This window comes from Manis javanica, chromosome 11 (assembly GCF_040802235.1).
Source record: "Manis javanica isolate MJ-LG chromosome 11, MJ_LKY, whole genome shotgun sequence".
NCBI lineage: Eukaryota > Metazoa > Chordata > Mammalia > Pholidota > Manidae > Manis > Manis javanica.
The window spans coordinates 32,764,072-33,294,330 of NC_133166.1; the positions used below are offsets into that span (position 1 = coordinate 32,764,072).

At 43.7% G+C, this 530,259-nt stretch overlaps 2 protein-coding genes across 21 annotated transcripts; both read left to right on the top strand.

The window, feature by feature from the left end:
* The first annotated feature begins 40,923 nt into the window (after window positions 1-40,923).
* MICAL2 (microtubule associated monooxygenase, calponin and LIM domain containing 2) lies at window positions 40,924-264,755 on the top strand. 18 transcript variants are annotated; one of them, XM_073216201.1, is made up of 38 exons: window positions 40,927-41,127; window positions 68,582-68,652; window positions 84,313-84,385; window positions 85,143-85,365; window positions 90,818-91,158; window positions 135,907-136,114; window positions 139,481-139,597; window positions 140,910-141,011; window positions 141,688-141,843; window positions 144,744-144,844; window positions 148,977-149,234; window positions 150,305-150,420; window positions 151,235-151,361; window positions 152,014-152,104; window positions 153,181-153,328; window positions 154,430-154,629; window positions 155,006-155,112; window positions 163,303-163,371; window positions 166,300-166,449; window positions 167,859-167,978; window positions 168,999-169,217; window positions 169,446-169,547; window positions 170,759-170,881; window positions 179,329-179,436; window positions 180,479-180,665; window positions 181,933-182,021; window positions 183,594-183,696; window positions 200,143-200,326; window positions 201,603-201,784; window positions 206,496-206,570; window positions 210,890-211,041; window positions 212,197-213,553; window positions 232,590-232,693; window positions 238,054-238,143; window positions 240,904-240,997; window positions 256,341-256,443; window positions 260,144-260,217; window positions 263,313-264,755. In XM_073216201.1, the coding sequence occupies exons 5-38, from the start codon at window positions 90,895-90,897 to the stop codon at window positions 263,495-263,497; spliced, it is 5,865 nt and encodes a 1,954-aa protein (XP_073072302.1). In that variant the 5' UTR covers window positions 40,927-41,127; window positions 68,582-68,652; window positions 84,313-84,385; window positions 85,143-85,365; window positions 90,818-90,894; the 3' UTR covers window positions 263,498-264,755. The 18 variants fall into 18 exon arrangements, 17 of the variants coding, with proteins under 17 accessions (XP_073072311.1, XP_073072310.1, XP_036882206.2 ...); XM_073216202.1 differs by having other exon boundaries at window positions 85,143-85,336; XM_073216203.1 differs by lacking the exon at window positions 85,143-85,365.
* Window positions 264,756-277,165: 12,410 nt separating this feature from the next.
* PARVA (parvin alpha) lies at window positions 277,166-427,504 on the top strand. 3 transcript variants are annotated; one of them, XM_073216215.1, is made up of 14 exons: window positions 277,166-277,272; window positions 277,611-277,831; window positions 365,179-365,268; window positions 365,346-365,416; window positions 366,548-366,650; window positions 399,530-399,670; window positions 405,498-405,613; window positions 409,062-409,120; window positions 411,503-411,522; window positions 412,759-412,820; window positions 413,534-413,602; window positions 416,420-416,521; window positions 417,290-417,362; window positions 425,547-427,504. In XM_073216215.1, exons 2-14 carry the CDS (start codon window positions 277,696-277,698, stop codon window positions 425,621-425,623), a joined length of 1,119 nt encoding a protein of 372 aa, XP_073072316.1. In that variant the 5' UTR covers window positions 277,166-277,272; window positions 277,611-277,695; the 3' UTR covers window positions 425,624-427,504. The 3 variants fall into 3 exon arrangements, with proteins under 3 accessions (XP_073072316.1, XP_073072315.1, XP_073072317.1); XM_073216214.1 differs by lacking the exon at window positions 277,166-277,272 and adding an exon at window positions 277,276-277,408; XM_073216216.1 differs by lacking the exons at window positions 277,166-277,272; window positions 277,611-277,831 and adding an exon at window positions 321,075-321,099.
* Window positions 427,505-530,259: the final 102,755 nt, after the last annotated feature.

The window sequence follows — 530,259 nt, forward strand, 5'->3', positions numbered from 1 at the left end:
GTTAGTGATGAAGCCAAAATATTTTTGGTGAAAATGCTTGTGGCAAAGATGCTTATGGAAAATACCAGACACACCAAAAAGTCCTCCAATTAAGAATCCGTAAAACACCACCTGGGCTTAGCTTTTTTCTTGCCCAGCTGCTTACCAAAGCCTTCCTCTTTCATCTGCAAGGCCTTTAATAGGCAGGTCTGAACCCAGAGAGCTGCCTTAGGAGATGGCTCAGGCCTGGGTTGGAGTCTGCCTTCTCAGCCCCTCCCTAATTAAGTGACTGAAATCTCTGCTCCATCCCTGAACTTACATTGAGCAGGGCCAGAAGGTCTTGGGAAGCTGCAACCTACCACCAAGTGGGGTCTGCTACTCAGAGTGCAGCTCAGCTCATAGACCTTGAATAGATGGCAGCTTATGGTCAGAAAGTCGGGTTGTGCGCTGTTCAAAGGGCATCCTCTCCATGGGTAGATGCACATTAATTTACATGAGAGCACAGTAGATGGCACAGAGACTTGGGGTCTCCAGATAGGTAGCTGGGGAGGCCATCTTTGATCTAAATTCACAATAGTATGCAGGTCTGTTCATAAACCCTACACATATGTGCATTCTGCCCCCTACATTCCAATGGCCCTTTGCCATCTTGCCTCCTGATGCCCTTGAATGCCTGATTTCCAGGCCCCTGAGACTGAACCTGACATCGTTGCCTCCTCTGTGGGGAGTGCTGAGGGTGGGAGAGAGTGACACGCAAGATGTGTGTGCTCCTGGCCACAAGAGTGCCTGGTGGTGTGTAAACATGGAGTCAGGGCTGCTGCACACCAGCAGAGCTGTCTAGGTTATGGAGAGATATACCAACTTGACCTTTCCTTTTTAATGTGAGGACGAGACTTCTTTTCCTAATTTGCAAGAAGGTGCCATGTGGGCCAGCAAGGTCCTGCCCTGGCTCACTGAGATGCAGGCTTTGTAGCTACCATTTCTATGGTGAGGTATTGCCCTCCATTCCCTGGGCAAAATTTCAGTTTTTTAGTAGCTACAGCCCTATTTGCAGAGTCAGCCTTGACCTGGACCCTGACTCTTATTCATCTCAATTTCTCAATCCTTGGGCTGGACCTGATCTGTGCTCCTGCCTGGTGTCCACTACCTGTGAGCTCCCTGCCAACAGCCTACAGTCTACCTGCTCTTCAGAGTTCAGAGTACTCAGCTGGGACAAAGGCAGTGTCAATATGGTTACAGTGGAATGGAGACTTGAGCTGAGAAGACACTTCTGAAACCAGACCTAGGGAAGGAGTGGAGTGTAAACTGGGTAGCCTTTCTGGAGAGCAATTTGGCAATGTGGATGCATGTCCTCTGACACAGGGATCCCACTTTAGGGAATTTGTACTTAAGAGAAAATCAAGGATGTGCACACACACAGGTGTTGCCAAAAGACGTTAGTTGAAGCATTGTTTGTGTAGCAACAGTGGGAAATAAGCCAAACTTCCATGAGGAGAAGAAGATCAAATATTTGAAACTTGGACAATAACTTATTTTTAAAAACTAACAGTAGCTTTTAAAGTTATGAGAGATATTAATATCCCCTCCAATTTGGAAACGTTACTACTAAAATAAAATTACTAAATAGGCCATTCCTGTTTAGACACAATCTTTAATATGTGTCTTAGTTTGGGTTTCCCCCAAATATCACCTGAGACAAAAATGTGAATGTGGTAGGTGGGAAACCCTGTTAGAGTGCCAGAAACAGCGAGCACAGATGGGTGTGGTGAGGCACCGATAAAATCTGTTGTGGTATGTCTCCAGATTTTGTGTATTTTTCTTTCATCTTGTTCTTTTCTTTAACAATCGACCTACAGGTGGCAAACCAATCCAGAGGGTGTACATTTGAAGATGAAGATTTCCCACGTTTCTCATCTTTGTCACGGTTTGATGATCATGACATCAACATGTCTACATTTCTCTCTGTACTGGTTTTTATGAAATGGTTAAGTCCCGAATGCAGTCTCTAGGTAAGTGCAAAAAGAATAGCAGTGGCCAACACTTACAAACGCATATTATGGGTCAGGCTCACTTCAGCCTCATAGCAATGCTGTGGAGTAGATATTATTACTGTTCCTGCTAGTTTACAGATAAATGGAGGCCCAGAGAGGCTAACCAATTTGCTGAGGGCACACAGCCATTAGGCAGCAAAGCCCGGCAGTCCCAGTGCTTGCTCCCATCAGCCTGCTGGGTAGGGCCCATGCGAATGCCCATGTGACTGTAGAAATGGTCTCTCAGCTGATTGGGGAAAGCCTGAATGTGACAGATGAAGGGGAATTGAGGGCTGTCAGCATTAATGTACAAAAATGTAGATTTTTCACATTTGAATAGATCAACACCTTTCTCTTGGCACAAAATGGTTCGTGGCTGTAGCAGGTAGAAATTTCAGTCTATGAACTCAGCTGGGCTAGAAACACACATTTCATCATGTCTGTTGCCTACAATAAGTTTTCTTTTAAGACACGTATCACTGAATGAAGAAATTAATCTCAGCCAGTACAGGGGTGGCCTTGACCCTCTTCCTAGGGCCTAGGAAGGTGTTAAGGGCCATATCTGGGGGTAGAGGGTGGTGAGGTGGTGGGAGGGTGTCCACACCAGAAGGATTCATTGCCCTTTGTTACCAGGTCATCTGTACACATCAACCCCCTCATCCTCATCCCTGACCCTGCAGCCCGCTGGCTCTCTGGCAGTTACCCCAGGCCTTCTCAGAGGCAGGAGCTTCTCCTCAACACCCCTGGCCGTGCTGAAAGCAAAGGCCCTCTGCTTTCTGAGATCCACCCCTGCCCATATTACCACTGCGTCATGGCCCACCCCTCACCCTGCCTGAAGGGACTCTTCCCGGTGGAGGGAGGGGGAAAGGAGTGCAGTAGCCCCCACTCGGGGAACCACCTCAGCTCTGGCCCTAGCCCCCTCCATTTCTCCCTTCTCCCATCAAGAAGTCTTTTCATTTTCATCTTATTTATTTATTTACTTTTGCTTTCAAGGGTGAGAAAAACAGCTCTGTCTAGAAACTACCTCCCAGTCTGGTGTATCATCCATCCCGTCTTCCTCCCTGTTACCACTCTTCTGGCTGTCCATTGCTGCATGACTGCATGACAAACTTCCCCATAACTAGGGATATAAAATAGACATTTTGGTCTAGCATTGCCTGATAAAATATAGTGGATGTTTTATCATTACTACTATAAATATTTTATCTTGAAATGTTAAAAACTCAAAATTTATCTTTACTATACAGATTAAAATTTAATCCCAGTTAAACTTGAATTTTAGGTAAGCTGTATATAATGAAACCATGCAATATTTGGGGCATACTTACAGTATAAAATTATTTGCTGTTGCTCTGAAGTTAAAGTTAACTGGAAGTCTCCCTCCCACCCACCCCCGCCACCCTAAGTCTAGCAACCCTACTTGGTCATGGTTCTGTGGGTCAGGAATTTGGGTAGGGTCTGGCAGGGCTGAAGGGTGTCCTTCCACGGGGGGTCTTCCTGAATGTGTCTGGCTGGTGCTTGGTGCTCCGTGGATTTGTGCTCTCTCTTCACACGAAGCCACATCCTCCTGGGCTTTTCCACACAGTTAAGGGTGCTCAAGAACGGTAGCCTTGGGGTAGTCAGGCTTCTTACATGGAGGCTCTGGGGCGTGGCTCTGGGAACTGGGATCTTGGGCCTGGCAACTGGCACAACATCACTTCTGCCTTGTTCTATTGGTCAGGCAATCATAAAACCCACCAGGCTTCACCAGGAGGGTACTGGGTCAGGCCCATGTCTTAATGGGAGCAGTGGCAAAGAATCTGTGGTCCTCTTTAGCACACCCACTGAGAAGGAATAGATTTTCTGCTACACCAAAGTTGGAATATTGTCTATGTTTCTCTCTTAGATTACTCTTTCCTGAGGCAATGATAACAGCTCAGTTCAGCTGCTGTCCGATTGGGTGAAGGGTCCTTAGAGAAAAAGGGCATTCAGATGGGTACGGGAACCTCAGTTAGCATTTCAATATGTCATTTCACTATGCAACCAAAGAAACTGATAGGGTCATATAATTGATATTGACAGTCCCTGACTTACCATGGTTCAACTTACGATTTTTTGACTATACAGTGGTGCAAAAGCAATACACATTCAGCAGAAACCATACTTAGAATTTTGAATTTTGATCTCCTGTGCTAACAATGTGCAATGCTCTCTTAAGGTCTTTGGCTGTGACAGGAGCCACAGCTCCCAGTTAGCCACACGATCATGAGGATAAACAACTGATATACTTACAACCATGCTGTATTTCACTTTCAATATAGAATTCAATAAATTAAATGAGACAGTCTACACTTCAGTATAAGACAGGCTTTGTGTTAGATGACTTGGCCCAACTGTAGGCTAAGTGTTCTGAGCACACTTAAGATAAACTAGGCTAAGTTATGATGTTCATTCAGTAGGTTAGTCATTTTAGGTACAGTTTTGACTTAGGACTAGTTTTTTGGGATGTAACCCCACTGTAAGCTGAGGAAGATCTGTAATGATTCAGAAAGATATTTATAAACTGTTGTGTGGAAAATTAAGGATTACAAAAATATATTTATTGTGTGATAAAAAACATTAATATATGAATATTGGGTAGCTATATGCAGAAATATTAGCAGTGGTTTATCTGTAAAAGATGTGGTTCTGATGCATTTGAATCTTTCTACTTATGTGAGTGTTTGATATTTTATGAAATGAGTATGTGTTACTTCTATTTAGGGAAAAAGAGGTTATAAAAATACAAAATCCACCGTCCTCTGAATTATTAACCAGTTCGTTCTTTGTACAAATTCTACTGAGCAACTAGCACACACTAGTTATTGTTCTAGTCACCGGGGATTCTGCATGATCAAGCCAGACAAGGTTTTCCCTAGAGCTTTTGGACAGAGCATGGCCCCACCACCAACTTGACTTTGGCCTTCTGCCCTTCGGAACTTCAGAGAATACATTACTGTTGTTCTAAGTCACCCAGGTTGTGAAAATTTGTTATGGCAACCTCGGGGGACTAAATACAACCCCTTTATTCCTTGAACCTTATTTATCAATAATTTTTTCACATCCTTGCCAACACTTTAGAAATAGGAAGTCTAATTGTCCCCACTTTACAGATGGGGAAACAGATTCTGGGAAGAACAGTAGCTTGTCCCAGACTCCATAGAGTGTGGCTCCATAGCAGAGCCTGGATGCAAACCCTGCTCTCTCTCTCCCCCCAAGTTTAGGCTTTCCCCATGATGCCATGGCTTGTACATCTGGGTTTCCAGCAGTTTCTATAATCTTATGCATCTATTTCTAAGGTCTTTGCTTCCTTTCTTGACTGTCACCCTACAGTGACAAAAACCAGCCCTCTTGGCTAATGAGGAAGGGCTTCTTGCTCTAGGCCTGTTCTGTTCCTGCACGTCTGACGGACTGATGAGGCCAGGCTGTGATGAATGGGACTCAGACAGCTGTTTCCAGCTGTGCTCATGGCCATTTACTCTGCAGTTGCTGATAGGCACTCTGCACCATTTTGTTGGGGCCAGAGTGTAGCATTCACGCAAGAAACAACAGTCTCTCCTCCAGCCAGGAAAGGAGGGACCTGCCACGGCTTTCCTTCATTAAACTTATTTTTTTCCCAGATTTTAAAATGAATACAGACTTTTTGAAAAAAGAATCAGAAAAGATAGTGGACAAAGAAGAAAACAGAAATTATAGCTGCCAGTTTACTATTGATAAGTGACCAGAAGGAAAAAAATACATATATATCTAGTTATGCTGTATATATAGACACATACTTTCTTCACTTGTGTTTAAAAACAAGCATTCATATGTAGGCTCTTTTTATTATTGGAGAAATATGGCCATAAGAATTACTTTGTATTCTACCCTTGTCACTTGCATTTCCCCAGGTCACTCAAAATTCTTTGTAAATACAATTTTCAGTGGTTACATACTATTCTATCAGGTGGAACACCACTTATTGATCATTTATTATCTATTACTAATCATTAGGTTGTTTCTAGCTTTTCATTAACTTAAAAAAGGATGCTGTTACGAGCATACTTGACATAAGTCTCTATGTACATTTCTCAATATGTCTTCGTCATGAAATTATTGGGTCCAAGTTCATAAATCATAACTTTTTTACTGCTTTATTGAGGTATAATTTACATAACATAAAATCACTCATTGTAAGTATATTATTCAGTAATTTTTAATAAATTTATATAGTCATGCAACCATCCCCACAATCCAGTTTTAGAACATTTTTATCACACCAAAATAATTCCTCATGTTTATTTGCCATCAGACTCATTCCCACTCCAGTCCTAGACAATCACTGATCTATTTTCTGTCTCTATAGATTGGCCTTTCCTGGACATTTCACGTAAACAGAATCACACAGTGTGTCTTCTTTGCCGTGTGGATTCTTTCACTGAGGATACTGTTTTGTGGTCCAGTGTGGTAGCATGAATCAGGACTCTGTTCCTTTTCATGGCTGTATAGTATCTCAGTGGAAGGATATATCACACTTTGTTTATCCAGTCACCTGTCCATGGAAATTTGGATTGTTTCCAGTTTTACCTACTAAGAATAATACTGCTATGAGTATTTGCCTACAAGTCTTTGTGTGGATGAGTTTTCATTTCTCTTGGGTAGATACCTAGGAGAGTATCATATGGTAAGTTTATATTAACTTTTTAAGAAACTGCCAAACTGTTCTTCAAAGTGGCTGTACCATTTTACATTTCCCACCAGCAATGTATGAAGGTCATAATTTTTTCACATCCTTGCCAACACTTGTCATTTTCATTATAGCCATTCTAATAGGTATGTGTTGGCATCTCTTTGTGGTTTGAATTCACGATTTCCTAATGACTAATGATATTGAACATCTCTTCATGTGCCAGTGGCCATTTGTGTATTTTCTTTGGAAAAACAAATCTTTTGCTAATTTTTTACTTGGGTTGTTTATCTTCTTATTGTTCCTTATGTATTCTGGAAACAAGTACTTTACCAGATACATGACTTTCAAATCTTTCCTCACAGTCTGGGATTTGTCATTCATGTTTTTTAAATGGTATTTGTTGAAGAGCAAAAGGTTTTAATTTTAATAAAGTCCAATTTTTCTATTTTTGGATCTTTCTTTTTGGTGACTTATCTAAGGAAGCTTTGCCTAACATAAGGTCACAAAGATTTTTTCCTGTTTTCTCTAGGAATTTTTTGAATATAATTTGAAAATGATTCTTATTTAGTTTTTCATTTTGAATATAATCCATGGTAATATAAAAAAATAGAAAATATAGATGAAGAAAAAAAAAGGAAGACAATACAGATCACTCATAGTCTCACTGTCCAGAGATAAGACATTGTTAATGTTTTGTTACGTATGTCTGTATTGGTTATCTATTGCTGCATAAAAAATTATCCCCAAAACATAACAGCTTAAAACAACACACATTTATTATCTAAAAGCGTCTGCAGATCAGGAATCTGGGAGCATGTTTCTGCGTGCCTTTTTCTCCGGATCACTTACAAGGCTGCAGTAGAGGTGTGATCAGGGCAGTAGTCCTATCAAGGGAGGGATGTGCTTCCAAGCTCACTCATGTGGCTGTTGATTGAGGACATCATCTCCTTGCTGCATGGGTCTCTCCCTAGGGCAACATGGCAGCTGGCTTCCCTGAAACCATGAGAAGGACAAAGGGTGCCCAAACAGAAGCCACAGTCTTTTTGCAACCTATTCTTGAAAGTGACATTCCATCATCTTGTTCCCTGTTCTATTCATAGGGGTGAGTCACACCTACTGTGACTAATTTTTTAGGTCCAGCTTACTCTCAAGGGGAGAAGATTACACAAGCGTATAAATACTAGGAGTATTTCACACTTTACAAAGTATGAAATACTAGGATCCTTGAGGGCCGTTTTATACAGCTGGCACAATGTCCTCCTTGTTTGTTTTCCATTTTTGTTACCAGTGAGTTGGTGTGTTTACCTATAGAATATCAGCTGCAGGGACCCTCTTCTAGATTCTGGGTTCTTTTCAGTCAGAATCTCCATGCATAGGAACTGCCTCTTCCTGTAAGTCTATCTTTTAAAAACTCTGCAGCTCATTCTAATGTGGGATAAGATTGAGAGTAACTGCCAAATATAAACATAAGTGGATCTTTCTCCTGTGAATTATACCTGTGCATATTGCTTAGGAGTGTGTTTCCCACTCAAACAGTCTTGAACACAAATGTGGCCTAAGTTCCCATTTGTGTGGGGCCACCATTTCTGTTCTACTCCTTGAGGAGCTGTGTTTGAGGGTCGCTTTCCAGGCAGAGCCCCAGAAACAGGACCTGGCCATCCTGACCTTCCCTTCTGGGGATTTTGGAGGAGCCAAGTGGGTGGCAGAGGCTGCTGGCTCCTGAGTTTGGCCCCAGGACGTTCTGACATCAATCCATCAGTCCAGAGGACACTTTTAGATGCAAGTCTGCTGGTGTGGGACTTTATGAGAACAGGAGTCCCTGGCTGTGAAATTGCTGGCATTTCATGATGTGAGAAAAGATTTACAAGCTCCGTGCTGTGCTGGGTCTAAATCCAGGCCCAGCAGTTACACAAGCAAGCCTGCGAGGAAGGCAGAATGTGAGGAGGTGGCCCGTGGGGGACAGGGGAAGCCACCACCCCACTGTGCCTGGGCCCGGAGCCCTAGCCATGCACCCAGCAGAGCTTAGTTCAGGGTTCCTTCAGCCATATCCGCCTCCTGGGGAGAAGCCCCTCAGCAGTCAGTAGTGAGCAGTGTTATGTGAGATTGTGGACTCAGAATGGAAGGAATTTTTCAAAGGTCTCCACCTCATGTTCCCTTGACACCTTGCCTGCCAAGAGGCCATTCTGCTTCTGCTTGATGCTCACCCCTACCCTCCAGGCCAAAGGAGGCACCTGGAACACACTCCTATGATACAACTCCCTATTTAATTTTTTTTGCATAACCCTACCTTTACTTAATATGTATATTTAGATATTTTTGTTGTTTGTCTTCCCATGAAGATGTAAGCAATCTGCCAGCAGGAACCTTGTCTATCTGGCACTCAAATAATTGCTGGTCCTCAGTACATATATGTTGACAGAGTAAATTGAAGAATGGATATTTGAATACTTCCAGAGGTGGGGAACTCGCCACCTCACAGGCCAGCCTATCCTGTATCTGGATGACTCTTGACTGCCGGCCCTTCCTCAGCTTGCTGCCACCTACCTCCGTCTGTCCTTCCTCATTGTCCTCACTTGTAGGGCCCCTCTGAACAGGCCTGTTCCTCCTCCCCCTTGGAACTGTCCGGAGATTTGAAAACAGTAGCCACCCACAAGCTTTCCAAGAAGAATGTTACCAGTCACATATCAGTGTCATCCTAGTCATCTCCTCTGAAGGGCTCTAGTGGGTCACTGTCCCTCAATAAATTAGGTTCCGTCTTTTGGGGCCCTTACCAATCTTGGCGGTTTGCAGATCTTGAGACCCTTCTCTCCCAGCGAAGTTTAGATTGCTTCTTCACGCTCAGCGTTTTAGGCAGGAAGAGAGTTGGTGGACTTAACTGAGTACGGATGCTTTTAACCAGTCCTTAGTCTGCTCCTTTGCCCAAATTTTCCAGTGAAAAGCAGCCAAAAGTAAAAGCACCCAGATTTGGGGGCCAAGTGTCTCTACTGGCTTTGTCCCCCTCCCCCAACCCACTTTTAGGACCAGGGTGAGCGGTATGGACCTGAGGGCTGAGGGCATTGTGTGGTCCAGACCCCAGAGGAGAGGGCAGCACTCCCTGGGGGAGAGGGAGGGAAGCAAGGGGCTCAGCCGCCTAGGGGATGCTACCAGCATCTGGGGTGAAGGGGAAATAGTATTTGAAATGGACATATAATATCCTCATTGTTCTCATAACTTAATCTGCAAGTCAAAGTTCAATACAGTTTTCTCGACTGGTTGGGAGGGAAAATGAAGGGTGCCAGTATCACTCCCTGGGGAATGAGCTGATAAAGGTCGGGACTCTGCACCTGCTCAGCTCCCCCTGGCCCGGGAGAGCCTCACTGTACCGATGTTCAGCCTGGCACGTGGGTCCTGAACAACCTTTCTCCAGTTGGCAAGAGGCCCTTTTGGTCCTAGGTGCAGGACCTGAAGTGTACACCAGGGGTGAGCCCCACTCTGTCTCCTTGGTGGGACGCTCTGGGGAACCCGGGAGGAAACAGAGCAGGGGGGCTTGATCAGCCAGCTGGTGCCCAGGTGGGCATCTGGCTCACATCAGCCTCTGCTCTGGCCTGGGCCCCAGGTAGTCCCCAGTTGAAGATGGGCCTGAGGCCTGAGAAATGGGTGGGTAAGTGAAGTACATAAAATTTCTGGATACTACTTTGGAGGTGACAAGAGGGGAGGGAGGAGCAAGGGTCCTTAGTGCCACTGCTTGGTAATAATGTCACCTATCTACACATCCCCAGCTCATGCAGTGTGCGTGTGTCCTGGCTACCGCAGCCAGGCGCTGGGTGGGCTCCTTCTCTCATCCCGCCCTCTTCCAGCAGCCCACCTCCTTCTCTAAGGAATTTGTGCAAATTTCTAAATAACGCATTCAACAATAAAAACTAGGTCTGTTCTGGCAGGGAAGCCACTGGATTTGGGGAGTGCATGAGAGCCCTTTCTACCACCAGTCAACCCCCTGACCTCCAGAATTCCTTCCACCTGCTGCCCACCTGGTCCTCAACTGGCAGGGCCCAAGCAGTGGGGAGGCCAAATTTTATTTAGAAGCTGTTTACTACAAGTACTACTGTTGGGGCCCACATCAGACACTCAGTTGACATGCTTGTGAATCACAGCCCACCAGTTCATAAGCTCTTACTCATTTCTGAGTCCCAGTCTAGGCACAAATCTCTCAGTGCATCAGCCTCCTCACTTCTAACATGATTAACCCTGGGAGGATCATAGCAGCCACTGTTGTGTAAACAATGAGTGGTTCATAGTGTTCTGATGGCCTAAAACTGTCCTAGCAGGTCTGTGCCACTGGGCTTGTGAAACCTGAGCCCCAAAAGGCGATGAAGTTGGGGGCATATTGTGCCCGCTGCCCGGAGCTTGGGGGAGCACAGCCAGTGCACGCCGTGTACCCTGGCTTTGCAGCTTCTAGTGGCTCTCACTCTGGCCAAGGTCAGCATTTATTGCTGGTAACATTTTTCACTTTAACTGTGGCACTGAGGGCTCCAGCGCCTCCCTCCTCTGGTCTGTTCAGTCGGATCCGAGGCAAGAGGAAAGTGATGCACAGCTTGGCTTGCGTAGCCTGAGGGGTGCAGCAGGAGCCTCCGTGCAGGTGTCTGAGCACGTGGACTTTGGCTCCAGCGGCTCCAGTGCCAGCTTGGCCATGAGCGGCCACATGAGCTTGGAGCTGACATTCTAATCCTGCTAAGACTTAATCCCCCATCTCTAAATTGGAGATTAAAGGTACCTACCACACAGGATGTGGTTCAACTGAACTGTATGTAAACGGCACACAGAGCATAGAGCTTGGCACAGACTGTGTGCTTGGCCAGTGGGAGTGCCCTTCCTTCTGTGAGTCCTTCCTGGTGTGGGCTGCCCTGGCCAGTCTAGAGGGAGCTGTCCTCTCTGCAGTCCTGGGCTCCACAGCGGGCCCACTTCTCAGACTTTCCTTGCCCACTTGTTGATTGGACTACCAGAACCTTCTACCTTTTTTGGTGCCAGAGGGAACAGGCTCCTCAGGACTCCCTTTCCACACAAACCTGATGAGACCACAGACCTAACCTCCCATAACGTACCTCAGGTCATATACTGATCACTGCTTGGAAGTAACTGCCCTGGAGTTCCAGGCTCTCCCCGGCTTCTCTTTCTATATTTGTACACACCCAGTCTCTGCTCACTGATAAACAATTGCAAGAACACTCAGCTCTTACCCTAGGCAGCCACATCATCAGTTAGACATGGGACCCTTTGGTCCTTTGCCCAGAAGGACCATTTTGAAAATAGGTCACATGTTTGCAAGGCCACAGGACCTTTCTGACCACCCCTTCCCCAGCTCCTCCACACATGAGGACACACACACACACACACACACACACACACACACACACACACACACACACACACACACACATGCGGGCATATATTCCCCTGCTTTTCAGCCCATAAAATTCCAAACTCTAGTTGCTCCATCTCTGAACTTATGTCTTGTTGCTCTTGTTTGCCTAGATTTGGCTTCATTTATTCTGCAGGTTTTTTGGGTAAATTGTCTTTGATCCTTTTGAAAGTAAACATAAATAAATCCATGCAGAAGTTCTCTAAAACACTAACTTGTGTTGCACAGTTAACAAGTTTCTGTGCTGGCCTCAGAATCAAGTTTTTCTGGCAATCTCTGTTTATGGAAGAGTTTCTGGACATTACTATCAGTTAAAATACACTTGTCACCATATTTGTGTTGATCAGAATTCCTCAATATTATGCAGTCAATACAAGACACAGAAATAAGTCAGACGAAGAGAACTGACTACAGCTGAGTAGCAAATCTCTGATTTTGTTTTTTGTGTGTTTATCAAGTAGCCTTCTTGTTCACATAGTCTGTGTCATAGATCAACTTATTACTCTAATAAGTGAATGTATTATAGAGTATGTGCCATATCAAATTTATGAAATACATTTATACAAATTCTTTTAAAGTATACTTCCTTAGTTGTACATTGCCTGTGGAGGCTAACCACTGTAATAAACAACCCTCAAATTTCAATGTCTTAATGTATGTCAAAATACAATGTGAGCCAGCAGGGAGACTGTTACACTGTTATTTGGGTCCCTGACTTTTCCCCATGTAGCTCCACGTGCCTCCGGGTGCTTGGAGTCCTCTTCACTCAGCTCATGGATGAGAAAAGTGGGGGGCCTGTGTACAGGGGTTTCGTGGCCAGGCTGCTAAGTGGGTTTGGGGGCTATGGGCCAGGCCTTCAGGTGGTGGCCACGCTTCTGCTTACATCCCGTTGGCTGGAACTCAGTTGCACAGTCATAGCACCTGAATGCAAGGAAGGGAAGTGTGTTTCCCACACAAAGAGAAGATGAATATTGCTGAGGAGTGGCAGTTTCTGCTATCAATATACAACCTCACCCAAGTGCAGGTTCCCAAGAGCCTGTAGTAGACAGAAGGATGGCCTCCCAAAGATGAACTTGTGCATGTGTTCCCTCACATGCCAAAGAGACTGTGCAGATGTGATTAAGTCAAGAATGTTGAGATGGGGAGATCTCCCTGGGTAATCTGGTGGCTTTGAAGATGGAGGAAAAGGCTACAGGCTGCAGAATGTGGGCAGGCTCTAGAAGCTGGAAAAGGCAAGGGGATGGCTGCTGCCCTAGAGCCTCTAGAAAGAAAGCAGCCCTGAGGATGCCTTGATTTTAGCCCAGTGAGGTACCCATACTGATTTTCTGATCTCTGGGACTGTAAGATAATATATTTGTGCTCTTTTAAGCCACTAAGCTTGTGGCAATTTGTTATAGGGCCATAGGAAATGAATGCAGATCCCTACTTTGTACACCTAGCCATGCCTGACCCACTGCAGGTTCACAGTATGGAGGTCTATGGATTGCAAAGCAAACCTATGAAATCATCAGGGAAGGTGGGGCTGTGTCCTAAAGGCTGGGAGAGTCTTGTCATGGAGCCAAGGTATGGGAGGAGGCTGGGCTTCCAAGAAGAGGGAGCCATGTGCAGTGGTGGCCTGGAAGCAGCAGATGACAAGCATGTCTATTCGCTTCCTCAGGGCTCTTTGAGCTAGGCATGCGGGGGTGGAGTGGTTTCTCATGAAGACAGGGTAGTATCAGGGGAGCCAAAGGTCCATTCTGGGGAGGAAGCTGAGGGAATGGGAGTGAAAGGCTTGCCAAGAGGAAGTGTGGAAGGAGTGGTGGTGAAGACTTCAGGCTCTGGAGTTAGACTGCTAGGGCTCAAAGTCCAACCGCATTTCCCTTCCTGTTATCTGTACATAACCTTAGGTGTTTATCATTGCTGTGTAACAAATTACCCCCAAAACCTAGTGGTGTAAAACAATCATTGCATTCTGCACTGCATAGGTCACAGTGGGGACAGCTTACAATTTCTAGGCCTCAAGGGGGAAGATTGGAAGGATAGGAGGACTCAACAGCTGGGTGCTAGAATCACCTGGAGTCTGATACAGCTGCTGTCAGCTGGGCCCTCAGCAGGAGTTGTCATCTGGAACAACCACATGTGGCTTCTCTGTGTGTCCTGGGATTCCTCACTGCATGGCAACCTTCCGTGGAAGGTCAGGACTTCAAAGGCAAATGTCTAGTTCATAAAGTAGAACCTGTAGCTCCTTTTATGATCAAGGTTCAGAAGTCATACAGCATCACTTCTCCTGTACTCTGTTAATTTACAATCTAATCATAAGCCTGCCCATATTCAAGAGGGAAATTAGATTCAGCCTCTTGATGGGGCAGTGGCCAGGTTCTAGTAGAGCATATCACAGCAGATACTGTTGCAGCCATCTTTGGAAAATACAGTTTGCTACATTTGGCAGTTTCTACTCTCTGAGATTTGTTTCCTCAGCAGGAAGATTATGGTGATAACTGTGACACTTTCATCTGGGTTAACACCTCTAAAGCTTTTGGCACACTTCCTGGCACATGGCAATATCAAACGTACCCTAAGACAGCAGAGATCAGGCCTGTTCTTTCTCATGATTGAATCCATAGTGCCTCACCCAGTGCCTGGCATGTGAAAGAGCCTGATTGGCCAGACTGGGGATTGTCTGCCAGTGTATCAGTTCACTATTTTTATATAACAAACGATCCCAAATTTTAGAAGTTTAATATAACAGCTATTTTATTTGCGAGTTATTCTGTGGGTCAGCAATTGAGGCTGGGCTCAGCTCAGTGGTCTTCCTGGGGGTTGGTCATTCGTGTGGCTGCAGTCCTGGGCAGTTGACTAAGTTGGGGTGATCCACGATGGCTTTACTCACACACCTGGCAGTTAGTGCTGGCTGTCAGTTTGCTTGCTACATGGCCTTTCCTGAAGGCTACCTTGGGTCCATGTGCATCATGGTCTCAGGGTTCCAGCTACAGCCAGCCAAGCAAACCATAGTTCACATGTGCTTCTAAAGCCTCTGTTTGTGTCTCTTTTGCTAATATCCCATTGGCAGGGCAGGTCACATGGCCGAGCCTGGATTCAAGGAATGGAGAAATAAATCCCACCTCTTGATGGAAAGGGCAGCAAAGTCACACTGCTAAGTGTATGGGCTAGGAGAAATTACTGCAGCTATCTTTGCAAATGATCTACCATAAGCAATACTGAGAGGCAGAACAGAATGTGGAAGGAGGCTGGAGGCTCAGATAGCATGAGGGAGGGGGCAGGGAGAAGTGCTGAGCACACATGACAGTTGGTCTACACATGAAAGACACTATTGTCACCAAGGAGACTGCTTCCTGTTCTGCCTTAAACTACAGGGAAACATCTTCTCATACAACGGAACACACAGAGGCTGGGCACACTCCAGCTTGGCTGAAATGCTCAACAAGATCATCTGTCCCAGGTCCTGTCCAAATATTCTCTGCCCTCCTCAGTAATGGCATTGACCTTTGGGCTCATAGTATGGCTGCAGCAATTCCCAGAGTCACATTCAGGCACATGCAGAGGGAAAAGCAGAAACCTTTCTCAAAATCCAGTCCAGCAGTCTTCCCCTTCGAGCTCCTTGACCAGAATTGGCCCAAGAGGGTGGGATTACCATGGCTGGCCGTATTAGTTTCCTAGGGCTGTTATAACAAGGTACCCCTCAGTGGCTTCAAGCAACAGAAACGTATTGCCTTACAGTTCTGGAGACTCGAAGTCTGAAATTAAGGTGTCAGGAGGGACATGCTCTCTTTGAAATCTGTGGGGGAATCTTCCCATGCCTCTTCCTAGCTTCTGGTACTAGCTTCCTTGGCATTCCTTTGCCTATAAACGCATCACTCCAATCCTTGTCTTCACACGGCCATCTTCTTTTGGTGTCATCACGTTGTCTTCCTTCTGTGCATGTCTGTCTTCCCAAATTCCCCCTGTTTACAAGGATCCAGCAAATACTGGGTTATGGGCTATCTGAATGACTTCGTTTTAGCTTGATTATCCCTGTAAAGATCCTCTTTCCAAATAAAGTTACATTTGAGATATTAGGGGCTAGGATGTCACATATTTTTGGGAGGGACTTCAACCCATTATGTTAGCTTAGAAGATTAATCATCTGAAATAGAACTGAGGTTGGGAGTGAGCCACTGTGATCCCTACAGCCTTCAAAATGACATGATGACAAAATGAATGAATGAGTGAACGAATCAACACGGTACGTGGAACCTCAGTGGAGTCAAGTGATAGCCTTGTGGTGAGGGTTGGAGCGTACTTTTAGCCCTACAACTCATTGAAGATATTTGGGCACTGTGCCTTCTACGTATGACAGATTGTTGATCATGGTAATGATTTATCTCTGGCTGCGTCTTTAGTCAGGAACGCAACCCCTGGAGGAGAGCAAATGCTGTTCCTCTGGGAAATTCTGACAAACCACGTTATGACACGGTTTCCAGGAATGCATCATGGTGAAAAAGTCCAGGCTGCTTATACAGACACTCAGCAGGTAGCCAGGGGCACCGCTTTGGACCCACAAACCGCGTTCACCAGGGCAACGGCAGGACGTCAGCTGGCTGCCTAGCAACGCTGCCTCCGTCTTCCCCACCCCTGTCGCCCCTCCGCGGCGCAGGGCCTTTGGGGAGCTCTCTCCCCTTTAAGACTGCTTTCTGCGGGTAGGACACTGGATTTCACTGGTGGAGGGAGAGATCACTCCTGGAGACGCTGCTCCCAAAGCTTCCTGAAGTTGCCTTTTGGCTTTAGAATATGTTTGTGCTACCCTGTCCCCAAACACCACGCACTTGGCAGCCAAACCGTTGACAGTCCTGAGCAATAATGCCAGATTAGGGGTTGCCAGCACCGTAGAGTAGGCACTCAATTGCTTACCTGTGTTCTTTTGAGAAGGTGGGGGGCCGGTGGAGTTAGGGCTTCAGAGTACTCCCAGGAAGGTCAGAGTTCAAAAGCTCCTCCTCATAGCCTGCTAATTAGAAATTCAAGCCAGTAAATCCTTTAAAAATGTACATCTATCTCCATAGAATGCTAGCAGTCACTTTTTATTGTAAATTTTTTCCCCTTTAAGAAGGACTGGTTTTTGACTAGCGGAAAGGGGAGAGCAATGGAGGCTGAGATATTGATTTATAGTCTGGACACTTTAAAGAGGTCAGATCCCTGTGAAAGTGGCTGTCTGTGGGAGGGCTGCTAAGTACAGAGAAAAAGTGCACAGAAATGGAAGGAGAAGGATGCCAGAAGCCATTGCATTCTGCCCAGCCTAGGGGCTTAGGAGGCCACTGGCCTTCAGTTGCCCATGGCTGCCATTGTCAGTCAGAAAGAGTGATTTCTTTTTCTCTGCTACCAGCACCTGCCCTTGGACTTGTGCCCTCTCCTAGGTAATGAATGGGCTTCCATCCACCTGGTTCCCAGGCTACCCCAGAGAAAATCTTCCCTTATTCTTAGTCCCTCCTGTCGACAGGTCATGACTATTCTACCTCCTCAGTGTTGCTCAGATCTTTCTCTTCCTCCCCATCTCTGTGACCCATGTTAGTTCAGACCTTTGTACCCTCCTCCTGTCCCTCTGCCTGTAATTCATCCTCCATTCTGGTCATCTCATCACAGCACTCTTGTGCAGGACATCTTAGGTTTGCCCCTGCCAGTCTCCTCTGTCTTGCTCATGGCCCTGCAGGCTGACCAGTGTGCACCTTGACAATAGCTTTGCTTGGCTTCTGGCTGCTGGCTTCTGGTTGGTTTGGGCCAATGGGGAGGACCAGCAGGAATTCAAAAGGGGGAGAGCGAGATTGGTGTCTCCTTGCCCTGGCTCCCGCACCACAGCCAGAGGCCACAGCTCCTCTCAAGGTGACCTTCACCTCAGCAACTGCTCCCTCCCCTGCCCCTTCCTACCTAACCGCCCTGATGTTACTGCTCTAGGTATAGTATTATACCTCGTCATTTTACTACATGCTGCCCAAACCTCAGTAAGTAAACCCTTCATTAACACTCCTCAAATGGCCCTCATTTGAGGGTGCCATTCCTTTCTGCTGGGTCTTGGACAGATTCAGTTCTCCTATCACACCCTCAAAGGTTCCTACCAGTTTTAAAATGAAATACAAATTGATGATCTTGGGATTCAGTCCTTCATCATCCAGCCCCCTTTTACCTTTCCAGCCTGGTTCTTGCCTCTCACCCTCACTTACTCTAGAATCCAGTGGTAAGGAATCATCCACATTTACCCTCAGACATCTACACCTCTGAGCACACTGCTCCTTATGTCTGAGCTGCCTCTCTTTTCCTGGGTCTTGGGAACACTTGGCTGTCGATTAAGGCCTAATGCTAAGGTATTAAAGGTCAAACACAGTACCTTGTATATGGTAAACTCTCAGAAATTATATGATGAATGAATAAATGTGAACTTCCTTCCAGGTCCAATGTCGTGCAAAGTCATGTTTATGGATACAAGGACTTGACACTGAAGGAAAAGGATTTCATGCTGATAGAAACCCCAGGCACTATAAAGTCTTCTTCTCAAAGTTTTGGGGATGAGTGGCAAGGAGGAAGTGAGGAGGCTTCTAATCACAAATTGACACCAGGCTGTATAACCCCAATCAGAGCTTGGGCAGGACAATGGTGTGTTCCCCAGCAGGCCATTTCTGATGATCCCTGGATGAATCACCACAGAAAAAAATAGAGGGAAGGTGCTCTAGAATGCCAGACATGTAATCAGTAGGAAAATCTTTCCCTTCTGGGTTTTCTCATTCAAGAAATAATCCCCTGATCTGTGAGCTTCCTCAGGTGAACATAGGGGAGGGGTAGGAGTGGTGGGGTGGAATGGAAGGGAGGGGAACAGAGTCCTTGCAGCTCAGTCCTTTGGGGAGGATACCTGGAGCCAGGGCAGCAGGGCCTGCTGGATGGAGAAGGGGGCCAGAGGCCTGGGATGCTTTGAGGTGGGACAGCTAACAGAGGAGTTCTCCAATCCTCCTTTACTTGGATCTGACTGCTGAAGAAATAATTTTCTGGAAAACACATAAAAAACTGCTGAATGGGTCCCTGTGGGAAAGAGAGGCTAAGGAAGAGAATTTCGCTCTGTCATTTTATACCTTTCTAAATAAATAGCATGCAGAGGTGTTATTTTTTCTAAATGCCAAAGTGGTTTATCTCATCAGTGGGATTTTGTGCCAATTGGTCTTTACTTTTATTCTGTATTAAAAAAAAACTAATGAGCATTATTTAAAATCAGTGCAGCCTATCATATTTCCTAGACAGCCCTTTGGTCTTATACACCATAGAAATGTCCCAGAATTTCTATGCTGGAATCTAAATTTCCTCACCTACCTGGAAGTAGTGCAAAATTTTAAGTCAGATTTGTTCCTGATTTCTAGTATAGAAAATATATTCAAAATTTTTGTGTCTAGTAACAACATTCACTGTTTCCTTTCCTTTCCCAGAGTACCCTCCTGGGTGCTTGGGATAGTAATATATTAATTTTTTAAGGAATCTGAAAGGCTCATAAGTGAGACAGGGAGAGAAACAAAAGCACACATAGAATGACTTCCCGTCAGAAGTTCTTAATGAAGCATCTTTGTGGGATCAGCAATTTTGAACCTGGGTTCCCATCCCTCAGCACAGCTGCTATAGTTGCATTACAGAGAGAGAATACATGGTACAACCACTGGGAAAACCATTTGTTGTTATCTAGTAAAGTTGAAGACATGAATATTCTATGACCCAGAAATTCCACTTCTAGGTATAAGCCCTGGAGAAATACATGCATATTTGTACCAGAATATACATACTAAGTATGCTTATGGTGGTATTTGATTATCAGAATAGTCAAAACCTGGAAACAACCCAAATGATCATCAGCAGTAACATGGATAAATAAACATGGTATATGCATGCAGTGGAATATTATACAGCCATGAAAATTAACACACCACAGCTACACACAACAACATGAGTGGATCTCAGAAACATAACAGCAAAAGAAGCTAGATACCCAAAAAAACCCCAACCATGATCTTATCATATAAAGCTCAAAACAAGCAAAATAAAACTATTATCTATAAGGAGGCAAAGTTAGGTGGTAAAACGAAAAGACAAGGCAATAGTAAAAGTCTAGGGTCAAGGGAGAGTATCATTAGATAGGAATACATAAGAGGTTCCAGAGTGCTGGCAATGTTTCATTTCTTGGTGTGAATGATGGGTACATGAGTGTTTGCAATACAGTTATTTATTAGAATGTATAGTGTTCTATACATTTTTCTCTATGTGTTTTCATCATTAAAAAATGGAATCAGAAGACAGCCTTCTTTTAGGAGGAGCTGGGTGAAGGTCTCACCCTCTGAAACTCTCTGCTTCAGAATCCACCATCATGGTCCAGGAGAGGGACATTCTTACTAGATCCTCATGTCCCCATCTTGCTCCTGGATCACCCACCCCTGGAAAGCAGTCCCAAGGCCTCCTGCACTGGAAGAAACTATCTCAGCCTTGACTAAGCCTTCCTGAGCCACCCCTGGTTGCATCTTCTGGGCCCTTGCATTCTCAAGGATGTTTTTGAGTTTGCTCTGTGGGAAGACAGTCTGTAATGAATTTCCCAGAATGGAAACTAAACAGGGATCAAAATAGTTGTGCCAGATTAACAGTGTGCATCACAGCTCAGAAGTAGCCCTGATATGCCTGGGCTTGGGCTGGTGCCTAGCATGCATGTCTCATGTCCGATTTCCTCCTCCTCCTCCTCATACTTCCCCCTCTACTCAGTCACTGGTGTGCATGCCAGCTCTCTGAGTGAGACTGGAAGGTTGCATTTAGCTCAAGCACCTTTTCACCAAGACCATTTCAGAGCCTTTGGAGTGTTTGTTTCCATAGCACTCGACAGACAGCCTGGCAGAAAGTGGGGGCTCAGTGACAGCTAGTATTAGGTAACCCTTTGCACCCTGAGGCTGGGACTGAGAAGGCCACTGCCCCCTGAGAGAACCTAGAGTGAGTCATCTCTGGAGCTCTCGTGAGCTTTGTTCAAGCACATGAGTCCCCTTGGTTGGGGCCTGGGGAATGTTGAGGTGACAGTTGGAAGGATCTTAGTCTCTGGGATGCAGGCCACCTGATAACTTGCTATGCAAATAGAAGTCTAGACATCCCTACACCTTTCCCTCTTTTGTCCCCCGGAAGGCAGGGTCAGAAACCCTGCCCTCAGTTCCTTCTCTAGGGATTTGTAGAGGTTGATCAAACCACTCAAGGTGGCTATGTCTGCCAGTGGATGTTGGTGGCGTGCAGAAGATTTTCAGCAATAGAACCCTTGATAGATTCAGCCCTGTCCAGGGTGGGCATTACAGGCAATGGAAACAGAAGAACAAAGACATGGGAAGGTAAAAAGGCATGGAGGGCTTGGTTGCTGCCCCCTTTGCCCACTCCCTTGCCTGAAGTTGCCTCTTCTTCCCTGTGGCCTCAGAAGTCAGTGCTCTCTGGGCCTGTGGATACAAAAACTGAGGTCAGATCAGGGGCCCTCCTTTCAGATGAAGCTGGTGAGCTCCTGGCACACAACGCATTTGGCGATACTCAAGCTTGGACAAAGCTCAGAGCAGCCTATGCAGGCTACAGTAAAAGGGAAGGATGGAGGGACAGGCAGGAGAAGTCAGGAAGGAGCCTCTATCACGGACAGCAAAAAGAAGCCTCAGTTTGTGGTGCAATGAAATCACCGTATATGGCTCGGGAGGAAATTCTCTACAAGGAGCTGCATGCAACTAGGTCATCAAGTAATTGCAAAAATATGCAGCCAAATGGAGGTGCCTCTGCAGAGTCTGTGTCTCCAAGGGCTAAATAAACTTTAGGAAACCATAAGGACTCAGAGCTTCATGCCCCACAGGATGGGGAGCAAGAGATGCTCCCTTGGCCTCCTGCTCAGGCTCCCTCCTCCTTCCTGCCCTCTCCCCACTGGGGTGGCTCTGAGTCTGAGCAGCACCCCTGTTCCCTGTTGCTGAGATTGGGCAGGGCCTCAGAGGTTGCCTGAGATGCATAGTGGTGACTAATGCAGTGCTTGAACAGGAAACAGACTGGAAAGGGCTTAGGAGGAGCTATAAATAGCCCATGTCCTAAAAAAATTCTAACTTGGGAAGAAATGGAATTAAGACACTGGGAGGAGATCAAGATCACGGGTTCTAGGCAAGCCTAGGACTTCTGGGAAATGAGCTTTTCTCCAAGATGGAGCTCTGTCTGCCTTTGTAGGAGTCAGTTCCACCAAGAATACCTTTCTGCCCTGAGGTTGACCAGCTAGCCCAGCCTACCTGCCAGTATGATACCCTGAGTTGTTTGTGGTTCTGGGGATCAAACTTTGTAGGGATCACATAAGGGTACATGTGTGTATCTGTGTGTGTGTACATGTAATGGGAGTCATGGAGGCTTAGGGCTCAAGGACTATGGATGGTCTCATAGAATGGTGGACAACTGTCAGGAATATCCCTGCAGCTTGCCTCAGTTTCCCCCCTCCCACAAGGCTACAGCAGTCATCTCCCATACTGAGCCAAGTGGGGAAGGGGAAAGTAAGGTAGCAGCACCACCTTGGAATAAATGGTGGGTCAGCAGACTGGGGTTCTAACACCAGCCAAGACCCTCATTTGCTGAAGAACTTGGAGTAAACACTCAAATTCACTAAGACTGTTTGCTTTTCTGTAAGATTGGGAGATTGGTCTGGTTCAGTAGACTTAAAATACTTTTATTTTTTTCAAAGCTGCATAACATTTCTCCCAAGGACATCACAAAAGAGACCAGGACTGCCCTGGTTAAGGTGGAGACCTCACACTTACACACCCACTCCCCAAAGGGTAGCTGCTGAGAAACCACCAGGGAACCCCAGTACTTCACAGAGCATCATTTGAAACCATAAAACTAGAACCCTTGGCAAGTGTGGCTCATCACCCAAAAGCTACTCCTCACGGTCCCTTTCCTGGGAAGTTAAAATAATGAAAAGTAATATGGAGCAATGGAGAATTAACTAAAAATGTCAGTTAAAACAGAGGAGGGATTTATATCTCGCAACCCCCAGCAAACTTTTAATATCCTCATTGGACACTGGAATAGGCTGATTGCAAAAAGAGCCACAATTCTCTACCCTCCCGCTGCCACATCCTCTGTAATGTGACTTTGTAGTCCCTCTCACCAACAGGCAGAACTGCTTTCCCCACCCTTTAAATATGTGCTAGCCTTGAGATTTGTTTTGAACAGTATTTAGTATAAGTGATAGTGCGCCAGTTACCAGCTTAGGCCTTAAGCTGTCTTCTGCTCTGTTAAATTCCCGCTACTGCCAGGAGAATCGCCTCGGTTAGTCCACTGGAGATTGACAGATCACGTAGAGAGAGCTGAGTTGTCCAACCTGGGCCACCCCAGACCAGCCAGTCCCTAGCCAACCTCCCAACGGACCAAAGGCACATAAGCAACTAGACTCATGAGAAATAAAATGTGGCGATTGTTTGCAGCATACGTTTTGAGGTGGCTGATCTCTGTTCCAGCTATGTATTGCTGAGTAGCAAAACTTAGTGGCTTAAAACAATTTATTATATACTAATTTATTATGATCTCCCATGGGTTTGTGCATTAGTGCACTAGTCTCAGCTGGGCAACTCCCTCTTGGATTCTTTAATATGATTACAGTTCCCATTTTAAATGGGAAGTCCCCTCAGAAGCAAGATGCTGCTGCCCACCTGGGAATAAGTATCCTTGGCAAATGCCAGAGACTCTTCCTGTCAACCGTGCCCATTTGCATGGGAGCCCCTGCCAGGTCTCCAGCCAGCCAGTCAACTCCCCTGAGGGCCCCTGCATGCCTCCTGGCTGAGCCCAGCGGGTCACGGCAGGAAGCTGTGGATGCCTCCTGTGCTGACTTGAGCTTGGGCACCAACATCCTGTCTGCCCTATTTCCGATTGAGGGGCAAACTGGACTGGTTTTTTAATTACATTCTTACCCCAGGGAGCCTGGGGGGAGAGATAGCCTCCTTGAACTCCCTCAGCAGCCATCAGAAGAGGGAGGAGTCCCGGGGAGCTGGGAGCAGGAAAGAGCCGAAAGTCCAGTTGGAAGTCCAGAATAATTCCTTCCCGGCTGAGGTAAGGCCCAGCAATGTGCCTCCTGTAATGGGGAGCTCCCCTGAGCGTCTGTGCTCACAGGGGGGCCAGCGCCTCTGGCAGGGCCCTCGCCATGCCCACAGCTACTCTCTCTGCACAGACACGCCCTGTCCTACCCAGCCATGGGGGAGGTGGGGATGATCCTTGAACAACACCCTACAACCCAACAGAAGAAAGGGAACGCTGTCCACTGTAAGACATGCATGTAAGAGAATATTTGAAATGAAAAAAAAAATTTCCAGGGTTCCACCCCTGTGTTCTGGGAGAGGTTTTCTATTTTTGTTTTTATAATGTTTAACCAGATTATACTCTTCAGCTCCTCTCTCTGATGCCTCCTTTGGTCTTTAGCTGAGCGCCTCTCACAGAGGGGCTACAGAGGCCATGGGGTTGCTATGGCTTTTCTGTCCCCATCATAAAGGTCAGGGCTCAGGATTCTCTTCTCTCCTACACCCACCAGGCCTCAAAAAGCCATACCTCCCCCATCAGAGGAGACCCTCAGCTCCGAAAGTCTGCCCTCTCTTTCCTCCTCTCCCCTCCTCTCCCCTCAAGGGCAAACAAGAGCACCCAGAAGGACTGCTGTACTGGGGCTTCTAGACTCACAGGACCCCAGGATGCGGAGGGATGCTGTGAAAGGGAAGGAGCAGTCAGGCCTGGAGCACCCAGTGCCACCAGCCTCCCTTTGCTCTCCCTGCCACCGCCCACTTCCTCCCCAGCCCTCTCTGCTCCCTCCCTTCCCTCCCCTTACCCTGGCCTCCTCTCCCTTCTGTAACTGGACAAGCTACAGGTGCTGGGCCTAGACTCCACAGTCACGGAAAGATAAAGCTTGACTCGCAGTTCTCTCACAAGTGTTGATCAGATGAATCATTTCAGCTCCCTGAGCCTGATCCTCATCCCAAAACAGAAAAGATGATGGCACTTTGGTGAGGATGAAATGGGTTCATATCTTTTAAGCACTTAGCCCAGGGCCTGACACATAACAGGTACCTAATGAATGTTAACTGGCCTCATCTGCACCAGGTAAGCACCTACCACACACCAGGGGCAAGGTAAAGATGCTTAAGCAAGCCTCTGTTGCAATCTTTCCATAAGATGTTGCAACAACTCATTTCCATAAAAGCTGTAAAGAAACAGAAAGTGCTTCCACTGCCAGGTTTTTGGGGACTAGATTTTAAGGGCTTCTGCACACTTAAAACACAGAGCGGTCTGGTGGCTGAATGAAAAGTAAAAACCAGATCTTGTGGCAAAGCATGCCTTCATTCAGGCTACTCAGCTAATTGGTTTGCCTAAAATTCAGCATTCCTCCAGGGAGAAGCCATCTCTAAAATGGGAGGAGGTTATATGTCTGATGTGCTGGCTCTTTGGTCTGTGGAAGGCAGCAGGCCCAGAGCCCTGTGCAGGCATCTGCTGTCCCTCACAGCCACCACTGTGGGGTTGTCATAGGGTCCCAGGAAATGCCTATCTGCCTAGAGAGGCTTAGGCTGGGTGGCATAGTAGTTTCACTTAGCATGCCAGCTCTGATTTTGGGGGCTGCCTAGAGTGCAAGGTTGAGAAGAAGCTGAGAGTTCCAGGTTGGGAGACCCTGATGCGGTGCACTGTCTGCCACGGTGGGATCAGGAGGCTGGAGCTTGTGTGCCATTCCTGGGTTAGCCAAACCTTGGCAGCCTGCTTTTATTTCCTGCTGGCTCTGCTCTGCCCACACCCAGTGAGAGCTTTCTCAGGCTTAGACTTTGCCCTGGAGATTCCTTCTGGGATGACGCTCTGGGCTTTACTGCCACATCCAGCACAAAAGGAAACCTGTCTAGAAGAGGAGCTTTACCTGATTCTTGAATTAGATGACTCGGTACCATGAAAATGAGAATTGCTCTCAGTATATACCTGAAATGCATCAATATATAATGAAATGCTTATGAAAATCTCAATAAAGATTTTCGTAGGCCTTTACAAGCTGATCCTAAAATTGATATGGAAAAGAGAAGGCTAAAGAATAGCCTAAATGATTCTGAAGAAGAACAAGGAGGAGAGCCTGGCCCAGCTGGCTATTAGGACCTATTGTAAAGCCATTGACATAAAGGAATTAGTGCAAGAATGGGCAAATAGACCAATAGGATAGACCATAGAGCCCAGAAAAAAAACCATGTGTATCTGAATACCTGATACATAACACAAGTGGCATTAATAGGGAAAGGATAGGCCATTCAATAAATAGTGTGGGTAATCAATTATCCACATAGAAAGTTAACATTTGAGATAGAATTCAAAAAGAAGAAAAAAGTAGAATGTAAGGCTTTTGGAAGAGAATGTGTTTATGACATTGGGGTAAGGAACCATTTTTTAAAGAAGAGAATAACAAACCCACAAACGATAAAGGAAACAATAAATCTGCCTAATTTAAGATTAAAACTTTTGTTCAAGAAAAGACACAATAAACCAAGTAAAAAGACTAGTCACAGACTATTTCCACAATACACAATGACTCCTACAAACAAGGAAAAGGCTACCAGTAGAATAATGAGCAAAGGGTATAGATTGGAAATTCACAAATGACACCCAAATGTCCAATGAACATAAGAAGCTTCACCTCCATGGGAATTGGGGAAATGCAAACTAAAATCACAGTGACGTATCACTGAATCCTGGTCACGTTGGCAAGTCTTAAAGTCTGATGGAACCAACTATGGATTACAGTGGTGCATGTTGGGTAAAACCGCACTGATGAGAGTAAATTGGCACAGTCGCTTTGGAGAGCAATGTGTTACTATCTAGTGAAGTTGAAAATGAATATTCCTTATGATCCAGCCATACCAATTCTAGAAATATAGGAAAAACTGCCTTACATGTACACAAGGAGACATACACCTACACAAGTATGTTTTTGTGACTTCAATTGCAGCAAAGAAAATGCCTATCAATGGGGGTATGAGCAAATAAAATGTGTCATATTCACTCAGTGGAGTGCTATTTAACAGTCAAAACAAATTAGCATAACCTCATGACTAAAGCTAAAACATTGACATGGATAACTCTCAAAAACATGTTAAGGGGAAAAACAAATTATAATTTAATACATATAGTATGAGTCTATGTTGAGTTAATGGGTTTAAAATTATGAAAACTGTAAAAAATCCTTTAGAAACTATGTAGTAAAAGTGTAAAAACATATTAGAATGATGAACACCAAATTCACAAGGAAAAGGAATGGATCCCTCTGGGGTACAGAGCATGCATGGATGAACTATCATGTTTGTGTTTTCAAAAAAAGAAAAAATATATCTAAAGCAAATATGGCAAAATGACAAGATTGGTTAAAGCTGTATGGTAGGTACCAGGGTGTTTGGTATGCTATACTTCATTTCCTTATGTTTGAAATAGAGGAAAAATCCACAGGTCTAGAATCACTGTTTCCCCCAAATTCATGGTTAATGGCTTGGGAGAACAAAGGGCAAAAATATTTTTGCCCTTATATTGATATCCAACAGTTTTCCTAGAGATTATGCCTTTCTTAACACGCTTCTCCCCAGTAACATGCAATGATGTCACAGTCTTCAATTCAGCACCAGCCAAGTGCTGTACACTGAGGAAACAAAATAATTAAAGTCAGTCCTTCCCCAACATAGAAGCGTGTAAGCTCTTAGAGGAGACACATGGGTAAATGATCATACCATGATACATGCTAAAACTGAGGTGTATTTTAAGATGTTTGGGGTAACACAGCATGAATGACCAGTTTTTTCTGCCAAGTATGTGAGTACAGAGAAAGCAGAGTTGGGCCTTGAAAGTTGAATAAGAGTTTGCAAGACAGAGCATGAGGAGAGTACGGCATGAGTAAAGCAAACAAGGCATGGGAGTGCCTGTCATATGATGGGGCTGGAGAGCAGCATGCAGACTGGACACATGTTTCAGAAAGATCCTCTTGGCAGTGGTGGGAAGACCAAACAAAGGCAGAGAAAATGGATAGGAAGCCACTGAGCCACTGCCAGTGGTTGAATAAGAACTGATGAAAACCCAAACTACAACAGTGATTTGGGTTATAGTTTCCTGAAAAACAGCAAATTAGCTGAGGGAAGGGACAATGGCTTAATGGGGCTTTGTTTATTGTACCCAGAACATCTACAGCTGTACTCTGCATGTGATAGGAGCTCAATGATTGCGATGACAGGAGGGAGCCAGGGCAGAAGGAAGCAGGCAGGCAGGCAGGCAGGCAGGCAGGCCCACAGGCCCACTCCCTCCTTCTACAGATAAGAAAACTGAGAGCTGGAGATGAAGAGTTATGTTTCCAAGGATAAACTCAGCTGGAAGCTTACTGTCTCTCTCTAAAGCAACAAAGAGCCCTGCAGACACCCTGCTAACAACTTTGTGAGCACACAGACTTTTAAAGACAAAGGCTCAACAGGTGAAGTTCCAGGGAAGTTCTGTTACAATGAATTTTACCATAAAGCTGAGTTTCTCTTAAGGAAGTGCTTTCTCTTTCCCTCAGGAAAAAAAGGAGTTCCTTTAAAAAAAAACCGAATTCTCTGAAATGAATAAGACAAAACAATAGCCCTTCACCTGGCCTCGGTCCAAATAACAGGCTCTATTCAGGTTGCTATGAAAACACCTGATTGCCGGCTGCTGGCACTGTGGGCAGGGCAAGCTAGCAGTTGTAGAAACTTCACACATCTTTTGTTCTGCCACCAAGCAGTAATTGGTTCTCCACCCCAACCAAGTAAACTTCCAGTCACCTGAACAAAATACACCTATGTTAACAGACTTCATGCAAAGCAAAACATCCTGCAAAGTGCATGCAGGTGTGCATATCTTGGCACACGTCCTCTCTGTGTTGCCCTTGTCTCTGAGACCCTACTCTGGTCCAAGGCTCTATCTCCTGCGGGTCTGGCTTCATCACATGTTAAATCAGCACCTCGATACTTCAGTGTCTCCCTTTCACCTGGTTCTTTCAGCATCTAAACATGCTCAAGGCTTTCAGCTGAAAAATGAAAATACCAGAAACCACCCTCTGTTCTGCCTCTTCCCACACTGTGTCCCCTCCCCCTCCAGTCACGCGAGGATCTGCAAGTAATCATCTACAGCCACTGTGCCCCTCCCCCCGACCTCACCTATTTCCCTCTTGGCCAACCCAGGGAGTCTATGCTTAATACTCAGCTGTATATGAAGCAAGGAGGGAAGGAAGGATAGATGCTGAAATTCACTGTCTAATTACTAGGTACCAAGCAACATTCTAAGGATTTTACATGAAATCCTGACAATATCACTGTGATGTAAGTGCTATTATTATTTACATCTTATAGATGAGGAAAGGTGGCACTGAGAAGTTGAATATTTGCCCCAACTCCCATCAAACCAGGATTTGATCCAGAGTCTGGACATTCTTAAACCTGGTACCCAGAAAAAGGTACCTTGAAGGAAAAAATACACAAGAAAACGTCATGGATCTGTCCTATTAGTTCATTTGTTCATTCATTATTTAATCCTTACTCCGGGCCTACCAAGGCAGAGCAATCAAGACATAAATCTGTCATTAAAATGCTCAGAATCCAAAGAGGGATGCAGGCCAGTAATGTGGTGTGAAAAGAGCTCTGGGGAGCTGGAGGGTGAGTTGCTGGGGAGGCACAGAAGGGGCAGTGGCCTTGCTTAGAGCAGTGCTTCCCAAACTCCACTACACATGGAAATGCCTGAGATCTGTAAAAACTACCAATGCCTAGCTCCCACCCTCAGACGCTATGATTTAATAGGCACTGGGAGTTCTAAAGCTCCCTAGGTGATTCTAAAATTCAGCAAAATTTGGGAAACATTGGCTTAAAGGATAAATGAGTAGGTAGTTTGGTTTGCAAGTAAACACAAAACCCAACTCAAATTACTTTATGCAAAGAAAATGATGGGGGAGGGACTGTACTGGCTTCTAGTTGAAAAAAATAGGAGACAAAAGGTATGTGGCTTTGGGTAGGGTTTGATCTCAAAGGATGTCACCAGGGTAAGGTTTTCCTCTTTCTCAGTGATGGCCCCATTTTCAGGCTCAGCAACACCAGATTGGCCTCTGTACCTTCTTTCTCCATGTCCAGGGCAAAGAAGAGTTCTGATTGCCTCCCAGCATAAACAAAAGCCCAGAATTGCATGTCATTGGCTCTAACTTGGCTATGGACCAATTACAAGGTGAGACTGCTGACTGGCTCAGTCAGTCATGTGTCCTGCCTCTGGGGCAGGCACTGGAGGCAACTTGCTTCAGGAGCCAGTGTAGAGAGTGGAGGGTTTGGGGCAGGTCCTGGCATGTTCTGGGAGCTGAGGGTAAGGAGGTAGTCAGGGAGACTATGACAGGGCCAGGGTAGAGAGTTTAACTTACTTGCCCAAAGACAGAGATATTTAAATAGAGGAAAAACACGATCCCATTTGTATTTTGAGACTATAAATCTGACAGTTATGGAAAAGATATATGTGGATAAAAAGAAAGGTTCTTACAGTTGTTGAGAGGTGCTGAGGACCTGAGCTCAGACAGTGGTGAAAGGGTGGATGGATGGGAGGAGCTCAAGATGTTTCTGAACTATATTGACAGGGTTTGTTGCCCAGTTGGAAAATAGGATTTAGGAAACAGAGGAACCACAGATGACTAAATTCTAGTCTGGGAAACTGGGTTGTTGGTATACCATTGGTGAAATTAAAAATATAGATCATTGAATGGTCTAAGTTTGAATAGGTGGAATGTGAGATGTATCGAGGATATCTACAAAGTCCCATAGGCAGATGCACATATGGATCTGGCATTCAGGAGAGAGCTGGAAGTGGCCTGTGTCCATATGACGGCTGAAGCAGGGGCAATAGATGTGATCACCCAGGGAAAGACATGGAGGGATGAGAGCAGAAAGAGCACTTACCCACACGGGGACTGAGATGGAGTGACCAGAGAGACAGGACAAGTGGTGTTTTGGAATCAAAGGAAAGAGGGGTTTCAAGAAGGGGAGTAGTTCACAGCATCAGATGGCACAGAAAAAGATTAAGGAGGATGAAGGCTTGGAATAGAATATAGATTTGACAACTGGGAGGGCCCCGTTACCCTAACAAGAGCCAGCTTATAGAGTTTAGGGTGAGTGAGCCCAGAGCATGCGGACAGGCCAAGCATGGAGTGATCAAGTTTGATGATGGGACTTTTAGGGCAGTGGCTCAAGGAGACATGCCTAATCATTTTTATGTGCTTGTTTAGTAATTTTTTGGTTTTGTTTCCTTTTTTAGAGTTTGACTTAGTTTGATGAAAGAGGTTTGAACAGGCTGTCAGGAAAAAACTAAAAGAGAAAGGCTAAAGAGAAAGTGATTTTCCATAGAGATTAAAAACAGATTAGTGGTTGCCGGAGTGAATGAAGAGTGACAGCCTACGGGGTGTGGGGTTTCCTTTTGGGGCGATGAAAAGGCTCTGGAACTAGATAGTGGTGATAGCTGCACAATACTGTGAATTTATTACATGGCCCTGAGTTTCACACTTTGAAATGGTAGAAAGGGTGAATTTTTTGTTATGTGCATTTTAACACACATGCTCACACATACTTATTTTTTATAATACCATGCTTGGTGGATTTTACATAGATCATTTCATTTAATCCTTAGAACAATCTTATGTTAATTTTTTAGCAACCTTATTATCCCCATTTTACACAAGAGAAAACTGAGATTCAGAGAGATTAAGTGATCCAAAGCCACACAGATAGATTTGAGATGCCAGCCCAAGGTGATTTCAGTACAAAGTGCAAATGTTAGTGCCTCTCTCAGATTGCCTCCTTAGCTACATGATTTCATAGGTGTATATACTGACAGTGTGAATAGATCCATATCCACCAAAGCACTAATACTTCAAATTTCTGGGGGATGAGATTATATTTTTTTATATTCCTCTTTTTGATTAGGTACAGCTTTAATTTAAAAGGAAAAAGTCAATTTTTAATATAGGGAAGAAAAAAAGATTTTAGAGGTACAGCTCTTCTGGGAAGGAGATGTTACAGGTGTGTCAGAAATACCTGGAATGGGTGTGGAACTTCACAGGGACACAGGCGAGACTGTTTGCAGAATGCGGGAGGAGCAGGAACCAAGTCAATAAGGAGCGCTTGTCAAGGTGATGACCTAGAGCATGACTGAAAGGGAGTGACCATCCCCACTGCATGGAAAGGAAGTGGGAGGGCCCTGTGAGGCGCACCAGCAGGTGTGAAGCCCTGAGGCCAGGAGCCATCAGGGAAGGGTGGGAAGCACAGGCTGGAGCTGATGGGTGATGTTCCACAGTCATCCCTTTCCTGCTCCTCCCTCTGCCCCTTTCCTGGGTCTCGCTTCCCCTATTCTGCCTGAATGAACCATGCAACAAAAGTTTGCTTTGCTCCATGCTGTCCATGGGGCAGCCACAACTTTGTTTTAAAATACTTCCCTCGGGCCTCAGGGAACTAGAAAACCTCGAGGGCTGGCCTCTCAGGCATTCTTAGAAGGCCGCTGTGGTCATGCCCTCCCGCTTTGTCCTGGGATCCTGTGACTCTTGGGCACAAACCCAGAGCAGCTCTCACTCAATTGCTTCTTTGATTTTTCTCCCAGTTGGACTGTTAGGGATTGTTGGCCAGTGGGAGGGTGCCGAGTGGTGAGCTGTGCAGAGAAACAACCATTGCATTTCTTTCTGCAAGAAGTCGTATTCTGTTTCAGGCCTGCCTGTAGAGAGAGAGAGATCAGACCCCTTCAGTTGAGACATGGCCCAAACCAGTTTTCCTAACATGCAACTTGCCAGATGACACAGCAGGTCTACAATTTATTCCCTCCTGACAGTGCTTTTACATCTTTTGGGGTATGTTCATTTTTTTCTGCCATGTCTTTGGCATCTTAAACATTTCAAGTCATTATGTCTAAGAGTCATTTCTATTTCTAATAAGCGTACATCACATTTGCAGTATTTTTATAATTAATGGTATATATGTTTCTGGTAAGTTTTAGATGCGTAAGTGAGAAGAGCTTAGGCACAAGAGTGAGACAGACCGTGATTTGAGTCCTAGCTCTGCCAGTTATTAGAACACAGTATTAAACCTCCTTGATTTGGGTTTCTCCAAGTTAATCTAAGTTGGTTAATTTTGTGTGTTAACTTGACTGGCCACAGGATGCCCAGATATTTGGTTAAACATTATTCCTGGGTGTGTCTGTAAGGGTGTTTCTGGATGCGATTAGCATTTGAATCAGTAGACTAAATAAAGCAGAATGCCTTGTGCAGTGTGGGTGAACCCTCCAATCTTTAAAAGCCTGAACAGAGAAAGGCAGAAGAAGGGAAAGCTCCCCCTCGCAGCCTGACAGCTCACGCGGACATTGGTCTTTTGCCCTTGGAACTGGGACTCTCACCTCTGGCTGCCCTGGTTCTCAGGCCTTCAGACTTGCAGACTGGACCCATACCACTGGCTTTCCTGGGCCTCGAGCTCACAGATGGTAGATTGTAGGGCTTGTTAGCTTCCATAATAATGTGCAAGTCCTCATAATCACTGTATATCTCTATTTCTATCTATCTCCTACTGGTTCGACTTCTCTGGAACCCTGACTAATCCACAAAGTATAAAATGGGGCTAATCTTAATCAGTCATTCTCAGCAATAATCCTATATGGATACTGTGAAAAATGATAATGTATTATGGGCCCATCATAGGCCCAAGAGAAGTGGCGGTTTTATTTACCTATTGTATCAGAGTTTGATCAGGGAGCAGGACCGTTCATGTGTGACGGAGTAAGGGATTTTTATAGGGTCAGACTGCACACTGTGGTGGGAGCTGGTGAAGAGGTTTGTGGAAAGCAGCCACCTTGGTGTCTGTTGGAGGGCCTGAAGTTGCATTGGTCAGCAGGGTTGACAGCTGAGAAGAAAATGTGGATGTGAAGCGGGAGAAATCAAGAGCAAACTGGAACTCGGACAACCCGCTTGCCCAAGATGAAGGAGGGGTACCTGCCTCAGCTTATCCCAGCCCCCTGGCAGCTGCCTCACGCCAACAACATGGGTGCCCAGCCATGGTGCCTGATGCCCTACACTGACATTCCAAGTGTGCAGCCTGCTGTCATTTCCACCTTCGTATGTCCCTTGTGACCAGTCCTTACTTGGAACCATCCAGGAAAGGATGTTCTGGAAAACCCATTTCTAGCTAAGCAAGTTGCTACAATAAAACACCACACTTACACATGGGGAGAAAGCCACTAATATTTAATCAGGATCAACAATTCACTGTTATGTATGTCATTTCACTTGGCCTGTGCTCTGGTTGTACAAAGTAAGGGTTATTTCTGCTGACAGGCTTGCTCACACTGCTAGGAGGAGCAGAGGCTGGGACCCAGGTTGTTGGAGCCAGCACTTTCCACCAGATCCAGACCTGTGAGCCTGGTTTGTGCTGTCCTATTCAGGGCCTCAAGGCCCACTCTGGGAATACCCTTGTGACCCCATCCATCTGACAAGGGGAGGAACAGCCCTTTCTGAACTGAGAGGCTTGGCTGCACCAGGCAGGGCCTTCCATCTCAGCTGCATCTGGGAGAAACATTTGAAGAGAGAAGTGGTTGGCCAGGAATTTAGTTTTAATTAAAATGTATTTATCCACTACAAAATGCATGGAATTTAGAGAAAAACTTACTGGGGGGTGGTATCTGGGTGGCATATAGAAGGGAACAATAGGAAAGGAGGTCAGGATGACATGACTTTCGAGAGGTTAAAAAGCATAAATTCCTTCTTCAAGTTCATATGGTTCCGGGTCTGTGGCCACGGTCCAGGCCCATTAGAGAAACAGTGGGTGGGTAGTATAAACACCTTGCTTTTTAGATTGTTTGTTTTTAAATAGTTTTCTATTTCTCTCACATTTACTGACACTTCCCATGTGCTGGGTTCTGTTTAAGCAACACACACTGAGGGTACAACATTCAACACCACACTATTGCTCATCTCAAGGAGTTGAAGGTTGGGGTCTCAGAAGGGCTGACCCTACTGTCTTAGGATAGGTTTCCCCAGAGGCAGACCTTGGGATACGAATTTGAGTGCAAGCAATTTATTTGAGAAGTAATCTGGTGGGATGGAGTTTGACAGGGAAGTGACAGGAGGGAAGCGGGTAAAGGGTGTGTTATTGAGCAGGTTGCTGCTCTAGCATCTGGGGCTCAATCCTGCTGGGGATCTCTGGGTCAGAGACAGAGGTAAACCACAGATCTCCAAGATACCCCACCTGAGGCGCGGGGCATCTCGGGTTTGGATCCACCAACTCTTTCCCACTTTCGTTTGCAGGTTGCTCCAGTGGTGTTAAATCTCCAACACCACAGGCCTTCTCTGTGCATTAGCTGAGCTTGCTGCTGAGGCTGGAGAGGACTACAGGCAGAGAGGGGCTCATAACAGGAAGCCACTGGCATCTGTGGAAACCAGCAGCATCTGCCATACTTATGGCAGATGGAGCCCCCTTCTTGCTTCCTAATCATACTCAACTTTCATTCAAATGTCCAGCTCTCCATCATGCAGCCCATGTGTCTCAGGGAAAGCTGAGCCCACCGCAGCTCTAGGAGAGGCCCCTGCCAATCCTCTGACTATGGATGGCATGGGTTCAAGTGGGCATGTGACCCAATCCAATCAGAGTGGATCTCAGGACTCCTGCTTGGAATGCTTGGTCAGCAATGTTCTCTCTTGAATAAGGTAGCTTATGGCAACAAGTGCTGTCAGCACTGTACATTGAGGAAAACCAGCCTGAAGACTCAGCTAACACAGAGGCAGGCAGGGCCTAGGGAACTGCAGAGAAAGGTAGCTGGAGCTTTTCCTTTGGACTCTTCAGTCATAGGAGTCTCTTCCTCTCCTGTTGTAGTCAGTTCTCCTCCTTTGCACATGGAGCACATTTATTGGTAGCTCTGACTTCCATGGAAAGGAGAGCTTCTCTCCTATCTGCACACTGATCCTGAGGAAGAAATCTGCTTGGACCGTATGGTGACCGATCACCACTGGGGCTTTGTGCTTGGCTAGGCCTGGGGTCTGTGCTCCATCTTGTAGCCAGGAGGGCATAAAGAACACAGGCTCAGGAGTCAGCCAGTCAGATTCACCCTCCCAGATATGGGTTCTAGTGACTTCACTTCTCCAAGACTCCGTTTTCCCATCTGTAAGGTGTAGATTTATCATTATATCCGCTTCAAACTGTGTTGGCAGCCGCGCTCAGAAAATAGCGCCCCATGCAGGGCAGCCGGAAGGCCCCGAACTTCCTAATGACAAATCATCCCACACCACTAAACTACATGCTAATTGCGCCTTGGCATAAGGACCAATGAGACCCACCAAATGGTTATGCTAATAAGGCATATGGAGCCGCACCAACCAGGTCAGAGCATGAGAACTATATAAGCAAGCCTCTCCTTCCCCTCTGGGTCCTGCCCAACTCATTTGTTTCACAAAGAGCTGAAGAATAAAGCTTTCTGCAGAAGAATCCTGCTGTTGTTGCATGCTGTTCTTGCCGGCGAGGACAGGGCACGCGACAAAACTGTGGCTGAGAGATACAGAGGTTTAGTGCTGAGAGTGGCTATGTCCCTGTCCTAGAGTCACTCACAATAATGCCTCTTATAGACTCTAGTTCTCTATATCCTTATAATATCAGTCCCCAATTTATTATATTCAAAACCTGTGTATATTATTTACTATGTACTAGGCATTATTCTATGCACCTATTTCCCTATTTCTATGCCTATATGATTCCCCTATTACAGGTGAGGAACTTGCTGCCTGGAGAGGTTAAGTCACTTGCCCAAGGTCATACAGTTAATAAATGTTAAATCCAGCAGAGCTGGGATTCTAACTCAGACATCCTGATCCTTACTTCACAGGCTGTGCTACTACCTGGCTATACTGCACTGCACATATTTGTGGGGTGGCTATATGATGAATGATGGATATGAAGATGAGTGAGCCCCCTCCATGGGCTAGAATAGAGAAGTGTATCCCCATCCTTGCTTCTATCCAGCTGCTCTGTGTATGCATGTGTGCGTGCGTGCGTGTGTGTGTGTGTGTGTGTGTGTCTGCCTCCCCAACTCCATTCAATTACAGCAGTGTGTCCTAGAATGGGCTCCAGGTGTGCATGAACAGGAGTCTGCCTGGGCTCAGGTGTGGCCCAGCCCACCACGAGAGAGCAATGGGTTTGGCGACATTGTTTAGTTTCTTACGTCTCTAGGAATTAGAATTATGTCCTTGGATTTCACAGTCGGCTTTGAGTGTATAGAAATACATACTCCCCGGGCTATTTGGGGCTGAGGCTAAACTACTGTCTCGGGAAAATCCACTGAAAGGCCTGATGAGTTCCTAGTGACCTTGAAAACTTTTATACGTTTTATTTATGCAAAAAATAGTGCATTCTGAGGTCTATCAAGATGATAATGATAACAGGCTAGAACAATGCTCCAGAGGTCTTGCTTCTCACATACTCCTGAGTCTGTTTGAGGGAGGTACAAATGTTTCCACTTTCTGGCTTAAAAAGTCTTTTTCCAGAGAGAGCTCCCAAGGTGGCCTGGGCCCAGTCAGCCTTTCTGATCATTTAACAAGGATCCTAAGCTCTGTATAGACATTAGTCTTCCTTTTCCTTTTGAAAGCCCAAAGCCCCTTCTTAGCAAGTTGGGGAGGATGCTGGTGAGACCCACACTTGCTGTTTTGCTTCTTTCTGGAACCTATGCACATGGGAAGAGGTCTGAGGGCATGGACCCTTTTTTATTTGGATGGGGAGGCATAGATTGTAGTTCTTTTCCCTGCCATTCAAATCCTGTGAGAATCCCCTTGGCTTCTCTACAGAAAATCTCCAAATTGAGAATCCACACAGTTCAACTCTAACCTTTCTTGAAGCAAATTGCTAGGCTGGAAATAAAAAGAAGCCAGCCTAATACCCCCACAGCCCTCTTAAAACGCCATCAGGTGGATAACCAATGATGATGGAGATCGCCAGCTGGAGCTCTTTCATGGGGAGGTGTGCATGGTGCCGTTGAGATCCATTGCTTCCAGTACAAGATGGAGATATTTTTAGAGATGAATCTGGGACTTCCTTCTTTCCCTCCTTCTAATGCTAATGTGGCCATCTGCATCTCCCAGACAACCTTCACAAGCACACATTCACCATCCTAGAAAAGTGGGCTGAGGAAGAGATTGTTATTAAATATAGAATACAGAGCCATGGCATAAGGAGGTTGAGTTTGCCTGGCATGCAGAGAGTGAAGCAAGGGTGTTGGAGATCTGGAACCCACTCGCATGCACTGTGACACAAGTGCCTTCCCTTCTCTGGGTCTCCACTTATTTTTTAATTTCTTTAATCTTAGATAATATTTTCTCTAAGGTCTGCTCTAATATTGCATGATTTTCTTCGAAGAGCTTAGTTGTGTAAACTCTCGGACACAGAGGTCAGTGGGATATCCCATGGTTACTGCTTGGTCCAGAGGAGGGGGATTTGCGATCTCCTCTCCTCATTCCTCTCCTCCCCGAAGGGAGCTGGCCAGCAAGGTGGCTAGTGTGGTTGTGGAGAGGGGAACCAAGGCCTGTCTCCTTCCATGCAATTAGCCCCCATCAGTTCCCCTGCTTGGATTGTCCTACTTCTAAGGACAAGCTCACCTCTCATCCCTCAGGCCCACCTGGCAAGGATCTTTCTTACCTGAGCCCCCTGAGTTAAAAAGGTTGGGTGGAGGAGAAGAGGCATAGATCCTAGGAACACTTTGGTAAGTTTTAGATTTTGAGCTATTAGAACTTCTATGCTGAGCACTGTTAGTTCTGTAAAACTTGGCTGGCTCACAGTGTTCCTGAAGTAGTGTTAAGATTGTTTAATTTGGAGAATTAACAAATTGTGCTATGGATAAGGTGATAGGAATCATAAAAAATAAAAATAATAGCGAATACAGCTCTCATAGCACCATGTACTTCTGATTATTTAGCAGTTCCACTATAAGTTACATGAACCTAGGACCACATCTAGCTCACAGTTCCATTTGTGAAATGAATGAATAATTCTGTTTCCATCTCCATCCTCAACATGAGTATCTCAGGCTCAGGTCAGAAGCAAGAGGCCTTGTGTCCTGTGAGGTCTTGTGCTGGGGGTAGAGGTAATGCTGTTTCCTGAATCTCCTCTCTGTCACAGGTTTCCCATATTTCTCTGTAAATAAGGTAAGGCCATGCCAGTCTCATCTCCTGTCCCTGACAGTGCCCAGCTCAGCAGAATATTTGGGCAGGTCCGGCTCCAGAGCAGTTCCTTCAGGGATAGACCTGGCCTGTCCAGAGCACTAGAGATATGGGCAGGGCTGTAAAGGCCCCAGTTCACAGTGGTTGGGCATGCAGATTCTAGAATCTGAGTTCAGGGCTCAAATCCAGACTGATACTAAGTAACCATATATCCTTGACAAGTTACTTTACCTCACTGAATCTCAGTTTCTACATCTGTACAAGGGGATGGTAATAAAAATGTGTATCTTACAGGGCTATTGTTAGGATTAAATGTGATAATGTGCACTGAATACTCCATCAACTGGTATCACAGGCAGAGTTCCACCACAGCAGAGATTTGCCTCTCTGAGAGTCACTGGTGAATTTGCACACTGAGCAGGGAGGGCTGAACGTTCATCTGCAGGAAGCTGAGTGAACTCTGAAGATGCTAAAACAGTGGTCAGGTAGGACAATATTTGGGAAAACCCAAAAGGCCTAGAGTAGGATCACGTGGTAAGGAACAGAGATTACAAAATAAACCCCAGTTTGATGGGGGTAAATGGCTCTGTTTGTATTTGCCTGGCCTGGGAATATAGTCTCTAGAGGGTGGTCTGGTGCTGTGGAAATTCCAGCAGCCCAGAACCACAGTACTGTTTTCACATTACCCAAGCCTGCCTATTCTCCTCTGCCTGGGTTGGCTCAGTTCCAAGAACATTTATTGGTGCCTAAATTGGGCCAAGCCTGTGATAGGCCCTGGGTTCCAGAGATAAGTAAGACACGGCTCCTGCCATGGGATCCCTGTTTCATGGTCTCTGCTGCCAGGATAGTCTGCACAAGGTGTTTGCAGGATTTACACTTTACAAAGCTGCTTCTCATTCGTCACTAGGCCACACACTGTTCACACTGCATTTTCTGTCAGTGGTGCTCTCTGGAGCCAGTGGGATATGGGTAACCTGATAGGGTAGGCAGAGCGGGTATTAAGGTAGCTGTTTAACAGCCAAGAGAAGGGATGTGCAGGTGATTTGACTAAGGTAACATAGGTGGGGTGGTCTGCATCATCACCACTCTTCCCACCAGCTTTATTCGAAGCAAGGCCAGTCTAGGTGAGAAGAAGAACCTATGTAGCTAGCAGGTCATTTGCTGAACCCCAGAGTGATCAAGGAGCTAAGGAAGGAGGGAGGTCTGCGGTCAGGACAGGAAGTGCAATGCTGCTCCCTCACGTCCAAAAGGGGACGCTGAGGCTTGCTTTCTAGCTGCCTGGGCCAAAGAGCTTGAGGCCCAGCCTTTGCATCTCTGTTGACACCAGGATACCAGCTCCGGGATTTTCACCTAGCAGCACCACCACGCCCCGCCCCGCCCCATTGGCCCTCCGCTGGTCTCAGACATGCGCTGGTCTAGGTAGAAGCGCCCAGCAGCTCCCTGTGCTCGGGGCCTGGCTACAGCCCACGTGCGCCCGCGGCAGCCGCGCTGACAGCTGGCCCCAGAGGGGCGGGGCGGGCCGGGAGAGGAGGTGGGCTCCGCGCCGCGCTGCCATTGGCCGCCGGCCTCGCGCCGGGGGCGGGGCCGCGCCCCCAGCTTCACTGTCATTGGTAGCGGTGCCGCTGGGGGCGGATCCCGGTCCCGCGGGCCGCGCCGCGCAGAACTGCAGAAGAACGCTGGGCTAAGCCAGCTCTGGGCCGCCTAGCTCGCTCCCGGCAACCGTAGGCTGCCCGCGGGTCCCGACTGCTAAGCCCGCGGCCTCAGGCGAAGGCAGGAGCTGACCAAGGCTCCGCGGCCGGCGCGGCTCTTGGTAAGGCGTACGGGGGAAGGAGGCGCTTGCTCCGGGGAGGGCGGGCGGAGACCGTGGCAGCTGAGCCTGGACTCTGGTTTGGCTCGCGCCGGGGAGGGTCAGGTGCGGCTACAGCATCTTCCGCCTCAAACTCACCCGCCGGGCGCGGGGCAAGCAGGTGGAGCTTTCTGGGGAGTATGGGGCTGCCCGTATCGGTCTCTAAATCGATTAGAACGCAATGAAAGCCTCCAAACGGTACCCCGAACTACTTCATATTCCGACTCCCCCAGCACCCAAAACCTGCAATTCCAAGCCTAGAAAATCTTCATGCGTCAACAAAGAGTGGGCGCTGCGCGGCCGCAGTACCGCCCGCCACCGGCGCATAACATCCCCAAACTTTGCTTCCCAGGATTTGGGCTCTTCACCGCTCACGTTCTTTCCCGGCTCTTCACTGGGCGCTTCCCCACCCCGTCCCGGTTCCCCTCCCTCCTTAATAACAGGAAGTTAAGTCGGGCCAAATGTCAGTGGCCTGGCCGCCAACGGGCTGGGACAGGGTCTGGGGACGTGGCAGGGCCGGAGGGGTCGCCGCGCTGTTCTCTCAATGTCGCGCGACCCCCAGCAGCCCGCTCTCACCCCAGGCCCAGGAGCACCATGGTCAGGGTGTCCCCGGCGCCCATCTTGCCCGACTGGCCCTGGGGAGAAGTGGGATCTTGCCCACAGCCTGTGCTGCCCCTGACCTTAGCTTCCAGGCCAGAACAGGTGGGGTTAACTTTATCCTAGGCCAGCCTTGCGGCAGAGCTAGGAAGAGCTTCTGCTGGATGGGGAAGAGGCGTGTTGAAACCAGAGTAAACGTGTGTCTCCTTCCATATTGTATATTCTGAAGCCTGGGTTCTAATGACTAAAGAGCTTTTATTTGGAAGCAAATGGGGCCCTGAGAGGCCTGTGGCTGCCCGAGAACCCTCTTGCTGTCAGTCTTACCTGCTCATTACAGTCCTCTGTGGTTTCCATGAAGGGTGAAGTCACTAACCATCCCCCTTCTGGGCAGGCCCCACAGGAAGAAAGCCAGCCGGGGTTGGCCCTCCAACGTTTGTGTGCCTGGGTGCCCTGGCACCTGGGCCAGCTCTGTTCTGTCCCCTTCCCAGGGGAAGTGGACCCAACAAGTGGGCCTCAAGTCTCCAGAGCAGCCCCACCCTATGTTCTGGAGACTAATTGCAGTAAGAATGAGCCTTCAGGCAGAGAGAAGGTAGATTTATTAAGTGCCTACTGGGAACAGATCCTGCTGTGTGGCACCTCTGTGTCTGATTTCACAGTTACTTTCCAAAAATTCAGAGGGTTTTGCCCTCCTCATTTTAGAGCCGGGGAAATGCTCAGGTAGGGTAAGTGCCCAAGATCACACAGAAGTGGCTGAGCCAGGATTTGAGCCAGGTTCTGCCATACTAGGCCCAGTGCTTTTTCTGCTGCTCTCGCTGTGCAAAGTGGTGTGCTGTACTGCAGAACCATGGCTCTACTGTGTGCTGACTCCTGGCCTTTGGAAAGATCCTGTCCAAAGATTCAGGGGATGCTTCTTTGGGAAAACACTTGAACCGACGCAGATTAGCCCAGGTTGTTTAATCTGCAGATGGCTGGCCCACCCTGTCCTCCAGCCAAGGATGATGGCTGGTGCTGGTTATGCTGTGATGGGAGGGAATGACTGCTGGTGTTTCTGCTGCTTTTTGGGGTGGGGGGAGGGGAGCTTGCCTGTGCCATTGACTTGGTCTCATCTCTTAAGAGTTGGCTTCTGAGATGGTCTAGGAAGACTGTTAGCAAAAAATAGCCCTCTACCTTAGATCTGATTCTAGGTTGGTTTTTTTTTTTCTGGGGGTGGGGGGAGGTGTTGAGCTGTACTAGTTATGGTTGTAAGGTGATTGAGATCCACAGTGTGAGTGCATTTTTATAAAACATTTTATTGCTTTTATCCTTGCCTCTTTCCTTCCTAACCAAGACTCTGGCTTACTGCTCATCCTTTTCTTCTAAAGGAAAATCATTATTAGCCTAATACCAACCAATTACACTTCAGTTATAAATCAGCTTCAGGACCAAGGCTGGTTTTAGCTGTGGTCATTGGAGTCTCATTCACAGGAGCTGCAAGGAGCAGAGGAGAAGCTAGGTAATTCCCTTCTGCCTGTGATTGGAGCGTGTCTCTGTTCTTTCTGCCCATGACCCTATCCCTATCTGGGTGTGCCTCCCAGTCATGGACCTGCCCCTGTCACTCCCCACTACTGAAGGGTAGAGGTCCTGCCTTCTTAATGGAGAGCCTTGACTCTGGTGGGAGGAGTGGGGTATGGGTGCAATAACATTTAGCTGAACATTGCTAATCTCAAGAGGCCCTTCCAGGGCTAAGAGTCTCTGTTGTTTAAAAAGCCAGGAAAGGGAATACTGTTCATCATGCTGGAACTTTTCATTCTCTATATCATCAGATTCCCACATTAGCCTCTCAAGAGGTAGGTGGGATTATCTGCATTTTACAGATGAGGACCCTATGACTCAGAAAGGCTAAAACTTGCCCACATCACGCAGCTAGTAAATAACCAAGCTAGGATTCTGGCCTCAGTTTGTATGGGTGAGGCCTATGTGGTGAACTAAATACTGAGGGAAGCAGGAAACCTTGTCGCCATTCTCTGAACTCTGGAGGCCTGATGTATGCAGCTCCCCTGCTGTTCTTACTTTTCCCCACCTTGCTTGTGATTATTTGTGAACATGTCTTCCCACCTCGCCCTGAAATGTCATTTAACACACTCATAAAACTTGCATTTATTTTCTGGCTCTCACAAATCCTCCTTGTGCTTTACTCTATATTTCCTTAGCCTTTTATACTAGTTTTCATTAGAATATCTTATCAGGATGTATTACAATCCTGTATTGAAAAATATCACGAACATTTTCAAACATAAAAATAGAATAGTATAGTGAGCCCCATATACTCATCATCCAGCTTTAACAAGTCATCAAGATTATGCCAGGCTGGTTTCATCTCTTTTTTCTTCCCTTCTTTCTTTCTGATGTATTTTAAAGCAAATCTCTGACATTATGTTGTTTGCCCCTCTATAACCCAGTAAGACACTATTTCAAAAGGAGCGTTCTCTTTCATAACTGCATTGCCATTATCTCATGTACCAGAATCGACAGTAATTCTTTGGTCTCATTTGCCTGTATTCAGATCTCCTTGATTATCCCAGAAATAACCTTCGAAGGTTTGTCCAAATCAGAATCTACAGTCTGCATTTGGTTATTAGTCCTTTTATGCCTGTTTTGATCTGCCTCCCTTTTTAAACCAGGCATTACCTCCCCCACTGGGCAGCAAGCCCTTTGAGACTGCAGCCTGCTTCTGTGTCATGCTCAGTCCCCAGTGCTGTGTCTGGGATGGACCACAGGCTTGCTGAGTCTGTCCGATTGTGTTGTAGCCACTCAGGAAGTGCATTTTGAATGAATGAACCCTGTCTGTGGGTTCATGTGACTGCCCCTGCCTGTGTTTAGATAAGAGGTTTTTAAAAAAAAGATGACTTGCTCGCATGTGGAGGTTTCCTCAGTGAGAGTCAGTCTGTAAACATCCTGAAATAATTGGAGAACTATTTTCTGTGCTCACCCCAGAGACTCTGGTTTGTGATAGGGAACCCAGATAGGCACCTTTGTGCCCTGATCAGCAACTGGTCTCCTCAGATCACATGTGGGGCTGACAGGGTCTGAGGTCATTTTTGCCTGGGCTTTGAATTCCATCTTATTCAGCCACAGGGATTACCACACTATGACCCAGACACTTGGCATTTGGGCTGTGTAGAGAAGAGCTGCACACACCTCTCGGGGGTAGCACCTTCTCCCCTGGGCCTTCAGAAGCCTTCAGAAGCCTTCAGGAGACAGGCCTCTAATCTGTCTCACGCCCTGGACGACTTGTGGAGCCTTTCTCAGATCCTTGTTCATCTGCAGCTGGTGGTTTGTGACAGAAAACGAACACTTATGACCTTTCGGTGTCTTGTCTAAATTTGTGGGGAAGAGATAGTGTCACTACTGGAACCTTTGTGGGTTTCCTGGTGGAGAAGACAGAGACCCCGGAGGGAAGGAAAAGCTGTGTTCGCTCCCCTTGACAATGCACCACGCCTGGATTCCTGGTCGCTTATCAAGGTCTGACCCACCCAGCAAACAGCCTTCAAAATGAAGTGTTTTTCTTCTTCTCCAACTCCTCCTCCTCCTCATCTCCACACAGACAACCTTTTCTACAAGGCAGACTATAACAAAATTTTAAGTCTGTCTCTCTCTCTCTCTCTTTTTTTTTTTGCTAGGTATTACTGAGACATTTTAGCCTAACCCCCTACTGGTGTTTTTGTCTGACATCAAGTCTTTCTCTGGATGGCAGCCTAGAGTTGGTATTTTTTCCCTTTTGCCCTTTAGTAATTTTCTCAGTATTTTCCTAAAATTTTTACAGTAAAAATATTTTATTTTTCTCATGGAAAGCTCAAATATTTGTTTTTTTTTTCTCTTAAAAAAGACAACTTCCTTCAACTGATTTGGAAGGCTAGACAAAAATATACATGCATTTGGTACAGCTATATGTATGGATAACGTCACTCAGCCACTGGGATTTTGATATTTATTTCATTTATTTTATGACATTATTTTGAAGAACATACCTGGACTTCCTGACAGTAGAAAATAAAGCCGGGACTTAGGAGAAGGGATGCTATGAAACCCATGCAGTTTCCCATTCTAATTCTCTTTCCCATTCTACCTCTCCTTTTCCTTCTAATGTTTGGCTCTTGATACTGATTTTTTTATGCAGGAAAGTTGAGATATCAGAGGAACACGGAATGATGGAGTGTGTTGAGGCAAGGCAGGCAGGGCAGAGTTTCAGGCTCTGATGTTCTGTGTGTCCTCTTGGGAAAGTACCTGATAAACAGCCTGCCTATCCCACCTTGGAGGACCCTGACCCCTCCCTCCACCATTTTCCATTTTCCTCTCTACATCCTCCCCAGAGGTAGAAAACATGGCTGGTCTGCGCTGATAAGGCCCCTCCTTTCTAAAGCACTGATCATCTGGTCTCAGAAATTCAGAGCTGACAGGGGTGATAGGAGACGTGGGCCCACTGATCACAAACAAACCTTCATTGCAGGGTAGGGTCACCATGGAGTCTGATTTTTGGGATGCTTTCCTCCTCTGTCAGTTGTTGAGGAGAGTCCAGCCCCATGTCCCAGGTGAAGATGCTTTTGTGAATGCCAGGCATGGTATTTCTTAAATGCAGTTGCTCTGTACCTGTCCATGCATCTACATATTTGCTACAGTTCATCATGGGAAAATCTTCCCTGTCTCCATGGTGGCAGGCAGGGAGCTGTGTTTGTGGATAGTGCTGGGGTTTATAGGTTGAGAGTTTTAATGAGCTCCTTAGTTGCTCTAGTGTCCACCCGCCCCCACAGCCCCCAACTCCAGGGGTCAGGCTCATCTCCCTGCCTCCTCCAAACCCTAAATCCCACCTCCCACTGGCTGTCTAGATATACTGCAGCACTGCATTCCTTCCAAGACTTGGTTAGATTTCTCTTGGGGAAATATAGGGTAAAGGCAGATCCAAGGATAGAGACTTGTTCCCCGCTGGTTTGGGGCTCAGGTTTTTCTGCTTCCTGGCAGTGAGGGATGCACAGGCAAATGTCTTTCCTGCTGACAGCAAGAGGAGGGTGGCAGGGAGTTGGATGGTGGCCTGTGGTCCCTGAGCTGCCACAACAGCAGGTTTATGGGACGTCTGCAGGCTTGAGCTTCTGACACACCCAGAACAGAAGCCCAGCTATGCCAGAGACAGGAGTGGGAGTCTAGGAACATCCTGTTCTGGCCTTGCCACTGTAGTATCAATGTGTTAAGATACGGAAACTACTTCTTTGCTTTCATAACTCTGAATGGCTGGCTTTGGCTACTTATCTAAATGCTAACTATATCTGGTAAAGATCTGCAGGATCTCAGGGTTTAATTGGAGCCAGGAGCCAGGAGCCAGGAGAATGAGACGTAGGGGATGATGAAGTGCCTGGAAAACAATCACTTGGACCTTTTGGTCACTAAGGAGAGTTACTCCCTGGAGCCGAGTAGGCGCTGGGGGCCTGCCACAGCTGTTCAACCCAGGGAGCAGAACAGGGTGTGGGGAGGTTCAAGGTACTGTGTATAGAGTTCATGGTTGCTATAAAGTCAGGGCACTGATGGCTCCATGTATTAGAACAGCAGGGCTTTTCATAACCTGGGGCAAAGGTGATAAGAGTCAGGAGTTCCTTGCTTGGAGGAGGGAGGAGTCTGATAGTCACTAAAAGGGAAAATAGAGGAATTAACAGGGGATCCAGGAGGCCTCTTTCTAGACTTCAGGGAGAGGATTCAGTCCATCTCTTTTCTTAGGGAATGTTGTGTCTGCCTTGTGCAACTGGTTGAGGCCCTGGAGAGTATGGAGTCCATGCTAGGAGAGGTTCTCAGCCATCTGCCTGCTTGAGCACATTAGTGCTGTAAAGGGAGGATTAGGCTCCTGATGAAGTCCAGGTTTGCTGCAACTAGGGAACCCAGGGCTTTCTGCTTGGTCCTGGTTTCCATCTCCAGCTTGGGTGTATCTGTTTCTTGTACCTGATATCTTAGACACTTAAAAATGACTCACCCACAGCAACACATACGAGATAATGGTACTCACTCCCCTGCACCACATACCTGCAGAGATGATGGTACTCACCCTCCACCTCCACCACATGTGAGGGGTACTAACCCCCCACATGCAGAGATGATGGTACCCACCCACACACACATGCCGAGATGATGATACTCACCTTCCACCTCCACCACATGTGGGGGGTACTCACCCTCAAACACATGCATCAATGACGGTACTCACCACCAACATACAGAGATGATGGGACTCACCCCACCCACACACATGGATAATGATTATCACTCTCTGCCACAGATACATGGATGCATGGTAACACATTCACTGAGTACAAAGGGAATCCAATGAACAGTCTCTCCTCTTTGCATCCTCCAGTCCTCAGTTCTTTTCCTCAGTGGCATCTGCTATCCTCAGTCTCCTATGGATCTTTCTAGATGGAGTCTAGGCATATATCTGTACCTGTTTTCCCTCTTACTCTTCTTCAGACCTTCTGGGAAATAACCAGGATATGAAGTGAAAGGACCCACAGGGGTGCAGAGACACAGCAATTATTTTGAATTGGCCAAGCTTAACCATTGCTCCCCACATCCTACGTTGCCTCCTCTCTCCTTGAGGAACATTCATGTGTTGGATGAGTGGGTGTAGAGGGTCTAGACACTGAGAATAAACCTCAGGGCCATGTTCTGGATGCAGATGGTATAGGTGTAAACAAACAAACATGCTAAGACCTGGGTTCGAATCCTAGCCATGTGGTTTTGGCACATCCATGAACCCTAATATTTTAGTCTTTAAAAGGGAGGTAATTACACCTATCTCAATGGATTGATGTAGAGATGATTTAAAAATATTTGTGAAGTGCCCTGCCTAGGTAGGCACTCAAAAATGTCAGTTTTTTTTCCACTTCTAAGGAGTGACCCATTTTTAGAGATGATGGATGACACTGGCATGGAATCTTCTGGATAGCTTCCTGGAAATCCTCTTACTGGGTTCCTGAGCTTTTATTTTGCTATAGAAGGCAGCTAGTTCTCCACTTTCTACTGAGTTGGGCTCCTCCCCCACCACCTCTTTCTGTTCGTGGAGAGCCAAGGTGCCATCCTTCCCAGCCTCTCAGCACCACCTCCTCTGTTCCTCCCCACCCCTTCCTCCCATTCCTGCCCCCATTGGTGAGCAGAGTGCTGCTGGCCACCTGGACAGGGCTCTAGGGTGTTTATGTTATAATCTCTTCCAAAGCTCCTAGCAGATGTCTGTTTATTGCTGAAACTTCATCTTTATCTTCAGCATGGAAGCAGAGAGAGGCTATTTTTAAAGATCTTCAACTGGCATGTCTGCACAATACAGCTTAGATTGCCTCCAAGTTCCATTCTTCCTCGCTCCTGCTCTCCACCCATTTTGAAACCCTTCAGATCCAGGCTAAGAGACCTTATATGACCTGATTTTAGAGCAGCAATTAAATTGAGCCTACAGTTGTAGTCTTTAAAAGGTAGGTCAGGGAAGCAAAAGCAACCGGTGTCTTTTTCTGGGCTGGGACAGATGGCATGAATGAGAATAGCATTTCTGTGTCTGTGGGAATCAGTACCTTCCTCCATTTACATCTACCTGTGGTGGGAGAGGCCTGCCCCCTGCATGCTGCCTGCTGATTGGCTGGGAGACCTTTAGGGTTTCCTTTCTCTTTGCATTCGGGTGGGGCTCATGGTGAGAAGGGAGTGGAACTAGTGTAGTTTCAAATAATACTGACCTCCTGGGAAGGAGGGAGAGCCAAAGGCCAGGAGTCACAGAACCTTGGGATGTCAGATTGGAAGGACCCTCAAGGGCCATCCAGTTCTCACTCTTGCCACCTTGTTTTTTACCTATAGGGAAACTGAGGCTCAGAGGATTCTTGATACTGAGCAGAGGGCAGGAAGGTTCGGTTCCTTGCTCAAAGTCACCAAGCCAGGTCAGGGTTAAGTTTGTTCTCCAATCACTATGCCTGCCAGGCTTGATCTCGGTGGTCAGTCCTGGGCAGCTTAACTTGCAGGTGGCCTTTCCTTTTGAAGGACAGAGCCTCGGTGCCCCTCCACCCTACCAACAGCTCCGGCATTGTTTACATTTAGGATGTATACACTTGTGCAGTGGCTTGCTTGATCGCTTGGTGCAACATCTTTCCTTATCAAAAACATCTTCCCTGGAGCCCTGGGTCCTAAAATTCCCATCTTTGTTTTTAGCTCTGGTCTCCAGAGGGACTTTGTTAAAAATACAGAATTTAACTAGGAATGACAGCATGCTGACAAAGATTAGTTATCTCTGATTAGCTGTTAGCTGAGCCCTGAATCTTGAAAAAATGGGGGATGAATCAGCTGGGAAGAGGTGGAGGAGGGCTTCAGATAGGACCATAAATAGAGTACCATCAGGGCAGGCATGGAGCTCCATGGCCAAGGCTCCTTAGCTCAGAGTGCAGCCCTCATCCAACACAAGGAGGGAGGCAGGTTAGGGCAAGCTTTGCATGCCTGCACCTCAGTAGAGTATGGAATGTGCTTTGGAGAGGCACACATGAGGGAACCAGAGAAGGCTCCCTGGAGGAGGTGGCACTTGGTGGTTGAGATAATTCTTGGCAAATAGGATTTCCATAGGCAGAGATGGGCAGAGGTATAGCACAAAGAGATGTGCAAAAGTGTGGGCATGTTTGGGTGCCACATGATGGCAACATAGAGGCTGCCCAGGGAAGCTGTGGAAGCAAGGCTGGAGTCAGGCCAGTTCAGCGTGCTAGGGGTGGGTGCTGGGCTTTTGTTAGAATCATTTCTGCAGGTGTCATAAGCTCACAGAGCATTTGGACCATCATCTGAAATAACTAATTCTCCTCATTTTGTGGTTTCACAAATGCCTGAATATCCCCTGCAGGCATGTTCCTGGGTTTCTGGTGAACACTCTTGAGTTTACTTCCCCAGTAGAGGAGGAAGCTTGGGAATGCTAGCAGGGCTGGGGGCTGGGCCTGAAGCTGGGAGACATCCTGGCCATGGGGTTGGGACAGAAACCGGGCTCAGCTTCTGCTTGCTTCAAAGTTAACCTGGCAGGTGGGAGGCATGGCAACCTGGTGTGCTTGCAGCTTTGACATTTGAGCAGGGCTGCTCGCACCTGCTCTCTGCCTTAGATGTCTCAGAAACACCCTTGCTGTATGTGATGGAATAAATTGTTTCTGTGTGCAGAAAATGGCATGAATTTGTGCCCGTGGGAGCTATTGATGGAGGTGGGGTGTGGTCCTGAAACAGCTTCTGCCTTTCTTTGTTCTCCCAGCGTCAGTGCTGCCAATGTGAGACCTAGTTAGTTCACTGATTGATCAATTGATTACTCAGTTCATTCATTCAGCCAACCAAGACTTCTGGAGTTTCCTCTATCTGAAGCATATTGTCACAGACTGATCAGTGGTTTGCAGAGTTTCTGTAAAACCTTGGGCAAGTCACTTATTTTCTCTGAGCCTCAGTTATCTCTTCTGTGAGATGGGAATGATAATACTTATCTCCCAGGATGGCTATGAGGATAAATGGGGTGCATAGCACATCTGCTTTGGTGCCTGGCACATAGTAGGCACTTTGGTGGCCTTTCTACTCTGCACCTGTTCCCAAATTGGCCCACAGAGTACAGACATGGGCAGGATTCCTCTTTGCCTCAGGCCTCCCATTCTGTACTTTTCCCTAAGTGACTTTTACCCTTAAGTAGTGGTGACTCTTTAAGAAAATGGCTCAGTCAGAGCGCTGAGGTATGTGATGAAGGATGGAGGGACGCCTTTCTCTTTATGGTGAAGTCTTCTCAATCCAACCTTCTCCCCATCTGCCTATGACTTATTTTTCCCTTTCCAAACTCCATTTTCTTCTCAGTCCCACTAGTTCTGTTCTTGCCCTTATTATTTCATCAGCACAAATCAGAAAAAACTGCCCTCTGTTTCCTTAAGAGAAAACAGGAACTCCCTTCACAAATTTCATCTTTCTCATCTTTTTGAATACGACTGTACTCATGGTTGAAATAGGTGAGAGCTGATAGTAAATGAGAGGAAGCAGGTGGGAGTCATTTTTACTTAAATTGGTCATTTTCTATTTTTCAATATCATGTGAATTGTGATAGGTACAATAATAATGAAAAATCCCACGGGAACAGTAGGGCTTTCCCATTGGTGCTTGATTTCTCCCGTGTGGTGGTTCATCCTGGGCTCGCACACTGGAGGTGACCGGTCCCCTTTCTGGACAGTTCCTTTGACTTCCTATAGCACCTGCTCTTTGGGTCAAGTTCTTCCACCTTAAAGCCACAGAGAATGAGTCTAATGTCTTTTCCACATCACAGCTCTTCACATTTTTTAAATCTATGATACCGCTGATCAGAAGATGTACCATTATTTCACGTACCTTCAAGAGAAAAAAAGTGCTTCCAAGTAAACTGTGGAACAATGCTTTCCTATCACTTAAGGTTCTCCAGCTATCATTCTTTTAGACTTTAGCCATAAATTTATATTCCATGTCACCTTCATGTAAATAAAAAGGAAAGTAAATTGGTTAGGGCATTTCTCAAACTTATTCACTGTCAGAAAACTCCTCTAAATCATTTTTTGCCTCTGAGTCATCACTGTGGGGTTTTAAGTTTTTTGACCCGTTATTAGGTTCTGGGTAAGTGGTGATGTAGTTCTTAGTCTCTGTTGTCTCTGGAACTTATTTTCTGCTGCAGATACCCTTTCTGTAAGTTTTGATGATGCTGTTCCTTTGAGCTTATCAGAATGTGGCGATGGAGAGTTTCCATCAACAACCGGGACTCACCTTCCTTCCCCCAGTGGTCCTTAAATGCTTGGGCTCCTGCAGTGCTGAAGGTTGCAGTTGTCCAGATATGTCACCGGGAATAACAGATTTCCACATGACAGTGGAAATGAGGCAGTGGTCACCATGCAACAGCTCTACCCTGGCCTGGAGAGGCTGTTAGGCGTTTGGGGATTCTATGATAGATGCTGCTTTCAGACAGTTTATTGTTGAAAAAAAAAAAGTGTGTCTTCTAATTCGTGAAATATCATATTTAAAAACAGCCTCCCTGTTCTCTCCTGAATCTTCTTCCAGATTAACAACTCATGATGTGGGTTCAGGTCTTTTTGCCTTCCCTGTAGTTCTCTTCTGAAAAATTCTAGTTTGTCCATATTCCAGCACTGAGGGTAGTGCCCAGACCATATCTGGTAATCATGGTATGGTGTGGCCACAGCAGAGGAAGAAACTATCACCTCCCCAGTTCAGGCCATTCTCCTCCTCTTCATGTAGCCCAAGATTGCATCAGCTCTTCTGGCGGCTGCATCACACCAGTGACTCACTGACATCACCACTGAGCCGATCTTCTTAACATGTGGTGTTGCTAAGCTGCATCATCTCCCTGTCCTAAACATGTGTGACTTTAGAATTTAAAAGCAGAGCCTACTACTCTGTTCCCATCTGACTCAGAATAACCATTCCTATTAAATTTCAACTTGTTAAATTCAGGACGACCCTGTTCCCTTGAGCTCTTTCAGGATCCTATTTAAGTATGTGTTCCATAGCATCACCCAAGCCACTGATCAAATGCTCACCAGGAGAAAGCCTTCTGGCACTGTGCAACCGACCTCTCCTCCAGGGACATCAAATCCTTCATCAGCCTGCTGAGAGAATGGTAGCCCAAGCTGGCCCGTGCCTAAGTCTCTGCTCTTTCGCTTTCCTGACCGCTGGCCAGGTGCTTTCTTGAGTCTAGATATGCTAAGTCTGTTGCAGTTCTTCAGCTCTCATCAAGTTGCCTGTCGCAGACAGAAGTGAACCCTCCTTGACGTCACATGTTCTGCTTCCAGAGTGTTCTCTAAGCCCACTTCCAGGTGTTCCAGGCTGCCCCGCAGAGATGCAGTGCGCAGTTCAGCAGTCTCATCTGCCAGAGTTCTCAGTGCTTGGGCCAGGGGACTCAAAGTCACTGAAAGTATCTAAATATCCTTTTATAAAAAAAAGTTACCTCCCCCAGCTTCCCTCAGCTCCATCCTCATCTCAGCGACAGATCTTTACTTTGCAGTCTAAAGCTAGCCTTTCTGAGAGGGGGCCATGATGTGCCCAGAGTGGAAGCTGAGGTCCAGTTTCCTTGTGCCCCTTTATGCTTCTGGATCTCTTGGCTCAAGGCAACCCCCCTCACACCCCCAAACCTTCCTCACCTCTGCCCTCTGTTGTGTAGCCTCCTTCAGCTGACACTCTGGGATAGGCTCTGCATCACTGTCTCAGGGTTTTCTGGGTTATGCATCCTTCTTCCGGTGATGGGACATGGGTTTTTTAACAACTGACCTTGTTAAGGGTTCCCTGTGCAACTGCATGGCTTCTGTTCTGTAACACTTACATAGCAGTTACCATGTGCCAAGCTCGGTGTTAGGGCTTTGTAAATATTAACTCATTTAATTCTGTATCAACCCCATGACTGTGATGTTGTCATTATCTCCACTGACCAATGAGAAAGTCAAGGTGCAGCGGGGTTAACTGACTTGACTTGCTCAAGATGTCATAGCTCACATGGGGAAGGGGGGCATCTAGAATCGAGTCAGTCTGTCCCCAGGGGCCAGCTCTCAACTATTACGGGGAGCTGCATGCTTCCTGAAAGTCCCCCCTCGCTCCCATCCCCCTGCTCCCCCTCCTTCTCCCCTCCCTCCTGTTCTCTCTCCCCCTTCCCTCCCCCACAGCTGCACAGAAAGAATTGCATTTCAGAGTCTGAATCATTAACTTCCTGAGTCTTATGTCTTAGAGCCCTTCTGCTCTCCCAGCCATCTGAAGTCTGTGTTCTTGAGTATTGGGCACCAACTTCCCCTTCTGGGTCTCTCACAAATTTCAGAGGAAATGATTGCTTTTCCTCTACAGTTCCTGTGTCCTCCTGGCCACTAACCCATTCTGCCACTGTCATGGATATTAGGTTAGTCCTGTTGCTATGGACACTTCCTCTTTCTTCTGGAAGGCGAAATGACCTGGAGGCCAGTCAGAGCTTCTGGCCAGTGGGGTCCCCTTTTCTTCACCACCAACCATCAGAGCTCTTCTCAGGCTTGCCTGAGATCCGGATCAGTGACCTGCCCAGTGGAGTTTGCAGTGACGTTAGCTTCGTACCCCAGTTCTTCTCTTGTCACACACATGTTCTCCAAAATATTTCCCTCTGTTTCATAGGCATTTCACACAGATGCACAGCTCTTTTGTCATGTAGAGCTAGCTGCTCTATCTCCCAGCCCTTTTCCATTCTCATTTCTTTAAAAGATAAAAGCTGGGCACAGAGAAGTGTGTAGAGTCTGCTATCAGTTGTGCAAAGAAAAGGAAACATGTTTGTATTTGCATGTATAAACATAAACATCCTCAGGGATGAGACACAGGCAACTAATACCAGTGGTTACCTGGTTCAGAGGAGGGTCAGCCTAGGTAGGTAAGTGGGAGGGACATGTTTGCCATAGACTGTTGTGCTTTCTGATTTTTGTACCCTGTGAATGTGTTTCCTATTCACAATTTTTTAAAACCTTAAATAATCTGGGAATCCTGATGGGTGGACTATGGGAAGATGGTGACTCCCCTGCTTGAATCAGCGTTCTGCCTCCTCCCACCACATGGGCTAGTCAGCTGGGCTAGTCACTGCCCACTTGCCTCGTGGTGGGGACACAAGGAGACCCTCCTCTGCAGCCTGGCAGGGCACAGCACAAAGAGGATCCCCTCCCTCCTCCCTGGCACCATCTCTCCGAAGCCCAGCAGTAATTTGAGATTTTGCCACCCTTTGTTGTAATCTCAGTTTACTTAGAGCCAGTGCTCAACAGGTGCACCTGGGCCTCAAGTGTTGGTTTTCTGCTATGAATCACCTAAAACATACACCATGACTTTCTCCCCTGTTGAGCTTCCAGTATTTGAGGAAAATTGAAACACTTGGGATATCTGGGTTTGCCTTCAAGAACTGTGTCCTTTCCTTTTCCAGACCTGCAGGATTTTACAGATCATTTCTTTTCCCATCATACACATCTGCCTAGCCCAGAGGAGCATGATTAGAATGGAGTCTGATGCCCTTTGAAAACATGAGCTATGGCTGGGTTTGCAGATAACCAAGGCTGGAGCAGCCCCGAAGAAAAAATTCAGGACATTAGGAGAAGTCAGTCCCAGTACCTGTAATTGAGGAAGTGACCTGAATGGGAAGTGGACTTGTTTGCCTGGGGAAGTTAATGGAGAAATGTACATTGAGCACTAACTGTGTACTCTAGGCCCTGTGCGGTGGAGGTGACATTAAGGTTAAGGCCCAGCCTCTGTTTCCAAAGCAGTCACAGTATACTTGGGTAAAGAAGACATATGCTTTAAAAAAAATTAAATAACAGGAGATTTTGGTAACAGTTCAACTCAGTCACAGAAGGCAAGTCACAAGGTAGCTCATGACTAATTTCCGTATGACTTGTGGAGACATCAGTGGGTGTGGGGGGTGTTTTTTAGGGGCTGGAGAGGGCCTGGAAAGCTTCCTGGATGAGGTGGGGAGGAAGAGGAGGAGGAGGCTGCATTTGATCTGGATCTTGAAGGGTAGGTGAAGTGCAGATGGTTAAGTGGGAGGAAGAAGACAGCATCTCTAGTGGGCGTCTAAGGCCAGAAGGAATGAGAGATGGCCTGGTTTGAAGGTGGGTAGAGGAAGATGAGGCTGTGCAGATGAATTTGGGAAAGATGCAGACAGCTTTCACTGTGGCAGAGAGAAAGATTGTGTGTGTGCATAAGTTCCCAACAGGGATGGAGGATGAGAACCCAGGCTCTCATGGGCAATGCTGTTGTAAATCCTAGGGAAAAAGGCAAGAAAGAGGTTGTCCTCCAGGCATTTTAATCTGGGCATCTAGCTTGTACTCCAGGAATGTCCTCAGGACCAGAGAGGGAGGACAGACTCATGCTTGCTCTTCTCCCACTGTTATTCTGTTTGGACATTTTCTTCTTAGGCATTTAAATGTCTACTCATTCATACATTTAGCAGGTATTTACGAGTTTTTACACTGTGCCAGAAACTGCTCTGGGTGCTGTGGTTACAGCAGGGAAAAAAATAAAAAGGGTAAAATCTCTTGCCACATGAAGCTTGTATTCTAGGAGGAAAGACAAACAATAAATAATTAAATTGAATGTATGAGGCTGGGTGATAAGAGGTGGGTAAAGAACACAAAGCTGAGAAGCTGGGCAGAGGTGTGGGAATGGTTGGAGGAGGGCTGTAATTTTAAATAGGGTGGTCAGGAAAGGCCTCACTGACTCGACCTGGTGCTCGGACTTGTAAGCCAGCAAGTGAGAGGTCTGGGCCAAAGGGAAGGAGGCCAGGCCAGATGCTGTATCAATCTCAAGTCCCCAGTTGATCTTCTTCAACCTGTTGGGGTTTGCAGCTCTAGGCAGCAGGGAGCCTGTGAGTGTTCTTGAGCAGAGGAATACCATGTATGGAAAGATGTCCCTAGTAGCTTTGTAGAAGGTGGAAGGAACATAGGGGGCTAAGGCAGAAGCTGGTGGACACCTGAGCTGCAGAAGGAGATGGCCAAGGCCTAAAGAGTCCATGAGGTTGACACTTTCTACCAAGATACAGTGGGGCAGAGCTAGGGAACAGGAGCAGTGCACAGGGGCGAGGGTGAGAGTGGATACTGGCAGGAGGGGAATGATGGCAGAGCTTAGGTTGGGGAGTATAGACAAGCCATGGACTAAAGGTCTTAGAATTTGGGGCTTGGGGGTTGGTTAAACATTCTTGCTGTGACTTTTCTTTCATTATTTAGTATAGTATAGCTTAAGAATGTGGGCTCTGGGTTTGAATCCTGACTGAGTGACCTTGGGCAGTTACTTAACCTGCTGTGCCTCAAGCTCTGCATCTGTAAAATGGGGATAAAATAGTACTTACCTTATGGGCTTTTTTTTTTTTTTGAGAGAAAGTAGGTTACTAAATGTCAAATGCTTAGAACAGTACCTGGCATATTGTAAGTACCTAATATTAACTTGTTGACCATCTGTCTCTCTCTCTCCATATTGTGTTAGCAAAAATGATGTGTTGAACATATTCTTCCTGTTGTCCTAAAACTAAGTGAAATGAAGAAAATGTTACTTTTAAGGATTAAGTGAGATAATACATGTAATGGATTTAGCTTAGTGGCAGATGAATACTAGTTTAAAAGTACTAATATCACCAAATATTATCACAAAGAAAATGATTTTCTAATGGAAATCCTTTGTTAAGTCATCTGATTCAACCATTATTTATTGAGCCTGCAGTATGCCAGGTGCTGCAATACATATATTATCTCATTTCATATTTGCAACGATTGTCCAAGAAAAGTACTATTAACCACATCTTATAGATGAGGAAGCTGGGCTCAGAGAGGCTAAGATTTGCCCAAGGTCACACAGCCATCTCCATAGCAGAACCAGGGTTTGAAAGTTTTTTCCTCTGACATTGAACTACCTTTTATAATAAGAACAATTATTCCTTAACTGTCGTGTTATGCAAATATACATTGGCATAGCGTTTCTAATATCAATCTTCCTTAGAATTTGGTGTTCACACAGAGCCTGGTGAGTGCAGAGGTATATGGCCAGCTTCTAGGACAGACCAGGGCAGTGTCAGAGGGGAACCTTGAGCCACAGTCAGAGCTGCCCCTGGGTGGGAGAGGAGGTGAGTGAGTCAGTGCTCACCCTCAGTGACTCATCTCTGCCTTTCAGCCACACAAACTCTGTCTGAGACCTGTCTTGGTTGACCCAGCCTCTGGTGTACTGGAATAACAGAGCCTGGTGGGTTCAAATCCAGGCTCTACCACTTATCAGCCTCGTAAGGCCAACAGGAGTGAATTTCTTCATGCCTCAGTTTTGTCATCTGTGAACTCATTCATACATAGGGTTTTTAGGAGAGTTAAATGAGATGAGCCATGTAAATACTTAGAACTGCCTGGCCTATAGCAAGCACTCAGAGAAAGTGAATACTATGCTAAGAATTATTATACATAGTAGTAGTATTATAGAAGCCTCCCCTGACCTCTGAGGCCAGAATGAAATGTCCCATCCTATGTGCACAATCCCTCCAGTAGCACATTTTGTTTTTCCTGATATAAATGTGGGTGTAGCTCTCTCCCTCACCAGACTGGGAGTGCTTAAGAACAGGGAATAGGTTTCCATGTTTTTTTTAAATCCCTGGAGACTTGTGCCTTGTCCTGAAAGCGGCTGAAAGACGTTTGCCAAATAAAATGAATTCCTAGTACTCTGTTTCCCTTGCAGCCACATGTTCTGACCCGAAGACCCCTCCTGCCAGGATTATGAAAGATACCTGATATTTCTAAGGGTTTTCCATGCATGTTCACATTCATGTTTTACTCAGTCTTCACAGCTGTCCTGTGTGATCACTGGTTATTTTCCCCACTTAATAGCTGAGGAGACTGAGGCTCCACCGAGTTCAGTAATTTTTATTTTTTTATTTTTTATTTTGGTATCATTAATCTACAATTACATGAGCAACATTATGGTTACTAGACTCCCCCCATCACCAAGTCCCCCCCGCATACCCCATTACAGTCACTGTCCATCAGCATAGTAAGATGTATAGAATCACTACTTGTCTGCTCTGCGTTGTACAGCCCTCCCCGTGCTCTCCCCCTGCATTATGTGTACTAATTGTAGTGCCCCTTTCCCCCCTTATCCCTCCCTTCCCTCCCATCCTCCCCAGTCCCTTTCCCTTTGGTAACTGTTAGTCCATTCTTGGGTTCTGTGATTCTGCTGCTGTTTTGTTCCTTCAGTTTTTTTCTTTGTTCTTATACTCCACATGTGAGTGAAATCATTTGATACTTGTCTTTCTCTGCCTGGCTTATTTCACTGAGCATAATACCCTCTAGCTCCATCCATGTTGTTGCAAATGGTAGGATTTGTTTTCTTCTTATGGCTGAATAGTATTCCATTGTGTATATGTACCACATCTTCTTTATCCATTCATCTACTGATGGACACTTAGGTTGCTTCCATTTCTTGGCTATTGTAAATAGTGCTGTGATAAACATAGAGGTGCATCTGTCTTTTTCAAACTGGGCTGCTGCATTCTTAGGGTAAATTACTAGAAGTGGAATTCCTGGGTCAAATGTTATTTATATTTTCAGTTTTTTGAGGAACCTCCATACTGCTTTCCACAATGGTTGAACTAATTTACATTACCACCAACAGTGTAGGAGGGTTCCCCTTTCTCCATATCCTTGCCAACATTTGTTGTTGTTTGTCTTTTGGATGGTGGCCATCCTAACTGGTGTGAATTGATATCTCACTGTGGTTTTAATTTGCATTTCTCTGATGATTAGCACTGTGGAGCATCTTTTCATGTGCCTGTTGGCCATCTGAATTTCTTCATTGGAGAAGTGTCTGTTCAGATCCTCTGCCCATTTTTTAATTGGCTTATTTGCTTTTTGTTTGTCGAGGCGTGTGAGCTCTTTATATATTTTGGATGTCAACCCCTTATCCAATATGTCATTTATGAATATATTCTCCCATACTCTAGGATGTCTTTTTGTTCTATTGATGGTGTCCTTTGCTGTACAGAAGCTTTTCAGCTTGATATAGTCCCATTTGTTCATTTTTGCTTTTGTTTCCCTTGCCTGGGGAGATATGTTCATGAAGAAGTTGCTCATGTTTATGTCCAAGAGATTTTTGCCTATGTTTTTTTCTAAGAGTTTTATAACTTACATTCAGGTCTTTGACCATTTTGAATTTACTTTTGTGTATGGAGTCAGACAATAATCCAGTTCCATTCTCTTACATGTAGCTGTCCAGTTTTGCCAGCACCATCTGTTGAAGAGACTGTCATTTCCCCATTGTATGTCCGTGGCTCCTTTATGGTGTGTTAATTGACCATATATGTTTGGGTTAATATCTGGACTCTCTATTCTATTCCACTGGTCTGTGGCTCTGTTCTTGTGCCAGTACCAAATTGTCTTGATTACTGTGGCTTTGTAGTAGAGCTTGAAGTTGGGAAGCGAGATCCCCCCGACTTTATTCTTCCTTCTTAGGATTTCTTTGGCTATTTGGGGTCTTTTGTGGTTCCATATGAATTTTAGAACTATTTGTTCCAGTTCTTTGAAGAATCCTGTTGGTATTTTGGTAGAGATTGCATTGAACGAGTTCAGTAATTTACCCACAGACTCATTTGTGGAAAGTAATGAAACATCCCAGGAAGCCTTGGCCTGGAGGTGCACACCAACTATCCCCCCAGCCTCCATCACTCCCTTGTGCCCTTCTCCTGAAGAGGGTTGGGAGGAGACCAAAAGGCCTCTGTACAGTTCTGCCTTTATCCTTCTTCCCGCTCTAGGTCCTGTTACTTCCCAAAAAGCACGTGATGGTGGTCCTGAGCTGAGCCACTGGTAAAAGATGCTTAAATTATCTCCACTCCCATGTTCCCTTCTCTATGTGTCCAAGGCCTGGGCTGGAGCTGTGCCCTGGGCTTGGTGGGGAGTGGAGACAATGGGGAGGGCACTGCAGCTTTAAACATTTGGAGCAGTGTCTGAGCATAGACATGCCCTGGGGGAGCCTGCAGTTGGAGGCCAGGAGGCTGGTATCAGGCTTCTCCCAACAAGGAGGGGTCGGCTCAAGGTGCAGGGCCCAGAACATGTCCAGAGAACAGAGGAACTGCTGGGGGGCTCAAGCAGAGACTGTTGGTGGTGGTGGGGCACTTCCTTACTAGGAGGCAAACAGGCAAATGATCCTTCCAGCAAATGTGGGACTAAACCTAGGGCTCCAGGACTGACTTTAATCTACATTTATCACACTTCAGAGCTGTTCGTTAAGTGGAAGAATCTTCTGTTTTACTAAACTCAATATTGGGTCATTACGGAAGTACCTACAATGTCCCAGCAGGTATGGGGAATACAAAGACCGGTGAGATAGGGACCTGCCATGAGGAGCTCATGTCCCATGGCCTCCTTTTTACCTCTTCTCCTTCCTGGGAACCTTGAGTGCCAGGGTGGCAGTGGTGACACTTATGTGCCTATGGCAGCATTTGGCTCCTGATGTCCCAGAGCTTAGGCAGAGCAATGCATGCCTGGACTGGCAGAACATATCTGCCCATCGTGTTGGGTTCTAGGCTGCTGTGGGGAGAGGGGGTGGTTGGGCCTCCATACTGTGGCTCTTGATTCCCTTCATGATTGTTGTGTGACCAAAGGAGTGGACACAGGGGCATGCTGGGTGTGGGCAAGAAAGATCCGGGTCGAGTGGCCCCAAGATAATGGCTCAGGCAGCCCATCCCTCACTCAGGCCAGTCCCCCTTTCTGTCTTCCCCCAGCCTGGCAGTCTCTGCTGCCCTTCTCCAGCCACTTGCCTGGGTCATCCTTGCTTCCAGCTCTTTCTTCGGAGTGTTTCTCTTCTTTTCCTTTTCCTTTCTCCATCCTCACCTTTCAAAGGCCTAGATTTAGGCCCGCCTACTTCTGAAAGCCTTGCTTAGCTCTCTCAGCCAAAACTCCCCCTTCTTCCTCCATATGCCACCTCCAGGAGAGCCAGCAGCCCCCAGCTCAGCAGTTACATGTTATGTAATGTGTTTGGAGCACCTCCTAGACAGCATGCAGCAGAGCAGAGACTAGGACTTTGGAGTCTGGCTGGCTTGGGTGTATGTTCTAGCTCCGATTCTTCTGAGCTGCGTGGCTCTGAGTAGGTGCTTTGATATCTCTGAGTTTCAGTTTCCTCACCTAAGCTTGAGGATATAGTGCCCACTCACAGGGAAGTTGTAAGGATCTGGTGAAATCATCTACTCAAAGCACTTAGCACACAGTACCTAGCTCATGGTAAATGGTTAACATGTGGCAGCCTTTATTATTCTTTGACATGTTATCTTACGTAATCCACACCCTTGCTTTATAAGGTAGACATTGTCCTCCAAATCAGAGCAAATGAACCTTAGTGCTGAAATGACCTGCCCAAGGTCTCAGAATATGTAGGCAGTGAGGCTAGCATTCAAGCTCAAGTGCTGGCTGGCCTGAGGAAGCACTGCTTCCCAAGTTCAGGCCTCTGTTTCCTATGCTTCTTGGTATTCTTCATATCCCACACCAGGACATTCAGCAAATGCTTATTGAATGATCATTCCTGGCTGGCTTACAGGGAACAGGTTAGTGTGGGCAGGCAGTGGGACCCTTTGAACATTCCCTACCCTTCCATGTTTCTAGCTGATCCAGCTTGCCCATGGATCCCTGCCAGTGTACTGCATACCACTCCAACACCAGGCAGTGCCACGCAGCATGCATGTCTTCACACCCAGCCAGAGAGTGTGAAACCTGACCATGCCCACAGGGAAGCCAGCAAGTTCCTCTTTATTTATTTTTAAGTAGCAGAACATAAAGCTATGAAAAAAGAAAAGTAAGGTAAATACCTGCCTGGATAATCCTCTGTGCCTGGGGCAGCCGCTGCCTGAACCCAGCTGCTACAAAGCCAAGAGAAAAGCAGTTAGCTGGCAGGTGGGCTCTGGGTGGTGTGTGGTGTTGAGAAATGTGCCTCCTGTGAGGGTCAGCAGGTGAGGCCTCTTGGGAATGACTTACTGAACCTCTCCACACCCACAGGTTCAGCCCGTGCCCTGCCAAGGGCTGGTTTTCTTGACATTATTGCTGTCTGGATGATTTTCACATTATTTCAGATCGTGGTTTCCAGTTTTTCTCCAGCAAACATAGGAAGCTAACCTCTTTCTTCTCTGCTGTCTTCTGTTGTATCAGCTGATGTTGGTATCTGCATAGTCCTCACCACACTGGTTGTTTAGGCTCTGCCTGTGCAGACCTGGTGTTGGGCTCTCGGGGACCTGTGGAAGGAGGCAGCTATGTGTGCCAATTTGTGTGTCCACTCCACAGCCAATCTTGTAGAAGATGGGGAGGCGATCAGTGTGTTTGGGTTCTATGTTTTTGCTGCCAGGGTGCAATTTTGATTTTTGTTTCTGTTGCTCTAAAATTCTTTAAAACACATCTGAAGGTGGAGCTGCTTTTCCTGGAGGGAATTGAGAGGATGCTCTAAGGCCTGAATATACAGAAATAGACCATCTTTGGGTGCAGGCCTAGAAGGTGGTGAGAAAATGAGACATTGCTTAGCGCAGTGCTATGTTTCAGGCACTGGAGTTGTATGTTAGTCAGAAGATCTTGGGAAAGGTAACAAAAAAAGAAAAAAAAACAAAACACAAAACCTAAAAATCTCTCCATGGGATTCTGATACACATATTCTGGTCAAAACCAACAAATACATGTTGTCTCATAAACATTTAAGTTCTTAGAAATTAAAATAACTAATGTCCAGAGAAGGACACTTGCTCAAGGACACACTGTGGGTATTCAAGATGCCTTCTAACCTGTCAACACCTGAAGGCAGCCCCTTCCTCTGGGTGGCTGTGTCTGGGTGGGGGTGGAGGGCCAGTTGTAGATGAGGGGGCAGTGGGTCTGAGCACAGGTGTGTGGCATCAGAAGTGCCTGTGTGAGGATGAGGCCCCAGGCTCAGGGGTCAGAGTGTGCGGAGGAGGCAGCACAAAAGGTGGACGAGGCAGCACAAAAGGTGGACGAGGCATCAGGCCGTCACAGCATGACCATGGAAAATTAGGTCTTGTGCTCTCTGAGCCTCAGATTCCTCAACTGGAAAATGGGTTGGGTGAGCAACCAGCTCCTAGGGCTGTGCTGAAGGTTAGATGAGATTGTACCAGTGAAAGAGCCTGACATAATTTTAAGGGCTCAGACAGGTCATTTCTCTTTTCTGACCCACCCTCCTTCCTCTTCCACAAATAATTATTTCAAGTAGCTGCCTGTGTTTTTTTCTGCACCTCTGTGAAGTCAGTGCAAATTGGCTCCAGTCTCCTTTCTCTTCTTCCCTTTCCTAATGTTCATGGCAGGGGGCACCCACATCAGAGGCTGGGTTCCCAGCCAGTGACCATGGGACTGGGCTGTTCACTTTTGTGGTTCCAGCATGTCCCTCTCCCAGGAAGGGCATTGGTCCAGGGGCTTGCAGCAGCCTCCTCTCCTTTGAGTTTGTAGACATACCTTGCTGCACATGTTTACTTTTCCCTGGCTGCCTGGGTCTCACTAAGAGCATGCAGCTGGCTTTTCTTCCTGGGTGGGATTTTGTGATTATAAAGCACCCAATTGTTTTTTGTTTTGTTTTGTTTTGTTTTTATTTTGGTATCATTAGTCTACAATTACATGAAGAATATTATGTTTACTAGGCTCCTCCCTTCACCAAGTCCCCCCCACATGCCCCTTCACAGTCACTGTACATCTGCGTAGTAAGATGCTAAAGCAGCCAATTGTTGAATACTGTTGTTACTTGGACCTCTTTTGGTTTCAAGTGATAGGACCCCAACTTGAATGGCCTTAACCCAAAATGGGATACCATGGAAGGTTCTAGGGGAGGCTCAAGTCTCAAAAGAGGCACTGCAGAATTCAGCTCCAAGAAAAGAATAGATGACCTCTAGCATCCCCAGACCATCATCCACTACTTGGTGGGCTATGGCTGCAGGCAACTCCCAGCTGACTCCACATAGCCCTCCATCCATCCCAAGAGGACCAGGCCTTCTCCAGATTATCCAGATTGGAACTTGGCCCAACTTGGAGCACATGGATACCCTTCGTACCCAAGAATGTGGCCAAGGAGGAAAGATACCCTGATGAGCCTATCAAGTTCTATGCCCACTTTTGTGGCTACAGAGTGGAGGATTGGGTGTATTTTGTATCAGAACAAAAAGAAAAGGATGCTAGTAATACTAATAATTAAGAAAAATACTAACCCACTTTTATAGAGTGCTTTTGTGCCAGACATTATTCTAAGGCCTTTGCCTACATAACTCATTTCATCTTCACACTCAATCCCATCTTACATGCCAAGAAGCTCAGGCACAGAGAGGTTAAGCAAGGTCACTTAACTAGCCAAGAGGACAGTTGGGATTGAACCCAAGCAGAGGACTCCAGATGTGCTCTTAACCACCCACTCTAATGCCGACAGTAATAACAGATGTCAACTCCAAGCTCTTTGAACTACACACTGGGCTTCGTCTTTTACAGCATTATCTCATTTCATCTTCAGAAGAGCCCCAGGGAGTAGGTACTAACATTATTCCCATTTTTAGATAAGAAACTGAGGCTCACAAAGATAATGTGACTTGCACAGGGCCACCTAACTAAAGTGACAGAGCTGCAGTAGGAATCCAGGTTTGCTTGATTCTAGGGCTTGAGCTTGTGCCCACTTTGCTGGGCAGCCGTTGCAGTTCAGAGGCTTTTCTTGCTCTATCAGATGCTTGCCTGGCAATTGGGATGATGAGCAGATCTGGGTCAGCATCTGAGCCTTCATCCTTTGTGCAGGCACTTGGGTGTGGCAACCCCTGCTTGGCTCGTGCTGCTGAGGGGCCAGCCTTGTGGGTCTGAGCTGGTCTGCATGTGTCTCTCACTAACTCACACCAAAGAGCTCCTGAAGAAACCTTCAGTGCCCCTAAGCTCTGGATTTCTTCACCCCTCCATTCAACAAATATTGCTGGAGTGCCTAGGGGGTGCCATGCCCTGTCCCAAGTGCTTGGGGTCCCTCACTGAAGACCCTGATCCTATGGAGGTAGGCTCAGAGAACAGTAGAGAGGAAGGTCCCCTGAGTTCCTCTCATGTCCCTTGGGACCCATGAGGCCACTCTAGCTCACAGAGAACATGTCTTGCACCACCCAAGTCAGGTCCACAGGTGCCTGGAGACTTCATACATCTTTGCTTAGGACTGACATGGTGGCAAGTCCATGAGGAGACATTGTTTTCTCATTCTGATTGATTAAAAAGGGAAACGTGGTGTCAGGGAGCAAACATGGGCAGGGACCTAGACCAGCTCGACCCTGAGTCTGGGTGGCTGTGGTCAGTGCTGACGAGTCCCCAGGTGAGGCCCTTAGCTATGCCCTGCCTCAGTTTCACCCTCTGTGGTGGGGCTGCACTACCTGCCTCATGGGGGTACTGGGAGGATTCTCTGAGACAGCTCTGCTAACCCCTTGTCGCAGTGCCTACACACCAGCTAATCCCTCGTCTTCCTTTTAACAACTGATTAACTTCATAGGTGCATCTAAAAGTCAGGGCCCTTGGAGGGGACAGCTAGATGGGGTCCTTAGTGAGGAAATCACCACTTAGGCCAAGCTTCTTATTCTAGAGATGAGAAACCTGAAGCCACACAGAAGAGGGGAGGTGCTGAGCCCTAGGACCTTCTGGTATAGCAGAGTTAAGGGGAGCTCAAAGCCTGTTTGGCTATTGTTCAGACAGGGTCCAAGCTGGTTGGACAGTGGCTGGATCACTGTGTGCCCAGACCTGTGTGGGAATCTGACCAGTGGGCAGCCCTTGTGGACTGGTCCAGAATGCCCACCTGCATCGTACCATGCAGATGACTGAAGCAGGACATCAGAGAGCCCCCAGTTTCCTGCTGTTGGCCTTGGGCACATCCCAAGCTGTGTAGGGGATTCTGTTCCTCAGGTCTGGGAAGCATGGGAAAGTCCTTGGTTCTCAAACCTGTTTAGACTAATGGTGGAATTCTGCACCAGGATGTTCAGCTTCCCTCCACACCCCCCACCGCACATACATATATAAACACTGTACCCAGGAGCTTCCCTTGAGAAGCAGGGGGCAGATAAGTGGGAACCTCCAGCCTCTCTGAGCCTAAAGTCAGGCTGATAGAATGTGGGTGATGTGGGCCAGCCTGTTTGTCAACTGTCAGGGGCTGGAGAGGTGGGGCGTGGTAATGATGATGATGACAGGGGTAATTGCAGCCTCTGCCAGGTGGCTGCCCTCGGAGCTTGCCAGGCTGCTCAGGGTGTGTGGGCCCATCACAACTATGCCAGGGCACCTCTCACCTCAGCATGGTGGGAAAGCCCATGAGCGCTGGGTCAGCCAGGCTTGGACCTAAATCCTGCCATGCCATGGGGCCCTGGCAAGTGCCATCTACGCTCAAGTCTCTGTTCTGTCAGTGTGGGGTCACTAAGACAAAGCCTTTCTGCTCTCTAACAGTGCTTGTTCCATGCGTGGCCAGTGCTCAGAAAATAGTAGTTTCTCTCCCGAGAATTTTGAACAATGAGTCCCAATTCACTGGCTCTAAATGCAGCTCTTTGTGTACTAGAGAGAATACATGTGTTTATGGTAGACGAGAAGACCCACTGCCCCGCTGAGCAAAGTGAGCATACAACCACGAAGAATAGGTATTGCCCCTCGTAGATCTCAAATTTCCCATCTGTTAATTTTTGCCCCCTTGAGGCTACACCTTAAAAATTGGAACTGTGAAAGTAAATCCTTAGTAGTTCTGACACTTTAGGCTGTTTTTCAAAAGGTATAGAGGCATTTTCTACAAGAGCAGTAGTAAACAAATTATTTGGGTGGTCACTGGAAGCCAAAATATTAATTCATTTAGGAAACTCAGCCATGATCCGGTTGTCTGCTTTTTAGCTGCCTGGTTTATTTAGTCTTCTGGACTTTTCCAGCTTAAGAAATATATCACGTTTCACATTGGTGACTTGTTACCTGGTTTTTGCACCAGCTTGATTTACTTTCATCATATCCTAAGCTTAGAAATTCCGGCATTTTCTGTTTCTACTAAAGCAACTAGTAAAGCATAAGTTTTTGGATCTGTCTTACTTTCTCTGCATTTTGCAGAGCAGTGTGAGGAGCCCTGAGGGTGCCCAGGCAGGCGCAGGCAGTAGGGCTTCATCGTGCAATTCCTTTCTTCTCATGCAAAATGTGGAGCACACAGAATTTCTCCGTCCATTTCCTCTTGTTAGGTAGTGTTACTATGGGGCAAAGGGCACAAACACGTGGGGCCTCTTGGCAGGGAGATATGAAGCTGTAATGTAAGATAACGTAACTGACATTCATTGTTGGGCTCTTGTTTAAAGGAACATGGCAACCCGTGCATGGTTCGTCCTAGAAGGAGATGACTTCTGTCACTGTAGTGTCTAAGAATCAGGTAAGTCACAGTGATGAATCTCTTTTATGCCACTGAATTGATCTTGGGGGGGCTGGCTTCAGGCTTGGAAGGTGTAGGGGCATTTTTACTCTTTCTTTAAGCCCAAGTGAATGTGACCTTCTTTGAAGAAACAATTGTTGGGGAAAGCCTGCATTTCCCCCCTCAGCCCTTTGTCTTTGCCTACAACTTCCAATGTTGCCCAGGCCTGCCATGCTCTCAGAGCAGGGAGGGAGGGAAGCAGGGATTGAGATGGACATTTGTTTGGGGACATGAAAGTCCTGCTTAACTCAGTGGCCTTTGATGGGTGGAATCTCTGCAGCTTCTTTCCCTTGGTAAGACCAGCAGCTCGGCTGTCCTGTCAGCAGTCCAGCTCTGATGATGTTTCAGTCTCTTGCTAGCCCAGATTTGTGTCAAGGCAGGAATCTGGCTAGGCAGCTCTGCAGGCAGTGACTTCTAAGCACTGGAGACAATTCATCCAAGACTTGGAAATGTGATTGCAGCATCTTCTGCTCGGGTCCCATTCTGCAGAGAACAGACCAGTTTCCGTCTTTCTGTAGATCAGCAGCTCTGTGAAGTCGTAGGGTCTGGAAGGCTTGGGGTAGGCAGAAATCAGCATGACCTGTTTTGACATAGTCACCCTCACAAACTATTGTAGGAGCCTTCTCACTGCTCTCCTGGCCCCCCTCTGTGTCCCCAGCTCTGTCCTCTGCAATGCCATCAGACCTTCTTCCAGGACGCATCTGACTACCGCTCTCCTGTTGACCTTCAGTGCCTGCTCTTGTCAGACCTCAGCCTTGTGTTCTGCCTCTGCTCTCTGGCCTGGCTCCAGTCCCACAACTCCTGGAACAGATTTCCACATCTGGGACATGCTGTTCCCTTAAGAAGCTTCCCCCACATCCCCAGGCAAAGCTGGTGCCTCCCCCTCCTCTACCCATTGCACTTTGTTCAGACCTCAGATACGTCACTGGCTGAGTTTTGGTCTGTTCACTCGTCCGTCTCACCCACCAGCCTTGAGGGTGAGGACCTGGCCTCCAACCTTCCTGTTTGAGCACCATCTCAAGAGGCACAATTCTGGGCATGTGGCAGGGGCTCCGCAGCTGTTCATTGACCTAAGGAGTTCAAACCCTGAGGTTTCTTCAGGGTTTGTGGGTCATGATGCTCTGTCACAGTGTCTCATGGGAGGCTTGCTCCCTGGGAGGAGTGGTCATATCATCCTCACTTACTCTGCAAACATGGAGATTGAGGGCTGAGCAGTCAGCTAACTGGCACCAGGCTATAGCTAGTAAGAACCAGGACAAATGTGTCCTGGGCCAGTCTGGTTCCTGTAAATACCAAATTTTATAATTAGAGCCTGAGAGATTATTTAGCACAAACCCCTTGTTACCAGATAGGGAAACTGAGGCCTGGCCTGAAGATACTTTCCCAAGGTTGCCTAACTAACTGGTGCCAAATGGAGAATCAGGATGTGGGCACTGGACTTTCAGTCTAGCATTCTTCCACTCCCCGCACCCCGCTCCTCTCTGCATTCACCGGCATTCATAAATGCCATCATTCTGCATTTATAGGAGGGTGAGGAACTTCCAGAATGCCCTGAGTTAGAGGGAACATAAAGATAAATAAAAACTGGCTCTGCCTCTGGAGCTTCCCGGAGCAGGAGCCAGGATGGCCTGGTGGAGGGAGGAAGGAGGGAGAGGGAGGGAGGAGAGCATCAGGGCCCAGCCCAAGGCTGGAACAGGGGTGCAGGCCCAGAGGAGGGGCAGCAGGTGGGCATGTCTGGGCACTTAGAGGCTGGCCTGGTACTCACCGAGGACCTCTGGGCTGAAGAGCCCATTCTGAGATCCTGACCAGCAGGATGAGAAGGGGTTGACTGGACCAAGAGGAAGCTGGTGCACTCATTCTGATTTGCAGTGTCTGGGCAAAGAGGTCCTGATCAGCCACTCTGCTGTGGCCTGAGAATCCCTCTTTCCTGGAGAAACACAGAATGTAGAGTGAGTCCACAGAGGAGGGTTGGGTGACAGACAGTGAATTCCGCCATTGTCTGAAATGTGTATGGGGAGGGAAGTGTGTGCATTTCTGGCTTGCTCACTGCTATGACGCTCCAATGAATTTTTGTTTTGTTTCTGATTGACCACACTTCCAGCTGGTCATTTTTTCCTCCTCTCAATCTTTAGGCTTTACTGGGTCTCTCACTCAGTCCAGGTTTGATACAGGATAGGTAGGTCTTGGTTACTTTTTCCATTTTTTATTCTGCTCCTTCTTATAACTTCTTGGACCTACAGACTGGGAGATTGGGATTGATCACAGGCTCTATCTCCCCTGGAAGGTTAAAATATACATTTGGCCCAAATTACAGGGAATATGATGTTTGCCAGAAATGTACCTGGGATTAGTTCCCAAAATATGACCAGGTAATAAGCTTCTCTAGAGCTGGGGAAGTGTGCAGGGTTATATCATTATTGTTTACATATTAGGTTTACATTGCACTTTACATTTTATAAAGATTATTTCATCATCATAATGAAAACAGGAGGATTTACTCCCATTTTACAGATGAGAAGTTTTTACCCTGCCCAAGGGCTGAACTGGGGACACAGCCCAAGCCTTGTGTTTATGAATTCCATGATCTTTCTACTTTACTAAGCTCCAACCATATGCAAATTCCCAGAAGGCCTAGGACATCAAAAGAACTGGATAAATATTTGTTGAATGAGTGAACTTTGGCTCTTTTTTCTGGGGGAGAAGGGGGAGGGACTCTTAACTGTAAATGGATCCTCTTTGGCAGCAAAGGAAACACTACTCTGTGAAGTACTTGAATTTCTCACCACGATAAGGAACTGCTGAGTTCCCTTCTTACCCGGCCTCACCTCCGGGAACTGGGTCACACAAACTGAATAAATAATTCCTTGAATCTCTCACTCAGAGCTTCCTCCTCCTGATGCCAAGTTGATCTGTCCAACATCGATCTTTGAAAGGTCCTGGCAGGAGCAGATCCTATTATTTGTTGTCATAAACCTTCAAATAGCCCATCCAACTGCCCACGAGGAGTACTCTCAGCCTAATCAGGTCAGACTACCAGCAGGTTAACTCGAGCTGCTCCTCTTCCTCACCAACCTCCTCTAGGGCAAGAAAGAGGGATCACTGTGGGTTATCTTAGATATTTAGCATTCTATAGGGACAGGAAGGTTCACCTTTCCCTTCTTACTGACTTCTGAACTTCCCAAGATTGGCTGGAGGAAGCAGCAGATTGTGTTGGGTTGGGAAGAAATACAGGGGTTGGGGGTCAGTTATCAAAATATCCGTGGGGCCTGCTCTTTCCCTTAGTGACACTTGGGTCATTTTTCCTAGAGTTTGCAGGGGATCCAGTGACCTAACTAGATCTTGCCATCAACAGAGTGGATGAAAAGAGTGGTCTCAGACAAGGCCGACATTCTAGTGCTGGTTGTTCACAGCTTAGCTGCGAGGCCTGCCCCAGATTTCTTTGTAGGAAAATAAGAAATCAACTTTTCTGGTCCCCAGGTATCTTATTAAGGAAATAAGGGAGGCGTACAGGGTTGGGCAGCATCTTGAAGGAGCCTCCCAGACCTCCGTGGTTCCCGGTGCTTTGCCAGGCTCCCGCATGAGCGCTGTGGCCTTCCCCCAGGCCACTTCCCTATGTGGCTGGAGCTTGCCTCTGTAGGCACTTTCCTCCTGGCCTTTGTAGCTTTGCCGCCTTCCCCTGCCCCACCCTGCGATATGCCTGAGTAGGTAACACTTGCCTGTTGCTGCCCAAGTCTCCTGCCAAGCAGGATGGGGAAAGTCTAATGGTTTGAAAGAGCCCTAGGGACCTAGGGAGTATAGGCTGGTAGAGGAGGGGAGGGGGGAATCCCTGGGTGAAAGAAGCCGACCCAGATGATTAGGGAGGGACCTTGGGGACATCCAAGCTCTTGGGGGCGTAAGGTTCCTGGACTCCATAGAGCTGTTTGCCCACAGGTAGTAGATATATTCTTAAGAATATGTCCCCAGGTTTATCCTCGTCTCCAGCCAGGCTCTGTGGTCAGCAGTGACCAGACACACTGGAGCAGTAAAGCTCAGAGTGTTAGTAGAAGGCTTCTCAGTGGCAGCTAAGAGACATCGCAGACAGACAACCAACACAAGAAGGGGGAGAGCTGGGGAAGGTGGATTTATCTCTAAGCTTTATGATCTTAGAGCATTAAAGCTGGGAAGAATTTACAGATCTAATCCTTCTATTTTATGGGTAAAGAAACTGAGGCCAGAAACATGAATTAACCAGATCCATAAAGCAAGCTAGTGGTAGAACTGGGATTCCCCAACGCTGTGGGTCATAAACATCATACGAAGCGGCTCTCTCCCTAAAGCCATGCTGTGTCCTTGTCCAGACTCAGCCAGCACACTTTCTACTTCTCTCTTTGACCCTGAGCTTCACTGCCTAAGGTGCTAGTAGAGCCCCACTGCTGCCGCCTCACTGGTTGTCAAGGACTGATAAAACCTGGGTGCAATGCCCTGGAGAGGTAGAGGGTCCTTCTCATGTGTGGGCTGTTTGACCTGGATTTAGTCACAACACTGTTGAGTCAGCATCATTCTGTTTTATGGTGTGTCTTGGGGTGAAAGATTAATTCAGGACAGGAAATGAAAGCTGTGAGAGCCTAGCCCCAGCAGCAGGAACGTCTTACAGTTTTGTCATTGAGATAAAAATCACCTTTGTGGCTAAGCAGGCCTTGTTCTGAGAATCTCAAACTAAGGCCATGGATTGAGTGCAGCCTGCACCGTCTCTTGCTCTGAGAGAGAAGTGGGTTTGGGTTAGAGGCTAGCCACCCCATCACTGTACTGATGGCACGTGAACCAGAACAGAAGCCATTCGCTTTTTCCATAGGACTCCGTTTGGCTCGAAATTTCCTACTGAGCTCAAGGAAATGTACCTTAAGATCTTTCTATTGGGCAGGCACTGGGTTTATATCTATTGCCTTGTTTGTTCCTTGCAACAGCCCTCTGAGAGGTGGGCATGGCCATTTGTCATATTGAGGAGACAACTAAGGCAGACAACACAGGTCAGATAACTTGCCCATTCCCACAAGGGCCAGGGCTCAGATGCAGGGTATCTGACTCCAAAGACTTTTCTTGTTCCTTATTCCACATGGCTTCTCATTGCACAGAGATTGGTTAGCTGGGACTACTTGGGCCAGGCATTGACCGAGACATCAAGCATTTATTATGGGACTTCCAGTGGCCAAGCCCTGGGCCTGGTTATGGGGATGCAAAGGTGAGGAAGACCTGTCCCTTTATTCCCGGGAGCTCGTGACCAGGCCTGGGGGCAGGACACATGTATTACAGAGTCACAGCCACCATTCTAAACATCATCATCATAGAGAGATACACCAAATGCTCTGGAAGCACCGGGAAGAGAGTATCACACAGGGAACACGGCACCACCAGGTACTGTGGGACTCAGGTATTGAAGGATGAATAGATTGCCAAGCTGAGCCAGGAGGCAGAGGGTTTTCCAAGTAAAGGATGTAGTGATACTTCCAAGAACCAAATGCAACTTTTTTGTAAGGAGGAATTATGTGCGTGTTTTCTTCTTAGCCAAGGGAAAACGAATGGAACTTTCTGTTGAGAGAGAACTGGAGGAGAGGGAGGGGCCTTGGAACCAAACTGTTAAGAGCTTTGTAAAGCCCTAATTTTGTGAGTGTTGTTGAAAGAAACATTAGTAGGGACCAGCAAATATTCCCCAGATATGAATTCTCCAGGCATTGGAAGGACTTTCCCTGAAATGTACAAGGGGTTCATTTTTGGACAGTTTGTGTCCATTTTCTACATTTTGTGTCTCATTCACCAGTGGAGGCGTTTATTGATGGTGCCAAGGCTTTGGGGTGGGACGGGCCAAGCTGACAGTTCATATTTAAAATGTCTTAGATTCCTCTTGCCAAATAAGCTGATAGCTAACACCCTTGTGAGTTCATGTGCAGCCTGTCCCTCCAGGGACTGGTGTGCATTCCAGACAGGGCCACATAATAGTTCTATAGGAGCCGGAGGTGTAGGGTGAGAAGGCTACTTAAAAATGAAGGCCAATGCAAATACATAGCTGTATTTAAGAATGATATTTACATGGCAGGAAGTATCTGGGAAGTGAATCATTTGCCATCAGGATAAGCCAGAATCTTTACAAGTATCCACTCTTTAGAGTTGAAGGAGCAATGGTAAAGAGAGCACGTTCTGCAGGAACTCATCTCTCCTCGTTGATGAGTTCCTTGCTGAGGTTTGCCCCAGCGAAGCCTTTGGGAAACAGCTGTGAGCCTGACTCCTCCTTCGTGGAGAGGAGGGGAGCAAAGAACCAGAGAGTAATTGGAGGCAGTCTTCCTGGTTTCATATCCCCCATCTTTTGCAAGCCCTGGGTGTCATTTCTTAATGACGAAAGAGAAAATCCTTTCTGGGACAATTGCTGCTTATTTTAGTGGATGTGTTTTTCAGAACATCAGCCCGAACACCAAGAGAGGAGTCCAGCATCTTGATTCAGCCGACCCGAAATTGTTAGGTTGGGATGGTGGAGGCTGGCTCCCTGTCTAACCAGCACAGAAAATTCTCCAGCTCAGTTACATCTTCCATGGACCTCTCCTGGAGCTGCTGTCCGAGGGCAGAGGGGTGGCTCACTGAGGGGCATTTTGACCACTAAATGGGGAGTGGTCAAGGCAGTCACTGGTTGCGGGGTGCTTATCCCAGCAACTCTGAGCTCACAGGAGCACGGCCTTTGAGAGGGACACTTGGAGAGTCAGGCATCCTTGCCAGAGCTCTCTGCCTCCCACACACCTCCACATGGCCCTTAGGATCAGCTTCATGTCCTTAATCAATGTTGAAGTACAACCTGTCAAGCCAATAATGACCTCAAAAGTCAGCTCAGCAGTTGAGTGTATCTTAGGGACTGGTTATTCCCTGACTTATCACAGAGACCTTTCCGAATTTCTGCTGGGAGACCTTAACTGGTTTTATAGAGCTTTGGGAAAATAGTTCCCAGGAGGTTGCACAATAAGGAAGTGGCTTAAACTGCCTTTCTCACTTCTTCTCAGACATTTGAACTGCCTCCTGTTAGCAGATTTGACACAGCAGAGATGCCCTCAGGCGGGTCCTGTTGAAGTGAAGACATTCTTTCTCAGTGCTGTCTCAGGCAGTCAGTCTCTGGCCTGCTCTCTGTCCCTAGGTGGCATCTGAGAACTGTTAAGCTGTGTTCATTCACATTGCCTGGCACATGGTAATCAGTACCTGTGGGATAAATATATGAACAAATAAACAACCAGGAGGTAAATTTTCTGACAGAACAAAACGTCTGGGCCTGAGGGGCCTGAGAGCTGTCTGTGATCCAGCACCCTCCAGGAAGGATCCCTTCAGTCCTTGGCACAAAGGGAGTTACAGGTCTCCCATCTCCAAGGCGGGGCCTGGAGGGAGGGCCAGATGATCTTTGATCCACATCCAGAAGTTCCCTCACTCAAGACTGTAAGTCCCATTTTCAGACTTAAACAACCTTAAACAATAAAATGCTGGTCTCAGCGGAAGCAGGGTAGAGTCCATTCTGCTGCCTACCCCAGCTTGCCCAGCCCCCACTGCTTGACTGAATGTCCTGTGCTTGGACATGTCTCCCATGAACCTCCTGATGGGTGTCCTTGTTTTGTCATGCTGCTTCCCTTCTGCGCAGGGGACTTCACACTTAAATCACAGTCCCAGCTTCCCAAGTAGGTTGGCATGTCAGCAGGCTTTGAACAGCTCACTGGGCTTTTCTGACTCAGGCAGGGCTCACCTGCCCATTGCAGGTGTACACACCTGCTCATAAAGACTGAATGCAGTTTACAGGCCCTTGTGTAGAGACTGGGGTGTGGGCATGGCTGCTGGACTGCTGACTGGCTGGCTGGCTTAATGGAAGGAGTGAGCAAGCAATCTCCCCTTCCCCTGCCATGGGCACACCCACACAGAGGCCAGCCAACTGCTGTGATCTAGTGAGGTATTATTTATATTGCTCATACCATTAATGACAATATAAACAACACAACATATATAATTGCATATCAGAAAATTGATCCTGAAATTAAAGGTCTATAATTCAAATGAAAATTTTGGGAAATTTTTTAAGTAAACTTTAAAAGTAGCACTGTGTGCGCTACTCCATTCCTCCTGAAACAGATTTTTGCTGGTAAACATCCATTCACTCAACAAACTTGTACTGCCTGCCTTTGGGAGTACACACCACACTGGCACTGGAATTATAAAGATAAAACTCAACAGTCAAGAAGGGAAATAATACAAAAAGTTGAATTATTTGCATCTTTTAATAGTGATTGAATGCCAATGTGTACTAAGGCCTCAGCTGAGTACTCTGGGAAAGAAAAGAAACAAAAGACACTGGCCTTTTCCTTAAGAAGTTATACATTAATTGTCCAGACAAAATTGATGTCCAAAAAAGTAGTAGGGGTCAAGGCTAAATGAAGTGCCAGATAGTCTGGGCTATGTCCTATGTGACTCCTGTGTTATCACTGTCTGTCCCCAACCAGATGGTACCTTCTCAGAAGCCAGGACGCCAGAGCTTGTTGGCCTGATATGCAGAGTGCCTGGTGAAGTCCTGGTACAGGGAAGTTCTCACTAAGTGGAATGAATGGAATTGAATGGGGTTAGTGATTCCCAAATCTGGCTGGTCCACAGAATTCCCTGAGGAACTGAAACATTTTTCTCCTTGGACCTCAGGCTGCAGAAATTCTGGTAGGCCCTGGAAGCTGTATTTTTGGACACATCCTGGTGAATCTCCCATAGAGCCAGGTTTGGTGGCCTTTGGCAGCGACCACAGGAGTTTGAAGAATGCATGGGAAAGAAAAGTTGGTGAGGGGTGAGGAAGCTTTGTACCTGAAAACCCAGCTCATCCCTTAAGATCCAGCTCTAGTGCCATTTCTTCAGTGAATTCCCCTTCAGGCTGTTGGTCACTCTACCTCCTGTCTCTGTAGGTACTGACTTCTACTGTGGTTTTTGCCAATAATTGTTATTTATTCCAAAAAAATTCTAATTGAAGTATCGATGACACAATATTATATTAGTTTCAGGTGATTCAACCATTGTGATTAAGACCATAGTGATTCACTATTTATATACATTACTGAATGCTCGCCAGGCTAAGTGTAGTTATCATCTGTTACCATACAAAGTTATTACACTATTATTGACTATATTCCCTATGTTGTACCTTTCTTCCCTGTGACTTACTCATTTTATAACTGGAACTTTGTACCTCTTCTTCTCCTTCACCTGTTTTGCCTATCTCCCCACCCACCTCCCCTCTGGCAACCACCAGTTTGTTCTCTGTGTTAATAAGTCTGTTTCTGGCTTTGTTTTTCTATGTTTATTGCAGCATTATTTACAACAGCCAAGTTATAGAAGCAACCAAATTATCCACTAATAGATGATTGGATAAAGATGATGTGGTGTACATATACATACATACATATGCATTTATATATATATTACTCAGCCATAAAAAAGAATGAAATCTTGCCATTTGTGAGAACCTAGATGGACCTGAGGGCATTATGCTATGTGAAATAAGACAGAGAAAGACAAATACTATGTTATTTCACTTACGTGTGAATTTAAAAAACAAAACAAATTAAAAAATACCAACAACTGTTATTTAAATGTGATTCTACGAATAGACTGATGCTCCTATGGGAGACAGTGCATAGTAGGTTTTCAGTTAGTCCTATGGGCCTGACTGTGCTTCAAAGTATGGGTAAGACTTGAGCAGGGGTGGGAGGGGGAAGACAGAGACACAGCCACAGGGGAGCCCTAATGCCGTGGGAACTGAGCCTAACAAAGAAATGGGGATTGCATGGGGGATGCTGATGAGCCCATCAGGGGAGCTGGAACTTACCCAGTGGAGTGTAGGGCACCCTGAGGATATTATGAATGGGGCAGAGGTGGTGGGGGCAAGGTGGGAAGGGGAAGACAGGAGGAGGAGACTAGTCAGGAGGCTCCTGTGTAATTCTGCTGGTGGTTAGAGACAGAGCAAACACAATTCAAGCTACCACAGGGCCCCTGAGTTGTGTGGCTGCTCTTGATTACATCTTACCAACAAGCAGTGATTACTAAGTATCTCCATTTTCAGAGTCACAGGTGCCAGGCCTGGGGCATGAGGGAGCCCACCAGCAGGGAGGTGGGAAGACCCCCAAGTAGACCAGTGCAATAGGATGTATAAAACCATCATTGGGAGCCCACAGGGTACAGTGTGGGAAGAGGGGGTGAGAGGAGGCCAGGTAAGACTTCAAAGAAGAACAGTGCATCCAAGAGCACTGCTCAGCCCGGAGCATTGCGTCTCATTCCCATGTAGCCCAGTGGGGTCAGGACTGTTATTACCCCCCTCTCTGTGGATGAGTAAACTGAGGTTCAAAGAGGTTAGGTAACTTACCCAGGCTCACATAACTAGTAAGTGGTGGGTCAGGTTCGTAACCAGTCTGCCTGACTCCAGAGTCCAAACTGGGCCCCCTGATACTCTGCTGGTTTTGATGGTTTAGCTTCAGAGCTGCTGGGTTTTCACCAAGTGAACAGGGTCTAGAGGGGCATTCTAGATGGAAGGACCAAAGTAAGCAAAGGCACAGGAGGGGGGCATGGAAGAGTATGGTTTATCAGGGAACTGCAGATGGCTCGGTGAATCTAGAGTACAAAGGGTCAGGGGCTGCAGTCGGGCGGGTTGGAGAGCAGGCATGGGTGAGGCATGGAGGTGTTTTTCTGTTACTTCACTAAGAGGTTTGGTCTTCACCTTCAGGACTGTTGGGATGCTGCTGAAGGCTTTGAAACAGGCATGGAGCCCGACCGACGTGCACTTCTGATGTAAAGATCTCTGACAGCAGCTTGAGAAATAGGCTGGTGTATTGGAGGGAGGTGACCTGGAAGCAGGAATCCATTTGAGAGATTTTGAGAGTTCAGTTGAGAGCAGGGAGGACAGACAGGGCAGTGGACGGGGCTATTGAGGAGGCAGGACTTGGTGACTGGCTGCTCTGAGAGGTGAGGGGAAGGGAGCAGAGGAGGGGACCCCAAGGGTTTGGCTCCACAGCCTGTGTGCAGACAGCACTGTTCAGCGCTGTTCATGGAGGTTGGGAAGTGGGGGAGGAACAGGTTGCTGGGGGAGGTAAACTGACCACATGCGGGATCTCTGTAAGAGAGTCTGGGGAAATGAGTAATTGGCCTTGACACACGGGCCTGGAGTGTAGTAGGGAGGTCCACGTGAGAGGGGTAGCTTGGAAGTCATCAGGACACAGATATTGGCTGAACTACAGGAGTGTTCAAGTCCTTGAGAAGGAGAGGAGGGTGAACCTTGGAATAGCAAAGTTTCAGAGCATTTAGAGAGAGACTGTGAGCAGGATAAGATCTGATCAGGGGTGACTGGATTTGGTGATGACCTTGGCGTGATGCATAGGGTGGGCTACATGCCTGAGTGGGAATGAGATTGCGGTGGACTGAAGGGTGAGTGCAGGTGCGGCAGGGGACACTGCCGGGGAACCGAGGTGGTGAAGGGAAGGGGGGAGAGTGCCCGTTTTGTTTTCTCTGGTAAAGCAAATAGAGATTTAACTATGGCTGAATTTGTGCACGTTTTTGAGGCTGACTTCCTGTTGATAAGTTCACACATCAGAATAAAACAAGAAACTTCTGTTGGGCAATGAATTTTTTGGGGGGATGGTGGTTGAAAAATGTGGTCACATGGTACGAGTCTTCCAAAAGGAGGGTCCTTGGAAGACAGACTCTGTGAGATGCAGCTGGTCTGGTCTGCGTTCCTCTTGGGGCAGGGGCCGCCCTGGGGTCAGCCCTGGTTCCTGGGTGAGGTGCTGTGCACAGAAGGAGCAGGCGTTGCCAGAAATCCTTTTCAAGTTCACTTTGCCGTGACTTCTGTGCTTTCTTCCCAGCATCCCTCTCTGTCCTCTAGACTAATTAGGAGTCAAGTCCCTGAGGCCTAATTCCAGCAAGTCAGGAGATGTAGTGCCATCCTGACACAAAAGATCATCTGGGGAATGACTTTAAGGGTGTGCTGGGCAAAGACGCAGTGGAAAATATGCTTTCAGCTGCCCCATCTCAGCATAAGATAGACTAAGGGAAGAGGAGCCGCCCTCCTCACCTATGTGACAATATACCAATTTCTGCCTTGATCTGGCTGGGGCCGCCTTGAGCTCGAGGTGGTGGGAGTACGCAGAACGACACTTAATGAGCACACTGGTGAGCCCACGCCATGAGAGGCGCCTTCATTTAATTCTCATGGGGACTCTGTGTTTTTTATGACTTGCTCAAGGGAGTGCTCAGTGACTCAGAGTCCCTGTCGTTCCCACCACACCACATCTGCTTCTAGGGACTCAGGAGCTGAGGGCTCAGGGCAGTTATTGAAACCAAGGAAATGACTAGCCGAGCTGTCCTGTTCTCCTGTCTTTTTCCATTTTAAAACAAGGAAGGGATACGGATTTTCAACTTAGGGTATCTATGTGTAAGTGTGTGAGTGCTTATATAGAGGGGTAGGCAGGCTCATTTCTGGGGGTCAAGCAACTTTTCCAGGAGGAGGTCTTAATGGAAGGTATAAAATGACAGACCAGTTGTTTCGGAAGTCAGCCTACCACACTGGTCGTAGTGAAAGGGATGTTAATTCCCATGTGATCAACCTTCTTACCGGGAGGGAATGCTTGTTGACACGGGCCAAATTGGGCATACCCACCACTCTGTGGTTTACCTACTGATGCTTCCCACCTAATAGATAGAGCCGTAATTGCCTACATGTACTTCAAGTTTTTTTTCTCACATATGTGAAGTCCAAATGTTTCTGTTCACAGAGGGCTTTCCCCCAAGTGGGCGCCCAGGGGGCCTGGCTCCTTCCTTCTCATGGCTTCACCACTTTCCACATGTGGTCTCTAAGGCTGCTGTGATCGGGCAGAAGCAGAAGGAGCACGGACGTAACCGCGGAAAGTTCTTAGGGGTCAGTGGTAGAAGTTGTCTGCATCACTGCTGCTCACAATCCATTACTAGAACTGGTCATGTGGACTCACACGGCTGCAAGAAAGTCCCAGGAGGAAGGAGTGATGTTTCTGACGGACAGCTAACTTCTGACATATCCACCAAGGCTTGATACCCACATTACAGCTGAGTGTTTATTGGCATATTAACCCTGCCTTTATCTGATACCGCATTTGAGGTCTCATTCCTACAGACCCTAGCATTTTTGAGTATCAAGAATTAAAGGGTCTAGACCAGTGCCCATATCCCTAATGTGGTGTGTAAGGCACTTACTATGCTTTTGGTTCCATCCACTTTGTGGGGAAGGGATATAGTGTGGTGGTTAAGGATGTGGGCTCTGAACTGTGGTTATGGAGCTTCAAGTCACAGGTTCATGACCTCTGGCTATGTGTTCTAGGGCAACTTGCTAACTTGTCTAATTTTTTGAAAAATGGGAATAATAATAGTATCTAACAATGCCTTGGTTTGTTACAATGATTAACTTCTTTAATACATATAAAGCTTTTAATACATTGCCTGAGACTTCATAGATGCTCATTAAATGCCAACAATTATGTTGCCAAGAATGGAACATCCATTCATTCCTCTAGCACATACTATATAGAGAAGGTCTTGTGCTAGGTAGGATCTGGAAGTAGGGGAGTAAAAAATTAATATCAGCACAGAATAACTTATTGTAATTGAGGTAAGTACAAGATACTGTGGGAGGGATCCAATCCATTTTGGGAGGGGGTCAGGGTTAGGGAGGTGGAGAGTGTCTAGGGGAGAGGGGCCTTTAAGGATAACTAAGAGTTAGTCAAGTGAGGATTTGCTTACATCCACGTGTCCTGCTTAAGAACAGTACATATGGTATACAATATATCAAACTTGTTGTTTTTTTAAATGGAGAAGATTCTTTGCCTTACAACAGAATTCTCCTAATATCAAAAGGATCCATACCCAGTGTCGCTGCAACTGATGTTAGCCAGTGAAAAATATGCCAAGCCCTGGCTGTGATAGACGGGTCTCATCTAATTGCCCAGCCATTGTTTATATTCATTTGAGCCTGATAGCATGTCCAACTGATCTGAGCTGGTCTGGACCTGTTCTCAGGGAGCTTTTAGGGAATCTGTACATTGCAGGGAGGAATCCTTCCAGCTTTCAAGGAACCGCAGTCTGCTGGCACCACTGCACAGGAACCGCGGGAACATAGGAGTGTCCTCCCCGGGCGATGTACAGTAGGCCCTGGGAGCTCAGACACCACACTGGTGCACAGCCATCCCTGGAGTGCTGAAAGGGATTCCACAGGTGCCAAGAAGGGAAAAGGGATCAGTGGTGGTTGCCTAGGGAAGGCAGAACAAGAGATAAAATTAGGAACTTGGCAGCACCGAGCTTCCATGAGCTTCCTGAGGTCAAATCAGATTTGGAAGAAGAGAAACCTAGATAACTTACAAAAAAAAAAAAGGTTAAAAAATATTTCATTGAGACAAATAGAACAGAGTTAAATTCTTTCATTAGCCTAATGATTTAATTCAAAGGTATTTTAGAAAATTAACTTCACTGTTTACTAGGTCACAAATTCTTACTCTGGCCTTGCACAGCTGCTACTGTTGGGTTGTAATGGCTGGTTGGTGGGTTTTTTGGTACGCATTTTTTTTGTTTTTTATTGTGGGAAAATGTACATAACATAAAATTTAACATTTTGATAATTTTTAAGTATGGAGTTCAGTGGCATTAAGAGCCTTCATTTTCACCATCATCTATTCCTAGAACTTTCTTGTCATCCCAAACTGAAAGTTTGTACACTTTACACAGTAATTTCCTGTTCCCCTCTTCCCCCAGCCCCTGACAACCATCCTTCTGCTCCCTGTCTCTATTCCCTGTCTCTATGTATTTGCTTAGATACCTCCCACTATTAGTTTTGAGATAGGCTAGCCTCCTAGAAATTGGAATTTAGAGTTCATAGTTTTCCTGGGCACTCAACATGTGATCATAATGGTTTAGGGCATATGTAGAATAGCCTGCCCAGCTTTTACTGGTAAGATGGGTTCCATGTAAATGTTGAGATGTATGTTATTTTGTCACCTACTGGCCCATGACTGGGTATGCAGGTTCCCTCCTTGTGAGTTCACCGGCAAGGGGTCCTGCGAGCCCAGCAGAGGTGGGGTCAAAGGCGTTGTCTTCCCCATTCCCCAGCACAGCTCCTTGGCAAGGGGCCTGCCACCCTGGACTGAGGGGGGGCAGGGGGCCTGGGGCCCAGAGAGCAGAGGGGCAAGAGGAATGCACCTTGAGAGCCTGTCCATCACCTGCTAGGACGTAAGCTGCTTCATCAAGTTAGCACTGTATCAGGGCTTCTGCAGGGTGGCCCTTACTTTTCTGGAGAAAAAAAGCACTGCTCACATGGTGGAGCCCACAGGGCTGAGCACCTGCTGGCCTGAGGAAGATAAGATACTGAAATTCACTTCCTATTGCCAAGACTGACCATCTAGTCAGGAAGAGGCGACTCCTGAGCTCAGAATGTGTGTATAGGGTGGAATTATAAAGATTGTGCATGCTCCTGGTAGGAATTTGGGGGAACACAAAGACAAAGGTAAAAATAAAAACCGTCTGAAATAGCGTCACACACACATACCCACTGGCCACGTTTGGCTTGTTTCCCTTCTCCTGCAGGTTGTTACTTTATGGAGTTGATCATATTGAATACTTGAGTTTGGATTCTGTTCTTCTCACTCTGCATGAGGGTGTAAGTATTTCCCCATGGGTTAAATGTTTTTGTAAATATTGTTTTTAAAGGACTGCCTAATACTTTATTGTTGGTTGCACCATAACTTATGAAATCATGCACTGTTCACATTCATAGACTCTTGGAACCTGAAATAACTTGAGACTATAGAATTGGACCCATTTAATGTACACAGTGACTTCAGAAAAGGCAGGCCATACTATTTCTGTCTACATGATTCTTACTGATCAGTGACTCCAAGTGTGGATTTTGAAGTGAGATGTAACTGGGCACATTTCACAACATCCTCACTCACTACCTTTATGAATGTGTCTTTTCTTTGGCCAAACAAGAATGGTTAAAATAAGCTCATGGATGTAAAGGGCCTGGGGCAGGGTCTGGCACACCTGTGAGCAGTTGAGCAGCGTGGCTATCAGTGTCCTCACATAGACGGTGAGAGGGAGTCTCCTCAGGTCCAGAGTTCTATCCACCTCAAAGGCTTTGCATATCCTAGAAGGTCCTTGAAGAGAGGCTTACTAATATAAGCAGAGGTGTGGAACACAGGGTAGAAACCCTTTGCAAAAATATATAATATATGTGTGTGTGTGTGTGTGTACACATGCATATATACAGTGCACACATACAGATACTCATACATACATGCATTCAAATACACACACACACACACACAATAGGAACCACATATGGCAAACTTACACTTGCATTATGGAACAGTGAGGGGCAAGTTCTGGGATGACCTCTTTTTCTTTTTCCCAAGGCCCTTCTTACACAGTAGAAACAGAGAAAGAAAATAACTCCACCCCAGAGACTTGTTGTGAGGACTTCATGGCATAAAGCAGAGGAAAGCCTAGCCTATCATGGGCTTCTGCTGATGTTGGCCTCCTTCCTGGCACTGAATGGTCAGCATACCTCTGACTCACTGCAGGCGGGGGTCACTGTGGATCTGTTACTGTGAGTGGTTCCAAAGGAAAGGGATGGAGGTGAGCAAGTGGGAATGTGTGAGTTCACTTTGAAAGAGTGAAGAGAGGGTGGGGGCCAGAGGGCAAGAGGCAAAGGACCTTGGGCTGTAGTAGAGGAGCAGCATAGAAGGCCAGTGGACCTGGAGCCTCTTTCCTGAGCTCCCTGCCTTAGGGCAGTGTAGACAAGGGGCAATATCGAGGCCCTTCCTGTAGGCTGTGAATTCATTTGGGCTTCCACAGTATGTCTCTTGGCTGTGTTTTCATTAGCTTTTCCTAGTAGGGCTCCAGATGGCATGGCTTCTGTCTGCATGGGAAGGGCTTTGACTTCCTGTGGGTGAGCTCAATGGCTGAAACCAGGAACAGAGAGAAACTTGGAGAGACAGGATTGACCTTCCTGGGAAACGACTGAGAAGACTTGGTCTCCCTGAGGCTCTCTCCAGCCAGAGGAGGCGAAGGTGGGGCAGGCTGCCCAGGAGTCTCTGTGCTCTCCATGTGGGGAGGTGACAAAGGAGGGCTGGGACCCCTGGCCGGAAGGAGATTGCAAGGAGGACAAGGAACCCATTTCAGTCCCTTCCCGACCCTGGGAGTTGCCCTTTTGGTTCAAGCTTGTTGCCTTGTAGATGGAAAGCCAGGTGAGAAGATGATGTCTGTCAGCATCACCTGTGAAGAGGTGCGCTGCTGGTGCTGAGCTCTGCAGAGATGCAGTGCATGCAGCAGGCACTTCCCACTGCTGAGGCCCTGGCTGGCTCTTGGCTCATCTCTGGCATTGGGTCCAGGTGGCCACGACTGCAGGTCTCCTATGTGTGAGGTGTGGAGCTGGGGCGTTTCGTCCTTCTGGCCACCCTATGAGTGCATGGGGATAGACACCCTCATTTCATGACTGACGAAACTGGCCTTATCTGGCAGCCCTTTGGTGAGGTAAATCTGGGAGACAGGAAGTTTGAATGAGGACCTTGGCAGTGTCAGTGGCAAGAGGCTGTAGTTTTAGATCGCATTTACCTTGAAACATATCTTGTTTGTGAATCTTGAGGTGGGTTGAAGGCTGAGCTTTTCTCCTTGGCCAAACTGCTGCTTTGTAGGAAGGTTCTGCCCAGTGTGCCTCCAGCCCTCCTTAAATTTCTGTAGAACTCCATCACTTACCCCCTGCCTGATAATACTGTTTGATGCCATCTGGCAGGTGATGAGGCCCAGGGAAGGCAGAAGGTGGGGCAGTCCTAAATGTGAGTGCACCGGCAGCTCGGGCCAGGCTCCTTCTCTCATTCTGAGAGTTACTCAGGGGCTCTGCTTTAAACCTTGAGCTTGTCTCCCAGACACCATGGGCTGAGCCCATTACCATTGCTGCTGCCGTCAATCCGAGGCCCTGTGTTTTAATTTGCAGAAGCCAGAGGCACGGAGAGGAATTGCTTTGTGACTCATAAAGTCGCATAGGCAGAACCACAAATAAGGGACTCTAGTTGGCAAAAACCAAATTGCTTCAAGGCTATTCTTGGAAACTAAAGCATGACGTCTTGTTTCTTCCCAGAAATGCAGAAACCTTTCATATTTCTGGGTAGTTGGTTTATTTATATTTCATATCAAACTCCAAAAAAGCAATAGCTGGGAGGCAGCTGACAAGGAAGACTTAAACAAGAGTCATTACCTGGGATCCTCTGATTTAACTAATCTTTAACCTTCTTTTTTTGGGGAAGGAGAATGGAGTCCCCCAAAAGTATCACATTCCAGGTTCTGCAAGAAAAGGCTTGAAGCTGGGACTCAGACTCACAGAGTTCTTCTGAGTTAGCCTTTCTCATTCATTAGTGAAACTACCTTCCTCCATGTATGTTCTCAGCTCATTAGCTAAGCTTCCTTATATGAGGTTTCCCACTTCCTATAAGAAGAACTTAAAATTCAGAAGTTGAGTTGTCCAAGGCTGCACAGCTAGGAAGTGGATTTGAACCCAGATCTTCTAAATTGAAAGCTCATGGCCTCTAGTTTCAAGTGTATATAATGCCATGACCTGGGAAGCTAGTCCCAGTGGTCTTCAGTAATGTACCTTTTTCTCTTCCCTTTGTTTTCATGACATTTGGGCTATTTGAAGAAGAATGATGAGTGCTGACTGTCATGTGGCTGCCAGGTGCTGAATATGTCACATACACAATCAGATTGATTCCTTACAACCCTAGGACATGAGTGGTGCTATTCCCATGTTACAGGTTGAGGGAGAGAACATGCCTAGGATCGTACAACTAGCAAGTGTGTGAGACCAGATTCACATCCAGTTTTGCCAGACTAAATATTCTGATGTTCTTCTGTGATGAGACCTATCCTGCATGGGTGTTAGTCATTTTTAAAGTCTTTGACTTCAATTGGAAAGTTGATTTTAAAGGTCGAGACTACACACTTTAGATCCAGGGAGGCAAGTCTGAGCCTGGTACAGGCTGCTGGGGTCTGGCCCAGAGCTGGCAGTGCTTATCTCCTCCTGTCTAGCCATCTCCCTCCACCTCCCTTATCTCACCCCCGATAAGAGCTAGTTCCTGGAGCTCCCACACCCACCCAGTGCCCTCAGCACCGCTTTTGGCTCTTTCCACTGGAACTCTAAGATTAAGTTCATTTTTCTTTTTGGGGAGGAGGAGAGGCAGCTGGGTTTGGGAGGAGACCGGTTCATCCAGTTTGTAAATTATTCCTGGGAGTCAGGTCTGGCCTGATAGCTCAACTCACCATTTAGAGTTGGCAACTTGGAGAACTAATTTACCAAACTGTTTTCCAAACTGGTGCATTACCCAGATACAGATCTGCCCTATGTGACAGATGCAGCAGCACATGTTTCCCTATCTACCAAGTGCCTCCCAGGGCCAGACTTGGCCACTCTCCCACGCTTGTATCTTGCCCTTCACTGCAACCCTGCAAGGTACAGGTTATCATCTGTCTCTTACAAAAGAAGACACTGAGGCTCAGAGCTTATGTGGCTTATGTGAAGCATGTGGGCAACCAGGGGCCGAGCTGAGCTTTGGACTCAGGCTCTAATAGCCCCACAGCCTGTGGTTTTTCTCTGCATCACCAGCCCATCCTCAGAAAGGACTGCAGGATACCAGTCAGTTTAAGTAAGTGTCAGTCAGCTACTGCATCCTTTGTTCGATGCAGGGCACAGAAGTGGTTCCAAGATAGGGAAAGACTGAGGATATTAATATACTCTGAACAGCAAATGAGCCTTGCTCTCTGTTTATGCTTTCCGGGTGGCAAGTCTTGCCCATGGGAGAAGGTTGAAGCACAGCGGGAGGCAGTGTTTATTTGAGTGATGCCAAAGGGAACACTGTGGGCATTAAAGGAGCCGAGAGAGCATCTGTGAGGGAATGTATCTCTTATTAGCACCAGACAAAGCACAGAGCCAGCTTTCCAGGTTTGTTGAATTTGTTGAGTTGCAGGGACCAGAGCAGCCAGGTAAGTGCTTATGGAGGACAGAGGCCTACTGAAGAGTGGAACTTTGCTGGGCCTGGAACAGGGAATGTGCTAGTCTCTCTTCAACTAAGCATGCTGCCAGGCATATTGGAAGCTCTCCCGGAAGGGAGAGGAAAGGGTCCTGTACTGTTGCCAGTGTACCCTTGCCCATCAGTATCTGGGTGTCTGGTGTGTGGAGAGTGTGTCTGCCTCTTACAGTGGGTGCCCAGCCAGGCTGCCATGTGGCATTTATATGTGCTTTTCTTCTTCCCTTGCTCTCCTAGCTGCTTTCCTCTTTGTCACCTGGGCAGCCCCTTAGCTGCCTCTTTCTCCAGTTTACTCCTGCCATTTTCCCAAAGAACTGCTGCTCTGTCTCCTGTATACCCCATGGCTTACTGGAGAAGCCAGATGCCCTCCACTATCTGCCCTGGATGCCTCCACCACACCTTGTCATGAGTCCTGAATTCCCAACCTTGAACTTGCTGACATTCTGCAGCTGTATTGGCTCTTTCCAGACTCATGCCTTTGTACAGGGGTTTCCTTTGCCTGGAAGGTTCACTCCCCAGTCTTCTAATGAAATCCACTTTGTCCCTGAAATTGCAGCATTTTGGCATTTCTCTCTCCTGGTTCCTCAGGACTCTTCTAGGCTCTATTGGATACCCCCTGCACTGGGCTTCCAGGCACTGTGTTCATATTCTATAAGAGCTTGCCTGCTGTCTTCCAATCGACTCCTTATGGACCCATCTTCCTTATAAGGCCCTATCTCTGTATCTCCAGCACTTAAGGTCATGTATCACTTTGTTAAGGCAGCAATAATTGTTGCTAAATGAATGAGTAAAGGATTAAGGAAGAAGATAAACACCATTCTCTGCTTTTATTATTATAAGGCCAGCCTGCAGTTCAAGTGCACCCACAATAGCATTTCCATCTGCAGAGTGGGAAGCCTCCCAGCCTGAGGGCTTTATCTCTGTGTTTGCTGACCTTGCCAGGCCTGTCTCAGGGAGCTTGGTATGCTATATCCTCTTGTTTAGAGACCCTGTCAAGCCCCCCTGATGGCTGAGCTTGCCCCAGCTCTTCCATGCTTGTCTTCTTGCACAAGAGGTGTATTCTGGAAAAAATAGTGAGTGCTTTGGAAAATGAGCTCTCATTTATTTTTGTTCCTATGAAACTGAAATGACTCTTATAAGAAATGCCTGAGGTTAGAGTGGTACAGAGAGAAAGGATGATGGCCAAAACCCAAGCAAGCTTTTTATGATGTAAATGAACACCCATCACATTTTTCATTCCATCAACTTGAGCACTTGTTCCAAAGAGCGCTCAGCTTGGGCTTACAAAGCTCAGACTCCTTTCGCACATCAGGAGGAGAGCCATGTGTCTCTCTGCTGTGCTGTATGTCTGACTCAGGTCGATGTTGTGCTTCTAGCAAACACTGGGGATAGAGAGCAGTCTGGAGAAGTTGCTGTTTGTCATCTCTGCAGGGGAAAGATCTGCCCTCTGGGACCAAGGAAGGGAGACTAAAGCTTGATGTCTAAGGGTAGATGGGATAGTCATGAAGTCGAGTGTGGTATGCACTTTGAAATTTCACCTGTGTATGATGTCAGGTGGCTAGGTTACATTAATATTAGTCAACCAACTTGCAGCACCAAGAATTATAGCTTTTCAATGGTGCTAAATCTAGTGTGCTTTTCTGATTTTCTTTTTTCTCATTTTACTATTATTTCCAGAACTGTCTGGTTCATAGCAAAATTGACTAGGTAATGTTCATAGCAAAATTGACCAGGTAATGTTGACATCAGCCAGGGTATATCTGGGGCAATCTGTAGTGCTTTTCAGCTAGCAAGAGGAGTGGGGTATTGAGAAGAGAAGGAGGCTGCCAGCAGGCAGCATTGCCAGATTAGAAGGTATGGTTGTACATTTTCTATACTTTATTTATATTCAGTATTAAGAATTGTGTTTAGTATCTTAAAGGAATTTTATTTTTACCTCTCAGCGCCCCCCCCCCCCCCCACCTTGCCCTCATTGCCACAGAGCTGACCTCTGCCTCTATCTCCCTTTGCAGGTGTGACATTTCTTGGAGTACTTCATGGTGGTCTTCTCCATCCCTTCCACACCACTGCTTCACACAGCTCCTAAAACATGGGAGAAAATGAGGATGAAAAGCAGACCCAGGCCGGGCAGGTTTTTGAGAATTTTGTCCAGGCTTCCACGTGCAAAGGTACCCTCCAGGCCTTCAGCATCCTCACGCGACACCTGGGCCTCGACCCTTTGGACCACAGAAACTTTTATTCCAAGCTCAAGTCCAAGGTGACCACCTGGAAGGCCAAAGCCCTGTGGTACAAACTGGACAAGCGTGGGTCCCACAAGGAGTACAAACGAGGGAAGTCTTGTGTGAACACCAAGGTAAGGGGAGCCCTGTATAGGTGTCTCTTACCCTGAGGTGTGTGCGTGAACCTGTTGGGAGATTAGAATGCTGTTGCCATTATGTCTAAGGCTCTTAATAGGCATGAGTATGTTTTACTGTTTTGCTCAGCTGAAGGTTTCCTTTGTCTAAATGTGCACAGCTTATCGGGATTGGGAGTTTCCATCTTATCAAGGCCTCAGCTACTCTTCTGGTGCCTCTCCAAGGAAGAGAAAATAAAGGCACACATGACATTATCCTACTTCTACTACTAGTACCACTGCCACTACTACTTCCAGTAGCTGCTATTTTGGGGGCAACTTCTGGAAGCTGGGCATTTCATGTACGTTCTCATACCCACAGTAGGCCTTTGGGTCATGTAAGAGGTATGGAAGCTGAGAAGCCAATTATCTTGCCCAAGGTCATACAACAAGAAGGCAGCATTGGTCGGTGTGATTCTAGGATTGCAACCCTAATTCTGTGGAGAGGCAGAATTAGAGAGCTGTGTTCCCCTGGGAGCAAACATTTTATAATGATCCTTTGGTCTTAATTGGCTAAGAGGTAAGTCCTTGGTCCTTACTGCCTTTTCCTCCCTCTCTCTGTCTCTTCTTTCTCACACCTCCTCATTCTCCACCTCACCACTCTCTTATAGGACTCATTTCTCTGCTCAGGATCACATTTGTAGTTAACCCCCCACAATTCCCCTTTGGCCATCGGCACTATTGGTGAACATGGGGCTGACCGGTGCATCACATCTCTGATATCTCTGCAATGCCCATCACCAGATGGGCAGCCAGAAGTCAAAACTTCAAGGCTGGCCTATGGGAGCTCTCAGCCCTGGGCACTTGTCCAAGCTGTTTTGTTTAGGTTAAAATTGAACATACTGTATTTAGACCTCATAGGAGGTAGCTCAGCCAGAGCCCCTGGAATTCCAGTCGGTGCCAATACCAGACAAGAGGATTGAACTCTCCATGGCAATCAGAACTGTTGTGTTTTTGTTTTGGTGATGAGAAGCTGTTGAATCCACCATGGGGTGCAGCTGCCTTCCCTTGCCCCAGGGGACACAGCTGCCAAGCACAGTACTGGTGTAGGCAGAAGTTTCCATCAGGCAAAAACAGACAACTTTAACCCAGGGCAGACCAGCCATCCAGGTAGTGCCTTCCCAGAACCTGCCAAGCTTCAGCCTTAGGCAGAGGAGATGGAAGTAGGAAAGAGGGAGGGAATGGGATGAGGGCAGTATGTGAGGTGCCACCCCCTCTGAGTACCTCCCTTCCAGTCGTAACTTCGTGATTCATAGTTCACTGGGCAGCTTTTCAGATGCAGAGGAGAGGGAAGCTTTCAGCTTCCAAAGCACCACCCTTTTTGGTGATCACATATGGTGGCTTTCTTTTAAAAAGGTCGCATAGAAGTTGGGTGGTGGGGTGGCAGTAAGTTTTTCTCAGGAAAGGTTTTCAGAGGCCTTATTTTATTAGGAAATGCAATTGCCCCAGACACCCAACAGTTCCTAGCTATTTAGGGGAACCTCTTGGTGATCTAAGACAGACCTTCAGAGAGAGTGAATCAGCAGGGGCACAGAATGGAGGGCTGACTACCGTGAAAATGCTCTTTTAAAAATCACTCACCATCTGGCTAGCCCCTATTTTGTAAGTGTTGGTGGCTTGAAATAGAAGAGTCCCTATGGTGGACAGACCATCACTGGTGCCTGAGATACAGAGGGGAAGAACTAACGACTTAGTGATGCTCGTGGAGAGTGCCTCTTGCCCATGAACTTTATACCTTTCTTAGAAGGAGGAACAAAGACATTTCAAATGTGTGGTAGCCTGTCTCATAAAAACTACTTAGATCCAGAACAGTAAAAGATAGTTTTGAAAGTATACTTTTAAGTACAGTGTGACTGTGTTAGGCCACTTTTGCTCCACATTTCAGAAACCCAACTCAAACTAACCTAAACACAACAGAGAAATCATTAACTTGTATAAACAAGAAGGTCCACTCGAAGCCTTTTCCATCCTCTCTCCTTCCATCTGTCTCGGAGATGTTTTGCTCTCTGTTAGCTCATTCTTTCCTCCTGCAGACAAATTTTTTCTATGTTGGTAGCCTCTAGTTCATATCTTTATATTTCCATTACCCAAAAGGCTAGAATCTTTCTCTTCCTGATCAATATTGGAAAAAAAATCTCAGGGAGTGATTCTGATTGGCGTTCCCTAGGCCAGTGATTGCCGCCAAAGCAAGGGGACTGTCTGCTGTCATTGGCAGCACTTCCAAGTGGCACATGATTGATATAAGGGAGGAGCAGGTCCCCAAGGCTATGGATGTGCAAGACAGATAAAAAGCAGGTGTGCTCTCCAGTGACTTCAGTCGCATTCTGGTCATGGTACAGGCCCTCCGCATATTGGATTTATGTGGGTGGTTGATACCCAGCTCTGAGAGCCTAGGGCTTGTACTCCTGTTGTGATCAAGCAAAGCACAGAACATGGGTCCATCCACTCTCCCGACATGAGCAGATGCTGTCTTGCTTACCTACTTTGATTAGCTCTCCTTCAGTGTAGTAGTTTTCGCTGAACATTAGCCAAATAAGAAATGCTGAGCATTTGCGTGCATGTGGCTGATCATTAATGCTCAGTCACATAACACAGGTGTTCCAGGTTCCAGGCATATAGCCAAGCTCCTGGTTAGCCACAGGTAGAGTGGGAATAAGTGAAAATTCAGCCGGACTCCCACCTTTGCTTTGACGTGGATACATCTCAGCACCACTTGGAGTAGATCTGGGTTTTTGCATTTCATGAGCATTTCCCAGGCCCTCCCTGAGGCACCGTGCTGAGCTGCTCTATTCCTGCTGACAGTGAGTGTGTGTGCTGTTGGTCATGGTTGGGGGAGATTGGATCTGTTCGGAGAAGAAAGGCCTCTGGCGGAGGTGTCAGAGGATAGGGAGACGGACTCGCAAGGTCACTAGGGCAGTGGCTTAGGTGTTAGTTATGTAATCTAACTTGGGATCATGGTTTATTATTGATTGTTATTTATGAGGGGTTTGTCAGGCACCTAGTAATTCTTTCCCTGGGTGTGTTCTGTTTGGGTAAAGATTGAACCAACAATCAAGCCAATTAACTCTTTCAGGATCAGTATTGGCTCTACATTAGGATAGTGCCTGGATCAGATGTCACATCCAGCTATATAATGTTCCTGAGGAAAACAGCCCAGAAGAAAATGCACTACATAGTTTGGCTTGGGAACTGCCATTGTCATAAAATCATGGCGTCTGGTCTTTATTTTGTATGTACTGAATGGTAGAAGGAACTTGAGAGAATGTTGTGTACAATCTCTGCGTTTCACAGGTGGTGTATGGGGGCCCAAGAAGCTGAAGCTACTTATCTGAAGATAGTGGGTAGCATTGCCAGGATTTCGACTTTATTGATTTGTCTGTGCAAATATTTTTTTGCTCATTCGGCAGGTGTTTCCATAACCCTACACCTTATTTGACAGGGCAGATGCTTTGAAAGATGAATAAGTGGTTCTCTCTTGAGCTTTCTGTAGAGGAGAAATGTAATTATTTCTGTATTTATTAGCTCATTTAATCATTCATGAAGTAAATAATTATTGAACAGGTACTGTGTGCCAGACACTTGTCTATGTACCTAATCAGCCCCTTAACAGTTCTGTGATTTGGGGCAAGTTACTTAAATCTCTGATCCTCAGTAGTGTTCTCTATAAAGTAAGGATAATAATGTACCTCCTTCACGGAGTTACGATAAGGATTAAATAAGGTAATCTTTCTAAAGTGTTTAGAATGCCTAGTACATAGTAAGTGATCAGCAAATGTTTAGCCATTATTATCATTAATATCCTAAGTGCTATGAGAGAGGTATGTACACTGTTCGGCAGGGATATAGAAAGGCAGGCAACTAAGCATGACTGCAGTAGTCTGGGAATGTTTCCTGGAAGAGGGGTATGATTTGGGGCTTCACAGATGCATGGACATTTACCTTGCCAAACCAAGGGAACATAAGGCAAAGAGATATATTCCAGGAAGAGTTATGCTGTTTATGTGGTGGGAAAGAACATGTGTGTGAGGAGTGGAAAGAGGGGAGCAGGTGAGAGTCAGAGAGCAGAATGGATGGGTACAGGAGAGACCAGAGAGAAAGGCTTTCTGGGGCCAGGCTGTGAATAGAGGATCCCATAGTCAAACAGAGGCAGAGGCCCTGGAGGACCATTGAGGATGCACCCCCGATTCCCAGTTCAGGGTCCTTACTACCGCCCTCCGTGGGGTTGCTCAGTAAATACAGATAACCAATGCAGACCAGAAGACCATTTGTACATCATTAACATACAACAGGCTGCAGGAAATGACTCCAGACTCTTTTGTCACCAGCAGAAATGGGGCCAGCCTATGTAATGAAAACTCTTGGATTATTCTGTGAGAAGGAAATGTTTGTATGATCATTGCATCAAGTCAGGTCACCCCATACCTTTTGCTTCTGAATGTGACCCTTGCCCATCTTTGCCTCTGCAGTGGCTGCCCAGTGGTGGGTAGGCCAGGCTTGAGTAATATCTGTGACTCAACTCACCAAGGGGTTCCCAAGCTCATAAGCAGAGCACAGTATGAGGCTGGAGGCAGGGAGGCAGGGTGGGAGAGGTGAAGCTGGGAGCAGAAGGCTGCTATCTTCTAGTCTAGATAAGACTATCTGGAATTCCAGACCTCTGAAATCACCTGCCAGGGCCATGGGAGCCAGGCTATGCTGAGCAAGCTGAGGCATGTCAAGTACCACTTTGCTTAAGACAGTTGAAGGCATGACCACAGAACACAGGAGGATCTCTGGGATGTGAGATAATATGCTCGTGAAACAGGAGCTTAGATGATCTCTGGACTTGTCTGCCGACCTGACGATGGGCCCCTGGCACTGCCATGTTAGATGAGTTTTCAAGCCTAGAATCACCAGTTGGGGTGTGTTCATGACTATAGCTGTCACCACGACTCCACGTGGCGTTCATGGGGTTAGCACAAGTGTGTGCTTTGACTGTTACATATGAGCTGGGGCAAATTCAATTTCCAACAGTTTTAACTGAGATGAAAACGCTCTCTTTTTTGGCTGTCTTCACAGGAAGTAGCTAATCTGGTATCACTGTGGTTCCTTTTTATAAATACACTGATAAATAAAGACTGCGTTGTCTTTTTAAGAAAAAAAAGATTTTGTTTTCTTTAATTAAAAAAGGAATGTATTCTCATGATAAAAAAAAACAATTCAAGCGGGACCAGAAAATATACTGTGACAAGGAGTACCTTTTCCCCAGGCCCCCAGGTGCCTTCCTTTAGGGGCAACCGCTGTACCATTTCCCGGGGGCTCTACCTGAAAGTCCCCATGTGTATCCAAGTATGCAGATGCATGTGGAGATTCCCCGCTCTTATTTTTTAATGGAAAATTGATCTTACATTTTTGTTGTCCACCTTGCTGTTTTCATTAAAAAATATGTATCTTGGAGATTGTTACCCATCAGTATATGGGTCTTTAACACTTCTTTATTTTCATGGCTTCCTATGACTTCCACTTTATGGCTTTTTCACAATTCATTTAACTGCTTAGATTTTTTTCCCATTTATTGCTGGAAAAATCAGTGCTGCAGTACACTTCCTCATATATACTTTGTGTGCACATGAAAGGATACCTGGAGGATAGATGGTGAGAATTTTCGAGTCAACGGGTATGTGTGCTGTGTTGACAGTGTTGTGGGCATTGTCATGTTCTCTCCCAGCCTGAGGGTCTTCAGTGGACAACCAGTGGGGCAGGAGCCTGCCCAGAAGAGCCTTTCTTTGGAAGGGAGCTACCTGATGGGATGCTGCCTACTTGAATTTCCTTTCCTTGGCCTTGCTGAGTGGGCACTGGGAGGGACACACTCTGAGTCCTGGAGTCTGGGCTGGGTGACCTTGGTTGGGGAGGGGGGAGCGGCACTGAGTGAAGAGGCCTCCAGGGGCAATAAGGCAGGGATTGCTGCAGCCGCTACCGCAGCCACAACAATTTAATCACCGTAATGAACACCCAGCATTTGCATAGGCACTGTCTTGTAGTTCCTGGCCCACCCAGGGTTGTACAAGGCCTTAGGGAATCTTTGTCCAGGATGATCCAAGTAAATGTGGGGCAGGGCAAAAGGAAACTGTGAAGCAGTTTCATGCTCTGCTTCACAGACTGGAAGGTATCCCCTGGCTCTCTTCTTTTCTGCTCATTGAAGACACTTGCTCTGCTTTGCTTTTCTTCATGAAAAAAACATATTGGAGATTAGCATATTTCATGACAAGGAACTTTTCCACTTGGTATGAATGTATCTGTTTACCTCCTACTTAGCTGGGTGGGTTATCAGGGTATCAGCCTCCTGCCACAGGGCAGGTCCCAGACGACTTGCTGGCCCTGCACTCAGGTTATTCACCCCCTGAATGAGAAAGGGGTACACTCAGCTGCAAGGAACTGAAAACCTAACTGCAGAGACTTAAACAAATAGGGGTTTATTTTTAACCACACATCAAGAGAGAGAAGGAGGCTGGAGGGTCAGCGATATATTCTCTGTGATTCTTTAGGCCAATGCTGTTCAATAGAAATATAATTGCAAGCCACATAGATAATTTTAAGTTTTCTAGTAGGAACACTTAAAAAATACAAAGAAATGGTAAAATTGATTTTAATATATTTTATTTAATCCAAGATGTCTATAACATTATCATTTCAACAGGTAGTAAATATAAAAAATTACTATTGAGATATTTTATTTTTTTAAAATTAAGTCCCTGAAATCCTGAGTATCCTTTGTAGCTTATCTCCGTTTAGACTAGTCATATTTCCATGTTCAATAGCTACATGTGACTAGTGTCTGTCAAATTGTATAGTATAGCTCTAGGTTTTCCCTTATACTTGTTACCTTTTAATACAAGACGGCTGCTGCAGTTCTAGTTGTCACATCTGCTTTCAGAATAAGAAGAAGGCAGAAGAGGCTGCTCTAGCTATATACATTATCTTATCACATAGGCAAAAGGGTACATAGAAACTCCATTATAGTATAAGCTCACGAGGATGGGGTGGGCAGGAGTTTTAGTCTGTATATTCTTTGCTGATTCTCTAGAATACCTGACAAATAGTAGGTATTTTTCGAAGTTTGAGTTCTTCAAAAGCAGATGGTTAGAAGGTGTTTGGAGTGCAAAATGTTCATTAGCAATCAACACCTGTGAAAGGAATGGGGGAGGAAGCTGGATTGGGCAAAAGTCAAAATGTGTACAAGAGAACCGAATGCCTGCAGATTCAAGCAACTGAGTCTTTTCCTACTTAGCTTTTCAGGAAATGAGTTTTGCAAGAGACAAGGGTGGGAGGCCACACACAGACCTCAGTTGATATAAGACAGTCAGCTGTGAGCTACCAGTTCTGTATATGTTCAACTTCTATATGAATACAAATACTGTGCTATATAACATATAGTTACAGAAATGTATACTTAAAGGCACTAAGTTACAAATAACAATAGTATGTACATATATTCTTGTATGTATCATAATAAAATTTTATTACGTAAAAAACTATTCATCTTAAACTTCTGTGCAGCTTCTTGGGAAGGAAACCCAGGTATGTCCTAACTTCAGAGCCTTCAGCTGTTTGTAACATCGTTTACTGTAACCTGGCACACTTCCCACCTTCTCACATGCTGTTGTCTTAAGAGATGTAAATACAGGGTAACAAGCTGTCACCAAAGGTTTGTCCATGGGAATTCAGCAGTGGGGAGATATTTTTTTCTCAGATCCTTTCTCCAGGCAAGAGCTGTCTAAATCTGAGGAAAATACCTGAGAAAATTCCTTTATGCCCAAATCTGTAAAATAGTTCAGAGAAGTCTCCTTTACCCCTGTACCCACGGCACTAGCACGCTGATGCTTATTCTGCAGCTGGCGATTGCTCTAAGAAAGTGATATCTTCAGTTTAGTCTTTTTTCCTGCATTCCTCATGTTCTTCAAAATTGTGGTAAAATATGTATATAACACAAATTTTGCCATTATGACCATGTTTAAGTGTATAATTCGGTGGTACTGATTACATTTACAATGTTATATAACCATCACCATTTTCTATTTCCAACATTTTTCATTACCCCAAATAGTAACCCTCCACCTGTTAAGCAATAACTCTCCATCCCCCTTCCTCCTATCCCCTGTAACCTAATCTACTTCCTTCCTCTACAAATTTTCCAATTCTAGGTATATCATACAAGAGAAATCAAATAACATTTATCTTTTTGTGTCTAGCTTTCACTTAATGTAATGTTTTCAAGATTCACCCAAGTGGTAGCAGGTTTTAGAACTTCATTCCCTTTTTTTCCCTCAATTTTATTAACACAATTTATCAAAAGTGTTATTTCAACATGTAAATACTATGAAAGCTATGAAAAAGGGTTTTATATTTTTGTACTAAGCTTTCAAAATCCAGTGTGTTTTGCTCTGACAGTGCATCTCAATTTGGAGGCTACATTTTAATCAGAAATACTAATCTGTATTTAAATCTCATAAAATTTACAGTTGTAAAAGTGCATTTACATAGGCAAGTTATCCCAATCATAGTTGAAAGTTTCCTAATCGCTGAATTGAGTATGGGTTTTTTAAATTATGGTAAAATATACATTAACAACATATACCATCTTAGCCATTACAGTGGCATTAAGTTCATTCACACTACTGTGCAGCCATCACACCACCCACCTCTAGAACTTTTCTCATCATCCCAAACTATACCCATTAGACAAAAACTCCCCATTCTTCCCTCCCTGTGGCCCCTGCAACCACCTCTCTACTTTCTGTCTCTGTGAATTTAATTGTTGCTGGTACCTCATGTAAGCAGAATCATACTGTATTGGACATTTGTGACTGGCTTATTTCATGTCGCACAAGGTTCACTTGTGCTGTAACATGCTTTGGACTCTCCTTCCTTGTCAGAGCTGAATAATACTCCACCGTATGTATATATACCACATTGTGTCTATCCATTCATTCATTGATGGACATTTGGGTTGTTTCCACCTTTTGGCTATTGTGAATAATCCTGCAATGAACCTTGGTGTACAAGTATCAGTCCAAGTTCTTGTTTTCAGTTCTTTGGGAGGATATACCTAGGAGTATATGTTGAATAATATGGCAATTTTTTAAGTAACAACCAAAGTGTTTCCACTTACTCTTATTTTTGAAACTGTTATCCCTGAGTTGACAATTGTTAATTCATTCAAGAAATCATGTTGAGTGTCTACTACATGCTAGGTAACAGGAGTTAGCAATAAAGAGAATAGATAACACTCTGCCCTCTTGTAGTTTACATTTTTCTCAGTGAGGGACAGACAGTAAGCAAATGTGTGTGGCCTGAGTGTGTGGGCGTGGGTGTGCAGTAGTGGCAAGTGCTAGGGAGAGCATAAAGAGAAAAGAAAGCAAGGGAAGGGAGATGCGGGTGCTCTGAGCTGAGATGCGCTGCTGTTTTCTGTAGGATGTGCTGGGAAGGCTTCTCTGAGATGGGCAGAGAACTAAAGGAAGTGAGAACATGAGCATGTGGGTCTTAGAGAAAAGAGAATTCTAGACAAAGGGAACAACAGCAGGTACAGAACAGCTGACAAACGAATGTGCTCAGTGTATTATTGAAACAGCACGAAGACTGATGAGGCTGGAAGGGGCTAGGCCAGGGGTGGTAAGAGATGGGTCCAGGAAGGGATTGGGAGGCCCAGCCATGTGGGACTTGAAACCTTTGGAAGGACTTTGCCTTTTACTCTGAATGAGATACAAAGCCACAGGAGGCTTTTGAGTGAGAGTCACAAGATCTGACTTCCACATGGAAGAAATTGTGAAATCTTAGTGATGTTAAAAGTGAAGATAGACTGGAGTCTCTCCCATCTGTGAATAGCAACTGTCTTAGGCCTAAGGAATTTATTGTATTCTGTGCTCATCATTGCCTCAGAGGAGCTGTTTGCTCTTTCGCCATAGACCAGCAGATTAGGGAGAGGCCAGAACCAGCCTTGTTGCCCCAATTGGGGCAGACCTAGCCATTCTCATTTAAAGTCATCTTGGAAAGACAAAAAATCCACATAACACCACACAAGAAGGAGTCTATTCATTAATTTATTCATTCACTCACTCATTTAGTGGCTGCTAAATGCCAACTTATGCTGGGCACCAGAGAGAAGGGTGCAGGCAGAGGTGAGGAGCAGGAACACAGAAGACAGTTTTCTCATGCTGTCCCCAGGACCCTGTGTTGTGGGTGTTGTGATAGAGCTGGGGGAGGGGAGTTGATTCTAGACAGGTTGTCAGGGAGGTGACATTTAAGTGAGATCTCCAGGTGAGAAGCTGCCAGCCCTGCAAAGAGCTGGTTATTCAGAGAGGACAGCAAAGGCCCTTCAATGGGACAGCTCCTGGCCAGCTGAAAGAAGCAGCCAGAAGCCAAGAGGGTGCTGGAGTGAAGTGAGAGAAAGGTACAGTGGTATGAGATGAGGTTGGTGGTGGGTAGACGGGAGGCCACTCACTACAGGCCTTTCATGTAGTCCATTGTAGCAACTTTAGGTTTTATCCAAGGAACTTTCTTTGACTACCAGCACCACTGCTTACTAAGTATGTGACCTTGCCTCTTGGAGCTTCTGTTTCTTCATCTATGAAATGGGAATAATGATAATAATAGTTATTAGCTTGTTGGGCTGAGGTGCAAGCTACATGTGAAATGCACAGGAAGCATTTAAAATGCCTAGGACCTGCTAATTATCTGCTTCTTCTTGAAACTATCCTACTGATTTCTGACACAGCTTTTCCTGACCCACTTTTTAAAGTCATCTTTGTGCTCTTTCTCCTTTTCCCTACTAAGTACTGGGTGTCCTTCAAGGGCTTGTCTCTGATTCCTTCGGCTTCTGCTGGTTGTGCTTTCTCAGGGGAAATCTCAGCCACGCTCAGCTGTCACCACCGCCTGAAGAAGACTCCTACATGTGTATCTCTGGCCCTTACCTGCCTGAGCCTCACAACACCACTTAGGTACCTTATGACGTCTTCAGGAGGCCCCCTGGGGGACTTAAGCCACATTCACCATATTCTTTCTGAAACATGTTTTTTTCACTCTGTTTCTTCAAATCCTGAAGGCTCCAAACCCTACAGTCACCTTGTTCCCATCCGCTTCCCACCCCACACACCTAATCAATTGTGAGGGTTGCCCCACTTTCCTTTCTAGTTTTATTCACATCTGCCCCCTTCCTCTCCACTCCTGTCACCCGACAGTGGTGGAGGCAGTGATCTCTCACCCAGTCTCTGGCCTCTTTCCTGCCTTGCCTCCCCCGTGGCCCTGCCACCGAGCCCCGCAGAGTCATCCTGCCACATTCTGACTGTGGCTCTTTGCGCCAAGGCGCAGCTTGGGGGGTCTGTGCATTGCAGCTCCACCTCCAGCCTGGCCTGTGCCCTGTCTGGTCCTCCTGCCTTGTACTTCATCAACCTTGCATTCCAGAACTCCCTTCTCACATGCTCCATCCTAACCACACTGCTCTGCTCGCCCTTGGCCTCTTCCCCACCTGACCCCTGGCCAGCGTTCCAGTGCTCCCAATGCCCAACCTACTGAACAGCCTCTCCTTGGAAGCCCTCTGCCTTTGCAGCTCCAGCAGTTTCCGCCTCCCACCGCCCCCTCAGCAACCCATTCCCAGGGCCGCCCCTGTGAGTCTGTCACTTAAGCTCTCATCTGAAATGTGCCTCTCTAACCACGACTCTAAGCTGCCACTTCTCTCTCTGTGTCACCCTTGTGCCAACCCAGGTTTTCATCCTTAACCAACTCCTCCCTTTTCTAACAAGCCGGCAGCAGAGCCTTCCCTGGCCTTCATTTTCTTGCTCATCCTGGAGCCCATGTTGTTTTTGCAGTCATGTTCAGCAGCCTCTTGATGCCCTGACTCCAGGCTGGTGCCCCCTTAGGAGACGTAACTAACTGTCCTATCCTCGAGGGCTGCCGGCAGTCATGGAGAAAGTATCAGGGCCTGACAGGATGGTCTCAGTACCAAGTTATAACTCACTGTGGGGCACCTTGGCACTGCCAGGACAGCCCTTTAAGAATGTTTAGCCAGTTTTCTAAGTTGTGCCCAGCCTTTATCTCCCTCTCCACCCTTCAGCTCCTTCCCTTTAGGCAGCCATCCTACTTCTCAGGAAACCTGATATTCAGCTGTGTTTCTTTTTCCCTTTCAACCAAATTCCTGGGGAAGATAAGTGCTGTACTCCTTGCTCTCATGGCTTCACCTCCCTCTTATTCCCAACCCACTGCAATCTGGCTTCATTCCCACTGCACCAGTAGTAGAAATGCTTTTTTTTTCAGGGTCACCGGGGGCCTCAAAGTCAACTTGGCCTCTTTGAGACATGGTAGGTTGGTCTCAAAGTAGGTCACCATCTCCTTGATGCTCTTCTCCTTAGAGAGGCACCTAGGGTGTAGCCATGAGCCCTGGTCCTTGAGGGAGGGAGAGTGTAGGCTATGAAAGAATTATAAACCTGAGTATTAACAGGTCTAAGACCAGTGTTTTCATATTTTCTTGGCAGGAGAATTTTCCTTTAAGAGCACCCCACTGGCGTTTTTGCTGCTGCTGCTGAACTCAGCAACAGGTGTGAGTGGCATGGATTTACGATCCCTTCTAGTATGGCAGGAGCCTCTTGTATTTTTCCCTTTCCAATTTACTCTGAGGCTCCAGATCATACTGAATGGCTTACTGTTCACTAGAAGTTAATGATGCATCACAATGGTATAAAGCTTTCCTGCTTATAAAGCAGTTTTGCATCCCATGTCCCATTTGATTCGCACAACAGCTCTGTGAGGTAATAAGGGCTGGTGTCATCATCTCCACTTTATAGAAGAGGAAACTAAGACTTAATTTGGTTAAATGGCTTGCCTAGAAAGTCATAAGGATAAATGGAAGAGTGCGAGAATTTTCAAAACCAGACTTTAGTATTCAGTTGGTTGACCTTTGTTTGAGGACTTCAGTGTGAACAGTGACTGTCAGAACAATATGAAATCCATGGTCCCGCCACACAATTGTTCAACACTAAGTATTGGATGTTAAGAACACAGAGGGGCTCAGACATTAGTCTTACCTTTAGTTTTAAAAGAAATCCTGTCTGAAAGTATTTAAGGTGGACAACAGCATTACTTCATATTTGTGAATTTACAATTTTAGAACTTCACATCTGAGTGTTTGCTTATTAGAGGTTTTCAGCTAATGTCCTGGTATCATGAAGCTCTTTTGGTGAATATAGTAGTTTGAAATTTGGGGTTAAGTATGGCATTTGCAGCCTTACATCAGCTTCAGCATTTAACTTACTTTGTTTTGTTTACACAGACTTAAAATAGGGAGTTTCAACTAAAATAGTTTATAACAGCTTGCTTTGCAAGCTCTATAATCACAACAATCCAGAAACTTAAACATGTAGTAGAAAAATGTGTCTTACTTGCTTTAAGATTCAAACCAAAAATTTCTCATCTATAAAATGAAGTTAGTATTACCTACTTAAAAAGATTGTAAGTAGGAAATAAGTTAGCTTAGTAGAGAGCCTGCAACATTGTAAACATTTAGTAAATGGTAGCTATTATTATTTCATCTATAGGTTTAAGGAAATAGTTGAGAATTGTTCCCCATGCTGGGGATTCAAGGCAGTGCTGGTATGGGTTTTTGTTTTATTTTAGTTTTTGGTGGTCGCATCATTTTTTTCCTTTATTTTTTCAGAGCAGTTTTAGGTTCATGGCAAAACTGGGGGAAAGGTACCAAGATTTCCTATATACTACTGTCCCACACATGTGTAGCCTCCCCATTTATCAATATCCCACACCAGAGTGACACACTTGCTATAACTGATGCACCTACATTGACACATCATTATTATCCAAAGTCCATAGTTTACTTTAGCGTTGTGTCTTGGTGGTGTACATTCTGTGGGTTTGGACAAATGTATAGGGTCATGTATCCATCATTACGGTGTCATAGAGAGTATTTTCACTGCCCTAAAAATCCTCTGTGCTCTGCCTATTCATCACTTTCCCTACCTACCCCATCCCCATCTCCCCCCAACTCCTGGCAACCGCTGATCTTTTTACTCTCTCCATAGTTTTTTTTTTTTTTTTTTTTTTTTTTTTTTGAGAGGGCATCTCTCATATTTATTGATCAAATGGTTGTTAACAACAATAAAATTCAGTATAGGGGGGTCAATGCTCAATGTACAATCATTAATCCATCTCAAGCCTAATTCTCGTCAGTCTCCAATCTTCTGAAGCATAACGAACAAGTTCTTACATGGTGAACGAATTCTTACAGAGTGAATAAATTCTTACATGGTGAACAGTACAAGGGCAGTCATCACAGAAACTTTCGGTTTTGATCATGCAATATGACCTATAAACCATCAGGTCAAATATGAATATTCATTTGATTTTTGTACTTGATTTATATGTTGATCCCACATTTCTCCTATTATTATTATTATTTTTATTTTTAATAAAATGCTGAAGTGGTAGGTAGATGCAAGATAAAGGTAGAAAACATAGTTTAGTGCTGTAAGAAGGCAAATGTAGATGATCAGATGATCAGGTGTGTGCCTATGGACTAAGTATTAATCCAGGCTAGACAAGGGCAGCAAGACATCCACGGATGCAGAAGATTTCTCTCAAAGCAGGGGGGGTGAGGTTCTGAGCCTCACCTCTGTTGACCCCCAAATTCTCACCTGATGGCCCCCCTGCGACTGTGCCTGTCTTAGGTTGTTCCTCCCTTGAGGAATCTTACCCGTCTCTGGCTAACCAGTCATCTTCCGGGGCCATACAGGGAAATGTAAAGTTGGTAAGTGAGAGAGAAGCCATATTGTTTGCAAAGGTTAGCTTTTTACTTCTTTGCAGATTTATGCCCTGTGGCTTCTATGCCCAGCACTTGTCTCGAGGTATCTTTACCACCTGGAGGAATTATGATACTCGGTAAATTCGATATGAGGCACGAATTCTATTTAAAGTTTGTAATTAGGAAGGAAGAAGAAAAGCTATAGATGTAGCATATGAAGGAAACTTGGGAGGATTGATTATTTCTTTGACATATCTTCTTGTATAGTACCTTAAGTATGTATAGGTTTTAAACTACTAACTAATTTGCACACACATATTGACATAATAGGAATACGGTGACATAAACAAAGCAAATCTATAATTACCAGCCATCTCCAGTGAAGCCAAGAAAACCATTTAGGCACCCTAGGCATTTGTGAAAATTTATCTATGATATGATGGATATTTTCCAACTGTACTTGAACCATCAGACAAATTAAAGCAGCCCATTTCTGGGATCTGTTCACATCCCATATGTTCTTTTAACCATAGATAGTCTATAGTCATGAGATTTTGGGGTGCTACAACTTGCACCCCTCCCAACTCCTGGTTGAGTTCCAACAGTACAGATCCAGTCAAATTCGTTGTCTCACTGTATGCACATGCCAGCCTAGACATCTCCCTCCTCCTTCTTATGGCAAGTCCAGGAGACGGTGGGCTGGATGCAGCCACAACCGCAGCATCGTCCGGATCCCTGTGGAGGCTTTTTGATGATCATCCCCCGGCACGAGTCCTCCAGAGAGTGCTGATGCCGGAAGCTCCTCCTCATATCGTATCTTAGTTCATTTTCTGGGTATCCAAGCTAGGCCTTGATCTTCTGCGTAGAGACAAACAGACCCTTTGCCCACACTTTGACATGCCCTCTATACCACTGTGCAGAACTCATTGGAGGTCAGCACACAGTAACTGCTTTTTTTTTTTTTTTTTTAATTAAGAGAAAGGAATATTATCAGAAAAGAGTACCTCCATAGCTGATCATCTGACACCCTTTAAGTGATCAACATTAAGGATATTTAAAGCATGCGTTGATCTTTGATTTACCAATAGTTTTATCCTGTTAAGGAGTAATCCCCCTTTTCTTTCTTTCTTTCTTTTTTTTTTTTTTTTTTTTAAATTTTTAATCTACACTTACCTGAAGAATACTATGTTTACTATGCTCTCCCCTATATCAGGTCCCCCCTAACAACCACATTACGGTTACTGTCCATCAGCTTAGCAAAATGTGGTAGAGTCACTACTTGTCCTCTCTGTGTTGTGCAGCCCACCCTCCCCTTTCTCCCTCCCCCCCATGCATGCTAATCTTAATACCCCCCTTCTTCTTCCCCCCCCTTATCCCTCCCTGCCCACCCATCCTCCCCAGTTCCTTTCCCTTTGGTACCTGTTAGTCCATTTTTGGGTTCTGTAATTCTGCTGCTGTTTTGTTCCTTCAGTTTTTCCTTTGTTCCTATACTCCTCAGATGAGTGAAATCATTTGGTATTTCTCTTTCTCCGCTTGGCTTATTTCACTGAGCATAATACTCTCCAGCTCCATCCATGTTGCTGCAAATGGTTGGATTTTTCCACTTCTTATGGCTGAGTAGTATTCCATTGTGTATATGTACCACATCTTCTTTATCCATTCATCTACAGATGGACATTTAGGTTGCTTCCAATTCTTGGCTATTGTAAATAGTGCTGCGATAAACATAGGAGTGCATCTGTCTTTCTCAAACTTGATTGCTGCGTTCTTAGGGTAAATTCCTAGGAGTGGAATTCCTGGGTCAAATGGTAGGTCTGTTTTGAGCATTTTGATGCACCTCCATACTGCTTTCCACAATGGTTGAACGAATTTACATTCCCACCAGCAGTGTAGGAGGGTTCCCCTTTCTCCACAGCCTCGCCAACATTTGTTGTTGTTTGTCTTTTGGATGGCAGCTATCCTTACTGGTGTGAGGTGATACCTCATTGTAGTTTTAATTTGCATTTCTCTGATAATTAGCGATGTGGAGCATCTTTTCATGTGTCTCTTGGCCATCTGTATTTCTTTTTTGGAGAACTGTCTGTTCAGTTCCTCTGCCCATTTTTTAATTGGGTTATTTGTTTTTTGTTTGTTGAGGCGTGTGAGCTCTTTATATATTCTGGACGTCAAGCCTTTATCAGATCTGTCATTTTCAAATATATTCTCCCATACTGTAGGGTTCCTTTTTGTTCTATTGATGGTGTCTTTCGCTGTACAGAAGCTTTTCAGCTTAATGTAGTCCCACTTGCTCATTTTTGCTGTTGTTTTCCTTGCCCGGGGAGATATGTTCAAGAAGAGATCACTCATGTTTATGTCTAAGAGGTTTTTGCCTATGTTTTTTTCCAAGAGTTTAATGGTTTCGTGACTTACATTCAGGTCTTTGATCCATTTTGAGTTTACCTTTGTATATGGGGTTAGACAATGGTCCAGTTTCATTCTCCTACATGTAGCTGTCCAGTTTTGCCAGCACCATCTGTTGAAGAGACTGTCATTTTGCCATTGTATGTCCATGGCTCCTTTATCAAATATTAATTGACCATATATGTTTCGGTTAATTTCTGGGGTCTCTAATCTGTTCCACTGGTCTGTGGCTCTGTTCTTGTGCCAGTACCAAATTGTCTTGATTACTATGGCTTTGTAGTAGAGCTTGAAGTTGGGGAGTGAGATCCCCCCTACTTTATTCTTCTTTTTCAGGATTGCTTTGGCTATTCGGGGTCTTTGGTGTTTCCATATGAATTTTTGAATTATTTGTTCCAATTCATTGAAGAATGTTGCTGGTAATTTGAGAGGGATTGCATCAAATTTGTATATTGCTTTCGGCAGGATGGCCATTTTGACGATATTAATTCTTCCTAGCCATGAGCATGGGATGAGTTTCCATTTATTAGTGTCCCCTTTAATTTCTCTTAAGAGTGACTTGTAGTTTTCAGAGTATAAGTCTTTCACTTCCTTGGTTAGGTTTATTCCTAGGTATTTTATTCTTTTTGATGCAATGGTGAATGGAATTGTTTTCCTGATTTCTCTTTCTATTGATTCGTTGTTAGTGTATAGGAAAGCTACAGATTTCTGTGTGTTGATTTTGTATCCTGCAACTTTGCTGTATTCCGATATCAGTTCTAGTAGTTTTGGAGTGGAGTCTTTAGGGTTTTTTATGTACAGTATCATATCATCTGCAAATAGTGACAGTTTAACTTCTTCTTTACCAATCTGGATTCCTTGTATTTCTTTGTTTTGTCTGATTGCCGTGGCTAGGACCTCCAGTACTATGTTAAATAACAGTGGGGAGAGTGGGCATCCCTGTCTGGTTCCCGATCTCAGTGGAAATGCTTTCAGCTTCTCGCTGTTCAGTATAATGCTGGCTGTGGGTTTATCATATATGGCCTTTATTATGTTGAGGTACTTGCCCTCTATTCCCATTTTGCTGAGAGTTTTTATCGTGAATGGATGTTGAATTTTGTCAAATGCTTTTTCAGCATCTATGGAGATGATCATGTGGTTTTTGTCTTTCTTTTTGTTGATGTGGTGGATGATGTTGATGGATTTTCGAATGTTGTACCATCCTTGCATCCCTGGGATGAACCCCACTTGGTCATGGTGTATGATCCTTTTGATATACTGTTGAATTCTGTTTGCTAATATTTTATTGAGTATATTTGCATCTACGTTCATCAGGGATATTGGTCTGTAATTTTCTTTTTTGGTGGGGTCTTTGCCTGGTTTTGGTATTAGGGTGATGTTGGCTTCATAGAATGAGTTTGGGAGTATTCCCTCTTCTTCTATTTTGTGGAACACTTTAAGGAGAATGGGTATTATGTCTTCTCTGTGTGTCTGATAAAATTCCGAGGTAAATCCGTCCGGCCCCGGGGTTTTGTTCTTGGGTAGTTTTTTGATTACTGTTTCAATTTCTTTGCTTGTAATTGGTTTGTTTAACTTTTGTGTTTCTTCCTTGGTCAGTCTTGGGAGGTTGTATTTTTCTAGGAAGTTGTCCATTTCTTCTAGGTTTTCCAGCTTGTTGGCATATAGGTTTTCATAGTAGTCTTTAATAATTCTTTGTATTTCTGTGGAGTCTGTCGTGATTTTTCCATTCTCATTTCTGATTATGTTGATTTGTGTTGACTCTCTTTTTCTCTTAATAAGTTGGGCTAGAGGCTTATCTATTTTGTTTATTTTCTCAAAGAACCAGCTCTTGGTTTCGTTGATTTTTGCTATTGTTTTATTCTTCTCAATTTTGTTTATTTCTTCTCTGATCTTTATTATGTCCCTCCTTCTGCTGACTTTAGGCCTCATTTGTTCTTCTTTTTCCAGTTTTAATAATTGTGATGTTAGACTATTCATTTGGGATTGTTCTTCCTTCTTCAAGTGTGCCTGGATTGCTATATACTTTCCTCTTAAGACTGCTTTCGCTGCATCCCACAGAAGTTGGGGCTTAGTGTTGTTGTTGTCATTTGTTTCTATATATTCCTTGATCTCTATTTTGATTTGTTCATTGATCCATTGATTATTTAGTAGCATGTTGTTAAGCCTCCATGTGTTTGTGAGCCTTTTTGTTTTCTTTGTAGAATTTATTTCTACTTTCATACCTTTGTGGTCTGAAAAATTGGTTGGTAGAATTTCAATATTGTGGAATTTACTGAGGCTCTTTTTGTGAGCTAGTATGTGGTCTATTCTGGAGAATGTTCCATGTGCACTTGAGAAGAATGTATATCCTGTTGCTTTTGGATGTAAAGTTCTATAGATGTCTATTAGGTCCATCTGTTCTAGTGTGTTGTTCAGTGCCTGTGTGTCTTTACTTATTTTCTGCCCGGTGGATCTATCCTTTGGGGTGAGTGGTGTGTTGAAGTCTCCTACAATGAATGCATTGCAGTCTATTTCCCTCTTTAGTTCTGTTAGTATTTGCTTCACATATGCTGGTGCTCCTGTATTGGGTGCATATATATTTAGAATGGTTATATCCTCTTGTTGGACTAAGCCCTTTATCATTATGTAGTGGCCTTCTTTATCTCTTGTTACTTTCTTTGTTTTGAAGTCTATTTTGTCTGATATTAGTACTGCAACCCCTGCTTTCTTCTCACTGTTGTTTGCCTGAAATATGTTTTTCCATCCCTTGACTTTTAGTCTATGCTTATCTTTGGGTTTAAGGTGAGTTTCTTGTAAGCAGCATATAGATGGGTCTTGCTTTTTTATCCATTCTATTACTCTATGTCTTTTGATTGGTGCATTAAGTCCATTTACATTTAGGGTGACTATTGAAAGATATGTACTTATTGCCATTGCAGGCTTTAGATTCGTGGTTACCAAAGGTTCAAGGTTAGCTTCTTTAGTATCTTACTGCCTAACTTAGCTCGCTTATTGAGCTGTTGTATACACTGTCTGGAGAGTCTTTTCTTCTCTCCCTTCTTATTCCTCCTCCTCCCTTCTTCATATGTTGTGTGTTTTGTTCTGTGCTCTTTTTAGGGGTGCTCCCATCTAGAGCAGTCCCTGTAGGATGCCCTGTAGAGGTGGTTTGTGGGAAGCAAATTCCCTCAGCTTTTGCTTATCTGGGAATTGTTTGATCCCACCATCATATTTAAATGATAGTCGTGCTGGATACAGTATCCTTGGTTCAAGGCCCTTCTGTTTCATTGCATTAAGTATATCATGCCATTCTCTTCTGGCCTGTAGGGTTTCTGTTGAGAAGTCTGATGTTAGCCTGATTGGTTTTCCTTTATAGGTGACCTTTTTCTCTCTAGCTGCCTTTAAAACTCTTTCCTTGTCCTTGATCCTTGCCATTTTAATTATTATGTGTCTTGGTGTTGTCCTCCTTGGATCCTTTCTGTTGGGGGTTCTGTATAATTCCATGGTCTGTTCGATTATTTCCTCCCCCAGTTTGGGGAAGTTTTCAGCAATTATTTCTTCAAAGACACTTTCTATCCCTTTTCCTCTTTCTTCCTCTTCTGGTATCCCTATAATACGAATGTTTTTCCTTTTGTATTGGTCACATATTTCTCTTAGTGTTGTTTCATTCCTGGAGATCCTTTTATCTCTCTCTATGTCAGCTTCTATACGTTCCTGTTCTCTGGCTTCTATTCCTTCAATGGCCTCTTGCATCTTATCCATTCTGCTTATAAATCCTTCCAGGGATTGTTTCACTTCTGTGATCTCTTTCCTGACATCTGTGATCTCCTTCCGGACTTCATCCCACTGCTCTTGCATTTTTCTCTGCATCTCATCCCACTGCTCTTGCATTTTTCTCTGCATCTCATCCCATTGCTCTTGCATTTTTTTCTGCATCTCTGTCAGCATGTTCATGATTTTTATTTTGAATTCTTTTTCAGGAGGACTAGTTAGGTCTGTCTCCTTCTCAGGTGTTGTCTCTGTGATCTTTGTCTGCCTGTAGTTTTGCCTTTTCATGGTGATAGAGATAGTCTGCAGAGCTGGTACAAGTGACCGCTGGAAGAGCTTCCCTTCTTGTTGGTTTGTAGCCTTTTCCTGGGAGAATAGCGACCTCTAGTGGCTTGTGCTGGGCAGCTGTGCGCAGACAGGGCTTCTGCTTCCTGCCCAGTTGCTTTGGGGTTTATCTCCACTGTTGCTGTGGGCTTGGCCTGGCTGGGGCTGTTCCTCCAAAATGGTGGAGCCCCGTTAGAGGGGGAGCAGCCAGGAGACTATTTATCTCCGTAAGGGGCCTCTGTGCTCCCTGCTGCCCAGGGGGTTAGAGTGCCCAGAGATCCCCAGATTCCCTGCTTCTGGTCTAAGTGACCTGTCCTGCCCCTTTAAGATTTCCAAAAAGCACTCTCCAAACCAAAACAACAACAGCAACAATGAGAGAGGGAACAGAAAGGAAAAAAAAAAGAAAAAACACGCGATTTTTTTTTTTTTTTTCCTCAGGTGCCGGTCCCAGGCACCCGCGCACTGGTCCTGCTGCCCTGTCTCCCTAGCACCAGGGTCCCTGTCCTTTCAAGGCTTCCAAAAAGCACCCACCCACCGGTCCCGCAGGGAAGGAACGCTCAATATTCTTGGTCCTCAGGCACTGGTCCCACACACCCGCTCACCAGTCCTGCCGCCCTGCCTCCCTAGCACCGGGGTCCCTGTCCCTTCAAGGCTTCCAAAAAGCACTTGGCAAAAAGAGAGAAAAAAAAAGGGGAAAAACGCGCGATTTCTTCCGTCCTCAGGTGCTGGTCTCAGGCACCCACCCACCGGTCCCACAGGGAAAAATGCGGGATATTCTTTGTCCTCAGGTGCCGGTCCCAGGCACCCGCTCACCAGTCCCGCCGCCCTGCCTCCCTAGCACCGGGGTCCCTGTCCCTTTTAGGCTTCCAAAAAGCACTCGCAGAAAAGAGAAAAAAAAAAGGGGAAAAACGCGCGATTTCCTCTGTCCTCAAGTGCCGGTCTCAGGCACCCGCCCACCGGTCCCGCAGGGAAAAACGGGGGATATTCTTTGTCCTCAGGCGCCGGTCCCAGCCACCCGATCACCAGTCCCGCCACCGTGCCTCCCTAGCACTGGGGTCCCCGTCCCTTCAAGGCTTCCAAAAAGCGCTTGCCAAAAAGAGAAAAAAAAAAAAGGGGAAAAACGCGCGACCTCCTCCGTCCTCAGGCACTGGTCTCAGGCACCCGCCCCCAGGTCTCGCAGGGAGAAACGCGGGATATTCTTTGTCCTCCGGCGCCGTTCCCAGGCACCTCCTCACCGGTCCCGCCACCCTGCCTCCCCAGCAACGGGGGCCCGTCCCTCTAAGGCTTCCAAAAAGCGCTCTCCAAAAAAAAAAAACTGCTCCAGTTTCTCTCCACCCGCCGGGAGCCGGGGGGAGGGGCGCTCGGGTCCCGCCGGGCTGGGGCTTGTATCTTACCCCCTTCACAAGGCACTGGGTTCTTGCAGGTGTGGATGTGGTCTGGATGTTGTCCCGTGTCCTGTGGTCTCTATTTTAGGAAGATTTTTCTTTGTTATATTTTCATAGCTCTATGTGTTTTTGGGAGGAGATTTCCACTGCTCTACTCACGCCGCCATCTTGGCTCCCTCCGTTCCATAGTTTTTTTGACATTCTTTTTCAGAATGTCATGCATGTAGAATCATATCGTAGGTAGCCTTTACGGATTGTGTTCTTTAACTTAATGTGCATTTAAGGTCACTTCCTATTTTCTCATGCCTTGGTAGCCATTACTTTGTAGGTCTGACTCTTGGTTGCTTCCAACTTTTGTCAATGATGAATAAAACTGCTATAAATATCCCTGCGCAGATTTTTATGTGGACATAAGTTTTCAACTAATTTGCGCAAATACCAAGGAGCCTGAGTGCTGGATCACATAGTAAGAGTGTATTTAGTTTTTTAAAAGACTGCTAAACCGTTGTCCAAGGTGGCTGTATGAATTTGCATTTCCACCAGCAGTGAATGAGAGCTCCTGTTGCTCCACATCTTTGCTAGCATTTGGTGTTGTCAGTGTTCCAGATTTTGGCCATTCTAATCGGCCTATAGTGGTATCTCCTCATTTTAATTTGCATTTCCTTGATGACATATGATGAGAAGCATCTTTTCATGTGTTTATTTGCCTCCTGTAGTGGCATGAAGTTTTTTAATCTTCAGGTGTCCGTGACCATAGATGGGGAAAAAGATCTTTGTTTTCACTAATCTCTAACTGAAGTGTAGCCCTTTCCTCCAATCCTGAATGTAGGCAGCAACCTGCCTTAGGAGTGTCTGTGACTCTGTCACCAATAGAAATCACAGATATTTATTTTCATTTATTCTCTCAGCCATTGCAACTCCACCTCTGGTTTACACTTAACACTATTTGGAAATTACGTAAAGTATTAGACCTGCAGATAGATCTTACCAATTACTATATTATTTGGTATATTAAATGTGTTAACATTTTGTAGTATTCATTTAAATAAATACTATTATGAGAAAGTGTCCACAGGTTTCACCAGGTTGCCAGAGTGACCCATGGCATAAAATGGTTAAAGACCCCTGGTCTGACAAAACACAGCTGGAAACCAGGGGTCAAGGACTGTGTGGGGCCTGCCTGTGGGTGGCAGTGGGACCTGCTGGGAAGAGCCTCGGAGGAACCTGGGTCAAATCTCTGCCCTTCTACTTACTAGTTTGTGATCCTGGGTCAATCACTAGTGGCTTGAGTCCAATTTCCTCATCTATAAAACAGCAACATTAAAACATACCTTATCAGCTTTAACACTCATAAAAAATAATTTCTAACACATAGAAAGTCCTCAAAAGTGTAAATCCCTCTTTCCCTGCCTCCCTACTCTGTTCTGTCTCCTCTTATGTGATATGAGAGGTGTTAGTAGATGGCCTCTTTAAGGTTTCTCCCTTAAATGTGTTGTGATCCTGCATCTTCCTTTTAATTAAGACCAAACCAGGTGGTCCATTGTTCAAGTCAGCTGGTGTCTCAAGGCTCCATGGGACTGCCAGTCTCCTTCCCTGGAGCAGCAGTGAGAACCAGAGGCTCTCAGACCTTTCCTGGCCTTTCCGCTGTCCACCTTGGCTTTTCCTGGCTTACCTCCAGGCTGAGCTCATGGGTTGGGAATGCATAGGCTGTTCTCTTGCTCTCTGGGGTGCTTGTGATAGGGCCTTTGGCTAGCATGTTCTGAGAGCAGTGCCTACACTTAGTGTCTGGAACAGCTGATAGCAGACCTGGGAAACTCATTAATCATTGTCCTCAGGGGCTCTGTGGACCCAAATCTACTCTTTCTGCCTCGCCATCTGTTGTTTCAAGACAGCTGTTCTTAGGTGGAAAATGTAGCCCATTGTTGTCTTAGTGAGAAGGTGCTCAAGCACAGGAAGTTAAGAGTATGGGAGGCAAAGTGGCTATGTGCCATCATGAAACCTAATCCTGCTCCTTTTTTGTTTTTCTTAATTAAGTTCTGAATCCAAAAAGGCTTTGTGGTCACTGGGTTCAAATGACATGGATTGTGGTTTTGTTTTTCTGTTGTTTAACTGTCCTGGGCCTTGGAACTGTATTCTATTCCAACTCAGTTTTCAGAGTAGGTGAAAATGTATGATGTTCAGCCCCATAGGCATCTATTGGGATATGGGAGGGGAGGACTATTATCCATACTCTGCATGGCCTCCTCCCTGTCCCAGCCCAGACATAGAGCCTCCACTGCAGCTCAGAGCCTAGATGCTACCACCTCTCCTCCAAATGGGTCTGCAAGAGGATTGAGCATTACGGAGCAAATGTTTCTGAGAGTGAGCTGAGCCAGGAGGGGTTGATGGTATGTTTTGTGTCATCAGTATCACTGGTAGGAGGCTGGCTGGGGGTTACTGGGTTAGAGGGACCTTGCCCCAGGATTTCAGCAAGTTAGGTATGTCCCTAACTCTCTGAGGGCTCCCCCGAAATCAACTACTCTCAAAGCTCTCACTTGTGCATGCCAGCAAGTGAGACAGTGGTCTGAGTGTGGGGCTGTGCCTGAGACATGGTTTTGGGATCAAACCAATCTGGTTTTGTATCTCACTTAGAGCTGTGCAACCTTCAACATGTTATTCAACCTCTCTGTGCCTCAATGTCCTCAATTGTAAAATGACGAAGTGAATCATATCCAGCTAATAGGTGATTGTGAGATCTGAATAAATTAGCATGCAGAAAGCACTTAGGATAGTGGTTGACACAGTAAGGTTATGACCTTGGGGGGGCTTTTTATCTGTTGGCTGCCTCCCTGTGCCGTGAGCTGCTCCTTGTTCACCTCCCCTGGTCATGTCTGTGTCCCCGGGAAGGCCGTCACTGCAGCCCTAACCGTCGGGGCATACTTGGTGCCCAGCCACTTCTCTGCAGTTCCAGCCCAGGAGAGGTAAACTGGGGAAAAGGCCAGTTTCCAGTCTTTCCACACGACACCTAATTCCTGAGTGTCCTACCCTGTTGTTTGATCCAGAGGATGTCTGACATTCGGGTTTTGTGATGAAATGTCTAGGCTCGCTGAGAGATTTCACAAATAGATTCCAGACGTTGTGTTAACCAAGCCTACCTTGGCCTTCCTGCAGTTCTACTAATGTAAGAATGAGCTTGGGGGAAATGACTTCAGGGCTCCCTCACTTCGAGCTGCTGGGGCAGGTGGGGTGGAGTTGAATTTGGTTGTTAATAGCAACAGTGGTAACTAACCCATATCACCCAATAACTAACCCATCAGGCCTCAAGGGGTAAGGTTATGCTGATCACCCAGCATCCAGATGCTGAGAATCTGTCCAGGTAGCTGTCCCTCTGAATCTCTGCTTTAGGAGCTTGTGTAGCAGGAGGAGGGAAGCGAGGCTTCGTATGACCTAAAAGATCTAAAAAGGCTGATGGGTAAAGGAAGGGTTCCTCACTTGCCTCTCCCTGGTCTCCTCCTGTTTACGTGAGGTGCTTATAAAGGGCTCAGGGCAATGATTAGGTCTCATTCAACACACACACACTCTTTCAGGGTCATGATGGCAGTGTTCTAGATGCTGGAGAAAAAGCAGTGAGTGCTCAACAAATGGTCGCTGCTAGAATAAAAACCATTACTATTATTTAGTGCTAGAGGGAATAGTGAAGAAATATTCCACACTTTAACAGTTCGAGAGCACTTTCCCACACAGAAAACCTTCCTTGCCTGCATCCTTTCTTGTTCTAGCCCCTCATGCTTCCTTCCAGTCCAGATGAGAGACAGTCATCTCTGAGCCATCCCCTGCTGGGTGGGCTGGGGCTGGAATCCGCGCCTTCTGGCAGCTCTCTGCTGTGTGTACCTGTTTCTGGTACCATTCCCTGGATGAGCAAGCTGAGGCTGCAGGAGCACTTCCGTTCCTAGTTCAGGTCAGCTCTCGTTCGCAGTGTTCTCTGGCTGCACTGCACTGCTCAGCTGTCCCTGGAGACACAGCGAGAACACCCAAGCTCATACACAGGGTGTGAAAAAGGAGAAGTGCTAGGACCTCTGGAGGCCTGCAGGGAACCAGGGTGACACCCTACACCCTGGCATGCTTCCTCTAAACTGCTTCAAATGGAACCACATCCCGCCTGCAGTCATGTTTCCAAAATACCAGCAAAGGCTTTGAAATTCTACACCTGCTTCAGCATATTCTGTGCCTTCCAGGCACATAGTAGGTGCTTAGCAAAGGAGTCCTAAAACTAGGTGTGTCCAGTTGCTCTGACTTCCCTGGCTCCAGGTGCTGGTAGTGGTTGCTTTTCTTCCTCAGGTGGGGAGATGGAAGCTCTCTTGCTAGCTGCAGGGGAAAGCTATCTTTTATGGAATTAACTGGGGCCTGCACTTTTGCTAGAAACTGTGAGAAGCTGTGGAAAGCTCTTCAGTGCTTCAAAAGTGGGTTGTGAAAAACAAACAAGACCTTGCCTATGCAGGGATGAGGCAGAGGTTAGACATGCCTTTTTTTTTTGGCTTAGTTGAATAACTAGAAGGAACTCTGTAAGTGGGCCTTAGTCCCTTTGAAAGAGATCAATAAGCTTGTCTAAAGTATAATTGCTCTCTGTGTTAAGAGTAACTTTAGTAATAATGACTATGATTTGTACAAAACTTTATAATTTATAAAGACTTTTCCACATGCACTCTGTGTAAGTATTGTATATAACCTTCCTCTTTAAAGTTAATATATTAATCTCTCTCGGTGTGTGTCTCTGTCTCCATCTCTCTCTCTTCATTCTACCTGTTATATAGTGAAAAGAACACAGGTTGGCTTTCAGTCTCTGGGCCTCAGTTCACCCACCTGCAAAATGAGGATGACAGCTCCTATTAGGAAATATTGTGCAAAGGAATGTGCCTCTCATGGTGCAGGTGCCCATGGGCGTGTGGAGAGTGGGAGCTGGGCAGACTCTAAGAGTGCCAGGCAGTTCAGGGAGGCCAGCACAGGTGATTGGTACCCCGGATGTCAGCTAAGGGGAGACTCACTTCTGGAGCCGCCAGCTGAGAGGGTGGGCCACAAGACTCACACACTGGAGCCAGGCAGGCTGGTTCAGGGACACATGGACAACCAGGCTGTGTACCCAGGCTGCCCTTTAAGCCTGCTTCTCAAGGAGATCTGATGGGTGCCTGAGCTACCACTGTGCTAAGGCACATTAGCTGGAGTCTCAGAGCTGTGAGTGGTGTTGCTCCCTAGAGGATCTGACAGAGCTGTGATGCAGGCAGCACCAGGTCTCGCAGAGCAAGGGTGGGTGGCACTTCCCTGCTGTGCTGAGGCAAGCCCTGCACCCACCTGCATCAGCTCCAGCCAGCCCCTCTGTGCTCGCTGCCCCTGTGCAGGTCCGCCTCTCCCCTTGTCCCTTTCTGTTTGTTCTCTGTTGTCTTCCTGGCCCATTTTCCTTTCCTGAATCTTCTCTCCTCTCTTCAAGCCTGTGGAGCTGTTTGCTTTTTAATTGTAAAGGTTTTTTTGTTTCTTGTTCCTTTTATAAAACATTGATTAGTTAACTGATTTCATTAAGTTTTCTTCTTTAAATAATGAGTGAAGCAACCCGGCCCTGGCCTCTCCATCTGTACAACAGGGAGAGTAACGCTCCTCTCAGGACACCAGCTGCCAATGAGGGAATAAGTGAAGCCCAGAGGCGGCAAGCCCCCAGCCCTTCCAGTTGAGTTACCCCAAACATGTGTCGATTGTTGCTGAGTGGTCCCAGGCGAGGGGCCTTTGTTGTTCTGGATCTGACTTGAGACTGACTCATACACTGTAGTTTTGAGGGCTCTGTTTCAGTGGTTACTTGGGCTGGAATCAGCCCTGTGTCAGCAGCTGCTGGTGAATTCGGGCGTATCCCGATTGCAGATGAGTTGTCTGTGGCTGTCTTAGTCCTCGCTGCTCTGCCTCACTTTGCTGGAGTCTGGTGGCTCTCTGAAAGCCATCAGTAACTCCCTGTGGTCTGCCTGGGTGGGCTTCCAGGGTGCCCTCCCATGGACTTTCTCTCTCTAGTTTCCCCTCCCTTTCTCCTTACCAGGTACATTTCTTCACTCCCCACTTGTCCCATCCCTCCCGTGGGGTAGGTGGATTGTTGGGGGCAGAGGCAGTTCTCAGAGGGGAAAGGAAGAACTTGCACTGCCAGCATCCCTGGCAGTTGTCTGTTACACCCTCTGACAATATGCTCAGTGCTGCCCTTTGCTCCTCTCCCTCCACCTAGTCATAAAGGTGGGTGAACCCCTTCTCTCTCCCTCTAGGGCTCCACTGTTCAATAAGGGAGCCACTAGCCAATGGCCAGGGCAGTTGAAATGTGGCACATCCAAACTGAGATATGGTATAAATATAAAATAAACACCTGATTTAGCAGATGTACGAAAAAAAAGACTGTACAAAGTATGAAAAAAAGATTGTATTTATATCATTGGTACTTTTTTTTTATTTTGGTATCATTAATCTATAATTACAGAAAGAACATTATGTTTACTAGGTTCCCCCCTTCACCAAGTCCCCCCCACATACCCCTTCACAGTCACTGTCCATCAGTGTAGTTAGATGCTGTAAAATCACTACTTGTCTTCTCTGTGTTGTACAGCCCTCCCCGTGTCCCCCACGCACTATACATGCTAATCGTAATGCCCTCTTTCTTTTTCCCCTCCCTTATGCCTCCCTTCCCACCCATCATTCCCAGTCCCTTTCCCTTTGGTAACTATTAGTCCATTCTTGGGTTGTGTGATTCTGCGGCTGTTTTGTTCCTTCAGTTTTCCTTTGTTCTTATACTCCACATATGAGTGAAATCATTTGGTACTTGTTCTTCTCCACTTGGCTTATTTCACTGAGCATAATACCCTCTAGCTCCATCCATGTTGTTGGATCTGTTTTTTTCTTATAGCTGCGTAATATTCCATTGTGTATATGTACCACATCTTCTTTATCCATTTATCTACTGATGGACATTTAGGTTGCTTCCATATGTTGGCTATTGTAAACAGTGCTGTGATAAACATAGGGGTACATCTGTCTTTTTCAAACTGGAGTGCTGCATTCTTAGGGTAAATTCCTAGAACTGGAATTCCTGGGTCAAATGGTATTTCTATTTTGAGCATTCTGAGGAACCTCCATACTGCTTTCCACAATGGTTGAACTAGTTTACATTCCCACCAGCAGTGTAGGAGGGTTCCCCTTTCTCCACAACCTCGCCAACATTTGTTGTTGTTTGTTGTTTTGATGATATCATTGGTACTTTATATATCGATATGTTGAAATAATGTTTTGGTTACATTAAATAAAGTATTTAAATTTACCTTTGTTTTTCAGCTTTTCAAAAAAAAGTGGCTGCTAGAAAATTAAAAATTACATATGTAGTTCACGTTATATTTCTATTTCAGTCTTAACTGGTGGCAATTTTGTCCTGCAAGGGACATTTGGCAGTAGAAACATTTCAGATCATCAGTGTTCAGGGGAGAGGGGGCTGCTACTGACATCTCGTTGGTAGAGGTCAAGGATGTGGCCAAACATCCTGCAATCTACAGGATTACCCAACAAAAAATGACCTGGAGTACCAAAGTTGAGAAACTGCTCTACTAGGCATTCTCGCTTTGGGCAATGGAGTCTTCTCCTAAGGTCAGTGACTTCAGATTAAAGGGCCTAGGGCCTAGGAGAAAGAGCATGATGGCCAGTGTCAGATACCTGCAACCATAAGCAATGTCACTTAACATTCCAGAACCTCCATTTCCTCATGGGTAAAATGGCCAAATAATACCTACTTTATAGATTTCTACTTTATAGATTTCTATAGATTGTCATGTACCAGACCTGATATGCAGTAGACTTCCACTAAATAGAGATTACTATTAATGTTACTCAGTCGGCTCTCTGGATAACTTTTGGGATTTCTAGATGTCTTCTGGATTCTCTGTGAGTGCCTGACCCTCAGCAAGTTGGAAACTAAATTTGCAATCTTGCTCTTCCTCTCCCTTCCCACTCTCTAAATTTATTCTTCTTTCTGACTTTCAATCTGAGTTCACAGTGGCACCACCCTCCTACTCTGAGAATCGGAGTCAGTTTTACTTCCTCGTTCCAAATTTCTAATCTCTTAACCTTAAAGGAATAAGTGTATCTCATCCAACCCTCCTTTCTAGTCCCACCCAGTGGGACCTCTGCACTCTGCCAATTAGTGGCTTCCTTCCAGGTCCCTGCCTCCTCTCTTTCCCAGTTCCTCTGTTTCCTCAGGAGCCTTCAGTGTCTCATTTTTGCTAAAGTGGGCATACGTGTAGGTGGAAAATGTGACCTATCCATATCTAGTTCCCTAGCACCCAGTAGATGCCTAGAAAAAAAAGGTGTTCATTGAGTGTTTTTGTAATTAATGCATGAAAAAATGAATGATAAATATCTTTTTCTCTGTGGCTTTGGGTAGGATCAGGTACTACAGGGAGCTAGCATAGTGTTTTCCAAATGCCTTATTTTTCTTTTAATAGTTCAGCAGAATTTAAGCCACGTCCTCACCTACCTCACCATTCCACCCCACCCCCACCCCATGTTTGAGCAGGGGAAGCTGTTTGTTCTGTCGGGGGGCTTACAGCAGTTCCTCCCCTCCAGGGTGGAGGCCATGGTGCAATACACCTGCATCCCAGAAGGCCTGCCTTCCAGATGAGGACATCCCCAGCCAGGCTGAGGAGAGCCGCCACAGCCACTCCTCTGGGCTAGGCTCCCTCACCGCCAGAGTGCAGGAGACCCTAGGTGCCCGGGCATGCCTTCCTCTTGTAAGCGGAAAGAGTTCTCAAGCAGCTCCCAGCAGGCTTTAAGGAGAAGCTTTCCAGAAATGTGCCTTTAAAGATGGTCTGAGAAAACAAGGTGTTCCTTGGCAGGTTATAATCACGGGCAGGCAGAATGGTGTAGGATTGGAGTCTCCTGATGTCTAGACACTGTGATCTAGTCAAAATTTTGAAAACATTTTGATTACAAGCCACTTCGTAGTGTAAAGTAACCCACTTGGAAGTTATCAAGAGCTTCTGAGCAAGTTTGCTCACCTGTGGTGTGGTAGAGGCAAGTGGATTCAAAGCTACATGGCACTGGTGCGAATGGGTTCTCTGGCCTGGGAGGCCTGTGTGAGATGCTAGAAGAAACTCCCTTCTCCTGTTACCTGCAAGGCTTTAAAAGCTCATCTGCTGGGGAAGGCATCTATATATAAATTCTTTGAGGTTTGTCTTCGTGGGCTGGTGATCCTCAGCTGGGACTTCCTGTACATCCATCTTCTGTGGATTGGGTACTGGATGTGTATCCCACCACCAGAATATGGATCAAGGTATAATGATCAAATGGATTTTCCCTTGGGGAACTTCAGAATTTGCTAACTGACCTCTAACTGACTTTGTGATGTCTGAAGTTATGTCCCCTGCCAAGCCGAACTATTTCACTGGTAAAATATGAGAAAACCCCCACCTTTATGCAACTTTGATTCCTTTCTTCTCCCCAAAAACCTATGCTGCAAAGCAAATTGTTTAACAGACAGGCTTGCATTTATTTGACAATGTATCTTCCTTCTGTTTTTGAAGAGTCCAAAGGCACATCGCTGCCCATCAGCATTTCTACAGATAATCTGTTCACTCTAAATTGATATAATCCCAGGCAAAATTAAGCAAGCATGGTGGTTAATAGCTTGGGGCCCAGGTTGGACAGGTTTGGATTTGAAACTAGCTCTGCCTCTTAGCAGGTAAGCGTCTTTGGGCAGTGGGAACCTTAGCTTCAGTTCATCCTCAGAAATAGGGAGATAAAACAGTTCCTATCCCATGAGTTCATTTCAGCCTCATTTAATAAGATACTATGTAGAAACCCCCAGGACAGTGTCTCAGTAAATATTGGCTATGATATTTCAGTTAGTGTCTGTGTGCAACCTGATTTAGGGTAAAGGTATGACTTGATTTTATTCATTAATTTCATTTGGTGGCACACCTCCTGTGGGTCAGGAACTCTTCTGGCCCCTAGGGATGCAGCATGAATACGAAGGGCAAGATGCCTGCTTTGCTGGGGCTTATGTCCTAGGGGGAGGGAGAGTCACACGGTGAACTAGTTAACAATAAAAAAGAGAGTTGGGTTGTGATAAGCACTGTGCAGAAAATAAACAGGGAAATGTGATAAAGTGTACAGGGTGGGGCCAGGAGAGTGGCTCTGAGGAATGTGATGTGTGAGCTGAGACCTGGATGGTGAGAAGAAGCCAGGGCTCAGAGATCTGGGGGCAGGGCGTCCCAGGGAAGCAAGAGTGGTGAGGAAAATCCATCAGACTTCAGGAGATACTGAACACGGCCTCTGGGCACTCATGAAACCTTCTTGGGCCCCTAAGGTAGAGGGGTGAGGGAGAAGGAGGCCTCAGACAGGATGACCTAAGCGAGCAGTTGGCAAAAACTGTAAAATATTTACTATCTGGCGCTTTACAGAAAAAGGGTGCTGACCCCTGATCTAAAGTCCCTTCCAGGTCAGACAGTCCAAGCACCTGTGAGCGCAGGGGCACAGGGCAGCTGCTGAGGGCAGCAGCCTGTTAGCCTCCTGTGTGTGCAGGCTCCAGCTGCAGCTCCTCACCCCCTGAAGATACCCTGTGCCCCAAGGAATGCAAATCATTCCCAGCCTTTGAACTGGCGAAATCATTCACAGCTTCCATATCCCAGGATGGGCAGGACCACCAGCTTTTAGAGGCCGAAATGCTGCTTTCACTTCTAGGACTTGTGTTCAGGAAGAAGGGAGGCAGGAGAGAAGCATCCATCATTGCCACCACCATTCATTGAATGCTCACCACATGCTCTGCTAGGCTCTTTTATGAACAAGTCTGCAGTTTATTGCCTCTATCCACATAACAACTCTGGTTGGTACGAACTACCCTTATTCCTCTTTTATGGGGGAGGAAACTGAGGTTGAATGTAATAACCTGTTGTGCTCAAGTTCACAGTTGGTAAATGGCCTGCCCGCTTCAGAAGCTGGGCCCCTCACCTCACCACTACATGTACTCTTTCTTGCTGGTCTTCCTTTGAGGGCTGGTGAGTCTTTAACTGTGTGCATGCTTGAATTAATTCATCTTAGACCCCTAAACTGTATTCACACAGCACCTGCTTATGGGGCTAAAGGCCCCATAAGAGAAGAAGGCAAAGAAGTTCAGCTTATTTGTAACAGGGTATTCTTATGGTGTGTTCTTACCTGCCGTGCCCTTCTTGGGGAACTTGGAGAATCCAGGGCTCTTGGTGGAGGGGTTAGATGGTCTGGATATGGCTGTGGAGTGGTGGGGATGGCCTTGTGCTTCTTGGGCCTTCAACCCAGATCTGGGCTGGCTGTAGGAATAGCTGCTGGGCTCAGGTAAATAGTCTCTCCCTTGCTGGCTTCAGAGCAATAAAAGTCAGTGAATGTGGAGGGAACGCCGGGCTTTTCTCATGCAGATCCATTACCAGGCCCACGGTGGCCTTCCTGTAGAGGTCAGCCCAGCGCAAGGCTGCTGTCCCCTGAGAGGGTCAGTCAGTCTTGCCTGTGACCTTGAGTGGTCGTGGGATGAGGTGGCCCTGGTGGAGGAGTCAGAGTACGCAAAAGGGAGAGAAAAGGGCCAGGAAGGGATATAATAGGGGCCCTATTACTTTGGGAAAGGTGGTAGAGAGGGCAATGTAAAAGAGCCCAATGCTGGAGTCATAAGAACCTGGTAGTGGCTTGTGGCAAAGCCATTTATTAGTCATGTGATCTTAGGCAAGTGTGGTGTGGTGGATATTAGTTTGTGTTTTGGACCTAGAGGCCCGGGTCTGAATGCCAACTCTTCCTTCCTAACTGTGATGTGATCTTGGGCATTCTACTTAGCCATTCTGTGCCTTTGTTCCTAATCTTTGGGTTGTTGTGAAGTTTGAATGAGTTAATCCATGTGAAGCACTTAGATCGGTGCTTGACACAGAGTTCAACAATTGCTAGCTCTATTAAGTCATGTCACTTCTGAGGCTCAATTTTTCAACTATAAACTGAAAAGTAATGTCAGTTTCACAATGGAAACAAGTTAGTATACTTGAAGCATCTGCTGCAGGTCTGGAATATATAAGATAATCAGGGGATGCTTGTCCTGACCTCAGGTGGCTCCCAGTTATGGCACCTGTTGAGCAGAAATGTTTGCCATTAGGCAGATTGACAGCTGCTGGTTACAGCCCTGGCTGACTTTTCTGGGCTGGCAAAGTGCAGGTTGGCAGATGCTTAGCCCGTGTCCCGCCTTTCTCACTGGATTAAGTTACCCATGATATCGGCCCCTCCAGAAGTCACAAAGTCCTGGCTCAGAAACAGTATCCTGCCGTTGCTGTAGTTTTCCTGCTGGATCCTGCCAGTGCCTACTGCTCTTTCAGCCACCTCTCCAGCTTGGCTCCCAGAGGGCACTGGTCTACCCGAGTCCTACCGAGTACACTCACTGAGTACTTCCCCTGTGCCAGGCCAGCTGTGTGACATGCAAAGTACCCATATATCTGGGTATTTGGGTCACAGGAGGTCAGATAGACAGACTTCAAAAGTAATTAAACTTCACCAAGAAAGGGAGCAATAGAGGGCTGTATGGATTCCCTGTCTCCTGCTTCCCTCCCATGCCTACCTGCGGGGGTCTCTCTGGTGCAGGGACTGAAGCTTTCGGAGCCGGATGCCTGGCTTTGAGTCCTAGCTCTACTTCTTAATAGGTACAGCCGTGAAGCTGGTGTTGGGTATGAGTTGTGAATAAAGTGCTGGGAGAGCTGGCTGTTATCATCAATAAGCGGGGACTCCTAAGAATGAACTTGCAGGTTTTAGAAGCATTACTAAAAAGAAAAGGAGAAAGCAATAAAAATGAACTAGTGTATCTATTTCTGGATGTTAGATTGGTTGTGTATCTTAGCTCTGCTTTTTTCCCCACATATGGGTTATAACTGGCCTGAGATGTTTTTAGCTTTGAATGTATCTGGCCTCAGCCCATCCCAGAAGGCTCCTTCCCCTGTTCCTACTAAAGGAATGTGAGATTCCTCCACACCCTTTTTTGGGGTCTAGGAAGGACTGTGACTTCTGCTTTCCAGAGGAAGAAAGGGAGCCAAGGCAGCCGGCTAGAAGCCTGACTAGAAGCCTCCTTGCCGACAGTGGTACATGCCAGGGTGCCAAAACCAGGGCCCAGGGGACAAAGCCTCACAGGATTGACTGGAAGAAAGACCACTGATGCTGAGAAAACCGATGGTACAAGAAACAAAATGTACTGTGACTTGTCACATCAGATGATATGTTTAAGATATGTGCATTTCACTACATGTAAATTTTATCTTAAAAATTAAAAGAACTTGAACAAATTTTAAACTCTAGTTAATGACATCCATCCTCAAGGATTTGAGAGGAAATGTACTGATTCTGCAATTTAGTTGAAGTACACAAACAAGGCGATTTGATGAATGGGTGGAGGGATGGCTGGATGCACAGGTATGTGGTAAAGCAAGGAGAGTAAAATCTCATCATAGCATCTAGTTGGGGGGTATGTGGGTGTTCACTGAAATTATTTCAACTTTCCTGTATATTTGGAAACTTTTATAATAAAATAGCACAAGAAGAAAAAAGTTCACAATGGAAAAATATACAAATAGATACTGGAAATATATACAAACATTTAAGATGCTACTTTGAAAGCTAGATGTTAATATTAAGAAGAATAAAGCTAGTCCTATATGTTTTCTGCAATAGATTCCTTTTTTTGTGTGTTGGAAAATAGCAATATATATATGTACATATACACATGGAATATTTACATATCAATAAATATAAATACATATATAATACCCATATAAATATATATACTATACATATACGTATAAATATTTATTTTAGGGAAAGAATATTCTAGGCAGAGGGCAAAGCAAGTGACAAAGCCTTGTGTGTGCCTGGTGAGGCCATTATGGCTGGAGTGAAGAGAGGGAGGGGAGAGTGGTGGGAGCTGAAGACAGGGAAATTGGAGGGTCAAGTCATGTAGGCCCTCAAGACCGTGGCAAGCTCCTAATTTGAGTTCTGCATGCCACAGGAAGACATCAGAGGTTATGGACGGGGAGTGACATGAACTGACATTAGGAAGCCCACTCAGCTGCTGGGGGAGGATCTGTAAGCAGACAAGGTGGAAGCAGGGACAACAGGCAGAAGCCTTCATCACAGGTCAGTGGGGGGATGGTGGAAACTTGGAGGTGAAAACTGGTCAGATTCTGGATACATTCTGAAGGCAGAGTCAACAGGATTTATTGGCAGGTTGACTGAGATGAGAGAGAGAGAATCCAGGCTGATTCCAGATATTTGGTCCCAGTAGCTGGAAAGGTTTCCATGCATTCACATGGACATGCATTTCTTGAGATGGCATTGACTGGCAGAGGAGCAGGTTTGAGGAAGGTGATCAAAAGTTTGACTGTGGCTCTAGTACATACGAGTTGCTCATTAGAGCACCTGGGGATGTCAGCAGGTGGTTGATTCTGAGTCTGGGAGTTTCTGGGTTGGGGATAATTTTGAGCATCATCAGCATATAGATGGTATTTAAAGCCACAGAAGTAGAGGAAGTAAAATAAAGGTCAAGAAGGGAAGGAGCACCAAGACTGAGCCTGGGTCACTCCCAAGATGTCAGGAAGATGAGGGGAGTCAGCAAAGGAGCCTGAGCATCTGTGATCAGTGCAGAGGGAGAAGATTCTGGGGAGTGGATCGACCGTTTCAAATGTTGCCGAGACTGGTTTCTCTGCTTTTAGTTTCTTTTCTCTCTTCTTACCATCTTTGCTTTGCTCTGGAACCAACTAGCATTTTCATTCTACTCCAAACCCATGAGAGCAGAAGGGGGAAAAGTGTCCAGACCCTTTGGTCTGACATACCAGCCTCCCAGGACCTGGCTCCCACTCCCATACCCTCGCCTCCTGGTGTCCTCTGCTCCCCTCCTTAACACCTCACTCACTTCACTTCAGCCTGGTCTCCCCACTCCCTCCAGACCCACCTCCTTCTTTTTCAGCCTGGACCCTGGCCTGCCATTTCTTCTGTCTGCAGTTCCTCAGACTCAGTTCTCCACTCATGGACCATCTCCTACAGGACCCATTCTTGACTGAAGTCACCAATCTGTTCCTTCAACAAATTTCTCCAGTAGTTGCAGGCAGTCCCAAACAATCTAGTATCCAGGGCCTCTGTTTTTCTTCTTCTTTATTCTCCAACCAGAGAGTCTCTTGAGGTTTGGGAACATGAGCCTTCTTTTGCATCCATCCTCTACAACCTCACAGAGTGCTCAACAGTCCTTACAGCTCTTAGATGACGAGGGAACATACTAATACCCTGACACATGACACCCCCAAGGAAACCTAGAAGAGGCAATATAGGACTGTGATTTCAAGCACAGACTCTGGGGTCAGAAGTTGGTTCTCACGCTAGTTCTGTGACTATGTCAAGTTGTTTAACCTTCCCAAATTACAATTTTCTCATCTGCCAAACAGCAATGCATGTGCCTAACTCAGGGTTATTGTAGGAATAAAATGAGATTCATTTCTTACAAAGGGCTTAGCACAGTTCTGGCACGTTACAAGTGGGCAAGCAGTGAGAGCTCTCATATTTCTTATTGCTATTATGATTACTATTTTTACTATTGCTTTTCCTTACACAGGATGTGCAGGCACCAACAGGTGGGATGAAGTTGGCACTATGGTTCATACACTTTGACACCTAAAATGAAAAGAGTCGTGGGCTCACTAGCTGCTGGTTTCTCCCACTTGTGAGGCTGGACTGAGGGCAGCACACACACCTGGACTTGAGAGAACTATTGCCCTAGGTGGGAGGTAATATGAAGTACAAAGGCAGCCTTGAGGGTTGTACTTATAACTTCCAAACCAGGGGTCCCTTACGAGGCCAAGGGGCAGGATGTGTGCAAATGAAACTGACCCCAAAAACCCAGACCCTGGGGTCACTGGTTACAGTTGCTCCTGGAGGAGGAGAGCCCTAGCTTAGGCTGGAAGGAAGACAGGGAGGAATGGAATGTTTCTCAAAGGAATTCCTATTATTTTTTTGAGAGCAAGCAGGGAGAATAGGATATCTTTTTCCATTTCCTTTCTGTGAATTTCTGAGGTTAGTAAGTGGTGTTAATTGTTACTCAGGAATAACTGGGTGTGACCCAGATACAGGAGAATTGGACCTGGGCTGGGCCATGTCAAGTCAAATAAGAGTTAGCTCCTCACCCAGAGTGTCCCTTGAAGTCCCTGTGAGGAGCCCCTGTCTGGCCACTCACCGGCAAAGACGTCTCCGTGGCTAGAACCTTAGGAGGCTGCATCTCTCCCGAACACCTTCATGCTGCCCCGCAGGGTGGGGCTGTGAGGCCACGCCCCCAGTGCAAGCCGCCCACGTGAGCATGGAGGTGGCGCCTTGGATTTGAAAGCTCACCATCCTGTGGTTCTGAAGCAAGCTGTTTTTACTCACGGTAACCCAGTAAACAGTCAGGCCTTCCTGCCTGGAGTTAGATAAGAGGCTCAGTCTTAAGAGCCAGTGAGGCTGGGAAGCCACAGCAGGAAGTGTGGTGGCATGTCCCTGGAACCAGAGTGTTACCCGCAGGGAGCTGGCCTGTGGGTCCACATGCCGGGTCCACATGCTGATCCCACGGAGATAGCACCCTACATGCCCTTGCTTCCTGTGGCCTGTGGCCCGCTCAGCAGAGGTATCAGGAAAGGCTTGCACTGTGTCTGCCCAAGCCCCACTGCTGTGGCACCTGAAGAGTGGCTTCCTCGGCCTTGCATGGGCTTGGCTCTGTTCTGCCCGTCAACTTCCACCCCGGGAAGCACAGGAAGCTCCGTCCAGACATGGGCTTCAGCCTTCCATGCACCTAAACTGTGCTCAGTGCAGGGAATCTCACTTCATCCTGACCATACCTCTGAGGTCAGGCTTTACTGTCAGATGAGCAGTTCAGAGCACAGACCTTGAACCCATACGGCTTGGGTTCGGCTCCAAACTTGATCACTTACTCAATATGTAAACGACCTTGGAGAAATTTCCCTCTTTGCCTCCATTTCTTAGCTCAAAAATGAGGATAGCACCAAGTCACCAAGAAGAGGGTCATGCTTGAGGGCTCCTCTGGGGTGGCACAGCCCTGTGCCTTGACTGTGAGTCCCCTTGTCCCCTCTTCCCACCCCTTGATAAATAACTGATTTTTTTCTTGTGGTGTTTGTCTCTGTCCATGAGCTGGAGCAAGTTACTTAACTTTCCTGTGCCTCAGTTTCCTCATTTACAAAGTAGAGCTGCTGCTACTGATGGCCTTTTCTTCACACGGCAGTAGGAAAGGTGAAATAGTTAGCACGATGAGGACAGTGGCTGACAAGTAGAAAATGCTGGGTGCCACACAGTTCAGATACGATGATCATCCTTTTCAGTGGGGTGCAGAGCCCTGGCTGGAAAGTGAGGTCAGCCTGCTGTCTCCAAGGGCTGTCTTTCTGTACCCCACCTCACTGCAGTGTCTGCACACTGAGCTCCCAAAGCAATTGGAGGCGTAATTCGGAAGCGGAAAGCAAGTCTCCTGACTGCCAGCCCCTGGCTTAGCCCCGGGTCCTCTTGGCAGCTCTCTCTGGGGCCTGAATCCCTTTTGCATTCTTGACGCAGTCCCAGCACATCCACCCACTTGTGGGTTGGAAGATGCACCAAGTCACCAAGAAGAGGGTCATGCTTGAGGGCTCCTTCGGGGTGGTACAGCCCTGTGCCTTGACTGTGAGTCCCCTTGTCCCCTCTTCCCACCCCTTGATAAATAACTGATTTTTTCTTGTGGTGTTTGTCTCTGTCCATGAACACGGAGGCCGAAGCACTGCCAAGTTTATCTATACAATGGACTTCCTGCTGGTGTTGGGTCTGCCCCGCTCCCTACTGTGTAATAAATTTATGTCGCTTGAGTACACAGATCTGCTGACGTACGTGACGCTGGTGGCCTTGGCAGACCCCAGCTCCCCCAGCCTGGGTGGGAAATACAGACATAAACCCCAGCTGATGTGAACTAACATCCCAGTTATGGAGGGAGAGCCAGAACTGGGTGGGCGGTGAGGGTGTGGGAAGTTCATTCATCCATCAATTGTTTATTGAGGCCTCCAGTGTGCCAGGCCCTATACTGAGCAGAGGACAGGGACAGCTTTTAAGGAGCTCTCACACTGGCCTGGGAATCAGATGAGATAATTAGAGCATGTGGAGCTTAGTTCTGGGGTAGCACTAAGGACAGAGCCTGTGGGAGGCATATGGTCTAACTGGAGGCTCAAGGAAGGCCTTAGAGCTGAGTTTTAATGAAAAGTTTTCTTTCCTTAGCAGTAAGTCCTCAGCAGTGAGAGCCTGGATGGATCTGAGAAATGTGGAGAGTTCCTTTGCATTGAGTTATCACAACCCTTTGCATCCCTGCTCTGTTTGCACCACAGACAACATCCAGAGTGTTGATTGTGGGCATGCTGGGGAAGCCCTCTTCTCTCCTGCTCTCTGCCCAGGCTCATAGCAGCCTCGGTTTTCAGCCTCTCATCAGAACTCCGAGTTCCCATGTTAATCATAACAAGCATGTTCCGAGAGGAACTGGCCTGGCCCCTGCCAATGAGCCTTCTCTCCTGTCTTGATAACATCTGCACCAAATTTTCTCCCTTTATATAAGTAGATCTGTTGATATTTGCTTTGACTTTAAATTTTGGTATGACTGGTGTCTCTGAAATTTCAGGCCTGAAGTATGTACGGGAGCCCAAGGTGGTGGGAAACTGAGCTTTCAGTGACAGGATTGCAGGTTTAGCTGGGAGGGTCAGAAACAGTATACCCTCTACTGTTTTCGCAATACTTGCACAGCAGCCCCCCAGCTGGTGGGAAAGGGATCTCCGGCCTTGCCCTGCGAGCGGTGCTGGCTCAGGCCTGCTGGATGGAAGGATACAGGAGGGCTCCCCTCCTTTGCTTCTGCCCTTCCTCTCCCCACATCCTCCCACCCCCGCACCATCCCTGGCCCTGGAGTGACAGAATTCAGCAAACAGGAAAAGATGCGCTAACTGCAAAGAAATGCAGTGAATCCAGGCTTTACCCCAAGCCAACCTCGGAGTGCCGGGGTTTGGAGTCTTGCTTTGAGATGCCTGTCATGGTCTGGCGATGTCCAAGCTGGAGGAGCTGTTTGGAGCATGAGATAAAGAGAGGAGCTGGGCTTGGGGATGGTGGTTTTCTCCAGGCAGCTCCAATGAGAAAGGAAACAAAAGCATCTGTGCACTAGTTTCCCCACGCCTCTGGAGTGACTTGTATCTCAGTGGTGACTTCATTTCCCCTAATGGGGTTTCCACAAACTCTTTGGAAGATTCCATCCAGTAAGCCACACTGATTATGGTGTGGGAGCTTCTGATATGCTTATTTGCACTTCCCCTTTGGGACCCTGGAGGCCCGCATGAGTGATAACTAGATGACAGAATATTTGCTAGGGGAAGGGGAATGCATTTTTTAAAGGTAAGATTTCATCCTGTGTGGGAGGGAGGTTGCCAGATGCCTCTACAGTGGAGCAGTGAGGTGTGCATGTGGGTTCCCTTCCCTGTTGCCTCACTGAGGTAACCCCAGTTACTTGGGGCCCCCGGGGCTCTTTTTTCTCTTGGAGGTGCTTCAGGGACTGCCTGAGAGCAGGGCAGGGGGGCCGTACAGGGGTGCTTCTCACTCTCCACCAGAATGCCACTTTTCCCACTGTTTTTAGATGGTGTTGGTGTGCCTCATAAGATTTTGTTGAATAGAAGGGCTTTTGCCCAGTGTAACTAGTTAAGTCATTATGTGTCATTCCTTCTCTTCTAACAGGCTACAGCTTCCCTTGGGAAGACCCTTCCTTGTATTATTCGAAAACACAGTGTCCCTTGAGACCTAGTGTGGGACTTGTACAGAATCCTGTTTTGCCACTTCTGCCCACCAGGCCCCCGTGCCTACGGACTAAGGATATTCTCCTTCACTTGGCATTTAAGACTGTCAGCATGTGCCTCCAGACTAACCTTCATCTTTTTTCTATCCTTCTCTTCCCTCCCCACAAAGTACACTTTTCTCCAAACACCTTGAACTTCTTTCTCCTTCTCTTTGAATGGGTGATTCCCTCTGCCGAAATGTTCTTTCTTCTTTTTATTCCTGGCAAACCAGAAGCAGTGTAGCATGGTAGGCTCCAGAGTGAGACCATCTGGTCCTCTCCCATTCAATCTGTGACACTGTGGGCCAATTGCTTTGTGTCTCAGATTTTCCCATCTGTAAAGAGGAGACAAGTCCTTCCTCTTAGACTTGTCATGAGGTTTACGAACTAAAACACATAAAGTACTTAAACCAGTGCCTGGCACAAAGTGAGTGCTCAGCAAATATAGGTGATGATGGTAGTGGTGGTGGTAGTGATGATAATTTTTTTAAAAGACCTTCTCTTTTTCTGTGAAGTCTTTTCCAGCTTACCAGGCAGGGTTATCTTTTCCTCTTCTTGGCTCCAAACAGAACTAACCACATACAGTTCTAGTTATTTATTTCACAAGTTGTCTTTTACCAGTAGAAGAAGGGTTCTAGGAGAGTTCCAGAGTTCCTAGAGACCTAGAAGAGACTAGGTCTCTGCAATAAGAATAACAATGTCTGTACTAGTGTGTGCCAAAGTTGGTACCATACACTTTTTTCCCATACAAGTATTTTATTTAAATGGAATTCACATACCGTAACACTCACACTTTGAAAGTATACAGTTCAGTGATTTAAATATATTCACAAAGTTGTGTAACCACCACTGTCTAATTCTAGTATATTTTATCCCCGCAAAAAGAAGTCCAGGACCCATTAACAGTCACTCCCTAATCTCCTCTCCCCCATTCCCTTGTAACATCTCATCTGCTTTCTGTCTCTATGGACTTACCTATTCTGGATATTTCATATAAATGGAGTCATAAAATAGGTGCCCTTTTGTGTCTGCTTTCTTTTGCTTGTCATAATCTCATCAAGGTTCATCTATGTATCAGTACTTCATTCCTTTTAATGGTTGGGTAATACTCCATTGTATGGACATGCCACATTTTGTTTATTCTACTGACAGACATTTAGGTTGTTTCTAATTTTTGGATATTGTGAATAATGCTGTCATGAGTACTCATATACACATTTCTGTGTGGACATATGCTTTCATTTCTTTTGAATATATACCTAGGAGTGGAATTACTGGGTCATACAGTAACTCTGTTTAAGCTTTTAAGGAGCTGCCATCATGTTCCAAAGCAAATATACCATTTTACGTTCCCACCAGCAATGTGTGAGGGGTCCAGTTTCTCTACATACTCACCAACACTACTCTTTTTGGTTCTGGTTATCTTAGTGTATGAGTGCTTTCATTGTGGCTTTGATTGCATTTCTTTGATGACCAGTGAAGTTGAACATCTTTTCATGTGTTTATTGTCTATTTGTATATCTTCTTTGAAGAAATGTCTATTCATATCATCTGCCCATTCCAATAGGGTTGCTTTTTAATGTTGAGTTGTAAAATTCTTTATATATTTTGGATACTAGTCCCTTATCAGATATATGATTTGCAGATATTTCCTCCCATCTATGGGTTGTCTTTCCACTTTCTTGATAGTGGCCTATGAAGCACAAAAGTTCTTAATTTGATGAAGTCCAATTTCTTTCTTGTTATTTGTGCTTCTGGTATCATGTCTAAGAAAACATTGACTAATTCAAGGTCACAAAGATGCACCACAAGCTTTTTAAAAGCAATCTTATTTTCAATAACCCTGCAAGGAAAGAGTAGTAGACCTATTTCACAGATAAGGAAATGAAGAGGTCAAATGCTAAAGCTGGTGCTTAAGCCCAGTTCAGTTTGACTCTGAGCCACACATGTATCTTATTGTGCCTCGCCTGAAATCCATTTACCTCTGCATCCCTCAAAGGGCTTGGCACAGTGCCTGGTGTGTGGTAGGCCCATAAGTAATATACATAGGATGGATGAATGGCAGGTCTTAACAGGGGCTTGGTTTGCACATGCTGGTTGATGTGGGTGGATGAAGGTTTGCTCCTTGGTTACACTGCTGACTTGGGTTTGTGTCTACACCACTAGAGGTCACTGAGTGTCTCTCTCCTCTCTCACCTCTGCAGTGTCTCATCATTGGGGGTGGACCATGCGGTTTGCGCACTGCCATTGAACTTGCCTACCTAGGGGCCAAGGTAGTCATAGTGGAGAAGAGGGACACCTTCTCCCGGAACAATGTGCTGCACCTCTGGCCTTTCACTATCCATGACCTGCGGGGCCTGGGAGCCAAGAAGTTCTATGGGAAGTTCTGTGCCGGCTCCATCGACCACATCAGTGAGTGGAACCAATGGTGGCACCCCATGTGGGAAGGGATCTGACCCTGGGTGGAGCACATCTGGTCACATCAAGGAGTCCCCAGGGTGTTCCATCTGCATGTTCCCCAGGGCTCCACACATCAGTCAGATGGGCCTGTTTTGTCTCTTGTGCCAGACCTTGTGCTGTGCCTCACTAGGCTGTAAGCACCATGAGGTCAGGGACTCTGGCACATCTTGTTCACCAGAATATCTCTAGGGCATGAAAGAATGCTTAACACATAGTAGATGTTCAATAAGCTTCTACTGAATGAATGAATGAAATATGGAACACAGAGACAGAGGTAAGTAACATAGTCTGCATTCTCAGAGAACTCACCGAGATTTTTGTCAACAACAAACTGCTTTAATAGAGTTGTCAGACTTGCTAGAGGAGTTCAGAAGAGGGAGCCACATAAAACCATTAAATGAGCCAGATCGTCAAGGGCCTCTTGACAAAGGAGTTTGGACATTGTTTTGCCAGTTCTGGAGACCGTGGCAGGGCAGAGGTCATTCCTTTAGAACAGAGGAATAGCCCAGTTGAAAGGTCCTGTACCAAGTTTCCCTGAGCTTTAAAAAGAGAAAAGGCAGTGTGATGGGGTTCATCCAGAGAAGGAGGGGAAATAGAGAAATGGATTTCAGGTGCTGGGCCATCCCTGCATGCTTAAGTAGGGCGAGGTGAGTGCTGAGGCCCTTCTGCTCTGATGTTACTCAAGTCTGGGTCTCTTGAGACAGGATCTGTGCAGACAGGTTTTAGAACAGCAGCCTCCCTCTGCATGCTTTGTAGGGAGGAGGTCTTTAGCCATTTTTTGTATAGCAGTTGTGATCCAGAAAAGTCAGGGAGGTTAATACTGTGGGTAGAGTTCAAGGGTTTGAATAGATTTGGATCCAAAATCTGGCTTGTCCATTTACTCTGTGACTTGGGTCAAATTCCTTTCCTTCTTTGTCTCGAGTAGATGTGATTAATACCTACCTGCCAGAAATTGCTTAGGATTAAATGAGGTTAAGTTTGTAATGCGCTTATCACCAGGCCTGGGACATAGTAGATACTCAGAAAATGCTTTGCATGCAGTGGTGTTCCGTGAGCAAGAAGCCACCCATGTTTCTCCACACCAGGTCCCCAGACTTCAGACTTCAGATCTGCAGGCCCTCAGTCAGAGGGTAGGATGGGAGCCCTAAAAGCCATGTTCTCATGAGGACAAGAACTGATGAGAAAAAGGGTGTGGGGTTCAGGTAGGAATGAATGGAATTATCAGCCACATAGGATGTAATTAGTTAGATACAGGAGAGTTTACCAGCAGTGACCACAGAATTTATTCCCACTCTGGGATGAGAAAATTCCAGGAGTCCACTGGAAAAAATTTGGATTTTCCCTGTAAGCCGTAGTGTCAATTTTCAGGATATTCCCTACCACCTACAGAAGATTATATATTGGTTACTAATTTAGAATGACAACATTAAGCACCACCCTCTCATCGAGCCCTCCTGAGAGCCAGAGCAGGGCACCAGGAGTCCTCTTGAGAGCCCCAGTCCTTTTGACAGCTGTTGGGCTGCCCTCCAAGCCAGACCCTCTTTGCACCATTGAGGGGCTCCCCTCTAACCCCCACTTCTTGGAAATATCCCAGTGTGCAGAAACACCGGCAGGACTCGGGAACTGAGATTCCAGCATTCACTGTGATTCAGTGTTCCTTGTCAAGGGCAGTTCCAGCACCTGTGAGGAGGGACCCAGGGAGAATTTATTGAGCATCTACTATGTGCTGGAACCAAGTGGACTAGGACCCTGAAACCATGAGGAGAGACCTGGCCTTCACCAAGGCCCATTTCTAGGCAGGAGGTGGACTGGATTCTGTAAGCCCCAGCTGATTGGCTTTCTTTCAGACCACCCACGGTCTCTAGCCCCAGATGTGTCCTGGTCCTCAGCATTGCTCGGCATCTCTCCTTGTCCTGTGTCACCATCCTCCTCCAGTTCCCACCGCAGCTATTCTAAACCTCCACCACAGCCTCCTCATTCGGAGCAGATGGTCTCCCTCCTGTGCTCTGGGGAGGAGCGACCATGCAGGCACTGCCTGTCCCAGCCCCTTTCCTCTTCCTGCACTCACCTCCACCTGAGGGCATTCCTGCCTGCCACCCCAGCAGAGGCAGAGCTGGCCACCTCTTCTCCACTCCAGTTGCTCCTGTTCCCCTCCTTCCTTCCCTACTTTCCACCTCCCCCAGCATTAGTTTTCCTGCTTCTTACTTCACTCGGCCCCTCTAACCCCCTGGTATTGCCCATTCCTTTAGAGGAGATGTAACTTTGTCTATCTTTTCCATTCATGCCTCCTTCCATTGCAGTCTGATTTATTCCCCACTACCCTGAGAAAGAGATTTTCACCAAAGTCTCCAGAAGCTTTCTAACTCCCAGTGCCTTGGCCTCTTGTAGTCTTCATAATCCTTAATCTATCTGTGGAAATTAGTATTCTGGCTTCCAGGACTGTAGCTCAAACCCTGTTTGCCATTCTGCTGCCCCCCAGCCACCATGCCTTACCCCATTCTGTTTCTCTGTGTTTTCTCTATGAAAGGGTAAGTTCCATATCTCCTATGCCTAACATAGCATCTGGCATATTGTAGATGTTCAATAAATGTCAAATAAACAATACCCACTAAATACAGAGGGACCTATAGAAAATTTCAAACTTCTCACTGTGCAGAACAATATTTGGAGGCATATCTATTTGTGCTGAATGGCAGGGAACAAAATAGAGAAATAAGGTGACATTCATGGGGGAGTTTAGGTGAGTATCTAGCACAATGGAGAACCATGAACCCAGCTTTGTGGAGATAATTTCCCATTCCACCCCTCACCCTGAATGGCTAAGTGCTTAGTCCTAGCCCCCAACAAAATGAGCCATGTGATCACTGATTTGACTTATGGTCCTACACTCTCTCTCTCTCTCTGCTTCTTTTTCCATCTTTACCTTATCAAACCCACAGCCCAGGTCAGGAAGCAGGGAGGAAAGAGAAAGCCTCCATCCTTATAGAATTATCTGACAGCTAGAGCACAGTCTTGGAATCAGACAAATTTGGGTCCACATTCTAGTTTTGCTACTGTGTGACCTTAAGCAAGTCACTTAGCTCACTGAACCTCAATTTCTCATCTATATCATGAAAGTAATTACCCCACAGGTCCGCTGGAAGAGTTAAATGAGAAATCACAGAGTGCTTGGCACATAATTAGTGCTCAGTAGTGATCCTTGTTAGTACATTGCTATGCTTAGAGGTCAAAGAGCAGTGGTTACATAGTATTCCCTATACAGGAGGCACTCTGGCACTGCTATGACAGCTCATCTCATTTCCCATTCCTTTCTAACAGGTATTCGTCAGTTGCAGCTCATCCTATTCAAGGTGGCCCTGATATTGGGAGTTGAAATCCATGTGAATGTGGAGTTTGTGAAGGTTCTAGAGCCTCCTGAAGATCAAGAAAATCAAAGTACAGTAAATTTGCCTTTCATGTCTAGAAATCAGATAGATCAAAAAGAAAATCACATTTGCAGCTCTCAGAGCATTTTTATGTAAGAGTCATTCTTATTGACAGCTGTTTGGAATAATTCCATCCAAGGATATTTCCTTTTTTTGACCATTGCTGTCACTTAACATTTGCTCTCAGCTCCCAGAGCATTCATTATTAAAGCCATGAAGCCTGTAATTTGGTTTACCTGTCACTAGGAGGCAACACTTCAACAAACGATAGTAAGTAGGATTAGAAAACATAGGTTTGGTTGTTCGATGAAGTTCATTTATGCTCTTCAGGTGTGTGTAAAGAACACACATAGGTATGTAGATACCTATACTATAGTTTGTACCCATATGATATTTTAAAATCCAGTGAAGAAAGTGATGCTTAGAGAGCAAATATGAAATAAATGTTCAAGATACTATAGGGTAAATAATATGTTTAAGCTTTATTGACGTATAATTTACAAACCATAAAATTGACCTATTATGGATATGTCTTATTTAGCAATGTTTCCCTTTTTCCTTTTAGTGTGTTTATGTAAATTCTGATCTTTTCTACATACCATGATCAGACAGTTTGTTCATGATGCTTCTGCATCTTAATTATTACCCAAATCTCCTACTGCCAGGGCTGGGCTTTCAGTTTGGAGCCACCTGTTGGAGACTTCATAATTCCATGTGCAGGTTACACCTCTGATTTCTCCTGTTCTCTGCCCAGAATATTTGCATTAGCGGCTTTTATAGAAGGATAGCATCTGTTACTTAACTTTCAGAGACTTCAATGTTCTTTCAGTGGATGTTAAATCTCAATTATGAGTAACCAGCAAGTTTTCACCTGAAAATGTTTTCGTTAAAGGCTGTATACTGTAAACTAGTTTCTTTATACTCTGCTCTTCCTTTGGCAGTGGAAGGGCACTGAGGAATAAAGGGCAATTTGAAGAGAACATGGTAGAATACCATGTTGAGAAAAATAAGGTGCAAGTCACACTGATTTGAAAATCATTGAGGATCAACTCTCAGCCTTTATAGAAAACAGTAAACCCAGGCATGGAGTTGGTGCTACTGGTTTACCGTGTCCTGGACTGAATGGATACGAAAGGCAGAAGGACTCCAGATCAGAGGGTGATTTAGGGCAGATCTGGGTCTTTCCTTGGGAGGCTGTGTCCAGGGTGCCTGTACCTAGAGAGTTGGCATTGTCCATTTCTCATGGCCAGCACAGACTGGGTATAATCACTCTCCCCTTCCAGCTTTCTCTGTCAACTCATCTCATTTTTCTGTCCTGGCAGAAGTCGGCTGGCGAGCAGAATTTCTCCCTGCAGACCACTCTCTATCAGAGTTTGAGTTCGATGTCATCATTGGTGCCGATGGCCGCAGGAACACACTGGAAGGTGAAGGCTCTTGTTTTGGGGGCTGATCAGGAAGGGAGGCCAGGAGTAGGAGGAGGTTTGCCAGGTGTGACCACCTGCTTGGGATCCTGTGGATAAATAAAGCAGTTTTAATGTAAATTACTGCAAACTATGAGTATCCCTCGAAATCATTGTACTAAATTAGTTGCAAGTTTGAATTTCATCTATTCATTATACATTTGTTGAATCTGGATGATGTGCTAATCACTGAGACTGGAGTAAAATCTCCATCCCATAGGAATTCAATCTCATAACCCTACTTTTCCATAGAAAAAAAAAAAATTAACCCAGTAGTTTTAATCATATAAGATCAAAGTGAATGGGGGGGGCCTTCCTGAATATACCCAGCAACAATGCCTAAGAAATCCTTAAAAGGCCGAGTTCAGTGATTGCCTTTGGGAAGATCACTTTACCCTTTGGCTGCAGTAGCCTAACCAGGATAATTGGTCCTATAGATTTTAGAAAAGGAAAAAGTCCCATTGACTTAGAATGGCCTCTGGTGGTGTTTCCTCCTCAGGTACAGAGTTCAGCATTTCCACCTGTCCCTGTTCCCTCAAGATCCAGAATTCTAATTTCACTGGCCTGTGGGGCAGCTGAAAATAATTTTTTTCACACCAATCCATGAGAAAGACCTACTTTTCCCCTTTGCTTCATGCAGGGTTCAGAAGGAAAGAATTCCGTGGGAAGCTGGCCATTGCGATCACCGCCAACTTCATAAACAGAAACAGCACAGCTGAGGCCAAGGTGGAAGAGATCAGCGGCGTGGCTTTCATCTTCAATCAGAAATTTTTTCAGGACCTTAAAGAAGAAACAGGTGGGCCCTTCACCTTTCTCTGTGCTTCCTAAGGTGTGGAGAGGAGAACGCTGGCTTTTCCTATTCTTGGAACTGGGAGACTCACCCTGATACAGTGGAAGCCCGGATTTCTCCTTAGGATAAAATGGGCAAGATTCCTTCAGGTTCAAGAGGGATTCTTGAGGGAAAGTTCTGGATGTTGTACATGAAAATGGAAAACAAATTATTTACTCAGTAGACATTGACTGAGCGCCCATTATGTGTTAGTACTCAATATCATGGGATACACAGTTAAGGTTGACACAGTCCCCTCTGGAAATGGCTTCTTGTCCAGTAAGAGATACCTGGATAAACCATCCCAATGCAGGGCTGTCGGTCTGGGCCCAAGGTCAGCATGAGATTTAGGAAACCCTCTGCAGAGGGAGCTAGTAACCTATGGATACTCTTTAAAGAAGTGTAGGGGCTTTTGTGCAGCGTGGCAGCTGCCCTTCCCCATGAGGGACACCCAGGGATGCCTAGGGAGCATGATGCTCACCGAAGGGCATCCATTGTCCCCCAGCTGTGGGCCTTGAGCAAGGAAGGTATTCATTCGTTTACTAAAAAATATTTATGGAATGCCTACTATACGCCAGATGTTGTTCAAGGTCCTGAGGAAGATCATTGAGCAAAACAAATAAAACTCCTCTCTTGGAGCTTATATTTTATGGGGGGAGACTGCTAGTAAACAACTAGCAAGTCAGGTGGGTGTAAGGTTGGTGCAGAAAAATCCAGCGGGGTGAGGGGAAAGAGAGATGAAATGCCTGCTCCCAATTAAGGAAATTCCAGATTTTTTTCCTTTCTTTTTAACCTGATTTAAAACTATATATATATTTCTCCTTGAAGACACAGTGTAACAACAATGCTAAATAAAATCTTTATACTAAAAATAAATCATCACACCTGGCATCACCTAGCCCAGGAATAGTCCTCATTTTCGTGCACTCCTTTTCAGTAATTTTCCACCCACATCCTCATGTTTTCCATGGCTCTACCTCTCATCATAGTGTCAGTAGTCTTTGATATTCTGCTTTCCTCATGCAGCATTGCATTTTAAATACTGCCCATATTGCAGCCTACTTCTCCTGGCAGTCGGTTTTGCAGGCTGCAGAATAGTCATTAAGTGGCTATATCATCACTGCCTAGCATTTAACCCATGGGTTGTCCAAAAGTACAGCTGGCCACACATTTCTGTATTCCCTTCAAGCTAAGAATGGTTTTAATATCTGTGAATGGTTGAAGAAAAACCAAAAGGAGACTGTTTTGTGACAGATTGAAGGTTATATGTAACTCAGATTTCAGTCTCCATAAATGTAGGTTGCTTGAACGCAGTCATGCCCATTTGTTTATGTAGTTGCCTGTGGCTGTTCCACCGGATGGCCCACAAAGCCTGAACTGTTTACTCTCTGTCCTTTTACAGGAAAAGTTTGCTGACCTCAGATTTAGACTTTCAGTTATTTACTGGTACAGGTAAAACTACTTCTGTTGGATGATGTCTTTAAGATAGATTCCTAGGAATGAGATTCGTTATTGGGTCAGACTCTGCCTCTTGCTGGTCACGCTGATAAGTACCTATTGCATGACCCTCTGAGGTCCCTGCATTATTTTATTTAAAAAAGAATTTCCGTCCAGCAAATTATATCATTTTGAATGATTTGAGAATTCTCCAACCCTCCTTTCTCTTCAAAACTCAAGAAAATAAATATCTAACTAAAACACCCAATGTAAATTGTGATAGGGTATTGAGTGTGTTTTTCCAAATGTTTCAGTGAACTTTCTTTAAACTTCACTGTGGCTGTCACCTTTAGCCATTGCTTCACGACAATGCCCTCACATAGAGACAGCAATGAATTTCCTCTGATTCCCTGGGGGGCCCTCTGCGTTGATGGCTGTTTCCTATTTAATGGTAATAAAGGGGTTCCTGTAGTTGCCCAACATGCCTCTGTGTTAACTACTAAGCTGCCATGTGTCTGTTCCTTTCTCTTCAAAGAAGCTAAGCCAGTGATTCTCAAACTTGAGCATGACTTGTTAAAGCCCTGATTGCTGGCCCTACCCCCAGAGTTTGTAAATCTAATAGATGCAGGGTGGGGCCCTGACATTTGTATTTCTAGTAAGTTCTCAGGTGTGACTGATGCTATTGGCAAGGCAGAACCTGAGAATCACTTTGAGAACCACTGGACTAAGCTACCACCTCACACCATTGTTTTAAATGCAGAAACCTCGCCTATAAAGTGTTGTGCAATTGGTAGAAAATGGAGAAAGGTTCAATCCAGCCCACTAACCTGAGTTGTTCCTTCAGGACACCTGGGTTTTCACACACAGCGGGGGAATGATAGAAACATCACTTAGCATAGTCTTTGGAGAATTCACACTGCTCTTTGCATCTCTGGCTACGCAGAGGGTACAGTGGATGGGACTTGGACTCAGGCTGGGCTTCAAATCCTGGCTCTTTCATTGCTTAGCCACCGTGACGTAGACAGCACTTTGCCTTCCTTAGCGCTTATTCAGCTTTAACTTGGAAATACTGGTTCGTAGTCCCTAAGACCTTTGAATTTTAAGAGAAATAGTGCCTCAATCATATTGTATTATATAAATGTATCAAATAGACATGTTGTACACCTTAGGTTTCCATAAAGTTATATGTTAAGTATATCTCAATTTTTAGAAAAAAGTGTCTCTGGGAGACTATAAAAGCTAGCTGTGTTAACTTGGTCAAATTCTAGCACTTGGTTTTATCTTTTCCAGGCCTGTATGCCTCAAAAACTTGTCTAGCATGAGTGTTCTGCAGGTAAATAATGCAATCTGTAATGAGACAAATTAGAGCTCCTGGCATACATCTGGTACTGATGAAGTAATACTAAATCCATGAATGCTTCTCTTTTCAGGGATTGATCTTGAGAACATTGTTTACTACAAAGACTGCACTCATTATTTTGTCATGACTGCCAAGAAGCAGAGCCTGCTTGACAAAGGTGTCATCATTAACGTATGTATCTCTTGGTTGTGATGTCTTCTTTCCCTTTGTAACCTGGACTGGCGTGTGTGGGAGCAGATGTCGTCTGGCCAGAGAATGAACGAGGGGGGAAGAGGGAATGGACCACTGGCCACCACTTCCCTTCTCCTGGGTGTTGGGTGAGTGTTGGATGAAGGACTCCTCCATACCAGTATACACAGAGGGTTCTGCAGGGCCCTGCAGTAGGGGTAGGGTGGGGGCTGAGACTTTTCCCCCCATGCATCAGTGTAGGTCTTTACCCCAAGAGATCAGCTGAGTCTCTTCCTTCCCCAAGTCTTAATCAGCTCTGCCCCCTTTGCCAGGAGGTACACATCATTTGGGGGCAGATGGGAGCGCCTTGGCCTAGTGGGGCACAGAGCCACTCTCACTTGTGAATTTCATGCTGTGGCCCCCTTGTCCTGATAGGGGGGAAAGCTCTATTTTCACAGTCAAAAAGACTCTAGTTGAATCTTGGCTTTGCCACATATTATCTCAGGGCTGTGACTAAGCTGCTTAGCCTTTCTAAACCTCAGCCTTCTTGTCTACAAAACAGGAATAATAATTTCTGTCTGAAAGGGTTGTCAGAGGAGTAAATTAGAAAATGCATACAGAGCACCCGGCACAGTGCCTGTGCGTAGTGGGTTTGCATTTTCCCTCCAGACCTTCTTGCCTGGTTTGGACACCTGCTTTTTTGTCCTGCTGGCTTCCTGGCCCCTGCTTCCTGCCTTTGCATATCCATGCTTACACAAAGAGCAGGGTTGGAGGGGGAAGCATGTAGAGCAGTGAGTCCTGGGCTGGAAGCTTCTGTGGTGGGGTTTTCAGTTCTCCTAGAGCCCCTGTTCATGCCACCACTGCTGCTATAGCCTCAAGATAAGGACTGTGTAGTCCAAGGTCAGCCTGCTCTCTGGGTTCAGCCTGTAACCCGGGCAGCTCGGTGACCATTCATTGCCACTTGTCAGAGAAGAATGTGCCTAACACTCGCCAGCCTGCGCTGGCAGCCCGCTGGGCAGCATTAGTAACCCAGCCCTCCCCTGGGCCTCCTCCACATCGGCTCAGGTCTTTGCTGAGAGCCTGGGTTGCCAGACAGGAGGCTGTGAATGGGGGTGGGGGGCAGGGGTTGGATGAAGCTGACTGAGCACAGCCAGCAGGTGTGTGAGCAGTGGGCTTCCACATCTGGTGCCCCACTGCTGACCCGGTCTGGGGAGGTGAGGCCATGTTCCCTTCGTCCTTCTGCTCCACAGGTGTCCCTCCTGACATTGGCTCCTGTGTCAGATAGCAAAGGACTGTCTGGGGCCCGGGGGTGCGGGTGCAGTGGGCACCTTTGCGGAGGAGGGTCTAGGGAGCCTTTGTCCACCCACCCTGGGGAGTCAGGCAGTTTGACTTGGGTTTCCTGTGTCACTGGCTGAGTACTCTGGCCTCTGGTACACTAAGATTCCGTCAGATCATTCCAGAGCATTGGTCCAGGCAGCAGCATGGTGTTCGTGGTGACTGGATTGCTTGGCAGTTGTCCAAGATCCTCCATACTCCCTTAGGCTCTCTGTCATGGCACAGGTGGGTAAGAATGCCTGGCTCTGTCCCAGCATGACTGTATTAGGGCTGGGAGCAGATCCAGGCCTGTGGTTGTCCTTATCAAGGCCTTCTTCTCCCTGAGAGACTCTAAGAGCATCTTCTGAGCTAGTGCTGAGGGGCCTCTATGAATAAGACATTAACTCCTGCCTAGAAATGTGGAGGCCACAGGCTGGGCATGAGAAAACTGGACACTCATTTGGTTCAGGAGGTGTGGTCTGAGGTTCCAGGTACCCAGCCAAGTTTTATAGCATTTGCATAAGCTGGGAGCTGACCCATCTACCCTGAGCCACTTAAATTAATAGTCTTCTCTTGTTCTCAGAGGAATAGAAAGTCCTCTCTCTATTTCTCTCCCTGTATGGCATATTCCCAGAGGCACACAAAAGGTGCTGAGTAAATGTTTGTTGAATGACTGACTGACCTGCTTCCCCATCTATTCCTGCTGACTCCTGGGCTTCTTTCTGTAGCTACTGAAGGAAGAGCAAAGTTTCTCCTGAAGACAGTAGGCCCCTGGGCTCCCAGCTATGTCCATCTTGATCTCCTCCACCAGGAGGGGGGCTCATCCCCAGGACCCTGATGGCCCACACATTTGCAGGCTGGGATTCCTGGACATAGCAGGCTAGGTCTCACCATAGTGGGAGGGAGCTTGGTTGCTGGGCGTGTGAGATGGATGCACATCACAGCTGGTCCCCCTTCTCTGAGGCACTAGACAGGCATTTCCTGACACTCTCATTTGATCTATGGCCTCTTTCCAGCTCAGCTCTTGGGGTAACTGTTCTTTCTTCCAGATTCTTCACCCTTCATTTGTTTCCTCTCTACTGCCTCACCCCTCTTCAACACCATAAACCTGTGGGAAACAGAGCCCAAATTCATTCCCTGCCTTTATCTTAACTTAGAACTCCCTCCCAGGCCTGCCCACTTTACTTAGAGCCCTGTTCTCACTTTTTTCTCACCCCTTCCCTATGGTTCTGCTTCTGCCATCCGCCTACTCACCTGGGACCTCCTCGCAGCAGCCCTGGGCCAGGTGGGTTGTTGCCCGCGCTCATCTGTCACCAGGCCCATGTCAGGGGTGCTCATCACGTGCTTTTCATAGCCTCCCCATTCACTCTTCCTGTCTCACCTCCACCCCCTCAAGGGAAGGAAATGGTCATGTACTGTGGGAACAGGTATGAGAAAGGAAAGCAAGTAACAGGAGCTCCAGGCCTGGATGCCCTTTTGGACCAAAGCTAGGTGTGATTTGGGTGACGTCACTTGGATGTAAAAATATTGGAATTTCTAGAACAAGGTATTTGAAATCATGGCCACTGGGAAATTGACACAGTAGGTCACTCTGTAGATGGGGCTGTGCCTTCTGAAACGTTTCTAAATGTTCTTGCTGGTGCTTTGGGTGGGTCCAGGATGCACCTCACCATGTGCTGTGTTTTGTGTCCTAATGAATTACTGGGGACAGGAATTCCCATTCATTGAGTACTTCCCACGTTCTAGGTATTAGGCTGGAGATTTTACATATATGGTCTCATTCAGTCCTCACACTACTCTGGGAAGTAGATTTTATCATTACCAATTTACAAATAAGAAAATGGAAACTCATCAATCACTTGCTCAAATTTATTCAGTCAGTAAATAACAGACAGACATGGAATTTGACCTGTTGTTCTTGAAAACCCCAAGCCTGTGTTGCTCTTATGTACGAATCCCTGCCCTTCGCTCTCCAATGGAAAGATAACCAATTAGTTCCTTTAGCCACGTGATGGGCAGATTTGACTCTGGGAGACTGTCCTACAGCTCACTGCCAGTGCCCCTCCAGGATGGGTGTCCTAGTTCTCTAAGCTCAGGGCTCTCCACTCCCAGCAGGAAAGTGTAACAACTATCACTTTAAGAGCAAAGCAGGGCCCTGAGCAGAAAGATACCCGTCCTCAGGTCTGTCAAGAAAAGGGGTAACTTATTCTGGAGAGAATATTCCAGTTATGCAAAGCACACACTTCTTTTCTGGTCTTATTTGACCACCAAACACAACATATTTGGACCACGTCAGCTCTGCTTAGTCCGTTTGTTATAAAACCACTCCTACTCATTTGGTCTTTTGTCTTTTTAATTTTACCACAAGTTATCACAAGAACTAGCCATATGAAATATGCTTCTATGTTTGCTGAAAGTCCATGACTGAGCGCACTGTTCATTACAACACAATGCTCTCTGTCGAAATCCCTATGTGAGAGAGTTCTTTTAAAATTTACTGCCAGGAAAAAATTGCCTCCCTTAAGGAATTTCTATGCTTCCTCCTTTCTGATAAGGAGAGCCTTGGTAATATATCACATTTCCCTTTTGCCTCGGATGCCAGGAAGCTCAAAGCCAAATCTGATGCTTAATCACTCTGTTAACCCCCCACAGATAGCTGATTTGGTTCCTCTTTACTCCCTTGGCCCTCATGTTCTATCTCTTGTTTTGATTAGCGTCACTGTACAAACCCATTCCAAGGCCTTTTGCAGAGAAGTGAACACCAGTACTTGCCTTCTAGAGAGGCAGGTCACTGTACTGTGTTCTTGTTCATCACCCCCAGGACTACATTGACACAGAGATGCTGCTGTGTGCAGAGAACGTGAACCAGGAAAACCTGCTTTCCTACGCCCGTGAAGCTGCAGATTTTGCCACCAATTACCAGCTACCAGCTTTAGACTTCGCCATGAACCATTATGGGCAGCCTGATGTAGCCATGTTCGACTTCACCTCCATGTACGCCTCAGAGAATGCGGCCTTGGTGCGCGAGCGTCAGTCACACCAGCTGCTCGTGGCCCTGGTGGGAGACAGTTTGCTTGAGGTACCACCTGCCCTTGGAACCTCTTACTCCTGCAGGAAGACAGACAGATCCCTGCATTGATGGTTTGCCTGGCAGTGTCTGCTGTCATGCAGCTGGGGAAGGGCAGGCTCCCAGCCGTTGGCACTCTGCTGTGCGTATCCTGGTCTCAGAGCCTGCCCTGCCACTACATCCAGAGGAGCCTGTACCTTTCTCTTCTGCTTTTGCATTCTTCTGGGCTGACTTTTTTGTTGAAGTAAAAAATTAGTCAGCTCTGGCCTAGACTCCACAGGCCGTTTTTCTCGGATCATGTAGACAGCCCATCAGCTGGGCTGAGGCTTCTTCCTTTTCATGTGGGTAGCTCTCTGTGGCCTTTCACCATGGAGGTCATGTAAGATGCAAGAGAAGTGAGTGGGCCCCAAAATCCATGGCTTCCCTGCTCCGGTTTCTTCCCAGAAATTCTGCAAATGCAAAGATCCTTAGTTTAAAAGAGTACTTTCAGAAGGGATGCATTTTTATCCTTGAAATAAGCACTACTCAAGAAATGTTTATGTATTTATCCCAGGTAAGAGTCAAATTCCAAACCATGCTTGGGTGCCCGTGAACAGTGGAGTCAGAACTTCCCTCGGTGAATCAGTTCAGGCTCAGCACTGGGTGTGGACTGCAACCCTACCCCCACTCTGTCCCGGTCGCCCTTCTCTGTTTTCTCTCTGAGTGCTCCCCTCCATCTCCCATCAGACTCCTTCATTTCCCACCACCATTCCTTTGCCCACCCTCTTCCAGAATGGATGACTCTCAGAATCCTATCCATTCTTTAGTGTCAGTATAAATGCAACTCTTCTGTGGAGCATTCCCTGATCTCCGTCTTCCTTCCCCAGTACCGGAATTTGCCTCGACCCGAAGCAGTTTTGCTGTCCCATGAGTCATAGTGCCCTTTACATATGCCTTTGGCTGCATCTGTTTGTGTTTGCGGGGACCCTAGTGCCACCGCTGTATCCCCCAGTGCTTCCCAGGGGCCGGGCAGTCACCGAGTGCTGGATAGCAGGCTGGGAGTCATGGGAATCAACCACAATTTGGCATGTTACCTTTTGTAGCCATTCTGGCCCATGGGCACAGGCTGTGCCCGTGGCTTCCTGGCAGCCTTTGACACGGCATGGATGGTGAAGAGCTGGGACCAGGGCACTGCTCCCCTGGAGCTGCTGGCTGAAAGGTGAGTACTGACAGCAGGGCTCCTCACTCCGGGCAGGACTGGTTCAGGAGCTCAGGTGGGAGATGGAGCAAGGCTGGCCGTCTGTTGGCTCCTGGATGAACCTGGAGCCTTTGTTCCCATCTGCCTTCTCACATGTGACCTGATTTGGCCATCAAGGTCCCCAAGGAAGCTTTCTCCATCATGATCTACCTCTCAGTGACTTTCTCTGGGGACCAGGGCCTTAGGCTGGATGCCAAAGATAAATCTTCATCTGGAGGACCCTGAAATTGGGGTTCTTGGTGCTGCTTAGTCACCCAGGAGCCAGAAGAGGTTTAGGAGAAGATCCCTTTGCAGGGCTGAGTGCCCTGCCCTGTTGGGGGCTGGGTCCTCTGACCTCCCAGGGCTCTTCTGCTCCTAAGACCCTGGGCTTCCTCCCAGACCCCTGCCGCTGGCCACGTGGCTGTGACAGCTGGTGGACTGGGAGAAGTCAGGGCTGGCTGGCAGGTGGGACAGCCCCCTGCTGGCCTTGAGTGTGGAGGCCTGTGGTCATGGGGACAGGCCACAGGAGGCAGAGTGGCTGAGTGGTGGTCACAGCAAAACCACAGGCCCCTGGCTGCCAGCTCTGCATCCCTGCTCAGTCTGGCCTCCCTCCTCCTCTTCTCAGCCCCTTGGGCCCTCCCCTACTTGGCAGTCCTGAGCACCACCAGGCCAGGCACGGCAGGGAAGGCTTACACAGACACATCTAAGACTCCCGTGAGAGCAGGGGATGGGGGTGGAGGACAGAGGCCTAAGGCTACAAGCGCAGCCCCTGACCCTGGGCTCTGCCTCCTGCCAGAGAAAGTCTCTACCGGCTGTTACCTCAGACAACCCCAGAGAATATCCACAAGAACTTCGAGCAGTACACGCTGGACCCAGGGACGCGGTACCCAAATCTCAACTCAAACTGTGTGAGGCCACATCAGGTAAGTCCTTCCCTGGGGCCCCATCTCGGTCATTCTGCACCGAGTGGGGACAGGGAGGGGGCACATAAAATCTTGGCACATCCCTGGAACCACAGCCACCACTGCTTCTTGGCCCAAAGGTGGGACCGATTCCTCTCCCTAGGAGAGCCAGAAAAGGGAAACAGAGTCAGCATCTCTCTAACTCACAGGAGAGAAATAGAACACATATCGCTATGTATCCCATATGTACCTATATTTACATATGTTTATTTGTCACCATGCATATATGTTGATAAGCATACCTCCCTTAAATAACCTACTTAGCCAGATATGAAGTCTTTTCCATCCATGATCCTAGAGTCCATTTTTTTCTCATTGACTCAGAACCACTCAACCCCCACCATTTTAATCAATAGCACAAAAAGTGCTGTGAATTTTCAAAACTGGCTGATTACATATATCTACACTGAACTTCCCTGACATGTGAATGGGTAACTGAGATCTTTCTTCTGTGTCTCAGTTCACTGGGACTCCCTTGCTGATGGTCAGGCCTTCCAGTGATAGAGAAAAAGGGTGGTTGACATTGGAGAGAGGGTGGATTGCATCCAGCAGCCCTGAGACTGGGGTTGGAGAAAAAACTGGTAGGCAGCTCTGTGGTCTGTCTTGCTTGTAGGTGAAGCATTTGTACATCACTAAGGAGCTGCCCCAGTGCCCTCTCGAGAGGCTGGACTCAGTGCGCAGATCTGTTGGCCTCTCCAGGCGGGGTAAGTGGCCCCCCTGGGACCCTGGCCAGGCTGTGGGGAGGGCCTGCCAGGTGGCCGTGGGGGCACAGGGCCTGCAGTCTGCCTGGCTCTGCTCCAGTGACCCGTGTGACCTGTGCCAGGCGCCTCTCCTCTGTGCATCAGTTTCCTCATCTGTAAAACCAGGACACCACTACCTACCGTAGAATGCTTATAAAGGAGTTAGGAGCTGAGTGCTTAGCACATAAGGTGAACTGTGGAATTGCTTTGCCTGGACTTGCTATTTTTTCCTGATACTTCCAGTATGGGAGTCTTGTCTCCCCAGCTATGTAAGCTCCACGTGCTCTGCTCTTTTCTTGGCGGAGGGAAGGGACAATTAGATGAACAATTTCCCAGCACCCATTGGCTTTGCTGAGGTCACCATCCTGCACAAAGCCTTTCTGGCTTCCCCTGCCACCCAGCCCTCGTGTCCTCCCTGCTGTGGGGTGCACAGCTTCATCATCTACTCCCCGCTTCCCTCCTCACACCACAGGCCCCAGTGGTAATAAACTGTTTTATACAAACATGCTTTTTCTAGATTCTTTGCCATGGCAGAGTCCTTTCTGTTTTCCTGGAATGCCTGCATCTGTCTGATAAATTCCTAGACATTCTTCAAGAAGCAGCTCAAATGTGACGCCTCCATGACTCTGTCTTTGGCGAGCACCCCTGCCCTGGCAGACTGGGGCCAAGCCACTCACATGGTCGCTGGCACGCTGCTTCTCCACCATTGCATCTCCATGTCATCGTCCCCTGCTTCCATGCCCATCCTCCCACTACATGAGATGTTGGCATCCATCCTCTCCTCTGTGTTCCTCGCCTCTAACTGGCCAGGCCAGAGGGCCTTAGGTGCTCTACTGCAGGGGAGCATGCCTCTGGTCCCAGCGCCCTGCCCCCCACCATGCTCTTGACAGGGCCTCTCAGAAACTGCGTCCGTGCCAATGGCCCCTTGCCTTAGTGCTGTTCCTCCTAGTCGCCAGCCATGGTAGCAGTCAGAGGGGGTCCCCAGGGGAGCTGCTGAGGTCCCCAGAGCACTTCACTAATGACTCTCTCCCCTTACTCAGAGTCAGACATTCGGCCTAGCAAGCTCTTAACTTGGTGCCAGCAGCAGACTGAGGGCTACCAGCACGTCAACGTCACTGACCTGACCACATCCTGGCAGAGTGGCCTGGCCCTGTGTGCCATCATCCATCGCTTCCGGCCTGAGCTAATGTGAGTCTGAGGCCCAGGCTGGAGCTGCCAAGCCCTTCACAGCCCAAGGGGACCCTGGTGACAAGGGAAACCAGGGTTCTTCCGCTAGATGCAGAACCTTGGTTCAAAATTTCTATTTACATATTTTCAATTTGTTTTTTCTTAATTATGTTCTTTTCCTTTTGCACTGATTTCTCTGCCAGCAACTTGTTTGGTCTGTGTTCCTGATAGGTGAGGAGCAAAAGTGGCTTGGGCCCAGTGATGTCACTCGTCCCTCATGCTCCCTCCATCGTCACACTTGGGAAATTTGAATATTCGCACCTTGGAGCTCTACCCTCAAGAGGGGAATTATCGGAAAGAGCTAATTGTGCGGACCAGTCTGAGGTCCAAAAGAATTAGATTTCAGACCCAGATCAATGAGCTGTGTGCCATTTGACAAACCACTTATCTTTTTGGAGTTTGTGTCTTCATGTATAAGTTGGGAATAATGACAGGGTCATTAGGAAGATTGGATTATGTTTGTGGAAACACTTTGTGAAGTCGAAAGCACAATCCAGGTATTGACACTATATTTGAATCAACTGCAGTGTAACCTCACACCCATGAGCAAGTTCACCCAAAAGGCTGAAAGGAAACCTCCTAAAGGGTATCATTTGATAAATTTAGGAAGTGAGGCTGCCAGGAGAAGGGGACAGGGTGCTCACTTGTCACTGTGTGTGTTTATATATAACAATTCTTTTTTATAAGAAGCCCATATTACATGTATAATTAAAAGGAAAAGAACATAAGGGAACTACTTAAAAATAAAGTAGCTCATGGATTTTCCAAAGAAGTAGTAATCATTGCCTGATTGTTTCAGCCCAGGCCTCATGACATTATCATGGCCCAAACCTGATTCGGTCCCACCTTGAGTGAGAAGGACAGGGTTAGTGTCTTCTTCCAGGTGTAGGGTGGGAAGGGGGGCTGGGAGTGATTGGGAGCAGGGGCTGGGGTCAGTGCTCTTTCATCCTCCTCCCTACCCCCTCCGACACCTGCCAGAGTGACACCCATAATGGGTAAGTTTGCTCATCTCTTCACATCGCTGTCACCTGTCCCTGAACTTCACCTTGTTTGATTCTATAGCAACTTTGATTCTTTAAATGAAGATGACACCGTGGAGAACAACCAGCTGGCATTTGATGTGGCCGAGCGTGAGTTTGGCATCCCCCCAGTGATCACAGGCAAAGAGATGGCATCAGCCCAGGGGCCAGACAAACTCAGCATGGCCATGTACCTGTCCAGATTCTACGAGCTCTTCCGGGGCACCCCGCTGAGGCCTGTGGGTAAGGACCTGCCCTTGGGTGAGCCATCTCTGCCAGGTGCCTGCACCTGGCTTCTCTTCATACTGTTGTCCTCTGTTATGGGCCTGACCCATGCCTTTCCTTTGACTTTGAGGCCAAAGAGGGGTAGAGCACCCACTCAGACCCATGTGTAGAAGTGTGTCTGTGTGGCAGGTGCCACGTGAGGCTGAGGGTCTGCCCCACTCCATCCCTGGGAGGTCACTGATAGAGCTACATCAGCCCCCTACCCAGGCCACTTACGTCTTTAGTTGGGGGTGACAGAACTGTTCTGGAAGGACCTTGTAGCAATAACACCTGCTGAGCCCTGGGGTAATGTTGGCAGAATCCCAGTCTCAGTCATCCTTTCACTTCCTAACAGATTCTTGGGGCAGAAACTATGGACAAAGCTCTGACCTCAGCATGGCCAAATCATCCATTTCCAGTAACTATCTCAACCTCACGTTTCCAAGGAAAAGGACTCCACGTGTAAGTTTCAGCCTGGTGTTTGTTTAATTTCTCTCTGCACTTGGATGGGGCAAAGGGAAGGGAGAATGTCATGCTCTTGATCTGTTCATGCTGAGAAATTACACAGATCAAGTGCTCCCTGAAGACATGAGTAAAACTCAGTTCAGTACCTGACTATTTTGGGAAGTTGCCTCTGGCAACATGTAGCTGGCTTAGGTGACTTAAAAATGGTTATAGGAGGCTTGGGAGGCCCCTGAGAGTTCATGCTGGTGAGTATTTTTAGGAGGGAATCAGATTAGCTCTGCCCCCTAAGTAGGGAAGAAGAGACCATTTCTCGCTTTGTTAAGCAGTTTAGATCAGGAGCACAATGGCCATTAGTGGCAGAAGTGTATGGCGGTGCTGCGTTTGCACATTCTGTCCCATTAGTTTTTTTTTACCTGTTCAGCAAATATTTATTGGGCCCTACTGTAAGCCAAGTTTAGGGATGAATTTTTTGTTTGTTTTAGATGAAGGGAGCAAATACACAGAGGTGAATAATATATAGCCCTTGCCTTTGAGGTGCTCAGACCCTAAAAAATAGGTTTCTGGAGTTTCCCAACTTACGGCACCCTGAGAGTCTCAGTAGTTTTTTCTATGCTCCTGATTGAAAGAAATACCTTAAAGTTTTGTTGATTAAGTAGTTAAGTCCAAATAAAGTGGTATTTTGCAAGGTATATGACAGACATCACCATATTTCCCTAAAAAATTAAAAATACCCTGCTGCTCCTCTGTGACCTCACTATGGTGCCACAGGGTGCCTTGGTACACATTTTGGGAAGTACAGGCTTAATGAGAAATTATAATTTACTTGAATGATGGCATCTCCATGGATGTTATAATACAAATGATCTTGCTTAATGTGCTCATTTTTACCTATTAAAAAATGGAGGCCCAAAGATGGCAAGGTCAAACTACTTGCATAGAGCTTGTCTTCCCTCTAGGGCGGTGGGGCAGCCCACCCCTCACCCAGCAAAGGGCTGCAGGCTTCTGCATGTGTCTTGGTCTCTTGAGATTGCCAAGAATCTCTTAACTCCTGGCCAGTCATGCTATGTCCTGCCAGCCTGTCTGCCCATGGCGGGGGTGGGTCTGCATGGCCTCCTTTCCCTTGGCTGTGTGAGGAGTGGTCACTTTTCCCACTGAGGTCTGTACTCCCTGGAATGTTGCAACAGTCATGCCAACCCCAGGAGCTGGGTATGTAACGCTCTGCCATGCCTTGTCTTCAGGAAGGAGTAGGGTAGTGAGTCTGTGGCTGGGAACGAAGATGGGCAGGTTTTCAGCAGGGAGCTAAATGGCTGAGCTGCACCCAGCCTCTGTCCCCTTCTGCTCTCCAAGCTGCCTCACTCAGAGGTTCTGTGTGAGGCTTGTGTTGCCCCGCGGAGCAAAAGACATCTCTCAGAAACCAGTCATAGGCTTGTTCCACCCCAGCACAGCCAGTTTTTCTGAAACCAAGGATCCCTGCTTTGGGCTTTCCATCCCAAACAAGCCAGGGCAGCCTTTCTGGAAGCTCTCTGAGCCAAAAATTTATGACCTTTCTGCATTCATCCAGCTTTTCCCACCACTTAGCCCACACTGGGGACAGCAGAGAAAACTGGAGACGAATGTTTAAACTTTTCGCTCACCACACCTCTGTTTACAGAGTGACCGAATTAAAACAGGCTGGCCAGCTGGGTCAGGAGGTAGGAACGGTCAGAAGTCGGCAGTCAGGGGGCCAGCCAGGCCCTCCAGGACTGCTGGGTTCTCGCTCCACTTTCCTCTAGGAAATGCAGTGCGAGTGGGTGGGCTCTGCCTGCCCAGCCCTGCCACACTGTGAGCCATGTCCAGGCAGCCCATCTCAAGAAGTAGAGAGATTAGGTCATTGAAGTACCTGGCATAGGTATTATTTGTCCTTCTCTTTTTCGTCAAACTAACTGAATACTTGCTTTGGGTGGGTTGGTGAGTTAGTAAGCCCCTGGGTCACCTTCTGCCTTGGTCATCACTGAGGTACTACAGCACATTGTCCGTCTCTCAGTGCCAGCATGGTGATCAGACCACACACAAAGGTCTTTCTCCCTACTTGACCACGTGTCTTCTTGTCGTATCTAGGTACCTTTTTGGATTGAGAGACCCATTTGCAATGCCCTTTGGTCTTAATGTTTCTTACAAGCAAAGAGCACTGAGTCTATTCCAGCTTCCCCTGGGGTGGGTATGAGGGACGTGTCTGCACAGGAGACTCCGAAAACTGCACACAGACACACACACACATGTGCACACACACACACACACACACACAGGCTCCACCACAGTTACACACAGGCAATGTCAGTGCAATTAGACAGAATCCTCAATGCCCAAGCTCTTGTGTCCCTGTGGGTGAGAGACGCAGGCTCGTCCATGCTTGGTATGGTAATTCTGCACCATAGCACACACAGTGTCTGTACAGACAGGTGTGTTGGTATTCGACCTCTCCCCCTTCCTGATCCCTCCCTGCCCCTCACTACCCCCTCCCTAACTCCAGAGGAGCATCTTGACATAGGACTTGAGCAGCCCATGTTTGTTCACACTGCAGCATCTCAGTCTGAAAGAGGGTTCATTGCTTTTTTTTGCTGAGCCAGTCTTAGAAATCTTTTTCCCTCCTGGTTTTCACTGTTGATGTTACAACATTCTCTCATCCCTAATTCTGATAACATCCCAATCCCTACAAGACTCCTCAACTTCAGGCAAAATAAAAACCTTGTCCTTCACCAAGGACTTAGTTTACTTTTAGAGAGAATAACTTTCTCATCCATCTGCCAAAGGGTTGTCCCTCTCGTGAGTGGTAATAACCCCTGGGGTTGATTTATTAGCCTGAAGACTGGATGGCCCACACCTGGAAAAAGGAGAAGGGCTTGAGGACTGTATTTCCCCCTTAAAAAGCCCTTGTTCTGCTTCCACAGATCTGCCTCTGATCCTGGTCAGCTTCTAAAAGCCTCATGGCATGGCATAACTCCTGGGATCCAGAGACCTTGTCATCATGTACCACAGGTGACATGTGGACATACACCTGTGGTCTCTGTCTTCCTGTTTGTGCTGTCTTAGACCTGCCACACAGGGACAATGGCTGGATTCACGGCCACTGCAGTTCTCATACATGACAGTCACCCTCAGGGTATCTGACCCTTGTTTTCCTCTTCTGAGCCCGCTCCTTAGGGCACAAAAACAACACCAAAGTGATGACTTGTTTGTGAAAAGCCTATCCCAGAAGCCGGGATATTTACCCCACTCAGCTGATTCGGACCCAGGTCCTCCTCCAGCACCAGTCCCTGGTGGGGTGGAGTTCACGAAGCATGACTCATGTCGGGGTCCCAGCTCTTCTCTCCTTGACCCCCCTGCACAAGCACTGTCCTGAGAGCCAGGGGCATTAGATAAAGAAGTGCTTCCTCTGCCCAGCCACTCATGCATCAGGTATTCACCCAGTACCCATTTTGTGCTGGGCCCTCCTCTGGGTGCTGGGGTAGTATGTGACAAGGCAAGCAAGGACCCTGCCCAAGGGTGCTAACTTTCTAATGGACCCTCCTAAGTTCCTCTCACTCAGCCTCTGTTACAGAACCCACACTCAGCAACCAAAGCTCCCTGCTAGGTTTCTAGTACTTCTCAACTCAGAGATTTGAAGAAAGTTTAGGAGAGGCAAGAGTACTAGATTCCACTGCAGTCCCTCTGGCACCTGTGGTTTGTAGGGTGATCTCTCTCCTGTCCTCTGTACAATCGCAGCCTAGAATTCTGAGCTGATTTGCAGAATGGGAACACACTTTGCAGCCAGGCAGACAAATACATATTTAGGGCTGCTGGGGATTCAGCACATGTGTGACCCTCACAGAAAGTTCCTTTGCTTTTCTGCAAAACAATTATAATAAACACTGCATTGCATTGCAGTCAAGACATGAATGAATGCACCTTGCAGGTCTGAGCACCTTCTCTGGCACATGGAAAGGGCTCCATAAATGATCACTCCTGCCCTTTATTTAGGGATACTGATTAAATGAAGGTGTTTATTTTCTGAAAAGACGAGTGAAACTAGCTGGATTGAACACATGGGTCTGCAGTGCAACCTGATGTAGTGCTTTCAGCACACAAAGCAGTTTCATGTATATCTCATGTGCTCCTCATTTTCCCTATTAAGGAAGGTGGTGAATGTATTCTCATCTCAATTTTAGAGATTTGACCCTTGGATGTTCAGAGATTAAATTGCAATGTCACATAGGTAGCGAATATAAAAGTCAGAATTAGAATTCAGATTTTCTAATTTAGTTAACTAGCATTAACCTAAGTAACAGTGGCTAACACTTATTAGCATTTTATGTTATAAGAAGTGTTTTGAATATATGATTTCATTAATCCTTACAATTTATGAGCTAGGAAGTATCTTACAGCTATAATAGCTGTATAAATGTTCTTATAATAGCTTTATAAGTGTTCTCTTATAGCTATAATATAGGGAAGCAAACTGAAGTCAGAACTTAGGGGATTTTCCTAAGGTCACACAGGCAGGAACTTGAACCCGTGACTTCTTATTGCTCTGCCATTGAAGAAAAGAGCTATCTTGCCAGTGTAACTGCCATCTTTCTAAATGTCATGGCTGCCTCCCTACTCAGCCAGGCCATTGCCTATAATAACGAATTTCTCTTCCTATGACTCAGATTTAAATTTCTCCAGGGTTAGGCTATACTAACTAATTAAATATAAAGTTTGTTTGTGTTGGGCTAAAATCACATTAAGTCAGGAAATATGGGAACATGATTATTTTGTGCTGATCAAATAAGTGATCAGATTTTGTCTTTGATTTTTTTTTAATGGAGACACCGATTAGTTTAATAAATGTCTTTTGTTATATAGAGCCTTTCAAATCACTGGAAAATCATTCTAAGAAAGTGTTCTTAGGGTGAAAGGCAGGACAAAATTAATAGGAAAAGAAAGTAAGTTATTTGTTTATTCTCATGTTCTCTGCATGGGCACAATTAGTATTTCCTTCCTCCTTGTATCCCATTCTTTGTAGAACAAAATAGAGTCCAAGGAAATAGGTATACTAAGGCAATTTTAGCTGCCAGAATAGAGAGGTATAGATAAGAAAAAATGAGGTAAATCTGAGGGGTTTGAGTTTTCTTCACCTTTTTGTTTTAACCTGGTTCTTAGTTGAGAATCAGTGCTTCCAAGACAAATCCATAAGGAATGGTAAAGACCTTCTGAGTATGTATGTTGCTAACCTTTCCATGTAGACTACAGTTGATTGTCTGGGGTCAGGCCGAATCAGAGGAGCTGCGGTTGTCCCACTCACTTCCTGTATTCTCCCCCCTTCCCCTCCCAAGGATTGGATTCCTCTCAGGTGCTGCTGCGGGGCATGTCCCCCAGGAATGCTCCTTACGAGCCTGTGGCTAACAGACAGGCCTGTGCAGTCTCTGATATTGGAGTAGTCAAATTCAGGCTGTTAAATGCAAAAAAGAGTAAGATACGTTGCTCTTTGAGGGAAAAGCCAAGTCCTCCTTTAAGGTGGAAACAGGCAAAAAAACAACAACAGAAAACCCTTAAAATTATGCATGAAGTGTTCTTATTGGGTAGGACATCCTGTTCTCTCAGACTCCAGTCTCCCTGCTGCCGGCCAGAGCAGCTTTCACAGGCTGTGGAACTGGGGCCTAGACAGCCTGTGCTTCTGAGACCCAACATTGTTGCAAATAAGGTCATCTGTTTCTCTTGGTGTTTGCCCAAGCATTTGGGTTGAAATCATTTCCATTCACAGAATAATGATTTATGAGAAGCTGAGAAAATGTTGAGGGGAAGGCGGGCCCTTTGATCTGTTGTTTTGTGCTGCCTGGGTAAGGGAACGGTCAAATTTTTGAAGAAACATCAGTGACTAAACTGTGGTTTATCTTGTCTTTAAAAATATAAAAGGTGCTGGTAAATATGGGGAAGAGATGGGGTGATGGGAAGTAAAGAGGAAGAGATGGGGTGATGGGAAGTGAAAGAGCTGGGAAGTAATTGGAAGCAAGTGGGTACATGGTAGACTGTGTGCTGGGGCTGTGGTAGTTACTGCTGTTACCGATCAGCCAGGAGGTAAAAGAACCCCCCTGTGACTGGACAAGGGTCAGCTGTATGAGGCCGTTGGGCTCTACTTCTGGGTGTGAGGGAAGAGAGGGGCGAGCAGCCCTTCCTACTGCATCCAAGGTGGAAAAGAGTCTGGGACTTACCTGGGCCTGCTGTGGAGGGCCCCTCTGAGGGTATAAGAGGCTCCCAGCAGGAGGGATACCTGGACGGTGGGGATGGCTCCATAATCCTCCTGGGGCAGGCCGTTTGGAGAAGACCCCAGCTGGACACTGGTGGTAGGGCTCTAGGTAATGTTTCCGTAAGCGTCTTTGCTGTGAGCATTTTTACCATGTAACTAATTGGCCATAAAGCAATTTTACCATAAAAGATAAAAGCATGAAAAATTAAGAGTCACTTTGATTAGAAAGGACATAATGAAACATGAAAATGAATAACAAAATTAAAAAAGTTTATTATGAAATACAAAATATTTGAATACATTCAAAATGTATAGTGTAGATTCATGGCTATGCTATACAAGTAACCGATTTTGTCTTGTGGGTTATACCTCAGCACTTGTCTTCAAAGTCTTTCATTCATAATACTCTTTTTTTTTTTGCTTGTTCATTTGTGTCCTTATTTATTATTGCACTTTTTCTTTTCTTTTTTTTGCTAAAATTTCTTCCTTCATTAAGAGAGGTCTCAGTTTCCAAATTCTAGGATGCATATTTGTAACTGAGCTTTGGGTTGCATTGTGAAAACCTTCTACGCTGTCATTTGTTCTTGACATATTGGCATGTGTCTATTGATAGACATTGCAAAGTCTTCCTATGCTGATGGACAGTGACTGTAATGGAGTTTGTGTGGGGGACTTGGGGTAGGGGAGAGCCTAGTAAACATAATGTTCTTCATGTAATTGTAGATCAATGATAACAAAATTTTTAAAAAAAGTAAAAAAAACCCCAAAAAACTCTGTACCACTATACAGACCATTATGAGAGCTAAGATTTATATAATATAAAAATGTCAGTACTATGTCAGTGGGGAAATAAAACCAAACTTTCAATCAGTTATGTTTTTCTTTCATGGCAAAATTACCATATAGCCAATTAGTTATACAGTGAAAATGTTTGCAGCAAAAAATACTTGCAGTAAAAATGTCTATACAAAGGTGCCTACAGAGAAAATATCAGACACAGGTGGGTTGGGAGGTCTAACCTTGGTGTCAAGGATAGGCGTACCTACCTGGATGCAGAGGAGATATTAAATCCAGCCCCCCACATCCATCCCAGCACACAGCACCAACCCCACCCATGCAGTCCCACGCCTTCCCTTGAGGCGACAAGCCTAACAATGGGTGTGCCCTTTGGTGGTCCTTAACAGAGTTGGTTCAATGCACTTGGGTAGAGCAGGGTTCTCCAGACTTAAATATTCCAATTCAGACAGCAGAGAGTAGACTGCAAGAAGTTATTGGTAGGGCAACCATATCATTGTCTAAACCAAGATACTTTTGAGAATGAAAAGAGGCACAATGAATAATCATGCAAAAAAAAACTCCAGCAAATCAAACTGTCCTGGACAAACTGGGCTCTCTGGTCCTCTTAGTTTCCAGACCATATCTGATGCTTCTTTGAAGTAAATAAAATATTTACTGGTGGCTACAAGGGTGACTGAATGCAGATGTAATTCTCCATCAAATCCCTGGACCACTGATCCAAGCCCTGAGAATCGCTGCCTGCAGGCAAGCAGTGCCTCCTCCTTGTAGGAGGTAGGACCAGTGTGGCTACACGCTGAGGGACATCAGCAGGCCTGCCTGTGACTGCCCTGAGCCCAAGACCACATTGTCAATGAGACAGTCCCTGTCCTGCCCACGTCACAGGGATTCTTTGTGCTTTGGGATGTTTCCACATGACCTTTTGGGATGTGATTCCCACCCCTTCTGATAGAACCGCTGGCTGCCTCCGCTATGCTGAGCAGAAGTCTGTGATAGCATTTGTCATGGTGCAGTGTGATTGATGTCTGCCTGTCTCCTGGGCTGGCAGCTGCCTGAGGGCAGGGCTGTATTCCCGTGCTGGCTCAAGGCTCTTTGTGCTCTGCAGACCTCAATGGCCTGAGCTCACCACGCTTTCTTGGCTATTGCAGGTGGACAGCCAAACCGAAGAAAATGACATGAACAAACGGAGACGGAAAGGCTTCCACAATCTGGATGAGGTTCGTGTGTACAGTGTCAGTTTAAACCAAGGCCCATTGCCTGCCAGCCAGCAGCCACAGGCCCACCTGACAGTGACAGCAGCACTGGCCCTTCCCTCTTTCCTCCTTCGTGAACCACTTATGTTCAAGCTTGGTTTGATGGAAAAAGTTGGTTCTGGTCCTCCCTCTACTACTAAGTATCTGTGTTACCTTGGAAAACATAACCTCCTAGGGTGTGGCTCACATCTGTAAAGCATCAGACCATACATTGGAAATGTATGAAACTGCAGGATTTTTGAAGATTTCAGAGGACATGTAACGTGCCGAGCACCTATGTTAATCAGTATTTAATCACTTTTCATAGGAGGTAGTAAAGAGGTACCAGCAGCCCCACTTTTCTCCCAGCCACAATTTTTTTCTACCTTTTATGTTTTGTGCGCCGTCTTTAAGATGTATGTCCCAGCCGCACAAGCACCGCCTTCTGGTGAAGGAAGAAAATTACAGGCTACTTTCTCAATCATGACTCTTCTGCTACTGAAAAACTCATTAGCAGAAGAAGAGAGTACCACATTCTGCTTTCCCAGGCAGCTCTTTAAAGTGACCTGGGACATATGCTTCCTTTGTAGAAGCTGGTCTAATCCCAGAAAAGAAAGCTTAATTCCTGTCAGGGAGCTGTAAGTGCCAGCTTTACCTTCCTTACTGGCTGATGTCAAAATTATGACATAGAGGCACGTGGGAGAGTTCATATAACACATTGATTCCTGAGTTATAGAACTTAGAAAAGACTTATATCTTACATGGTTGCAGAGCTATTATTGTATATTTTTGTGACATCATTTTCCATGTCTAGACTTGCTTCATGTGGAAACCTTGGCCAGGGTCAGGATGCGGGTTCTCACAACAGTGAACTTTATAACAATAGAGCCATGAGGCCCACCTCAGGGAGTTGGGGGGCTGCCTATTGCTCCCCTCATTTTCTGGGGGGGCCAAAGAAGCATTGATAAGGGTAACTGGAGTTCAGTTCACATCTTAAAGCATGCACAAACAATTTATCCAATGAGCTCAAGCAACCCTTTTCCAGAACTTCTTTGGGTGATCCCTTTAAGAGCTGTTACCTCCCTCTCCTTTGGCTCTTGTTGAGCAAGAAACCAGCAAATAGGGAGAAATTGAGAGAAGGAAGCAGAGGCTGATCACCAGGGCAGCGGTGACGTCCCATTTCCCTGGCTGGGGGTGTGGGCTCCCGCCCTAAGTGCCAGTGATTTGCTCCTGCCTCCTCCCAAGAAGCTTCCCTCTGATACGTTTTGTATCAGGTAGAAGTCTTCTCCTGCCTTTCACTCATGGCTTATTTGAAAGGTGTCTGTGCTATTTTTGTTGATGGCAGCACAGGAGTTAGAGTGTGGGAAGAAATCTGGTTTGCACCTGCCCCTTCTGAGAGAGCTCTGGACCATTGTCGGAACCAGCTATTTTGCTTAAAGTCAGATTTAACCAAGCAGTAATTCTGTCTAAATTATAGCTCCTTGAAGTGTGCACCAAAAACCAACAGCATTGCCTGGCAGCTGGCTAGAAATGCAGAGTCTCAGGGCCTACCCTGACCATCAAACCTGCGTTTGTTTTTGAAGGAGGCCCTCTGGGATTCGTGTACACACCAACATCTGAGATGTGCTGATCTGCACGACCCACTGCCCAGTTGACTTTGGCCTTGTACGAACAGTGACACCCTGTAAACTCATCCCCCTTTGCACTCAAGCCAATGATGTTCAGAGTTATATTTCCCATTTTGAAGTGGGGAATGACTCTCTGGTTTGTGTTTTTCCAACAGTTAAGAGTAGCTGTACAAAGTTTCCCATGGACTACTATTCTTAGGGAATCTTTTCAAAAATGTTGGCACTAACTTGCTTCTTCCCATGAATTTCTTCTAAGTGAAGATACCTTTGTTGTCTTGAGAATGTGGGAGACTCATTGTCTCCTTGGGGAAGCACTGCCCACCTGACACGACTGTCATTTATACTTCTGAGACACATGGGAGCAGATCCTGTGCTAAGGGGGAACAGATATTCAATGAACACTGGTAATTTTCTAAGTTTTAGTTTTAGCACATGAGCCAAAGAAATCTTACATAGAACTCCATTCTATGAAACAGCATAACCAAGTGACCTCAGCCAACATCTCATCTGGCTTGTCACGTCACCCTGATATAAAGCAATAAAGGCATTTCACCTCTGTGGCATCCTTCTTCAAAACCCGCAACCCTGGTGTAATCATGAGAAAACATCAGACCAACCAATTGAGGGACTTAGTACAAAATAGCTAACCAGTCCCCTTCAAAACTGTTAAGGTCACAAAAGGTAAAGAAAGTTGGAGAAGCTGTTACAGATGGGAGGTGAGAGGAGTTGTGATGACTAAATGCAATGTGGGATCCTGGATTACACCTACAAGGACATAAGTGGGAAAACTGGTGTAATCCCCATCAAGTCTATAGTTTAGTCAATAGTACAGTGCCAGTATTAATGTCTTTGTTTTGGTAACAGTCCCACGATCATTCCAGATGTTAACATTAGGTGCAGCTGGGTGAGAGGTATACAGGAATGATCTGTACTATCTTTTTAACTTTTCTGTATATCTAAGATTATTTCAGAATTAAAATCTTGTTTAAAAGAAAGCAGCAACAGAGCAAGACTGGTTAAGTAAGTTGCCAGTTGGGAAGTGTGAGTCACGATTCACATTCTGTCCAGCACCCAAGCCTGGGTGCACGTGCCCACCTGGGAAAGCGAGTCCTTCCTGTGAACATTATTTCCACTGGGCATCACCTGCTTCTTCTGCCTCACTTTCTCAGGCCAAGGAAGGCATCCCTGTTCAGGAAACTAGCCCCATGTCCTGGGTACCCAGGCCACCTCCTGATATCAGGGTTCCAGGATCCCACAGCCAGTGCACTGACTTGGTTTTCTGCAGCTTGCAGCCTTTTCCAGCCAGAGCGTGGGCTCCAAACAAGAAGGCAGTGGCAGTAAAGAAGGCAGAAACCAGAACAAAGTCAAGTCGATGGCAAGTCAGCTGCTGGCCAAGTTTGAGGAGAACTCTCGGAACCCGTCAGTCCTGAAGCAGGTGAGTCCTGTCAATGCTTACTGGACCTGCCTTCCTGCTGAGCAGAACCCACTGACAGGCCAGCAGAAATGTTCAGGATAGTGATGGATTTCAGCTATGCCAGCCAGGCCTGGCCCAGGTGAACTGGAGTTTCTCCTAGACCGGAAATCAGACTTTTCTAATAGAGGCCAGACAGCAAAATATTTCAGGTTTTGGGGGCCATTGGATGTCACAGCCATGCAACTGTGCTGTTGCAGCCTGAAAGCAGCCATAGACGATACCAAAACAAATGTGTGTGACTGCGTGCCGGGAAAACTTTATTTACAAAAACAGGCAGCAGGCTGGATTTGTCCTGGGGGCCGTAGTTTGCTGATGCTGGTTCTGCACCGGAGAGGAAGCCCCTCCCCTGATTTGGTTTTGCTTTGCACCATGATTTTGTTGGCAGCCATCTTTGACATGGTACAGCTCGAGGGAGATTTAGAGATGCTGGCTGCTGGGGACTCGTCCAAACCAGAGGAAACTGAGTCATGGGTCTTCACCCCATGTGGGCCTACAGTAATGGGGACTCAGCTGCCAGGTGTTCTCTGGTGCCCCCTCTCCTTCCCTCGGGTCAGGCTGCAGGGCTGTGGAGTGACCAGGGTCCAGGTGGGGCTGTGGGTCAGGCCGCTGACTGAGCTGACTTCCCCCAGACTCTGGTTCGGGGCCTCTGCCACATGGGTCAGCTTGCTCCTCTGAATTCCTCTGCGATGTCACAGTCACAGTACAAACAGGATGAGGGCTTAGTTTTTCTTTGGAGAACACCTGTCACATGACAGAATTAGGCTCCTCTCAGGAGGAAGACAGACCCTTGCTCAATTAGGTTTAGAAGCCATCACAGATGTCTTTCTGGTCTTGATGCAGACCATGCCCCTTCTGGAAAAACTGACCTTCCCCAGGAAGCTAGGTTTCATAAGGGGGTCATTTTCCTGACATTTGCAGTTCTCCGAATTTTCCCTCATTTGCCCCTCCGGGAAGCTTGGCCTCTTGCAGCCCCCAAGTGTTGATGAGTGTTTTCTTCCATCAGAAGGACTGTGGAATTCCCATCATCTAGTGGGCAGGAAGCTTTCACATTTGCAGGAGGACTCTGGGGCTGGCTACCCTGCCTGGCATGGGCCCTAGCTGTGCCCCAGGTTTGAGTCCAAAGCAAGACCCCCCTGGGATTCACCTATTGTCCAAGAGGGAACCCTGGGACTCTCTGTTCCTGTGGACAGCAAGCCAGGGACCCAGCTTTTTAGCTGGGTGCTGCCTGTAGGAGCTTAGCCCAGCGCTCTCTCTGTTCCTGCAATCTCTCCCTGCCTCTTTTCCTCTCCCCTCCCTGAGCATCTCAGTCTAACTCGCCTCTTCCTTCGTGTTTTCTGTGGCTGCTTCTTTGGATTCCCACCACCTCCCAGGAACGCTGTGTCTCAGGGATAAGTAAGCCTGTCCTGTGCTCCTCCTCCAGCCCTCCGGTTAACTGGCGCTGCCCCAAGCTGGAGGGGCCCACACCCAGCCTGTCACCTCTGAAAAGGCAGGTAGGGCTCTTTCCGTGGATGCTGTTTTGGAGCCAGAGGGGACATTGATCTGGGGTGGGAGTTGGGGGCTCAGTGGTCCTCCCTGTACCCCAAGTAGGGCTGACTGTAGATTCTCTGGGAAGGCAAACAGAGCTTGAGGCCCACCCTATAGGTAAGAATAACCATATATGCAGCATCTTGAAACAGATGCAGGCAGGGCTGTCAATGGGCCAGCAACCATGCTCCTGCTGCTTTATTTGCCTGAGGAAAAATGGACCGCACCATGTGGGGCATTTGGTGTGAGACCCCTGGGACACTTAGCTTTATTTGCAGACTACTTGAGTAGGCTGATTTCTAAATAGATGGAAAAGTGGCTTTGATGGTGGAATGGGCTCAGGTGACTGACTGGCTGCACACCTTTGAAGGGGTGAGGCTGGGGTTGGTGAAAAGCTCCCCTGGTGCCCGAGTAGATGAGGACCTGCCCAGGGCCATGGACTGAGGCTTTTCCCAGCTAGAACCTCTGGGTTTGGAATCTGAATGCAATCACTGTTACTGACCATAGCACTCAGAAATGTCTGGTCAGCATTAGGAATCCTGTGTTGCTCCTGGGTGGTGGAAGTTGAATGAGGTCGATGTGGATAAACTCCAGTGATTTTATGCCCCTGTGTAAGAGTCACTTAGAGAGTTTTTTAAAAGTATCAATATCTGGTGCCCACCCCTGGACCAATTAAATCAGAATATTTGGGGGTTGGGCCCAGACTTGGGTGGTTGTTTTTAAACTACCTGGGTGACTTCAGTGTACAGCTAGGATGGAGACCAGGGTCATACAGGTTTTGACGAGGTGGGTCTGGGTGATCAACAACCTGTGGCTGTTAATGAGAAGGTCAGGTGCTTCTGCTGCAGGTAGTAGAAAGTCACCCCCTGAGGTTAGTTTGGAATCTGACTCAAGGTGGCACTACTGTGCCCATTATCCCTGGTCCTTGTGGGGGTCTGTGAAAGGGCCACAGTTGGGAAGGAGGCTTGATTTTCCTTTTCTCCCAGTTCCCCTCGGTGGTTGTGACGGGGCATGTGCTCCGAGAGCTAAAGCAAGTGTCTGCTGGCAGCGAGTGCCCGAGCAGGCCCTGGAGAGCCAGAGCCAAGTCTGACCTGCAGCTGGGGGGGCCGGACCATCCGGCTGCCTTGCCTCCTGCCTGCCAGGGAGCACTGGCCCTCTCCGGGGTGCTGCGGCGGCTGCAGCAAGTGGAGGACAAGATTCTCCAGGTGATGCCTCGCCCTCTGCCCTTCCTCTGCCTGTGTCTGGGGTGCCTTCCTCTCCCCACTCCTGCCCGGGGGTATCCTTCTCTCGCCGTTCACTCCCTGTTTTCCTTCCCCCCTGTGTGGTGTGAGAGACAAGCTCAGCTGACTGCCTCCCTGCCTCTTCTGGAGGTCGCCATTGCAGTCTCTGTCACTATCTCTTTTTTTCTTTCTCCTTTCTTGCCTTGACTGCAGAAGAAGGCTGAGAATTTGGCCAACAGGGAATTTCACAAAAAGAACATTAAGGAGAAGGCGGCTCACCTTGCCTCCATGTTTGGACACAGGGATTTCCCGCAGGTAAACAAGGGGCTTTCAGAGCCCCAGGAACCCGGATGTCAGACATCCAGCCAGGTGACCACGAATCAGTGTCTGGAGCTTCCTTTCCCCCTTGTTCACCTTTTATGGCATGAAGAGCTATTCACTTTTTAAGCCACTAAACAATCTGGCTGACATCTAAAAAAGACCCAAATGAGAAGATTCAAAATAAGTAGATAAATCATGACAAAGAGAAAACGAAGGTAGTAAAGTAGGCTCAAATCCAAGGAAAATGTTACTGAACAGAAACACATGCTGTTAGATCCTGGAAGCTTCTGAATTGGCTCTGAGCTTCCTAAGGGTCAACACAAAGAGGAAAGCTGGTCAGTTACAGGAGTCACCTCCCAGTGCCTTCCAGGTAAAAGCTAAGCAGCTGATCATGACATTTTAGGGACAGTGGAGAAACCTCCCTGTGGCCCTGATCAGGGGGCCCTGAATGATGGCAGCAACCACATGCCATACCTGGTGCACTATTTTCCCAAAAGGCAGCATCAGCCAGGAAGGATGGCTTTGCCTTATAATAGGAAGCAAGCTCCCTCCAGGCCAAGTACTTATTTAGAAACTTGCTGAAAAGGAGAGCGTGTGCTTGCAAGGAGATGAAGGAGTTGATGACGAGGCCCCGCAGTGCCTGTGTTTCTGCGGTATTCCCTTGCTTGCAGCAAGCCTGGCCTCTGGAACGTGTCCTCTGCTGCTTTCACTCCGTCTCCTCCAGACCTCCATCCCTGGCTACTTGGTGGAGTCATTAGCATGGGACAGGTACTTTGCAGTTTGTTCATTTTAGGGATTCGATGCGATTACAGAGGCCCCTCATGTGGTCTCCTGCCCAGAGTAGCCCAGGGTTCTCCTTTCCCAAGCTGGCAGCAGCTATTTCATACCAATCTCCAGAGTGAGGGCTTCCAGAGTGAGCGCTGGTGTCTGAGGCAGACATAGGAAGCAATAGGATGGGTGCGCTCCAGCTATTTTGGTGTGATGAGGGAGCCACAATAGTTGTAGAGGGATACAGTTAACCAGGAGCCAGACAGCCCTGCTGGACTCCAAAGACAGAGGCTTCTTTTTGTCCTGAGACGCAGGCCTGGCTGCTGGATTACTGTCCCTTCCTCGAATGCATAGGCATGGGGCTGCATTGCCAAGGTGAGCATCTCTGTGTGTTTCCCCAGGGATAATCACAGTTCCTCTGTTTCTGTTCTGTGCAGAATAAGCTGCCCTCTAAAGGCCTGTCTCATACCCATCCTCCGTCTTCTTCCTGCCTTCCATCTCCTGATCCAGCTGCTGCTTCCTCTCCATCGACTGTTGACTCTATTTCTCCTGCCAGAAAGGTAGCTGTCCTAAATAATCCACTTCCCCTACTCCCTGCATATTCTGAGATGTTCTCATGCTCTGCTTGACCTGCACAAACATCTGGAGCTTGACTTGGCTGGGATGGAAATTTGTAAGATACTTTATAACAGTCTTGGACTCAGTTTTGTTTCTGTGTTGGAGCAAGCAACACCCACAAACTGTCGGACAGAGCTTGTTTATCTGGCAGGCTTTACCTGGGGACCCACCGTATGCCAGCCTCTGTGCCAGATGCTGAGAAAACAAACAGGAGGCCATGCAGTCCTCTCACCACAGTTCAGATGGCAAACAGTTTATTAGCATAGAAATAAGTAACATTTGATCATATAAAATTGCCAATACTTGGCTGTTTCTTGACCTAACAAAATGACAGTTTCACCTAATGTAATACTCTCCATTAATTCTGTGAGAGGTTAAAAGGGCAAGGTTATGGTAACCTGGAGGCAAGAAGCCTGGGAAAGATTCACAGAGGAGGTGATATGGGAGCCAAGTAGAAGGCTCTGTGGGAGGAGGTAGGGGAAGAGTGTTTGAGAAAGGGTCTAGCACGTGCAAAGGAAGGCAGACAGGACTGACTTGAATGGAAAGACAGAATTCTGGTGCATGTTAATTTGGGAGGCAGGGTAGGGGTTACTTGCTATCGTGAGAAAGGTCACTGGCATTACCCTTGACAGGATGATGAGAGCCAAGGACCCCTGGGCACAGACAGGCAGGGGCTGCTGCTCTTGGCTGGGCGACAGGCCCACACTTGCATCTCTGCCTTCTGGCCCATCCTTGGCTAGCGCCGGTCAAGGCCCTCTCTTTCTCTGCTTCTCTTTCATCCTCAGGAAGGCCCAGCTTGGTCATGGCTATCTCGGAGTTGAGGGCAGAGTTCAGGCAAGAAAAGCCACCACACTTCCCAAGTTCCCTAACTTTGTTTCCAGGAGGTATTAGTTCTCTAGTGATGGCAAGGGGTAGCCTGCCCAGGTTCATGCTGGGCCACCAGGGTCTGACAGACACTTCTTGTCAGTGGGCATATCTCCTGTCACGTCATCATGTACTCCGTTGAGGCCCCTGGCTGCTTCTCCACTGGGCTCTTCAAGCAGCTTTACACCAACATCACTCATGTAGCCAATGACTGAATATTTATTCATTCAACAAATATTTATTGAATGACAGCTCTGTGTCAGGCACTTCAGGCTCCTGGGATATGCATCGATGATTAGGAGTTACATTGCTGCCCTGATGAGGCTTGTATCCTAGTAGGGGGAAATAAACAATCAACAATAATATAATATATAAGTAAATTATATACTACATCAGAAGATAAGATGATACTTCCTATGGAATACTTAGAGTGGGGGGCAGGGACCTGGCATGCTAGGGAAAGGTAGCAATTTTACATGGGGTGGCAGGGAGATTCTTCCTGGGACAGAGAATTAAGGAGGAGCAGAGCCACAGATAGAAAAACAAAGGTGCAGGGAGGAGACTCGTGCTCAGGGCTCCTGTTACCAGCCCAGAGGCTGGGTCCATGTAGAACCCCACCACACCCAGGCATCAGGAGGACTGCAAAGGGGGTTGGCTTTGGGATGGCCAATCCTAGGTCTACTGGCCCCTACCTCTGCAGCTCTGTTCTTTGTTTTTCCTAGGGTGTGGCAGAACAATCACCCCATTTTCTCTTATCCCATCTCTTAAGCCAGCCTTGGCCATCAGATGATGGTGTGATCAGGCTATTTTCATAGCATCTGGCTTATTAATTACAGGCTGATGTGCCTTTCACAGTCTGCCTGGGAATGACTGGGGAGCCCTTGGGAAAGTCCACCCTGGGGCTCCGAGCAGGTCACTCACCCTCTCTGTACCTTAGTTTCTCCATTTGTGAAAAGGACTCTGGGTGGACTAGACACTCACAGATCTCACTTTGAAGTCACGTAGGCAGTAGGGATGGAGTGGTAAATTTCCAGTGTCAAGCATTCTTGGAAAGAATATTGCCAGCCACACAGGCCCCCTCCAACTTTCCTCCCTCTCCCGTACCCCACGCCACCATTGGTTCAACTCTGGGCTTTGCACTTCAGAATTGGGCAGAGTGACAGCCTCCTGAGAAGAGAACTGGCTGCCCCTTAAAATAGATGACAGTCTGGTGGAGCTCAGGGAGCCTGTACCTTGTAGGGAGGCTGGGGCCCTGGAGCTTCTTCCCAGCAGATTATGGGCTGCCCTGGTGGCCCTGTGACCCAAGTTTGCCTCAGTCTGGAGAGCCAGAAGAAGGAAAATGCGTTTGGAATTGATGCATTGTCCTTGGGCACCTTCTGGCAGGCAGCATATCTGTCTTCCCGTGTAGAGCCCTACATCCCAGTTCTGAGGATCCAGGCATAATCACCTCCTCATAAGAACAGAACTAGCCAAACTTGTCATGAGGAACACATTACAGAGAGGCAAGCTTGGGCCACCAGTTATGAGAGATGTAGCCAGGGCTCTGCCTTCAGACCACACTTGCCTGCCCTTTCAAATTGACAGTTTATCACAGTGATGCTTCTGGGGTTCCCTACAGGTACAGGGAATCTTAAGACCCTCTCATTTGGGGCCCAGATTCTTCCCAGAGTCTTGTCTTCCAAGGCCTGGGACTATGGGATCACATCCAGTCTTCTCTCTCCCTAGCACCAGTGACTCATTCATGCCATCAAACCAGCCCTCCTATGGTGGTGTCAGTCCCTTAGCCACCATCAGTCAGCCTCTTTTTTCAAGCAGGGAGGCCACTGCTGATTTGGCCTCTGGCATGACTCCTAGCCATTTGCCAACGCTGGTGAGCTCTTGCAAGAACAAGATGGCTGAGTGTTTGTACAGCTGAGCAAGAGAGACAGCCTCACTGGGCAGGGGTGGAGAGACTGTGGTTTAGTCCTGGGTCAGAAGAGTACAAATGTACATTGCAAAATGAGCTTTCCCTATCCTTGGGGGTGTTTGTTTTAAAACTGGATTTGCAGAGTTTACTCTAGAGATTTGCATATTAGAGGGAAGCTGGGTGAGTCTTAGCTGGGCAATCTGCCTTTGTTTCATCTTATACAAGGGTAGATCTCAAGACCACTTCCAACCTCATTGTCCTCTCTGTGCCAGACATAGACAGCCCTTTGGAGGTATCCTGCATGCATCCTAGCCTGGAGAATTTTAATTTTCAGAGTGCTGGTGTATCTCAGGGAGGCAGGGTGCTATATGGAGGATAATATAGATTTGGAATCACACTTGGGTTCAGAGGACAAATTACTGTGTGACCTTGGGCAAGTTAGTAGACCTCTCGACCTTAGTTTCCTAAGCTATAGAATATACATAGAGATGACAGCAGCCACAGCAGCTACTCCAGCAGTGACTGGAATAATGCAATGGCCTGTGTCATGTGAAAATGCCTGAAGTATCCAGTAAATGTGCCCCTTCCCCAGTGAAGAGAATTCTAGAAGAAAGCTCATCTACCTAAGATACATGTTGATTCCCCTCTTTCTATAGGCAAAGTCACCTTCAGGTTTCCATTGGCCATCCCAGTTGCTTAGAAATAGTGAGGCCTTAGGTGAGTTACAGCCTCCCTGAACCCAGCTGCCCCGTCTGTGAGGGGTTTATATCGCAAGGTCGCAAGGGTTGAACACCCATGACCAGCAGCACAGGTGGGTACAAGCAGGGGTGCCCACAGGGAGGTCATAGCCCCAAAGGCCGGCCCATGTCTCAGCTCTGAGGGTGTAATTTCTGGACCCCCTCAAACAAGGCAGTTTGATCTTTGCCCTCCCTTTCCCTTGCCCTGAGCTTTTAGCTGAGGACTCAGCCGGTGGCCTATCCTCGAACATTTCTCATCCTCTGAGGACTTCTCAGCAAGGAATGGCTTTGCCCAGGTGGCCCAGGAGGCCTCCTCTCGCTCTGCCTGTTGAAACCTCCCCTTCCCATTAGCCCTCAGCTCCAAGGCTGGGAAACTCTACTCTCATCCCTGCCTGACCCCAGCGGGCTTCCTGATGCTCATGGTAGGCCAGGCGGCCACAGGTGGCCCAGCTCTGTGGAGAAGCACGCTCTGGACACCTGGTGTTCTTGGCTGCGTTCCAGGACCAAGGGGGGCGGTTACCATTGTTTGGACACAAATGAGCATGGGAGCCTGCTTCCTCAGTCATTGAGAGCATCCACCCTATGCCAGGAAGGCAGAGATGAGTAAGACAGGGTTGGGACATGAGGGAGTGCAAACCTGAGGCGGGATAGGCCAGCTCAGATCAGGGTGAGAAAGGCACCAACATCCACACAGAGATTGCCATATTCTGAACTGAGATGGACAGGACTGCCTCTTTGGAGGTCCAGCCCCATCTTCTGCAGCCTCTGGTGATGGTGCTTGTGACAACAGTTATGTCAGCATGTTTGAATCTGGGTTGACTCGGTGGAGAGAAGCCAGTGCCCATCCTGGGTGGGCCATATTGTTCTTACTTGAGCTGAGGAGGAAACCCAACAACCAAGAGTTCCGACCAGTTTGAAGACCATCTAAGAAAAGAGAAAAGAATTTCCAGGACAGGAAATGTGTAACTGTACCAACAACGGCAGTGCTTTGGGCTCTTTAACTATCTGCCAGGTGGCTCCTGGGAGCCCAGCACCCTGCGAGGTGTGGCCTAGATTCTTTGGTGACTCTCTTTTGCAATGCTGTGAGGATGGTGGTGGTCTCCCCATTTCACAGATTAGGAAGTTTATGAGGCTCACAGAAGGGCAATGGTGTATGTGAGGTTAATCTAATATAATAAGAGATGAGGGCCTGCCTGAAATGTCTAACCATTCTAGCTCGTTCTAATTAATTAGCTGAAAAATAATTAGAATTCAAAAGGGAAAAAAGGTAGTGAGAAATGCCACAGTTCTTCAAAATTAAAATATTGAAAGATACATAAGGGCTGCAAAAGTGATCCTGTGACTCTCTAAAATGACCAAGTCTAAAAAAACTAGTGACTGGGACGTGATCATTTTTGGCCAAATCTTTGCATTTGGACCAACTATTCTCAGCCGGATTGTAAGCTCTTCTCTTGACCAGCCCTCCCAAGGAGCATATATGACTTGCCTTTCAGGGCATGAAGCTCCTTTCTGAGAGCCTCTGGATCTTACTCTGAGGTCAGTACCAGGATGAGTTTTCTGGAATTTTCTCCATGAGTTGAAGATCTCTTTCTTTCTTACAAGAGCCTGGTAGTTCCCCCCCATCAGCTAGTGCCGTGCCACTTAAAGTCTGGTCCACAGGCAGGTACTGGACTGTGACCCAATGAGCACAGCAGCTGAGGGTAAACATTAGGCAGTTGTAGAATAATTTGACATTGTCACATATCCAGTGTGTGGTCATAGTCCTAATAATTCATTTGTATTGTATCTGTGAGTATCAGACCACAGTGGATTAGCAATCGAAATAAGAAAAAGCAAATCCTGGTGGTCATTCACCACCAATAGTTCAAGGAGCACTGAGCTGGCACAAATCTGGCTTGTCGTATCCTCACTGCCCTGGATCCAGTAAGCGTCCTGTTGCTAGGGAGCAGATCACCCATGATCTCCAGGGCAACGTTTGCCTCCATGAGGATCTTTGGAGTGGGTTTCAGAGACCACCTCTCATCCCTTCAGACAAGTTCTTCATCTCCTTGTCTCCCTGTAACCTTCTCTCCAGAAATCCCAGTCCACCTCTTGGTACTGGCCAGTGGTGATTCTGGGATGGTTTCCATCACATTGGAAAGGGCATGTGGGAGACCCAGTACTGCTCTCCTTAGTATTGCCCTGCTCTTGCTTCATTACACTTAAGAAAGCTGCTGTCCCAGGGTGGGAATGTTGTGGCAACTGGGAGAAAGGAGTCTTTTTGGTCTATAATGAAAGACCAGGTGTGCTGTGCATCCTGGATCCCCTGGCCAGGTGACCTGCTCAGCACCCTGTGCTGGTAAAGCAACTGAGCAAGCCCTCACCCTCACAGGTGTGTTTTAGTAATATGCTCCGGCAATTGTATAGCCCTCTGCTTGCTTCTGTAATTGCACCTAAGTCAGGATTGCACAGAAGCTCAGCAGCAGCCAGTACTTATTAGCTAAGTGGTTAATAAGATCTCATTAGGGACTTGCATTTAAAGCCCAGAAAGCACTATCTTGCTCTCTGATAACTCAAGAGAGGTAATAATTGCATGGGGGTATCATGGCATCACCATGGTGCCTTTCTGGGAGAGCACCACAGAACCAGTTCATACACTGGGCCAGTGGAGACAGCCATGCGAGGGCAGCATGGGCCAGGCGGTAATTCTGACCTCCTGTGCCTTCCCTCCCTCTTTATTTTGATGTTAACCCAGGAAGTACTTGGTATTCTACAACCCCTATCTAAGGGAAAAAGGTAGTCCGATGAGGGGATGGAGGATCAGGCCAATAAGGACTGATTGTCCTGAATCAGTGTGCCTGAACCTTTCTTGGAAGCAGGAACCAAGTTTCTTGGCATTGTGAAATCCTGAAAACAGCAGAGAATGTGCTTGGAAGTAGAATCCTAATCATTCTCACAGTCCTCACTGGGCCAGCTTGGGAGGCTAGGATGAAATAGGGTTGGGGGCTGAGTGGCCTGGCAGCTGCTGCTGCTGCTTCTGCTGGGAACAGGCAGGCTTTGTAAAGTCTGGGGAGGTCCAATCTGTGTGAGTCACGGGGTCAGGTTCCCAGCAGGCCTGCAGCCACATGCTCTGCAGTCACCAAGAGTGCCGCACATGGTCTGCAGTGACTGTCCCAAAGTCGCTGTTAGTGTTGGAGCTCCCTTCCTGAGAAAGGGAGCATCTTCTGGGTCTTGTCATCCTCCCCCACCTGGTTGGCACCCCTTTTTCCCTCTTCCTCCCCTGCAGTGCCTATGTTTTTGCTGGAGCCCAGTGAGTTGGCCTTGGGTTCTGAGGATGGGCACTGCTGCCCAGGGTTGGGGAGCGGTGGGAGCCTGCTGCTATTTGCTTCACTGTTCCCTGGACATCCTGCTTTGTATTTGAGGCTTTCGCAGCAGATTAGATGCGGCCTCCCAGGAGCAGTGTTGGGTTTAGTTTGAGAGCATTTCTCTTCCCACACACACAAATCACTGCTGTTTGTTGTTGTGATGGGTGTCAAAGTGTGCCTTCAACCAAAATTGCTGCTCTCTGGCCACATCTGCCAGAAGCTGGATTCAGTGGCTGGGGAGGAGCCCCCCTCCCAACTCCCTCCGGGTCTTGGGACCAGGAAAAGTGTTCACAGGATCTCATACTGTGCATATTTGCCTCCTTGAAGAGGAGACTGTAATATTTCCTAGTGGCCTTTTGGTGCTGCTGGGAAAAGGGGGAGCAAGTTGGGTTTACTGGATGTATATGTGTGATTGCACCTTGTGTGCTTGGCTGTCAGCTCCCAACATTCTCCAGCTCCGTGGCACAGTGGGGCCCCAGGCTCTCTCATAGGTGGGCATGGGCCATCCTGTCCTCAGGAGCACAGGTACCCACAACCCACCAGGGCCAACATGGAGCTGACCTGCCCAGCTTGGGGGCTTCTGGGCACTGCTCCCTGGTGCCTGCAGGGGAGCTCCCCATTCTGTGCCCTCCTCCTGCCCAGTGTGGACTGGTTCACTCCATTCAAGTCACTGCTTTTGCTGGCAAAGTGGTCTATGGTCCCGGCCTAGAGGGTCTCAGTTCATACGTAGCCATTGCTCCCTGGGGACGTGGCTGCTGCAAGGCAAGGTGGGGCCTGCTGATTTTCAGAGGAGGCAGGGAGGGAGGAGTCAGTTCATCTAAGCTGGGTCCTGCCAAGTGCAGGACACTGACATGCACTTACTCACTTCTTACCGTAAATCCATGCGGCAGGCCCTGTTATCCCCATTTTGCTAAACGAGGAGCCTGAGCTCTGAAGTCGAGAGCTTTGTGCCCAGTCTTGGAACTGGTTCTCTGTGGAGCAGGCTCCTAGCCCTTCCTCCAGGTCTGTGCAGCCCACTGCCCACTGAGAAGCATGCAGCCCTCTAAAGAAAAAGGGTCTTTCGGCAGGGCAGCTGCAGTTCAGCTGTCTGTCTGTCAAGATTGGTTCCTTAGTGTGAAGGTGCCTGGGCTGGGGGTCAGGAGACCTAAGTAGAGTCCTGAATCATATTTATTTTCTAAATGAATCCTCTCTCCAGGATTCATTTACCCTATCTGTGAACTGAGAAGCTCGATGAACTCCTGAATGCATCCCTAAATTTACTCCGTCTCTGAACTGAGAAACTTGATACATCCCCGAAGGATGTAGTTTTACAAGTCACCTGGCTTACCCAGCCCACAGGGCTCCATTTCTTTCCCTTTCTCCATCTCCAGAGTGCCCCCTGCCTGCTCCAGGCTGGTTTTGCCTCTCCTGGGACACTGGATGTTCTTTGCATGTGGGTGTGGGGACCTCTCCCACATCCAGCCTGCTTGTGTTTTCCTTCTTGGTGCTAACTGGCTTCTACCTTTGTCTCCATCTCCTCTGTCTCTGCTCTTGGGTAGCTGACGGTAGGGAAGGTATCCAGTGGTATAGGGGCTGCAGCTGAAGTCCTGGTCAATCTGTACATGAATGATCACAGGCCTAAGGCCCAGGCCACCTCTCCAGACCTGGTAAGGATGTACCCCCCTCAGCCTTCACCCTCAGACCTTGGCTCCGGCTCCTAGGGAGGTCACATGGGAGAGGAGGTCCAGGCCCACCCAAGGCTCCCCTTCTAGTGGAACAGTGCAGAAGGCAGAGGAAAGCTGCATTTCCTTACAGACAAACCTCACTTGGCTCCCTTGTGAGTCATTTCACAAGGCAGAGCATCTTCCCTACTGTGTGGGGCTCTGGCAGACTCAGTGAAAAGGCCATGAGAGGCCATCCATACAGTCAGATGTTGCTTATTGTCAATGTTTAGTGCCCAATCTGAGTAGCCCTTTTCACTGGATTGAAAATTCAGTAGGGGAGAAAGCACCCCTTTGCTTTGCATTCTCCCTTTCTCCAAGGAGGCCACTCACAGCCATCACTGATTTGAATTGACAATTCTTTTGTTTTCCTTTTGCACCTTTCCCTGGAATCACCCGCTCTCCCCTGCCCTGGCCCTTACCCTTCACCCTGTGTTTAGGATTTGATTGGCAGTAGGATGTAGCCCCTCCCTTTTCTGCAGTTCTCTTGAACAGCTCTGATGCCACACGCTTTCCTTGCCTGACCCAAATCACTGCAGGGGGACAAGGATGTATAAAACATTCTTTCAGTGGCCTCACCGTAGATCCAGGCAACACTTAGCCCCTGGGGCCAAGTCCTGGGACAGTCACTGGGCAGGCCTGTTTGTGAAGGATGCCCACTCTGTCAGACCAGAAGCCCTCATTCCCACTGCAAAACCAGAGCAGCCAGCATGGAAGGACCCCGGCCCCAGTCCCCTTGTTGCTGGCTGGCCTTCTGGAGTGGTGTGAACAGCAGCCCCTGCAGGGTGAGGGTGTCTGCAGGGAGCAAGTCTCCCACCCGCACTCCTAGCTGTAGTGCATGCAGTGACACAAGCAGCAGAGAGAAGCCTGCGAGGTCTCCATGATTGAGGCCGGAATCTAAACTCCCAGTCTCCATCTGAGGTGTTAGTGGTAGTCAGTGGCAGCCCTAACACACTGCTGTGCTTTCCCAAATGCCCTGTGTCCCCAGGAATCTCTGCGAAAGGCCTTTCCCCTGAACCTGGGTGGCAGCGACACCTGTTCCTTCTGTAAGAAGCGCGTGTATGTGATGGAGCGTCTGAGTGCAGAGGGTCACTTCTTCCACAGAGAGTGCTTCCGCTGCAGCGTCTGCGCCAGCACCCTGCGCCTGGCTGCCTATGCCTTCGACGTTGATGAAGGTAACCCCAAGGGGCCAGGGACAGCACTGGGCCCTGGCTGGGGATCCTGTCCCGCTAGAGGCTCTGGGCTGCTCAACACTTCCTGGGGCATATGGTGTCTTCAGAAAGCTGTTCAGGGAGCAGGAGAGCCTGTTAGGCTGCCTGTGGTGAGCAGGGGTCACTGAGAGAAGAGGAGGCTGGGGTACCTGGGGTGCCCCAGCATGGGTGGGCAGCAACAGTGTGCTGAGAGCTTTCTACTCATTCAGTCTCATCACCTCCCAATCCCCCACGTGGTGGCGAAAAAATTAAACCTGATAACCTAGTAACATGCTGGATACCACATCTGGCATGTAATAAGGGTTCAATAAGTGATGGCATACTAATGTTATGATTTATGAAGTGTGTTTTATAAGAATAACCATAATAGCAGCATCCCCTCTGATAAGTGGCCCACCAGAGGCCATTAATGAAGGAATCACATCATTGGAATGAGCGATTATTTTTTATTTTCAGCACTTGGTCTTACACTGTCATATAATGTGAGGCAGGGTAGCACGCTGTTCATACTGCCAAACCCTCAAATCCTGGCTGCACCCCTACCAGCCAAGTAACCTCAGTCCCATCACCTCACCTCTGGGTCCCTATTTCCTTGTCTGCAAAATGAGAATAGTAATAGTTCTTAGCTCATAAGGTTGTTGTGAGCTTGTTGACATGAATTAATTCATGGAACTATTTAGAAAAGTGTCTGGTATCCTACAGAAGTTTTACCTATTCTGATCATTATTATTGTCACTATTGTTATACTGTGGTAGCAGTGAGCAAAGAAGGCTTTTCTGGAAAGCATCCAATGGTCCTGGCCAGTGGCCTTCACCTGGGTCCTTTCCTCCCCTTCACTGCTGCCATCTGCTTTGAGCCTTTCCCACCCCCAGGGGTCCCAGAAAGGAAGAGCAATTAGAAATGGTACTGATCCTCAAAGCTGTCCATTTTACTGCCTGGCAACTGTCCTTAGGAAGAGACTTGGCTTCGGTGTGATTTGGGGATTATCTGAGGGTTTCATCCCTATCCCTGGGAGCACGCCTGCTGCTGCAATCTGCCTCTGGGCCAGCAGGGCATCCTGCTGCCATTTCCTTAGGCAGGTGACAGAAAGCACTTCCCAAGTTTGAGCCATCTTGGGCTTATTCCCCTTGTTGGCATTTTCTGACTTAGAGAGTGGCAGGCACTTGGCTTATGTCTGCTCTGGCTCTGGCTTACAGGAGAAAAGCCTGTGTGTGCATGTGTTTCTTTTTAGGCAAGTTTTTCTGCAAGTCTCATTTCATTCACTGTAAAACCAATACTCAGCAACGGAAGAGACGGGCAGAGTTGAAGCAGCAAAGAGAGGTATGTTTTATCTTTACAGTGCTGGTGGGTGCCACAGCAAAGGCTCCTGGGTAGGAGGTTTTCAAGGGCCCCTCCAGGTTATGGCCCTGGAGGGATTGAGACTCACAGATGAAGAAGAGAGCCAGTACTCTGTGGCGTTTGCCTCAGCCTGTTGAGCCAGCCTCTGGGTTTGTCCCATTAGAGACAGCTCCTGGGAGAGTGGCTGTGCTGACTTCTAGTGAAAAGCCCAGAAGAGCTTTCCATGTGCCAGGGAGGGGACTGCAGCTCAGATATGCAAAAGCTACATGTTCCCCCATGCCTGGGTTCCATGTGCCCACAGAACACTGTTTGCAGGAATGCCTGGTAGGAGGCTGACCTTTCCATAAGCCCTTTCCCCAGGCTCTTAGATGTCAGCAAAGTGACCGACCTGCTGAATGTGTGGCCAGCTTGTGATAGCGCCCCCTCTGGCCGCTCTTAGCAAATACCTTTTCTATGGCTTGATTGAGCCCCCATCACCAGCAAACACCCACAACTTACCGACTTTTTTCTGGTTGCACAAGTATTATAGGTTTAATGTAGAAAAACAGGTAAGTAAATGAGAGTACAGTTGACCCTGAACAACCCAGGGGTTAGGAACGCTGACCCCTGCACATTTAAAAATCTGCATATAACTTTTGACTCCCAAAATCTTACACCACTAATAGCTACTGTTAACTACTGTTACCACCACTACTAATAGCTTCTAGTACCACTGTTGACCAGAAGCCTTACTAAAAACATAAACAGTCGATTAGCACATTTTGTATGTTGTATGTCTTATATTCTATATTCTTAGAATAAAGTAAGCTAGAGAAAAGAAAATGTTTTTTTTCAAATTGTTGTAAATCTCCAAAAACTTTCCAGTATATTTGTTGAAAAGGATCCACATGTAAGTGGACCCGTGCAGTTCAAACCTGTGTTGTCAAGGGTCAACTGTATAAAGAAGGAATGTTAAATAACCCATCAGCACTCTACCCTGAGAAAACCATAATTAACATTTTGTAGCGTTTCCTTCCAGACTTCTTTGTATGTGAATGTATTTTAACTCAGCTAGAATCGTATTGCCAGTTTTATATCCTTTTTTCACTAGCAGTACATCAAGAACAGTTTCCCATGATATTAAAAATTCTTTTGGAGCATAATTTTTGATGCCTGCGAAAGACAGGTGATAATTTAATGAATCCCATATTGTAGGATATTTAAGTTTAATTTTTTTAATCTTATAAATATTTTTACAATAAACACCATTGTCTGCACATCTTTATCCATATTTCAAATCATTTCCTTGGGATAGATTTTATAAATGGGGTTGCTGACTCAAATGGGGTTGCATGTGTGTTTTGAAAACGAGTGGACCCTATGGCCAATCTGCCCCCAGAAAAGTCATGCCCATAGTCAGCCTCCTTCAGCAGCGCATGGGGCTGGGATTATTTGGGAGGACTACTGGCAAAGCGCAGGGCCTGCCACGTTCACCTTCTGTTGTCTCTCTTTGTCTGATCGACGGTCCTCAGTGAGAGTCATGGACTAAATGCCTTCCCTTTACGTCTTTCTCAGGTGGAGGGTATGTGGAAGGAGCAAGAAGCCCTTCGGCGAGACAGTCCTGCGGAAAGTTCTTGTGCAGCTGCAGCCATCAGCACGCCCGAAGGCAGCCCCCCAGGTATCACCGATTCCTTCTTTAGGAAGGCGCTAAGCTGGCCTCTCAGGCTGCCCGGGGCCCTGCTTCACATTCCCCGGAGCCTGCTTAACTGGATTCAGGGACTCCTACGTGCCACCATCCAGCATATCAGGGACAATGCTTACAACTACTGCTACACTTACGAGCTCCTGAGCCTCGGACTGCCCCTCCTCTGGGTGTTGTCCGAGGTCCTGGCTTCCATGTACCGGGAGTCCCAGGAGTCCCTCGAGAGCCTCTGCAACTGGGTGCTCAGGTGCTTCCCGGTCAAGCTGCACTGAGGTGCCGGCCACCCCACAGTGCCTTAACATTTCCACTTCAGAGGTGGTGTGTTTGTAGTTAGCCCAAGCACTGGCCAGGGAGCCCAGTGTTCTTTAACCATTTAGCTCAAAACCAAAGAGTCCCATTGGCCACCTGCGGCTGGCCTCCTCAGGGTGAGCATCTGCTCACGGTGCTGAGGCCAGACACCATGAAGGATGTTTTTTTATAGCTTTGTACTTCTTTTATACCAAAGCGAGCCATATTTCTAGGTTTACATTTCTTTTTTTAACTTTTAATATGCCATTAGAGAAAGCATTTTTTTCTATGAATGTCAATTTTTCTAAACCCAAGTTGAAGTTTGTAAGTGGTATTACAGAGCCCTTCCACACTGCAAGCAGTTATAACAGTCACTGTCTGCAATGTTAATGATCTGGGTTTCTTATCAACAAAAGTGAATGTGCCATCTTTGGACCAATGCCTTTGAATTATGTACCCAGATGCTACTTGTCAACAGGGGGCAATTTATGGCAACATGAAGCATAATCATTTCAGAAGGAAAGAGGAGAAGGGCAGGTTTAAACAGCAGAATTAAACCCACAAATGCACAGGTCAATGTGTAGTTCACTATTCTCTGTCCTCCTCAGAGGGAGGAGAGGACTGTTTTGCTCCCTTGTGTTGATATAAAAGAGTAGCTTATAGGTTTTTTCCCCTATTCCAAATCCCAACCAAATGACATGGAACCCTGAGGTTTCAAGTAGATTGCTTTAAACACACACTTTCCCTTCCCACTAGTGAGCAGTGCAGTGAAAGCCTATTGGCACCAGACCATGCAAAGCTGTGCCAAGCTAGTGCAGTGCTGCAGAGGAGCTGTATCAGCTGCTGGCACTGACGAGGAGCTATGACCTGGGGGCTTCCCATCAGGGCCCTGCCCAGGCTGCAGTCTGAACCAAGACCGTTTAAAGTCCATAATGGTCAGCCTATGCAGTAGGGGGAACTGCCATCCCACGTCATGGCTTTTGGGATGGAGGGCCTTTGTTAGCGCCTCAGGATATTTATTTCTGGGAAGTGTGGCCTGCCCAGTGAGCATTGCTTGCAGATGTCCTGGCTGCCTTGCCACTCGGCTACCATGCATATTTGGTCAAAACAGTCAGAAACCATTTATTTTCACACTGTCCTAGCAAAGGAATGTATCTGACCTTCAGGGAAAAGCTCTTTTGTGTCTTGATTGGCAGGGGAGGATGGCAATGGAAGCTGTTTATTGACTGATATAAAAGAAATATACCTTATTAGGGCCACAGCAGGTACTGGGCCTGCCTGTATCCCTCCCCTGGGCACCGGGGGAGGCCTCAGCTCTCTCCACTCCACCTTGCTTGGACATCCACGGCTGCTGGGTCTGGTTAAACAATGGAGAGGCTGATAGAATAAGAGGGCACTCTTCTGTGCTCGACGTATCTGGAGTCACCACTCTGGAGACAGCTCTATGCACCTGTCCCTCTAAAGATCCCCTATGAATTAAGTAAGAGTGGAGCCTGGTGTGGGTTATGAGCCAGAGCCCTTGAGGGCTTTGAGATGATAAATTTCTACAGGGCAGGAGGAAGGGGGAAGGTGTTTTTATAAGCACTTCCCTGAAGTCTTTGGGTAAAACCAGGGCATTGCTGTAGGCAATTCTGTGGGAGCTGGCACCTCTTACCTTATTGGGACTGTTCTGTCTGATGACTTGCATTGTGTTTTTCCACATTTTTGCTGGGATTTTAATGTTCAGCATGGTAGGAGGAGCCCTTGCTTCATTTTATGTCTGAGCATAGAAAGCAAATTGTCAAGGTTATGATGTGAACACTTACACAGTCTTGTCATTGTCATTATCATCAGCTCAGGGTGGGCTGAGATGCTTTGTGGAATGCTCCATGAAGCCAGAGTTAGCACCTCTAAGAATGTCACAATGGCCATAAAGAGACTGGTTTGAATTACTCTGGTGAGACAGGGTGTGCCTGTCGGAAGCCTGAGATGTTTGTTATGTTCTGAGACTTTGAACCTTTCTGGTGGGCAGCACCAAAACACATGGGTGGATCCCAGGGCACAGATGCCTCTGAACCCTCAGAACATATTCAAGAATGAATACGAGACACTAGAGTAAAGTGAGGGCAGACAGGATATCGAGGGGCAGGAAGTCATGAGGGCGCGGGTGGCCCTGGGTGGAGAACAGTAGAGTGGTGGTGCGTGCAAACTGCCCTGGTCACGCACATGAGGAGCTGGTCCCCACCAGAAAGGTTCAGCTCTCCTAAGCCAGCGGTGATCTGTGGAAGGGAAGTTTCCCTTTTTTAATGGTTACCTTATTTTCAACTCCTGTGCCTTCTGGATTTGTCAGTCATTTTCCTTTTTTTCCCAACTAAACTCTCTTTTCTGTCTCTCTTTCCACCCTTACACTGTGGCCATCAGTTCATTTCAGCCTTCCAGTGCTACACCCACTTCTTGGCTGACACACTCCTGCTCTGAGGTGACTGGTTTTCTTGCCAATTTTCAGAGTGGTACTGACCCCTAACCTGCTTTCTGCACCCCGTGCTCCCCACCGTGGTACTGGTTGTACTAAGTGCGCATGTCTTGCATACTAACGGACTTAGTCAGTTGTATGGTCTGTTAACAGTGTTGGTCAGTGTTCAGCTTGAAAGCCATTTCCGATTCCACTTACCTCTGAGCCGGCTGCCCTGTCCACACCGGGTGCATGCCCCGCCTCCTGTCTGTTCCCCTTGCGGCCTGCATGCATGCTTTTACAGTTGCACTTAGAAAGCCATGTGCCTTCCTGGGAGGGTTACCCTGACTGAGGCAGCACCATCCAGAGGGTTTTGTCACCTTTGAAAAGAACTCTTATCTAGCAGCCTCTGAAAGAGCACACAAAATACAAGCGTTTTCTTAAATTGGTTCTAATACAAAGATTATTGATGCTATTGGTTAAAACCATAGGTGGTTCTTTTTAGAGGGATTTAAAAAAAATAGCTCTCAGCCTTCATCACAAGCTTGACCCATGCTCCATATGGGTATATACACGTTCTGTATTTTGAACACGTAATCACAATTTTCCTAACAAATCCTCCCTCTACTGCAGCCTGTATTTCAGATCCAAGGCTTTTGCTCTGGCTCTTCTTATCTCTCTTGGCTCATAAAGCCCTATGTGATGCAGAAGCTTCAGCTACGGTAGTCATCAGCATAGGCTGGAGATGGCTTTGAGATCTGACTCACTTCAGCCCCAGGCTTGGGTCAGTCAAGTTTCAGTGCCCCTGCTCAAAACACATTTTGCTGCTCACTTATTACCTGGAGCAGTAGAACATTCAAAGTGCTCTTAAAGAGAAACACCACACTAAGTGTGGTGGAGCTGCTAGAGGCCCAGCCTTGCAGTCTAAGGCTGCAGCTGGTGCCTGTCCTGCATGCGGCCCAGAGCCCTGCTGACCTCGTGGCCTGCCTGCACAGCCCTGCATGCTGCACTGCTCGTTGCACTGGTGCAGATCCCAGCCAGTACGAAGTCATTGCTCTTGTCTTATCTTCTCTTGCAGAGTCTCCCTCCCTTTATAAAATGTCAACCAAAGAGGGCCCTCCTCCCCTCTCAGCCTCCTTTTTAGCGAGCCTACCCTATCTCAACATAATGCATGTTTGTGACATTTGGTAGTCATTTACAGTGCCACATGGAACCCTGTATTTTGCACACAGCAAACAATGTTTAACTTTATTTATGGTATTTGATGCTGTAAATGAAAATAAATATGGTTCTTTATAAAGCTCATCGTTTCCTCTCTTCTTTGCTGTGGAAGCTGCTCAAACCTCAAAAACGGGTTGGTTTAGGGGGTCCATCTTCCCTAAACTGCTGGCGGGACTTGCATTTGTGGTTATGTGGGACTCTTTGGGGCTATGCTGGGTACTCTGAAAGGAAATATTACCCAGGGGTAATATTTGGAAAATGTCACCAATGCTCCTGGGCTAGGCTTTGTGGTTGCTTTCTTGAAAAACTCATGGTATTTTTCTGCTCTAGATGCTGGGCATAGCTGGGTGAGGGTCAGTGTCAGCTCAGGTGTTAGGAACAGACTGTCTTAACAGTCACTTGAACCCATTTTTCCCCATACATCCAAGCCATGCACCTGTAGGAAAACTTACACTAATTCAGCCTCCTATGTAACAAATGTTGCTCTTGCAAATTTTATGCTGGTCCATATGAGTGATGGGTGAAAGGTAAGGAGGAAGGCCTGGACATTTGTTGCAGGTTGGCAGTGAACATAGCAAGTTTGCTCATCCAGATGAAGTGCCATTTGTGATCCTAAGAGACCTCCCTTGCCCCCACAGCTTAAGGTTGGTCGCTCAGCGTCATAGGCTACAAGGCTCTGCCCATAGGGCCACTCCAGTGGTAGCACCCATAGTAGGCTCTGGCCCAACTCCAAGCTGGCTTTAAGGAATGCTTTTGGAGTTTCACATGACTAGTCTAGGCAGTGCCAAAGAAATCTGGTCTTCAGCCTCTCTATGGTGGGATGCCCACCACTGCCAGGCTGGATGTAGCTGGGCTTCTGACATTGGTATGAATTCATCTGTGAACTTCATGAGGGCCCTTGTACCCCCAAAGGGGCATCTCTGGGGCCCTGGGCCTCTAGACCCAATTGCTAGTGCCTCAAACTGTCTTCAGAGCCACCTGGGGTCATGACCAAGAGTCTGTACTCTACCAGGCGAGACACTCTTTCCCTTCCATGGAACGAAGAGTGTTAGGAACTGAGGTCAGGAGCTGGGTTGGGCAAGTGACTAATTCTTTTATTCAGTCATCTCTTCAAGTATTTGCTTCAAGAGTGCCCACCATGCCCTAGGCATATTCTAGATCCTAGGGATGTAGCAGTGAACCACACAAAGCCCCTGCCCCTCTCCGAATCTTGAAATGTATGTATCCCAGTGTTGTGGACTACACTTGATTTGTTTTACTTATTTGTGCACGCATTTACTTGCTTATCTGTTCATGCATTCGTTTGTTTACTCAGCTAATATTGACTGATCATCTGTGGTATGCTGGGAATATAGCAGGGAGTGAAACAGACAAAAGTCTCCACTTTTTTGGAGCTTGTAGTTGGTTTTGACTCTTTTATTTGAAGTTGGGTTAAAGCAACATTTTCCAAAGTGTAGCAATGGAACACTAGCTCCAAGAGGTGCTTTATGAATAAAGGATTCCATAGTCACAAAGTTTGAGAGATGTTTTAAACTACTCATGCCAGTCCTCCCAAATCTTGGAGATCCACAAGATCTCTTAGCATTTTGAAGTCTCAGAGGAGTCCTCCAGGAAAGAAGCATAATTAACTTTGTTTTGTTGGACTTTCTTATATATATTTGAAGGGTTCTTTTTGTTTAGGGAGAGTTTTTTGTTTTGTGTATTTTATTCTATGTATACATTTGATAGAATATTCCTTAATCCAGAAACTCTTGATTAAAGCCTTAAAATAAAATAATAGAATTAAAATATTAAATAGAATTAAGTATTGATTAGGTCATGGGGTAGTAACTAAGCTTTAAAACCTCTGATGGAAAAATTTCCATAGGAAAAACATGACACAAATCTGGTTATATACATTTTTAAAACTGAATGTACAACCATAAAATTAAAAATATTCAATAGGCAGGCAGACTGGAGGAAAATCTGAATTAAATGCAATAACAAAGAAGTTCATTGCTATGGCATTTAAAAAGTTCTTGCAAAGAAGGTGTTCCCAAGCACCTTGCACAGTGTAGGTGATCAGATATTATTTGTTAATTAAAGATCCAATGATAAATGGGCAAAGGCTATAAACAGACAGTTCACACTCAAATGCTGAAAAGGAAAAGGAAACATTTACAAAAATTTTTTCTTGGCTTTCCAAGGAATATAAATTATATTGTACCTGCTGACTTAGTAAAGAAAAAAGTAGATTATAAGAAAAAATATTAACTTAATCACTAGTATTGAGTAAAAGTAAATAGGGACAATCTTTTCTGGAAAGCAATATGGCAACGATTATTAAGACCCATAAAAGGGCTCTGACCTCTTGGCCCAGAAATCCTACCCCAGGGAAGTGAACCTAAAGAAATAATTCAGCCCAAGAAACAAATATTCATGCATCCTGAATATTAAGTGGAGTAAATGGGTCAGGCAGAGTGTGTGGGCTGTTCTTTATTTCTATTAATTCATTCACTTTTACATTTTTTCCTTTAATCCCTTAAATAAGAAAAACAAATGACTGCTGACCAGGACCAGCTGTTACAGATTGAGCACAATCTCTGTGCTAGGCACAGGGCAAGCACTTTATGTACAGTACCCCATTAGCTTTTCACATCCTCGTGGCAACCGTAAACTCAGCACTGCCATAAAGGAGTTCTCTGATAGCAGGGAGGTGATCTAGAGCAGTATCTTCAACTATAAAGGAACAGAGAGTCACACGGCCCAGGCCAGCAGTCAGACTGCTGCTTTCAGGAGAGCCTTGGCACATGGGAAGGCCCTGTACTTAGCCTAAGACCCAGCAACTTTGTACTGACTCAGTGGCACTCGTAAGTCCCTTCTGTGAACTGGGCTGACGATGCCTCTGGCACAGGACTTTGTGAAGTTAAAATCAGCTGGCATGTCCAATATGGCGCTCAGAGAGTTCTTGCTGAGTGCTTGATAGCACTTTCCTGGTTTTGTGCTGCAGGGAACACCTTAAGGGAAACTTATTTTAGGCACCCTAGGTCAGCCGGGGCTCAGAGTGCCTGACAGGCCTTTAGGCTGGGGCTAAACACAGGTCTCCATTCATGCTGGGTTTGTGCCATCTATTTTTTTCTGTTTCTGATCCCCTATCCCTCTTAAAGGTATCTGGTCACTTCCCTTCAGACCCCAGCCTCAGAAATAAAGCTCCCTTTTCCCCGGTCACCTGCCAACAGGACTTCAGATCTGCTTTTGTGAGTGCCTGGGTCTCAGCAAAGAGGGGCTGGCCTCCATGTTCATTAAGATGCCTACTGAAAGCCTCCAACTTAGACATCCTCCTCCAACTCCAGGTCTTCCCCTGAAGCAGACTCTACCCTTGGCCTTTTTAGTTGCTGGAAATGGCATTTCCATACTTCTTGTTGCTCAGCTCCAAGCCTTGGAGTCATTCTTGACTCTTCTTTCTCTTGGCCCCACATCCAATCCATTGGTGAATTCCCAGTACAGCCAGACTCTGTCCACTTCTTACCACCTCTGTGCTAATATCCTGGCCTCTGCCACTGTCCTCTCTTTGGGGGTTATTGCAGTGGCCTCCTAAGAGAACCCCCTGATTCTACCTTGCTCTGCTCAACCTATTTTCAACACAATGGTTGGAGCAGTCCTTTCAAGACTTAAGTCAGATCCCTCCACTGCTCAGAATCTCCAGTGACTCCCCAGCTCACTCAGAGTAAAAGCCAAAGGCATTCTGTGGGCTCAGATGCCTCCGTATGGTCTGGTGCCTGCTGCTCTGACCTGCTCTTCCACTCTCTCTCATACTGTGTTTTAGCCACACTGGCCTCCTTGAACACCAAGTGTGCTCTGCCTCAGAACCTTTGCTCTGGACATTCCCTCTGCCAAGAACACCCTTCCTTAGTATCCTTCTGGCTGACCCTGCCCTTTGTTCAAACCTTTGTTCCCATGCCTGCCTCCCAGTGGGGTCTACTTTTAATACTACAAGCTGCACCCCCACCTCTCCTGATCCCCCTTACTCTACTAGACAGCATTTATCACCTCCAACCAACTTATGTAAATCCACTTATTGATTACGTGTATTGTGGTGTTTCCCTATTGCTAGAACATAAGCTTCTCAAGGGCAGGGGTCTTTGTTTCTTTTGAGTACACCTATAACCCCATAGGGAAGAACAGCGCTTGGCAATCAATGACCCTCGATAAATATTTGTAGGATAGATAAAGGCCCTGCGTCCCCGTCAGGACCTCGGACTGGGGATTCTGCAGCTGTCTCAGGCCCGGGAAGGTCTTGTCGGTCAGTGTCAGTCGTGGCTCAGGAGGGAGGACCTGGAAGAGAGTGACTTTGGAGCATGTGTCCTGCTACCTCCGCAGAGACCGCTGATGGATTGGAAGGAGGGAGTGTTGATTTTGCTTCCATTCTGCTTCCCCAGGGGTATGATCTTCACATACCATCCCTCACAGAACGGGGTGGCCCCTGGGACTTGTGGAGGGGCCCTCTCAGGAGGTGGGCCTGAGGTTGGCAGTACAGAGCAGTTCCAGGGGGATCCCCTCAGGCACCAAGGCCCAGACCATGGGGTCACACACAGCCTCGCTCATGCCTGAGGTCCTGACACAGGAACCCCGGTGGCAGCCTGGAGACAAGAGGTGGGGTGGGAACGCTGCACTCACCACAGTCTGGGCTGGAGTGGAGCTAAGGCCCCCACCCTGTATTCAGTGGTTGGCTCCGCTTGCTTTTGACCTCCTGACTCTAGACATCCAGCAAGTGCTTGTAACTGAGACCAGGCAGCCGGGAACCAGGGAGCAGGTGTGACCCCCTGCCCAGAAAAGGAAGAAGACTCCTTCATCTTGGGGAACTTGGAAGTGCCTAGAAGATCAGATCTCCTTTCTTCCCATTCTCAACCCACCCGGGGCCAGCTAGGTTGGGGTAGGTCCCCTTGCTGGGGAGTGCACAGGAAAGTGCAAATGGGCAAATGTCCAGGATACTAAGTCTAGAGGGGCCTCTCCACCCTACATCAGGGACTTGCAGCTACACCTACCACTCCCTCTGCCTTGCGGCAGCAGTGAAAAAAGGTCAGCACAGCCCTGGGACACCGATTCTCTGGCCAGGCGGCATGTGCAGAGGAAGGGGCTACTGGCCAAGGCTATTTCGCTTCCTGCTTCTCTGATTGCTGTTGGGTCTCCTTCCCACAAACTTAAAGAATTCTGCACTCCACAACCTCCTTCAGAGAAACTTGGGTATAGGGCCTGGCTGTGGCCAAAGCTGGTGGCTCCAAGCTGGCCCAACACAGTGGGCAGGAGAAGGAGGGATGAAAGAGTCAGGGTCCGAAGGCTGAGATCCCAAGGAGAAAAAGCTAGCTTCCTTGCTGCTTGGGGGCCCTCCGAGCTGTTGGCAGATCCATGGACCCCAACCCCTCTGGCCCTGATAGAAGAGAGGCTGCCCCTCCAGCAGCTCATGCCAGGTTGTGGGCCTGTCAGCAACTGGCGTTTCCCTGCTGTGTGGCCTTTGTCCAGGCAGAGGATTCTGCTGAGACTCGAGGGAGGGGCCCACACTGGGCAAGGCTGAGTGCCCCCTCTGGTTGGCTCTTAGTAGGAGTTGGTCTCTGCCCTGAGGCTACTGCTGGGGCCAGGCAGGGTCCTGCAAGTAAGGCCATCAGCCCTGGTTCAGGGCAGCTGAGAGGGGCCTGTGCATCCACACATCTGCACACAGGCAGGCCCATGCGCCCAGCCTGGGGATGCCTGAAAAGAGTGTGGCTGGGCCGGGTGGCCACACCCTATAGTAGAGGATGGCTCCGAGGCCCAGGGCTGCCTGTCAATTCCCTCACCCAGTGAAGACCCCTGGAAACTGGCTTTCCTGGTATTACACCCTGCGGCGTCACTCTCAGGAGCCCCCAGATGGCAGCTCTGCTATCTTTAGGCATCTGTACCCTTATCTTTTAAAGGGACCTGCATTGCAAAAGGCCTTGGTACTGGCATAGATAAACATCCCCCCAATTGGGCCAACCCCTGGGTGTAGGTGGAGGGAATGCCTGACACAGGAGCCTTCCCAGGACCCTCCCCATCCCACTGGGGGCTTGTCAGTGTTCCCTCAGTTGTCACATTCCACCTTCCAAGAGGGTGGGGAGAGTTCTTTATGCTTAGTGTCCTGGACATTTGCCTGTTTGCTCTCAGATGCTCTCCCTGCCCTTCCCCTGCTCTGCTCTGTATTACAGAGTTGTGTTCCCTTTACCTGAGGTAGATTTCCCAGGCTCCTTTGCAACTGGTTTCCTGTTAGGTTTGACCATTGGGATATACTGTGGGACAGAGGAAGGCAATGGGTATTCCTTCCATCTCTCTGGACTGCAGACAGTGGCTCCGTCTTCTCGGTGGTACCCACTCCTAACAGTTGGCCTTGGCCTCTGGACTCCCATTGTCCCTCTTGCCAGTGGCTTCCTGCCATTGTTTGTCTCTGGGTTGCTGCATGATTTCCATTTAGCTTTTCAGCTTATCCAATACCATCATTATTAGTTTCCTATATTAACTTTCCTGTTGAATTCTCTGTCTTGGGTTCTGTTTTCCTGACTGGATCCTGATAAACTCAGTTTCCTCGCTTTTTTTAAACCTTTGCCTTTGGACAGAAAAGTAGGCAATACAGCAAGGGACTTTTTTCACTGCCAGAGCCAGAACAGTCTCTGGCAGTTAGGAGCTGTGTGACCTTGGACAAGGGAGATCATGCTCCTGAATTCCAGTTTCGTCATCTATAAAAGGGGCTTAATGCCAATACCTAGGAGAATGTATTGCTTTGTTGTGGTCAGGAGAGGGCTTCAGGACTCAGCTGCTGGGGGTGCTGTGTGAACCTAGACGTATCCCTGAATACTGCCTGGCTCTTCCCCTGGAGTCTCATCTTTCACCAGAGCAGGGGTCTGGCCAGAGCGCCAAGAAGAGACTGAGATAACCAGCTCCGAGCAGACCTGCTTCCCTCCAGGAGGGCAGGGGCAGCTGCCCTGGGAGGTGCTGGATCGCTCTTGCCGCCCCCATGCCCTTCCTCCCCTGGCAGCCTCCCATGCCACTGGAGTCCTGGAGTCGCCCGTGAGCACAGATGGCTTCAGGCAAAGTCCAGGACAGAGAGCAGCTGGGCCTGGGGGTGCACAGGTGAGTGCACCCCAGTCCCTCCCCTGGGGCTGGCCAGGCACTGGCTGGGGCACAGAAAGGCTGTTCTGTGCCCCAGTGGCAGCTGATCCAGCCTGCTCACTGGGTGGCTCTGGCTGAGTTGTTCTCCGGACTCTGTATTCTTCCATGCATGCTGCGAGTGTGACCATACCATCCTTTCAGGATGTCGGATACTAGAGGTGATGAACCAACTGCTGAACAGGCTCATGGACACTCGCTAAGGCGCTGGTCCTGCCTCTCCTATCGCCTTTAGGTCACTGCCATTACTAGTACTAGCGCCACTACTGCTACCACACCTGGTCCGCATCGGGGGGCAGGAGTCCTCAGGGGAGTGAAGAGAGGTGTCTGGAAGGAGGAGCTTGAGTGGAGAAACTTCATCCTGGGGCAGCACTGAGCCCCAGAGACCCTGCTGTAGCCTGTGGCCCACCCTTCAGGGGCAGAAGGAGCAGGGTGTTCTCCTTTGGGGCTCTTTCCCTGAGCAAGGTGGTGACCAGAGAAAGGATGAGCTTCTTTCCACAAAGTCTCCATGCCCCAGCATGCCCCCGGCCCCACCCCACTGACATCTGAGCTCCCCTATGAGAGATCTGGCCCTGACCTTGCGTCCTGAGGAATCATCAGTCAGCCAGGGCCCCACCCGTCCAGAAGCCCAGGGAGCCAGCCTGAGCCCTTACCCTGTCCCATCCCTCAGCCCTGATGGCAAAGTAAAAACTCCGTGGGAGGAGGGAGGAGAAAAGCAGGCCCCTGGGGTGCTCCTTGTAGGTTTGGGCTGGTCTCTGAGGTGAAGGGGCCACGGACCTGGTGCCACCACAGCCTGGCACAGCTCACCTCCACCCCGTTCTGCCTGGCTGCTGCCGACTCCCTCACTCTTCCCTTCTCCGGTGCCCGTACTCCGCCATGAGGTCTGCTTGGGGTGGTCCCAGCTGCCTTCCCCCTGGCCCCCTTCCCTCTCCTCGGTTCCCCCAGTGGGTCTCCCACTCGGCAGCCACAGCAATCTTTCTATGAGGCAAACTGGATAATGCCAGTCCCCAGCCTCCAACTCGCCAGTGGTTGCTCATGGACTGAAATCCTCTCTTCACCTTGTCATTCAAAGCCCTTTCTGCTATGATGTCAGTGCAGCCATTTTCCACTGGTTCTGTATAAGTGCCCCTGCCCTCCATCCACTGGACTTCTTCTCTGGCCCCACGCAGCTGGCAGTGCTTTCCCACCTTGCTTGTGCTCACAGAGGCCCATCCACTGACCTTTCCCTTCTCTGTTCAAATCCTACCCAGCCCCAAGCCCCATTGAAGTGGTGCCTTTGCCCAACAGTGTGTATTGCCTGGAACTCAGATCTCCCTCCCCTTCCACCTCACCTCGGCCTCACTCTTAGGTGGCCTACCTTATCACACAGACATCTGTGAACATGCTGTATCTCTCCTGCGGCACAGAAAGAGGTACTTGAAGGCAGAGCATGGCTGATTCATCTCCAAGTCCCCAGCCCAGGCCTGGATCAGAGGAGGATGAAGTAGCATCTGTTGACTATATAGGTATTTGTGCATTCAGTCTACAGGTATACACACCTGTACTCAGATATAAGCCAGGTATAGAGTTGGGTAATTCCAAGTAATAAGCCTCCCAATTTCAGTGGCTTGCAGCATCTGCTTTTCAGGTTTTGGGGTCCATGGTTTGCTGGGTGGCTTTGCTTCAGGCCTCAGGTCCAAGCATCACTGGGGCTCCTGTGGGATTGGTCAGGCCAGGCTCCAGGCCATAGGTTGGCTGCTGATCTGTTCCATGTACCCACAATCACGGACCTAGGCTGGAGGGGCAGTCACCATCTGGGTCAAGTTCTTCTCATGGCAAACTAGCAAAAGTTTCAGTGCACTAGCCAAACAGCAAGACCACTTAAGGTCACTGCTCATGTCACATCCCCTAATTTTCATTGGTCAAAACAAGTTTCCCAGCCAAGCCTCATGTCAGTTGGGTAGGAAAGCATACCCCACTTCCACCAGTGGGAAGGACTGTAGGGTTATAGGACAAAGCACAACTCTGTAGGGAGGGAGCGAAGAACTGGGGACAGATTCCAGCCCAAACTCCCAGAATAAAGGCCACACACCCTGGCATCCATTCATGGTTCTGTTCTACTTATAACATACAGACTGATCTACATCCTCTGATGAAATATATGGCTGTGTGCCAGTGTCTTAAGCTCTCTGTGCACCTGTTTTCTCAGCAGCAAAATTGGGGAAATAATACTTTTCTTAGAAGGTTGTTTGAGGTTTAATACACTCAGTGTATGTTAAACAATTCTCAGTAAAAGTGCTCAATAAAAGTAAGCCACTGCTGTTATTATCACTGCTACTATTACACAGCTAAGCATCCAGTTATAACATCTACTCCCTATATGCCTCCCGTCCACCGCCACACCAGTATAGAATATCCATATTTGTATAACCAAACAGGCAGATGACTGCACCAGGGATTGCAAACTCCCCCATTGGCTGCATCTGCCTATAGAAATGTTTTGTTTGACCAGTACAGTATTTTAAAGCATGAAGTATTTCACATAAAAATACAAATTTCTTGAGCATCTTCACAGATGGCAAATATAGATAGGAAGTAGATAACATCTCCCAAAAAGCGTGGGGTGAAAAGGGGAGAGGGCCCAGATGGAAGTGTGAAGAACTCAGCACTTAGGGGTTGGGTAGAATACTGGCTGGCTGAGATGGATCAGTCAGAGATGCAGGGAGAGAACATGTCCCAGGAGCAGGGAGGGGTGAGGGAGGAAGGGCTGCACGAGGACCCCAAAGCCCTGGGCATTTTGCTGGGGGCAGTTTGAGAGTAGAGGAGGCATAGGCAAGATCATAGGGGATTGAGGAAGGAGTGATGGGAGATAATGAAATGGAGAACATGAGTGTGGCAAACTCTTCCAAGCAGATTGGCTGCAAAGGGGGAAGAAGGGTTGGCTAGGGGCCAAGGGTAGGAATTGGGATTAAAACCATTTTCTTAAACCAGGAAAGGCTTCAACATAGGCAAATACTGATGGAAGAGACCTAATAGACAAAGAAATTACTGACACAGGAAGAGGAGATAATGGCCCTTGGACTGGGCCAGGGTAGGGAACTGAGTAAGCTGTCAGCCTTAGAAAGGAGAAAGAACACCTGCCCCGCTGTGACCAAAGAAGGAGTCCCCAGCTGGTTAGTGGCCAAGATGGAGATGGGGCTCAGTTTGCTTGTTTTGTTCATTGGTTGTCTTATCCAACATGTATTTATTGAGCATCTACTCTTTACTAGGCACAATTCTTAGCAAGAAACAAAAATAGACAAAAATCACTGCTTACATTCTGATCATGGGAGAAAGGTGATAAAATAAATGAGAAGATTGTATAGTTTATTAGAAGGTAAGATGCATATGTATAAAATAAAGGGAAATGGAGAGCACTGGGGGACATAATTTGCAATTTAAATAGGATGTTCAGGGTAGGCCACTGAGAAGGCAACATTTGACCAAAGGCTTGAAGGCAGGGAGAGAGCGAACCCAGTACGAAGCTCTGTGGGGAAAGCGCTCCTAGGAGGAGGCAAGAGAGGCAGAGGCGCAAGGGGCTGAGATGGGGCCTGCTGAGTGCTGGAGGGACTGCCAGGCGGTCACATGGTCAGCGTGGAGACAGTAGTGGGAGGATAGTGAGTGATCTGATTTATATTTTAATGGAGTCCTTTGGGCAGCTATGCTGAGAATAGACTGAGGGGTGGGGCATGGCAAGAGGGAGAGCTGGGAGACCAGTAGAGGCTGTTTATATAATCCAGGCAAGAGCTGATGGTGGCTGGGGCCAGGGTGGTAGCAGAAGAGGTGGTGACAGGTGCCTGGATTCCTGACACATTCTGAAGGGAGAGCCAGCAGGATATGCTGGTAGCTTGGGTGAAGAACGAAAACAGAGAAGTCACAGATGCCACTGTTACCAGCAGAAAGTATTGTATTTCCCTGATTTTTGTCTTCTTGAAGGAAACAAGTCAATCCAGAGACAGACTTAGGACAGTTTTAAACAGCAGGAGTGTATTAAGCAAAGCATAAGTACCTCTGAGAGCAGGCAGTCTGGAAACCAGCAGTAGCCGGGTTATTAGGGTTAGGAGTGACTTTTAAAATGATGGTAAGTCCCTCCCATGTCCTATGTCATTTAATTGACATATTGATTGACACTTTCAGGTTATATAACCTCAGGGCACAGCCGCCTGCCGTAAGTACCTACTGGAAACCCAAGGTCGGAGAGGCAATGCTGCAATGTAAATTCATTACAGTTAGTGTATAATGAATCTTGAGGTAATTCTGGGCCACCTTTTGGGTCTTAGTATGCAGGGGCCAACCCAAGTTAGTGGCCTGGGAGCCCTGTTGGGCTTTTGACATCTTAACCAGGAGGGTTTGGGGGTGTGTTCTGCCAACTGGCATCAGGGGTAGGTGGAACGGGGAGGATCTTGTTCAGGACAGGGCGGGACCCACTCAGGTCTGCTTAGCTTTAGCTTGCACAACTGGAGGGTCAAAGTTGCCCTTCACCACAATGGGAGAGGCTGTGGGTGCCCAGGGTTGGGGAGAGACAAAGGTGAGGAGTTCCATTTGGACACAAGTTTGCTGTGTCCACTAAACATCCACGTGGAATGCCAGTTAGCAGTGGTGTAGAGAAGTCTATCTAGCCTTAGGGGAAATGTCCAGAATGGAGCTATTAAATGTGAGAGTCATGTTGTCCTGGGTTATTTAAAGCCGGGAGAGTGGCTGAGATCATCAAGGCTGTGAGTATAGATGAGAAGAGGTTCAAAGACTGAGCCCTGAGGCCTTCCAGCGTTATCAAGTCTGGGGGAAAAGGCGGAACCAGAGAAGGCAACAGAGAGGAGCCAGTCCTGAGGAGGAGAGGGCCCTGCGGTGGTGTCCTGGAGGCTGGGAGGAGAGCTGTTTCTAGAAGGAAGGAGTGAGCAGCTGGGTCACATGCCGCTGATGTGGCAAGATGAGAACTGAGCAGTTACCACTGGGTTTATCAGCATGTTGGACAATTGCAATTGTGACAACAGCCGTTTAGAGGATGGTGGGCCTGGGGTGGGCCCTCTGAACATTCAGGACCCTCCTTTGGAATTAAATGGAATGACATGTGAGTTTGTTCCCCACACATGAGAGCTGTGCTCTAAATGCTGGGGTGCCTGGTGGGCTCTGTGGTGGGAATCCTACAGCGGCACAGAGGGCCAGAAGGTCAGTGTTGGAGTGTGGGAGTAGACCCGAGGCCTGCTGCCCTTCCCTGCAACAGCCTGCCCCCTGCCGCTGGAGGAGCAGTGCCCTGCCGAGGGGCACTCCCCCATTCATTCCACCATCTCTCTAGACCCTCTTCTCTTTCTCAGCAGATGAGCCGACCTCCCCCAAGAAACCCAAGAGTGTCCCAGAACCAGATCCCGGTGATGTGGAATGTGGAGCCACCCCTTCCTTGCCCTCCGAGTGGACCTCAGTGAGGATCAGCCCTGGGGAGGACGTGGTGGGGCAGGATGTGACAGCCGTGTGTGTCTTGGTCACCAGCAGTGACAGCAGGTATGCCCAGGCTGCCACAGGGTCCCCCCGCCCCACTCAAGCTAGCGGAAGTAGCAAAGGCAGACACACCTGTGCATCTGACTGGGCTGTCCAGAGGTGGTCCTCTCTTCTGGCTGAGTTGGAGCCAGAGACTCAAGCAGCTGCTCTGCCTTGCTGCTCTTCTGCATGTGGCCTTTATAACCACCCACATGTGGGACTCTTGGCTAAAGAGGTACTCAACTCACATCCAGAAATCTGCGTCCTTATATCCCCATCTCCAGGGAGACCTGCCGTTGGTAGTGCTCACAGTGCACACCCAGCCCCTGGGGCCACCCACGGCCCCAGGGGGAGCACAATGTGGGTGCAGCAGGACCCTGGGGAAAGAGGCGGGCTGGACTGTTGGAGAGTAAACATATCTATTCACTAAGATGTCACTGCCTGCAGGTTGTGTGCGCTCCCCTGCCCCCCACCCCCCGGTGGGGGAGAGGGCACTGTCCCCACTGCCTAGGACAGCCCACTTCCGCTTCTCTGCCACCTGAGTTCCTGCCAGGCATTTAAAGCCCAGGTTAATACTGACCCTCCCAACCCCACCCCAACCTGGTAGTCTTTTCTGTCCCCCCATCCAGTCCCATGGGAGGTAAACAGTATTTAAATGCCCAGAGTTTTAGGATCAGCTCCCTAATGAAAGCCCATTTTACCCCAGACAGCTTAGGAGTCAGGCTTAGGGCCAGGTGAGGTGGGAGGCCCAGCCTTCACACAAACTCTTCAGCTGGGTTCTCCTGCTCAGATCCCCGCCTGCCTCTGTTTGCTAAGGTTGCCGCACAGTACCACCCACTGGGTGGCTTGGACAACAGAGACCGATTTCCTCGATTTCCTCGCAGTTCTGGCGGCTGGGTGTCAGCAGGGCTCCTCCCTCCTGAGGGCTGTGAGGGAGGATCCGTTCCAGGCCCCTCTCCTCAGCTGCTAGGCGGCTGTCTTCATGTTCACATGGCTTTTCCTTCTGTGCCTGTGTCCAAATTTCCTCTTTTTTTACGGATGCAGTCATGTTACGATTAAGGCCCACCCTAATGGTCTCATTTTAACTTAATTACCTCTTAAAGACCCTCTGTCTAAATGCAGTCACATTCTGACATACCAGAGGTTAGGACTTGGTGTGAATTTGGGGGGATCTGGTTCAGCCTATAACAAAGCCTGAGGCTGGGCACTGGGCACTGAGCCCCAGGGTCTGCTGGGGACAGTGATGGGCAGTGGTGGCACAGGGCTCCTCGTTCACCCACCATCTTCTTCCTCCTCCCAGCTCTGATGCAGAGTCAGAAGGCGGTGGCCGCCAACCCTACAGTGCAGGGCCCTGTGAGGAGAGACGCTGGCAGCCGGAACCCCCGCGCCTACTGAAGCCCCTCTCCCCACACAGCTCCCTCAGAGGAGCCCTGACAGGGGTGGTCTCTCCACAGTGCCTGGAGAAACCCAGAGCTGTGCATGGTGAGCAGAAAGCCTGCCTGAGCAGGAGACATGGGGAGGGAGCAGAGTATTTCTGGCCAGTTTTTCCTCAAGAGGGACCAGGTAACAGTAGGGAGAGCCCTTCGGCTCAGAGGCCATGGGGCTACGACCTTTGGAGGCTGAAGTACAAGTGGGGATTAGGGCACTGGACCCAGGCCCAGCCTCCTTCTCCATGAAAAGCTTTGGAATCTCAAGTGGGAAGGTGGCAGAGAGGTCTGGCCAGCTGCTGTGTGTCACAGGCAGGCAGAGATAAGGGGGCCCAAGGACCCTCTTGCCTGTAGCAGTCTTCTCTATGAATATCTCCCCTGGGGCCCCTCTGGCATTCCACAGCCCACAGGGAAGGGAGGTGGGCTCAGCTGCTGTTGGAGCATGGGCAGCCCTGGGCAGCTGTTTCCCTGGGCCACCTGGGAACTGCACAGGACCATTGCCAAGGGCTTGTGGAATGTGCCAAAACTGTACCTACACAGTAATAAATTCACTTTTCCTGAGTACTTGTAATAGCCAGGGCTTTTACCATACATGGCCCCTTTCATCCCTAAGACAAGTCTGTGAGTTCCATGAAGCCCATTTGACAGAAAAGCAAACGGACAGAGTTTTCTAAGGTCTCACAGCTAGTGAGCAGCGTGGCCCTCTGCTGGGTGCCTTCACTCCCTAAGCAGTCGTCTTTAGTAGCCCAGCTTGTCTTAATAAAGTGACCCTGAGTTGAGTGTTTTGATTCAGTCAGCAGCAACTTGTGACCTCCTGGTGGGAAGAACCAGGCTAACGGGAACCTGCCACCATCAGGACCAAAAGCCTAGGCTGCCTGGGGAGAGCCGGGGCTCAACTTGTCCTGCACTTCCCTCTGGTGGTTGAGGGTAGAATTTCCGCCGGAACCTGGGACTGTTCTCCCAAGTGAATGGTTTCCTTGAAGACTAGGGCTGGCGCCTGAATCCTGGAGACTCTGAATCTACCCTCCCATGTGAGCCTTTTTTCAAAAAGGACAAATTGTCATAAAATCAGTTTGCTAAGTGCTATTTGTACTGCCGTACAGAAATGCTTAGCACATGCGGTGAACAGATGGCTGGTCTGCCCCTGTCTGCTTACTGCTTGGTCTAGGCAGGGCCCTCCGTCTCCCTGGTCACTAGCCTTCTCATTTATGGATACAAAGCTTGCCTACGTTTTAACCCTTCCTTCCATTTCTCCTCTCTCCTTAATTGCCTGGCCATTTTAGCCAACTTATAAGAAAAACATAAAACGAAATTGTGTGTATGTGTGTGTGTATGTATGAAACGTAAAGATAAAGCCTCAGATCAGAGTTAACAAACCACTTCAGAAGGTATAGACCCCCAGAGAGGCACACCATAATCCTAAACACTTGCTCCAGAGGAATCATAAATTTGATTCTGAGTTTTCTGGCAGCCAGAGTTAAAAAAGGAACACAGACAATTATTATTGTCATTGTTCACCAACAAAAAGTATATTGGTTTCTAGCAGGTTTTGGATCTGGTACCACTTTTCCTAATGCTTCACTCTATAGAAAATTTCTAGCTCTTGTCAAGTAGATGATATCGAGAGGTCTATTAGATCATGTCTTTAACAATGACTGTGCAGAAAATACAGCCATTTTTCCTGAGGCTTTTTAAGGCAGCATCCCTTGCTGGCAGGTGAGAGCGTGACAACAAAACATGACTCAGCAAGAGCAGTTCTCCCAGGGGATAGGGTTGGGTCAAGAGAACAAGGCAGTGTGGCCAAAGCATTTCATTTCTGACAGTCCAGCTTAATTCCAGAATAAATACAGAGTAGACACAGAAGTGGATAGACCCCCCTGGCTTTCCAATAATCTTCTATTGATTCCGTTTTCCTCCATCAAGGTTTTGATCCTTGCTAGGCGGACCATATTATAAGGTTAAAATGTCTGGCAGAATCTAAGCTGTATGTTTTGTGTTGCTGGTTATGGTGAGTCCATCACTGTAACTCAGGGTTGACATCATGTTATGGTGCTTCACTAATCATAATTTTTACCTGGATAAATGATTCAGAGCTGAGCTGAGAGTGCTGGACAAGACCAGGAATTGCTTTAAAAAGACTTCTGGTTTGTACACTCCTGTTCACAGCATTGTTCACAATCATCAAAAGGAGCAACAGTCCAAAGGTCCATCAGCAGGTGAATGCATAAACAAATTGTGCTATATTCACACGACAGAATGTTATTCAGCCTTAATAAGGAATGAAATTATGATACACACTATAACATGGATGAACCTTGAAGTCTTTATGCTCAATGAAATAAGCCAAACACAAAAGGACAAATATTATATGATTCTACTTCTATAAGGTGCCTAGAATAATCAAAGTCATAGAGACAGAAAGCAGAAGAGTGGTTGCCCAGGGGTGGGGAGAATGGGGAGTGATCCATTAATGGGTACAGAGTTTCAGTTTGGGTTAAGGAAAAGGTTCTGGAGATGGATGGTACTGACAGTGGTGAAACTATAAATGTACTTAATGCCATTGCGCTCTACACTGAAAAATGGTTGAAATAGTCATTTTTATGTTATGTATATTTTACTGTATATAACATTATTATATATTATATATTACATATTTCTGAATAGGAAACAGTAATATTCCCCTGAAACACCTAGTTCCGTAGTTCTTAAAAATCTTGCTTGAAAGACAGATTTCTAGGTTCAGAGACTCAGATTCAGTGGGTCGAGAATGGGGCCAAGTATCTGCGTTTCATATAAGCGCTCCATCTGCTTCCGTGCAGAAAGGCCATGTCCTATACTTTGGAAACTGTAGAAGAGCAGTACCAAGGGGGCGTGCCTGGATGAATTAGTTGTAAAACACATGTCTGAGCAACTGAAAGAATCAGGCTAGTGCACTGGGTTCCTGGATATAAACCAATCAGAGTGAGGAGGGCAATCTGCCCTTCAATTATTCTGGTTTAAAAAACTGGTATTGATCCTTTTTTCCTGGCAATAATTTGATAGCAGGATGGTCCATTGACTAGGGAGGGCAGTACTAGTTTGTAACAATAAAATCATATCAATACCATATAGCAAAATACTTAGCCTCTTACTCCTTCTGCAGTGGGTCATACACTAAGATATCCAAAAATGCTCCCTTAAAATAAATATAAATCAAATATAAACTAAAAAGAACCAGACTTGTTTTATGCTGTTCAAAATTACTAGATCAAATCATTATTACCCACCCTACTGTTCCTATTGGGGTAAAAATGTGTGCCTGTGTGCCCTATAAACACCAATGAGGGAAAATCTCCCATGAATGTTAGCTATTTCTAGTATGTTCCATCTCACAAAATTAAAAGCAGAGGGGAAGCAATAAGAGCTTTAAACAACCTTCCATGTTTCTTGAGCAATTTCTCCATTAGGTGATGAGGTTGTAGTTGTGCTTGAGGCCTGCTTGCTCCTTGTGCAGAACATTCAGCCGGAAAACCCCAGCCTGTACTTGGTGAGAGAAAATGGCCCTAAACTGTCGGTTCATCCTGTAATTGGGAGATGGGGAGACTGTGCCCTGCACCATTCAGACAGGCTCCCCGTGAAACCCAGGGACTTGGCTATGACAGCAGGCCTGTGGGGCTGGGCACCTACCAGACAGAGTATGCTCAGAGCGTCCCTAAAAGGGGTAAGGGAGGGAGTGGTCCCAAGGGTCCAAGTAGCCAAAGGATCTTGTCCTGAGGAAAGGAAGCCCTTAAGTGGGGCTGACAGCTGCACTCCATAGCCTGGCTGGTACGAGCTGGCATCCAGCTCTGAGCACCCACAGGGGTGGAACCCGGGACTTTCTACAGAGAGACAGAGGGCTGCTTGGCTTCTGAGGACCACATTCAAGCCTTCCCTCCCCCATTCTCCCACACCTACATCACCCCTGTGGGCTTCTTTCCTCCCACACCTCCTCATGTCCTCCGTGTGAGCATTCAGGCATGCATTACTCCCTTCCTTTCTCTGGGCTATGATGGAACCACCACAGGGACATGGAGCCTGAGGCTGAATCTGAGGGCCCAGTGTGGGCATGGGGTACATTTGCATTCCACTGCCCACCCTCATGCCCTACATGGCCAAGACCCACTTTCTTCTGCATGTGATGTTCATTTTGCTCAGCTAAGTCTCAAGGCTCAGCTGGGGACTGGGTCTTCAGTCTACAATTCACAGTTCCCAAAGGTTTTGGGGGACTCTGAGGGGAAAGATCAGAGAGCATAGAGCTTTCTATAGCTTCCAAACTTCAATGAGAGCAGTTCTGGTTTACCTATTACATGTATGGGATATTGATGTGAGGCTTCAATTTTGAAGAACTACTCTGCTAAAAACAAGTGTGTGTGCATACATGCATGTATAGGCATGTATATACACATGTGTGTGTATATACATACATGCAGGCATATGCTTATTAATAATGGGTAAGTTAGACTGATGGATAATTTGAGGCATCTTAAAGGGAGCAGTACCTGTCCCCTTAGTAGGATTTCAATAAAGATTTAATGAAGGAGGAAAGGAAAGTCAGAGATGTGTGTTGTAGGGGCAGGGAGGTGTAGTCTCAGGAAAGAAAGGGGCTCAGTCGATTATGATCATTAGTCTATTAACTTTTGTTAAACCAGTGAAAATGTATTTATTTTGGTAAACAGAAGAAAATTCCCTATTTATTCTGCACATTTAACAGATTCTTCTTCCCTGCCCCTTCCTTTTTTCTACCACAGCTCTGCAACGGGCCAATGGCTCCCAGTCTCCAACTCCCAGCAAATACCAGAGCTGGAGAAGAAAATTCCAGTCGAGTGAGTCATGAGCTCTGTGGGGGTGGGAGTGGGCAGTGTTTTCTGGTTAATTCTCAGGGGCAGCTGTTCTCATTCCTTGCATGTCCTCTCTGACCTGGCCGCCTGGATATGAGGGGCAAGGAAAGAAATGTAAGGTTGACTGTTTCTGCTGCTGACTAGGGGAAGCATTTTCCAAAGCATTTGGGACCCGCCCTTCCCCCCCAGCCCCCTACTGTGGAATCATGGAGCCTTGGAGCTCTGTACCTGGAAAGGGCCTCAGCAATCTGGCTCCAAGTTTTTAGAAACACAGATGAAGAAACTGAGGCTCTATACGTTTTGACTCTGTCCACTGGAGTTGGGCGAAAGACATCAGCCTGATGACCTCCTGCCCCACTCCCATACCCCCGCCCCCACCCCACCCCCACTCTCACACACCAGTAAAGGAAGCCCCACTCCCAGGAGCAGAGCTGGGTGAGAACTAGGGCTGCTGCCGACGCCAGGGCAGCAGGCTCCCACTAGGGGGCGCAGTGACCACGTGCACAGTTGCACAGCATCCCAAGGTTGGCAGTGTTGCTGGAGCTGCAAAAGTTACAGAACAGGGATTCCCTCCCTGATCCTGAGGTAGGGACAGGGACTCATCCGATTCCAAGTCCATCGCTGCCCCCACATTCCCTCCCTGGACCTCGCTTTAGGAGAGGTGGACCCAGGAAAGCATTGGGTTAGTTAGACAAGGGTTTCTAAATAAACCATTGTTGCAGTTGGAACAGAACGCCGGTTTAGTTGACTCCCTCTTTCTGAGTCAATGCTGACTCCTGACCAGTGAGTCATTCTCCTGGCAGCACCCCCATATTTAAGCACCCCCCCTCACTCGGGTCAGGTTGGGACAATGATGCCTCTGGAGAAGGCTGAGGGCTGCACACCTGGGCAGGCCACTTCACCTGAGGACAGCCTATAATGACTCTTGAATCACCTTGCAGTCCCAGGCAGTGAGAAGAAGGGGAAGGAGGGAGTTAACATTTACCGAAGGCCTGGGCCAGGCCTTTCTACACATCACCTCATTAACTCTCCTGCCCAGCCTCTCCCCAAGTCTCAGGAACTCTGCTTCTCTGGGTGGGTCTGTCTGGGTGCAGATTCCACTCAATGCTTCCAGCCAACTTTACTGAGTATCCCCAGTGCAAGGGGCTCAGCTGTGCCTCCACAAGTTCCCAGTCTGAGGTGAGAGCAGGAGGTCTGGTGGGGGCCCATCACAGCAGGATTGAGGATGCTGGAGGAGGCACAGAAGAGAGGGGGCTGCTAACTGGAGGCATGGTTTCTGGGGTGGGGCTGGGAACCTCAACTGTGCCTAGTTATCCTAGGATTATCAGGTGTTGATTCTCAAGTGCATTTAAAAGCTGGTTTGAGAACAGGTCTTGAGTTCAAATCATTTCTATGGACTTACCACCTAGCCTGGGCCTGGCCCAGAAGAAGCACCCAGTCCTTGATGAGTGAATGAGTGAATGAATGAATGAACAAACGAATGAACCAGAAGCAGGCTGGACTCGAGTGCAGGAACAATTGAAGCAAATGGGTTCAGCCTGTGCAGGCTGCCGCCCCTAGAGGGCACTCCGAGACTTTGGGAAGGTTTGCGTGTTGCCTCAGCTCCAAACTGCGGGAAGCTGCATCCTGGAGCCCCAGTCTTTGTGAAAAATCCCCAGATCCATCTGTGTGGCCATCTTCATTTTTCCCAAGAAGAAGCCCCAGTGGGCAAGACTGATCCTGTAGCAGGAGCAGCACTTGGTGCACCATCTCTGTGCACTCGCTGCCCCATCAAGTCTGGGTCTGGTTCTAGTCCCAGGTGGGAGAACACTGGGGGCTGTGCAGCTGCCCTTATCACCTGCTCCAAACTGACCATATTCACCAGAATGATCTTTTGGATCAAGGGGAAAGGCCACCATTGCCAGAGGGCCAGAGAAGAGGCAGCTGAGTCAGAGTGGGCAGGGAGGCTGTAATCCAGGTCCTGGTCTGCCCAAAGCCCCCTTTGCATAAAGACCGAAGGGCCAGCAGCACTACGACTGAGGCCCCTGGAGAGGGCAGGGAAGCCCTGGCTGGACCGTGCCAAGGTTTCAAGGAAAAGAAGAAAGGGCCAGCACAGTTGGTGAATGATGGGTTCCTGGGTCCATGGGTAAAGAAATCCTGGCCAGGGTGGGTATGCAGCCCCTGGAACAGGTCAGCAATTCAGCAGTGTCTTTACTGGACACCTTTGTGTGCCTGGGGGAAGGGAATGGAAGGGAACTAATATTTAGCTGGCATGTAGCATTTCCTTTGCGCCCTGACTGGCACCTCTTTATCTCATTTTATCCCTCAGACTTCCCATGGAGCAGGACAAACTTCCCTTAGGAAACTGAGGGGTTAAGTATCTATCTTGCTCAGTGTCAGGGAGCAGGTGCGGGAGTGGATGTGAAGGATGTGGGTCTCCAGGCTCCCTTTTGCCCTCCTCTTAGGGAACCCAGGGACACTACGGGTGTTCCGTTTCGCCCTCTCCTCAAGCCTTCACCAAGTTCTCCTGAAAATGGCGTGTGAAGAACATGTGTGGGAATTAGCTGGGGAGGGAGTGGGACTAGAGAGGAGAGGAAGGGGAATCGGTTCGGGTCACGGCCTTGTGCACCCCAAAGCTCTCCTGTTGGTCTTGGCTCTGAAGGTGCCCCTGGCTCCGTGTCAGGAGCTTTCCAGAGAGCTCCTTGGGGGAACACAAAGGCAGTCTGTGGAGCTGTGGGGACGTTGGGACTGTTCAGGAGCTTGACTCAGAAGGGGGCAGAGGAGAATGAGGGGGCAAGGAAGAGGAGGACAAGGAATCTGGCAGGAATTTGGCAAGCTGAGGACAGGAAGCAAAGCAACAACTGACTCACAGCTTTTTCCTTTTTAGGTTCGAACCATCTAATTGTGGGCTGGATGGGGGTTTGGGTGACAGGCGGGCCAGCCGCCTCCCCCACGTCAGCTTCTGGCAGCTTCTTCCTGCCACCCTCAGATTGCTCCCCAGTCACCTTTCCCTGGGAAGCGTTCAGGATGGCTTCGCTTTGGGAGCTTGCTGACTGCATGCGTGTGGTGGTTGTCTTTTCAGAGCCCGGGTCTGGGACATGGGCTCTCCCGGGTTTGCATTTGTATATGAGGAAAGCAGGGCAGAATAATGAAAGAAAAAACCCTGCAGCATTCCCCTTTGCACACACGGGTCTTGAAGAAACTCTTCTCGGGGTGGGGCTGGGGTTTGGCTTGGTCTGGGTGGGTCCCAGAGCAGGAGCCTCTCCTTCAAAGCTTTGGGGAAACCGAGGATGGGGGCATATGTTGATTTAGGAAGTGAGCTAAAATCTGAAGGCTGGATACCTTGGAGGTAAATTGGAATGGGCCAACTGAGTGGGCAGAAGCAGGGAGTCTGACAAGAGTGGGTAGGTAGAGACTCTGGTCCTGAGATGTCTCTGGGGAGCAGCCTTCCTAGGCTGGGAGGGCACGGAGTGAACAACTCTGAAAGGTAGCATGGCATTTTCTGAATCTCGCTGAAAACAGATTACTGAAATGGTCCAACATGGAAATAAACGCTTGAGATTTCAGGCTTAAGGTTACTAGGAGTTGTGTGGATGCACGTGTGTGTGTGCATTCTCTCATGAGAGAGATTGAGAATGAGACTGCTCTTACAGGCTACACCTGTCAGAATTCTACTGAAACTCAACTAATTGATTTCAGCTCCCACAGTTCAGAATTAGGCTCGCCCTCCAGGCCCTGGGCACACTCCTTTCTCATGTTGCTCTGAGCGTGTACACTGCATCTCGTTTGTTCCCGGACCAACAGGGGCTTGGCACAGACCCCACTCCATATGCTTCTGGTGATTTGATACTCATTATGACCTCCGTCAATCTCATCTGAGCCCGTTTATTAGCAGTGCCTGCCTGTCCTGTCTGTGCCCACAGCTAATGGCCCACCTTCATGTGGGCAGAGGCCTCAGATGGTTTATTGACTAAGTGATTTAACACAGCCCCAGCCCCCAAACACGATGGCTTTCAGAGTAACTTTAGAGGTACATGTGCCTTTCCAAGAAACACCCTGGAGACTCGCCATCCCACTTCTCAGGAACATTCTCACGAGTGAGACACAGTGGCTCTCAGACTTTTCACCCCCGCACCTCAGGAGCCTGCCAGTCCTACGCCCCTTCCTCTAAGTCCCAAGCTGTGGGCACTAGGGCCTCTGAATCAGTCTCTGATTATCTTCCTCCTTCTGACTCTATAGAGTTGGAGCTTCATTTAAAACCTCTTCTTTTCATGAAAAAATAAGGTAATGACAGCCCTGTAATGGACAGTGTGTTCTTCCCACAGTAGATTTGATGCCAGTGAGTAACAAAAGAACTATGTCGCCTCCAAAGGAACCTTCTCCTCTTTGTCCTTCCTCATCATCTCCTTCATCTTCCCTGTCATCTTCTTCAGCTAGTGTCCCGGGGAATGCTTGGGATGGTTCCTCTCAGCCCCAGGTAAGTACCCCTTGAGGCCCTGTGCAATTGTTAGGAAAGTGAGCTGCATATGCTCCAGTCTACTTCCACACTCAATTCTGGATTCCTACCACTGTTAGGTTACCCCAAGTGCAAAGCCAGGGCCAAAGAAATGCTCTGTTAAGAGTCTACCTGGGCCTCCCTTACTGGTCCTGCTCTTTCTCAGCCAGCCTCGAGGGCACAGCCCTGCACTTAGCAAACTTTCTGGGCAGGACTGTGGGGTGCAGAGCTGCCAGGACATATGCTCTGTCCTTGAGGACCTTGCAGCTGAAGGCGGGCAGACCCAGAAGTGAGGGTGCCTTTGGTAGCACCTGAGAACCTTGAAAGCTGCATTTCCCATGAATAGAAAATGACATAGCTGAGATATGAGGGGTTGGACTCCTTCCTTCAATCTGAGCTTATCAAGCCGCTACTACCTGCTAGCCCACTTTCTGGGATCTGGGAAGGCAAAAAAGGTGCATGCCCTTGTTAAACTCCTGTCCCATGGCCTGCCTCTTGGGCACCAGAGCTCTTGCCAGGGCGCAGCCACTCCTTCTGGAGTTTACCCATGTCCTTCCTTTGCCAATGGCCAAATTCCTACATGCTAGAAATGGATACTTTCTCAGTGGTGTGAGGCAATGAGTCAGGTTTAGAAGGGTCATTGAAAGGTCCTAAAGGCCATCCTTCTGCCCCCACACCAGAAAGGTAACTTCTCTTCTTACTTAATAGTCTCCCAGCAAGAAGCTCTGGTTTATTGGTTGAAGGAACAGACCTCTAGATGGAATGTTCCCCTTAGAAGGCACTGTGGCCAGTCAGCCACAGGATATCTGTTGCCACTACAGAGGCCAAGCCAGCCGTACCTCACTGGCCCTGGGATTTATCAGTGCTTTTGCTTTCCTGTCTGGCCTCCTACCCAGCTAATCCAAGACCCAGAAAAGCCTTTGATCAGTGTTGATACAGGGACTCCAGGCAGATTCCAAGGCAGCCACTTAGGATGAAGAGCAGCCCTTTGAAATCATCCTAGGCAGAATTCTTTTTGACTTTGGGTCCAAGATCTAGAGAGAGGAGGGAGGGGCTCTGGACTGAGATTTGCCTTCCCCATATGAATACATGCTGGGGGTTTCTAAATAGCTGCTGTGTTTTGCTCATTCCCTCTAGGTGACAGCCCACAACCTGCCCTCCCAGGTCTCCAGGGGCCGTTTCAGCCCTGCCACTCCCATCTTTCTGAGGCGAGCCCGAGCCCAAGGAGCACCCAAGGAAATCCCTCTGTTCCTGCCTCAGAGCCAGGTGCTGGAGCAGGCAGAATACTGCCTCGTGAGCCCCAGTGAGGATGGCCTTGCCAGCCCTGAGCCACTCAGCCCTGCAGAGGTGGCTTCTGATGGGGGTCAGGAAGCAGAGTCTCCTCTTGCAGACAACAGAAGCATCCACAGAGGCCCACGCCCCAGGGGAAGGAAGGACGGGTGCTTGCCAGACCAAGCACTGTCTCCCAGGGCTGGAGGGGACCCAGGAGAGGGGAGTCCCAGGCCCAGGAGGGCAGAGGAGGCTGGGTCAGAGTGGGCAGAGGGGAAGAAGTCAGGCTTAAAGAAGGTAGTCCTCACACAGGAGCAGAAGACCTGGTTGCTGAATTGGAAGGATTCCAACCCTGAGAGTTTACGCCTGGAAGCTGGGGTGCAACTTCCCCCAAAAAGTGCTGAGAATGGTAGAAGAGGCCATGTGCTGAAACCAGTACGCCCTCTGTTGCTCCCTTGGTCCGTGAAGGAGCTGGTGCCAGCCCAGAGTAGGGCTCAGGAGAAGACAGGAACCGCGGCTGAACAGGCTCCAGAGGAGCGAAGCATGGCTCCACCCAAGTCCCCGCCCAAGTCCCCACTGCGTCTTATAGCAAACGCCATCCGAAGGTCCCTAGAACCCCTCCTCCCCACCTCCCCAGGCGGGAAGAAAGCCTGGGCCAAGCCAGATTCAAAGCCTCTGCCCACCTGCCAGCCACAAGCTTGCACTCGCTTTTGCGGCCTTGGGAAACCCAGTTCCAACAAAGACTGGGACCCGAGGTCCCCAGGGAAAGACATGGCGAGCAAGGCCTCAGTCGTCTTCTCCCTGGGCCCCCAGACTGCCAGGGCCTCCCAGCCTTCAGACCTTAGCCCTCCTGACCCTGCCTTCCGCACCCATAGTTTGCCCAACCGGCCATCCAAGATGTTTCCTGCCCTTGTGTCCCCTCCCCGCCACAAGATTGAAGATGTTCCCACACTCCTTGAGAAAGTGAGTTTGCAAGAGACCTCGGATACTTCTTGGGTTCCCAAAAGAAGAATCTCAGTCTTTTCTTCCCTGAGACTCAAAGACAAGTCTTTTGAGAGTTTCCTACAAGAATCTAGACAAAAAAAAGATCTCCAGGATCTTGTCAGCACCCCTGAGGGGAAGGGTCTGCCTGTGGACAATGTCCAGGCCCTAGAGAAGCTGGTGCAGCCTCTCAGTCTCACCTGCCTGGGGCAGAGGATCCATCCTCCTTCTGAGCGAGACATGAGTAAGTGGGTCTTTCCTACCAAAATGTACAGTTCAGGTGGGGCAGTTCATTTTCCCTATTAGATTAATAAACATATCTTTCACTTTGTTTTGCTTCTCAGATTAAGTTCTGAGAAAAGTACGAAAACTTGACTTTGACAATTTTGAAAAAATATGAAAAAATTAAATTTAAAATTCTGTTATAGAAGGTTTTGAAAGAGACAACCATAATTTGCCACCTTCCTGCTCATTGCCCATATGTGAGCATTTTTTTTTACAAAGTTGTGCAAACAACTTTGGATCTTTTCAAAATCAACATTGTACTACAGGTATTGTGCCAGTTACCACATAGTCTGCATAACTGTGATTTAATGGCTGTAGAATATTATATCTAGTGGAGATGTTATCATTGAATGAACTGTTTTTTTATTGTTTAACTTATAGATATATATACATATATAAATTACATTTATGAATATATTTCTATATTATATATGGTATTGAATGTTTTTATGCAGATAGATTTTTCTTTCCTTTGAATAATTTTTTTAGGATAGGTTCCAAGAAATGGGATTACTGCATTAAAGATGTGAATATTTTTAAGTTTCCTAATTTATACTGACAAATTATTTTTTAACAGTATGAGTAAAGGAGACATAGAATCTCTTTGTGTTAATTCTTACAACTACATGTTGTAAATTTCAATTAAAACAAGCTAAAGGTACCCATTTTCCACTGCTAATATATGAGAGAATTTTTTTTAACACACATCACCTGTATTATATTTTTTCAATGTTGCTATCTTACTGTAAAAAAGTATTAAACTTGTATTTTTTTATTACTAGCTTGAACACATTTATATATATCTGGTTGCCAATTGAACCTCAGGCTTTTTATATTTAAATGTGATCATAATTTTTTTTCCAAGTTTAATTTTATTATTTTATGTATTTAAGTGCAAAAGAAAAATTTTTTTTGGTATCATTAATATACACTTACATGAGCAACATTGTGGTTACTAAATTCCCCCCATTATCAAGTCCCCACCATATACCTCATTACAGTCACTGTCTATCAGTGTAGTAAGATACTATAGAATCCCTACTTGTCTTCTCTGTGCTATACTGTCTTCCCCATGCCCCCCCGCTACATTATGTGTGCTAATCGTAATGCTCCTTTTTCCCCCTTGTCCCTCCCTTCCCACCCATCCTCCCCAGTCCCTTTCCCTTTGGTAACTGTTAGTCCATTCTTGGGTTCTGTGATTGTGCTGCTGTTTTGTTCCTTTAGTATTTTCTTTGTTCTTTGTACTCCACAGATGAGTGAAATCATTTGATACTTGTCTTTCTCCACCTGGCTTATTTCACTGAGCAAAATACCCTCTAGTTCCATCCATGTTGTTGCAAATGGTAGGATTTGTTTTCTTCTTATGGCTGAATAATATTCCATTGTGTATATGTGCCACATCTTCTTTATCCATTCATCTACTGATGGACACTTAGGTTGCTTCCATATCTTGGCTATTGTAAATAGTGCTGCGATAAACATAGGGGTGCATATGTCTTTTTCAAACTGAGCTCCTGCATTCTTAGGGTAAATTCGTAGGAGTGGAATTCCTGGGTCAAATGGTGTTTCTATTCTGAGTTTTTTGAGGAACCTCCATACTGCTTTCCAAATGGTTGAACTAATTTATATTCCCACCAGCAGTGTAGGAGGGTTCCCCTTTCTCCACAACCTCGCCAACATTTGTTTTGTCTTTTGGATGGTGGCCATCCTTACTGGTATGAGGTGATATCTCATTGTGGTTTTAATTTGCATTTCTCTGATGATTAGCAGATGTGGAGCATCTTTTCATGTGCCTGTTGGCCATGGATCATAATTTTTTAAATTGTAAAATTAATACATCAAAGAATTCAGAATACTCCAACAATATGGAACTATCAAAAAAAAATGACATCTATTCTCCCACTCCCTTTTCTCCTCACCAGAGTTTTGGGAAATATTCTTAGAGACAATTTAGTGAGACACTCACGTGATTTCTTTTCTGTTGCTGATATTTGTTTGATTGCTTTAAACTGATACTACTACCCCTATTGTTGCTCACCTTTGCTTTTTCTTTTTTAACCTTAACAAGAGACTATTTTCAGCCAAGCTCAGGATAAACACAGGCAGGCTAGAGTGTAACTTTACCCTTTATATCACATGGTAAACTTTAAAGTGTTCTTTTATATATATAGATTATACATTTACATGGTTTCAAGTAAAAGGGTATAAAAGGCCCAATGATTAGTGCTCTCTCCCTTCCCTGTCCCTAAGCCATCCAGACCATATCCCTAATGACAGATATTATTATCAGTTTCTTAGGCATTCTTCCAGACAGAATTTATGCATACAAGAACAAATGTGCATATTATATTCTTTCTTTTTTACACAAAGGTAATATGCTAGCATATTGTATACACTCTTCATTGTACTTTGAATTTTATTTTGGAAATCATTCTGTATTAGCACATAAAGAGCTTTCTCCTTTGTTTTATAGCTGCACAGTAGTCCATTGTTTAGATGTACCATAATTTATGTAGCCAGACCCCTATGATGGAAAGTTTATTTCAAATCTTTTGGTATTGCAAGCAGTTCTACAATAACTAACTGGGAGTTTAGGCGTGATTTTTATCTGTAGGATAAATTCCACAAAGTGGAAATGTTGGGACAGAGGCATATAAACTGGAATTTTAATAGATACTGCAACATTGTCCTTCTTCAAAGGACAGCAAAGTTGTTTCTACATTTGCTCTAACCAGTGTATTACCCAACTTATTATTTATTTTTATCTTTACTAATCTGACAGGTGATCAAGTATCTTGTCATATGTTAAAGAACCATTTGTATTTCCTCTTCTGTGAACTATTGTTTTTGTCCTTTATTCAGTTTTCTGTGGGGTTGGTGGGTTTTACTTGGTATATAGGGACTCTTAATTAAAAGAGAAATTTAGCCCTTTTTTGTGATGTGTCTCACAAATATTTTTTCCAGTTTCTTGTTTGTGTTTAACTTTGTTTATGGTGGGTTTTGTCATATAATTTTATTTTTATATAGTAGTTATAAGCAGTTTTTTATTTTATGGCTTCAGTGCTTTATATAATAGTTCAGGAAAAGCTTCTTCCAAGTTTATAGAAGAAATTTTCTTACAGTTTCTTTCAGTCCTTTTTTTGTTGTGGTTTAAATTTAAGTATTTATATCAAGAAATTATCATTTGTAATAAAAAAATGTGAGCTTTTCTTTAAGCTGTCTCCCTACTTATGCTAAAATTATTTAGCAAATGATCCATCTTCTCTCTTACATGAGATGACATCTTTATTATATATCACCTGTATGAACTGATATCCATACTATATCATATTCTATTGAGTTATCTGTTACATATCAGTACCATATTGTTTTAATTATTTTACTTTAAAATGTTACTGTTTTTTAAATTTACATATTTTACTATTAGATAGGAAGAGTATTCCATTATTGATCTGTTAAAAATTTCCTGGCTCTTCTTGCTTGTTTGATATTCTATATGAACTTAGCATCAGCTTGTCTATGTAAAAAAAATCCTGTGAGTATCCAGTTTACAAATAACTTGACAAGAATTTATCATCGTGTGATTTACCTTTCCATTTGTTCATTCTATGTGTAAGAGACCCTCCAGAATATTCTAAACTTTGTATCATATAGATCTTACATATTTCTTAAGTTTTTTACCAGATTTGTTAGTTTTGGTGGCTCTTGTAAATAAAATCTCTTCCATTTTATCTTCCTGATATTGCTTATGTATATGTAGTGTATTGATTTCTCTGTAGTAACTGTGCACCCATCCATTTTACTGAATTCTCTTTGCCTGTAAATGTTTTCATTGGCTTCTCCAGGGTCCTCCCAAAATATACAATCATAACGTCTGCAAATAATGATCAATTTTATCTCTTGTTTTTAAGTTGTATATGTTTATTTTGTTTCCGTAGTTTCTTTGTTTCCAGAATTTCTAGAACAATATAAAATGAAAGTAGTAATAATGCTTTCCTTATTACATGCCTAACTTAATGAGAATGTATCTCATTGATGAGAATGTTTTCCCATATAAGCATGTTCCTGGCTTCTGGGTTAACCCAGATATATTTAATCATTTTAAGAAAATAGCCGTCTACTCCTGTTTTATTCAAAGTATTTTAAATTATGAATGGGTGTTAAATTTTATCAAATGTCATTTCGGCATCTTTTGAGATGACTATATGAATTTTTTCTCCATAGTTTAATATTATGAATTCTGTAATAGTCTCTGATATTGAACCATCCTTATATTGCTGAAGCAAATACCACTTGGTCATGATGTCTTGTTATTTTAATATACTTTTCTGTTCTGTTTGCTAATATTTATTTAAGATTTTTACATCAGATTCATAGGTAAGATTGGCCTTTAATTCATTCATGTCATGCCTGGCATGCCTGGCAATTCCGCCACAATTGATTTATGCATTCTGATGCTGGGCACTTACATTGTGTTTTCCAGTATTTTTATTGTGTATGATTTCTATATGTTCTGATTACAATAAGTTGGGGTAAATGTGTTTTCCTGATTTACTTACCATGGAGAACTGCATTCATTTATATTCATTAGGAAATGGTATGACTTTCTTGGCATGGAACAGAATGAGCATGTAGGGAATGGAATTACGTTAAGGCTGACCGTGTCTGGAAATATGCCTGGGCCCATCTCACAGAGCTTTGTGTTTCTCTCAGGTATTCTTGAGTCAGTATCCTAAAAATATAAAGATTTTACCTACGATTGGATTAGGCCCCTTAATTTTATTTTATTTCCCTGCCTCTGCCTGGCCCACAACACACACACACACACACACACACACACACACACACACACACGCACACACACAGAGATACATGCTGCTGCCTCCCATTTAGCTTGTGGGTGCACACTTTCAACCAGTATTCGTATTGAAAGGAAGAAACCTTCAGAATGTATTCAAATAGAAATACATTGAATTTATATCACTTGAATAAGAGCCAGTTGAAATTTTTCTTCTTTTTACAGCACAACTTACCAGGTAACTTCATGGTATATATAAACTTCTCAGAGTCTTTAACTTACTTATGGTTATAAACTAATTTCAAGCACTTATTTGTGCCAATTTATACAAACAGTTTTGATGCTAATTATTATTCTTGTGTATAATTAAGCAAGGTGCCCTGGGCACCTCTCCTTCTAATTTTTGTATAAAAGTTTTTACTGCAGTATAAAATGCATGCAGTAAAGTACATAAATATTAAGTACGCAGCTGATGAATTTGGGCAAAGTACACACTTGTGTAATCACCTCTGAGTTCAAGATATGGAACATCAGCAGCACTCAGAAGCTTCCCTCCTGCCTCCTCTCAAATACATTTTGCCCAACGAAAGTGCTTACCATCTGACTTCTATCATCTTGATCAGGTTTGCAATTTTTTGACTGTAAAAAGTGAATCATTCAGTATTGTGGTGGGCAGATTCTAGGAGGGCCCCGCCCTTCCTGCCCCTGCTTGTGCCTGCCCTGTGTGGGGTATGGTGAGCATGTGAATATGACGAATCTCACTCCTGTGATGAGGTTAGAGGATTTCTCAAATGCAGTTAAGCTCCAAATTAATTGGCTTTGAGTTAATCGAAAGATTATCCTGGGTAGGCTAATGTAATTGGGTGAGCCCTTAAGGACTGGGCTTCCTGAAATTCAAAGTATGAGAAATACATGTCCTGCTAGCTTTGAAGAAGTAAACTGTCATATGTTTGAGGGCCTGACACAAGGCCTCTAGGAGCTAAGATCAGCCTCCAGCTGATAACCAGAGAGAAAATGGGCCCTGTATCCTACAACCGCTAGGAACTGAGTTCTGCCAAGAACCTAAAAAAGCTGGAAGAGAACTCTGAGCTGCAGATGAGACCCCAGCACAGCAGACACCTTGTGAGATGCTGAGCACAGGACCCGGTTGAACCATGACTGCACTTCTGACCTATACAACTGTGAGATAATAAGTGGGTGTTACTGTAGCTGCTAAATTTGTGTTCATTGCTTCCACAACAATAGAAAACTAAAGCAAGTATGCACACTTTCATGCCTGGCTTCTTTGTTAAACATTGGAGGGGGTATTTCTCCATACTGCTGGGTGCAGCAGGGTTCATTCTTTTCCATTGCTACATTTTATTCCGTTGTATGATACGCCACAATTGATTTATGCATTCTGATGCTGGGCACTTACATTGTGTTTTCCAGTATTTTTATTGTGAATAATGCAGCTTTGAGCACACATACTTTACACATTGTTTCTGTTGGATATTGTCAAAGATAAACAAAGCCATTTGAAGTGGTAAGGACAGATTTTAATTAGCAGTATACATTACAGTAGGGAAGAGAGTCCAGCATGAACTGAACCCACCTTTTGTTTTTACAGAGGTAGCTGGGTGTTTTACTGCGAGATTGAGGAAGTAGGGAGGGTGGGAGCAGAGCCTCAGTAGAGTCAAGGAAGTGGAAAATTACAAAGGGTTGGTCAGTGTAAGTGCTGCTGAGGTCACCTGCGTTTGTTAGCCGGCAATTATTGAAATTAGGATTCTATCCTTTCAGAGACTCTGCGACAGGGACCTTCTCAGTCCTGGTGATTACATTTTAAAGGATTGGCTTTCAAGCCCTTGAAAAGGATACTCCTGAATGGTAGTAGATACATAAACATCTTGATGGAACAGAGGGAAGATTCTCATTTGTAAGCCTTTTTTAAATAAAAGCTCCTAGACAGAGTGGTCAGGGCCTAACCACAGCTATTGGCTAGAACAACCAGTAAATTCTTTTGTCAGTCTTGAATTTTCTCAGGCAGGTGCTTTAAGGAGGGCTAGGGTCATCCTGGGATTGTGACCTTGAGCTGGTAGAAACTATGTACTGCTTAAGTCTTCTAAGATGAGAAGAAGTAGGTAGGTTAAATTACATTTACACTGAGCCTACAGATTTTATGGGCCAAGGCTGAGACCTTGTCAAGAAGGAGGCTCAGAGGAGCGTGGCTGGAGTTTGTTCAAAGAGAGAAATCTTTGTCAGTCAATACTTGGGAATGGAACTAATAAGTCATAGGGTAGGCATGTATAGTTTCCTTTAGTAGGTACTGTCAAACAGTTTCCCAAAGTGGTTTTGCCAATTTATATACATTCCAGCAGGAAATAAGAGTTCCTCTTGACCCACATCCTTACCAATGTTGATAGTCTCAGTTTTGTTTTTGTTTGTTGATGCCCCGTGTTCATGGAGGTGTAGTGGTATCTCATTGTGGTTCCAATTTGAGTTTACCCAACAATGATGTTGCACTACTTCCCACATGCTTATTTAGAAATTCCCTTGTATGAAATTTCTATTCAAGTCTCTTGCCCATACTTTTATTAGCCCTTTCCCTATTGATTTGTAATCTCTGTAGGTTCTGAGTATATGTCTCCTGTCAAATTTATGGACGGTAAATATCTTCTCCCACTCTTTTGCTCACTTTTTCACTCTCAAGGTGTCTTTTAGTGAAGCTAAATGAATCAATATTTTCCTTTATTATTGTTGAGTTTTATATGCTGTTTATGAAACTTCATAAAGATGTTCTATGTTAACTTCTAGAACTGCGTTGTCCAAAATGATAGCCATTATTTTACACTCGAGATATGACTAGTATTGTGAGGAACTGAATTATTAATTTCATTCAATGTTAATGAATTTAGACTTAAAAACTGAAAGTGTAAAATGTCTACTAAACACAACTTTTTGTTTTTGAAAGAATTACATTTCAGTAAACCATTAAAATTTTATCATTAGTATAGATATTCTATAAATATAAAATACACACCAGATTCTGAAGACTTAGTATGAATCAAATCATGTAAAATATCTCAATAACTTAGATTGATTACATATTGAAATGATAATGTTTTTAAAACTTGTGGCTAAATAACATATGTGATTAAGACTAATTTTATCCATTTCTTTTCATGTTTTTTAATGTGGTTACTGTAAAATTTTAAATTACATCTATAGCTCATATTATATTTCTATTGGACAACACTGTTACAGAAGCCTCATAATTTTACCTTTCACAAATAAATCTTCAACCAAACTGGAAAGATTTTAGTGTATTCTGTGAGGTACAGTGAAGGTTTATTTTTTTTCAATGTTGTTATCCAATCGTTTCATTTATTAAAAAGGCCATCTTTCCCCCCACCCACTTCATTGCAGTGACACTCTTGTCATAAGTTAAGCAGGTCTGTTTTTGGAACTTCAGTTCCACTGGTTGGTTTGTCTGCTTAACACCTGAGTCACACTGTTTACTCATTATGTGGTTTTATAATAAATCTTCATAGTCTAGAGTAAATCCTCTGATTTGTTCTTTCTCCAGTATGTCTTGGCTATCATTGCCCTTTCTAATTTCCATGTGACTTACAGAGTCAATTCATCAATTTCCACAAAAAAATATTTTCTGGACATCTGTTTCCGATTAATTGAATCTAAATGTAATCTAAATTTGGATAGAATTAATGTCTTTGCAGTATTGAATCTTCAAATCCATGAAAATGATCTATCCCTTCAATTTCTGTCCTTGTTTTGCTGTTGCAGAGATCTTGCACAGTTTTCATTAGATATAGTCATGAATATTTGATTATTTGGGTGCAATTATAAACTATACAGTTTATAATTTATTTTAGAGATTATTTTAGGATTATTTTAGAGATATTTGATAGCTGCAGAACATTGAGTCTTCCCATCTAAGAATACAAAATAGTCCTTTATTTAGCCAGAATTCTTAAAAATTCTGGATATAAATCCTTTACCAGATAGGTTTTTGCAAGTATTTTCTTCCAGCTGGTGGGTTGCCTTTTCACTTTCATCACTGCATGTTCCAAAGAGCAGAAGCTGTTAATTTGGTAAAGTCATATTTATTAATATTTTTCTTTTGTAATTTGAGTTATATTTAAGAAATCTTTGCTCAACTGAAAGTCTCTAAGGATTCTCCCAGAAGTTTTATAGTTTTTAGTTTTCAGGCTTAGATCTATAATCCAATACTAATTAATTTTTATGATGAATGAAAGTTAAGTTTTTTGGCCAAAGACATACAATTGTTGTCAACACTTGTTAAAAAGACCATCTTCCCCCACTGAGTTATTTTGGCACCTTTATAGTAATCAATTGACTATAAATGTGTGAGTTTATCCCTGTACAGTCTAATTTGTCACCTTGATCTGTATGTTTATCCTGACACCAATAGCATGCTCTTTTGATTACACTTGACCCTTGAACAATGCTGGGGGGTAGGGGTGCCAACTCCCTGCACAGTTGAAAATCCACATATAACTTTTGACTCCCCCAAAATTTAACTACTAATAGCCCACTGTTGATCGGAAGCCTTATTGATAACATAAACAGTTGGTTAACACATATTTTGTATGTCATGTATATTATATGCTTTCTTAAAGTAACCTAGAGAAGCTAAAGAAAAGAAAATGTTTTTCCAAATAGCCAAATCTCCAGAAAGTTTTTCAATTTATTTATTGAAAAAAATCCACATATAAATAGACCATGTAGTTAACAGGTCAACTGGACTGTAGCTTTAAAGTATTGAGAACAGGTAGTGAGAATCCTCTCATTTTGTTATTAAAAATTATTTTGGCTATTGTAGGTCTTTTGTATTTCCATAAAATTTTATAATTGGCTTGTCAATTCCTACCAAAATAAGCCTGCTAGAATTTTGAATGGAATTGTTTTTGATCTAAAATCAATTTGGGAAGAATTGATACCTACTGAGTCTTTCAATCCATGAAAATAGAATCTCCCTCAATTTATGTAGGTTTTTCTTTAATTTCTCTTAGAAAGGTTTTTTGGTTTCCAGTGCATAGGTCCTATGCATATTTTATTAATGTTTCCCTTAAGTATTTCCTTTTCCTGTTGCTATTGTAAATGGAATGGGTTTCTTAATTTTGATTTTCAGTTGCTCATTGTTAATATATAGGAACGCAACTGCCTTTTTTATTGTCCTTGCTAAAACTTATTTTTCTAGTAGCTTTTTTTGTGTGATTTTCTACATAGATGATCATGTTGTCTGCAAATAAAGACAATTTGACATCTTCTTTTCCAGTTGGTATAGCTCATTTAATTTTCTTATTGTGCTGCCTAGGACCTCCTGTACAATGAAAGCTAAATGAAAGTGGTAACAGTGAACTTTGTGGTCTTTTTCCCTCATATCAGAGGGATTATAGTTCACCACTGAATATACTGTTTGCTATAATTTTTTGGAGATACTGTTTATTAGGTTAATGAAATTCCCTTCCATTCCTAGTTTACTATGAATTTTTGTCATGAATAATGATAAATTAAATCAAACACATTTTCTACATCTGTTGAGATAATCATCAACTACTTTGTCTGCTTTCTCTGTTTCTGTATCCCTATAGCTCCTTCCCACATTTCAGTCAAATGTATATTTGGCTACTTGATATTATCCCACAGATCACTGAGGTTCTGTTCATTCCTTCAGTCTTTTTTTCTCTGTGTTTAATTTTGGATAGTTTCTATTGCTATTGTTGACTGAATATTTCAGTAATATTTCAGTGAATATTTTCCTCTGCAGTATTTAATCAACTACTAAGCTGATCCAGTAAAATTTTCATTTCAGATTTTGTATTTTTCATCTTCATGGGTTTCATTTGGTTCTTTTAAAAATATTCTTTATGTCCTCACTCTGTTCATGTTTTCTTTTTAAAGCCTTGTCTTCTAATTCTGTGGTTTCTGAGTCTGCTTGTATTGATTGATTTTTCTCTTGATTATCAGACTCATTGGCCTGCTCCTTTAGCATTTCCAATAATTCCAACTGGTTGTTAGATATACCTGTTACATTGTAGAGTATCTAGCTTTTGTTCCTTCAATTAAAAAAAAAAGTTAAATAAGCAGGAAAGAATGTTTGGCAGTCAGTGAAGTAACTTGCAGATCAACTTCATTTCTTTCAAGGCTTGTTATTAAACTTATTCAGGTGAGCCAATAATAACATTTACTCTGGGCAAATTGATCCCTGTTACTAAGGTATAACTCTTCTGGGATCTCTACTCTAATGTCCCCAGTGTTTGTTCTGTCCTAACTGGGTGGAACTTGAACACTTCCTAGTCCTGTAAAGGTTTTAGAGATTATTTAGCCTATAACTTCCCAGCAGTTACTTGCCCAGTTTCATGAACTTTCTATGCATCTATGGTTTACTATTAAGCAATAGACTCAAGAGAACTTCTATGCTTATTTCTGAAGGTTTTTTTCTACAGACCTCCCTCCTCTCCAGTTCTCTCCCCCACATATTCCAGCTGCCTCAGACTCTAATCTCTGTCTTTTTAGCTCAATGAATCTGCTATGCTCTGTTTAGGTGATTTTAGGTTTTACCTTATTTTCTTCTGTCTCACCTTCATCAACAGTCTGCACTGCCTGTTGTCACATGTCTGAAAACAGCTGCTTCATGTATTTTGTCCTGACTTCCAGTGTTTTGTGATGAGATGGCAGTCCCAGAATCAGTCACTCCATCATAGCTAGAGTGGAACAATGCTGCCAAGATTTTTAAACTTTTCAAATGAAAAGTAAATTCCTAGCATGGATGGTTCTATGATGGAGGAAGGTAAAGGGGCAAGATTCAGAAGCCACTATATAACATTATATAATAACATTGCTAGAAATTTAAGTACTGCATTATATTTGGGGACATTTTCACTGTAATTTCAAAATGAATTTCAATGGAAATGTTACATTTATTTTTGAGAGAAAAAAATCTCAACTTTCGGTTATTATACTTCTTCCATAAAGAAAGGTTATTTGGGCAGCTTTATGAAAATTGCACATGGTTAATTTGGATCAACAGTAATGTTGAAGCAGTTGCTGCTGCTACTAACCATGATGACAAATTTATTTAAGTACCTCGAGTGAGCTGGGCACTGTAGCAGGATTTTTTTTTTTTCTGCTGCCCTTATCCCTCCCTTCCCACCCATCCTCCCCAGTCCCTTTCCCTTTGGTAACCGTTAGTCCATTCGTGGTCTTCTGTGATTCTGCTGCTGTTTTGTTCCTTCAGTTTTTCTTTGTTCTTATACTCCACATATGAGTGAAATCATTTGGTATTTGTCTTTCTCTGCCTGGCTTATTTCACTGAGCATAATACCCTCTAGCTCCATCCATGTTGTTGCAAATGGTAGGATTTGTTTTCTTTTTATGTCTGAATAATATTCCATTGTGTATATGTACCACATCTTCTTTATCCATTCATCTACTGATGGCCATTTAGGTTGCTTCCATTTCTTGGCTATTGTAAATAGTGCTGCAATAAACATAGGGGAGCATCTGTCTTTTTCAAACTGGAATGCTGCATTCTTAGGGTAAATTGCTAGAAGTGGAATTCCTGGGTCAAATGGTATTTCTATTTTAAGCTTTTTGAGGAACCTCCATACTGCTTTCCACAAAGGTTGAACTAATTTACATTCCCACCAGCAGTGTAGGAGGGTTCCCCTTTCTCCACAACTTTGCCAACACTTGTTGTTGTTTGTCTTTTGGATGGTGGCAACCCACACTGGTGTGAAGTGATATCTCATTGTGGTTTTAATTTGCATTTCTCTGATGAAAAGTGATGTGGAGTGTTTTTTCATGTGTCTGTTGGCCATCTGAATTTCTTCTTTAGAGTTTTTCATGTGTCTGTTGGCCATCTGAATTTCTTCTTTAGAGAACTGTCTATTCAGCTCCTCAGCTCATTTTTTAATTGGATTATTTGCTTTTTGTTTGTTGAGGTGTGTGAGCTCTTTATATATTTTGGATGTCAACCTTTTATTGGATCTGTCATTTATGAATATATTCTCCCATACTGTAGGATACCTTTTTGTTCTATTGATGGTGTCCTTTGCTGTACAGAAGCTTTTCAGCTTGATATAGTCCCACTTGTTCATTTTTGCTTTTGTTTCCCTTGCCCAGGGAGATATATTCAAGAAGAGGTCACTCATGTTTATGTCTAAGAGATTTTTGCCTATGTTTTTTTCTAAGAGTTTCATGACTTATGTTCAAGTCTTTGATCCATTTCGAATTTACTTTTGTGTATGGGGTTAGACAGTGATCCAGTTTCATTCTCTTACATGTAGCTTTCCAGTTTTGCCAGCACCATCTGTTGAAGAGACTGTCATTTCCCTATTGTATGTCCATGGCTCCTTTATCATATATTAATTGACCATATATGTTTGGGTTAATGTTTGGAGTCTCTATTCTGTTCCACTGGTCTGTGACTCTGTTCTTGTGCCAGTACCAAATTGTCTTGATTACTGTGGCTTTGTAGTAGAGCTTGAAGTTGGGGAGTGAGATCTCCCCACTTTATTCTTTCTTCTCAGAATTGCTTTGGCTATTCGGGGTCTTTGGTGGTTCCATATGAATTTTTGAACTATTTGTTCTAGTTCATTGAAGAATGCTGTTGGTAATTTGATAGGGATTGCATCGAATCTGTATATTGCTTTGGGCAGGATGGTCATTTTGACGATATTAATTCTTCCTAGCCAGGAGCATGGGATGAGTTTCCATTTGTTAGTGTCCCCTTTAATTTCTCTTAAGAGTGTCTTGTAGTTTTCAGGGTATAGGTCTTTCACTTCCTTGGTTAGGTTTATTCCTAGGTATTTTATTCTTTTTGATACTATTGTGAATGGAATTGTTTTCCTGATTTCTATTTCTATTAGTTCATTGTTAGTGTATAGGAAAGACACAGATTTCTCTGTGTTAATTTTGTATCCTGCAACTTTGCTGAATTCTGATATTAGTTCTAGTAGTTTTGGAGTGGAGTCTTTAGGGTTTCTTATGTACAATATCATGTCATCTGCAAATAGTGACAGTTTAACTTCTTCTTTACCAATCTGGATTCCTTGTATTTCTTTGTTTTGTCTAATTGCCATGGCTAGGACCTCCAGTACTATGTTGAATAACAGTGGGGAGAGTGGGCATCCCGTCTTGTTTCCGATCTCAGAGGAAAAGCTTTCAGCTTCTCGCTGTTCAGTATGATGTTAGCTGTGGGTTTATCATATATGGCCTTTATTATGTTGAGGTACTTGCCCTCTATACCCATTTTGTTGAGAGTTTTTATCATGAATGGATGTTGAATTTTGTCGAATGCTTTTTCAGCATCTATGGAGATGATCATGTGGTTTTTGTCTTTCTTTTTGTTTATGTGGTGGATGATGTTGATGGATTTTCAAATGTTGTACCATCCTTGCATCCCTGGGATGTATCTCACTTGGTCATGGTGTATGATCCTTTTGATATTTTTTTGAATTCAGTTTGCTAATATTTTGTTGAGTATTTTTGCATCTACTTTCATCAGGGATATTGGTCTGTAATTTTCTTTCTTGGTGGGGTCCTTGCCAGGTTTTGGTATTAGGGTAATGTTGGCTTCATAGAATGAGTTTGGGAGTATTCCCTCCTCTTATATTTTTTGGAAAACTTCAAGGAAAATGGGTATTATGTCTTCTCTGTTTGTCTGATAAAATTCCAAGGTAAATCCATCTGGCCTGGGGGTTTTGTTCCTGGGTAGTTTTTTGATTACCACTTCAATCTCATTGCTGGTAACTGGTCTGTTTAGATTTTCTGTTTCTTTCTGGGTCAGTCTTGGAAGGTTGTATTTTTCTAGGAATTTGTCCATTTCTCCTAGGTTTTCCAGCTTGTTAGCATATAGGTTTTCATAGTATTCTATAATAATTTGTATTTCTGTGAGGTCTGTCGTGATTTTTCCTTTCTCGTTTCTGATTCTGTTGATGTGTATTGATTCTCTTTTTCTCTTAGTAAGTCTGGCTAGAGGCTTATCTATTTTGTTTATTTTCTTGAAGAACCAGCTCTTGGTTTCATAGATTTTTTTCTATTGTTTTGTTCTTCTCAATTTTATTTATTTCTTCTCTTATCTTTATTATATCCCTCCTTCTGCTGACCTTAGGCCTCATTTGTTCTTCTTTTTCCAATTTCTATAATTGTGACATTAGACTATTCATTTGGGATTGTTCTTCCTTCTTTAAATATGCCTGGATTGCTGTATACTTTCCTCTTAAGACTGCTTTTGCTGTGTCCCACAGAAGTTGGGGCTTTGTGTTGTTGTTGTCATCTGTTTCAATATATTGCTGGATCTCCATTTTAATTTGGTCGTTGATCCATTGATTATTTAGGAGCATGTTATTAAGCCTCCATGTGTTTGTGAGCCTTTTTGCTTTCTTTGTACAATTTACTTCTAGTTTTATACCTTTGTGGTCTGAAAAGTTGGTTGGTAGAACTCGAATCTTTTGGAATTTACTGAGGTTTTTTTTGTGGCCTAGTATGTGGTCTTTTCTGGAGAATGTTCCATGTGCACTTGAGAAGAATGTGTATCCTGTTGCTTTTGGATGTAGAGTTCTATAGATGTCTATTAGGTCCATCTGTTCTAGTGTGTTGTTCAGTGCCTCTGTGTCCTTACTTATTTTCTGTCTGGTAGATCTGTCCTTTGGAGTGAGTGGTGTGTTGAAGTCTCCCAAATGAAAGCATTGCATTCTATTTCCTCCTTTAATTCTGTTAGTATTTGTTTCACATATGTTGGTGCTCCTGTATTGGGTGCATATATGTTTATAATGGTTATATCCTCTTGTTGGACTGAGCCTTTTATCATTATGTAATGTCCTTCTTTATCTCTTCTTACTTTCTTTGTTTTGAAGTCTATTTTGTCTGATAGTGGTACTGCAATACCTGCTTTTTTCTCCCTGTTGTTTGCATGGAATATCTTTTTCCATCCCTTAACTTTTAGTCTGTGCATGTCTTTAGGTTTAAGGTGAGTCTCTTGTAAGCAGCATATAGATGGGTCTTGCTTTTTTATCCATTCTATTACTCTGTGTGTTTTGATTGGTGCATTCTGTCCATTTACATTTAGGGTGATTATTGAAAGATATGTACTTATTGCCATTGCAGGCTTTAAGTTTGTGGTTACCAAAGGTTCAAGGTTAGCTTCTTTACTATCTTACTGTCTAACTTAACTTGCTTATTGAGCTATTATAAACACTGTCTGATAATTTTTATTTCTCTCCCTTCTTATTCCTCCTCCTCTATTCTTCATATGTTGGGTGTTTTGTTCTGTGCTCTTTTTAGGAGTGTTCCCATCTAAGACACCCTGTAGAGGTGGTTTGTGGGAGGCAAATTCCCTTGACTTTTGCTTGTCTGGGAATTGTTTAATCCCTACTTCATATTTAAATGATAATTGTGTTGGATACAGTGTCCTTGGTTGAAGGCCCTTCTGTTTCACTGCATTAAGTATATCATGCCATTCTCTTCTGGCCTGTAAGGTTTCTGTTGAGAAGTCTGATGATAGCCTGATGGGTTTTCCTTTGTAGGTGACCTTTTTTCTCTCTCTGGCTGTCTTTAATACTCTGTCCTTGTCCTTGATCTCTGCCATTTTAATTATTATGTGTCTTGGTGTTGTCCTCTTTGGGTCCCTTCTGTTGGGAGTTCTGTGTGCTTCCTTGGTCTGAGCAACTATTTCCTCCCCCAGTTTGGGGAAGTTTTCAGCAATTATTTCTTCAAAGACTTTCTATCCCTTTCTCTTTCTCTTCTTCTTCTGGTACCCCTATAATGTGGATATTGTTCCTTTTGGATTGGTCACACAGTTCTCTTAATATTGTTTCATTTCTGGAGATCCTTTTACCCCTCTCTGCATCAGCTTCTACGCGTTCCTGTTCTCTGGTTTCTATTCCATTAATGGCCTCTTGCATCCCGTCCATTCTGCTTTTAACCTTCCAGAGACTGTACTTGCTCCTTTAGCTCTTGCGTGTTTATGATTTTTATTTTGAATTCTTTTTCAGGGAGACTGGTTAGGTCTATCTCTGCAGGTCCTCTCTCAGGGGTTGTCTGGACTATTTTGGACTGGACTAAATTCTTCTGCCTTTTCATGGTGATAGCGGTGGCTGTAGGCAGGAGGCAGGTGTGTCAGCTGGGAGAAGAAAGTCCTTTGTAAGTGTGCCGGGATGACTTTGTCCAGCTGTGGGGTTCCTGTCTCTTTAAGACTTGCAAAAAGCACTCCCTTTTCTTTTGTCTCAGGGGCGCCAGTTGCGGGTACCTGCCCACAGGTTTTGCTTCTCCATTTCTCTAATATCCAGCACCCATGCACTGTGTGTATGTGCTCTGGGGGCAGATTTCTAGAGCTGGTTGTTTAGCAGTCCTGGGCTTTCACTCCCTCCCTGTTCTGACTCCTTTCTTCCCGCCAGGGTCTGGGGTAGGGAGGGGCATTTGGATTCCGCTGGGCCGCAGCTTGTATCTTACCCCCTTCGTGTGATGCTGAGTTCTTGCAGATGTAGATGTAGCCTGGCTGTTGTACTGTATCCACTGGTGTCTCTTTTAGGAATAGTTGTATTTGTTGTATTTTCATAAATATATATGTTTTTGGGAGGAGATTTCCACTGAACTACTCACGCCACCATCTTGGCTCTGCCCTGTAGCAGGCTTTTGATACTGATCATCTTTACTCTTCCACCACAGTTCTATAAGTTAGAAGTCCTGGTCCCCAGAAACTGAGGGAGTAAGGTTAGTTACTCAAGGTCACACACTAATTGAATACTCACTAACTAAATTACTTATGGTAATTTAGTGGCTGGAACTGGGAAACAGTCTCATCTCACCACTAGCAATGCCTCCTTCCATTATTATACTGCTCTGATTCTGTCTTCACCTGAACTTTCCCATCTGGCAAATTAAAGTGGAAAACAGTTAACTCCTTCCCCAGAGAGGCTGTGTTATTATATAGATGTTTTGCATTATTTTGCTTTGAATAACAATATATATAAATATGCTCCTGGAAAAAATTACCTTTATTTTTTAAAACTTGGCCTCTCCCACTGGGGTGAATAGTTGAAAATTATGGGGAGGAAAAGTCAGTCTGGAGAGAATGTCAGTCAGCTTGGAATTGCTTCTCCTTCTTCCTCCTCACCCAACACATATTTCTATTCAGTATCAGCTGCCACAGCAGAGGAAAGACTGGTAAATTTCCTGTCATGGAGCTAGCTGGTTCTGATGTTCAGTGTCCAGAGTGGGTTAATCCAGATATTAGTCATCAACTTTGCATCAGGTTGATATGTAGGGCAGATGTTCTTGCTGAGAAGAATAAAAGCCTCTTGTGGCACCTGGAAGACTTTATCACACATGGTCCCTGGCCAGATCACAAAGAGATTCTAGTGAACGTGGGCTCTTGGCTGTCTCGAACCATCTACCTCTTGTTCAGAGGTTGGCGTATCTCCTCAACTTCAGCTCTTGTGGGGGCCCTGCATTGCTGAGCCCTCCCTATCTTAAACTGCCTTTCCTGGCATTTGAATCATCACTTCGATGATGTGATAATATCTTCAAGTTGGGAAAATAAAAGTGGCATTTGTTTAGCCATAATTAATGAAATATTTATGTTGCATGAGACTATGTGATAAAACCTTGGACTTAGAGTCCTTTTGCTTCTGATTACATTTGGGATTTTTTTTTTTCTATGACCAGACATTCTGACGCCAGCTCTTTTACACTGAGCAGATGTCATGTAGTAAAAATGGGTGCCAGATGCTGTGAGCCACAGAAGGGCGATTTGTTTAAGAGCTGGCTCTGACTTTTTTGCATTCAATTACTCTGCAGAAGGAACCTTACACAAGCATTTAGGTAACTCAGCTAACTATAGACATGCATTTTAATAATAGATTTCATCTCTGAATGCATTCTAAGCAACACACCATATAAATGGTGTTTAAAGAATTAATTGATTTCTGTATAGTACCTTTTTTTTTAATATGAAAAGAGAAGTGCAAAGCTCTTGGCAGGGACCCAGAAATGTAATTAACGTGGAGGGCCAAATTTTCAGTTGCCCTTAGGTACTGCCTCCTCATGCTCCCAGCAGGTGCACTGAGGGGAGGGGCAGTGAGGGTAAGAGGAGAGGAGGGGGAGGCAGCTTTGGGTCGTGAAGCAGGAGAAGAAGTTAGGAGTGCAGTGAGTTCTTCTGTTCTCTTTTCAGGTCCTACGCACATCCCCATCAGAGTGCAGGTGACAGGGGCTGCTTCGGCCAGCTCCTCCTCTGCAGATGAAGAATTTGATACCCAGCCTTCCTTGCAGTCAAAGGTAACAAGACTTGGCAAACCAAAGAAAACTTGGCTTGTGGGAATCGTTTACCACTCAGAATTTAGACCCAATATGGGCTCCAGCTGCGGTGGTTTCATTAAGGGGATCACGTTCAACTGCAGCTGACAGCAACCGTTCTTTTACCTGGAACACCCCAAGAATTTGCTCTTTTTTTTTTTTTTTTTTTTTTTTTTAGTTTTTAGAAGCTTGCCTTCACCAAAATCTCAAGTTAGGGGAAAAACTAGACATATTTACTTTAGCTCATTTGGGGACAGCAGTTCCTTAAAGTAGATTTCACATGTGGTCCAACAAGCAAACCATCGAAAAAATTACAGCAAGCAGATGAGTATTTTCCTGAGGGAAGCACAGCTTCATTTAAGAAGCACTAGAGGCAGATTGCATGGAAAATGTTATGTTTATTCTAATCAGAAATATGAAATGAACTGTGCAGTTGGATCTAGGCCTGGATACTTCAATAATCCTTATTGTGGAAGGGACAATCGGTGTCCTGGTTGCGGAGAGGGCAGTTTTCTTGGCTTAACAAACGTTAGTATTTCTGGAGAACACTTTAAATAACTCTCATACCCATAGATTGTAAAACACAAACATGGTTATATGTTTTTAAGTGTGTCTGTATGTCACATACACAGAGACATGTGTCCCACAAGCAGGTCTCGCTATTGTTTTCTTTATCCACTGGAGCCACAGCATTTTCCCTGGGCCCGGGGGCTGAATGGCTGGACTGAAAATGCATCCTGGGAAGACAGAGAAGTAGTTCACTGCTCTGGCAGTGTTTATTTCTTGGATCAGTGAGGATCTAAGGAGAAAGGGAGAGAACCAAATTTATTTACTTAAACTCAACTTTTCTGTATCTGGCATTAGGAGCCTTGGCGTCTCAAGTCACTAGAGGTTCCAGCTTCCCATGGGCCCAGCTTAGAGCAAGCTAGGAGAGGGCTGAGACATGGCATGACTCTGTGTGTGTGTGTGTGTGTGTGTGTGTGTGTGTGTGTGTGTGTGTGTGTGTGTGTGTGTGAGAGAGAGAGAGAGAGAGAGAGAGAGAGAGAGAGAAAGAGAAAGAGAGAAAGAATATGTATGGATTCTTAATTTCTAACTTGTGCATTTTTTATTAGTTCACTCAACACAAATGAGTTCATGTTGTGTGTCATGTTGATTTCTGGGGTTTCCCTACAGCCCCTCTCATCCCTTCAAGTGACCCTGAGTTAATTTTGTTCCAAATGAATACATACATTCATCAGCCATTCAAACACTCACAGAGTATAAAAGAATGGAGTTCCCCAAACACATTGAAATAGCAAGACCATGATATCTAGGGCAAGCCTTGCAATAAGCTTCCTTCCTCCTGATGGCCCAGGACAAACCCAGTCATGCCTGAAACTTGCAGTTTGGAGAGGGCTTCCTGCTTCGGGTTACATTTTTCAGATTTCCCATGGGCTCACCCTGCAGGAACAAGGGGAGGTTCCCCCCCAACCCCCGGCTTCTTTATCTCTTCTGTCCTATACAGGTGTGTCCACAGCCATGTGGCACAGAGCCCATGTCAGCTCAAATGACCTTTGCACAGGGAACTGGAGACAGGCGGTGCATACTCCACCTCCTCCCTTTGCTTTTGGCCCTCCCTTCCCCCTCTCCTCCCAAACCCCTGCCTGCACCTGCAAGCCTGGGACAGCAGCTTGTCCGGGGCCCTGCCAGCTTCCTCTCTTTCTTTGTCCTTTATCTTTCTCTTCCTTAATCCTTTTTTCTTTCCTCTCTTTGTTGTCATCACCATCATTGAGGATATAAGAAGTTTTTTAGCAAATCATAAGGCTCTATGAGCATGTTAATAAATCACCTTTCTTTTCTACATCAACATCTTTTAATAAAAGGCAATAAATTTCTTTCTTTCCTCTTCCAGGTTCTCTTTTGCTGGCTTGTAATAAAGCAGGAGGGGTTTGGCAGCTTTGCTGCTGAGAAGAGCTAAGGCAGTGCGATGCTGTTGAGGCATCCTCCCTTGAAATTGCATTAAACGTCTTTATTTAGGGGGAACTGGCATTTCTGTAAGGCAGACAGCCTGATGTGCCTGCACAGTGTTTGGCACAGGAAAGGTAGTAGAGACTGGATGAAAATGTGGATGCTGGGGTCAGGCTCCCTGAGTTTACTTCTGGCTCTACCAACTACTAACTATGTCATCTTGGGGAAGTTATTTAACTTCTCTGCTTCGATTGCCTTATCTATAAAATACGTGTAATTTGAGGAATAAATGAGTGAAATAACCAGTACTGTGGCTGGCACATTGCACTCAATAATAAGCACTGGAATTTATTATGTAGGTTAGTATAATGGAAGCTGAAGAAATAACCTGTTAAATAAATGAGCTGAGTCTCTATATTGATTGAGTTATACATGCTCTGTATAGCAACCACCAGTGATCTCCATCAGGCCACTCCCCTCTAGCCTTTCCAGAAAGTTCTTGGCTGCCTACTGGAGGAATACCCCCATCCAGTTGGCCTGGAACCTCTCTTCAGAGTGGTTGACTGTCAACCTGAAATTGTCCTCTGGAGGTAGAGATGATATGATAATGGAATAAGTTTGAGTTCTGAGAACCAAAATTTCCTTCCAAGAATAAAAGAAGATCTTCAGTATTCTAGATCCTAAGGATAATTCTAGAAAAATGGTATTTTATCATTGGGTTAAATGTTTTCACTGATAATCTGTAGACATTCTGAAATCTAAACATTGGATGCTTTCCTAAGGAAAATAATGGTCTTTCCATCCATACCCATGAAGTCTGTGACAGAATGACCAGGATCCATGAAGCCCTGGAAACACACATACTTTCCAGACACAATCTGTGACATTAGTTATGGATCTGGATTCCTCTGGCAATATCTGGGATAGCCCTCTTAGATCTAGTCCCCAGTTGTAGATTTATGTTCCATTTAATGGTGAAACATTTAGTTCAATGACAGCTATCAAATGCCCAGGAACCAGGCTAGCTGTAACAATTTTTTAATTCTTTATTTGTTTCTGCCACCATTAAAAAGAAATCTCTAGCATATTCTAATCCTTATCCTAATATGTAAAAAGTTGATATATATGCTCAGAGAAGACTAACTCATAGTAAATATAGCCCAATTTGAACATTTATTTTGTATATACACATAGGACATACATTTATGTATACAGGCATACCTTGGAGATACTGTGGGTTCGATTTCAAACTACCACAATAAAGCAAATATTGTAATAAAGTGGGCCAAATAATTTTTTTGGTTTCTTAGTGCATATAAAAGTTATGTTTATGCTATATTGTATTAAGTGTGCAATAGCATTATGTCAAAAAAATACCTTAATTAGAAAATGCTTGATTGCTAAAAATGCTGCCCATCATGTGAGCTTTCAATGAGTCATAAACATTTTGCTTATGGAGGGTCTTGCTTTGATGTCGAGGGCTGCTGGCTGATCAGGGTGGTGGTTGCTGAAGGTTTGGGGAGGATGTGGCATTTTCTTAAAGTAAGACAACAATGAAGTTTGCTGCATTGATTAACTCTTTCTTTCAAGAACAATTTCTTTGTGTATGTGATGCTGTTTGAGAACATTTTACATACAGTACTTCTTTCGGAATTGGAATCAATCTTCTCAAACCCTGCCACTGCTTTACCAACTACATTTATGTAATATTGTAAATCCTTTGTTGTCAGTTAAACAATCTTCACCAGCAATAGATTCTGTCTCAAGAAACCACTTTCTTTCCCCATCCATAAGAAGCAACTCCTCATCCATTGAAGTTTTACCATGAGATTTCAGCAATTCAGTAATATCATCAGGCTCTACTTCTAATTCTGGTTCTCTTATGATTTCCACCATATCTGTAGTTATTTCCTCCACTGAAGTCTTGAACCTCTAAACTCATCCATGAGGGTTGGAATCAACTTCTTCCAAACTCCTGTTAATGTTGGTATTTTGACCTCTTTCCATGAATTATGCATGTTCTTACTGGATCTAAAATGGTGAATCCTTTCCAGAAGTTTTTCAATTGACTTTGCATAAATCCATCAGAGGAATCACTACATAGGGCACCTATAGCCTTACAAAATACATATCTTAAATAGTAGAACTTGAAAATCAAAATGTCTCCTTGATCCATAGGCTGCAGAATGGATGCTGTGTGCAGACAGGAAAACAACATTCATATCCTTGTCCACCTCCAGCAATGCTCTTGGGTGACCAGGCGCATTGTCAATGAGCAGTCATACTTTGAAAGTAATATTTTTTCCTGTGCAGTAGGTCTCAACAGTGGGCTTCAAATATTCAGTAACCATGTTGTAAACAAATGTGCTATCATGTAGGCTTTGTTGTTCTATTTCTAGAGTACAGGCAGAATAGATTTAGCATAATTCTTAAGGGCTCTAGGATTTTTGGACTGGTAAGTGAGCACGGGACTCAATGCTCAACCATTATTCTCTGCTGCTTCTCTAAACAGAAGTGTCTCCTAAGCTTTCCAACATGTGGAGCTGGTCCCACCACTACTTCTCTTTTTTCTAAAAGTATCTAAAACCTAGAAGTGACACTTTCAAGATCCAGACATCTATTTTAAATGCATTCTTTTTGAATGCTCTATATTTTACAAGCTCAGGCACACAAAAGCCAGTGACACAAATAATGTATTTGTACAAGCAAAGTGAAATAGGATGGGAAGCAATCTTATGCCTGCCTCAAGCTAAAAGACACTTTTATTTGAATTATTTAGATACGTTCTTCTATTCCTGGGTCTAATCAGGCAATGTAGACCCAAGCTGAAGGACTACTTAAAATTGTTAACTAGCTTTCATGTAGTATAATGTGTGTGTGTGTGTGTGTGTGTGTGTGTGTCCCAGGCTCATCATCCCTGGGCCTCATTGTAACACCTGTGTAGGGAATAATTCTTGTATTATTCTTTCCCTCAACTGAACGAAGTTAATGCTCTATAAAGTCACTTTTACCTACAAACCAATGTGTACGCCTCCCCATACACAGACACACACACACACACATACACAGATGTGTACCGATATCCCAATCTGGCACATACTATCCACTTATTGCTATTTAAATTCATTAAAATGAAATAAAATTTAAAATTCAATTTCTTATTCACGCTAGTCTCATTTCAAGTGTCCAATAGCCATATGTGGCTAGTGGCTTCCGTATTTTAGACAGCACAGATATAGAACATTTACATCATTGCAGACAGTTCTATGGGATGTCATTGTTCTAGAAACTAAGCAGTGATTTGGTTGGAGAGGACAAAAGCCTGTGACAGTATTTTACAAATTTTAACCCCATTTTTCTCAGACACATTTTTTCTTTTCTATTGGTTTTTCTAGGAGAGGAAGACACTTAGAAGAAGGAAGCTAGAAAAAGCAACAAAACAGTTGGTTAAGCAAGAAGAACTGAAAAGACTTCATAAAGCTCAGGTCAGAAAACAAATTTGGGTGCATGGTCCTGGGGTCTGGAATCTTGGGAATCTGGATTTGAATGCCCTTTGGAAGTCCATATTATTTTGGGGGAGGCAGGCTAGAGAAAAGCAGTCTCTTTTCCCTGAATGGCCAGGTTTGTGGCCATTCTTAAGGCCCTGCCTAGATGCCTGATGGGACTCTGGGGTTTAGAGAGCTCAGGTGTTGAGCTGGCCCACTCCTTGCTGCCTTTTCATCCACAGATGTGTCCTACAAAGTGATCCTGGAATGACAACTAATGCATGGCCTTGGGAGCCATCCCAGGCCCTGACTGCCACATAGCAGTGGCCTTAGTTTTTCCTCTGATTGAACACAACCTTCCCCTGACTTCCTGACAGTGTCTTTGCTAAACTGACAACTTTTAGGGGCTGCATCTATTCCAAGATTAGTTGAAGACATACGCATCCAGCATTTCAATATAGACTTTCTGGCTTAATTGTTACGTCCAAACATTTCTGCCCATGTCGATCTGCCCACCTGTAACAGTCAGGCAAAATGAAGAGGGAAGTCAAAGTATTCTCCATTTCCTTAAGGACTCCAGACTTAGCCCTGAAAAGCAGCCGGATTTAGGACAAAAGGACTTAGAATGAACTCACACTAATCCAGTGTCCCCTTGTATCCCCTGCTGTAGTTTTTGCCTTTTTTGACCATGTGGTCCTGTAATTGTGTCTAACAAGAAGGAAGTCATTTAATCCAAACTCTCACCTTTCACAGTGATTGATATGAGAGCCCCCCTCTTTCACCAAGTAATTCCTGTAAACTCCCCCATCCACTCTCAACTTCTGAAACAGGTTTTCTTGAAACATTTCAGCCTTTCTTTCTGGGAATAAGATACATCTTAATGAGATAGATTGGCAAACTCAGCTATTTCCCCTCCTCATAGTTTCACTCCAGATAGTAGGTGTGATCAGAGAAGAATTACAGTGGCTTTTGGAGTCCCACTCTGCTAGTGCTCATAGCAATAATTTTTAGTCTTTAAGATTTTCATCCTTAGTTTCCAAAGAATGGCCAGTCTTTATTAGTCTGCTCAGGCTGCTATAACAACATACCCCAGATTACATGGCTTAAACAGTAAGAATTTTTTTTCTCACAAATATGGAGACTGGAAGTTCAAGATCAAGGCTTTCAGGAATGGTTCCTGGCTTGTCGACAACTACTTTCTTGCTGTGTCCTCAAAATGCACTTTTTTTCTGTGTGCAGGCAAAGAAAGAGAGAGCCTGGTGTTCTTATAAGGACACCAGTCCAATGGGATAAGGGCCCCGCTCTTATGACCTCATTTAACCTTAGTTACTTCCTTAAAGGCTCTGTACCCACCTACAGTTATATTGCAGGTTGGGGCTTCAGCATATGAATGTGCAGGGGACACAATTACGTCCATAACAACCACATAGCCATACTTGTACAACTGTGGATAATAAGTCATTTAAATGTTTCTCTTCCATTAGCAATTCTCCTATCAAGAGATTTACTCATAAAGATGTAATTGTCTTGAAAGAGAGAAAGAGAGGAAGAGGGCATGAAATTGCAGTAGTTTTATATAGAATGCCCATCTATTTCAGATGTTAGATTAGGCACTGGGGCTTAAATATTCTTAGGTGGGACAAGAAGAGCCAAGTGGCTGCTTAGGCCCCACTGCTGCTCAAATCTCTTCCCAGGGTTGGAGGTTCTTCGGTAACTGTATTCTGAATCCAGGGGAGACTTAGACGATGCAGCGTTAAGCAGGAAGGGGAGTGTGACTGAACTGGAGGAAGGTAGAAGAGGAACAGCACATGCATTCTATCTGCCCAGACAGCTGCCGGTTCCTTTAACATCCCTGTTCTGCAGGTGCCAAGTCGGTTCTGCCAAGAGAGGTGCCTTTTGGCAGCATTATGTTTGAAAATAGAGAAAATTGATGGGAATCAAGATTCCTATATACATTTCTGCTAACTGTCCTTCCTAATATATACAATGGAGAAATAGCTAGTAAGGAAAATAAATATGTAAATGCAAACCCAGCCATGATGCCAAACCTTAATAAGGTGCTGATGGTGAACCTAAGGAGGGGGTGAGGTTGTCCCTTAGTGGCATAAATGCCCTGTGTCTTAGCTTAGCAATGTGCTAGTAGCAAAGCCACTGTACACTTCCACTGTAAAGGGTCCCTGGACATTGGCTCCATGGTGCAATGAAAGAATAGGTACAGTTGGTAACTGAGGACAGGAGCTGAACAAACCGAGAAAGGACAAACCAAGAAAGGTCCTGCTCCAGACCAACTTCTCAGGAGGTATCTGCTGGTTCTTCTTGGGAAAATGGAATGTGAGCATGCTCTGGGCCTGCCCTCAGAGCACCTGTCCTACTGTGAATAGTGGCTGCAGCTCCAGCATATGTCATGACCACAGTCAGAGGCTGAGTCTCCAAGGAGTCCAGGAACCATGAGGCCCGGCCACCTAGCCCAGCAGCCTCTGCCTGAGAGCACGCTGTGTGATCGGCTAGGCCCAAGGGAGCTGTGTTCATTTCTACCTGGGGGGCAGACTGAGCTTACACAAAGACTTCTCACTTAATGTTTTCACACTAAAGAAGGGAAACATCAGATCTATTGTAGCAGGAATTCTTTACCCATTAATCAAGGAGAGACCCCATGAAGGACAGGATCCTTCCTCTTGGAAACTGAGTGGCAGAAATAACCCCCTCGTGTAACTCTGCACATCAAGAGTCCCTCCATAACATACAATCCTGACATTTCAGGCCATCCAGAGGCAGCTGCAGGAGGTGGAGGAGCAGCAGAGGGCTTCAGAGATCCAGGGCGTAAGACTGGAGAAGGCACTGAGAGGAGAAGCAGGTAGGCATCCCACTGGATCTGGCACAGTAGGCTTGGGTCCATGTCTGTGGTCTGGGAATAGTGCTGGTCTTACCATCTGGGCAAAACTGGATCACCCACTGTGGAACAGTCAACACGGACATGCAGTGTTAATCAACAACTGCTTCACACTTTCAGAATCAAACTGGTGTCCGGTTTGCAATCCCTAGGGCATTGGTCACTTGTGGGCCTTGTCACGGGGTTTCTGGTCTACCCAGTGTCTCTTCTGCAATTGTGAATGTTCTTTGCAATTCAGGAGTTAAGATAAATTCAGGAAAAATATTTGGGCATTCAGACAACATTGGTAGTGCTTCAAAGCCTGGACTTGGAGTCAAAGTCCTGGTTTCTCTCTTAACTAGCTATATGACCCTGAGCCAGTCACATTCAAAACCTTTATGAGCTTTCATTTTCTTCTCAAAAATGGGGACAATAGTGGTTTGGGACAATAGTGGTTTCCTACTTTATAAAGCTGACATAAGGATTAAAGCAGAAAAAATATATGTATTTAATATATATGCATATAAAGAAATTAAATTAGTACATTGCCTTAGCACAAGGCAGAACAGTAAATGGCACTATTCCACTGATAGCTTTAGACTCTCAGATGCAAACAGAATTCATCTGCTGAAGACCTCTCACTTGTTAGACATGAGACAGCCTTTGAGTAGTTGAAAGGTTAATGGTCCATTGAGGACACACACATGTAAATACAGGAGAGGAACAAGCATTAGGGTGGAAAGGGAACAGAATCGTGAGGTTCCTAACTGGTCCTGGGAGAGGGGGAGATCAAGCTAATCCCCGGGAAGAGGTGGTCTCTTAAAATGAGAACCAGAGCAGGAATAGGAGTTATGGAGGGGAGGTTCTTCTGGCAGAGGGAACAGCACCTGTGTAGGTGAACTGTGAAACCGATGTGAAATGCCTTAATGAATGAAGCACCAGCAAAGGGATGACATGAAGAAATTGACAGTTTTTGGAAACCATCTGGCAGTCGTGTGGCTAGTGAATTGGAGCAGCCCTTAGAGCTAACATGGACTGTTCCTTTAGTTTTCTGAAATGTCTTCAGCCTTCTGTAGTTTGGATATAAAGTGTGAAAAAACCAGACACTGAGAACACATATGTTTGTGTGCACATGTAAACAACATGTTACTTGTTAAACAACATAGTGAAGGGTAGGGTTTCAATTCTCTCAGGAGTTTAGTCATTGGAGAGCCATGATACTAGCAGGAGCAGCCCATATTGTGTGAGGCCTGAAGCTCAAAGTCATGCACACGAAGCTGTGAGGGCCGCTCCCAGGGCCTTGCTGCATATCAGGGAAACGTTGGAATCTGGCTTTCATCCCTCTGTGCCTCAGTTTCCTTGTTTTTAAAGTGGGTGTGATAATCATACCTGTTCCTTGGGTTTGTGATAAGGACTGGCTGAAACAACTTACGTAGAAGCCCTTGCTTAGCATAGAATAGATGATTAACAAATATTTGTTCCTTTTCTTACTAAAATACACTCTACATTTCCTTGTGAGGATAACCCAAATCCACCCATCAGAAGCAGACTTCATTACAGAAATGGTAACTGGTTTTTGATGCTTGGAATAAGATTCACTGACTCTCTCGACAGTGGTTGCTGGAACTTTCAGTGCAATGAACTGCCCTTGTCTGATGTTTGGTCACATTCCCAATCAAGAAGGCTCTGATAATTGTCATTAGGAATCCACTGATTTCAGTGAGAGCCTTTAGAAATGAAAGGGATTAACCAGCAAAGCTAGAGCATGTTTCAGATTGTTGGGGTGGCAGCATGGTGGAGTGGGGAAAGCAGAGAAGTATATAGGCATCAGAGAGCCCCATGTTAAAGTTTCATTACCATTAGGCTGTGTGGTCCTGGAAGAATCACTAAACCTCTCTGGCCTCAGATTCCTTATATAAAAAATAGAGCTACTAATCCTCACACTACAACATAATTCTGAAAACTATGGATATTGGTGGGCTAAGTGTCTCCCAGAGTGTCTACATTGTAGGCATTCCATAAATACTACCTGATATTATTTTATGAAATATTATTAAATATCCACACACATACACTTTTTTTTTTTTTGAGAGGGCATCTCTCATATTTATTGATCAAATGGTTGTTAACAACAATAAAATTCAGTATAGGGGGGTCAATGCTGAATGTACAATCATTAATCCATCTCAAGTCTAATTCTCGTCAGTCTCCAATCTTCTGAAGCATAACGAACAAGTTCTTACATGGTGAACGAATTCTTACATAGTGAATAAATTCTTACATGGTGAACAGTACAAGGGCATTCATCACAGAAACTTTTGGTTTTGATCATGCATTATGAACTATAAACAATGAGGTCAAATATGAATATTCGTTTGATTTTTGTACTTGATTTATATATTGATCCTACATTTCTCCCTTTATTATTATTATTATTTTTATTTTTAATAAAATGCTGAAGTGGTAGGTAGATGCAAGATAAAGGTAGAAAACATAGTTTAGTGCTGTAAGAGGGCAAATGTAGATGATCAGATGATCAGGTGTGTGCCTATGGACTAAGTATTAATCCAGGCTAGACAAGGGCAGCAAGACATCCACGGATGCAGAAGATTTCTCTCAAAGCAGGGGGGGTGAGGTTCTGAGCCTCACCTCTGTTGATCCCCAAATTCTCACCTGATGGCCCCCCTGCGACTGTGCCTGTCTTAGGTTGTTCCTCCCTTGAGGAATCTTACCCGTCTCTGGCTAACCAGTCATCTTCCGGGGCCATACAGGGAAATGTAAAGTTGGTAAGTGAGAGAGAAGCCATATTGTTTGAAAAGGTTAGCTTTTTACTTCTTTGCAGATTTATGCCCTGTGGCTTCTATGCCCAGCACTTGTCTCGAGGTATCTTTACCACCTGGAGGAATTATGATACTCGGTAAATTCGATATGAGGCACGAATTCTGTTTAAGGGTTGTAATTAGGAAGAAAGAAGAAAAGCTACAGATGTAGCATATGGAAGGAAACATGGGAGGATTGATTATTTCTTTGACATATCTTCTTGTAGAGTACCTTAAGTATGTATAGGTTTTAAACTACTAACTAATTTGCACACACATATTAACATAATAGGAATACGGTGACATAAACAAAGCAAATCTATAATTACCATCCATCTCCAGTGAAGCCAAGAAAACTATTTAGGCACCCTAGGCATTTGTGAAAATTTGTCTATGATATGATGGATATTGTTCAACTGTACTTGAACAGTCTGAGAGAAATCAGACAAATTAAAGCAGCCCATTTCTGGGATCTGTTCACATCCCATATGTTCTTTTAACCATAGATAGTCTATAGTCATGAGATTTTGGAGTGCTACAACTTGCACCCCTCCCAACTCCTGGTTGAGTTCCAACAGTACAGATCCGGTCAAATTCGTTGTCTCACTGTATGCACATGCCAGCCTAGACACATCTCCCTCCTCATTCCTATGGCAAGTCCAGGAGACGGTGGGCTGGATGCAGCCACAACCGCAGCATCGTCCGTATCCCTGTGGAGGCTTTTTGATGATCATCCCCCGGCACAAGTCCTCCAGAGAGTGCTGATGCCGGAAGCTCCTCCTCATATCGTATCTTAGTTCATTTTCTGGGTATCCAAGCTAGGCCTTGATCTTCTGCATAGAAACGAAGAGACCCTTTGCCCACACTTTGACATGCCCTCTATACCATTGTGCAGAACTCATTGGAGGTCAGCACACAGTAACTGCTTTTTTAAATTTTTCATTTATTTATTTATTTATTTATTTATTTCATTTTATTTTTTTTATTTATTAAGAGAAAGGAATATTATCAGAAAAGAGTACCTCCATAGCTGATCATCTGACACCCTTTAAGCACACACATACACTTTTAAAGAACCGACTGCTAATCTTTACTGCTTGAAGTTTAAACTCTAGAACCTAAATTTTTAAAGCTTCTGAAAATCTCTCTCACTCCCTCACCTAATTCAAAAGGTTATTTTTAAATCAGCCAAAGAAACCCGGTCCCAGCTTGTGGTGTTTTCAAAGGTGTGTTAACCCAGCCAGAAGATGGATTCCATTCATTGCCTTTATATCCTTGGTAATTTAATTCCCCTGTTAAGTCTATGTGCCTTTTTTTCTTTGATTGTCCTTGGGCGGGTGACAGATGCAGATCAACAAGGGGCTGGAGACTGAAAGAGTCAACTTACAGAGACTGGCCCCAAAGGAAAGCAAATGGAAGACTTGCAAGCCAGGCATCAAAATTAATACACTCTAACTTGTAATAACATTTGTGCAATAATAATATTCCTTTGCAGTTTAATATTCTATTCAGCCCCTTTAAGAGATTGCCCTGGTGCTTAATGAATGACCAATGCTTATTAGGTTAAGTTGTGTTTGAGCTGGCCTGTGCTGCTCTGGTTCAAGTGATTTAATGGGAATTATTTAATAGGTATTATTAGGATAATTAGAAAATGATCACAGTTAGGCAATAATATTGAGCTATAAAGGTTGTGAATAACCAAATTTAGAGACAGGCCTGAAAACATGAGTAGTCTGCGACAGTTATGCAAGTCTCCTCTAATAATTATGTGAGCCAGCCTGAAAGGGTCTTTTGTTCCTAGGAGTTATTCATTAGGCGGGCATTGAATTAGAGGAACATGCGGGGGTGCAGGACGGAGGGCAATGATGGCTGATGAGCAAAATGAGGCTTTGATGAGCTCCTAATTGTCGTGACAACAATTCCTGCTTTCGTTTTTTCCAACAGTCAGAAATAAGCTCCCCCACTCCCAGTAAGGGTTCTTCCCCATTCTGTCAAGGAAAGGGAAACAGAAAAAGGAAAATCCAACAATCCACTGCAGATGACAAGTCATTATGTTGTTGGGGGCGGGGAGGGGATACAGTTATGGATGGATGCCCTTGACCAAAGGAATGGATTCCCCTGGTGGTCCTAGCTGCCCAGAGTAAAGGGCCAGGATGAGCAGAGGCCTGATTGCCCTTGGCCTGACGCTCTATGAGAAGGCCAACCAGTTCTGCCAGCCAGTTGGACTCCTCTTGATCAAGGTACAGTTTCCTACCTACTGCTTTGTTGGTTGTCAATATGGCAGTCAGTGTTATGTGCCAGGGCCATGGAATTCTCCAATTTATCAAGAGATGGACTTTCAAATTCAGATGGTATCAATGACAGAATCTGTGTTTTCTTTCATACCTGAAGACAAGTGAAATCTGATGAAAATGGAGAACAGCTTCCAGAGAGAAAAGATTTGTTCCCGGGGGAGGTGTATGGGAATTATTCCTCCCTTGCAGATTTGCCAAATTTTGGGGAAGGTTTACCAGCTGGTTGTCTGCATTGAGCTTCCTGCTTTCTAAATTTTAGAGCCAGATGGCCTCTTCACAAAAATAAAGGTTTACAAGAAATACCAGGATGTTTAAAACTGCCAGCAGGTGGCAGCAGGAACACACATTGTGAAAAGGAAAGTGCAATGAAAACCTGGACAGGAAGAGGGAAGTAGTTTGGCTTATACTATGTGGTTTTTATCTTGACTGCTGCAAAGAAACAGAAGGAATAATACTTTCCTGTAACAGAGAGGGGTCCTAAAAAGAACATAGATTCTACAATCAGAAACTCCTGTGTTTGTGTCCCAGTGCCATTCATAGGGAATGCCCAGGAATAGCAAGACTCCAAAGCTGATGTTTAAGCAAACAAGGAACTTGGAAGGGTTTGCCACCGCTCTGTGCAGAAGGAAAACAGTAAAATTCAGGGTATCAGAGCAAGGGAAATTTTTATTCATAGCAAACAGCAAGAACAGCAGCATGGTACAAGTTGCCCTGTGCCCAAGTGCCATAATGTGATCTGATAGGCCCCGATGGCAGCTGTGCACAGTGGACTGTGCCACAACTGAGGAACTCAGGGCAGGAAACTCAGTAGCTTTTATAGCAAGCAGGCAACAGGCTAGTCTCCTTTCCCAGGAAGCAAGTAATTATACAATAGCCCTGCTATGGTATCCTGACCTACTTCATAGCTTGTCTATTTAGCTGGTTGGAGGAATGACTCAGGCTCAGAGGGTAGTTAGGCTTTGCAGTTTGGTGCACTCATCAAAGCTGCACAGAGATGCTCAATGTCTGTGGCCACACTCAACAGATATTTATGTATTCACGTCTTTTTCCAGCCTCAGTGGCTACTTGGTGGGTTAGTAGCCTTGTAACAGAGATAGGCCTAGTGAGGGCAAGACTAAGATTCCATCCCTGAAGAAGCCTTGAATTGTCTCTATTGAATGGATTCCAGAGTCATTGAGGCCTCAAAGTATGTGCCCTAGGTCATTGATTTACACCAAAAAAATCACCATGACAGCAGCAAGAAATACTTGTTATATCACAAGTTAGTATATATAAATATATAATTAAATAAAACGTTTCAAGAAATAATACTGAATATTTTGCTACATATAAAAGACTGGCACTTTCTATTCTGTCTTATTTGTAATGCTTATTATGACCTATAAAATTAATTTTGCAATGCTTCTGTTTAAAAAACACTGTCATGGCGATTTTACCTGGAAAAATACTTAAAAGTAAATAACCAAATGGCTGCCAAGGGTACAAAATCCATTTCCTTAGAAATATAGAGCAGCAGAATAGTGAACTAGATACCATAAAATCCTGTTCATTACAATAAGCATATTTTTAAAAACATTGCTAGGCTCTTGAGTGAAATAAATCTCTCAGGGCCAAGAAGGAGAAGGAAGAGAAGACGGAGAAGAAGAAAGGTGTATGCTAGGAAGGAAGCAAGCACAAAAACAGGACTCCTGGATTACCTTGGGGATAAATATCAGTGGTTTTAGATTCTAAATCTTGAGACTAACAACAAGTAGGAGATCTAGCCTTGAGATTCCCACAGTAAGCCAGGTCTTTAGCACCCCCAAAACAAGTATAGCTCTTCTATGAAAGAAACCGTTCCTCAGTTTAGACTCTCAGGATTCAGACAGATTAAATTCAATAAACTATGAGTTTATAACATTGACAACAACTACAATAATAATAAATCAGCCAAAACAGAAGGAAGTGAACCACTAAGTATGAGAGTCAACAAAAACAACAAATTTAAATGGCCAAGAACTTCAATTATATTAGCTATTAAATATAGAATATACTATGTCTATGTGTAAAACACAGAAATATGAAAATGAACCAGCAGGAAAACACTATAACAGTGAATAGGCAACAAATACTACCTTAATCTTCCTCAACCATAACCTTACATAACCATAGTTAAAATTAGCATAATGAGCTCTCTGCTGTGATGTACTAAGAAAGACATCATCACTTATGCAGCATCTCAGCCACAAATGCTTAACTTGAATTTGACCATAAAGATACAATCAGACAAATCGATATTGAGAGACAATCTGCAAAATAACTAACAAATATCAATGTCATAAAAAAGGGGGGAGTGAATCCAGAGAACTATTCTAGATGAAAGGAATCTAAAGAAACACAACTAGAGTGTTTAATTCTTTAGGTTTAATCTTTTCAAATAAAAACTTGAGGGAAAATTGACCAAGGAGTTTTTTAAATAATAAAATACATGGAGAGTCCAGAAATGAAAAGTATATTTGTTGAATGTAAAAACTCTGTGAATGTGCTAAATAGTAGCTTGAACAGGATACAACTGAAGAGAGAATTAATGAATTGGACAATATAGCTGAAGAAATCAACCATAATGCAGCAGAGATAGAAGGAGATGGAAAGTACAAAAGAGTAGTTTGTAGACATAGAAGATAGAATAAGAAGGTCTGGTATATGTTCAGTTGGGTCCCTGAAGGAGAGAATACAGAAAATTAAGGTTGGGTATTATTTGAAGAGATAACTGCTGACATATGATGGAAAAGCATTTAGAACAGCATTTAAAGAAGGGTAAATATCCGTCCTCCTCAAAGTATCCCAAAAAGTAGAAGAGGAAGGAATACTTCCAAACTCATTCTACGAGGCCAGCATCACTCAAATACCAAAACCAGACAAAGACACCACAGAAAATTACAGACCAATATCTCTGATGAATATAGATGCAAAAATCCTCAACAAAATATTAGCAAACCAAATTCAAAAATACATCAAAAAGATCATCCATCATGACCAAGGGGGATTTATTCCAGGGTTGCAAGGATGATACAATATTTGAAAACAAGACAAGGATGCCCACTCTCCCCACTTTTATTCAACATATACCGGAGGCCACGGCAATCAGTCAACACAAAGAAATAAAAGGCATCTCAATCAGAAAGGAAGAAGTTAAACTGTCACTATTTGCAGATGACGTGATATTGTACATAAAAACCCTAAAGAATCTACCCCAAAGCTACTAGAACTAATAACTGAATTCAGCAAAGTTATAGGATATAATTATATTTAAAAAACAGATTAAATAGCCTTTAATACCAAAACCATGATTAGGAATAAACAGGTCACTACATAATTTTTAAATGATCAACTCACCAAGAAGATATGATAGTTTTAAATGTGTATATATTGACTATAATGGATTCAAAATACATGAAACAAAAAAAAAGATAAAGCTGTAGGGAGAAATTTCTACTCTCAATGGCAGGAGATTTTAATATATATCTCAAGTAATGATAGTCAAGCAGACAAAACATTAGTATGAACTTGAACAATGCAACTAATAACCTAATTTAGTGGACATTTTTAAAACCCTGTATCCCCAAAATAGGAACCATATATTCTTCTCAAGTTCATGTGGTGATTTACAAAAACTGACCATATTGGTTCATAAAGTAAATCTCATAGAATCTGCATTATACAGAATAATTCTATATTACAATGCAATTAACTTAATCAAAAGGAAAAAATCAAATGTATTTTTTTTTGAAATACACTAAATATGAAAAAACAGTAGGTCACAACTCATGGGGTGCAATGAAAGTGGTGCTTGGAGGTATTGCCTTCAATATTTTATTAGAGAAGAAGACAGGCTGAAAATTAATGAACTAAGTTTCCCACTTAAATTAGTAAAAGAATAAAATAAATCTAAAAATAGAATACAATAAATATATGAGCAGAAGTAAATGAAATAGAGAATAAAGATAAAATAGATGACAAGTAAGTCAAATGTTTGTTCTTTGAAAAGACCAATAAAAGATTAGAGACAATCTTCTTAAATTGATTTTAAAAATAAAATAGAAGACAGAAATAAGTTAGGAATTAAAACAGCAGACATAACCACAGATTTAGCAAAATTCAACAAGACAAAAGAATATAATGAACATTTAATCCAATTAATTTTAAATTTTGGCAACCGGAGGGTGATTTAACAAGCACCGTATTAACAAATTAAACAGGAAAATCATATGGTCTTTTCAATAGAAGAGGAAAATGTCATTTAACAAAATTCAACACTCACTTGGAATAAAAACTTGTAGCAAAAAATAGAACCAGAGAGAACATTCCTAATTGGAAGGCTACCTTTCAAAACCCTGCAGCAAACATCTTTGTTGAATGGTAAAAATTAGAAGCATCTCTTTAAAAATCAGTAATAAGAGGACACCTACCATCACCTCTTCTGTTCAACATTGTACAGGAGACCTTAGCCAGTATGGTAAGACAAGGGAAAAAATGGCATAAGATTTGGAAAGGAAGAAACAAATTTCTGTTTTCAGCTGATAGAATTATCTGCATGGAAAACCTAAAAGAATGTGCAAATAAATTCTTAAAAATAAAAAGAACCTTTATGGCAGCGATTTGGTGTAAGATCAAAACAGAGCAATTACATTTTTATATCTCAGCATCAAAAAGTTAGAAAATGAAATAACAAAGAAGTTATCACTGATATTAGCTAAAAAATAGTGTACCTAGGAGTAAATCTAAGAAAAAGTGTGCACAACCTTTATGAAACCAATTTAAACACTTCACTGAAAGCCACCAAAGACCCAAACTTAATCTCACACATGAAAACTTGATATTAGCTTGCAATAGCTTTGCAGATCACAGGAAATAAGTGATTCTGAAACAACTGGATAGTCATACAGGAAAGTATGAAATTGAGCCTAGCCTATCTCACACTATATAAGCATCAATTTCATGAATATTCAAGATTTTAATATGAAAAAAATGAAATTTGAAATGTAAAGAGGAATCTTTTTGACCTCAAGTTGGTAGCCTATAGACACTATAAAGGAAAAGATAAGCCACTAATTCAAGAAATACATTTGCAACAAATATAACCAAAAAGAATCAGTATTCCCGAATATGTAAAGAACTCTTACCATCAAGAATAGACAAGGAGCTCAATATAAAAGTAGGTAAATAATATAAATATACATTTCAAAGAAAAATACTTATTAGTAATAAGGAAAATTCAACTTAAGATTAAATGAGAAAGTATTTTAAATTACTAAATTATCAAAACTTTTAAAATCTAATACTATTTGGCAACATTGAAAAACTAGGGGAGCTCTTATTCGATGTTAGTGGGAGTGTAAACAGTCTCAGCTCTTCTGAAAACAGTTTGGCTTTATGCTGTAAGGTGGACCGTTTGCATCCCCTACTACTCAATATTTCATTCTTAAGTGTACACCAGAGAAGTTCTTGCCCAAGTGGGCCAGAAGACATAGGCCAGAATGTTCATAGCAGGATCATCCATAATAAGAAAACATGAATATCTATATACTCATCAACAGGAAAATGGATGAATTGTAGTATGTTTCAAGATCCCCCAAAGTGATTTTGACTACTGAGGAAAGGAAGACTTTAAAAGATGAACTGTAGGCTGTAAAATTGCAAATTATTCCATTGAGAAAAGAAAATTGAATGGAATGATTCAGCTCAACCTGTGTTAGTTGACTAGGGTGGATAGAAGTCAGTGTGGCTGCACAAGGAACTCTCATGGCCCAGATTTTAGAAGGACACATAAGAAAGATGGGAAAAGGGAATTGTAATGCAGGATAAATGTCTGGCTAGAACCTGTGGGTATAACGCAGCAAAGCGGCAGACTGAAAAACAACAACAAAGATACTCTAAAGACAGCAAAATAGTGCCTTTAAAGCTGTTTCTTTTGGATTGAGAACAAGGAAAAGGAGAGGCCCAGTGCTGAGGCAGATGGTGTAATGTTACATGATGAGAAAAGGCAGGATTTTCAGCTCTCAGCTTTTCTGTTTTCTTTATCAAGGGAAATGGTCCTCAACCTAGAAATGTTAAACAAATATCTAGTAGAGGAGACTGAATCTAGTTGAGAAATCAAGGTGAGAAAAATGGGAGAGCTATGAATTCAGGTTTCCAAGCTGGGATGAAAGACAATATATTGAGTAGTGTCTTGCATGTGGCATCAGTCAGACACTGTTAAATGGACCAAATTAATCTCCTGGTGTTGATAACTTATAGATAAAACCTCAGGCTTTGGAAATTCATAGAGAATTCCAGAACCAAAAGTCTAAAGATGAGTACATTTTCTATTTTTCACATGGGAAAGAACATCAATTCTGAATCTTGTGAAAATTCTAGAAAGGATGATTAAAGTACTTGTGAATATTTAGAAAGCAATTGAGATTACTAGGAACCATTGGTGTTTACTGAGAAGCTGTGAAAAACAAGTGTCATTTCCTTTTCTGGGTGAAGTTGCAAGGTTTGTAGTGCCAGTGACAGAGCAGATCTTGTGAAGCTTGATTTCAGGAAATTATTTTGTTATCAAAGTCTCCTGTAACAGCCTCATGGACAACATATAGGAACGTGGGCTGGATGAGTGGGTGCATTTAGTCTGTAGAACAGCCTCACCCAAAGGCTGAGAAATGTCCCTAATAATGGGCCAGATGGCTCTGTTCTTGGTCCATTCCATGTGATATTTTGTTTTTCAATATTGCACAAAGGTACAGGATGCCCATTTATTAATTATGCAGAATCCCAAAGCTAGGAGACATGTGTCAACTGGCTAAAATATTCAAAAGATTTCTCCACCATGGAACAAAATAAACAGGATGATATTTAAAAGGATGCATATAAAGTCTTGAATTAGGTTAAAAAGAGGATCAGTTGTATAAGTAGAACATGAAGTCTCCATACTTAACCACCACTGGTGTGGAATGACCAGATTCATTTACACGTTAATAAGAACCCAGTAAAGACACAGCTGCTAAAAAGACTTCTGCAATCCCGGGCTCAGGGTGAAGGTGCAGGAGGATCTCTACTCTGAACTGTTGATATTGTGTTTGATTCTGGACTCTCAAGGAGTATCCTGAAAAATTAGAGAGCAAGCAGAGGTGGGCAGCCCTCTTGGGACAAAATGATTAATAACCTGGAGGTACTAACTCTGGGAAAAGAATACTTCAGTGGATCATGAAATCTGTCTTTCAATATGTGGATGTCTTTTGTGTAAAATATGTAGTTATGTGTTCTGTATTATCCTCCAAAGGGCAAAATTGGACTTAGTAGCTAGCAGCCAAACAAAGGCCAAAAGAAAGAAGTTTCCAATACTTAGAGAATGCAGCCCTGTGGTGGGTGAGGTCTGCCATCACATGGAGAGATATGGTAGAGGCTGGAGTGGGAGGGAGGTACAGGAGTCCCCATGGCTGAAACACATGACCTCTAAGGGTTGCTCCAAGTCATATATTGTATGATTTGAATCATGACTATTAACATTTATTGAGCTTATATTATGTGCCGGGGCTGGGTTAAGGACTGTATGTACATAATCCCACTGCATCTTTGTAACAGATAAGGAGACTGGGGCTCATGGAGGTTATAAGTATTCAGGCCAATCCAGGAGTAGGTAGAAGAGTGGAATATGATCCCAAATCTGAGTTGAAAGTACATGCTTGTAACTCCTATATTTTATATGATCTCCGGTCTGTGTACTTCATGCCTTCACACAACAACGAGCACCCAGATGCCGTGCTCTTTACCTCCTTCTCTCCCTGGAAAACTCTTATTCATGCATTTGGACTGAAGTCACCTGCTGTCTTCTCTCTGAGGCCTCTCCCCACTTACTGCGCACAAGATTAATTGCTTCCCTTCTGTGTTGCCATAGCAAAAGGTGCGTTGTACTCTGTTTGGCTATGTGGTGTTGGTTTTCCCCAGTTTCTTGAGGAGCTGGAACTAATGCTTATACATCCTTGTCCTCAGGGCCACAAATAATGCTTAGCGAGTGTTGGTGCTCTGCATGCTTATAAGTTAATTCGTTTGGTCATTCATGCAAGAAACCTAAGGGAGGATAACATCTTGCTTATTTCTCTCCCTCCTCTCCCCACATTTAATCTTTCCTGTATAAAGCTCTACATATAATTCTCCTATGAACCACTTATGTTCTACAGCATTAAGTACAAGTGCCTTAATGTGACATTCAGGGGTTACTATGGTGGGATCCTCACACACTCCCAGGCCTCATCATGCACCTCTCCATACCCCGAGTCCTTCACCATCTCTCTCTCCACCACCTTCTGTCTTCTCCTCTGTCTTTACTCACATTGCTCCCTCTTCTTAGAAATGTCCTCTCTCATCCTCATTGTTTCCTCTCAGAGTGTTATCCATTTTTCAACATCCCAGTTCAAATGCCACCTCCCTTGGGAAGCCCAACTTCACACCCTGAGCAGGAAAACCCTCCCTTCTCTGTTTTCCTAGAGTGCATTTCTGCTGCTTTGTTGTGGTAACAGTTTTCTAATGTGCTATTTTATTCTAGCTCTTTAGATCCATCTAACCCAAAAGATTATCTAACAAAACCCTTTTTGGAAGGCACTATGTTTTGTTCTCTCCACATTTCTCATTGTATGTAGCATTATCTATCACTGCATTCCCCAGGACCTAAAGTAGTACCCAATACCTATTCAATAAATTGGTGTTATTGGATGGATGGATGGATAGATGGATGGGTGGATGGATGGATGGATGGATGGATGGATAGATAGATGACTAATTTCATCAGCAATAAAGATCTGCATTATAGGACCAGTTTGCCCATTAATTACTATATAATTGTGAGCATTGCAATAAATCTCTCTGGACCCCAGTTTACTTAACAAGAAGGTGGTCATAAAGACCAGGAGAAAAGGGAACTCATTTTATGGATGACTTGCTATATACAGGGCACTGTGCTAGGGGCATTGTTTACCCCACATAACTATGAGAAGGAGGGAAGGAGTGAGGAGGAGACAGTGGTATACAGTGAAAAGTGTGGGTTTAGGATAAAGCTCACTTGAGTTCAAGCCCTGACTCTGCCACTTACTAACTGTGAGCTTGGCAAAGTCACTTTAATCTTTAAACGTCTGTTTCCTCAGCTATTAAGTGGTGATAATAAGGGAACCTATGGGAGAGTTTGTTGAGAGGATTGAATGAAATGCTGCACATATAAGGCACATTGTCCGTTGGCACAGAATCACTGCATAATAAACAACAGCACATCGTTATTGTCATATTACCTGTGTGTCTTATTGTTCAGTATAATCAAGGAAGAAGCAGAGACTCTGAGAGGTTAAGCAGCTTGCCCAGGATCACACATGTCTTCTATCTGCACTGTTTTCCCCTCTGCTTTGGGGCCCTCCAGGATAAATCCTTTAGTGAGCTTTGTGATGCAGCCTGTGTCCTCACTTCAGGGTGAGACACTGGCAAGCTGACTCCGTGTTGCTACTTCTCAGATATGCCCAGATTTTCACATTTAATTATCTAAACATTTAGTTTCTAACATTGACTATCTAAAAGCAGTGTTACTTTTCTCATGGTTATTCTTCTGTTTCATAGGGATCATAATCTAAGTTATAAGAATGTATGAGTGTAACTTTCTCCCTGTGAGACTGAAAGCTAATAACATTTTTTCCCATCATTTGGCTTTTTTTGTGCAAAAAATCAAAATGCCAGTCACCATTCCTCTATCAAGGCTCAAATGCACTATGAACCTCTCTCCCCACGAAGGGAGCCACAGCCCACCTAGGCACTCAGTAGTCATTTGATTTGGGGGAAGAAAAGGAGGAGGAGATAGTAACCAGCAGAGTTACTAGGGTTTTCTCTGTGGGGGATGTGGCACACAAACTACAGAAGTTTTGCAGAGAACATACAGTAGGCAGGGGAAGTTTCATGTATGGCAGGACACTATCAAGGTTACGTGACCCTTGGAGCGGAAATATTCATGCTCTACATGTCCAAGAGACTGCCTCCAGAGCATACACAGGTGGGTTTTATTTGTTATGCCCACAACCTCAAGGCATCCACAGGCCAGCAGGGGGCTGCCACCTGCTGCGCCCTGTTCAATACAGACATGGCCCACTAACGTAGCTCCTACGCAGTTTGATCATGGGGAGAGAAACGCCAGTCTAACACATTTGCTGTTGATTTCTTAAGCAGATTCAGGCACACAGGATGAAGCACAGCTTTTGCAGGAATGGTTTAAGCTCGTTCTGGAGAAGAATAAATTAATGCGATATGAGTCGGAGCTACTGATCACGTAAGTTAAGGCAACACAGAAAACAGTGAGTCCGAAAAGCAAAGGGGGCGGGAGTGGGGTGGCTCACCCCCCTGGTTGAAGTCCCAGAAATTTTTCGCCCTGTGCATACAGAATTGTGATTGAGGCAAATTGATACTTGGTGCCTTGCATATCATGCTGGCATTAGTGCAGAGAATCTTCTGTTGTCTGTTCTCTCTGCTGAGTTCTATGATGGAAATAGACTTCAAGTAATGCGCCTGGAGCTGGAGGGCATTTGGATAAAGTATTTTCCACCCGTTCCCGTCCCCCAGACCACAGGGGACCCACCTGCAGTCACACACCAGAGGTGGGGACGCGTGTGGCTGGCCTCTGCATGTGAACTCTGGGAGGGGCTTGGTGAGAGCTGCCTGGCTACTTCTTGGAGCTTCATGAATTGAAGGACTGAGATCTTTCTGTCCTTTCTGAGAGGTTACAGCCTGATGGGAGACCAGAAAGTAAAGACAGGTCTCACTACACTCAAAAAAGTTGGCAGGTCATTATATACCTGTCACCATTCTAGAGGGAAAGAAAGGAACATAAGAAACACTTAATATGAACTGACTAAGCGTTTGGGTGCACATGTTGTACTGGGTGCTTTCACTTATGCTGTCCTGTTTATTGTCACCCCAACTCTGGGAAGTAATTCTGGAGGTCTTTGAAGGGGTCTAATTCAATTCCTCTTCCTGCCTAGGCTTTGAATCAGGTAAGAAATAAGACAACCAAATCAATAGATGTAACATCAAAATATTGCCTTTCTTACCAATAGTAGCTAGCGTGGTTAAATATGAGAGTACAGGTGGGCTTGCTAACTGTATTAGTTTCTTAGGGCTGGAATAACAAATTACCACACCCTGGGTGGCTCTCCACAACATAAATATGTTCCCTCATTGTTCTGGTAGACAGAAGTCTGAAATCCAGGCATTAGGAAGGCCGTGCTCCCTCCGAAGTTGCTGGGGGAAATCCTTCCTGGCCTCCTTCAGCTTCCGGTGGCCCCAGGCATCCATGGCTTGTGGCCAGATCACCCAATCATGGCCCCTGACTTCACATGGCCTTTTCTTTGTGTCTGAGTCTCAACTAGGGGCTATTTTGTCCCCCAGGGGATAATCAACAATGTCTGGAAATGTTTGGGGTTGTCACAACTAGGAGGTGCTACTGGTATCTAGTGAACAGAGGCCAAAGGAACTAGTGAACACTATATAATGCACCAGATAACCCTCACCCCCACCAACAAAGAATTATCCAGCCTAAAATGTCAATAGTGTCAACAGTGAGAAATCTTGCCCTAGACCTATGGCAAGGCTCAGAGTAACCAGTCAGGCCGACTCTAGGAGAGAAAGGATATGAACTGAGTTCACCTAGTCTATTTTTCCCAAATTTACCTCCTGTGGGGTGAGAGTGAGTAAGAGTGGGGATGGGGAGGAAGCCAGAAGTCATACTCACTGAGCTCTGCTGGCATGGGAGGAAAGACCAGGAAAGGGGAACAAGGGGTCATCTGTGGTGATTATTTTTTCTACCACTATTTTTTAAATTAATGTACATACTGAGACTCAGAGCAACTAAGTAATTTGTCCACGTCCATCTGATTACAAAGCCCTTTTACACAACCATACCATCTGCCTTTAGACCAGACCTGAATTACAATGTTCCTTCAGCAAAAATGTATCTAGCATATTCTTTGCCAGGAGCTGTGCTGGGTACTGTGGAAAAGAGAATGAGTAAGGCTGCATTTCTGTCTTCCAGGATCTTGTGGTTTCAGACATGCAAACCCATAGCACAGTGGTGAGAAGAAAACACAGCAAGAGCCCCAAAAAGGTTCATAGAAGGAGCAGACAGTGCATAGACTACCTGCAAGAGTCAGGTGCTGGTGGCCACCGCTGTGCTCCCTGACTGTGCTTCCCTAGTTGGTACACTGTCAGAGGGGTCCTCCTCCTCCAATAGAGGCCAAAGAGAAGAACCCAATCCTGGGAGCAAGACAAAGACAGGAGCTCTGTTAAAGAATAGGTTTTAGTTTGGAGAAAGACCTGGTTGAACATGGAGAAACATCTTAGATTGGTGTGTTGATTTGGGTCCTTCAGAAAAGCAGGGCAGAGTTAGAATTATAAGAGCTGTATTGGGAAAAGGGGAAAAGGGAGTGGGAGTAGGAGAGAAACCTTCAGACCCACTGCAGCCCTGATACCTGTGAAAGGAGAGGTGATGGGAAGCAGGAGCCGCAGACTGTAGTGCAGGCCCAAGGAAATCTCATCCAGGCCACAGGAGGCACCAGAGCAAAGACTGCCCATCAAAGGAGTCCAAAGTGGGGCAGGGATGGCCCAGCTCCAGTATCACTGCTGTGCTCACTCAGGGTAGGAGTTCCCCAGGGACAGCATGGCTTCAGCACAACACTGAAGTGGATTCTGAAGCAGCAGTCAGCTCACTGCCCTCCTTCCAGAAAGTTCTCTCTTAAAGAAAGTTCTAAGTGGCCACTTCCATTGGCTACCAGAGTGGGCCAAGAGAAGTTCTGTATCCATAACAAAAGGCAGAATATTGAAGAAGGCAGGGACCTTGGCCCAAGTAGTAGCAGAAGTGGTAAAATAATGGCAATGACAGGGCACAGCAAAGTACGCAGCAGACTGCAGGTGGGGCCAGAAGGGAAGGCGCCCACGCCCACCCAGGGACCTATCCTCACCCTTGTCAGTGGCTCTGTAACAGTGAACACCGTTGGCTGCTCCTCTCTCCAAGCTTTCCTCTCTTGGTTTCGCTGATGCTGCATTTCTTGTTCTATCCATCCAACCTCTTGATTGCTTCTTCCCTGACTCCACCTCTTTTGTTTGGCTTCTAAATGTAGGCATTGCCCAGCTCTTGTCTTCAAACCTTGTCTTTCTCTATAGTCTCCCTTTTAGGGATCACATAACCAGCTATCCCCTGTGATCCCTGCCACATGTGTTCATGGTCCTCATTCGTCCTGAGAACTCCAGACTTGTAATCACAAAGCCGAGGGGAACTTTCATATTGCCACATGGCCTGGCAGGTGGGGAGTTTACACACACTCTGGGGTGTGCATGGGGTGCCCCCAGGCCCTGAATGGCCACAAAGGTCTAAACTGACCTTCACTGAGAACGCGCTGCACTTACTGACTTGGCCAGTCCTGGCAGTGGGCCCTCCACTTGACTCAACTCTTCAGCTTGACTGCAAAGCATCCCTGTCTCTTCTCCCCACGTCTACAGCCAGATGGACAGGTGGATACGTTTACTGCCTCCACCTGGACGGAATGTCTCACTCCTGTGTTCCCCTTGTTTCCTTGTTTCCCACCATCAGAGATTTGGGAGTTGCAAGAGGTGATCTTGAAGTCACATAGCCCCTCAAAGAGAGAAGAGCATCAGATTTTCTTTACTTCTCCCAGAACTATTCTAGTCATTTCTTCATGACCCATCCCTCAACGATGGCCTGATGGCCTCCCAAAAGATCACATCATGACTTTTCAGCCACTCCCCAGCATCTCTCAAGTTCAGCATATCTCAGCCTTTTTTCTAGGAAGTTTTAGTGACCCCAGAAACAGCAAAACTTTCAATTTAGAGATAGTCCAAGACCCCAGTTTTAATAAGGAAAAAAGAATACAGTAGCTATAGTCAGTGGGCTTCTCAGTCAATATTTCTATATAGATCTCCAGTGTTAGTATTAAGTTTGAACATCTGCTCCTCCTCAGGGCCCAAGAACTAGAATTAGAAGATCATCAAAGCCGACTGGAGCAGAAACTGAGAGAGAAAATGCTCAAGGAGGGTGAGTATGGTGATACATGCTGTGCCCTTACTCTTTTTGCAGGAAGATGCTTGAGCAGAACACACTGCAGATCTCAAAGGGAAGTGCCCTTCTGCGTGGTGCTACCTGCCTGGGAGTCAGGAGGGAACACAGTGCCAGCCTTCCTTCTGCCCACCACTGGCACCACAAGTCCCTTTTAGCTTTGTTCACCTGGGCTATGAGAGCAGCATTTTGCTCCATCTCATGTGCTCATAGAACAGTCATTCATTACTGAGCCATCCATTCAGTAAACAAATATTTGTTGACAATCTAGTGTGGGGCCCAGCATATGGAGAAGAGCAACCCTGCCCTATGGTCTCAGTGGGGAGACCAAAACTCAGACCAGTAATTACGGTGCAGGGAGGTGAGGGCCATGAGCATAGAGGAGGGTGGGCCTAGATCTGCGAGGCACAGGAGGTGGTGAGGGAAGCATCCTTCCCAGCATGCGCTGGGCCAGGGCATCATGTGTGAGAAAATGATTTCACCATGAAGGAGGGGGAGTTGAAATAAACTCAGCTGACACATTATATACTGTTTTACACATTCATTTACTCCAGCCCACTAGGCACATTCACTCTGTTTTGTTCCTGTTTGTGGGACCAGGTATGTCCCTGCTTTCCTACACTTAGACCCAGGTCTAAAAGAACAAATTAAGTAATTTCTTTATACCTCATGGAAGGAACATTGCATCTACCTGTAGGGTTGCCTGGCACAGGGCAAGCCCTTAGCAAATATCTGATGTCATTGTCATGATCATATTTACTTATTTTGTCCTCACTTTATAGATTAGAAAACTGGGTTTCTGGGAACTTAAAAAGCATGCTCAAGGTAAACGATGGGGCTCAGTTACAGGAACAGACCACCACAGACTTAGGGTCTCCTGTTCTTTTCCACATAGTAGTGATTTGTGGACTGTTTCTCTACAGCAACAGAATTATTTTTCCAACAAAATCTTTACAGAGCTACACTATATAGAAGAAATAAAAGTGGTGTACATCATCTTGTGTTTGTCGGAAGGGGCTCAGATGAGTCCATTGATGATAAACCAAAATTGAGAGAGGAATTTTTTATTTTTCTATGATAATCGAATAAGCATCAATACCGGAGTATACCTAAATTAACAAACCATAGTGTATAACTAATATCTGATTTACACATGTAATAAAAATCTTAATTTGCTCTGCTTTAGGATGGTAAATAAATATCACCAATGACTCCATGGCCACCTTTGAATCTTTTTTAAAAATCTTATCAAGAGTGATGGTCATACATTTTCTCATTCCTCTCAGGTATATAAAAAATATTTTTTTCATTTTGTCATTTTCATTTTGTCTGTACCTGAACTTATCTTCTACAATAGCTTCATCCCACTAGTTAGCAAGAAAAAAAAAGGAACTTTATTTATCCCTCTCTGATTAACTTAGTCTGATGCAACACTTTTAAACAGTCCCTGTAGGAAATGCTCAGTCCCTCTGGGATGAAAATTTTCCATGTTGCAGACACCCGCCCCTTCCTTCTGCTGCCAGGTGGCAGAGAGAGGCCAGTAGGTGTGGCTTCAAGACATCAGGAATCTGTACAGATTGTGCTGTTTCTTGAGTCTCCACACAGCTTTCTCCAGCCACAGGGTGCCACTCTCTCTGCTAAAAGTTGCAGCTAAGTGTGGCTGGCGTGCCCGCAGCCCAGCCATTCTCTCAGCACGTTTGGAGTCTGGTGGCATTCCCTGTCTCGCTCAGCCTCACCTCGGCACAGCCCTTCTTCAGCTGGGCCAGTCTCCACTGTGGGGCCACCTCACTCCTCACCCTGAGGGAGCCACATGCTAAGCCCACTGGCCATACCTTTGGCAGCTCTGGGGCAGGTGGGCACTTTGAGGCCCTGCCCCTGCCACACACAATAGGTAGCAATCTGGGGGGCCACACTGACGAGTCTTCTCTGAAGCACTGTCCCCTGTTTGTCCACAGGGTGCCCTTCAAGCCTGCTTCTTCCCAGAGTTCTGAATAAGGGAGAGGGGAAGAATCCTGTGGCTCCCCTAGTGTCCCCATCAAGTGATGTGACATTTCTTGCTCCCCTGGGGGGCTTCCAAGAGCTAGAATGGAGAGACTGGAGTATGGAGCTCTTCTTCTCTGCTTCTCCTGCCTCTCTCTTCTCTCTCCCATAAAACATGGGGCACAAAGGGAATATACTTCTTGATCTCCCTTTTGTTATATGTACCTCCTTCCTGACCCTGTCCTCACAACCAAGCCTGACGCGAGAAACTGTGTCACCTTCTCTACTCCAGGACGGGGCTCACTGCCTCATCCCCAGCATGCTAAATGGAAGGGGCTAAACAAATGTATAAAGTCCTCTCCCAAGGCAATCACCTGGTTGACAGGATTTACATCTGCCTTTAAAATTCTATTTTGAGCATCAGAAAGTCATTACTACCTGTTTCTTATTTTTTCCCTTCCTTTTATAACAATTTAAATCTCCCCCAGGCAATCGGATGCCTCAGGCCAATTGGGAAGAAGTTCATGTTCTCAGAAGGCAAAGGGGAAAGGCATGACCACAGCCTGGAAACATGGTCCTACTGGCCAACCATAGGCTCATTTTGCTTCCGCCTGGTCTACTCAAAGGGCTGCGATTTGTCATTAATTACAAATGGAAGGAGGATTCTCATCATTGAACTAGTAGCCAGTGTCATTGATGTTTACTTAGAAACTTTTCTCACAGACGGCTTTGCTGTAGCTTGGACATACTTAGGGAAGTCCGGCTTTTTGTTTTGTTGGTTTCTTTTTTGACGGGAGGGGAAAGGTTGGAGGACTGGGTGGGGCTTGGCTGGTATTAACTTCTCACAAAGAGATTTTCCCCTATGTCTTCATGTGTATTCTCAAGATGAAAACTGAGCTGACTACCGCACAAAGTACCCGCCTTTCTTATCCGTGCCTTGGAGGGCAGTTCCCTGGTGTTAAATTCATTTCCTTGTTTTCTTCATGGAAATTAAAAGGCAGAACAAGTCCAGAACAATCAAGAATGCCCATGCTAAGAGCTTTCCTGGAGCCAAATCTTACCTGAGGTCCAATGTTTTTCTTTTTTTTCTTTAGAGAGCCAGAAAGATGAGAACGATCTGAATGAGGAGCGAGAAATATTCACTGAGATGATGCAAGTGATTGAGCAAAGGGACAGACTTGTGGAGTCCTTGGAGGAGAAGCGCATCAAAGAACAGGCTGAAGACCAGCACTTTGAAAACTTCATGTTCCCCAGGGGCTGTCAGCTGAGCAGGGCGTGAGCACGCTCGGGGCCCTTGCCCTCAAAGCAAGCTGACGATGGGCCCAGGCCAAGCACACCTCACACATTCAAGTCGCGCTTTCTTCTCCAGAATTTCTTGTACCTGGAACTGAAGTTATGCCTACTGCAATATAGTTTTTAAAAAACTAAAATTCTCTCATATGTACTGCAGCTGCCCAAGATCCCGCCAGAGATTATAACAAAGAAAACACAATAACAACAAAAATACAAAGACTCTTTTGAAATTGGCAATCAACTTCAGCAGTTCTCTCAGACTGGAGGTGACCTTGGCAAATAACAGCATTGTTTCCCCTAGGAAGTGACACAGAGATGGACTTCCCTGTTGCTTTTATAAATTATCTTCCCAATTCATTGAGTTACACATTTTAAGATTTTTAAGAAGCTGCCTTTTCATTAATATATCCATATTTGCCTTTTTTGCATGGATGACCGGTTTCCAAATGTCAGAAAGAAGCAGCCGCAGTGTAAAGATTAGGTTAATATTTAAATTGTGTTTCCAGAGAAAGAGGAGAAACCTTGAGATTACTGATTACCTAAAACAAATACCTCATATAGCAGGTGTTAATTCAATCCAGGGCAAATTTAATTTGCCAGGTGTATTTATAAGCCTTAATATAATATACATAAGCAATGAGAGTTTAGTAGAATATTTGAGCCTTAATTTTATTAAAAAAAAGAAGAAAGGAAAAAGGAAAGAAAACTTCAACTTTATGCCAGCAGGATTGTTAGTGTTCACCAAATAGTGTTGGCTTAGGAAAGCTTTTTATTCTCAGAGCACTCTCCTCATTGCCCTGGGAACATAGTGAATACATTTTTAGGAAAGGAATGATTTTAAAGCTTTTTTTAAAAAATAACTGTTGGTAATGGCAAAAAGGACACTCTTTCATTTGTTGATAAAATATTGGTGAGGTAGGTGCCATTACTGAAAGGAACACTAGTGATTCAAGACGAGGAATGCTTCTCAGTGGTGGCATAGAGTCCAAGCAGAGAAGTGTCTCCAGCCCTCTCTCCAGGGCTTGCCCAGGATGACCCGGGACAAGGCCAGAACCACTTCGGACTTCAAGGTGGAGCTGAGTGCAGTGACCCCATTTTCCAAATCCCAAATTGGGTCATGGGTATTTCAACAACATTTTCAATGTGAAAAGAAAGCTGGGAGATGGAGTGTGTGCACTGAAAAGGGATTCCTGGGATATTTTGACTGTTCAAATGGGAACCAAAGAAAATATTTTAAATGGTGATCTGTTGTCGTAAAGTATTTGATTGCTTTCCCTCAATAGGATTCTTTGAAGATTCAGCCTGTCATTGACAAAAGACACACTGAAGGACTCTTTGTGTAAGTTTGGCCTCTCTCATTTCTGCAAGTGTTCAAATGTATGGCTGGACAAAAGGTGCTTTGCAAAAGTTGACTCTGGCTGGAGATCAAACTTTTCTCAATATAAGTTGCCCCATGAACCACTTTTGAGATGCTGTCTGTGCCCACCAATCTGGCCAGCTGACAAGCCAGAAATCAGAAGTGTAACTGGATTTCCCAAGTCAGCCAGCATTTTGAGTGGTTCAAAACACAACCTTTCCATAGAATAGCAAGTTCTGAAGGTTTTAGTCTTTGCTTTTACTTCTTCCCTGCCTCCTTCCCTCCCTCCCTCCCTCCTTTCCTTCCTTCCTTCCTTCCTTCTCTTTCTTTCTGTTATTTTTTTAAGAATCAGGCAAGCCTTCTAGGGCCTGAATTCTAATATTAGGGAATATGTGCAGGCGTCTGTCAAAACTGTGTTACTTGTGACTACTTATCTGTATTTATTTATATATTTGGTAGAAATTACAAATATGATTTCCTTATAATTCTGGTTTTCTCATGTTATAATTTGGGGAAGAGCTTTAGTATTAAATTATTGGTATATAAGCTATTTAATATACAAATAACCTAGGTGTTTGGGGCAGTGAGTTTAATAATATTAAAGATATATGGAGATAGTCAAAATAATATTTTCAGCTATCAGGCATTTAGAAGTAAGATTACAGATACACTAGAATGTAAACTCATTTTAAGAAAGATATATAACTTCAGTTTTCATTCTAGAATATTTAGAAATCAGTCTTGTCTGTCAGTTACATAAAAGTATGCTATTTGATGCTTGCATACATTTAACAAATAATGCCCAACTGTGTAGTTTCTGCATTGTTATTATGCAAAATAATTAATTGCCACTTATTTTAATTTGTTCAAGTTTTATCTAAAAGGAATGTTCTCCCAAGAAGGCCAAGAAAGGTGGTTTTTGGCCCTGGTATTCTGTTAATAGATGAGAGAAGCAGTTTGTTCACATTTTCTTCCAAAGACCAAAGACTATATTCTGTGGTTTAAGACTGGGTATTATCTGGCTAAGTTAAAACATAAACCTCATATTTAACAGCTGTCTACCTACACCGGCTTTCAGTTTCCTTTGACATAAAAACCATGTCAATTAACATTTCCAAAAGGACACAAATGTTGTGGCTGTTAAACTATTTTGAATGATTCCATTCTTTATTTACAGTAGAGAATGTTCTGTGCCCCTCACAATGTAAAATATTGTGCATTTTGAAGACAGTTTCTTCCTGTAATATGAGTAGGAGTATGATGGAAATGGAGAGATTCCACTGGTCCATAAAGGACATTTGTGATCAAGGCTGAACAATTTAGAACTCCGAAAGAGGCATGGAGCCCCAGTCTCAGGTGAAATTTCACTGCCAGTTTCACACAGCTTCTCAGTTAAATCAAAGGGTTCATAAGAGTTAAAAGTTCAGAATTTTACATAGGTTGGACTGAGAGGACAATCCTAAGCTTGCGCTCCCAGACTATTCATTTATTGATCTGTTTGTTTAACAAACATTCTGTGAATGCCTGTGGGGTTTTGCAGCCCTACACAGGCGCTGGCATACAACAAGAATAGTAGTCCTCCACACCACCCACAAATAAATACAAAGAGAAACAAGTGCCACTCCCAAATAAATACAAAATAAAGAACTGTTTTTATTATAAGCATCAGCATATTCTACTCACATTTATCTCAAGTAAAAAGACTTATAACCCCAAAAGTTCTTGTTTCTAAAATAGTGAAAAATAATATCAGGTTGTACTTTTTCATTTATACCTTGACTTTGGCAGTGGTAGGCTGCTAGGACTCAATCAATGCTGAGATGCAGCATGTTAATTGCAGCTGAGAACCAAAGTGGCAGGTGTCTCAACTCTGAGGAGCTGTTATGAAATTGATGTTTTCTGCATTCTGGAGGCAAATAACAATTCTGCAATGTCTTTCTTCCCAGGAAGCAGATTTACAGACTTTGCCTTCCAAACTGAAAATGGCAGCATGTCCCACTCAGGTGGCTGATCAGAGAACTGCCTCAGCGGGGCAGGGGTGGCAGGGGGCCGCTGGGGCTGCCCCATGAATCATTGACTGTGAAGAGCGCACATGTAGGAGTTTATTGTAATAAGAAGGTTCACGTACAGGGGAGCGTGTACTGTTTCACCTACTGTTTATCTTCTATCCACATTGCTGAGTAGCTTGTAAAAGATTAATTTGCTCCAACAATCGGGAACTACTCACATGGATTGAAATGTGTTACATGTGCACTCCTATAAATGCTGAAATGAACCAAAAATAAATGGGTTTCTGTTGAAGGGATCAAAACATTTTCATGTGGGCTTGGTCTGGCACCTCTGAGGGCAGCATCTATTTCATTTCTTTCTTTTCGGTGAAAGGACCTGGGCAAAGCTTTGATTTCGTGATTTTTGTGTGGGAGTTTGTAAATTAACATGGATGCTTTATTCCCCCTGGGGCACCTGGAAGGACTTACCTGACCAGTAAATTGGATTCAAAGGGGAGGAGGAGCCAAGAAGGCTCACTTCAGGTGTATTTTCTCAACAAAGAAAGCTATTCTCAGAGCTGGGCAGGGTGAGAGACGGGGTGTATCCCACCCTCCACTTCTACCTCCTCATTTCTCTCAACCTCCCCATTTCTCTCAACCTGCTTGTCTGGTGCAGCTGGGTTTTGTGTTTCATTCACCCAACAAGAATGCTCCGGTTTTCACAGAACTGGTCTCTTCCTTCAACTCGTGCTCCTTCAGGACCAAGGTTTTGTTTGTTGCATTTTTTGTTTGTTGTTTTCTGGGAACCCCCTGCACACACAAATGTATGAAATGTGAGCACATAATACACCAGAATTGCCACAGCAGGCTCATCAAGTGGTCCACCCCCATCGCCTCGCACTAAGTTCCCCATTGTTTGAAAGCTTTTGTCTGCTGATGGAATATTTGAAATGATCTGTTTTTCCATTGAATATTAACAAAGAGTAAACGTGATTGCAGATGAGAGCTCCGGTTTTGCGAGCGCTCACTGTGGAGGGAAAAGCACCAGGGGAAGGCCAGCCTTTCCTTGGCTTCATGGTGGGGCTCATCTGCCTTCCTCCCAGCCACAGACACTCAGCCTTCACTTGACGCATCACCATCCCTCAGCCTCCAGGTCATGCTGGGTAATTTCATGCTCATTCCCTCTCCTAGCTCATTTCTAGAAATAAAAAAGCAAAACCAGTGCTGTCTGGCTCTCCTGAGGAGCCCTCAGACTCTGATAATGGTGACGGATACTGTGAACTCAGCTGGCCTCACCTGCCAGGTGTTGTAAAGAGCCTTGGAAGCGCACTCTTCCCTTTCATCCTGAAAGCAAAACCCTTCAGGTAAACACTTCTATTCTGAGATGATAAGGCTGAGATGCAGAGGCTCAGGGCCCTACCTGGTGGCACAGGTACATAGTGAGAAGGGCCAGGCCCAGATGGCCACCTCTTGGGCCTGGGCCCCCTGCCACCCCACTGTATAGCCCCACCCTCTGTTCCCACCCAGCCTCGCACCTTGTGTGTACCTGTTCCTTCCTTTGCTAAATCAGTTCCCATTACCACCTAGGGAAGATCTGGACTAGAAGCCAAAGCTGCCACTTTGAAGTGTTTCCTTCTGTATTTATCTATGTATACTCAAACATGGAGACAATCATTTAGAACAGTTAAATTACCTAGCCTTTGCCACCCCTCACAAAAACAAACATGATACACTAGGAAGATGCCTCCGTTTATCTTCAGTGATCACATATCCCTGACACACTGTGTGGATAAAATGAGAGTTCCTGTGGCCAGGATACTCACCTGGCCATGGTTGACTAGCTCACTGCACAGCTGTGGGCAATACATGGCTGTTGACTCTATAAAAAGAGCTCCGCCCAGTGCTCTGCACACGACATGATGGCAGGGCTGCAAGGATGCAGGAGAGCAGAGGCTGGAGTGGTGGCAGCGCTGAGGACAGAGGCCCAGAGGACAGCTGTGCGGGACAACTGTGCAGAGAGGCCCGAGGATGGCTGTGCAGGACAGCTGTGGGGACAGAAGGGCTCAGAGGATGGCTGTGTGGGATGGCTGTGAGGACAGAGGGGCCCAGAGGCAGAGACGGGCTTGCTGCATGCAGACTCACTCTGAGTGAATGGGATTTTAGTGAGTGACCTGCCACCTGGAAATAAAGTTGGGTATAACCCTTTCACCCCAAGAACATTTTGCTGTCATTTTCTTTGGTCACACTGAATCCATAGTGAACTTGCCCAGGGCTGAAACCCATTGTCAAGACACACTGCCATGGACTCCCAGGGGAATTTTTTGCTCCAAATTGAGAAGCATGCACTACATAATCAAATCCTCAGCCCACAGGGTAGGGAATGAAGAGCACAGGGCTGAAGTGAAGGAACAGGAAGGGGACGGAACATTTTGGGAACCAGCTGAGAGTAACCTGGCATTTGCAGGCCCTTCCAGAGACTGCGCAAGGAGGGGGAGGAGCAGGGACAGGAGTCCCTGGAAATAGCGCCCATGATTTTCTGCAAAACTAAACTTGATACTGGGGCAGCGGGTCCAAAATACCCGTGACCCATGAATTCTCCTTTTTCATTCCCAAAATAACAGAAAATGTTTCCATAAGAATCTGGGGGCATATGGGTTTGTGTAAGTAATCACTAAACCGTAAGTGTGGGATTTGAAAACAAATCAATAACTCAAGAAAAAGTCAGCAAGTATAATCATTGTAAACACAGTATAACCCGAGCTAAGAGTCACTGATTCAGGGCTCTGACTCCAGCTCTGCCATTGCTCCTTGGATGACACTGAACAACTCAGTTGTGTCTCACTGTCTTCATCTGTGAAATGGGCTGATCCTCCATCTCTCTCCCTCCTTTCCTCACAGGTTCCACTCAAGAGTCAGGCTGCTGCATGTAGGCTCCAATTGTAAAATGGGAATGGCTAGGAAGTAAGTGTGTGGCTAGAATGGCCATGGGGATTCTCAGACTGGTCAAATCCCAACAGCAGAAACAGAAAACAGCACTTCAAATCTCAGTGGACCAGGTAAGAATGGGTAGTTTCCACAAAAGGAGATAGAAACAGTAAACTGGGCCAGGAAATGTACTTTGCAGAGCACTGTCACTGCCCCTTTGGGACTGTCTCTCCGAAATGGCCCCTGCTGACCCAGTGCCCAGGCCCTGGTGGGCCTGTGGGCCAGTGGTTCCTCAAGTGCGCCCTGAAGACGCCACCTGACCCTGGTGATTGGGTTCCATGTGATATTTCTGACTTCCTTTCTAGGAGGAAGCTTCTAAAGCACAAAGAGCCTTACTGTCTTTTCCAGCAAAGATGGGAGCAGAGACTTTTGCCTCTCCGGGCCACACAAGTTTGGAGGTGGGTGTGGAAGGAAGGTAGTTTACAACCATGACAACCTGCTCCTCCCATCACACTGGCCTGGGAAGGGGTAGGGGAGGCCTGTGACAGGCACACACCCAGGCACCATCACTGGGACCCCAGGTTTCTGCCTGGCTAGGTCTGAAGTGGCTGACAGGTGCTCTGTTCCCCTTCCCAAGCTTTGCCCTGATGCTCCTCCCCTGGAGTGTTCTCCAGTCCTCTGCTGGATGACTAGGGAGTACTGATTTTTAGAACTCCACCTCTACATGTGGTTGGCACTCACCTATCATGCTCAGGTGAGGAAATCCCCCTACTAATGTCCACAGGTCATCACTAGACTCCATAGATAAGCAGGTCACCTGTCTCAAAGAACTATGGACACATCTCTCCAACAGTGGATCACAGGCCATTTGAATGTCATCATCCTGTGTGGTCCTCAGATATACCTGCACCCCCAGTCCACCATGTCACGAACCAAGGCTGAGGTCTTCCACCTTCCCCTGATGCCTTGCTTGCCCACTCACAGAAGCCCTCACTTCGCCATCCCCACCACTGCCACCTGGGCTGCCTCAGTCCAGGCAAGTAGGACCCTTGAAGGACATGCTCACCAGCAGCCTGGCCTTCAAAAGCCACTGCTAATACCTAGAGTTGCCAAGAGGGATGTGCAATGAAAATTCTCATGTAAGACTCTCTCTCCAGAGCTGTTTAGCTCCCACACATTCTTCTCAAGAGCACACGTTGCTTTCAGTGACCAAAGAGGTCCCCCAGAGGCTCTGGCTGGCTTCTCTCCACCACCACCCTGACCCACCCCGTGCTGCTTTGATGTGGTCAGACAACCTCTTATCATTGATTGGGGTCCAGACCCTTTGTAAAACCCTCTTCACGATGTGCAGGGGCCTTCTATTTTTTCCCTTAGATGGTGTAGTATTTTGATAGGGCAATCATAACCACAAACTGGGTGGCTTAAAAACAACAGAGATTTATTCTCTCACAGTTCTGAAGGCTAGAAGTCCAAACTGAAGGTGTCTGCTGGACAATGCTTCTTCCCAAGCTTCTGGGGGGGATATTTGCTTGTTTTTCCAGGCATTCCTTGGCTTATGGCAGCATAACTCCATGGCCATCCTCTTCCTGTGTGTCTCCCCATCATCTTTCCTCTGTACATGTCTGTGTTTAGTTTTTCTCTTCTAAGGACATGGGTTCTACTAGATTAGGTGCCCAACCAACTCCAGTGTGCCTGGCATACTATTTTAACATAACTAATTACATCTGCAATGGCCTTATTACCAAGCAAGGCCATGTTCTGAGGTTCTGGGGGTTAGGATCTCAACATATCCTTTTTAGGGGACACATTTCAACCCGTGACAAATGGTATTCCCTTTTGGAAAATGTGAAACTTTCCCCAACAAAAGCCTCTTCCATTCTGAGTTTTACCTTGATTTGATTTGAGATGTTTGGTTTACCTCTCTCCTGGTCTTTAATGTATACAACAAAAAAAAGTACTACAGCAAAATCAAAAGAAAACGATGCAAGATAAGTTGCCTTAAATATGGCATATACAGATCATAAATGCAATTGGTGAAATGTGTCTGACAGGAGCACACAGACTCCAATTTCTCTCCATAATTTTAGTGCTGTAGTTACTCATTTACTCTTCTTTTAATGGTTACCCTGGAGGTTACAACATGACTCCGTGATTTATCAAAGTCCAGTATAAATTGTTACTTTTACTTCTTCCCAGTGGAGTTAAAGCATAAAACTCCACTTATGCACATCCCAACTGAAACACTTTGTGTATTTTAATTTGATTTATATATTTTTAAACCCTATCAGACATTATTGTTTTTATCTTATGTAGTTGATACTCTTTTGAATTCACCCATATATTTACCCTTTTATTCTTTCTTCCTCTTTTATTTGTCCTAAAGCCTTCATCTGGGAAAATTTTCCTTCTGTCATACACTCTGTATTTCCTTCTCTTTAGGTCTGCTATTAACAATTTTTCTCAGTTGTGCTTTTTAATAAAAATGCCTTTATTTTCTGTCTTCTAGAGTGGACTCTTTTGGAGTCCTGAACCAAAACAAGGGGGCTGCTCCCTGCAGACCCTTGTTTGGTGGCACTTGAACTGTTGTCTACCCATCTTTGTGAACACAACTGCCCTCCTCAACCTCTCAGCCTCTCAGCTGCCCCTTCTGAAACTGGTAAATGCCCGGGGTTGGGGGAAAGTAGTCCCAAGTGATGGGCTTACCTCTCTGGGGTTCCTTTTTCTCCAAGGTCTTGGCCCTGTAAGTTTTGTTAGCTTTCCAGTGCTCTCAAGCAGATTTACTTTATTGTCCCACTTTTCCAGTAGTTCTCAGTAGGAAGCTTGGCTTGTATTACACAGCCTGATGGTCTGACAAGCTAAATATCCTTGTCCCATTTATTTGTTAAGGATATTCCTGGAAGCTGTTATTTTACACTTCTGCTTACATCCTATTGGCCAAATTTGAGTCATGTGACTGTACCTAGTTGGAAAGTACGGTCTTTATCCTGAGGGACCATGATCCTAGCTGAAGACTGTGGGTTTTATGGATATGTGGGAGCACAGATTCTAGGAGCTATCACATTAGTCCCTCAGTTATTGGCTATATAATCTGAAGCAAGTTATAATCTCTCTGAATTTCTAGTCACTCATTTGTAAGATGGTGGTAATATGATTTATGGATCTCAAATGAGATACTAATAACCCACATTTATTGAGCTAAGACTTGTTATGTGCAGGGCACTGAGCTGAAAAGTTTACACCAACTCTCCTGTTCCTTCCAACAACCTTATGAGGTCAATGATCATTTGTTCTCATTATGATGAGGCGCAAAGAGGCTGGAAAACTTACACAAGATGATACAGACATTTGGCTGCAGAATAGAGATTTGAACCCCAGACCTTCATCACTCCATGACCCTACCCTGTAAATCACAAATTCCTTTCTGTCGAATTGTTGAGGGAAGATGAGAGGACCAAGATAGGACAATGCTGGGCAGCTGAGAGAAAGGCATGTTTAACTAGAAAAACTCTTCTCCTAAGGGCAGGTCTGGGGATAGAAATTACTTAGTTTGGGACCTGTGGATTTTTTAGTTAAGTGGACCACCTAGGGCATTGGAGAAGGAGACCGTATAGATAAAAGGACCCCACAGAGCATGGAGCTCCATGGCTCTGTTTTATAAATTAATCATTTTGTGATACATTTATAAATTTTTCTTGAAGAACAATATATACCCAGAAAATTGCTTACATTGTTAAGTTCATGTTCCATGAATTTTCAAAGTGAATACACCTGTAACCAGCACCCAGATCAAGAAAAAGAACATTACCAGCTCTAGTAGCCTCCCTCATGCCTTCCCACCCTCCCACCTGTTCCAATCTCTACCCCTTCCAAAGCTAATCATTACTCTGACTTCTAACATGAGATTGGTTTTCCCTGTTTTTGAACTGTACGTGAATAAGACAATAAATAGAGTATATGCTCTTTTGTGTCTGATTTTTTCACTCAACATTACATTGTCAGATACATTCCCATTGTTCATTCTCATTACTTACATAATATTCCATTGTGTGATTATCACAATATATTTATTGATTCAACTCTTAATAGGCATTTGAATGGCATTGCCATGAACTTTCTAAACATGTATCACAGTGCACAAATATGCTTATATCTGTTGGGAATAATCTAGACTGGAATTATTGATCATGAAGTATGTGTGGTGTTCAGGTTTACATGTACTGCCTTGGTTTTACATTACTGATGATGGGAATGAAAGCACAGAAAGGGTAGAGATTTGTTTGAGGTCACCCAGCTAACCGAGCCAGGACTGGAACCTGGGTTTATTCTCTCCCAGTTCAGTAGATCTAGGTCTAGATTTCAAGGAGAAACTGGCCTAAAGATTCAGTCTCACAGTAACACACATTTAATTCATGAGCTGTCCTTATCGTCTAACCCTTGAGTAAGAGGAGACCAATGACCAAGCATGAGAAGGGCAGCTGATCAGTGGGGCCTTAACTGTAAATACCAATTTAGGTTGGAGGGAGCTGGGACAGGTTCTTCCCTACATCTTATAAAAAACCAGTGTGAAGTGTTTGTCTCTGAGGAAGCAAGATTTAGATTCAGTCTACTTCAGTGCTAGACCCTGTGCAAGGTGCTTTCTCCTATATTATCTCATTGACTCGTCTGAACAAAAGCCAGATCAATTAATATCTGTAAGGACTGTAAAAGCATAATATCAGGAGAGAGCATATAACCTCTTAGCAAACTGGAACAGTTTAGAAGAGTGCTTTTCAAATGATCTATGGTAAAGGACCAATCCATCCTAACCCAATATTTTTGTAAAATATACTAAAAAATATGAATTATCAGAAAAATAAAATGAAAAGACATTCAAAATCTAAATTCCAATTTTTATTACTAGATTAAACAAGTAGAAAATTGCGATGTTAAACTGCTACAAAAATTTCTACAGTCAATCTCTATTTGTATCACTGAAGACCAATGACAAACAGTTTGCAGATCAGTATGGGCTTTCAGACTGCACTTTTGAGTAGCACTGGTTTATAATTCACACTCATTTCCCTTTGGCCTTTCAAGAGACACTGATAACTACCTTAGAGGCAGAAAGGTTTGGAAATAAGATGTGCATAATATTGAGACCCTGGAAACCATTCACACCCATACAGATTACTGTTTACATTAACAGGAATTTATCATTACTTCGTTTTTATCAGCAGCATAATTTTAACAATTCCAAAAACCTCTCACACAGATAGATAAAAGTTACAAATAACTTCGTTGTTCCTTTTAAGACTTTCCCCCCAAATCTTATAGCATTACAAATAGATAGCATTACAAAGATTATTTCTTTTCTGAGACTTTTTGAAAGACTTACCTTTTGTCTATCCATCCGAAGCTATTATATTACAATCCCTAACCAAAGTTATCAAGTACCACCTTATTGAAAGACCTGCCTTAAACCAGATTCCAAACCTTATAAATATCCCCACTGTGCCCTCCCTTGGTCCAAGATGCTACTTAAACTCTGCCAAGGCAGAGCACTCCTTACCACAGTGTGCAATAAACTCAGCTTTGCCTTCTCCATGACTTATTTTGCTGGTATTTTCTGGGAGTCAGCATTCAACAATCAAGACTTCATTTCCTTTTAGCCTTGCTCAGTGGCTTTCAAACTTCAGTATGCATGAAAGTTACTGAAGAAGTTTGAAATGCAAAAGTATGCATGAGCAATTTAAGAGATCCTCGGGGATAATTTTGATCATACCATATTTAGGACCTAAGCCCTGCATACAGATGGCAACAATTGGTGAAGAAAAGAGAACCATGGGATGGTAGAGATAGAAGTGACTCTGAGTGCCCAAATACAAGTGTGTGGATCAGCTAGACCAATCACTTGGTGTCGTCCCTGTTAAAAAAATACTTATCTCTTGGTTTCACCTGAAATGTATTGAACTAAAATTTCTGTGAATGCATGTTTGATATGAACTTTCTAAGGGATTGAGATGCACAATTGTGTTTGAAAACCACCGTTCAGTTCCACCACTTCATTTTGTAGATGAAGAAGTGGGAACTCAGAAGAGGGAGTAAACTTGGGCATGATCACATAGCTATTGAGCTGTGTCTCATGATTCCCACACTGGAGATCCAATTTTGGAGATTTCCTTATGTACCCCATATCCGGAACAGGAACAATGAGTGATGCAATCAAAACACTATTCTGTTTTGGCCTCTCAACATCTCTTTAAGATACATCAGGGGGTGGTGGTTGTAATCTTCCTCTGCTCCTGGATGAGAATTCTAGCAGTCTTCACTTCTCTGCTTTCTGTTTGGTAACAGGCACCAGCGGAACTATAATTTTTTAAAAAGGTAAAATTGTAACTCTTTCTCAAAGATAAAATGAATACATATTCTGCTGAGAATCTATTGACTGTCTTGTTTTTTAAAATTTTGTTGCAGGAATTCCTTGTCAGTTTGCTGGTTAGCTCAAATAAAGACAGATGGGTTGCTAAAAGGCTTTAGGAACCTATCCTGGTAAGGAAGCACAGCTGGCCCTCCGGGAACTGCAAGTGGGCAATGGGAAGAGAGTCAAGGTCCAGGGAGCCAGTTCCCAGGTTTTCCATTACTCAGACCACATGACTTCTTAAGCACACCTCTGTGCACTATTCTTTTGTTCCTCTACTCATCAGCATGCATGTAGCTAAAACAGACACCCCAGTCTTGAGTCATCCCTAAGTCCTCAACTTCTGACAACAGTCTGGAGCTTAGTGCAGATTCTTGACTGAGACTATCTGATTGGCTGCTCTCCAGTAAAGCATTAGCCTCCCTTGGGTCAGGTGATCATCCGGCATCAATCAGTTGTCACTACTTGGAGGAAACACAATTGCCAAGGGGCTTGTGAGTGTGTGTGTGAAAGAGAGAAAGAGAAACAGCCAGTAGAGCAGGAGAACTTTGCGTGGGCAAGCACAATAAAACGTGCCTTTTAAATCATTTCCAGCAAGAGAGATCTTAAATTATTGGGGTTTGTGCCATTCCCATTACCCCAAGTGAGTGTGTTTGTCACTGTTGCCTTCAACTTAGGATAAATTTGGGGATAGGGGGATTCATAGGGGCCCATGGTTGTACCTTCCCATTCCCATTTCTACCAAAATTTGGGATTCTCCTTTGCACAAGCCTTTGAGCTGCTAGAAATTGGGGGGTTTTGTAAGAATAAAACACCTCGGCCCTGCACTCATGAACTTCAAACTTGTCAGTCTTGGATGGAGATGAAGAGGAAGTTGACAGTCATGGATAAGTACGTGACTAGTTGGATGTGGCCAATTGGTGGGGACGGGACACATTTTTGGTTCACTCTTATTCGTTCTTCCTGCAGCTGGCTCACTCCCTTTCATGGGCACAAGCCATGGGCCTAGTAACTGTAATAAGAGGCAGAAATGCAGGGAAAGAGCGAGCTCCTCACTAAGCAGCTGGGCGAAGACCCTGGGCGCAGAGGAGCAGGTGGGTTCGGTTCTGTTCAGCAATCACTAGACTCTCCCTCCCCTGCATTCTGTGCCAGAATCAGCGCTGGGTGTTAACACCGGGGGAAACGAGGCTTCCAGGATGAGGGGTGTCTCACACACACACACACAAGCAGGTAAGGTTGCACGCCCCGTAAGGGGCCGATCTGGGGCACCCTCCCCGCTCCGGACGACCGAGGGTCGCGGGGCGCAGGCCTGGCCGGGGAGCGCGCAGCTCCTTCCAGGGCGGAGGGCGGCGCGAGGGAGGGAGAGAGGGAAGGGAAAGGCGAGCGTGAGCTGCCTCGAATGCCTGGAATAATTCCGCTTCCGTTTGGAAAGCCGCAGCCTCAGTCCCGCCGCGCCTGCCGCGTCCGCCAGCGCCAGCTCCGCGTCCGATCAGCCTGTGGCTGCCCGCTCCGCCGCCATGGCCACCTCCCCGCAGAAGTCACCCGCTGTCCCCAAGTCCCCCACTCCCAAGTCGCCCCCGTCCAGGAAGAAAGACGACTCCTTCTTGGGAAAACTCGGAGGGACCCTGGCCCGGAGGAAGAAAGCCAAGGAGGGTGAGTGCGGCCGGGCAGAAGAGCGCCAGGGGATAGGGGGGCAAAGGGGCCGGGGCGCCCAGGACCGGGCGGGAGCGCGCCGCGGGTGCCCGGCGCGGTAGGGACGCGCGGCGGCGCGTGCGCGCGCTTCCTGGCTCGGGGGTAAGGGGAGGCCGGGGCCCTGCGCGCCCCGCGGTCATCGCCGCCCCCACGGGTGCTGGCCGCCCGGGGGCTGCTAGCCGGGCCGGCGGCGCCCGAGTGGGCCTGTGCGGCCTGGGGCCAGACGACGCCCGCGCTGGGCCGGGGGCCGACAGCCAGCCCCGGCGGCGGCGCCCTCCTGCAGGCCCAAGTCCCCGCCCTCCCCGCGCCCGAAGGCTGGCATTTACAAGTTTCTGCTGAAACTTTTCTGGAGCTGTCACTCTCACTCTTTGCCTTCATTGGTCTTTAAAATCGGGTCGTTTCCTAGACGTGCCGAAGTCAAATACAGCGTTGGCCTCTTCGGATCTTTTGTCCACCCCCAGGGCCCGGGAGGGCTCAGTTAATGAGTGGATCAACATCAAACGTGTGGAAAACCAAGCTGGCTTTCCTAGCGGACCCACCATGTAATAAATGATAAACTCTCACCCATGAAAGAACCCGGATTTGACTCACACTAGCATCTCGTGCTGTGACCCTTCTGTGAACTCACGAGTTGAGGGCGCTTGGAAAAACCATTTCCTTCTTCCCACCAACGTGAATCGAGGCGACCTTATTATTTTCCAGGACGGTTTGCGTGTGAACTATTTTGTCTCATGGGCAGAGCTCGCATCTTGGTTTTCTTTTTGAAAAATAAAGTGACAGTTCTGAAGAAGCACTGGTGATAGATGTGTAGATAGAAATTGCTTGGTTAATTTTGTTTTTCCCTGTAGACTGCTCTCTGGTTTGGGAATCACCGTTTTGAAGGCTGCGATGCTGAGATGTAAAATCAGTTTCATGTTACTGAGTTAAAGCATAAAAAAGAACTCCAGGGTTGAGAATAATCAACTTGTCACAAAGAGCTAGACTTCTGTTCTCTGTTCTCCATATTGAAGTGAGAAGCAACAAAACACATCCTCAAAAATATTTTCCCCCAGTTTGATTATTTTGGTCAACTGTTTGGTTGGTTATTTTGAGTTGTGTACACTTTGCAGCAAACCATGAAATCCTGGCTTGGAAAGACTCTTTTTGAACTACACCTCTTTTTCCGACTCTATTCCTGATATGGGCTCTCTAGCTCAAGACTGGCAACTCAGAATTTCGGAAGCTCATGACCTACCAGGCATGCTCACCCCACCTCAACTCTTTAGGAAAGTTTACTTTGTTGTAACAGTAAAAAGTTGGTCTGTCTGTATCTACTACTATTCTGTTCATGGAGCCAAGAGAACATATCTAATGGTGGCTCTCCCGTCTTTTCAAGTGGACTAGTCTGTTTCCTGGAGTCTTCCCTTCACCAGTCCAAACATCCTCTGTTCCTGTAGCTGGGCTTCGTAGACATGGATTTGTGACCTAGCTCTTCAGTTTTGGTCAGGGCGCCTACTGGAGACTGTCAGTTTAGTTGGGATTTTGAAAACAGCAGAGTGGAGGGATTGCTTATCGAGTGATGGGAGTGGTTAAGGGAACCCAGAAGGGATGACAAGGCAACAAGGAGCTAGTAATAGGGGGAAGTGGTTACCACCCCTAAACCTGAAGGGACAACGGGAGCAAGCTGGAACCCCCTAAGAGTTGGAGCTGTGGCAGTGGGCTGCCAGACAGGAGCAGTCTCTGTAAAGGGACATAGCCACTGTCAGAAATGTGGACATTGGCACAAGAGATAACTCTGCATGTTCTTTCTCTCTTCTTGCCTTTAAATCTCTTGCCGGTGCTTCCCGTTGGTTGGACCCAGTGGAAAGTCACCAGGCAGGGGCTTGGGGTGATATCATCTGTTAAGACCCTTCGGGTACAGAGCAGGGCAGAGAATAGAGCATGGTCAGGAGTGGGGCGAAAGGGAGAGTCACCGTCAGACCCTCTCAAAGCAAGCTGCCTGGAAGTCAGCGCAGGTCAGTAGTCTTCCAGGCCAGCCGGTCCAGGTTAGATCAGGACTGTTGCCAACTTGGTTCTAGTGTGGACACCATGTTCTATTTAATGCAGCCAAGGCTGCTTTTCTTTATTCTATCAGCTACATCACACTGTTACCTCTCCCTGAGCTTGCTGTCAGCTTACGCAAAGACAGTTTTATGTCTTTTTTGTGTTTGCTCCTGAATCATTCCCTTCTCTGTCTCAGATTTACTTAATTGGGTTTTTGAAACCAAATGCAAGGTCATGTTTTTATCCTTGTTATACTTTACTGTTAAGTCCTGATTCTGTCATTCGGCCTCTTAGCTAATCCAGGGGATACAGTGAATGAGATGAAGAGCGCATGCTCCTTCTAAAGGGGCGGCCGTCACCCAACTCCAGCTGCTTGCGCTCCACATGGAGGTTCCATGCAGTCAAAGAAGGCAGTGGGGTTGGTCTGAGGTGACTTGCGCGTGGTGAAGGTGTGCTGAGTCTCAGGATTTTCCTGTCAACGGCCTACTAACCACCACTTCAGTGACAGTAAGGCTTGAGCTTGCTCTGGATCCTGTGTAGACTCACAGCTCTGCTTGGCAGAAGCTGCCTTGTTCCGCTTCCCCTTCATGTTCTAGAATCTCCCATTCTTTATGATTCCTCAAAATCACTGATGTTGGTCCATCCACAAATTCTCAGTGCTTTCGTCGGCCCCAGGACTACCATTCATTCAAAACCTGTTGTGTCCCCCTGTATGTAGTGCACAAAGATTGGAAAGATGTAATACATGTTAGAATATTTAGGTCAATAATTTCGTGGAAAAAATATGTCTAAGAATACCTACTATTGTATCATACAATGACTATAGGAATGTACTCATAATACATTAAAACTAATAATCACTTCTGTGATTTCATAAGAAAAAATAGCGTTAGAGAGGCAAAGGAGAACAGAGGTTAAAAGTGTGGTGTTTGGGACCAGCCCATTGGGTATGATTTCTTGTCTGGCCTTTTATTTATTGCTATGATCTTTAAAATTTAAAATAGTCTTTTCATTATGGACAGAAGATTACACAGGTTCTGCAAATAGTCTAGTGGTCCGTGACTATATGAAGCCCATGTAGCCCTACTTTGGTCCCTTTGGAAATTAGGGATCTTTCCTTGCAAGTCAGATACTCCTGTTTCTCAAGTGTCCCATTTCAGCATTTTAAAGTATCTGGGCCCATCCCCATACGTTGTAGCTAAATGGCTTTTGTTTTTCTCTGTGGATCTCTTTTGGGTTTCCAGTCCCCCTTTATGCTATACATGGCCCTCCTGTGTAGGTTCTTAGACTGGCCTTTCAGAGCCCACTTGCCAAAGTGCCACTTTCTGTCTTTCTCCAGATGTGTTCTCAAGACTTACTCTTTCCAGGAGCACCAACGTGACTTGTGCCTGCCAGCCGAAGGTGCCCTGCATTAGCTCAGCAGCAACGGTTTCCCCTATCACTTACCTGTTTAGTATCCCTCAGAGTTTTACATTTTGTCCAGTGCCCAAGGTGTTCAATAAGGGTTTTGATTTAATTATCTTATAGTAATACCAGGACTTGCCACTTTGTTTTTCATTGGCTGTCCAGTGCAGCTGGGGAAAATCCCCAAACTCTGCAACAGATTCATGGTTTCTAGACCAAGCAGAACCCTCAGCCCTGCTGAGAGGACCTCTTCTTTCCTCATCAGCTCACATTCTCATTTTCCAGATTTCTTCCTCAAACGCTCACCACTCAAGCTCTTCCCAGACCTGGAGAGAGAAAAGTGAGTCAGGTGTGAACTTGTTCAATTTCCCTCCAAGCCCCCATTTCTGCACCTCTCCCTTCATGCTCCTCTCCTGCCTCAGCCACTCCCATGGTGGTCCCTTCTCCCCTTGCTCATGAGGCCCTTCATTTCTGCTGCTTTCCCAATGTGGCATAGCCAGATGACCTTATTCTTATATCCTCAGTCTTTTTTATGCTTCTCTGTCCCCCTAACAGTCTTTAAATATGTTTGAGTCTTTGCCATTTGAAGAAAATCTCCTGATACTGGTTTCCCCTTAAGCTACTCACCAGAGGTCTTGGAAGAGATGTCTGTACTGGCTTTCTTATCTCCTAGTCACTTCCTGGCCCACTGTTTCCATCCTTTTACCAATTATTCGAGTGCCAACCATGTGCCAGGCACTGTGCTAAGTGCTGGGATATGCAGGGAAAAAAGAGACAAAAATTCCTGCCTTCCTGGAGCTTACCTTCCAGTAGGGGAGACAGATAGTAAACAAGACAAATTGGTAAAACTTGTATATTGTATTAGAATGGTGGTAAGTACTGTAGAGCAAAATAAAGTAGGAAAAGGGACAATACAGGGTTGTGAGATGAGGGATGGTTGGCAATTTTAAACAGGGAGCTAGAGAAGACCGTACTGAGAAGGTAATTTGAATAAAAATCTGATGGAAGTGAGGGAATGAGCCATGTTTATTTTGGAGAAGAACATGTCAGGTGGAGGGAATGGCAAATTCAAATGCCCTGAGGCAGGAGCGAGTGTGATGTGTTGAGGATCAGCAAGGAGGTCCCTGTGACTGGAGGAGAGACCTCAAGCGAGGTCTTGGGGGTAACTAGAGTGAGGGTGGGGCCAGGTTGTGTAGGGCCCTGAAGGCTGTTTTAAGAGTGAGAGGGGAAGGTTCTGGAGGGTTTTGTGCAGAAGAATCACATGACCACACTTGGATGGTGTTAAGTGACCAAGGGGGCAGGCATGGAAGCAGGGAGATGGGTTAGGAGGCTAGTGTAATGATCCAGGTAAGAGATGGTGGTGATCTGAGCTGAGTGGTAGCAGTGGAGGGGGTGAGCATCAAATTCTGGGCATAGTTTGAAGATACAGCAGGTAAGATTTAGAGAAAGAGTGGATGGAAGATGAGAGAGTAGGCTCAAGGTGACTCGAGGACTTTTGGTTTGAACAACTGCAAAGGTGGAACTGATTTGAACTGAGATGGAGAATTCTGCATGAAGAGCTGGTTTGGGAGAAAGAGCAGGACCTCAGTTTTAGACATATTTAGTCAGAGGCACTACTGGACTTCCCAGTGGTGATGCTGAGGTCCCAGTTGGTTCTAGGAGTCTAGTTCAGGGGAGGAGTCAGGCTGGAGGCACATCAGTGTGTAGGTGTATTTAAAACCATCAGACCTGACGGAATCATTAAGGAAGGAAGCATGGATAGAAAGTAGGAGAGGTCCAAAGACTGAAACCAAAGGCATTCTGACATTTAGAAGTTGGGAGATGAGGAAGATCCAGTGAGAGAGACTGAAAAGGAATGGCAAATGTGATAGGAGGAAAACCAGGAGAGCGTAGAGCCCTGGAAGCCGACCGGAGAATCCATTCTGTCCCCACTACTTCTTCTTCACTGGCTGAGGTCTCCACAACCCACCATCTCCTCTTAGGTCCTGTTCCCTCTTGGGCTCTTGGTGGTATTTGACATTGTTCAACTTGCTCTTTTCCTTAAAATTATCTTCTCCCTTGACCTTAGCCGCAGTGAATTTGTTCCCTGCATCTCTGACTATTCTTTTTCAGGCTTTAAAAAAAAATCTGTTTACCCCCTTAGTGGCATTTCCAGGGTTCTCATTTCCCCTGCTTTGCCCTATGTTTTTTTATTCCACCTCTCATAGATTATCTCACTCATGCCTGTGGCTTCGTGACCATCTATCCATTGAAAATTCCCAAATCCATATCTCAAATCCAGATCCTTTGTAGCCCAGATAACATCTTTCCACTGTATCCTGGATCTATCACAGGATCCTCAAATGCAACGTGCTCTCGATGGATATACTCTTTGTCCCTGTTGCCTGCATCAACTTCTACTCTTCCACCATCCCACCAGCTGCCTGAGGTTGAAATGTTGCAGTCATCCACTATTTCAGAGTCAGCAACTTTTTCTTCAGGAGCAGATAGTAAATATTGAAGACTTTGCTGGCCCTCCAGCCTCTACTCAGCTCTTCCTTTGTTGCCATAGATGATAGATAAATGAACAAGCGTGGGTATGTTCCAGAAACACTTTAGTTATGGTCACTGAAAAGTGAATTTCACATCATTTTCATGTATCATAAAATATTCTTGTTCTTTTATTCTTTGTCAGCCATTTAAAAATGTGAAAACCATTCTTATCACTCTAGCTGAACAAAAACAATGGCAGGTTGGATACGGCCTGTGGGCAGTAGCTGCCCGCCTGCTGCTCCATGTCATCCCTGGGTCCAGTCGCCTCTCACAAAGTCCTGCTGATTCTCCCTTCTAAACATCACTGCCAAAATTCGGGCCTCATAAGTGCTCTGTGTTCTTTGAGATTGCTTGTTTGTTTTTAAAAATCTTACCAGCTTTATTTTCTGCCTGAAATATTGCAGTATCCATTCCACTAGTCTCCCTACCTCTGCTCCTTTTTTATTTTTGCTCAACACCCCCCTTCATGCTTTTGTCAGTATGTCATTTTTAAATGCAGGTTTGATGTCTCTCCAGGACAACTTCACCACATGACAGTCAAGACCTTCACAGTGGCTCCGTGCTTTGTCTCCCCTTTTGGCTCATCTTCTTTATTTCCCTTTCAAGAAGACTCCATTTTAACCACACCAAATCCCTCTTTATTCCCCCAAACACATCATGTTCTTTCATATGTTTTAGCCTTTACGCATGTGGTTTTATATTTCTGGGAATGACCTTCTTCCTTTCTCTACAACAAACTCCTATTTAATCATTAAGACCCAAGTGAGATAACCCCTTCTGCTTGATAATTTCTGTAGCTCCCCAGCAAGGAACGAGATGCCTCCTTCTCTGTGGTGCCATACCACCTTGGTCCATACCTCCATTGTCGCACGGGCCACACTGCATTGTAGCCATTTGTGGGTGCACATGGCACATACTATGGTGAAAGCCCTCCTCCTGTGGCCTTCCAGCCTATTGTAGTGTTTAACACATCATGATATTGGCATGTCCATGGAATGAATTTCCTCATATTTACCTTGGTGAATATAGCCTGCCCTTAACCGGTTGTGTAGTCTTGGCCGAGTGTCTTCCCCTTTGACCATTTCTAACATCAGGGAATTAGGCTAAATAACCTCTTAGGGCTTGTGTGGCTCTGGTATTCTGTGATTTCTGAGCTCTTATTTCACCAGGCTTCTCTCAAATTCAGTTTTATTGTCTGTGTAGGGTGGTCTGGGAATGACATCATCACAAAGACCTCTTTCTTTCCTCCACTAATAAAGGAACCTCTGTGTCGGGAGGAGGAGATGGAAAGCAGGATACTTGGGCCCCAGCCCAAGGACACCTCCATATTAGGAATCAGTCTCCTTGTCTCATGGAATATCTCTATTTGGTTAACAAGCACAGTTCATAATTATGCTTAAGCCATTAGTACATGAGAAGAGATGAAATCCTCATGTATACATCTGTAAGCATCTAAAAATCACTACTCAATGTCATGGAAAAAAAATACACTGGATAAAGCTCTACAAAAATTTCAATAATAAAAGACTTTTAAAGATAAAATTAAAATAAGACACTTTTTAAAAGAGGACAAACCTTCCTGTTAAGTTTTCAATATGTTCTGCAGCCTGAAATAAGAAATCCAAATGAGGGTTTTTCCCGAGCCCCCGGGACAAGGAGGCTGCATCTGGCCTGGGCCCTGGACTTCTTCCTTCCCTTTTGTTTTCCCTGGAGACTTCAGGAGGGCCGGCGATGTGTGTGTGCTGGGATACTTTTGTATCCCAGATGCCAGGCTAGCCCCAGGTACTCAACAGGTGCTCTGCAAAATGGTTCTTAACTGTCTGTACCATCAGTGGACATCTTATTCCTAGAGGGTGTCCCTAGGTCACTTCAAAGTCTGCTCTAACCTGGGATAACTCTCTGGTGCCCTGATTCCATCCAGGCCTCAACTTCTGGCTGTGTGTGTGTATGTGTCTGTCCTATAAAACTGCCTCCTACCACCTTCCAGGAATCTCTTCACCCTTTGTGGGAAGACATTATCACTTAGCGGTTATTTAACAAACACACAAAGGCCGCTGAGACCAGAGGTTTGGTCCTTGAGCCTGTGGGCCCTGATGGTTATAGCCCTGGCAGGAAGCCTGCAAGGAGGCCTTCTGGTCAAGGGTGCTAAGGATCCTGGCTGTCAAGGCCAGCATCTTTTGTTCTCATCTAAAAAAGCATGCTTTGCAGAAGTGGGTTGCACTCATTCATGTTAAAGTGCTTAAATGAAGGAGGACTGAGGTAAAATAGCCCATTTGCAAGATCTGGGGGAGATGAGAGAAATGTGCAGGTCGAATCTCTGCAGGAGAGATTCGGAATTCCTTGTGCCCATCTCAGTGCAAAACCAAGGTAATCTGAAAAGGAGCCCGATAGGGCCACTGTCATTACTGCGCAGCAGGAGAGCTCTATCACTCACTTTACCCACTTCCACCCACCAACAAAAAGAACCCACTGCAAGGAGAGAATGGCTCGCTGCCTTCCTTGGCTTTGCTTCATTGTAGCCGAACAGGCATCTGTTCATTGTAGCTGCTTCATTTCTGCTCAGGCCTGGGATAAATGCTTGCACTGTGTGTGGATCACTATAGGGATCACTTAAAATCTGGTTCTACCAGAGTCTCCTAAGTGGAAATTCTGTTTGCTATAAACATAGCAGCCTGCCACTGCCTTAGAAAAACCAACTTTATAACTAGTGGCATTGTCTTCCCTTCACACCAGCCTTAGGGAAATGTTAGGCCATAGAAGGAGAAGCCGTGAATTTAATCATTTTAAACAGCAATATTCTTAACTACTGTACACTCTCTTAGGGGAAAGAAGAATGAGCCAAATCATTTAGCATCTGACTTTTTTTTAATATAAGTTTTTTCTTCCGCATTATAAAATTAACTCATGCTTACGGGTTTATGGGAACATAGAGAAAACAATCAGAGTTCTAACTACCAAAGGCAGCCACTATTAGAATTTTGATTTACTTCTTTCTGTCCTTTTTCTTCATTATAACCGGTTTATAATTGTGAATATGCTCTGTATATATTACATAGATAAAAATTCTATATCTGTTTTCATTTATAATGTAACTGTATTTCATGTTTTTATAAATCTTACTAACCATACTTTTTATAGGTATAAAAATATTCCATTGAGTGATTGTACTACTGTTTACCATTTTTTTTGGGTCTGCTTCTTTTTTTTTTTCTAGCTCTTTTAAAAATTCAGAATAATTTCCTTGGAGTAGATCCCCAGAAGTGCAATTATAGGCTCAAAGGCTGATAATTTTCTTGCTTAGCTTTGATAGTTTATAACTCACCAAGCAGAAATTCCTGCTTTTGGGTCTGGGTGGTCTCCCTGGCAGGTTGTTTGTAAGTTAAACTAACATTGTTAGGCTGAGAATTTCTGTTTGCTCCTGACCTAGCAGGACCAGGTCACCTAAAGGGTGGGGAGGGACGCATGGGAGTGTGAGGGGTCTGGAGAGCACAGATTTACATCCTGGTCAATTACATGTCTAAAGTAAACTTTCATCTGGCAGGTCTTCATTTCAGAACATTCTCTTAGTCCATCCTTCCTTCCATCAATATATGGCCTGGTATATCACCCCCCAGAGCCTGTTCGTACTTCTGACAGCCCAAGGGCAGCTGCCTTGGGCGTAGCCATCCTTGAAGTTCCCCTGATAGTCACAGCCACCACCTCTGTCCTGCAGAGTTCTCACCCCTCCCAAGGAAGACCTGTGGAAGATGGTCAGATTCTCTTGATCATTTCCTGCCTACCTCCCAACTTCTGGATTCTTGGACTAGCCCTGCCACTTGGTAACCACAGGCAAAGGGAAGGTAGTCACAAGGCAGTAGGCTACGTGCTAAGGTGGACAAATTTAGGTTCACACGGCTGAGGACCCCTGTGGAGACACAGTACTTTCAAGCTGGGCCCTGAAGCCAGAGTAAAGATCCCCGAAGGCTGACAAAAGACATGGAAGGATTTGGGAACCTTCTGAGTTCCAGTTGGAGTTTGACAGAGCAGAAGGGCTGATGCCTCAGGGGCTCCATTCTCTCAGCCTGCCTCAGGAGCCAGTAGTCAGCTGTCATCTCATCATCTCCTGAGAAGGGATCTGAGCCAGCTGCATCATGCAGTTAGCACACCCAGTGCCCCAGGGAGGATTTCTGGGGAGTCACTCACAGAGGCAGACGCCCTCCCTGGGAGTGAGGTGTCCCAGGCATTTATTTCATCACTGAGTCATACCCCGTTCCCTTCACTCATTGCCTTATCTCTTTTAAAATCCAGAGGCAACTTTCCTCTTGTGTGCTGTGAGAAACTTAGCTGTCACTGAGAGCTGTGGAGGGTGCTCTTCCTGAGATGCAGCTCATCTCCGGGGGATGCTGGGGGAGCTGTAAAGGGGCAAGGCTGTTGGTCTTGTTTCTGCTCCTTTGCTGACGTGGACCCAGGTCAGAGGCCCCTGATTACACCAAAGGGCTCAGTGGATAAGGCTCTGCACTTGTTTCTTTCCAGGATATGTTCATCAGTAGAATAATTAATCTGCTAATTGCAGTACTACATTGACTTTTCAAATTAAAAAAGAAAATCATTCCTAAAGCAGTTGTTGTCTTGGCCAACATGGCTTTGGCTGTAGGGCATGCTGGGAGCCCCATGGAGAGGCAAAATGAGAGGGGAATTCAGGCCATGGGTCTGCAGCCCCAGTCACCAGGGGGCAGGGCACTCCAGCTCTGTTGAGGCAGGTGCTGAGGTGGCACGCTGCGGAGGTCCAGCCATCTGGTTGGATCCTGAGTTCTGAGTCAGGGAGGCTCTTCCGAGTCCAAGGTGGAGTCTCAGATTCCAGGTCCTGGGAACAGAAGCTGGTGGAACTTGGCAGACAACTCAGGACCTTCACTGAGTAGATGAGGGGAAGGGACAGGCTACAGTCCCAGTATGGATTGAGGAATCACTGGCCCCACAGAGTGGAGTTAAGTGCGGAAACTGCAGTGCTCACATAGGAATCCCATCTCGCCTCACTCATCTGCACTAGAGACTCGGAAATAAACTTCCTCCATAAGGCTGAGCTATCCCTGGGTCCCAGAGCTGGTGGGGCAGCCTGAAAATGACAGGTAGTTAATAATGACAGCTGGGAGAAGGGCAGCAGAAACCCCCAGTTTTAATACTGTTTGCAAAACACAGAAGGAGGGTAACATACTTCCATTTGAAAGCTACTTAGGATACACAGAACTCCCAATACAGCCCTTTACAAGGAGTAGAAACTGCCTCTTGAATGAGGGTTGCAAGGAGGGCAGCCCTCTCTTGGTGGGCTCAGTAGCCCCTCCAGCACCTGTCCAAGTGCCTAGAGAACAGAACAATCCCTTCTCCTGCTTTTCCTCCATGTCTCTCATTATTGTAAATTACAAGACTCCTGTGATGACTATGGAGAGGCAGATTGATTTGTTCCTTCTGATTGTGCTGAACTTAGCTGGGGTGATGGGCACCCAGATTTCACACCTTGTAATGGCCCTGTCAGGGGTGGATATTAGCACAATTGGGACCTGACACTTCAATAAATCTGAGACAGTCTGCCTCGGGGATCAAAGTTCAGAATTGCTTAAATTGGTGTTGGAGCAGGTGGGAAACAGGAGTCCAGGGCAATGAATTAGATAGATAGTAATCGTCGTTCAATTTGTAAGGCCTGAATGTCAGCTTTTCAAATGATATGACATCAATTTAAGTGATTTGAGTTCCCAGCTACCTAGCCCATTCAGTATTACTGTTTCTGGGAAGTGTGATTCCTGGTCTAGCTTATGTTCTTGTGTGAAAGAAAAAGCAATAACCTAACCCTGCTTGTATTTCTGGGGCTGAACAGCTGTTTGTGGATGGCTGGTGTCATTGGGTTATCAGTTTTCATGGGAGTGTGGATGACAATTTCATCTCCTACCTGGATGTGCTGGTAACTCCCCTAGCTGCACTTCCAGCCATGACCTCTGACCTAAGCTTCAGACTCATTAGCAAGTGTGCATTACAGTGTTGTCACTTGCGCACAGAGATGAACCTGAATTTTAGCATAGGGCACATTGTTCCCAAGGCTTCTGATGAAGTGGGCATGTGCTCTGCTTTCCGATGGCAGCTCGAGTCCAGAGCAGAGGCGGTCAAAGGGGAGGAGTGGGCACTTTTTTTTTTTAAATACTGCAACTTTATTGAGATACAACTCACCCATTTAAATGATATAATTCAGTGATTTTTAGCATATTCATAGTTGTACAACTATTGATACAGTCAATTTTAGAACATTTCATCTCCTCCAAAGGAAATCCCGATCCCATTAGTCATCACTCCCCTTCCTCCCTAGTCCCTTGTCCCCCAAGTAACCACTAATCTATATTCTATCTCTGTAGATTTGCCTGTTTTGGACATTTTGTATAAATGGAATCATGCAAAATGTGGTCTGTGACTGGCGTTTTTCACTTCATATAGTGTTTTCAAGGTTCATCCATGTGGTAGCATGGACTAGCACTTCTTTCCTTGTTATGACTGAAAAATATTCTATATATGGATATACTACATTTTGTTTATTCGCTCATCAGTTGATAGGTATTTAGATTGTCATCATTTTTTGGTTATTATGTGTAATGTGGCTATCAATTTTTACATATATATGTGTGGACATGCTTTCCTTTCAGGTATATGCCTAGTGTGGCATTGCTGGGCTGTATGGTAACTAACCCCATGCTGAATATTTTGAAGAATGGCCGGTGTGTTTCCCAAAGGGACTGCACCATTGTACATCCCCACCGGCACTGTGTAAGAGATCCAGTGTCTCTACATCCTCACCAACAATTGTTATTATCTTTCTTTTTAATTATAGCCATCCCAGTGTGGGTGATGTGCATCTCACCCATGGTTCTCATTTGCATTTCCCTGATGGCTAATGATGTTGAGCATCTTTTATGTGCTTTTTGGCCACTTGTAGAGCTTGGGTACTGTTTTTTTAAACTCCAAAATGCTCAGTGCACTTCTCCTTAAGTCCTAAGTGTGAAGAGAGCTCTGGCTGCTAACAGAAAGGTGCATGCCGAGGAAGTCTCATGTTCCCATTTTTTTTCAACGTTGGCTGGGAGCACCCAAGACTTGCTCCATCTTGTACTAGGTGCATTTCATCTTGCAGAATGACTGTATTCCTAAAATATTTCCTGTTAAGCAAATTGTCATAATCCTGTTATGCCACTGGCTTTCATTATTAAATTGGAAATTGCTTGGCTGGAATATAATCTTAGCCCCAAACTGTATTTTTTTAAAAGTCATATCAGGAAAGTACAAAGATCTAAAATTTTTACATTTAAGTGAAATGTGGAAATTCTTGATGATATACCATTATTTTTAATCGTATTAACAACAGTGATAATGACATTAGCGCACCAGGGGCAAGCACATATGTAGTGCTGTCATGGACCTGGTGATGCAGATGATGCTTTACATGTATTAATTTATTTGATCTTCTTAACAATCCTAAGAAATAGATATTATTAGCATCTTTGCCCCTTTACAGATGAGGAAAGTGAAGGACAGGACAGAGAGATCGGTAACTTGCCAGAGGCTAATGTACTAGTTAAGGTAACACTAGCTGCTGTAATAGATAAGCCCCAATTCTCAGCATAATAACAGTTTATTTCTTGCTTATAGCAGAACCCAGTGGCAATGTTCTTGATTGGCTTGCCTTCCAGATGGTCATTCAGGGGTCCAGACCCCTTTCATCTCATGGCTCTGCCTTCTTCCAGGCTCTTTGAGTCCCTGCCAGTCAGCAAGTGCATGTGAAAGACCAGGACTGCAGTGGAAGGTGTTACTGGCCCAGGCAGAGACATGATGCATCTCATCTCTGCCCACTTGCCACCACCCAGAACTCAGTTACGTGGTCACACCTAAGTACAAGAGAGGCCAAGAAAGATAGTTTAGTTGTCTACCTAGAGGGGGACAAAGTGAGTTTTGGCAACACATGCATCATCTGCTTTACTAGCAAATGGAGGACATTGAGTTTGAACCTGGGCTGTCTGGCTCCAGTGACTTGCTCCTAACTAGCACCTTCTACCACCTCACTGTGAACAATAGCTCAACGCCAGAGAAAAATATGGAGAGTTGCACCAGTTTTTACTCACTTTTCTTCCCACCTCTGTTTGGTTGCCTGGATGCTGCGCCTGGGACTTCTGCTGAAATCACTGTCTTTCAGAAAAGAATAGCAATGAGAACTAACATTAATTGAGTGCTTGCTCTGTGCCAGGCACTGCTCTGTGCATTTGACATGTTGGTTCATTGAATTCTCACGATAACCCATGAGATAGAGAATTATTCTCCCCATTTTCGAGGTGAGAAAGCTAAGGCAAAGAGAGCTTGGTTCCGTGTCCAAGGCTGTATAAGTAAGCGGGGTGTCTCTGGGCTTTCGACACCCTCCCACAAAACTCCTGAGCTGGGCAGGGGTTGAAGGGAAGAGGAGAGACAGGTAAGTCCAAAGCCACCCAAGGCGCAATTCAAAACCCAGCAACTACCTTGTTTGGATCCTGTTGCAAACAAATCAGCTTGTACTGGTCCTTCAAGAGACAAGCGGGAAAATGTAAACATTCCCTGGAGGTTTGATGACATTAAGGAATCATTATTAACTTATAGGGTATGAGAATGGTGATATTAACCAAGGAAAAGGTCCCTAGTTTCCAGATACAGAAATGTTTATGGATGACATGATAAAATATCTAGGATATGCCTCAAATAATGCAGTTCTGAGAGTTGAGGTGTATATAGATGGACAAAAAATGGCCACGATTTGCTCATTTTTATAGATTGATGATGGATACCTGGAGGGTTGCTATATTAGTCTCGCACTTTGGTTTATATTTGAAATTGTCCATGGTAATAAAAAAAGACTTTAAGGAATTAGTCCTTAATGAGTGAACTTTCTGTAGCCCCTCTTGATGTTAAATGAAATGGTGGGGGTGGGTTCAGACCACAGAACATGTTTACTGAAGAAGAGCTGAGCAGAGCAGCCCGGAATGTTTTCTCAAGCAGGTCCTCAGAGACTCTGGGAGCCATGGGCCAATTTTTGAATTCTGATTCTGAGAGACTCCTGGAGGCAGGGTTTAGTGCCTGGAGATGCAAGCTCCTGAAGATGAGCCCTGGGGCTTCCAAAATGCAGAAGCACAGGCTTCCTGGGTGGGGGAAGATTGGCCAAGTGGCCTCAGCACTGGCCAGTGGTGCCATCTGTGACAGATATCCTGCTGGAAGATACAGCATGGCCCCCGGCCCCAGCTGCTCTTTAATTAAACAGTGAAATCTATCAAAGACTCAACCTCCTTAGCCGGATGGTTCTTCTGAGTCCCTGGCGAAGCCAGCTCTTGGCTGGCTGTGGGCCAGCAGAAAGGTGGGCTGCAGGCCCTCCCAAGTCCCTGCCTAAAATCAACAGCCAGCGCTTTGCAGCCTGGCTTCTGACCTGATGCAAATTAAGCCTGGCATTTGGAGATGGTATTAAATGTCTTAAATCAATATTCTCGAGGCAGGATCAGAACAATTAAAAATCCTGATTTCCTCCTCAGGTCATTGGAGTACATATGAATGTACATTTCTCAGTTCACTTTTAAAACTCAGCAGGTCGAGAAAGGTGGGGGTGCTTGGTGATGTTCTGAGCATAGTGTATTCCATCCTCAGCATCTCTTCCTATTTTTTTTACATGTATCCTATTTTTATATTTATATTTATGGGCTTTCATATATGATGTCACATATAATCTCTACAGTAACCCCAGGAATTCTTGTCATCCCCATTTTACAGATGAGGAAGCAGAGACCCAGAGAGGTGAAGTGACTCGTTGAAGGTCTCTCAGCTCCTCAGTGGAAGAGCAAGGATTTGAATCAGGTTCTTCATACTACAGTCAGTGTTTTGCCCATGATAACACAGCTGGCTTCTCCCTATTGGGTTTTGTTTCATTCATCAATAATATTTATTAATGATGATGAATAAGCAGTAACAACAGTAACTGTTTAAGAAGTTAGTTTCTGTAGTCTTAAAAGGTATTGGCAGTTTTTCTAGTTTGTCATTTGTTCAACAAACGTCTTTTGAGAGGTAGTCTGGTAGGAAGGTTTCTGGGCCATAGAGCCCACCAGACTACCTGTGCCCCACCGCTCGGCCCCCCACTGGCTGGGACCTGGGACACGTTCTTTCCTCTGAGCCCCAGCTTTCTCATCTGCAAAATGGGATGTTACTAGTAGCCACCTTACAGGGTTGTCATGAAGATGATAGGAATTGGATTGTGCAGAGTACTGATAGCAGGGCCTAGCCTTCAGGGGGCATGCCATAAATTGAGCCCCTGGGAGACACTGTCAGGACCCTAGAGAAAGAGCTGTGTCTTTACTCACAGGCGTTACCTCTTGTGTTTAGCCAGTTGATATTATGGCTTCTGTTTTTATTAAACTAGCTAAAAATGTTTATGGTAAAAAATTCTAAGAAGCCAGGAATAAACTGAAAAGGACCCCTTTGTACTTTCCCACTTCCAGGCTTTAGAGATCATAGTGTATCCTATAATAATAAGGATAGGGTGTAATAAGATGATAATAGTGTTGTGTCAGCATGTATACTTGTTTTTACTCTGTGAGCACCACTGTAGAGGGTGTTCAACAGTTGTTACTTTTCCACTGACCTATTCATCTCAAATATCCTTCATATACGGATGTACCTCATTTTGTAAACAATTTTATGCATTGTCTGGATGTGCCATAAATTTAACCAGCTCCCTCTCAATGGACATTTAAATTTCTTGCAGTGTTTGACTACTCCAAACAATGCTGAATTAAAGATGCTTGCAAACAAAATCATTCAATAACTGATCATCTGTCCAATACATTGTTAGAGGTAGACTTGCTGAGTCAAAAATTGGTTAGGTTTGAATTTTGTTGGTTATTCCCAAGTTGCTTTGCAAAAAGGAAATATGAGGGAAGAAAAACACCTACTCAAACTTTAAAACTCTTTTATTTCTTGCTAAGAATTCATCTTGAAAAGAGAGGGTAGAAATGAAAAGATACCCTGGTCTCTAATTATATTGGAAATGCTTTTCATTGGCCACAAATGTTTAGACATGAAATTCTCAGGCTCCTGTCCTCAGCCCTTGGTACAGACAGAATGTTCTGGATTTACAGGCAAAATCCTGTGTGTTCTTAACTGTCTCTCCATTCCAGGCCCCCTTCCCCTGTTCTCTGAAGGAAGTGCTTTTGTTTTTTCCCTTCAACTTTCAGAATAAATATTTAGAGATTTCACACTTTTCTGGAATGGGTGCTCTTTGCTGCCGAGGGCCCTGATTTATCACTGTAGGAGAAAATCACAGAAGTGCATCCCCAAGCAGATGTTTAAAGCCAGTGCCTTGCTCTGTGTTCCACAAGCCCGAAGTGGGCCTCTCTGCCTCCTTGAATTTCTCCAGGCCCGGAAACAGCTGGGTCCCACCAGCGTCCTTCCTTCTGCCCCAAGTCCCTTTGGCAGAGAGAGGATAGGACTTGTTAACAGACTGATTTCCTTTTAGGGCTGACTGCTTCACCAGCCGCCAGCCAACTGGGAGCAGAAAACCGAATGACGAAGATAATAAATTGCATCCAGGGGCCATCGCAAGGAGGGGGAGAGGAATGACTCATGAGCCCCTACATCCTCCCGCTACATTCCAAGAGCTGCCTTCCTTAGGGCTTAAATCATTCCCTGAGAGCAACACCCTGACCAGGCTGAGGAGGAAGGCCAGCTGCTGTTTGCTGGCCTGGATGAGGGGGCCCCAGGGAGGGCCCTGGCTCGAAAGAAGTCCTGGATTGTCCTTTGTGCCTGGTCTTTTTAGTGGGCTGGTGATTTTGGCTCCCCTAGGAGTCAGACACTGTGTTTCTGCGCTTCAGGAGCTTACAGTCAGCCTCTAGGGCCCCTTGTCTTCCTGTGTGTGGCCCTGGAGGGAGCCAGACTTATCAGCCTCGTGACCCTGGGCAAGTCACTTCATTTCTCTGGACCTCAGTTTTCCCTCCTACCAAATGGCGGTGAAGAGAACTTAGTACTAATCTCTAGGGTTAATAATTAATGAGCTACTTTGTGTCAAGGACTTAGCTTGGAACCTGGCACACATAACACAGTTTATATTACTTGCTATTATTACTACTACTTCTACCATATCTCTTGACCCATTTTACAAATAAAACCTTGGAAAATGTGGTCTGGCTGGGGCTCTCACCCCTGCCCATCATTTGCAATAATAATTTATATAGAGTGAACATTTATATAGAGCTTCCTGTGTTCCAGGGCCTTGTGCATGCTCACTCATGTAATCCTGCCAGACCCTATGAGTAGCTATACGATAGGTTCTATGATTATCCCCATTTTATGCATGAATAAACTGAGGCACAGGGAGATTGAGTAGCCCATAGCTAGTCAGTGATAGAGCCAGGATTCAGCCTGGGTTGTCAGCTCTAGGAGCTATTTTCTTCATCACTGCATCATCCTGCCTCTAAGCATATGTTTGTATATTTCTGTAGGAAGGTTTTCCAAAGATAGAGCAGTCAGGTGGTATTTATTTTCCTATTTTTCCTTGCATTAAAAAAAAATGTTGATTTTTGTTATTATAGCAATATAATATTATAAAAATATTTGGAAAATTCAGAAGAAGAAAGTACCTCTAGTGCTACCACCTAGAGCAATGGTCTAGATAATGGGCCAGTTCTTTTTCCTTCCCAGTCCTTCATGGACTGTCATGTCCTCCTGTGTGTGACTGTTGTGTAGTTGGTATAACCTATAACTGTCCATTCCTGTTTGACGGCACTCAGGCTCGCCTGTACCCTTTATACCTGCACAATGCTGTGAACAGGTGTTGGGAGAGCACAGCAACAGCAAATTGCTAATAGTTTCTAAATGCATACTGTAAAATTATTTTCTTATCTTGTCATGATAGGTAACAGTTCACAGACTGATGCTGGTCTATGAATCACACTCTGAGTAACACTGACCTAGGCAAACAGCATTTACATTTTGGTATACTTATTTCCAGTATTTTTTTGGTTTTCTAATTTCATCTGTTTTTTTTCTCACTACATTTCCCATTACCATCTGTAAATAATTCTTGAATATAATCTTTAATGACTATAATAAGATTGTTCCATCTGGAAGATGTACCATAGATTACCAACCTGTTTGTTCCCTCTTTCATGGAGTTCAGTATATGTCTAGTTTTTTGCCATGATAAAAATAGGGTAAACTGTTTTAGTATGATTATTTTTCTATAGTTGATATTATTTCCATAGGGTAGGTTTCCAAGATGGAATTACTGGGTCAAACAATATGAAACCTTTTAAATTTCTTGATAGATGTTACGAAATTACTTTCTAAAGGGGATGTACCAGTACATGCTCCCCGTGGTCATTAATGAGAATAACTTTTTAACTATGTCCTTTTTTGCATTCGTTATTATAATTTCATTAGTGGAACAGTCTTAATTGTTTTCAATTTCTTTGGTTACTGGTGAGGTTGAACATGTTCCATGCCTGTAGCCATTTATATTTCCTCTTTTGCTTTATACTCATTTGGGCACTAGAATAAAATTTCATTACTTTGAACAGATCTCAAACTTCTTTAGATTAGAAGCCAAGTAAACCCATACATGACGTCTGTACATATGGTATCCGCATTGTTTAGGCCCTTCCCTTTTTCTCTGTGGCCAGAGTTGGGGATGTTTTATGTGACCTTGATGGTCCTGGATCTTTAGAAAAACCCATCTGAATTCATACCAAATATTATACATCGATAATGTAGCAAGTATATGAGGCTGTTATGGTCTGAATGTTTGTGTCTTCCTCAAATTCATATGTTGAAATCCTCACCCCCAAGTACTGGTGTTAGTTGCTGGGGCCTTTGAGAGATGATTTGAGGGACATTAGTGCCTTTATAAAAGAGGCTCCAGAGAGAGCTCTTGCCCCCTTCCGCCCTGTGAGGATGCAGGTCCGCAGGGAGACGGCTATGAAGCAGAAAGTGGGCTCTTGCCAGACACATCCACACTGGTGCCTTGATCTTGGACTTCCTGACCTCCAGAACTGTGAGAAATACATTTCTGTTATTTGTAAGTCACCACCCAGTCTGTGGTATTCTGTTACAGCAGTTCGAATGAACTAAGACAGGGACTTTTCTTGAGTATTTGATTGTTTGTTCAGCTATATTTTTTCTTTTTCTTTTCCTCTCTCTTTTTTCTCTTCACTTTTACACAATTTGGCCTAGTTTGTAAGTATTTCATAACAGCTTGGATTAATCAATTTTTGAAATGACTGGTCCAGTGGAATTTCTGACATTTTATTGTTAATTATGGGGAAAGCAAGAAGAATTTTTGCAATCTGGATGATTTTAGGAAATTCTAGATGCCTGAACACAAAAATGTAACCATATTCCTGTGTGCTTTGCTAGTAGTTTGGGTAAAGTGAGGCTTGAGGCAGTCTGGCCTGGAGTCTGGCCCTGCATGTTGACGTGTATTTCCTTTAATGGGATTTATTGAAAACTTGTTTGCTTTTTAATAACAGTAGGAGATATTTGTTAATAAGAAAGTGATTTCTTAGATTGCCCCAAAGTGCACCCTTTCAAAGTGTATGCTGGTGGTGGAGGGTGACGGCAGTGGGGGTCCATGGTATTCCCCTGCAGTTGATTCTCACCTTAGCAAGCCTTGGCTCCCCTCCCTGGATCAGGAGATATTTTTAAGCAATGGAAAAAACATAAGTGGAGCCTATAGTGACCTTACAGGCAAGTAATTGTAACTAGCTAAAAGATGTGGATATTAAGGGAATTTAGAGTGAAAGTTTATCTCATTTTATATTTAGGAAAGCTATTAATAAGTGTCCACAAGAAAAGTACATCATGTTCAAATTAGTTTGGAAAAAACTAGTTAAAGGAGCTTTTTCTGCTCTTAAGGCTTAGTTTGTTCCATGAATTTGCAAAGCAGCAGCAAAGTGAGATATGGTATGTAGATTTTCTGAAACTTTTTTTGCCTGTGGAATCCAGTTTTTCAAGAAGCTCCTACTAACCTCTTGGAAAATAGTGTTTTTCAGCAGACAACAGGCAATGAAAAATGCTGGAGCCAGCCCAGCTTCTGTGGCACTGATGTTGACAATTGTCATGAATCTTAAGCTAGGAATTGTTATACTAAAGTGCAGAATTGTCTGTGAAATGGGAGTGATAGCCCTACTTAATATGGGTTGGGTTTTGAAATGCAATTGTTCCCCACCAATTCTCCTTTATGTCCGGTGATAGACTAGTACCTTTGGGGAGCAGTAGAATTGGGAAACCATGATCACAGGTCAAGTTTTAATGGCATTAAAAGGGTCTCTTCCTTTTACTAAAGTAGAACAATCAAGACAGCCCAGTAACTGAAGACCTTTTGTACAATTTAGGTGAGAAGGGTAATATTGCACAGTAATTAAGGGGAGTAGCGGCACGGGGATATGACCACCTGTGTCAAATCCAGCCTGCCCCTTAATTAGTTGTGTGACTTTGGGCAGTTAGTCAACCCATCATCATTTTCAAGTTCCCCAACTACAGAATAAGGATAATAATTTCACTCACTACGGTTGATGCAGGGATTAAAAATGCACATCAACTGCTCAGAACTTCATGCATCAGACGAGGTCCTGGAGGAACAGTTGGCCCAGTATGGAGTAACTGCAGAGTAGTAACAGGGATCTCTGCAAAGGTGTGTGTGGGGCGAAAGGGAACAGTGACAGTGAAGCACCACAGGGCTGACAAGAGCAGGGGCAGTGACTACTCTCAGGTCTTAAGGGGCAAGGGGGTGGAGTATTGACCAGCTGCTGGGAAGAACGCTATGGCAGTCGAAGAGCAAAATGGTCACTGCCAACTCTTGGTAGGGAGGGAGCCAGAGAATAAGCAATCTGACCTCATTCAGTGGCTACACCCAACCACGGTGAAGTATGGATGCACCGAAGTGGCAGATGGATACCTCAAAAGGCAAGAGCTTAGTACATGTTAACTAATTTTGATGGGTACTGTGCAGTTAACTCCCATTTTTTTCCCCTGGGTCATAAGAAATTCTACATGGTTGCCCTTGCTTGCCATCTGGGAGACTTCTGGAAAATTGAAAATTGCTTAACCACATTGGGCTTCAGCCTCCCACTCTCTCTACAAAGGAGATACTACTGGTAGCTTTCCCATAACATGAGTCAGAGAATGAGCTCATGCACGTCAGGCACATAGAACAGTGCCTGGCATGTAACAAGCTCTCAGCGTGGACCAATGAGCTATTTCCCTTCCTCACCACTTCATAGAAATGTCTACATATAAGTTCTACTTTGCTGCAGGTAATATGCACACATATGTAAAAAGGAGCTTTAATTTTCCTCCTGGGTCTGGCATTCTATCTGAAAGTTGAATACCTACTGTTTGTGACACGTTGTTGAGTCTTGAATCTGAGCTTCAACTCAGTCCCAGAAACCCAGATACATTTTTCTGATGCTTTTCTGTGATGTACTTGGCACAGATGAGAAGGTATTTCTCAATCCCCCTCTAAAACCCATGGTTGGCTCTGCCCAAGAAATCTTCGTGCTAAAGCACAGGTCATCAACCGTGCTAGTGCATGTGTCTGCTGCCTCCCTCCCTCCCCACAGAGACCAGTGTGGGGCAGCTGTGAACCCTGCCCACTTTCCTGTTTCCTTTGTCTCCCTCTTCTCTGAGACTTCCTTGTGAAAACTCTGCTCCACTCTGCCTTCCCGTCTGCCACCCTTCCTCTGCCATTTCTATTCATCATAATGGTGGGAGGAGGGGAAACCAGTAGTTTTGCCATGAGGACCCTGAGTCCTTGGTTTTGAGGTCACCAGGGTGGGGAGCTGGTGATTAGTCCCTTACCAGGTGGTGAAGCACTACGTGACCTTCACGGGGGCTGATTCCCAGAGGCCCTTGCAGACTGATGATAGAAGCCCCGTTGCCTCGCTGTGCCAGCCAGTGCTCTGCACATTTCAGCTGTGCCTGAAGGATGCTGATGTGGGGGGACCCAGACTTTATCTGCCAAATAACCTGAAATATCTGTTCAACATTTATGTACTGGGATGAGGAGAAACTGATATTTATGTTAATCTAGTGAGTTTGTTTCTTATTTGTTTTTTACATCTTTTCTTGATAAGCTTTTTTTTTAACTGAAGTATCATTGATATACAATTTTATATTGGTTTCAAGTATACAGCACAGTTTGGTTCAGCAGTCATCCATGTCATTAAATCCTCACCCCCACTAGTGCAGTTACAATACAGAATCATTGACTATACGCTCCATGCTGCACTTCTATCCCTGTGACCAGTTTATGACTGAGAATTTTTGTGCCCCTTTATCCCCTCACCCTCCCTATAAGCTTGTTTCTTTAGATACAAAATAAAGGATTTCATGTGACTTTCTGAACTAAGCAATGCCTCGGAAAATTCAGTAAGAGAATTAAAATTTAGGTTGACTATATTGTTTGTTCACACTAAGTAGCTCTAATGTCTAGGGCTAGTTTGGTTTCAAAATTTCAGCAGACCTGGACCTGCTGGCATCAGGTTCCTGCCAGCTAACTGATTCTGGGATTGGTGGCGTGGCCTCTAGTTACACCTTGCGTCTTGTACGTTGGCGGTGCAACCATGTTCATCCAAAATAGCTTTCAGAGAGGACCATACCTTTCTTATACCTTCCCACCAAGTGCACTATTTTCTTTGACAGAAGTGGGACCAAGTTAGGCTTCACCAGTTATGGAAGAAACAGTATGTGGAGACTAAGTTAAGTGGTACCATATTTCCAATTTATTCCAGGGATGTTTTAGCATTGCTTATAAGTTTGTACCCAGGCAGCTGCCCAGCTGGCTCACCATTTAAAATGGCTTTTTTTTTTTTAATCATTAGGAAATGCTTAAGTAGACTTCTCAAGACCTTCCTTAGGGCCTCTGCGTAGTATGTTTATGCATTTGTTCAGCAAACACTGGCTACTATTCCGCTCTGGATTACCACTGGGTCTTGGGGTTACAGGTTTCAGCAAGATGTTCTGGGGCATCAGTGCTTGGGGGGTGATGGGCTCATGATTTTGGGAGATCAGCCCATTTGGTGCAGGGATGTTGCTTCAGCACAGCTGGTCCCTTGGGGGTGCCATTGAGGGTGTCAGAGGCCCAGAGAAAGGGTCCCATCCTAAAGGGATTCAAGGGTGTGCTCATTCTGGGCAGGGCCAGGAGGTGGGAAGAGGGAATGCCCTTCGTGCTGGAGCCCGATCCAAGAACTTGAAGCTGCTGGCAGTGGGAATTGCTTTTGCATCCTAAATCTGGTGCAGTGGGACCATCTCTTCATGGGCACAGGATGGCAGCTGGCCAGGGCCTTGTGTCAGTGATTAGGTGGGGACTGGAGAGGCTGTTGGGAGTGGAAAGTGCATGCTGAATTTGGCTCTGTTGGGGCAGAGCAGGTGGCTCTGCTTGCTTCCAGCTATGGAGGTGGGTCATCAGGGGCCCTGGCATGTGGCAGGGCCCAGAGCCCTTTTGTTTCTGCCCCTGGCACCTGAACCTGGCCATCCTCATCTCTCCTGGAGCTTAATGAGCCATTGTCTGAAGTCACTGAGGAAGGCCTGGGAGAAGACCTTGTAATATAATTGACATGGTTCTCCCACAGTCCACATGGGAGCAGTAATGAAAATCTCTCATCTGTGCCTAGTTTTATAGTTTACAAAGGGAGGAATTCAGACTGTGTCAACTACCAGCTGGGTGTTTATGTCCAAACCACTTATACCCTCTTAGCCTCAGTTTCCTCAGTTACAACACAAATGTAATGAGTCACTGCCTTGCCCATCCAATGGGTTTTTCATTCAAAAGAATGAAGGAAGAAACAGGAGGCATAATGGGACACAAAAAAAACTAGAGCTGAGACAGGCCTCAAAGAAAGTTCAAGAATAAAATTTTTTTACTTGATCAGCAGGTGAGATGGTGAAAAAGGATATTCTCTTCTCCAGGTTGCCTAAAATTGCCTAGTATACTTTTGGTGGACATCAAAAGTGCTTTCTTGAATTAAAATCATATTGTGATTAGTTTTTCCCTGATTATAATAGTAACACATGTGACATCACAGGTGGATCGCATGACCTGCCAGTCTCTTCCAGTCACTGGCGTACCTCTGACGTACAGCACATTTGGTTCCAGACCACCACGATAAAGTGAATAGCACAACAAAGCAAGTCGAATTTTTTAGTCTCCCAGGGCATATAAAGTTATGTTTATACTGTCCTGTAGTGTATTAAGTGTACAGTAGCATTATATTTGAAAAAAACAACGTACATACCTTAATTAAAAAATAGTTTGGTAGAAAATGCTAATCATCTACGCTTTTAGCAAGTCATAAGCACCGATCACAGATCACCAAAAGAAATACCATAATAATGGAAAAGTTTGAAATACTGTGAGAATTACCAAAATGTGACACACAAACACAAAATGAGAAAACTCTGTTGGAACAAGAGCACCAGCAGATGAGCTTCATGCAGGGTTGCCTCAAACCTTCTCTTTATAAAAGAACAAGGTATCTGGGAAGCTCAGCAAAGCCAAGCACAGTTAAACGAGGTGTGCTTGTGTAAGGATGGTCTCCTTCAGGTAATTATGACTTGCAATAGGTATCAAGGGCTCACCCAGTCTGAAGTCAGACTATCAGTGTCCCTCCCCCGTCCGTGCGCCTCCCCACCTTGCCCAGCCTGCCCCACAACCTGGGCACCTGTGGCAGGTGTCTCCCGTTCCTTGCTCCCTCCTCCTGTTTCTCTTATCTTCTGCTGAGGCAGGAAGGGATAGGATGGGAAGGGACAAAGGTCTTCCAGTTTTAGTGCCACTGTTACAGCACTTTCCCAATTACTGTTGTCTTGCTGGCTCATTGCTGGTGCCCCATATGTGGCACTTCAAAGGCCCAACAGGGATTTTTTTAAAAGTTCCCCAATGTGGTTAGCTTGGTTGGGATTTCAGTCTCTGGAATCTGTGATGCAGTGGCCTCCCTGTCACACATAAAATAATGGCCTCCAGGCTGCTATTGCTATTGCCCATAGAAAACAGTGACATTTAAATTTCCAACAAATGACAGCAAAACAGACGGAAAATTCTAATGTTGAAAATGTGTATATCTGATTATTAGACTATGGAAAGAACAATTCCCTTGCAGGTTAGAACCATCCTTTTTCTTTTTTAAGGCTTATGTCTGAAACCTCCTACCCTGGATGCCTTCAGGAAAATTGTGTACAAGTTGTTTTCTACTGAGGGCAGTATAGGTAGGATTGATCCTAGAGAAAGGCCATAGAAATACAGATTGTTATTATTTGGAGTTGAAGCATGGAGGAGACAAACTAGAAAGGGGCATTTTTAAATGTTGCATTTAGACCCTGCTCAGTGAGTCAAAAATTCTTTCTAGTCAGCTTTTCAACTTGTTTTCTAAAATCAGGAAACTGTAAATTTTCACTGTTAGGGTTGGGATAAGAGAGGATTGCTTAAACTCCAGTTATAGTCACAGTCCCCCATTTTTTTCTCTTGGTCACTGCTTGTACCCTTCCAGGTGTTCCCAGCCGCCCAGTGACTACCACAGAGGGAAGAAGTTTGACATGCTCAGGGCCTGGGAATGTTAGGCTCAGCCTGCCTCACCCAGAGTATGCAGCTCTCAGCCCACTGGAAGGCCCTTAGCATGTGGGCAATACTTATGCCAAGGGCACAGAGCTCTGAAGGAAGGCTTTGTGGTGCAGATGTGCTGTGTGGTCGGAGGCCTTTTTGGCACCTGTGCCACTTGGCACAGACAGGGTCTTCCTGCTACCCAGTCTCCGATGCCATCCACTGCTGCATCAAGTCTTCCTAGAACTCAGGCTGCTTTGCTGCTCAAGAACCTGCCATGACTCCCCATCCTTTTAAAAGGTATAGATTCCTGAGATCAGCTTTTAAGGCCTCCAGAGTCTGGCTCTAACTTGACTTGATCTTCCCCTGCTTCCTCACGTGCACCTCCTGCTGTCTTCCACTCGCGCCCTGCTCGTACCAGAGTGGGTGCCTTTGCTATACACTCCCCCATCCTCCCCTGCCACCTGGCCCTGAGCCACTGTGGCCCCCATTGTGTTCTCACATGCCTGGCCCCGCAGCCCTTCCTGTCATAGCGGTGAACCCTGGATCATGCACCTCTTGGTGCAAAGGATTGTTTTATGTTTTGGACTGGTTTCCTTGACTTGATTAGGAATTCCTGGTTTGCCGTGACCATGTCCTTGTCTTGTCTCCCAGCCAAGCACACAGACCATACTCGGTTATGCTTACTGATTGATTGGACATGGCAGCCTGGTCAGCAGGCCTATATCAGTGTTTCCCTGAGCAGGGGACTCAGTGTTTTGATCCCTGTTGCTCCCTGTGGGACTGTGGGGAGCTTGAGGACTGACTTCTTGAGGGTCTGGGGTTCAGAATATGTCCAGTGTTGAAATCCCAGCAGGCTAACTCTGTGAACTTAGCCATATTGCTTCATTTCCTTACATAATTTAGATTTGCTTGTTTAATAAATATGTATTGAGTGCCTACTATATGCTAAGCCCTATTTTAGGAGTTGGGGAAATTTAGGGACTAGGATAGAGATAATGAGGGAGACCAGCTGTATGGCGATCTTGGAGATGAATGTTCCAGAAAGAGGGGTCAGCAGGTACAGCCACTGAAGTTCAAGGAACTGAAAGGAGGCTCACATGGCTGAAGCATGGGGGTTGAAGGGAGGCTGGTGAGAGATGGGGCTGGGAGTTAGGCCAAAGCTAGATTCCATAGGGCCTCACAGGGCCATCACAAAGCTGTGAGTTTTTCCCAAGGACATATGGGAAGTCATTAGAGGATTTTAGCAGATATGTGACATGATCTAGTTTATTAACAGTGCCTGTTTCAGTCAACATTAACTACTATTAACTTAGATAATGTATGTGAGGTGCCTAGTGGTATGCCTGGTATGCAGTAGGTGCTTAATAAGCAGTAATGATTATTTTCATGTTTTGGAGACAGAGTGGTTATCTCCTATAGTTTGACTTTAAAGGGTGAATTTTGTGATAAGGTGAATAATGACACCGCAGTCCATGTCCTAACCCACAGAGCCTGTAAGTGCATAACCTTAGACAGCAAGGGAGAATTGAAGTTGCAAATGGATTAAGGCTGCTAATCAGCTGACCTTAAAAGAGGGAGAGCAGGCTGGGTTATCCACGTGGGTCCAGTGTAATCACAGGGTCCTTAGAAGTGAAGAGGGAGACATGACCATAGAAGAAGGTCAGGAGGATACAGCATTACTTGTTTTGAGGATGGTGTAAGGGGCCACAAACCAAGAAATGCAGATGGCCGCTAGAAACCAGAAAGGCAAGGAAACGGATGCTCCGCTAGAGCCTCCAGAAGGGAATGCAGCCCTGCTGACATCTTGATTTAGCCCAGTGTGACTCATTTTGACTTCTGACCACCAGAACTGTGTGATAATACATTTGTATTATTTTAAGCCACTAAGAATTTGGTTATTTGTTACAGTAAGAAACAGTAAGACTTTGCAGCAGTAAGAAACAAATAGAAGGGTTTTGCACCAGATATTCTAAACCCCAGTTTAGTGTACTCCATCCTGACCTATGACCCATGAATTTAAGTCCTTGTTTACTTCATTGTGTTGATTGGTGCCTCCTGTGTGCCAGGCTATGTAAGACATCGCCTGTACTGTTGGGGAGTTGACCGGCTAGGAGACTTGCAGGTGTTTTCCACAACCTCTAGGGGTACCAAATTCCATATGTGCCTCTAGGTGACATATAGTGGCCCCTCAAGCATGTTGGTGAAAACAGTCCTTTTCTTCAATCTGGGAAAGCAGGAGAAGCTACAGAGCTCATGGTCAGAGATTGTGTGCTGAGCGCAGTACCCTCCAGCTGGGGAACCTGGGAACACGGACTGCAGGGAGCTGCGGGCTGGCCTTGGGACTGTTTAATAAATATGTATTGAGTGCCTACTATATGCTAAGCCCTATTTTAGGAGTTGGGGAAATTTAGGGACTAGGATAGAGATAATGAGGGAGACCAGCTGTATGGCGATCTTGGAGATGAATGTTCCAGAAAGAGGGGTCAGGTACAGAAAGAGGGGTCTGCCACGGTCCCTCCATCTGCCCTCCCTGGGCCTCAGGGCCAGGCCTACGGGCTGCCTCCATGAAGCACCCAGCCTGCCCCTCCCCTGGCAGGGGCTCTAGGCCAGCCTGCTCCATCACCTAGGCTACACTTATTTCCTTTTTACTAGCCATTAGATCCTGTCTGTGGAGGCAGCAGACAGGGAGCTCCTGGAGGCAGGCCCAGGCCAGGCACACATTTAGGGGCTCAGCAATGCACATGGTTTGATTGGTTGGAACTGGATACTAAGGGTTCCCATGCAAGGGCTTTTGCTTATCCTTTTAGGGAAGTTCATTCCCTTTGGTTGCCTCTCCTCCTCCTTTTGGAGACATTGCTAGAAAATCTTAGCAACAGGGCCCAGTGCCTGCACTGGTCCATCCTTCACACGGCAGCTGCCAGCATATTTGCTCCAAAATGCAGCTCCAGCCTAGTCCCTCCTCCTACCCATCCTGTCTATAGCTGTGGTTTCAAATGTTAAAAAGAAAAAAGTCAGTACAGAACCTTCTTTTTCAATGAAACTTCAGTGTATAAAACAGAAAGTCAGGAGACAATATAGAGTCATTAAGCATCTGGACTCTGGCATCATTAAGATCTGGTTCAAATCCAGAGTCTGCCTTATATATAACTTCAGAGAAGTTGTCTCACGGCTCTGGGCCTCACTTTCCTTACCTGTAAAATGGGAGTGCTGAGAGACCTATTTCATGGGATCATTGTGGAGATCAAATATGATAAGGTATGTAAAGTTCATAGCAGAGTGCCTGGCCTAGGATAGATACTAAGTAAATGTTGGCTATTGTTCCTAGAGTATAAATTAGTTTTCTTAGTTCTTATTTATCACATCTAGTTAATATAAAACTCATCAGGGACAACAGGTTGGCTATTTGGATGAACATAGAAATTTTAAAATTGTATTTTTTCAAACAGTTGTTAGATGCACAGGGAAATGTGAAAACAGTACAGAGTTCCCAGATGCCCTGTACCTAGTTTCTGCTCTTATTAACATCTTCCATTAGTTACACTTCATGAACGAAGATCAATATATAATCATTCACTGAAGTCTATACTTTTTCAGATTTCTTTAGTTTTTACTTAGTAGAGCCCTTTTTCTGTTCCAGGAATCCATCCAAGATAGCATATTATATTTTGTCGTCACATCTCCCCAGGTTCCTTTTGGCTGTGATAAGTTCTTAAGACTTAATTGTATTTTTAATGACCTTGTCAATTTTCAGGAGTCCTGGTGTTTTAGAAATGTGCTAGACTCTAAGAAAAGAATCTAAGATCTAGTTTAACTTAGGTATTTTGTAGGATGCCCCTCAATTGGAACTTGTCTGATATTTTTTTTCTGGTTAGAGTCAAGTTGGACACAGAAATTTGAAGTTGGGGGATGGATGGCTACTAGTTTTCTCTTGGCCGCAGCATCTATGACATCAGAGTCAAATGTCTGTGGGAAGCCTCAGGCACAGTTTGGAAAACCACAGTGGAGAAGATGAAGTCCATACTTCATGTAGCCCATGAGGTCCTTCTCAGTCTGACCTGGCCATTTCACCAGCCCCCTGGCCCTGCTGTGAACACCCTCTCTTCTCCACATGCCCCCAGGAGGCCTGGGCTCTGGGGCATACTGATCCTCTGCCTGGGGTGTCTTCCCTTCTTTCTTTGCTGTTCTAATTCCTGGTCTCTAAGAAAAGACTCTGAAGTTCACCTTAACTTTTTTTGTTTTTAACCTTTTCCCTGATGCCTTTTCCATGTTCCCTAGGGAGATTGGCACTGTCCCCAGGGTGCCCCCAAAACTTGACACATCTCTTTTTGTATTGTCCTTCTTGGGTCACAACTCTGCCTCTTCCTCTAGTCTGGAAGCTTTTTGAGAGCAGGGACTGAACTATAATCCTGTCTGTATACTTCATGCCCAACATGAGCTGGGCACACAGTAGGTGCTGAAGAGATGCTTAGTGAAAGACTCTGACATTAGAGAGAGGTGCTCTTTCTGAACCTGCCTCACCACAGAGCATGTTGGCTTTGTCCTAAAAATGTGGGGTATCCCAGTGGGTGATGGATGCCAGTGACGAACTCTTGCGTAGATCTTATAAAGCTGCTTTTCGCTGCCCCAAAGGGGTGTGAGAACGTGGTGTGAACAATGAAAGGGCCACCAGGGGGCTCCAGGAAGCAGTTTGCCAGCTCAGCTAGAAAGGAGGGCTCAGGGGTGGTTTCTATAGCAAGCGTTGGGTCCAGCAAAATCCACAAAGTGTGTCAAAAGAGAATTCTGTTTTGCTACTGATGTGCCAGGCTCTGTATCAAGGACAGGATGTACCAGCCTAGTCTGAAAACATGTGTGGGCCCCGGACAGATTCTTTCCCCAAGAGTTCTCTGTCGGTAGAAATCCAGACAAAAGAAACCAATAGCCAAGAAATAATATTTGCAGGAGCAAATGATCTTGTTATAGCTGAGAGCAGACCTTCACTTCATCCAGATTTCCTAATTTCTGCTTCTACTTCAGCATTAATAATCTCCTTGGGTCAGAAACTCAGAATGGATATTCCTAAAGCCAAGATTATCACTGAGAAGTTGGAGCCAAAATATCAGGGCTTTTAAAAAAAATTCTATGAGGAAGGGGAAAAAAATAGCTGAGTTATATTGAGATAATGAAGTTTGAATTAGAAATTTCTTTCTGGGGTCAATAACATCTATTATTTTGTTTTTGTGGCTGATGTTAGTGACAGTAATAAAAACAACAGGTCTCATGTATTGGGCACCCTCTGCGTGCCAGGCATTGGGATGGAGATGTCTGCCCCTGCCAGGCATTTGCCTTTGAATGTCCAGGGTGCATCAGACCAGCATATTCCCTGCCCATTCTGCTGCAGAGATATTATATACTCATTTCATAGATGAGGAAAGTGAAGCTCAGGCATGTTAAGTGACTTAATCAAGGCCAAAAGTGAAATCTGGTTTGGTTTAAAGACCTGAACTCTTGTCACCTGTCCAAACACATCCCAGAAGGATCTGAATTAGTTGCCAATCATAAAACATTGTGCCCAGAGGACAGGAAGAGGTAATCACACAGGACAGAAATGTGCAGGTGTTACAAGTCATCCATCATTAATAATAATGATAACAAGAGTGATTTTATCTTACTGTTCTGGGTCATGAGCATCCTAGCATTCGTGATAGACAAATAAAAATACATAGGGCTATCTGCCTGAATTTAATGTTTGTATTCAAAAGACTTGTATAGTCTATTTTAAAAGCAAAGTTGAGATGGATCCTCTAAACTCAATACCTCCTAAGAGGCAGACTCTTCTTTCTAAGGGTTTTGACCCAGCCATACATGATCCTCCCACATCCCTCCTCTGTTTGGGCCCCTCAAGTACCACTGTGGTCAGGTAAGTTGCCACCAGGCAGGCTCCAAGAAGCTGCCTTCCATTGGAGGCTCCCTGTGCTGAAGGCTCTTGCCTCCATTTCTGAGGATGAACCTGCTAAACGGTAGAGTCCAGAATCAAACGTGGACATCCCTCGCACCCCCAGCTGAAGGGCATTAATCATCTCTGGACAGCTTTCTTAAACAGGAGACTGTGTGGAACCAGAAAGCCAGGCAGTTTCTGCACAAAATCATGACTGAAGGAGGAAATGCAAAAACCTCTTGGACTTTTGTTCCACCTGATAAGCCTAAGCCCTTCTAGAAGCTGCCATGATTCTCAGGACCGGTGTGTGCTGTGCCCTTGGCCTGGCTCTGGGGCTCTGCAGGCCACACGGCAGCCTTGCCCGGCACATCCTCAGCAAGTTCACTTCACCACGCCCCAACTCACCCTGAACAGCACGGAGCTATTAATTATTTTTCTTTGTCAAACCTTTGTCAGCAACTTCATCCCAAAAGTAGTGGTTTATTTTCCCTTTGGCAGCATTTGTGACTCTAGTAAATAAGAGGTAATTACACTCCATTTTTTAAATTAAAACAGTAAAACAGTAAAAGCTAGAGATGCCAATGAGGAGTTATTTACATTTTACAGCAGCTTATTTCCTTAGTCAAGATTCAACAGACTTAGTTTGCTACGCTCATGCAGACTCTGAGGTTTGAGTGACTTAAATTGTTGCATTTTTATTTTAAGAGGCCTCAAAGTCCTCTTTTGCTTTAAGTTAGCGTTAAATAATGCTTCAGATTCTTTTGTATTTTAGCACCTCTGGAGGAGTTTAAGGCTCTAAAACTGCAGTTAAAATGTGAACACTAAGGAGTTGCTAGATTAAATGAGGAAAAGTATCAGTGTTTAGAGAGGTTTTATTGCATCATGTTCTTTGTATGTGCATAATGCTTCAGATTTGGCAGAGCTGGGAGGCGTTCTCATCTTGTGGCTGCTGAGAATTAATTTTTTCCTTTTTTTTTTCGTTTCTGTACTCTGTGCTTGGAAAGTGAAAATATATCCAGAAGAAGTCTTACAAACATTTAATCTTATTTTCTGTAAAAGTGAGAGGAATTATGAGAAGTCATTTTAAAATTGGGAGTTAGAGTCTCAATGTCCTTTGGCCAGCGGGGCTGTCTGGAGTGCAAGTTCTGCAGAGCGTGGGCCCCCTTCATGGGTGCTGAGGGGCCCGGCTTTAGCGGGCCTGGTGGAAGTTGGTGAAGCTTTGCTACATGAAAGCTTTGGGGAGAAGACATCTTCCTGTTGTGTCTAAGGAACAGGTACCACAGGTTAAAGGGCTGTGTTCTTTTCAGGGTGAAGACTAGACATGGGAACCCACCTGGGCACTGGCAGGCTGGCCTGACTCCCTGCTTTCCCCCACCCCCTTCACCCCCCCACCCCCACGATGAAGTGAGGTACTGAGGTCAGTGGGGCAGTGCTGAGGACCTGGGGACTTGGGGACAGAGTTTGCTTCTGATGAGATGCTGGCACAGCTCACACAGATGGGCACTGGGAATCTGTGAATACTCCCCAAAGACACATGGGACCCATGGGAGCAAAGATAGAATGAGAAACTTGAAGCTCAGATTCCACCGTGGCAGAGGGATAAGAGCGTCAAGTTGTGTGCGCTGTGTGTTAATCTTTCTCATACAGGTTTTCCATTTCTGTATATCGTGAGAGAAAGCTATATTCTAACAATCCTGCATTGAAGACATTCCAGCCACTGTGACTGTTAAGTGGCATTGCCTTCCCCCATCCCCAGCCCCAGATGTGCCGTGATAACCAGGCAGTCCTCCCTGACGTCACCAGTGCTTAAATTTATTTGGAGGGATGAGGCCGATGAGAAACCACAGCCAGTGTTTACTCTCAAGGGGAAACAGGCTTTACATCATCTGGACCTAAGACATTTTCTGGACTGCAGTATATATTATCAGGATCTTAATTTGAGGCATAGATGTTAGAATAATTTCATTTTGAAATGTGGTAGTAAAATTCAGCTAAATTAACATGATCTGTCAATAATTCAAGCTTTATTTGCTCTGATATCAAAGGGACATCTTTTATCCCATCAGCTCAATTTTCTTGCCCCATCAGCCAAGGAAGGAGTGGGTGGAGGGCGATTTAGCATTTTGCTGATAATAGTACTTTTCCAGCCCAATTTAATTTTTTTTTCCTTTAAGAAGCAGCCTTGTAATTGATTTTTTTAGTCTCTAAAATCCACAGGAATCCTGCATAGTTCCCTGGATCTTTGTGAAAAGGCACATGGCCTTTCCCACTTAGCTGTTGGCACTAATCTATGCATGCCTTATTAGAGGCAGAAAGTTTGAAAACTTAAGAGAACTGTTTATAATCTCCATTTGTTTCCCCTTTCAACATCTTAATGCCACAGTGAACTGGCCATTTTGGCAAAGAGGGCTAAAGAGGAATGATTGAAGGGAATTTTCCCCCTTGGTGAAACTGATTGACTAGCCTAAGTGACTAGCTTTAGAAGAATTTTCATCTGTAGAATAATTTTGGCCATTATAAACATAAATGCCTTTGTCACCCTTTCTCAGGCAGATGGAGCATGTGTTTCACATTATTAATTTGAGGCAGCATGGGGCTGGTTGAAACAACTTTTAAGAAAGCCTCAGAGGCTGCACGGCCCCATCTTGCTTCCAGTCCCACTGCAAAAGGCAGTCTTAGAATTGTCCAGGGTTGTAGTACAGCCCCTTCTGGTGGGGATGCTGTGTGACATGGGCCTTGCCAAAAACTAATGGATCATTTACAGGAAACAAGTTAAAGCAGAGGATGAGTCAGTAGACTTCAAAGCTAACTCATTTCCACAGAACTTAAATAATGAATTCCAAAAACTGAAGATTTCACAGACAGTTTATAAGGCCCTGTGCAGCTGGAACCTCTGCCTGACTTTGAGGCAGGGTCCTTACTGCTTCAGGAAGGAAGAGGAGATGAGGAGGGAAGAAGGAAAGAAAGAGAGGGAAAAGGTGAAGGGAAGGAATGGAAAAGAAAGAAGGGAAGGATCTTGGGAAGAAACGGAGAGGAAGAAGGGTGGATGTGCCGGAGGAAGGCGGGGAAGGAGGGCAAAGATGGGGGGGCAGAGGATGAGGGGTGGTCAGAAGGTGGGGCCAGTTTTGCACAAAGCTGTTTTGCGTGGCAAGTATCCTGGTAATCTGTCATGTAGGTCTCTGTTTAGTGGATTACTAAAGTCAAAATAAAATTGTGTATCTTTGAAATGCCACTGAGTCATTTATGAGCTCTAGACAAGGGGCTTAAGGAGTTTTATTTTGGAACTACTTATGTAACAACTGAGAAAACTGAGGGCTGTTTCACAATATAAGCACAGGGCAAAGGTCTCACTTTGAAGAAATTACTATATTGTTGAAATAGATTGATTAGGGAGATTTATGCATATTATAAAAACTCTCAGATCCAACGATTTCACTTTTAGGAGATTATTCTTAAATAATTGGACAAGGGTATAAACCCTACATAGTAACAGCTTTATTCATAGTTGGGAACACCATGAAATAAACTATATGTTTGATAAGAAGAAATAGGTTAAATATATTGTGGTATAATATATACTGTAATGTTATTTAAAATATAGTACAGGTCTATATTATTGACATGGAATGACTTTCACAGCATATTAATAAAACTTTTTCAAAGAGTGTGTATACATATTTCTGTATATCTGTAAAAATATTTATGTTGATATTTGCACTGAACAAAGTCTGGACATGTATGCCCAAAGGGTTAACAGTGATTAAATCTGGAAGGTAGGGTTTCAAGTGATTTTAATTTTTCTGTCTGCATTTTCTAATTTATTTAGTGCAGTGAATATGTATTACTTGCCTTATATAAAAAACAATTGGTAGGAGAGGAAGATTTTTCACTCTGAGAGAGGATTTATTTAAGCATTTTTTTCCACAGAGAATGGCCGGAGTTTAAAAAAGTTTGTGTTTACAGAGCTCCTCCCAATGTTGGGAGGGGAAAAAAACCTTCGCAAATGTCAAAACCCTGCTTGTAGATCTTTTTGCTTCAAGGGTCCCTTGGTGCCAAGTCTTCCTTCTCGCTTGCAGCCTGACCAGAGTCTTGTCCGAAGGCTGAGCTGGCGGATACCCTTCCAGCTGGGCAGTGCCTGGGGGGCTGGGGGAAGGCAGCCAGGCGCCTCTGGCCAGGTGGCCCCCTTTCCTGGGGACCAGGGACCCCAATGCTGCCGGGTTCTAAAGGGCAGTGACGGTGGGCCCTCCAAGGCCAGCTCGGGTATTTTAAAAGACTTGGAGTGGGAGGGGAGGAGAAATAATTTATTTGAAAGGAAAAAACTCCGAAGTGCAAGTCACTGGAAGGTTCCTGCTGGCACACCCCTCTGGGCCCTGGGGAAAAACCAGGAGCTGAGTTCCGGCTCCACTCTCAGAACCTCTGGAGGAAATCAGCATGGGCCCAGTGAGAGTCCAGGGTAGCGGGCGGGTCGCCTACCTGAGCCCATGGCTGGGTGGTGGGGGTTCTGTCCCCTTGGTGTAGGCTTGGTGAGGGTGTCCCAGCAGGCCTGACCACAGGCCTCTGAGGTCTGCTCTTCTGTCTGATGGGGGGCCGATGTGACCTCTGGGACCAGCTTCCCATTTTTGTCTGGTGTTCTTTATGGTGGACCCAGCTGGTCTCGTCCCTGGGGCACAGTGGGTGTGGGAGGAGGACAAAGACTGTTGGGATTCTTTAGCTGGTGGGTTGTTGGTCTGGAGCAGAGCCAAGCTGCTCAGTCATCCCTACCACAGCCTCCCCCGCCCCCCGTTCATGGCTGGGACAGAAGCTCCAGCTCTGACTTGATCTGGAGCCAGAGTGAGATGATTGCTTTCTTCTTTGCAAGGCAACTGGACCTCATTGGAGCCAAATTTAAACTTCATCCTGCCACCCACTGGCTTCGTGATCCAGGCAGATCACTTAATCCTGAGCCTCAATCTCCCCATCTGTAAAATTTCAGCTAGGGGGGATTGAAGACTAAATGTTGTAGCATAGGAAAGTGCTTTAAACGGTGCCTTGCAAGCTCAAAAATAATAATGATTATTATTACTGCTGTGATAACTGGCATTCAGCGAAGAATACATTGTGCTAAGCACTCTTATAAACACTTTATATGTAGTAATTTATTTCCTCACAATGGCAGGTAGGTACTAAAAACTGCTAACTACAGATGAGGAAATTGAACCATGGAGAGATTGAGTAACTTGCCCAAGTTAGTAAGTGAATTAGTGAAGTTACCAGCCTGTGACAAAGGAGTTTTTTTTTAATAGTGGTAAAATACAGATAATATAGAATTTACCATCTTAACCATGTTTGGGTGTACAGTTCAGTAGTGTTTAGTGCATTCACATTGTTGTGCACCCAATCTCCAGAACTCTTTCATCTTGCCAAACAGATTCTATACCCATTAAACAACTCCCCATTAACCCTCTCCCCATGCCCTGGGAGCCATCATTCTACTTTCCATACCTATGAATTTGACTACTCTAAATAGAATCTTGTATTTGTCTTTTTGTGACTGGATTATTTCACTTAGCATAATGTCCTCGAGGTTTATCCATGTTGTAACATGCATCAGAATTTACTTCTTTTTTAAGGCTAGATAATATTCTATCGTGTGTATATGAGCCACATTTTGTTTATCCATTCATCTGTTAGTGGACACTTAGGTTGCTTCCAATTTTTGGCTATTGTGAATAATGTTGTTACGAACATAGGTGTATATCTTCAAGTCCCTGCTTTCACTTCTTTTGGGTAAAAACACAGAAATGGAATTGCTGGATCTTATGAAAATTCTATTTTTTATTTTTATTTTTTGAAGAACTGTTGTACTATTTTCTGTAGCTGCTGTACTATTTTACATTCCCACCAGCAGTGCAGAAGTGTTGCAATTTCTCTATATCCTTTCCAACAACTTGTTTTCTTGATAGGAGCCATCCCAAGGGGTAAGAGGTGGTATCTTACTGTGGTTTTGATTTGCATTTCCCTAATAATTAGTGACTTAAGCATCTTTTCATTGGGCACTTTTATGGGCCACTTGTGTATCTTCATTGGAGATATGTCTGCTCAAGGCCTTTGCCCATTTTCAGTCAGGTTGTGTGTGGGTTTTTTTGTTGTTGAATTGTAGGGGTTCTTTATATATTCTGGATATTAACCCCTTATCAGCTGTACAATTTGCAAATATTTTGTCCCATTCTATGGTTTTGCTTTTCACTCTGCTGATTGTCCTTTGATGTGCAGAATTTTTAAATTTTGACATAGCCCAATTTATCTATATTTGCTTTTGTTGCCTGTGCTTTTGGTGTCATATCCAACCAAGGATTTGGTGTCAAATCCCTCTTTGGGAGGGATTTGTAGTTGAGATAAGATGGGGAAGAAGCAGATGCTACCCAATTTATGTGGGAAGTAAGACATGAGGACAGAAGCCACCACTCTGCATGTATTGAGCAGTGCAGGGACTTAATAAAAAAAGATGAAAAAGTATAACTAAGGGAAGGCAATTTGGGATTGGATCCCAGCCCAAAATTGAGAGAAAAGCTTACAAATACTGTATTACCAGACACTGTTTGCGGCAGAGAAGAGAAAGGGGTCCTAAAGGGCTAAATGCCAGAGAGGCCAAATAAGAATAAAAAATAAGGAGAAGATGGGGAAATGGTGTGCCTTTGGCAATCTAGGTGTTGAGGGGAGGTGGTGTTCATTAGAGAATAGATGGTTGGGTTGAAACTGGAGCCCTGAAGTTAATAACTTCTCCTGATTGGGGAAAGGGAAGGTCTACTGATTGAGGTAAAATGGATTTTGCAACAGTAGAGGAGGAAAAGCTGAACAGGAAGCAAGCTGAGCTGCTCATTAAGGGGGACGGGGGCTTGCAGAAATCCAAGGAAATGACTGCAGAGCTAAATTCTTAGTCCCTTTCAGCCTTCCCTGTGAGGGGTTCAGTAACCAGGAATCAGGCTCAGCAGGAGTAGGCAAGGAAACAGGAGGGATGAGAGCGCTAAAGAGCAGGCAAAGAAATATCTGAAACCTAGGCACATCCCATAGTTTATGTTAGTCATTTTAAAAATGGGAAGACATGCACCTTGACAGAAACTACTGGCCACAGTGGCTGCTACAAACCTGAAAGGTGAGGAAAGTCTAAATGTCTGAGGCAAGCACACTGAAAACAGCAGCAGGATTACCTGAGACAGCTCCCCCAGCTGGGGGGAAGGTCAGCCAGAAAGGATACTGTGCTGGGAGCTGAGAGCCCTGGTCAGACTGGCTTCGCTGAGAGTTTACTCTGCACTGGTGGTTCCACATGTCTTCTTCTGGAAAAAAAAGGCCTTGGCTAGTTGATCTTAGGTTCAGAGAAGCAAAGGGTCTTACTCAGATGATCTCAAGTAATGGGGGATTATTTTAAGGATGCACATTGACAAGAACTCTGAAAGGCAGAAAAGTCAGACCACAGGCTGAGCAGCCACCATGTGCAACTGGACCTAAAGAAAGGTCCACATGAAGGTTGCTCAGAACTGAAGGCAGCAGGAAAGTCCTTGGAGGTAGAAGTTTCTAGATTTTCAGCCTGATATGCCACCACTAAAGTGACTCTGTTCTGTTCTCTTGCTATGGGATGGTTTCCTTACCCCTCCACCCCAGATCTTTTCTGTCCATCTTTTTTTGCTTTTGCTTATCCAGCATTCCTGCTTAAAGTAAGGATTGTTCTGTGGGCTTAGATCTGGAACCCACAGCTTGTTCTTAGTGGATGATGAGGATGATAAGAATAACTAACATTTATTCAATGTCTACTGTGTGCCAGGCACTACTATTCTAAGCACTTTACATCTTAAATCACTTAATCTTCTTACCAATCTTACAGGGTAAGAACCATCATTACTCCCAGGTTATAAATGGAAAAAACTGAGGCCCAGGAAAGCAATTTGCGCACTATCACATAGCTGTTGAGTAGCATAACCCGTGTTCACCCGTGTTCAGGCCCAGGTGGTCAACTCCAGTGCTGTGCTCTTTACACCACCCACTGCCCCCCAGCAAAGATGGAAGGAGTTAGCTGCCAGAGGTCTTAAATTCTTGTTTCCATCAATGCTCACCCAAGCAACTAGAGGCCATCTGTTCATATCAACCTTTTTAGGACTTCCTTTTTTTTGTGTTTTTAAATCTGTACCAACATTAAGAGAGCATTATCCTGAAATTTATATGTGTTTTATCTGGATGGACTAAGGTATTTTCCATTATGAATTGCTTGACATGGGACAGGTAAGGAGGTAAACTGGCAAGAGGGGCAACTGGGTATATGACCCAACTACAACGAGTGGTACAGATGAGAACATGCAAGCATGATAAAGTAAGGTTATAGACATCTAAGCTATAAATAGAAATGGTTACATTATATCCTGTTAGGAAATCTAGTCAAAAACATGGGGCTAGAATTCAGGTTGAGGTAGTGGTGGTGGCCACTAAGCCATGAGAATAAATGATCTTTCCTAGGCAGAGGAAGATGTTGACTCCAACTACCTTTATCCAATTCTTTCTCTGCGAGTCTAAGTATCAGATGAATTCCAACGACAGATTTTATTTTCCCTCTAATCTGCCTTTTAAAATCTTCTGCCTTTGTAGTAATTGCAGAATGGTTTTGCTGAAATGGACTTCACATGGTCTTAGGATATCCACAGGGAATATTGCAACTGACCACCTGGTGGTGTCTAACTGCCCAGGCCATGCGTTGTGGAAAGGCTAATGCTATCGTGAGGGCAGTTACAAATCAAGCTCTCGTTGACAGTGGCTCTAGTTGTGGTGCTTTTAGTCACTTACGCACTTTGGTAGGAAGCAGTGGCTTAAATTCTTGAATTGGAATTGTACACGTATAGTTTGTATACTCCTTTCCTTAATCCACAAAATAAAAGAAAAAAACCCCAAATACTGAGGCTGATCAGATCTTTTTCTGGTTATATTCTTTTGGAGCTAAATTACCTAAGCTCTAGAAATGTTGGAAAAGTCAGGCCTAGAGCATTCTTGATGGAGTAGTTCATGATCTATGGATACAATTCAGAGGCTTACCAGGTGGGTGCGTAAACCAGATGCTGATGCTTTAACCTAATTTCTCCTCGGTATTTGAAGGGCATTTCATCCAGGTAAGGGCTTTGCCTCACAATTGTCATCTTCCGTGTACAATTGAAATGTTTTGCAGTGTTCTCCTATTTAGGATTCTTATTCTTGGTTTGGTTTGGTGTTTTAAGCTTAAAATTGTTCCATATTTACCTTTCTATCTATGGAGCGACTCACATGATTACTTACAATTTTTAATAACTTCGTAGACTCCCACAGAGTTGATATTCCCAATTTAACCTGTTCTCCTATGGAAATTTAAACCGATTTAATTTTTGTTCTTAGTAACATGTCGTTGGATTTGTGCACATTGCTTACTCTTCTTCCTATTGCTCTCTCTTTTTCTTTGGTTATTTCCTTGGGATATAGGTCCAAAGAAGATTAAGGATGAAAAGGTCTTATAGCTCTTGTCCCATATTGTCAGACAGCCTACAGAAACATTGGAGTAATTCACATTGCCCCAGCAATGGTTGAGTAAGCTTGTTCACAAAAGCTCTGCCATTCCTGTTTTTATCATTGCTTATATTGCTTTCATATAGATGTAGCTATTTTGATTCATTATTTTTTTAATTATTAGTGAGCTTGCACATTTTCCCATGTGTTGGTTTATGCCATACATTGCCCAGGGTGCAGAATACATTTCTGTAAAGTGGCTGGCACGGGTTGCCACTTATTAATATTCCTTCTCTCTCCCTTGTTTCTGTTCCGACATTAGCCGTTTGTCAAGTGGGGTTTCATTATTGCTGACAATATATGTTTATATCATAATGTCATTCCTATTTTAGATTGTAAATATCCATGATTTATCATAATTTGTCATAATTCAAAACTTTCTTTTGCCCCCTTTGTATTTGTTCTGTTACATTTTATAAAGGAAACTTTAAGTAGACTTTAAAATATATGAATCCACCTTCTTTCAGTCTTATAATACTGTGTTGTACAATAGTCATGAATTTATCTCTCTGCTACAGCTGGGACAAAGGCCTGATTTTTTTAATGCTCTCTGTGTTTAATTACTTCATTAACCAATTTGGAAAGTATTATATTTGGTGAGTTATGGATATAATCTACATTTCTGCATACAGATTGTTCTACCAGCATTTATTAAATGGTGATTCCTTCATCCATTATTATGATTCTTAGTTTTGTTTCCTTTGCTGTATCCTAAGGACTTATAAGTGTTTAAATCCATCTCTGAAATCATTATTTTATTAGAGTCTTTGGCCTGGCTTTGATCCAGCAAAATTCAGTTTTGATGAAGATCACTTTATAATATATCCTGAAATTTGATTATTACATTCTCCTCCAATCTTCTTTCGTATTATTGTGTATTTATTTTTCCTTATTAATTTTGCAAGTGGTTTATTACATTCTAGAGCATTCTAGCAGGAATTAAATTGTTCTTATGTTAATCTGTTTTTTGTTTTATGGACTCATGTCACTGATACTTTAAATTTTCTAAGTCAGGAGCAAAGGACATAACTTAGTTTATTTAGATATTCTTTTATTTTTTCCATTATGATTTAATAGTTTTTACTTCACTGTGTATCTTATTTATCAAGATATATAAGTTCTCAAGTATTTTATTTTTTCAGCTTCAGGAATATCACCATTTTTCACTGCCTCTTCCACTTCATATCATTGGAATGCATTTAGGTAAGCTTGGAGTTTCTATTTACTCTATTGTATCATCTGCAAAAGAAGTGACATTTCTATTTCCACCTTTCCTATATGTTTTCTGTATTTCTTTTTAGTATTATCCTGCAATATATTCTAATATTACTTCCAGCAGCAGTGCTGAGAGGGGCATTGAAGGCTTCTGCCTGTGTTTGCAAAGTGGTCTCTAGGGGACTGTGCTATTCCCTATGGTAGCAGTTAGCCCTTTGTGGCTATTTACATGTAAATAAATTAAAAGTTAAACAAAGTAAAAAAAATTCAGTTTCTCAGCCACATTAGCCACATCTTAGTGTTGAGTAGCTACATCTGACCAGTTGCTACTACACTGAACAGTGCGTAAATAGATAACCCATCATTGCAGAAAGTGCTTAATGGGCAGCACTAATCTAGGACTGCCTCTTGGAGAATAATATTGAAACTCACATCTAAATCTATCATCTTCTTTATCTTAAGGAATACATTTCCTCTTCCTATTTTAGAGTTCTTGTAAAGTATTAATGTTGAATGTTAATGATGGCTTTCTCAGCATCCACCAAAATCATTCTTAGATTTAAGAACAGATTTTTGTCTATCAATGTGTTGAACTGTACTAATAATCTCCTCATTGAGTGCTAGGTCTGTCTTTGTAGAATAGCTTATACTTGTTTGTCTTTGAAACATTTCCCTTTTGTCTGTAGAATATTATTTATGATATACTAAACTATGTTCTTATATGAGTTAGTCCAATAATTCTCTCTCCCTGACCCCCAGCCCCATGTTTGCCCTTACTTGGCATTTTAGATCAAGATCTTGCTTTCTAATGTGAGTTAGAGAATATACAATCTTGTCTATATTTTGAACCTTTTTTGTAATAGTATTTGAAAATTTGGAGATGTTCTCCTGGGAATCCATTAGGGGCTTCTCTTAGAAATGTATGGAGGGTTCAGAACTTTCCTACTAGTTCCGGTGACATGAGTCTATTGGTGTTTATAATTTTTTATTTGATGTAATTATTTCAGCAAGCTATTGAATGTAAAACATCTATAAAACACTAGGCAAAATGCTGGACAACAAGGCGAATGTAATATTAGCCATTGAAAAGAATGAGGATTTTCATCTCCCCTCTTCATTGGATTCTTCCAGGCTCCCCTCCCACCACACTGTGCTCCCTCACTTGAATCACCAGATCAGTCTTCTCATCCCCCGAATCCCATACCTTGACCTCATTATCTCTTCCCACCTCGGCATTTCTCTTGCAGAAAATGCTCTTTTCTTCTTTACCTCTCACTCCTCCCTGAGGACCCACCAAAATTCCTATCTTTGTGGTTTCTCTCTTCTTGCATCTTAATGTATTCCTTTGGCAAATAATGATTCACAGCCTTGTCATATTATCTAATTATCTTCTGTGTTATTATGTACATCTCTTATGTCTACTATCCCTGTAGGGGTGGGAGTGGAGGGAGATTTCAGGTCTTCTTTTCTTTTGTTTAGCAAACAGAGTCCACTATATAGTGCCAAGTATGTGACAGACATTAAGAGATACTTATTGAATAAGTGTATCAGTAAATGAATGATTCTTACTTCATTTCCAGGCAAAGCCAGTAAAATCTGTGGCTAAGGGAAGGTTTTATTAGCTTTAGTAAGTGAATATAACCTATTTGGAGAAAAAGGCCAGGACCATACCCATCTTCCAAGTTTGTTACTTAGCCACTCATTCCCATTCACTCAATAGGTAACTACATGCTAGGTGTGGGTGACACAGGATTAAACAGAATCAGCATAGTCCCTGGCCTCATGGTGTTTATAGTCTAGGAGAATAAATTGCTATTAAACAAGTAAACCAACAAATAAATAGTCACAACTTGTACTAAGTGCTATAAAGGAAAGAGAAGGATATGGACACTTAGCCTGGCCGGTTGGGCAGGGCCTCCATCACATTAGGAATTGACATTTAAGCTAAGTGATGAAGGATCATTAATTACCCAAGTAAAGACAAGTCAAGAAACCAGGCAGAGGTTACAGCATGTGCAAAGGTCCTAAGGTGTAAAAGAGCTTAAGGCCAGTATGTGACTGGAGCATGGCAAATAAGGGGGAAATTGACATGGGTAAGGCAGGTCACCAGAGGGCACTTAGGGTCCAGGGTTGGGTATTTGGGTTTTAAGCAATCTGATGTACATTTTAAGAGATTTTTCTAAGCCAAATTTTATGCCTAGTATTACTCCAAGCAATATACGTATGTTATCTAATATCGAGAATATCCATATAACTTAGGTACTTGTCATATGCCCATTTTCCAGTTGAAGAGCCCAAGGCCCAGAGATGTTAAGCAACTAGCCTGGGGTCATATGTATGTTTGCAAAGGGGCCAGTATATGAGCAGGTAGTGTTGAGCCTCCTGAGCCCTGACCACTGGGAGGCCATGCCACAGGGTCACATGGCCACTGGGCAGCTGGTGGAGTTGGGCAGTGGAGCAGGCAGGTAAATTCAGGGTCTCTTTTGACAGTACGGGTGGAGTTCACAGCTCCAGGGATGCTGTGTAACTGGACAGAAATCCATATTCTGGGGTGGGGTGAGGAGAAAGAAAAGGCGACATGATATATGGGAATAAATATATGTGATTTACTCAGACTTCTTAAAAAGGCTTTGAGTTCTCATTTCAAGGAATGTAGAATTTAGAAAAGAAACCAAGTGACCAGCAAAAGCTCAGCATGAGAAGGAAATAAAAAAAATAGGGTCAGGAATGAACTGCAAATCTGACTAATAAAACAAGCTCTTTTGTTAAATTGATACAGTGGAAAGAAAGAAAATCAGAAGGAAAGAAATTTTGTAAAAGAATGTGTCATTTGTATGGACTACTACTTATAACTCCTTGCTAAATTAGCTAACCAAGCCGAAACAGATAGCTGCTTAAACAGAGTGAGATAATGAAAGCTGTCAGCCATTTATTGCCATGAAATCTGGTAGATCTGCTACCGGCTTTGGAGCCCCCCTTCTTACTCGGCCCCTCTCCCTTCCCTGCCTGTTCAAGTCTGACCAGTCTTTATGGTCCTGTTCAAATCCCCTCCTATAATAGAAAAATAAATCTGTTAATATGAATACATGGGTACGTTGACCCTAATCAGCAGTTACCAGCAGGGCAGCTGGCCTTGCAGTCATGAAAGCAGAAGTTACGTTACGTTCCACCTTTTCTGTTGTAGAGAGTAGTGCAGGTCTAATCTACTTTAGAAATGTTTTCTACCACACAGATGTATTTTTAAAGTTTGGGAGCACAAAGACATAAAAGTGATGGGGAAACTTTTATCTTGTGGACTACCAAGTGGGTTGAATAAAGATCGAGTGTAGCATCTGTGAGAATTTGGGTTGTAAGCTTTTAGGTAAAAACCTCAAGTTGAGCTGCCATGTCACTAACTTTCATTCTCTTGAGAAAAGCTGAGTGACAGCCGTTAGAAGTAAACTAGCATGTGAGGAGACCTGCTGCGGGTTCCGGAGAGCAGGACTGTGTCCAGCCTAGGTGGGTGCCCCGGGGGCTCGTACAGTGACGAGGACAGGAAAAGGTAGAACTCCAATTGTGGTGGCCAGTTCCCACCTCAGCCTGTCCTCTCTAAACTGCCCTCATCCTGGGAGAAGACTCCCCAGCTGTAAAAATTTAACCACCCCCTCCCCCACCATCCCCCAACAGAACTCCCATCCATCCTATAGGACTCCCTGAGAGAGTGAGCAGCAACCCTTTAAATGGTACCAAGTGCTTGGTGTAAGGGGATTGGGCGGTGGAACAATGATGGAAGGTGAGCACAGAAGTTGGCCAGAGGTGGAATCCCAAGCTGTGTGCATCAGGCATTGCCAGATTACAAGTCTTAGAAAGCAGTCTTCTTTCATATGTCAGGGTCGGGCCACTCCAGTTCCCGTCCATATAGAGGCTCTCATGTGAAAGGAAGGAAGGAAAGAAAGCTAAGCAGAAGGCAGAAGAGGAGACACAGGATGAATAACTAGCTGCTAACTCGAGGCCGTTCAGTCATTCTTTCACACAATCCTGCATGTGCTTGACATTACAGAGCCAGGACAGACAGGGTCTTGAGAACTGAAATGACCACAACATTGTCTCAAGGTGCCTTCTTTGGATAGTCAGCCACAGTTCCCAGATAGCAGTATCTCTATATGGGATAAGCAGTTCATGGCATAGCATCTGGCACATATTTGGTGCTTAGCAAACCTTGGCTGTCATCGTATCACCATAACCATAATCATTATGAGTCTCTTGAGATCTTTGAGGACAGACGAGTTGCTCATGCATCTTGGAATCCCTGGGTTGGCAAAGCATCTAGTGCACAGGTCAGACTCTGCAAACGTATGTTGATGCATCGACTAACTGAATGAACACATTTTTGAGCACTTACTCCATGCAGGCACCTTTAAGAGGCATGAAGAAAGCTTCTGAGACTCACCTTTATCCTAAAATGAGATGGGGCATAAATAAACAATGTTGTAAGTTGAAAAGGCAATACAGAGGTAGCATTTGCAAAGTACCAAGTGAATAAAAACAGAAGGAACTTCAGGAATTTGGGGGAGGAATAATTCTGTGGGTTGGTCAGGAGAGTGTGACATGTATTAATGCAGAATCTAATCAGATTCAGTTTTAAAAGAAGGACTAACCTGTTAACCCTTGTGCAGTGGGAATGGAGATAATAAACCCCTCCCCAAGGCATGAGTTTGCCAACACCCTCATCCAGTTGCATGCTGGCAGGTATTTAACAACCAGCTCTCCAGAAAAAAAAAGTCTGTATGTGAATGCATATTAAGTCTAAATTTTACTGGTGTGAAGGATCTGTAGCACATAATTCACAAATAATAATAAAATGTTTAGTACTCTTTCTTGTAAATTTCCTGAACCAATTGACTCTCACAGAATTGTTGCTGATTTTTGTTGAGCTGTTGTATCCATAGCTAACCTGTGATTGCAATTCAACCATGATTTGACTAGTGGACTCTCATCCCAATTCACTCTTTCCCAGTACATGTGTTGTCACTATATCTGATATGTGATCTGCTAAATTATTTCTCACCCTTGTGCACATTAAACTGAACTTCTTTCAGCCTCAGCACTCACTATGTCAGACATTACTCATTTACCAAGGGCATGAACACCTTTGCTTAATCAGATAGTAGTTTTCAAATATTAGGCAAGTATTTTCCTTTTTTAAAAAATACTGTTCACAATGTAATGACTGCAGACATGACTCACTTTTAAGTTAATCTGCATTATTCACATTTCCTCTATCACTTCCTTAATTCTAGGTAATCAGCCAAACAAAACAAGCCCTGACTTGTATGCTGATTTCCAAGGTGTAAATACCCCCACGGTGGCCAATTTTGTGATATCCTTGAATGTGGAACTGGGGAGACATACAATAGCACACCATTATATAGTATTATACTCTATAGCTACTGTAAGTGTAAATTATCTCGAGAGTATAGATAACAAAATAAGTGATGAGTTTTGAGCATTTATTACCTGATTTTAAACAATTTATTTAATTATAGGTTTTATCTTTAAAATTTTTAATACTGGCTGTTTTTTAACAACCAACTCATTGAATTCCTGAGAAATTACTACTGGAGAGCTGAGAGGAGCCTGCTCCCACAAACCTACTGCTTCCTTCCTAATGAGGGTGGCAACCTCCTCATTGGGTGGGGAGCTCTGCTTTTCTTCACCTCTCTACTCCCACCGAAAAATGAACACAGAGGCTCATTTCTTCTCTGAATCTGATACCCAGCATGATGTGGGGATTTGATGTAGACCATGTCTAAATTAAGTTACCCCAATAGTGATGTTGAACATTGTCCCGACAACTTTACATTTCACACTATTTCCATTGTATCGTTCTCTAAAGAACAAGAAAAAAGGATCTTGTATGGCCCTGACAGAGGATGGCTGTAAACAGAGCATTTGGCTGTCAAATTAGTTACCCTCAAGTGTTATTCAGAAACTCCCTCCTGATGCCTCCTGAGAAACCCAGTTCTTCCTCACAGGTTGAAGGAGTTTGGAACCTTCTTCTCTCTCAGCTTTGCCCAAGACCCAAGAGACACAGTTCCTAATATCTAAAGCACAAACGTTTATCAGCAAAGCACTTTTATTGAGAAACTTGCCCATGGTTCCACCCTCAGCCTTATTTTCCTTTCTTAAGCAACGTCCCTTTCACACAGATGTGGAAAGACTGCCGAGTTGGAGGCGGGTATAACCTGTCTGCCCTGCTCCCCAGCTGACTCACAGCAGTTTATTTTTGCCCTAGTTGGTAAACAGCTGCCCCCATCCCTCCAGTGCCTCCCGCCCTGTGCAGGCAGCCCTGCCCCTCCTGCAGTCCGGGGCAGCAGGCACTTAGACCTACTCCCACATCTGCCTGGACAGTACTTGGATGTAGCCCATCATTAAGCATTTTGACTGTCACTCCTGCCTGGGTCTTCCCAATCCCAGGGTTTGAGCCACACAATACCCTGTGTGCTCAGCACGCACCTCCAGTTCCAAGCCAGAAGACACAGGCCACCTCGTGGCTGTGGGACTCATTGTTTTTCAAACTAGTGTTTTTAATAGAGATCTCAGCACCTTAGAATCAGGCAAGGTGTTCAGAAATCAAGGCCACTTCTCTGATGTGTCTGCCCAGCATTTCCAGCCCTTGGCTGGTTCCCAGGTGGCTTCACTAATTTTCCCCTCATCCCAGTCCTTTAAAACCCCATGTGCTCTCACCTACCCCGACTACACCCCGACTCCCTGTCCCATGCTAGGCCTTACCATTTCCTATCAGATCTTGCAAATGCTGATGCTCTGCCTGACTAGGCCTTACATGCCAACGTCCAAATTTCCCTGAGGCTGATGCCACCCCATTCCTCACCTCATTCTTTACCAACTCACGACTCCTGTTATTATACTCATGTCATTAGTGCTTAGTCACCATGGCTTACTTGCCTGTGGGGAATTTCTCTCATCTTCTGACGTGGGTTCCGAACCTGATTGCTTGTCCGAATCCAGCAGTAGTTGGAAACTCCCAACTTCCCCTGTCATGCCTACAGCCCTGGTCCTCAGAGGTAAAGGTACTAGTTTACATTGGGGTTTCCTGTCCGTTTGACCAAAATCATAAAAGAAATGGAACCTATTTCTCCTAAGGGAAGGGGCCTTACAAAGGAGCTTCAGTGTGATCAATATCCTATCATAGAATCAAAATAAAATCTTTTTTTTTTTTTGCAGGCAACACAGAATTTTTCCTACTTTGCTTTAGGTCATGAAATTACTACTACAATTGAGTAATGATTAAATCATGGGATTTTTTTTTCTCATTTTAATTCTTGTCTATTGCTTGAAAAACATTGCTCAACAGGTGTTTAAAAATTAATATTAAAAGTGTATTCAATAAAAGGCCAATTATTCAGCCTGGTTCAGCACCTCTTTTTAAACATAATGTACATGTTCAGGATAGGAATGTTTTCTAGTTGTCATTTCATGAGATAAATGGGTTGGGAAATGAAGAGAGTATAAGTAGATATGAATGTCACTTTATCTAATCGAAGATGAATGCTGAATTTTGGGAGCTGTAGTAGAATTGAGTCCTGGTTTGAGCTTGCCTTGAAAGAGATTTATGATCACGCGATATGAAGCTTTGTCTTCCAAGGGCTTGCCTGCTGGCCATTAACTCCTTCAACTCAGCATCTGTCCAGAAGAGGCAGTTCTCAAGGTGGATAGAAGGAGGAGGAAGGCTGTTGCAGTTTGACAAGTCAGCACAACAAAGCAACTGCTTCATCCGGGCCTCTGGGCTTGGAAGTGGTTTGACAAAGCAAGAGCCATATTCGATCCTGTGTACATTATGCCAACTCGCCTTCCCTTGGGCTTTCAGGTCTTCTTTTTCTGTTTTTGTCATCGAGATTTTCCAGAATGTTTTTTTAAAGGGAAATAAAGTAGTTCTAGTACAACTGGTTGTAAACATTATTGTTGAAGCTGGTATAGCCCTTGTATTTGAGCTTGTTTTCTATGTTGACCTCTGAAAACCCTTTTCCTGGAAACTGACTGCTTAGGTCTAATCTGTAGTTACACAAAGGAGATCAGGGCTAGAAAGGAGGGCACTGTTGTGGCCACAATACCGGAAGAAGCGTCCCTGATGGAACACTGAAAGGCATGGTTTAAAATATTGAAAGATTTGTTAAATTGAATTGTTTTGATGGTTGCTGGGGAAAGATAGAGTTTTGAATGGAGGACCTGAAGAATAAAATGAACTTGAACTCCTGGGCCAAATGCTGAATTCCTTCTGCAGGTGGAAATGCTGCACCTTACAAGGGAGGCTGAGTCGCATTTTTGTGATGACCTTACTCAATTGAAACTTTCCCGGAATCTCTTATCATTAGTTCCCCACCCAAATGATGAAAAACACCATCTGATTTCTAGTTTTCCCATCTCTTATTTGAGTTAGCAACTTTCCTGAATACCAGATGGCCAGAAAATGTGTAAGCCCAAATAAAAGCAAAGCCTAGGCTTTACTGCATCTTCCCTGGTGTCAGTTGCCCTTTAAAATTAAAATTATGTAAATGATGCCTTGGCTTTAAGTAGGAGAATAAGAAATGAAGGGAACAATCCCAGCACTTCAGAGTATTTTAGTTTGGGTTGTATGTAGGGTTTTTTGTTTTGTTTTTGTTTCTTTGAGCTTTTAATGTTTCCTTTTAAAGAGAAAGAAGAGGCATTTGGTAGAAGCATTTTGCTAGTTGCTTATTCACGAAGCTTGTGCAGGCTGACACTGGCAGCCAACCTATAACACTGGGGCTGGCAGAGACCTTAGAGGTCCTTGTTTTAATTGACTTAAAGAGTGAGGAAAAGATTCAGGAGTAGAAAAGCAGAGGAGGGCCTGGCCTTGCTGGGTTTGGCATCTTTCTTACCTCAAGGAGTTAAAAGTCTGGGGCTGAGCATGATCAACCAGATGGTCTTTAACAGTAACATGGTTCATATTGTTTAGATTATCCTGTTGCAAGCACCGTGCCTCGTTTACCTTTTATGGAATAAAGTGTGGAAAATTGACCACAGATGTAAGTAACCAAGAATGACGGGGAAGCTGTTGTTACCAGTCCTCCTCTTTTCTCTGCAACACGCCTGATCCCGCAGATAAAAATAAAGAGAGGAACGGGAGGCAGGCCGAGAAATAGTTTGCCTTACCTCAGTGGCTCAGATCTTAGTGCCTTTAGTTCTCTGCCGTACGTTTTCATAAATCCACGGTTTGTCTCAAGACTCATGTTCAGGCTACCTTTCAAAATCTGATTTTCCAAGTGCCCTCCAGTTAAAATATCATACCATGTGAGCAGTTTTCCATCCTGTTTAGAAAGACAGAGGGGCAAGGCCAGCATACTGACATGGAGCGATTTTCAGCTCTCTGTTCCCTGCAGGAGAGCGCTGTGTGGCATTTTGCAGCCTGAGGAGCGCAGATACATTCTGCATTCCCGTTGCTTTGATTGCTATCTCAGCTGCAGGCTGGGCCAGAGTAATTAGAACTAGGCCCTAGTTATTCTTGAGAATGTATTTCTGAATTTGACAAAGGAGTTGCCTATGCAGAATGGGCCCAGGGTAGCAAGGAGCTTGTTGAGACAGGCCAAGCTTTCCTTAGGGCATGCTTTTTAGGATTATAAAGGCATTTATGCCTTTTTAAACCCTCAGAGGAATATTTTGCAACCGAAGTAATAAACTTGGCTTTATGAAGTCCCTTTGTTTCCACTCACTCCCTCTTCTTCCCTTCCTCGTTTCAGTGCACAGCTGCCAGGGCCACGTGGACCTTCGCCTCTCACCCTTCTCTGGGGCCCTGGCTGCCTCTTCCTGGGGCTATATCCACTGTTAGGTGACTGGACTTCTGTGTGCAGCTCTGCTGGATGCAGTGAGGGCCAAACTACCTGCTCTGACAGCAGTGGGCTTCTCCAGGCCTCTTCCCAGCCTGGTCTTCTGGGCTGCCTTCCCTTTCTTGGTGGCCCAACTCGAGGGGGGGTGCTCACTCCTCTGCTCACTGTGCTTTCTGTCTTTTCATTCCCATCCAGCTCAGCTCCCCTCTCTCCTGCCAGGCCCCTCTACTAATCCCTGCCACCATGCTCTCTCTTGAGTCCTGGCGTTACTGTTAAGAATCCCCCAAACATCAGACACCCTTAACCCATTCCTCACATGCATCCCAGGAAACCTGGGCCGGCAGGACACTGCTTTCCTCCCAAGATCCCTAGTTTTCCATACACACTTGCAGTTCACTGCCCTCCATGACCCCTTTGAAACCTCTCTTACTTTTTAGCGGAGGTGCCAGCTAAGCATGCTCCTCTCTGTTACAAACCCCTGGATGCTTCTTCGAGCTCACTGAGCACTTTGGACTTGGAGTTGTCATGCGTGTCCTCCTTCCTCCCTGGTGAACTCAATTGCCTCCTACTGACTTGTCCACCAGCCACATAGTTCCACTGTCTTCTCTGATTCCATGACTGTTCCATCCACTCCACCACGTGGCTTTGCCCCCCTGCTCATGTCGGCAACCATGAGCACTTGCCCTCTGAACCCCCCACCCTGAGCACAGCATTCCACTTCACCATCAGCCTCCAGCAGCACCATCAGCTCCCGACCCTCTGTGTTCCCACGTGCTCAGTCCCCTCCCACCCCAGCCTGCTTGACTGTAGTTATTTCAGCCACATTCACCAGCATCTTCAGTTTCCCCTACCCCTGCCCCAACTCCTTTTCTTTCAACTGAGCAATGCCTAGCCAAAATCAACTCACAAGGCCTTCATTCCTGAGCCTGCCACAGGCCTGTTAAGAGCTGCTGGAGGTAATTATCTAATCTAAGTAATTGAGACAAAACCCTGGCTTCTAACATTACCCAACCCTCAGTGCCACCCCTGTCCCTTCTCCTCAGCTCCTTAGCTTCCCTCTTTCACCAAATATCTTGAAAACTCATCTGGAGCACCGCCTTTTCACTTCTGTTCATCATCAAACTGTAGTCTGACTTCTGCTCCCATTGAAATTGCTCTGACCAAGGTTACCTGTGACCTCCCAGTTTCCAAGTCTTCTTTCTTCATCTCTCATGATCCCAGCTGTCTGCTCCTTGGAGTGGTCCTCTCCCACCGCTGGGACAGTGTCTCTCTGAACACTTGCTCCATTGTCCCCACTGACTCTTCCCTTTCTTCCTGCTTCCTAAGAATTATTACTCCCTTGTTTCCCATCCTCTGCCCCCATTCCTCTCACTCTAGCCAAGACCCTGGTCCTGCCTCATGGGAAGAAGCCAAGAGGGTTGGCCATACCAAAAGCCATTTCTGAAAACATCCTTCTCATTCAACACAGATGGGATGTAAAACACCCCTTATGACTGATGGTGTTTAGCAGCCTGCCTCTGAGATGATAGGCATGAGTCACAGGGCTGAAAGTGTTCATTTTGGTGGTAATAGCAAGTGTAGGTGCCTGTGGGCTCTGGATGGCCAAGCCCATGACATTAGCAGAGGGTTTGACCTGCTGTGTTGGATGTGTAAATTCTCATAGGCTGTCAGGGACAATAAATGAGCAGTCCTAGCACCTGGAGAGCAGTTGTCGTTTCAAAAGCCGGGGGTGCTATGGAAACAGTATAAGGCTTGGCAGTAGACAAATTTTGAATCCCACTCTCCTCCTACCACTAGTGTGACCTTGGGCAATTGACTTCTCTCCTAGTTGTCTGGTTGTATCTCAGTGTTTTCATTTGCAAAACAGATAACATTATTTTCCTCTCCCAGGCATTAGGCATAATATACATATTAGGAAGACATTATTATTTGTAAATATAATTCAGTAGGATGATTGAGCTAAAACAGTGATATTCTCTTCTATAAGCCTGGCAGCTTACCAAAAATTACCTAACAACCTTTTTACGGCACCAGCATAAAGAGTCAAGGAGAAAATGAGTAGAACTGTTCCCTGCTCTCAGACTGGTTGAAATAATGCACAGTGCAATCAGAGTCCGTTCAGTAACAGTCTCTCATCCAGGTTTCGTTGATATTGGGTAGCAGGAGTTCTGGAGATGGAAGGATGGATGTGGGCTCAAATAGATGGAACAAGTGCCCTGCCAGAACCTTTGGCTGTCTGGAATAGAGGTGCCATGTTAGCATAAAGTGAGTAATGAATGATACAGGCATCTCTTAAAGTTAGGTGGGGGAATTAAGACTGATTCCAGAGGCCCCACAGAGCCATTGAATATTTTTGAGTGAGAACGTGATGGAAACAATGAAAACAGTCTTTAACTTTCTTATATATAAGACATTTTCAACAGGGAGGACATTGGACAGACTTGTAGAACCAGAACCTGATTGAGGAAGTGCAGGGTTAGGTTAGAGAGGAAAAGAGGGAAATGCAAACTATTTCAAAAGAAAAAAGCTGTTCAAAGTATTAGTGACTATTTTCATATTGGAGATGTGTGTTTTCCAACACTGTCGAACAATAATTCAGTTCTCACTGGACACCAACAAGATATCCTACAGTGGATATCCTACCCGCAGACAGCGTCAGATCCTGAATGTTAAGAGCTCAGTCTTTCAAGACAAGACTGTCCCACTCTTTCCTCACCACCAGAGGAGAAACTTTTGTAGAAATTTGACATTGCTGCAACATCTGAGCAGGTGATCAATCTGCTTATACTTTGTATTCTTTGTTATTTCAATGTTTTCTAGTAATTTATTGTATATTGCAAAGTATCAGTCTTCAGTGATTTGGAAATTGAATAAAACAAACAGGTCCTTCTCTTCAGATTACCTGAGAAGCACTGTCCTGGGAATGAAAAAGGTATAGGAAGAAAGGTATATGGGAAGGAAAAGGTGACCTTTAGGGATGGTATCCTCTCCCCTCCTCTGCCAGGCAAAATCCTATTCATTCTCAAAGCTCAACTCTGGGTCCTTACCTCCCTCCAAACTCCCAACCTCACCAGAGGTTAATCAGTCCTCATGTTGGCTCTGTCCCATGGACATATTTCTGTTGCTGATTATCATGGCACAGTATGAACGGGCTGTCTTGGTGGCATCCTCCACTAGACTCTGTGCTCTGCTTGGAAACCAATGGCATTTTCATCTCTATATCCAAAATGCCCTGTATGCAGTAGGTGCTCAGTAAAACTTTGTTCTGTTGAACCGAACAGCAGACTTTTAGGGTGGATGTAGAAATGATGATATCTGGGTGAAGACAGAGCATCAAAGCCATGCTTGGTATATGACTCCTTCGAGAAGGAGGAGGCCACTCATCTGTTGTGAGTGGGATGTGTGGAGAAGACATGGAAGCAGAAGCACAGATAGAGTCAGTCAGTCTGTGCTGAGGCAGAGATCGAGGAATAGACGGCAGCATGGTCTGTGCTTCAGACGCATTCTTTGACCTTGTACCTCTGCTGAAACATTCATCATAGTTTCTTCATCAGTATCCAATCATCCAATATACTTCAAACCTTCTCATTCATTAGCTTACTTATCTATTCAACAAATACCCACTAAGGGCCTACTTTGTGTCCATCTTAGTGCTTCAGACTTGACTTAACACTGTCCCTAATCGTGAGCACCCTTTCAAGGTAGATGGCACTGTCTCCTTTTATGGAAAGGGCTCAGGAAGTTCAAGTTATTTGCAAATTAAGGCAACAAGTCAGTTATAGAATCAGATTTTGAACCCAATGCTTGAATTCCTCCTGCCTCACCCAGTATCACCAGGTTAGTGCTCAAAAATGTTTGTTGGCTCAATTCCAAGTAAACTTGGACCAGGATGGGAAGAAAGGAGGGAAGAGGCAGTTCAGGGTTAGTTGGCTTGGTCAGTTTAGAGGAAGACTGAGGAACATAGCCGGGTTAGGGCAGGTACTGGGGAGCCTAGAGAGGCTTTTGTCTGGGAGGGCCTCATGACCAGGAAAGAGAGGCTGTTGAGACTGTGTTTAGGGAGAATGGACCCATTTGAGGATGTGGCAGAGGAGATCCTGCTAGTTCTGATCCCAGGTGTGCTTTATGAACGATAACTTTGGGATCCCTATCCTGATTTCTGAGCTGAATGTATCCTCATATACTTTTCTTTCTCAGGACATGAGGATGAGTAGGGAATCGGACCACTCTTTGGCCAGTGGTTCTGCTCACCCATCTGCAGGTCTACATTGCAGGGAAGATGGAAGGAGGGCCCCGCTGTCTCTGTAGGGGTGAACCTTTGGTTCAGACATTCACTGTGTTTACCAGCGACCCATTGTTGCTTATGGACTTGACTCTCTTGATTCAGTCCTCAGGCTTCCAGTCTAGAATGTGGTTGATACATGATTGAATTAACCACCATTGGTCTTAGCTACAGTGGAGGCATGAAGCAGAGGTCTGGCCTAATGCACCCATCACCCCCTTCTTCAGGAATGAGGATGCCCAGAGGCCCAGCTGAAGGGAGGCCATGCTTTAGACCTTGTTGGGGTCTCTAACCCAAGACGAGCCAACGCACATCATTACCTTCAGTCAGCTCTCTCACGGTTTTCCAAAGGCCTTACCCTCGCCTATCATTCCTGCCTGTGTTGGCCCGCGCTGCTTCTTGCTTCTCACTTCCTGTCATTCTCCTCTTGCTTTCTCTGCTCTAGGTCGCTGGCCTAATTGTTCCCTCACACACCAAGTGAATTTCCATCTCAAAGCCTTTTCACTTTCTGTTTCCTCTTCCTGAAGTTTCCTTCTTCCACATATTTTCATATACAGCTGTTTCACTCTACTCAATTCTCTGCTCAAATACTCTCTTCCTCCCAGGCCCGTGACCACCTATTTAAAAATAGCACTTCCTGTTTCACTTTATCCCATTACCCTGCTCTGTTTTCCCTTATAACTTATCACTGCTGGCATAACGTATGTATTTGCCTGCCTGTTCATTGTCTCTCCCCTTCACTAGAATATAAACTCCCTGTGAGCAGTTTATCTTGTTCACTGCTGTATCCCCAGAACACTTTGAACAATTCTTAACATATTGTATGTGTTCCATTAATATTTGCTGAATGAATGAATGACCAATCACCAGCTTCTCTCTCAGGAATCTGAACTAAGGACACAGTGGCTTTCTTGGTTTGTGATAGGTTCTGACCCTGTGCAGTCCGTCAGGCTTGCGACTGACAGCCATGTTCATCACATGTGAGCACAGGAAGCTGGTCACCATCAAAAGAAGCTGAGGGGAGAGAGGATGTTGCCACCTGGGGGCTTCTCCCTCCCTTGTGACCTGACCATAATTATATTTGTTTTGCACATTGACTTGTCTGAGTATCTGTGTTGGTTTTCTCTTACTGCCTGACAAATTATCACAACTTTAGCAACTTAAAACAACACCCATTTGTTAATCTCATGCTTCTCCAGGTCAGAAGTCTGGATGGGCTAGGTTGTCTGCTCAAGGTTTCACAAGACTGAAATCAAGGTATTGGTGGGACTGGCCTCTTCTCTGGAGGTCCTGGCAAGGAATTCACTTCCAAGCTCATTCAGCTTATTGGCAATCTTGAATTCCTTGCAGTTGTAGGACTGCAAGGACCTCTTCTCTTGCTGCCTTTTGGCAGGGACTGCTCTTAGCTCCAAGTGGCCACTCGCACCACCTTACCATGTAGTCCCTTCCATGTCAGCAACAGAGAGCCTCCCACGTAACCAGTCCCTTCCACACACTCTCTGACTTCCTCTTCTGCTACCAGCAAGAGAAAACTAGCTTTTCCAGGGCTCTTGTGATTAGGTTTTCTAATCATGGGCTAATCTCCCATTGATTAACTCAAAATCAACTAACCAATAACCTGAATTAAATGTGCAAAATCCCTTTTGCCTTGTAACCCAACATTATCAGGGCATAATATCTCATCATATTCACGGTTCTAACATTAGGATAGAAAATCTTGAGGGACCATTTTAAGGTTCTGCCACAATATTTATTTTTTTAATCTCCTTTAATTAATTAGTTTGGGGAGGGTAGTGGTGGAAGTCAGGAGTCTATTGCTTGCAGCTAAAGAGCAATGACCATAATCCACAGAGGCCTGGCCTTGAGAAGTGGAGGTGTGGGGCTGCAGTTAGAACTTTGTCTTCCTGACCTCTGCTAAATTGTGGTTCTTTATTATTCCTCTGAAATAGAGTTCAGACTACAGAGATGTAAAAGATTAGACCATCTGTCATACTTAAGATGCCAAAAATAATGAAAATAGCCCCTTGCCTCTAGACTCTGGTAGAAACTTTTTTATTTTTTTAAATGCTTTTCCTTGCAGATCACTCTCCAAGTGAGATCACTGGTGATCCTGAGCCTTTTCCCATGACTTAATTGATGAGGCGAGGACTGCCCAGCTAAATCTAACAGAATATATTCGGGGGTACTTGGCTTGAAGCTCCAGGCTCTTGTTGAAATGAGTGGTTTTGGTTAATCCACACCATGAAGCTGAAAAGTTATTATATATGGTATATTTTCGTCCTGAGATATTATCAAGAAATTCCACATAGATCGGAATAAACTATAGTTTGAGAATGAAAGAAAAAATTGTTTAAAGAAAAATCCAAGTATATACTCCGTTTCCTACAGATGTAAATCAGAGAAAATTTCAAAGCCTTTTGTGACTCAGAGATCACCAACCAAATCTGCTGAGGGAGGCAGGATGAAACAAAATGGTTACAATTTTAAGATTTTTTTCTGCCCGCTGCTCTTAGCTCTTCCTTTTGCCTGATGTAACACAATTTTCAAGAACACTGTGGGAACTCTAAGACCGGGATTTGTTATCCAGTTCACCGCCTAGCTTCAAAAAATGTGTAGTAGTAGTTGAGTGTCAAAACACAGCATGTGGTAAATTGGGAGGAATTGAGAGGGGAAGCTTACCTTGTTGGAGAACTGCCAGCAGGTTGAAGGACTGTAAGGTTAGAAAATCAAAGAGGCTCAGTCGGAAGGGGCCTCACCCCTTGTATCCTAGTCCAACCCCTATATGATGCGTGGACCAACTCCATAGCAGGGAGACAGGAGGTCATAGCTCTGCTTGACCCTACTCTTCAGAGTAAGAAGTAAGAAGGCAGCAGCGAGGGTGAATGAAGACCAGGAGTCCCAGAGCTGGGGGAGTGCCTGATGCTGCTGCAAGGGGACCTGGCACTTTTGAGCCTCAGTGTCGTTTGGAGATCATGATGCCTGGTTAGTGGGGGTTGTTATGGAGTTAAATAAGAGGCACATGGAAGCTTTGTAACCCATTGAGCGAAAGTTGTTGTATTAGTATTAATAATAGGAAGACATTGAGACTCACCTAGGATGGTGTATGGTCAGTGCCAGAACAGGTACTCAGAGCCCAAGACAGGTATTGGAACTGTAGGGGAAAACAGTGTGTTTTTTCAAGGTCAATAAATACATAAACTAAGAGCTTGAAGTGCTTTTAAAACAGGAAGGGACAGCCCCTCTGCAAGACAGGAGCCTCATGCTCAAGACAGAAAGCCCCTAAGAAACTCTCTCCAGGTGTTCTGCTCCCAAGTGGTATGGACTTGGCAGAAGTAAAATCCAGGTTACTTATGGGAACATGCAGTGTGGGTAAGAGGTGGGTCAGTAGAAAGAGAAGGCATTGCAAGGTACTCCAGACAGTCCATGAGCCAAAGTTCAAGGGCCAAAAAGAAATAGATCTCCACTAACGAAGGTGTGGAGGGCCAGGAACGGGCAGCTGAAATGATTTATCACCCAGTACTTTCAATGAATGAACCAATTTTTAGGACTAATGATGCTCAGCCCAGAGTATTTTAAGGCATTATATAGTCTCTGGAACATTCTGGTTGTCCCTGAAGAAAGAAGCCACTGGCTCTTGCCACCAGGTAAACCTTGAGGCATTTTGAGACTTTAGCCCTGGCTTGGGGCAAGAGAAAACAGCTAAGGCTAGAGTAGAACCAAAATGAGAAATTCAGGCTTCCAGGATAGCATGAGCAGCTGGAGTGCAGCGCCTCCCGGTCTGCCTGAGGTGGAGCAGTCGTGCAGTCAGTGGGTGGGGTTGGGAGGGCCTGTCCTCCAAAGAAGGGGCGGGCAGAGTTGTAGGGTGGGTTGCGGTCTAGGGAGGGCTCTGCCTCCAGAAAAAAACTAGATTTTTAACCGTCATGTACACAGAGCCAATGTAGTGATGAGGCCTGAGGAAAACTCTCTCTGAAGTTGTTCCGTGAGGCAGCCTGGATGCTGGGCATATCAGTCAGGGTTCCTGCACACTGAAATTGTGTAATTTGCGTGCAGTTAACTAAAGGGTTTATTTAAAAGTGAGCTAAGTATACCCTGGGGCCAGTAGCCGGTGGGAGCTGTAACCACTCCTCGGTCTAAGTGGTGACTGAATTCCAGAGACAGAAAAAGTGGTGTGAGGGGGGCCACCCAACAGACAGAGCCTGTGACCTTTGGTCATGGTGACTCCATGGCAAGGGACTCAGGAAATACCCTAAGCTGCTTTCTCTCTACAGGTCTTCTTGGGGCACTACCCATTGATCTAACTCACGCTGAAGGCAGAAGGCAAGCGTTTTCTTTAATGAGGCCACTCTGGGGCAGGCAGCAGGGTGGGGATGAAGAGATGGATCTGGAGGGGCTCTGCAACATAACTAATTCTGGATCCTTTTTTCTGGGGGACTGACCCCACCGCCCTCCTACCTGCCCTCCTCAGGCTGGGCTCAGGACTCTGGTAAGATGAGTCTCAGGCTAAAACTTGCTGTGGTTAGACTTGACAGAAGCTAAGACCAGAGGACCCAGCACTGCACCTTTAAAATAACAGCTTGCTCCATACATCCAGGGGCCATATGTCCCCAATTTAACAGGACAGTTTCAATTTCAAATATTCTGTCCCAGTTTGTCTATAAGCGTATTGGCACTTGTCAGATCACATGTTCTAATTTTTGATTCAGAAAATATGCTCACTGTATCCCTATACCACAACAAATGCCAGATGGTTTAAAGAGCTAATTTTTTCTAATGGTATACTTATCCCAGTTGTTGAGAAAAGACAGTTTTCTGACTATTAAAGCAATTGAAGAAATTATCAGTGACAAGTTTGATGGGTACAATTACATTAAAAAACTTTTTTTTTTTTGTATTAAGGAAACCAACAAAACTAAAAGGTAAAAAGAGAAGCAACTGATTGGGGAAATAGTTGTAATCAAAATAACAGCTAAAAACTTAAAACCAGACACTTTGGAGTAGTTTTATTTAAATCTTAAAGGGCACAATCAAGACTTGATTAGCTAGATGGTCAAAGGATATGAGTAGATAATTCATACAAGAGAAACATTCACTGTAAACAAATCCCAGGGAGGTAATTTAATAAACTTAAAACAACCATGAGTTACCATATCACACCTATTACATCATCAAAAATAAGTAATAGCTATAAAATATAAATGGACGGGGGTTTGTGGAAATAGACATACTCATACATTGCTGAAGGCATTATGAGTTTTTTTTTTCCCTTCTAAAGAACAGTGTGATGATACATATAAAATAGGTCACAAAAGCAATAATCCACTCTGACTTAACAATTCCACTTTTGGAAATACATCCCAAGGAAATAACATTAAAAAAAAAATATATATATATATATATATAGAATATATATATATATATATATATACCTACACTGAAGCAATCCAAATTACCAACAATTATGTGAAGACTTAAATATAATAGTCTAGGATAAATAATATCATTATTATATATCATTAAATATCATAAAATATCATTAAAATATCAAATATGTTCACTTTGTAAATATGAGGGAAGATAAATGTTTTAATGTTAAGTGACAATGAAACTATGGCAGTAATGATTTTGGTCATGTGAAAGCTAGTTTTGTCTGATTATAAGAATCAGATAAAAATCTAAATTTTGCAGTTCAGTTTCCTTTTGTGAAAGTATATTTTCTGGCTGATTGTTTCATTGTGGTTTTAAACATTCTAAATGTAGCCAGGTTTTCCATAAAAATAGAAAAGTAATAACAGGTACGTAGATTAAGTCTTGGGGGTGAATGCTGGTTGCTTCTTTAGATTGATCTCCATGCAAGGTGGGTAGCAGCTTCCAGGAGGGCCTTGTATTCTTCAGTGGAGGAACCCTCTGCTCTCTCTTCTCTTGCTCCTAAATGTGACCCACGAATACCAGGCACCTGGTCCTACAGTGGTGAAGCTCCTTCTGTGTGTTACTCCCATCCTCAAATGCAGCAATTTGTACTCAACTGTGAAATCGCTTCAGGTCCATCCATGTAAGGATCAGTCTAGATATCCTCCAGTTCAGGGAAAATCTGATACAATCTCTAGTGGGTTGTTTTTTTGTTTTTGTTTTTGGTATTTTTAAAGCTTTAATGCTAACCTGTTAAAGGAGCAAGGGAGGGGAGAGAGTTCATAGGACAAATGTGAAACTTGCAAATATCTTACCCCATGTCCTTCCTATAAACAGGCAGCCAGTGTGTAGCCAGTTCTTCCATCTGTGGGATTCCCAGCATGGAAAGAGGGACCAGAGCACACTGCTGAGCCCCAAGCCCTACAGCGTCCTGTCTGTTGGGGTGCACTGACTTGTGGGAAATCAGGGTCCCACTGGTATGAGGGCTCATCAGGGCAGTGCCTCCCATAAACTTGTAAGTACTATATGCAGACCCTTTGAGAGTGTTTTGAAATTTCACATTTCATTTTCTGAGTGACCTAGAGCAAAACATTGACACCTGAATTTTCATAGCAGAGGAAAACTGGGAGAGGAAGCCAAAAACAGTTTGTGTGGCTGCTCTGAGTTCAGTCCTAGCTCTGAGTAGAGTATGTGAAAGTAGAGTATACATAAGCCATATATATTATGAAAATTTATAAATGGCAAAATAAGAAAAAAGATAGAACCCTCCCTGTAGGGTTCCAGTTACCCATCAAAAAGACCACTCCTGGTTGTCTGGGCATGAGCACAAATTTTTAAGTCAGGAGGACCACTGTTCCGATCCCTAACTGCTGCCTTGCTGCCTCTCTTCCTCGTACTGAAAACGTTAATGACAATATCTACCATTTGGGTGTTGTGAGTTAATCTTAAAATTGTGTAGAGCACATAAATATATGGTACAAAATAAATCTCCAGTAAGCAGTAGTTCTCCTTTCCTTCCCTCACCTAATAGGATGTCTTGCATATGTGAGGTGCTCCAGTTATCATGTATATACATTATAATTAGGTCACACATGCAGGGCTGCAGTCTGACTCACCTACCACACAACAGAGAGAAACACAGAGTGTGATTTGTGTTGGTCATGCTGGGGCCTGGCCAGTCACCAACAGTGGAAGGGGGAGGCAGGGAGAGATGGAACTTGGGTCTGCCTCTTCCTCAGAGATAGGATTGTACTCAGATTTCTAGCCCATATGCTAAATGTAAAGATGCAGTCTGGCTGGCACGGGGTACAGAAATCTTTGTCCCAGAAAAATCAGTAACAGCAAAAAAGGGTCCAAAATGACAGTAGGATAGCCCAGTGGACAGACCTAAATGACGTAGCAGGATATCCCAGTGGACAGACCAAACATAGCAAGAGGAAGCCGGGGGAATAACGCTCAGATGTGCAGAAGGGCAAGTGGCAGTGTGGGGAAAGCCTGGTGCTTTACCACAGATACTGGGCAGAGGTACGGACAGGGGTTTGGTGCAGTGCCAAGCAGATTCTTGGATGGGGATTTGTCAACAGGGACCAAGATATAAGGTTAACAATAAAAACCTGGATAATGGACTGGGACTGTGGCCAGTGCTGGAAAGGTGCACTATATTGTGATCAGATAATGATGCCTTTGAGCCCAAGACAGACTCAGGTTGAGTTGGATCCTAGAAACTCAGACAGAACTGAGTTAAGGATGGTCCAGTGGTCCCAGCCTTGGGCATGGGATGGGATGGGATGAGATAGGATGGGATGGGATGCAGAAACTGAGAGTCAGGGTGGTCTGAACATTGTCTCTCTTTCAAGGTTAAAATTTGTTGCCTCTTGGCTAAAATTTGGACGCTATCCCAAGTTCTTCAGGGGTGACATGAAAAGTTCTCCTTCCCTGCTTCCCTCTTTTTTGTCTCCCCAGCTTGTCCAAATCAATGTGGGGTAGCATTGGTCAAGAAGCTCTGTCAGGACTTTGTGAGAGAAGGGAACTGTACGTAATGGCAAACTGTATTCAGCATAATGTTATAGTTGCTTTAATTTGGGTTAGTCATGATGTTTAATTTGTTTTGAAATCTCAGTAAAGTGGTTTTTATGGTTAGCAAAAGGGGCATTGATTTGAAAGGGTCATGCAGCCCCCTGTTCTAAGCAGCCTCCCTGGCTTTTGGTTGACCGGCTTCCTCACTAACATACTGTTGCTCTTTTCCTCAGGACCACAGATTATAGTTCCACATTGTGTCCCTTCCTCTCATTATGTTATACTTTCCAGCTAGACTGGTAGCTCTCTCTGGGGGTCATTCCCCCCCTCCCACCCCAGGGGACATTAGACAATGTCTGGACACATTTTTAGTTGTCATGACTTGGTAGGGGGGCAAATGCTCTTGACATTTAGTAAATAGAGGCCAGGGATTCCACTAAACACTACAAATGCACAAGACAGCCCCTAATAACTGAGATTTACCCAGTCCAAAATACCAGTTAGTGCCTCTGTTGAGGAAATCTGGGCTAGACAATAAGCATATTATGAGCTGACGTGATGTCTTAAGGTTCTGGAAAAATAATCATCACTAACAATTAACATTTATCAAACTCTTACTGTGTGACAGGCATTGTTCCAAACACTTTCTGCATATTAACTCAGTCTTTTTAAAAGAATATTGTCTTCCCATTTTACAGAGGGGAAACCTGAAAGTTAAGTAATTTACCCAAGATCACACAGCTAGTAACTGGTGAAGCCACTCATTAGTAATAAGTATAGCATAATAATAGCAAATAGAATTTTATTTGTGTTAAGCCAAGGGCTTTTATACATATTGACTCATTTTATCTTTGCCAAGATCCCTGAACTAGATGTTCTATGTTACCCATTTTGGATATACAGAAACTAGGACTCGGTAGGCCTTGTCTCAAGTTTATGAATTTGTATATTTTAAAAAATTAGTATCTGTACCCCCACCCCAGCATTGTACTATTATCCTAAGAATACAAGGACCTTGCTGCTCTCTTGCTCCCCAGAGTGACCCCACTATTCAGCTCACGGTCTGGAAATGGCACCCACTCTGAAAGTGATTAAGGGATAAGGGAATGAAGTGGCAGGCTGTTAGATGCCTACGGATGGACCTGTTAAGATGGAGCTATGGCCTGGCAATTGGATCATGTTTTCTCTGCTCTGGTGCTTTCCTATGATTCCTTGCCTTTTCTGGACCTCAAAGCTGCCCCGTGAAAGGATTTGGTCCTCATAGAGTCAAAAAGTGGTGGGGATGGGTTGAGAGCATGTGCTCTCTGGCCTCCCCTGGGCCTTGTCAAAACAAACAGGAGCATCTGATTGTTTATAGCATCTGAAGAAAATCATGGCCATGTTAAACCCCAGGTTTCTGAGCACCTTGCAAGTATTTCCAACCTGCTTTTGAAGGAGGGATGGGCTTTCTTGTGGCTGGCTGGCTGCTCATGTCCCTACCTAATGAAATTTGATGACACATGATGCTAGGTAGAGATACTTTTTTTCCCTTCTGATATCTGGATATTTTCAGAACTTGGATAATTTTATCCTATTTACATCAAACATGCAGGTAACTCAAGACTTTTATATCTGTATTATTTCTGGGGATGTGTAATATGATTATGAATGACAGTAATTGACATTATACACTTTAATTAAATTTCCTTCGCTGTGAATCAAAACCTTTTAGCCCAGTCCTGCAGTGCTATTTCTAGACTTCTCTTTTACATACTGTGATACATTAGGCAGCAGGTATGACATAAATTTACTTTTATAAATTCTGCCTTCCATAGATTAAATGAGATAATGTGTGCAAGGTCAACTTAATGCCAGCCACATAATGATTATTAATCAAAAACTGTTAGCTGAATTTGCATACTTTGTGTCTTTTAGGTGTTGGCTATGTGAAGCATATGGTGCTTTTTAGATGATAATCAAAAACCTGATGGTTATGAAAAGGCCCTGTTTTCAAATGTTCATAGGTAGCAGAGTAATTACATCCCAGGATTGCTCCTTCTAGGCCTTTCAGGTGGTCTGGAGGGCCATAGAATATTACCCTTTTCCAAAAGAGAAAGGCACCCCAGATAGCCTCCTTTTAGCCACTCCTAAACAACAAAATCACCAGTCACCTGGAGCTGCCTACCTGCTGGAGAGGATTGAAAGGAGGGTCCAGGTCGATTCCTTGAGCCTCACTCCCCTGCCTTCCTTTGGGTGCACAAAGCACCCTGCCTTGGAAAATGTACCTACACGTGTCTGATGTTTGTGGGCTTTCGAGCTTCCTTGAGCACCTCTGCAGCACTGTCTCCCCACGTGATCTGCACATTGGTCTTTGGGGTCAGATGGAGCAGAAATTAAGAATCCCCTGACTGACTGGCAGTGGTGCCTCCTTCCAACCCAGAGCTTTTCCCTGGGGCTGACTCTCAGTAAGGCCATCTTCGTCCCCTTGCTTAGGTTTTCCACACCCCTGGGGCAGAGTGATTCTGGCACAGAATCCTCTGGATCTGGAGGACGACCCCCATGGTGGGCATCCCCGCTACATCCCCCAAGATCTGGCGCCCTGGGAACCTGCTGTCTCTGCAGGAGGTCTCCACTGGGGCGCAGGTAAACTGGTCCCCGTGTCTGAGGAATCTGTTGAGCCCAATGCCGGTGCTGGCTCACCTGCCTGCTTCATCTCCAAGTGAAGCAGGTGCATCGTACCAGGGCCTGCCACCACCCCCACTCTGACCCCGCCACAAGGCCAGCCCAAAGGGCCACAATAGCAGATATTCAAATACAAAGTTTTCTTCTTGTCCTTAACACATGCCTAAGATTTTAGGTTCATGCCTAGAAATGTTTATTTAGATACCTTCATGTCTTCACCATCTAACTACGTGTCTGGGTTATCTCTCCGAAAGGACACAGGTCCCCCTAACAACTGAGAAAAGACATGAGGGCACAGCATGGCCTCTTTGTGCCAAGGGACCCAGCTGTACCTATCACTTGCCTCTGTCAAAAGAGATGCTTACGGCCTTAAGTCTGTGGGTAGACTAAGAAATTTCAGATTCCCCCAGATGAGACTCGTATCTCAGTGGCCTTCAGCAGTTGACCCCTTAAAAATACCCAGCCTCCACCCCTGCCCAGCTCTGACAGGTAACTTGAGGTGTGTACCCAGAATGAGCAGAAACAAGCAGGCACTCCAGGTTTCCAGTTGCCAAGAGTCAAAATCCTGCTTTGCTGTAGGTCTATGAGTCTCATGTGGCATCATATTAAATTATATAGGCAGCCACTTGTTCTCAACTGACGCACTGAGCTGAGAAGTGTATCGAGCAGCCAGCATTCTCCTCAGAAAACAGTTGAAGATCTCCTACAGCCTCACAGACCTCCAGAGCTCTGAAAAGTGGCCTAAAAAGCAGGGGGTGTGGGCTACAGTGGGGAGAGGTCAGCTCTGGGCAGAAGATACCATGATTGTGGCTGAAATCCTAGACCATGGGCTGTGGGGCACTTTGCTTTAAAGGTAGGTCAGACCTGGACAAAGGTGGACATGGTATGATGGGGGCCATTCTCTATTGGGGGTGCTCTGGCCAGCTCCTGGCTCATCTCTGGTGTTTGGGCTTCTGAGATGGGGTTGTCCCCTCCTTTTACCTTTGAAGATTTGTTATGTCAACCTGCCCTGCATTAACCTTGATCTGTTAGAGACAGCTATGGAGGGATGGTGTTTGCATGTAGGATGTTTGGGGGTGGGGGTTGGGGGAAGAGATGAGGATGAACAAAGAAATAAAGGGTGAATGTCTTTTGAAAGGAAAGCTCTGCCTAATTTTACTCCTTGCTGTCCTCTGTTCCTACATAATGGTAAATCTCAGCATTCATTCTGGAAGCGTAGAAAGCAGCTTTTCGCCTCTGTGAGCTATTAGCCTGCTAAATGCTTTTCCTAAGACCTAACAGCAAGCTGTCCTCCACAGCTCGAGCAGAGAGGGTGTTGTAATTCTCATTAATGACAGTAATATGAACAGGACAAATATTTTACTTTAAAAGCTCATAATCAGTAATGCCTAATGGGCCTTTGCATGTCCCCCAAAGAGTTTGGAATAAAAAGGTTAAGACAGGACCCGAAATGGGTTTGATTGATGTGCATGCAAGTTCTTGGCAAGACTTTCCACTCATTTTCTACCCAGATTAAACTTGGTTAGACGACTCACATGTTTAGGTTTATAGCTGGGCTGAAATTCCTCCCTATGGATTTTGAGGGATTAAAGGTTACATCACTTTGGGCTCCTTGATCTGGGTTCTGAAAAGACGGCAGTTAATTAAGAGGTAAAAGGGTAGCCATGAGCAACGTTCAGCCACGTGGGAGTCCAGGGGATGGCCATGGGGAGTGAGTCTTCTTGGCTCCCTGAAGATGTTAGGGGGCCTTGGCTCCTCCCTGGAGTTAGCAGCACCCGCATCACAAATTAACAGCCCCCTCCCAGCTGACGAATGTATAAACCCCAAATTCACTCCCGCACACACCCCCTTGGAAGGCATTTGCGTGGAAGGTCCCAGTTCCAGTGTACAGCAACTCCAGAGGAAAGCAGGAGATGTGAGATCCAGAGGCTGTAACTGACCCCGGGACTCCTAAGCAGAGCTGTTTGCCCTGTGCTTCACTGGGGCAGTGGGTGGGGAAGACACAGAGGGAGGGAAAGTGCTGAGGGGGGCCTGGGGGGCAGCTGCTGGGCATTTCTTTGTTGTTTCACTTACCTCTCTGTGGACCATGTTGATGAATACTTTCCCCAATATTTATTAACTCTTTATATATATTTTTTCTTTATATAAATTGCCACTTAACGTGTTTTATTAACTTTCCTTAGGGGCTTTGATAGACTTTTATTATGTATTTTTATAATGAAATCATTATATATTAAGCATACTAATTATGCTTGCTGCATTAGTTGCATTTTCTTTTTCCAGAATGGGCCTTATTTAGTTGCATGCCCTGATCTGCATCCTTATTTTGCAGAACAAGCCTATGGTTCCCTTCTGCTCCGTATATCCAGAATCTAGTTCCTTAGGTACTATGAAACAAGCAAGACTAAAAACTACTTACTGTAGAAAAGTTCTCACACATACAAAAGTAGAAAGAATAGTGTAGTACACCCCCAATAAACCCATTGCCACTTCCATTATGATTAATCCACAGTCAGTCTTGTTCCGTTTATACCTCCCAGCCAACTCTCAGCCTCTGCTGGGAGAGTCTTTTGCAGTGACTCTCAAATAGACTGTATCTGTATATGTATTGCAGCTCTATCTCTTAAAGACAAGAATTCTTTTTAAAAACAGTTTTATCACACATAGACCAAAATGTAATGATTCCTTAACATCTTCAGCTAATCAGCCTCATAATTTAGATTGTTTCCTTTATGTATTCTTTTTACAGTTTGTTGGACTCAAGGTTGAAATAAGGCTCATGCATTGCAACTGGTCGTATTCACTCAGATATCTTTCATTCTTTGAAAGATGTTTATATAAGAGACCTACAGAGATTCTCACAGTCTAGATTTTGCTGGATGGATGTTGATGATGTCAGTTCACATATCTTCTGACCCCTGCATTTCCTGAAAATTGGGAGGTAGATCCAGGGCTGTTGATAGTGTGTCTCTTTGGTGGAAGGGGTGGTGTTACGTCTGGTTGTCTCTCGTGTGAGGAGCCATTGGTGGCCCTTGTCTGGATACATTCATTCATTAGGGGTTTCCAAATGATGATATTCTAATCATTTGTTCCTTCATCGTTCATTAGCTGCAGTTTTTTACAGGGTACACTTTCCCTCATTATATGGTCAGTCATAGGTACATTTTGATTTCAAAAGATGGGATAAATGTTAGATTTTTTTTTCACCTTTATTTGCCAGTTTTCAAAGTAAGTGGGTTTCCTATCATCCTCCAGAGGTGACCTGTGGAGAGAAGTTGTGTTTTGTTTTTCTAGTATCATTATTGACTTACGGATTTAAATATATTTGATGCACTTCAATCCATTTCAGTTATTATCTTTAGTGATGCTCATATATTTCTGTCTTGGGCCAGTGGAAGCCTCTTTGATCCAATCCCACCTCATAGAATTCAGGAGTTACTTGGTTTCTGGCAATAAGATGTTCCAAGCCCATCTGTCATATTTTCTGCCTCAGATCTAGAATCAGCCATTTCTCCAAGGAGCCCCGATTCCATTCAGTGAAATGACATTATTAGTTAGAGGCCACAATCCGGGTGCTGTGGGCATTGAGCACTGTCTTTTCCCACTTCTGAAAATTCATCCAAACTACAGTCACTCTCAGCAGCACCACTGCCCATTAGAACCACCACAGCCATCCCCCTCACTGCCGTCACCATACAACCTTCACCTTCCCTCAAATACTCACCTTCCAGACTCTTTAACACCCATAAAATATTCCTTCCCCAACCTGCCTAGGGACCTTCACCATGCCACCTGCCCCAAAAGTTCTGCCTTGTAAAGCGTGTTATGGGCCTTTCACTGTCCTGTCTCTTTTAATCTGTTTGAACCCCAAGACAAGGAGATAGATCATAATTTAGATCATACTTTCTTCAAGCCTCCTCCAACTTTGTTTTTGAGCTCTGTTGGCTTGCCAAAGTCATTCTTGTTTCATTAGGTTACCTCTGAGCAGTCCCTCCATCTCTCCCAGAGCTTATACCCATTACTAGGCACACACTGGGAAAAGGTATGGGGTGGGGGGAGGCTGGACTAACAGACACGAGTGCTTACTAAGACATGTCCTGTTGTGCTGGGCATTTTGTGTATGACATTACATCATCTAAGCTTCATTACAGACCTGTGAGCTAAGTATTATGATTCCATTTTATAGGCAAAAGAAAGTTAAATAAGAGAGAGAGCTGGGATTAATCGGTGGTCTACCTTTCTCCAAAGCTCTGGCCAGCTTGGACTGCCTGGTATGTCCCAGGAAGACTTCTGCTTAGATGGATCCACTAGAGAACCTTTCCCCAGCCATCCAGCATACTTGTGAACCTGTTTTTCTTATCCATCAGTGACTTCCCATTGCTTTCAGGATTAAATCCGCACTCTGGATGTTCTGGCCTTCGGCTTACCTCTCTAATTCTCCATAGACACATTCCTCTCCAGCAATCTTCCCGAAAATGTGCCTGTTCTCATGTCTCCACCTCCCCTTCTATATGGCTTACTCCCTCTTCAGCTGGTGAACCCCTACTTCTCCTTTAAGAAGCAAATGAAGCACCTCCTTTGAGAAGCCCTTCCTGATTGCCACTTCCAGATGAGTTAAGTGATACCCCTTTAGCTCCTGCAGGATACTCTCTAGGGCTAGGTTTTATTCATCCCTTTGATGCCAGGACCCAGCTCAGTGCCTGGCCTAGCAAGTTTGCTCAGCAATGCTGTTGAACGCACATTTGAACAAATGAACGAGTGAATGGTACAGCTATCCCCACTTGCTCATATACGTAGGTATTGTATTATCTTCTTTGAAATAATGGTCTTTACAGTTTCTTGTGGCCTCTATTGCTCTGTGCTGCTGTTGTGCATGTTTATCTTTGTTCATCAGTTAAATTATGCTCTGGACCTGGAAAACACAACCACAATGAGGCTCCCAATGCATTGCCTTGCACACAGTTGAGACTCAATAATTATCTGTAGAATTGAATCAAATGGAAGGTTGTATGAAAGGAAGCCACTGTGGAAGCGGCAGGCATGCAATCAGCAGAACGCCAGACAGTTAAAGCATCTCCGATTTACTACAATTTCTTTTAATAGATTCTCTGTACAGATTTGCTGTCAGCATGGATTGTTGGTTTAGAAAAAAGCCAGGGAACTACAGTGGCTCTTGTGACACACAACAACTGGTGATGGCCCATGGATGTCCATTTTGGGGCAGGACTTAGTCATTAAAGCTGAGAAGGTCTAAATGATAAAAATACTTCCAACCAAATGTCTTGAACCCGCACGCTCAGAACCAGCACACATATGCCCTCTCTGCTCCCTTCTTCTCTGCTTCCAGTACCTTCTCCTCTGAAAGCCCAGACTCACCCAAGATGGGTGTCTGACTCCGATGAGGGAGGTGGAGCTGTCTATTTGGCTGGAAGGGAAGATGGCTCAGGGGCCTGCATTGCCCTACTCTTTATTCATTTGGGAAATACTCAATGGGCTCTCATTGTGAGGCAGGCACAGGCAGTGCAGGTGGGCAAGTCTCAGTCCTTTGGAACACTCAAAATAGTACATGAGGTCGGTGTTTTTCAGACATGCCCATGGGTGCAGAATTACAAATGGTGGTGAGATAGAAGAAGGGAGATCTGGCCATGAAAGGATCTGGTGCTGCCTTCCCTATAAAGCCCTCCCTGGTCCTTTCTGTCAGTGCAAGGCTGGCCTGCTGCTCCCCTGGCATCATGCATATATTGGACTTCAGCTCCCTGAGCCTCTGGGTATATATGACTGGGTATATATATATATATATATATATATATATATATATATATATGAGGGCAAAGGATCTTTCCTAGAATAGCGTGTGGCCTGCAGCAGGTGCTCAGTCAGTGTTTTAAGGGTGGGAGGGAGGGAATGAGCACATTTTACAAGATCCCATTCCATCAGATGAATGAGTCATAGACTGTCCTTAGCACTGTGATCACGCAAGTGTGATGATGAACCAGCTCCAAAACTTCAGCTCTTCAGGCAGAAAAGGAAGGCACATCATCTCCCGGGGGACTGAAGAGGATGGAGAATGATGGAAACCCTTGGCACAGGGCATGGCCTGTGGAGGGAGCTCAACACAGGTTACAAACCCCTCTGCTGCTCCTAGAAGATTCCTTGGGGTGGTCTCATGCTCTGATGGAAGCACCCTGCCCACCCAACATCCCCTGGTATCCTTTCAGAGGAGACCTGAGGCAGGCCAGGGGCAGGACTCACATCCTGCTCTTCTGTGAACCTGCAGTATGGGCATGTCAGAGGCAGGACAAAGGACATGTTTATTTTGTAGAGCTCTGGTCTTGTGTCATAATAGGAGACAGAATTTTGCTGCCATCCATTCTTGTTTGCTTCTTCCTTGGAGAAGAAGAATATGTTCCCCTCCGATCTGCTGCTAAAAGTATACTCTGTTAACTCCCACCTGGTCTCCTGGGGGAAAGGAGGGAGGTCCCTGGCCATGAATCACTGGGGAGCATAGCAGATGCATTCACACTGCATATCACACCCCGCTGCTGGCCACTTCTTGTTTCAGCCCTGCTGTGGTAAACTGTTTGGCCACCAGTGGGGTCCCACTTTAATCTGGCATCTCCACTTTTCTGTCCCAGGACTCTGGCTTCTGAACCTGCACCCAGTGCAGCCTGGGAGTGCAGAAGTAGTTCCCTGGGGTGACCCCTGCTAATGGGGAAGTCTTCTCGAGATAGTATACACAGTTCTGCAGAGCCTCCAGAAGGTCTGCGCCTTAGCTGCCCACAGGCAGCCCGCTCAGTAATACATGCCCCCTTCCTTGGCTCGTCACACGTCTCCCTGTCCCTCGCCTTGCCCTTCACTCCTTGCCCTGGGATTTCCTCCCACTTTCAAGCAACTCCAAGACACTGGGGAAAGGAGACGGCTGGTAGAATGATCTTCTAAGGAACTTCTCAGGAAAGTCTCATAAGCTTTCTGAACTCGAGCTTCCTCACCCATGAAAGAAAGCATAGCCTGTGCCCGGCTCTCACACAGGGCTGTGCACCCAGTTCCCCACAGGCGCCACGCTCTACTCTCGCTGCTTCCGCTCCCTGAGCACCCGCTCACCCTTTGTAGCTGGTGAGTGACTCAACCTTCAGACTCAGCCACCTCCCCCAACGACTGGAAACCACCTAAATGCCCAACAGTTACAGAATAGTTAATTCATGCATGTGTGAGCCCGTAATAGAGAATGAGGATGCCATTTAAAGTGATGTTTTTGATGGCGTAAGGAAAGACAATGGGATTATGTGATACCATAAAAGCAAGCTATAGCATTACATGTACCATGCTTGTGTGTGTGTGTATGTGTGTAAAACATAGAAAAGCTGGTAAGAAAATATGTTAACAGGGTTTATCTCTGAGCAGTAGGATTATTTTCGTAGTTTTTTAAAAAATATTTTCAGTTCTCTTAAGTTTTTTTATAACAAGAAATAAATCAACCCATTATTTAAAACAAACAAAAATACTGCTCAAATATCACCTCCTTTAACGTGTCCTCACAGAGGCTGAGCCTCCTTTAAAGTGACCAGGCGACCTATAAGGCTTAGCATATGCAAGATTATTCCCCATTAAACTTTCTCCTGGATTTACTTGGGAATGCAGAAGTGACCGTGCTCTGGACAGTTTCATATAAAAAAATAAAAGTTGTTATGGAAAACTGGGACAACATAGGGCAATGTTCGGGATGTGAACTTTGGAGCCAGCTGGCCTGGGATTAGTGTGGGTTTTACTTTCTAGCTGGGTGGCCTTGGTCACGTCGTAACTTCTCTGGGCCTCATTTTCCTCATCTGTAAAATAGGGAGACTAATAGAACCTACTCAGTGGATTGTTGGTAAGGTGAAATGCGTTAATGTATGTTACAAAAGAAAAAAGTGCCACCTGTTCGTGCCTGGCACAGAGAAGCACAGTATAAGCACAGGCTCTTGCATCATCGTCGTCACTGTTCATTGAGAAAGCATCTCCACAAACTGCTTCTTCAGGATAAAGCACTGTCTGACCTTTAGACAAGTCCAATATTAGTGTGCACCAGTGAATCGATCCAGACAGAACACAAGGATGCCATATTCATTAACGGGCCACACCTAGAGCTCATTTCTGCAGAAGCTACCACTTGGGAATTCAAGTGGACTAGTAAGGGATGTGGTACTTTTTAAGCAGCATTGAGCTGCTGCAAAAATAAATGACTGGCTGTTCAGGATTAATAAATAAGAAGGATATAGATACTCTTTGTAGTCAAAGAGCTACACAGAATGAAATGAGAAAAGGAAGATTGACTCAGGAGATACACAAAGATGAAAGCAAGTGAGGTTCAAAGGCTGCACCGGGTCCTGGGGCCCTACTGGCCCTCCAGTGGCCTCAGCAGCTCCCACACACTCCTCTGCCGCTCCCCCGACACTCTCAGGACTTGGGTCAGAAATGTGTGAGGACCTTTTCCTATTATACTGCAATTTGTGTATGAGTCTCCCCTCTGCCCTCAGCTAAAGCATCCTCTGAGCACTTATTGTTTATCTTGTGTCTGGCATTGTGCTGGGCTCCGAGAACACTCCAGATAACTGCCCTTCAGGAACCCGCTGATCAAAGAGGGGAGTAATTATTTATCTTTGTATTCATAGCTCCTGGCCCAGCCCTGGCAGCAGAGATGCCCATATGTGTTTACAAACAAGAGATAAACAGTGCCTGCCCACCCTGGCTGTCCTGGGTCTCTCACTGTACCCATACTTCCATGTAATTGGCCAGCCTACCAGATCAAGTTCTGTGGTCTCCCTGAGGCTGTTACAGGTGCTCAGGGCACAGGGACATACACATGCACACACATGCACGCACAATGGCCTGGCATTTTCCTTTATAAACTCCCAGATGGCACATCCATACCACTTTCAGCTTATGTAGGAGAAGACTTTTAAAACCAAAGGAATGATCTGGTTCTTAATCTAAAGACATAAATCTAAAGCAAAAGATAAAGAAGAGTAATGTACTGTTTCCCTGGACTCTCTGTGCCTGTGCAGTGTTTAAATTCTCTTGGCTTTCTTGAGACCCCACCAATGTTTCAGTTCAGATTGTTTGCACTGCCTGAAGCCAGCCAATGGTGTGTCCATCTCCACCTGTGCTTACCAGCAATCAAAGGGCAGCTGAACCATGTGCCTGGCTGAACAATGAATAAATGTCCAGCAGCAGAGATATCTCCTCTCACAGTGCCTATTCAAAATCCTCCTAAAAATTCTACTAGTATGATAACACAAGAAAAGGAAATAAAAGGTATACAGATGATGTGTCTGTTTCCATCTCTTGCCCATTGTGTAGTTGGGTTGTTTGTTTTCTTATTGTTCAGTTTCTAAAGTTCTTTGTATATTTTACATATAAATCTTTTATCCAGTATGTGTTTTGCAAATATTTTCTCCCAGGCTTATCTTTTCATTCTCTTAATATATTTTGTAGAATAGAAATGTTAGTGAAGTCCAGCTTATTAATTTTTCTCTCATGGTTGCCCTTTTGGTGTTGTATGTAAAAACTCATTGCCAAACTCTATGTCACCTAGATTTTCTCCTAGGTTTTTTTCCTAGATATTTCATAGTATTGTGTTTTAAATTTTAGGTCTGTGATCATTTTGAGTTAAGTTTTGTGGAAAGTGTATGGGCTGTGTCAAGATTCTTTTTTTTGCATATAGATGTCCAGTTGTTCTAGGACCATTTGTTGCTAAGACTATCCTATCTGTATTGAATTGCCTTTGTGCCTTGTGAAAGATCAGTTGACTGTAAGCCAAGGACGTGCTAAGAGGAAAGTATATTGCAATATAGGCCTACCTCAGGAGAGAAGAACAATCCCATATAAGCAGTCTAAACTCACAATTAATGAAACTAGAAAAAGAAGAACAAATGAGGCCCAAAGTCAGTAGAAGGAGGGACATAATAAAGATTAGAGCAGAAATAAATAAAATCAAGAAGAATAAAACAATAGAAAGAATCAATGAAAGCAAGAGCTGGTTCTTCTAGAAAATAAACAAAATAGATAAACCCCCAGAGAGACTTACCAAGAAAAAAAGAGAGTCTACACACATAAACAGAATCAGAAATAAGAAAGGAAAAATCACTACAGACACCACTGAAATATAAATAATTATTAGAGAATACTATGAAAAATTATATGCTAACAAACTGGATAACCTAGAAGAAATGGACAACTTTATAGAAAAATACAATCTTCCAAGGCTGACCAAGGAAGAAACAGAAAATCTGAACAGACCAATTACCAGCAATGAAATTGAACTGGTAATCAAAAAACTACCTAAGAACAAAACACCTGGACCAGATGGCTTCACCGCTGAATTTTATCAAATGTTTAGTGAAGACCTAATACCCATTCTCCTTAAAGTATTCCAAAGAGTAAGAGGGAATACCTCCAAACTCATTCTCTGAGGTCAGCATCACTCTAATACCAAAACCAGGCAAAGACACCACAAAAAAAGGAAACTACAGACCAATATCCCTGATGAACATAGATGCAAAAATACTCAACAAAATATTAGCAATCTGAATTCAAAAATACATTAAGAGGATCATACACCATGATCAAGTGGGATTCATCCCAGGGATGCAAGGACGGTACAACATTCGAAAATCCATCAACATCATCCACCACATCAACAAAAAGAAGGACAAAAACCACATGATCATCTCCATAGATGCTGAAAAAGCATTTGACAAAATTCAACATCTATTCGTGATTAAAAACTCTCAACAAAGTGGGTATAGAGGGCAAGTACCTCAACATAATAAAGGCCATATATGACAAACCTACAGCCAACATTATACTTAACAGCGAGAAGCTGAAAGCCTTTCCTTTAAGATTGGGAACAAGACAAGGATCCCACTCTCCTACTTCTATTCAACATAGTACTGGAGGTCCTAGCCACGGCAATCAGACAACACAAAGAAATAAAAGGCATCCAGACTGGCAAGGAAGAAGTTAAACTGTCCCTGTTTGCAGATGACATGATATTGTATGTAAAAATCCCTAAAGAATCCACTCCAAAACTACTAGATCTAATATCTGAATTCAGCAAAGTTGCAGGATACAAAACCAATACACAGAAATCTGTGGCATTCCTATACACTAACAATGAACTAGCAGAGAGAGAAATCAGGAAAACAATTCCATTCACAGTTGTATCAAAAAGAGTTAAATACCTAGGAATAAACCTAGCCAAGGAAGTGAAAGACATATACCCTGAAAACTACAAGACACTCTTAAGAGAAATTAAAGAAGATACCAATAAATGGAAACTCATCCCATGCTCATGGATAGGAAGAATTAATATTGTCAATATGGCCATCCTTCCTAAAGCAATCTGTAGATTCAGTGCAATTCCTATCAAAATACCAACAGCATTCTTCAACAAACTAGAGGAAATCATTCTAAAATTCATATAGAACCACAAAAGACTTCTAATAGCCAAAGCAATTCTGAGAAGGAAGAATAAAGCTGGGGGCATTACCCTCCCCAACTTCAAGCTCTACTACAAAGCCACAGTAATCAAGACAATTTGGTACTGGCACAAGAACAGACTCATAGACCAATGGATAGACTAGAGACACCTGATATACACCCAACAATACATGGTCAAGGAGCAATATATGATACAGGAGCTATGGATATACAATGGGGAAATGACAACCTCTTCAATAGCTGGTGTTGGCAAAACTGGACAGCTACATGCAAGAGTATGAAACTGGATTACCTGTTAACCCCATACACAAAAGTAAACTCAAAATGTATTAAAGACTTGAATGTAAGTCATGAAACCATAAAACTCTTAGAAGACAACATAAGCAAACATCTCCTGAATATAAGCATGAGCAATTTCTTCCTGAATGCATCTCCTCAAGCAAGGAAAACAAAAGCCAAAATGAACTCATGGGAGTACATCAAACTAAAAAGTTTCTGTACGGCAAAGGACACCATCAACAAAACAAAAAGGCATCCTACAGTATGGGAGAATGTATTTGTGAATGACATATCTGACAAGGAGTTAACATCCAAATTATATAAAGAACTTGCATGCCTCAACACCCAAAAAGAAAATAACACAATTAACAAATGGGCAGAGGATATGAAGAGACAATTCTCCAAAGAAGAAATTCAGATGGCCAATAGACCCATGAAAAGATGCTCCACATCACTAATCATCAGGGATATGCAAATTAAAACCACAATGAGATATCACCTCACACCAGTAAGGATGGCCAGCATCGAAAAGACTAAGAACAACAAATGCTGGTGAGGACGCGGAGAAAGGGGAACCCTCCTACACTGCTGGTGGGAATGTAAGCAGTTGCAACCATTGTGGAAAGCAATATGGAGGTTCCTCAAAAAACTAAAAATAGAAATACCGTTTGACCCGGGAATCCCACTCCTTGGAGTTTACCTGAAGAATACAACTTCTCAGGTTCAAAAAGACATATGCACCCCTATGTTTATCACAGCACTTTTTACAATAGCCAAGATATGGAAGCAACCTAAGTGTCCATCAGTAGATGAATGGATAAAGAAGATGTGGTACATATACACAATGGAATACTATTCGGCCATAAGAAAGAAACAGATCCTACCATTTGTAAGAACATGGATGGAGCTGTAGGACATTATGCTCAGTGAAATAAGCCAGGTGGAGAAAGACAAATGCCAAATGATTTCCCTCATTTGTGGAGTATAATAATGAAGCAAAACTGAAGGAACAAAATAGCAGCAGACTCAGAGACTCCAAGAATGAACTAGTGGTTACCAAAGGGGAGGGGTGTGGGAGGGCGGGTGGGGAGGGAAGGAGAAGGGGATTGAGGGGTATTATGTTTAGTACACATGGTGTGAGGGATCACGGGGATAACAGTGTATCACAGTGAAGGGACATAGTGGATCTCTGACAACTTGCTACACTGATGGACAGTGACTGCATTGGGGTATGGGTCGGGACTTGATAATATGGGTAAATGTAGTAACTACATTGTTTCATGTGAAACCTTCATAGAGTGTATATCAATTTTACCTTAATAAAAAAAATCAGTTGACTGTATTTGTCTGGATCTGTGTTTTTGAGTTCTCTATTCTGTTTCATTGATCTATGTGTCTATTCTGTCTCAATTACTACTATAGCTTTATAGTAGTATTAAAGTCTGGTAGTGTGAGTCCTCCAATGTTGTCATTCTTCTTCAATATTGTATTGGCTTGTCTGGGTCTTTGGCCTTTTTGTGTAAGTTTTTTAATCAGTTTGTTGATACCCACAGAATATCTTGCTGTGAATTTGAGTGGGATTATGTGGAATCTACAGATGAAGTTGAGAAGAAGAATTTATACTATAACAATACTATTTTCTAATCCATGAACACTGAATGGCTCCTCATCCAAATTTTCTTTGATTTCTTTCAGCATAATGTTGTAATTTTCTACATAACAATCCTGTACATAGTTTGTTAGATTTATACTTAGGTATTTCATTTTTGGTGTTATTATAAATAATATTGTTTTTTATTTCAAATTCCAAATTAATATAAGTGAATTTCAAATCATTCATTGTTGGCATATAGGAAAGCTATTGATGTTCGTATATTTACCTTGCATCCTACAACCTTACTATAATGGCTTGTTAGTTCTAAGAATCTGTAGTTTTTGTTCCATTTTGTTTTCATCAGTTCTTTGGGATTTTCTCCATAGACAGTTATGTCATCTACAAAACAAAGGTGGTTTTATATCTTCCTTCCCAGTCTGTATACCTTTTATTTCCTTTTCTCGTGTTATCATACTAGTAGCATTTTTAGGATGTTTTTAAATAGGCATGGTGCGAGGAGACATCTTTGCCTTGTTCCCTGTCTTAGGGGAAAGGCATCCAGTTTTTCACCATTAAGTATGATGTTTGCTGCAGTTTTTGATAGATGTTCTCTCAGCTTGATTTTTCACAAGAGAGAAGAATTGTTGGGACTCACTGCCCAGACAGTGGTCAAGCTAGTTCTCCCTAGTCACCAGTCTCTGGCCACCAAGAACTTCTGTGGGGACCCTGCGCCATTTAGAAATTAAGGATGCTTTAGTAGTTTTCAAAAGGACAAGAAATTAAACATCTAGTCCTGATAAGGATCTAGACCAGCCTCCATATCTCATGGGGACCCACCTGCACTGAAGGAGAAGGAACATCCTGGCTGGTCTCTTGTCTTCCCTTGGTATGGTTTGTTTGCTTGTGTTTGTCTGTAGACACATGGAGTGCTGGGGAACAGATGAGTTCATAACCCTTGACACTCTGGGACTCACCTACTTATTTGCCCCTCTGTTCCTTACCCCCATTTCTCCTGAAGGCCCCCTGCCATCCCAGGGCTCAGACATAGTCCCTACTCTCTCAGCACCTATCCTATTTTTTCATACCTTGCTGTTTATACAAAAGGTGCCTTTTGTGTGGCACCTGTGTTGAATGAAATTTATGTTCTTCAAAATCCAGCTCAAATGTCTCCCTTTCTGAGTGTCCTTCCCAGTCTTCCATCTGAAGTTAGCTTCATTCTATCTGAGCTCCTACAGTCCTGTAGTTACATATCCTGCACATTGTGTTTATGTACCTCTCTCAACACCTGTGAGCAGACTGAGGCAGACCCATGTCAAATCCCCAAACCCATATTCCCAATGCTTCACAGAAGGTGCCCAGTAATGTTTAATAGTTGAATGTATAAAGTAACTGGCTTTCATAGATAGACCCTCTCATACTTTTAGAAATCTCTGTGCATTCTTCTCTCCATACTTGTTTTTCCTGTGGTATTTTTTGAGTCCCTGTACATAATTCTGGAGTGTAAGAGATACCTATAGCTATTGTTTCTCATGGAAAATAGGAAAGAAAAATTACCATTTGTTGCAGACCTACTCTATTCATCCATCAACTTTATAATCCTGGTGTCCCCTGTATCAGTTGAGTTCAGGCTCCATGCCCCAGAAAATGCAAATTGAGCTGGCTTTAACAATAAGGGAATTTATCATATCTCTTATAACAGGACATATAAAGCTAGGGTAGCTCCAGGGATGCTGACTTGACAGTATAAACAAGAACCCCTTTCTTTTCTTCTCTGCCAACCTTAGCATATTTGTTTCTTTGTGCTAGGACTAGTTTACCTCATGGCTACAAAATGGCTGCAGTAAAGCCAGGCATAGCATCATGATATAATAATAATTAAGGGAAAGATAACTTCTCTTCCTTGATCCTCTCTTTAAAATGGAGGACAACTTTTCTTAGAAACTTCCAGAAATTTCCTCTCAAAGCTCATTGAGATTTATGACTAAAGGGATTGAGATTACCATGATTGGTTTAAACCAATTAGGATCTCACCTAGAGGCATATGAACGAGGGGTGCATGCTGGAACAAAATGTGGAAAGAAGGAAAAGAGTAAAATAAATATTGGCCAGGAAACTAGCTGTGTCAGCCACACAGTTGTGGTAGAGAGAATTGTTTTATACCGAATTTTAGGGAGGTTAAGTCACTTTCATAATGTCCCACAGCTGATAAAAATAGCAGTAGGATTCAAATCCAGTTCTAACTCCAAAGCCCATCCATGTACTTTTTTCTGCTGCACAGCTGGACCCAGAGTCAGCCTGCATTTCCCAGAAAAGCCAAAGCCCCCTTTCTTGTGGTGAGCACGTCAGGGGTTGAGGTAATCACCCTGCTTTCCCAAGCCCGACCTTCAGCTGGGCATTTAATCTGTTTATTAAGTTATGACTAATGGCACTGCGAGACACCGAGGGCTGCACACTCAGACCTAGTTTTAGATTGTTAGAGGAGATTCAAGGGATAAACATCATATTCAGATTCTCTGCTGAGGAAATTCAATTGCAGCTCTTTCTCCTTCAGAGTGCAGGGATTGGCGAGGGGCTTCTGCTGGGTCCTGCTCTGGTTTAATAGAAATGAAACCTCCAAAGCAGGAGGGCTGTTTTGGGAAAATGGCCACTAATGCGGCCCCACGGGGCGGGGGCCAGGCCTGAACTGGGCAGTTTGCATATTCACTTTTACAAACAGTTGGCTCAGAGTCAGCAGTTAATGGGATGGGAATGATGTTCCTGTACCAAATCATTTCCTGAAAAAAACATTTCCAATTGCAAACATATCTCAGCCTTTCTTCTCTGGTTTGTTATGTCTCTGTGAGTGAATTAAATAGGCAGGGCAGAGGGGAATGTTTCTGACTGGGGATTTCTCATCTGAAAACATTTTAACAATGATCTACCTGTACAAAGAGAGCCTGTTCAGACCCACCTTTAGGAGTCCTGGCTGCAAATATTGCATTCCTATTTTAGAGATATAAATATCTCTATATTCACATACTGGCTCTCGCTGTGCAACAGTCTTGGGACAGATGCTTCTTTTCTGTCCTTACAGGATGTGAACACATACATGTGCACACACACATGTACACACGGGGTCAAGCCAAAATGTACCTTTATGTTTTCCTAAAGGTGAACTGTAATTCTTACATCCTAGACACTGCTTTAGCAAATTCTCCTTCAACTCCCAAGCTGTGCAGTTAAAGGTCTTAACAATTCAACTATTCATTTATTCAACAAATAGCTCTTGAGTGCTTATTATGCATAAGGTATTGTTTTAAGTAGCAATAGTCATAGCATAATAGCACATACTTACATAGTTCTTACCAGGCATCAGGCACTCTTCTAACCGCTTTACATAATTAGCTCATTCAGCCTTTTCAACAAGCCTAGGAGGTGAGTAATATTATCACTCCCTTTTTACAGATGGGAAAACTGAGGTGTAAGTGGTTAATGAACTGCCCCAAGGCCACATAGTAAGTGGGGGACCCTGGACTTGATCTAGGCAGTCCGGTTCCTCTTTGGGGATCTAATAGTGAACAAAAAAGTGGCAGTCTTCCTGCAGCTTACTTTCTGGCCAGGGGAGATAGGTAACAGATGTATAAATGATAATTATTTCAGATCATGTTGAATGCTATGGAAAAATAAAACATGGGAGGAAGGCAGGGACCAATCACTGGGGTTTTATTCTGAGTATGATGGGAAAGCTTCAGGTGGACAAATGTATGATCCTATTTACATCTTTACATATCATCCTAACTGTGATACAGGTGGCAAATGCTTCAGAAAGCAGTAGACCAGTTAGAAGGTGGTCTAGTCATCCAGGTGAAAGACAAAGGCAGCCTAAAGCAGGATGGTAGTGGTGGACATGGTGAGAAGTGGCTGGAATTGGGCCCTGGTTTGGGGGTAAAGGCCACAAAAATTGCTAATGTAGTGGATGGAAAAGGTAAGGAAAAAGGAGAAGGGTGATTCCTCAGATTTTGGCTTAAACCAAAAGTGTATCAGTGGTGGTGCCATTTACCAAAGGAGGTAAGAATAGGGGAAGGGCAGGTCCTGTTTTAGTGCTTGCTGGTGGGGGTAAGTGTATTGAAAGTCGTGAGTTGTGTTTTGGGTGTGTAAATGTGAGATCTCCATTAATAGACCTAAGAGGAGACATGGAGTAAGCCTAGAGCTTGGGATCAGACCAGGGCTGGTGATTTAAATGTGGACCTCATCAGCATTTGGATATAAGGGGACACCATCCAACCAAATTTCCTGTGATGGTGAAAATCTGCCTTGCTGCTGTCTGGTATGGTAGCCATCAGCCACAGGTGGGCCATCGAACACTTGAAATGTAATAGGTGCAACTAAGAAATTGTTTTTTTAATTCATTTAAATTTTAATAGCCACGTGTGGCTAATGACTAGCATATTGGACTGCACAGACCTGGGGCACAAAATAGAGAAGATCCTGGGCAGGAGCTATTTTCTTCAGTGGCCAGTAAGCCCAGCCTTGCACCCACATGTAAGTGTGACTGTATTCCCATTGCTTCCTAAGTAATGGAAATTGTGCCTCTTTGTGAGAAACAACCTGGAAAAGAAAGCAAACTGCTATCCTAGGAGGAATATTAAAAGAAATTACAGAAGTCTAAGGAAGGAATTGTTCTTCACTAGAAAGCAAATGCAATCCTATACTTACAGAATCCTTTAAGCATTGAAAGTGTCACCTAATTGTTTCAGTTATATTTTATGAGGAGAATTATAGAGAGCAGTGGGTGTCTTTGACTTTGGAGATTCAAGACGGTGACTGGCTGTTATCCACCACATGAATGTCAAGAGCCCACGGCGATGGGACTAAATACCAGCTTCATAATGCAAGTTGTGTGTCTTTAGGGTAGAGCTGTTTCACTCTCTTTGTTAGGCAATCTCATTCCCGTCCAACTGCAACCATCAGGGAGTTTGTTAATATGAAAGAACTCTTTGTAAGCAGCTGCCCTGTGCTTAAGAGTTCTTGCAAGAATAAATTGCCATTGGTGAGGCCCGAGTCAATAAAAATATAAGATGGGACATTGCAGCTGCCATACTAGCTCTTTGAGAACCTTTTGGTGACCAGTGCCTCCAGAGAAAATGGTCTTTCTGTGCTTAATTGTGAAAAGTAATTATCCTAACTGGAATTGAATAGAGGTAAGGGATTTTAAGTCACTGCTTGTAGGTGGGGTATATAAGGTCAGCACTCAGCAAGTGGCCATCACACAACTGGTTTTTGAGACAGGAATATTTTTTTATTATGAACCAAGACTTCATATGGGGGGTGGGGGGTGGAAGAGAGCAGACTGGAAGTCTTTAGTGGTCACTGACCCCTTTTTGTTTTTCTTAAGGAAAGTGGAATTGTAGGTTTCTGGGATTGGAAAACTGTAAAAGAACTTCCTGGTCATCCAGTCGACATCTTTATGTGCAGCTGAAGAAATGGGCCTAGGGAAGTGAGGTTCTTCTGAGAGCTGAAGGGGCTGGGCCACAGCCAAGGGAAGAGGCCAAACTGAAGCGCTCTCAGCCCCAGCTGGGGTGGGGTGAAGGAGGGAGGGAGGATAATCAGAAAAATACTCAGGGAAACCAAATCAGCAGAGGAGTTGGAGGAGGGTTGAGCCAAGGCTGGAAATGGTGTACAGCACAAATGTGGTCTCAGTGTGGAGACCTTGTTCACCAGGCAGCAAGCCCTTGCGGGAGGGGGCAGGCAGGAGGCAAAAGGCAGACTTCAGACGTCAGGGCCCACCTTGCTCCATTTAGTTCCAAGGTCATTTGTGAGAGGGGGCAAAGACGTCCCTATCACCCCAGGGAGCCCAAGTGAGGTGACAGAAGTGATGAGATGATGGGGACAGTTCCATCCTTTCGGCAAGGAGAGGCGGGGAATCCACTGCAGACTCAGTAACAGTTGCCACCTAGCAGTAGTTTTGTTTCATGTTCCACCTCTGTCGTCAGTGGGGTGTGCTGTAACCGTGTGCTTCCATCTCATTGCAGTATCCGAGCTTCAGGAGGAGGGCATGAACGCCATCAACCTACCCCTCAGCCCCATCCCCTTCGAGCTGGACCCTGAGGACACAATGCTGGGTAATTGGGACTCTTGTTCTCTGGCTTAGCCTAATGTTGTCAAGTGGAACCCCACTGACTTCCTTTTCTTTTTCAAGAGGAGAATGAAGTACGAACAATGGTGGATCCAAACTCGCGCAGTGACCCCAAGCTGCAAGAACTGATGAAGGTGAGAAAAAATTACAAGGGGCTTCAGGTGCCTCCTGGCCTCAACAGGTGTCTCTGGACCTCCTGTTCTGTGTAGGCACCACATGAGCCACTGCAGAGAGAATGAAGTCAGGGTGGGCTGTGTCCTCAGGCAGCTCATGGTCCAGTAGGTGGACATCTAAATTTAACAAAAGTAGAATGGGACAAATGCCCAAAGAATGGCATTGGTCACAAGTGTCAGAGAAGTTAGTGCAAATAAGCTCACATTTGCCAGGCTCTTAGTGTTGGCATGTTCCCTTCACTGCTCTTCTCAAGACCCTCAGAAACACCGTGGGCAATAGGATCTAGCATCATCCCCATTTTACAGATGAGGAAAGTGAGTCTTAGAAAAGCCAAGCAGTTTATGGTCACAGCTGCACAGAGGAGGTGGAATTCAATCTGAAATAAATGAGATTAAATGGAATATTATATACTTGGCACAGGGGCTGACAGGTGGTCACCCCTTAAAAAAGTTCATTTTATCCCCGTTCAGATTTCCCATCCTGTGTTTTTCTTCAGTTTCACCAAGCTGCACTTAAAATGAGACAGAAAGGCACTGGATGCCCAAGTGATTCATTCAGAATACAGATCCAAATACATCATTTTCCTTCCTGCTCAAAACCTGTGTGTAGTTTCCTATCAACTACAGGTTGAAGCCCACACTACCTAATCCTCAGTTTTAGAGGCAGGAAATCAGAGGCTCAGAGCAGGTAACTAGCTGGTCACAGACAGATTCATATAGATCACAGAGGTCCACACATCAGTTAGTATAATGCTGAGCTTTCACCCCCAGTTTAAAGCCCGTACCTTTGCCTGGTAGAGAGCCACACACAGCCAGACCTGTGTGAATGGTGCCTGCCCTTAGCTTAAGGAAAGGTAGGGGCCAGAAGATGTGAGCAGGGACAGTGGGGCCACCAGCACCAGAAGGGCTTACACGTGAAAATTAACAGGGCCGCTGGGGCTCACAGTCACAGCTAGTTGTCCACATGCTGGGTTATGTGGATAGTCCTACTGCTGTCAAAACCTGATGCTCATTTAGATTTTAGTAGTCCGGGATAAGAAAGCTAGTGACACGAAAGTAGCCCATGACTCTTCTGTTATTCCCTCTCTGTAGGTATTAATTGACTGGATTAATGATGTGTTGGTTGGAGAAAGAATCATTGTGAAAGACCTAGCTGAAGATTTATATGATGGACAAGTCCTACAGAAGCTTTTTGGTATGTAAGCTTTTTGAACGTTGCCTGGATGTCTTCAAAATGCAAGTGGATGGATCACCTACTCCCAGTTAGAAGGCGCTGTTCTCAGTCACCTCAGTGCACCTGCAGTGTGGTGTGAACATGTAGCATGAGGGAAAGCAGACCGGCAGGACCTTTAGGTGTCTTCTTAGAATCTGTTTATGTGAATAAATTACAAGGAAAGTCTCAATGACAAGATGGGGCTCCTCCCTGAGTAGAGGGTCATCCCCTAGGTAGATGAAAAGATTCCACAGTATGGTGGAAAATGTGTCTCACCCTCTCCAGAAAAGCATATACTTGTGGCCTCAAGTAGGTATACTCACATGTGCATGGAGGTGTGTATGTGTTTGCATTTCTCAGTCACCTACAGACGTGTGTGTATAGCCATGAGTACATGTCTCTGTGATCTGCGGACCTGTGTGTGCCCCTCTGTATAGCCCTCTCTCCACTGGGTACAAGTATGTGTCCCTGTGACACTTGGCCAATGTGAGGCTGTAGGTGTGCTGCCTCTGGAAAGGTATGTATCCCTGTTCACAGATGTTCATGGGAAAATGTGAGGCCATGGGGAAGAGAAAGAATCCAGGGGTGATCTTAGTGCTGAAAGGACAAACTGGCTTGAATGATTTCGCACTTCGCCTCACTGTTCTCCATGTCCCTTGTTCCTGCCCCCTCAGCACCTGACCCCAGGCTCATCCACTTTCCTGAAGTTCTTTCCTCCCCTCTTCCTCATCACTCCTCCAAGGCCCATCCTTTATGCTCAAGATGCTCTCCTGCATCCACCCTTCCTGCCATTTTCACTTGTCTGAACTATTGAAAGAACTCTGAACCCACCTTTGCCTCCCATCTCACCTCCTCCAACCCATGCCCCACGCATGTCACAGAGGAACGTTTTCAAATCGCAAGTCTGATCTTGCCATTACTTGCTCTCTGCTACCTGTGGGACAGAGCCCAGGCCCGCCATTCACACGCCGCTCAAACATTTCATTATCTGACCCCGAGTTGTCTTTTCAGCTTCACCTCTGGCTGCTCACATACATGGCTGGTGCCGTGTAAAGTGCTAGGAATAGCGCTGACACCCCATGAGTGCCCAGAAACTGCTTTCACCATTTTCTCTGGTGGTTTCGTTGTTTCTCTGAGTGCCATGCTCTGTGATTACATATGTCATGCACGTTAACACCTCTGTACTTTTGCCCATGCTGTTTATTCCTTCTGCTCTGAGGCCTTTCTTCCTCTGTCCTCAAGGCAAACCACTATTTCGATCCTTCCAATCTCTAGAATCAATCCAATGTGCCTGCTCCCATGCTTGCATGTGACAACACAGTCACATGTAGACGCAACAGTCCTGCAGTCTTCAGTGTTCTCTCAGGTACAGACACACATACACACACGGGACATGCAGGCCTTTATGGTAAGACATTCCGTGTTGTTGTAGCTGTTTATATGGATGTATGTGGGCTTCTCAAGGGCAAAAACTGTGTCTTCATTTATCCGTCTGTTATTTATCCAGTCTTCTCCAGGACAAGCAGTTTGCCTAGTACTTAATTGATGTATACTGAATGAATGAATTATATAAAATCTAGTAATTTCCAGGAAGCTAAACTGATTTGGTACTCAAACATCAGTGTTAATGAGTAACAATATTTAAAGGCTTATAAATGCAAATGAATACAGAGAGGAAAAGAAAAAGCTTTGGCACATGTAGATGTAGAAGATCCTGGAGCCTCACTGAGCGTCTCTCAGTCACTGTAGCTTTTAACACCTCAGCAAATTTCCAGCCAGGATCTCAAGCTATCTTGAAATGTTCTACACTGGGCTTTCAAAACAAGGGTGGAACATGGCCAGGAAGCAATCTTGTCTCTGGGAACCACCGGGGAACTAACCAGCATCACACCAGTCCTCAGTGCCTGGCTCGGGGATACAGGCAGATCCCACTGGTTCAGATCTCCACCTCTGTGTGCAAAAGGCAATGCTGCTTTGTCACCTCAAGCTTAGACCCTTTGTGGATCTCAGGCTGCACAAGCACATTCAAAAGCTACAGGCAGGCTACCCAGGTGGAAAGAACCAGTTTGTAATTGAAAATATGCACCAGGAGCCCCTGGGAGGGATCAGTCTGGAGATAGAGTTTTGCATGACCCCTCTGACCTTTAGTTCGCTCTGTCTCTTTTTCTGCCTGCCTTCTTTCCTGACTGAGCTTCTCAAAAGCATGTTTGGCACTCACTGTGTCTGCTTCCCCTTCACTAATCATTCCCTTCCCAGGCACAGGCTGGGCACCACTCCACGTTTCCTTCCAAGGGCACCAATGCAAATTCTGTCTCCTCTTACGCTGTGGTACTTGTCACCACGGAACCTCTCCTCCCCCGCTCCCGGCCTGGTAGTCCCTGTGATCTCATGTTTTCCTGGGACCTTCCACCTCTGACACCTACTTCTCTGTCTTCATACACTCTTCCTGTAATGGTGGGGATGTCTCAATCTTCCATGCTTGGCCCTCCTCTTTTTCTTTCATATCTTCTCCCTGTATATGACAACTACTCCTACAGTTTTAGCCATTAACTATATGATACAGATTTGAGAGCAGTTATCTCCAGAACAGCTTTCTCTGAAGTGATATAAGGCATGCCTTTCCAACATGCCTAGCTGGATGTCACACCTTGTAACCAACTTGCCCCACAAGTCCATTCTATTTTTCACCTTGATGAATGATTTTATGACCCCATAGCCAGCTGCTCAGATTAGAAACCTAGGAGTCATTCTGGATTGCTCCCCTGTCCCTCATATTCTGTTAGTCACCAATTCTGACCACTGTACTCCCATATATAATGCGTCAACCCATCCCATCCCAATCAGGTAGCATGTGTGGGGCACTGAGAAAAGCGCCTGGCTCCCTAGGTGCTAGGTCAGTGCGCTTTTACCACTGCCCGCCAGCCCCACCCCCACGAAGCCACCTTAGCTCAGAATCTCATCGTTTTTCTTAGCTTCTCTGGCTCCCAAATCCTTTTCTCTGTTGCTGCTTCCTGCTCTGGTAGCGCTCTGAAGGTCTTCCAGATGTTCACTGTAGTTCACTGTTTGTCCTCACACTTAAACACACCCATAGGCCATTTGTCAGCATTCTTTTATTTTGTATGTTGAGCTAACTTTACACTCAACAGCAGCAGTCCAGGGAGAGTACAGTGTTCCTGTCTCCCTTTGCCCAGCTTCCTCTAATGTTGACATCTTACCCGAAGGACAAGTATCAAAACTAAGAAATCAACCTCTGTACAATGCTTACTGAAATTACAGAATTTAGATTTTGTCAGTTCTAGGATCTAACCCAGGACTCCAGCTTGCGTTCAGTTCTCATGTCTCCCTGGTCCTCTCCAGTCTGTGACGTCTTTCCTGACCTTGGCACATTTGAAGAGGACTGATTTGTTATTTTGTAGAACGGCCACCAATATGAGTCTGTCTGATGTTTTCTCATGATTAGATAGGATTATGGTTATACATTTTAGGGAGGAATAACACGGAAGTGATGTGTCCTTGGTATGTCATGTCAGGGAGTACCTGATGTTAATGTGTCTTATCCTTGGTGATGTTGACCTTGGATCCCGTGATGTCTGCCAGATTTCTTCACTGTAAAGTTACTGTTTTCTGTAAAGTTACTGTTTTTCTCTTTGTGCATAAAGGGAGATACTTTATGCAAATACCTTATTTATCCTTAAACCATCTCATTTATTACTGTGGTGGTCTAGAGGTTTTCTGTTTTCCTTATTCCATGTTTATTCATTGGAATTCTTAGGAAAAGTCCCTTGTCCCCATTTAGATCAGTTTGGACACAAGGATACTTATTTTATATGTTAGGTTATAATCCAATACTATCATCATCCTTCCTTTGCTCACATAACTCTAGCCTTGACCCCTGGGAGCTCCTTCAGGTCAGCTCATGGACACTTCCACATGCCGCCCATACTTTTTATTCTCTTAGCGCTTCCTTACTTTATAGCATCATAAGATGCTTCAGGCTCATCTTATATTTTACTTACTCTGGCCCTGGAATCAACCACTTCTCCAAGAAACCCTGATTTCTTTTGTTACAGAATGGTATTTATATGGTCATATTAGTGAGAGTTTTCAACTTGAGAGTTTTTATCTGTATGTCAGTATGGTACTATTACCTGGTGGTACTAAGATAAATCAGGTCTGATCACTTCCAGAAATTTAGCTTCATACTGTACTGGGGCTGGGCAAGGAAAGTAAGAGGGGGCCAAATTTGGGGTTAGTAAACCAATTATGAAACACTGGCACTTAGAAGAAGACAGAAATGGCATGGGGACCTCCAGGAGTCCAGATACGCTGAGTCACGAGCTTGGATATGACTCTGGAAGCCAAGAGGCTGTGTTGATGTTGTGGAGCAAGGACTTAGAACCTAGAAATGAGCAAGCCGCTGAGGGGGGAGCTCTTGGTAACAGGCTGTGTTTTTTTCATTGTCAGGGTGGACACAAGTAGTGAGCATCCCTGAGCTGACAAGCAGAATTGGCTGTAAAGCACCAGCTGGGTGTTCTCTGATCATGAGTTCTGGGAGAGGAGCATCTTACCTGGTTCTCCTTTGTGTGGCCAGATGCCACTTGCTCAGCAGCAGTATCTGGTCTGCTGATCTTTCTCAGAGCCTAGGCACATCTGGAAGGTTCTCCTGGCACAGCCTCTGCCCAGTGCTCCTTTCTGAGCTGCCTAACCCCGCTGCCGCTCTTCTCTGGGTCTTCCCTCTTGGCCTGACTACAGATCTGAGTTTAGGTTTTCCTGAAAGCAGATACTGAGACAAGGACTTGCGTGGAAGACTTTTAGATGGGAGGAGGTCTTAGGAAGTACAAATAATCACAAGGGGAAGAGACAAATGCCACCTATGAAGGGTGCATTAATAAGGATGGCAGTTCTGTTTGCAACCAGGGCTCAGTCCCAGAGGGAGGGAGAGGGGGTCTCTGAAAAACCAGCTGCCAACACATCTTAGAATTAGCGTTTCCAGGACAGGGAAGCAGGGGCATTTATCTGACAGCTCCCGACACTGTGTGGTTGAAGATTGCTTGTGCAGGAATTTAAAAATTCCAGGTTGTACTTCTGGTAGAGGTAGAGAGGGCCTCAGGGCCAGAGAGGGAGAGCTGTCAGGGTGCTAGGAGCTGCTCCTCATGACCCTAGCTGTTTCTCTGTACCACTGGCATTGCTGCCAGAGAAAAGTCAGATGCTGGACGCTTGGGCCTCTTCATGATGTCTGCGCAGTCCTTCCACACTTTAGACCAAAAGCTTCTCAACTCCCAGTATGAACAAGTAGTTCCTCTTTACTCTAGGCCAAAAAGTTGCCTTATTTTTAATCCCAGAAATAGCTACTTCTATCTTTTCCTTTGAGCATGGACCACATGCAAGTTTGCTTATAATGTGTTTTATTTGATTGATTCTTGTTTTTGAACATGTGCTGGGAAGAGGAGAGACCTATTTTGAGGGACAAAAGTCATAGACTTTTCCTTCTTGTTTCCATAATGCATATGTGTAAAACAGAATATCTTTTTCAGGTGTGAGACCAAGAAGGGTCCCTTGGGTATAAAGATTCTACAGGAGGTTTTTGTTTGTTTGCTTTGATGTGTATATCTTTTCCCCTGATAGACCCAAAAGAGTACTTCTTTCGCTGACCTTAGTCTAGTCCATTTGATTTGCTGTACCCTAACTTCTTAGTTAAGGGATATAAAAGTAAATATGTCACAGTGCTGCCTTAAAGTAACTCACTACCTGATAATACAGTGGGTGTGGGATGCCAAGGAGGAGTTTAGGAGAGGTATCATGAGAGAGGGCACTTACTGAATGGGGCCTTATGAAAAGAACATTCTAGTCAGCACAACAAAATGTCACTGATAAGCTCATTGGTTTCATTGTGAGTGGACAGAGTGTGGTGTTGTGTGGTAGAGACAGGGAGAGTGTGGGTAGATGATCATTAGGATTGGTTGAGTGGGATGTGTGGCTAACAGAGAAAATGAGACCCAGCATCCAGATCTTGGTTTCCTAACACTGTTCTCCAATAATAGAAAAATCACAGGAGAATTGGAGAACCAATAGAAACTGGAAAATTGGCAGACTCTAGGACCGGAGCAGGGTGTAGAGAAGATGAGCCTAGAGCATCTTACAATGCCAAAAATAGGTGCTGAGGAAAATATATCTGTGGGGAAACATGTTGAAAGTGTTCAGGCCCAACCTATAATAGCTCCCAGTGGCTAATGGAAGAATTTGAGGAAAATGAATAACAGTAGTACTGGATTAAAAACCCAAAGTCTAAAGTAAGTACCCTTAAGTCAATATTGGTATAAATAAATGAGGGAAAGGGGCAATTCCAAATAATTTATGTAGTTGCAACCCCTCCAAGGAGGTAGGTTAAACCCCACCCCTTGAGTGGACTGCATTCCAATGATTAGGGTATGGAGTGGAGGAAGGTAAGTAGATTTAGTGGAGAAATGTGGCACAGACACGTCGCTGGTGGTAAGTCACGTTGACAGCATGTACCCTCCATGTGATGTGATGTAAAGGGCACTTCATTTCTGTAGTCTTCCTCCCCTCAAACCCAATCTAATCATGAGAAAAACACAGTCCTGTCGAGGTCATGAAAACTTAGGAAAGTCTGAAACAGTATCACAGAACAGAGGAGACAGGGAATAATAGGTAAAACTGGGTTCGGGATATGCAGGAACTGTCTGAACTACCATTTCAGCTTTTCTATAAATCTAAAATCCATTCCAAAATGAAAAATGTATTTAAAGAAAGAAGATGAGCCTGCGTCAGAGAGGACCTTGAACTAAGAATTTTAAACTACGTTCAGTGGGTAGTGGTAACTGCTAGGAGCAAAGTGACATATCAGAAATGGAGCTTTAAGAAGATGACATTGCTTAGAGAAACTCCAGCAAAACATTTCTTTGTGAGATAATGATGGTGTCAAACTAGAGGAATGACAGTATACATGGGGAAAAACTTTGAGAGAACCTCTTGACATAGGTAATGAGCAGCTAAGGAAACCAGGCTGACTCTAAGGGGTGGGTGGGTGTTCAATGGATTCCATGATCCCCAGTGGGAGCAGCATCTTAAAGGGTTTGATCAAATTGGTTTTAGGCTGAAGTAGCAGCTATGCTAAGATTGAAAGAGGAATGAAGAGAAAGAAGATCTGAGGCCCAATCTTGGTTCTACCACTAAAACATTTCTCTGCAGCTCAGATCACTTCTGTAAAATCAGGAAGACTGCCTATAGATCCTTAGGGCTGAGCTGTCCATTATAATATCCTTTAACCACATGTAGCTATTAAAATAAATTTATTTACTTAGTCACATCAGTTACATTTCAAGTGCTCAATAACCAAATGGGTCTAGTGGCTACCATATTGGATAAGGTAGAAATGAACATTTCTATCATAGAAGTTCCTTTGGACAGCAGTACTCTGAGGTCTCCCTGCTGTAGTAGTCTTTGACGCTAGGATGGTTGAAGATAATGTTTACTGCTATTCTTAAACTGGAGAAGGCATTTTCTGGTCTCTGAAAAGCTGAAACTGGTTGAAAATATTGTGTCATTAGTTTATTTATAAGTATTAGAGATGTTCTGTAAGTAAAAACCATGGTACAGAGTTGTGCATACATTATGTCACTGCGTGTGTGTTAAGGGATACATCTAATGTTTGAGTATGTAGAGAACAGAATATATCTAGAAGTAGTCATGAAAAACATTCTCTCTAGAATGGGACCAGGGAAGTTGGGACTGTAAGGAGAAAATAGAACTTAATTTTCACATCTTGAACTTTTACCATGCTTATATACTATCATATAAAAGGAAGTAAAGTACATAAATTTGAGTAGCAAAACTGAATCTATCAGATGTCAAACAGTAATTGATACATTTCAATGGGTGTCCTAAGTTTTATATAATGGTCTTGAACAGTGAACATATTAAATAGTGAAATATCAAAGACCTGGTATTAGGAACAAGTCAGAGATGATAGCTATCACCATCGCTATAAGTGTTTTAGACATAATGCAACAAAACAAGAAATAAATTTTTGCATCCGATATCATAGCTAACTAGATGTTAAACAAATCTCTTGGTACTGCACACTTTAAAAATCTGGATAAGCCTTTAAAAATATATTTTAGTATCGCATGGCTAAACTAGTGTGAAAGTAAAGAAAATTATTCTGATGGCAAAACAAGAGAGGGTAAATCCAGTAAGATAAGTGTAAATTTCCAATAGCCTATAGCTTGAGGTTTAATGGATCACACATGCAACATCAGGAGACCAAGCCTTCCCGGAGCAGGAAAGGGGATTCGATCAGAGACCCCTCAATAAAGCCAGGGTCTCTAAAGGGCAGCACTTTCAGTGGATAAGCTAGAAAATCTTGCCCAACATAAAGGTAGTAAGGATAAATGTCTGTCTCAACCTTGGGTATGAGTGGAACAGAAAAAAAAATGTCTGCCCTTGATAATTCCTTATTGAATGTCTGTACTCACACAGATTTAAGGCTAGGATTCACATGGCTTTGAAAGCCCCAAATTGAAAATGTAGTTAAAAGTTGTCCCAGGTCACCAGTGCTCCCTGAGGGAGAAGCAAACATGTCCTTTTAGAGGAATAAACTTTAAATCCAGGCCACAAAGAACTCCCAGAGGTAAAATTCTAAGGAAAATGAGCTCAAAACCAGAAATCATCAAACACATGGGAAGCAAGCTACCATGAGCATCAACAGAAACTGTAGATTCCCTCAAATGCTATAGATATTAGCAACTGGAATATAAAATATGTTTACTATGTCAAAAGGTTTTAATAGATGATGAAAGAAGTATCAAAATTGGACAGGTAGATGTGAACCAAACAGAACTTACAGAAATGAAAAAATAAGTAAAATGAAATTAGAAAATTCAATGGATTAGACACAGATGAAGGAATTGGTGAACTGAAAGATGGCAGTGAAGAAATTATCCAGAATGTACTATAGAGAGACAAGGTGTGAAAAGTAATAGAACTAAAAGAGATTATTCTAAGAACATTCAACATAGGGCTAATTGGAATTCTAGCAAGAGAAAAGAAAGAGAATGGAGCATAAGCAATATTTAAAGATGTACTGAAAAAGAATTTTGTGCATTTGATGAAAGATATGAATTCTCAGAATTCAAGAAGCTTAGGAAACCCTAAACAGGAAAAATAACAAGGAATCTATACCTACACCCTTCAGACCTTCAAACCTGAGAACACTGAAGACAAAAAAGTGACTAAGAGGAGAGAGAAAAGATTACCTACAAAGGAACAAGAAACTGAAAGCTGTCTTTCATCTGGAACAGTAACTAAAAGATATTGAAGTGAAATCTTCAAAGTGTAGAAAAATTTCTTGACTTACATGTTTATATCCAGCAAAAAACCTGTTTAAAAGGCAAAACTGAAGGTATGTTAAACAAACATAAACTTAGAGTTTACTACCAGTAGACCCTCCTTAAAAGGAATTTCAAAATGATGTACTCTGAGAAGAAGGAAAATGAACCCCAAGGAAAGATCTGAAATACAACAAAAAATGATGAACAGTGATCATCATGGTGGTAGATTGAAGCAATAACTGAATGAATATAAATCACAGTAAAGTCTCATTAGTTAATTTTAAAAAGATAGAATCCTAGACAGTTTTTTAGCACTGAAGTCAGAGTGTGATTGGAGACAAAGTATATATTAAGGTTCTATTATGTTAAATTTTATCTACATGATAAATTTTCTAGGGTAGACTCAAATAATTAGAGTGTGTATTAGTAATGGGAAGAAAATGAAATGAGAGGGAATGGGAACGTTAATCCAAAAGAAGGCAAGGATGATGAGGGATAAAAAAAAAGCAGTAAAAGCAGAAAAATAGAATGTTCAAAAGTTGGTAGATGTGAATTCAACTATATTGATAAGCCAAATACTAATTGACTTTATCAATTTAAAAGACAAAGGTTGTCAGACTAGATAACAAAATGAAGTCTTGCTATATGCTATTTACAAGAGACAGTCTTAATATATGAGGACACAGAAAGGTTGAAAGAAAAAGAGTGGAAATAATTATATATACTAATTTGTAAAAAGCTGGGGTAACTAACCTCGAACAAAATAGACTTTTAAGACAGAAAGCATGACTACAGAGAGCCTCTGCATAGTGATGAGACTAGAGTCACTGAGAAAATACAGACTGTTTAAACCTAAATGCATTTTTGTGCAAATATATAAAAATAAAAGTGACAGAATTACAGAAAGAACTTGACAAGCCTGCTATCACATATTTTTAATATATTTCTCTTAGAAACATTTTTTTTTAAAGTTCATAAGAATAGAGAAGTTTTTGACAATGCCATTAACCAGCCATACCCCAAAACTGGAGTATTTTCATTCTTTTCTCTGATAGAGAACACTTACAAAACTTGACTATGTCCATAAAGTAATCTCAACAAATTATTGTACAAACTGAAGTCCCTGACCATGATGCAATAAAGAAGATCTTTTTAATTCCATATATTTGGAAATGCAAATAGAGTAACTCAGGAATCATATTGGAAAGATTGTTTTATGTATTCTAATTCTTTGAAGGGTGGTTACATTAATATAATATGATATCTATGGCAACTGTGTTCATTAGAACATCTCAGTTTATTTAGAGTCATTGAGTTTATTCTGCCCTGTCTTGATACTTCAGAACTTTTTTAATACCATTTCATTGTTTTCTAAAAACAATCGTTCCAAAAGCATATTTGATGCTAACTTCAAAAACAACTGAAAGATTAAAAAAATAATCCTGTTTCAAAATCATGCCTGCCACTTTATAACAAGTTAAACTAACAATGAACAATTTGCAAAACTATGGAAACAGTATCCTGGAGGAATAAAATTTCAGCAATACAAAATTTTCAGAGAGCTAGCTGCAATTAGCCTACTGAAGAGAAAGGGAGGAAAACCAGGAGTCTTAAGAAAGAAATTATCTTTAAATCCTTATCAACACTCAGTGAAATGCTTATTTAACTATAGGAATATATGAGTAGATCTTTTACATTTTAAGGGTTGAATATTTTAGAAACAAAATTGGGGGCAGAAATAGCAGAAGAGGTTCTCAAATCTTTCTAAAAATGTCATAAAATTGAAATAAGTGACATAAGCTTACAAGATAGAGATAACCATGTTTTATCTTATTTGCATACCCAGGGAATGGTAAATGGTTCCACTTCGGGGATAGATAAGCAAACCGATCCCAGAAGGCTGGAGGTGCTATGAGACCAAAGAAAGAGGCTGGCAAGTCCATCTTGTATATAGGTTTATTGAGTGTGACTTACCTACAAAAGCTTTTCCTGAGCAACTGCAGGATGCTTAGATCTCAGTACTGCTTTGTGTTTAGGGAGGCTAACTTATATAGACCAGGAGAAAGGGTCTCTGTACAGGGGGGGCCATGTTTGTGTTTAGCCAAAGCAGGGACTGATGTATTAACCTTATCTATGGAATGTTCTCTATTAGTAGCATATAAAGGATGTGGGGAGGGGGAGGTGAGTCAGTGGTCACCATGACAAATTTGTCAGGGTGGTGTTACTCTTCCTCACAGACAGACTCAAACAAATAAGAAAAAGGGGATTTGGTGAAATGACTCTATTCAAGAAGAGAATCTGTAAGGCAACAGCTGTTTCTCTTTTTTATCAGCAATAATCAGTTGGTAATACACAAATTCACAAAAACATTTATTGCGGCTTTATTACAAATAGGATAAGTGTGAGATATAACCTGATTATCATTGGAGAATGGCTGAATAAGTTGTACCTGTAATATATTATCACTATAACTCATTCTTTTTTAATTGCATATGTACTGACAGATACTCATGATATATGCTTGAGTGAGACATATCATACAGAGAAATAAATAGAGACTAAAAAGACAGATGGATAAAACTAAGAGCTGGTTCTCCAAAAAGATAAACAAAATTGACAAACCTTTAGCTAGACTCACCAAAACAGAGAGAGAAGAGACTCAAATAAACAGTCAGAAATGAGAGAGAAGACATTACAACTAATACTACAGAAACACAAAGAATCATAAGAGATTACTATGAACAATTATATGCCACCAAATTGGACAACCTAAAAGAAATGGATAAATTCCTGGAGACATATAACTTGCCAAGAAATAGAGAATCTAAATAAGCAGTTACTAGTAAGGAGAAGAATTCACCAGTGAAGCCATCTGGTCATAGTCTTTCATTTATTGGGAGCTTTTTGATTACTGATTCAAACAATTAAAGAATAATTCCAATCTTTCTCAAACTGTGCCCAAAAATAGAAGAGAAGGAAATACTACCAAACTCATTTTACAAGACCAGCATTATCCTGATACCAAAACCAGACAAGGATGCCACACAAAAAAATTACAGCAATATCCCTGATGAATATAGATACAAAAATCCTCAACAAATTATTAGCAAAATAAATTCAACAATACATTAAAAGAATCATACATCATGATCAAATGAGATTTATCCCAGGAAATGCAAGGGTGGATCAGAATCCACAAATCAATCAATGTGATACACCATATTAACAAAATGAAAGATAAAAAACATAGTTATGTTCAGAGATGCAGAAAAAGCATTTGACAAAATTCAACATCCATTTATGATAAAAATTGTCAACAAAGTGGAAATAGAGGGAACATACCTCAACATAATAAAGGCCTAACATGACAAGCCTTCGACTAACATCATACTCTATGGAGAAAAGCTACAAGCTTTTCATCTAAGATTGGGAACAACGCAAGGATGCCTGCTCTAGCCACTTTTATTTAACATAGTATTGGAAGTCCTATCCAGAGAAATTAGTTAAATGAAAAGAAGGAAGACTGTCACTATTTATAGATGGCATTGCATATAGAAAACCCATAATACTCTACCAAAAACTGTTAGAATAAACAAATTCAATAAAGTTACAGGATACAAAATCAATATACAAAAATCCATTGTATTTCTATACACTAATAATGAACTATCAAAAAGAGAAATTAAGAAAAAAATTCCACTTACAATCACATCAAAAGGAATAAAATTGGAATAAATTTAACCAAAGAGTGAAAGACCTATACATTGAAAACTAAAAGATGCTGATGAAAGAAACTGAAGAAGACACAAATAAATGGAAAGATACTCCATGCTCATCGACTGGGAGCATATTAAAATGTCTATTTACCCAAAGAAATCTACAGATTCAATGCAATCTCCATGAAAATTCCAATTGCAGTTTTCACAGAAATAATCCTAAAATTTGTGTGGAACCACAGAAGACCCTGAGTAGCCAAAGCAATCTTAAAAAAGAACAACAAAGCTAGATGGCATCAGGATCCCTGATTTCAAACAGTAGTACAAAACTATAGTATTCATTACCCAAAGAGTACAACTTCTCAGATTCAAAAAGACATATGCACCCCTATGTTTATCACAGCACTTTTTACAATAGCCAAGATATGGAAACAACCTAAGTGTCCATCAGTAGATGAATGGATAAAGAAGATGTGGCACATATACACAATGGAATACTATTTGGCCATAAGAAAGAAACAAATCCTACAATTTGCAACAACATGGATGGAGCTGGAGGACATTATGCTCAGTGAAATAAGCCAGGCAGAGAAAGACAAATGTCAAATGATTTCCCTCATTTGTGGAGTATAACAATGAAGCATAACTGAAGGAACAAAATGGCAGCAGACTCAGAGATTCCAAGAATGAACTAGTGGTTACCAAAGGGGAGGAGTGTGGGAGGGCAGGTGGGGAGGGAGGGAGAAGGGGACTGAGGGGTATCATGTTTAGAACATATGGTGTGGGGGGGTCACGGGGAGAACAGTGTAGCACAAAGAAGGCACATAGTGGATCTGTGGCATCTTGCTGCACTGATGGACAGTGAGTGCATTGGAATATGGGTGGGCACTTGATAATATAGGTAAATATAGTAACCACATTGTTTTTTCATGTGAAACCTTCATAAGAGTGTATATCAATCATACCTTAATAAAAAATTTAGAAAAAAAAGCTATAGTATTCGGAACAATATGGTATGGGCAGACATATAGATTAATGGAACAGAATCAAGAGCCCACAAATAAAGCCACACATGTATCATCAATTAGTTGATGACAAAAGAGCCAAGAACATACAGTTTCTTCAATAAATGGTTGTGGGAAAACTGGACAGCCCCATGCAGAAGAATTAAACTGGACTGTTGTCTTATACCACACACAAAAACTAACTAAAAAGGGATTAAAGACTTGAACATAGACCTGAAATCATAAAACTCCCAAAGAAAATTAAGCAGTAAGCTCCTTGACATTGGCTTGGCAATGACTTTTTTTTTAATTTGACACCAAAAAAAAGGCAACAAAAGCAAAAATAAACAAATTGGAACTACATAAAACTAAAAAGCATCTACACAGCAAAGGAAACCATCAACAAAGTGAAAAGCCAACTTCTGATTGAAAAAAATATTTGCAGATCATATCTGATATCCAAATATATAAAGAATTCATGCAACAAATATAAAAAAAACCCAATCTGACCAAAAAATGGGCAAAGGACCTGAATAGACATTTTTCCAAAGAAGACATACTCATGATCAACAGGTACATGAAAAGGTGCTCAGTATCACTAATCATCGGAGAAGTGCAAATCAAAACAACAGTGAGGTATCTCACACGTATTAAAATGGCTATTATCAAAAATAAATAACGAGTGTTGGCAAGGATGTAGAGAAAAGGGAACCCTCCTACACTCTTGCTGGAAATGTGAATTTGTTCAGCCACTATGAAAAACAGTATGAAGGTTCCTCAAAATAATTAAAAATAGAACTACCATATGATCCAGCAATTCCACTTCTGGGTATTTATCCAAAGAAAACAAAAACACTGACTCAAAAAGAATATGCACCCCTATGTTCTTTGCAGCATTATTTACAATAACCAAGATATGGAAACAATCTAAGTGTTCATGGATGGATGAATGGATAAAGAATTTGTGCAGGATGTGTGTGTGTGTGTGTGTATACACAACGAATATTATTTGGCTCAAAAAACAAATGAAATCTTGCCATTTGCAACAAAGTGGATAAACTTCTTGAGGGCATTATATTATACTGAGTGACGTAAGTTAAAGACAAATACCATATGATCTCACTTATGTGTGAAATCTAAAATGAAAAAAACCCAACTAAGCTCATAGATACAGAGATCTGATAAGGGTATCCAGAGGCAGTCGGGTGGGGGTAGGAAAAAATGTGTGAAAAGGTACAAAAACAAAGAAAGAATGAGTCATATCCATATATATTGATGTAGAAACATAATCATGATATGTGAGTAGAAAGTAGCAGAAAAATATATACACTGTAATTTCACTTTTATTATCAGAGAAATTTGTGTATTATAAAGAGATACACCCAAAACTCTTAATAAGGGTTACTTCAAGATATTCTCTCTAATCAAATCCCATAATACCAAAGTCAATGCCTAAAGTACAACATCCAACAACAATAATTAAAAGCAAAAAAATAAACCCAAAGCATAATAACTGAAACAGAGAAAAGTAAAGTAGAATTATTTTCTAAGAAATTAGTGATGCAAAATAAATAAAGCCATAAAAAACTCTTCTCCTTAATAAGCAATGCCAGATGGTTAGAAAAAAAACATTTTTTTATGTTTTAGGAAGAGGGCATTATAACTTTAGTATCATAGACTACTTAAAAATATTGCTGGAGACAGAAAAAACAATAAATGTTCCAGTAGATAATGTGTAAAATCCAATTTTTAAAAAAATGACAGAGGCAAGAATATCCAAGGGAGAAGACAGTCTCTTCAATAAATGGTGTTGGGTAAATTAGACAAGTACATGCACATGAATGAAGCTGGATCACTTTCTTATACCATATACAAAAATAAACTCAAATGGATTGAAGGCCTAAGACTTGAAACCATAAAACTCCTAAGGAAAAGCATAGGCAGTAAACTCTTGGACATTTGCCTTGGCAATATTTTTTTGCATCTCTCTCACCAGGCAAGGGCAACAAAAGCAAAAATAAACAAATGAGACTCTAACCAACTAAAAAGCTTTTACACAGGAAAGAAAACCATCAACAAAGTGAAAAGGCAGCCTACTGAATGGGAGAAGATACTGCAAAATATATATCTGGTAAGGGATTAGTATCCAAAATATGTAAACAACTCATACAACTCAAGACCAGAAAAACAAAAATCTGATTAAAAAATAGGCAGAGGGATGTCAGGGATTCTCAAGATGGTGGCGTGAGTAGTGTGGCGGAAATCTCCTCCCAAAACCATATATACTTTGAAAATACAGCGAATACAACTATTCCTAAAAGAGTGACCAGAAGATACAGTACACCAGCCAGGTTACATCTACATCCATGAGAACTCAACATCTCACGAAGAGGGTAACATACAAAGCCGTGACCCAGCAGGACCCGAGCATTCCCCCCACCCCAGCTCACTGGTGGGATGAAAAGAATCGGAGTGGGGAGGGAGTGGAAGCACAGACTACTAAATAATCAGAACTTCAGGTGCCCTAATCCACTGGGTGGCAATGCAGTACCAAAGTCCCTCATGGCAATAGGCAGCCTGCCGTTCATCTCCCCCTCACCCATGCCAGCACTGCAAGTGAACTGGCTGATCCCCATTTCTGTGGAGCAGCTGGGGAGCAGCCCCACCCACAGCAACCACACAGAGGCTTCCCCCAGTGTGCAGCTAACCAGGCCAGAGCCAGAGGCTGCCCCCTGCCAGACAGTGGAGACCAGTGTAGAGTCTGGAAGGCACAAAGGGGCTTTATTCTCACAGCAAACATGCGCTGCTCGCCTGAAACCCCCACCAGTGCCGTAGGCCATCCTGAGGGCCGCCCACCTACTTTAGATCAGGGGATTAACCCAGAGGCTGCCCCCTGTGCATGGCTGACCAGCACAGGCAGAGGAAGCCAGCACAGAGTCCAGAAAGCACATAGGAGCTCTGTTCTTGCAAGGAACACATGCTGATCACCTACAAACACCACCAGTGCCCGAGGCCATCCGGACGACTGCCCCATTCATGGCAGCTCAGGGGATCAACCCAGAGGCTGCCCCTGTGCCCGGTCAACCAGCACAGGTAGAGGAAGCTGGCACAGAGTGCAGAAAGCATGTAGGAACTCTGTTCTCATGGCAAACATGTGCTGATCACCTGCAACCACCACCAATGCCCCAGGCCATCACAAGGGTCACCCCACCCACAGCAGCTCAGGGGATCAACCCAGAGGCTGCTCCCTGTGTATGGTTGGCCGGCACAGCAGGGGAGACCAGCGTGGAGTCCTGAAAGGATGAAGTGACACCATTCTCAAGGGAGAACACATGCGCTCACATGCAACACCCGCCAGTGCCCTAGGTTATCCAGAGTACCACCCCGCCCACGGTAGCTCAGGGGATCAACCAGAGGCTGCTCCCTGTGTGCAGTTGCCTGGCACAGGCAGCAGAGATGGGCAAGGTGACCAGCAAGCAAGAAGGGACTTACTTCTCCCAGCTGACAGATGCACCACTAGCCAGCAATCACATCCATCACCATGAAAAGGCAAAAGAACATTGTTCAGTCCAAAATCCCTCAAACCCCAGAGAGAGGGCCTGGTGAGACCGAAATCACCAATCTTCCTAAAAAAGAATACAAAATAAAAGTCATAAGCATGCTGATGGAACTATAGAGAAATATGCAAGACCTAAGGGATGAATTCCAGAGGGAGATAACAGAAATGAAACAAACAATGGAAGGATTTAAGAGCAGACTTGATGAGGTGCAAGAGACCCTTAAAGGAATAGAAATCAGAGAACAGCAATACAGAGAAGCCGAGGCAGAGAGAGATAAAAGGATCTCTAGGAATGAAAGAATATTAAGAGAACTGTGTGACCAATCCAAACAGAACAATATTCACATTATAGGGGTACCAGAAGAAGAAGAGAGAGAGAAAAAGGGATAGAAAGTGTCTTTGAAAAAATAATTGCTGAAAACTTCCCCAAGCTGGGGAAGGAAATACTTTCTTGGACCATGGAAATCCACAGATCTCCCCACACAAGGGACCCAAGGAGGACAACACCAAGACATATAATAATTAAAACTGTAAAAATCAAAGACAAGGACAGAGTATTAAAAGCAGCCAGAGAGAGAAAAAAGATCACCTACAAAGGAAAACTCATCAGGCTATCATCAGACTTCTCAGCAGAAACCTTACAGGCCAGAAGAGAATGGCATGATACATTTAATGCAATGAAACAGAAGGGCCTTGAACCAAGAATACTGTATCCAGCATGATTTTCATTTAAATTTGAAGGAGGGATTAAACAATTCCCAGATAAGCACAAGTTGAGGGAATTTACCTCCCACAAACCATCTCTACAGTGTATTTTAAAGGGACTGCTCTAGATGGGAGGGCTCCTAAGGCTAAACAGATGTGACCAGAGAAACTAAAACCACAGCAAAGAAAGTAGACCAACCAAATACTAACTAAATGCAAAATAAAATCAGCTATCCACAAAATCAGTCAAGGGAAACACAAAAGAGTACAGACTAAAACACTTAACATATAAAGAGTGGAGGAGGATGAAAAAGAAGGGAGAGAAATAAAGAATTATCAAAATGTCTTTATAATAGTATAATAAGTGAGTTAAGTTAGATGGTTAGATAGTAAGGAAGCTACCCTTGAACATTTGACCACAAATCTAAAGCCTGCAATGGCAATAAGTTCATATGTTTCAATAATCACCCTAAATGTAAATGGATTGAATGCACCAATCAAAAGACACAGAGTAATAGAATGGATAAAAAAGCAAGACCCATCTATATGCTACTTACAAGAGACTCACCTCAAACCCAAAGACATGTACAGACTAAAAGTCAAGGGATGGAAAAAAGATATTTCATGCAAACAACAGGGAGAAAAAAGCAGGTGTTGTAGTACTTGTATCAGGCAAAATAGACTTCAAAACAAAGAAAGTAACAAGAGATAAAGAAGGACATTACATAATGATAAAAGGATCATTCAACAAGAGAATATAACCATTATACATACCTATGCACCCAACCTACATATGTGAAACAAATATTAACAGAATCAAAGGAGGTAATAGAATGCAATGCATTCATTTTAGGAGACTTCAACACACCACTCACTCCAAAGGACAGATTAACCAGACAGTAAATAAGTAAGGGCATAGAGGCACTGTTAGAACAGACAGACCTAACAGACATCTACAGAACTCTAAACCCAAAAGCACAAGGATATACATTCTTCTCAAGTGCACATGGAAAATGTTCCAGAATAGACCACATACTAGGCCACAAAAAGAGCATCAGTGAATTAAAAATGATTGAAATTCTACCAACCAACTTCTCAGATCACAAAGGTATAAAACTAGAAATAAATTGTACAAAGAAAACAAAAAGACTCACAAACACATGGAGGCTTAACAACATGCTCCTAAATAATCAATGGATCAATGACCAAATTGAAACAGAGATTAAGCAATATATGGAGACAAATGACAACAACAGTACTAAGCCTCAACTTCTGTGGGACGTGGTGAAAGCAGTTCTAAGAGGAAAGTATATAGCAGCAATCCAGGCCTATTTAAAGAAGGAAGAACAATCTCAAATGGATAGTCTAAAGTCACAATTATTGAAACTGGAAAAAGAAGAACAAATGAGGTCCAAAGTCAGCAGAAGGAGGGACATAATAAAGATCAGAGAATAAATAAATAAAATTGAGAAGAATAAAACAATAGAAAAAATTAATGAAATGAAGAGCTGGATCTTTGAGAAAATAAACAAAATAGATAAACCCCTAGCCAGACTTATTAAGAGAAGATGAGAATCTACACACATAAGCAGAATCAGAAATGAGAAATAAAAAATCACAATGGACACCACAGAAATATAAGGAGTTATTAGAGAACACTATTAAAATCTATATGCTATAGAACAAAAAGGTACCCCACAGTATGGGAGAATATTTTCATAAATGACAGATCCGATAAAGGCTTGACATCCAAAATATATAAAGAGCTCATGCTCCTCAACAAACAAAAAGCAAATAATCCTATTAAAAAATGGGCAGAGGAGCTGAACAGACAGTTCTCCAAAGAAGAAATTCAGATGGCCAACAGACACATGAAAAGATGCTCCACATCACTAGTTGTCAGAGAAATGCAAATTAAAACCACAATGAGATATCACCTCACACCAGTAAGGATGGCCACCATCCAAAAGACAAACAACAACAAATGTTGGCGAGGTTGTGGAGAAAGGGGAACCCTCCTACACTGCTGGTGGGAATGTAAATTAGTTCAACCATTGTGGAAAGCAATATGGAGGTTCCTCAAAATGCTCAAAATAAACTTACCATTTGACTCAGGAATCCACTTCTAGGAATTTACCCCAAGGATGCAGCACTCCAGTTTGAAAAAGACAGATGCACCCCTATGTCTATCACAGCACTATTTACAATAGCTAAGAAATGGAAGAAACCTAAGTGTCCATCAGTAGATGAATGGATAAAGAAGATGTGGTACGTATACACAATGGAATATTATTCATCCATAAGAAGAAAACAAATCCTACCATTTGCAACAACATGGATGGAGCTAGAGGGTATTATGCTCAGTGAAATAAGCCAAGTGGAGAAAAACAAATACCAAATGATTTCACTCATCTGTGGAGTATAAGAACAAAAGAAAAACTGAAGTAACAAAACAGCAGCAGAATCACAGAACCCAAGAATGGACTAACAGTTACCAAAGGGAAAGAGACTGGGGAGAATGGGAGGGCAGGGAGGGATAAGGACAGGGAAGAAGAAAGGGGGTATTATGATTAGCGTGTATAATGTGGGGGTTGGGGGAAAGGGGAGGGCTTTGCAACACAGAGAAGACAGGTAGTGATTCTACAACATCTTACTATGCTGATGGACAGTGACTGTAATGGGGTTTGTTGTGGGGGTCTTGGGGTAGGGAGAGCCTAGTAAACATAAATAAAAATAAATTTAAAAAAATCTATATACTAACAAACTGGATAACCTAGAAGAAATGAACAACTTTCTAGAAAAATACAACCTTCTAAGACTGACCAAGGAAGAAACAGAAAATCTAAACAGACCAATTACCAGCAACAAAATTGAATCGGTAATCAAAAACCTACCCAAGAACAAAACTTCCGGGTCAGATGGATTCACTGCTGAATTTTATCAAACAAATAGAGAAGGCATAATACCCATTTCTCCTTAAAGTTTTCCAAAAAATAGAAGAGGAGGGAATACTCCCAAACTTATTCTATAAAGCCAGCATCACTCTAGAACCAAAACCAGGCAAAGACATCACAAAAAAAGGAAACTACAGACCAATATCCCTGATGAACATAGATGCAAAAATACTCAACAAAATATTAGCAATCCAAATTCAAAAATACATTAAGAGGATCATACACCATGATCAAGTGGGATTCATCTCAGAGATGCAAGGATGGTACAAGATTCGAAAATCCATCAACATCATCCACCACATCAACAAAAAGAAGGACAAAAACCACATGATCATCTCCATAGATGCTGAAAAAGCATTTGACAAAATTCAACATCTATTCGTGATTAAAAACTCTCAACAAAATGGGTATAGAGGGCAAGTACCTCAACATAATAAAGGCCATATATGACAAACCCACAGCCAACATCATACTTAACAGCGAGAAGCTGAAAGCTTTTTCTTTAAGATCAGGAACAAGACAAGGATGCGCACTCTCCCACTTCTATTCAACATAGTACCGGAGGTCCTAGCCACGGCAATCAGAAAATACAAAGAAATAAATGGCACCCAGATTGGTAAGAAAGAAGTCAAACTATCACTATTTGCAGATGACATGATATTGTACATAACAAATCCTAAAGACTCCACTCCAAAACTACTGGAACTAACACCGGAATTCAGCAAAGTTGCAGGATACAAATTAGCACACAGAAATCTGTGGCTTTCCTATACACTAACAATGAACTAATAGAAAGAGAAATCAGGAAAACAATTCCATTCACAATTGCATCAAAAAGAATAAAATACCTAGGAATAAACCTAACCAAGGAAGTGAAAGACCTATACCCTGAAAACTACAAGACACTCTTAAGAGAAATTTAAGAGGACACTAACAAATAGAAATTCATCCCATGCTCTTGGGTAGGAGCAATTAATATTGTCAAAATGGCCACCCTGCATAAAGCAATCTACAGATTCAGTGCAATCCCTATCAAAATACCAACAGCATTCTTCAACGAACTGGAACAAATAGTTCTAAAATTCATATGGAACCACAAAAGACCCTGAATAGCCAAAGCAATACTGAGAAGGAAGAGTAAAGCAGGGGGGATCTCACTTCCTACCTTCAAGCTCTACTACAAAGCCATAATAATCAAGACAAATGGTATTGGCACAAGAACAGACCCACAGACCAGTGGAACAGAATTGAGAATCCAGATTTTAACCCAAACATATATGGTCAATTAATATATATTAAAGGAGCCATGGATATACAGTGGGGAAATGACAGACTCTTCAACAGCTGGTGTTGGCAAAACTGGACAGCTACATGTAAGAGAATGAAACTGGATTATTGTTTAACCCCATACACAAAAGTGAACTCAAAATGGATCAAAGACCTAAATGTAAGTCATAAAACCATAAAACTCTTAGAAAAAAACACAGGCAAAAATCTCTTGGACATAAACATGAGCAACTTCTTCATGAACATATCTCCCTGGACAAGGGAAACAAAAGCAAAATGAACAAGTGGGACTATGTCAAACTAAAAAGCTTCTGTACAGCAAAGGACACTATCAGTTGAACAAAAAGACATCATACAGTATGGGAGAATATGTTCATAAATGATATATATGATAAGGGGTTGACATCCAAATTATATAAAGAGCTCATGCACCTCAACAAACAAAAAGCAAATAATCCAATTAAAAAATGGGCAGAGGAGCTGAACAGACACTTCTCCAAAGAAGAAATTCAAATGGCCAACAGGCACATGAAAAGATGCTCCACATCGCTAATCATCAGAGAAATGCAAATTAAAAACACAATAAGAGGGGCGGAGCCAAGATGGCGACATGAGTAGAGCAGTGGAAATCTCCCAAAACCACGTATATTTTTGAAAATACAACAAAGACAACTCTTCCTAAAAGAGGGACCAGAAGACACAGGACAACATCCAGACTACATCCACACCTGTGAGAGCCCAGTGCCTCGCGAAGAGGGTAAGATACAAGCCCTGGCCTGGCGGGACCTGAGTGCCCCACACCCCAGCTCTGGGCGGGAGGAGAGGAGTTGGAGCCAGGAGGGAGAGGGAGCCCAGGACTGCTAAATAGTCAGCCCTAGCCATCCGCACCAGAGTGCAGACACAGTGCATGAGTGGGGTCCTGGATACTAGGGAAACAGGACAGTAAGACCTGTGAGCGGGTCCCTGCAGCTGGCACCCTGGGGAAAAAGAAAAAGAGTGCTTTTTGGAAGTCTTAAAGGGACAGGGACCCCACAGCCAGATGGAAGCATCCTGGGACACTTAGTCTAGCAGCAGGGAACTCTGGGCACCCTAAACCCCTGGATAACAGTGCAGCTCAGAGGCCCCTCACAGAGATAAACAGCCTCCTGGCCGTTCCCCCTCCAACGCAGCTCCACCATATCAGAGTAGCAGCCCAAGGCAGGCCATGCCCACAGCAACAGCAGAGATAAACTCCATAGCGGCCAGGCAAGAATCAGAAGCCCCATCTGTGCACAGCTGCCCAGCACAAGCCACTAGGGGTCGCTGTTCTCCCAGGAGAGGAAGGCCACAAACCAACAAGAAGGGAAATTCTTCCAGCCATCACTCCTGCCACCTCTGCAAACTATATCGCCATGAAAAGGCAAAATTTGAGGCATACAAAGATTACAGAGACAACACCTGAGAAGGAGACAGACCTAACCAGTCTTCCTGAAAAAGAATTCAAAATAAAAATCATAAACATGCTGACGGAGATGCAGAGAAATATGCAAGAGCTAAGGGATGATGTCCGGAGGGAGATTACAGACGTCTGGAGGGAGATTACAGACATCTGAAAGGAGATTACAGAAGTGAAACAAACTCTGGAAGGATTTATAAGCAGAATGGATAAGATGCAAGAGGCCATTGGAATAGAAACCAGAGAACAGGAATGCATAGAAGTTGACACAGAGAGAGATAAAAGGATCTCCAGGAATGAAACAATATTAAGAGAACTGTGTGACCAATCCAAAAGGACCAATATCTGTATTATAGGGGTACCAGAAGAAGAAGAGAAAAAGGGATAGAAAGTGTCTTTGAAGAAATAATTGCTGAAAACTTCCCCAAACTGGGGGAGGAAATAATCGAACAGACCACAGAAATACACAGAACTCCCAACAGAAAGGACCCAAGGAGGACAACACTAAGACACATAATAATTAAAATGGCAAAGATCAAGGACAAGGACAGAGTTTTAAAGGCAGCTAGAGAGAAAAAGGTCACCTATAAAGGAAAACCCATCAGGCTATTATCAGACTTCTCAACAGAATCCTTACAGGCCAGAAGAGAATGGCATGATATATTTAATGCAATGAAAGAGAAGGGCCTTGAATCAAGGATACTGTATCCAGCACGATTATCATTTAAATATGAAGGAGGGATTAAACAATTCCCAGACAAGCATAAGTTGAGGGAATTTGCCTCCCACAAACCACCTACCTCTACAGGGTATTCTACAGGGACTATTCTAGACGGGAGCACTCCTAAGACTAAACAGATGTCACCAGAGAAAATAAAATCACAGCAAAGAAAGCAGACCAACCAAATAGTAACTAAGGGCAAAAAATAAAATCAAATACCCACTAAAAGCAGTTAAAGGAAAACACGAAAGAGCACAGAATAAAACAACCAACATATAAAGAATGGAGGAGGAGGAATAAGAAGGGAGAGAAGAAAAGAATCTCCAGACAGTGTATATAACAGCTCAATAAGCGAGTTAAGTTAGGCAGTAAGATACTAAAGAAGCTAACCTTGAACCTTTGGTAACCATGAATCTAAAGCCTGCAATGGCAGTAAGTACATATCCTTCAATAGTCACCCTGAATGTAAATGGACTGAATGCACCAATCAAAAGACACAGAGTAATAGAATGGATAAAAAAGCAAGACCCATCTATATGCTGCTTACAAGAAACTCACCTCAAACCCAAAGACATGCACAGACTTAAAGTCAAGGGATGGAAAAACATATTTCAGGCAAACAACAGAGAGAAGAAAGCAGGGGTTGCAGTACTAGTATCACACAAAATAGACTTCAAAACAAAGAAAGTAACAAGAGATAAAGAAGGACAGTACATAACGATAAAGGGCTCAGTCTAACAAGAGGATATAACCATTCTAAATATATATACACCCAACACAGGAGCACCAGTAATATGTGAAACAAATACTAACAGAACTAAATGGGGAAATAGAATGCAATGCATTCATTTTAGGAGACTTCAACACACCACTCACCCCAAAGGATAGATCCACCGGGCAGAAAATAAGTAAGGACACGGAGGCACTGAACAACACACTAGAACAGATGGACCTAATAGACATCTATAGAACTCTACATCCAAAAGCAACAGGATATACATTCTTCTCAAGTGCACATGGAACATTCTCCAGAATAGACCACATACTAGCTCACAAAAAGAGCCTCAGTAAATTCCAAAAGATTGAAATTGTACCAACCAACTTTTCAGACCACAAAGGTATAAAACTAGAAATAAATTCTACAAAGAAAGCAAAAAGGCTCACAAACACATGGAGGCTTAACAACATTCTCCTAAATAATCAATGTATCAGTGAACAAATTAAAATAGAGATCAAGGAATATATGGAAATAAATGACAACAACAACACAAAGCCCCAACTTCTGTGGGACGCAGCGAAAGCAGTCTTAAGAGGAAAGTATATAGTGATCCAGGCACACTTAAAGAAGGAAGAACAATCCCAAATGAATAGTCTAACATCACAATTATCAAAACTGGAAAAAGAAGAACAAATGAGGCCTAAAGTCAGCAGAAGGAGGGACATAATAAAGATCAGAGAAGAAATAAATAAAATTGAGAAGAATAAAACAATAGAAAAATATCAATGAAACCAAGAGCTGGTTCTTTGAGAAAATAAATAAAATAGATAAGCCTCTAGCCAAACTTATTAAGAGAAAAAGAGAATCAACACACATCAACAGAATCAGAAATGAGAATGGAAAAATCATGACAGACTCCACAGAAATACAAAGGATTATTAAAGACTACTATGAAAACCTGTATGCTAACAAGCTGGAAAACCTAGAAGAAATGGTCAACTTCCTAGAAAAATACAACCTTTCAAGATTGACCAAGGAAGAAACACAAAAGTTAAACAAACCAATTACGAGCAAAGAAATTAGAATGGTAATCAAAAAACTACCCAAGAACAGAAACCCCGGGCCAAACGGATTTACCTCAGAAGTTTATCAGACATACAGGGAAGACATAATACCCATTCTCCTTAAAGTTTCCCAAAAAATAGAAGAGGAGGGAATACTCCCAAACTCATTCTATGAAGCCAACATCACCCTAATACCAAAACCAGGCAAAGACCCCACCAAAAAAGAAATTTACAGACCAATATCCCTGATGAATGTAGATGCAAAAATAGTCAATAAAATATTAGCAAACTGAATTCAAAAATATATCAAAAGGATCATACACCATGACCAAGTGGGATTCATCCCAGGGGTGGAAGGATGATACAAGATTCGAAAATCCATCAACATCATCCACCACATCAACAAAAAGAAGGACAAAAACCACATGATCATCTCCATAGATACTGAAAAAGCATTTGACAAAATTCAACATCCATTCATGATAAAAACTCTCAACAAAATGGGTATAGAGGGCAAGTACCTCAACATAATAAAGGCCATATATACAAACCCACAGCCAACATCATACTGAAAAGCGAGAAGCTGAAAGCTTTTCCTCTGAGATCAGGAACCAGACAGGGATGCCCACTCTCCCCACTGTTATTCAACATAGTACTGGAGGTCCTAGCCACAGCAATTAGTCAAAACAAAGAAATACAAGAAATCCAGATTGGTAAAGAAGAAGTTAAACTGTCACTATTTGCAGATGACATGATACTGTACATAAAAAACCCTAAAGACTCCACTCCAAAACTACTAGAACTGATACCGGAATACAGCAACGTTGCAGGATACAAAATTAACACACAGAAATCTGTGGCTTTCCTATACACTAACAATGAACCAATAGAAAGAGAAATCAGGAAAACAACTCCATTCACAATTGCATCAAAAAGAATAAAATACCTAGGAATAAACCTAACCAAAGAAGTGAAGGACCTATACCCTGAAAAGCACAAGACACTCTTAAAAGTAATTAAAGGGGACACTAACAAATGGAAACTCATCCCATGCTTTTGGCTAGGAAGAATTAATATCATCAAAATGGCCATCCTGCCCAAAGCAATATACAGATTTGATGCAATCCATATCAAATTACTAGCAACATTCTTCAACAAACTGGAACCAAATAGTTCAAAAATTCATATGGAACCACCAAAGACCCTGAATAGCCAAAGCAATCCTGAGAAGGAAGAATAAAGTGGGGGGGATCTCACTCCCCAACTTCAAAGTCTACTACAAAACCATAGTAATCAAGACAATTTGGTACTGGCACAAGAACAGAGCCACAGACTAGTGGAACAGATTAGAGACTCCAGAAATTAACCCAAACATATATGGTTAATTAATATTTGATAAAGGAGCCATGGACATACAATGAGGAAATGACAGTCTCTTCAACAGATGGTTCTGACAAAACTGGACAGCTACATGTAAGTGAATGAAACTGGACCATTGTCTAACCCCATACAGAAAAGTAAATTTGAAATGGATCGAAGATCTGAATATAAGTCATGAAACCATAAAACTCTTAGAAAAAAACATAGGCAAAAATCTCTTAGACATAAACATGAGTGACCTGTTCTTGAACATATCTCCCCGGGCAAGGAAAACAAAAGCAAAAATGAACAGTGGTACTATATTAAGCTGAAAAGCTTCTGTACAGCAAAAGACACTATCAATAGAACAAAAAGGTACCCTACAGTATGGGAGAATATATTTGTAAATGACAGATCTGATAAAGGCTTGACATCCAAAATATATAAAGAGCTCACCAACCTCAACAAACAAAAAACAAATAATCCAATTAAAAAATGGGCAGAGGAACTAAACAGACAGTTCTCCAAAAAAGAAATACAGATGGCCAACAGACACATGAAAAGATGCTCCACATCACTAGTTATCAGAGAAATGCAAATTAAAACCACAATGAGATATCACCTCACACCAGTAAGGATGGCTACCATCCAAAAGACAAACAACAACAAATGTTGGTGAGGTTGTGGAGAAAGGGGAACCCTCCTACACTGCTGGTGGGAATGCAAATTAGTTCAACCATTGTTGAAAGCAGTATGGAGGTTCCTCAAAATGCTCAAAATAGACTTACCATTTGACCCAGGAATTCTACTCCTAGGAATTTATCCTAAGAATGCAGGAGCCCATTTTCAAAAAGACATATGCACCCCTATGTTTATCACAGTAGTATTTACAATAGCCAAGAAATGGAAGCAGCCTAAGTGTCCATCAGTAGATGAATGGATGAAGATGTGGTACATATACACAATGGAATATTATTCAGCCATAAGAAGAAAACAAATCCTACCATTTGCAACAACATGGATGGAGCTAGAGGGTATTATGCTCAGTAACATAAGCCAAGCGGAGAAAGACAAATACCAAATGATTTCACTCATCTGTGGAGTATAAGAACAAAAGAAAAACTGAAGGAATAAAACAGCAGCAGAATCACAGAACCCAAGAATGGACTAACAGTTACCAAAGGGAAAGTGACTGGGGACGATGGGTGGGAAGAGAGGGATAAGGGGAAAAAGGGGCATTACGATTAGTATACATAAAGTTGGGGGTGGTGGGTGCATGGGGAGCACAGTATAGCACAGAGAAGAGAAGCAGTGATTTTGTAGCATCTTACTATGCTCATGGACAGTGAATGTAATGGGGTATGTGGTGGGGACTTGATAATGGGGAGAGTCTAGTAACCATATGTTGCTCATGTAATTATATATTAATGATACCAAAATTAAAAAATAAAACATAAAAAAATAAAAATAAAATAAAATAAACAATTAGGCAGAGGACCTAAATAGGCATTTCTCAGAAGAAAATATGTAGTGGGCCAATAGATGCATGATCAGATGTTCAACATCACTAATCATCAGCGATATATGAATCTAAACCACAATGAGATCACCTCACACCTGTCAGAATGGCTATTATCAAAAAGGCAGGAAATAACAAGTTGGCAAGGAAGTGGGAAAAAAGGGAACTTTCACACACTGTTGATAGGAGTATAAATTGGTGCAGCATCTATGGAAAACAGTATGGAGGTTCCTCAAAAAACTAGGAATAGAAATATCATATGACCCAGCAATTCCTCTTCCAGATATTTATCCAAAGAAAACAACCACTAATTCTAAAAGATATATACTCAAAAAATGTATGTACTCCTACATTTATCATAGCATTATTTATAATAGCCAAGGTTTGGAAACAACTTAAGTGTCCATCAATAGATGAATGAATAAAGAGGTATCTTTTATGTATGTACACACACACACACTCACACATATATATATACACACATACATACATATATACACACACATGATGGAATATTAACCATAGAAAAGAATGAAATCTTGCCATTTACAACAGCATGGATGAACCTAGAGAGTATTAAGCTAAGTGAAATAGGTCAGAAAAAGAGAAATACCATATGATTTCACTTATATGTGGAATCTGCACAAAACAAAATAGAAACAACTCATAAATACAGAGAACTGGTAATTACTAGAGGGGAAGCATGAAGGATGGGCAAAATTGGTGATGGGGATTCAAAGGTAGAAACTTACAGTTATAAAATAAATGATTCATGGGGATATAAAGTACAGCATAGGGAATATAGTCAATAATAGATGGTAATTAGACTTACGGTAATTACTTCATGATGTATGTAAAGGTTAAGTCACTATGTTGTATACCTGAAATTCATATAATATTGTATGCCAACTAGACTTAAACTAGAAAAGAGAGAAAATAAACAACAGTGCAAAAAAAAAAAACTGATCTAGAAAACAGACTCAGAGACCTAAGCTATTCACTCTAAGAAGTCCTATGCCAGATGGCTACAAATATGAAAGTTCACAATGATGTGATTACAACAGGGCTACCAAAATAGTAATTCTCATGCTGCCAGTCCCCTCCCCACCTCTCCAGCCCACTCCCAATATACTGGTCACTAATCTTTCCCAGCAGTCTTTTCCTCTAAGCCAAGATAAGGCTTCAGAAGCTTCCTTAGCCCAGCACTTTAGGCAGCTTTGACCAAACTATCGAGATTGTAACTGCAGTGTGAGAGAAACACAACTTGTCATTTCTACATTAGGAGAGGACCCAAGATAAGAATTCACAGTCTAGAGGATGCAAAGAAATGGGAACCCTCCTACACGGTTGATGGGAATGTAAATTGGTGCAACCGCTGTGGAAAGCAATATGGAGGTTCCTTAAAAAGCTAAAAATGGAAATATCATTTGACCCAGTAATTCCAATCCTAGGAATTTACCTGAAGAAAACAAGATCCCAGTTCAAAAAGACATATGCACCCCTATGTTTATTGCTGCTCTATTTACAACAGCCAAGATATGGAAGCAACCAAAGTGTCCATCCATAGATGAATGGATGAAGAAGATGTGCTATATATACACAATGGAATATTATTCAGACATAAAAGGAAAAGAAATCCTCCCATTTGCAACAACATGGATGGACCCAAAGGGTATTATGCTCAATGAAATAAGCCAGGTGGAGAAAATGACAAATACCAAGTGATTTCACTTATTTGTGGAGTATAAAAACAAAGCAAAACAAAAGGAACAAAATAGCAGTAGACTCATAGACACCGGTTTGTGGGGGTGGGGGGATGGAGAAGGGGATTAAGGGGCACAATAATTCACAGTCACAAAGTAGGTTGGTCACGGGGACAGTAGTAGAGCACAGAACACAGTTAATGATTCTGTAACATCTTACTACTTTGATGGACAGTGACCACACTGGAGGGGTGAAGACTAGGTAATATAGGTAAATGGTGAACCACTGTGTTGTGTGTTATATATTTGAAACCAACATAAGATTGTGCATCGATAACACTTTAATAAAAAAAAATCACAGCCTAAAAATGGAAAAGGCACACAGGGTTTCTCCAAGGTTTAACATTCAAGATGAAGACATTTAGATAGAAGCTTATTAAATCCCTGGACTTTAGAAATAAAGAATGATGGCTTCAAGCAACTAAAGAAAAGAGAAAAATAACATTCAGGCTATGACAGATAAGAATAGCTTGTGATCATCTATCAAGTTTCAGAAAAGAGTTCTTAAATCCACAGAACCTGCAGAAATTCTCTGGTGGGTAACTTCATCTTCAAAGAATTATACATTTGGCTTGGATAAGCTACAACTACTGAAAAATAAAATAATGTAAACAATAGGGGTACCATTAATGTAAAGTTTAATTTGTATGTTAGCCATTAAAAAATGAAGAGAAAAGACATTTTAAACATGTTTCAGAATGTCCATTGTGTCAATCTGAGTGAGCTGTGGAGAGCGGATTAGGTGAATCCAGTGGCAGACATTTCCCAGTAGAGAATCCAAAGACGTTCTCTTTAATAGATAAAAATATATATTTAGACTAATAAAATGATTAGGCTGTATTTTGCCTTTAAGCATTAAGGGGTTTTGCCATTGCATACATGAGCCATTGACTTTAAAACGTACCATTATGTAAGTAACACGCAAAAAGAGAAAAAACTTTTCCATTCAACCACTACCCAGAACTTTCTTATTACTAAGAGTCTTTATTTCCTACTTTTTGAAAGTGCTCTTGTAGGTTTATTGAGACATGGAAATGACTACACTATGAAAAGCTATGACCAAATGTACACACACAGAATCAGTGATAACTTTCAGTCTTCCACCTGGCTGGCAATTGTAGGGTGCTATCAATTTGAAGACACAGTCTGAATTCGGTGTTAAAATGTGAAGGAAAAAAAAAAAAACTCTGTGTCTTAGAATTCACGAAACAGGACACATCAAATAAGTTACCTTCCAAGTGGGTTTAAAAGGAAAGAAGTTGCTTAAAATAGATAAGTATGATTCAGCATGACACATATTGTACTATAGGAACGCACAAAACCCCTTGAATGAGGACTTGAGTACCGCCCAGGGCAGCACAGGCAGCCTTGCAGGTAGGGCACAGAGATGTCCTTGGAGAAGGCAGAACTGAAGAGGGGAACCCCAGAATGATGCAAAGGACTTCAAATACGAGAGGCTGGGTTAAATATTCCACTTCGTGGCCCTGCAATCTTATAACCTGGGGATTCAAGATAAAACCGCAAGGCTTTCACAGTACTGGTACCCCAGTGGCATCATCAGATAAGGAGCGGAGAGCAGTGTCCCCCACAGAGTAGGTGTTCAGTGTATATTTGTTGAGCGAGTCAATGTGTGGGTACACATGCATGAGTGTGTGTGTTGCCTGTGGCCAAAAATAACAGCTGTTGTCTTGTCCCTTGTCACCCCAGAGAAACTTGAGAGTGAGAAGCTGAACGTTGCTGAAGTCACCCAGTCCGAGATCGCTCAGAAGCAAAAGCTGCAGACTGTCCTGGAGAAGATCAACGAAACCCTGAAACTTCCTCCCAGGAGCATCAAGTGGAATGTGGACTGTGAGTTTTACAAAGAAACACGGAACTGCTAACTGACATCTGTGGTCCCCACAGTGGGTTTTCCCAAGAAGCCATCCAGGAAGCTGGGAGGCCCCGGCTGAGTACAAACCCATGTATCTTTGAGCAAGATGTGCCCTTCCTTAGAAAAGGAACTTAACCATTCATACCACTGGGAAAGATAACAAAATGCTAAAATCCAGTATGCCATTTCTGTAAAAGGCTCTTTGTAGAAAGCTCATGTGAGATTGGGAGGGAAGGAAACTTTTACTGAGCTACTTCTGAGTCTCAAAACAATGTTTTGAGAAAGCTGTTGTCTTGCAGAGGCTTGGGGAGGCAGAGATCCCTCCATTCAGGGAGCTGAGAAGCAGGGGAGCAAAGCCCATGCCCTTCTTTCATCCCCTGTTTTCCAGAAGGAGCCAAGATCTGGCAGTGATCATAGACACTGGAATAATTTAAATTAACAGCTAGCATAGCTCAAGGATCTCAGGAAGTATAAACTGTGGATTATTTTGCTGCCTTCAGGGATGGAAGTCTAATAGGAACATATGAGAATCCACATAAAGTCAGCAGATTGGGTGAATCCAGTAGCAACAATATATTTCCCATAGGGAGTCCAGAGTTGTTTGGTTCTTTGTAATGGATAAAAAGGTGAATTTAGATTAATGAAATTATTTAGATTGTGTTCTTCACCTTTGTTTTAAGTATCAAAGGGTTAAGTACTATTCCTCATTGTATCCAATTTATACAACTGAAAATGAACCCCTGTCCCCCACCACCAAAAAATAAACCCCAAAACACCTTTCCAACTTAGGAAAGAAAAAGGAATCTTCACCTCTCAACTTAGAGACCCCACAGCTGCCAGTAGCAATCTCTTCAACAGGTTTCTAATGTCCCACACTGGAGGTGAGACACCATGTGCATCCTTCAGCATAATTAGGCCTTTGCTGTCACAGCTGCTAAGCTGCAGCACACGGTGCCCAGAACAGAGCATCCTGCGCCAGCCAGAGGGAGACCGCTGAGGCAGGAGGAAGGAGGCTGTGACTCTGGGCCTTCGTCTGGGTCCCAGAAATACTAATCGTGTTTGGGGACGGGGTGGGGGGGTAGGGGGGTTGATCACTAGCTTGGGAAATGTATGTGCATTTCGGAAATCTGCAACAGTCATAAGCATTAAAGTGCTCTAATGAAGACCCCTGCTTAGTTTTGTTTGAAGCTGTTTCTCACTCCTTTGAATTACGACTACTTCCACATGCCCCTCCAAGCAAAATAAAACAAAACGCCTTTTAACTTACCAGGGTACCCAATTTGGGAAAGACTGAGATAGAAGAATGGAATTTTTTAAAGCCACCACAGGACCACTGTCCTCAGTGTCTTTGAATGATGGGCTTGGTTCTTGTTTACTTTTATGTCCCATAGAGAAATGCCTATGAGTAAAATGATGCAGCACATTCCCACTCTCATCTGGCTTTTCATTGTTTGCCCACAGCTGTCCATATCGATGCATATTTTTACTTGATGAAGTCACATACAGTTTTATTTTGTCTTAATATTATATCATACATATTTTCTATATTCCCATGTGTTCTTCATAGTTACCATTTTTGATAGCTGCTTCTATTTCATGGGGTATTTATTTTCATGGTGCACTTATATTTCATCAGATATTAATAGCTAATATTAGCTTATTGCTAATATCAGAAAATGCCAAGCTGAATGTCTTAGATTATGTCTCCTTTTGCTTCTCCTGAATTATTCCTATGAGATAGATTTCTAGAACAGAGTTGAATTACTAGATCAGAGGGAACAGTTATCTTGGGGGCCAGGTCCCTGTCATGCCTCAGGGCTTCAAGAAATGCTGGGCCCATTTACAAGGCAGTGGTTTCTTCCATAAGGAATGTGGCAGGCACAGCTCCTAGGGGGAAATTCCCTCCCTCCTCTCTTACCTTCCCTGTTTCTGAGGACAAGGTGTTGTCCTTCTACTTGGGATAAAGGTGACAGGGACTGGGAGTTACCAAGGCCCTTGATCTAGGGCTTTATGGAGTTTTATTTTAATTCAGTTTTCCTTATTAAAAAATTAGAAAGCAAAGATAAAAGAAATTCAAATATTAACCTCTAACATATTTATGCTTACTGTAGGCATTGTACTAGGCACTTCACATATTTTGATCTTTGTAATCCTCAGTCAGCTGAGGTAACAATTTTGTTATCCCCATTTTACAGATGAGAAAATCAAAATCAAGAGAGGTTAAGAAACAATGAATGTAGTTTAATGAGGGCATGGATATTTGTCTCTTCACTATTCTATCCTATCCCCAGAGCCTGCAAGAGTGACTGGCACATAAAAAGCACAGTATTTGCTAAAGGAATACCATTATGCAAGGTCACATGAGTGGTGAGAGGTGGAGACAAGACAGACCCTAAAAGCATGGCTGCAGAGTCTACGCACTAAGCCCACACACATTGCCCCCATCAACATCCCCCAGAGATGGGCGCTGTCAATTTTATGGTGATTCCTTCAAGTCGAATGTGTATATGTTACAACTGTTATATATCATAAATATACATATAGTTTTTACAAAGATGAAATCAGTCTGTATATGTTGTGTAGAAGATGTGTATCTTCACAGATCACTAAATATCTTCTATATGTCACTTTTAATACTATGTAATATGACAGTGTTTGGACACAATTTAACTAATAATGGATTTTAAGATTGTTTTCCATTTTTTTCACTAATATCAGTATAGGCTGATGAGTTCTCTTTGCTCATAGCCATAATTACTTCTTTAGGATAAATACCTAGGAGTGCTATTTTAGGACCAAAGGGTATGTACATTTTTAAGGTCATAATACATATTGCCAAATTGCCTCCAAAAAAATTATACCAACTTATATTTCTACCATAATTTGTGTCTGGATGACTATTTCTAGCCCAGCAACTCCTTTGAAACAGATTCCCAGCCCTGGAGTGACAGTCTTGGTACAGGGGCTGCTGTGCCCACCTTATCCAGTGGCGTTTTGGCTTTGCTCTGGTTCTGCACACTCCCATCCTGACGTGGGTGCAGGAGCACAGTGGCCCAAATGCCATCTAGAATCAGGAAGAAGGTTCCCACAGACATGCTGAGAGATGGCGATGAGGAGAGTGCCCAAATATGCAAGTTGTTTCTTAACTGGAAAGATGACATATATTTATTCTAAAGAAAATTTTGAAATAGGAAACTGTCATATCTGTTTGCATTTTTTAAAATACTCCCTTCCAAGTCTTGGCTAAAACTACCTGCTTGTGTGTGTATGTGTGCATACATGTTTTACATGTGTGTATATCCATAAATATATATATTTACAATGTTTCTATTGTTTCTCTTTAACATCATATTATTAATATTTATAGCTACCTTGTCTTAAAAATGATTTTTCAGTCCATGGAAACTATTCTATTATGTGGATGTACCATAATTTATTAAGGCAGTGACTATTAAACCATGCTTGGCCATACCTAGGGACTTGCAAGGAAAATCTCAGGCATCATTGAAGAGAGGAGAAGCAGCCATGGGTGGGCTGCAGTTAAGACTCAGAGACCAGAGCAGTTGTAGTTTTTCATCCATTTTGCCTAATGGCTTTTAAATGAAGGGTTTCTCTGCTTACTAAAAAAAATTTTGAAAAACACTGGTCTAAATCATCCTCTTGCTATTAGACATAGTGTTTCCCAGATTTTTTCAATGATATCACACATTAACATCTCTGTGCGTGTAGCATGTATGTGTGTATGAGAGAGAAACTGTGTAATTCTTTTAAAAAAAATTCCCAGGAGGACAGAGCACTCAATGACAGAGTCTGACGTCTGTGTGGTGCTTATGACATAGCTCTCTGTGGCCTACCAAGACAGTAGAGATGATAGACAATGTCACCTGTGCGTAAGAACAGCCATTTTGATCACAACTTTTCTAGCCTTATGTTTTGTCACTAAAAGGAGTGGTAGCCAGTGTCCTTAAAACCCTCAGTGACTGGAGGGACAGTAACTAGTGGCAGCTCTGCAGTTCTGATCAGCAGACCCAGATTTTGCCTCCTTCTGGCAGGGAGCATGTCAGTAGGTCAGTCCCATGCCAGGAGCCTTTTTTGAGTCTGTAACTGTGAATGAAACTTTTCCAGTGCCCCCCAAAGCCCAGAACTGAAACTTATTCTGGAAGGCCGAGTTTGGGGCAGATCATCCACTCTTTGATGGTGTTATTGGAGGTTTTCAGGAGAAAACTTTCTTTGAAGTAGTGGTGATAACAAGAAACTCTAATGCGTTCCCAAGGAATGTCTGGGTCATTTCCTGTTCTTGGTGATTTCTCAAAGCTTCTGTGAAGGCAGACTCATCGATCATGGGGCAGATGAAATCACACCTTAATGAAGACCCAGTTCGTGCCAAGTACACAAAATGGGCATTTTTTGTTGTTTCCTTAAATTCCCCTGTAATGAAGAGCCATGAGGCTGGTAGGACCATGAAAGCAGCTATAGTATCTGGCGACTCTTCCCTTTTATGAGAAAGAAAGGGAAGAAAAGCTGACATGGCTGAACTTCCTAGGTGCCAGGCATTTTCTCGTAAGTTATAACAAAAAATATCACCCATTCCTAGGCACCTGCTCCATGCCCGAAGCCTTGCCTACATTATCTCTGGAAATTCTTACAGCCTACATTTATGCATAGGTGCTGTTCTCCACATGGTGACGGCGACCAGATTGAGGCTCAGAGGTCCTGAGCGGCCTGCCCAAGCTCACGCAGCAGTGAATCAAAGGTCTAGTTGTCAGGCCGGAAGTCAAGCTCCAGGCCGCCTGACCGTGTGTGCCCCCTGTCACATCACAGGTTTTTTTTCTCCTCTCATCTACTGAGAAAACTACAGCACAATAATTATCAGGCTTTCTCTAATGTAAATGGCTTAACATCCAACACATTGCTCAGGCGTTACAGAAGCCAGTCAGGCCCTCAACATCCCTTCCAGCTTTTCCACAAGGGGCATTGCCCACCCTAACCAGACATAGTACCCGAGAGCAGCAAAGCCCTTTGGATGTCTTTTCACTCCTTCTCCAGAGATCTGAAAGCCTTGAACAAAGGAAGGCACCCAGTGTTCCTGCCCTCAGTGCCCACTCATCAAGGGCCTGCTTTGGGTAGAGCCTCAGGACAAGGGTATTGGGGGAAACCCAAAGAGTTCACAGTCAGGTGGGAAGGGAAGGGGACAGAGCAGATGTGCTCATGGTTATTGGAGTGAATGAGACCATGGGGGTGGTGAAGGGCTGTTTAGAACTCAGAATTCTGCAGTTGTCAGCATCCCTGTGGGACCTTGGATTAGAGGCAGAGGAACTACTCTCCTGGCATCTGGGGAAGACTGTCAGCTCATGGAAGCCAGGAACTGGGTCTTTTGTCCCCAGAGCCTCCCTGGCATGGTGCCTGCCCAGAGGAGGAGGTGGAGTCAATATTTGCTGAGCTAATGCCCTGTCAGCAGGGGAGTGGAATGAGCAGATCTCATTGGAGGGGGTCAAAGAGCCCCAACAGTCCAGTAAGAGGTGAGGTTGGACCGAGGCTAGGCTGAGGGCATTGGAAACCTGTCTGCAAACGCCTTCTCCGTCCTTGTCCTCCAAACCCAGCAGTCACGCAATCCAAGAAGCAGCTCCATGGGTCATGGCCAAGAGTGAGGAGGCCCCAGATGAGGCCTGGGATGATGTCCCCTGATCCTTAGGAGTAGGATAAAAGGGGCCTGGGCTTTGGCATTGCTACATTTTTAATATCTGCTTACATCTGCCTAAAACCCAGCAGGAGATTCTCTAACTTTTAAACTGCCTTTTATTTCAGCTGTTCATGCCAAGAGCCTGGTTGCCATCTTGCATCTGCTGGTTGCTCTGTCCCAGTATTTCCGGGCACCAGTCCGACTCCCAGACCACGTTTCCATCCAAGTGGTTGTGGTCCAGGTAAGACAGATACCGCTACAAACAACTGTGCCCTTAAAGAGGCGCAGAGGCTGAGTTTCTACGGGAGCTAAGGCGCCCTGGGCAGCTTGTTCAAAGGACAGCAAATGAATACTGAGTGTCCTTGGCGGTGCTCTGTCAGGAGGCATGTGAGTGAGCTTTAGATGCATGTGGGTTTATCCCTGATAAGTGTGCAAAGGGTGGTAGAGCGTGTACTTGTGTGTGAGATAGCCTCGTGCTGGGTGTGTGCCTGGGGTTTACATTTTCATCCGGAGTATCTGTGTAGTGTGTATTTGAGGGAATGTTGTGTGTTTATGAGGTGTGCACAGTAAGATCAGGAGAGAAGATGAATCCGTGTGTACATGTGTGTGTGAGTGCACACACGCACACCCTGCAAGCCATGGAGAATCATTTTTTTCATTAAACAAATGATGCATAGGTCTGGGAAAGAAACAGTTGCCATGGGCATGTGAAGGCATATGTGTGTATGGTTTTGAGAGACTCTGACTGGCCTGTACTAGGGGCACCACCGGTTTCCACCTGCCCAGAGAAGCACGGCTGGGATCTCAAGTCAGATTTTCCAGATTGTTGGATGGAATTTCCATCCACATGTGGCTCTACAATTTCCACAGTGAGAGTGTGCTCTCTCCTGTAACTATCTCACTCTGTTCGTAACCCCATTAGATAACTCAAATTAAATTTTATTTTCCAACTTTATGCCCATTTAGCAAAAGGTCATCGTTTTGTTTACTTGTTTCTGTACTTTTCCAAATAAACATGCTGCAAGAGAGATCTCCCCTAATAAATAAGCTCCCTGGTTAGCCAGGGTTCTGGAAGGCAGAACAATATGGCAGCTCCACTGTCCCCTGCTAAGGAAGAGCCCAGAGGGCTGGCAGACTTTGCCAGACCTGACCAGACCAGGTACCCAGACAAGAGGTCTTTAAGCTGAGCTTTCAAGAATCAGATGTTGACATGGGGTGCTCCTCGGTTAGTTGCTCAGTTGTGCCCTAATGGAAAAACATTTCTTCTACACCGTGTACTTAACTTGCTCAACATTAAGGGGGCATAATAGGAATCTGACACCTTGATCCTGCCTGCCGGGAGACAGGATGACACATAAGCACGGGAGACGGCTATCAGAAATCCCTAGTCAGTGTGACTGTGTGTGGTTCAGACACTAAGTGCAGCTGACTGAAAGCAACTAATTGGCCTCATTAACCAATCACTCAGCTGTGTCAAGCATGGTGCTAAGCATTTTACATCTGCTATGGGTATATGGCCAGCCCTGAGCATCCTCGTACAAGCATCTTCCTAGTAAATCCAGGCCATCTCTATGGTGTTATTTTTACCAATCAATAATGCGTGAATCATTTCATTATATGCTTTAAAACTGTACATGATTGATGATTTGAGGAGAGGGGGAGGCTCTCTTTTGAAACAGTGGTCACTGCAAGCCCAAGTCTCATGCCTCACTTTGATGTCAGTTAGAGACCATCAGAGGGCTGCTGTTGGTTTAATTTCTCCTATAGGCAGTTTTGTTAACATGAGGGAAGAAAGAGGGCATGTTACATAAAATGGCATCGCTGCATTTCAGGTTTTATGGGGTAGTCTGCTTTATCAAGTTAAACAGGTACGGAAGCAGGGCTCCAAGCTGGCTATAAGTCACGAACTGAAAGAGAAAAAGAGCTCTTTAAGGAACAAATAATGGATGGAGGTGCATCAGGATGCTGTGTGAGGGGTTATTTAACCCAGATTTCTTTTTCATTTGGTATGAAAGCATTTAATTCTGCATGAGGTTGAAGATAAGGTTTATGTTTCTGAATGGCCTCACAAGGCAAGGACAGATTCCATTAGCCACATGTAAGAATTTTACACATGTTGAAGCTGAATTTAGAAAAGGTCCTGATTTATCCTCACTAGATCCCTTTAAATGCTATCTTTACTTCTTTCCTTTTCTTCCTCTTTTGCTTTGATAGTCCATTCTTCTCAGTCTAATCCAGATACACTCTTGGCCTTTATCCAGCTGTAAAAGTATGTTCTGTAAAAGTATGTTACAGGAACACTCGTTTCTGTGGTCACTGTGAATGTGAAGAGAAGGTTCTGGAAGTATTGGCAGGAGGGCCTACAAGGCAGGTTTCAGCTGATGCATTAAGGCTTGGCGTCTCCTTCTTGACATCATCTCAGCCTCCGTGGAAGATGAATTTGCCCTGACAACTGCTTGCCATGCCCAGACTGTATCAAGTAGCTGACTGTACAGGGACGTGATAAAATGAATCTCCCTCCTCCCACCCATCAGGTGGTCTTCCGGAGCCTAACACTCCTTCATTGGCTCCCATGCCCCACAGTGAGGTTTAAACTCCAAACAACAATCAGCTGGATCTCCAGTAATGAATGGCAGCCACTGTCCCTCCGAAGAGCCTCCTGAAACACGTTTGTGCTCTTGTGACTCTGCCTTTCTGCTTAGGCCATTCCTCCCACTGGAATGGTCTCTGTGTCCACACAAATCCGGTGTGTCCCTTAAATTGCAGCTCAAGGACCCTCCTCCCCTTGGGAGGGTTCCCTGACCATCCTGGCTCTAACGGCCTGCCCCTGTCCTGAACCCAGTATGTCCTCCCTGCACGGGGCTGCCACATAATTGATTACCCATGGCACTTTGGAGAGTGGAAGGGGATCCCACAATACTAATTGAGCTGGGACATCAGGTGTAAACCGAGACTGTTTGGGGGAAACCATTATTGCATACTTGGTTCATCTACTGCATTGTACTCAAGGTCGAGACTGTGTCATATATTCCATAGGACTTGCTCTAAGTCCAGCACATAGAAGGCACTGATCAATGAAATAAAGGAGAGACAGTGACTTGATGGGTGGAGGCGGACAGAAGGGTGGATGGATGGATGGGCCTTCAAAGTGCTTACCCCTTTCTCAGAGAGCAAGCTAGTTACCTGAGGACTCTACTGCTTACATAAAAGCTCCCCTATTTAGCCATTTAAAGCAAAACAAAACTCTCCCTCTGTTTGAATTCCCCAAGTTGGCCTCTATTCTTCCACCCTGGCCCCCTAGTTAAATGTGTTCACTGCTTCTTTCTGTGGCCCCAGCTGGAGGGTAGACACACCCTAGCCTTCGTTTCCATTTGGTTTACTGTGCATTACTCCAGGAGGCAGACAGTTGCTTCCAGCAGAATGTCCTCCAATAAAGAAAGAAAAGATTCACCATCCAGAAAACAGCCAACTTGTTTGGAATAAACACTAATTTCACTTAGTGCGAATGGTGCAGCCCATTCCCCGGAAATCAGGGGCCTCATGTCACTTCTACCAGTGCCTTGTCTCTGGAGTCATGTCTTAAACACCAGAAATCGTCTTGATATCAGGAATGCTAATCAGTTTTTTGTATTTTTCTAAAGCATATTTTTCTCTCCTCCTTGCAACCCTTCTCCCCACCCCCGTTTCAGAAACGAGAAGGAATCCTCCAGTCCCGGCAAATCCAAGAGGAAATAACTGGTAACACAGAGTATGTCAACACCATTGTTGCCAGCAAGTCTGTAATGGAACACAGATGTTGCTCCGAAACTCATCCATTTGCTGATATTTAGTTTTCATTTATTGGGATTGCAAGAGGGATTAGACTTCAGCCAATGATTATAGTTTAGCCTTTTCCATGCATTCAAAACATGCCTCTCAATGCTTAAGGTACAAACTTGGGTGGGGAAATGGGCAGAGGGAATTAGCAGTGATTGAAAAATTCTAATTTTGTGACACTCCAGGAAAAAGTGTGCCCAAAAAAGCCAACCAGCATGAAATCGTCATGCCATGAACATGAAGCTGAATTTAAATTGTTCACCTTCAGCAGGACGTTTTTCTTCTTTCTCTGAATCTGATTTCTTTGGCTACATGCCATGACCCAAAAAGTCCCGCTCTGCCTTAAAGTGGTGGGTTGGGGTTGTTTTTGTTTTTTTACTTTAAGAAACTGGAATATCAGGATGTGTCATAGGTTTGCCACAGGGGAAAGTTTTGTTCTTTAGCAGAGAGAGCAGGACAGTGAGTTTGGGTTTGAGATCACTGGGCAGGCTTGAGCCCTGGCCACACATAAAGCTGGGCAAAATTCATAGGCAGCATCCCCAGCTCCCTGCTTTCCTCTGTGTTGTCTTGAATAGAAAGAGTAAAGTGGGGAGAGCAGGGGTCTCTAAGCCAACCTGACTTGAGTTCAAATCCAACCTCTGCCGCTTACTCACCAATGAGGCCCTTAACCTCTCTCACCTCAGTTCCTTCACCTCTGGAATGGGGAGTGTTTTCCTGACCGGAGGGGTTGTGAGGATTCAGTGTGGTAACAGATGGTGTGGTAACAGAAGAGCCTCGTGTCCCCAGGCTCTTCACTGCTCTTTCCTGGCTGTTCCCCATCACAGCTGACCCATACCTTCCAATCTCTAGGAAACTTGCTCCCTGGTCCCAGCTGTGGCTGAAAGGGGAACAGCCTGTCTGGACCACACTGCACATGTGCTTTAAAAAGGGCATTTCAGGCCCAGGGTCGGGCAGAGATGTGGAGCATCCCTTCCCAAGATGGCCAGTCTATGGCCTGCAGAGACCCATCAAGCAGCCCCCACATCACTCCAGGTGCTGGGCTTGGCAGCCAACGGGGTAGCTGGTCTATGAGGCACACTGATTCTTGGCCGTGGTTCTGTGAGGGGCGGAGGTGTGCTGCCCAGGCTCAGGCCTGCTGGGAAAGGAGAAGGCCCTGCCACCCTGCCCCATTTGCTGGGCTTGTCTGACCCACTATTTCACCTTCGGGAAAAGAGGAAGACATAGCTGAGAGGAGCATGGCCTGTGAGAAACTCCCAAGTCAGGGAACATGGAGTTTCAGTTAGAGGAGCAATCTCAGCAGCAGGCTGTGCTTTCTAGGGTCTCTCTGCCATTCTGCCACACAGACACAGGTGCGAACTCTTAATCGTGACAACACAGTACCGCTTATGAAGCACTTATTCATCATAAACACATGAAGCAATGATTACAACTCCTAAAAACCTTGCTGCCCAAAGGAGAAGGAGACTACGCTTGGTCTACCCACCAGTTAACTCCAACCTCATTGTTCTTTCCACTACACCACCCGCTGGTTATCACTGGCGAGGTGATAGATGCACAGTTGGAATAAACCAGTAAAATCAGTAAAATAAGAACCAAAAGTACATTGAGAAAAAAAATGAACTGATCATTTACTGTATATTAGGAATTACGCTAAAATCTTCCCACATATTAAATCATTTAATGCTCACAACATCCAGCTGAGGTGTTTACATTATCCTCATTTTAGAGAAGTGAGACTTAGAGCCCAGAGAGGCTTGGTAGCTTGCCCACAGTCACACAGCAAGCAAGCGGCTCTGTGAGATTTAAACCTAAATAGTCCATCTCTGACACTTGTGCTCTTGTTACTTTGCTGTTTCAGTGCTATGAGTATGGTTCCAGTTCCTACCCTAAGAAAACCTGTCCTGGGTCAATGTCAGGCACAGCTTGGTGGATGTCACAGATGGACAGGAGAAAAACAAACCAACCAGATGCCCACAGCAGCCTAAGCAGTGAAATTCCACTTTGGTGTGATGCTTTGGCTCCGCTCTTAAAATGTGGTGGGGAATCTGGAACCCCCAAGTCCAATATTCTTTCTCAGCTGTAAGCAATACTGAGATTTCATTTAAGGCAAGAAATAGTCCTTTAAGCATTGCTTATATGAGGCTTTGTGCAAACACCAGTGTATCTGTATAGAAGAGGGGAAAGGTAGGGGGTAATGTGGTAAAGACCACCAATAATTAGAGACAGTGCAGGAATAAAATGTCCAGAAAGGAATAGTTGGGGGCTTTTTAGCCAAGGATGAGAGAAGGGTCACAGTTTTCTCCTTTTCCTGCAGGGCTCTTTCCGGAAGGCATGGTGAGTTGCAGAAGATTGTCATCTGGTGCTGGTGGCTGCCACGGGGGTCTAGTTAATTCTGCAGCAGCTGGAACAGGCACTCAGCTTGCTTCCTGCATGTGTCTGCACCAGTCTGGTGACAGGGCCCCTTGGTAGGGAGGGTGAGCTCACTGGTGGGAAGAGGAAAACTAATACACAGCCACACAACTGTGGCTAGCTTGTAAGTAACCTGACCATTGACATTGCTGGGCTTCTGGATGGGGCCTGGGCATTTGCAGGGCAGTGTTGCTTTAAGCGTACTGTGGAAGTAAAAGAAGAGGTGGATTTGTTTATAAAGTCTGTGAATGTCAGAGATCTCAGTGAGCTTTCTGGCAGTCTGAGCTTACTCACCAGTGCAAGAGCAGGAAAGTCAGGCTCCATGACCGTGCACCTTCCCAGCCCCACGTTCCTCTTGGAGACACCTCATTCCCTGCCTCAGATTCCCTCCACTATTTCACCTCTCCATTCAGGGAATATGGAGCTGCAGCAAGGAATATCCCTGCAAGGGACATGACTTTCCTGTTTTCTGTAATCCTGCATTCACTGTGGACAGTATTTGGAAATATTCTAATAATGCTAATCACAACTCAGATCAGTGGATGTTTTAGAGCACATGCACATAGTCTTTCAGCCCCACAACACCTGGAGGAGGTTCATTTTTCAGATGGCATTTTACAGAAGAGGAAACTGAGGCACAAAAGGTTGAAGTGACTAGATCACTCAAGAGCAGGAAGGAGCCCACGTTCTCTCCTGCAGCTCCCCAGCTCCCACTCCCCTAACCATGCACTCTACCAGGATGTTCGTCTTGGGCATCCTGGGTTTAAAAATCAAGGGGTGAAGTGATTTGATATTTGGATAACATGCTTCCTCCAAAAAGCTTCTGAAACTCTTTAGGACCATGACTAAATTATGTAACAGAATTTAAATTGCCAAGAGAAATTACCCAAGTTGAACTGCCTGACAGCACCCCCACAACCCCAGCCCAAAAGGGAAACCTTGTAGAAGGTGGGGACACACACACACACACACACACAGAAAAAGATCCTAAGGCAAGAATCAACCTCACATCTGTGCCCCAAACCCAGCTTTCAGAGTTCCCAAAGAATTCCTGTCTATAACTGACCATGTGGCCTTTTGAGGCTTGTGGCCAGGACATGGGGTGGGTTTCCCCACCAGGAATCAGCCCTGTGCTCCACTTTGCATTTTCCTCCTTTTCAGAACGTGATGCCTTTGACACCTTGTTCGACCATGCGCCAGACAAGCTCAACGTGGTGAAAAAGGTGGGGAACAGGTGCCTGGGTGGGAGGGAGAGAGAGAGGGGAGCAAGCTGTAGCAAAACATTAGGAAAACCCCTCCCTGCAGCTTGCAAGCTTCCTGAAACTGGTATCATCACCAGATCTCTGCAAACTCAGGGCTTTGCTGCTCAAAATCCATTTTGCCTATATTCTCACTGGATACATTATCCAGTCCCTTTCTTCTCCCAGCAAGATGACAGTGCCTCTTGGGTTCTAAGGCTATGAACACCCTGCCTTCCCACCCGCACTGAGCCCCCAGCCACCCCTGCCTTCTCACTCAGACCTCCCTCTCTCTTCCTGGGCACAGGCAGGGACTGGAAGGGGGGACCTAGTGGGATTATTTCCTCTCTGGCCACCTGGCCCTAGCTTAGGACATTCCACCCATCATTCTGCCCTCTTAGGACTCCCTGCTCCTCTCACAGTCCTGATACTGGCTATTTGAACCATGTGTATAGGGGTACAAATTCTGGGGGTTGCCCTCTCCTGTGAACTTGAGGGGCTTTGCAGGAAGAGCCCCATAGGCTGCTCATCCTCACTCAGCTCAGCACAGTGGACCCGGGCCCAGCACCCTTGGCTGGATCTCATCCTGTGATATTGCACCAGTCCTTGTCCTCATGGTGGAGTCACAGAGGCAGCCACCAGGGTCGGCACTGGTGAGAATCTCCATCTCAATGCCTGGCTTGTGCCTTTTTTTTTAGACCCTCATCACTTTCGTGAACAAGCACCTGAATAAACTGAACCTGGAGGTCACAGAACTGGAAACCCAGGTGGGTGACAGCCCTGTGCTCAGAGTGGGGGCAAGGCCCTGCTACTACTCTAAGTGCCCCATCCCTGAATTGGTAGAAGGGATTCCCACACTGACCCAGGAGGGAGAGGATTCTATTCTCTGCTCAGAGGGATAAACTGCATCGAATTTCTCTCCATTTTTTCCAATTTTTTATTTTTTGAAATAGCAAGAATATTATCATGAATACCCATTTATTCTTCACCTACATATACCAATTGTTAATATTTGGCCACATTCTGCTTTTTTTTCTCTCTCTCTCCATCTCTAACTACTTCAGTATACATCTTTTAAGAACAAGGACATACTCTGAGCTAATCGCAATCCAGTGATCAAAGCCAGGCAGTTTTAGTATCAGTAAAGTATGATAATCTGTTTAGGTTGAACCACATGCAAATGCTGATCTTTGGCTACTTTCGACAGTATCATATGGCTCAAAGAAACACAGTTGACCTAATATTCTCACATGCTGCATTTAGCTACCATGCCTCTTTAGTAGACTTTTTAATGTAGAACAAATCCTCAGCGTCTGTTTGCATGACATTGACAGTTTTGAAGAGTGCAGGCCATCCAATCATAGAATGTCTCTCAGTTTTTCTGCTCATGATTAGATCCAGGTTATGTGTTTTCATTAGCAGTACTGCCTAAAGAATGCTGTGGACCCATTACTGGTGATAAGAATTTTGATCACTTCATTAAGCTGTTGTCCACCAGATTCCCTACTGTAAAGCTCTCCCCTCCATTATGATAACTGATCAGTTTTAAGACTATGTGAGGTATTCTGTTTTCCATCCCCTCTCATCTGTGATGAATTTCTAAAGCATGGTTTTCTTCTTTGGTGCACGTGGGCACCTCCTATTATTTTTAAAGGCAGTTCCCACCCAGGAGTGTCACTGAGCTCTGAGTGTCTGGACTCTGAAGTGAGCCTCATCTACTTTTTTGGGAGACAGGAAATATGGAAAAGGGATGTTTCCCCAAGAGGGCTAGAAGGAGCTCTGGAACTTCCACTTCAGTGTTCATGGGAAGGGTGTGCTATGAAAGGGAGGCCCTGCCAAGCACATGTGGTGACCATCTGTGGGTTTGTGGTACTCAGGCCTGTGACTCCCTGACCCAAACCCAGGATCCTCCAGGAGCTGAATGATTGGATTTTTAAAAAATTCTCAGCACATTCTAGCCACAGCCATATTGAGGACCAGTTGACTCGTTCCCTGGGAGGGACACAGACACTGGGGTCTGCTCTCCCATTGTCCACCCTGGGGTGGCCTGGAGGAGTTGTGCTCAGGCCCTTCCTGCCTGAGTCAAAGGCTGGATGGATGGAAGCAACAAGGCAGCTGCTCCGAGGTCAAGTGCATGCTCAGGGTCACATGCCTGTGAGGATGGCTGAGCCACAGGCACACCAGCCACTCACCCAGCAGAGCTGAGACTCTGCACCCAACCCATATTCCAAGCACTTCCATCTAGTTTTAAGTTTCCTAAGATGATACCAGGAACTTTGGCCTCTTGCAAATGCTAGCAACTTTGCTTATGTCCACAAATATTTGGTGACCCCACCTCCGTTGAAAGGTTCTAGAATATCAGATATACATCTGACCTCTATGTTTTTGCTCATGCCGTATTTCATACCTGGCACACCTACTCCACCCAAATTCCCCTCATCCCATAGGCCCCCACTGCCTGTCTGGACTGCTCAGCCCACACTCCCCTTGCCCTCCCTTGAGCAGAAGACCTGCAATCTCTCTGCTTAGCCTCAGAGCCTGTTGTCCCTCAAAACAAGTTCCCAACCAGTCTGTCCTCTATCGTCCTTGATGGAAGAGACAAAGTTCTAAGCTTCTTGCCATGATCCTCAGCACACAGCCGGGCTTTGTCGACAAGAGCCAGTAAATTGTATCCTGCTTGCTCTGTTTTCCCAAATAGCAACAATAGTTAATATTTATTAAGTGTTGACTACATGCCAAGCAACGTTCTAAGCATTTTACACATGCAAATTCGTTTATGACAGTGCTACGAAATAGATACTATGCTATTATCATTTCCATTTGACAGATGAGAAAAATAAGTCACAGAGAAATTGGGTAACCTGCTGAAGTCAAACAGCTAGTAAGTAGGAGAGCTGGAGGCCTAGCTCCAGAACCCACATTCGTAACAGCTACACTATGCTGCCTCTCAAGCAATAATCAAGTGAATGGTGAGAAAGGAGAATTCCAGGCCTGTGTAACATGAATTCTGTCTCTGCTCATAAAGCAAAAATCACCCTAGCTGGCTCATGCCATTGGCCTGGGACATCTCCTTTCCCTCCTCCCTCTCCCCCGCCTTAGCTAACTCTGCTCATCCCACTCAGGCAGCGCCTGCTCCAGAAGCCTTTCCCAGTGCCTTCAGGGGAGTGACCTTTGTCCGTCTCACACAGTCCAACGTGCCTCCCTCCATCAGAGCAGCTGCTGTATTTTCTCCACAGACTGTGAGCTACTTGAGGGCAGGGGCCACACCTGACCCACTTCTGTGGTCCCCTTGCCAGATCAGGGCTTGGTACATGGCCAATGCTCAGTAAATGCTGGAAGATGGTACATGGCCAATGCTCAGTAAATACTGAAAGAGCGAAATCAGGCCCATGGGCTTGCAGCTCCTGTGCTGGATAAGACAGATAAGAGGCTCCTGCCTTGGCCCACTGCCCCTGCCCCTGTCAACAGCCTGCCTGGGGATGTAGCCTTTGGTGGGAGTCAACGTGGAAGCTAATGAGCCCCCTGGATGGGGCGAGGCTGGGCTGCTCAGGGACCCAGTGCCTTCACCTGGCTCTCCCCTCCAGTTTGCAGATGGGGTATACCTGGTGTTGCTCATGGGACTCCTGGAGGGCTATTTTGTGCCCCTGCACAGCTTCTTCCTGACCCCGGACAGCTTTGAACAGAAGGTAAGAGGCTGAGGTGTCACGGGAGGCCCTCAGCCCACATACCTTAACCCATCTGCCCACACCTGCTTGAAGCCATTCAGGAAAAAGGCAGTGGCTCCTAATCTTCATCTGCCTGGCATTTTCAGTGATTGGATGTGGGGCTCATTCTGATGAGCAGCTGAGCTGGGAAGGCGCTACCTGCAGCTTACTGAGCTTCCTGAACAGCTTTCTATTCCTTTTGAAGTCTGGCCCTGGGTCTCTAGCCATTTGCTCTTGCCAGGGGCCACAGCCCCACCTCCTCTCTCCCCAGAGGTGCCAGGGAAAGTGGCTGCAAAGCTGGTCAGACCTGAGGCCCACACTCAGCCTAGGTCTGATGCCTCTCATGGGCATATCAAAATCTGCCTGCTAGACAAGGGGCACTTGGTCCAGAGCAGAAACCCTTCTCTGCCTTCTGCACACATTTACCATCTGATCCTTTCAACTGTGTGCACTGATGTCCTGCACTGAAAAGTCCTGGTAGTTGACATAGGAACATAGTAGGACAGGAAGAGGATTTATTACTTTACCAGGAGCATATCGCCAAGCAAATTGGGACCAGCTAGCTTACACTCCACATGAGATGCCCATTATGGTAGCCTGGTTTCTGCTTCAAATTAGGGCCTCATTTTAGGTTGGCCTCTGCCCCTCTGGCTGTAGTGCTGGCTCCTCCACTTCCCAGGGAAGGTCCAGAAGCCCCATGGGCCCAGGAATGAGTGTGCAATGACACAGGCACTGTATTTCTCTTTCCAGGTCTTGAATGTCTCCTTTGCCTTTGAGCTCATGCAAGATGGAGGTTTAGAAAAGCCAAAACCACGGCCAGAAGGTACCTTGCTTTTCCCTGGGTTTATGACAAGACTTTGTGACCCTGACTCCCTGCACGGAAGTGTCTGGGGCACAGGGCAAAGCTCATGTTTGATACCAGAAGGAAGAGTTTCTTTTCTGAAGCCTTCTATGCCATTTGCATGGGAAGGTGAGACAGAGCTCAGCTGCCCAGCCCTGGAGAGCTTCTGTGAGCTGCCAGTCACAGTGCTGTGGGAAGAGAAAGAATCTGCAATCCCAGGCATGGGATGTGGCTCAGAGCAGAGGAGCAGAAACTGCCCTGCATCCAGTGTCTTCTGTCCCTGGACAGAGTGCTGACCTGCCAGAGACCTGTATCCCAGTTCAGCAAGGGCACGAGGCAGGGTCACTGCAGGCAGCTCTGCTCTGGTCACAATTACCTGTCCTGTCCTTTGCCTGCTCCAGCTCTGCCCAAGGACGAGGCCTGATGTGTCAGGTTGGGTTGCAAATGTAAGACTGAGAAAAAATGCAAAAGGAACAAAATGCTCCAGTAGTCTCCTTGCTATATGTGTTATTTTCTGCCACTAAAATTGAAATAATTCTATTTTACCAGCACTCGTGGGGCAGCACTGTTTTGCAGATAATTTCCTGTTTACATCATGCTGGAACATTAAGAATGCCGTTCATGGGCCCCGTTGCCAGTTGTTGAAAGGCCAGTGGACAAGCAGAGATTGCATGCTCTCAGCTCCCATTACTGCTTCTCCACCCCAACCTGCACATACAAGGGGTTTTCACTGACTCTAGTGGGTCTGAGAGCCCATAAATCATGATATGCCAAGAGAGGTGGTTGGGATATTAAGAGCGTGAATTGAATAATGGTTGGTGAGGATGAAGCAACCTGGTTGGTAGGCCCTGGAGGGAAATAATGCCAAAGCAGAAAGTTTGGACTTTTGGCAGTGGGAATCATGGAAGGTCCTTGAGTAGGCAAGTGGTGTGATCCGCTCTGTTCGATCATTTGGAAGGCAGTGTGAAGGACAGATATTTAGATGTGGGGAACCATCAGTGGCACTGGGAAACCCAGGAGGAAACACAAGCTTGGGTGGGGACATGAAGAAGTCAGCTTTGGAAACTTGAGGTTGATATCTAGGTATTGACCAAGCAGAACAAGTTTGGGGAAAAGATTGGCCCTGCGGTTATTATAATTGGAAGTCTTCCATTTTTTGGAAGCCGAACAACAGGAAAGAATGTGGAGAAAAGAAAAGGGTTTGGGACAGTATCTCATGGGGATGCCTTTACTTATGAAGCTGGAGGAGAAGGCAGGGAAACCAAAGAGATATGGCTTATAAAGCTGTTGTTTGGGTCTCCGTCTCACCACCCTTTCCAGACCTTGCTATCAGTGCTAGCCAACAAGAGCCAGTCCCTCATCGGCATTTATTATCACCTTGTCCTGAGCACCTAGTCACTGCTGAAGGAGGACCTCTTGCAAGGCTGATGTCTTTCCAGGGCTCTCTCCCGTCCCAGGCCACTCTACCCATCCATATGCCATTAGGAATGGACTCTGAGTGTCCTGTGACCAGATGACGAACACCCTGCTTCTGGGTATGAGAGGCAGAAGAGGAGAGAGAGTTCTGGCCAGCATCTCTACTTCTGTCTTCTTGAACTGGTTAATACGAAACTTCCTGGTTACAAATTGGAAGTACTCCTTGTGATACTTCAGTTTTCAGGCTTTTATTTCCCTCAAGATGAAGTTTTCTCAGTATCAATTAATCTATAGGACTACTGCAACATATAGACATTTCTTGTGTAATTATCAAGCCACCTAATATGAAACTTCCTGACCAGTGTGAATGGAAAAACACATCTGTTTTATTTGCTGTTACACCGGGCATCATGCCCATGCTGAAAATTTCCAGTGCGTAAAGGGGAACTGAAGTCGTGTTTTGTGAAATTGTGCTTTGTGAGAGGTATACCCCAGCATTCTCTCTGGTTTCTATGCTTCTACTCGGAAAGTGAGATTCAATAGTAAATGCTGCAGACTTTACAAAAGGTACCAATGTAGGTAATTCTTTGAGGATATTTCAAAATTAAATTGGCTTGTGGTGATAGCATTTTTCATGGCAAATGTTTTTAAGGTCAGGAAAATGTATTCTCTGCTGTGCAACCCTCAAAGCTCTGTTGTACCTTGAAATCCCCTGGGTTTGCATCTCAGGTGACTTTTACTGCCCAGACTTCATAACCTTTTAGTCCTCCAGCTAGTGTAAGCCAAGTGTTAACTTCAAGGTCATGGCCAATGGAGCAGTTGAAATACTGACATGAAGCTGGTGGCTTTTTATTTAGGACATTATACCATGTGTCTTCAAATGCACATGCCTACCCTGTTATCATCATTCAGATAGACTCATGAATGAAATGGTTAAGACCCCAGCATAACAGGCAGATGGGGATTCAGAAGAACTCTAGTACTAGGCAGGAATGAAACCTGTAGGACAGCCAGGAGGCTGATAGAATATCTAAAATTTAAGGAGTCAAATAGTTGGGACCAGACTACTTCAAGCAATGCTAAAAATCTAGGCAGGTGCTGGCATCTTAATTCCAGGTGATCTGTTCATTCGTGGAAGGACTTGCTAGTGGCGGGAAATACAGGAAATGGCTCAGCTTTCCCTCCTCATTCTCTCAGGAGATAGGGTACAGACTGGACAGTGGCAAAAATCTAAAACCCTGATAAATCAAGTATTAGCAAGGGTGTGAAACAACAGAAATTGCTGGTGTGAATGTAAATTGATACAACCATTTTAGAAAATAGTTTATCTTGATCTAGTATAGCTGAAGATTAGTTATACCCGTGGTAGGCAGAATGAAGGCCCCCCCATCCCATACATAGAAAAAGGGACTTTGCAGATGTGATTAAGTTGGGGAATCTAGAAATGGGGAGGTAATCTTGGATTATCTGGGTGGTTCCAAGTCATCACAGGGAAGAGGGAAACAGAAAACTCAGAGTGATGCAGCATGAAAAGACCCAACCGACCACTGCTGGCTCTGAAGAAGGAAAGGGGCCATGAGCCAATGAATGTGGGCAGTCTCTGGAAGCTGGAAAAGGCACGAACACTGATTCTCCCTCTGGAGTTTCCCGAAGAGATCAAAGCCCTGCTAATACCTTGATTTTATTTCAGTAAAATCCACTTTAACCTTGAGAACTGTAAGATAATAGATTTGGGTTGTTTGAAGCCACCAAATTTGTGATAATTTATTATGGCCACAGTAAGAAACCAATACACCCTATGACTCAGTAATTCTACTCAGAGGTATGCACATCCATGTACCAGGAGATTAGTCCAGGAATACCCATGATAACCTGAGCTGGGTGTACATCCCAGTAGACAAGCTAAAGAGGAGTATATTTATACCACTGATTAACATAAAACAACAAAACAGAATGAACTGAGAGATCAAGGGAGGGATTTCCAGTTACTGCAGCATGAAGAGGTCAGGAATTACCCTCTGCAAGAAGGCAAGGATAAAGCTGGATAAGATGATCAAGAACAACCATTTCAAGGCACTGAAAACTTACTGTAAGTAGACAACAAATTGAGAAGCATTTATTCTTGAAAAACTCTGGAATTATAGTTGGATAAATGTAGTTACACCTCAATAAAACAATATATTATGCCCTAGTAAAATTGTTAAGAAATGAATAGCTTTTACAATAGCATGGATGAATCAAATAATTTTGAGGGAAAAAACATAGTATATGCTTCCATTTATATCAACCATGAAAACAGACAAAACTAAAACCTGCTGTTGAAAGTTTCATACGTTGCTGGTGGAACTGAGAAGAGCGAGGAAGTAGTCACTGTAAAAGTCAGGACTCTGGTTATGAGGGAGAGAGAGTGGGGGCGCCTCAAGGGTGATGACCATGTTTCTACTTTGATATGTGTGGTAGTTACACGGCAGTTCTCTTCCAGGGTTACATATGTTGCATGTAATTTACTGGGCGTTTATCATATTTAAATTTGTTTTACTATGTAAAGAAAAGAGCAAAATCACCAAATAGGACAGCAGGCCACCAGCAATATGACCCATCTCTAAAGGATGGATCCTGCCCCAGGGGGACAGGGAGCCAACAGGAAAGCAAGGCAGAAACTGAGGATGAGCTAGAGCCATTGGGTGTGGGATGGGGCTGGAACATGAACTCTGGGGGGCCAGGCTCACCCTGCGGAGCTGGCTTGTGGCCGTCCAGCTTATTCCAGCCCCTGCCACCTGGTGGCACTGAACCACCAGGGGTTTCCCCCCACCGCCACACCTGGTCAGGGAAGGGACCTCAGCAACTGCCTCAGACTGGGTGGCACCAATGGGGCCATGGAGGGCATGGCCACACAGGGCCATGTCCCTTTCCTTATTGAAAGACTGAGTTTCTGCTGTTAAGAGACTTCCCCTCCCTCCTTTGACTTCTGCATCAATTAGAGAGCTGTTAGCTCATTTTGGCTGATCCTCTAATGAATGGAAAGGGTCACTTATGATTACCACCAGCTGAGAGAAGCAATCATTGAGCCTTTTCTCCTTGGCCAGAGGCTGTTTTCTCCCTAGAGTGCCTTTGGATCTCATCTGTCTCTTCCATGGCCCCAGCCAGCCAGCCAACCTCTGGTTGTCTCTAACCAGAAGCCCCACCATCCTATCTGCTCCCCGAGAAGGGCCCTGGGCCAGCACACAGAGGCTATCAGAGCAGACCAAGTTGCTAATCACACAGTTTATTAGGCCATGGCTTCAAAGAGGCTCTGCTTATATAGCATGGAGTCACAGTTCATTTCCAGACACCCAAAGCCCCTCCCGTGGCTGAGAGAGTGCACCTACTGGCCTGCCTGGAACTACCTGTGTGGCCATTGGCTTTCTTGATAAGGACAGACAATAAACCGTATTCTAGCTGCAGTCCTCCCTCTTTGCCAGGCCCACCTGGTGGTGATGATGTCCTATAGGAAGACGGAACTCAGATTTCCCAAGGAGCAAGGCTTAGTCTATGTGAATGGCAGCCCTTGGAGTTGTGCAGTACACAGACTACACAACTGTACATAACAGCTGTGCTAGCAGGCAAAGATGGGAAAGTGGGAAGGAAACTATCACTTAGGGAACTTTTAATGCCTTCTAGGTGTTTTTCATAAAACCCAGTTTACTAGTGAGAAAACTGATTCAGAGAAGTGAAATGACTTTAACCCGGCTACATGGCCATAGTGAAGATGGGTTTCAAACCTTAGTAGGCACTAAAATTAAATAAAATGTCCAGTTTGAAATATTCTTCCATATTAGATTGCTTCTTTTTCCAGCAGCCTCAGAACTCACCTGTCTTTAAAAGAGATCCTCAAGCTTCCATCCATGTCTATCCCTCATCAAGCCCCCAGTTCCTCTTCTGTGCCTGTAACCACTGCCTCCACTTCTCACCTGCCCGTTCTGTTGTTAACACCTCTTCTCCACCTGCCCGTGGCCTTGCTAACTCCCAGGACACCAGCTGGGGCAGCATACCTTGGGGATTCTTTCCAGCTTTTAGCCTCCTCACCCTCTTGGGAGCACGTAACTGTTGGCCACCCCCTCTTTCTTCCTTGGCTCACAGGACACTAGACAATCATTCATTCATTTATCTATTAATGTCTTTTGAGTTCTATCCATGCCAGGTACTGGACCAGGCATTGCAGCAAATAAGACTGGCTCTCTGGTCAAGTTGCTGTCGGTCAGTCCAGGCAGAGGCAGATTTCATCAGATAAGCACCCAAATCACTGGTTCAGAACTGGAGCCAGCACTATGAAGGAAGAGCAGGGGGGCTCTGAGGACAAAGAGAAGAGCACTGCCCCCCAGTCAGGTGTCAGGAAGGCTTCCCTAAGGAGGCAGTGCTTTGAGCTGAGGAGTGTGGGAAGATCGGGAGTCAACTATTTGGGAAGAATCATCTAGATGTTGCAACAGCATGTATGGAGACTGAGATGATGGGGGAGTGCAACCTCTTGGGAGGTGGTAGAAGGAAGCCAGTGTGACCAGTGCATAGTGAACGAGGGGAAGTGTGGCATGAAAGGCAGGCCTGGGTCAGGTTATGCCTTGCAAAGCCATGATTTAGGATTTTGGACCTTACCTTACCTTAAGTGAAATGGTTCTATGGCCATACTAGTTGTGAGCTGCACAACTCCAAGGGGCGCCATTTTTGTTGTGGTTTATGGTACTGATGCCCTGGAGTCACGCAGTGCACATCCCAAGGGCTGAATAGTCTACCTACGGTAGGTAGAATGGAGTGGAGAGGACACAAGTCTTTGAGGAGCCCAGTTAGGAGCCTGTTGCAGTTTCCCAGGGCTGCCACACTTTGCCCTGCACACTCCCTCCCTGGTGAGCTCACCTTTGTCCTTCTGCCTGCCTAGTAATACCTTCCTGGGGTAACTTCCTAATCTTTGGCTTGAGAAGAATTTAATAAACAGTGAACCCCAAGCAGTCAGGGGAGGACAGGAATCAGCCCTCAGTGCATAGGACCCCAGCTGGCAGAGGGTGATTCGGCATGAGCAGGGCTAGGCAACGGGGCTAAGACCCTGGGCAGAGCCCATAGGCAGAAGCTCAGATAGGTGTGTGAACCAAGATGGAGCAGAAAGGGAGGCTGAGCTCCAAGACCCTTACATGGTCTCTAGTCAATCAGCAAGAGAGCTTGGCATGGAGTCTGTGCCCAGCTAGACTGGATCAGCGTTGGTGTGGGACTGGGATAAGGCATTGGGGTGGGTCCGGGGGGTGGGGAGGAGCCCTAAGGAGGTTCCCCAGCCCTGGGCCCCCCGTGGTGGCCCAGTTGGTGTTAATCTTTGTCGTGCTGGTGTCCAAGACTTGAGAAATCCTGGCTATGGTCGCCACACCTGCAGGAGTCCCAAGGCTAAGGCCCAGGAGCCCCAGCCCAGCCTGGCTGAGCCACTGGCATCCTGCTCTGCCTGGTCTTGAAGGATCCCTGCTCCTGTTCACCAGGGCATTGCTAGTCTGACATCTACCCCAATCCCTTCTTTCCCAGCGGCCCAGTGTGATCTCTCCAAGTTTTGAATCAGAGCATTTACTGTTTTCTCTTACATCATTTACCTCATCGGACATTCTGCACAGTTGGGTTTTTTTAAGTCATTCTTACTGGAAAAATGTCATGTATATAGAAAAGTACTTAAAACATAAATGTATAGGTTAGTAAAATAATATCCAGCAAGCCAAGCCACATATAACCAGCACTCAGCTCAAGGAAGAGAGTAACCCCAGCTCCCAGGAGTTCCCTCCACCTGCCCTTTCTGAGTACAGTCCTCAGTGTCTTCCCTAAATATAACCACTCCTCTGACTTCCATAGTCATCAGGCTTTTGCTTTTTCTTTCTTCCCCACCCTTTTCCTAATAGTTTTTTCCCTAAGTATGCATTCCTACGGAGTAGGCAGGTTCCCTTTTTTATTTGTTTTCTCTGCTCCAGTTCTTCAAAGAAGGGCTCTCCAAGGGAGGAGTGCAGGGAGGAGCCCTTGTTTGGGGAAGGAGCGGGTGGAGAAGCAGGCTGAGAAGTGACCAGCAAATAGGCGGGAAAGAGGACGTGGTTGTAGAAGAGCTCAAGAACCAACGGCAGAATTGTCCTGATCATATGGTCCAACTCCCAGCCTCCAAGCCAGCTGCCTTGCTGTGCCCTAGCTCCAAAGCCATCTGTCCCCTGACGACACCTGTGTGCTGAGTACTCCCTGTCAGGTGGGCTCCTGGCCCTCTGGGGCCCTCCCGTAGGGAAGCAGCAGCTTAGTCCTGACCATCTGGTCCCCCTCAGTCGCCCTAGGCCCTCCCCTCCCTTCCACCACTTGTGCCGGGCTGTGGTGGAAACTGAAGGCAGAGGGAGAGGGGCCCCAAAGACAGGTAAGACTCGGGGGACAGTCAGGGTCAGGGTGCCCAGGCCTGGAACCGGCTGTTTCCAGCTAAGCCTGCATGCTCTGGGATCTGCCTCATTTTAGTCAGCAGTGAGGAACGCTCCCTCCCCCTGCCACACCTCTGCCCCTCCCTGGCCCCTGCCCTGAGTTATTGCTGCCTCCGCTGCCCCCACTTCAACACCCTCCTGCCCTTGGTCAGCTTATGGGAACTGTTCTTCTCTCCCAGCAGGACAGGGAGCTGTCCTGTGGGTGAGGGGGCACACAGGTGGACAGTGGAAGGAGGGGGACGACAGATACCAACTTTGGCCCAGTTGCCCCACTGAAGCAAAGTGTTTGTTTTCTATGCAGACATCGTCAACTGTGACCTGAAGTCTACACTGCGAGTGCTGTATAACCTCTTTACCAAGTACCGGAACGCGGAGTGAGGAGCAGCCTGGGTCGTCCTCCCGCCCCCCTGAACCTGCTCATTCCCGCCTCCTGCTCTGTGCTCTCCCACGAGTCCAGCTACAACCCAGGGACAGTAGGAATGGAAATTAGGAAGGAAATGATCAACAACTCAGTGGGCTGATCCAGCAATGGCCTGGACAGGTTGTCCCCATCTGGGTGCTAGATCCAGATTTAGTGTGATTTGAGAACCAGCTTAGGCAAAAGAGACTCTCCACAGAAGAAGAAAATAAAGATTATGGTTACCACCTTGTGGGTGTAAACTGTACTGGGCACTACAGTAAGTGCTCTGATATACTCATTAACACTCATGACTCCCATTGAAGCAGGTATTACAATCTCCTTTTACAGATGAGGAAACTGAGTCTCAGAGAGGTTAAGTGGCTTGCCAGAAGCAGCATTTTTTTCCTTTGAACAAATTTGTTAATAACTAGCCCATTACATTCTTTGCACATTCTTTGGGTGTGTCTGTGTGCGTGTGTATGTGCACGTGAGCCCTCAAAGCAGACAGGAGTCCACTGATCTCACTACCATGCAGGCTAGGTGAGGGCTCATGATTCACACTGAAATTGACAAATCAAATTTAACCCAATTAACAGTATTTGTGTAGCAGGAGTCATGTCCCTCTAGTCTCTTGTACAAATGAAAATTACTCTTAATTCCTTCAGATTTGCAGTAACCCCATACTCTGGTTTCTGGGTGATGTTTGGGAAGGATTCTGTTTAAAATTAATGGAGTGGCACATTTTGCAGCTTTTTGCTTGATTGCATATAATGGAAGTGCCCTATATTTTCCTGCAAAATAAGTACTCAATTCATTATCATTAGGCAACTGTACAATGTACCCAGGCACCATAGAGAGCTGGGCACAGGCCCATGTGAGCATGGCTTGGGAAGCGGAGCTCTTCAACAGTGACCTTTGAACTTTAAAGAAAGGAACTCCGTTTTGCCTTCTAATTGATCATTTAGACCATTCCTGGCTAAGTCTGCCCAAATGCAATTACTGGTTAATTCAGACATGGAAAAATGTAAGTCATTTAGACCCAAGCCGAGCATTTTCCTTGCATGAGTTACTTGCAGGCTGATGCTTACTTGTATCCCCTCCATGTGATCCCTTCTTCGTCCCAGGCTGCCGGGTCCTGGAGGAATAGGAAAGGGGTTGAAGTGGGGTTGGCCAGGGGGAGCAAGCAGGATGGGAAATAGTTGTGCACATAACACAGAGGAGAGCACCCTCAGACAGAGGGATGGGGCTGGTGGCAACGCTTGCATCTTTAAACTGACCAAGGCCTTGGGTAAATCATCACTTGTTCTGATATTCTGTTTTCATTATACAATTTTCCAAAATATGCCAGATGGACACCAGCCTGTGTACCGCCTCCAGAAGTCTGGCCAGCTCTGTCAGTACGTTAGGCCACTGCACAAAGCCCAGCTCTAAGGAATTCATTTTGATCTCTAGCTATACCACCCAGAGTTAGACCTCCCGTACTGTCCAAAACATTTCCTTCCCACGTCTACTCATTTCTTACTCTATGGTCTATCTGCAGTATCTCAGGACCCTTAAATTTTAGATATGCTACATATTCACTGGATATTTTGCTCTAAGAAAGAATGGTTACTCAGTGTAATGAGCATTTAAGATACAAAGGCAATGTACTCTCGTCAATTTATGTAAGAGACTACAGTTTGTTTTACATATAAATAAAAATACTACATTTTTCATTAGGAAACACTAAATAGTATAATATTTCTCTTGACTGTTGGCTCTCTTTTAAATTCCTGATAGCAAATCAAGATAGAGCTTCGCTGTGTCTGCTTGAGCAATACTAAAGCAGGGTGAACAACAGGAATGCATTCACCTAAACATGCTCTGCTGTACGAATTTTGTCTCCTTTTTTGTCTTTTTTTCTTGCTATATTGAAGCTGCAACTGTACAGTATACAAATGGGCTTATTAAGAACACACCATTTGCATTTTACATATACATGGCATGAAAACACATCAGAACACTTGGAAGGTTTTTTAATAACAGGTCTAATCTACCATAGAATTTTATTTCCAGAGTGAAATCTTTGCCTGCATCCAGAAGCCTAGGTCCTACACCTGCTTTTATAACCCTATCATCTCATTTAGAGGTTTTCCTTTAGATTCTGGAATCTCCTGCTTAATATATGACCATGTTTTTGAAGGAGAAAAAGGAATCAAAACAATAAATAAACCAAACTTCGCCTTTGTCTCTTTAAAAAAATGAAACTTGAGACAAGAATCAAGTTTCTGTGGGCTCACTGGGTGTTTTTTTCCTTTTCCCCTGTTTTCTAACTTTAAATTGATTTTTTTAAATCATTAATATATAAAGTACAGAATTCAAAAAGCATGAAAGGGTATTTTCATGATAGTGAAAAAAACGAAATCTTCTTCCCTCCCTTCCTCCAGCAGCCCAAGGGAACTATTTTGATCCATTTTATAAATTTATTTCCAGAGACACTCCAGCCATATAAAGCATGGACATACATATAAAATCTTTTTTTTTTTACATAAATAAAAAAAATCTTTTTTTTTTATACATGCTATCATCATGCACATTGCTTTTTTCAGTTAATGTTATATCTTGGAAATTGTTTTATACTGGTATTAAACCTTTTTACATTTTGACATGAGAAAATGAGTACTTTATAAATCCAAATACACATCTCTGGTCTCTGTCAGCTAGGAAATGAAAGCCCTCTCAAAGGAGGTAATGCTGCCAGACAGGGATTTCAGAAGTTGAGGCTGCGACCTGGGTTAGCGAACAGGAGTCATGTTCTCAGAGACATCTTCCTGTGCCCTGAACAGAATCGTTTTTTAAAGGCCTCCTTTGCATTATTGTGGTAAATGGCATATGGTTGAAGCTCCCATTTGTACATAGTACTAGGGCTACTCAACAGTAATTGACTAAGAAAGTACTAAAGGTTGCGAAGTACCCTACAGTATTTATTCTGCTACAAGCCCAGGCGCCATGTGATGCTCCTCCATCTGAAGGCTCTGACTTCACATGTGCTGCACAGAGGTGGCTTTCCAAAACCTGGGAGAAGGACTCTTTATCAGCACATCATCAGTGTTGCCTCGAGTTGGTTATGATTTGCAATTTTTACTCTTGGTGCTTTTTAATTATGAATTACTATTAGCTTTATTATTTATCAGTTGATTTTGTTGCAGGTCACATGGTTAGCTCTATAGAGTATACTGAAGCTTATTTCCTTCAACAGTATACTGGGGCTGTAATTTTCCAATGGCAAGATCTAAGACATGTATACATTATGGTGCAAATATGAATCATCTGTACTCCAGTGCTATAGAAAATATATACATAAACCACTCCCCCCAAATTATTACTAATTTAATTTTCCACTAGAAAATGAGACTAAATGGAGTTGGTAGGCTGAGCAGTTTTGCTCTAAGAAGGGACTGATCAAAAATAATTTGAGATCCACTGCCTCTTAACACAGCCCCACCCCAGGAACCCTGCCTACATCAAACATCCTAGATATGCAGAAGGGATATGTCCTGAGATTTTCACTAATGCTACTATTATATAGTCTCCCCCAATAAAACTCATTTAGGTCTATTGGAAAATCCAAGAGAATTGCTGTGAACACTGAGAACAAGAGAACTGCAGTGAGAGGCAAGTGCCAGGAGTAGGGGAACTCGCCTGCCAGCTTCCCAGCACTTGCAGATTCAGGGCTCAACAAAGACAAGGCAGTATGTGTAAGTTGCTCACTGTCATAACTATAAAGATTATATGTGCAAGCAACAAGTTCAACTGTTCTTTCCCCTTTTCACTGAAAAATACAAACCCAGCCTAGCTCCCAGATTTGCTCATGCCCCCTGCTTCATTACAGTGGTGATGATCGCACATGTGAGTACGTGCAGATGTGTTCACAGTGACAGCCAGGCCACCGTGATGGTGCCCAGAGTGGGATCAACAGCCCCGCATGAACCCTGACGACCTTGGGAATTTCAGGCTTCCCCAGTTGGAAGCCACCAGTGAAGCATCTCTTGAAGTACATTCTGCAAGATGTCAATAGATGTCAGGTGGGGAGAAAAAAATGTCACATTCAAATAAGTTTGGATAATGTGAGACTGAAGAAAATTAAACTCACTTTTTACAGGTTTGGTTTTATTTTTTGCTTTATGCTTTCTCACTAGAGCCCATCTCAGTTTCCTACTCTAACTCATATCAAGACTCTAAAGGGAGGCAGAATAGGGCAGGTCTCCCAATTGTGTTTAACTAAGGGACCTATTTGCCCCCTGAGAAATTTGCAGGGTGGGTGCTCTGTGGGACTCATCCATTCATTTAGCCATCTGGCCGCAAGAATCAACAAGTATGTGCTGAGCATCTACGATGTGTTAGGCATTACTCTGTCCAGTGGCAAGGGAGCTTGCGAGCAGACTCACTCTAATGGAGATGCATGCCAAATAACCACAAATCAGTGCAACTAATTGTGATGATGACAATGGAGAGGTACAAAAACTATGAAAGGGGTCTCTCTCAAAGTGACAGTTTAAAGTAATAGCTACTCCAGCAAAGAGCTTGCTGTTCAAGGGAACAGCAGAGGTGAGCATCACCTACCAGAAGACCTGGTTCCCTAGAGGAACTGGCAGAAACCCAGGTGGCTAGAATACATGGAGAGGGAGGAGGAAGAGGTATCAGAGGATTACAGGTTTTATCATAAGAAAAATGGGAAGCAATGAATGTATAGAAGCCTTCTGGCCACTGTGTGGGAAAGGGGAAAGCTGTGGCAGTAATATGAAGGTCTGAGACGGCCCTTCCATCTGTATACCACGGTCATGGCTGGAGAACCAAGGAGACGAGGACAGGAGACTGATTCTCTGCCCACTCTGCCCCCAAATCTGCTCTCAAGCAGAAGCCAGGAGCCTCAGTGTGCTTAGGAAAGCCCAAGGCAGTCCTAGTACTCAGCGTCCCTGGGGCTGCTGGCAGGGCTGGAGTTCCTAGGCCATCCCCAACCTCGTCATGTTTTGGTCCTCTGGGAAGAGTGAGAAGAACCAGAAGACTGGAAGAGGCCGCATATGAGGAGCAAAGGAAAGAAGAGGACTACCAGCCAGAAGGCTGAGCTCTGGGGACCAGTTCTTCCAACCGTCTCACCACCAAGCTCTTCTGCTGTTCTATCTCTATGTGGATTCAGTGGGCGAAACAGGAATGCTATCATCGAGCCTGTGGACAGGGCAAGGTATAGGCTTCCTGGAAGTGGAATAATAATTACATTTTCCCAATTCATATTAATCAGCATGAACTTTTATTGTCATCATGCCTACCACACTACAGAAAGTCTAACTTAAACTTTACAGTTTCTTGGAAAATATCTTTCATAGGAAGGTATTATTTTCACTGGGAGTTTTGAAATACCAGAAATATCCCTGGAAACCCCTGCCCGGGAGCTCCTCGGTTGGAAACCAGTCCAGTGGGTGCCTATCCTGAATGCTGCTCCTTTTTAGCAGGTTCCCATGGCCTGAGCAGAGTCTGTATTTTTGCCTTGACTCCCCTGGGCCTTCTGCACACGTGGGCAGTAGCTTTGATGTTGGTATTTAAAAGGGCACTTAGGAAATTCTGAGAAGCCCAATGATAAAGATAAATGATGTTTTATCAGTGAAACAGACTTTTCATTTCTTGTTATCGATTTTCATGTTTTCACATCTTCAGATGCAATTTGTTAGCCCAGGGCGGCATTCCAAGACACACAAACGTCATTAAGGCAACCGCTTTAAAGAGTGCCATGTTTTATTGAGGTGGACAGGACAATAGACATATGTAATCAGTTACACATTTGCTCGGTGTGGGACCCAGGGTTGGGACCACATGATCTCAAGGCTTATATGTCTTCCAGGAAACTCTGATGGTGGCCCCACAACCTGCCCATGGAAACACAGTGCCTACCTTTAGCAAACATTTGCCAGTATTCCTGAAACACAGCTCCTGGAAGCCTTTTCCACTTAAGCTTCAGAGGTTACCCCATTTTTCTTTATTTGTCATGATATTGGAAATAATTCTCATGGAACTGGGGACATCTGGCTTAAATGATGGTAACCAGTAAGCATGTGCTAAGCTAGGTTTCTGGGGCCAGGGATGCCTCGTCTCTTCCACACTCTGTGTCTCTGACTGGTGCAGTGTACCCGGGGTGCTGTGCCTTTTCTGTGTAGTTCCTGAGCCTGTACTTCCTGCACTGTTCATTCTCCCAGCTATAGCCTAGTATCTCCCACAATGTCCTACTCTCCTCCAGCATAGGAACTGCATGCTTTCCAGATCTATGACCAAATCTGTCATTGCCTGTGAGAGACCAAGCTCACCAGCAAGCAATCACTGCTGGATTAGTTTATAAAATTTACCCATCCATGTGTCTTCATTTATGGACTAAATAGCTTTCTGACCTGCATGCCTTCAGTGTGATTTGCCAGGAAGATACAGAGCTTTCCCTCCTGTGCTTATCATGACGATCCCCACCCACAAGAAGTGTTCTCACTCACGGCAGCTTGGGCCTGCTCTGGCATTGACGAATGGGACACTGAACACCAGGGGACAAGAAGAATCCCAGTCAACTCCCTGGGCAGGGCCCCAAACTGGGCATGATCAGAATGCAATTAAGCCAGGGAATATTTGTAGAATGCTTATGGGTTCGGCCCCACTGTATGCATAAAATGGCATCAGAAAGTACAAGGTCTTTTCCCAATGGATTCTTCCAGCCCAATGGAAATGACAGATAGGGCTTATTTGAAATAATTCAGTGACATGATGAAATAGTACCAAATACCTTTGAGGGTCCCTAGATTCTCCCAGAAAATACCCGAGCCCTGGCTGCCACATAATTTTTAGGGGCATTTGCCATCAGGATCAGCAACTTCATGTTCCACAAAGATTTTGTGCTTTAGAAACCACACAACTCACTGTAAAGCCAAATGGAGACTTAGGGCTATGTTTCTAAAATCTTACTTGTTGCTGGGAAAACACTGTCTTTATTCCATAGATTCCAAATGGCCAGCAAGGATCCCAAAGTCCAGCCTGGGCTTCACTGCCAACTGTTTTGACTCTGTCCTCAAATTCAAAGCTCCTTTGCCTCTCCAAATCACCTTTGGTCATCCCCACTGGTACACACGTCTGCTCTTGCTCCCTAGCATGCAGTTGCTGCAAAGCATCACAGAATGGACACACACCAGCTACTCAGTCATCCTTCAGTTGCCTGCGGGTGCTCCCTATGTGCCTCCTTCCACTTTCTCCTCATTCTCTGAGAAATCAAAGCCACTGGCTTCATGTTCTTGCCATACCATCTCAGTGTACCCTTTCTGTCTCTCACTTCTTCCTGCCTCAATTCCCAGGCCAGCCTTTCTTCTCCCTGCTCCTCCAGAACCAGATGCCTTGTGCTCCTGCAAACTCAACCTTCCCTGCTTGTGTCTTGACTTTCTTTCTAAACTATGCAGATTTCTAGGATGAGAGGCATTTGCATTTGAGCCTGTCCTCCTGAAATTCCATCTTCCTTCCTTTTTCATTTTTTCCTTAAGACTCTCCTCTGGAGGTATGCAAATGCATGATGAACCCATTTCCTCCTATCTCCTTTCCTTTGTGAACCCCTGAAGTCTACCACTAGCTTTCCAGAAGCTCACCTTGCTGTCTTGAATAGTCAGCTTTCCTTCCACCAGGCTAGCCCTGACCCTTTTCCCTGGTTCTGCAGCATCTGACTTTGGTGTCCACTGCCTCTTTCCAGGAACTCAGCTGCCAGCATTTCAGAGACCCTACATTCTCCTGCTTCTCTGCCACCTTCTGGCTGCTGCTGTGTTTGTTCCTAGGTGGGCTCCTCTCTCCCCTGCCCCTAGAGGTGAACACTCCCTGGAGGTATCTGCCATTGTGGCTTCCCTGACTTCCACTACAGCCTGCTCTCCCCTCAGCCCAACATCTCACCCCTCCAGTTGGATATTGCAGCTTCACAGCACCTCCTCTTGGATGGGCTACCCCAAACTCAACCTGGCACCTGCTAAACTGGATTGCCCTCCTCCCCATACCTGCTCCTTCCTCAGATGGCTCCTCCAGAGGAGAAAAGGGAGGTCTCCTTCCCAGGCATGCTTGTTCTCAGAGGCATGAAGGAGGTCTGAATATTCTGCCCCCCACCCACTCCACGCTCTACCACAGCCAGTCAGGTCTCTTGATTACTCCATCATGAACCACCTGGCAGCATTTATTTCCCTCTTCTTCAGGCCTCATCTTCTCATGCCAGGGTATCAGTGGCTGCTTAACTAGTGTCCTGTTGGCCTAATCCATCCTGCACATATTCTCTGCTTACGTTTCTTGGAATACAACTCAGATAATCTCACACCTTTCTCAAAACCAACAGTGGTGCTTATTCAGCACTTACAGTGTGCACTTAATACACATAACTTCATTTAATCATCTCAACAATGTTGAGGTAGATACTATTTTCATCCTCATTTTTCACATGCTTCATAAGTAACAGAGCTGGACTTTGAGCCCCAAGTAGCCTGCCTCCAGAAGTCAGGTTCTAACCTCTTAGACTTAGTATGTCTTCCTCAGAACCTTTAGTGGCTTCCACTGTCCATGGATCAGAATCCCTTTACCTGCTCAAGGCCTTTAGAATCCAGCTCTCTGCTGCCTAACCAATCACTAGGTCTTTCCATCCAGACAGGTCTGTTTGCCAGAGAACCTTTGCTTCCTGCCAGCAGCTGTCCTTTGCCTTAGTTTTAAATGAAACAGCCAGGCCCTGACTGATACGGGTATCATTCATATACATACTCGTTATTTGCTCTTTACTGCCTATGGTGCCAGACACTGTGCTAGGTACAGGAGAATACCACAGAGAACAAAACAGACATGTCCTAGTCTCCATGTGTGTATGTTCTAGTGACTTCCAAGCCCTGCTGCTTTCCTTTGACCCCCTATTCTGACCCTACATGAAACTGGGCTACATCTCTTTCCATGCTTCTGCTTGGTCCTGACCTCCTCCAACCATGGTTCCTGCTAGATCTTACTAATCCCCTTGTCTCTGGCATCAGGCCCCCCTTTGGTTGTGCCATATATATCCATGCTTTGCCAAACCTAAGAGTGTTGCCTGAGGACAGATTCTCCTTAGGAAAGCTCAGCTCCAAATTCCTTTCTGTTCAGGAAGCCGTGATCCAGTGATGAGCTCCAGTTGTAAAGGAGAGACTTCAAACTCTTGTCAGACTCCAACCATGTGCCATGCATAGGGCTGGCTCCTACAGACCTCTCAGCAACCTCTCAGGTCAATGTGATTGTTATTCCTATTTTACAGAAGGAAAAACATAGGTTAAAAGAGGTTTACCAGCTGGAACTCAACCCCAGCTCTGTCTGATTCTGAAGCCTTCATTCTCTCCACAATTCCCTGCTGCTTCCTATTGCTATAATCCTGACCACCTAGGCCACACTGGCTACAGATGGGGGTAAAGAGCAAGGTTAATGGGGTTTGACTCTAACCAGGGATTACTGTTCCTTTTAGTATCCTAAGTTTCTGTGTTTCCTCCTGACTTTATGTAGTTATCTAGTTATTTGGTTAGCGAGGGAAGTGGTAGAGATTTCCTTAACTGGCTGCAGGTTTACTGAAACTGGATGAAGGTTTAACAAAACTCCAATGATATCCTTTTGAGGGTATGTTATGTGTCTTTTCCTGCCAAATACTGGGTTATTTGGGAGACTCTGGAAAGGGGCACAGGTGTGAATACCTGAGGGAGCCTCAGATTCTCTCCAGCAGGAAAGTGGCCTTTTACCTGGAGGGGGGATCTGGAGGTGTTCAGCTTTGAGCAGAAAGCTGGAGACAGACTAAGCAACAGCACGTGGCTGCAGGGAGGGTAAGGGCCTGGGAACCAGGGTCGCTGCCCCCTGCTGTGCCAGGAGCAGCAGCCAGCACTGCTGAGGCCCCACAGGCTGCACACGGGGAGGAGTGGGGAAGAGGATACCAGCAGGCAGGGCTGAGCCCAGGCAGTAAGCAAGGCTGGAGATCGGGGCAGGCGAGACTGTTCGCCGAGGGAGGGGACCAGATCGGCCTTTTGAGCCCCATTGATGAACTGCCGTACAGAGTGGGGTCAAGGCAGAAGCTTAGGCCTGTGAGCTGGACAAGAGGGCCAGGGGAGAGGGCGCTGCCATCAGAGTGCCCAGGTGCTCCGGCTTGACTCTGGGGCTTTAACAACCAAACTTCTCTGTGGCTGCTGAGTTGCTGTCTGCCTGTGAACCCCACCTCCTCCCTCTCTGACTTTCCTTCCCTGCCCCCACCCACAGTCAGGGTTGGCTTCTGCATCTGTGGCTGGGAACATCAGTGGACCCAGCTGTGGGAACTGAAGAAACGTGACGGCAGCAGTCCTGGCTCCCAGTCCCAGCCCAGCATGGCCCTGCCCAGCCCAGCCACCCTGCCCAGAGCACACAGCTCCACGGGCATGGCCTGTGCCCAGGGGTGAACGACTCCACCTAAAGTCTCTTCTTCCTCCATTCATGACCCAAGGTTACTCATACTGGCCTCTGCATAAATGCCATTTGAAAAGTTAAAGATGCCACACTGATGCGTATTTATAATGACTCTATGCAATGTTTCAAAATGGGTGACCAGGAGCGAAGAGGAAGCAAGCCAAACACAGCAACCACCTTCCTTAGATTTTCCCTATGTGTCAGCGAGTCAAGGAAAGATGCAGGAAGAGGGCAGAGGTACATTTTCTAGGTACAGCCAGAACCTCTGGAAACTTCCATTTAAAGCAAAGGACCTGGGTTCAAGCCCTAATATTTGCCAGCTGTGTGTTATCGGGCAAGTCACTTTACCCCTGTGAGACTTCATTCTTTGTAGCGAGATGTAAGAGGGGCTTGACCCAGAAGGTATTGCCTTCCTGCCTCACCCTCTTCAGACCTCCCTTCTGAAGCTGCATTCCACCTGGGAGAGTAACCATCCCAGGCGGAGCAGGACCATTCTATGACCCAGTGCTCATCAGGAGCACAGGACAAGAGGGTGGCTGTGGGTGTTTGGTGAAGCTGAAAGCCCCAGGGGCAGATCTAAGTTCCTCCTGCTGTTGTTATTCCTGTAAGACAGAAAAGCAGCATGCTGCCTCTGCCCCTCAATACCTATGGCAAACTTTACTAATCTATCCAGCAGCTTCCCCCTTAGACTGACCAGGGACAATGCAGTGGAGTGGTTTGGGGGGCGTGGGGTGCAGAGCAGGATCGTAGAGAGGAAAGCTATTTGGCATTGTGGCACTGCACAGGGTTTACAGCCTAGGATACCAACATATGACTCCAAATAAGTGCCTGAATGTTAATCACCAGCCCTGTTTGGGTCAGATGCTGGCTCCTGGGCCAATTAGCTGCAACAGGGGGTTGGAACAGGAGGCAGAATCTTTAAGAAGCTGACAGTGATGCTCAAGAGAAGGAAATATCTACTAGAAGAAAGCATGTTCTGCTCAGGCAGAACTATTGTTCTCTTCTAGAAAAGCCACTACCCTAGGCTCAGAAGGTAGTACCACACCACGGGAGAAAAAAGCAAACAAATCCAGAGAGGTCAGGTGGTGCGGCCAAAACACCACCACTCTAGGCTGGCTCCAGCTTCTGTGCTGCTGCCTTTGGGCCGATGACAAGGTTTCCAAACAGGACGCTTCACCCAACCAACCTCACAGAGGCCGCAGACCCTACAGCTAGAGGGTGGCCTGACGTGAGGCCCAGGGAGCCCTTCAGTCAGGTTCTGAGCACTGAGAAGCAGCCGCAATGAAATCCAGAAGGCTCTTTAGAGACGCCTGAACTTTGGGAACAATCCCACTCAGTCATAAATGGCTCGAATTCCTCAGCTTTTGCCTGCAAAAGTTCTGGCCACACCAGGCAGAGGGCAAATATTCATGAACAGACACTGACTCTCCTCTGCTGGGGAAGGCCAGGCCAGGCCAGCACAGGCCAAATCTCTCCAGAAAAGTCGAGAAGTTGGAAGGGCTTTTGCTATGGATGCTATGGCACCCACCCAGACCCCCTTCAGGACCCAGGAATTCATCCCCCCCTCCCTACAGCAGCCTCCCACTCTGCCGTCTGCCTCAGCCAAGGAGGCTACTAGGGCCAAGTCGACGTGCCCTCCCCTGGGGACCCAGTGACTAGTCCATGTGGGCGTAAAGGCCAGTACCTTGCTTCCATCCAGGGTGTCTTGGAAGGGCGGTCCCAGCCTCGAGCTCCTGGTGGGTGTTGAGGCAGCTCTTGCAGTATCTTGGCAGTCCAGCTTCTCTCCCCACCCTGCAGCTCCCTCGCAGCTGTTGGTCCTGTGATCTGTGCTCCCAGCAGGTGTATCTCGTTCCCGTGCAGGTGTTCCTGCGCACACCACCCTGCGTGCCTTGTGCTGGCAAACCTCCATCTCAGACCCAGTTGCTCAGGAACCCGTCCTGCAGCAGCTTGGAATGGAGAGAAGGCTTCATGGGGTCCAGGGGCTCCCAGTCCTAAGAAATAATGCCATCCAGCCCCACTGCGCCACAGGTGGAAACAGCCAGCCCAAGGTCACAAAGCTCATTGGAGGCAAGCTGGCCCCAGGGGCATTTGACCCCATTGCCCTCCACTTTTGTGGGATGAGGTCTTGCCAATGGATTCCGTGTGACCAAAGAATATGACAGTAGAATGTTCCTGGGGTGAAAGGGTTATACCCAACTTTATATCCACTGTGGCAGGTCAGTCACTAAAATCCTGTTCACTCAGAGCAAGTCTGGGTGCAGCAAGCCAGTCTCTGCCTTGGGGCCCCTCTGTCCACACAGCCATTCTCTGGGCCTCTCTGCCTGCACAGCTGTCCCATACAGCTGTCCTCTGGGTCTCTCTGCACAGTTGTCCTGCACAGCCATCCTCTGGGCCTCTGTCCTCAGCACTGCCACCACTCTAGCCTCTGCTCTGCTCTCCTGCAGCCTTGCCACCGTGTCGCTCCCAGAGCCCTGAGTGGAACTCTTTATATAGAGTCAACAGCCATGTATTGCCCACAGGTGTGCAGTGAGCTAGTCAACCAGGGCCAGATGAGAATCCTAGCCACAGGAACTCTCATTTTATCCACAGATGATATTAAAATCGCTGACATGTTTGAATATCTACTTTATATATTATCATTTCTCCAGTCTTCACAGCAGCCTGTGAGGGAGGTGTGAGGAGCTTCACATCTTACAGGTGTGATAAATGAGTTGCTCAAAGGAACACAGCTTGGAAGCGCTGGAGGCAAATTCCCACCCAGGCCTGCGTGACTCCCAAGTGTATTATTTGCACTAACCACATTGCCTCAAACTCTTTTGGGAAAATGCGGTCTTAGGATTGTTTATGACATACATGAGACCCATGTGAGTCCTGTCCCCTGCTACTGCTTGGTAAGGATCTGCAGGAGGCCCTCTGGAAGAGGCACGCAGGCCTCAGCAGGCCCCGGCAGGCTCTGGCAGGACCTGGCCCAAATATGACCTTCTACAGATCAACTTCCCACTCGTCCCTCAGGGTAGCCTGTCGGGCCAGCATTCCAGCCCAGGAATGCCAGAGGTTGTAGAGTCAGGATTTTAACAAATGCCCTACCCCTCCCCAGGGATGTCCCCAAAGGTGACAGAAATGTGTCTTACTCACACTCTACACACTAGAATGAGTCAGAATTGCTGTGACTCAAGACATGGCTTAGGAGGCAGTAGGAGCTTTCTAGGAAGAAGTGCAATGTGGGAGATGTGAGGCTGAATGCCTCATGATCTACCAGCCAGGAGAGAGGAGGAGCAGGTGAGAAAGGAAAATGGGCAGAAAAGCAGGAGGGCAGGCCCATGGGTCCCTGTGGGACCCCCTGAACTGCTTCTGAGCATGCCCAACACCCCGGACCCTCCGCACCTCGGGCACTGAGGCTTCCACCTGCAAAGTTTGGGCTGCTTCAGGCCCTGTGCCCTCAGGGGTGCCCTCAGTGCCCCAGTGACATAATGTTACTCATACCTACTGGCTCAGACCTAAGAGGCTGTGGATCTGAGCAGTGGCCTGTAGCCACTCACCCAAAACACCTGAGTTTCTGCCTCAGTTTCCTTGTCTGGCACTCTTATTTCCCAAAGGAATGATTGCTAATCATGCCAGCCTGCTTCACTGAAGTAATGCCTGTCCTCCTTCTCCAGGGACAGGGCTAGGAGACGTCAGTATTGGTGCACCAAAACCTGGCCACGGGTGTGTTCCTCCTCGAAGGGATAGAGTTCCCAGAATTCGGCATCTGCTGAGGAGAGCAGAGGTCTGGGGATCAGGAGGCCGGCCATGGGGAGTGAGCAGAGGGGGTGGCTCCATGTGGCTTCTGAAACTCAGACAAGATTTAGATGGGGTAGACCTGGGAAGAGACAATCCCATAGGCAAGCATGGTGTCCAATATCAAACATCAGGCAGATGGGGGTGGTATGGCCACCTACCGAGATAGTGACCAGGAGCTTAGCAGATTCGAAGCTTCAGGGAACTCCCTAGAGTTCAGGGCTGAGCCCTAGGCCAGAAAAGACCTCAAGAGCTGGGCTCTGACCCCTAAGCTGAAGGACTGAACCACATTTGGGTCAGCAACGATAGCCCTGGAGAAGGTGGGGCACACTGAGCAAAAAAAGGAGGGTCTTGCAAGTAGTGACTCTGTAGCATCTTACTACACTGATGGACAGTGACTGCAAAGGGGTTTGGGGGGGACTTGATAATATGGGTGAATGTAGTAACCACATTGTTTTTCATGTGAAACCTTCATGAGAGTATATATCAATGATACCTTAATAAAAAATTTAAAAAGGAGGGTCTTGACCTAAGGGTATTCATGCATTCAGAAACATTTTCCTGAGAAAAGCTAAGAGTAATCAGTCCCTAAGAAGTGACCCAGCGGTGTGCCCCAGGAATGTGTGCAGGGGACAAACTTCAAAGGTGCTCAGTCTTGGACAAAAGCATCCAGGGTGGGGAGCAGGTCTGGCCAGGAAGCACTATGAAGTGCATCATCAGACCAGCACTCGTGATATCCTATCCATGTTCAAAAGCCAACTCCACCCCTAAGTTGCTGAGAGACTTTGGGCAAGTCACTTCACCCCTCTCAAGTGAGTCAAGTGCAGGACCTGGATGAACAACTCAAGAGTGAGAGAGATTAATGGGCAGACTGTTAATAAGAGGTTAATGAAGGGATTATTTGCAAAGATGGGGGCAGGGCTTCAGGAAGCAATGAGGGATGATAAAATGCTGAAGACTAGCAGCCTTGGGCACCACTCCTGCGGGAGGAGAAGGGGCCTCTCACAGGGCCCAGTGAAATCTACAGGCACAAGATAGGGCCTGGGACAGGAGCCATGGCTTTCAGGGGAGGAGCCTACTCAGTGCTGCCCAACTGCAGATAGGCAGCAGAGAAACGGGAGTGGACCCCCTTCTCCAAGGGCCCTCCTTCTCCTGCCAGTGCCTCTCAGCAGGAAGCTGGAGTGAAGGGAACTCCACGGCTGCAGCCCCCTCAGGCGCAGGGAAGGGGGGCAAACAGCCTATCCAGCGTACCCTCTCAGAATACAGTTCCTCATCTTAAACACGAAGGAGAAATATCTGTCCTGCCTACCTCCAAAGAGGCTTTGAGGTTCATGCAGGAGGTTCCAGCTCCAGGGAGGCGAATTGGGTGACTTTAGAAGCCCTGTTCAGCTGTCAGAGCCTAGAATTCTCTAGGAATTCTCAGCAAATAAAATCACTAGAAACAAGGACTGAACAGCATGGAGAATATAGCCAACCACCATGTTGTATACTTGAAACCAATATAAATAAGATTGTATGTCAATGACTCTTCAATTTAAAAAATTAAAAAATAAAGGACTGAGCAGGACAGCTGCAGTGAAGGCACACAGTCAGGAGGCTCAGTAGAGTCCTTTGGAGACACAGCAGAGTTCAATTTTGAGGTTGCATTAAAGTGATCGCAGCAGTTGGACCCAACTTCCTTAGGAGACAATGGGTATATGGGAAAGGCATGGTTAAAAGGCCCAGTTTCAAATTCTGGCTTTGCCCTCTTACTAGCTGTGGAAGGAAAGGTACTAAATCCTTATGTCTTACTAGCCTGAACTAAAAATGGGAATAAAATCTCACAGCCTCATTATAAGGATTAAATTCAAGGAAACAATGTGTCACAGTGCCTGGCACACAGTATGTTCTCATTAAAGAGGAACTCTTTCCTTTCCTTCCTTAGGGACACAGGACATAGAAGGAAATGACACAGACTTAGTGAGAAATGGTAAAATAAAAGTGAAAAGGCAAGCAAGCTTGGTATGTTGCAAGAGATGGGCTGCTAGAAGGACAAAAACCACACAATCATCTCCATAGATACTGAAAAAGCATTTGACAAAATTCAACATCCATTCATGATAAAAACTCTCAACAAAATGGGTATAGAGGGCAAGTACCTCAGCATAATAAAGGCCATATATAACAAACCCACAGCCAACATCATACTTAACAGTGAGAAGCAGAAGGCTTTTCCCATAAGATCAGGAACAAGACAAGGATGCCCACTCTCCCCACTTCTATTCAACATAGTACTGGAGGTCCTAGCCACGGCAATCAGACAACACAAAGAAATAAAAGGTGTCCAGATTGGCAAGCAAGTCAAACTGTCCCTGTTTGCAGATGACAGTACATTGTACATAACAAACCCTAAAGAATCCACTCCCAAACTACTAGAACTAATATCGGAATTCAGCAAAGTTGCAGGAAACAAAATTAATACACAGAAATCTGTTGCATTCCTATACACTAACAATGAACTAGCAGAAAGAGAAATCAGGAAAACAATTCCATTCACAATTGCATATCAAAAAGAATAAAATACTTAGGAATAAACCTAACCAAGGAAGTGAAAGACCTATACCCTGAAAACTACAAGACACTCTTAAGAGAAATTAAAGAGGACACTAATAAATTGAAATTCATCCCATGCTCTTGGGTAGGAAGAATTAATATTGTCAAAATGGCCATCCTGCCTAAAGCAATCTACAGATTCAATGCAATCCCTATCAAAATAATGACAGCATTCTTCAACGAACTGAAACAAATAGTTCTAAAATTCATATGGAACCACAAAAGACCCCGAATAGCCAAGCAATACTGAGAAGGAAGAATAAAGCAGGGGGGATCTCACTTCCCAACTTCAAGCTCTACTACAAAGCCACAGTAATCAAGACAATTTGGTACTGGCACAAGAACAGAGCCACAGACCAGTGGAACAAGATAGAGAGTCCAGGTATTAACCCAAGCTATATGGTCAATTAATATATGATAAAGGAGCCACGGGTATACAATGGGGAAATGACAGCCTCTTCAACAGCTGGTGTTGGCAAAACTGGACAGGTACGTGTAAAAGAATGAAACTGGATTACTGCCTAACTCCACACACAAAAGTAAACTCGAAATGGATCAAAGACCTGAGTGTAAGTCATGAAACCATAAAACTCTTAGAAGAAAACATAGGCAAAACTCTCTTGGACATAAACATGAGCAACTTCTTCATGAACATATCTCCCCAGGCAAGGGAAACAAAAGCAAAAATGAACAAGTTGAACTATATCAAACTAAAAAGCTTCTGTACAGCAAAGGACACAATCAGTAGAACAAAAAGACATCCTACAGTATGGGAGAATATATTCATAAATGACATATCCAATAAGGGGTTGACATCCAAAATATATGAAGAGCTCAGGTACCTCAACAAACAAAAAGCAAATAAGCCAATTAAAAAATGGGCTTAGGAGCTGAATAGACCCTTCTCCTAAGAAGAGATTCAGATGGCCAACAGGCACATGAAAAGATCTCTAATCATCAGAGAAATGCAAATTAAAACTACAATGAGATATCACCTCACACCAGTTAGGATGGCTACCATCCAAAAGACAAACAACAACAAATGTTGGTGAGGATGTGGAGAAAGGGGAACCCTCCCACACTGCTGGTGGGAATGTAAGCTAGTTCAACCATTGTGGAAAGCAGTGTGGAGGTTCCTCAAAAAGCTCAAAATAGAAATACCATTTGACCCAGGAATTCCACTCCTAGGAATTTACCCTAAGAATGCAGTAGCCCAGTTTCAAAAAGACGTATGTACCCCTATGTTTATCACAGCACTATTTATAATAGGCAAGAAATGGAATCACCTAAGTGTCTATCAGTAGATGAATGGATAAAGAAGATGTGGTACATATACACAATGGAATATTATTCAGCTGTAAGAAGAAAACAAATCCTACCATTTGCAACAATGTGGATGGAGCTAGAGGGTATTATGCTCAGTGAAATAAGCCAGGCGGAGAAAGACAAGTATCAAATGATTTCACTCATCTGTGGAGTATAAGAACAAAGGAAAAACTGAAGGAACAAAATAGCAGCAGACTCACAGAACCCAAGAATGGACTAACAGTTACCAAAGGGAAAGGGACTGGGGAGGATGGGTGGGAAGGGAGGGATAAGGTGAAAAAGGGGATTACTATTAGCACATACAATCTAGGGCAGATGGGCACAGGGAAGGTAAGCAGTGATTCTATAATATCTTACTATGCTGATAGACAGTGACTGCAATGGGGTATGTGGTAGGAACTTGATAATGGGGGGAGTCTAGTAACCATAATGTTGCTCATGTAATTGTATACTGATGATACCAAAATAAAAAAAAAGAAATGGGCTGCTTACAAAACCAGTCCCCCTAAAAGAGTGCTGGGAATGGTCTGAAAGAACCCCCAGAATGCTGTCAAACAAGTAACATGAAACTACAGAGTGAACCAGTGGGAATGTCCAGGGATGACTCAGCCTCAGGGCAGAACAGGACTGTCCATTATCCAAAGCATATACCAGCTAAAGCCCCATGTCTGCCTGGCAGATGGCTTATCAGTCTCAGTGAACACGTACTGCTTCAAGGGGCATCCAATGGCTTCCAGGGGCAGGCATACAGGACAAACCCTTGAGCATGTGCTGTCCTCTGGATGAGGGTCCAGTTCCTCATTGGTTGTATGAGGAATGTGAATTGGGTCTTGAGGAAAAGCCCTGCACACAGTCTGCAGTTCTGGATGCAGTTCCAGCCCTACCGCGAGTTGCAGCTTCTCCTTGGGTCTCTTCTTGTCTGCAGAATAAGAGTGACAATAATCTCTGCTCACAAATTGAGCACACAGAACATGGAAAAGCATGTGCCCCCCCAGGGCGCAGGGTGATCAAACAGGAGTGCCGTGTGCTGGCCGCTCTCCCTGCGGCAGCTGCTGCATGGTGTGGAAGCCACAGTAGGGAATTGACTCTTCCCAGTACACGCAGAGCAGGGAGAACTCTTCACAGCATTGGGGCAGGGGAGAGCACACACTGATTGGGGTTGAGAACACAGACGTCAGGCCCCAAAACTCTGAGTGCCAAGGTCATGGGGAGAGAAGTGATTTGGGGATATAGGGTGGCACTCCAGGGCAGGCCCATTAGAATGAAGTGACTGACGTGGTAGCTAACTCACCGGACAGTGCTGATGGCAGTGAACCACTGCAGATGCTGTGAATTCCCTGCAGGTCCATGGAAGGTGCATCCCAGTGAAACTCAGCAGTGGGGTCCAAGGCTTGGGATGCCAGCTAGGAGAGGAATCCTGCCTGAGTCAGGGCAGACCTATCTCCCCCTGCAACTCTCAGACCTGCCCCTGCTCATGGTGCACTGGGTCCAGGACAAACAGGGCCCAGTTCTCATTGAAGACTGTGGGATCAGTCCTTTCCAGGGAAGTCTTCTGTTATCTTTACAAGAGTTCCGGGTATTGTTGACCAGGGGAGCTGATCTCATAGTCTCTGTGCAGGCTTGCTGATCGACTTCTCAGGAGAGGCCAAAGAAGCTCCCTGCTTCCTAGATCTTTGTCCCAAAAAATGACACCTTAGGTAGGTGGGTTCCTCCAGGTATGCTTCCTGAAATGTCAGCCACCAGCCCCTTGCCAGCACTCGGTAATCATTCACACTGTTTCCTCCATGGGCTGCACTACCGTCCACACCCAGGAAGCTTGAAGTTCATGGTCTAATAGTTGTGCCCAGCCCATTGGACAACTCCTACTGGAAGCAGCCTGGCCCCAGTGCCCTGGACAGCACCAAGGGCCCAGACCCTGGCACATCGTAAAGGAGAAAAGGACGAGCCCCCGGCCCAGGAGCCCCAGGCTCACCCCCATTACAAGGGGCAGCCTGGGTCTTCCTCTGCGGGCTCCTCACTCCATGCCCAGGCCCCAGCCCTCCTATGCCAGCTGTTTGGACCCAGTTGACAAGGGTGACAGCTCTTCCTGCTGTTCCTGAGCATCACAGCCGCTCCAGATGCTGGGCCGGGCTCTAGGGATCCCACAGGGTCTAAGACACAATCCTTGTCTCAAAATGGTCATTCTGGGATCTATAAATAGGTCTGGGTGGAATGGAAGGCACAGCGAAGGGGTAAGTGTTGAAAGAAGAAGTTGGGTCACGAAGGACCTTGAATGTGAAGCTGAAGGACTGTCTTTGTCCTGTATTCAGGGTCTCTGAGGTTCCCTGAACAGGGAAGTGTTGAGATCAGATGTGACCACACGAAGAGAGGGAGAGGGGCCCTGTCTCCTCCCCGAAGGCACAGCTCCCAGGCCACCAGGGGGTGCATGCCGGCTCCTTCTGACCAGAGTCCAGGTGCCAGGCTGGCTCTGTCCTTGCCCTCCTGCTCACTTTGTCCCCAGACTCCTTACTCTTCCTGCCAGCATACTCAGGGGATTTAGACGGTCTTGTGGAAGGCCGTCGTCTCCCAGATTTCACAATGCGAAATAAATGTTAGAGCACTGGCTTGGAGACAGGCAGGTTGGGTTCGAAAACCAAATTTCTTTTATGCAGGAACTTGAGCAGCTCATGACCCCTCTCTGAGCTGGCTTCTGTTTCTGCAAAACAACTTTGCCCTTTGTCATGAGTGTACAATGAGATCATGTGTGCCAAGGAGCTAGTGTATGGCCTGGGAACCCAGCAAGTGGTCAATTAAGGCTTACTGAATGTGAACCTGACTAGCTGGGGCCTCTGCAAGAGGAAGCCCAGCCAGGTTCAGCCCAGGGAAAAAGTTCCCTAACTGGGAGAATTCCAGGGATCACCAGTGAGACCATATCAGGCAGCGCTTTGACCCCTCGGCTGCCCCCAGGGGCTGCACTCCAAGGGTTTATAGGCTATTAATAGTTCAGGGCAGCAGGGCTGCAGGCCACTGTCCAAGGCACTCCTCTCCTCCCCTCTGCTTTCAGCTCTGTGGCTCTTTAGAACCTCTTAGAGTTGTGCTGTTTGGGAAAATGGTAGGGGAGAGGGCATGAAACCTTTCTGAGAGAAGGCCACTGCCCTCCCAAATTGTTTCCAACAGAGGTCTGTGTATTTCACCTCTCTGTTTTTAGTGAGGTAAATGAAAGCCCTCCTTTCCTGCTCTTTGTTTTGGGTTTTTCTTTAGAGTAACTGCCTATATATAGGAGTTCACATTGTCACACACTTTGACATTTTCTCATTTAATCCCTGTCCGGAGGTAGGGCCTACTTTTATCCCCATTTTGCAGGTAAGAAAACTGAGGTTATCATTTGTGGGGTCTAACAATGAAGTGAAACTGAAGAAGCAAAACAGCAGCAGATTCAGACACTCCAAGAAGGGACTAGCAGTTACCAAAGGGGAGGGGTGGGCGAGGGCAGGTGGGGAGGGAGGGAGAAGGGGATTGAGGGGTACTGTGTTTAGTTCACATGGTATGGGGGATCAAGGGAAGACAGTGTAGCACAGAGAAGGCACATAGTGGATCTGTGGCATCTTGCTGCACTGATGGACAGTGACTGCAATGGGGTATGGGTGGGGACTTGATAGTATGGGTGAATGTAGTAACCACATTGTTTTTCATGTGAAACCTTCATGAGAGTGTATATCAATAATAGCTTAATTAAAAAAAGAGAGAAAACTGATGTTATGAGCACTTATGGGATTCAGCCAGAGCTGCAGGGCTGGCCGTGGAACTCCGAGCATCAAACTCAAGATCTCTGCCTCCTGTGCTCTCCCCACACTGCCTCCTATCTCCCTAAGGACCTCCCTTCCCTGGCTTTGCAGAGTTCCCTACAAAGAGCACAGGAGCACAGAATTCCAGTTTTGAAAGGCCACATTTCCCATACAAGCAGGAACCCCTCCTACAATATTCCTGGCAGATGGACATTCTGCTTCCCGGAAGGGGAAGTGAGGGGAACTAGCAGTAAAATCTGTGAAGAAGTGTATCATCTGGGTTGTCTTCACCTACAAGAGAGCATAAGTTCCAACTTCCCTGGCCTACACCATAAGGAAAATTCAGCTACACAAGAATTCCAGGGCTGGTTAATTCAGTGGCTCCAGGATGTCATCAAAGACCAAGGTTCTTTCAGGAATTTGGGTCTGCCATCCTTAGGGGCCGGTGTTTCTACACATGAGCTTGAGATGGCTGCCTTCATTCCAGGCTTCACAAACAGCCTCAAATATAGCCCGTGGAAAAGGGACAGTGTTTCCCTTCCCCCCCACCCCCACCCCATGTGTCTTCTTCTTCCTCTTTTTTAAAGCAAAACCTTTCCTGGCATCATTTAGTGACATTGCCTCATGTCTCCTTGATCAAGACTGAGCCTCATGGCCACCCTTCAACTAAACACAAACAAAGAGAATGAGATCACCAGAATGACTGGCCTGAAACAGTGAGAACTGATTAGACCTCTCTGAGTCACAGAGAAGACATCTGGAGCCTTAAATATGACCAGCATCTGTCAGCAAGAAAAGGGGGAGAACCCTTTTGGGGAAGCTGACCAATACCTCTGATCCTGATAGATGCTATTTTTCTGATTTACAGGTGACAAAAATTGAGATTAGGAAGAACTAAATGATTTGAATCCTTGTCTTTTGGATGTTACCCAGCATCTCACTCACATCTATAATCCCAAGAGCATCTAGAACAATGCTTTACATGCAGATGGTGCTCAACCAACCAGTTCAGTTTAATTCAGCAAACATTTAGGGGTTGCCACAGAGTCTGTAAGGTGCTAGAAATATAGACATGAGCAAGGCAGAGTGTCTACCCTTGAGCTTATAATGTGGTATCTTTGGGTCATTATTAATATTATTCTCACTATTATCAACTGACATTTACTAAGCACACATAATGTGCTGGGCATTTGAAAATAAATAATGTTCATGTCAAGGTTCAGAATAATTTTTATATACCATTTGGCAAACAAGAAAGTGACACCAAGGGACATGAAGTAATTTACTCAAAGTCTCATGACTCGCAAGTGTCAGACCCAAGAACAAACTCAGGTCCACCTAATGCAGAGTCAACCCTCTTTCTGTCAGTCATGTTCTCTGTGCCTCTCATGCTGCTGAATGTTCTAGTTTACCAAGAAAAAAACATATAATGTTAAGCCAGTATGTGAATATGTAGGTCTCAAAAGTTACTGTCATAAGACCAATTTTTGTTTGTCTCTCATCTTTTTTGCTGGACTCAGTGGGGATTACCCTCCCCCTCCCAAGAGATGCAAAGTTGGGCAGTTTCATCATTTTCTTCTGGTTCTTAATGCCTCACATTAAGTTTCCAACAAAATAATTCAAAGATTAAAAAGTCTCCCCTCAAATTCCACTCCTTGGAATTTACCCAAAGAATACAACTTCTCAGATTCAAAAAGACATGTGCACCCCTATGTTTATTGCAGCACTATTTACAATAGCCAAGATATGGAAGCAACCTAAGTGTCCATCAGTAGATGAATGGATAAAGAAGATGTGGTACATATGCACAATGGAATATTACTCAGCCATAAGAAGAACAGAAATCCTACCATTTGCAACAACATGGATGGAACTGGAGGACATTATGCTCAGTGAAATAAGCCAGGCGGAGAAAAACAAATGCCAAATGATTTCCCTCATTTGCAGAGTATAACAATGAAGTAAAACTGAAGGAACAAAATAGCAGCAGACTCACAGACTCCAAGAAGGAACTAGTGGTTACCAAAGGGGAGGTGTGTGGGAGGGAGGGAGAAGGGGACTGAGGGGTATTATGTTTAGTACACATGGTGTGGGGGGTCATGGGGAGAACAGTGTAGCACAGAGAAGGCACATAGTGGATCTGTGGCATCTTACTACACCGATGGACAGTGACTGTATTGGGGTGTGGGTGGGGACTTGATAATATGGGTAAATGTAGTAACCACATTGTTTTTTCATGTGAAACCTTCATAAGAGTGTATATCAATCATACCTTGATAAAAAAAAATAGATCAGCATAAAAAAAAAAGTCTCCCCTCCTTCAGCAGGGACTTATGCCAGGAAGCACCCACAGTCAGGGAAGTGGGACATTCCTTCTCTATTTGCTTTTCAAAGAATGAATTTTCCTCAGGTCAGAAGCACTGGCAAGTCATTTCTGGAATCCAGCAGTTCCTCCATTTTAAGTGTCTGGCCTTTGTTACCATCAGCCTCTGGTACCTCTGGGCCCTCTGGAGCTGCCCCAGGATGAGCTGAAGCACATGCTCTATGAAAATGCAAGTCACTGGTTGGCCAGCTTTGGTCAAAAGTGTCCTCCTTGACATGGCCTGTGGTTCAGAATCCCACTAGCTCCGCCATGAGTCCGTGCTCCTCCGTGCCAACACAAGCTGCTGGATGTTGCTGAGGGGTACTCCGCCCAGTCCATCTCCTTCTATGGGCTGAGGAGGCTTGTGTCCCTAAAAGTCACCTGGAGCCTTAAATATGACCAGCATCTGTCAGCAAGAAAATGGATGTCTGCTGCCATCCTCCTGGGAGCCCTATATCTGGGGGATCGGCAGTGAGCCACCCGTCTGGGTGTCGGGGAAGTGGGACATTTATTTTCTCTTCACAGAAACTCAATAAACATCCCTCCCTAAATCCCATACTATAGTCATACTACAGGTCTCCCAGTGCCCTGGGCCATCATGTCTGGAACCTGGATGCCTTAGGGCCCACATGTACTTCTATGTTGAAGACACCCAGGAAGATTTCTCCTCTCCCTTAGGACCAAAGAGCAATGGGCAGCTTCTCAGAACACTCCAGCCTCTCTGCTAATTGCTGAATGTTCTTCTCCTTAAATAAGTGCTTTCTGGGGAAATTGAGTTGCCTAACCTCCCAGTGGGCTCCCAGGTCCCACGAGGTCTGCAGAGGTTGGGCTTAGGTGAACAGGGCCCAGCTTCTGTCACTTTTCCCAAGTACTCTCTCCACCTACCTCTGCCTGCTCCCACCTGGGCCTATTTCCTCCCTTTTGTTCACCTTAGGGTTTTGGGAGTTTTTTTTGGTCCCAGTCTCTTTTCTTACACTCCAGATAAGGCCTTTTTGCTCAGAGCCAGTGTTATAGCACAGAGAGAACAAGCAGAGGCCTGAGATTCAGGCGACAGCCAGGTTCAAATCCACATACTTCTATTTACCAGTGGTGAGTCCTGCAGTAAAACACTCAGTCTTCCTGAGACCCAATTTTCTATTCAGTAAAATAGGGATAATAGTTCCTACTTCATAGTGCCACTGGTGGATAAAATGAGATCTTCCATGTAGGGAGCCTGGTACATAGGCTGGTTACTGTCAGATACACAACCCATGTTAGTCAATGCCACACCATGTAGCCACCTAATGGTGCTCAGTATAGGTTTCCTGAATTAACCTGAAATAAACATGATCCAGATTTTCTGGGCTGCACTAGAAGGGTTTCCTCTACCATCCCTTCTCAGTAAAAAAAAGAAAATATCAGAAGCTTGAAAGTTGAGGAGGGACTGGAGAGAGGGAAATGAAGTATGCCGGATGCTAGAAGCCCAGATTGCCTTTGGCTCAGTCTAGATTTGAGGGAAACCTGGAATTACTGCGATTTCATCACAGCAGCTGGTCCAAGATAAATCTGCCAGAACTGCTCAGAGGCCAGATCTGGATTGCAGTGATAGCTGGGGCCTGCTGAGAAGCAAGGAGAAACTATTTATCTGACATTTTTTCAAGCTCAACCAAGAATTTTCTTTGGCTCAAGATGCTGTTGGGACCGGTTTTCATTTGCATGGAGCTCATTTGAGGATCTGAGCCTCTGACAGCAGAGACTTCTTAGAAAGACTTCCATTCGCCTGCCTCCTTTCCACGTGTGCCTTTCTCATTATTCAGAAATAATTATTCATCCAGGAAGGCTAAGCCTTGGGTCTTTTTGTGCTTGGATTGTGCCAGAACCTCACATATAGTTCTCTCTGATTCCGGTCCACACGCAGCCTGTGCAGGCCTGGACATCAGCAAAGATGGCCACCAAGGAATATTCTGCCTTCCTTCCAAATTGGCAGCCTTCATCTAATTGAACCCATGTTAGCTAATGTGGCACATTTTAATACATTTCACTGTTTCAAGCTGTGGCAGCAAATGAGGGTGTGAATCTTCTTAACAGCTGCTTCTAGAGTGGCTGTCTAGATAGAATCTCTGCATCCTTGACTGTTTGATACCAACCAAAGGAAAACTTGTCCATTTATTATATATCTTGGAGGCATTTTAAGACAGTCATATCTGGATTAAAATGCCACCATTCTTGTAATATTATTATGTAGACTCCCATTTGTCAATTCAGTAGCATTTGGGGAGCTGTATATCTTAGGAATAGAATAGAAAACAATCCAGAATGTATCTAATCAGATCAGCATTATCTGCTTCCAAATAGTCACCTTATTCCAGTGATACTGCCCGAAGCCACCTTGGGAGCCTGTTATACATCTTTGACTTATCATTCTTAAATGTGGAAGCTAAGCACAAGACTGGTCTTTGCTGCATTGTTATCATGGCCAAAAATGAGAAACAAATGTTCATGATGGGGAATGGGATGCGGAATCAATTATGATACATCCAGTCAATGGAATGTCATATAATCATTAAAAAAGAGAATGATGTGGCAAGAATGAACAAGTGTTGTTATGAAACAATCTCCAAGAAATACAATTAAATCTGGAAATACACAAGGTCCTGGTCAGATTGGTTATCTCTGTGAGGAGGACTGGTGGCAAACAGGCAGAGGAACGAAGATGTTTGGCTTTCATCATCTAATTTTTTCAAACTTTGAATTTTGTACCTTGTATTACCCATATACACAATGATAAAATGATGATTGTTTTTTTTAAAGTTCAGTCTAGTTCAAAAAAAGATGTTTGCAGTAGCTACATAATTCAAACAATTATAACCACGAGAGCTCTTATTTGCTGAGCAGTCAGTTTGTATCAGCCTCTGTGTTAGAGCTACCTACACTTCACTTCTAATTTTCTCCTCACAGCAATCCTTTGTAGATTTTACCATCTTCGTTTTAGAACCAAGGACTGTGACTCGAAGAGTTTAGAAAAGTTGCTTGAGGTTACACAACCTATAAAAGGCTAAGCTAAGGGGTTCAAACCTGGGAAAGCTAACCTTCTCCTCTGGCCTCCAGGGACCTTCTCCAATCAGGTGCTCAGGGAGAGAGCATCTCCATCCTCGCTCCATCGCTAGGCCTTGTGGAGTGTGCGGCACATAAGAGGTGGCTTATATGTACTGAATGAAACAGCACAACACTGCTGAGCTAGACTCAGCCAGTAATCCCCTAAAAGGAATTTTACACATGTTCCAGCATCTTGGAATTGCAGGATATCATCTCACTGAGATTACTTGGAAGACAGCACCCTTCATTTAAATGGCCGTACTCTGCTGTGATGTTAGTCACGTTATTTGTAGTCACACACATCACAGAGACTAGTTACTTCCAAATGTCTTTCTGGTGGAACATAATCTCACAAGAGGGAGACCCACGGAATGTAGTTTCCATTAGGCTACTTTAAAAAAACTGTTTTTCAGATCATCTGAATAAATAAATATTTCTCTTCTATCTTCTGTTTTTCTTCATGATTGTTGGAAAGGTCCCATAAGGTTGGCCATTCATTTCAGGGCGAATTTGGGACCCGAACAGTTAAATAACTGGCCAATTTGGCTTCCTTGCTGCCTCAGCCTAGTTGATGAATGGAATGTTCATGAGGTTGCTTGGCAGGCGTCCACATTCGTATGGGAACATTGCCGCAGTGAGAGCTTGGGGACACTAAGAGGCAAATGTGTGGGAGTCGTGGGGCAAACGGCAAATGATCCAAACTCTCGGAAAAATTCACAGAGCACCAGTGGCCCAAGGGTGCCTTGCAGAGGACCAGCAAAATCTCCACCGTTGCGCAAATCCAGGACAGAGACAGGAATCAGCACAATCCAGTTCTTTCCTACAGCTGCCCGGATCTTGGACTGTACAGGCCCCTTCTAGCACTGCTGCCAATGTGAGTTCATGAAAAGAGAATCCTCAAGGAGCCCCACTTCTTCAGTGATCTTTATACTCCTTCTTCTTTCTCTCCTTCTCAAGAAAATGACTTTAGAGGAATTACCCAACGCCCTTTTCCTTTCTGTTTCCCCACCCCTTTCTCTGTCCTTCCCTGGGGAACAGGACTCAAACCCAGTGTGTTTTCATTGACCTCAGGGGCTTCCTGGTATGGTTCAGAAATCACTCTAGAGAGCAGGCGGGCTCACTAGAATTCCTTACCTCAACTCCCTCCCGCTTGTAGAAAAAGCTACATCTGATCCATGGTGATGGTGAGATTGGGATTTTCTGTTTAATACTAGAAACCTTGATGTTCACGTTTCCCCCCAAAGGGCAGCTCATTAGAAAATTTCTCTTCACCACACTAAAAAAGAAGCTCGAGCCCAGAGCTATCCAACCAGAGATTTCTGTGTACCCCAAACACACTTCTGTGTGTACCCCAAACATCTCTTGTGCCAGTCATACTGAGAAATGCCTCCCCACCCCCTGCTCTGAGGCGGGAACCCCATAGTGTGATTTTCTCTCCCGCTGGGTAGTGCTGGTACCAGGGAATGGTAGGCACTTAAGAAGAGTTACTGAGGTAACTTGGGTTAAGAACAGACTATGTTTTAGCCTAGTGCTGTTAGGCTAGGATATGGAGGGAATAGAGACATTAGGAGATATGGAGTTTGTTTTTCTCCTTCTGTTTCACCTTATCCCCAAGTGTTTGCAAAAAGGCACCTTTTTATTCTATCTCCAAAGTCTAAGACATAAACCCGTAGGTCACTAGCTTTGTTAGTGAGGCCCTCCATAATTAATGTCCCTGCAGGCAAAACTAGCAGTTTCTTCCAAGGCCAGCTGGCCAGGCCAAGCCCCCAACAAGGAAGGGACCAGGGGGGCAAAAGCAGTAGTTTCTAGAGAGGAAACAGCATCCTGGCTTTCTTGTACTAAAACCTTAGAAGCTTCTAGGACCAGAATAAAAAAAACTAAAGGGACTAAAATGGCATAGAAGTGACATTAATGAGCTAGAGTGATGCAATCATCTGCCCAGCCCACAGGCCACCTTCCAGAGAGGCTGCATTCCTTTGGCCACAGAAACAGCCCTTGGCTACAGGGTTATCCAAACATATGCCCCACTCCCCACCCCCAGGCTAATGATCAGAAGATGACATCTGACCCAGACTGAACAAATCAGATTCTTGGGATCCAGGGAGGCTGGATGTCCCAGTTAGTCACTTAAATCAAAAAGTTGTAATTTGGCAGCAAAAGGATAGCCATTTTTCGTCCTGTAGATAGAGAAACCTGAAAGCCCCTCTTAGAGAGAAGGAGGGGAGTAAACTGAGTGGGTGTACAGAGATAGAGAGAGAGACCACATAGGGCAAGATAGTCCCTGAAAGACCCTGACCCTGGCCCCTAAGTCATCTTCGCTCAGACCCAGGCCCAGGCCCAAATCTTTGGATTCTGTAAAACCCATCTATTCTTATAATAATGCCTTCTCCCCTCATTTTCTTGGATTAAGCTAATATGAGTAGGTTTCTGTTATATATGATCAAAAGAACATTGGCTAAGAAGCAAAGGAAGGACCACAGGCCAAGGTAGGAACATAGGGAGTTTGGATAAGATTTGTAAGGTTGTCTACCTGGGCCCCAGGGTGGGGCCACACATGTCCTCCCCTGGTCAGCCTGTCCCCCTCTATGAACCCTGAAGAGCTTGTTGTTGCTCTTCTCATACAACTGAGTCATACATAGTTTTTCTTATCAGGTTCCAAGCAACATAAAAGTATATAGAATAAATACAGAAGTCCCTCATCTTAACTCACCCAATTGCATGTCCTTCGTCCAAGATAACCCTTGCTCACGCCATATTTTATGCAATCTAAAATGCTGTCGATTTTAAGACACATCCCCATTTGGGAGATGTGAAAAGATGAAATCAGATACAGTAGTGTGTTGGGTATCTTTCCAAATATTTTTCTCATCAGTCCATACATTTGAAGATTTTTGTATGGTTGTTCATTTTTAATAGTTAATAGTTAATTTAAAAGTTAATGAAATAATGAAAGTTAATTTGATGGTTAGTTAGTTTTTAATATTAATAATTTAATATTAAAATGTAAATAATACCAATCAATTCATTCTAAGCACATTGTCCTACAACCGCCTTTTCTTGGAGCATTTTCCTTTTCAGGAAAAGATTTTGTTCCATCCCCAGCTGTATCTCAAGTGCTAGAGCAGCACCTGGCAGGGAGCAGGATTCAATAAAGAAAGGCTCAACTAACAAATAGCCAGCATCCTTTGTTCTAATGCCTACTTGGTCTTCAACAGTATTTATTCAGCCTTTGCGTTATTTCCCCTTTGTTTACCTTGATAAATAATACTGCAGTGAACGACCTGGCTCCCTTGTGTTTATATAAACAGTTATCATCATTGAGTGCTCACTAAGTTACAGATGCTAATATAAATACATGACATGCATTAACTTATTTAATCTTCACAACAGCCCTCTGAGGTTGGTGCTATCATTATCATTCCCATTTTTCAGATGACGAAATTGAGAAACAAAAGAGGTTAAGTCAGCAGGGACCACGTTAAGAGGAGAGGATTTAGACCCCAGGCAACCTTGCTCCAAAAGCCAGATTCAAATCCTTCTGATCCTTTGTTTGGGTGGATATCTTGAAATTAATTTGTTTTGTCTTGAGAAAGAACATTTCACTCCAAAAACACTCCATCAATTTAATTCACTCTATCATTGCGTGAGAGTACCTGCTTCCCAACACTCTTGTCAATAATGGGTGTTATCAATTTTTAAATCGTTTAAAAATATAGGTAAAATATAATCTTTCATTTTTTAATTTAATTTGTATTTATTTGCCTACTGGGACATTGAGCTTTATTCCACTGATCAATGGCCATTTGTATTTTTTGCTGTGAATTGCCTGCTCATTTTCTTAGTACATTTTTTTCTACTGGGTTCTTGGTCTTTTTTTTTTTAAGAGGGTATCTCTCATATTTATTGATCAAATGGTTGTTAACAACAATAAAATTCTATATAGGGGAGTCAATGCTCAATGCACGATCATTAATCCATCTCAAGCCTAGTTCTCGTCAGTCTCCAATCTTCTGAAGCATAACGAACAAGTTCTTACATGGTGAACGAATTCTTACATAGTGAATAAGTTCTTACATGGTGAACAGTACAAGGGTAGTCATGACAGAAACTTTCGGTTTTGATCACGCATTATGAACTATAAACAATCAGGTCAAATATGAATATTCATTTGATTTTTATACTTGATTTATATGTGGATCCCACATTTCTCCCTTTATTATTATTACTTTTATTTTTAATAAAATGCTAAAGTGGTAGGTAGATGCAAGACAAAGGTAGAAAACATAGTTTAGTGTTGTAAGAGAGCAATTGTAGATGATCAGGTGTGTGCCTGTAGACTATGTTTTAATCCAAGCTAGACAAGGGCATTAAAACATCCACGGATGCAGAAGATTTCTCTCAAAACGGGGGGGCGGGGGGGGGGTGAGGTTCTAAGCTTCACCACTGTTGATCCTCAATTTCTCACCTGATGGCCCCCCTGCGACTGTGCCTGTCTTAGGTTGTTCCTCCCTTGAGGAATCTTACCCGTCTCTGGCTAACCAGTCATCTTCTGGGGCCATACAGAGAGATGTAAAGTTGGTAAGTGAGAGAGAGGCCATATTGTTTGAAAAGGTTAGCTTTTTACTTCTTTGCAGATTTATGCCCTGTGGCTTCTATGCCCAGCATTTGTCTTGAGGTATCTTTACCACTTGGAGGAATTATGATACTCGGTAAATTCGATATGAGGCATGAATTCTATTTAAGGGTTGTAATTACGAAGGGGTTCTTAGTCTTTTAGCTATTAATTTTTAGGCACCCTGAAAATATTATTTAAAATGTGACAAAAATCTCACCTGGGTTGTTTCTTTGATATAATATATTTTGTCAGTCAGATTTTTAAAAATTTGATAAAATCAAATTCATCAGTTTCTTTCTACATATGGCTTCTGAGTTTTGTTTCCTTTCCCACTCACAATAAAATGTTCTATTTTTTCTTCTAACACTTTATTTTTATGTTTAACTCCATATTCCATCTGGAATCTATTTTGGGATGTAACTTGGACTCTAACTTTCTAAGTGGAAAGCCCCATGTTGCTAACACTATTCTTTGATGTGCTATGTTTATCATATATTAAAATTCCATAAATACAAGAATGTTTCTAGACTTTGGGCTATGTTTCATTGTCTTAATGGGCTATTCATGAGCCATCAAATTTATGTAAAGCACAAAGGTACTTTACATAATTACATTCGGTACATGATTAATGTTCATTTTCTCCTTCATTGTCTTCTTAACTTTCCTATATTCTTTTCTTTTCCACAGTTTCAATCTACAAATTCATGCTTATGTTACCTTTTATCTACTTAGAATTTTTCACCCTGAATTTTAGGGTATATATACGACTACCTTTCTCTCTAATGAAGTGAGGTGATATGGTTGCTTGGTAAATCATTTTTATAGCTTGATAGTTATATGTAACATAGCTTCCTTCCATCCCATTAAAACAGTCCATCTCTCCCCATTGACCAGAATAAGAAACAAATGAATTTCTTCAGGTCATTTGTTAGGGTTCCTGGAAATGAAGTCACTCACAAATCTGCTTGTCAATCATTCTACTGTAGGCCAGATCTGAGGTTTTGAGAAAGGAACCAGAGAGATAACTTGCTGTCATGACTGTATGACTATATGGGTTGGGTCAGATGGCATCATTCAGTGTCCCCCTTGGCTGTGTGGCCTGCCACAAAGTCCCACAGGTCTCCTCACCACCCCCAGGCTCACTGATTCTCACAGAAGTGATTCATATCCCACCCCCATCCCCTGTCATAGTGCTGTCTCTTTGAATAAAGGCAACTCTTCCATCACCATATTCCAGTCCAGTGCCAGTCTCCATGGTGCCAATGACACTACGAGGTCCTTCTCCAGTAATGATAGTGATCTCAGATTTGTTCTGCAAGTTACCCATTTTCCATACACCAGTGTTTTCATATTTGGTGCCATAATAATCTAGTCCCTATTGCAATTGTTCCTGTCTAACACAGTGGCATCTGGTTAAGAGCAGGGCCCCGGCAGCCAGTCAGCTGCATCTGAACCCAGCTGCCTCCTTAACTAACTGCTCTGCAACCTCAAGCTTCTATCTCAGTTTCCTCACTTGTAAAATGTGGGTGATGATGATAATATGCTCATCTTATGGAGCTGTTGTGACAGTGAATGAATTAATTGTAAAGTACTTAGAAGAGTGCCTGACACATGGTAAAACTCTGGAAGTGTTTGCTAAAATAAGTAAAATGACCCATAAAGCCTTTTCTACATTTTTATTAATCTCCCTGTGTCATTCCATTGTTCTACATAAAAGTTGGTTTGTTATTTATGTTTTTCTCCTTAAATATTTGTGCAAATATATTCTTTAAATATATCAACAAGGCTTAGAGCATAAATTTTTTTCAATTTTCCATAGATGGCCTGCAGATTTTTTGAGATTGATAATCTCATAGAAATAATAGTTATAAAAACAATAATGAAATTTATGAGGCTTGTATGAAGAAAATTTTTTAATTCTCCTGAAGGAAATAAAAGATTTGCCAGAGTCGGTAGGAAGACTCAATAATCCTAAAGATATTACCCCTGAGTTAATTTGTAAATTAACTCAATAAAAATGCCAGTAAGTTTTTCAGAACTAAATAAGGTGATTCTAAAGTTTATATGAAAGACAAAACAAATATATCCTTGAAAACTCTAAGAAAGAAGAAAAATGAAGAGGAAATTATGCTCAGCAGATTTAAAACTTTTTAATAAAGCCTCATGTGGTCTTGGAACATGCTTTTATATAAGAGCAGAAGGCTAATGTCCCTAGAATAAAAAACATCCAGATGTAGACAAGAAGACTAAATCCAATAAAAAAATAAAAAAGGATATGAAAAATTCACAGAAAAAATATATAAGGGGCTCATAAAACATGAGAAGATAGATGCTCAACTTTATTCATAGTAAAAGGAATGCACGCAAGAACTTACCCATCAGACTAGTGAAAATCCAAAAGACTTTGGAATGGTGTATCCTAGTGCTTTGAGGAAACATGTATTTTCATACATTCCTATTAGGAGTTTTAATTCATACAGCCCATACAGAGGACAAACTGCCAATAATCTGAATGCAAATGGATATAACCTTTGAACCAGAAATTCATTCTTAGAGATTTGTCCTACACTTAACCACATGCAAGATGTCTGATAGACAGGGTTATTCATTACAACATTGTTGACATTAATCAAAGATTAGAATGTCAATAAAGTAAGAATTAAATATACTGTAATTATTTATACAATGGGAAACTGTACAGCTGTGAAAACACATGAAAAAGCTCTTTATGGATTAACATGAAAAGATCACCGAGATACATTGTTAAGTGAAGAGCAAGAAGCAGAAAAATATTTATGTTGCCCCTTATGTAAAAAGAGGAGAAGAAAAAATGATTATGTGGGCTTGCATGTACATAAAAATTCAATATAAGAAACTGCTTAAGAGTGGTTACCCATTGTGGGAACTGAACAAACATAGGAATGAAGTCAGGAGAAGATTGTTTTAGAATTCCTGCTGTTTGACCCTTGAGAATGTATTCAATATCAAAAAGTTAAACAGAAAATTGTATTTAAAAATGGAAGCTGAATAGATTGAGTTAAAAGATGAAGGCACATTTCCTTTTATCAACACAAAAACAGAGAGACAATTAGAAATTCTAAAATGGAAATAAACAAATGAAAGCTATACAAGCAAGTCCTGGTCCAAACTGAAAGCAAACTAAAATTCATCCTGATTTCTATAAATGGTATGCTATACACAAAGTGAATCTAATTTAACCTTCTTGCTTGGGACAGTATTATTCAGGACCCATTTATCCTCTAAGTCCCCAGCTGCTGTACAGTAATCTTACCCTCACTCTTTTTCTCACAAGAATCTAGTATGTTCTATATACCTAAGAGAGGCAGCATAGTTAAATGGAAAGAACAAGTAGACCTAATTAAAATCAGCTCTCTTATATTCTGGTTCCTGAGCTCCACTTCCCTTCTCTGGACCCTGAGATTCTATTACCTTCCTAAAAGGAGATTCAATGAGGCACCCCATGTAGAGTCCCCTGCAAATAGTCAGCACCCAATAAATGGTAATTATGATTGTTAGTTTTACAACACCTATCCTCATCTGCCTGGATTCTAGTCCTCTTTTCCTTGGTTTTTTCATTCTCTGTTCCCATTACCCAACCACCATTTCCTTTAATTACAGACAATAACTTCATGCATACCCTTCTCTTACCTCTATTCAAGTACTTATTTTTTAATTTCAAATTACTGAAGGCTGAAAGTCTCAATAAATTGCCACTAATCAGTATTCAAAAATAAAACATGTGCTTATCTGAAAAATATATATCCTATATGTAGATAGATAGATATTTAATAGTTAACATCATAAGAAATAAAGAGAAATCTTCATGCCCTAGTAATGAAGAGGAAATTGAAAATCAAAACAATAAAGACGGGAACTGACTTTTGAAGGTCCTCAAGGAAGGGAAGGGATTTGGGTTTCAACACTCATATAAGGACAGAAAAGTCCCTTGTAATGATAGGAGTTAGAAATGAGGTACCAGTTTCTAGGTGGAAAAATACTATCCATCATCATGCAAGGATCATAAGAAAGTTTGTCAGTCTTTTCTTAGGCTTTCGATTGAAAAAAAAAGAGAAGTCTCTCTTGACAATTCAAAAATGTGGACTCACACCATACATAGTTTTGGACTCCAAATTCCCATTATCCTTGTGATCTGAGGGCACTTAAGATGTCCAATGTCTGCCAACAATTATTTTATATATTTTGTGAGCTCATCTTCCATGGGTTTTTATCTGTGGGAATACTATGCAGCTGAGAAATTAACATAATCTGGTAGAAGGAAACACAAATCTACCCTGGAGGGACATGCCCTCAACACAGGATTCTGTCAGGAAAAAAAAAACCAAAAACCCATTGAAGATGAGCTCACAATAAAAAATAACAATGGGGGGGTGGAGCCAGGATGGCGGCGTGAGTAGAGCAGTGGAACTCTCCTCCCAAAACCACATAGAATTATGAAAATATAACAAAGACAACTCTTCCTAAAAGAGAGACCAGAGGACACAGGAAAACATCCAGACCACATCCACACCTGCGAGAACCCAGCGCCTCGTGAAGGGGGCAAGATACAAGCCCAGGCCTGGCGGGACCCGAGCGCCCCTCCCTCCGGCTCCCCGTCGGGTGGAAAGAAACAGGAGCGGTTTTTTTTTTCTTTTTTGCGAGTGCTTTTTGGAAGCCTTAAAGGGACAGGGAACCCAATACCAGGGAAACAGGGCAGTAAGACCGGTGAGTGGGTGCCTGAGACCGGCACCTGAGGACAAAGAAAATCGCACATTTTTCCCTTTTTTTTTTTTTGGCGAGTGCTTTTTGGAAGCCTTAAAGAAACAGGGACCCCAATACTAGGGAAACAGGGCAGCAAGACCAGTGAGCGGGTGCCTGAGACCGGCGCCTGAGGACAAAGAAAATCGCGTGTTTTTCCCTTTTTTTTTTTTCCTCTTTCATTGTTGCTGTTGTTGTTTTGGTTTGGAGAGTGCCTTTTGGAAGTCTTAAAGGGGCAGGACAGGACACTTAGCCCAGAGGCAGGGAATCTGGGGATCTCTGGGCACTCTAACCCCCTGGGCAACAGGGAGCACAGAGGCCCATTATGGAGATAAATAGCCTCCCGGCCGCTCCCCCTCCAATGGGGCTCCACCATTTTGGAGGAGCAGCCCCAGCCAGGCCACACCCACAGCAACAGCGGAGATAAACTCCATAGTAACCAGGCAGGTGGCAGAAGCCCTGTCTGCGCACAGCTGACAAGCATAAGCCACTAGAGGTTGCTATTCTCCCAGGAGAGGAAGGCCACAAACCAACAAGAAGGAAAGCTCTTCCAGCTGTCACTCGTACCAGCTCTGCAAACTATCTCTATCACCATGAATAGGCAAAACTACAGGCAGACAAAGATCACAGAGACAACACCTGAGAAGGAGACAGACCTAATCAGTCCTCCTGAAAAAGAATTCAAAATAAAAATCATGAACATGCTGACAGAGATGCAGAGAAAAATGCAAGAGCAATGGGATGAAGTCTGGAGGGAGATCACAGATGTCAGGAAGGAGATCACAGAAGTGAAACAATCCCTGGAAGGATTTATAAGCAGAATGGATAAGATGCAAGAGGCCATTGAAGGAATAGAAACCAGAGAACAGGAACATATAGAAGCTGACATACAGAGAGATAAAAGGATCTCCAGGAACGAAACAACACTAAGAGAACTATGTGACCAATCCTAAAGGAATAATATTCGTATTATAGGGGTACCAGAAGAAGAAGAAAGAGGAAAAGGGATAGAAAGTCTCTTTGAAGAAATAATTGCTGAAAACTTCCCCAAACTGGGGGAGGAAATAATCGAACAGACCAAGGAAATACACAGAACCCCCAATAGAAAGGATCCAAGGAAGACAAGACCAAGACACATAATAATTAAAATGGCAAGGATCAAGGACAAGGAAAGAGTTTTAAAGGCAGCTAGAGAGAAAAAGGTCACCTATAAAGGAAACCCCATCAGGCTAACATCAGACTTCTCGACAGAAACCCTACAGACCAGAAGATAATGGCATGATATATTTAATCCAATGAAACAGAAGGGCCTTGAACCAAGGATACTGTATCCAGCACGACTATCATTTAAATATGATGGCGGGATTAAACAATTCCCAGACATGCAAAAGCTGAGGGAATTTGCTTCCCACAAACCACCTCTACAGGGCATCCTACAGGGACTGCTCTAGATGGGAGCACTCATAAAAAGAGCACAGAACAAAACATACAACATATGAAGAATGGAGGAGGAGGAATAAGTAGGGAGAGAACGAAAGAATCTCCAGACAGTGTATATAACAGCTCAATAAGCGAGCTAAGTTAGGCAGTAAAATACTAAAGAAGCTAACCTTGAACCTTTGGTAACCACGAATCTAAAGCCTGCAATGGCAATAAGTACATATCTCTCAATAGTCACCCTAAATGTAAATGGACTTAATGCACCAATCAAAAGACACAGAGTAATAGAATGGATGAAAAAGCAAGACCCATCTATATGCTGCTTACAAGAAACTCACCTCAAACCCAAAGACAAGCACAGACTAAAAGTCAAAGGATGGAAAAACATATTTCAGGCAAACAACAGTGAGAAGAAAGAAGGGGTTGCAGTACTAATATCAGACAAAATAGACTTCAAAACAAAGAAAGTAACAAGAGATAAAGAAGGACACTACATAATGATAAAGGGCTCAGTCCAACAAGAGGATATAACCATTCTAAATATATATATACACCCAACACAGGAGCACCAGTAATAGGTGAAACAAATACTAACAGAACTAAGCGGGGAAATAGAATGCAATGCATTCATTTTAGGAGACTTCAACACACCACTCACCCCAAAGGATAGATCCACCTGGCAGAAAATAAGTAAGGACACGGAGGCATTGAACAACACACTAGAACAGATGGACCTAACAGACATCTATAGAACTCTACATCCAAAAGCAACAGGATATACATTCTTCTCAAGTGCACATGGAACATTCTCCAGAATAGACCACATACTAGCTCACAAAAAGAGCCTCAGTAAATTCCAAAATATTGAAATTCTACCAACCAATTTTTCAGACCACAAAGGTATAAAACTAGAAATAAATTCTACAAAGAAAACAAAAAGGCTCACAAACACATGGAGGCTTAACAACATGCTTCTAAATAATCAATGGATCAATGAACAAATCAAAATAGAGATCAAGGAATATAGAAACAAATGACAACAACAACACAAAGCCCCAACTTCTGTGGGACGCAGCGAAAGCAGTCTTAAGAGGAAAGTATATAGTGATCCAGGCACACTTAAAGAAGGAAGAACAATCCCAAATGAATAGTCTAACATCACAATTATCGAAACTGGAAAAAGAAGAACAAATGAGGCCTAAAGTCAGCAGAAGGAGAGACATAATAAAGATCAGAGAAGAAATAAACAAAATTGAGAAGAATAAAACAATAGCAAAAATCAAAGAAACCAAGAGCTGGTTCTTTGAGAAAATAAACAAAATAGATAAGCCTCTAGCCAAACTTATTAAGAGAAAAAGAGAGTCAACACAAATCAACATAATCAGAAATGAGAATGGAAAAATCACGACAGACCCCACAGAAATACAAAGAATTATTAAAGACTACTATGAAAACCTGTATGCTAACAAGCTGGAAAACCTAGAAGAAATGGACAATTTCCTAGAAAAATACAACCTCCCAAGACTGACCAAGGAAGAAACACAAAAGTTAAACAAACCAATTACGAGCAAAGAAATTGAAACAGTAATCAAAAAACTACCCAAGAACAAAACCCCGGGGCCAGACAGATTTACCTCGGAATTTTATCAGACACACAGAGAAGACATAATACCCATTCTCCTTAAAGTGTTCCAAAAAATAGAAGAGGAGGGAATACTCCCAAACTCATTCTATGAAGCCAACATCACCCTAATACCAAAACCAGGTAAAGACCCCACCAAAAAAGAAAATTACAGACCAATATCCCTGATGAATGTAGATGCACAAATAGTCAATAAAATATTAGCAAACTGAATTCAACAGTATCATACACCATGACCAAGTGGGATTCATCTCAGGGATGCAAGAATGGTACAACATTCGAAAATCCATCAACATCATCCACCACATCAACAAAAAGAAAGACAAAAACCACATGATCATCTCCGTAGATGCTGAAAAAGCATTTGACAAAATTCAACATCCATTCATGATAAAAACTCTCAGCAAAATGGGAACAGAGGGCAAGTACCTCAACATAATAAAGGCCATATATGATAAACCCACAGCCAGCATTATACTGAACAGCGAGAAGCTGAAAGCATTTCCTCTGAGATTGGGAACCAGACAGGGATGCCCACTCTCCCCACTGTTATTTAACATAGTACTGGAGGTCCTAGCCACAGCAATCAGACAAAACAAAGAAATACAAGGAATCCAGATTGGTAAAAAAGAAGTTAAACTGTCACTATTTGCAGATGATATGATACTGTACATAAAAAACCCTAAAGACTTCACTCCAAAACTTCTAGAACTGATATCAGAATACAGCAAAGTTGCAGGATACAAAATTAACACACAGAAATCTGTAGCTTTCCTATCCACTAACAATGAACCAATAGAAAGAGAAATCAGGAAAACAATTCCATTCACAATTGCATCAAAAAGAATAAAATACCTAGGAATAAACCTAACCAAAGAAGTGAAAGACTTATACTCTGAAAACTACAAGTCACTCTTAAGAGAAATTAAAGGGGACACTTACAAATGGAAACTCATCCCCTGCTCATGGCTAGGAAGAATTAATATCGTCAAAATGGCCATCCTGCCTAAAGCAATATACAGATTTGATGCAATCCCTCTCAAATTACCAGCAACATTCTTCAATGAATTGGAACAAATAATTCAAAAATTCATATGGAAACACCAAAGACCCCAAATAGCCAAAGCAATCCTGAGAAAGAAGAATAAAGTAGGGGGGATCTCACTCCCCAACTTCAAGGTCTACTACAAAGCCATAGTAATCAAGACAATTTGGTACTGGCACAAGAACAGAGCCACAGACCAGTGGAACAGATTAGAGACTCCAGAAATTAACCCAAACATATATGGTCAATTAATATTTGATAAAGGAGCCATGGACATACAATGGCAAAATGACAGTCTCTTCAACAGATGGCACTGGCAACACCGAACAGCTACATGTAGGAGAATGAAACTGGACCTTTGTCTGACCCCATATACAAAGGTAAACTCTGAATGTAAGTCATGAAACCATTAAACTCTTGGAAAAAAACATAGGCAAAAACCTCTTAGACATAAACATGAGTGACCTCTTCTTGAACATATCTCCCCGGGCAAGGAAAACAACAGCAAAAATGAGCAAGTGGGACTACATTAAGCTGAAAAGTACAGTGAAAGACACCTTCAATAGAACAAAAAGGAACCCTACAGTATGGGAGAATATATTTGAAAATGACAGATCCGATAAAGGCTTGACATCCAGAATATATAAAGAGCTCACACACCTCAACAAACAAAAAACAAATAACCCAATTAAAAAATGGGCAGAGGAACTGAACAGACAGTTCTCTAAAAAAGAAATACAGATGGCCAACAGACACATGAAAAGATGCTCCACATCGCTAATTATCAGAGAAATGCAAATTAAAACTACAATGAGGTATCACCTCACACCAGTAAGGATGGCTGCCATCCAAAAGACAAACAACAACAAATGTTGGCAAGGCTGTGGAGAAAGGGGAACCCTCCTACACTGCTGGTGGGAATGTAAATTAGTTCAACCATTGTGGAAAGCAGTATGGAGGTTCATCAAAATGCTCAAAACAGACCTACCATTTGACCCAGGAATTCCACTCCTAGGAATTTACCCTAAGAACGCAGCAATCAAGTTTGAGAAAGACAGATGCACCCCTATGTTTATCGCAGCACTATTTACAATAGCCAAGAATTGGAAGCAACCTAAATGTTCATCGGTAGATGAATGGATAAAGAAGATGTGGTACATATACACAATGGAATACTACTCAGCCATAAGAAGAGGAAAAATCCTACCATTTGCAGCAACATGGATGGAGCTGGAGAGTATTATGCTCAGTGAAATAAGCCAAGTGGAGAAAGAGAAATACCAAATGATTTCACTCATCTGAGGAGTATAAGAACAAAGGAAAAACTGAAGGAACAAAACAGCAGCAGAATTACAGAACCCCAAAATGGACTAACAGGTACCAAAGGGAAAGGAACTGGGGAGGATGGGTGGGCAGGGGGGGTTAAGGGGGGGTTAAGAAGAAGGGGGGTATTAAGATTAGCATGCATGGGGGGAGAGAGAAAGGGGAGGGAGGGCTCTACAACACAGAGAGGACAAGTAGTGATTCTACATTTTGCTATGCTGATGCACAGTGACCGTAACGTGGTTTTTAGGGGGGACTTGATATAGGGGAGAGCATAGTAAACATAGTATTCTTCATCTAAGTGTAGATTAAAGATTAAAAAAAAGAAAAAAAAAGAAAGAAAGAAAAGGGGGATTACTCCTTGATAGGATAAAACAATTGGTAAATCAAAGATTAACCCATGCTTTAAACATCCTTAATGTTGATCACTTAAAGGGTGTCAGATGATCGGCTATGGACGTACTCTTTTCTGATAATATTCCTTTCTCTTAATAAAAATTAAAAATAAATAAATAAATAAATAAAAAGCAGTTCCTGTGTGCTGACCTCCAATGAGTTCTGCACAGTGGTATAGAGGGCATGTCAAAGTGTGGGCAAAGGGTCTGTTTGTTTCTATGCAGAAGATCAAGGTCTAGCCTGGCTACCCAGAAAATGAACTAAGATACGATATGAGGAGGAGCTTCCGGCATCAGCACTCTCTGGAGGACTCGTGCCGGGGGATGATTATCAAAAAGCCTCCACAGGGATCCGGGGGATGCTGCAGTTGTGGCTGCATCCACCCCACCGTTTCCTGGACTTGTCATTGGAATGAGGAGGGAGATGTCTAGGCTGGCATGTGCATACAGTGAGACAACGAATTTGACCGGATCTGTTGGAACTCGATCAGGAGTTGGGAGGGGTGCAAGTTGTAGCGCTCCAAAATCTTACGACTATAGACTATCTACGGTTAAAAGAACATATGGGATGTGAACAGATCCCAGAAATGGGCTGCTTTAATTTGTCTGATTTCTCTCAGACTGTTCAAGTACAGTTGGACAATATCCATCATATCATAGACTAATTTTCACAACTGCCTAGGGTGCCTAAATGGTTTTCTTGGCTTCACTGGAGATGGCTGGTAATTATAGATTTGCTTTGTTTATGTCACCGTATTCCTATTATGTTAATATGTGTGCGAAAGTTAGTTAGTAGTTTAAAACCTATACATACTTAAGGTACTCTACAAGAAGATATGTCAAAGAAATAATCAATCCTCCCATGTTTTCTTCCATATGCTACCTCTATAGCTTTTCTTCTTCCTTCCTAATTACAAGCCTTAAATAGAATTCATGCCTCATATCGAATTTACCGAGTATCATAATTCTTCCAGGTGGTAAAGATACCTCGAGACAAGTGCTGGGCATAGAAGCCACAGGGCATAAATCTGCAAAGAAGTAAAAAGCTAACCTTTTCAAACAATATGGCCTCTCTCTCACTTACCAACTTTACATTTCCCTGTATGGCCCCGGAAGATGACTGGTTAGCCAGAGACGGGTAAGATTCCTCAAGGGAGGAACAACCTAAGGCAGGCACAGTTGCAGGGGGGCCATCAGGTGAGAAATTGGGGAACAACAGTGGTGAAGCTTAGAACCTCACCCCGCCCTGTGTTGAGAGAAAGCTTCTGCATCCATGGATGTTTTATTGCCCTTGTCTAGCTCGGATTAGCACATAGTCTACAGGCACACACCTGATCATCTACAATTGCTCTCATACAACACTAAACTATGTTTTCTACCTTTATCTTGCATCTACCTACCACTTCAGCAGTTTATTAAAAATAAAAATAATAATAATAATAAAGGGAGAAATGTGGGATCCACATATAAATCAAGTATAAAAATCAAACGAATATTCATATTTGACCTGATTGTTTATAGTTCATAATGCATGATCAGAACCGAAAGTTTCTGTGATGACTGCCCTTGTACTGTTCACCATGTAAGAACTTATTCACTATGTAAGAATTCGTTCACCATGTAAGAACTTGTTCGTTATGCTTCAGAAGATTGGAGACTGACGAGAACTAGGCATGAGATGGATTAATGATCGTGCATTGAGCATTGACTCCCCTATACAGAATTTTATTGTTGTTAACAACCATTTGATGAATAAATATGAGAGATGCCCTCTCAAAAAAAATAAAAATAAAAATAAAATAACAATGTTAAATATTTGAAAGCATAATTCACCATGAGTGAATAGTATGCACCGAATAGAACATGATGTAATCACCAAGAATCTAGATACAGTCTGAATCCATAAAATTAAAATTTCTAACGCTTTTAAGGAAGAGAACTTCCACTTTTGGCCAACATGGGGCAACAAAAATTGATTTGCCCTCCCATCTGAAACAACAACAACAGAAAAGGGCAAAATATAAGACAGAATGGTGTTCAGACATTGGACTTTAGGCAGTTTTGGAGAGGGACACCAGAGAGACAGGGAAAATAGAAGGTGAGCCCCAAAACTGCTATAGATTCCTACTTAGAGGGAATTTCAACATAGCAACATGGGAAGAGAGAATCAAGGCAGAGGTTTGCAGTCTCCTCAAGTTGAGAAGAGAGGGCTGGGAGACAGGGAGGCTGTCTACAGCTTATAGGACAGAGGACCAGAGAAGAAAAAGACATAGCAGGGAAGAACTCCAGAGATCATTAGAACCTCTTGAGTCTTCAGTTGAGTCAAAGCATGCTTATGAGGAAACTACCCAGGATGGAGAAAGAATCAACCAAAAGAACAGAGGGGATGAGCCCCAAAGCCCACATAGAGCCAGGAATAGTTCATTTTCCTGCCAGCCAGCATGAAAACCCTCATAATTAAGGTTATTGAGTAGAATATTTAGAAAGATGTCATCGCATTAATGATAGCAAGATTTAGAATAAAAAATATTGCCATGGATAAAAAGGGAGATTTAACAATAATAAAGGGGTCAATTTATAACAAGGAAACAATCCTTGACTCAAGGAGATAGAGCTAAAAGCTTAGGGAAACCAAGGTAGCTAGCATTTGCAGTACAAGAGAAGATTGAATATCACAGAAAGAAAACTCCAGGGATCTGTAGAAGGTCCCCTTGAATTTTCACTTGAGTGTGGTAAGCATATATATGTGCGAGGAAACTAGCCAAGGCTGGAGAGAAAACCATCCAAAAGATGTAGAAGTAACAGTGCTTAGTGCTTACACAAAGCTAGGCTCTGTGCCTGTTCCTACCAGCCAGACTAGGAAACCTTTACAATTCTCTGAATGTGAGGTAGAAGACTCTTGTCTCAATAGTGAGGAATAATTGTCCTCTACTATGCACTGCTTCTGCTTTGCCTAATAAATCTTAACAGCAAAACTTAAAAAGATCGAACTGTTTCAAGTATCTTAACTGTGTCCTAGAACAAATGGTAAGAACAAAAATATCCAGCACCAATTAAGGAAAAATTTACAATGTCTGGAATCCAATAAAAAATTCCCAGATATAAAAAAAGGAGGAAAGCAAGACCCATAATGAGAAATAAATAAATTTAAACCAAACCAGAACTGACACAGATTTTGGAATCAGCAAATATAGTCATTAAAATGGTTACTATAACCATACTTCTCATGCTAAAAATAAAATGTTAGGTGGAGATACGGAAGATAAAAAAGAACAAAATAATACTTCTACAGAAGACAAATACAGTGAGTGAGATAGAAAATACACTGAATAGAATTAGTGACAAATTAGATTTTGCAGAAGAAAAGGTTAGTGAATCTGAAGAATCAAAACTATCTCCCTGCCCTGAAAAAAAAGAAACACAGAAAGAAAAGAGTTTTTTCAGTGAGTACAGCATCAGTGACCTATGGTTAACTTCAACTGGAGTCCCTTAAGGAGAGGAAATATGGAAGCAGAAAAATTATTTAAAGAAATAAAGGCCATAATTTTTCAAAATCTGATGAAAAGCAAAAGCCCACAGAACCAAGAATCTCAGCAAACCCCAAGCACAAGAAATATGAAAAAAATTTTACCATGACATCAAATTGTTAAAAAGAGATAAAAATGATTAAAGTAAACAATTTAGAAGCAGCCAGATGTTTTTTTTAAAAAACTGAAACAAAACAATATGTAACATATATGGGAACAAAGATAACTTGCCAGAAACAATGCAGGCAAGAACACAACACGTAACATCTTCGAAATGCTAAAAGTAAATAAAGTGGCAGCTTAGAATTCTATACCCAGCAACCCAGCAGAAAATCTTTGAAAAATGAAAATGAAATATATATTTTTCAGATATTCAAAAGCTGAAAGAATTATCCACCAGCAGACCTATGCTATAAGAAATATTTTTTAAAATCCTTCAGGCAGAATTAGAGATATCAGATGAAAATATGGATCTACACATAAAGGAAGAAAAAGTACTACAAATGCTGGCTATGTACATACATATATAAGATTTTTCTCTTACATAAATGCCTGTAAAGGTAACTGATTCCTTAAATAAAAACAGTAACTTTTTAATGTGAGTCTTGTAACATATGTAAAAGTTAAAATATATGTCAAGAGTAGCACAAAGTTTAGAAGGAAAGAAATGGAAGCACACTATTAAAAAGTTCTTATACCATGTTTGAAGGTGGTATAATATTACTTGAAGGTAGAATGTGATCAGTTAAAGATGTATATTATAACCCAAATAGAACTTCTGAAATAATAAAAAGAAAGAGTTTAGCTAATATAGCACAAGAGATACAAATGAAGTTTTAAAAATTCAACTAATCCAAAAGAGGTTAGAAAAGAGGGGGAAGGAACAAATAGGAAAATGAACCAAGTATGGGGAAAAAGGAAGATGATAGATTTAAACCTAAACATGCCAGTAATCATATTAAATGTAAATGGTCTCATAGCCCTAATTAAGAGGCAAAAATTATCAGGTTGGATAAAAAAAGCAAGGCCCAATTATATACTGCCTATATCACTTCAAATACAAAGAGATATTTAAGTTAAAAATAAAAAGGTAGAAAAATTACACTATGCAAACACTAACTCAAGACAGTTGGAATGGCTATTATCAGAGTAGATCTCAGGCCAATTAATATTTTCAGGAAAAAATAAGGCCACCTTTTAGTGGTTGCTTTAGGGGTTACAATATATATGACTAACTCTTCATAGCCTCCTTAGAATAAATACAGCACCATATCAAGTGAAATGTAGATGTTTTACAACTATATACTTCCCTTTACTCTGCCATTTCTTACTTATAGTTGTCATATGTATTACGTCTAGATACATAGAGAACCTTACCAATTTTACAATATTTTATTTCATCAGACATCTCTTAAGAACTTAAGGAAAATCATCTATATACTGAAATATTTATCACTTTTGTTAACTCTTCTTTCATTACTGAAGTTCGAAGCTCCCTCTGATACCATTTCCCTGTAAGCTGAAGAACTTTCTTTAATATTTCTTTACGATAAGGTCTGCTGGTGAGAAATCAGCTGTCTTAGTTTTTCTTCATATGAGATCTTATTTCACCTTCACTATCAATGAATATTTTTACTGGATACAGACTTCTGGATTGACAATTTTCTTTCTTTAAATATTCCATTGTGCTTTTTTTTGGCCTCCAGAATTTCTGGTAAGAAACCGACAGTCTTAAAAATCATTACATGCAATACGTCATTTTTCTCTGGCTTTTTAAAAGATTTTTTTCTTTTTCTTTGGTTTTCAGAAGTCTTGCTATGATGTTTATATGGGAATGTTTTTTTAGTTAATCCTGTTTGAAATTCAGTGACCTTGAAATACAAATTTATGTTTTTCACCAAATTTAAGTAGTTTTCATCATTTCTTCAAACACTTTTTCTGAATCCATCTCTCTCCTTCCTGTATGCAACTCCAATTATACAAATATTAGACTTTTTGATATTATCCTACAGGTGCCTGAAGCTCTGTTCATTTTTGGTCAGTCTTTTTTCTCTTTGTTTTTCAAGTTGGGTAATTTCTATTGCTCTACCTTCACATTCACTGATTCTTTCCTCTGTCATTTCCATCCTGTTATTCAGCTGATCAAGTGAATTTTTGACTTCAGATATTGCATTTTTTAGTTTTAAACTTTTCAAGTGGTCCTTCTTATAGATTCTATTTCTCTGTCTGAGACTTTTATCTTTCTGTTCATTTCAAGAATCTTTACCTAATGGAGCATAGTTATAATAGCTACTTAAAGTTATTGATAATCCCAATATCTGGATCACTTTGGGATTAGCATCTGTATTTGTCTTTTCTCTTGAGAATTAATCACATTTTCCTGGAGTTTTGTATGTCAGTAATCTTGGATTATATCTTGGATAATTTGAATATTATACTGTGAAATTGGGTTCTGTTAAAATCCCCTGTATAAGGTTGATTTTGGCAGTAAATCTGGTGAGATTCAGACTATAAATTCAGTTTCATCTTCTGTGGACTATTGTTCTAATGTCGGCTGAATTCTTAAAGCCTTTGCTATATTATATTGGGTTTGCCCCATGTATGCACCACTCACAAATTAGTCTGACACTTGGGCTGTGAATTATATCCTAGTTCAACTCGCAAATCCTATGCTGTGCTTGTTTGGGTGTGTCTCATGCAGGCCCAGCTACAGGATAAACCCAGGATTGTGTTGGATCATACACACAGTTAGGGGATTCCCTTCTCTAGCTCTTGCCTCTTCAGGGTTTCCGCCACACTTTCCAGATCCCAAGGTCTACATTTCCTGACTCCTTTGACTAGAAATTCAGGTTTTTCTCTGAGTTTCAGCCTCCTTTGCTTTCATGCTATTTCACGTGATTGAGGCCATGCCCACAGTGAAATGATGAGGTAGTGTTCCTCCAGACGCTCAGACCACAGGGACCTTTTAATCTCATCCCTCTGGCCTGAGAGATGAGTTTTTTCCTGAGATCTTAAGTGCCTGTTCCTCTGCCACCACCACTACAGCAAAACGTCCCCTCTGAGTTCTTGCTGTCCATACCTGTTACAGTTCAAGTGGGACCACCCTTAGGTTAAAGCTAAATTATCATAATTCTATTGAAATTATGCCAAGTCACATAAGAATACAGGGAACTCTGCAATTCATTTTATCATCAAACATGTTTATAACCATATTGGTTAAAGATAGTACAAAACAAAGAATATCCTGCTCACCCATTTAAAAAGAAAAATTCCAAACAAAGCAAATAAAATGTAACAATATGTAAAATAAGTACAATATGATCAATTAGGGTTTATTTTAGAGAGACAAGGATGATAGGAAAGCAAGAGCTTGAGCAACATAATCCATTACTTTAAAAAATCAAAGGAGAAAAACTGTATCAGCATTCAGCATTATCAAGATATTCAAGGCTAATAAATATTAAGCATAGCTGGAAGAGAAAGAGATATCTTCTGATTATCTTTTAAGCCCTTGAAAATTCTAGTTGTACATGAATCATTTCATTTGTCCTTTTTATTTACATAAACCAATACATTTCTCTTTTTTCCTTAAGCTACCTTTAGTTGGAATGCTGTCACTTGCAAATTGTGAGTACATACTAATAAAAATATCAACAGATATTTATCCAGGGAGCAACAGATTATTCAATAAGGCAATCACAAATAAAATAAATACTTTAAAGTCAATAGAGAACCTTCACACATTGCTGGAGAAGTTGTAAAATAGTGTAGCTGCTTTGGAAAGTAGTGGCAGTTTTGCAAAACATAAAATCACCATTCAACCAAAATATTCCACTCCTACATATCTACCTGGGAGAAATAAAAATATGTCCATATGAACACTCAATGTAAATGTTCATAGTAGCATTATTCATAATAGTCTAAAACCAAAAGCAACCTAAGTGTCCATCATTGATGAATGGATAGACAAAATGTAGCATAAATATACAGTGGAATACTATTCAGCAGTAAAAAGAAATTACTAACCCATGCTACATCATAGATGAACCTTGAAAAATATTATGCTAAATGACAGGAAGTCAGCCACAAGAAACTATGTATTATATGCTTTCATTTATATGAATTGTCCAAAAAATTTATATAGAAAGTAGATCAGTATTCACTTGGGGCTACGGATGGCAACTGGGATTAACTGTAAATGAGCATAAAGATCTTATGGAGTAAGGAAAATACTCTTAAACTATTTTATTGTGATAGTTGTACCACTTAGTAATGTTTCTAAAAATCATTGAAATGCACACTTGAAATGGGTGAATTCTAGGGTACTATAAAATTTACTTCAATAAAGCTACTAAAAACTTAAAAATAAAGCTGATAGGTTTCTAATATTTGAAGAACAATCAAGAAAAACATATGACAGAAGAATACATTCCACTCACAACTATTAAAAATTCAGGAGTAATATGATAATATGATAAATGTTTGGGACTTAAAAGACTCTACAACATTTTACTAAGAAATATTAATTATTGAATAAGTAGAGCAAGATATCTCATCTTTTAAAAGTAAATTTCACCATCATAAATTTTTCCTAACTTTATAAACCATAAATTCAATCGATTAACAATCAAAATCCCAGCAGGATTATTTTTAGGAGAGGGAATTTGAAAAAATAATTCTTAGCTTCATCTAAAATTATAAACATATGAAAAGAGCCAGAAAAATCCTTTAAATGAAGAACAAGAGATTGGATGTCCTACAATACATTATTATCATAAAGTTACAATCCTTTAAACAGTACAATAGAATCTGTAGATACATGAATGAAACAGAATTAAAAGTTAGTAAATTAGCAAATAAATACGCAAATTTCATATATTATAAATCAAATTCCAGAACAAAGGGAGAAATATGGAATATTCAATACATGGTGTTTGTACTGGTGTCAAGTCATTTGGAAAAACGGTAAGCGTGATTCTGACCTCACTTCATATGCCAAAATAAAATCCAGATGGATGCTATTTTGATCATAGCTGAGTGGATAGGTCTTTTCTAAGCATTTCAAAAAGGTTAGTATCTATAGAGAAAGAGGCGATAAACTGGATTGCATTTTAGCTAATGGCATCTGAGACCTCTGTATCAGGCACCTTTCTAAGCATTTTACAAGTGATGCATTTAGTCCAAACAACAACCCTATGATGTAGGTACTAGTGGTAGCTCCACAAACTGACCTATTTTATATATGATGTTATAGTCTCTTCTTAGCCTCAGCTGTCTGCTGGACTCTCAGCCATTTGCTCTACTAAACTCACCACTTCAGCCAAAGGACTTCATGCAGGACCTCGTGGTTCTGCTGCCTAGGCTGCCCAGCCACTTACCTGGAGTCTCTGGCTCCTCCCACAACCTCCAGACTCAGATGAAATGCCACTCCACAGGGAATGAGATTTGACTGCCTGCAGTTGCCAAAGTCTGATAAGGCAAACCAGAAGTGAGCAAAGTTAACTCCCAGTGAGGCAAATGTTGACCAGTAAAAGACAGGAAGCAGGAAGATAAAAATCCCTTTTGTTCTCTTACCCATTGACCCAGTGGGTTCTGAGACCCAGGTTGTCATTCAGTCTATGGCGTCATCTTGCATGTGTGACTAACTCACCATTGAGCAACTGGTTATGTATTTGTAACTGTCATGAGACAGTGGTGAGGGTAGCAAGGCATTACTTTACATTGCCTCCCATATTTTTCTGCCTCACTTTTCATTTTGCTCATTCTTGCTACCCTGGGATACCTATACTTTTCAGCTAAAGCACTGGCACTTAATCCTTGTCTAGTCTGTTTATTAGGGAATTTGGAATAGAACACCTTTTTGTTTCTGATGAGAAAACTAACTCACAAAGAGGTAACCTGCCAAACACCATCCAGCCAGTTATTTATGAAGCTTGACTTTGAACTCAAGGAAATTCATTAATCTTATACAGTATAACTGTAAAAATGAAACCAACAGCATAGATCATCCTTACTGTTGACCTATGGAACACCATTTTGGAGGTTGGGAATAAGACAAGACTTATCCACTATCATCACTCCATTCAGGACTATAGTGGAAATCTTAGACTATGTATTATGATAAGCCAGAAAAAAAAAAGAAACTGACTGATATTATTCACAGGTATTATGATTATAACAGAAAAACATTTTCATCCACACAGTAAATTATTACAATAAATTTGAAAAAAAGTTACTAAACACAAGGGCAATATACAAACCTCAATTTTTATGTATTAGCAACAAAACACAAAAACACAAATAATGCTTTAACTAGCATAAAAAATACCCAGGAATAAATTTTACAGAAAATGTTCAGGACACTGTCAAAACTATAAAACATGATCAAGAGAAATCATGAGCATTGCTCCGAAATGAAGATACATTTCATACCAATGAATTGTATGACTCACAATTATAATGATGTCATCTTTTTCTCAAATGTATTTATAGATTTAGCACAATATTGAAGTTCTAAAATTTTTTTGTCTGGGAGGGAGTTTGTTTCTGTGTGATAAATGTGTGCAAAGGGTCAAGAAAAACCCAAATCACTTGAAAAAGAACAAATGGAGAACATCTTGCTCTAACAGATGTTAAGCTAGGAAATTCAGTACAGTATTGGCACAGAGGTTGATAAATAGTGAAAAAGAATAGAATTCAGAATCAAACTCCCTCATCAGGAAATAAGCCATAATGAAAAATACACTATTGGACCCTTACTTCATACCATACCAAAACCCAACTGTAATTAAAGATGAAATGAGAAAGATAAAACTATATCACTTTTAGAAAATAATGTATCTTCATTATTTCACATTAGGAAAAGCTTTCTTATCTTAAACAAGATTCAAAAATAAAAAAAGCCATTGCGAAAAAGGTAGATAAGTTTGATCATTAAAACTTAGAACTTCAGTTCATCAAAGGAACCATAAAGAGAGGGAAAAACCAAAGCACAAATCAGGAAAAGTCATGTGCAACATGTGTAACTGGCAAAGGTCTTATAGCGAGAATAGCATATATTTTGTTTCTCAGATACAAACTTTTCCACATTGTACCATCATGGAAATTGGGTACGTGTTATGATCAATGGTCAGTTGTAATTTAATTCATAATTTTTAGAAAATGTAACATAAAATGGAGATGTACTTTTAAGTCAATGACATCTTAGATTTGATGAAAAATTGCATTTAAAGAATACCTAAGAATCATTAAGTAAAAGATAAATAACTCAAGAAAAATGGACAAATGAACTGAATAGACACTTCATGAAAAGAGAACCACAATGGTCAACAATCATGTAAAAAGAAAGCCTCATCAGGAATCAGGTAAATACAAATTAACACTACAATGAGATTTACATATAGGCAAAAATGTTTAAGTCTGACAATAACAGTGCTGGCAAAGATGTAAAGAAATAGGACCTCTCATCCACTGTTGATCAAAGAATAAAGTGGTAACACCCCTTTGGAATGTCAATTGGTTTACATAGTAAAGATGAACATGTGCAAACTCTACAATCCAATAATCCCTCTCCTAGGTACATAACAAAGGAAAACTTTATTCACTTACACAAGAAGATGTATATAAAATATTTATAATAGCATTATTCATAATATCAAAAAATCAGAAGCAATACAAATGTCCACCAACAATCCAATGGATAAACAAATCTATTGACATCCCTGCAGTGGAATATTATATACCAATGATAATATACAAACTACTACTACATGCAGCAGCCTGAGTGAATCTCATTAACAATGCTGAATGAAAGAAAAAAGTTGCTGAAAAATGTATTCAGTATGATTCTTATCACATAAAGTTCAACACAGTCAAACTAAACAAGACATTTTTTAGGGTTACACAGATATTGATGCAAGTATGAAGAAAAGCTGGACTATGAATGTCACAAAAATCAAGGTCATGATTTCCTGTGGAAGAATGAGAAATGATTGAAATCATGAAGGAATACAGAGAATTCCTCAGGTGCAGGCAATTTTCTCTAACTTGAGTAGATATTGCATTTGTAAACATTTAATTGTAACTCATTAAAATGTATACATTCATGTATATAATCATATGGATATATGATAGCATATAATAATTTTTTTAAAAAGAAAAAAGCAGATTGCAGAGCACACTGATTTAGTTTTCATACTTATACATGTTAAGTGTTGATGGATAGAAAAACTCGGGAATACTATATAAACTGCTTAATTTGTGGGGCATGACCTCTGGGGTTTGGGACTGTGACTTTCTAAGATATTTATAGGCAATATTATTTGAAGTTTTACAATAAGAACATATTACTTTGTAATTAATTAGTTAGTAAGACTTTTAACAACCGGGAAAATCATGCCAGGAAAAATGTACAAGGTAGCTTTCACCCGAATAATTAAAATCGGACATTTCCACAAATTTTCAAATTCTCTACCATTGCCTGGGTTACTAAGAATCAGATTTCAAAGGTCAGTTAAAGCCCTTACAAAGAACCTATTCTACATGTGCGGCCCAATTCTGGTGCTGACAATAACTCTAACTGCAGTCCCCCCATCACATTATATCACCTTCAGCTTTAGCTGTTATAAATTATTCTCAGCTTTTTTAGACACATCCTAGAGCCCTTTCCAAACATAGCAAGATCCAAAGATATTCCAAAATTTTACAAAGACATCTTACAGATTTCCATAGTCATCAACAGGGCAGTTGCAGGACAGTGGCAGAATGCGGCAAGTGTGAAAATTTGTATACATAGATTAAGCTTCATATGTCACGTCCAAGTTTAATCAGCTCTAAAATAAAAAAGAATCTCATCACCCCAGCTATAAGTACTTAATATAATGCAATTTTATAGCCCCGCAAAATTTTTAGCAGTTGAGTTTATATTAATAGTGTCTAATTTCTACTTCGTAACTACATTCTCATGAGCATTTTCCTTCTCTTTCTTCTTTCCTTTTTAACTAAAGAACACCTATACCAAACATTTCTATTTGTAGAATACCAAACCCCATTCCTCACCCACCTGAGCGCTAGCTATCCCAAAACACGGCAGCAAACACAGGCAACTGCAGTTTTAATCATTACTGTTCTCTTGCTTTTGACATTGGCTCTGAACCTTGCCACTTTCTGAGGGATTAAACCAATAGTGTCCTGATAAATGCTTAGCAGCCAGCTTTCAGGAGTGTGGAGGCTGATTTGCAGTATTTGCCAATTTCCAATGGTATAAATACTTCATGATGGACCATTGCAAGCCACCCACTTAACATCACTGAACAGTTAGGAAGAGATGCAGAGTGAAACACCACCAGGTAGTATAACATCATTCAGCTTTAATAGATATAAACAAATCACGAGCATAGAAAATAGTAAAAATGTAGTAAAATAATTAGGAAGTGATGAGTTTTGAGCTTGTAGTATCTTTGTTTTTAATAGAATTTTTAATTATGTTTATAAAATTTAATTTTTAATAGTGGCTGTTCCTGATAACCAGTTCACAAAATTCCTGAAGATTCTGCCATTGGCTCCTGTGAGCTGGCACATCACTGGACTCAACCTGCCAAACTTCCTTGTGGTTCCAGTTCAAACTAAACTCCCCACAAAGACCTCGCTTGACTCTCTGTAGCTGGTGGATGTATATATACTCCACAATGGATTCCTTGGGGCCTGCCACACCTCTGCACAAACAGGTGACCTCATTACTTATCTGTCACCCAGTCAGGAAAGTTCCCTAAAGACTTTATGCTATTCACAGCTTAGACTGTTTCCCTCCTTTCCCTTGAGTGAAAAAAAAAGCGGGAGGGAGAAGGGGATGCCTATGAAATGAAACGTAAAGCTAGTTATTTGGTGTTACGAAAGTTAGTTACAGTGGTTGATAAATACAGAAAGACATGGGTCTTATGAATATAGGACAATGTTCAACCTCTCTGAGTTTTTACCTGTTTTTATCAGTAAAATGGGAAAAATAACAACCTCATAGGTGACAGGTAAATGAAGTAACGTCTCCCAAACAGCACAGTATCTGCCACTGAATAAGTGTTCAACAAATGGTAGCTGTTGTCATTATCTGTTTGTTTTTCTGCTGCAGTTTCCTCATTTATTTCTTTAATTAAAGTATAGTTGATATACAGTATTATATTGGTTCAGGTGCACAGCATAGTGATTTGACAATTGTATGTATACTTTATTAAAGCTATTGTTTGTTTTGAAAAGCCAGTGGGCACACATATGATGCAACTTATGCAAGTTCAGAAAAGTATTAACTCCTGATTAACTAGCTCTTTACCAAAGCAAAATGTCTTTCAAAAAATCACATCACACTCAAATATTAAAATTAGGAATATATTCTTCAGCCACCCAAACACCCATCTAGTTTTCCAAGGCTTTGGAAATTCAACTTTTAAAAAGTCAATGTAATTTTTCCCTCATAGAACTTATGGCCTAGTGGGGTACAGGAACATAACATATAATGATACAAGTATATGATTTCACATTGAAATTGAAAAGCAAGGGAAAGATGTTATAAAAAATTATTTCAGGCAGATCTTACGTAGTCTAGAGTTTTAGGGGAACTATCTGTTGACAAGAAACATTTAAACTAAGAGCTGAATGATGAGCAGGAGTTAATTAGCCACAGATTATGGGGAAGAGCAGTCCATGGAAGGATCAGCCTTTGCTGAGGCTTGAAGTGGGAGAGATTTGGTGTGTTCAAGGGCCTGAGAAATAGAAGCTCCATAGCATAATAAGCACAAAAGAAAAACCATCCTTATTATTAATATAAACTATATTTTTATTTCCTCCCAGCACGATTTACTCCCTACCCCACCTCTCCAGCTCTTTCTAAGAGGGCTGACCCTATACCTAGAGAACTCTGTGATATGTTTGACTACACCATTTTGGAGGTAGGAATTGGAACTATTTGGGATCAAGTTTAATTGCTCAGCATCTTAAAGGAATGAATAGTTAAAGAGTGACCCAGAGGGAGAAGCTGAGAGCCAGTGATGTTGCATGCTATACTGGAGAAGGCAGTTTCAGCTGGTAGGAAAAGCTTGCAGAAGATCAGAGATTAAAGGGAGGGGAGAAGCTAGAGTGTTTACTCCCTAAGTCTCTGCCTCCAGCTGGGTCTCCAGCAGCAGCTGCATCTCCACTGTAACTGGGATCCTGCCAGACAGCCCCTCCCCTGTGGTCCCAGCTCCCATCAAGAAGGCCTGGCCATGCTGCTAGCTGATGACACTAAGTTCTAAGCTCTGGTAACATCTCCTCTCAGTGTTCCTTTAACTCTAAGGGAAATTGTGGCTTCCTGCTATTGCAATCTCTGGTTGCCTCAACTTCTCCTATTTCCTCTCTATTCAAAAAGAGGTTTGTGGGTCAGCATTGGGTTTATTTGGAAATTTCTTAGAAATGTAGAATCTCAGGCTCCATCCCAAACCTACTGAATTTTACCTACAGTTTTAAAAAGATCACAGTTGATTCAGTAAAGTTTGAGAAGTAACGCCCTATTTGTGTCTTCAGGAAGATGGCTCCCTTAGTAACAAATAGCCTGTATTAAATTCTCTCTGTTTGAAATGCCTAGGTGATTTCTGTTCCCTGACAAGACCCTGGCCCAGTTAAGTTTTTATGTTCATGTGTTCATTTGTTTTCCATGCTTACCAACTATCCGATGGCCCTATAATTTAACATGCTTGAATTATTTTAGATTTCATTCTCATTTGGTTTCTCTGACCAATACTCTGTTTATATTTTTTCCTTTAAAACCATGCAGATATTGCTCTATTTTCTTAAGTTATTCAATGTTGCCAAAGAGAAATCTGATAATCCTTTGTAGATTATCTGTTGGTTGTTTTTTTTTTTTTTTTTGGTGGGGAGGGGTGGTTGTATGGATTCTTACAGGGTTTCTTTTTTTCTTAAAATTCAAAAAAAAAGTCACCAGGAATATATATTAATGTCACCTGGAACATACCAACCCATACTGATCTCCAAAAACAGGACTTTTCTTCCACTAAAGAATAGTTTATATTATTAAAACTTGGATTTTTTTTTCTTCATTCTAGTATTTTCTTCAGAAACAATTCAATTATATAAAAATGTGTCCAACATTGATATTCTTATTAGTCTTGCTTATGGAGTTAACTTGCAAGCTCCCTTTTATCTCAAACCAGTGCTGATAGACTTGCTTACCTTTTTCTGGAGAGACCATGACTTCTTGTATCTTATTGAAAACAGCAAGCAAATGTCTTTCAAAAACTTTTCTGGCTCCTGTAGTAAGTAAATTTCAGAGTTACAGTTTTCCTCTGAAGCTAGATAATAGTTTTCCATTTGTTTTATGCTATAGTAGTTTTTGGAGGGCTCCTTTTTTAACTGATGACTTATCCTTAAACAAGGCCCAATCTTTGCCGACAGGTAGAGGCCGTGAGATCTCCTTGGTTTCTCTCCCTGTGCACCTGGGGGCTGGAGTGTCCTTCTCTAAGATCTAGACTTAGAACAGGAGTAGATGGATGTGCACAGCCCCTAGTCCTGGGCCAGGTATCACCTCATATGATGGAGCAGGACTGAGGCACTCTCCTTTCCCTTTGACTGTTGGATTGGATACATTCATTAGTTCTTTCATCAGAGAGCATAAAAGACTTGCTTCTTTCCTGCCCCTTTCTCCATCACTACCCCACCTTCACCTACTGTGCTGTTCCCAGAACTCTACCATTTCTACCAGAATGTTTTTCCTTGGATAGCTGTTCATTTCAGCATGTAATGCATCATATGTCCTGAGAATTGTAGTTTCTGGATATGTGTGGAGTGGAATTTATGGAAATAAAAGGATAAGACCATCCCTATTAAGCTCAAAAGATAATCACCAAATGCCGAAGGAATGTAGCTGCATAGGGTTTGTTACTATTTGGGGTCAGTTAGACTCCTTCCCAAGAGGTGGTTCCATGCCTCCTAAAGGAGAGTTCAATCCAGGATGTGTATCTTTATCAGCAGTACACCTGGAAGAAATTCCTTCTCAGACTTTAGCATGTGGTCCCTCTTCAGCACCCAGTGTTTGTCTTTTTGCATATCCTCATGGATATTTTAATGGGAGGATATCAAACAATACATTGAATGCTCCTAATCTGCTACCATAACAACAACAATAAAGGCTAACATTTGTTGAGTGTTTACTATGTGCCAGGCACTGTGCTTAATATTCTGGATATATTACCTCATATTTCATCCTTAAAACAACACTTTGCTGTAGGTGTTGGAGGCAGCCAGACATCCTCTGACTTCAGGTCTTCATGTGGGAGGGTCTCTCCACAGACTAAAACTCTTGGCCTCTTGCCCCCTCGTGCTCCCTGGAGAGAGTCACTCATCCCATTGGTTGGTTGGGAAGAAAGAACTAGACACGCTTGGCTCAGCCACATCTAGGACCATTGTTTGACATGCCTGCCTAAAGAAAGGATGCCTTTGGGTCGCTGGCAGTCTCATCATAAGCTGAGGGGAGCAGACCCACCCTAGGAGACAGTCCTGTAGTTTCCATGTGTGCCTGTGCTTAGTGGGGATGTCTAATGTGGGGCTACAGGACTAGGAAGCCCATCGTTTCTCAACATCCAAGTTTTCGAATACAGTTTTTAGTACTAAAGCAACATTTTGATGTCCATCTATCTAATTTCTGCCCTTTCAATTAGTTCAAACCAGTATGGGGAAGATGGGAAATTATTTGTTGACCCCTTAAAGTCCCTAAAGTAGACATTACTAATAGCTCCAGTTTAAGATGAGTAAACACACACTCAGCCGATTTATCCAAGGTTCCCCAGCCCACCAATGACAGAGCATGGATTCTCGCTCAGCTCTGTTTAACTCTAGAGCAAACCCGTGGCCGTCCTGCCCACCGAATCCCTGTAACTTCATTGCTCTGCACAAAATCTCATCACACCTTTATGATTCAGCAATAGCACCATCTGAGGAAGACCGAGCCTATCCTTCAGACTCTATGGAGCCCATCCCAGTTCTCCTGGACAGTTAGTGAGTTCCTCCTCTGCGCTTTGTACAGCTTTCTGTTGCAAAGCAGAGATTCATTCAGTTACTGAGTTACTCATTCGTCTCTAACCTTAGCATCTAGCACAGACTCGGTGCCAGTTCGGTTTATTGAGTTATGCTCAAAGAAACAGATGAACTAATACAAATTTCCCCAAAGCAACCACTTTAAGTACAAGGTCTACACAGATGCCAGGAGGGGTTTGGTTGCACTCAGCATTATTTAAGTTACAGGGACCCCCTTTGTTCTATTTAGTTTGTGGAGAGGTTCTTTGATTTGTTTGTTTAAATTCCTTCTATTCTTGCCTTGAGAAGTTGTGCTAGGAGGCAGTAAATTGGTAGTTTATATGATGTCCATTAGCCTTGTTTCACTGCACCTGGTTTAATATCACCTTGAAGTGCTACCAGAACCCAAAACAACTACAACATTTACAGAACACAAAACAACTACCACTTACCATGCACACCTATCACATGCTAAGCACCATGCCAAGTGATTTATACATTGGAGCTCTAATCATCACAAGAAGTCTACAGCATAAGTCATTTTTACCCCCGTTTTACAAAGGAGAAAACCAAGGCTCAGGGAGATGAAGACCTCTGCCCACTGCCACACACCAGTAAGTGGCAGAGCAGAAATGGACTCAGTGCTGTCTGGCTCCAGGGCTGGATCTCTTCCCTTTATCTGGTGCCCTCTGGAACACATAACAGCTGTTGTGATGCTTAGACAAGATAATGGATGGGAAAGTGCTTGGAAAACTCCACAGAGAACTAAACATGTAAGAGATTATGAAGACTCATTGAGAGCTTTGGCAGGGGCACTGTGATAATAGCCCTGGGGAGGGGGAGCAAATTGATCTGGCTGGAGTTTAGGGACATTTTCTATTATGCAACTGCTCTGAATTCAGTATTTCCGAAACAGTGAAGATGCAGACCCTCCTTTCTTTGTGAAACAGTCCTCATCTCTGGGAACAAAGACAGGAGAGATTAGTTTGGTTTAAAACAGTTATTTTCTTTTGAGACAAATGAAAGGGTGGGGAAGGAGTGGTGGTGGTGTCCACTTGCTGCTGTATCCTAGGCACTGACTGATTCTGGACCCGACTCTGAGTGAGAGCAGTAACTTACAACACATGGTGAACGTTTTTCCATTTAAAATGCATTTCAAAAACACAATAGGCCTGCATGTTTATTCCCTGAAATATAGTACAACAGAATGCACATATTGTTACATGTGTTCTGAATGTTCACCAGACTCCAGAGGCAGAGGAAGACCTTTTGTTCTCTCATTCACCCAACAAACATTTCTTGAGTAATTGCTCCATGTCAGGCATTGTTCTAGGCACTAAGGAACAAAACCGTCCCTATCATCACGAAACTAAAACTAGAATAGAGAGACAGACCTATAAACTAAACTTTTAAATATCAAGATACAACATAAATGCAACAGTAGGAGTACATGCAAGATATAGAAAACTGAATGGGTGAGCAATGCTCCCCACCAGTAGAGACTGTTTTCAGGAAGAGATGATGTCTGAGCTGGCTTTAGATGATCAAACAGAAATAGTAAGCCCAAACCCCAATACGTGCCCTGCTCCTCACTCTTCATAGAGATCTAGTGCTTGGAAACACACTAAAATATTGTTTTATATTTTCATATTTGCACAGGATGCAAAATATCCTATCTCTTGGTTCTGTCCATCAAATTGATCACAACAGATTATACTGGAGTAAAGAAAACAAGATGTGTTCAGAAATGATAAAAAAATGAACAATAATGGGGAAAATTTTTACATAACACTCACTATGAAAGCTCAAGCAGACAAAATGTAAACTGAATCAACAGGCAGGGGATGAGGTCAGTGATCTAAGCTTCCACCTTTAGAAGCTAGAAAAAGAATAGTAAACTAAACCCAAAATATGTAAAAGGAGAGAAATAGTAAGACCAAGAGCAGAACACAATAAAATAAAAATCAGATAAACAACAGACAAAGCCAGTGAAAGTAAAAACGTGTTCTCTGAAATGATCAATAGAATTTTCAACAAACTTGGCAGTGCAGATGAAATGACAAATTCCCTAAAAAGAATACCTTACAAAAACTGACTCAAGAAAAAATAGAATATCTGAATACACCTATATCCTCCTAAAGAAATTGAATTTGTAAAAAAAATACTGCTATGGACTGGATGTTTGTGTATCCCCCCAAATTCATATGTTGAAGTATACATATTGTATGATGCCATTTATATGAAGTTCTAGAAAAGGCAAAACTAATCTATTGCAACAGAAAAGCAGTTTTGTGGTTACCTGGGCTTGGGGTGGAATTGGCCACAAAGGGGCACGAGGGAACTTTTTAGGATAATTGAAATATTTTATGTTTTGATTGCAGTAGTGGTTACAAGGGTGTACACAAAACTCATCAAACTGTACACTTAAAATGAGGACATTTTGTTATGTTAATTATATCTAATTAGAGTTGACTTAAAAAGGAAAAAAATTCAAACAAGAAGGAAGTATGATAAAGAGAGAGATCATAGACCAGTAGTCAGACAGATTGGTTCAAATCTCAGCTCTTGTATCCCATAAATGTGAACTTGGACAGATCATATTACCTCTCAGAATCATTAGTTTCCTCATCTGTATAAGTAGGAGTACTGATCCTTAAATCAAATAGCTGTGATGAGGAAATAAATTTATATATGTATAAACTTATATATTTTTTCAGAATATGGTACTGAATAGTGCTCCAATAACATTAATCCTTTTCTTTTTAACTTCCACCAAGGACATGAAAGAAGCAGAAGGCTGTGGTATTTCTCTGAGATATTTAGCAAGCCCTCTGGACCCAAACAGTCCAGAAGTAATTATGACCCCAAGTCACAGATCAGGCCAGCAGACACTACTTTCTTCCCTGGATAATAAGACAAAACACAGGAAACTGTGGCTTGGCAGTGGTTCTTAGATAAAAGGAAGGCATGTGGAATAAACCAGAGGGAAGGAAGAAGATGGATAAGAAGCAGAGAAAGGAGATACATGTAAAACTGGAGATAATATAAGGCTTTTCTTCTCTACTGAGATTCCAAGTTTTTCCCTTGTTTTATGATTGATGGTGTCTGTAGGTAACAAATAATTCCTGCGTTTATGCAGGGTAGCCTGGTGGAAAGAAAATAGCCTTTGAAGTTCTAATCCTGGGCCTGAACGACAATTTTTCCATTCCGTAAGTGTGTGATCCTTGGCAGGAGAGGCAGGGTCTCTGAATCGCAGTCTGCTCTTCTCTAAGACAGTGATAATAGAAGAATGGGGCTCATAGGGTGTCCTGCGGTTTCAACAGCATAGGCTTCCACCAAAATGTATTATAGACACAACTCCCAAAGGTGGGGTTTTTGGGAATGTGTGACCAAGAATAGGCTTAGGCAGCCCAGAGCTGTGCGGCTGGTCCCTGGGGGCAGGTCCACATTGGACGAGAATGTTCCCTCGGCCAGTCGGCGGCCCTGAGTTCCGAGGGACTTGAGTGAACTACTTAGACATCCAGGGTTGTGAAAGACTTAGTCCTTATACCCTGGTCCTCAGCCATCTTTCTCCTGGAGGTCTGGCCCCCATCACTGTTTATCCTCTTGGCCCAGGATCCCAGAGCACAATATGAGTGTGTCCTCCCCCTGGGGAGGCATTGCATCACTTTCTGTGAAGTGTTTGTCCTGCCTGGGCTTAATAAGTGCCCCTCTCCTCCGTGGGCACCGAGGTCTCCTGTCCTAGTTGGCACCGGGCGCGTCCAGCAGCGGCCGCTAGGGGGAGCCTGGGCCGGGATCGCTGGCAAGTTAGACAACTCTGTCGAGGTCGTCATCGCCGTAGGAAATCTTGCGGAGGCTTTAAGGCAGTACCTGCCAGGATCGCCTTCTATGTAGGCCAGTATTCAGAGAACGTTTGAAAAGGGAAAACTGTCGAACGCTGAAGGAGAACTAAGGAACATCCTAAATCTCCACAATCTCCTTTCAGCGGTTGAGAGGCTAGCCTGCGCTCTTGCCAAGTGTCTTTTAAGAGTCATTTCAGAAGCTGTGTTGTGTGAGTGGAAAGAACAAGGGCCCAAAGTCATGGACTGAAGACTGTTCTGGACTCCCTATTTATGAGAACTTGGACATGTCTTTACTTTTCTGCGCTTTGCTTATTAATAATGTCTTTTACCATTCACTGGCTCTGTTCCATGTCATGCTGCCAAAACTTATCTCATTTAATCCTCACAACAATTACATAAAGGATGTGTTTGTAGTCCCCCACGTTATAGATTAAGAAAGGGAAGCATAAGAGGTAACTTGCCTCAGGTTTTATCCAGGAGAGTCTTTGAGAGCCTCGTGATCCCAGAGTTTATGCCGAAGCACTCTTTTATCTCCAGGATATGCTCTCCCCTTTCAGATAAGCCTTAGACAATAACAATGACTTGGTCACATATTTTGCCTTGCAAACTTTAAAGTTATTCAAATGATTATTTATATGCAAGATTATATTCAAGGTCACAGAAAGGGTCTAAATGTCAGATCCACAGCTGGTTGTATGTACATAGAAAGGGATCTGTGGAGAGGGCTGAAACCGATCCCAGGGTCATGAGCACAGTACAGGTCTGCTCAGAGCCCGACTCAGGAGATGCCTGATGGCTGCAGGCTCTCCCCCCTGCCTTCTCCCCTCACCTGGCCCTGGTGCTGAGGCATGGGAATCAGCCCCATCCCCTCTGGCCACTCCTTTGCCATGGGGTAGAGGTCCCCAGTCCTTTAGTGAAGAGGCTGATGAAACAGCCCCTCTCCTTGGCTCAGCTAGACAGGCTCAAAGTAGCCCATTGCTGACTTTATTCTTCTTTTGAGACCCATTGCATCTCCCTCAAAAACAGAGCCCTTCCATTTATCCAAAATCCTACTCCATTGTCCTCTTCCCCTCAATCCTCAGGGATATGAAAGGTTCAAGGATATATGGCTTTAGGTACAATATCCTGGTATTCAAACACTGTTGTTCAGAACAGTGTATGTGTGTCTCCATCTCTTGCCTCTGCTTTCTTGTGCACTGGCTTCATTCTCAGGCAGCAAATACAGCCAACAACAACTGAGGCTTTTATCTTATAAAATTCACCACCCAGAAAGGTAAACAGCCTTTCATGCACTAGTTTGAGCAATGGATGCCACTTCTGGACCAGTTCTCTGTGATTCAGTCCAGGCTGTCTTACTCAAGAGTTAGATATAATATAAACACTAGATCATTAAACTTATAAAAGAAAGCGTGATAACATCCTTATAGCCTTGGACATAGGCAAAGGTTTTTTTCAATCAAACACCAATAAAACACTAATCATAAGAGAAAAAAAATCATATATTGGACTTATTCAGTTAAAAATGGTGGTTTGAAAGATACCATTTCAAATGAAAAGGCAAGACTCATACTGAGAAAAAACAGTAAATGTTCCTTAAACTGTGAAATAATTTTGCCACTGTTAAAAATAAATGGCCTATATGAATATAAAAAGATCTTTGGGGAAAAGGATTTCTGTTTTATTCACTAGTACATCTCTATCACCTAAAATAGCACTCAATCAATATCTTTTGAGTGAATGAGTGAATAGCCAAAATATATTATTAAATAAAAATAATGCTATGTACAGATTGATCTCATTTGTGTAAAAAAAAAAAAAGTATTTTGTATGTATGGGTAAAAGCATGGAAATAGGATTAGAAAGTGGAAGAGAGCGGTTTTTACTTTTTGCTTCTTATACTTACGTAGATGTTGGACTTTTTACTAAAGTAAATAGGAAAAATGTGTAAGTTCTTATTCCAGCACCGGGCCTTTAGCGCCTCAGCCCATGCCCTGCCTGGAGAGAACCATACCCAGTGGTTCTGGGATTTACTCCAGACTCTGCCTCCCAAGACCACTTCAAAGTCTCACTTTGAAAGTTTGATTTTTCAAGTTTTAGTCCAGTTTGTACACAACTGAGCTGCTCATTTTTGATCCAGAGCCTTCAAATTGAAAAACTGACTGACTAGCTTTTAATTTGCCTTTTCTACAAGATTCTGTCTCTCTAGTCATTCTCTCAGACCATCCATTTCAACTCTTATATGAATGACATTCCAATTGCCCTTGACCCAGTTTCCCTGAACCCTGTATACTGCTCCCGGAATGTGTCCAGCAGAACAGGATGGGAAATTATCCTGGGTCTCCCTCTGAGGTGAAAACTTTGCAAGAAGCCTTCCAGTCACTGGAGTTATATAAGGCATAGAGTATAAGGGAAACTACCAGGTGTTAAACATGGTTACTATTTCTACAGATTATGAGTAGAACAAGGCTTCTTTATTATTTCCAACTTAAAGAAAGGGAGAAACTGAACCTCCAAGTTTGAGTAACATGCCATAGATCACACAGCTAGTGAGTGGCTTCAGTTTAAACTAAAGTTCTCTTACTAAAGTTTATTCTCTCTTGTTCAACTACAGCAAGTTGCTACTAAGAATATGCACAAATAGCAGGACACTGCTTATCTCCCCATGTATATTTGGAACTAATGGAGTTCACTTAAAGAAATTAGGAAGTTTCTACTTTAATCTTATTGCCCCTGCATATCCCACAAATGACATTGCTTCAAGAAAGCAATCCTGAGCAGGTACTAAGCATCCTGAGCAGATGGACATCCCATTGCCTGGAGTGTGTCCCAGGTTGGCCCTATGAAAACTTCTAAGTTTGTGCAGAGAAGAAGCTGATTATGTGAGAGAGCTTGATTATTTCCCCGTTTAGCCAACTCAAGAGTAGTGGCTTCTCTGGAAACATAAAGATTTCAGAACTTTCAACAGTGCTTTAAGGAAAGCAAGTAAAAATGTAAAAATGCACCTTATGAAGAGTATGTCATAACGTCCTCCATTCAGGTACCCTGTTGGAAAGGTTCCCAAGCCACAGTGGAAAAGTGGCAGCTTTATATACTATGTGACCAGGCCCGCAGTTGCAGTTGACTGGGCCAGAAAGGGAGATCAGAAATTGAGCTGGTCAGATTCTACCACCTGGCTAAGATATCTAAACTCAGGTAACAAGTCAAAGAAGTGAGGAAGCAAAGGCCTGAAAATTGAAGAAATAAGTGAAAAGTCATCAAGCTGAATGGTGAGATTTCCCAGCATGTTGAAAGCTAGGTGTGTATCCCTGCTCAAGAGAAAGGACCTACATAAACTGACATTCTTATGTACCTTCAATGAAATGGCCAGGTTACTCCGAATCAGTGAAATGTACTAAGAATCTTAATCTCATTCTCTCTCTCTTTCTCCCTCTCTTCTTTCCCTCCTTCCCAACCCACACACATCTCCAATCAACACTTAGTGCCTTGTTTTTAGAATACATACTAATTCTATAAGAGGGGAATTTAAGTAAAAGAAATACACAACCTCATGGAAAAAGTAGAGTCAGGGCTACTGAAATATCATGTAAATATTTTAAAACTTTCAATAAAGAAAATCAATTATTTTGGCATACCAAATAGCATTAGTTTTTAAATATGTATTAAATTAACAATAAAGGTTATATCCAATTATTTTTCTAATTATCATGGTTTTCTCTCTGGAAAACTTAAAATTTCTCCACTCAGTAGTTTCAGTACTAGCTATTATTCATTTTGTTTAGTGTATATGTCATGTATGTGACACATACAAATGTACAAATTACACAAATACAATGTATGTGAAAAGGTAATTTTCTATTTGGTATTACAGTCAGGTGTCCTGTTTTATTTTTAAATACTTGTAATAATTGAAAATTCACATATTCTTAGACGAATTCAGTCTAGGAAAATATACATAATTTTATCTTAAACACCTTAAATTTTATAACAAATATATTGAGACAGGAAAAAATACCTGAAATGGTTTATTGTTATTATTTTACCTCTTTGCTAAAAACCTGTCAAATTTTCCATTACCTACCTTTTCAGATCCAAATTCTAATGCTTCATTTGGCAAAGATGGCTAGCTCTCTATCAAAAATCCAAAAATTCCCTTTTCCCCTTCCAGAGTGTAGCATAGTCACTAGGAAATAGCTGCCTAGCTCTCCTTGTAGCCACATAGCTAAAAGAATGTGAGTAGGAATTATTTTTTGTATTATTGTTTTTATTATTTAGAAAACACTTGTAAAGCACATACTATGTGCCAGGTATTGATACTTGTTGAACAAATGTTAACTCATCCATTGCATGTAACAATTCTATAAGATAAGTTCTCTTATTGCCCCCATTTTACAGATGAAGAAATTGAGGGTTAGAGTAGTTGGATAATACAGACAAACACTGCGAAGACAGAAATGGGATTCCAGCCCAGAAAGTTGAATTCCAGAGTTCATACTTTAAACCAGTACATTAGGCTTCCTCTTGGGCCAAGGCCTTTAAAAAATCAAGTAGGGCTTCCCTATCTAGTCTACAGTCCCAGGAGATGTCCAAGCCACAGAGCTGTAGGATACTGAATTTCCAACTAGCCACAGGAAAGCAAGCTGCCCATTGACTATGAACTCCCATACTGGAATTCCCAAACTGCCACATGAATGAAAAATAAGCTTCTGTTGAGCTAATGCACTGAAATTTTGGCTTTGTTACAGGATCTAGTGTTTCCCCCAACTGATATACATAGCAACCAAGACCCACCACAATTTGGGCCAGAGTCAGGAGACCTGGATTCTAGCAACAGCATAGCCTCTGACTTAATGTGTGAACTTAAGGAAGCATTTCTTCCCTTAAAGCTACATTTGAAAAGTAAAAGGGTTGGTTCAGGTGAACATTTTACAGTCTGTATTTCATGGAACATTTTGACTATGTTACCTGAATCTTCTTGAAAACAGGACTCCATAGCCAAATGAGATACAGAAATGTTGGATATTAAATCCCCATTGGAGATTCATAATACATAGTCACTTGAAGAGGTTTTGAAATATTCTTCCATAAGGACTTGAATAGTATGCAGCTTATGGATTTGATCATAGGACCTAATTTTTTAAATAGAAGGCATTTTTAATACTTAGAAGGACACTAGGATACTAAGAAATGGTGAACTAGAATCCTGAAGCTATTTCAAGTTCTAAGAATGTTCAGCCTGGTTCCCTACCTTTCCAAGTTACCCCTACACACCTCCAAGCAGGTTATTTCTTCATTACTAAGCATATGCAACATATACCCCCACTTATGGCTTGAAACCTCTCACCTTGTTTCTGGGCTGGAATGACCCCTCCTCTCCTTTGCACCCTCCAAGTCTCTCCTATACTTCAAGCTCAACTCAGTTCCATGCCTGAGCCATGAAGACCTCACAGTGTGATCCAGCACAAACTTACTTCTCTCCTACTCAACACGCACTAAACTATTTGGACCCTCCACAGAGATCTTAGGCTTGGACTGCCCTGAAAAGTTTCTTGAAAGAAGGCATTTGTAGGGCAAGAGAGAGCTAGAAGGTGAGTTCCTTGGCCTTTTTTGATATGCATTGGTTGAACAAAGACAACACCAGACTTGGAAATAGTCACAAACAAGAAAGATGACTCCAAGGGGGAGAAATGGGAGAGCAGACTTTGTGGTCTTTAGCCAAGAGAATCCATGAGGACCAAACAAAAAGTGAGATGTAGTTCCAGTTGGAAGTTCTAATGATAGTCTGCAAATGAGAAGAGGTTGCGTGTTGGGATTCTCTTATAAGCAGTTGCAGCAAGATGGTTTTGCTATTTAATCCAGGCTGACATACACTGACTACATAGGCTTGGCTATGTACTCAGTTTGTCTACTCTATATTATGAGGGCATCTTCCTTCACACTTTGGGCTATCTGATGTATCCTTATAAACATTTACCAGTTACATTTCATGTAATGCCCCACTGTAACTCAAAATAAAACTCTGTTTTTAATGAAGTACTGGATACCCAAAAATACATGAAGTCAAAACTGACAGACTTTAAAGAAGAAATTGATAATTCAACAATAACAGAAAGGACAGAAACTTCCTAACTCATCCTTTGAGGCCAGCATTACCCTAATATCAAAGCCACACAAGTCACAAGAAAGAAAACTATATCCTGTATGAATAAACATGCAAAAATCCTGAATAAAATACTGACATACCTAATCCAGAAGCATATAAAAGGGATTATGCATCATGACAATATGAAATTTATCCCAGGAATTCAAGGGTACTTCAACAGATGAAAATTGATCAATGCAATATGCCATATTAATGAAAGACAAAAACACATTATGATCTCAATATTTGCAGAAAAAACATTGGTAAACCAAACATCCTCTTCTGATAAGAATACTCAATAAAGTAAGAATAGAAAAGAACTTCCCCAGCCTAATTAAAGGCATTTTTTAAAAACTCACAGATAATTTTATAGTTAATGGTGAAAAACTGACAGATTCACCTCTAAGATTAGGAACAAGATCAGGCTGTCTGTCTTACCACTTATAATCAGCAATGTTGTAGAGGAGCTACTCAACACACAAGGCAAGAAAAATAAATAGAATTCATCAGAACGTTGGAATTGAATAGAGAACCCAGAAATAAACCCATGCCTTTGTGGTCAATTAATTTATAACAAAGAAGCCAAGAATATACAATGTGGAAGGATGATCTCCTCAATAAACTGTGTTGGGGAAACTGTTCCGTTACATGCAAAATAATGAAATTGGAGAACTATCTTACACCATACACAAAATTAACTGAAAATGGATTAAGGACTTGAATGTTAGACCTGAAACCATAAAAGTCCAAGAAGAAAACATGGGCAATGAACTCCTTGACATAGGTCTTGGTGATGAATTTTTAAACTCTGACACCAACAACAAAAGCAACAAAAGCAAAAATAAACAAATGAAACTATATCAAACTAAAAAGCACTGCACAGAAAGGAGATCATTGACAAAATGAAAAGGCAAGAAAATATTTGCCAATCATGTATCCAATAAGAGGTTAATATCCAGAATATAAAAAAAAACTTCTACAATTCAATTGACAATTTGATTTAAAAAATGGGTAGAAGATCTGATAGGTGTTTTTCCAAAGAAGATATACAGATGGCCAACAGGTACATGAAAAGATGCTCAACATCACTAATCATCAGGGAAATGCAAAACAAAACCATAAATGAAATACTATTTCCCACCTGTTAGAATGGCTATTATCAAAAAGACAGATGCACCCCTATGTTTATCGCTGCACTATTTACAATAGCCAAGATATGGAAGCAACCTAAATGTCCATCAGTAGATGAATGGATAAAGAAGATGTGGTTCATATACACAATGGAATATTACTCAGCCATAAGAAAAAAACAGATCCTACCATTTGCAACGACATGGATGGAGCTAGAGGGTATTATGCTCAGTGAAATAAGCCAGGTGGAGAAAGACAAGTACCAAATTATTTCACTCATATGTGGAGTATAAGAACAAAGGAAAACTGAAGGAACAAAACAGCAGCAGAATCACAGAACCCAAGAATGGACTAACAGTTACCAAAGGGAAAGGGACTGGGGAGGATGGGTGGGAAGGGAGGGATAAGGGTGGGGAAAAAGAAAGAGGGCATTACGATTAGCATGTATAGTGCGTAGGGGGCACAGGGAGGGCTGTGCAATACAGAGAAGACAAGTAGTGATTTTACAGCATCTTACTATGCAGATGGACAGTGACTGTGAAGGGGTATGTGGGGGGGACTTGGTGAAGGGGGGAGCCTAGTAAACATAATGTTCTTCATGTAATTGTAGATTAACGATAACAAAATAAAATAAATAAATAAATAAATAAAGGTAAGAAACTACAAATGCTGGCAAGGGTGTGCAGAAAAGGTAACCCTTGTGCACTGTTGGTGGGAATGTTAATTGGTGCAGCTACTATGGAAAACTGCACAGAAGTTTCTCAAAAGGTTAAAAATAGAACTACATACATAGATTCAGCAATTCCGTTTCTTGGCATTTATCCAAATGTAATAGAACACTAATTTGAAAAGATATATGCACCCTACACCCCCATTTTCATTGCAGCATTACTAACAATAGCCAAGATATGGAAACAATCTAAGTCTTCTCAATGGACAAATGGGTAAAGAAAATGTGAGATATATATTTCTGTGTATCTGTGTATTGTGTGTGTATGTGTGTATATATTTCCCAGTGGAATACTACACAGCCACAAAAAAGAATGAAATCTTACCATTTGTGACATGGATAGACCTTGAGGGCATTTTGCTAAGTGAAGTAAGTCAGACAGAGAAAGTCAAATACCATATGATCTCACTTATATGTGAAATCTAAACAAATAATAAACAAATAATCCAAGCTCATAGATACAGAGAACAGACTGGTAGTTGCCAAAGGGTTGGGGGATGAGAGAAGTGGATGAAGGGGGTTAAAACGTATAGACTCCCAGTTATAAAGTAAACACATCATAGGGATGTTCTATACAGTCACAATGGTGACTATAGTTAATACTACTGTATTGCATATTTGAGAGTTGCTAAAATCTTAAAAGTTCTCACCATATACACAAAAAATTTTCTAAATATGCTGACCAATGTTAACTAGACTTAATGTGGTGAGCAGTGTATACAATTATCAAATCATTATATTGTACACCTAAAACTAATACATTATGTGCCAATTGTACTTCAAAAAAAGTTAAAAATAGTTAACAGTTTGGAAAGGGAGAAGGAAAACTTACCCTATTCATAAATGACATACTTAGGAGTAAACTGAACAAGACTTGAGTGCTGAACACTATACAAATCTGTCAAGAAAAATAAGAGATGACGTAAATGTAAAGACATCCCATGAACATGAGTTGGAAAACTTAATATTGTTTACATGGCAATATGTCCCCATATTGATCTACAGATTCAACACAATCTCTATCAAAATCCCACTTGGTGTTTTCCAGAAATTTGATACTAAAACTCATACAGAAATGCAAACATTCTTGGAAAAGTAGAACAAAGAAGACTCATGCTTCCTTCAAAGCTTACTAAAAACCAACAGTAATCAAAACAGTGTAGTATTGGCATTAGAATAAACATACAAATCAATAGAAAAGAATTGAAAATCCAGAATTAAACCCATACTGCTATGACCAATTGATTTTTGATAAGGGTGCCAAGACCATTCAATGGAGGAATGAATAGCTCTTTAAACAAATGGTACTGAGATAATTGGATATCCACGTGCAAAAGAATGAAGTTGGCTCCTCCCACCATATATAAATATTAACTCAAAATGAATCCAAAATCTAAATATAAGAACTAAAACTATGAAACTCTTTGAAGAAAACATAAGGGCACATCTTCATGATCTTATATTTGGCAATAGATTCTTAGATATGATACCAAAAGTACAAGTAACAAAAGAAAAATATATAAATTGTCTTAATCAAAATGAAAGGCCTTTGTGCAGAAGAGGACACTATCAAGAAAGACAATGAAAATACAAATCACAGAATGGGAGAAAATAATCGCAAGTCATATGTCTGAAAAGTTTCTAGTGTCTGTAATACATAAAGAACTCTTACATCTCAACAAAAAAATAACAATCCATTTAAAATGTGGGGAAAAGACATTTCTCAAAAAAAAATGTATACAATGGTCAAAAATCACACAAAAAATGTCCAACATCATTTGTCATTAGGGAAATGCACAGTGGGATACCACTTCACATCCACTAGGATTATTATCATTAAAGAGACAGAAAGTAACAAGGGTTGACAAGGATGTGGAGAAATGAGAACTGCCATACATGAATGTAAAATGGTGCAGCCATTTGGAAAGAGTTTGACTGTTCCTCAAAAGGTTTAACATAGTTTTATTATATGGCTCATCAGTTGTAGTCTTAAGTATATACCCAAGAGAATTGAAAACATATATCCACACAAAAAATTTTACACAGATGTTCACAGCAACTTTTCTCATAATAGCCAAAAAGTATAAACAATGGAAACTTCCATCAACTGATGAATGGATAAACAAAATGTGGTATATCCATACAAGGGGATATGATTCAGTCAATAAAAAGGAATGCAATACTGATTTATGCTATGACATGGATGAACCTTGATACATTATGCTAAGTGAAAGAAGGTAGATACAAAAGGCCACATGCTGTATCAGTCTATTTCTAAAAAATGTCCAGAAAAGGCAAAACCATAGAAATACAAAGCAGACCACTGGTTGCCAGAGTCCAAGGGAGGGAGGAATGGGGAGTGAGTTAATGAATTTGTAGTCACTCTTTGGGGTGATGAAAACACCCTCGTAGTTACATAGAATTCACTTTGTGAATATATTAAAAACTCCTAAATTGTACACTTTGAAAGGTGAGTGTCATGGTATGTGAATTCTTTCACCATAAAAAAATAAAAATAAAACACGGAAGGCATGCTCACTCCTTGGAGAGAACCCCAGCTACATTACTTAGGACAAAGTACTTCATCTTGAGGGCAGCACTTCCTCACTTGCCATTTAGATGCTTTACCATCACCCCTGCAAGCTTGTGGCAAAGTCAATATACGTGCAGTTCTGAGCCCAGGGTGCTGCATCCTGTTAGTCCTCTTAGTTAAATCTGAATCCTTCTTGTTTATAGCATTGCCTTCTGGCCAATCTGAGCCACCAGGTGTTTTTCAGGTTCTTTTTCTGATTTGGTTTTACATGTGCCCTGTCTCCTTCTGAAAGTCCTGGGCAGGAGAGAAAGTAATATTCCTTAAGAAACCTTTGTGTGCCAGATTCAGGTCTCAGATACCAGACTTAATTTAGGCCTCCATAAGTGAGCATTAGGTCTCACTGAGATCATTATTAACTGCTTGTTATGTTTATTTCCACTTCAAAGGAAAGGCAACTGAGGCTTACAACATTCTTTCTAAGGCATGCCATTGGGAAGAGCAGGGAGGTTGGATTTAGATGGGCCTCAGTTCAAATCTGCCTCGCAACAGATCTCTTGAGATCTCCCATAAGTTTCCCAAACCTTCTGGATTTCAGTTTCCTCATCTATAAATAGGGACAATGGGAGGAATCTTTATTGTGGAGTTGTTTTGAAAATTGAGATATAGAAGATGTACGTAGCACAGATCCTGAAATACATGTTAGCTGCTATTACTCTTAAGTGAAGCTAATCAGTGGCTAAATTTGGATTAAAGGGCTAAATCTGTAGCAGTCCAAATCCTTCTCTCCCACTTCTCCATGTTGCCTCTTCTCTATACCTGTCCAAGCTACTCACCCTATCAACTAACTGATAAGCAGATGTGTTGAAATGTACGTTGGCAGGGAGGACTAAAAACAAATTATCAATAGGCATACAATCCAGTTTCCCCAAACTTGCCAATCACAGCATTTCCTTCATGGATGTTCACCATGCTCATACAGAACCACACACATACACACACCCTCCACACACATAGACACATGCAGTTTCCTGGCTATTTATAAGCAGCCGGCCCTAATAGCTTCATGGGAAAATGGATACAGTTTGATCCTCAATTGCACTGGAACATCCCCAAAGTCTCACTTCCTTGACCTTTCACAAAAACTCTGAGACACAAAAAGCTTGCACAGATCTCTCCACTCCTCAATGTCTCCTTGTAAACTGGCTTCTGGCCTCTCCCAGCTACAGCTGGTCTCAGTGGAATGTGCTTATCAATCTTGCTCCAGGGGAATGAGGCCAAACAGCTTGGTGCCCTGGTGGCTGAGGAGGCTTGTACAAGCTTGTGACATGTCATCAAGTGGTTGATATGGGATTTCAATTTTTTTATCTTCTGGTAACTTCCATCACACTCAGAATTCCCCCACACAAGCACCCACCCTTTCAGACCCATTTTTCTTTCTCAGTTTCAATCTCGCTTTCATTTCTGATCAGTCTATTAGCAGAAGTGAGCTTTAGCTCTCACTGTGATCATTATTAACTGTGGATATTAACACCTGCAGTGACCGCTGGTCCAGCTGGACTCCCTAGCACAACTCAGCAAAAGGCCTCACTGTTGCCTGGGAACCAGCATGGAGTGGGGAGGCAGCTTCAGTGTTGGGCAGACCTGGCTTTGAATCCAGCTTTCTTATGAGAGAACTTGAATAGGGTCCTCTACTTGAATCTGTTTCCTCATCTGTAAGAAGCGACTATTACTACCTACCTAGCCAGGTTTTTGGTGGGAAATAAATGAAGTAATATAACAGGCACTATGGTAGTTACTAACACTGTCATGTCTTCACTGTTGGTGCTCTAAGGAAGTCAAGAACACTTGGTAGGAGCCCATCTCAATGCATGATCTCAATGCAAACTGTTATTTGGCTGTTAAAAAATGAACCAATGGGATTTCTAAACCTCAAGAGTGCATGCATCCTTTATACCCAGCACAGCTTCTAGGACTTGGGTCTAAAGAAATAATCATGGATGTGGAGCCAAGACTTAGTGAGAAGAATGATCATCACATTATCATTTATAAAACTGGAAAAGTGGAGCAGCCTAAAAATGAAAATTGAGTTCTTACATAGATGATGAAATTCCAATTCAATGGGCAACTAGCAGCTCTTTAAATGGGGTAAAAGAATGTTAATGACATGGACAGGTGTTTAAAATGTATAGTTGAGTATATAGTTGCAGTTGTAAAAAGCAGTTTCAAAACAGCATCTAGAACACGGTCCTGATTTTATCTGAGGGTGGAGCTGCAAGGGACATCTGGGGGTAGAGAGAAAAGGCCAAAGGGATAATCATTAAAATGTTCGAAGTGCATAGTCTCATTGCAACTTGTCTTTTTCTATTCTATATTTTCTGAATTTTTGATAATGAAAATATTGAGGAAAGAAGGAAACTTAATTGGTGAATTTTACTGAAGCAAACATGCCTCTAGAAAATTTGTTCAGATCCTACTACAATTTGATGAATTTTGAAAATGTGAACACACCTGTGTAAAGAACATTCCAGTCATGAAACATAACTTTCATCATCACCCCAGGAGACACCCTCTTGTCCAGTTCATCACGACTCACCCTCCAAGGACAATATTCCTGGTTTCTAATTGTCTAGACTAGGTTTGTTTGATGTTTAGCACTTTAGAAATGGCATCCTCCTGTGTGCTCTGTCTTTCTTCTTCCATTCAGGATTGTCTGTGAGAGGATCCATGTTGTTCTAACTGCAGCTTATTCATCCTCCTCACTGCATTCTCTTGTACGAACTTACAAACACAATTTATCAACCCAGCTTCTATCAAGGTACATTTGTGATATTATTTTTGTGCCATTATTAATAATGCTGCTGAGAACATTCTGATTCTGTTTTGGTAAACTTACATACACACAGAACTACTGGTCTTAGGAAATGTGTGTATATAGTTTAGTCAATAATGCCACCAGTTTTCCAAAATAGCTATTCCAATATACACACTTCCACGAGTAGAATGAGTGTTCTGATTACTTGACTGTAGCTACTTGTTCACACTTGGCATTTGGTGTTTTCATTTTAGTCACTTCTAGTGGCATAGCAATGAGGCTTTAATTTACATTTCCCAAATGATTAGTGGAATTTAACATCTTTTCAGATGTTTATTGGGTGTTTGAAGTGCCTCCTTAAGTTCTTTGCCCATTTTTCTATGGATTACCTGTTCTCTTCTTGACTTGTAAAAATTCATGTAGTCTGTGCACATGTATTGCAAATATCTTTTCTCATTGTGTGGGTTTAATTTCTTCAATCTCTTACTTGTGTCTTTTGATGAAAGAGGGTCTTAATGGTAATGCTGTGAACTTCAACAGGAACTTTGCTATTCCTTTGGCAAGAGGGAGCTGATCTTATCACTTAGCATACTGTCTAGAGGCAGGAAAGGCAAACTCATGCTCAGAATAAGTATCTATCCCTGTGAGGATGGAAAGTTGGTCCTCCCAGGACAGAAAGGGACCAAGAGAACTATTACCCCACTTGCAGTACTACTTTTGTTAGTCTGGGTCTGAGAGAGATGCCAAGATGGTATTAAACGTGCAAAGATTTTAGTTTAAGCAAATGGAGGAGGAGCTGCAAAAACTCCTTGGAGAGTTGGAGTGAGGGAAGAAAGTGTAGGTAAAAACACCCTAGATGGCTGTGCCCATGGAAGATTCTGCAAGGCCATCAGTGAGCCCTTGAGCCAACGCCAGTCATCGGAGTCGCTCCATGTCGCCCAGGAATGGGTCTGCCATTCCTTGCCATGCTCAGGCACTGCTGGGAGCAGTGTGTGGGAAGCATGGGCACAGCACGAACACAGTGATGAATATCAGAGCACTGAAGCCCAGCTGCTGGTCACTCACACTCCCTGGAGTCGGAATTCTGCTTGGTGCACTTGCAGCCACCGCACCAGGATAGGAAGGAGAAAAAGTAGTGGTTGATGAGGAAGGAGACAAATGTGTTCACTTTGGGGAAATACTGAGTTTGATATGGTGTTTCCTCTCAGGTATTTGGCAACCGGCAAATATACAGGTCTAGACTTCAGCAAGTGTGTCTGGACTGCTCAGATGGAACACTGGAAGAGCTTTGTGAGAGGAGTCGTCGCAGGTATTTCCTTAAAGGAGATACAACAGTACTAAGGGAATCGGGCCGTTTCCAGGATTTCGTGCTCTTTCTGCATGAAGAGCTCAGCTGAAGAAGTGGAGAGCAGAGAGGTGAGAGAGAGAGAAAGAGGCCTTGTGTGTTAGACCCTGGGGCCATTCCCGAAGTTAGAGCTGCTTGTTACTAGGACTTCTTCTCAAACACGGCAGCCCAAGCTTTCTGACACATTACAGCTCTATTTGTCTCAGCAAAGTAAATTAATTTTTGAAACTGAATTGTGGTCAAAAGTAATTTCTTCCAGTATCTCCATAAGAATTTTAAAGGCAAGCCAGTGCACATTCATTAGACACGGAGCAAGCTTGCACACACACACACACACACACACACACACACACACACACACACACACACACACACACACACACTGTGCAGAGGATGTGAGCAGTCAGATGTGGTCCATTGCAGAATCTATGCCACGCACTCTGGGAGAGAGCACGTGGGCCCCAGGGTCAGGATTAAACACCATAGCGACCAAATTACTAAACTCACCAAGTCAGGCAGCAATATCTGCTTAATAGAGCCCTTAGCTCTCAGTAAGTGCTGTGAAATCCACACATCAGCATGCAGCTCTCATAACTGGGAAACCAGAAGTACACATGTGAAGGCAGAACTGACAGCCTCTCCTATGCCCATTCAAGATGCAGAAAAGGCCCATAGCTCTGCCTCCTTTTCAGCATCTGAAAGTACCTTTTGAGAACTGTCCAGTCGCCCACCTTCATCTCCAGGAGTTTCACAGCAGATTGGGCTGATTTGTGGAAAAGGGCAAGATGTGGCTCCTGAATTAAAACTCTGATTTGCTGACAGATCTGTTATGAAACCATACAACCAACTAGAAAAAGGTGTCCCTTCTCAAGACACTTTTCTTCAATATGTCTGAAAATTATTATAATGTACTAATTTTATTAAATGATTTACATAGCAGACTTCCAGAAAAATTGTAATAAATACTCAAATTAATAATGCCTGCCTTATGAATGGGCAATGTGGCAATATACAACTTAGGCAAGAGCACACGGCAGCTGTCTCAGCTCTGTACCCGGGATTTGTCTTTCCTCTGCCCTTTGTTTTTACATGGTTGAATTTAGCACACTACACTTAAATGGCTGCTATTTGTTAGGAAGGCAGCTATTCCTACAGGCCAGGGTTCTGTGCCAGGAATTTCACAGCTGTAGGCATTCATGGTCTATCTGGAATGACAGGCAGAGAGTCCTGGGCAGGTAGAGGAGGCAAAGACTTCCAGCATAGGAGATACTCAAGAAGCCTCAAGCCATCTTGGAGAGCAGGTGAGCATGAGTTACGAGAGGCTCCAAGCACCTTGGAATGCTGCACCCTGGGTGTTTGCAGCCAGGAACCTGCTCTGGGCCTGGCTTCCACTCTTGGCCTCTGTCTTTCTGGCTCCTCCTAACTCTTCCCACTTCACTTCTCCTCATTCCCAGGATCGCTCCGCAGCAGCAAATGTGGCTGTTTGAACATCTCTGTTGTTTGGAAACAGTGAGGCCCAGCACTGAGAAAGGGAGAGCCCTCTCCTCTGCCCTCCAGGACCAGTGGGTGATCACTGTGGGGCTGAGCCCAGCCTGGCCAGAGAGCATCCAGTGGGGGGGGGGGGGTGCCATTCATTCTGCAGGGCACCCCACTCAGAAGCTCCAAGTGCAGTTTTAGAAATTCTGGTCCAGGATTCTGAAGCTGAGTTTTAAAGTCTTTTTCTTTTTTTCTTATTTAAAATAGTATAAAACCAATATGGGAAAATAGCAGTAAAGAACATCTCTCTCTTAATCTCATTAACCAGAAAAAAGTTGACTTTTTTGGTTCTGATGACAGAAGTAATCCATAGGGTCATTGTAGAAAATCAGAAACATACACAGAAACAGTAAGGAAAAGCTTTATGTATCATTCAGTGTCATTTTGGTGTATTCTTTTCAGTCTTTTTTTTTAAGTACATTATTTTAAAAACAAATGAGATTATACCATACGTAGAGTTTACTAAAGTGGGTCTTTTTTTCATTGATTTTTATTCCCTGAGCATATTCCATAAATAATTTTTAAATGTATTTACATTTCTTTTTGCTTTGAATTAATTTTTTATTCATTTCTGAATGTGTTACATGCTTTCATGGAACACAATTTGAAAAATATGAAAGAATATAAAGTAAATGTTTTCCCTTCATTCCATTTCTCCAGGAGCCGTTATTGTTAACAGCTTTTAATGTCTTCCTCAGATAGTCTATAAGTTTACACTCACACACACACATATTACTAGTATATTTAGTTTTTGTGCCACACTTTTTTCACTGAATGTATTTAGGATATAGTTCTCCAGTAGTCATGAGTTAAATGAGCTACCTCATTCTTTTTAACAGCTGCACAGTCTACTACATGTAATAGCTGTCCCAGACCGTATGTACCCAATGCTTTATCTATTGCTCTACACACAGTTTGGTCCCAGCTTTTGTTAAAGCAATATTGTAATAACTCTCCTTGTACATACACTATTAGACATAAACACAAATGTATCTGCAGGAGAATTTCCTAAAAGTAATATTCCTAGGTCCAAAAGTTTCTACATTTTTAAAATTTGATAGAAATTACATATCATCTTCCAAGAAGGCTGTGGAATTTATCTTCTCAATTACGGAGTATGTGGGCCCCCTAGATGGCCCTGTTAGAATCTGTACCTCATATTTATTTCACTAAGTGTCCTCCCCTCACATTGAACAAGAACTTTTCATGTACTTAAGAGGATTATTACTTTATTTTCTGTGAACTATGTATTTTCTCTAAATATGTCATTTTCCATGGAGGCATATATTCTGCTATATAGGTTTAAAGTAATTAATTTAACCAGTCCTTTCTTATTAGACACTAAAACAAATTTCCACATTTTGACTTAATACCGGGATAAACATCACAAGTCTTCATCCATACAGCTGATCATTTCCTAAAAGGAGATTGTTATAAAGGGAATTACTAGGCCACAGTGCATTATGAGACAGAATATGTGTAACAGAGCTGTCTCGAAATCTAATTTTTTTAAGGTTCCTTATACAATTGGCCAACTCCTTTCTGTAAATTTAATTCATGTATGTTCCTACCTGACTACCCATCTCACCTCTATTCCCCCACCAAAGTGAATATTATCGTTTAAAAAAAACATGTTGCTCATATTAAAGGCAAAAAATGGCGTACTACCAAATTCACTTTTGAAAAGCACTCTCATCAGGAACTCTAACTGAGCTTGGAGGTGCAGGACCACTCAGCAGGAGCTCCTCAGGGTCTCCAGCATCATCACAGATTCCCACTGTCACTTGAATGTCACCTGAAATGAACCTAGCTTGCTCAATAACCTAAGAAAAGGCAGCTATTCAGGTTGTGAGGACCATGGAAGCTGAGATCCTACTGCTCAAAGCTTTGGCCACAATGGATGCCAGATTTCTGGGGCAGCTCTGATTACACATATTCTGGTCATAATCCCACCCACACACACATGCTTGTCAGACCTGTGTCCCCAGATGGCGTGTGGAAAATGTGGACACAAATCTCATTACACATGTATGGCCTTGGCCCACACTCCCTGAGCCAGAACAGCAGGGCAGCCTGTGGAGGACAATCAGGACATTCCTATGAATGGAAGGGTGCCTAACACCCAGGGCTTTGCCTGATGGTTGAGGGGCAAATGGCTCCTTGAAGGGACAGCCCAGACCCAGGGCTGTGAATGTGGAGGTTTGGAATTCTCCAGGGCTCAGGAGGCTCGTTGATAAAGCCTCATACCAAGAGAGAGTTTACATGATACTTTTCAGACCACAGGCCTCCCTTCCTGCCCAGCGCCAGTCCCATGCTGCTGAGCACTCAGGACCCTGCCCTTTTATCTGACCCTTCCTCCCAGTCCTTCCCTGGACATTCTCACACGCTCACAGCTGGCCCTTTGCTTGCTGGCCCTGCTTCCAGCACATGACAGTCTCTAGTTCCCTGCCTGCCTTTCTCACTTGGAACTGGTAGATTGCAGGCCTTCCCCAGGACCTTGGGGTATTAATAGAAGTAGGAAAATATCAGCCTGCTTCCCACACCTTGATTTAATTCAGACACTTTGAGCTGAGGCACACCGAGGCCACTTAGTAAAGGCTCAGCTTCCCTGAAAGAATGGCTGTAAGGCAGCCCCTCCCAAATCCATATGCGTTGTGACCACGTTGGCCAAACAAACCCAATCAGGACATTTAAGAAAGCAGAGATATCTCTGAGTGTGCTATTTTAGAAATTCTCTTAAAGGCAAGAAACTATATAGCAAGTTGCTTTTAGGATCACTTAAAAGTAAAATACAAGGGATAAGTTCTCAAAATATTAATCTTTGTTTTTCTTTCTTTCCAGGGACTTCCTGACCTTTTACCTAATGAGCAAAATCACTCATTTTACTTTAAGTAGTAAAGGGCTCATAGAGCATTAAATATTAAGCGGTGGTGCAAAGAGGTGGCTCCACTGCCCGTGAGTGCACACACACACACACACACACACACACACACATACACTAAATGTCATTAGCTTTCCCTGAGTCACTCCAAATAGGAAAAGTATTTGAGTTAAAACTGACCTCATTGTGCAAACTCAGCTTCCGGAAAATCCCCAGCCCCCACTTGCTAACAAGATTGTTCCCTCTCCAGAAATCCCCTCACCTTTTCTGGTCTTCACTCACCCCAAAGCAGCCCAGCAGGACTGTACTGTGACTCTATTTCTAATAGGCCAAACATGGCACATAGCAGGTCCTCGGGAATGTTTGTTGGGCAGAAACAAGCCTTTGTGCATTGGTCTTGGTTCTGCAGCTTCTGCCTCATAAACCTGTAGAGTCTCCCCCCAAAAAAGAGTCCTTCAAATACCTGAAGAACTATCAAGTTTTATCTAAATGTTCTCCAATCTAAAATTTCCAGTCGGTGTGCCTTGGCTAAAACATAATTGCCTTAGAAAAATTGGATATATTACAGGATAGTTCAGCATTGTTCTGCAGGTTAATAGGCTTAGCAGGAGATCAATCAGTCAAGTCTTTGCTGAGCACCTTGGGACTACACAATAGGCAACAATCCCTCAGGAACTTATAATCAAATAGAGAAGGAACGTTGTTAGATAATAAAAACTCAAAGTAATGAATTAAAGTATTACAGGTGTGGAAAAGGATATTCTAAGTTCCAATGGAGCCCCGGATCTACTCATGTCAGGACACAAAGAGAGACTTTGCTAAATTAAGCTAAATTCTGAACAATGAGTAGAAATTAGCCAGGTAAAGAAAGGGTGACACAGCTATCCAAGCACATGAAAAGTGGGTAGGTGAATCCCGAGGCAAAAGAGAGCTTGACATGTTTGAGCAACTGGGAGGGATTTTATGTGGCCCATGAGAAAAGAGCAAGAAAGAAATTAGCTCAAATTAAAGTCAGATAGACTGAATAACATATAATTTTAGATTTTATTCTGTAAATAGTAGGAAAAAAATGAATTCGCTAAATTGCTTTAATTTAGAGAGAAGGAATAGTTTCAGAGCAGGAAAATTATTGATAGGTTTTCATTTTTAAAACATCATTTCAGTGGGGAGTCTTCCAGAATGGCAGGGTGAGGATCTCAGTGGGCCCTCTCCCCAGCAAAGCAACAATTTAACTTGAGAAAATTATTTTGAGGAAACAACTTAGAAGTCTCTGGAAGTTATTGAAATGGAAGACATGCAACAAATATAGAAACATTCATTCAAGAAAATCCACTAAATCTTGGTAAGAATATTTGACCACCACTCACCCCTTTATTTATTCTCAGCTCCACATTACAGAAGCTCTACCCTAGGTGTCCAACTCCTGGTAAAAATGGCAGTCAAGAAGCAGTAAAGAATATGAGGACTCCTTCTCCTTCAGTCTGGGGTTATAGTTTCAACTCAGTAGGGGCATGCTGTGGGGGTTTCTTATCCACCACCAACCTTATATTGCAGAAGTTCTATTCCAGACAGGCAGGCAAGACTCATCATTGGTAATCTGAAAGAATGCATGGTGCATAATATGACACCCTCTCAAGAGTGATCAGGGAAGGAAACTCCAAGTTACCAGTGTGTGGCTGAATGTAGTACAAAAATGTAAACTTCATGAAGTATGATAGCAGACTGCAAACCACATGTATCCAGCAGTAAAATGTAAAGAATCTAACTGGCTAAAGGAGCTCAACCACAACCTTTGACAGATAAGTGACTTATGCTGACTAAGGGGTGACCCTAGGTATCCAAGCAAAAAAATAAAAATAAAAAAGAGGAGAAACGTGAGTAGGTAAATTAGAAGCTGCACACTACAGGAGAAATAGATATTGCGTAATTAGTTCATCCAGGTTCCAAAAGAAATAAGCATGAAACAAAGCAAAGAAAATAAACAACTTCCAATAAGTATCCAAGTTGCTATAACGTAATATCTAAAATGTCTAGTTTTCAACAAAAATTGAAAGATATGAAAAGAAATAGCAAAGTGTGACCCATGTGTGGGAAAAAAGTGCAAGCAATTAAAACTGTCATTCAAGGGAACACAGAAGGTGGAATTAGGACACAAAACTTCAAAGTACTTACTACAAGTATGTTCAAACAACTAAAGGAAACAAAGCTTAAAGAATTAAAGGAAAGTATAATGAGAATGTCTCATCAAATAGAGAATATGAATAAAGAGCTACAAATTATTTTTTAAAAATCAATGGAATTCTGGAATTGAAAAGTACAATAATTATGATATAATGAGTCCTAAGAAATACATATTTGGTCATTCATATGACCAAATATATATTTCTCAGGTTGGTCTTCATCTACAGTTCCTGAAGAAACTGTAGTCTTACAGGTGAAGTGGGTGTCTTGTCATGTTAATGAGAGACTTTTGGACCCACCCTAGGGCAGGGGCTAGAGGTTGAATCAGCCAATGGCCAATAACTTAGTGAGTCATGACTATGCAATGAAGCCCTCACAAAAACTCCTTATCTCTCTCTTGGATCCTGCTTCTCTGTCAGATATATTCTATGCTTGGGAAACCAGAACGTGTCCACATGCCATCCAGCCAAGCCCCAAGCTCTGCAAGGATAGAATCTCCTTTATTTGGGACCTTGCCCCACGTCTCTTCATCTGGCTGTTAACTTGTATCATTTATGGTATCCTTTATTAAACTGGTAAATATAAGTCTTTTTCTGAGTTCTGTGAGCCATTTTAGCGAATTAATAAAACCTAAGGGGGAGGTCATTGGAACTTCCAATATGTAGCTGGTAGGTGAGAAACACAGGTAACAGCCTGGGGCTTGTGACCGGCATCTGGAGGTGGGGATGGAGGGCAGTCTTGTAGGATGGAGCCCTTAACCTGGGGAATCCGGTGCTGTCTCCAGGCAGATAGTGTCAGAATTGAGTTTTCAGACACCCTGCTGCTGTTCGAGAATCGCTTGGTGGTATGTTTGTGGGAAGAGCCCCCACCTCCAGAAACACACACACACACACACACACACACACACACACACATTGGAATCAGGTCCAGAAACCCAAAAGGAGTACTATTGTTACTGGAGTATAACTCTAATGTTTTATATGTAGGAAAAAATGATACCAATAATAAAATGAAAAATTCACTAGAGGAACTCAGAAGTAGATTGAACAGGTAGAAGAAAGAAGCAAGTAATTTGCAGATATGTCATCAATTATGCAATCTGAAGAACAAAGTAAAAGAAGAAAATGAACAGTCTCAGAGAAATGTGGGACATAATTAAATGCAACACCACATATATAATGAGCGTATCAGAAAGGAGGGAAAGAAAAAGAAAGAATTTCAAAAAAGTAATGGCTGAAATTTTCCAAAATTTGATGACAAATATTAACCTACACATCCAAGACCTCAACAAACTTCAGGTAGGATAAACACAAAAAGAGACATATCCAGACACATCATAGTAAAAATGTTAAAAGAAAAAGAGAAAAATCTCAAAAGCAGGGAAAGAAGAACTACTGGTTATGTACTTGGCAACACCAATAAGATTAATTGTTGATGAGTAAAGCTGAGGGTAAAGGAAATACTAGGGAGGGGAGTAGTTTATTCCTTTAGTAGTTAATAGGTTTTGTTTACATGTACACACACACACACACACCCATTAAGAAGGGCCCACAAGTATATTTGGGGAGAAGTTTGAGAACAAGCTGTGGCTCAGCTGTGCTTCTATGAGACTGGAGAGATTCTGCAAAAGAATCTGGATGTTATGAAGAAGGAGTGGTTCAGGTAGACGAAGGGGCTTCTGAGATCAACTAAGAAGCTAGAGGAACAGGAGAAGAAATGCTTGAAGAAGGAAAAGAAACAGCCGGCTGTGATTGGCTTCAAGTCCTTGGAAAACAACACTAATCTTCTGGAGAAGTGTGAGGAGACAAGTGAAAGATCCAAAAAGAAGAAAAAGAAGAGACTCCTCAGGAGAATGAAATGGAAGACCCATCTGCCTCTTTCTCCAAACCCAAGAAAAAGAAATCCTTTTCCAAGGAGAGCTGGTTAATAGTGATCTTGAGGAGATGCTGGTAGTGGAAGTCTTCCCAAGAAGAAATTTTTTCCCATTGAGGAATCAGGTGGTGTCCCTGAAGAGACTGGAAACAGGAGTGTCCCTAAGAAAAAGAGGACATTTTCTTCCAAGGAGGAGCCACTTAGCAGGGGACCTGAAGAGGCTGCTGGTGGCAAGGGCAGCAGCTCCAAGACAAAGAAAAAGTCACGGACATCCCTGGTGGGGCACAGCCCATGGTGACACTTCCCAGTCCAACCCATCCTCTCTATCCCAATAAAAACAAATTCACAAGAAAAAAACTTCTCAAAAACTAACTGTTGACTTCTTACTAGAAATAGTGGAGGACACAAGACATGGAATGACATTCCCAGGATGCCAAAAATTATCTTAAGGAAAGAAAAAGTCCTGCTAACCAACAATCTTATTTTTAAAACTGTCTCCAAAGTGAAAGTGATGCAAGACATTTTCATATGAACAAAAGCTAAGAGTATTCATCACTAGTAAATATGCCTGACAAGAAATACCAATGAAAAAGTAAAATAAAAGACTGCCTACCACTCTTGTTCCTGAAATTGGCTTTTCTGAAAAAGTGAGGCCAGTCCAGATCGGAGTGACTTCATGCAAAATGGGGGCATAGGATGCTCTAAAAGGGACCAACAAAGGCAATGTATGAGCTAGAAAGAGCTGCTTGAATAAACCATTTTGAAACTCTGGAACCTTATTGGATAGTTACAAAAATGTGTGTATTTCAGTAGACAGTTTTTTTAAATCACAAGAGAATATGGTGAACAAGCTGATGCTAATAAAATTTAAATAAAATTAACAATCTAGCAAACCGTATTACCAAGATTGACACCAAAATAAATAGAAAACCTGAACAGACTGATAGTTATTTAAGAAACTGAATTAATAGCCAAATATCTCTCCCACAAAAACTGCCATATGTCATGAGTGAAGTTTACCAAACTTTAAAAAGAGAAAACCTTCTTACATAAACTTTCACAAGAAGGAAAAAAAATGATAAGATTCATTTTGTTATAAGTCTAGTGAACACTGATACCTAAACTAGCTAACGATGATGCGGGAAAAGAAAGTTATAGACATATTTCTCTAATAAGTCTAGACATAAACGTCCTAAAAACTTGGCAAATTGAATATACATGTTTACTAAAAATAAAACATAATGCTTAATTTGGATCTGTCCAAAAATGCATGGATGATTTCACATTAAAAACCCTATTGATTAATTTACAACATTAATAGATTTTTAAAACCATGTTATTAACTTCTAGTTTGATGTGTGGTAAAAGCCTCCACTAAAAGCTCATCTATGTTGTAACAAATAAATTAAGCAATACTTTAAAAATATTTTAAACTTTTTATTATTTTTAATTGTGGTAAAACACACTCAACATAAAATGTACCTTCTTAACCTTTCTAAGTGTACCGTTTCATAGTGTTAAACACATTTACATTTTGTAATCAATCTCCAGAACACATTTCATCTTGCAAAACTGAAACTCTATACCCATTAAAAAACAAGTCTCCCTCCACTCCCACCTCTTACCTCCTCCAGACCTTGGCAACCAACATTCTTTCTCTATGAATTTGACTACTCTAAGTACTTCATATAAGTGGGATCATACAGTATTTGTCTTCTTACTACTAGCTTATTTCACTTAGCATAAGGCTCTATATTATAACATATGTCAGAATTTCCTTCCTTTTTTAAGGCTGAATAATATTCCATTGTATACATATCCTGCATTTTATTTTCCCATTCATCCATTGATAGATCCTAGCTTGCTTTCTGCTTTTTGGCTACTGTGATAAAATGCTCCTATGAAAATGGGTGGGCAAATATGTCTTTGAGATCCTCCTTTTAATTCTTTAAAACATATACCCAAAAGTGGAATTAATGGATCATATAGTAGTTCTATTTTTAACTTTTTGAGGAAACTTCATACTATTTTCCTAAGTGGCTGTACAATCCTACATTTCCATCAAAAGTGTACAAGGATTCCAATATCTTTATATCTAATCAACACTTGTTATTTTCTGCTTTTTAAATAGCAACTATCCTAATTGATGTAAGATGGTATCTCATTGTGTTTTTTAATTGCATTTTCTTATGATTACTAGTGTTGAGCATCTTTTCATGTGTTTGTTAGTCATTCATAAATTTCTTTGGAAAAATGTCTATTCAAGTCCTTTGTCAATTTTTGTCAAGTCCAGTTTTCAGTCAGGTTGGTTTTTTTCTTGTTAGTTTTAGGGGTTCTGTAAATATTCTAGATATTAACCCAATATCAGATATGTGATTTGCAAATGTTTCTCCTATTAGGTTTCTTTTTCAGTGTTGATTGTGTTCTTTGATACAAATAAGTTTTCAATTTTGATGTAGCCAATTTAATTATTTTTACTTTTGTTAACTGTGCTTTTGGTGTTATATTAAACAATTTCTTTTTTTTTATTGAGGTACATACACAAAAATGTGCAAGTCTTAGTATACAGCTTGTTGAATTTTGACATGTTAAACAATGCTTTTTATATGTAGGTATCAGTTAGGCAATGTCAGTGGTGTAGTGAGATCTTCTATCTGGTAGTTGCTACAGACAATAGAAAAAGAATGAGTTAGGTATTGGAGAAACCAAACAGGCTTATTTAATAGCTATGACTAATGTGTAAAAAAAAAAAATAGAAAATTTCAGCAGGTAATTGGCACCTATATTTTTTTTAAAGTCAAATAGAAATTCTAGAAGTGAAAAATAAGTTGTAGCTGAAATTAAGAATTCTTAGAACTAGTAATTGGACTCAGCAAAGTTGTGGATACAAAAATTGATACACAGAAATCTTGCATTCCTATATATCAACAATGAACTAGTGGAAAGGGAAATCAGGAAATCAATTCCATTTACAGTTGCATCAAAAAGAATAAAATACCTAGGAATAAACCTAACCTAGAAAGTAAAAGACCTGTACTCTGAAAACTGTAGGACACTCATGACCCAGTAATTCTACTTCTAGGAATTTACCCAAAGAAAACAAAATCCCTGATATGAAAAGATACATGCACCTCTGTTTATGCCCTCATTATTTACAAAAGTCAAGATATGGTAGCAACTAAAGTGTCCATAAGTAGATGAATGGATAAAGAAGATGTGGTATATATACAAAATGGAATATTATTCAACCATAAAAAAGAAATCCTGCTATTTGCAACAACATGGATGGACCTAGAGGGTATTATGCTCAGTGAAATAAGCCAGGCAGAGAAAGACAAATACCATATGATTTCACTTATTTGTGGAATATAAAAATACAACAAAACAAAATGAACAAAATTACAGTGGACTCACAGACACTGAGAAGTGACTGGTGATTACCATGGGGGAGGTGGTGGGGAGGGATGGGTAGGGAGGAGAAAGGGAATAAAAGGGCAAAAAAATTCCCAATCATAATACAAATTAGTCATGGGGATGATAGTATAGCATGGAGAATATATCCAATGAGCCTGTAACATCTTCCTATGTTGACAGATAGTAACCGACTAATGGGGGTGATGATTTTAATAATACAGGTAACTGTTGAACCACTGTGTTGTATACTTGAAACCAATATAAGATTGTATATCAATGATACTTCAATTTTAAAAAATGGGAAGAAAAAATTTCATTCCAGATAATATAATGGTGGGAAACCTCCAGAAGAGAAAAAAAAAATAATTCAATAATGGGTTTAAGGTCAGATTAGAACTCAACAAAAAGAGGATTAATGAACTGAAAGTGAAAATATAAAGGCTGAAGGTCAGTGAGAAAAAGACTAGAAATTATAGAAAAGAGTATAAGGGAATAGGATACAATGTGACGATCTAGCAAATATATGATTGGAACCCCAGAGGCAGGTGAGAAGAGACAGGAACAGAAACAATATCTCAAGATAGACTAGCCACGAAATTTCCAAACCAAATGAAATATAGCAAACAGATTCAAAGCATTCTTCCAATACCAAGTTGGATAAATATAAAGGAAACTGTATCTACAGTCAAACCGCTAAATTACAATTTCATTAGTCTATTATGCCTCAATAAAGCTAAAATAAATTAATATAAACAAACATCGAAGGCAAAGAGTAAAATACAAGGAAATACAGTGCAAAAAGCATACTACCCTAAAAGAAAGACAATAAAACTCGGTCTCATTTTCAGCAGAAACTATGGAAGACAGAAGACAGTGAATGATGGTATCTTCAAAAAGAAATCTGCCAACTTAGAATTGTATCCTTTAAAATGAAGGTTAAGATTTTTCAAACAAAAGCTAAGAAATTTTGTCACCAAAGACTTGCACTGCAAGAAACAGTCAAGGGAATTCTTTGACACTAAATAAAATGATCCAAGTTTGAAGCATAGAACTGAAGGAAGAAATAAAGACCACTAGAAGGGTTAAATATGTCAATGATATAAATAGATTTATACTGTTAAGGGAAATAACAATAATAATGTGATGTGGGGATTCAAACATAGGTAGTAATAAAATGTGACAACAATAACATGGAAAATGAGGAGATAAATGGAATTAAACTGTTGTAAACTCTTGCATTGTTCAGGAAGTGACAAAAGTATTAACTTAAGAGACTTTAGTAAATCAAGGGATATATTGTCATTTATTTGGTAGTCACTACATGAGTAATAAAAGAATATATGACTCAAACACTACTAGAGAAAAAAGTAAAAATAAAAATATTTTGTTAAAGCAAAAGCCAAAGGAACAAAACAGCAGCAGACTCACAGAACCCAAGAATGGACTAGCAGTTGCCAAGGGGAAAGGGGTTGGGGAGGGTGGCTGCGGAGGGAGGGAGAAGGGGATTGGAGGGTATTTTGATTGGCACACATAATATGGAAGGAAGAGGGGGGGACAGTACAGCACAGAGAAGGCAAGTGGTAACTCTATAGCATCTTACTGTGCTGATGGACAGTGACTATAGTGGAGTATGTGGTGGGGACTTGATAACAGGGGGATTGTAGTAACCACAATGTTGCTCATCTGAAACCTTCATAAAACTGTAAATCAATGATACCTTAATAAAAATAAATACATAAATAAATAATATTTTGTTAATCTCAAGAAGGGCAAGAAATGAGCAATGGAGAAATAAATGGAATTGACAAATAGAAAATAGAGAAGGATGGTAGACTTAAACTCAATTAGGTTACTAAGTATATACATTAAATATAAATGGATGAAAACTGAATTAAAAATACCAAATGATAAAATTTTTTAAAAGGCCAACTGTAAGCTGTATACACAAAAAAGCACTTTTAAATATAAATTTAAGACAGATTGAAAGAAAAAGAAGGAAAAGACATAAAATTCAAGCAGTAATGAAAAGATAGTTGATATATATGTTATAAAATAGGACTGTAATGAAAAGGTATTAAAGGTAAAGAGGAATTTCATATGATGAAAAAGTAAACAGGTAGATTTAAAAACTGTAAACAAGCAGACAAAAACTCAGCAAGGATGTAAATGATTTAAAATGTATGATCAATCACTCTGACTTAATAGACATTTATAGAATAGCACACCAAACTACTATATAATGTGCATTATTTTTAAATGCAGCTATAATATACACCAAAACAGACTATACTGGTATATCATAAAGCAAATCATAACACGTTTCAAAGGACTGAAATAATATGTAGTAGTGTTTCTCAAACTTTAGTCAGCATAGATATCACCCAAGATCTTGACAAAATGTAGATTTTGAATTTCCAAGCTCCCCAATGATACTGATAATAGTGTGCTCATAAACTATATTGTGAATAGCAAGAACATAGAATATCTTATCTGAACACAGTCAATTAAACTATAAACCAATTTTACAAAAGATTGGTAGAAAATCCCTAGAGATTTGGAAATTAAGCAATCAATTTTTGAATAACCCATGGATCAGTAAAGAAATCACAATGAATATTAGAAAATATTTTAAACTGAAGAAAAGAAAAAATAATTGAAAAATAAAAAAAATAAAGTGTGCCTAGAGAAAAATTTTATATGTTAAGTGTATGTATTATCAAAAAAGAAAGGTTGAAAATTAATTATGGAAGCTTCCAATTTTTAAGGCTAGAAAATAATGGAAAATCAACCCAAATAAAATATAAATAATAAATAGAAGGGCAGAAATCGATAAATGGGAAGCAAACATTAATAGAGAAACATAGCAAAGTCAAAAGTTCTTTGAAAAAATTATTAAAATCAATAAATCCACAGAAAGATTGATTAACCCAAATTGTTAACTATGATGAGCACAAATTATATATTTCAAGAATTCTGCAGATCTTATGATATGTAAGATGAGATAAGAGGATATTAGGAATGACTTTACAGCAATGAATTTGACAAGTATAATAAAATGGATAAACTCAGAAATGAAAGTTAATACCATTAAAGTAAGAAGAAAGGAAAATATTGAATAGCTCCATATCTATAGAAGAAATTACACTTATAATTTTAGAACTCTCTTCAGTGAAAACCCCAGGTTTATGTTTTCACTCTTGAATTCTTCTAAATATGTAATAAAGAAATATTACTAATTTTACAAAAACTCTTTGAGATCAAAAACATGTGAACATTCTTCCCAACTCATTTTATGAGTGAGCGTAATCTTGATAGCAAAACCTGAAAAAGACATTAGAAGAAAGGAGAATTACAGATCACAATCTCTTATGAAACTAAATGTAATAACTCTATATAAAATAATAGCAAATTGAATACAAGAATATGTAAAAAAGGATAATCATGACCAATTAGACTTGTTCCAGGACTGCAAGTCTATTAGTTCTCTATTTCTTTGTAATAAAGCAATACTTATCTCAGTATTTAATGGTTGAGACAAAAAATATTTATTATCTCACAGTAACTCTGGATCAGGAGTTTGAGAGTTGCTCAGACGGGTAGATTTGGCTCTGAGAGTCTATCATGAGGTTGCAGTCAAGATGTCAGCTGAGGCTACAGTCATCTGGAGGTTTGATGGAGACCAGATAATCTGCTTCGAAGATGGCTCATTCACATGGTTGTTGGCAGGAGACCTCAATTCCTTGCCATGTGGGAAAGGACATAAAAGTCCACATATTTTATGACTCCATTTATATAGGATTTCTAGATATTACAAAATTATATAGACAGAAAGATTTCAGAAGTTGCCTAGAGTCTGGAATTCTGTAATAAGAGCATGAATGAACTACAAGGTGGAGCACAGAAATGGTTCAGGTGATAGATTGTGACAGTGATTTCACAACAGTGTACATTTCCTAAAACTCATCAAACTGGACATTTTAAAATGGTGAATTTCAGGTATGATAATTGTGCTTCAATAAATTTATTAAAGTATCAATTAATATAATTCATCACTTTAACAAAATAAATGAGAATTATACAAGTGTCTTGATCAATGAAGAAAAAGTATTTGATACTTTTGATAAAATTTAACACCTATAAATGATACAATCTCACAGCAGATGTCCTAATAGAAGAGAACATCTTTAATCTGATGAAGAAGTTATTCCGAAAGAAAAGAAAAGAAAAAGCTAAAATTTAAAGAAGACTAAGGCCAAATGTTTTTGAGGATATGGAACATTTGGAACTCATATACTGCTAGTGGTAATGGAAAACAGTACTATCATTATGATAAACTGTTTTGAAGTTTCTTGTAAAGTTAAACATAGACTTAATCTATAACCCAACAGTTCCTGTCTTTGGTATTATCCCAACTAAGAGACTAAAACTTAGGTTCACAAAAGGACTTGTTTGGAAATGTTCATAGTAGGTTTATTTATAATAATACTAGAAACAGCTTAAATATTCATCAAATAGGAGAATAAATAAAAATTTATACTATTCATGGTATAGTGAAAATATTTTGCTGATCAAATAAGCAAAACCCAAAACAATACATGCTCTATAATTCTGTGTATATAAAATTTTAGAACAGGCAAAACTAAAACCATGACAGAAATGAGAACAATGGCTGCCTATATGCTGTGCATAGTGACTGAAAGGAAGCAAGATAAAGTTTTGGGGGATGTAAAAATGTTTTAAGTCTTGATTAGGATACTGGATATATGAGTACATTAAAATTAATTTAATTATATACATTAGATCTATGCATTTTTCTCTATGTAAATTTTACTTTGATTTAAAAACACTTTTAAAACTTTGTTTAAACATTTGCTATATTGTCAATCATAATCAAAATTAGTTATTCTCTATTAGTTAGGTTTTTAAACAAGCTCTGGGTCTTAATAATTTATGTGGGGCTAAAGGATATTTTAAAAATTTGGTTCTGAATTTTGCACAATGAAAAAAATCCCCCAAAATTGATAGTTAAAGTCCTATTCAAAGGTGAAATACTGAATGTTTTCCCGCTGATGTCAGAAATAAGACGAGAATGTCCACTATCACTGCTTTCACTCAGTTTTGTACTAGAGATCTTAATCAATGCAATAAAGATAGGAAAACAAGTAAAAAATAAAGAGTAGAAAAGAAGAAAGAACTAAAATTGTCCTTATTCATAGAAACATGGTTGAGTACATAGAAAATAAAAAAGAATTTACAGAAAAACTACTGGAATTAAGTAAATTTAGCTAGTTGCTGGATACAAAGTCAATATATAAAACAGAATTTTATTTCTACAAATAGGTATTTAAAAATGAAAAACCTAATACCACTTACAAACAAAAAATTTAAATACATAAGGAACAACTCTAATGAAAGATGTCTAAGATATCCACATTAATAACCATAAAACAGTGCTGAGAAAAAATTTTAAATACATATAACTCGATTCAATATTCAAAAATCAATGTAATTCACCATTTTAACAGGCCAAAGAAGAAAACTACATGATCTTACCAACTGATGCAAAACCAAACATTTGACAAAATTCATTTCCTGTTTGTGATACAAATGCTGAGGAAACTGAGATCAAAGGGGACCATCTTAATCTTGACAAAAGAACATCTATTAAAAAACTGTACAGCTAAGGACATATTTACTGGTGAAGGGACTGAACAAGAACAAGACAAGAATATTTGCTCTTACCCCTTTGTTCAACATAGTACTGAAAGGCCTCGACAGCACGCACGCGCGCGCACACACACACACACACACACACACACACACACATACACACACACACACAGAGGAAATAAGAGGCACACATATTGGAAAGAAGAACTAAAACTGTCCCTATCTGAAGATGACATAATTATCTATACAGAAAACCCCGCCCACCTAAAGAAACACCTCCTAAAATGAATAAGGTAGCCCATCAAGACCATATTCAAAATCAACACACAAAATTCAATTATATTTCTAGAAACTAGAAGTGAAGGGGAAACTGAAATTAGAAACAGTATCAATTACAGTCACTCAGAAGGAAAATACAGTAAACTGAAGCTCATTAAAATTAAATATTTCCTATGAAAAGCCAACACTGAGTGAAACTTGCAAGTCAAGGGCATGGAAAAGATATTTTCAGTGTACATTTCCACCAAAGGAATACTATAAGAATGTGCAATATAGTCTGGCAAATCACTAAGTAAATGTTAGATGACTTTCACAAAAATGAGCTAAAATTTTAATAAGCATATCACAAATGAGGATGGTCAAATCACTAGTAAATGGATGAAAATTGGTATGATATCATCAGTACTCTGGGAAATGCAAATTCAAATCATAATCAGATATTACTACACCCCTCTCCAAAAAGACAAAAAGTACCAAGTGTTGATGCTAATGAAGAGTAGCTGGAATGTTCATACATTATTGAGGAAATTTAAATTTATGAAACCAACGTGGAAAACTGAAAGTATCTATTTCATCTGAATGAATTTACATACTAGGAACTAGCAATTCAAACCTGAGTATATTCCCAAGTATATATGAAATAATTGTTTATATCCATCAAAAACATGCCCAAGAATATTCAAAGCAAGATTATTCACAATATCCCCAAGCTGAAAAGCTGATGTACATCAACAGCCGACTAGATCAGCAAATTGAGGTTTTTCACAATAGAATTCTATGTAGCAATTAAAAAATATTGCTAAGTGCAATGACATGACAAATCTTTGAGCACAATGCTGAGCAAACAGAGACACAAATGAGGAAACTGTATATGATTCCAATTATGTGAAACTCAAGAATGGGCAAAAATAATCAGTAATGATTGACATCAGTATAGAGGTTACATTTTGAGGGTATTGACAGGAAAGGAGCATAAAATACTCTCTGGACCACTAGAAATATTCAATATTCTGATCCAGGTGGTGGTCAGACAGGTTTACATATAGGTAGACTTTCATTTTTGCTGTGAAATTTAAATATGTGCATTTTATGGTGTGTAAGTTAAAATTAAATTGGAAAAACCCTCATACACAAATGTGCATAAATCTATTATAGTAATATAAACAATGTAGCATTTGTAAAGGAATACACAAATGGATCAGTGTCCTATTATAAAGAACTCAGAAACAGATTCACAAATGTGGGAATTCATAGAGTAAAGTTATATTAAATATCATTAGGTAAAACTGTTTAACTATGTGTTATTTGGACAACAAAGTGCCCATCTGGGAAAAAAATTAACTTAAGTACTTGCTTTACACACCAAGTAAATTTTGGAGAAAGCAAATGTTCAAGTTTAAAAACTAAAACTATACATAATAGTTATATATATATATGCATATAAGCAGTGGGGAAATTCTTCCTAAATCTTATATAAAACACAAAAGCCACAAAGACTGATAAATCCGGCTCATTAAAATTTTACCCATCCCAGAATGCAAAACCAAACCAAAATGAGATATCACCTAACACCAATCAGAATGGCCATCATCCAAAAGACAAGAAATAACAAGTGTTGATAAGGACGTGGAAAAAAGGAATCCTCCTACACTGTTGGTGGAAATATAAATTGGTGCACCCACTATGGAAAGCAGTATAGCGTTTTCTCAAAAAACTAAAAAAAGAAATGCAATATGTCCCAGTCATTCCACTTCTAGAAATTTGCCTAAAGAAAACAAAATCCCTGATTTGAAAAGATACATGCATCCCTATGCTTTTTGCTGGATTATTTACAATAGCTGAGATATGAAAGCAACCAAAGTGTCCATCAATAGATGAAAGGATAAGGAAGATGTGGTACATATACACAATGGAAATATTCAGCCATGAAAAGAAAGAAATCCTGCCATTTGCAACAACATGGATGGACATAGAGGGTTGTATGCTCAGTGAAATAAGCCAGGCAGAGAAAGACAAATACTGCATGATTTCACCTATATGTGGAATTTGAAACAAAACAAAACAAAATGAACAAAACAGTAGCAGACTCATAGACACTAAGAAGCGACATGGAGGGCAGTTGGGTTGGGTATGTGGTGGAAAGGGTGAGGTGAATAAAGTGGCACAAAAATTCTCAGTCATAAGTTAAGTTGGTCATGGGGCTAGTAGTACAGCATGGAGAATATAGTCAGTGATTCTGTAACACCTTTCTTATGTTAACAGATAGTAACTGCGCTAATGGGGATGAGGATTTAATAATATGTGTAACTGCTGAAACACCGTGTTCTAAACCAGAAACCACTATAATATTGTATGTCAACTATACTTCAATAAGAAAATTGTATAATTAAAAAAAAGATTGTTGAAAAAAATATTACCCCTCACAGAAACCATCATATATGAATTAAGAGACATAAAAAAATTAGAGGAAATGTATTTGCAACTCCTATTGAAAAGTGTCAATTTCCCTAATATATAATAAGTTTCTAGAAATTAACTGAAATATAAATTCAACAACAAAATAGAACAGTGGGAAAAGGATATGAACCACTTTCAGATAAAGAAATACAGTTGACAATAAAACATGTGAATGTATTATTTAAACTTTCTCATAAGAAAAATTGAAGGATTTTTTACATTCACTAGATTAGCTAAGATAAAAGTTTAATTTTTAAGGATGTAAGAAACAGGAATTTTCATATTGCTGGTGGGCATATAAATTGCTACAACCTCTGTGAAAAGAGATTTGGCAATATCTATCAAAACTAAACATGTTCATATTTTTGGCCCAATAACCCCTCTTTTGAGAATGTATCTTGCAGATATCCATACATATAAACTAAATAAGTATGTTCAAGGTCATTTATTGTGGTAGTACTTTAAATATGAAAGACTCAAAAGAATCTAAATGGCTATTAAGTAAATCACATCCATAAAATAAAATATACAGCACTTAAAATGGAAAATGAAGAGCTTTCTGCATTGGTGTGAACATGAAAAATGAAATAGATCTCTATTTATCAACATGCCTAATCACAGAAATTTAATTTCAAAACATAAGTTGCAGAATATGATGTATAGTATGATGTCATATAAAGATATTTAAATATACTCCAAAAATAATGCATGTATAATACATAATATAAAATTATACATACATATATATATGTAAAAGGTACCTGGAATTACACACACCTAGTTCATGAGGGTGGTAGCTTTTGAGGAGGTGGAAGGGAGAATGAAATTAGAAGATAGAGTCAAAAAAGGTTCTGAACTGGTCAGAATCTGTTGTTTCCTTCTTTCAGAAGATAAACAGTATCACCCTGCACCTAGAATAAACATATGTCTCTCCCTGGCCTTGCACTTTAAACTTTTTCACATAATCACAAACACAAAAAATAAATAAATGTATTTTAAAAATGTGCACAAGTGTTTCACTTGGGAATTGTGCCCCCTGCTATAAAACACACATAAAGAATGGCAACAATTCTTTACATTATATATGAAAACATTGTAAGACTGAGAATTATCACATAAATAATACCAATCAATATGATGATCTTAAAATATTTTAGAATGTATTTTGTGGTAATAATTATTTCCCATATAATAACCTTATTACAATGAACATGATCTATACAATTCATTTTTTCTTTTGTTTCTGAAATTTTAAGAATTTTACTGACAATTCTAGTTGATACTGTCTTAGATAAAAGAAGCTGCATGAACCGAAATTAACACAAAAATGATCTGAGAACCCACATGATTAAATAAAAGTTGTCTAGCATTATGATCAATAGAAGACAAAGTATGTGAAAATCTTGATTGCAGCATTATTGGTGATTTTGCTGAAATGTAAGCAAGAAAAATAAATATCAAAAGCCATCAAACTCCCACACATGCACAGTAATAATTAAAATTAATTCACCTTTATTATTTACTAACTTTTTAGCCTTAAAAAAGTATAGCTTTAAAACAGAAGGAACAAAATAGCAGTAGACTCATAGACACTGAGAAAGGGCTACTGGTTACCAAAGGTGGGGGGGCGGCTGGGGAGTGGGGGTGTGGAGAAGGGGATTAAGGGGCACAATAATTCACAATCACAATATAGGTAGGTCATGGGGACGATAGTACAGCATGGAGAACACAATTTATGACTGTAACATCTTACTACATTGATAGACAGTGACTGCAATACAGGGGGTGAGGACTTGATAATATGGGTGAACATTGAACCACTGCTCTGTACTTGAAATCATCATAAGATTGTATATCAGTGATAATTTAATTTTAAAAAGGACAGCTTTATCATTTTGCATGAAAATATTTTTGTCAGTGTTGGAGGGTAAAGTATACTTTAACAGTTTGTTAATGAGTTGATTTAGATCTTGAATATTTAAACAAATAAATATATGGGCTTCCATTTGTAATCCATCCTAGGCTATGAAAACGTAAAGAACTGTCTAAATGTAAATATGACAAAATGTCAGCAATTTTCAGTTCTAAGTGGTGAAAACACAACTATTTGTTACATTAATCTATTTGTTGTATTTTATGAACAATTAAACATTTTTTTAAATATTGAGGGGTTATTTTATGATATAATACAATGGGTGATACTTATTTTCTCTATATTTTTCTCAATTTTCTTGATTTTGATGTGATTAACATCTTTCATTTTGAAATCAAAAAAAGAAAAAGGCATTCTATAATCTAAAAGAATAGTTTGGAATGAAGACAATTTTAAGAACCTGATCCTTGTATGGGCCTGTTTAAGCTTTCTAATATTTAAAGAAAAAACTGCTCCAACAAGCCTGGTCAGTCATTTCCTGACATGTGCCAGCAGCAACTAGGACAGGGGGGTGGAACGTAGGAGTTAAAGGAGAGAGTTAGAACGGATCTGGTTAAGTCAGTGGACTTAGAGGAAAACAAACTGGGGCACAATCTAATAGGAATGGACACCAGAAGTGGTGACCGGACCTTTGGGACACCAGCAATCAAGGATCTTAGGACACAGGAACTCATCCCCTACCTTATGTGGTATTGTTGTCCAGTATTTTAATTTTAGCCAGTATTCCTCCACAAATCAGACATTTAAAAAAAATTTTATACATGTTCTCTTAGAGTTACTAACACATTTATAAATATGTTCATCATTTTTTGATACTCATCAGATTTCCATATTGGTTCATTTTCCTTTCAGCAGCGGTACATTCTTTAAAATTTCCTTTAATGAAGGTCTGTGCGTAGTGTAATCTCTCATATTTGTATCTTTCTGAAGATTTAAAAAAATTTTAACCCATTCTTGAAATATGTAAAATACATACTATGTACATAATATATGTGTTTTATGCATAGTTTACAACTGTAGTTTATTTTCTTTCAGCACAATGTAGATACTATTTTACTGTCTTCCAGCTTCCATTAAATCTTTGCTGTTGAAAAGGCAGGCAGCAATCAGTGTTGCTCCTTTTATAGGTGATGTGTTCTTTTGTCTCCAGATGCTTTTAAAATCTCTTTTTCTTTGGTGTACTTCAGTTATCTGATGGTGTGCCTAGATATGGATTTTGCTTTTATTTATCCTGCTTGGGATTCATTGGAATTCCCACATTTAAAGATGTGTGTCTTCCAAGAAACAGCAAATGCTTATGAGGATGAGGAGAAAGGGGAACCCTCTATACTGTTGTTGGGAATGTAAATTGGTTTAGCCACTGTGGAAAGCCATATGGAGGTCCCTTAAGAAACTAAAAATAGAAATAACTATTTGATCCAGTCATTCCATTATTAGGAATTTACCTGAAGAAAACAAAATCCCTGATTTTGAAAAGACATATGAACCCGTATGTTTATTGCTGCACTATTTACAATAGCCAAGATATGGAAGCAACCTAACTGTCCATCAATAGATGAATGCATAAAGAAGATATAGTATGTATACACAATGGAATATTATTCAAACATAAAAAGAAAAATCCTCCCATTTGCAACAACATGGATGGATCTAGAGGGTATTATGCTCTGTGAAATAAATCAGGCAGAGAAAGACAAATACCAAATGATTTCACTTATTTGTGGAGTAGAAAAACAAAGCAAAACAGAAGGAACAAAAAAAGCAGCAGACTCATAAACACCAAGAAGGGACTAGTGGTTACCAAAGGGCAAGGGAGAAGGGGATTAAGGGACATTATACTTCTCAATCACAACATAGGTAGATCACTGGGATGGTAGCACAACACGGGAGAATACAGTTGTGACTCTGTACCATTTTACTATGTTGATAGGCAGTGACCGCAATGGAGGGGTTGAGGGCTTGATAATATGAGTGAATGTTGAACCACTGTGAAGCCATCATTAAGATTGTATATCAATGATACTTTAATTTTAAAAAGTGTGTCTTCAGCAATTCTGGATAATCAGTTATTATTCTCATAATTATCAGTTATTATGAATTGATTATGAAGTTATTATGGATTATTGCCTCTTTTCTATTTTATTTGTTCTTTTTTGAGACAGCTGTATTGATGTATAATTTATATGCCACAAAGTTCATCTGCTTAAAGTGTATAGTTCTATAGTTTCTATATTTAGAGTTGTGCACCCAGGCCCATGATCTAATTGTATAACCCTTTACCCCAGAAAGAATCCTCGTACCTGCAGCAGATACTCCTCATCCCAACCCTACCTGCTTCTGCTTCATCCTAGGAAACCACTAATCTGCTTTCTTTTCCTATAGAGCTACCTACTCTGGAAATTTCATATTAAAAGAATCCTACAATATGTGGTCATTTGTTACTGGCTTATTTCACTTACCAATGTTTTTGAAAAGTTTTTATGTTGTAGTATATGTATATATACATGTGTCTGGACTTCATTACTTTTTATTGTCAAATAATATTCCACTGCCTAGAGACACCATATTTTATTTATCCATGCATCATTTGGGTTGCTTCCACTTTTTGGCTGTTGTGAATATGCTGCTGGGAACTCTTGCATATAAATTTTTGTGTGGGGGTATTGTTTGTATTACTTTTGTGTAAATACCAAGTAACAGAATTCCCAGGTGATATGCTAAACTTATATGTAAGATTTTGAGGAATTATCACACTGTTTTCCAAAGTGGCTGCACCATTTTACATTCTTACCAGCAATGTATGAGGCTTCTAATACTCCCACCCCATTATCCCCCATAGGAAATATGATCAGATATATGCTAGACCTTCTCACCATATCCACCATATCCCATAACCTCTCATATTTTCAATCTCCTTATATTCCATATAAATTCAGTCTATCATCCAGTTCACTAATTCTATCTTCAGTGCAGGAACCCATTTTTCAATTTTTTTTTCATCCAACAATTTAAACTTCAATTTTGAGAATTTCTAGAATTGAGACTTTTCTCAATTCTACCAAGTTATTCCATGCTTATATTTTAAGCTTGTCTTATATTTATTTAAACATATTGCATTAGTCAGCTTGGGCTGCCATGCTACCATAGACTGGTAGGCTTAAACAAAATAAATTAATTTTCTCATAGCCTAGAGGCTGGAAGTCTGAGATCAGAGTGCCGGCATGAACAGGTTCCTGGAGAGAGCTCTTTTCCCGGCTTACAGATGGCCCCTTCTTCCCGGGTTCTCAGCCAATGGAAAGAGAGAGGGCAAGCTTTCTGGTGCCTTTCCTTATACAGACACTAATCCAATCAGTGCCTACCTTTATGACCTCATCCAACCTTAATTAGTTCCTTACTCCAAATACTGTCACATTGGGGGTTAGTGTTTCAACATATAAATTCTAGGCAGTCACAGTTCCATTCATAACACATAGTAAACTTAGTTCCTTCCAAGTCCGTATCTTATAATTCAGTATCTAAATGCAGAAAGATTTTTTTCTGCTCTCTTTTTTTTTTTAACTCCCGGTTCTCCCAGGTGATGCCTTGCTCCTTCACTTGTTGTGTGGTTGCTGTTTAACAGTGACTTTCTCATTTTTTCCAGGGGAGGATTTACATTTGCCTCTGTCAGGTCACCTAAGGGCCTAA

Coding starts and splice junctions, on each gene's coding strand:
- MICAL2 (XM_073216201.1), top strand. CDS start 90,895: ATGGGAGAAAATGAGGATGAAAAGCAGACCCAGGCCGGGCAGGTTTTT. Junction 136,115..139,480: donor CGGCTCCATCGACCACATCA/GTGAGTGGAACC, acceptor CCTTTCTAACAG/GTATTCGTCAGTTGCAGCTC. Junction 182,022..183,593: donor AGTTGAAGCAGCAAAGAGAG/GTATGTTTTATC, acceptor CGTCTTTCTCAG/GTGGAGGGTATGTGGAAGGA.
- PARVA (XM_073216215.1), top strand. CDS start 277,696: ATGGCCACCTCCCCGCAGAAGTCACCCGCTGTCCCCAAGTCCCCCACT. Junction 365,269..365,345: donor CCCTGAGGACACAATGCTGG/GTAATTGGGACT, acceptor TTCTTTTTCAAG/AGGAGAATGAAGTACGAACA. Junction 409,121..411,502: donor GAAATAACTGGTAACACAGA/GTATGTCAACAC, acceptor CTTTTCCTGCAG/GGCTCTTTCCGGAAGGCATG.